Source organism: Chroicocephalus ridibundus, chromosome 6, assembly GCF_963924245.1.
Source record: "Chroicocephalus ridibundus chromosome 6, bChrRid1.1, whole genome shotgun sequence".
Taxonomy (NCBI): Eukaryota; Metazoa; Chordata; class Aves; order Charadriiformes; family Laridae; genus Chroicocephalus; species Chroicocephalus ridibundus.
Genome location: NC_086289.1, coordinates 44,250,349 through 44,827,064, shown reverse-complemented (window position 1 = coordinate 44,827,064; position 576,716 = coordinate 44,250,349). Strand labels below are relative to the sequence as shown.

The following is a 576,716-nucleotide window of genomic DNA, read 5'->3' as shown; positions in this document are numbered from 1 at the left end:
GGGGAGATGCCAGCTTTGCTCTGAGCCACTTTTGCAACTGCTGGCTTCAGGATTTGCCTGGAATCAGCCCCACCCTTTACAGCAGGGGATGAAACGTTTCATTCGCAGCTTGGGGTTTCCAGGGGAGTGGTTGTGGTCGTTTTTTTTTTTTTTTTTTTTTTTTTTTTTAAGTTAAAATGGATTTCTTTTAAAAGCAAGATGTCTGTGGGATATTTGGGGATTTTTTTGTTAGAAAAAGTTGATGAGAGGGAAATAATTCCCTCCCACCAGCAATAAGATGTCTTGGCTATCCCAGGGAACAGAAATACACAATGTCAGTGTTCCTTTTGAGCACATTTTCCAATTTCATCTAAGTATTACAGATGTTTAAAGGTCTCAAAAACACTCAGGTTTTATGAGTTTCTTGAACAGAAGCAAGCAGAGGAAAGAAAACTGTTCAGTAACTCCAGTGAAGGGAAAGCAGCAACAGGATTATGACCTTCACAGGATCTATCCAAATGCAGCAATGGTGGAAAAAGCTTCCGTAAAGACTCACATTTTGCCTCCAGCCAACAGGGAGCTCTGATCTCACTGCTTCAGAAGTGTCAGATTTCTGACTTTTGGGTCATACAAACCTTCCATCCCCAACCTCCACACTGAGAGCCAAGGGACAAGGAGAACTACACATAATCTTCCCAATTCCCCCAGCACCTTTTGTCTCTAGTGCAAAGATAAACTAGTAAAAAAAAAGCTACTCGTACCCCAAGCCCTCCATGCTGGCACTGCCCTGCACAGGGAGCCCAGAGCTGCTGGTGGGGACACGAGGGGCTGAGCCCAGGCAGCAGGTCTGCGACACAGCTGTGCGAATGCAGCTGCGGTCCAGGGCATGCTTGGTCACTGATGACCAAGTCTGGGCCCAGGACGGGTGACAGCTGAGTGAGCGAGCAGTCCAGCACAGCCCTAGGGACATTCAAAAAGAAGCCGACAAAGGTGTCTTAATGTACCGCTCCCCACATCCTCCTCCTCCAGCTAAAGGAGGAGGCACTGAACGTATCGGTGCTAACAACTGTGGACTTTAACATACACACCGGTTTCAAGCTGCTGCCTGCATGTGATACACCTGGAGCTTCTCCATACACCTGGAGCTCTGCACTATCCTCATGTTGGCCATCAACTGTTACACAGAGCTGGAAAGAAACAGGCACAGTTCCAGCCCTGCTCAACAGGACAACAAGGACTACTTTCAGAGCTGTTTGGTTACCTTTGGTATCTCCTCTGTCACATCTGTAGTGTCAGAACGCCATCCACTCACAATAAAGGACAGTATAGTTCGGTGTTTTCCTTTACGGGGATAACAAATGGTTTCATGAGGCACAAACCACTTCTTGAGCACTTGTTCCCATGATCTTGTCAGCAGGGACTCAGATGAGGGGGACTGTAGGACTGACTATCCCACAGTGGAAAAGCTGAAGTCTTCCATGTTCTCCCCCCCTCACCATCACCTACTTCGTAGTCTTTGCCTGTCAGGACATAACATAGTCCTCTGCTTGAGCAACCTGAAACCATTAATGCTTCCAAGTCACCTAGAACAGCTACAACAGGATCTTCCCACTGCTTCCCTTTCTACTTCAACCCCACAGCTTCTAGCAAAGCAATTTTCACTTTTCTCCAGTTGTCCCACCACATGTTTATGGAGACTTCCAGTTCCCATGGAAGCTCCAGGCTTTCCTGTCTCCCAGGTCCCAGGGCAGAGACTGGTGCTAGGAGCAAGCCCAGAGCACCCATCTCGGCAGGCTAATTGGAACTGTGCTCTGGGCCTCCCACAAGTACCAGCTCTATATGTTTCCTCGGGATTACTCCAAGCCAAACATCCTGCCTGAGGCTGGCTTCACTTCTAACGCACCAGCCTTTATACCTCACTGATCCCCCAGCAAGATCCCCAGAGATATAGTCTCCTATATCACAGATGGTAAATATCACAGATATCCTATATCACTGATGGTAAAACCTCCTCACCATTGAGGAGGAGTCAAACAAATCTAACTGTAAGGCTAATGCCATCAGTAAAGAGCGGACATGAACACTGGAGGGGTTTCTCTTGGCTGTCACTAAACACCACGGATCTTCCCTCTAGGAAGAGGGAGCAAAAAGGAAACAAGTCTGAGACCAACACCCCAGACTGGAATTTCACTCCATCTCCTTGGCGTGCCATGAAAAAGCAAAAAACAAATTTCATGGTGTGTGAAGAAAGTGAGACAGAGCGCAATGGCTATAGTGATAAAGCAGAAACAAGACCAAAAGCAGGCTGCCCTCCTGCAGTCAGCTCCCCAGCAGTGCTCCGCTCCCAAGAGAGCCTGCCCTGTCTTCAAGAGCTGGCAGGACACCATGCAACTCCGAGGGATGCAACTCCTGAGGCAGGGATGCCTCAGGCAGTGTGAGTTTCCTGCGGGAGGGACAGACCTGCTGGGCAGAGGGAATTTCCCTCCCTGACGTCAGTGCAGCTGTGCCACCATCTCCAGGCGTTCCTGAGACATAGCGGGGCCACAGCCCGGGCTAAAGCTGGGCCGGGGGCCGGAGCACCCCGGGACAGGTGGCAACACCCCGCCATGGGGTCGGGATTGCATATCAAAGGGGTGGCAGGAGCTGTGTAGGTGGAAGGCTTGGCCTCCCCATACAGCTGCCACGCGACATGTCTGGCATTCTGGTGAGAACCACGCCGCAAATACACACAGTGTCATCACGCCCTTCAGGGTCAAGCCCAGGTTGGGGACAGAAACCCTGGTGACCACATCCTCACGTGTGAAGGTCTGCCCCAGCTCTGCAGTGCAGGGTGGCAGAGGAGAGCAGGACCAGGAGCTCCCTGTATTTTTCCCTTCAGTTTTTAACACAGGGTCACACTCATCCTCTCAGCCCAGACCCATCCCAGAGTTTTCAGATGCTCTAGTCCCATCTTCCAGGCTTCCACACCAGAAGCCGCCGAGGCTGGTGCACGGGCATCAAGGATATCAGCTTCTGAAGAGCTGGTGAAAGCCAGAAACACCAGCCTGGAAGCAAATGGAAGAAGAGGTTTGCTGTACGTGAAGCAAGGCGAAAGCTTTCAGCAAGTTGTCTGCATGGAGAGATTCACTCAGAGAGAAAGTGACTGGCAAGGATGGCATTCACCGTCAGCCTCAATAGAGGACACAGAAGCGCAGTGGACTGAGTCTCGCTGCACCACTTGCCTTTCACTCGCTCCAAGTTCTCCTCGTGAATGAGAGCTGAGATGAATCGTAGCAATGACTTGTTGCTGCTGTCATCTCCTGCATGCTCCGCACGAGCAGAAACCTCTCTGTCCTTTTTGGCAGCTTCAGAAAATAAATGCTCCATGCAAAAGCATCGGTCTCAAAAGAATTTCTTACAGCCAAACAGGATACAACAAAATCTCACTGCTTGGCTGGCAGGGCTCTAGTTCCCAGCATTATGGCTACGTCTTTCTTGCAATCTGAGGTGCAAGCACAGCTCCTGCAGGCATACCCAAACTAATGGGATTGAAGCCAGTTCAAGAACCAGTAGCAATTAGAACAAAAATCCCCAAAGCATTAACCACTAGGGATGGAAACCCTGGTTGCAAACCTGCACATCCTCTGCTGAAGCCTGCACTTCCACACCTCCCCAGCCAGCAGTATCCAGCTCACCCAGATTACCATTAACATGGGTGTGTTCACACAGGTAATAATTGCCCTTCTGACTGTGCTGGAGATACAGCCAGAGAATGCCTGCGTTTAGGGGCACAGGGGTCTTTTTCCAGGCTTACGGCTTGAAAAACAGTAAGGACGGGACATGCTCAGCTCTGCTAGTCAGTCCGTCCTCCTCAGGATGGAGCGCAAAATCCACTTAATGGGTGACAGTAAAGTATGTGGGCATGAAGTAAGGGTTTGGTGCCACTTAACCTGTGAAAGTTAATAAAACTCCCCCCCCTTCCCCTCAGAGCAAAGCTCAAGAAAGCTGAAGAGCCAGTGTTTCATGCCTTTATGGAGAAGATAATGACTTCAGGAGAGTCTCTTGCATTACCCCCATCCTTGCACTTTGAAGTTAATAGCCCATGTATGCATCCTTGAAAAAACCCAAACCTCATATGTGATACGATCAAAACTTTGCACCTCACTTTTTCCGAAGTGAAACAATTTCTGCTGTGACTCAGCCTAAGTATGTCATACACCGTACCCTTGAAGGAGGCAAAAGATTAACCCTCTGTCCCAAGCTCCCAACTCAGCCTTCAGCTTCTCAGTTTCCCCAATGCCACAGGACAGCAGAAGCCAGCATCGCTCTTCACTAGGAAGCGGACCTGCCAGAAGCGACACATGGTAACACCAGCTGAACAAGGGGTACCTAACACACACTACATTTTCAGAAACCCAGTCCCTCCTTCTAGGGGGATCAAGCCTCCCCCAGGCAGCCATGCTGGTACCAGGTGCAGCACACAGCGGGCAGATTGACAACCGACAGATATTTCCAAGAATCGACCTCTTGAAAAACCTCAGCGATGTTAACACGTTTCAGGGCAGCGCACATCTGCCGTATGGGACAGCGAGTTATTGCAGTGCACGTAACAGTGCCATCTGGTGATCTCTGCCACCGCCTCACGGACGGCCACCCAAACCTCCGGCTCTGAGGTGCTCAACAGACACTCCTGTGCGAAAGTCTCGCTGCTGAGCCCTGCTTCTGTCATCTCATGCAGTGGCAGGTCAGAAATACTCAATCTGGGAGCAGGAATAAGGGAGGGTGGGGATTCTTTTCTGGTTTTGGGGGGTTTTTTTGTTTGTTTGTTTTTCCTTCTCTCTTTTGCTGCCTACCAGCTTGCCTGAAAAAGTCCTGCAAGCATAAGTTTTAACAAAGCTGAGCTCAATCCTTCCATTCCCCATCCTGTTACTGTTCATCGAAAGGCTGAGCAAGCCAAATCCTGCTGTTTGTGGTCCTTCTGCAGCCCCCTGACTTTCCTTATAATTTCCCAGGGGCTGTTCCAGATTCAGTTGGAGACCATGTTCTCCATGGGTGTGAAAGCAGAGGTCAGCTCTGTCTTGCAGGGGAGCGCTAGCCCTGGAGAACAAGTTTATTGTAGCCCTAGGCCCACATTTGAGACAAATGCAATGAGAAGCATTTCTGACTTTTTTTTTTTCTTTTTTTTTTTTTTTTAATAAAAAGTCACCCTTCTTAAGGCTAGGGATCCAATGCACAGTACAAGTTGTTTAAACTTGTTCAGAAAACATCAGTTTTCTGAAGAGAAAAACTTCACGCTGCCTGTCTCCTGCTCAAGGATTTCCAGGCAGCATCCACGATCTGCATGAACTCTGCTAAAAATCGCAGCTTTTACAAGTCCTGTGGAGCTCAGCTACCATACACACAGCTCCTGCACCCAAATACGCTGCAGCTTAAGACAACACCAGAGGGACAAACAAGATGTGTGGCATGCTGTCACCATCAACCACTGAGCAGTTACAGGCTGCCTGCATGCCTATAATCCACAATAAACATCAGGTAATTGGCATTCCCTTCATGCTCACTACACAAGAGGTACCACCATCCAGATCCTCCTGGAACAGCTCCTGGAAGAGCAGGGGCCACTCGAAGATGATCTCAGCTTTGGGAAAAACCTATCACTTAACACAGCCCTTTGCAGCCTGCTGGAGGGAAGGAAAGGACGCCTCCAAAGTTTCTCCGTCAGCTTTAGCCCTGACAAGTACATCACTAATCTACTAATGGATGTCCCAATATCCCAAGTAGATCCGGGTGAATTTTTTCAGTAAGTCTTCTGAGAAGATGAAGAAGGGAAAATTAGCCTTCTCATAAAAACGTTTTCTCTTGTGTCCTCTCAGCCTCCAGGAATGGTCCAGAACTGTGCTTGTTCTCCTTGTTGGAGAGCTGGCCTCTCCTACTCTTGGCAGGTTGTATTAGAGCCCTCCCTCCACCCTAAATAAATAAGTAGAAGAAAAACCAAAACGCCTCACCCCCCCCCAACCAAAACATTAAAAAAACCACCAAAACATTTCCACCGTCTGCAAAGCTCACAATAACACTGCTCTTCACTTTTCTTTGCCTGATGCTAGCTCCTAGCCTCGTCTCCCAGGAAATGAGAAGTTTATTCACGCGCTTCCAGTTCTAGTGTCACGAGGTCTCTAACAATCCATGCTTGAAAGTGGTGTTAAATATATGATAAATGATTATTACTGATACCACCATTTAAAACAGCTTTATAAATAAAATGTGTTCCTGTCTAAGAGCACCTAATTAATGTCTCTTTCCAAATAACTTATCCTAAAGCATTAGCAATCAATTACTAGGCCGACAGGCTTTAAGAAAGCCTCTTCTAAAACAGATTGCAACATGCAGATTCCGTGCTGTTAAAATAATTCACATGCCTTTTTCACACATGATTTCAAGTTTCTAAGGTAAGTGAGACCACACAATATAACTTAATACATAGCAATCAAAAATTTCCACACAATCCTTTAATATAGAGCCATGTCCCTACGTAATAAGTGATGCAACAGACTTTCCCTGAAATCCCAATTCCTGCAATTGAAGCTTAAGCCCAGCAAAGAACGAATTAAAATTCTTTGGTTGCTGCTGAATCACTGGCTGCATTGGGTTATTTTACTGTGCATTAGACTTTAATTATAACTAAGCTCTAGCCATCTGTTCTACTCCGTAATTATAGATGCAACATATATTTCACAATTCCAACCGTTAAAGAGATCTAAGGGAACTCAGTCTATGGTGTGCAAAGCTGGCCTCGTTAGGACCCTTCTCGCTCTTGTCTAAAGCGCTGGGGAAGAGGAAAGAATACTCTGCACATGAAGCCCGCTGTTGTTAGTAACCCCAGGAAGCCTTTGCTACATCAGCTTTCACACCTCTTGGAAGGACTGCAGGCTGCCCTCTGCCAGGGCACAGAGGGCCACACTAGTGCTACCTGCTGGTGGCCTCTAACCCAAATTTTGCTGGTATCATAAGAGCTTGAGAAGAGGGATGAGCAATTCAGGTCTCCTGTTAAAGGCTCGTACCCTGGAGCATCACCAGTTACAGCATTTGGAAAGGACTGCCAGATAAGTTCTGGGCTATTTTTTTTCCCTATGGAGACTAAAGGTGCTTCCACCCTTGCTTGGCTCCTCTTGCTGTGGTTGTTATCACACCACATGTATTTTACTAGGATGAGTCCCTTTGAGTGGTTCAGCTGTATCACTGTGGTGGGTTGACCTTGGCTGGATGCTGGATGCCCACCAAGCCTCTCTATCAGTCCCCTTCTCAGCAGGACAGGGGCAGGAGCAGAAAATAAGATGGGTCAAGAAAAAACCTTGTGGGTCAAGATAAAGCCAGTTTAACACAGCAAAAGAAAAGGCCAGGCACAGAATTAAAAGGAATACAAAAGATTTATTCTCTAATTCCCATCAGCAGGTGATATCCAGCCCCTTCCTGGGAAGCAGGTCTTCAGGATGTGTAGCAGTTGCTCCAGAAGACAAATGTCAAACAGTGTGCCCACTACCACCACCTTTCTCTTCATTTTTATTGCTGAGGAGACATCATATGGTATGGAATATCCCTTTGGTCAGTTTGGCTCAGCTGTCCTGGTTATGTTCCCTCCCAAGATCTTGCCCACCCCCAGCCTCCTGGGGTGGAGGAGGTAGCTTTAATGCTGTGTGAGCACTGCTTAGCAGTAGCCAGAACACTGGTGTGCTATCTACACCCTTCTAGCTACCTATACAAACCACAGCACTATGAGGGCTGCTATGGGGAAAATTAACTCCACCTTAGCCAGACCCAATACAATCACTTCCTGGACCAGTGTCTCATCAACACCAAGAAAGGTGGAAGTGTCTTTAGACATCATATTGTGAACAGCAGCAGCTGAAGACAAAGCCCCCATCCTGTCCCCTTCACACCTGCCGCAGCAATAACCATCTCAGCATGATGGCCAGGCAGGGAGAAGGATTGGATGAAGGTGTGGTAGCACCCTAACCGTCTGGAGCTACCATGCAGCACAGCTTGCTTAGTGTGAGCATTGTTACCAACTCTCCCCGCAGAGCTGCGGCTGGCTGCCCTTCCCCATAGCCTGGTGTACAGCCCAGGTGGAAAAAAATTGCTGGAGACCCTGGAATCCCTCAGTCACCTTCCCAACAGCTCTGTCCACTGTCACGAGACACAGCTGCAGCTGCCTGACCGTGCCACCACCTCCTCCCTGCCCTGTCGACAGCACTGCCCAGTTCAGAGCTTCGAGCACGCTTATAGCTATAGGGTGCCTACACAAACCACCCGGGCAACTGCCCAGTGTTTTGTAATTACGCACACCACCACTGACCTGGGCAATCCCTTGACCAACAGTAAATAGACAGATGCCCAGTGACCTCCAGAAAGGTTATTCATCACAAAAAGATTTTGTTTAACAGCAGCTGTCTGCAACCGCGTTCATACCTAGGCGTGGAGAGGAAGGTACCTCCTTTTCAGGTACATGCCACGGGCTACTTTTTGTTTATGTGTGTCTGGGAAAAGCATGAAGAAAGTAGACAGGAGAAGAGAATGCTGAATTCACAGAGCTGAAGTTTGAATTTGTTAGTGTACCAGGAAAATAGAGCTTGGTAGACAAAAAGAGAAAGCTAAGAAATGGCAGGGTAACCCAGAAGCACAAACAGTTTTCATAGTGGGATTTCATATAGTTATACTTTAAATTAGCTCATGTCCTGCATCCACAGTAAGTTTTCCAACGAAATCTAGTGATTTCTCATCACAATCATACGTAAGACCCTCTTTACATTTCAGTCCACTTAGGTATATGCCCAGACTTTCACTCTGAATGTGGCGTTAAAATGAATTTAAAAAAAAAAGTAATCAACCAACACTCTTCTGCTGTGCTTTGACAAGGACCCAAAACCACCACGTTTCTTGTGGTTTTCTACTAAAATCATTATGACAGGGTTGAGTGGAATCACGAGGCAGGTTTGCTGAGTGGTTTGGTTCTGAGAATATAATAGAGTCCAGAGTCAAAGCATTTATCTCCGGCATCAGGGCAAGGGATCACAGTGTTTCTGTGGGTACACATAACCATGTGCTTGCATGTCCTAGCCTCTGGGTGATTATATATCACAAAAGGTGATAACATGCACACTGAGAATAACCCTGCAGGAGGCACCATGCATGGAAAAAAGCAGCTCTTCATGGTCTCCTTGAAGTTAGTCCCAGAGCTAAAGCCAGAAAGTCCTGGTCTATTATTCTAGTTCAACTTTAACCCATAAAGAAAGCAACAGCAGAACAGTATCTGTTGCTTCCACCTCAAGGAAGAAGCAGACCAAAGCATTTTCCAAAGATTTCCTAAAGCCTTCCAGAGACATACGCTGAGTTGCCTTTGCCCTCAGGCAAGACACAATCTTACTTATCTCTGCAAAGGTCCTGGAAACTGGTGGCTTCCCTTTCCACCACAGATGCCCGTTTGATTCAGACTTTGATGTCGCATTCAGTAACCAGCCAAGAAGTGACCAGAGTCAACTCCCAAAAGAGCAGCCCATGGATGAGAGTGCAGTCTGAAATTCAAAACCCAAATGGAAGCAGAGGTTCAAATGGAACAAAAGCAATATTAACAGGACACGTGGGATCCGGATCTGGGCTGAAACTCCATCCTTATTCAAGTCACAACAGACTCCTCACTTACTTAAGTAGGGTTTTGGCCACTGGGATATTCCTTTCAGTTTAATTAACAGACTAGAGCTATATCTTTTCCCTTTTGGTACTTTCCCATTTTTTATGCCCTGGGGAGTAACTCAACAAGCACCCAGCCTGGGGAACAGGTATTCGGAAATCCCTCTTAGCACAAGAGTCAGCGTTGTGAGCAACTTGCCCTGTGCTAAGAAGCTGACACAGCGAGCAAACGCCCCCTTACATAAGTGTGTAAAAACCTGTTCACTCCCCTTCTCACAAACGAGCAGTTTTATTCAATATGATTGCTGTTTCGGATCTCCCTTTTTGCCACCCTGTCAGGTTCTGCCTCCACCCAGAAGCAGCCAGATCAATACTGTAAGCGCAGAGAAAGGAGGAAAAAGCCGCACAGTGAAAGACTGCAGCCCAAGTGGGAGCCGTTTGCTTTGAGTCAGCGCATCAGATGTGTGTTTTCCCTCACAGATGTAGTACAAATTCTGAATCAAAAGCCAGGATTTTCCCCACCCACCACTCTATATTCACTGAATGTCACCAAGCAATAAATTCAACGCGACACGCTGGGAGATTAAGTTATGCTCCCTGCATAGCAAGGACAGCTGCACTGCACCGAGGATACACTAACAATGTAGATTTTTATTGATTTTGGCTGATCTCAATACTGTTGACCTCAAGACGTGTGATGCTAGATGGAGATGAAGATTAATGGTGAGGAATCTGGATGGGATCTATTACTAGTTTCTGTAGACACACAGTTGGCATGTCTATGGGGCAAACACATTGAGTTGCTTTGCCCTGCTCTTCTGAGCAGGCACACAGCGAGCTCTGCCCTAACCAGATGACATTCAGCTCAGGACCAAAAGCCATGCGGTTACGTGAGCCTGGCTGAAAGCCCAGGCCAATATACCCAGCACCAACATAGCCATGGCCTCACAGCTCAGACCAGCGCTGGCTTTTGTCCAGACCAGACAGGGGCTCACATCTGTCTGCAACCATTGCACTGCCACCCTCTCCATTTAGCAAGCTCTGATCCTGCAAGGCTCCATGCTCAGGGTGTGCCTCAGCCCTCGTGACACATCCAGCATCATCTCAGGTCAGACCATCCATAAACTGTAGGAGAACCTCTTGCATTTCACAGTGGCCAAAAACTGTACAAACCAGGCTGGGGAAGGTATTCAGCAGATTCAGGCTGCCCTGAGATGACGGGGCTGACCTAAAGCAAGTAATTTGAGGGTGATTGGACAGTAGTAAACAAGTCATCCTGCCTGCAGGGGTAGAAAGCATCGCAAATATGCATGTAACAGTAACTTTCCAGAAGAGGAGAGGGAGGAATAAGTGGAGACCTGCTCTGAGCTGAGTAACTGGATGGAGTCATCTGCCCTAACCGCAGTGCACCTGCTCTCAGGCTCTCTTGCTCCAGCCCTCAGTGCCCTCACCTCGCCTTCCCCGTGCTGCCACATCAAGGCAAGCACGAGGCACCTCTCCATGCCCAAGGCAGCTCAAGAATTCCCAGCAGTGCAGGAGCATGAGCAGGGAAAGAGGCAGAGCTGGGACAGGTAAAAGAAAGGGCAAAGAACCCTGCAGTCGCTGCTTCTGTTCCTGCATGGAAAGGATCAAAGAGAGAAACAGCCCCTTTCTGAAAACATCACTTGCCCAGCAAGAGCCATATGGGACAAGGTTTCCCCTCAGCAGGCACACAACTGGTGCAGCCACCAGCATGGAGATATGGAGATCAAATCTTACCAGGACTGACTTGCCGTTTTGGCAGATGGCTAACATAGGCAACTGCCTTTTTTTAGAGTGAGCCCTAGAGGTAAGAATGCCAGAATGCCTCTTGCTAGCAGTTTCTGAAGAAAATCAAAGGGGGTTTGGACCATCTGAAAGGTGTAGAAAAAGATATGTAAGAGTAGGAAAAAATTAATGACTCTGTCAAGGAATAGTAAAGGAAGCCTGAAGCAATGTAAGATAGGAAAGCATGATTATAGGAGAGATTGCATCCAGCACAGACAGACCCCAGCAGAGAAGACAGGCTGGAGTCCCAGAGTTAAGGCTGTAGGGACTCTCTGAAGACACATTTCAGCACAGGTCTCCTACAAAGCCAAAAATATAGGTGTAGAAGTTGGGGCTGGCAGAAATGGATCAACAGTGCATTCCCCATTTGTGCAACAGGTCTGAGAGAGAACCTCTGAAAGAGGTTTTTGCTATCATCCTAGAAAGTCATTGGAACTTGAGAATGGATCTCCAAAGATATGGATGGGAGAAAAAAAAAAAAAAAGTCAATCTAGGGATGTGGCAAGGAAGTATCCTGACAGGGACATGCTATCATTGCCCTAAATTCTATCTACTGTCAGTATAAACTATTCCTTTTCTTTACAATAGTGCTGGGTCACACAAGAAATTTCAATTTTTAGTCTTTTGGATTAATGGGACAAGCTGAGGTAAGGCAGGTCCTGTCATGTTGGAAGTTCTAGTACATATGCTATATCAATGACTTAAGCTGGTCATACAGCGTGATCTTTTACCAAACTACAACCTTTAAAGAATGAGCTTTTGCAACAGGCTTCAGCATAGAAAGCACATGCACATGGATGAAGAGTTTTGTAAATATCACATGGTTTCCTTACAGACTCATACAGATGCCCTCACAGGTATACAGAATATACATAAGCATGCAGTGAGGGAGCAAAGAAAACCCACAAAATATGCAAAACAAGGAAGGTCCTGAGAAAAATCGTGGAGAAAGTTCTTCTCAGCTGTGCGCTAACTCAGATGCCAGGAACCGAGAAGCGCTCTGTATTGAACTTCGCAAACGAAAAGAATTCATCAAGAACATCCTAAGAAAGGCTGGGCTCAAAGACCAAGTTTGCTTTCTAATGAAAATGACCTGCTAGATTTTGAACGTTGTGGGTTAGTTGCTGGTGCCAACGAGGAACGAGTCACACAAGACTACTCCAGAAACATCAGAACTCAAAATATTAATGCGTGGCTTGCAAATGAATGTCACTTCAATTAATAAGATGCTGACTTGTGTTTGCAAACGTTGGGGCCCCTGAGGCCGTTATGAGAGTGAGGAACGAAACAGCCAAGCTGTTCTGATCCAGGGCAGCACAGCGATGCACACAGAGCCACTACAAACAAAGGAAGAACAGACAAAAACTCCTCCTGCCAGAGACAGGCAGCCAAACATTGTGGTGACACCGTACTGCTCTGGCAGAACAAGGTGAGGATAAGCCACATGAAAGCTAACCTGTCTACACTGCAAAACCAACTGGAGCTGGGATTGTGAAATGCTGCCACTTGCCGCTCTGCAGCGGCTCCCACTCCACCACTGTGCGCTTGAGCAGAAGTGGCTTTAGCTCAGAGCAGTTCAAAGACAACTCGTCATCCCCGGCAGCTCGTCTTCTGTTTTGTACCCATGAACTACATCACACAACAATTCTGGTCTGGTCATTGTCCTCTGGTAGGCAAAACCCCTGGTACTTGGACAGTCTGCCTTTCTAAAGCAACATAATTATACCCAACACCATTAGCAACAAAACAATTAATTCCTAATTCCAAAGGTCTTATAGAAATTAGATGGAGATAAGAAAGAGAATAAACCCTTTGCAAATGCAGCAGAGCGCAGGGTGTCTGCGTACGCCTCACTTAATTACCTATTCAAAAGGAACAAAGCATCTTTCGTACTGTGACTCCAAAAATTAATTAGTCTCAGTTGTCATTAAATAATGATCCAGTTCAGCTCTAATTAAATTAGGCTGCCTTTGACAATCAGCTGCAGCAGTCAGCTGAAGGTAACTAGCTCCTCTTCCCTGCATCTCTCCCTGGCATCAGCAGAGGCAAGGATGCTGGCAGTGTCCTGCAGTCGAGCATGGAGCGTGATCAGGATGCCCACAGGCCCCGGGAACAGCTGGCACGCAGGAAGCCTCCTGGACTTCAGATCTTCTGTCACAAGAACTAATGCCTCAGGGAGAACTAACTTCTCTGCAGAAAGATTACGTGCATTCAGCGTTGTATTTCAGCATGATCTGCTTTTTGTCACTGCTGTGTTCAGCCCCAGGTGTTCCACATACCCCTGCAAACTCCCTTTCTCCGGCTGCTGGAGGAGACTCAATCAGGCTCAGCATTTTTTCTCTTCAAGGTATCCCAAGGGCAAGAAAAAACCCCCATGCTCTGGACTTTGGCTAGAGGAAGAGTACATGAAGGTTCTGCCCAGTCACATACAGCTTCCTTGGGAAAAGGGAGGAGGGGAAGAAGTTTATTACATCATCCTGTCATCACTGATCTGCCCTTTGGGACTCAACCCAGCCTTCAACACGGGTTCCCTTCTGCACAGCCACTCAAGGATGGTGGGATCTCAGTCACAGCAATACCTTTGTTGCTGAGCTGGCGCCTTGCAAGTCTCACTATCCTGTAGCTGAAATAGGACAATTACAACTCACCTCCCACATTTTCTACTCTTCCTTTTGACCCTGAGCAAAAGCTTAAGGGAGAGGGGCCTAGTCTACCCTTTGGTTAAGGGAGTGGGTTACAGCACACCAGGCTCAGCAGGTCCCTGCCTGCAGCACTTCACCAGGCTTCAATGTTTTCCAGCTCTGGGAGACCCCAAGCCAGAGCCGTTAATGTTACATTTAGTAGCGCGGTCACTTATCTTTCATTAGTTCATCTAACTTTAAACTGGAAGAAACTTTTTGCACCAACAGCTACCTCTGGTAACGAGTTACACAGTGTAACTGCGCAGTGTGCCAGGAAGAGCAAGTTAGATGAGGGGAAAGAGCCTGCCTGTCTGCAAGTTAAAGGCCCTGTCTCCTTTGGGTTGCTCTCTGCCAGTCCAGTTTTATACTCCAGCTACTGAGATTAAGCAAGTATGAAGATTCTAGATAACCTTCTCCATGACACTCACCAGTAAGTTGACTCCTAAGATAGTTCCCCTCTCCCTCGCTTTTGCGAGGCTGGAGTCCTCACCTGCTTAGCTGTTTATCGGAACTGCTTCATGTCTTTGCACATCCATTGATTCTTTTGAAGTTTGACCAGATTACCAGAGACAAACGCTTCCTAAAAAAGAAATCACTGGGAAATACAACGTGCAAGGAACTCAGGGTAGGGAACCGCCACACCAAAGTAGCTTTTTCTCCTGAAACATTTTACGAATCCCAATAGAAGGAAAAGATATAGAGGCAGGGAGATTATAACTGTTTATAGATCAGCCGTGTCAAACCACAGATAAGCATTTCAGAGCGTTTGCATAGTCATCTGTGTGTCAATACGCTGCCAATAAAACATGACTGAATAGCAACCTTGTAAAATGAAGTCCAAAATTCCAGAAAATAATTACATCAACTTTCAAGGACAGCATCACTATTCAGTCCAATTTGAAACGTCACCTTTGCAAATGAACACATGCCCATCTCCCTGGGTCACTTGCGCCTTTATTTCTCCGAGGCAGCTATTAGATGCCAACCAACGTAGTGGATGCCTGCTCTAGAAGAAAGGCAATTGGACCTGCTGCCTCCCCCACCACTCATCTCCCAGGCAAGTACTGCGGCTCAAAACCCCATCAAACCTCCATGCTCAGATCTGTGGAAACTTGTAGTGCTCCAACAAGTTAAAATTACCCTGAACTCCCTGCAATCTGAGAGCTCCCGAAGTGCCCCCACATTAAGGAGATTACACAAAAATGTGAAATGCTCAAGTCATTTGAAATTGCCATGTGATGAGCACAGAGTAAAGGGACATTACTGGACTGCTTTGGATGGTTTTGTAAAGCCTTGTAGCTTGGGATTCAAGCAGCACTAGGAGATGTACACACATCCCTTAAGATGTATCAGACAGAGATGGAAAGGGGCAAAGAATAGCCGTAGTAGGGAGACACTCCTTGGCTCAGGTAAGGTCTGTATGCCAACCGCATCCAGATGCTGCGGCTCTTCTTACTTGTTAAGACCTTCTGGGAATCAGTGAGTGGAAGTCATTCTGTATAAGTTATGTACGTGGTGGTGCTAGCTAGGAATGCGAGAACATGGGGAAAGGGTCAGGAAATATAAGCCACTAAAGAGAGACAGACCTGCAATAACTGAGCTGTTTTCTCAAGTATAAGTAAAAAGAAGTATGTGTTCCCACTTGCAACCCTACAGCATGTGTACAGAAACCTCCAGAAAGCTGTTCAGATGCCTTTCTTCAGGATCTGGCTCACTGTAACGTGTCCAAATGCTGTGTTCCCATCTCTCCTTACAAAGGTTTCAGCAGAAGGTGTTGATAGCATGCTTTTCCTCTTCTCCCTCTACAACATCCATACTCTCCTTGCTTTTGGAACTGGCCAGTTCCCACCACTGCTGACAGACGTTTAGAAAAATACTCAATTCTGACAAATTTTATGCCACCTGGTGGCCAGGTAGATAGAAAACACGAGTGCCCTGTGCTCTTTCAAGGGAATGCTGCAAGTGGTCCAGCTTTTACCAGATTTAAGACAATTTTAATGACAACATTTATAAAACTAAGATGTAGGAGTACCAGTGGGGGAGACTATTTTATTAGATAGCATTCCTCCATCAGGGGATCTCTCAGCTGTGGATTTTTAATGCCTATTATTGCATCGCAACCTCAATATGGTGCATTAGGGGAAAGAAAGTTCTGGCAAAACAAACCAAAAAAAACACCAAAACCAACCAACCCTGCATTAACCACCAGACAAAGCCCTAGGAAATCTGACTTCACTGTATGCCAATCACAGAACCCATTTGGCTGTCGTTAAAATTTAAAATTTTCATGATCTGTCCCAGCAGGGAAGGAAGAGAGCCTGGGAATGCGCTAATTTTACAAGCTTTTCTTTCCCACTTGCATGAGATGGAACTGGTGCTGGTGGTCTTTCTGCAGAAGGAAGCAACTCTGGGCTCATACCCCAGCACCCATGCTGCAACGAAAGAGCTGGCCTGGTGATGCACAAAGCAGATATGGGTATACAGGGGAAGTCCCGCAAAACCCAAATGACACAAGGTGGTTTTTATCTGCTCTGCAGCTCTGATTGCAACTGCTTCCCCATCACGGCAATGAAACTGCCTACCAGAGTCAAGCTTTTGGAGGGACACACAGCTGAACGTTGCACTGTGGTCCAGGGAATGACCACAAAGATGCACCCTAGGGCCCCAAGGACACCCACCCTGTCACTGAAAAGAATCATCAGTGGGCTGTAGGATTAGCTGCTTTGGAGATGTAAATTTGGATGAGCTACAGTATGGGTGTGTAATTTTGGGATGACAAGTATCTTTTTAAATTAGTATCATTTCTTAGTGTTGCATTAAGAGAAAAGGAGGCAGGGGAAGGAGAAGACTGAATTGCCCAGCTGAAGCAGAAACGCAGCTTCTCAAGCTGCAAAATGAAGGATTGTACAGCAAGCCAATCCCAGATTCAGAGTGGGTTGGGGGGAGCATTGCTCCACGCTGAAGGCTCCTATTGGAGTGGGGTGGGAGGTGCACAGTGGACTTCTGTCTTGGCCCATGAGTCAGAGAAAGGCCACGTTGCCATGTAAACCAGCACACAGCAGAAGCCTTTTCCCTAAGAGCAGCTCTTGGATCCAAAGCCTTTTCAAAGCCAATGCAAAGGGTAGCCAGAGCTCACATTTATGCAGCGATGACAACTTGCAAGAGGATTCCACTTCTTACATTGTACATATGAGGATTTCAAGGGCTTTTGACTTCTCTAATCAAAAGCCATTTTCACCACAACACTCAAAGACCTTGTGTGAAATCAAGATAGTTTCTTTGCCAAGTTTTCTCTGGGTAAACTATTGCTCCTCATGTGCCAAGTTGAGTAAAAAGAAAGAGTAACAAGTTTTAACATTTTTCTCTGCTATTAGTCAGAGAGGAGAGTTAAACCGCTGAGGCTTAAGTCTTCCACAAAAATTCAGCCTAATTAAAAAGAAAAAAATGCATAGGAAATTTTACCAGGGTGCCTGAAAACAGGGACAGAGGATAGAAAAGCTCAGACAATTTGAGCCAAATCAGGGTCCTCTTCTCTCCTACAGTGAGTTATGTCTCTGTGTGGATTTTGCAGAAGTTCAGACTGAGCTGCAGACTTCACAGAGCTCCCACACAGTAGAGACAAAACCAAGAATCTCACGCTGCTTGTGAACATTTCTGCAAGGCAGTGCCTCACCCAGTTCTTAACAGGAAGCTTCCCATTAACAATAAGAGAAGAATGACGAATGAATGCTTAAATGCTCTCCAAACCCATTCACTTATAATTGTTTTATGATATAAACCATGCTAGTCACACAAGTGTTTCAGGGAAACTTGTATTCTATATGTTCAAAATGAGCCCAAATGGTTCTACGCTGTATCTCGTCCCTGCACTGTACTGCATGCTGCACAAACTTGTTGGAAGACAATCTTGAGATGATGCTCTGGCTCGGTATTACAAACAGCCTACACACGGACTGCAAAAACTCAAGGACAGATCTGCATCCCATTGCCCCCCTCTTCACATAGCTTCTGTCAGGTATTGATAGAAAGCGGGTGGGGGAAGCAATCAGCCTTCTGTTTTGTAGAGATGAATGCAAAGTCACATCTGATATGCCGTGACTAGCCCCCAAGAGCAACCCTACACTGAGGAGCTCGTAGGAATTTCCCACTGACCACCTGCTCTTGAAACTGCAGGGGGAAATCCCACACACTCTGGGATGAAGGGAGTTCAGTTAAAAACAGCCCTTAACAATTACAGCTGCAGGTTATTTTTAATTGAATTCAGATGATGAATGTGAAATAGATGATTTCAAGTGAGATAAGCAGGGAGATTCTTACTCTTGTCAAGAAGGTACAGAGCACACGCTCTCCCCAGCCAGCCTAGAGAGGAACTTTTTAATCACTGAAAGAGAAATTACGGGTCCAAACTATCAAGGTCTTCAGTGCTCAAAATAGCCCTAGGGCAAGTCAGCAGGAGATGCTGGTTCTTATCTCTGGACAGACCTAGAGGCCCTCAAGAAGCTTTGTCCTTCAAGGACTGACCACAGACTTGGAGCGTGGTTCTCCCTGTCACCTCACCACCATGGCTGTCCTCAGCCCTGCAGAAGGGAGAGGGGGGATGTTCTCACACTTACTGTGACGGAGTTCAGAGCTGGCTACAGACTCCCCACACAACCCCGGCATAGCTGATACTGTCTGGGCAATAGCTTCCCCACCAGAAACACAGGGACAAGATTTCCTTTCTCCCACTGTTTGTCTTGTCCATATAGATGGTAAGTCCTTTTACGTGTAAAAGATGCCGTGAAACAGCAAGGCAGCCAGAGTTTTTCATAACGTATGGGTACCAGTAACTAAACTATGCCTTAAACAGAAGCTTTGTAGGCACAATGGGTGTCTCCCAGCATTGACAGAGAATAAGAATAGGTTTGATAAGTTCGGGGTATTTTCCACAGAAGCTGATAAAAATATTCATTAAATTAGAGCCACTGTATGTCAGGCTGAATACCAACACAGCAACGTGGACATGTGCACAAACTACAAAGATGGACATCTCCCCACACCACAACAACTTTTATTTTGATTCTGAGCTCGTTTTACCCACACACGTGGTAGAACTGTAAAAAAGACAAAAAGTCTTTTCTAGGCTATTGTTACATGGAAATACAAGTAAATTCACCCCAGAGGAACTCGATCAACACTCATTTCTAATGTAATGAAAAGAGCACATATGCAGCTCCTCCCTTTCCCTCAACCCCAGACCTCTGTGGGACATTATTTCCATTAGAAAGAATGAACTGTAAATGCATGTGTGCAAAATAAAGGGACGAGCAGAGATGGAAAGAAAAAAAAATATAATATAAACACAGCATTTCACAAGATAATTGCAGAACAAATAGAAAGCAGGGCAGAGCCAACCAAACACAGACAGCCTGCGCTACATTCTCATGACCATCTCAAGAGCATTTTAAGGCAAAGGGAAATGGAGTAGATAGATTTCTATTGAGCCGTTTCTTGGTATCTCAAAGATGACTAAAAATAAAAATTGCAGTAGAAGCACTGCTGAGTGGGCACAGGTCTCGCATAGACTGTGCACATTCAGTGTCAATGCCTGTATGTGTGGAGCCAGGCACAAGATGGAACTAACCTAGTTCTTAAATGCACTCCACAGCTGCCACATGGCAAAAAACCCCCGGTTGTGACTCAGCAGCCCCCTGCTTGCAGCAAGCCCCCTGCAAACACTTTCACAAACCTTCACAACAGCCTGCCCTACCATTCTCCCTGTGTAAAGAGATCCAAGTTAGCTGGGTAAATTTTATAAAATCATGCTAAGAGGAGAAAAGGAAATCCAGCAGTTACCAGCCACAATTTAAATGCAAAGTAAATTTCAGGAAGTCACCATCCAAAGAGCCAGAGGAAGAGACATCCTGAAAGAGTACATCCCATGGAGTGTCCCCCACAGCCCAGCTTATCTGTTGGGCAGGTGGTTCACCTGCCCAAGGGAGCATCACTGTGCTCCACCCTGGCTTAGCCCAGGCTCCAAGCAGCTGATCACTGTCAGCCTCCCAGGACCCTTTCAGAAGTAGCAGGCACTGCACTTCTACCTGGAGCGTAGGCTGATTTGTTAACTAGCTATTGAAATTAGTAATCCTCAGTTGAGTCAACAGTTAGGCAGCTGCTTATATCGCCTTACAAGGAAAAAAATATTGACACTCTTATACTGTCAACAGATCTAGAAGTAGGCAAATACAGACAGAGTATCCAGATAACCTGCCAACCCCTGCCAATTGCAAGTAAAAATATAAACAGAAGGCGTTCTGCTTTGTGAAGATTTGCAACAGGGCAGCAGCTACATGAGGAGCCCTATAAGCATCTTTCAAGCTGAGTTTAAGGACAGAGGAGCATTATTCTGCTATCTCAATGATTTTTCTGCTCAGAAGAGCTGCTGATGTTATAGGCCTGAGCGACTGGAAAGCAGTGCCTCTGCCCCTTTGGCAGAGGCAGCAGAAGTTTACAAATTCAGCTGCAGTTGCCAGATCACCAAATAAAACCAGGGCAGTCTGGATTTTGAGACACTTTAAACCAAAATGCCTAATTTGATTTAAAACCTTGACGTTGTCCTGCTCATTGTGGCTTACTGACACTGACAATAATGGACACAGGTATCCTTGGTCTAGAGCCTACCTCAGATTTCAGGGATATAGTACATATCCCTGCTCTTTGTCACTCACCATTTTCACCCGAGGGTAATAAGCGTCAGAAGATGCTGGGCCAACAAATACTTCAGATTATCCTGCCTGAAACTTTTTCTCTCTTCTATGCCTTCTCCCACTGCTCTGTCTCCTGTAGCTCTTCCTTCCACACGTATTCTACAAATCCTCCTTCAGCTACTTCCCCAGAGGGTCCTTTCCTTGGGCGTAGCTCTTTATGTATCGCTGGGCCATCCTTTGCTCCCCATACCACATGGCCTGGGAGGGACTGATGGTTTAACAAGTTACTCCTGTGGAAGTACCTCTCAAAAAGGCTTTCCCTAAGAGGCCAAATGTCCTTTTACAAAACCAAGCTAGTTGTTCTTCCTAGAGCGGCTGTGACAAGGGCTGGGTGAGCAGCTGATAACCCTTTCAGCAGCGAGTTAGGGCTAATACAACTGAAAATGGTAGAGCTCCTTTGTTGTACAAAGACCTATTCTTTGCGGAGTTATAATTACCAAGATTGCCTTAAGGGCAAAAAGAAACCCCTCCATCTCTACCCTCAGCCCCTTGCTCTTTTTTTTTTTTTTTTTTGAGTCAACTCAGAGGAAGACTATTCAATCCATTTCCTCATAAAAACCACACAGACGCTTCAACAATGACAAATGGCTGCTTAGGCTAACCACATGCATCCCCACAGCCCCTACTTTCTAACACACTCTTGGCAAAGCCAAAGGGACACATTGGTTTGTGGTCCTGTGGGGAGTAAATCTGTAACGGAGGCCTGAAGCCCACACCAGTTTGGGATTAGTGCGCATGGAGTAAATACTGGCTGATGTTCAAATAATTAACCTCAGGGGAGGGTAGAGGTGCAGACGTGCAAGAGAAAGATTTTAAGATATTAGCCATACTTTTCACAATGTCTATGAAGGTTCAGCTCTGAGGACAGGCATGTTCCAGGTTTAGGTTTGTGAGGTAGAAGAAGACAAAATTCAGGCTCAGCCCATCAAGAAATGGGCAAAGGTTCAGTCTGAGCTGCAATTTCTTCTACCTGAACCAGTTTGCCCAACCCTGGAGATGCTACTCAAGATATTAGCTTTGCTGAGGTTCCCACCTGACATCTTTCAAGGAGGGCAGAAGGGCTCAGAGAACTCCAACTCCACCTTGGCTTATAAACCTGCCAAACATGTTTCTTGGCAGGGTAGCAGAGTCATTTCCCCAAAGGCATGGTGGTTTTGCTTTGTCTTTTACCAGGTTCTAGCCCTGTGGTGCTAGCAGTTGTCACTGGGAGACAATCCTAAACCAAGAAAGCGAAGCAGGAAAAAAAGTAAATAAATAAAAAACAACAAAAATGTGAAGACCACAACTACACACAAAAAGGACACGTTGTTGAGCAGACAAAAGCCAAGATGGATGAAAAAAAATTACTCACTTCTTTTCAAAAGTTTTTTGCTTGTTCCAAAGTAAAAACAAATGGTGGAATAAGTCATTTCCATTGTGTTTAGCTGCTCTCTGTGGTTTTTACCAGTAGCCACAATTGTCTGTGTTGACTTAAGTATTATTTATAAGGTACAAGTATGAGTTGTGGAGAAGTCAACTGGGGATTTGACAAACTGCAAGAAAGAGCTTGGAAGTTTTCCTGGTCTTCACTGTGCCTGACATTGACCACCACTGTCCTCTTTCTGTCTCTTTCCCCTTTCTGCCCCTGATAAGAGAGTTTTGCCATTTTTTCCTCTTCTGTATTATAGGCTGGGAATACCTCTGCAGGAATGTATCCAACACCAGCAGTGACACTCACTCTTTCAGTACTAAAAAGGAAAACACTGGCACCTCACTTGAGAAAACATTGGAAATGGAAGAGGAAAGAAGATTAACTGATTCTCTAGGAGGAGACCTACAACCATCCAGGCTGCAATGAGACTGTCAAGTCCCCAAAACTCAATAGATACAGAGATGTGTCAGCACAATAGGTGCAGAGATGACCAAGCAGGCTCTGCGCATGGCGGCCTTGGATTGCCAGGATCGATGAGGGCATCACAGATACTTCTGTGCTCATGGCACTCAGCCAGATTGAGTCTGGAAATGTCCCGGCCACATTTCCAGGCACCATCGTGCAAACCCAATCAATGTTTTGAGACATGAGTAACATGCTGAAATGGCACTTTTCTAGCCTGAACTTACTTATGGCTCATATCTTCAGTTGACAGATCCCCATTTTATGCTCTACCATGGCAAAACCACCTGGTCCCCCTCTCCTCTCTCTTTCTCTTGCCTGTCTTGGCTTAACTGTAATTTGAATTGAAATTTCTAAGCAAACCAAAACATTTTCATTTTAAACCAACTTTAAACTGCTCTAGAATACTTAATATCTGTGGATACAGAAAAATGTTTAATTTCAATCAAATATATTATAGAAGTTTTATTCAATACTTCCAGCTCAACATACTGTGGTTGCAAAAAAACCCTCATTATTTCCTGAATATCTTGACACTATTTCTCCCTTTTAGGATTAATACAAACACACCTTAGAGTTTCCCAAGGGGTGGAAATATTCTTTCCTCTCCAGTTCTGCTCTGTTAGCCACTTGAATCTGTCGGCTGCATATTAGGGCCTGGAGTTGACTATTTACTAGGAAAGTGGGCACCTTTGTTAAAAGGTGCTTCTCATTAAAAATAGCAACATGGCAATCTGGGATGAAAACAAAAGAATCCAGTCAATGCCCTATATGAAAAAATGCTCTGAACCTGACTAGTAGAATATCTTAGGCTTGCAGAGTTTGTAGGAACCTTTTCTGCTTTTGATTAGCACAAGATGCCCCAGTTGCTTCCCTTGGCTCACCTCCTAACATATCGATTTTAGTCTCAAACTGGGGCAGAAGTCAAATATAGGCAGCATGATTCATGTGCCTCTCACTTCAATCCACCCTCCTCTTCTTGGAAAATGAATCGTCATTTACTTTGAAGTCATATTTCTCTCAAGTTAACTTTTATGGGAATTGCAACCTGCTCACTGAGCTGTTTTGGCATAAATTGTTCTATTGCTACAGCAATCTCACTGCAGAATGCAGCAGGGTGGGGACAAGAAGAGCTTTCCTGCAGCAAAGCCATGTGGTCCTTGTGCATTCAACTCACTTAGACTTGTTTTATACATACCACAGCAACTCTACTGGCACACAAGCAGAATCAGGATAGGGTCCCAAACTGTGGCAAGCTTTTGACCTATGCAGCCTTGTCTGTTGTGGAAATGTTGACTCTGCATGCCTTAAGTCAAGGTTAAAGGCACTGCAAACTTGAATAACCTCAGAGTGATCCTCACCCTGCATAAGAACTGTAGCTAATCTCATCTATTGTCAATTAAAACAAATAAGAGAAAAAGAGGTCCAGCTCCAAAGCCAAGGAAATCTGGACTAGTTAAACACAGCGGCTTCGTTTTCTTTTCATCTTGCTGTGTTCATACTGATCATCTCCTAAATTGTCTTGGTAAGACTTCTCTAAGCCCAATTTTAAGTATGTCCTTCACTATTCTCTTTTTCTAAAGCAAGATATCCTGCCCCAGGCTACCAGCCACTTTGATTTGCACTGGTTCCTCATCAGGATCTAGTGAACTGTCATCAAATTCTCTGGCTCCCTCAAGACAGCCCTTGGTATTATAAATCTTGGACTTTTGAAATTGCATATGAAAGATCCATTGGCTCAGCCATTCTTAAGCCATGATTAATAATCAAAATAATAAAATGTAAAAAGAAAAGTTAATTACACCCATGCTGGTAACTAAAGTGAATAGATCTCTTGCACACAAAACAAATCCCTGTACATTGACTTCCTCTGAGTCACGCCCCAATACACCCACGCCTCGCCTCACAAAGGTATTTCTCATGTCATCGTAGCCTAAAGCAAACACCTACACTCACTCAGAGCCTGCAGAAGAGACAACCCAACCTTGCAGCATTTGGATCAAAGCTGCAAACGCCACCATCTTCCCCAGGATGTCCTGCAATTAGCGGGCGATAACATGGAGATGGTGGCTTGGCCTGAGGTCATTTTTCTCAAGGGAGCGTGTATGTGATGGCTTCTGATGTAGCAATAAGCTCCAGACATTGGGCCAGGTGCAACAAAGGAGGAACCAGCTCCTCTGGCCTCATTCATTGTAGCCTCTCTGAGGACCATAGTTTGGATGAAGTGAAAAGAGGCTCTTACGCAATATGCCTAATTTCAGACTGGGGCTTGCAGAGACGCTTGGACAAATTTACATGGCTCTGCGTTCAAAAAGCAAAGAAAGAGAGAGACATACTGAGAAAAGGAAGAGAAAATGGATGTAGAGATAAGAGAGGAACAAGGGAGAAAAAAAAAAGAACAGAAAAGATGAAGACTGAAGTGTTGGAAATGCTTTCAAGCATTTCTGTTGGGTTTGCACTTGTGAGCACATCCCCCTCAGAGAGCTCTAGTTTGCTGCTACAAAGCAGCCCTAGGCTAACAGTTTTGCAGGGTCCCACTGCATGGGCAGGGTGGTTTAGAGTTGAAAGCTCTTTGTGCAATGACCTTCCACAAAGCATTCCTGCATCAGCTCTAGCTCCTGAAGAGTGGTGTTTCCCACCAGACATAGAAAATTCAATAAATATTCGTGGTCTTGGGTTAAGAAGAAGGGCAGGTCATGTTACGGTCATTCAGTGCCCTTAGCTTGCTGTGAACCAGCCTAGTTTGAAAGCCTCAGTAAATCTCAGCTGCCACAGAGTGACCTCAGGTGCCTCTGGGCTGCATCTGGTTCTCCACACTGCTGTCTCACATGGCCTCAGCTCCCCGGCAAACCTCTGGCCTCCTGTGGTTGTCCTCCTGCCAATGCTGCAACATGGCCGGGCATCAGTTACTAAAGCCAACAGCAGAGGCAATGGTTTGGCCTGCCACCATTACATTGTTATCACCCAGCACACCCTGTGTTTGCCTCATGCTGGCTGCAGCTTCACCAAGAAGGTCTATACATCCCAATAGCAAGTCCCCACACTGGTCATGTCTTCCAAATACCTGTTGGAGACAGGGCAGAGGACACTGTGACTATGTTCTCCCTGAGATGACAGCTTGCTTTACTGAGTCAGGTGCCCACCACCATCTTTGAGCAGCTGCAAACCCCTCAGCTGGGGCTGAAGCTGACCATCAGTTCTGACATATCATACATATGCTGTGGGTTTGATGGTTCTTGTCCTGGGATATTTTGGGCAGCTCAATCATTATTTATTCAGGGCAAAACTCTTGTAACATCCAAGCCTGACGCAACTCCTTTCATGCCAACAGTGACAGCAGTATAACCAACTCCAAAACCAGGGCCATTAGATATAGAAAGGACACGGAGTGATCATTCTTCATGGCCAATGTCTTATTTGCAAGGCTTTCCAACCTCAGAAGTTAGAAATAAAAGTTAAAACTGAGGTCAACAGAGCAAGTGAAGCTGAATTTGCTTGTCATGCACTGCCTTCTCGCAGCTGTGATCATCAAGGCAAAGGCTGGGGCCACTGAACTGGATTTTCAGCAATCGTGACGTTGAGACAGACGAGGAGTTGGGAAGACCCTCACCTCCTTCCCGGCTCACATGGACATTTCATGCATCCCTGAATTTACAATGCCTGAAAATCCCAGGACACTGAGAGAAGTGATGTAGGGAGCAATTACACCCATGTCAGTAACTGTGGATTGAAGTACTTCTGTCCCTACAACGTCCCTTCCTTTCCTAATGGGATAAAAAAGAAATTAGCAGCATGCAGCACACTGAGGTGTTTCAAAATCTTGCTGGAATACCAACACCCAGCCAAACAAACAGAGTGGAGCATGCTGCAACAAATATCTGCTCCATCTACAAATAAGAGCTCTCACGATTTCAGTATTAGTAACCTGCAGTGAAGAATTCAGCCTACGGAGCTGCCAGGTCTATGCCAGGCAGACACACATCAGGGCTTCTCTGCAGCAACCAAAAAGGCAGAGACCCATGAAAAGGTGATAGCGATGGCACAGTTGGATAGTCCCGAAATACCAGTTTCCCCATAAATACACAAATCAATTAAAGGTTACGAAATACAGTAATTTTCTATGGGTGTGGCTACATGCTTCTGAATTTAATGAGCAAGTAAATGAAGTTGGGAGAGAGAAAGCAAAAAACACACTTTGGGCTTCTATTGTTTTGTTCCTCAAAACCGACAAAACTTCGCAAAAGCCTTAGGTCACACCTGGTGACCCTCACAGGACCTTCCAGTTTGTGTCATCCTGCCGACAGTCACTCCTGCCTGCCATCCCCTTGGGCCTGATGACTCTTGGGAGGAGGGAGAAGTAGAATTGCCTGTCAGGCACAGAAAATCGGGCACTTAGATGAGATATAGTCCAACCAGTTTCACAGATGGTGTGGGGAAACGAAAAGGGCTAGACAAAATGTCAAAAAGGCAAAGACCTGTAGAGAGCATTAGGACTGGAGGTGGACCAAGTCCAATGTTACCTCATTTTCTGTCCTTTGAAAAATGTTTTAGCACCTTTCTTTTTCTAAAACCGAATAAGGCATCTTAAGCATCCAGAGAGGTTTTATGTCTCATGCAGGAGGACAACCCTATCCCTACAAAGGACAGGCATCTGTGTATGCTCCTCTCTCCCAAAAAGCCGAACAGTTTCCCAGATGAACTTCAGGTGAAACTTTCATAATGCCCCAACTTTGACTCTTCTCTTATGACCTGATCTCGCTGGTATCCTACCTTTAACTTTCTTTAGTGCTTTAGGGGCAAGTGGTCACATACACTTATGAGCCTTTCAGCTTCTTTGCCTTGCCACCTTTACACAGTGAAAGTTTCTGCTAATTCAGAGCCATGACTGAGAACTTTTCCCTCATTTCCTTCTCTGCTGCACTTTTTTGGGGGGTCATCCTTTGCAGCAGCCCGTTTGTTACAAAGAGGTGATATGGTGAGTCATTCCACTGGCTTCCCAAGGCCAGGGGAACAATGAGGACTAGCCCATGCACAGGCAATCATAGGCTTTCTGAATCATTCTGCAACAATTTCTTGGCATCACACTTGGGAGATGAGATACACCTCCAGACCTCTCCACTCCCCAAAATAGAAGATGCTGCCACTTGGGCACATATAGTTATAGAAAAAGTGGGAATAGAGTTGCTGTGCCATTAGAGCCAGTCATAGAATTTCCTTATCTTAGTTTTTGGTGCACAGTCCCATATTTGGTTGCAATTTGCTGCTTGCAAACACACTTCTGAGACCACATTTGTCATGCTTCGTGCCTTAGTCTTAAATGCTCCAGCCATGATCAGGGGTTTGGTCCCAGATGCAGGAACTGACGGTCTCAGGTGTGACCAGATATCTGGCATTCCTTCCAGGAGAGGGCAGCAGCCCTCACTCAGCCCAAGGCCCAGAACTACTAAAACCACTGCTTTCTGGTCACCGGCAATTTTGATAGTCAAAATAAAGAGATTTCTGCTGTGCTGGGATGCAGGCAGAAGCACGCTGTTGTCATTGAGCAGCAGGTATGGGGAGCAACTCTTTGCTTCTGATTGAAATGTTTTGGTTAACCAGCAAGAGATTGCTTAAAAGAATACAAAAGTTCAAACTCTACAGTATAAACTAAAGTGAGAAGAAAATTGTTAGACAAAATTGTTCTTTCAGCCAACCCCCCCTGAACTTTAAACCCCTTATTTAGGTCTACTCCAAGCTTATTAATTTTACAGAATCAAAAATAAACAAAAGAAAGAATTCAGTAGAATTTAATATCACAAACCAAAGAATCGACAATTTTTCATTAAACAACAGGGGCAAACATTTTGCCTGGCTTCTCAATCATTAAAAAATACCAGACTTCCAGCACTATCATATCTGAACAGGGTGTTTAGCTAACAGATGCATCAGTAGGATCAATATGACAGTATTCGTGTCCTGGAATAATTTGTTTCACTTCAATTACAGAAGGGAAATCAAGAGCGTAATTGCCAACACAAGACCAGTCCTCACTAATACTGTGCTCTCCCAAACCAGACCTCAGCTTTGTGCGTTGGACTCCTCCTGAGGTCAATTTACGGCTACACAACCATCCCGTTCTCCACGTAATGGGACAAGGGGAATTCATTTTACTTCTAATAAAGAACCACTCCACAACTCTTATTTTAAATTTGCATTACATAGAAACCTTTAAAAAGAAGGTGTCGTTAGGCTAGAGAAGCTGGCTCTGCAACATGCTTCTTAGGTAATAATATCTTTCACGTTCTGTAACTTCTGAAATATAGGTATGACATAAACCCTATGGAGGCTCATATCACCGAGATACTGCTAACTCGAGCCCTGCAGCCCTTCTCATTGGGTGCAGAGGGAAAAAACTGCAGCCAATCACCCTCCCATAGTAAGCAAAGATGCTTGGATACTGTGCTCTGGAGTCACGTCCTCCCTTCGGCGGTAACCTTAGAAAGACTATCTTTTCAGTTTGGTCATTAGATAATTTACAAAAATATCCCATGCTGTGATCCCAGCACAAAGGGCACACAAGAGCACAGGTGGACCTCTGCCTCGCCTCGGGAGGATGCTAAGTTAAGACCAAAGCACAGGTCGGTGCCTCCAAGGGCAGTACGACAGCATTTGGCTTTTTTGGATAGGGGTCCTGGTGTCTGGAGAACTTTTATTGTCACTGTGGGAGACCTGAGCTCAGGTCCTGGCTTTGAGGCAGGCTTCCTTTCAAACCAGAGGCATGAACATTGGTTTTGTGCTAGAATGAAAAGTTTTGAGGAAAAATACCTTCAAGATAGATTTTCAGCTACTATGGTGACACAACCACACAAGGATACCAGGAAATTAGACGGTCTGCTTCCCGTCCTCCTCCCACGCTGGTCAGGATGCAAGCCTCCAGTGCATGATGAAGTTGCTATTGCCCAATGAGCTATTGCACATCATCTGACATGGTGCAAGTGATTATGGCCTGGTGTTTGCCTGCAGCAAATGAAGCTTGGCTCTCTTTCCTCACACGTTAAATGTAATTTGCTGCAAAGTAGGTGTCCCTGTGTGTGCTGTTATCATACGGCAATGGATATTGTTGAGCTGCTGTAACGTGAACAGTGCCTATGCCCTTCCTGGCACAAAGGAAGGCAGGCTTGACCTCACAGAGCACGTAAGCACACGCTGGCTGACGTACAAGCTGGCTAACTGAAGTCAATAAAACTGCTTTTGTGGCCACATGCTTTGCTGGAGCTGGGTCCCTGTGTCAAGGGCACGAACACAAAAGGTGTTAGTACCTGCATTTCACGGGGCCAGAAAAGCTTTTCAAGAAATGCCACCTGGTGATCAATTCACTGTGAGGCACAAGCCTTATGTACTTAATAGTTTGTAAACAACTTCCCATACTGAACATAGCATAGCTTATTCTTGTGTTTCTCTTTTCTTTCTCCTCTCTTCTTCCTATTTATATTAGGTAAAGAGGTGAACTGGCTGAAAATTATTTCTTTCTTTCCTAAGGAGCTACATTTGACACAGTAAACAAGAAATCAATCTTTTGAATGAAAACTCTGTAAAATGGTGTGTCTTGTAAAACAGGATGAATTTGGGAAAAAAAAAAAAAAAAAGGCAGTTACTGCCATGGAAAATAAAGCTTGAAAAGAGCGAAGATCACTTGTACAACTTGGGGAAGGAAAGGTCCTGAAAATCAGAAAAGCAATCAGCTAGAGCTCTCCTGACAACTGCTTGTATATTAAAAATCTTTTTGAGTTAGACACCTCTTCTCTCTGCAACTCAATCACAGGGTCGAGTGCCTAATGTTTAAAGCTCAGCACTGGGAGCCAGTCTCATGAGTTGTTGTCAGTCTCAGCTGAGCTAAAGCTCCATGATTTTGATCAAAGAAATGAAATCCTGCAAAGCATAAGCAAGACCACATAGAAAACATGATGCATAAAGCAAGACAGAAGATTGAGCTGCAATTCCCCAGAGGCATTAAAATCACAAACTCTTAGCTTTTTGTTTGTAAAATACTCTAGCTACAGAGAACAATACGGACTAAATAGTATCTCAGAATTGGTCTGTCTTCCAAACTCCATCTCACCCCTCCTGACTGACAAACCCCTGGTGTTGCAGAATAAGAAATGTTTGAAGGCTGGCGCCTCTGGGTGCCCCTATGAAACCTTTGGTGCTTAAATACCTGCATCTGTGGTCTTGAATAAACACTAAATTTCATGGAAGAATTTTGCTTCAAGTGCATTTACTTGGATAAATACTAAATTTCACAGAACAATTTTGCTTCAAGTACATTCACTTTGTGTACAACGGAGGACGTTTTTCCTTACAGAAAAAAAGGGGGAGGGGGGTGTCTTTTCATTTGGAAAGGTCCTTGGACAAAGACAAGGAAGGTCCCAAACACTCTTCAGTGGGGCACATTCTCCCTGAAAGTGTTTTGTGTGGGCATCATTAAAACGTTGTGGGTTTCAGCTAGCTGTGGAGAGGAAGCTGTGCTCTTCAGGCAGGTGACCGATGAGACACTCCTCACATCATCTGATGACTAGCGTGTAGTCAGAGCAATCATTGCGGTGAAGGGCGTCTGAATAACCAGCAGGGTGGGTACACGGCCAACAAACTCGGGGTGAATAATTTCACGCAAACAAATTTGTAAAACTGTCTGTTTGCACAACATAAGCTCATACTTAAGGACAAAACTTGGTGATCAATTTTGTCTGCTGAGGTAAGAAGTGATGGTTGCACTGGATTTCAGAGACAAAAAGGAGATGTTTTGTAAGAGTCACTTTTCTAGTCGAGGCCCCCCTTTTCCTCTGCTGAGCCCCCAGCCTGACACACCTTGACCTTAGCCCAGTTCTGACTGCCATTGGGATGAAAAGGGCCATGGCCTACCAGGTAAGAGCCATGTTCCAGGGGTACACCGCCTGCAGCATGTCCTAAGCGTACTGACTACTGTGGGGGACTACCTGAGTGTCACAGCAGGACCAAGCACACTTTAAATACCCCAAGCAATACATGGAGAACTCCTCCCAACCAGACCCAGACAGCTGTGAGCTTCATGGAAATTTTGGACCTTCATCCAAAGATCACAGCTCATTCTTGTCTCAGAAAGGACCAAATCAAAAACCACATAGACAATGCAAACTTGGTAGCCAGATTCGGTGATTGGCTGTTATAGAAACTTGGACTATGCTAGGTAGTAAATAAGTAGAGGAAAAATGTAACTTCTTATGAACCCAACTAAAGGTGCAAGAGAAGAAACGAGCGACCACAGGCAGCCGATGGAGAGAAGAGGCAGATAGCAAAGACTTCTGTACGAAGAAGTGGAAGTCTTCACACCAGATTCAATGCTTCCAAAGCAAAAGGCGTAAGCAGGAAGGAGGATCTCCACCTTCCCCTCTTACCCTCTCCATCTGATTAAAAAGGAGCACATGCATATGCGAGAAAGAGAGAGAGACTTCCTTAATCTCCCCTCCAGAAGAGCAGTTTGAATTCTGTGCTTGGGGCAACTGCTGCTCTGATCTCCAGTGTTGCCTATCCTCCATCTGTCTGAATGTGGGACTACAGAAGACCATACCAATTTTTCCCTCCTTGTTACGTACTTTGCGAACTCCTGAGAGGCAGATGTTACTCCTTTCGTAGGATTGGATACTAGTTGCAAATTTCTCAGAAACCACCTGCCAAGCAGTTATTAGCTTGATTTCTTCCCCAGTATGAAAACAATTCACCCTCACCTTAAAAAAAGTAACGTCCTTCTCGTCCAAAATAAAGAAATAGGTTGCCTTTGAGGGGAAAAAAAAAAAAAAAAGATGTACAGAAACATAAGAAAGCCCATTAAAAACTCCTCCTCGCCACAAATGGAAGTTATCACTTGCTCAAAAGCACCAGCAGCAAGGAGGGAAAGTACATAGTGTCTCCAGTATGAGCACGTGAACACATTCCCATTTGTCAGCTGTAGCAGCAGGTTGCCTTCCAGAAAAACTGGCCGCTGCATAAGAGGAAAGGAGATCCATGGACTCTATGTAAACGCTCCTGAACCTGCAGAGCAAGGCCAGTGGCCTGCATTAGGGACATCATGGCTGGCTCTCTGCCATGGTGAAGGCTCCCAGCGTTACAAATCATGCTGCTTTTGACCAGGTAACTAGGAAGCCTCGCAGATGAGCTCCATTATGTCTTCATACAAGCATGGAGGATGACAAGCTGCAAACCCACATGCAAGGAAAACTTGTTAATCCTACCACCCACCAGCAGGAAAACACATTGCCACTGAGGGGCAGCTGGAAGAGCAACCCAGCAGGAGACATGAATGCCATGCTTTTCTAGCAGTCCCGTGCCAAGGGCATCAGCGCACTTTCCTGCTAATCTGTCTCCCGGACCTTTTATTGAGCTTGTAAAAAAACCCCAAACCCACAAGCAAGCCTGAATTGTGGGGGTGGCAGGCCTCTGAGGGCCAGCAAGCCTGTTAACACCCCAAGGGACTGTAAGTGCCTTCATTAGCTTTTTTGACAAGGCTGCTTCTGCAAAGGGTCATCCAGGGAACAGAGGGAATGACAGCACAGTGTGAAAGATGAGAGGGAAGGAGAGGACGGTACGCGGAGGTGCCTGGGCAACGCTGCCATCCATCAGTCAAGGCAAGCAGCTGCCAGACCCCTGAGCATGAAGGGAAAGGGCCTTGGGTAGCCTATTTGTTTTGCTTTCACCACATTCCCTGTGCAGGCTGTCATGGTCCTGTATTGCCATGTCCCCTCATCGGCGATGAGCTTATCCAACATCCATTCCTGTAGGATGCAGCCGCCTCCGTCCATGCTCCTCAGGTTGACTGATTTAGGGCACTTACCATGGCAAAGTGGCTACAAAAGAGAGCCTCTGAGCCTTGAGTGGCAGAGCCTGAGGGCACAGGAGTTGGCGTGCCCAGGAGGAGAAAATCCTTTCGCCCCGCAGAGGCCCTGACCTGTGCTAACAGCTGGCCAGTTCCCACAGGATTCTAAGGCTCCCAATTCACCCTCAAAACATGGGTCCGGCCCTGATGCCCCTGACAGATTAATAAGTTCAAGGCAGAAAACAGCACATAATTTGTTCCTTACCCCCAAACCTGGAGTTTTCTTTAAGATTTTCTATTTTTCTGAATATTATCATTCTCTACCAAATGTTACACACAATTAAAATCCAACTTCCATGAAACTTTCCTTGGGTTGGACACGTTTCTAACATCCAAACTGGGATTTCTGATAACTAAAAGAAGGAGAATATTAAGAAAAAAGCAGGTGAGCTCCTGTAGCACAATGTCACTGTGGTCGTGTGCAATGCTGGACACTCAAGGCCGGGGTCAGCTCAAGGAAAGCCAGTTCGGTCACTAACAGCTAACATCAGTGGAAGGGGCGACTGAACACATTCATGGAATTTGCAGCTATTAAGTATCAAGAAAGTATCGGGATGGTCTGGGAAAGCACCTGGGGCAGGCACCCCTACTTGTCTTGTTTTCAGACTTATTCCAAGCCATAAATGGGTACAGCCAGAGACAGGGTTTGAGCTACACAAATCCTTAGCCAGTACGGACGTTTCTTAGTGGCCCTGGGGGCTCCTGGAGTTCTCCTCCTGGAACTGCTTCACTTCCACCGCCTAAATGTTCATTGGATTAAAGCACACATGTTGGATATTATAGTTCACTGGTCAGGGCTGGCAGACAGTATGGAAAGCTTAAACACAGATCCCCTGATTCTCTCTTGGGTTTCAGCATGTGAAAGCTTCGGCTGTCATTTCAGTGAGAGACCAAATGACACAATCTTGAGAGCTCCCCCAAAATTCTATTCCCCTCCAGCAGCAATAATTCTATGAAAAGCTGAATTTGCAAAAGGTGCTACAATATTATAAGCTGATGATATCATTCAAGACACTGGCAAAAGTCTCAAAGGTCCCAAGCTCTGCTTGCTGGTAACCATGGCACTGCAAATTCTGTTTGCTAAATACTAGCCCTGAAAGGGAAAGCAAAGGTGAGAAGCTTGCAGAAGGCAGGCTACGGTGCATGTTGCTAAGCCACTGAGCAATAACATGTTATGTGTCTCATGGGTGTGATGGCATCGGTCAGAACAGGCATGTGACTCAGCCCTACCAACACTGAATCGAACCTTGTAAAGGTTAGATTTCATTTCTACCTCTTCTCATCTGCAGGAGACAACAGAAGAAGAAAATAAAAACCCAGCAAGAAAACCCTTTCAATTCAATACTGTTCATAGAAACATCAAAAGACCAAACTGCCAAGAATGCTAATTTTGCAAATGGTTGATACTTCCTTGACGCAAGATAGCCAGGCCTTTTCAGGTTCACCCATCAATACTCAGTCCATAGGAGTACAATTAAGTTCTCAGTCACCAGGAACCACCACTCTCAACCATCCCAAGCTTTGGAGATGAGGCTGGACAGGAGAGTGAGGAGTCAGCTGCGCCCTGAACCCTTGAGGCCTTAGGAGCCCAACTTCCATTAATCTCCCACTGAGAAGCAAAGAGCTTTGATGCAGCTTAATAGAACAGACATCTCAAGTGTTCCTGAAATAACCAACTGGAAGTGGCCTGGCCAGGCCATGAAGTACTGGAACCTGAGCCCCACAGTGCAGTAGCTGGTTCAGCCACCCTAAAACTGTACTGCTCCATGAAGAATGTCCTTCAGCCGAAAAAATCCTTATGTCACCATTGGGACCATGCGCCTTCGAAAATGTTACCCGTCTGTCCTACAGCTTAAACGTCAGGCAGGGAAAGAGGAGGGAGAGCAAAGGGCTGCTGAGCATTGCAGAGTAGGTGCAGTCAGCAGCCGCTCTGCTGAGTCACTCCTCTCCGGCACGTCAGGGTTTTAGGGCAGGATAAGGTGCTCACTGTTCACCTTTCCTGGCCACCCTATGCAGGTGTTTCTTGCAAGTATGAGTTGTTGCAGAGCCTCAAGTGCTTCTGCAGACACTAAACTGAATGTGGTTAGTCCAAGTCATAATTTACCAATACCAGCTGGCTCCAGGGATGAGCAGAAACATGCTGGGGTCAGGATGTCTAAAGTAACCCTATTAAATTATTTCTCCACTGTTTGCCTGTGCTCGTGCTCGTGAATGCAGTTTGTGCATAACTCATGAAAGGAGCTGCGGAGACAGCAGGTGAAGTAGAGGATGAGGTTCTTACTCCCATGATTGCAGTGTGGCTAGTCTAACAGGCACCACGGCAAGTCTTTTGTTGAGGAGCAACTCCTGCACTGATGCTCGGAGTGGAGGAGAAAACTCACATCAGGAATCCCACCCCTGCTGGGAAGTTCCCTACCTTACAGCTGACAACCTCTCAAAAGAGATGAGGTCAAGGATCAGTGAGTGGATTGGGATGGAATAAAAACAACCCCTAATGTTCCCTTACGCCAGGTCACTGCAGCACATGAAACTGTGCTTTGGAAAAGTCTAAATTCACGCCCTCTAATTCTCTCGATTCCTACTTGCATCAGCCCTGTCCTTCTCCAGCACTGTAACATAAACTCCAGAGACCTAGCTGTGGCTTTGTGTTTTTTTTTTCAGGAAGTCCGCTCTGACAGCATTTTCAACCCAATTTAGGGCACCAACACAACCGGCTCCTCTTCTTGCACCCAAAACTACTAACCAGCAAGCTCTCTACCCCGCATCTGTGATGGTTTCAGGGATAGGTCAGCACCAAACCTCTGGTTTGGAAACTGGCTTTTTCCATAACATATGGCTCAGACTCAAAGGCCTGCATACAGGATCAAAGTGAAGTTTGGCCCCATTATGTCGGTGGCAGTATTCTCAGGCTTCATAAAGGCTCCCCGAACCCTGAGCCTTCAAATGGAAGCGTACCACCCACGGCATGAAATCTCTGTCTCAGCGGCTCAACACCCCTGTTATACCCCAAATGTCTGAGGGGCACTTCCTGCTTCTTCCATGGGCGAATGCTAGTTATGTGGGAGAGAACATGTACTGCTGCACGCACATATAAGTGCTATTCACAGCTTCCTAACTCCTCTTTCTCATTTCAGTCTCTGCCTCAGAAGAGAAGTGGCCTTTACCATCAAGAAGTGGTGCTCTCAGTTCTCTGTAGCTTATAGATAATGCAGGTACTGAGCAGAGTATGTGCACCTTGAAGTTACTATAGGCTAGAAACGTTTTTTCAGAAGATGCTCTACTGAAGTTTAGATGCAGCAAGAGAGCGCCATGGACATTAAAAAGATGGCAGATAGCTCTTCTCAGTGTTTGAGGGACCGACCACTGGGCTCTTCCCCCCGCTATGCCACCAGCGGCATTATCGGTGGCCCCTGCTTGGTCACCTTCTTGCACATATGCACCTGGTGAATCGAGTGTTTGCAGGGGGAAGCGTAGTGCAAAAGGAAAGCCCACAGTCTTCCCTCCTAATTTATTTTCAGGACCCAGTTCCATGGTAGGAGGGTTGGAATTAGGTGATCTTTAAGGTCCCTTCCAACTCTAACCATTTGATGTTTCTACGATAATGCTTGTTACTTTGGACTTTAGGGAGAGAAGTGTATTTGACACAAATTCTGCATATTTTTCAGTCTCTGGATCTTTTACACCCTCCATGAGATTGAACCCAACATCTGGATCCGTGCACTCTTTGGAGCAGGGACTCATGGCAACTAGCCATGACATACGTATGGCAACTAGCAGCCACCACCCCTGTAGTACTGCACTATCAGTTATAGAATACAGCAGCAATTTTGAGTGAAGACCCATTACAAACCTGCTTAGTTTTCCAGGGAGAGTTTCACCAAATTAGGACTGCAGGATCCACTCCAAATACAGGGTATCTTTTGCTAACCACACTAAGCTCTTTTAAAAAACAGTTTCTATATGACGAAAAGCCCTAATTAAGCACACAGCAGCCGAAGCAAGTTCGTTGTATTACCTTGTTGAAGGCACACTCAGTTAATCCTTGCGGAAAGTCCCCTCCAGTCCCCTGAAGTCATTGTAACATGCACACAAGTGTGCGTGCATGGGTATAAATAAAAAAATGCATCATGGACCTCGGTCACCAAATCTGGCCTTATTTGTAAGTGCTCCCCTTGCCACGGCCTTTTCTAGCCTTGACGCTATGGGGAGGAGGAAGGTGTCACCTGTTGGTGTCCTTGACAGATGTAAGCATGGGCTTGTGAGGGGAGGCATTTTAGAAACAGGGAAGAAGGGAAAACCGCTCTCGGCAGCAACGAAGAGTCCAGCAGAGCCCCCTGATGAAAGGTTCAACGCTGAACAAAAATGCAAGCTACTTGGAGTAAAAGGGAATTAGGGGCTGGAGAAAATGTGGAGCAAGTGCATCTCTGCTCTGGGAGCAATGGAGAGCGGTACTAACAGCAAAGCATGTTAGCACACAAAACCAGCCTCCACCTAATTTGCTCAGTCTAGGAATGATCAGAGCTTGCTAAAAAGTTTCTAAGAGAAACATGGTTTTTGGGACAAAGCTGTCACACAATCACCCCTGTGCCTCCATGGAATGTATTTCTCATGCAAGCTGCAAGATCTGAGCTACCTTCTGGCGAATTTCTAAGATTTTATGACAGTTTTGGTTTTCGGTATAATTGTTTGTGCTTTCCAAGAAAAAGAAAACACTAGTTATAGCAACTTTCCCCAAAAAATTTGAAGCAGACAGGAGAATTTGTTTCCTCATTGTGCTTCCTCATGTGCCTGAAATTACTGAGAGGAAGAACATCTTTGTATCGTCTTACAGATCCTTCACCCATTTCATCATCTTATGTTCTCAGGCTTGCATACATGTGTAAACTTCACTACGCAGAGCACTGAGCGCGGTCGGACCATCTTGGGTCCTGGGCACTGCTGGAATGCAGCCACTGATAGGACTATGCAGAGCTCAGCATCTGGTGTATCCTCTGTTGGGGACATTAGAGCAAAGGAATGGCTCCATGAGCTAATACATTCGTTATTTATCTTTGGCTTTGGCTTCTTTAACCAGAAGCAATTGTATCGTTGAAGCATGGCGAAAGAATATTGATTTAAAGTGTGCCTTTATGGACTCACGTACACACACGCGTGCATGTGTATAAAGCCTCAAACAGAACTGCAGTGAGGACGCACACAAACCCCATTCTCCCCCGCGTTAGCAGTGCCAGAAGGCCACAGGGAAAGAAAAGCATTCTCTACTTAGCTGAGCGCTGGGAACCTGTATTTCAAGTCATTTCTGTTTGCAGAACTAAGCTGAACTCCCCTGCAACCCAGGTGGGAGGCAGAGCAGCCCTCGCTGCCGGCAGGGATGCAGCTGCAGAGCTCCCCGTGGCCCCCGCGCAGGCAGAGGGTGGCCACCAGCACAGCCAGCCCCGAGAGAAGGAAACCTCAGACACGGGCAAGGGCAGGGCATGTGACAGCTCCCCAGAGGACTGACCTGTGAAACACCACAGAGAGCAGCTCTGCTAACCCGTGATGAGCTGAAGGTCAGGGAAACGGGAGTTTGGGAAGCTGCTCCTTAGGGAGCAGGGACGGGTCCTTCAACCTCTGATGCCCAGGGGCATAAAAAATGCCTGATACCTCATGGTTATTTCAGCAGCATTTGGGCAGCCCAGGATGTTCCAGCTTGGAGCAAGTTTGGACAGGAGATGGCAAGTGTTCCCAACACAAGGGATGCCCCATTTTCTATACAACCACAAAGCTGCCGTACCAGAACTGGGCAGAACTGGAAAATTATACCATATATTAATGCGGCATGTGAGAGGGTTACGGTTTACCTTTTGTTCTTATTTAATGAGAGGGCGGGAGAGGAGGGGGTTAAGGGAGGGGTGAGATCATGATAGATGAAGAGAACTTGCTTGGCTAACTCTCCATAGCCTGTAGCTACTGCAATATTTATGAAAGGGAAGGTGCACCTTGGCAAGTTAACCTGCCTGAAATTGGAAGGTTTTAGATGAAAGGGAAACCCTGTAAAGTAAAACTGAGCTGTGCTTGAGAGGAGCACGATGGCAGGGAAAGAAAAGCTATCTCCTCACCGAGAGTTTCCATTTCTGAATGCTTCACTTTGCCCCAAAAAAAAAAACACAAAAGAAAGCAACCTGGCCAGGCCTGCCCACTCCTGGAGCAGAGGAACCAAAGCGCCCACGAACATCAAACTCCCTCTTCTCCATTCAGCAGAAATCCTCTGGAATGTGTTAACACTGCACAATTGCGCTGCCTGAAAAGGTGGAAGGGCCACATCCTGACGTTGGCTGATTTCTACTGTATTTTGAGGTTATTTGCACAGGCGAGTCAGGGCCCTTGGGTGTACACTACAGGTTTGCTTTTTGAAAAAAAAAAAAAAAAAAAAAAGGAAAGCCTTGAAGATGCTATCATTAACAACATTCCCTGCTTCTTGTACAATTCTTTAAATTACTTTAAAAAAAAAAAAAGAAAAGAAAAGAAAAAGAAATTTAAATTGCTGTCAATGTTAGCGAGATTTCTTATTTACCAAACACTGCCTCAGTATAGGGCTTGAACCTCTTTAGAAGAAAAAAAAATATCATTGAGATGAAAAAATGTACGACGGTCAAGATCCTGTAAAATATTCCCTTAATTTCATTGTAGCAAAAGACATGGAAACAACTTTGAAAAATTTCAGAAAAATATTTGATATAATATAGATAAATTTTAATTAAGATCTTGCCTGTGGGCAGACCCACAGCCCTGGCATCTCAACTCTTATCTACCAGCACAAGGCACTCCCAGTATCCTGTGCTCCCATGGAAGGAGCAAGCAGGGATGGGTTTCTTTAGTTGCTTAACTGTTTCCTTCAGAGAGACAGCTCCAAAGGGAGGTGACAAGCTACTGCTGGAATTGGAAGAGGGTTTATTTTTCAATTTGGATGAAAAATCTAGATCTTGCTCATTCTCTCCTCCCACGAAAATGAAGGGCTTCAAGCAAACTGGATGAGTGGCTTTGCTTTCTATTGCTTTCATTTTTTAATTATAATTTCCCTAATTTTGATCTCAACCTATCAGTAGAAACAAAAGAGCGGTCTGAAAGCTTCAAATGAGAATGGTGCAATTTTTCCAGCAGTTTTCCTTATTGTCCCTCCCTTCCCACGCCAGCCCTGGCGCACGGGGGCAGGGGAGGGGAGTGCTTGGCACTCTGGAGGTTCTCACACCCCTCTCCTGTCTAGACCAGGGCTACGTCTGATTTTCTATCACCCGAAGGCTACAATTTCCAGCGAAGAAAATATTAAATTCAAAACCATCTGCCCATCTTGGCTCCTTCCAAAAAGTCAAAACCCGTCAGAGGCCCAGTTCCCACGTCTGGCATCAGAAACCCTCCTCTCCATTTTGCAGCTTTAACATCGTTGTTGCTTAACCTGTGATATTAAACACTCACACAATGTGTTTGGGGCAGGGATAGACATTCATGTAAAGCAAGGATTTCACAGGGGCACTGAGAAAAGAGCAGATACAGCATGGGGCAATGGTGCTGGGAGCCGGGGAGGACTTAACCGATTTACATTTACTCTTTGTCTAACTCGTACGCCGTGCTCTGACCTCTCCCTCCGGAGACCTTTGGCTCAAGCTTGCCTGCTGCCGACTGGGCCGGGGTTTCGTTTGCAGCATTAATCACAGGCAACCCTCCCAGACGCCTCGGTGGCAAGCCGGGGTCAGTGCTGGTGTGCTGGGAGGGGAGGAGGAACAAGGCTAGTCAGTCAATCTGCTGCCTGGTGTCATGAGTGATTTATGGCCCGCTTCAAACGCAGCCATTGATCTGTTCTGCTTTCCCCAGCACGCTTGTCAGCGTGTAATAAAGCCAATGGGAATTCCTGTGTGTTGAGTCAAAGAACTTAAGTATGCTCGGGTTTTCTTATTTAGAAAAACACACCTGAAGTCTCCCCATTTGGGAAGCAGCTCAAGATTTACAATCCTGTAGAAATTTGCAAGGGTAAGAACAAGAAATACAACCCCAACCAGCCCTTCAGGCAGCCGGCCAATTAATCTTTCCTTTGCTGTCTGCTGCTTGTTCGCCTTTCTGCCTTCAGCAGTTTTGGAAGATCTAAGCCAGGCAGCGGCGGTGACTTCCTCCCGCCTGGCCCGCAGTGAACCCCCGAGAGCCGTCCCGGAGGTGAACCCAGCCATTCCCTGGGCTGCATGTCCCGTAAGGGCTGCTCTGGAAACCACCTGCCACTCTCGGCATGGGCTACCCTCGAGGCCAGGCCAAACACCATGTGGTCCCCAGCGAGGCAAGGGGCTGCATGTGGCTTGCAAGCAAGTGTCCAACACCACTTGGGGGAGGCTTGATCAGAGAGCACCACCAACCCCACCAGCTCTTGGGGACCTTCCTAAGAACAGTTGTCTGATCACCTGGGACTGCTGCAAGCAGGGAGGAGGTACAACAGCTAGCCAGGTCAGACAAAACCTGTCTGTGCCCTTGGCACTGCAGGATGGCGCATGCTAAGGGACAGCATGGAGCACTGATTTCTCTCCCCACTGCTCCCAGAAGGTCGCCTGAAGCCACAGCCCACATGTGGGTTTGCATTCGTGCAATGTACATTGAAGGAGAGCATGGGCTGAGGGGCGGGCGAGGCATCTTGCCCAAAATACAGCACGTGTGACATCAACAAGCCACAAGGGGGGTTACTGTGCTTCTGTCCTTGCAGGGTCTGGCCTTAATTGACTTCTCACTTCCACTACCCATCAAGAAGAAAACGTTGCTCTACTGATTAGTATGGGCTATACAGTTAAGCTACTGAACACACAACACTGCTGTCCAGTACAAGGGGGGAAAGCATCTTTTTCTCTTGCTTTGCGCTCGATTGAAAAACCCCACCCGAAACAAATAATTAAAAATCCCCAACAAAACAAACTCAAGATTTCTCATACAATTTTTTAAACAAAACAATTTGCATCTCACAGCAGAAATATGTCAAGCAAAGATGTCAGCAAGCTCCCAAAATTCCACTTGTCAAGAGTAGTTTTCCTAAATGTGGCATTTTCAATAGATTCTTTTTCTAATCAGAAAATGTTGACTGATGAAGCTAGTCAGAAAGAAGCTGATAAGCTCCAGCAATTTTTATTCTGACAAAATATTCACTTTCTCTGCAAAGAAAATTCCCATTAACGATTACCAGGCAGTGGAATAAACGAGATTGCAGAGCAGGGCTGTTCCACAGATCTCATTAAAACTGCTAACCTCAGAGCACGGCATGCTCCGTTTCAGAGCACTCACGAATGTTCAGCTCCTCTGGAAAGGCAGGGGTCAACAATTCACATCAGGTTTCTCAAAAAATCACAGAATTCCCAATCAGTGGCTATTTAGAAGATGTTGGCCCCAGTTCAATGGATTTTAAATTTCAGCTACTGTACATGTTGTAACAATCAAGCTGTGTGAAAAGAGACACAGAGAGCGGCAGGTTCCTAAGAAATATTAGTGCCAAGTCTTGTTGAGTAATGAAGGAAAATGCTCACCTATGGGACTTTCCACAATTCTTATCAGTTATCAAAAAAACCCCAAGAGACACACGTTCTCCAGTCTTGCTTTTTTTCTGGGATGAACTTCCCAGCACACTGGAGAGGGGGGAGAGGAGCGGGAGGAATAGAAAATCCTTCTTGAACAAAACACTGAAGTAAATGCCATTAAAATGTTGGTATTTAAAACACTCACTCACATTTGGACAGCCTGGGAAGGTCGTCCCACAGTGGTGCTGGATTCCCCAGCCCAATGCATGCAACAGTTTCTGGTTTTGCCCAGCTGAGCACTATTTCACATAAAGCCTGTCCCCATTATTCTGTCTTCCCATCCTGCCACACAAAGGGACTGGGAGTGTGGGAAAGAGGTGCTCTCATAGGAAAAGATCCCATTTTGTTTCCAAAATCATAATTGCTAGGGCAGGAAGACAGATTTCTTGCTTTCTGTTCTTCAGTTTTTACTTGCCCTCCCCAGTCACAACAGAGCTGTCACTTCAAGGAAGGCAAAGACATTGAATACCCCAGCACTGGGAGTGCCGGCATGTCTTGTGTAGATTAACACCATTAACTCCTTCTCCTTCCTGGGGCAGCTTTTGTGGCTTTTCTTGTCTCAGGGTAATAAAATCAGCCAGCTTGCTCTACTACCAACACAGATGCTGCCTCATCTCTATAGCAGAGGGAAGCTTTTCCCCAACAGACCCTGCCTGGCTAAATCCTACTGTAGCAACCAGCTGGAGTCTGCATGTAAACAGCACACACATCCCAAAGCAGCTGGGCAGCTTCTGTAAGCGCTGGCATTTGTGGCCGAGCATTCGGAGCCCCGCTCAAGTGGAAAAATTGTCTGTGGTGCAATCCTTGCAGTAGGGAACCCTTAGCTTCACGGTTGAGCTCAGGAGTGGTTTCCTTGAAAATCCAGAGACCAGCACAGATTAAAGTGGCTGCAAAGGAAAGACACTGCTGATACTCTTTGCCCCCTGACTTCAGTGCTAACATCCTCCCAACCGAGCAGGAATAGGTCAAGAAATATATGACAGATTTATGGGGACCTGGGGACACTATTTATACTGGGTGAAAATCCAGCCCTAAATATCGGAAAAAAATTAGTAGAAAACTACGTGATCCATTGCCAAGAGGGATGCTCCAGCCCAGGGCTTTAGAGAAAACACAGGCAAATTTGAACCTGTGGCTTCCCCAAAATCACCCAGTACGTGCCCAGCAAGAGAAGTACCGCATCTGAAATAGGCTCATACAGTGCCAAACGCTGCCTCACACTCTCCCAGATAAAGGGAGAGAAGTTGCTCTTCCACCTCCCAGATCAAGCCTTGAACAAGGCAATTAATTTGAAGACAGCGATTTGATTAGGCTCAAACTTGCCTGGGGTAAAACACATCCATTAACAAACACCAGCTAATGGGAAGGTGCTCAGTTTCCCCTGGTCTTTCTGGCTACGTCAGTTGGGAGCATGTACTCGGGTGGATTCTTTGGAGGTAAAGGTGACCAGCTAGGGTTTAACACAAGACACTGAAAACTTGGTCTTTTTCAGACTTCACATATGAAACAACCCCAAGATGCTCCACTCTTCACAACCCTGACAGAAGAAGGGGTGCATGGGCAAATAACACACAGACACCTGCCTGCGTTCCCCCTACCCTCAACACTGTCCCGGGGCAGGAGCTGCCACACCAACGAAACCAGCGGTAAAGTCACCTCCAACAAACACTATCATTGAGGCATCAGTGGAAGGTGGGAGATAATGCCATGGTGGGAGGTACTCCCACAATCAGGCCACAGCTGGCTTGTCTCACTGGCTCAAATACCCATAAATCCCACATCTCTATACTAAGGGATAACCTTACAGCCACAACTTCATTTTACCAGTTTCCATGTGATTCATTAAACCTATCTAAACACCAGATGACAACCCTTCCTGGAGGACCACACGAGCAGTTACAGAAACAGTCGGTGCAGATACAGAGCCATCACTGCTCTGGTGCTACGCTTGCTCTCAGTCGAGGACACTGAAAAGTGCTGTGTACAGCTACGTGTGAACTTTCTCGCTCAGTTGCTGTGTGTGCGTATCCACCCGCTCATGTGGGCTCACTCGCCGCTGTGCAATATTTTCTAGGCACGATCTGATGAGGAGCAGCCCACACTGTCACAGCTTGAGATACACAGCCACCAAGCACATTTAATGTGGCAGCAGAAGCAGCACTGTCTCTTGGGATGCTCAATACGGACAGAATCGCTAAGGGGAAAACCAGCTACCCCAATCATGCGGATGTCTTTGAGAGCATTTGTCAGTATTGTCATAACACAGTATCTGCTGGTTCATGCACCAACGGATTCATTTAGCACTAATTGGGTAACATTTTGACTACCTCCAGTTGTTTGAGCCAAGCTTGCAGAGGACACCTATGTAACCATGGTACACACCACTGCTGCACCCCCCTATTGGGCTTGAACTCATGGCAGCCCCCTTAGAAAACCCAAAATATCTGCTTATTGGGCATATTTTAACAATAGCCTTTGTGCCCTGCCTGTGTGGTAACGGAGTGTGTTTAAGCCATTGACAATGCTGAGTTCCTTGAAGTCGCTAATGGGTTAAAGCTGGGACATCTGGTGAAACACTAGCCTCAGCTGTTCCTCAAATGACATCTTCTTGAGTCAAATTTATCTCTTCTTGCCAGTCCATCTGCTCGCAGCCTGTCAATGGTAAACACTTGAGAGCCACAGTGCAAGCGAGGCGGCAGACAGCAGTGAAGGACAGCATCTTGGAGTCTAACTAGATAGCGATACGAGAGCAAAAATAGCCCCCATGCTCTCCCCCCCGCAGTCATCTTCCTCCCGCTGCGCTCCAGGGTCAGGGTCAGGCCAGGGAAACAGTGTGCCACCCTGAATACAGAGCTCAGACCAGGCCACCCGAGGGCTAACGAGAGACTTGTTTGTTCCCTAAGGCAACAAGGAAAAAGCCACCCCACGCAACTCAACACACTACTGTACTGTACTCGTGCTTCAGATGCCCCAGGGGAGAGGTTCACACCCATGCTGCCAGCTGGTGAACGGTCATTTCTTTCAGCAAGGCACTCCAGAGCCTCCTGGTCTTTGCTCGGCACCCCTGGGCAGTCCTGTCCCTGTAGAGTCAGCCCAGAGCAATGCAGCAGGAGGCATAGGGGACCTGGAGGCTGCCAGGGAAGGCACAAGAGGAATGTGCAGCTTACCTCCCAAGGAGTTTGTACATTCAAGGGCCATTGCCTCCTTGCCCGTGTCCCTAGGAAGGACACCTTTCTTCCAGAAGACAGTGAACCTCACTGTAGACATGACTGTAACCCTGCACAGACACACACGCTCCTCTCCAGAGCACAAACTCAAGAGCCTCAGATCACCTGGCAGCCTGGAAGGTGGGAAGTGTACACGGCTTCCCCTGCTGCTCCCAGATTATGTATCCGAGAAGGGAAATGGTATAAAAAGCATTCAAAAGATGAAATATTACAAGGATTCCTGGATGTCGACTGATGTGCAAGAGTGGGCAGGGAGTCACCCCACAATTAGGGTAATCTGGGAAAAGCAGATTAAGCTGTCCTTGGTGTCAGCTGACCAGCAACAACATTAACCTGATGGGTTGTGATCCATGCTGTTGTGTCTTGCCACCACAGTGGTGACATCCCGCAGCTAGTGAGGATCAGTTTCAAGTTGGCCCTTTTCAATGTGATGAGAAATTTCTACCTTGAGTCACTCGGATTCTTTCGCAACAGTGTCATATCACTGCACTGTGCTATTGCAGGGCACCTGCTCGTGTCCCAGTTCTGCCCAAAACACGGCGAGGAAACATCATCGTGACCCTCATGCATGCTACAAATACCCTTGAAGAGAAAAAGCTCTTTCACCCTGCCAGTGCTATGCAATTGCTCTAATCAGCCACACAACTGTAAGAAAAGCATTTGTCTTCTCCTTCACAGGCTCCTCCATATCCCCAATTAACTACATTAACACCATAACTAACCCCCTGTCCCTGGCGCGTGCTGGCCCATGTTTCAAGGCGTGCTTGATGCATTACTGTGCAGCGGATCAGGAGACAGACATTTTAGTGTGCGTCAGACACCACATTTCTCCATCCTCGAAACTGATCCTGCCGGAGTGTGCTCTCTGCAGAGCCAGGACTTTAACCCGAGAGCACAGCTGCATTTTTAAGTATCATGTTAACAGTGTCGTGGTGGGGATTTTGTTCAAGGGAGGATGGCTCCACTCTGACCTTTGGCTCCAGAGGCACGCTTTAAAATTAAAACCTTGCTTCTTGTGTGACCCAGCACTCATTTCTCTCCATTCATACAATAGTGTGATTTTAAGAACTGGTCACATTATCGTCTGCTAGTGTGCATGGCAGCCTGTATGTGCCAGCAGAGGCCAAGAGAAGAGCAGTACATGCTCTAGTATTTTTAACCTAAAAAGTCTTTTATAGATATGCTAACTCAGAAAACAAAGACAGACCTTAGTATTGTCCATCTGGCCTGGTGGTATCCCAGTTCTGAGCTTGGGTTCAGAGACAGGGCTCAAGAAATTACATTAAGCCAACAGTAGAGTCAAGCCAAAAGGCTCTTTTGGGACCCTGAAATCTGGTGAGGAGGGAGCAGGGAGGATGGTGTCCAGAAAGAGGAGGAGCAGCACTGGGTCCCCTGCTCTGCTTCTGCTGCCACACACTCCTGCTTCACCATGGCAAGTCCTCTCCTCACCATGAGCTTGCTTCTGCTCCTGCACTGCCCCCATCCATCAGGGAGCAGGTGGCCTGGAGGCACTGTGTGTCCACAGGGTCTGCAAGGTCTGACCGTCCCCGCTGCACATCCCCCAGCACAGCCAGTCCGACTTCAAGAAACAAGACTTCTTTATGCTTTTAATTGTGCTACCCTCTAGTGGCCAATCCCATCCCCTTGAAGCTCAGGTCATTGCTCCTGGCAGAGCAGAGGCGTCGGACTGCAAACATTCAAGACGAGAAACCAGCTTGGTGCTGTGCAAGAATGACTTGCACATTTGAAAGGAGGCAGAGATCCAGCAAGGTCAAGCGCTAGCCCAGGCAGAGTGTGCTCCATCACCCTGCCTCTGCTTTGGCCTTAGGAAGCAGAAGAACCCCTTGCTCAGGCTGAGAGGTCCTGGCAAGAGCAGGGTGAAGCTAGCTCGATATCAGGTGCTTGCAACAGAAAAAACACCACCAAATTTGGGCTCTTGGCAGGCTCTCCAAGAGAACATGCTTCCTTCCTCCTCCCTGATTGCTTCCCCCGCTGTCTCACAACAGGCACTCCAGCAGCTTAGATGGGCAGCAGAAACACTCAACACAAACGTCAATAAAAACGGGTTAGAATTCAAGGAACGTCCTTGCAATTACCGAGATAATTGCTACATTTCAGAACCAAACATTACTTAATGGCACTCAATTATCTTGTGGCAGGGCCTGCAATGGCAGCAACTAATTGCTTAACTAAAGACTTTCTTCTTTCCACCCTGTGTCAACATGCACACATGCAATTAGGCCATTGGTGCAGGGAGGAGAGGAGATACCTGTTGTGAAAAGAAGGGTTAAGTAGCAGCCACAGCCATGTTTCGAAGCTCAGAGGACAGGTGTCTTGCCTCAGACATTATAAGGATGTGAAGCAGAACTGGAAAAGCCCAGGAGGGAACAAGGATACAGATTTTTTCTTCCTGTCTCTGAACAGAGAACTCAAGTGACTGCACAATGTGACTAGTGCCACCTTTAAAAGTCTGTAACACCCCCCAGGCTTGGCTGCATATCAGTAGCCTTTTCGTAGTTTATCAGTCTGGAGAGTTCACAGACACTAGCAAAAAAAAAAAAAACAACAAAAAAAACCCCAAACCTGCCTAACAAGCTAATAGAAGACTTTTCTTTGGTTACTTTCAAGCTTGTTGAAAACCCGCTTGCCGTTCACCTCTTCACTGAACATTTTTCTCACATGAAAGAAAAACAAAGGGAAAATAGGCATATTTTCCTTGTTAACTGCCATTTCATCACTTCTTCACGATGCTCTGCACTATCTCAGTAACTCTCATAAGCAGAGTCTTTCCCTTTGCTTTGACGCAGAACTACGCCCTGTGCTCCAAGCCTCCATCCCTTCTCCCTGGCTTTTTCAGACTCTGAGGGGGAAACACTGGACCCCAGATCAGGCCAAGACCCTTGTGAAAACATCAGGTCTTGGTTTCTACCCCTCACTGTTAATGTTTGGTCTGTTCCTCTGAGCAGACAAAGCTCACCACAGAGCCAGCCCCAGGCCTTGTCTCCTGAACATCGGGTACCCTGGATCCGAGGGCTGTGCCTGTTCAGCTCTGGTCATCCTTTCCAGACTCACATTTCTCAGGCATGAATTCCCAAGGCTGTTTTGTTGTTCAATTACCAGCTCAGCTCCCTCCCTTTGAAACCCCTCTTCACTACTCTTAATGCCATTTTTTTTCCTACAGTTCATCATAGTTTCCACAGCACTAGTAAACAAACTAGGGTTGACTGCCCAGCTCAGAGACCTCCTTGGGGGCCTCCAGCTTTATGGAAAACTGTCTGTTCTCATCCTGGTTTTGTAGGTTTGGCAGTTTCAAATCATAGCGATAGTTTACTCTCATCCTTCAAGTTACTGAATGGCCCTGTAAAGATTTGAGACAAAGACTTCGAGACCCCCCCAATTCTACTTTTCAAATCTCCTTTTTCCTCTGCCACGTTAACAGCTCTGATGGACTATACGTAGTTTCCTCTCCGGAATGCCACGGCAGTTTTTCCTTGGGATTTTCCCCCCATCTCTTAAGTCCTGTGCTTGCTCTTTGGACTCATATTCCACTTACAAGCCTAGGAAGGGGACAGGATCTAGCGGGCTACTAGGTTTTGTGGGCTCAAATGGTTCACTTATAAGAATCATAACTTGGCAAGGGAATAGTTAACATCCCCTAAAATTGAGGACAGTTTTATAGCAGACATTTCAGTTTGCTAGCAACACACCTCTCCATTTTCACAGGTGCGCACATGGGCTAATTGTTTCACAGTAGTAACCTCACCTTCAATTAGCCACTGTTTTAAGTCTTTGATCTTTATAACTCTCCAGAGGACAGCAAGATTCCCACATAAAAGCCTTTTATTATTTTATTCCACATGTGGGAGTGACCCTATGCTCCTGCGTTTATTAAAAAGGAAAGTCCTTACCTGATCTCAGAGATTCCTGTCGAGTTGAGTGAGGCTGCGACAAGAAGGAAACCTCACTCTGGGGGAGGGCTCTCCCAGGTGCTAATGAGAAGCGATTACAGCCCCAACCTGATGGCCTTCACCTGCTCCCTGAACAGACCACTGCTCTGCCAGCATCCCAAGCATCAAGCCTATCCTGGAGATGGACTTCCTGGGGATGTGCCTTATCTCGCTGATTCATTTCCTAGGGTTATTTTTATTTGTTTGAGCTATAGCCCAATTCACAGTTAAAGATCAGCACACGTTATCCCTTTCCAGGGAGCTCACCGCACCCAGTGGAGCTCAGCTATATGCCACGGAGGAGGAGACACCTACATCTGCTTCCCTAGCACACGCTAAGGCAGGAGAGTGCACGCGGCTCCTGAATTTTGCCTGCCTGGTTTTTTCAGGGAAAGGGTTGGGGCAGAGTGGGTAGCTCAGAGGCCCAAACCATAGGTCTGGTCCCAAAGAAAACAAAACACCAGGGCCTCAAGGCTCTTAATTAACTCTATTAGAGTGATAATCATGGCCTGCCCAACCCCAGGGGAATGGAAAAAAACCTCCAGTGGGAGACGCGCATAAAAGTACTGGACCGAAACGTGAATATTTTTACCCACTGTCAGTGGTTAGAAGGCAGTGAGGGGTGCGGGGAAGGGGAGAAGGAAAGATCCTCAGCTTAAGGAGTATCTGGTTTAGCACCAACATGTAGGAAGCTACTTAGAAATCAAAGAGATTTCTGTGAAGTGCTTTTGCTTTTCGTGGGATTGCTTTCGAAACGTCTGAAAAAAATAGACTCTATATCCTTCACAGTTCATTAGTGCACAGTAAAATATGCCTTTAACCACTTCCTTTTTGTCTTTTTTTTTTTTAAATTAGATTTGGGTTAAAAATAAATCTCTTCTGCATTTCATTGCAACGGAACTTATGGGACAGTGCTTTAGGAGAGCCAACGTTTCTTCCATGCCCCTGAGCAAGAGTTGGGCTCCAGCGATGAGGGTCTTTTCATCTCACAGGGATGCGCTTCCAGAGACTGGTCCGAGGAAGCGGGAGAGGCACCTGCTTCCCACAGCTACCAGACTCCAGCCAGTCACTGGTACGGCAGCTTCAGACATCTCCCAGAAAATTCCCCTAGGTACAGTTCGGTGGAGCTGATTTGGCACTGAGGAAGCAAAGCCATGCGGTCCTACATTGCTTCCTGCTGAAGGAACGAGCAGAGGGGTTCTGCGTGGTTCTGCATAGCGAGTCCCACGGGTCTAATAAGCCCTTCTCCTGGTGGCAGATGCAGTTCTGTCTCTTGGGTGCCTCCTTCTCACCCTCTGGCTGTGAAGAGACCTTACAGCAGGCAAGGCAAAGCCAAGCCACCCCACCCAAGGAACATTCTGGGGCTGATGTGAAAGGATGCAACACCTGGCAGATGGCAGGAGCTACTCATATCACTCAAAGTGTGTGGTTTTGGGGCTTCAGAGGTAGCACCTATGAAGATACATAATTAGAGTGCTCCAGAAGCTGTTTTAAATTATGAAATCAGCTTCATTTGTCTGCTGCCTTTGGAAGGAAGAGAAAACTCTACGCCACCTTTCTCCATCTGAGTCTACAGGCAGGAGACGGTGACTGGTGCCTTTCAGTAGGATCAGCACAGCGTTTTCCCCTGCCCTTTGCAGTCGTGTATCTCCAGCACACACTGATAGAGGATGTTTTAGAAGACAGCCTGCAATGCAGTGCTGTCAGGGCACAGCCCTAGCGGGCTCCCCTGGCTCTGTGTTTGGTAGCAGCTTCTCCTGCCAGCTGTCCACCAGCACAGCACTCTCGTGTTTAAGCACACGGCACATGAGTGTCACCGAATTCAGAAATCCCTCGCCCACTAAGCACCCAGCTCAACCTAGGCTCTCAGCCCTGAGAAGTCTCTTTCATCTTCTTTGATTGTAAAACCTACAGCATTAGCTTATCATTTGTAAAATACCCCATATCACAAAGTCTCTCTGAAGTATGGCTTGCCCCAGTTATAAAAAAATAAATCAATCACAAATAATGCGTACTCAAAAATCATCAGTTAAAGGTTTCCTTTCCAGTTTCTTCACTTTCATGCAACACATGCTTCATCCTTTCAAACTTTCCTTTGCTCATGTGGGGACTAGAAATTCACTTTGATCTTAATGAACACTGAGATGGGGGCAGAAAAGTGCAAGTGACTGACTGGCTCTGGCTTAATGCATAACTGCTCCCCAGCAGAACCACAGGCTCACAGCTCTCCCACTCCGACCATGACAGCTCGATTCAGCCGACGGTGCAGCTACTCTGCAGCAGGGGAAGCGTGTCACTGTGAGAGCCCGAACCCTCTGCTGTGCTTCTGGAGCTGCCATGCTATGGAGGGAAAAAGGAAAGGGCAAGTAACATGAATTCCCCAATTAAAAATCACTGAACAGCAACACTGGAACTCAAAGTCAGACTTTATTTTCAGCTTTAACACCAAAAAGCCACTTGGATGCAAGCCCTTCTGCGTTGCTGCTGGTGTTACTGCATCTCACAGAGGGCAGACCTTGTCAGCCGTTTCACCGGCTCCCTCCTTTCATCTCACAGCCCCCTTACCTTCACACACGACTGGAAAAAGACTGTATCAGCCAGAAAGCATGGGCTGTGCTGCCCTGGTACCTACGGGTAGCATTCAATAACAGGTGCTGCAAGCACAGGGCTGCTCCTGCCCTGACCCTCGTGCCAGAAGCCTGTCAAGCAGCTGCTGTGTCTAAGCTGTACCCTGCTTAACAGAGCACGGTGCCTGCCTCTTTCCTCTTCTCTGCCTCTGGGAGCTCATATTTCTCACCTCCCACTGTAACACTTATCAGAAAGTATATCCTTCACCTCTAGCCTCAGCGTCCCCTTCCCCAGGCTGGGAAGTCACTGATGGTGGGGGTGGAGGGTGGCAGCTTGTTCTCAGCTCATCAATCTATCACAAACCCCTGCAGCAGCCTAGCTGGCTCCAACCCTCATTTATTTTAAAGCACGGAGGATGTTTGTGTTTGATCGGATATGCTGGATAAATGATTTCAAGCCGTGGATTTCATTTCATCACGAATCACAGACATGAGTTGAAATCTTGTTCATGAAGTTGGCAGCTGAACTTCGATTGATCTCCCTGGCAAGGTGGAACACTAGTCACCCTGAAACAAATAATAATATAAATTAAATCAAAGAGGGGCACAGGAAGGTGATATGCAAGAAGACATCATTCATATAATCCTTAACTTTACTCCTGGCCTGTGTATTGACATATGAAAGGGATATTTGCTTTCCTGGTTTACTAGTAGCTGTGAAACAGAAACACGTCATTAAGCAGTCTCACAATCCCAGCTAAGATAAACCCCAGAAGCTTCTAAACCAGCCCCAAGATTCTCTTATAACTTATCAGGCCTTTCAGCATAGCTAATAGCTTTGACGTCCCTACGGATAAGGGACATCTCTGGGAACAGAGATGTCTGCCTACCTCCTGCAGAAACCCTTCCAGTGAGGCTCCCACCATCCCGCTGGAAATGGCACTGCAGGGCTCGGGGCTGGTGGCGCAGCTCTCTACCTTCAGCATCGTTCACTTCCTTTTTTACTCCATGCCAGCAGAGGAGATGACCCGGAGTCCCTTTCCAAGGACATGAAGGGTCCCCCCTCCAAACCGATAAATCATTCAGGTGCTCATTGTGGAGCTCCTCCCGGGAACCAGGAGAAGCAACAGAGCCATTTCATTTCTTACTCCTTTTTCTTAAATGCTACTAGTTGTGCAGTAGGAGCTATATATGAACACTTGGCCCTTTTTTCACAAAGACCCCGAATCCCAAAGTCAGACTAGAGAAATCAGTTATTAAAGCATCTCTCTGCACCTCTACTGTCCGCAAGCAGGGTAGACTGACAGTTTTTCAGTGTCCTGCATTAAATGGGCTGGTGAGTTCTCAGCCCAGCCCTGCAGTATAGCATCCTCTTTGAACAAAGCCCCTAAATCACATATAACATCACCAAGGAAGGAGAGGAGAGAAGGGAAAAAGAAAGTGGAGGTAAATGGGCGACAGGAGGAATAGAGAAGACAGCACAGCAAAGCAAGATCATGACCGGTGCTTATTAGTAGCGCAGTGATACACATCTGCATTTCACAGCTTGTAGTCTGTGCCCTGGAGCTGCTCTAAAGGCCCTCTCCTGCTGCCGTACCATGATGGGCCGTGTCCTTCCCTGGGCACAATGGGGGTCAGGAGGGAGCTTTTAAAGAAAAGCTGCTCAGTATTAACTAGAACGCCCGTGCTCAGCAGGGCAGCATGGGCATCACCTCCCTGTCTTAATGAGGAATGGCCTCAGCCTTGCGACCTCCACAAAGATGCACTTGCCCGCATCTCTCCATGGCACCTCACTGGCCTCCAGAGCCTAATTCCTGAAATTAGGTACTAGGGCAGAGGTTTTTGGTTTCTAAAACAGACAATGCTCTGGAGAATGGCCAGAGGCTGTGGGTACACCCAGCGAGGGTGGGGAAATCTGGGGGGAAGCTTTCTGCCTACAGGGAGAGCAGGATGCGTGAGAGCAGGTCTACAGCACTCAGCTGGAGCAAAATTACCAGCAGATCATCAGCTCGATAGCAGGATTTAGTGCAGGGAGGGCCAGGCCAGGTGAGTCACCGGGCTGCTGCTACCAGTCGCTGGGGCTGCTGATATCTGTGATATCTCAGTGAGCGCGGAGTGGGGATCGGCAGGGAGATCGCCAGGTTAGTTATGGAGATGGGCACCCTCGAAGGTCAGCAGCTGCTGCCTGTGTCTGTGCCCCTTCACAGCACCAGATGCTGGGGAGGACAGAGCACCAGCACCTGAGACCTGCCAGCTTTTGCCACTTGTTACTCACATGGGCTTCACATTCTTCCCCCAGGAACTGGATGAGGAAGCAGGTTTTGCTCCACCGTGAGTTCCTCCTCCAGAGTGCACACAATGAGCTGAACTGTGCCCAACCCCAGCATGACAACGGCTGAACTTTGCACATTGAGCCATGGTCAAGCACCAGGGACCCAAGCCTGTGGCTAAGCTTCTGGGAAAGGCCAGATCAAGACTCTATAAGAACTAAAGCAGAGGGACATCCCCCTCCCCCAGAAAAAACAAAAAAAAAAAACAAAAACCAAAAAACAACCAAACAACAAAAAAACAAAAACACAAACAAACACCCACCACCACCAAAGAAAACATCCCAAAACAAGAAACAGTCACTCTGGTCATCTTCAAGACCACTAGGCCCTGGTAGGACAAGTGGGTCTGGGTTATGTTGCCTTCAGCTCCATCACTTGGCACAGCAGATGAATGAGCTCAAATACTTGCTCATTACTTCGTTACTTGCATATCCAGGGCTCCGCTCACCCCATCGTAGCACCAATGATAGCATCACCAGCTATCATTTCGAGGCAGTGGTATCTTACCCTTTCTCTGTGCACGGGGGGGGGGGGGGGGGGGGGACGGGCTCCCAAACAGTCAAGCTCGGTCTATTAATCAGGGATCACATCGCACCAGAGGGCGTGGAGAGGCCCTTGACACCAAAATGTTTTGACAATCAAACAAACATCCCCAAGTGACTCTAGGCATCAAGCACAGCTGATGCACGGGTAGCCAAAGCAGCTTTGAACTGTCTAGCCAGGCAGCCACATAACAGAGAGCTCAGCAAATCCTTCCTGAGAAGCTGGGTGAACTCCCGGGTTACTGCTACACATGAAGCCAGCTGTCCCGTCTGCACATCCAGCACCACCTATGCCGGCTACTCTGATGGTAACTCCAGTCTATGCAAGCAGAAAGCCAGTGCTGCTACCTGTGAGGTTTTAAGGAATGACACCCACCCTATCATAGAAGCATAGAATCGCCTAGGTTGGAAGGGACCTTTCAGATCATCCAGTCCAACCATCAAACTAACTCTGACAAAAACCATCACTAATTTAAACTATATCTCTAAGCAATATGTCTACCCATTGTTTAAATACCTCAAGGGATGGTCCCTCAACCACTTCACTGGGCAGCTTGTTCCAATGCTTAATAACTCTTTCACTGTAAAAATTTTTTCCTAATAGCCAGTCTAAACCTCCCCTGGTGCAACCTGATGCCATTTCGTCTTATCCTATCACCTGTTATTTGAGAGAAGAGATCCACCCCCACCTCTCTACACCCTCCTTTCAGGTAGTTGCAGAGAGCGATAAGGTCTCCCCTCAGCCTCCTTTTCCCCAGGCTGAACACTATCCCAGCTCCCTCAGCCGTTCCTCATAAGACTTGTGCTCCAGACCCCTCACCATCTTCATTGCCCTTCTCTGGACATGCTCCAGCACCTCAATGACTTTTTTGTGGTGAGGGCCCCAGTAAATAGAGGGCACAGTAAAGCCGTCGCCCTCTGCGTGCCCTTCCAAACAGCCAGCATCGGACCCACCAAGCCTTCCTCACCGCAAAGAGAAACACAGATTGCAGATACCTGCTGCTAAACTGTATCTGTAAGCATGAGGCCCCATGGCCTCCCCACTGTAGCCACTAAGGGATGGAGAGTTCAGGTTCTCTGGGTAACACTGTTGCAGCTCCCATTTAAGAGCGGAGAGAGTCACTTCCCTTGCTTTGCAGTCAGGCTCCCTGCCCCACAAACGCAAACTAAGCCCAAACACATCATCCACCCATTGGTAGGGCTCCCCCCTTCCCTTTGCTCCAGGTGGAGGTGGTAACTGGATGGGAAGAGGCGGTCCTTGGCCTGAAAAATCTTAAGATATTGCAATTGGGTGTGCAGGGGCTGCAGCTGGACTAGATTAGGGTAGAGTGGGCTAACCGGAGGGATTTTTGCTGGGTTTCTCCGAGCACTGTGTTAACCACAAATCGTGAAGCAGCAAGAAGACCTTAAAAAAAAAAAAAAAAAAAAAAAAAAAAAATCACATTTCACATCTGACACGCTTTCTTACAGAGCAGGTCCCCCCCAAAAAACAGAAAAAGTCCCATGAGGTCAAAAGAGAAATTAAAAGTAATTGTCAGGGTCTGAGGTTCTACAGCACACAGGGTACTGAAATGACTCACCCTGCCATAGTCGAGCTACCAGATTTCCTGTTTGCTCTGCCCCAATCTTTGGGTGTTTTTCAGCAAATGGAACTGTGAATTAAACTCCTACACTAGAAAACAGCTGATGGCAATGGAGGTGGGGTAATTTCATGAGGTAACTGTGACACACCAACATGAAAAGACTTGTGATCCAGTTTTGGTTTAAATTTGGAGACTAAAGTTCACCTCAGTCCTTATTTTTGTCCAAATGGCTTATTCAGCTCAAGAACATATTTTGCATCCCTATTTCCCCTGCTGCACAATGGAATATGATGCCATGCACTCTGCTTGTCATAGCTCAGATCCTGTCTTACATTTCTCTAATGCCTTGCATGCTGGAAAGTCTTGGCATGTTTCACAAGCTGCTGTATATGTAGCCAGAATCAGACATGTGGCCACTTCTGGGGTGGAAGACAGCAATAACTGCATGTGCTGCACTAGGAGGAATACGGTTCTGTCCCGGAAGAGATACTTTTGCATAGCATGTCATTAACGTCAATCTCTGAACACCCAGCAAGCTGCTAGCTACAAGTCTGGCTGCATCTGAAGGACTGGAAATATTACTGCTGGGATGTGAACCTGTAGTTTCAGGCAATCTCTTTCTGCTCAACGTGCTAGGCTGTTGGTAGCTGTTTTCATCACTTAGATACACCATAGACCAGTAATAGATAAATATCAATGTAGATCACAACCTCCTGGGAGAGGTAATGCCTTCTCAAAGGATGCCTTTGAGAAAGGATCCAAGAGCAGGTGGGAAAGGAGTTGAATTGCCAGAAAAAAGTAATCTCCTCTCTCCCACCTCCCATCACCTGCACGTCTCTCTGTTCTCCTCACTGTCCCCAAATGTGGGGTTGCAGCTGGCAGAGGAGGCAGCAATGCAAGGAGATGAGTCCTGCAGATTGGGAGGGAAAAGGCAGAGATGCGAGGCGGGCGGTCGTGGTCTGGGCTGCGGTTCTCAATGAGTTGCGTTAGCTGCAGAGATTGAGGCGTGCATGGAAGTCACGGCATGACACAGGGTCTGTCCTCCCACTGCCTTCTGCAGCCCTTAGGGTCCTGCACATCCCACCCCTGGTTGAAGAGATAGCAGTGTGACAACTCAATTGGCTATGACAATGCAAGTTTGGTGCCTGCAGCTAGCATGCCCCCGCTGAACACACTCTTTAATTCAGGCTCCCAATCCTGCTCCCACATTAGATGCCAGACTCCAGGCACCCTGCAGCTTCCATAACACCTACCTGGAGCCATTTGCCACAGCCTGCCCGCTCATCTCTGTCCCCTATCCCAAGACCCTGGGCACCAAGAGCACGTCTTTCTGGAGGTCTAAGGGAGAGACTCCAGCAAGGTTCTTGTTGAGGTACCTGCTAGTTGCCTTGCAGCACTTGGGATGGTGCCAGTGAAAAGGCAGGTGATGCTCAGCAAGTAGGAGGTTGGCCAAGGGCACCTGTGATCTGGTCCCAGTGCTGCTACCAGCTCCTTCCTCAGTTGGGTTCTAGTTTACTTCCTGCTATGATTTTTGACAGACCTACAAACTGGCTGTTCTTAGGGAAGGAGAATGAGGGCGAGGGGGAAGAAATCCTTTTCTCCATGCCAACCTTTCTTAATGTCATCCTGGAGCTAAAGAGGGGAGCAGTTCTTGTGGCCTCAAGCACTGCCTGGGGCAGTGTCTGGCAGTTGAAGAAGACCCGGTTTCCAGCCGCTCACCCAGCTGCTGCGGTGTGCGTCCTACCTCAGCCTGAATCACAGCTGCCAGCAGGAGTGCACACCCGGATCTGCAGAGGAACGCTGCCTTCAGCTGCACCCAGTGCTCAGGAAACCACAGCCCTGGTTTAGTGGTGTAGCTGTAACATGGGTGAGTGTCTTTGGGCACACTCACAGCGGGGAGACTACAGTTATTTTTTAGAAGGCATTTGCATTTTGGTGGGGTAGAGGATATGAAGTGATTGCCTAAAAAAACAGGGTCCAGCATACTGAAAAAAATGATCGCCGCTGACACACAGTAGCCCTGAGCCAGTCAATCCATCCCTGGCTCCCAACAGCCATGCGGCCACAACAGCCTCCCAAAACAATCAATGAAATGTTCTGCCTGCAGCGCAGTAGGGTCCTGGATGCCACACAACATCTGGAGTTTACTGGATCATTAACTTATCTTCCTTGTGCATCTGTGCAGAAACAAAAGGCTGCTCAAAGAGAGAAGGGCCTCTGAATATCTCCTTACAGGTGAGATGGACAATTTGAACTCACGGGTCTGCATGCAGAGCAACTCCATATCTCACACCCTGAGCAGAGGAGACTGAGCATCCTGCACATCCGCCAGCATCTGGTCCTGCAGGTCCGTTCCATGAAGAAACACAAGCGCCTGCACAACATGGTCTCACTTGTGGCTGCTGGGCCGCACGGGGTGGGCAACATGAAGTAGATCCACTGCAGTTCTGTATCACCAGCACAGCAGGGAATTTTGATCAAGTCTATTCATCCAGCCACTGTGCAAGCCCTCCTGAAAACACAGAAAGTGTGTTGTATCAGTTAACAGTGGTCAGCAGCAAGCACCTATATTACTAGGCACTGTCTACTTAAAAATTCTTCCTTTTTCTCTCCAACCCTAAATCACAGTCATACTCATTGCTTTACACAGGTAAAGACTTTTGTCTTTACACCAGGGGCAAGATTTGCACTAATGTAGGAATGAGAGGTCCACTGGTGAGCACACATACCAGTCTGTCTTTACAGGACGTTGTGGCTGAACAGAGCTGAGGCCTCACCCCCACTGAAGCTGGTGTCTGGATACTGAGCTTCTAATTCAGCAGTGAAACGGAAGAAAATCAGACTCATTCCTTGCTCTGCCTGCCTCTGCCACCATGTGCCATCCTGGATGCTTCCTGTTCCTCAACAGCATCTTCCACTTTGCAACACTTACAGCATTGCCCTTCATCTTAAAAAGCAGTGTGTGGGGCAGCCAACAGCAGAGCCATTGCCTGACGTCTCACAGCCCTGTCTCTGCCTTGCGCATTTCTGGGCAGGGCCAAAAAACATCGTGGTGGGCAGCCCTGGGCTAGCCCCTATCTTCAGCCCTGCCTCTTCTCCCTCACCACATGCAAACGCGGTGCTGGCTCAGGCCAGGATGTCTGTACCAGCCTCCAACAACGTCATTTCTTCCATTGCCTGGACCTGTTGTTTTCAAAGGAGCAAAGGGCTAAGGGATATATTTGTTGATGGTGTGTATGTTGGTTACTACCAGGATTGGCAGTTTTAAGGATTTTCCACCTATCGTGTGTCCCTCCACGTTGCAGTGCACTGACCCAGACACAACACTGACAGCTGCAGGGTAAATAAATAAAAACAGAGTATTTTGATCTCGGAGGGGGAGGTGGTTTGGAGGGGAAGGGGGGGCCGGGGGTGTCAGCCAGACAGAACAGGGTGGCCACAGCTGTGATGGGAACAGATGCGGCACAGGGAGCGGGGAATAAAGTTCTGCAAATGTAAGCAATGCTGGAAAGTCTCGGAGAATGGCATGCATATTTGGAACAGGTGGGAAGTGTTTACATTGAAATAAGAAGGATGATGGCCTGAAAGAACGCTGGTCACGTTACCTGTGACCCAAACTGACCGAGCGCAGCTCCTGTGGGCCCAGAACATCTCAGACCACCATTTCTCTGAATGCACGTAGGGTTCTTCCTGGTGCTCTGTGGAGCTTGTAGGTGTTTTGTCCCTTTCACGAGCTAGCTGACATTGGCTCTAAGCTAGCCTTTACCCCAGTCTAGCTTTTAGCAGGTCTCTGTAGTACCCCTGTGCAAGCCTTGGGCCAGGCGGGTACAAGACAGTATCAAGACCGGGCTCACCTGGGCCAGCAAACCTGCCAGTGCAGTCTCCAGCACAGATGGAGCACAGCTGACAGTGCCTGAGGACACCCATCCGGCTGACCCCAAGCAGCAGCCCTGCCATGGTTGGGTCCCAAGCTGCATACAGTGGTTTGGTGGGTTTGGCTTTTGGGGGATTTTTTTTGTGTTTTCTTTTCTTTTTTTTCTTTTTTTTTTTAAGTGTATCAGAAATTTCTCAACTGATGTTTAAATGATGGAACAAGTAGACTTGGACACTTTTTAAAATCTCAGAAGCAGCTCTGCTGCCAGGAGGAGCTCGGCAAGGCTCTTGGCGGGGCAGGTAACCTGTGGCTAGCTGCTGTCTGACTGAGCTGGTATTTTGGTACAAAGCAGTTGTTCTGTGTGCTCTCTCTGCTGGTGGTCATTAAAGATAAGAGGTTGTGGGGCTTGTTGTAGGGATCTTTGCAATGCCACGAAGTTATTTGCCTCCACCCTAAGGACTCATCACAACTAATGACAAGAACAAAATCCTTCTTTTCTCCTGGCACATTATATCCTTTCCATAAAACATTAAGGGCTGGATTTTTTAAGAACCCTTGAGGCACCTGTGTCACCATTTAAAATTAATGGAGGGTTGGGAACCCATCTCCCTAAGGTGCTATTGTAACCCCAGCTAAATGAGTTGAGCTGAGCCCAGCAAAGACACACAGTGGGGCGCTGGCGTAGCTGCGGGATGATTGCCTGAGTCACACCTACTTTACCCAAGAGTGTCGAGGAGACATGTCCAAGGTCATTTCATGCAGCAGTGGTGCACGGAAGAATAGAGACCAGAGGCCTCACCTCCTAAGCCTCCAGTCTGCCTCCAAGCTTCCCTTTTGCTCCTGGCTGATTGCTGCCTCATGTGACCCAGGAGAGAAGAAATCCTTCTTAACTACAGCTATTTCACCGGAGGATGCTCAAAGGCAGCTTGCAAGAAAGTTTGAGCGTTTCTAATCAAGCTGAAGGAAGGCTCACGAACACAAAGTCATGTTCAGAGACATTCTCTGCATTTATTCACACCCTAGCCCCTAGATAAAAATAGCTTTATATGTTAAGTTTAGGACCGCAGAAAGCCCAGAGGATAGCAAGGGATTATCACAAAAGGGCAGCAAGGCAGTCAAAAAGAGCCTGGGGGACATCTTGTACAATTTCCATGAAGGGAATAATTAATTCAAACTGTATACAGACAGCTCTGGGAGCGTCCACTCTAGAGATGTTCAAAGAGTCCTTTGCTGCTTTGGGCTCACTTTAAATCGAGTGTCCTAAAAAAACACTTCAGCTATGCATTTAATTTCAGCTATACAGGGTGTTTAAATGCCAAGGGATCAGGGAAAACTTTGTTATTAAAGGGCTGCAAGACTTTAATAAGGTACACGGTCATTAGAAAGTTGTTGAGTCATGAAAATATTCTCAATAATTTGAAATTAATGTTTAGTGTATGCTGTACCATAAAATGCTTAGATGTTGTGGCCATGGATACTAAAGAAAAACCTTAAGGCCATGACTACACGAGCAAGTTACCGCAAGGTAAGCTAGGGTGTAATTTTAGAGCACACCACTTACAATAAGGTAACTTCCCATTTGCCAGCTCTTGTCCTGGGACCAGAGGAGGCAGCTACATCCTTGCTGAACATGGCCCAGGCTGCCCTTTGAGGGCTGCTGGCTGAGGGCATGCGTGTGGCTAGGTACAGCAGAACAGATAAAGTGCAATAAATCTGTGCAGTAACTGACCTTTCAGTAACTTTGTTCTCCAGCATAGATGCAAGGATGGATGGACTATGTGCAGCAGTCGATGCCATAGTCATTAGTCATGGACACAATTAGATAATCAAGAAGCTAAATGGAAAGCGATGGAACCTAATGCGGAGATTCTGCTTCATGAAAACAATAAATACAAATATTAATAAATGCTTGCAAATAATAATGTTTGGGCACCAGTTTCCCTATACTAGCGGCTCTGTTGAAGAGGTGGGGAAAAATGACTAACTACCAAGAGTTTCCTTCTCTCCTCTCTCTTCCAGAAAAACACAACTATTTGAATTAAGACTGCTTCTGGTGATCTTCCCTTTCTTTTCCATCTCTGGATCCTGCCAGGCAAAATTCATCGAGTTCCACTTGTGACTTTAATAAGACCAGAATTTCTGGATGTAATTGTTGAAAAGTGTGTTCCCAATAAATTATTTAAATCCAGGACAACAGGGCTCCTTATCCCAAATCAAAGAATCATCCCAAATCAAGGATTCAGCCCAGAGCCTGTCCTGAGCCTGCCCAATGCTAGGTGGAAAATCATTGTCTGCCTAACCCCAGTGGCTAGGGCAGCCTGCAGCCTGGAGATTTTTCTTTTCAACTCAATAATGATCATTGCAGGATTTTTCTTTCTTTCCTCCCACTCACTGTTGTAATGAGGGGAGCGCTGTACGTGTATTTCCTCTCCAAATTTTGGAAACTGCTTATACCTCCTGTCGTAAAAAATGGAATGGAGCTTCACCAAGAAAGCCCTGCTACTGCTCAGATGAGCAGGAGGAAGCTTCTGAGTGCTCCAGACCCGCCCTTGGGGGCAGGTGAGCAATCCTGATATTCAAACCATCTCTACAGTCTCTTCTTCTATCCATGTTAGATAGTTATGGTGTTAGTTAGATAGTTAGATGTTATAAACCTTTAGGGAGTGAAATAAAGAGACTACAAAGGAAACCATGAGCCTGGTGAGTACAGCAATCAACTTTCATTGCCTCCCACCAGGTTAAGACTTCATCACGTGAGAGTGCAGCTTCCTTCAGAAACACTGACATCTGTTCGTCCTGCACATCCCTCTTGTTTCAGGTTAAGAACTAATGAACCTGTAATCCAGGCTTGTCACCTTCCCTTGTGGGCTGGCCTGTAGGTCAGGGCTGTAGGACTCTCACTGGTTCCTGAGCACCTCACCCAAAGCAAAACTGTAACCTGTTTATATCCCAAAACCCAGGATTAATTAGAGTACCTTTGCAAAACCTGGCCTATTGCTACATAAGTTTTGCAGGTGTTGCACACCACTTCGTGCCTTCTAGGTGGGGAAAGTGGGAGAAGATGAATGGGAAGAGGAAGAAAAGGGGTTTTTCCCCCCTCACACTGATTGTTTTCTTTCTTCATACTCCTACAACCCTCCTCCCCAACATGACCTTTCTGACCAAGGTTGTATTTTGGGGCCGTCACACTTTACTCTGCAGAGGAGCATGCCGTGGTGGATGCTGCTTAGCATTCCTCGTACTCCTTGTGGAAGCAGGGGCAGGATGCAGATCCCAGCCAGCACACTGCCTGAAATTACACAGAAATTAAGCAGAAATTACGGTTCCCTTGCTAGTAAAGAATAACCCGCATTTCTACTGTTGCCCAGCTCTACAATGAAGAAATATTGTTGTGATGGAGCACAAAATACTCCAACTGTCCACCACTGCCGTGGTTGTCTGCAGGAATCTCTTTTCTTTAGGTACTCACTATATCAGTGTCTCAAGGGTTAAACTACCTGGAAGAAGGGGATTTTAGTAGAAGATCTGGAGCAGGAAACATTATCAGCAATGTTAATCTGTCACATCTTTCCTGGACTGTACATACCACGCTCCATCACTCTGGCATGTCATGGCCTGCATTGTTACAAGATGTACCGGAGCTGTAGCCAGCCATAGTTTGGCATCTCAGTGAACCTTCTGATCCAAGAAAATACGGGAAGGGAAAAACAATAATGACATTTGAAAAAAAAAAAAAAAAATACAAACCAAAACACCAACCAACCCTACACAAACCAACTCACCTCTATAAAAGGCAACCAAAACTAACCCCAAAACTTCTAGCAAGTACTAAAATAGATTTTTTCAAATACAACTATAGAACAAATCTTTTTGAATTACAGGCGAGCTAGACCCTTGAATGCACACCACTAATGGATGCTGAATAGGTCAAAACCTAGAGTTTTTCTTTGTTATGTTTCTCTCATATTCAGACACGTACAAAGAAAAAAAATAATATTAAAAACATTTGTTTTGCTGGTTCCCATTTCCCAGTTCTGGCAAGAACCTGGCCAGCAGCCAGGCTGTCCTGAAAACATCCCATGTTATCTGAGCTTGGAAATGCAGCAGACTCAAGCTGGACCAGTCCTTGGAGTTGACACCACCAGAGTGCCTGGAAGCCCACGCCTCGGAGCAGACACAGGACTGCAGACACCAGATGAGAGGGAATGCTCTTGGCTCTATTGTTGTTGTTGAGCTCCTGGAAAGGAAAAATGCTCTGGATAGGATAAAAAAAAGTCTCAAAGGAACGGATGATCTCACTTGTCCACACACACACGCCCAGATGTACAAATATATATAATTAACTGGAAAATACTGTGTGGTACAAAGGTTTCTTCAGTTGGGTTCATCACAGTTGGGCTAGTCAAGGTTGGTACAGCCATAACAAAGAGCGCTTCCCACACATCTCCTGCTAAGAGCCCTTCTACCACATCACAGAGTTTTAGTATGCATTTATATCTGTTGATAGGCACCTCTATGCTTTTCATATACAGAAAACTAGACATGTGATGCAATTATTAAATATGTAATAGCCTATGTAGTCATCAATAGAATATATGGGCTCTGTGAGCACACATGTTCTTATACAGGCAGTTTGCTGATCCCTTTAAACCGTCGCAAGGGTGTATAAGAGGCAGGAGATGAAAGGACTATCCCATTCAAATACCATAAAGAAGACAACCCAAAAGAATAAAACCAAACACTACCGAAAACATTCTCTCCATCTTTCTCCCTGTGCAGGGAATCTGTGGTGGAATGGGGGAGAGCCATTGTAGTAGTCCGTACTATGGGATCTTTAGGTTTCTTAAGCAGCCCCATGACCACTCGGACAAAGTTGCAAAAAAGCAGCCCAAGTTACAGCCACAAATGACCAGTTTCAAAAGTGTCACAAAACGTCTTCTGTATCCCTTTCCCCATTTCCTAGACAGTGCCTCCTACGGGACACGGCAAAGAAAGTGCTCCTCAGAGCACAGCTTAGATTCTTACCAGCACGTCAAAGCAGCAAAATCATTTCCATGCATTGCTGCGATGCCATATTGCATAACAAACAAGTCGTTGGTCTATTCTGTTCCAAAACGATAGTTTTTATCTGTGACTGTTTGTTTTAAAGCACATATGCCTCCATGTGGGGCTTGGGTTTTTTTTATTGTTGGAGTGGGGGGTCAGGGGGCAGTTTGGGGGTTTGGTTTGTTTAGGAGATGCTAATAAGCATTCCCACATGCCTTCTGCTCACGCTGCAGATGAAGCTGTGTCCCTGAACACAGCTGGTGGTGCCCATCGTCTCCATCCTGGAGGTACACAGGTTCCCACATGGGCATCCCTAGCTCTGACCAGGGCATACTTAATCCTCAGGAGCCACAGTATGAGAGCAAAACCAAACCTTTTCCTTGCAACAAGGGCCCCACATCATCTCCTAACATTTTTCAAGAGCCAGAACTGTCTTAATAAAATGAAGGACCGAGAGAGAGAGAGAGAGAGAGGAGCTGTGCTACTTCTGTTTAGATACCTCCAGAAGCCGCTACATGCTTGTAGCATTAAATGGAAATAGCTCGCTACTTCCACTGCCCCGCTAGAGTAGGAGCTGGTATGTTGTTTGTCTTGCACTGAAGAAATAGGCCAGTGTTTCTCAACAGGAAGGCTCGTCTGGATACCAGACAAAAAGGGCTCAGGAACACCAGCCCTCAAATAACCTAACCACTCACTCATCCCGACCCTTCACACATTCAAGAAAACTCACCACCACAGCTGCAGATTTGCATCCAGCTTCCCCGCAAAACAGTTAACTTAATCCCTGAGCACTAATGAGGGAAGCCAAGAATGGTTATTTTTTAGGTAACAAGAACGCCCCAAACTTTACTGGCCTTACATGACTTTTAGCTTCTTGTTCCAAGCTCCAAGCTACTGAAAAGCTTGTCTGTTTTTTAAGACTCCAGGTCATTCCTTTCTCTGTGTCCAAGCTGTTCTTCCAATATCTTTTTAAATCGTGTGCTTGTTTCCAGTGAGCGGACTCCGAGCGACAGGAAAAACTCTGTAAGAGAAATTGTCTTCTTGCATATAAATCTTACTTTGAAAGGAGACGGTATTTTTGGAATTCAAGGGTTTTTTTCCCTGCAATATTTTTTGTTCTGCCACTTACAGGAACCCTGTGTCTCTGGAAGGAAAATGCTTGCTCAACTCTAACCTAAAACAAGGGGCACAAGGTAAAAATCTCCTTTCCTAAACACATTTTCTAGATGAAGGAGGTGTTTTATTTTAGTCTTTTGTCTACATTTCTTCATTTGTCTACCTCCAGGTGTGCAGGGTTTCTGGAGGGGAATGTGTCATTCCCCTGAATACAATACAGCACAAATTCTCATTTTTTGCCTCACTTTAAGGTGCCCTGTCTATGCCATGCTTCCCCTAATCGTAAATCACAAGCAATGGTACTCATGATACAGACAACTCAGAGATGCTTTGAGGTTCGGCTACACATTTTAAGAGCCTTGACCAAAACATTATTTATTACTGGTTACTTAACAACAACAACAACAACAGCAGCAGCAACAACAACAACAAATGTAAGCTTGCAACAATGAGTTAGGAGTGTCAAAGGAACAAAAGTCCTGCCCCAAAGGCTTATACTTTATACAAACATTATGGGCAGAAAGAGCACAACACAATGAGAAGCACAGAAAACGGCTTAGCATCACAGACAGTGGCCAGGTTTCAGATGTGTGCAACCATAATCACTAAAGCCAGCTCCTCACCCTTGATGACTTCTTGCATCCATCCCCTGGCCCGTGCACCACTGCTCTGACGGACTGGCTGGTAGAGTCTCTGCTGAATGCCTATGTCTGTCACCAGGGTCTGGAAGTGGCACAGAGCTGGAGAACAGCTGGCAGCCCCCTGGGCACACACTTAAAAGTCACGTAAAACTCCCCCTCTGTGACTGACGCCTGGCGCTATGGGTTTTTCTTCACCACGGGACCCAACATCCCCCCAGCACAATAGGTTGTAGCATAGTCTTATACTTGAGCAAAGGAGATACCAAGAGATTTGAGGACTTTGTGTGTAATTGATGGTAGCTCTCAGTAGAGTCTGACATCCTAGAAAGAGGAAAGACAATCAGCACTGTTCCCAGCTGGTTGCACTAATCATTGAGGCACACCCCACACGTCTAGTTCATTATAAGACAAAGACGGAGATATAAAAATTCAAGATGGGACACTGGCTAATAGCTGGCTGTTCCATTCTCATCCCCAGAGACAGTAGAAGACCTGGACAAGGGCAGAATGATTAGATTTCTCCTCTGTTAATGCTTACATGGCCACAATCAACATAAGAATCATAGAATCATAGGATTGTTAGGGTTGGAAGGGACCTTAAAGATCATCTAGTTCCAACCCCCCTGCCATGGGCAGGGACACCTCCCACTAGATCAGGTTGCTCAGAGCCCCGTCCAGCCTGGCCTTAAAAATTTCCAGGGATGGGGCTTCCACCACCTCTCTGGGCAACCTGTTCCAGTGTCTCACCACCCTGGTGAACAGGGAGAGGGATTCAGCTTACCTGACAGTGCAGGTATCTCCATCCGACCTGAGCACTCTGGGCTCATGTCATAGCTGCTGGAGAAAAGTAGGCATATTTTTAGGGGAAATTAGCCAGGCTTGTTTGGGCTATGAGGTTAAGATGACTCAGCCCCTAGACACATCTCTTGCTCTCTGCTTGTTAGAAGGGATGTCTAGACAGCTTGGGTGTAGGCGTTGCCGTGTCCACATTTGGTGGGATGAATCCCCCTCACAGAACCACGTGCTGTGCCAAGGAGGCCCTCTGACACCACCTCAAGAAGCAGGGCAGAGTGCTACAAACAGATAAAGGAGGTCTAGACCCCCATGGGGATTTAGTGGCCTCACTCCTGGCTGACTTGCACAGTCATGCATGGGCTGCATGCAAAAACCAGTGCCCAAACCCCAGTTCTCTTCTGCTCCCGGTGTGTTTTGGCAACTCTGCTGCTCCCTTCTTGGAGCTCTGCAGAGACAGCAAGGAGCGGCGCAGTGAGGGGGACAGGCGTTGACGAAGCTCCCAATTAACCTGCCTGATGGATGGGCTTCTCCAAGCAACCCTCAGCATCTGGATGCAAACAGGCATGCCACCCTCGCCGCCGCATGGTCTCCAGAGCAACATCTGCGGGTGTATACACAACAGGACCGTCAGGTAGCTGCTTGTGTGCCACTGAATATCATCACAAACTTTTATTCCTGGCATGGGGTGCAGAGAGATGAAAAATGACACCACCCTGCTATAATCTCTCTAATTCTCCAGTGTCATTCTCAAAAGCTATGTGTCTAGACACATATATATACAGACACACAAATACACCTCACTGTCCTTTGTCACAATACCACTCAGTTGTACCAGCACTATTTACCTTAAAATGAGTTAAGAAAGACCAAAATCTGTATCTAGCACATTCCAAGTCACCAGAATATTTATTTCGTTTTGTTCTTGCTACTCATGGTCCAATCCTAATGATGGCCATCCATAGCAAAGAGTGATACTCATCATGTTTGTCTTTGGGAGTGGGTTCAAATAGCTTGGGACTGAACAGTGGTAAGTGAATAGTTTTCATAAAAACATCTAAATGCAAACAGAAATTTGGAGTCCTATCCTGCTTCCATTTGCAGTCATCATCTTGAGCAGACAGGTCCCAGTAGTAACTCTGGAGACATCTCCAGTGAGAGAACAAGTGAGGTCTGTAAGATCCTGCAGACAAGTTGCCTGTCCCAAATGCAACAAGGACTCCAGAGAGAGGATCTAATGAACTGCCTCTCACAGTGGGCATTCACATGAAGAACTTTATTCTCTATGAACCAGATACAGTGATTTCACTGAGTGCCCTGGTGCTCTTGTCTGATGGCCTGTAGGTTGCCAGTTCTCCAGACCTTGGGAAGCACTGTTAAGCAGCTTATTTTGCGCATGCCACATATAGAAAAGGTCAAATAGCTGCACCTCTTTTGGTAACTGGCCGTGTGATGATGACCATGAACTTAATCAAAGGACTTTTCAACCACTAGGAGCCTTCCCAAAGGCACGAAGAAAGGGCAGCCCTGGAAGTCAAGGGACAATGAATGCACTGACAAGTAGGTAGACAGGGATTTGTGCAGAAATATCTGCATGTGCATGTGTGAGGGGAAGAGACAAGACAAACTAATCCCTTTCCTTGAGGCTATGTCTTTACTGTTTCAGACTGGCACGTGTCTCCTTTGTTTTTGATAATAGAGGTAATTACATCTGAAATGTTCAACTGTAAATCCATCATGCAATTAAGGGAATTCAAACTGCACAGAACTATGGGAACATTTAAGGATGGATTATGGATACAGATTCTGAAAATCATACTCCATGTTTTCCATCACTTGACTCAAAGTCTCAGGCAGCTTACTGCTTTCCCCAGGGACTATCTGTCTTCCCACCACAAGATAAGAGAACCACACACTGATTCCACTGAGAATCACTAGTGTACTGTGGTGGAACAAAAAAAACCTTTATGGTTTGGGTTTCCTTAAATTTTTTTTTGACCCTCCTTATCACTAAACAAAAGCTTGTGGCCTTTCTTAGATAATCAACAATTAAACTCTTATAAAACCATATGCCTGGATAAAGCTACTCTTACGCAACTTGGACAAAGCTTTTTTCCCACTGTATTATTACTGAAGAAATCTATCATTATATTTTACAAGGAAGCCTAAAATGCAAAGCACTTAGTTAAAAATACAGATGGACCAGTGTATTTCCAAGTCCTCCCACCCTCTCACACGTATATTTGAAAACAATAGAGGAAAGAAAAAGAGTACTAAAAGAGGAGATTCATTCTTTCCTTATAGGATCACCAGTGACATCTTTCATGGGCCACAAAGTGGGGAGTGCCTGGGCTTACCTTACAGTTTAGTCTGCGTGGAAACCTCTCCAGTTCAATGCTGGAGCGATGGTGCTGATGAAAACGTGGGTCCAAGGCTGGGCTTAAACACAGGGTCTGGTGCCCCCTGTGCCTCTCCATTTTGTTGGCTGTCGGCCAGGCTCAGGCCCAAGGCATCAGTCTTTGCTTAGGAAGAGTGAACTTGGCCTTTCTGCTGCTGGGACAGTGCACAGCTGCGCACAGCTGGCCTGAGCTGCCAGGCCAAATGAAGGGAAAGTACCGTGTGCTCCCCCTTGGGAAGGGAGCTGCCATTCCAGTACTTGCTTGTAGGAAAGGAAGAAGGTGGTCTGAGCACAGCCTCAGATGTGGGCTTCACCAGCAAAACAGAGGAAGAGGTCAGTAACTAGAGATTGCTCAGAACCTTCTAGATCAACACGGTCCTTATTGCAGAGGTGAGCTGTATCTGACACCAAGAGCAGAGAAGAGGGTCATTCGCACCTCGTGAATATTTCCCGATGTGAACAGAGAGTGATTTTTTTGGGGTGATCTTTGAGTAAGGAATGCCATTACTTACACCACAGTCACTTGGGATAATATTTAGTGCCGATAGCCTTTTGCAGGGCAAGCTCGAGCAAGAAAGATCAAATCTTTGCTTCAGGGCATCCATTGACTTATAGCTGCAGAAATGCCAACAACAAAAAAAGCCAAATGCAAAATGAGCGTACAGGGGCTGACTACAAAACCATGAGGTTTGGTCAAGTTTTTTTGTTTTGTTTTACTTTGGCGTGTACTTGGGTCATATTCTACATAAGCGTAAGGGCCAGAAACAGATTTTGGATGTTGGGGCCCGGGGTTTTTTTTTGGCTTTTCTTTGTTTTTTGGGTTTTTTTTTAATGAGAACGTAATTTCTTAGATAATTACAGATTATTTTTTCCAAAAGCATCACATTGCAAAATTCAGGATAAAATTATGAGAACTGGCTACATAGTAACTACTACTCCCGCTTCTGCATGCAGCATTACACAAATGTTGATTAAAAACTAGACAACTTTCTTCCACTCACCACATTTGGATTGTTAAACAACCCAAATATCTTCATATTTCGAGTATCACCCAATCTTACTTGAACTTTTAGACTGGCCTGGGTTTGTATCTTTGCTGGAATGAGCGGGACAAGCACTCCACCCCTCCTTTTAAATAGACTTAAGCTGTATCATTTAAGTTACTTGGAACAGGGTGCAGGAACCATCAGGAAAGGATTAACTGTAACAAAATCTTTGTGAGGTTAAAAACTGGACAAGCTGGCCATTTAAACTCTGTGATGGGCCATTTGCCTGTAGCAAACCAACCTTCTGAAAAAACAACCTAATTACGTGTGTCTGCCTTAAAGGTGATGCATGAGGGTTTCTGTTGTTACTGGAAGATGCCCCAATGGAAATACCTCCATAAAGCTTTTAAGAAGACACCAACTCGGACGGAGCGGACAAGCGGACTACAGACTAGGATTTAATTAGTGAGAGGCGTGAAAAGCCAGCAATCCGGCCCAGCATTCCCTGGATTTTGTCTCTGGCACAGGAAGGGTTTGCATGTTTCCCGCTTGTGGCTTCTATTTTAGCCTGTATTCATTGTTGAGATGCTTCAACACAGCTGTGCTGGTTCATTAACTGCCCAGCATGTCACTCAGCCCAAGCAAATGGCTTTGGGGTAGTGTTTTCCAACAATTCAAGGGAAGGGTAGACCTCTGTGAGGAAAGGAAGGTGTTGGTCTAGGAGATATTTCGGAATCTCATGAGATACATTAAAAAAGAAGACCAGAGAAGAAGACTCAAGCAGGAGCAAGGCAGCTTCCCACAGCAAAAAGGATGGGAGTCAAGTGGAGATTTCAGGAATAATCCTCAGCCGTTGAAACACCGCTGAGACATCAGTGACCAACAAACCAAGATCTCCCTTTGTATTACAGCTAATAGCTCCAGTAGAGAGCCTGTAGGCTCACAAGCGAACACTTTGTAGGCACCAAGTGTACACCAAGAATGAGGGAAATGGATCCACAGCATCCCCACCCTCTTCTACTCATTGCATCCTGCTCTCAGGCGAGAACCATTCGCAAAATTGGAGCACACTCAAGCCTTGCCCTTGAATGCTTCGGTTAGGAAGGTGCCCTGCCCTATTCCAGAAGCTGCGTCAGAGATGTGCTGAGCCGTGCAGCTGCTAGTTGAGCGCCGTTTCCAAAGAAACTGGGTCCATATCGTGCCGCAAGTGACTCATGCTGAGATCATCCCACTCAGGAAGAGAGAGAAAGAGCAGTCCCACCTCTTCCTCCGGGGTGGGCTCGCGGCATGGAGGAGCAAAGCAGGTGCTGCAAGCTGGGATGTTCGGGGCTTCCCGCTGCCTCATTTCTTGGATCCCCGTTTTGTGCTGTAGAGAGGGAGACAGGCCATAGGGAACATGCTGTCTGCCATCCCACTCTATGGCATCCATCACTAGTGACAGCCCTTGGCCACGGGCAGCATGGGAGGAATATCCCCTGCATGCAGCCCCGACACGCTGGCATGCCTCTGCTCCTCTCCCCAGGTCTTGCTGTAACCACTGTGCTGCCCCACCATAATGCAGTCTCCTTTCTCCTGCCTCACCATGGGCATTAATACAAACCCCTGTAACTGCTCGCTTCATCCTCCATATGGGTAGTCTCTGGAAGACCACTATGGGCCCAGGTAGCATAAAGGACTGTGGATATTTGGCTTTAAAGGCACGACATTAGGAAATCCACATGGCACCATGACAAGCACGAAGTCCCCGTGACTATTGCCATGCTGGTACTAACCCTATCTCAATAATGAGCCATGGGGTCAGCCATCCAAAAACACTTCCCAAGTCCTCTAAAACTAGTTTAGAAAACGCTAGTTTTATTCTAAAAACCTGATTCAGGCTCAGGCAGCTCAGCAGGAAGTGAGCACAGCAGCCCTAGAGCTGTCAGTGCAGACCCCCATTGCGGCACAGCATTGCCATGGCTAGGTCTATCATTTACGTGCTCACATCTACAACTCTAGAAGCATGGCTGCTTAAGAAAATGAGGACTCTGTAATGCAACTTCCCGATCCATCCTGTTCTGCTTGTCGCTTGCCTAGGCTTTGACCCACACCATTACAGTTCTTCCCAAATGGGTTCCCCTGGTAGTTGCCTCCCATGCACATGAACTCACACGTGTCTGCACCACGCAAGCTGCTTACGCCTGCTTTTCCAGGCAGTCATTGCTGTTCAAATTGCCCATTAGAAGCCCAGCTTGGCCCAAAAACCGAAGAGATTGACAAAAACACATTTTGCTGCTCTTCCTGCAAAACTCTTGAACTCCTGAAAGTTGAACACATGAAAGCAATCTGAGGTTAGCGTGTAATACACAAACCACATAAAAGAGGTAATTTAGCATTAGACACATGTTACCAGAAACAGGTTGAAACTAATACAGGTTTTGCATTCAGGTCATAAAATACAGCGCTTATATCATCTTGTGAGGCATCCCTACTTAGTGTGTCTTGATGGGGGAATAACTATAAGTGCTCTGATGTCCATACAAGCTGAATACAAAAAACACCCTTCTTGGCCCCTATGAGACAGATGCTCACATCAGCGGGACAGGCTTTTAATGGTGACAGACAATTTGGGAGAAAGACAGGCCAAAACTATTTTCTTCTTTTCTATTCCCATTCCAAATTTACTGAAAGGCCACACCAACGAGCTGAATCCAAGCACTTCAGTAATCCAATAATGCTGGTTTTTAGCACTGCCATAATACGCCTTAAAATCCTGATGCCAATGATCCAGTTGGAGCACTAGAAGTGAGAGTCCACACTCCCCAACGCTGCCCAGTGACTGTGCCTCTGGCATAGAGGGATGAGCACGGAGATCAGCCTCCAAGCAGTATTAAGGAAACCATGTGCGATGTCTCTTCTGATCCTGGGGGAAGCCACACACAACCTAATGTTAGCAACTTCTGTCCACAGTTGACTCCTGTAGGAGCCCCTAAAGCTCAGTCTCTCACTTTAAGCCAGAAAAAACAACAAATTCAACATATTTCAAACAAGATGGAGTTCTGAAAAGAGAGTTGTGTTGCACCTTTAAAAAGTATGTTGGCAGAGAAACCGGGTTTAATTTGAAAGTTAGTTTGGTGTGAAAGAGCTACACAGCAAAATGCTAAATCCCTTTAGAGAACAGAATGAAATAAAAGCAGATATTCCTTTTCTTAACACCACGTCAGCAAAATTCTCCTTCCTGGGCAAGAAATTTTTTCTTTTGAAAAATTATTGTGCTAGTTTGCCAACGATGCTTTTCTAAGAACAACCGCCTAAGCACCATAGCTGCTTTCTCATCCTGCCTCTCCCAACACTTCAACACTCCCTCCTGCAGCCCAAGTGGAAAATTCTTTGCCTTGGGGCCTGCAATGAAACTCATTCAAGTTACTGAGAGAAAATGCTGTAATGATGTAGAACCCACTTCCCTCTTTCCTCTGTCCCCATTTTTTTTTAAAGTTCCTGACCCTGACTTTCAACTGCTGTTCCAGCTAGAGTCTGAAAAACTGATTTGATTTGAGATATTTCTGATGATGTAATTTAGACTCAAACAAACCTATCGAGGGACACTAAAAATATGAAGATCCATCAACTCAGAGTTCGGCTGAAAAAAATTCCAGAGTGACCAATGGCCTAACACCCCTTCTATTCCTAATCACGTGCTGGGCAAACACGACAATTCAACTGATTTTGTGATATGCATTCAACTTACTCAGCCTTTTAAAGAAAAACCTGAATGTAAATGTGAATATTAATCAAAACATACTATCACTGAGAATTTTTAGGACTTTCCTGTAAACTGCAATCACTAAAGACTACAGGAGAGGAGAGTCTATGTCCTATTTTTAACTCTTTATTCACCAGCCAAGAATAGCTGGAAGAATAGCAAAGATATCCCACGCCGACCTCAATTAAGATAGTGATTCACCCTTTGCTCTCTGAACACAAACAGAACAGTTCAGAGTTAGAAGACTAAGGGAGGAAGAATATAGGGTTCCCGAAAGGCACATTGTCCCAGAGAACAAGCACAGTCATTCATCTGATTTTCTGGAAGCCTAGAGAAATACAGGTACAAAAGATACTGGGTTTTGAAAGCCTGGAAATCCCAAGTTAACACATAACTTTACTCTGATCCTTATAAAAATGGGGCTTTCTTCAATCTAATGATACAATACATTTATCTTACCAAAAAAAAAATTACAACATCCAGAAAAAACAACCTTTTTTTTTTATTCTTCCCCACCTCATTTTTATGTTCCAGGTGAAATGCCCTTCCAGAATACCTCCAGAAAGAATGTTTGTCTTGTAAAATTTAGCACAACATATTTCAGTATTAGTTTTTGCTTAGACTGAATCCTCACAAAGTTAATTTCAACAGCAATCATTTCCTTGACTAAGGAGACCCAATATTGACAGTACATTGGAAAAAGGAAAATTTCTTTACAGTTTTGTCATTGAGTTGCTCCAGAAGTCTCCAACTGATCCAAACCAAAGGCACTTCTTTAAAGAATAGGAGAGGCCTTAAAAGATATCATTAATGATATTTCTACCGTTGATCCACAAATGTATTAAATGTAAACATCACAATCTATATTGAATATTTATAAATCACCAATAACTAAAACACTCATATCAGTTTACAGTCATGATAGTAAATGCCTTCAGATGAACTAGGGAACTACATCTCTACCTTCCACATTCACACAACACCTTAAGTTGGTAAAAAGGGCATTTCCTTATTGCGTTGCAAAGCTGCTGGATTTTAACTTTAAAATAGATTTCAAAACAAAAAGGACACAGAAGACAACACCGAAAATTTGGCGTACAGCCAGTTTTTGCAATCCAAGAGCAAATGCTCTTACAATGCTGCCACAGCATTGGCATAGACGGCTGACAGTGGCCTAGAGCGCTTAGCACCAGCGCACAAACTGCAAACACCAAGTTCGTAGCTGAACCCCTCCAAGCCTTTGGCACACCCACATGCCCTGGATGGCTTCCTGTCAGTCTGGGGTCCTCGTTTAGACTAATTTCTGTGAAGAGGATGGAGAGTTTACAGCTGACTAATACTTACATGCATTAGGGATGAAAATCCCATGCAAAAGTGTGCTCAGAGAGTGAAATTCAACCCTGGCCAGAGAGTGAGCAAAGAGAGCTCACCACTGCTCTGGTACGGATGCTTCCCAATTCAGCCACAGCCGTGACCTCTGTGATGAAAAAGCTGTGTGCTGCCCTGAAAAGGGGAGTGTTCCCTCCTTAAGCATTCATAGAAATGATACTATATTTGGAATTTAAAGAGAAAAAATGAACAAGAAGTAACCCTTACAGTTCCCTGGGGGGTGGGATTTCACAAGCCCAGGTTTGCATAGGCAATTGAATAACCACAACCAGCACAGCCAGGCATTGGGTCCTTGTCCTGGGCTCTCTCCACAGCCTGGGTAGAGAAAAAGAAAGGGAAGATAGTTTGTCCAATAAAAATGGGAAAAACTAAGAGTACAGAGTCAACTTCAATCATAGCAGAGTCTGCATCTTATAAAGGAGTTTCCAGAGAAATCATGTTGACGTGAAAGTAAGCAAAAAAACTTGAAATAAAACATTTCAGATAAAAGCTTCAACGAAATTTCCTTACTTCATATCATCCTGGTGACAATACCTTTCTATAGAAGGAAGCAAAGTAGCGCTCTCTGCTAAACTCAAAGGTTCAGAAATCAAAGTAGCCCAGTAGGGAAGTGGGGAAAGGCACAGATCTCATTTGATTTGAAGACTTTTAAGTGGTCTTAGAGAAACAGACCAGAAAGTAGTGTTTCTAAAATGGAAATAACTCAAATCCAAGGCTCAGACGTCCTCTAAACTTGAGGTTTGATCACATTCAAAGAATATTTGGATTCCATCCCAATTCAGTGAACAGTGAGATGTGACATGCCCATTTCTATTTTTAAGGGCTGGGGAAGACTTCAGGCAGACTTCCTTCTCTCGGGGCATGCACAGTGTGGGCAGCAGAAAGGCAAACTTCCTCACTGTGACATTGCTAATGTGCTTTTGTGCTGCCCAGGAGAAAACCTCTCCTTCGAGAGGAAGACAGGATAATGGCCAAAGCCACAGGTCGCTGCACAGACTGCCCAGCAGTCGAAATTGCAACTTCACGTTTTGTTAGAGGGGAGGTCAGGGGTAAGACCTGGAACCAGACACGTGGTTCTTCTCTTCCCTGGTCTATTTTAAAAATGTCGGTGGATCCTTCTGCCGGACTATGACCTCAAGCCTTTGAGAAAAGTAGCCTGACTCCAACTGTTCATTCAAAACTTCCTGCCCTGCCCCCTACCAAAGGCTGTGTCCTGATATGGGAATTGGAAAAACGAAGAAATGGTTTTAAAAAATAACATTTAGTCCCTAAGCTTTCCATACGATCAAATAAAATCATACAAACACTTCCACAAAATCTTGCTTTTCCTATCCAATCCTACAGTGAAGTGGGATAATGGAGTTTAGGATCCAGATCAGACAGCAGAATTTGTACCTGAAGGATCTTCTGTATCTAGATTACGAATAATTTGGAGTGAGAACTCTGATTTATAAATTAACAAAGCCAGGGAGGATAGCCGTGGTCAGCAAGGTTTGACTTCTGAAAGGGCGCCAGCAACAAGGCTGCTCTGAATGAGTACCTGCATGAACCAGAGTGTAACTGATGGAAAAAACATCCAATCTCTACTTGCCAATGACAGAATAAATCACGGCCCTGAGTTTTGCTCCAAGAATGGTTTCCGTTGTTAAAAGTTGAAGACTTATATATGGTGTGAACTCATCCAACTTCTGACTACCGATTCTTATTATACTATTGCGCAAAGGAGCTTCTGTTTCTGAATTTCTCTTCCTTATGGAGCATACTTGAAAACCAGACTTGAGCTTTTCTTGACTTGCTGTTTGGTAAGCTAAAGAGATGGGCTCCGCTGTAAGGCATGTTTTCCAATCCTTCACTCATTCTTGTGGCTCTTCTCTGAAAGATCTCCAATTTTTCCAACATCCTTCTCTAATTGTGGGTACCACAGCTGGATGGAGTGTTCCCGAAGCAGTTCCACCAATGCCAAACACAGCAGTAAAGCGATGCCTGGGTATATAAGCAGGGAATATCAAGTAGGCTTTAGAAAGGATCAAAGGATTGTTTTAGCCCCTTTGGCCATAGCAGTGGAGTAAGAGACGACATTCAGCCAATTATCCATTCAAACTCTCAATCCTTTTCCAGATTCCTGTTTCTCAACACAGGCTATTCCATGTAGTACATAAATCTCAGAGTTTTAATTTTCTTTACCCATAGCATCTTGAAACGAAAAACCATTTGCTATTTCCATTCTATCAAGGGATCCAAACTATGCTAAGTCCAAGCAAAGAGATCCAAACTATACTTTCTGTCATCTGCTAACATCAGCAGTGTGGAGTTAATGTCTCCTTCTAGTCACTGTCACACCATTAAACAACTAAAGCAATGACTGGATGACTGGCAAGATCCCACTAGGAACACAGCTATTTGATGCGTTTACACTTCAAGTCTATTTTTAAACCCTGCTTTGAGATCTGTAACTAAAACAGTCAAAATCCATGTACCGTTTCCTTTTCGATACTATGCCATTTGAGTTTATTAATAAATACATATAGGAGCAAGTTAAAGGCTTATAGGAAGTTCTTACATCAACATTAGTATAATAATCAACCAGATACATGTTTTTTTTAAGCCCAACTGAGGCTGACCAAAGGTACTTTCCAAAACATCAATACTAGATGCCTCTTCATGCGTTACATTTCTTTAGTATGCCATTCAGTGTATGATTCGCCTTGACTTTCCTTGAATTAATTAATATTAATGTTAATTATTAATGATGATAGTACTTTATTTAAAATACTAATCTAAAAATTAAATTTCTTTTGTCTCTAGAACTTGTGTTGTAGGGCTATTAGAAGTCAAAATAGAAGAACTAGGGAGCTCTTCAGCTTTGCAACTCTTGGATTTAGAGTTAGAAAACTCCAGTGACTTGCACATGTAACTTTAGAACCTGATTGTTAACATACTCCCGAGTACCAATGAAGTGAAAAGTATTCCATTATCCTGAGAAAACATTCATCCTCTGTTTACTCACAAGATACAAAGCAGGCTTTTTTTGTGCCACTATTGCCAATTCTATCACAACCAGTCAACCAACTGAACTCCTATGGATTATTTAGTTCAAACTCTATTATTTTCTTCATTTATCTGATTCTCTGTGTGACAGTGCTCTAATCAGACCTTCAGTGGGGCACCAGAATTGAGCTCCAATTAGACATTCATGGGCAAAGGAGCAGAGGCAGTTGCCATGCTTATGAAAGCAAGGAACCCAAGCATCCTGGAAAGATCTGGCGCCCAGCATTTTTTCAGGCCACAACCCTACTGGGAGTATTCCCATATTTCCCTACTCTCCAAAAAGCTGTCAGTTGCTTTCTGCCTCACTGATGGCAGAGTTGCTTTGCACTGATTTGACTGCTGCCTCCCTGAAAACACAGACTTCAGGTTACCAGCAGCTAGCTGCCAAGGGAGATGCTGTTTCAGAATTGTTAAGTTTGCGATTTTACTGAAGGTCATTTTCTCCCCATCTGCAGGCGAGCACGGCCCGACTGGCTGGTGCATTAGAATAAACAGATGCTATCAGCACCAGCAACAAATTATCTTCTGAGGCTTTGTAATTTCTGGAGAGTAGCAGGTTGTGGCAAGTCGATTTACATTCAGGATGGAGAGGGAGCGCAACAGAGGTTATATCGGCATTAACAAGTAATTCAGCACGAGAGAAAAGAAACGGTAAATTGAAGCTGGACAACTACGCTATGAAAGAAGCCATATTATCTGTGCACCCGTATCACTTCTAGTGAGGTACCCAGCAAACCAGATGGGGACATACAGAGGTTTCACATGTAAAAAGAATTTGTGTTTTACGCTCAAGTGGTAAAAACCCAGAAAGAGCAAGTGCATGTGCATGTAAATGCTCCAGGAGATGCAACTGTTCACATGAAACACTTCCTTGTACCAGGATGTGGGGGTGTCCTGCAGTCAGCAGCTGGGGGGCAGAACCCACTGTTTGCTTGCTGTTTCCAGGAGAGCACTTTTCTACGGAGGAGTTCCCAGTCCCAGCACTAGAGTGGTGGCACAACTTAATTCGGGAATCCTTTCACTGCTTCGCTGCAAGAGTGGGAGAGCAAAACTCCCTATATATTTTCAGATGCATAAATAGTTTAGCCTATAGTATTATAAATATGTACCTGCACATAAACTGGCAGAACCGACTGAAAGCCATGGAAGAACTTTATAACGAAATGAGGAATGGAGCCCTATGGTGGGGAACCCAGCTTGGGGTCCCAGTAAACAAGACTTGCTCTGCTTCTTTGACCCAAGCTGTGTCTCTGCTACATTCAGAGAGAGCATACATGCTTATTTGTGCATGCAACTGCAAGATAAACCTGTATTTCGAGAGTTTATGTAGTATATCTGGGCAAGGTACTCATTAAAGGCAAGTCTTGCACCTCTGCTTTTAGCCATTTTATCTCTCCACCCATTTCACATTGGTACGCAGAGCCTGCACTGCTTTTTCGTAACATTTCCCTCAGTGTTTTAAGAAGAATTCCTATTTCTGATTGGGACTAGGAAGCAATGCAACCATCTGCTGCAATCTTATTTGCAGAAGATACCAGACACCCGTTTCAAAACTGGACTGGCTTTATTATCCCGGTGAAATACACTATTTCAGCATCCTTGTATCAGAATGGAAAAACAAAGCTTCCACCCATCTCCATGCAGGTGGCTGTTCCTGCCTCTGGACCCAACATGTCCTGGGATCTACCTCCCTTCCCATACAGGCTGGCAAAAATGTTTATCCCAGCACCCTGGGGCTTTAGCCATGTTGTTTTCTACCACTGTCAAGAAAATATCAGCAGACATTGATAAGTTTTGATGTTTCACTCACATCAGTCCAGAGCTGCCTACACAATCTGGCATTAGTTTTCATTTCTCCAGCCCAAAAAAGAAACTAATCTTACCAGTCCTGAAAGACTTCAGTACAAACGTGAATGAGTAAGCCACACATGCACTCAAAGGTATAGAAATCCCTTTAATTTTTCTGTAACATCACGCAGCTATTTTTATTTTAGAGGAATACACAAGAGTTAGTCATCGTGACCTTTGCAGGCTACGTTAGAATTAGAGGCAAAAAATTCCAAAAAAGCAGACACTTGTATAGCATTTTGTACATTACTCTGTGTTCCCTGTCAATTCTTCTCTTTTTTTGACTTGACTTTTGATCATTGTCGAGGTTCGCAATGAAGCTGCCTCGGTTGGTCTTTCTACCATGAAACAGAAGAAATTTTACACGAGGCAGTTCAGCAACTCACATTCAAGACAAGAGCATTATCCTTTAGGTACCTATGGGTTTCACCTGCTGTTCTGATTCATCATTTCCCTTACCTGCCAGAGTGCACTGAAACTTCCACTGCAATTCTTTGCCTGGTGTTCAGTGAAGGTCTCACAGGGGACATCTGTAGACCAAGGGTATCAATGGAGCAGGACCAATCCTTCCTTCAAATGATTTGAGGGATTTCTCATGCCTTCTCCTTTCCCCTACTAAATAACCAATTCAGAACAAAAAAATACATTCAGTAAGATGACTCAAAACTAAGAGTTCTCAACCATTTCAAGTCAGTAGCCTTTCAAATTCCAGGGCAGCTATACACATACAGCTGAAAGCAATCAGTACAAATCCAGATTATTCTATGAAGAGTCTGTTTGATGACTTCTTTTCAAACTGCTGGGTGAACTGTAATACAAACAAAATCAGACCAGTACTTCTATGATTTAAGAGCATTCAACATTAGAAATTAGAATCCAGTCTCCTGTCTCATTTACATGCCTCTGGACTGCTATCAAACCTGGGGTGCAGCATCTCATCTTTCTAGCATAATATTTACAATATTCTCCTATTCCTCTCAAGCACTGCTGAAGTTCCTTGATTTTCAATTCAGTTCAAAGCAGGGACAGTACTTTTTCTTTCTCTCTCTTAATATCTGTTTATATTTTAGGGAAATCCAGGTGAAATGGCCTGTAATTAGCTTCCAGGGGGCAGTTCTATAGATTTTACTATAGGTAAATCACTACTTCTCTCAATATTTTAAATTATGCTGAAAAAAAAAAAAAAGTCTCACCAGAGGAAGAAGTCCAAATATTCTCCCATGAAAATTGGGCTAGCACACTGGAAGCACAAAAGTTTCCATAGCCAAAAACATTCACATCTGGATGCTTTTAACATTGTCAGCATGGCCAGACACCCACTTCTATCTGGGTGTTGTGCAATTCCAGCATGAAACTCAAACTCACACCATGAATCCAGAAGAAGCAGCCTAACACTCTGCCATCACACCCTTTCTTGTAAATCTTTGGTCCTAGAGAACTTCTTCCAGCTCTAGGGTTTGGAATAACTTGTTTTCAGACCAAAGCGGTCTTCTCCAAACCAAGTCCTGTACCCTGGCTGAGTTAGCTGGAGTTAAATCAGCATAAAACTAAAATAGCACAATGGAAAGTCAGGCCTACTGTTAAATCATGCTTCTATTTTTACGTGGCAAAGCACTTAAACATGTGCTTGAGATCCACAGAACTTAAGCATATGCTTAAAGTTAGTCCTATGTTTACACACATTGTTAAGTCAGGGCTTATAAATCAACTGATTTTGTGAATCTGGCTGAAATTTTGTGATTTTTTTTTTTTTTTTTTTAAGAAAAAACACAATGCCTATCTCCATATATGAAAAGCTATCCATAGGCTCAGGATGCAGAAACTCCACATAAGCAGGAAAAGCTGAGTACTTGCAGTTGGGCCAAAAGCGCACACAAACCTAGAGAAAGGAAAAGGAACATTTCAAAGAGAACCGTGAGATGGCACAAAACAGGAAACAAAATTTGGAGTTAAGCAGGTTCAACCTTAGTAGAAAAGGGATACAAGAATGGTGGCACAGGTAAAGTCAAGCTTTATCTAGCTCAGCAGTTTACCCACAACACCGTCCAAAAGCAGATACTTAAGAGGCACGAGATGCAGGCCACGCACAGAAGGGTCACAGTCTTCCAGTTTCTGGCCATCAGCAATTTAAGGACTTGAGGCAATCTCCAAGCCCACACAAGCCATTGTGTTTAGTAGCCTCTGATGAATGGATCCTACAGGGTTTTGGCTCATCCTATCTTAAATTTATTTCATTTTGCCATTTCCAGTATTCATTGTCACTTCCACAATATAATAACAAAAAAGTACTCCTTTTATTCTGTGCTACTATCCTTTTAGTTTCTTTCGCACCTCTACTTCTTGTGTTACGAGGAGGAGGGAATAATCAGCTCCCATTCACCTCTCCCACATCACTCATGATTTTATGAGCCTCTGTCAAATGCTTCAGTTTTCAAGGCTGAGGAGCACTACTTTATTTAGACGTCTCTCTAAAAAGAGAGACATTTCACACCTCTAGCTGTTCTTACTGCTCTTTTTCTATGCCTTTTCTACTAAAAATACATCTGTTTTGAAATTGAGCGAGCAGTCGTGCACGCAGCAGTCAAGATGCAGAAACACTACAGGAAGATCAACATCTCTGTCTCTCTCCTTTATATACTGCAGTGGCATAAGCTGTTCGTTTTGTTCTCAATTATACCAAATAACTCCAAAAATTTCTCTTTGCCATTAATAGGACTTCTCGTACTGATGTGATATTTCTGGAAAATCAGCAACAATGACCTTATTAATCATTTTCCTGAATATAGAAACCATAGAAAACATAGCTACCTAGAGGAATGGGCAAGATCATTTTCCCCTGTATATTTATGTATATTGACATCAACTTTTGTCTGTCACTGTACTGCCCAGTCTCTCAAGATCCTTCTGCAACAGACCAAAAAAGCTTTAGTTATCACTGTCATGGTGATTTTTTGGCGTGACTGAATTCCCTCCCGTCTCTATTGATTCTTTTTTCCAGGTAAGGCTGTTGAAGAACACAGGTCCCCCTACCCCAGAAACTCTACAAGGACTGCCCCCCAAAAGGATCACTATAAGAAACACGAAAGTTTTCTGTTGTGAAAATTGGCTAATTATAGCTATCCTTTTCTTTTTTCATACCTTGGTGAGACCTTTTTGAAATCTATTCAAAACCCCAAGTACGCTATATTAAGTGTCACATGTTTCTCCAGATGCTTATTCATTTCTTCGAAGAACTCCAGGGTTTGCAATGCATGCCTTTAATTTACAAAGGCCACGTTAACACACCCACAATATATCCTATTTATGTAGGCTGCCACTAAATCTGTTATAATTTCCTCTAAATTTTTTCCTCCTACGGAAGCCAGACTTGAGTAGTCAGTATTTTTTTTAATCCCTGCTGGAACCCTTTTTAAGATTGGTGTCACATTATTTACCTCCTCTGGGATCAAGGCTGACTGAACCCAAAAGTTTCATACCAAAGTAATTCAGAACATTTGAGTGAATATAATTTGTCCTGCTGATTTGTCATTGTTCATTTCACTGATCTGTTTTAAAAGCTTTTCTGTTAACAATTCAACTAGAGGCCATTCCTTGGGCTCCACCCTTGGAGGACTTCCTATATGCTATGCAGCCAGTGTCTTCTGCTTACAGTGGCCTTACTGACCTCAATTGCTCCTTTCACACCTTGGTCATTTGCTGAACCCACCATTTGCAGGCAGACTGCCAGCTCCTGTTACATTTGGAAGAGCTTTTGTTATTAGTTTTTATGTCTTTTGTGAGTCACTCTAAAATATTTTAGTTTGTTATGTTAGTTGTTATAGTTTTACATTTAACGTGTAAGAAATTATATTCCTCGACATTTTCTTTGTTTAGGCATCATTTCCACTTTTTAAAGGACACTTTTCATTTCTAATTGTCCCCCTTACTCCACTGTTAAACTGTACTAACTTTTTTTTGGGTTAGGTTTATTTTGGCAGCTTATGAGATATGTTTTCTCCAATTTACAGGGATGTCTACTTACACTCTTAGCTCATTTACCTGCTCCTTTAATGTTATTTAAACTGCTTTTTGAAGAAAGATATTGTCATGGTCTTTGGGGTTTTCTTAACATTACTATTCCTACAAAAGTACTGAATTTGACCATGCAGTGGTCACTACTGCCAAGCAACTCTTCATCACAACACCTATAGTTTAAACAAGGTCTTAGTTAAGAGTGTCCTTTTCCTTTTATTGGTCTGTTCAAAAATATTGACTAAAATTTGCTGTTTATATCCTAACTAGGACAAATCTTCTCCAGTCTCTTTTCCTGTATACTATTTTTCCATTGCGTCTCGCCTTTCTTAGTATTTCATGGATATTGTTACTGCCATGGTCAGCTGTTTAAAAGGGTAAGCTTATTATAATGCTTTTCTTGATTTGGCATGGCAACTTTCAATCCATAGAGAGAGGGTGGTAAATGATGATACAGATAACTGATTTATCTTATTGGACTCTAATTTCCAACAGACTGTGAGTCACTCCTCCAAAGGCAAAGTCTATTCTTGTCATTTCTGCATAATAAGTATCCTGATAGTACAGCTTTGTACTCATTAACTTCATTCACTGGGTCAGTCACTAACATTCATTCCCAAGATTTCTGAGAGGCTGGTACATTAAAATTCACCCATCCTCACTTTTTATACATTTAATACTTATAGAAAAGCATGGATACTTTTGGTCTTGGTCTAGCTGCCTATCTGCGTGTGCCTTGTTTAACTGTGGATTTGCTTACACTGCTCTATTTTATTTACAACCTGAACTTTACTGGTGGCTGTCCTATCCTGCTATGAGAGCACAGAGATTTTCATGCTGGGGAACTTATCAAGATCCTTGTCATTGAGGACCTGTTCTTCTCCAGATCCTCATCTCAAATAATTTTAAGGAGTTCCCTAATATTTGTTTTCATTCACAGTGCCACTAGCCTCATTGCCCCCATTTTGGAAGAGACCATCCCTCAAATCCATTCTTAGTGTCTCTCCTGTTTCTATGAAGTCTGAATAATGCCTTCTTCCCACAACACTTCCTCAGACACATATTGTATCTCTGCTTCTCTAGGACAAGCATTTCTTGAATGCTGTAATGGAGTTCCTGGTCTTTACTACCCTCTTCTATCAAAATGTTATGTTTCGTCTCCTGGAGCTCTCCCTTATATTTTCTTGGTGCTCATACGACCATGACCAGACATGATGCACAAGGAAGGTCACCAGCTCCTTTCCAGTATCCTCTCAAAGGCTGCCCAGACACCACAAGATACAAAGCCTCCAGAGCTCAAGCAAACCACAACATGCTTCTTCCTGGCCTCATAATCCTGGTTATCAGTGGCAGGCAGCACCACAGCCTGCCTCTTCCTATCCAGTGGGACTGTTGTCCTTTTGCCATGTGTCTCGCTTAAGTGGACACACAAAGTCACCTCTCAGCAAGAGAGAGGCATCACGTGGACGGTATCTTTTGCACATGTGTCGACTCATTCAGTCTGAAACACAATTTTATGATTTGCCTTATTGTCTCCTAATTCAAACAGCAACAGCAAATCAAGCCAATTCTCACAATCAAATCCCTTCTATATGTTCATTGTATATTCAGCACCCAGAAAACCAAAAGCTTCTTTTACTACACATATAAAACCAGCACAAAAACAGGTGAACATGTGTTTTCCAGAGAGAAAATCCAGTGCTTATACTTCCTATCACCACAGTCCTCACTCTCCTGTGCTTAGGAAATTTTTTTCTATTTAGAAGCCGATCTTTCGGGTAACGCAATTGTGGTTTTCACATTTATTTAATTTTCTAAAGACTGACCCTGGAATAGATTTGGAGAGACCACATGTATAGAAGAAATCAGTGAGTTTGGCACAGAGACAGAAGGTACCTTCACCCTTTGGACAATTAAATGTGAAATGTAAAACCTGGCAAGCCTTGCCTTTAATCCTCTTTGCACCCCTTAGCCCCCTGCCAAAGATAAGAAATCCTTCTCCCCTTAAAAAGAATAGAAGATTTCAGAACACAACATCAACTCCTCCCTTCAGCCCTCAATACTGACAGTTTTATCTCTATACACAAAGCTTCTCCCCCTTTCTCCAGCTTGGCAACAAAACCCAAGCTCAATGAATATTTTATATGCGTGTGGTTAATGGAGCATTCTGGCTCCAGTCCATTAGGAACCTTACACAACGATGTATTAACTGCTTCTCAACGTAACATTCGGGGTCTGTCCAAAAAGGATGTGCGTTTGCCAGTTGAGCCAACACACTATTATTGTCTTGTCAGCCTAGTTCCTGTCTTTGGTTCAAGAGCAGGGTCCCCTGCCACAGCAGCTTGCCACCATTGTGCTCCCAGCAGCAACCCGAGAAGATTAGCCCAGCTCCAAGCTCTATTTTTCCATCTATATTTTCAGGTCTGTGTCTCATGTTGGGTGGGGAATGCCTGCAGTCTTTCTCTTTCAAAGATATACACAGGGATAAGCAATCACATCACAGATTAACACAAGGTTAAATATATAGCAGTTAAGATGAGATCTTTAATTCTGATGGAAATCAGGCCTACATATTCTTTCATCAGCTCTGAAATTTTGGCCTTGAAATCCACCTGATTGATTAAAAAATTGATAGCAGAATGACAACATTTGACAAAGTACTTATCACCTTCCCACTTTAAAAACCTTCCCTGTTCCTCAGGGCCACCACAGGCAAAACACCAACTCCATCAAAATCAGTACGAAGTCATCAGAACAGCCAGATGGGCACAGATCACTTCCCTTACAACAAGGGACATTATAATTCTACCCTACAATACACATAGACAACATCCACGGTAAATGGTAAAAAGAAGATAGCTGCTGGATGTGTCAGATGAAGAGCCCTGTGAGACTTAGGGGTCTAGATCTGAATGCTCACCTACGCCTCCCCAAAAGTTTGTGGAGAGCACAGGAGCTTCCAAAGCATGAATCATCCCAACCTAAGGCAGATGTCTAGAATGGGTAAGATGAATGGCATGGGCTGTTTATCACTCCTCACCAACCAAAGAGAGCCTAGATGACAATCTTAGACTTTATGTCTAAGTTTTAGATAACTAAAATCAGGTGAGATGATTCCCAGCCCCGAGGTCTGCAGACTCATTTCCAGACGAGCCGCAGACCCTGACAGACTTAGGGCAGAAAACAACAAGATAAAGAAAAGTGCTGATGTGGAAGGACTGATCTCACTCCTTCCCTGCCCAAAAGCAGAAAGAGCTTACGTTTCAGAAGGCAAAGCCCATCATTTGCTCTCACGTCATTGCTGAAGCACAGTGGAAGAAAGGGAACACCGTTGTTTCACTTCATAGGACCTCACGGTGCTTTACATCATCTACATGATGTAGTCACCATCCATGAGGTGTTTCGGTATTATAGGCCCAGAGGAGCCAGGGAGAGACTGTTGTCCCCAAAATAGATGAGGGAAAGGCTTTTGATAGGTAGGGATCACCCCTGGACAAGCAGGGCCTCCTCACCCAATAGTCCCTGTAGACCCACGACTTACCCAAAGTGGCAGCAGCGGCAGGGTCTGAAGCAGAAGGATGTGGGGAGGGGGCTCAAAGACACATGATTAAGGGAAGCGCTATGCAAACTTTGAAGGAGTTTCCTATTGCAAGGATTTGGGAGAGAAAGCAATAGGCTCCCCAAGAGCACTGACAGGATCACCATATTTCATAGCACGCTTGAGAAACAACAGGCACTGCACAAAGATAATCAACAGCCATAAATCTGACTGACCAGAAGCTCAGCCACTGTAAATACAGCTCTGAAGTCAGACTGTTTCTCTCTCCTAGAGGCACATGCAGCAAATCAGTCATTCCACCAGTAGATAATCCAGTTACCAGCCCTCTTTTTTCTCCTTCCCAGATCCCTCAGCTCCCCTCAACATTTTTTTTTTCCCTCTTCAGAGCCATCATCAATGGAAAGTTTTGAGAATTAGCTGAAAACAACTAAAGCGCCTAATTGACTGAAGAAGGGAAATGGCAACTTCCATCATCTCAAAAAGCTGCACCTTTCTCCTACTCATCTCAAAGCTGAATAAAGGAATTAAAAACATAGCCTGGGGCAGCCAGCAGAGATTTACAAGAAGCAGACATTAGTTCTCACTCTAAAGGCTGGGCGTGTAGGTGTGAGCTAGAAGGAGCGAACACAGAGAAAGGGAGCAGAAACATACAGAGTCTTTGCATTTAAAAAGGAGGAAGGAGAAGAAAAAAAAATTATAAAAAAAAAAAAAATCAACAACCTCTAAACCCTTCCTAATAAAACAAAGATCATCCTGGCAACATGAAATGCTACCCTACTTTGTTTATTTATCGACACAAAGAAAGAAGCAAGTTGGCACCTCGGAGGGTATTAAATGCTGGTTTTTTGCTGACTGAATGACCTCAGCTGAAATATTTTCCATGACAAGAGCCCAGAAGACGCTGGCACAGTGTCAGACAATAAGATTTTCAGAGTGTATTTACATTCTATCCATGGCCCCGGGCTGTTCCAAACCCATAGGCAGGTGCTGCCTTTATCTGTTCTTTGCTCACCTGGCTCCCTAGCAAAACGTTCTGAGGCCTGCGGCTCAGCTGCCTTAACTGTTTGCTGCCTGGTGCTTAGAAAGCTTCAGAGACATCTGGGATCCTGGCAAATGGAGATGGTGACTCCGGTTGACCCTCAAAGCTTTGTGGCGTGTAAGGAGTTTCTCCAACAAGCAGAGGGAAAATGGTGGTGATGCAATGATAAAAGACAACTAAAAAACAGATGAATTCATGCTGAGAAAAGAGATACTTTTAAAAAGAGGAAAGGACAAAGTGGTTCTTTCAGGGATGTGCTGCATTCTCCATCACTTGGGATCTTTAATCTGGGTTTGGACAGCTTTCTAAGAAGAAACACTCTAGATCCTGCAGAAGATCGGAGGAGAAGGTCATAATTACAACTTCTAGCCTTGAAACATGTGCAGGACGATATGCCACTGTCAATCAGGGGATGCTCACCAACCTGCATCCCTACAGTAGTGGACAAAAGGGAGGGAGTCAGGCTAAGCCAAAGAACCACAGGGTTGTGTCTTCCAGCTCCGTGGCACAAATTCCCTACGTCCCAGGCTTCCAGCTACATATTCTCCCATAGACCAGCTCCTGACCTGGTCTTCAGAAAAACCATCTGTTCCATCCCTGAGGTGGAAACAGCCTCCTCTTTGCTCAGTTTAATTTGGCTTCTAGTGCACAACTCTTCTCTCTTGAGTAATAAGCCTCCAGGAGATGCTGCGAGAGGATACGCCCTTAATACCGCGCAACCAGGAAGAATGATAATTGCACTTTTAACAGCACTATGTACAAGGCAGCCACCAAAGCAGAGGAAGCATGAACTAAAGCAGGATAAAAAGGAGGGGCTTTACCCATCTACCTAATAAGGTATTATTCATGCTTTTGGAAAGCTTCCTTGCGGAGAGATAAAGAGAAACATAATGGGTAGTCAGAAGCAACTGCGTCTGGAAAAGGAAAGGCGTGCCTGCCATCTCACTGCTCCCTTGTCATGCTGGACTCAGCTTCTACCTTCCCAGCCTTCAGCTCCCCGTCCTTTCCTATCTTCTTGCCCTGCGTCCTTGTTTAACCCATTTCATACCCAAGTCAGCTCTCCCCTACCCATGTGCGTGGCCCAGGTCTGGCCCGCTCACACACGCCTTCACGCCAGTTCTCTCCAGTGCCATTACCTTCACCCAATCAAGGAAAATGTCTTTTTTCCTTTCATTTTCCCTTCCTTTCATTCTTATCTTTCCTGCAAAGTTCTTCAACGCAGATTCACTCCAGCCCTACTGTGCGCAAAGCATTTTCCCCTTCCACGTCCCTCCTCCAGCCCACACCTATCGGCTCACTGATGCCACCCCACATCAGATGGGATGCAGACATCCGCTAACTGTGCTTGTGACTGTATTTATGTATTTCTTTGGCCTCACTTTTCACCCAGGAAACAAAAATGTGACCATACCCTCTAACAAATTTATCATAAGCTTTCATTCATAAACCAAAACCAATGGTGAGTTCTAAACATCTTCCCAAAAGTAAATTAACCACTGACAACTTGCTTAATCTGTCCCTGTCCTTTTCAATCCTGTACAATTGGTTATTATAATTTATAAGTACCTTGCAGCCTTTGCTATTTCTGAAGCTATTTCTATGTGTGCTTGATGCTGGAGCTGTGTAGGACTTGCCATGCTGGGAAGTGCACCTCCGGGAAACCTTTCCTACCAGGCAAAAAAACCCAACCAAACAAAAAAGTCTCTTTATCCACCCAGATCATATTTCGTAAGGCTTTTAGGTGCATGGCAGACGGACCCCTAGTGGGAATTTCAAAGGATCCTGATGAAGTTAGACAATCCAGTCTCATCAAAGTCACAGCAATTTGGGTATCCAACAAGCAGGTCCTGTGAAAGCTCTGTATGCATCTTCAGGAGCTAATATGCCTTTGGAAATTGAAACTTGAGCTTTTTGATGCCTATCCCTGGATAAGATCAGATGCACACATGCACTAGCTAAGACCACCACACAAGTAGATGTACAGAGAACGCCTTTTCAAAGCTGTCCCTTCCCTGTCTCTGTCCCTTCCCTACTCCCAACCTAGCATCATTACAGACTGGTTAAAAAAAAAAAACCAAAACCAAACAACAAAAAAACCCCCAACAACTCAATCAATCGGTCTGTAGTCCTCCTGGGATGAAATAAATAGGCTACGAAGAGCTCCTCTCAGCTGGAACAGTGAGGGTAAAAATGGAAGAAAACATGAGACTAACCAGGTACTGCTCATGGTATCTGCCACCTCCCACTCCCAGCAGGAACTCTGAGTAACGCCCGCACACAATGCTGCTGCTACTGTCCAACCCAAGGACATCTTTTAAACAATGCCTCACTGATAATCCTGTAAGGATTTTCAACTCTGTCCTGTATAGCATTTTAATTACTCACAGTTTCAGGAGCTCAATCATTTACGGAAGGTATTTTCATCCCACTAATTGTAGGTTTCCCAGAGGACTCAGAACAATATTTCATGTCCTCAGTGCTAACTAAATGCTTTAGGAAAGCATCCAGGCTTCCAGAAGTTAATTCTTTTGTATGCATATGGTTCTGGGGAGGAAGAGGGCAAATCAGGGAAAGGAAGATTTTTAGGCCTTAAACAAAAAAAGAAATTCTGGCTGCCAACTGTCAGCAAAAAAAAAAAAATTCAAAAAGACTATTTCAGACAATGTTATAACAACCTCATCTAAGTCAACAGCAGGTCTGGAACCTGCTATTTCTAATGTTAATAGCATGCAGCTATACCCCTGCACTCAGAAAAGTAATTTCGTTAGTTAGTAGCTAAAGGTTATATCTAGATCACAAATGGCATTCACCCTCGGGAGCGATTCCCAGCCTCTCAGGACAGGTAGTACGGAACATCTCAGGTGACACCGCCCAGGGCTAGCTTGGCTCTAGAGCAGACTGGCCATGCCCATAATGCGTGGCACTCGGCCTTGTGGCCATAAGACATAATAGTTGCTTGTGTGTGTGTGCTTGAAGTCAACATGCCTAAAATAATTTGTGAGTTGTGCTGCAGCCCACGAAGGCAATGTTCTGACAGCCTGATGCTGCGTTGCATGCCCTGCAGAAGAGGGTGGTGATGGCAGGATACGGCCAAGAGCACAAGGTCTGAGATGGCATGGAAGGGACAGAGGGAAGCCAAAGCAGGCAGAGTGCTGTGCTGCCTGCTGGGAGCAATCCCAAAAGTCTTCTCTTGGTGGAGTCTAGCTGGTTGACCCCAACTCCCATAAAAATGGTCCGGGAGGCTGAGATGTCTGTCAGTGCAGATATATTTACTGCAGGCTGTCACCTTCTGAGCAGGCAAACCATGAGAGAATCAGAGACCCGCAGCCTCCAAGTGCATGATCTAGAGCCATGTATTTTGAAGGAAGGAAAGACTAGAGATTTCCAAGTGTATCTGTATAACATATCTGAAAAGCAATAATTGTATGCTACTGAATTCCCTGGAGTGGTGGTAACATCATCCCTTCCCTCCATGCCAAGGAAATTTAGACACAGCCCAAGGAAAAAACTGCAATTCCAGTGGAAAAAAAGGCTGAGACCTGCCAAGTCCCTGGAGCTCATAGCAGCGGAGGGGGATGGAGATGTAGCAGGTTGGGGTCTGTAGCCCAAAGGAGAGCTTCTTTTTCCGGCCCCTCCCTGTTTGGTACAAAGTGCTCTAACGTGAAGACAATGTCCAGCCTTGTTTTCCATGGTCCTGTCATGGTGGAAAAGGCTCACAAGTGCTGTCCCACAGATGAAGACACTTGCACATTAGCTGAGCAGTGGTAACCCTCCGTATACATGCTCTTAGTTATTTGAAAGGTAGATTTGGCATCTTGGCTTATAACAGGGGCTGTGAGCTGATTGGGAATAAATTATTAAATTGCTGTACCTCAACTGTGACCTTGAGTCCTCAGGAAGAAAAATCTTCATAGTTACGATCTTTGGACCATTGTAGTATGCAGATCCCAGGAGGCAGGTCTGGTGTACTCTGGCTTTTCGCTAACAGGAGCCTGAATCACAAAACCCGTTATCACAGTTGTCATTAGCCAGCAAGCATCTCTGCAAAAATACCCAGTTGAAATGGCCCAGGCAAGCTAGAAGACCCCTACCTGCATGAGAAATGTTCACGATGACGTGAATTGACTGCTCAGGACATGAGAACGTACAGCAGCTCTGCCAGTGCTGGAGAAGGGACTTCCTCTAGCAGCTCCTTTTGTAGCTCTTTATGAACGTTTTTCCATGACAATGAAAGGTGATGGATCTCAGCACTGGCTGGGAATTAACTGAATGGAGCTCTACTAACTGAAAATATAAATAAGGACAAGATAATCCATTGGGAACTTCTTTGGACTTTGGGTGTGTTTCCACTCAAAAAGATGACATGGACTGCAAGGATAGGACCACAGAACCAATTACCTGAAACAGTGACCTGCAGGTCCCGTCCTGACAGCAGTTTTATCTGGAGAGAATTCACTCGCACTACCTGCAACGGAGCAAGAAATATTCCAAAAATGGAACTTTTACATCCCCCCAAAGGTTACAAAGCACAGAGCAAATAGCATGACTCAGATACTGCCTGGAACATATAATGAGGATATTAAACTAGATCGTCATTTCATAGGTTACTTTATTTTTAATTGAAAAAAAAAAAAAAAAGAAAACACAGAAGCCAACCAACCTACATATTTGGCCTTCAGATGAAGTTTTGGTTTTACGTGACAGCCTTTTTCCCCTACTTAAAAATTTGCATAAATACTGTCAAGACAGGACACGCATGGTAAAGAATATGCAAAAGCCAGAGCTAAGCCCAGCTGCCTGCCTCTCCCACTGCGCTCTGCCAGGACAGCGGAGATCATCCGGGGCTGGTATGGGGAGCACTCCCCCCTTCTGCATGTCACTAGCGCAGGGACTTGGTCCTGCCAGCACACAGCCTTCCTTTTAGTGAGCCTTCCTTGGTTAGAAGGACCCTAAATGGAGAGCCTAGTTTCAGCTCACTCAGCCCTTTTGCTGCACAGTCACTGTGGTGGTGGAGGGGGGAGTTTTGCTAATTTTCCTGTGGGAACTGAGAAGTCATGATGTGACCTCCCCACCAGGAAGCTGCTGATGTTCCCCTGCCTGGGGGGAGAGCAGAAGCAGCGTGGAAGGGAAAGATGAGGACACTGGAAGGAAGGTGTCAACATGAGGTTGTGTTTACCCACACAAGGGCACCCTGCGTGATTTTGCAGAGATTTAATTCAGCTGGTTCAAGCTCCTGTGCAGACACTGACTTGGGGTTCAGGGAGGTTTATTTCTGCTAACAGGATTAGGAAAGGTTTAAGCTAAACCAAAAAAGAAGAATGCACACAAGCGCTTTCACAGCTTAGAAAATAAATAAATACAGAGCAAATCTGCCTTTAGACATGGCCAAAGCAACCAGGGATCCCTTCCCAGCAGCCCTCCTCACGGAGAGCATTTTATCTAATGCCATCCTCTCGGCTGCTTTTCCTGCTGCAACCCTACATTACCACCCACTCGGTATAGAAAATTGCTGCACTTTTTACACCTACATAGTGCTAAATAACTTGCATCACTCCAGAGTTTGGCCCAAGTAGCTGCACTGGCCTATGAAAAAGTGTACAAAACAGCTAAGCAAATGGTTTTTGTCCCTCTAGGATGGCAGTGGGCAGCCGAGCGTGCCTGTGCTGTGAGAGCCTGGGCAATGTGCTGCAGTAGGAAGAGCCAAAGGCAAAGCAGAGGGAGGCTCCGGCTACTACGCTACATTCAGCACAAGGAGGCTACTGCTCAAACCAGGTCCCACCAAGGCTTCCAAAATCCCTACTGATGGGAAAACACCTTTGATTTAAATAGTCCCTTTCCACTGAGGACACTTGCACAAGTTAATTGAAAGAGCATTTGCTGCCTGCCCGAGTAATACTGCTGCCATCTGTACCGAGCTCTGCGGCGGTTCACAGTTCAGCTGGAGGTACAACGTGACCGAGCAGTGAAAGCAAAGTTTACTCCATCCTCCTGCAAGGGCAGGGTGGATCTCCATCTGCAGGGTGCGGTTGCTTTGACTTGGAATTTGGTTGGGACTCGGGGGTAATAGCAGGAGTCCCGTGATGCTCACTCTCAAGAGGTGAGGATGTTGGTTTTACATTTTTTCCAAAAGGTTAGGAGTTGTGGTGAGCCTATTCATTCTGGCATGTCAGCCTGTACTATCTAGGGGGAAGAGCACCACCTTCTGAATTACCAAGTCAAATTGACTGTAGCAATCAACTTTTCCTTCTAAGTAAGTCCCCATCCAAAAAACAAACAGGCCCAACCCTGCTTAACTTATGAGATCATAGCCCAAGGCACTGCAGCTCTCTGGGACATCACCGCCTCACCCATCATCTACAAACATCAGTTGTGCAGGGATGGTATGGATCTCTCCCAAATTTTACATACACAAAGATCTCTGACCAATGACATAAGCCCACTGGAAAGTGCCTGCAGCACCTCTTCGAGGTGGTAGGTAACCAGCAGAGCCATGGAAATAAGGACAGAGCAGTGGAGTCATGGGGAACATGTACTGCGCAGAGCTCTAACCTCTCCTGGCTGGCTCCCAGTGAAAACCTCTTCCCCAAGCTGGTGTTCGTCATTCAAAGGCTGCCTTTTGTGAACCCTGTTGCACCAACACTTTGCTGCTGCTCAGCTCCACTACAAGTAGCATATTCATCTTCCCATCATCACTTCAGAGCCTATTTGCATTGTTAAATCACTAGGCGAAATTGTTTTTCCCTTGATATCTTCAAATCAAAGCTGCCTGAGCTAGAGATCTTTCTTTTGTTAAAGCATGTTACCACCCTTAATGGGTTTCTCAAGTGCATAAACTGTACCTTACAGTTCAGAAGTCACAAAGTCTTAGTGTCCTACAATTCAGGCCTGGCCCAGCGCCTCCTGAAGCAAAAGCAAAAAGTTCTCATTGAATTCTTCTTGGATCTGGCCTGTTCAGAACATTGGTTCTCTGACCTCAATGCAGAAATCTTCACCACTGCTTAAAGAAGTAACCTCATTCACCCATATCTTACATGTGATGAAACAGAGGCATGACAAGCTGCAGAGATTCATGAAAGACCAGGCTGTGAGACTGACTCTGATCTGAACTCCGGACCCAAGATGAAGACTCTTCAACCACTACCTACCACTTTCCATTAGGCACTTTGCAACAGAAAGAACCATAAAACACAGAAAGAAAAGGAGAAAAATAGCTATTAATCCTCTCCTAGCTAGGGCAAAGTGCTGTTGCCTGAAGTATGTAACTGGTACAGCTGATGACCATTTCACAAGTCTCACCATCTTGGGCGTTCTGCTTGACAGCCTGGTACCCGGGAATCAGTTCTATTCAATAGTTTTACAGGCAAAATCAAATGAAAAAAATGAGAATACGTGCACTACTTCTGCAGGCAACAAAGCTAGGAAGAGCAGACATAATATACAGCAGAGGATCATAAGTCAAAATGACCTTGATGATCTGGAGAAATTGTGTGTAGGAGGTTTAATTCAGTAAAAATCAGTGCAAGATACTACATTTGTAGAGGCATCCTTCCTCCCTGCTCAACATGGGTAAGGTCTCAACTGGTGGATTGCCTCTAGCCTCAGACTCACCCTTCAAGAAAGACATGGACAGACTGCAGAGTCCAGAGAAAAGCAGAAGGCTGGGAAACACCAACTTCAGCAACTTCATGAGCTGGAGTGTAGCTGGAGTGTTTGGGCAAGGGGAAAGCTTGTTAAGGGAAGCAAGGTGGGCATCTTAACTGTGCAAAAGACCACGCAAGAAATGGGCTGGACATCAAGGCTTCCAACCAGCCCTCCTTCAGTGGCTGTATGATAATTTCACTTTTGATTCCTGGTGCCGTTTCTGTAATAACTGTATGCTTTAGGGTTAAGAATCTTGAAATATAATTTATGGGTAAGCTAAAGGTTGAAGTTAAAAAAAAAAAAAAAAAGCTTGAAAAAAGTTTGTCTTATGTCATGATTTGGCTCATGTTGGATGAGAAGATCCAGAATTTTTGATCACCATTTGGCAGTGCTTACTTGATTCCCTAAAGGGTTTTAAAATGGCACCAACATCATATCAACCATGTTACCGCTTCGCATTGTCTATGTTTTACTGATTTGGGTATCTTGAGCCTGGTGCAGCTTTCCAACGCACCCAGACTGCACAGGGGTGTGGAGCTCCTCTCTCTATTCGATTGCCACTTAGCACCAAATTATTCCTTATTTTTCTGCAGAACCTTCTAAATCTCAGTCTGATTTGCTCTGCACTGACCTATGTAGGTCTTGCAGCACTCTTCACCTCCCAAATTTCACTCTCTGTACCCAGCAAGCATTAACATTCAGAGTAAGTTTTCCCTCCAGGTATGAGCTTGGCTTTCTTTCAGAGCAGTCTCATTTTCCTACCTTCATGCACACTTGTATTTCCTTAAAGAGCTTGAACTCCCATTAAATAGGAGAGTCTAAATGACAAACGTTAAAATATTTTTTTAACCTATTCTCATTGAGTAGGTGCCCTACTTCCCTGCACTGTCTCCAGTCTACTCAAAAAGCTGTGCCCTTACCGACACCAGCATCTCATTTTTATCCTCATTTTCAGTGCCTCGTAGACAACAGAATAAATAGCAACTTGTGTGGATCACATCTAAAACCACGTGCATAAGTTCAAAGATAATTAGCCTTTTAGTTGCTAAATGCTGTGCAAAGCACACATTTAACAGCTAAAACTGATTTTAATCTTTGCTTAATTCTTTTGCCAGAGAGTCCCATTCATAGTGAGGCAGCTGTCTAAATATCCCGGCCCCTTGGGGCAAGGAGACAAGGGAGCCTCTTGCTCTTGAGTGACCCCAGCTGGCTACTCCCCCCGGCAGCACCCAAGAGCCGCTTCCAACTCATCTAGGGGCAGAGGATGCCAGTGGGGCTGGACCCCCAAAAAGACGATTTACCTGTGAAGTGCAAAATTTCTCACTTTCTTCAGTTCAGGTAACCCTTCTTAAAGTCATAACAGAAAGTCAGCTGGCAAGAGTAGCAGAATTAAAGCAAAGTAATGACCTTATTAATGAGGAAGTGCGTGAATTTACACTCCACTGCCTTCACACTGGCTAGGCATGAAACCACCAGTCACCGCATCCTTTGGGTCACCTCTTCCCCTTGGGTCCAAAAAGCCCTCAAAGGCCAGAGGGCAACTGCAGATGGTGCAACAGTTGCAGGTTTGTTGTACCCAAAACCACAAGACTGATAATATTTTTCTTTCATAACACCTTGTCTAAGCTTTGCCACGCTATGAGCACCTGCTTGTAATTACATTTCTTAAAAGCAAGCAAATAGGATACTTTTTAATCATCTCAAACAGCCTTCTACAGAATGTGATTAGACATTAGTGCTTTCTACAGCGAGGCAGTGTACACATATCCAGAGAAAGAGATGACAGAAGGACACAACGACAACAACAACAACAAAAGAATCTGCTCTTTGCAATGGGCAGTACCCTACACCAAGGTTTGTTGACTCCAGTGTCATAATACACTCCAATATTCAGGTCGCCAAGACATTGCTGCATAACCAGATGATGACCCCAGCACACGGGATATGTGATGCACTGAGACGGGAAGGAGCTGAACTAAGGAATATGTTACTGCCTGTGGTGTGATGAGAAAATATGCTTCGCTCCTTCTCAAAAAGGCTGGTGCACTCCTCAGCTGCAGACCAAGGTTGACTATCTTTTTAGTATTAAAATGCTCATTATGTTTTTTTATTTTGGTTGACCGGTTTCTGTCTTATTGGCCCTTAGGTTCCAAAATATAGGGAGTGGCATAAAAATCGCATTAACTTCAATACGTTCCTGACATTTAATCAGGCAAGGCTTTCAGTTGCAAGCACTTGCTAGTTCTTTCCTCCCTCAGACCCTAGGTGCCCAATGTCTTCTGCAGGGAACTGAGATGAGAGCTGGGAAGCAAAGCTGCAAGAGGAGAGGACCAAGGTTGCAAGAGAGGTTCAGAAAGCAAACGGCCACCACAGGACGCCATTTGACTTTCAGACCCATGTTCAGACCGTCTAAAGTCAGTCAGCCCCCCTGCCAAATGTTTCCCATTGGGTGGCTTTCAGTGGCTCCCTACTCAGCACCGTACTTCGGTCCCAGGAACGACTCCGCAGAAACATGGGGCCGATCAGGAGAACTAAGGGCTTAGGAGGAGTTCAAATGCCCTCCAAATAGCAGGGAGTTTTATTTACCTACTCATTTACCTAAACTGTAGAGTTAGCTAATAGCCCGTACTGCACTTTGAAGCGGGTAAGCTCTAGACAGAGGAGCATTAGAACTAGTCATATGAAAGCTATCATGAAGAAAAGGCTTTTTTTTTTTCTTTTTTTTCCCCCACCAGGTTCCCTATAAACTCAGTATCTCCAGGTCTAAAAGAGTATTATCTCACACAAGAATGATAAACATCTCATCTCGAATAAAACAGCCAATTGAGCTCAGAAATAACACCGAAAAAAAGTTAGCACGACTTGCCTAGAAACTAAGATTTAAAAAAATATCAACAAATCCATTTGGGATCCTTCAGATTTGCCTCCGAGCCTTGCAGTCACCTTCATAAGAGTTCACACCCACACTGTGATTATACAAGCCCTCTTCTCTTGCAAAATCAAGCAGAAAACACAGGCTATCAAAAGGCAGGTAATAAAAAAATGAGACTGACAGCTTTACCCTCAACATTGCTACTATTCCCAACTTGAGATACCTTTTTCCAGCTTTATCATCCAGGAAATTCTACCCTTTCCCCTTCTTGAGTGAGGTTGATGGGTGCTGAGGGCCTCCTACAGCTCACCTATGGGCTCAGCACTTGCACGATACAGCTTGAGATCAGTGTCCTTGGCTGGGTGGATAAATACACAAATAAATCAAACCACAATCAAAAAACCCCTCTGGCAACCCAGGAGAAAGCTAATAGTCATTATATTCATCTGCAGGATGTGAACTTTCCCTGTCCTTACTGATTTCTCTTATTAAGCAATCATCAAGCACTGATAGGAACTTTTTTGCAGGAAACGGGAGTACAATGTGTTCATAAGAAAAACACCAATAGAGCAGGCAGCCAATATGAGCCACTTGACATTTCAGGAAATTAAGTTATACTGTGGTCCCAGCTCATAAGTTCAGCAAGACCCACAAGAGAACTTTTTGGAGACCTGCTGTGCTTTCATTTCAAATGTGATGGCCACATGGGCTAATTGAGGGCAGTAGCCCCGCGCGCTGTCATAGCCATCCTGCTGCCCTTCTCTCCCAGCAGTTCCTACACAGCTGAGAGCCTGCATGCCCCAGCCAGCTCGGTCCTTTAGATGCTGTGCGCGCTGTTCTGGGGGTGAGGAAAAAAAGAGGATTTGGAAGGTTAAAATAGTGAAAACGATAATAGAGTTTCGGAGAAATCCTCTGACATCTCTGTCAAACAGAGCTGAATGTATTTTTTGGGATGCTAAGTTCAAAGCCTGAAGCATCTCACCCCTGGATGACAGATCACTGGGGGATTGCAGGTATTGCAAGTACTAGCTGGGGAGACAGGGTCACACAATGAAGCTCACAAACTGAACAGCTTTATAGGGCGCTTTTGTCCACATCATTGCCAAGAGGGCAGAAAGGAGGAGGTTGAGCGACAGCAGTATTTGGGCGAGATGTGTGGGAGATGGAGAGACAACTATCCCGAAATGAAGGGAACAGCCACCAAGGCTGGTATTTGGTTCAACCATATTCCTGGAGGAGATCCTGCTGATGCACACAGGGACAAGTGACAGTGAGCCACCTCACACAGACACATCCTTTTCTTCACCTGAGACAAGGCTGAAGCTGGCTGGGGAAGCTGTGACCTGCCACCCATGGCCCTCTGTCCCAACAGGCTCTCACCCGCTAAGGTGGCAAGGGAAAGAGAGCTACAGCAAAGACAAAACACCCTTCCTTTGTGAGGAGGACAGAGACAGAAGGGAACCCTGGAAGCTCCCAGGGACTGTGCCCAGGCAGCCCCTCTCCGAGGGGACTGCCATGTACTCTCTGCTGGCCCAAATTTACTTTGGGAGACTAAGGGCTGTATAGGTACAAACACAATTCAGGTCCCCAAGACTCCCGGTTGCTCTCTGGGTTTTCCCATCTAAAACACTTGGACCATCTTGGAAAGCTTGCAGGATCGCAGCCAGTACTGCTACTACTCCCAGTTAAAGGTACTTCCTCTGACCATCAATCTGGCAGGCACCGAGGGTCTCCCTTTCAGCCCAATGAAGTGGTAAGTGCTTGCAGGGTATGGCCTCGGACCGATTTGGGAGTGGTATCTGTCCCACTGCCACCTCACTAATGCCCTCTGTGCACAGCCTGGCTAAGAAGGGCTTCAATACCCAGCTCAGCCTTCAATCTGCTGTGTGACACTTGGCAAGCAGACAAAACTGAGGGCTGAGGAGCTGAAAGGACCTGCCTGAGATCAGGTCAAAGGAGGACCAAGAAGCAATCACTGTCCCCCAGTCCCCATCTTTCTGGCACAGCCCTGCTCCTGAAAGAAAAGCAGTCAGGAACAAATCAAATCCAGCAAACTCCACCCAAAGAAATGTTATGAGGCTGTAAAACATTCCAGCTACAGACCAACCTAACTGAGAATCAATCAAAAATTTTGGGGGAAGGGGTATTGGGAATCCCATCATCATCCATCCCCTGTAATATCTGCTCCATCATTGCAATGGGCTCATACAGGGAAGTCACGCGAAGGTAAAACACTTAATTAAAACACTAATGCTGCAAACATTCACCTTCATGTAGGCGTGGAAACCTTCAAGTTTACTTTTTATTATACGGATGGGATCCTGCTTTTCATTGGCACAATACAAAATAGCCACAAAAATTCCACACACACAGCATCAGACCCCGCGACCAGCCTCAACACGCAGAGCGTCAGTAATAAAACACACCCCTACAGGGATTTAGCACTTTGGCTTGTACTCGGCTGGGGGACTTGGGCAGGACTTTCACTCTTCAGACATAAAAAAATAATAATATTAATTATAATCAACTCTGTCATTATTTCAACCCCCGCTCCCCCCCTTCCCTGTCAGCAAAGGGGAAAGGAGCCATGTGCTGATTCGATTGTGGGTTTTACATGAACGAGATGGGACCAACAGCGTGTGTGTGTGTGCGTGCGTGTGCACGCGTGCGTGCATCTGCTCTGGAAACCAAGCAGCAGCTTTAGAAAGGGCATCCTGGGAAGGGCCCTCAGGTGCCAAAGGAGAAATTCAAGGAAACGGTCTTTTATTAAAACAATTACAACAGCTGCTGTATGTACTTCCTTATGCAGACATGCCCCCCGTCCTCTCCATCACACACATCCCCTCTGCCACAGACACTCATGCGCAACCAGGTGACAAAGTAGCTTTCAACTTAAATCTGGGCAGAAGCCACGGCCCTTCTTTTACCAACACGCCATACGTCCCCGGTGCATTCGTCCCCCTCACACCTACCACTCCCCATGAATGCCCTGCACTGTCCCACCAGAAGAAGGTGAGCCTCGAAAGCGCAGACGCGGGGGACATCTTGTGCGGGTGCCGCAACAAGGCGTTACAGCCAAGAGGGCAGGCTGGAGAGTGCCCAGGTTGAAATGGCCAGCCAAAGCAAGGATTTCCAAGGGATTCCTGCAATTACCTCCTTTCCTATAGATTCCCTTTTCCTCCCTGTCTTTTCCAGTGAACTGAAGTGATGGTGTCCTGCAGCACCCTCTAATCGATGGTTAAGTGCGGGGTAATGCACCAAAGTTTGAGACTTAGCTCTTTGCCAAACACCTCTGTGCTTGCTCATATGCATGGAAAAATAAAACAACAACACCATCCAATTCCCCATCAAAATTTGCAAACCTGCTGCCACAACGCCTGGAAACCTTCCCCCCTGGGGTCCTGGTTAGACTCGTTGCAAAGTGCAATTCCTGATTTTCCACTACACCCTTCCATTGCATTGTCACTTTCACCTTCCAGCTCTACTCCACCCACGTGTCTGAGCTATCCCACTTTGGCCTTTTAACTGGTATCTAGTCTGGGAGCTTGACTGGGACAGTCTCCTCGATAGCTGACTGTGTATTGTCCACCAACACGGGGCAGTGATCCACATCTAAAGGCTCCAAAAAGGAATCTGTGAACATGGAATACCAAGGGGACACAGAACTGTGCTGTCTTTCATTGAAGTGCCTGCAAAGAGGCAGGAAAATGCAGACACACTGGTGTTCCTCCCTCCTCTTACACACACTCCCCCCTCCTTCCCAGTTTACCTGCAACATAAATGGAGTTTAGGAAGAGCTCAAAGCTCCAGGCAGGACCACCAAGCAGAGCCGGGCCATCCCTGGACATGCCGCATGGTGGCACACCTCTAGGATTCCCAAAGGTGGCTGCAGAGTTTAATCTGCAAATTGATCCAGATGGACAATTACTAGGAAAGACGGGGCTGAATTGTGGAGTGGGTTAGAAGGGAAGAGTACAGAGACACAATGCTGGAGCCTAATAGAAAACCCATAGCCTAAGACTGCCAGCTTTATTTTCACCTTCCGTGCTGCTGCTTATACTTTCACCTGGCCCTGCACCCTGCCATGGCCAAACAGGTACCAGATGCTGCTTTTCAGGTCTGTTAGCATGATGCCTTTGCTTTGTGCAGGTGCTGGCAACCACACTTGCATACAAAGCAGGGCAAAATCCAGCCTAGGCTGGAGAGCAATGCCCCAAGGTGATCACTGGAGGCTACATTTCAGCCTGCACACCCCACCCCGCACTGGGGCTCTGTGATGTTACAGCATATATGGCAAACACCACCTTGCTTGAGGAAGACGTTTACGTTCTTTATGCTCCGTAGCTGGTCCGTCTATGAGAATGGCCTCCTCCTGCCCCAGCAAACTCTCTGTTCAGTTGGGGTGCGACGGGAGAAGCAAGAAGGCATGTTCTAGGCAATTACCCTTGGACAGGATGCCCTCTCTCTTCACGCAGACACACTCTGTCCCTTCCAAGCAGGCTCTAGTACCAGAAAAAGAGGAACATTCTGATCAACACCCAGACTGAGTAACAAGTAATTGGGAGTTTAAGCACTTTTCTAGTTAGACTTGCTTGGGACAAACCACTGCAACTCACTATGCCTCAATTTCTCCATATGGAAACCAGAAGGATATCGGACTTTTGAAGCTCCAAAAACTCTAAAAGGGACAGGGGTTAAACAGCTGATGGTTGCTAATAAACCTCAGTAACTCCCCCCTTGCCTCAGCAGCATCTGTCTACATGCAGCTAATATCCTAGTTGGAGATCAGCCTTGGTAAAAAGAGGTCAATAAGCAGACAGAAAACCTTCTGACCTGCAAGACAGCCATTGTTCTGCCACTGGAGGCTCACAAAATGCTCAGGCACCTTTAACAACAGTGCTTCAGCTCTGAGATTTGAGGAAGGGTAAAAGCATCTGCAATGGGCTCAGCGGGATGCATAAAGGTCTCCCAGAAACGTGATACCAAGATGGGCAAAGCATCAATGTCTGTGAAATATTTCTGTAGGGGCAGAAAATTGGCTGAAGCTGTGAAAGATCTAGCTCAGCAGCTCGGTCCATTGCCCAAAATAACAGAGTGGTGGCATCCGGGATCCTCCCCCACCAAGCCCGCCAAGCAAATGCCCCAGCAATCCCAGCGTGCGTTCACCCCTGTCATCACGCTTTGCTGGGCATTAGTAGTGGACAGCACCCCACCCCGAGAAAACATGGGGCATTCTTGGCACATCGCCCTGAAGGCAAGGTCATCGGACACGATGAAGAATTCTTTGCCTGCCATATCCACAGTGGTATGCAGGGGAACACGATCCTGCCCCAAGCAAGAGCCAAGTTCGATTAGGGCTGATTGCTCCAAGGTCCCTCCTGCAAGGTTCTTTCAAAGAGGGGGTTACTGGCCACCCAGAACAAGCCCGGAGGCAAGAGCGTGAAGGCTTGTGGGGAGTTCAGCAGCACAGCCCATGAGAAAAGATGCTCTTTCTGGTCAGAAATACAGTGGAAAGTGGCACTTCTCCTGATGCCCTACTACCCAGCATGCACAAGCCACTACAAATGGACATGGCAGAACCTTCCAGACATCCCTTCCAACTTGGTGCCAACTTGGCCCTTGGAACAGAGAAACTCTGGCCTTTTCCAAAATGATCCGCCTGACACAAGGCTCAAATACTTGGCTGAGCAGACCTGGGATCCACCCTCATTCTCCTTCGGGCACCCTCTGTGGGACCTTGAATGGATCCTGTCTTCTCTACACTTCAGTTCCCCATTGAGGACAACAGCTCTTTCTCCAGAAGGCTGTGCCTAAACTCAATAACACAGAGTAGAATTCTGGTAGCATGGTGATGGCCTCATCCCACCACGACCAGCTTTGGGGCACATATCTTGTGAAGATTTCCCTCCTGTTGTTCTGCAATGGCACAGCAATGCCATCACAGATGCCTTGTGGATCTGCAGAGGCCCACAGGGCTCCAGAGGAGTCAGGAAGGCAGAGCCAGGCCAATGTACAAGGCCTCCATAGTGCTTCTGTACTTCCAATAGCCCCAGGAAGCAGGGGTGCCACCTTGACAAAGACACCCACAAAACAACTACACAAGCCCAAATTATATTTTCCCTGCGTGCAAAATGCATCTGAGTCTTATGTGCTGTCTGCCTTCTCCCTGTGATGGAAACCCACCCTGCTCCAGCCAGGGAACAACAAAGCAAACTCCAGAGGCAGCAAACATTAAGAAAACCCTGTCCTAGAGCCTCCCCCTACCACCATCTGTTTTGCAAATGCAACAAACTAAACTAAACAACCCCCTGGTAGCTAAATTCCTTGCATCTCAGGAAGTACATACATCGCTGTGCCAAAATAAACAATCTGATGGCTAGTTTACATCAAAAAAGTGCACTAATTTCATCGTAAGCAAAGGAACAACAAATTGGTTCAAAGCCTGCCACAGTACACTCTGTGGAAACATCACCCAGCTGGAACAGGAGTTAAATAACCATAGTGGGACCTTCAATGTACACTCAGCCCTTACCTTCAAAACAGCTAAGGAAGTACAAACGTAGCCTTCCTACAGCTGTCACAGAGGTTATACACCAACCAGCTTCCAACTGTCACTGCAGGTTTAGTGGTGGTGCACTGCAACGGTGCAAGGATCGTCCAGTTGAGACAAGTAAAAGGGATTATGTGGCATTGTTGGTTGTCTGGGTGGGAGAGTTGGTTATGGGCCGGGTAAGACCTCTATCAGGTGCAGGAAGCCACTGCAACGCAGTGTCTGTGTGCCCATTCATGGCAACATGACAACACAGTGACGGAGAAAAAAAAAAAAAAAAAGAAGTGAAGAAAGCAGTTCTTTCCTATGGAGCTTCCTTTTTCCTTGGGATGATGCACAACCACTGAATATGTCCAACAACTCAACCCAAAATTGATCCTCAGCCAGAGCAGACCACCAGCCTTAGAGCAGGAGAGGAGAAAAGCAAATCCCCCATTTCCACACAAGTCTGTGAGCTGGCATGCCTTTGGCTCTGATGATTCCTGACCAGGAGGGCCATCTCCTTCGGGAAGAGTCTTAGAGCCATAGCTCCGGCCGGAGTCTCAGCTTTGGCTGGATGCAGGCTGAGGACAACCCCGCTCAGACTGGGCCAGAAATGCCGCCTGGAGTTTGGCTTCAGGGGCTCGGGATTGGAGGTCCACTTTTTTAGTACGTCAGCTACAAAATTCAGCTCTTTATAAGGATGTGCTTCAATGCGTCCTAAATGAATTCAGATGAATACCCAACCTTACACTGAGAGTACTCAGATAGACTTTTCCAGCAGCTGAGGAGCAGACTCTAATAAAACCTGTGCAATATTCCCAAAGAGGCAGCACTGTGCAGCCTAAACTCAGCAGCTCCTGCCAAAGCCCAAAGCTGGGAGATTTATGCAGGTCACTCATTAACTGGCCCTAGTACCAACTTCTTTTAAAGTCATCCATGCTCATGGCATGTTTCAATTATCAGGATCCATAAAAAAGAGGCTGTTCGATCCAGACTATAAAAGGGCTGCAACCTAAAAGCATGTCCCAGAGCGTTAGCTCACCCATGTCACTGCCAGGAGGAGTACAAAAGGTGCCTCCCACAGAGCAGAAGCGGGCTGCTGGGTGGCTTTCCCCCTACGGATCAGTACGGCGCTTTTCAAAAGCTGCTAAAAACAAAACAACAACAAAAAACCCCCAAAAAACCAAAACCAAAACCGAAAAAGCCCTCCCTATAATCACTTCAAAGCACATTGATTTGGAATCAAAATGCAGAGAATGGATTATTCTCCCCTGCAGAGACCCATGCAAACCCACGCGGCACCCCAGTGCTAGTGCAGAGACTTGGGAAACGGTCTGAATCCCAAGGGCCTTGCTAAGTATCACAGACAATTCTCTTCGGTACCAGTTACAGCAAAGGCATCAGGGAAGATGACACTAAAGAAGGGTGATGGCGGGGGTGGGGGGTGGGGTAGGAAAAGAAAAAAGAAGGGAAAAAAAAAAAGGTTTGTTCCTCCTATTATGTGCTCCTGTAGGTGGCATACTGCAGAGAGCAACTGAATTAAGCAAATGCATTCCAGTGTTTTATATGTATTGATTATTTGACAGTCTCCTGTTAAATCAGTAGCTTTAAAAGCTCTTATGTAAATGCCATAGCTGAAATACATAGAGCTCGAGTTTGTATATGATCTATGCTGGCGCAAATCAAAAAAAAAAGTCCACAGATAAAAACAGAATTAGAGTGGATACAATGAGTACACAAAAATACTCAAAGCAGCTTATGGATTTAATGCATTCTGCTGATAGTGGTGGAGGGGAGGCTGCTTGTTTATTTAATCCAGAGAGTTTTGGGGCATACAGAAAAAGAGAAGTAGGTAAGGCTAAACCTAGATCCCACTGCAATTTGAGGAGGTTTGCCTATCAGTTTCTAAGGCTTGGAGCACTTGCTTCTGAAGGCAAAGTTCAGATGAATATTGCCCAGGTGGCTCTGTACAGTCCCCACTTCGCTAATCTTCATGCTGGAGCAGTCAACAAATTGGCAAAACTAGTTTGGAGGGCAGTCAGGGGAGGGATGGAAGCAGCACACGGTTGCCTTGGAGTTATCCAGGGTTATCTACACATCATGCTGTACGCTCCCCGCTTCTCATAATTAGAGTGTCTAGACAGGAGATGATGCTGGTGAAGCAGCAAGTAAAAAGGTTTTGCAGAGTTTTTCAGAGGAGCCCAGCTACAGCAGTGATTACAACAGAACGACAGACGCAAGACTCGCAGAACCCAGCTGAGATTAGAGACAATTCTGACCTGCGTAAAGGTCCTTTCATAACCCTTCACATCCTGAAAAAGCTGCTGAATCAGAGCACTGATGGCTCATGCACTCAGGAGGGCTCATCAGAGTTTTTGAACCAGCCTCAGACTGGAGGTTTCTACAAATGTAATTGCAGCTGTGTCTCAGCTTCATCCAGATGCTGGCATTTAGCAGCTTCAACTTGTGTAAACCAGCTTCACTCCGCTGAAGTCAACAACAATTGACACCAGCTGAGAATCTGGCTCTCGGTGTGGTTTAAATATAGTCTAAAGAAAGAGAACTTACAGAAGGATTGCCCAGTTCCTCATGTCCATTTCCCCCTTGGGGTAGGGCTGAATAAGATGATTTTCTTTCTTTTTAATTTAGCTCCAGTTATTTTTAACAGCAGCATTATGAGCTCACATTTATTACAGCACCTTCCATCCTCCAGGAGCCAGGCTGCCTTTCAGGCTTCACCAGGAATCACGGAGAGAGATGGACACGGAGCTCTGCACAGTACCGGGATGGAGCCACCTCTGGATGCAACACAGCAGATGCTCAGCGCGCACAGAAGCCTGGCCACAAAGGCAACAAATCATCGAGGGGACTAAAACAATTCAGCTTCAGCATTGCAAGAGCAAGCTCCAGCCATTTCCGCAAGAAATCAATCCAAGCAGCAGTTTCAAATCCTCCCTTGAGCTGGCCAGGAGATGGACACGATGTTTTTACAGCCATGCAGGGTGTCACGATCACACGCTGCGGCCCTACACGCACAACACGAGGCCAGATTACCACACGTACTGCTGGGGAAAGGCAAACATGAGTGACCTTTGAGAAAGGAAGAGTAGCGGGATGACTCCTACCGTGACAAACCAGGGCTCTGTTGGCGTTCTTCCACCTCTTTAGCTCAAACATCCCTGCAAAGCCAAGGGATATGGCTCTGAAGCCAGCTACATGGCAATGTCCATGTGCAGCATTACCAGGCTATGATTCTCCAAAATTTTAGCCATGCTCAGTGATGCCTACATTGATTGCTAACCAAGGTGTGGGAGAGGTGTCATCGATGCTGGTGTCAGGAGAGAGAGATTTTCTTGAGAAAGCTCAAACAACAACATCCCTGTTGTGGATCAGGTGGGATAGCTGCCAACTCTTTTCCAATACGAGGGGGGAAACTGGGAAAGTAGAACAGGAAAAATAAGTTGTCTCATGGACTTAAATCTGTGCAGTTATGCTAGAGGTAGAGTGACACCAAGTTTTGTCAACAATAGTATGATGCATTTTTTCTGGGCTCAGACAAGGAAACTAGGGCCCACTGAGATCCTGCCATATGGGAACTGCTCGGAAACGGCATCCTCCAGACAGTTCCCCCTCAAGCCACCACAGAGCAATGGAAACGCAGCAAATAAAAGCTGCAGCCACCACCCAAATGCTCCATCAAAGACATGAACTCTGGCCTCTTAAAAAAAAAAAAGAAAAAAGAGAGAGAGAGAAAAAGAAAACCAACACAAACAAAAAAACACATCCATTAATGAAAAATAAAGCACAAGGCAAGGGGTGATGAAAACAAATAAAACTAAGGCTGTAAAATGCCTGGTATGTAAGATGTGTTGAAACTTGCTGCTGACAGCAGTTTGAGCAGACATTCACATGCAGCCATTCATAAGATGCACAGTAATTACCTTCTCCGGGAGGCTGTGTTATGATGATTTCTTTAAGCAGAACACAATATCTCTAGCAACAGGATATAATTACAGGAAAGGATATGCCTCTTAACCTCCTTCCACCCCCCCAGCCAGCTTAGGGAGAGGGAGCTGGGAGCTCTTTGGGGAGGGTAAAAGTAGTTTACCCTGTGCTACGGCACTCGTTACCTAGAGCCAAGCACGCTTTTGATGAGAGATTGCGGTGGCATTGTTCTCGCAGGAACCCGACCTCTCTCCCTCTCGGCTTAGGGTGGAAACACCCCCAGCACTGCGGGACTTTGACAGAGCTGGCAGTGGCCACTGGGCCACCGGGGGAGTTCGGCACAGCCAGCCTGCTCTGGGCCGACACCTCAGTGGTAAATAAATGAATACCAAAAATAAACAGGCAAGGAAATGACTCAGAACTGGAAGATGCTGGCAGCGCTGCGAGGCAGCAGGACTTCCCATCTCCAGAGCGGGACCTTGCTGGTCCCAAATAGCCCACTGCAGAGGCCCTCTGGAGAGCTAGCATGCCCTAGAGAAAAGCCTAAGGCTCCCAGATAAGGACTGGCACCATGCCCAGCATGGGTCATGGTGTCCCCAGGGGACGGATGCCACCTCCTGGCGATTACCTGGCCCACTTGCAGCAGCCAAAGTGCCAGAGTTGGTCCTCCCAACTCAGCTCCCTGGCGCCAGGTATTCTGCTCCACTTCCACAGCCCTCCTGCAGTGAGGCGCAGGAGATCCTACTGCTGCAGCTGTTGGATTAATTCACGTAAAGTCCATAAGTAGAGAAAAATGGAGGCAATGACAAAGCCCTAACAGCTGTGTGCTCAGCCAAGGGACACGGTCTCTCCCACTGCCTCCGTCCGCTCCCATTACTCACTTCTCCAGTTTTCTCTGGGATGGTGAAGTGGCCGACGGTGGTCAGTGAGATTTCCTGCACTGGGAAGCAGCTCAGTGTGGTGAAGTCCCATTTGCAGAACAGCAGGTAGGAGGCTGTGAGCACCATGACTTGCTCCTTCTAATTATTTCAGGTATCAGTCCTAGGGGGAAAAGCAGAGAGTTAACTCCTGGCCTCGTGCCTCCCACCCCAAGCCAAAAATGCAGTGCTGCATCTGACCCAAGGCTCTGCTGTTTCTAGCCCACACACTGATTATCTGAAAATCAAAATAGCAGCTCAACCTTCCTTTTCCAAAAGCATACAGAGTAGCAGTGCTCAGTGGCTTGGACTGTCCATGCCAGATATTGAGAGCAGAGAGTCTGGGAGGTTTTCAAAGCCCTTTTTCAAGATCCAGGCAGGTTTACTTCCCATTCTAGGGTAGAGGATTGGGGTTTTTTTTATAGATGAGAGACTGGAAAGCTTCTTCCTAATATGAAGCAACTAAAATTAAAGAATAACCAGCATTTTCCTCGTTCGTCTGGAAATTGCATTACAACTGAGAGTCAGCTTGGTGCAAGTTTGCAAGCTGTGATATCAGTAGGAGAATTTCCCTTCCCATTTACAAAAGGAAATTAATTTTGTATCCACCGGATGGCAGTGTAGGGAGAGCAATCATATTAGTTGTAGTATTATTATTCTCCTTCTAAGCCTCTCAGAAGTGATTGCAGACACAGCAATTCATTGCTTATTAAGATCTCCCTACATTACGACCCGGGAAAAAAAAATCTAGGTCTCATTAATAAACCGTCTTCTAGGATCTCTATAAGGCAGGCTCTGATTAGCCAAGATCATTCAATAAATAATTTGGCTTGTCTAACAAAAAGACATGATTGACTGGCAGGGAGTGTGCTTTAAATAGTTCACTCTTTAAAATAAAAACAAAGACTTCAGATAGAAATACAAATAGTAAAAGGGCAATATTTAGAATTAAACAGAATTGAATCAGGCTGGCAGCTGACAGTATACACAAAGTTCACTTCGGAGTTCAGACTCTGCAGGACTGAATTATTTTAAGTCTGAAATGGCCACATTTTCTCCAGTTTCAGTTGTCAAAACATTTCAATGAGAAGGAAAGTCTATTCTACTCTCAGACAAGGCAGGACAGTAGTTCTCGATTGCAAAGAGCAAGTTTTTGTTTCCTGCATAGCATAAAGCTTTAAATAATAAAGTTGAATGTTAAAATCCAGGTAAATAATACTATTGAAATTCATCGTATCATCAAGATGATTGCCCCAGGGTAATAAGTGGTGGAAAATTATCAGAAAACAAAACTTGAGAAGCCAAGCCACAGGCCACCCTAGTGCCACTAGAGGGCAATAGCAAACAAGCGGAAAAAAAAAAAAAAAAAAAAACAACAACAAAAAAACACCGAACCCAAACTCGAGGCGAGAAGCTGATTGCGAGGAACCGATAAAAAATGGTCAAGTTGTCTTTACCGGGGCAGGAGGCGCGGCTCCCCGGTGAGCGCCGCTCCCGGGTTCGTCTCTCCCGACCCCGCCGGCAGCAGGCAGGTAGCGCCTGCCCTCGGCTCCGGGTTTGGGGTCCTCTGGGTTAGTCAGTGGAAAATATTCACAGACGGTTTTTGGTCTAGGAAAGAGCCACAGGTAAAAGAAGTACTTTTAATGGCATGTGTTTAAGCATCGTCAGATAGGTGGTCGGATGCCACACTGAACAGATGATTGATCCAACATAACACGTCATTCAATTCCAGACGTTGCAGAGAGTGAGAAAGGGAGATGGAGAGACTTCAGCAGCCTGATCTATTTGGCTTACCGAAAGGAAGATTTGGAGGTGATTTGATCTAAATCTATTAACATTTCTCAGTGGGGGACTGTGAGAGACGCTAAAAGGCTCCAAGAACCTAACAGACAAAACCGTAACTAGATCCAGAAGCTCAAAGTAAAAGCTGGATAAAATCAAACTGGAAATAATATGAGCATTTAAAAATTAAAACTTGCAGTAATGCCAGTAGTTAATCACTTGAACAAATCGTGTAGGGGAGAGTTTTATTCTCCACCCTTGGAGCTCTTCAAACAAGATTTTCTGTCTTCCTAAAATATGCGCTGTAGCTTAACAGTGAATTATTAGCCTTGATGCAGACATCACGGGTACAGGTCTTGTCTGAATGAGGCAGAAGGTGAGACTAGATTAGCAGCATGGTCTCTTCTTGTAATTACAGCCTACAAATACCAAGGCTCTTGTCGCAGACAATTGTCTTTCCGCTGTAGGGGCTGACTCCCACCTTCGCAAACTCACTGTGTCAACGCAGCAATGACAGCAGCTCCAAGGACTCTAACGCACAGGGAGCAGAGGTGGCTTTTGGCTACTGGGCCAGTTTCTGTTGCCCAGTCATTACCTGTCTCTTCAAACAAAAAGGGCGTGAGCCTAAAAAAACCTGTTCTCTACACCAAACTGTCCAAGGCCAACAGCGGGGTCATTCTGTACACCAGCTGGGGTACTGGTTCCTGGGCTGTGAGAAAAGCCCAGGAAGTTGGGAAGAGAATTGGACAGGAACTGATATGTGAGAGTGATGGAGAAGAGGTGTGGGCCAGTTTCAGTGTTCTGAGCCTCCAGAGATGTTAGTCACGCAGAAGTCATGTAGCACAGAAAGTAACGTCTGCAGTGCCCACCCTTTTCTTTCCCAGTCCTGGGCCACAGGGAGATCTTCAGCGAAGGAACAGGAATTTATAGTGGATACAGCTCCTTGGGAGTTGCATGTTGCACAGACAGACAGAGACCTGTGACTCAAGCATCCAAAAGCACCGTACCACTGAAACACCCCCTGCCTCAGCCCAGCCCTCGTGTGCTGCAGGACAGACAACACCAACGTAAACAAAAGCTCAGCCTTTCCCACCGGAGACACAGAGCAGTGCTATCCCAGCTGCAAACTGTTCCAACCTAACCAAATGTCAGTGCTTTACAAGACTGGACAGTTACAAAACAGACAGCACGTGATGACAGAGCATTGGCCTTTACAATAACGCAGGGGCTTTTCTCTGTGGAAACAGCGCAAGGTGGTGCAGGAATAAGGCAGGTAGAGAGCAGGCGGAAAGTAGCAGAAGCACATAGCACTCTCTGCTTGCGCTCCTCCTCGGAGGAAGGGCTTGCAGACTCTTCTGAGTGTTTTGTCAAGGCTAAAAGGTGCTGTCAGCGAGCCGAGGGAGCTCGCTAGGAAACCGCACGGGCACAACAGACATGGCAGGCTGCACCGGGCAGGGGGTGATGGCCACATGTGCTGAAGTGGGAGTGCTGGCCCAGGTGACTACACCTGCCAGACCTCCAAAAGCCTAGCTGCAGCAGTGAGGGGGAGCTCAACATGCTGGGCCCATGGCTCAGTTTTCTGCATTAGAAAAAATATCCAACAAATTAAAGCAAGAGGATTTGCTGTGAAAAGGAAGGTGATATGAACATGTTTGGACATTGTAGGACAATGTAGGACAAAACTCCTCTAAGCATTCCTCCCATGACTCACCTGCAGCAAGTCTCCACCTCTCCTTCCTCCCACTAACCCTGGGGTCCTGTGTAAGACCCCCGTAGGTGTCACTCCTGCTTGCTTCAGGCTTGGACTCTCACACGTCTGTTCACACGTGATCTCTCTAACATCTACCGCCTACCCCAATAAAGAAACCACATCTGAGGGGGACTCCTGTTTAGCCAAAGTAATCAGCAATTAAACTCCATCTCTTAGGATCAGCCTGCAATGCCTTTCTTCTTCTGGCATGTAACTACAGCAGTTCTACAAGTCACACTACTTTTCTGGGCAGGTCATTTCCAAAGAAGGCGGCCTGGAGTGACAGTGGCTCTCCCCCTTTCCAGGGCCAATGGCACACGGGGTGCACCTTTATGGACGCTCACATACACACACAAAGCAAACACCATGACCTTAAAAATAAATGCTGAAGCCCAGACCACCCTCCCACAGTCTCCTACTCAATTTGCAGGGGAGGAGAAAGAAGGTTATGGGGCAGCAAGTCTGATACAAGCAGCTGTCAGACTGACACAGAGCTGGTGGATGTAGGAAAGTGAAAGCATCTAGGTGGGAGTGCACAGCCAAATTAGGGGTCGAAGGGTTAAGAGAAGAGAGCCCATTATTCATCACTACCACTGTGTTCCAGGCATAAGAAACATTTGGAGCTAATTAGAGGGAGAGCAGAACAATGCACTAGAGAAAGCAACAATGCCCTGGTTCAACCCAGCAGATGAGCTCCGTGCTCAGAGCAAATTGGTCTAAAATGAGTATTGCTCCATCTCAAAACCAGAAAGGTGTGACCTACTTCTCTGACCCTGGCATCAGCAGGCAGGAAGAGAACTGACAGAATGATTCTTCGTTCCCATCGTGTGGAGATTGAGCATATTCAGTTCCATTTCAGAAATAAAAGCCAGCAGCTTTTCCAGCTGATTTGGGGTAACTAATAACACAGAAGTGCACTCATTAACTAAGCTGGCTTGTATTGTAAAGAGTTCCAAGCCAACAACTAAACGAACTTGGTATAAACAGCCATGATAGTGTCAATGTGACTTAGGAGCCTTAACTAACAGCCTTGATATTTTCAAATGTAAAGTATATTCAGCTTTTAAATTATTTAGTGGACTTTTGCTAAGACTTTTGTGCCTGAAGAGTGACACTTTTCAAAACTGAGACTACAGCGCCTGAATGCTATGCTCCATGCAAGATCTGGGAAGCACTTAGGACCCTCTCAGATGAGCGCTCCCAGACAATCGTAAATAATTAGCTGTAGTTCTGGAAGTTATTTTCCAAAGCCACTTAGAAGTTGCCGTGTCAAACTAGCTTGATTTTATTGCGAGCAGATTATTTGGGTGTCGTCTTTTAGTGAAGCCACTCTCAGACATTCAGCTTGCTGATCGCAGGGTTCACGCTCTGAAGAAGAAATGAATACTTCAAGTTTTAGTATCTGGGTAAAGAGGAAAAACGTTGAAAGCTCAGAAGAAACTATCAGTGGACTTGTGGGCTCCAAGCAGGTATTTTTAGGTAGCGTGACTCCCCTGTATTTGTCAACAGAGAAATCCTGAAAGCTCCTGGGTCTCAGTGAAAGCTGCATGGGCACTATCTGTATTTGGCAGACACTGGACAGGCATCTTAAAAAAATCTTCTGTCTACAGGCAGAAATTAAGGCATCAGCATTTCACAAATGACAACTACTCTTTAAAAGGAATGCCCACCAAACATTTTCAAACCTTATGCAAATCACCACTTCAGCTGAACTGGCTTGAAAGCCACTTTGACGCATCTTTGCAACACGCAACAAAGCACAGGACCTGGAGGATGGCAGCAAGCTGTCCCAGAGAAGGGAAAATTGTCACATGAGCCAGCCTGACATCCTCAGAGACTCACCTACACTTTACATGAGGAAGAGCATATTGCATCTGCCCTGTGCCACACTCCTTTGTTAGATGGGCTATTTAAAAAATAAAGCAAATACGCATGATTGCCAGGATAGACAAATGCTAACTTGACTGTCATTGCTAGAAGGCGGTGTTACCTCCAGTGGTCCACGACGAATGCGAACAGGCCTGACAACATCAGAGGATCCCAGCACCATTCCCTACCCACAAGGGACCTGCGCGTGCCATTGCTTCCAGTTGGCGCTCAGCCTATCGTTAGGCCAAGCAACCTGCAGTAGACGCTGTGTAATTACACTGCTGTGGCAGTATGCACCCAGCCATTACAAGATAATATCACTGTAGTTACCAGGATGCCAGAGTCTTCAGTGTATGGATGGTAGCCCCAGGGCTGCCACTTGCCAGACCAAACGCCACTATGACAGCGCAGACTTGCCGCCTAACTAATTGCATCCTTAAAAAAGTTAACAACCCCCACCCCAAGAAGAGCAAGAAGTGAAAGCAGGAGGCAAAAGTCAATGGCAGGGATAAAATGCCAAGCAAGAGGGCAGAAAGCTAGTCTTTGTGTCTGGGGGACTCCACAGATCTGGATTTCCATCTTCTGCCAGAAACTCCCTTCATCTCAGAATCTATCCAATACAATGGTATAGATCCAGGGGAGCAGACGTTTGAAGAAATGCCTGCATTGAAGATACCATATCCCCAAAGGAGGTGGAAGAAACCTGTTGACAACTTATCTTCTTGTTGCCAAATGATCAAATCGGTTGCTGCAGGAATCCGAGTGTATTCCCTATGCTGTCCGCAACAACCGGATAATAGCAGTGTTTTTGAGTGCAGATTCCTCTGTGCCCACACCGGTTTAAAACTGGGTTCAGAAGAGAAGCCTCTTCATCCCAGCTTTGTCTGGTCTGTTCCGATCATAAATCCTTTGTAGAAGGGACTGGCTGAGGCTCAGGGTGTGTGTGAACATCACCCAGCACTAGGAAATGCAGCATCAGTTTTGGCCTCTTGCAGCAAGACCACACAAAAGGCAGAACTGGCACCTTCAACCTGGGATTTAGCAATGAGAAGGTATTTCAGCGACATTTGGGAAGAAAGCTCTCTGGCCATGTAGTAATGTCAGTCTGCTGGGTTGGAAGATCTTAATATTTTTTTAGCAAGACCAGCCTCTACAAGTAGGAAAGCCATTTACTCAATCTCCTCTAGTCTTTTCTGCCTTCACCTGCTCCACTAAAATCCATCGATGCTTCTTGTGGGAAGTATCACTTCCTGCAAAAGCAGAAAGTGATTTTTCGCTATGGACTTGGCCTGAGCCGCAATCAGCTGCAAAATGGGTTGGTCCTGAGTTCAGATCCAACCTTAGAGAACAGTGGGAAGCACCCACTGCCACAACACTGTCATGGACAGCATGCCTTGCAGTAATTCTAAGCAAAGGTATCTCCTCCTTTCAAAAGTCTTTTCAGGCACGTCGAATAACAATAGTGTGATAGTCAACAATATACCAATAACAATATAACAACAGTCAATGCCAGTTCTCTATCAGTGATGCTGGCTCCTCCAGCAGATACCCATTCTCTTACTTGTGCAAATGGCCACCTTCCTTCCAGCCACATTAAACTTCACTAACTCAAGATCAGGTAGGGACTTCTTTTCTACTCCTCTTTAGGATGGCAAATAGAAACACTACAAGATTTTCAGAAAGTATCAAGAGGGGAAGCAGTATTTAAGACTTGGAAAAAAGGCCTTCTCTCAATGGATGACGTTTCCTGGATGCTGTCTCAGGCTGATACACAGCTGTTTAGCACAAAACGGCTTTCCAAAGCACCTAAACCCGAGCCTGACAGCGTCTACTTCTGCACTTTTCAAATGGCTTTGTGAGACCTCAGAACCGTCAGGAACGGCAATAGATGTTATTCTTGTCTCCCACTAAATCTAGGGTGCCACCTGCAAAGATTCTTAAGTACAGAACATTTACACTCCCAGACAAGAGTAATGTGCCACCTATTAGACTGAAGAGTTGTCATTTGCCAACTGCTAGGATTTTCTTAACTAGAAATAGGCACTGCAGAGAAGCACTAAGTTCCAGCAAAAAAAAAGAGCTCTGGCACCAACCTTCATTGTTTCCTTTAAAGAAATTGCTACAGAGACCTTTAAAGTGAAATCAATAATGATTCAAGTTCCCATCTCCCCTTGCCAGCTCTGAGCAAATCACAGATTTGCTGATGTTGACGTGTCTGTTATTATTATTATCTTGTCTAAACAAAGAAAATAGTAGTATCTTCCAAAATGCATCCACAACTTGTAATCAGTAGGTCTCCAAGTACTTTTCAAAAAGGACAGTGTAATTATCTCAGTTTTATGGGTGATTATCTGCATTTTAATAGTGGAATAACTACAGCACAGGAAGAGGAATTAACTTGCTCAGCTGGGCAATGAAATAACAAGGAAGAGAGCCAGATACTCTGAATTCCCATCAAATGGCCTCCAGATAACACTTTTGTTAATATAATCAATTAGAAACATTACCTATCACCCATCTTCAAAGAATTTCACAAACAGTGAACAGACATCAGTGTTAAACTGCACTGTGCATCTCAGTATCCCATTGCACCACCTGCTTTGATCATCTTTACTCTGTGCCAACAATTCATGTAATTAATAGTACCCATTCTAAGAGGAGTGAGATAATTGACTTATCTAGCAATCACTTCAGAAAGAGTATTATTGGAAAAAGGTCTACATTCTAAACACACACCTACCTCTAAGATGATCTAGGCCAAATACCAGCTCCATGTGAAGCGATGCTAACACCAAGGCCAGCATAATCCACAGCTGCTTGGGCATTTGTCCTCTGTCCACAAACCTCGCCTGCACCACTGTGCTGCACCTCTCCCAGCCCTCCCATGTCTTCTTTCCAACAACCTGTCACCCACACCATCACCACAGTCAGACCCCACCATGCACTTTCATGACTTCTCAGTCAAAATCCAGAAGCTTGAGAAGTTTTCTCTGTACGCTTGATGACGTGGACCTTCTATGGCTTGGTCAAACACTCCTGGCTAAAATAAGGGAATGTTACAAAAGAACAGTAAAACAAACCTGTCAATAAAAGACCACAGCTAAAATATAACTTCTTCATTTCCAGATCATCAGATTAATCTCAAATGTGTAGGTGGTGCCTTCACAGAAAGCCATTAACGCTAGTTTGCTTTACACCCTGTACTCCATAGTAGCCAAGTCAAAATAACTCATCTAGCCCATCACCTATCCTCTATCTGGCTAAAGAAAATATTGAAATATCTGTGTCCCAACACGTCTAATGCAGATGGCAACAAGGCAGCCATGACATCCTCCCTGTCAATCTGCCATAGGATTCATCACAAGGGAAGACCTACTAGCTCTAAGCAGGCAATATCTTAGTCACCAAAACCAAACTATTGAAAACTACCAAAGCAACGTCAAAGATCTTCAGCTGTTACAACAGAACCCAAGGTAGGAGCATGGGGAGAGCCTCACGAGTTAATACAATCATCTGTTGGTTTATAGAAGTTTCTAACATGTTTAAGTGGATTCCTTGTTGCACACATGTTATTTCATCAGCTTTCCTGAAACTACATCAAATTTAGAGCAACGTTACACAAAGAAAAAAAAAAAAAAGAAAGAAAGTAAAATCTGGCAGATTCTGTATGAAGCATTGGTATCAACAGCTGAGGCAAAAGACAGAGCTGGAGGGGAAAAAGTGTGGAGCTACTGGTAGTGTCTCCTGAGATATGAGCAGGTGTAAGAGTTCTGTGAAGCCCCCAGACTTCACGTGTTCCTCTGCCTAGAAAGCCCACAAAGCTTCAATATGAGTGGCTTTTCATGTCAGTAGCAAAACGCAGAACCAGGAGCATTTTAGATGGTTTCAGCCTCCCTAACATTCCTCCTGCACAGCTTTGATTTGACTGTATTGATCGTCTTTGCTCAGAGGAGATAAAGCTGCTTTCCACAGAGAAATGCAGAGCAAAAGGATTAGACAGAAAGGACTGTAATTAACAAAGGCAGATATTTTTTTCTACTGGCAAGAACTAGGTTCAGTTTTGCAAGTTACTGTCTATACCTTTAGCCCCCAAAGCACCTCTGATTTGCCTCCCAGTATTAAATTCAAAGCTAGTAAATAATAACATTCTCATATAATCATTATCTTGGTGATTTTGGAAGTTTTATCATCTCAATATTAACCTCTAAAATGAAGGCTCAGTTATGAGTGTGCTTATATGTTTGATTTCATATATTCACGTCATTTGACTCATACAGGCAGAGTATTATGTGGCTGAAATCTCCAGAGTAGGTTTTGGGAGTACGTAGCTAGCCTGAATTGTTAAGATCCAAACCTAAGCACAAGGAACTTGCCTACTAGAGCGTTGCTGCTCACAGCACAGTGCAGGCTATGGCACAGCAACAAAGAGTCATTAATTAGACAGTAACGATCCCATGGGTTTAGGTCCATTCCTCTATACATCACATGTTCTTAACTGTCAAATTCAGGGATAATTCTTCCCGCCCCCCCCCCCTCGTCTTTTGGGTACAATAGCTCATGGGCAGCTACTGATGGCAGCTTATAAATATCTCTGCTGATGAGTATGGCTCTCCTGAGGTGATGCTTTGGAACAGGAGTCTCCAAGACAGAACTAAAGACCACATTCACAACATGTCACAGATTAGTGGCTTTCAAATGCTACTTTTTTCCTTCCGGAAAGCCTCTCTGCCCGTCCCTTAGATTGGAACAGAAACTAAGGACACAGCCTTGCAAGGTGCCAAGCAACTTCTGTCTCAGTGAAGGTATCAGGAGTTTAAAGACCTTAGAATAGAGCCCTTGCAATAAATGACTGACACAATAAATGGCAGTAATCAACCAAGCACACCCTAATACCATCCTTGTACATTCCCATATAACATTTCCACCATCAAAGAAGTTGTTGCAGTTGGTCACTGCAAGGGAATTTCAGTCTCCTGTACTGTGCTCTGCTTCCGAAGCATTAGGGAATAAACCACCACCAATATAACAAATTAGACAGCACCATACGTTAGGAATTTGCTGCAACTCCAGCCCTCAATGACTAGCACGGCTTCAAGTGTAAACAAACAAAAGCTGCGATTTGCGCCAACTGTTTACTCTGATTTTAAGTCAGGGTTAGCTTTGCCAGTACAAATTATGCCTCCCTTTGTCTTCAAGAAAGCTGGCCATAGACTGGAGGAATTGAGACAAATTTTTTGTACTAAATGAGCTGTCTGATTAGATAGGTCCCTTTTCACCAGCTTTTACTTCTCCATCAATGAGCAGGAATTTTACAGCATTTATTATATCCCTTGTCTTCCACCATTACTCAAATACAGATTTAGCCTGTATCCTCACTAGAAGTTAGGGAGACAGAGATTCATCTGTTGGTGCAAATCACAGCATGAATGACAGTGAATAAGATCAAACTACCGGACACTTCTTCGCCCTGTTAATGTAAGTCATGAAACTACAATTCAAATTTGGGGTCATTAAAGCAGAGTGCTTACGATTTTCTTGGCCAGATAAAAGCTAAGTATTCCTGTTGAGGCTTCAGCCCTCAAACAACTCCCAGCATGGATGGACTAGTGAACAGTGAAAATAAACTGTTACTGCCTTTGCTTACCCTGGTAATAAAGAACTTCTTCATGGGATGCTGCTTTGCACAAGGGCTTGCACGGAGAGTAGGTTTGGAAGTCACAGGTGAGGGCATGGGACTCCCATTCAAGTGAGAACCTGAAGCTTTCCTGTTACCATCTTTGTCATCATGTTTCTCTTCCAGTTGCCCCATCTGGAACTCTTGCTTGTTTTTACCATCTGACATTTCAACAGCCTAAAAACAAGAAAAACAACCCCTTTAAACAACCAAAATGTTTGATCAGATCTTTTATATAAATGAAATGCTAGTGTATGCCAGGCATCTGAACTTGGTAAAAATAAATGAGTGCTTCAAACCCACTATTGTTCTCAAGGTTTCTGACCTTCAAAACATCATTCTATTCTATTTGTAAACAACACAGACATGACAGAACATGTGAATACCACTTCACCCTTTGGTAGCAGCATCTATCCCAAGGCCTCAAAGCGTTCTGCAAATATTAGCTAAGGCTCTCATGCCTCTAAAGGACTCTTACTCTTCTACAAATATTAGCTGAGTCTCACCTCATGCCACTCAGCCCATAGGAGGTTAGTGCTGTTCTCCAAGTTCAGAAAGGTTGAATGCTCCAGCTAAGGTTATTCAAGAGTTCTGTAAAAGACTCAAGCAACAGAAATAGGAGTTTTTAAGACTTTTAAGTAGGCCTGAACCTCTGGAAGATCGTCCAGAGTATCATCCACACCTGCATGCCACTTTTGGCAACTCTGGTAACACAAGACCCAAACCTACACCAATCCAGATCTAATTTAGACAAGAGAAAGCAACGAGGAAACCTTAAACACTAGTTTAACTGTTCACCTTCTTTCCCCCACCTTTGTAAGTCTCATAGTCACTTACCCTTTTGTGCACAAACCTTTGTGCAAACCAAGGAATAGGAGGCCTCAACCTGCATTTAGCAAAGAACAAAAGGGGACACAGGGCCCGACAGCAACACACCGCCTGGTTAAAGTGAGCGGTGATGAACATTAGTTGAACTCACCCAAGTTTCATTTCAGGCAGGTAGCAGTTTAGCACTGCTGCACTGGTACAGCTGGACTGGTTGCTAGACACTGATGAATGAACACAAAGATAAGGCCATGGTAACTTCTACGTGGTAAATAGCCTAAACTTCCTAGGAGGGCTCGTTGGAGGCAATTCATTTCCAAGGCACAGAAAAACGTGCTTGGCTTTTGCTCATGTCTCTCTTTTACATCTTTTGTAAAGCTGGTCACAGACATTTATTTAATGGGAGTTTTCAACACATCTTGTCAAAGGGCATCACTCCAAGCTCTGGCCAAAACTGCAGTTTACATTGATTTTGATTCCCTCTGGGTTGTGCTCCCATCAGAGGGTAGGAACACTCTTCTTCAGTGTTGTTTTGGGTCACCCAGACTTCCCAAGCAGCCCATCTACTTCAGGATTACCACAAGAAAGAAGCCTCGCAAAGCTGGAAGCTCAGAGCCTGCATGTTGCAAAGTTGAAGTACAAAGCAAAGTTTCCAAATATGCTTTTCTTGCCTGTAAATGACAGTTTATTTCCATTAGGGAATCACCTAAGAATATGTTCCTAACAGAGTGATACTACTCTATATTAGCATAAAACCGTACACAGTCTAAGATGATAAATACGATGCCTAGACTGTAATTATAGATAATGTATCAGGGTTGGTTTTTTTTCACCCCAGAATTTTCTCTTCTATATTTTATGCAGACTTCAATCTGCATTGAACCTAAACTGAAAGAGCAGAGTGATGCTGACACAGAAGAAAGCAATGATGCTAGCAGTCAGTATGAGGTTAAAGTTCTCCAGGTGGTTACTTTATTGTTGGATAGAAGGGACCAGTCCACATGGGTGTTGGCTTTTGGCCCTTTTACAACACATTGCTGACTCTCGGAGTGCACTGTGACCTTACACAACACTGACAATGAGTATTCCTCCCAGAGCCTTCCAAGCACCACCACGGACAATTTCATGACAGCCTACAGGTACTATCTGGTTCCCTCAACAGGAAAAACTACAGTGCGCTTAAAGCCACAGGTAAAATGTAGAGCAAAAAGTGAGAGCTGGGAGCCCGAGCCAGCCAGACACATTCAGAAGGAAAACAAAACCTGCATCGTTAACTTGGGGTTGGGTGGGAAGATGTAACACAAGCGAAGTGATGGGTTGTTTCCCTGAATGTCTTTAGCTCAAGACTAGGTACCTTTCCAGAGGTAAAACAGAGATCCCAGCTATTGGTGGAAGGGTAACTATGCAGATTTTGGTGGTGTCACTTACGGAGTTGATCAAACTAGAAGAGCCAGTCTCTCTCTTTAGTGGTTCAAAGAGGGGAAGAAAAAAAAAACCAAGAGAGTAATGAAACCCACTTTCCTTATTCTGTGACTCAAATTGCTAGAAGGAAGAGAGAGCTCTTCAATCAATAGAAGAGATTTTTCAATCAGCAGATCTGACGCACAGGCCAAAAGGGTTCAGAAATACTTCTACTCTTCGTAAGATGCCTGCAGGACTGTCCTCAGAATGGCAGCCAGATTCCCTCTTCCAAGAGGTCTGCTGGCGGTCATACCCTCACCACCTCTCTCTTGAACCCAGGTGTGCAGTTAAACACAGTGCATCCCTGAACATGGTTACCAATTTAAATGCTCTCCAAAGACTTGAAATGCTACTGAGGTAATACAGTGGGGCAGAGTCTCACAGTTACGGAGAGTTTCCTTTTCTCCAGAAATAAGTTAGGAAAGTGAATCTGCCTCGTCCCTTAATAGAATCATAGAATGGTTTGCATTGGAAGACACCTTAAAGATCATCTAGTTCCAGTCCCCCTGCCATGGGCAGGGACACCTCCCACTAGACCAGGCTGCTCAAAGCCCCATCCAGGCTGGTCTTGAACACCTCCAGGGATGGGGCGGCCACAGCTTCCCTGGGCAGCCTGTTCCAGTGCCTCATGGCCCACACAGTGAAAAATTTCTTCCGGGTATCTAATCTAAATCTACCCTCTTCCAGTTTGAAGCCATTACCCCTTGTCCTACCACTACATGCCCTTGTAAAAAGTCCTTCTCCAGCTTTCTTGTAGGTCCCCTTCAGATACTGAAAGGCTGCAATGAGGTCTCCCCAGAGCCTAGGCTTCTCTAAATCATAATTCCCTGGCTAAAGAGCTGCTCTCAAACCTCCTCTTAACTGGTATGGTGGAAAGTCTCCATCTCCTCACACTGCCCTACTATAAATGGTGCAGAGAGGTGCTCAGCTCGAATTGTCCTAGAAAAAAGGCCTAGGAAGAAGAACAGACAACCTAGTTGCTCTATCACTCCCCCCTTGCAACACAGAGCCCCAAAAGCTCCCGAACTGAACTGGCTCTGCGGGCTCCAGACTCACCGGGCGAGTCCCCGACCCTCCCATCCACACAGGTTGCAATCAGCACTGCCAAGAGGCCCCACTACCACGGGGCAGCTTCCCGTTCTGCAGGATACGGTATAAATGTAAGCTAAGACACTCCCTGTCCTGAAACGCTTCATGTTTAAGAAAAAAGAAAAACAAAAGATAACAAAATAAAGGGGTGGCCTTAATGAGCGCACACAGTTAATCCAAGAACCTGAGCTTTTGTTGCAGAGCAATGCAAGGTTTACCACTGATGCTGCTGTTGATATTTCTAATAGACCAGTGGAGTCACAACACACCTGGTGTGTGTCGTGCTTCCCACAGGCTGTGCGCGCATCCGGGGAGTGCTCGGAGCTAGGCGACCTTGTCTTTGATGTTGGATGTCAGCATGAACAGACGATGAATCTGTCTTCGAAGTGGTGTCTTCATACCTATCAGCTTGTGCCATACCACAGACTGCTTTTGAAGCCGTTAAACACTGTTCTCATCTTCATTTTCCTGCCGCCCCATCCCTCCATCCATCCACGGGGAGGTCACATCCCCTCTAAAAACTTCTTTGCTTTGCAGCTTGGTTCTGCTTATTTCAAAGGAGCTCCCAGTGTTGCGTTCTTTCCATAGAACCCCAGGGAACTTCTAACCTCAAAATTAAGCAAAACAAAGTCCTTTGAATATTTTCCAATTAACCTGAGATTGACACTAATGTTTTTCTCTTGGTGTTCCCACTACTTGAACAATTGGATTTCTCCTCTATGCCCCAGTTGCCTGGCCTTTTGCAGCATCAAAGATCTAAGTAATTCCTTTCCCAAAGATCGCTCTAGTTTTAAAACATAGAGACCCTTTTCTGCTAAGTTCACTTCTACACTTCCCTTCTAGGTTGTATCATTTAGCGGTAGAGATCAGAGAAGCCTTGCAGCAGCACAAATCCAGGGAAGATATCAAAGAAGAGACAGCGTGGCAGGTTTCGAGCAATGAGGGTGAGTTAACACTGCTGAAAGCCTTCAGGGTTGCATTCTACTCCCAGTCTCACAGCATAAATATCCAGAGAAATGCCTTGCTGTCATGACAGAGGGTTAGTTCTGAACATCCGGAGCCAGCAGAGAGCATAATTGCAATGCCATAAAAAACGTCAACATTTGTAATTCATGCAAGAGGCTGGAGGTAGCAGGCACTGTCCCAGCCTAGTGCTTGCAGAAGCACGCCGGCCTTCGAGAGCCTGCAGGCACCATGGCCCATTAGCCATACTTCATTTGAGCTGATGGCGATGCTGGAACACACGAACCCTCTCACTTGGCTAAAAAGGCAGTTCTGCCAGCAAAGTCGCAGGCGGCTTCCGCGCAACCCGGAACAAAGGGAGGAGAAGGCTCCCAACACATAGTAAAATAGCAGCACTCCCAGCAGATACACAGACCACACAGCACCTAGGGAACAGCCAGCACATCAGAGATGGCGTGTTTAAACCATTTATCGCCCACTGTTGCCTAGGTAAGGCACATCTAAAAGCTATTGGGCGGATTGCCAATGTGTCCCAACAGCCAAAGTGGGGAGTTTCTGAGCACTTTCTGTCCATTAGCTTGCAAATGTCCCTCTGAAGAAGGTAACATATTGTCAACCACCCTTTACAGATAGGAAAAGCGAGGCACAAAGAACCAAGTATCCCAGTTCTCCCTCCCTTCTTTCTAAACCATAAACAACAATAATCCTTCCCTCAGCTACTGGAGCCAAAAGACTCTTCTAGAAAAAGCAAAGCTGCCCCTTGCCTGGAACCGAGTAGCCAAGAGTAGCTAGAGGTAGCAGCCTGAAGCCTGTGCAGTGCCTGACACGGTTTCACCCCGAGATTTTTTCCTCCAGCACATCTCTGCGGTCCTTGCTTGTACTCAGGAAAACGTGCTGTGCTCTGTATGCTCAAGGAGTTCACCTTCAATAAACAACCCAAAAAAAGGGAGCCAGTGCTGGCACGGTTGCACGGGTTGCTGCAGGGAGAGGCTGCAGCAATGTCAAACTCACCTTTGCTGGTGGCTGCTGCCACTTGCTGGGAAGGAATCCAGCCCCTAAAGGGGGAACACTTAGGAATATCAAGAGCCAAGAGCAATTTCACCCCCATTAGTTAATATCAAATATAAAGGACACTTTCCAGCACATAGCAAACAGTCATTGCCTCCTTGAAAGACAGTTAAGGTCTGGGTTCTAGGATCCTTAAGTGATAAAACTGAAGTATATGGAAAGAAGTTGTTTGTTTGTTTGTTTTGGCAGGATAATATTGATCGGTAAGTATACGTAGCACTCAGACTACTGCCTGGAAAAGTCCTGAGTGAGAGGCAAATTGTTGACCCAATCCAGAGAGCAAGTACTAAGCCCCGTCAGCAGTACTGTTCAAGATGCTGGGCAAAATGGTCAACAGCTTTTCTGGTTGTAGTAAAATCAAGTGGCATTCATTCTCCCTATCCTGTAAAAACAGAGAAAACAATGGGTGACAGGTCATTCTGAAGGAAGAGCAGGATCCCAGGATTAAGCACTAAAGACATATCAAAGCGCTGCTGAGAGTCCCAGAAGTATTTAAGCAGACCCCCACTATGAAGCAGGACTATGCAGCTCTCAAGCCCAGATCCCTCGGGGTCTCTTGCAACCCTGAGCAGACTTGCTAGTGTTGGGTCAATGTACCAGCCTGACGATGGTCCAGAGAATGCTGTTTAGTCTACAGGTGCACTATGACAGGCTCCAGCAGCAAAGGTGGAGATTTTCCTTCCCAACACTGAATTTAAGATGAAGGAAAAGATGCATTCAACTCATGGCCCTTGAGAGATGACTGCAGCCCTACAGAAAGGTCGTAGAAGGAGCATGAAACTTAATAAAGGTAATGAACATTGGGAACAGTAGTCAGCTTGTCTAGGAATGCAAGTTTCCAGTCTGGCTAGGCCAGAGCCAATGGAAAATATCAGGCTTATTCTTTGACTCCCCAGGCCCTCCAGGGCCAGCAGATGTGCTGCACCACTGGAACCAGCCCTGAGACAGCACCCAGCCTGCCTTCACTTCAGCCAGGTCAGAAGAGAAAAGCTGGTGGAGGGGATACGTGAGGATGGTGGACATTCACAGAGCAGGGACAAGGGACACAGAAAATTCCTGGCTGACTTCAGTTCTTCCATAGATGCTCTGCACAGCCCAAGCACCTGCCTTCCCTCCCCTTCTCCATCCTCTCCTCTGCAGTGTTCTTTGTTTCTCTACCTGGAAAAACTCAGGAATAAAAGAACTTCCCCCTCTTCCATAAGTCAAAAGCACCAGCGATAGCAAAGCATATAACAGAAGTTGTTATTGCCTAGAAGAGGAGAAAGAAATTCTCCTCTAAGGTCCCCACCACCACCATGCTCCTGCTACAGTTTCTGAGCGTAAGAATTCCTGGCAAAACCAGGATCAGAAAGCAACTTCACTGCTAAATAAGCGCTAGTAGAAATAGGTAAACAGCCTTGCACTCCGTCATACTGCCCGAAAGACTGAGTGTGCCAACAAAGGCAGCACAGACTCTCAGAGCAGTAAATAACCAAGCAGGCAGAGCAAACAAACATTTGAAACTCCATATGGCAAAAAAACTCTCCTTGGAAGGAGGGGGTGAAAACAGTTTTGTCAGAAAGGAGGAAGTTTTCTCCCCTTTCCTTCTCCCCACTTCCCAGCCTTTCCTTCTCTTGTTTACTTTGTTTCCCTGTTTCTAACCAAGTAAGAGAAAATCCAGTATTTGTGGAACTGGGCTCTTTCTGTTTAACTCCAGCTGTGCCCACAGCCCACATACTGGCTTAGTAAAATTTGCCCAGTCTGACAAAGTGGTTTCTCAAGCTTGAAATAAAACCATAGTGATTTTTACACTACTAAAATGACTGGCCCTTGACGGGACTAGCAATTATCTATGAATTCCAAAGAAAAAGCTTGTTGGATGGCACAGCACCGTGTCTGGGGATGCAGGGACTTTCAGTGCTTTTTGCTGTAGCTCTTCAGCCTCTTTTGAAATACAGCAGCACAGGGAGCTCCACAGCAAAAACAGGGTGAAAAAAAAATCCCACAGCAAAACAGCTCAGAGGACTTTTACCTGTCACAAGCATGGGGTTGGAGGGACCTTGCTGTTAGTCTCAGGTCAAGGAAGAAGCAGCATCCGAATTCAGAGAAAAGCTGTCGCCAGGAAGAGCAGCCACGAAGCTCTTTGGGGGAGGCGGGCTCCTGCTGCGGTCACCATCACAAGGTAGCTGCGCCACTTCCTTTATGGGGAACACCTGCATGCATAGACCTGGGGATGAAGAGGAAGGCAGCTGGTTTCCTTAGGCTTGATTTAGGGGAGCGGCTGCTTTAGGATCTAAGAGCCAGCTCTTATCAGAGAGGGTCTGGGGCCTGCAACTGTGTTATCTGGTATCAGAAAGTCCCTTTGGGCAGGGACTGTGGGAGCAGATGCTGACCTCAGCCAGGCAGCACGAAAACAAACCTCAGCACAAAAGGGCAGGACGCCATGAAATAAGAGTCCTTGGGAAAGGAAACAGGGAGAAACCGAAGCTGAAATCTTGATGCTTCTAGGAGACGTGGAGAGGGATAACTGAACAGGATGAGACATGGCCAGCACAGGGTTGCACGAGGGCAGGCTGAGGGTCTGAGCAGGGCCAGCAGCTCAGGCCAGCTGAGGAAGGAGCAGCAACACCTCTGCTGCAACCAAGGGCTGCTTCCAGGCCGGCAAGCAAAACCTGTCAGTGCCAGCCACGCTGCTGCTTTCTGTTTGTCTGCTCTCTGAGGTCTGGCAGACAGTCTCGCCCTTCAACGTGCGCCCGGTCAGTGCCCAGCAGAGCACCAAGGGCCTCTCAGTCCTGCTTGAAGGGAGAGAACAAACCTTTGCCCAGGAGAGCAGGGATGAGGCAGACACGGGGAAGGTAGGTGGCAAGCCTGTCTTGCTTTCATGTCTTTTCAGGCTGAACATTTGGGAAGGAAAGTTTGCCTCGGACTGAGCCTCTGTCTGGGATTAATTCAGCTCAAATTTGTAGTCACCGCAGGCAGCAAGGAAGCTGCAATAGCTATTAGAGGACAAGCCAAAGAAGTAAAAGCAAGCAAGGACAAAGAGTAGCCCTTGCCCTTCCCTAAAAACAGAAAGGAGGCACAGGGATCCAAATTAAAAAGCAACTACTAGTCACCAGTACTAGCAAGTCACTGTGGGCTGGCCAGCAGCAGGACGGCCGCCCCAGCCAGAGCCTGTCTGCCAGCAAACGGCTCTGGCGCAGCAAGCGTGGCACACCCTCCTCAGGCGTTCAAGCCCCAGCCGAGCAGCCCAGAGCCGACTGGGAAGGCCAGCGGGGCTGGGAGCGGCCATGGAACTGCGGGGATGGAGAGAAGCAGCCAGCTTGCCGCCTCCTGCAATTGCTGCTGGCCGAGGGCCTCCAAGATGTTGGCGTTGCTCTTTCTTTGTCTGAGGGACCTGAGAGGCCAAGAAACCCAGAAAGAATAAACTGCAAAAGGAAACAAGGCCATCGCATGGCAGGGACAGAAAGAAATGCAACGCGGCAGTTCAGCGCCCAGCAGTATCACCCAAGACGACTCAGAGCCTTTCTGCCCTTTCTGCCCTTGCACACATAGACGCCGCTGTCAAAGCCTCAAGGCGGTGGCGATTTCCCACCTGAAGGCAGGAGGTGGTTTCCCATCCGCTCGTCTTGGCTCCCTTGGCTTCGTGCAGGCACCAGGCAGCGCCGGCCCCCCGTGGTCCCTCCCCGGATGCCATCGCCTGCTCGGACAGGAGGTGGCAGCAGATGGCCGCCTATAGCGCCCAGCCGGGCCCGGGAGCATCTCCCGGAGACACCCCGGTGCCCATGGGAGAAACCCTCCAAACTCCCAGGGACGGAGCAAGGAAGGCAGGAGGTGCCTCCCGAGGGAATCTCCCCATCCCTTTTCCCCATCCCTGCCGCGCCGGCTCTGCAGCCCCCATCCAAATTCAGACACGCCACACCCTGGAAGCGCTTTGCCACAAATTGAGATGTTTTAAAAACAGCCCGTATTGAGAAAACAGATGGCAGCAGCTAGGAAGCTCTGATTATTATTGATTAATGCGGGATTACGGTTGGCAATAGGAGATATTGGGAGCAGCAGAAATTAATGCAGATATTATCAGTGGAAGGGGGGAAAAAAAAACCAACCACAAAAACCACAAAGCAAAAGCACAAGGAAGGATGAGGTGTGCTGCCCAGGTTCCCTCCTGCTCTCGACAATCAGGAGTCATGCTCAGATAACATCACAATCCACAAATGTTTGCCCCCTACATCGGCTGTCAGCCTTCACCAGAATAAAACTTTTTCTGAAGTTCAAAAAAAAAAAAAAAAGTGACTGGAATTATTTTCCAACATTTTGAAATTTCTGTTTACATCTGCCAGCTTAGGAAATACCAATGGGCAATCAGACCAGCCCAGCTGAAACAGGGTGTCCCAGATATCTGTTCCCTCTGGATCCCTAGGGCTACCTTCCTCAGACCTCTAAAGCCTGAAAACCAGCTGGATTTTAGAGTTCCTACAAGTCACGTCTCCAGACCTGCAAAGGAAATTTCAGGGTTTGATATTAGTGTGCTGAAAAAACACACACGAGCATGGACACCAGTACAAGGAATGGACTGGGACATCCTCTTGGCCAGCCACCAGCTTGGCCCCTACCTTTCATCCCATCTCTGCAGTCTGGTGCCTGGATCGCTCCAGCCTCTGTCCCCATTCAGATGCCTGTTTCACACAGCCGTCCTCCAGGCAGCGCACCACTGGCCGAGTTTGCACCTCTAGCCCCAAGTAAAACATGATCTTGTAGGGAAAGGAGCTGTGATGGTTAAGGTCACTCCTTTAACCATCCTTTTTTATTTTTGTGTGGTGGACCTCACCTCTCTCGCATAATATCTGCCCTTCCACCAGGAGAGGTTCACACACAGCTGCCAGAGGTATCACCAGACAGAAACCAGCAAGGAGCTTTCATATCCTCTTCCCAGAAAAAACAGACCCTCTTCCTAGGAGAAACCCCTAGGAAACATAATGGATCATAGAAAGCAGTACTAAATGGGAACTCAAATGGTCACCGACACCATCCACAGTGTCCTAAGACATGATCACCTCCACTTAAACAATACATGCTCTGGGTTGTTTTGGGAGTTGGCTTTGGGGTTTGGGTTTTTTTGGGGGGCAGGGGGTGAAGGGACTGTGTGTTTGTTTTGTTTGAGGTTTTTTTCCCCATCTCCAGCAAGGAAAATCGTATTGTTCAGAAATCCATTAAAGATTAACTCCTCTTACCCTCAGAAAATAACTGTCACATGTCTAGGCTTGATCACATTTTCTGTTTCAAGGTAAGACCAAGACTTTTGGCCCTATCCACAGGCAACATGAATGTTTTCTCTTTGCAGTATCTGTTTACGTGGTTGAAGACTATTCACCGTTCCCTGTCTCTTCACCTGCAGAAGAACCCTTCAAGGTAGAGACAACTTGATATAACAGCAACTCACATTTGTTCAAATTTATTTACTTTCTTAGACCATTTCAAATATAACAAATAAGGGGAAGCAGAGGGACAGATCTTGAACCCAGCAGCTCTTTAGTAGTAATGGAAGTCATATAGTCCAAAAGTATAGCTTATCTTGTTTTGGTTTTGTTTTTTTTTTTTAAACCAGATGTACAATCTGTTTACTGAAGATTGTATCAGAGTGGAAGATGTAGACTTGCTTGCTTTACAGGTTACTATGGAGACATCCTTCCTTTCATTATTCTGTAAACAAACCATATTACACAGAAGTGAGAAGTTCTTATTTTTGGCCATTCAAGAATTGCCTGTGATTAGAGCGTTTCATGTGCTATGAACTAGTAAACATCTCTGCTGAATTGGTTTGTTTTATCACAAGTTTGGCCAAGGGGAACTCAACTGACCATGAGGTGAAGGTCAAAGATACACATTTTATAGCCTTACAGTTCTTCTTTTGAAGTCCCATCAGAGAACCAATGGTTTCACTTTCTGCTAAGTTCCCAAAAACTTTGATATCTGTCCCCAGAATAACACAGCAAATCCCATCAGGCATGAATAATCACGCCTCCTTTCTCCTCAAGCCTCTTTCTAAGGAATTGTAAATTACTTTGCCCAGTGTCAGAGTAGACAAAATAGTAATATCAAACATTTGATATCAATAGCCCTGTCCGTTGATTCCCAACGGCCTTTGGGTCACAACTACTACATTTTTTCTTTTAGATCACTACAAGTAACTGACAGCCCTTTTCTGTACTCAACAACATGGCAACACCATTACCTATGATCTATGTCTCTAAAAATATGCGTTCAACTTTCCCCTTTTTATTTCACCAGCACTCTCCAAATGTCCAAGGTGCAGCACCTGTTAATCTTGGCCCTTAACACTGCTTCCTCTGTACCACCTTCTTGATAGTTCACTACAGTTTGCAGAAACTACGAGAATTTTCATCTATTTCTATTGCTTATATACTGCAGTTTTCTTTCTTTCTTTAGAAGTAGGTCAGTCAAAACTGCAATAACAGGTAAGGATACAAATCAAGTAAGAAACAGGTAGCAAAAGATGAGAAAGGCCTAAGTAGAAGCAGAAACATAGCCCGGTACAAAGGTGGCTCTGGAAGGAAACTCTGACTTGAGTCAACCAAAATTTAAGTCACAAGCCATGTATGCAGCATCTCTGTTTGACAACCTCCTCTTGGAAAGGTGGCCACAACTGCTCCCACATAACCAGGGGTCACTCCTGGCAAAGGCACACAAAGCCCAAGCACTTTTGGTCATCAGAAGTGCTAAGATCACCAAGCTGACCAGCAGTGACAGGACAGAGGAGGTCTCCACCAGACGCCATGAGGACACTATACCTCTGCATACCAGCCCTCTCACTTTTCAAGGCAGGGATAACATTTAGGGCAGGGATATAAATCATCTGAAACGAACTCTGCCAGACTGAATCCACAAGCATTTGAGGGCTGAGAGCTGTAGGTATTTCCCCAGTGCACAGTTGTATCAGTGCAAGTAAAACCTTATGCAGAACCTCACTGGCCTTGTCCGTCCTTGTCATGGGGCACGAAAGCACAGAGGAGTGCAGCACAGCTTAAGGTCTCTGGTAATGGAACCTGAGGATGTAAGTTAAAAACAATGAAAATGCCTCTCCAAAAAAGAATCCTCCCTTCTTCCCTTTCCAGATGCGGAGAGTTTCTGCTCAGTTATTTACTTTGCAAAACCACAGTTATTCCAATGCTTTTTTGTCTTTTTTTTTTTTTTTCTTACATGGAAATATGGATGATTACCAGAAAAACAAATAATTGGGATGGAGCCCAGTTGGATATCACTGAGGCAACTAAGTGAATATGCCTTGTGGAGGAGTTGAAGAGAGAGTTACACAGTTCGGAACTGTCTGTTGTCACATTTAGGATAAACATGACATGCAAGAGCTGCTTGTCCTCCTGCTACTGAGGACAAACTAACCACTCACAGTCAGGAAAAAATTGACATCCACGTTTTGTCAAGAAAGAGGTTTAAGAATCTGACTTAGGAAGTTACTTGGAAATACCCCTTTTCTACCCATATTCACATGAGCACATAAACACACATGTTATTCTTAAATTCCATCACATTTTTCAGAATTTAAACCTGTGCTAAAATACTTTCTTGAACTGCATTTTTATCTTCCTGGGTTAAATTTGGATTAGTCACCTCCTGGGGGAGATGAGATGTCTCTTGGTCAACTCAGTTGTCACGATGGAGATTACCCTCATTTTCACGAGCCACAGTAAGCAAATACTGCAGTAGCCTAGAGCTCAAAAATTAGACCCTCCTAGATCAATCCTCACATTTTTGATTGAAGTAAAAACAGAAAGATGAGCTTGGGTTGAGGCTGGGATGTGCACACCTATTTTCTATCTCCATGTAAGGTACACCAGTTTTCTCCATGTGAGCACACATGAAATATTCTGGCCATCTGGAGCTGAGGAAGGTCCAAAGTCTACCTCATCTGCTCTTCGGTCCAGGCCTTTCTGCTATCTATAACCATTCTCTGAGAAAAAGCTTCATTAGCCAACAGCTTGTTTCTATTTTCTCACAAACCTGCCTGTAGTTGTCCCCTTCTAAGATTGTCCCAGCATTATGAGTCGGGCCACTAAAACATTCACAAAGTGATATTGCAGATATGAGAACGAATGACAGAGCCAGAGTCCAAGCTACGTAATACACCGTTTCCTATGTCTTAGCTCTACCACCAAGCATAGAGAATTGTAATAAAGAAAGAAACAGGTATATCCAACAGGCACATTGTTCTTATTTAAACATAATACTGCCAGGAAGCACCTTGGGATGGTACAGTCACTCACAGCTTCAGCCATACAGGGCTGAATCTCCCAGGATGGAAAAGTAGCCTTTGATCTGCTGCCACCTTTCCCTCCTACTTCTCTGGACTCAAGGTTGTTGTAATCACACTCTGAGCTACTGACACTACTGACTCTGGCTCTTCATGACAGCCAGATACAGGCCTAGGTTGAACTAACTTCGACTCTTAAGAAATTGTCAGAGAAGCCTCTAAGAAAAAAGCAGGTGTTGAGTTCAAATGCTCTCAATAACTTTTACTTCTGACCTTAGGCCACAACCTTAACTCTGGGATTCTTCACGCATCAAAGGCTCAGGGCACCAAACACAAATCGGTGGTCTTGCACGTAAGAAATAACAAGAGTGTGCATGAGTAGAACAGATGCTTGTGGTTCTCAGGGTGGGAATGACCAGAGAGAGCTATGAATAAACCAGCACTGCGAGCTCATGACTTGGATGTCCACGTCCCTGCCGAGCCACAGCAATAGATTTCTTGTCTCAAACCCAGTTCTCTTCAGATCCAACTTGTATCTGTTTCACTAAGGCCAGAGCTCTGAGCGCCTCAGGGAAGAAGAGCCGAGGCCATCCATCAGAGCCAACAGTGAGAAAACATTCTGAATTATTCATAACACTCAAATAGCAAAATTAAAATTAAACTACCTTATGAGACAATGGGAGATATGCTAACACTGAAGAAATTCCAGGGCTACTTTTATGTGCTCTACAATGAGCTAAAGCTGGAATGAAATACTTAATGGCTAAAAGGCTCGCCTCTTTGTCTTCTCTGTGGATAGATATATTTCTTGTTTTGCCTACATTTATATCAAGTCTTTACATAACTGTCGGCTTCATACCCGAGGCTATCTTCCCAAATCAAAATCTCTCCCGTACCAGTAGCAGAAGAACAGACTGCTTCTAGCTTTTTAACTTGTTAATAATGAACTTGCTCTTGTCTGATTCTCCTTGTCCCCTTCTCCCTGTGCGATACCTGCCTTGGGAAGTACACGGCTTTTGCATCAGTGTTCAAGTCAGTTTTCTGTGCTTGAATAGACGGTTGTCAGGGCTAGTTTTCGAGGTACGGTCTCCCTTTGATAGGTCCCGACAAGTTCTGTTAGAAGAGAGACAGTTCCTGAAATATATTTCTCTTACACTTGTTTTTCAGGGTTCTGCACTCTGCAAGGACTGACAGTGTGGTAACGAGAGGCACTCCAGACTGGATTTAATGCTACCATATGCTAGACAGAATGAGAATCCATACTGCAGGAGAGCAGCCGGTACATTTCTATGTTAACAGAAGCCTGATTGCAAATTGCATTTAGTCTCAACAGCTCAGTTCACTGCACACAGATGCCATGGGGGACTGTAAAGTTAGCAAGATGTGGGGGAGTATGGCTGAATTGTTAAAAAAGAGCCTTGGCTGTTCGGATGCCACAGACATTTGGAGCCGATGCCATAGAAGAAAGTTGCTGCTGCATTTGTTCTGCCAGAAATAAATAATAAGAATAATGTCATGAGCTGTTAGTCAAATTACTAACTCTTGCTAGGCTGGTGATTGTCTGCTGATACAAACGGCAGTATCGGCACAGTCAAATGCTGCTCTTATAACTTGACAGCCAGCACGTAAATGAAGTCAGAGAAGAGGAATTTACTCTTTCAAAATAGGTCAGCATCAGATGAGATGGGGTTTCCAGCCAGAGTGTGCCGTGTCTCCCTGGGCTGGCTGCAAAGTGCACCTCTTAGCTCTTACAACAGACTTCACGGAACTGAAGGTACAACGAGACTAAATGACTCAGGCAGGTTTTTCTCTCAGCTCATGGATCCGCTTGGAGCTGGTAGAGGAAAAGAGCTCGTCTCTGCTTACTTGCATACGATCCACAAAGTCAACTCGGTGGCCTCTGTCCAGGGCCTATGCCACAAAAATACTCAGCTCAGCTCATCCTAATGGGCTTTTTGATGAACAGGCTGAACAGGGAGGCCAAGGACTTTTCGCTCCCTGGCCTGAGCCCCTGGGGTGCGGACCCAGGACAAGGTAAAGATGCTCGTCAATGTTTTGATGAGATGGTGCAGAGGGTTCATAACATCATAGAGTAGTTTGGGTTGGAAGGGACCTTTAAAGACCATCTAGTCCAACCCCCCTGCAATGAGCAGGGACATCTTCAGCTAGATCAGGTTGCTCAGAGCCGTGTCCAACCTGACCTTGAAAGTTCCCAGGGATGGGACACCTACCACCTCACCTTTAGGTTTCACTATCCAAAGCTCCCAGGCCAGCACCAACGCACAGATAACTTGAGCACTTTTAAATACGAAATGAAACCACCAGTGCAGGAGTGTTGCATGTAAACACAGCCCTTGTGCTGCAGGATAGACGCTCTGCTCCATGTGAATAGGGCGAGATCTCTTCCTCCCTCCTCTGCCCTACTCATCGGAAAGCATCACACGGTTCAGCTGCTTAGATCAGTGTTGGTACATGAAGCAGACAATCTCTCAAGGCCCCTTTTCTAGTCTGACATCTCTATGAAACATTCCCACATTCCTGAAGAATAAGGAAAAGCTTTCCCCACCCCCACTGTACAGTCAGCCTGCAAAATTCACAGTTACTGAAGGTCACCAAGTCAAACACTGCAGCTGGGTCATTTTATAGCCATTAATAATCCCTGTAGCTCAGAGAATAAAGATAAAAGTGATCTAAATCCTGCTCTCCAGGACATGAGCCAATCTTCACCAGGGTCAGGAAGGAATTGCTCCCACACACACTTCACATAAGGGATTGCACTGTCCTCCAGGTGCATAGTGGGGTTCATTGCTCCCCGCTCTCCCCCACCATGTGTTACCAGAAACCTCAGAGGCAGACAGGAGCGTGCTCCATACCACGCTTCTGCAGTTTCACAGATGAGTGACCACCAGCCAGAAGATCCAGGGCTCCAAGTTGCTCAGACATGAAAGCATTTGCATAATTTCCTAAAGCTCCATATCAGCGAGGTGGCAATATCTCCTATGTGCTGTGAGCTGCCTCATGCAGTTCCAGGAGTAAAGCGCTATGTCTCAGCAGCCCCCTGTGGCATTGGCTTTACATTTCTGGGCAACAACTTCATTGCTAGGCAAAAGGCATTTCTCAGACTCTCCCTCTAAACACATTCCCAGGAATAAAGCATCCAAATGAAGAGAGAAAGAGAAGAGCCAGTTTCCCAGGAGGTCTCTTAGTAAAGCCCAAACAAACAAACAAAAAAAACATAGAGGAGCTTGGGATTTCAAACAGCAAGAAAAAAAGAAGCACTCTCCATCCCTGCCCACAACACAAGCAGGATGGGCACTACAGACCTGTTGGCAGAGGGCTTCATATCTAGGGATCTAGGAGTTTTTCTTGAGAAGAAAGGATGATCTACATAGGGCTACCAAACATCAATCTTCTCCAAGGAAGGCCTCTTTTCCCACCCATAAAGCATCCAAAGTGCATTAGTCACTTGTCTAGGGATGTTCCAGAGACCGGGATAAAGCTCGCAGCGAGAGCTCAGGTCTCAATCTCAGACCTAGATAGAGCAATGGGAATTGCTGGAAGAAGATGGCCAAGTGCCCCAAGCTGTTTAAACACTCAGCAAGAAGCTTTACGTAGGAAGTAAACCCACTCAAGTAAGTAGCTGCTGAGTTGGCTGGTAGTGAGCCATGCGGCTGTCTGCCTCTTGGGTGTCCATGCAGCTAAGCAAACCAATTTAGACCTGCATAACAGACGTAAAAGTGGGTTCCTGTTCCCAACTGGAGCTGGATGCTCCCATGAAACTTGTTCTGTGTTTCCAGGCATCCATGCTTCATCCCACAAAAGCAGAAAATCCTCATGCTTTTATGCAGTTCTTGGCTTTCATTTTCCACTTTTTTTGTTATATGAGTTGGTGGGTTAGGGTTTCGTTCCACTGGTTGGAGTTCTTTTTTAGGTAACTCACTCCTTTTTGCACTCCAATATGGATGGTTGTGTTGTGCTCTTGCAGCACCCCATTTTGTGTGCTGAGCAAGCCAAGGACTAGAACAATACAAATACTAAGGTCGTGCAATACTGAATTTAGTGGTCAACTCTCACCATGAGCTCTTTCACTCAGTCACACCTCAATGCTCAGTCTTAATCACAGCTATCAGAGCTCCAACAAGACACCCAGAAATACCACCACACCAGCATTTCCAAGAGCAAGGCCCTGTCCTGAATTCCAGAGGCTTGAGAGAAAGTGAATGTCTGAAGCTCATAAAAGAATTTTTGCTCCAAGTGAAGCTGTGAAGCTGCAATCGACTCTCAGGGATAGTGCAAGATTGACTGTTTTCTTACGACTATGAGCAGAGAAAGCCAGGGCTCTACTAATGTTGTCTGCAGTACAGAAACCTCCTTTAGTTTACGCATTAACAGTAAACAAAGAAGCTAAGTCCTGACCTCCTTCGCGGAGACTCTCCTAGCGATGGGATCCATAATTATTTCCTGCACTTAGCCATACTTCCTTTTCCCTGCCCCATTCATCAGTCTCACCTGTGCTTTTATCAGTTTTCTCAGTCTTTTCCTGCACTTTGCTTAAGACCTTCAATTGTTCCTGTAGTTTTTACAGGTTTGGTCTGAGCAGCCAAACCAGGGAGAAGAGTCAATGAAGCTGAAGACTTCCCTGTTCATACCAATACCAGCAGCATAACTCTTGTTTCTGTCAGAACAGGAGTGTACAGAAGGGCTTTCCTTAGACTTAGGGAAGATGTGTCTAACATGATCATAAAAGGGTGGTTTTTTGGTAACGCATCTACTAGAAAGATGAGAACTGTGTAGCCCGTATTCAGTTTTTCCAAGCAAGATGTTAAGATACGGATTTTCCACACACTGGAACAAGGCTCTGAAATCTAACTCAAGTACTGTGGGTGAGAATATCTGCCAGGTCCTAGCTACGTTCATCTGATTGACATTTCCCATTTCCTGGAGCCTCGCCCTGCAGTAAGCCCCTTCAGAAACACCACCAAAGACAGACCTGTTCAGCCTTACCCATATTCCCATCCCAGCAGAGGAAATATCAGGAGGATTTTTTGGCAGACACTGAACACGCTGAAACTGCTTTTTTCCTCTTCTCCATTTTTTGAGGGAGAAGAAATATATAATTTGGTGATATATGGCTTCCTGTAGACATGTCATGCAAGGCACCTCCTTAACACTATGGGGGACCCCGTAGGCTCTTTGTCCTCTAAAGCCCAAGATCCTGCTCTAAAATATGGAACTTGAAGAGAACAATTAAGCTTATTTTTGTTATTAGCAAACAATTTCCAGTCTCATTCACCAAAACAGCTGAACCACTTTAACTGGAACTTTCCAAAATACAAAGAAAGAAAACAAAAACAAGACCAAAACCAGAGAGAAGAACAACCTTTTGCACAGCAGGCATCAGCTGAAGCATTTAAACTCTGCAACTTGTGAACTCCTGAAAACAGCTGCTTCTGATGGAAAAGCATTAACCTCCTTGTTGATCCTAACATCTCTACTCTTAGTGCATACGCTGCAAAGACTGGCACTGCTCTCTATTGAATGGCCTGCACAACAGGGAGAATAAAGGAAAAGTCCTGGTCCCACCAGCATTCAAGAGTTGGCTTGGCTGCAGATGCAAGGTTTGACTCAAACGACAGCAATTCTGCTTCTGCCCTGGACAAGGTATTGCAGCTTGTCTACTGCACCGTCACATCACCCCATTTTACACTGCACAAAGAAAAGTCACCCTTAAAGATTACAGTACGCCAGCCAAGCTTCCTCAGCAGAAGACGACTTTTTTTTCAGAATTAAACAAACAAACAAGAAAAAGAGGCGCTGTAGTTGCTGCCACTGTAGAAGTCATCTCCCCATAACCCCATTACAGGCAGCATGCAAGAGCCATGCCTCAACTAGTTCTCCTGAGCTTTTGCTTGGCCTCTTCACCTGGTCATTAAAACTTTTTTGAATTTCTTGGAGACCAAAACTTCCCCTCTGAATTGTACTCAAGCTCCAATGGGGAAAAAAAAGCAACAAACCAAACACAAGGAAACCACAACACTAGGCACCACCTACAAAGTTCTTATATCATCCAACAAACAAAGGCTGTCTGCTTTGAGTTCTTGTTGTTTGGTACCTACAGACAGCAGCTGTTTCTCCCTTTGCCTCCTTCCCTTCACACCCAGGCATACTGTTGGGTCGCAGTTACAAAAACACATGACAAATTAAGAAAGGCAAGTTGTACCTGGTTAGCCAGCAGAGATCAGCTCAAACTGGATCTTTTCCATGGCTTAAAGGTGATGTGACTACCATGCTTCAACAGGACGGCTCTTTGACATTCATTCTGGGAGCTCTTTCAGTACCGAGGATACTAGAGGGGGAAAACAAACAAAAAACCCGACAATACAGAAGTCATTTCATATTGTCCTGATTTAGGGACCGAACAGCTCAGCCCATGAGAGGTTTTAGTTCAGGTTCCATATACACCACTAGTAAATCACTCACTGTTCAACCTCCTCTTGGTGAGTTTTGTGACTTGGGACTTTGCTCTTAGCTTACTGCTGGCTGAGCAGGCTACAAGGCACCACCCCGTCTTTCTGGAAGCACCAGGAAACATTTTCCTGCAGAAAATAGACAATTCCTGTTGCTCTGTGAGTGATTCCCTCATGCAAGTTCTCCCTTATTGCTTCTCTGGTGTCTAATAACAGGCAAGAAAACATTTCGGTCTTTTCCCCTCTTTGGAGCTCCTCATACAGTTTCCTTTATTTCTGGCAATGCCTTTCTTTGAAAACTTGCAGGAATGTAATACCTCGGTTGAAGGTTCAAGAGTTGTGTGATGTGGGACTGGGAATGTGCTCTTTCCTGCCTTCCCTTCATATCAATTGCAAATGACCCCGACAAAGACATGCTTTCCAAGGCGCAAGCTGTCTGATCATGCTCCATCTCCGAAGCACCCTGTACCTCTATACGAAAAAGTCATGCATCACCCTAACAAAAAGCATACAGCTCATGTCTCTTATGCAGGCTAAGCTCACCTGGGGGTGAAGGAGGACATTCCTTCTGGGACAGTCTCTACACTGTCTACAGTGTAGACAGTGTAGACTGTAGTCTACAGCCACTACACCAAGACAACAGACACACGCTGCCCTTCACTGCACTATAGACACATTGCAAGTTCTAGAGATAAAAGCAGCTAGCTAGAAATTCCATGGACATCTAAGGGTTAATCTGCACTTCTTTGATTATCAAGCACCTGAGATATGACGACAACACATTGGCACACTGTATTTGCAACATATTATTAAGTACCTTCAGTCCCCAAAGGCTAAGACACTTTTAAAAAAATAATAAAGCTAATGCACATAATAGCCTGTGTCTTGTTATTTAAGAAACCTCTTCCCGGCATCGGACGTCGACAGTACGTGTAAATGCACTTTCTCCAATAACTATGCACAAGGAGCAGTCTGATGGAGTGCCAGAAAGCACAATGACTGTTCTACCTTAGCAATATACAGAAGATGACATGTTCCCTTTAGAACTAATTGCTTTATTCAAAAAAGTCCATTTACTAAATCCTAGCCTGGCCTCTTCCCTTGATGAGCAATTTCAGACTCCACATCAGAGCTTTTGTTTGTTGTTAAAAGACAGGGACAGAAAAGTGTTTCGTTAAGTCATTTTAATTTTTATATTTAATGGAAAAGAGTTCAGAAGGGTATTTTTCATTATATTATTTGAACATTTGCATTATATATTCCACTAGGCCTTCCCTTATGTGACTCAAGGCTGACAAGTTCAGGCTGTCAAACACAACCCTTTGCATCAAATAAATTACCCTACACCATGATCCAGTTATCACTATTGACAGAGACCAAGCTACACATCTGAAAGTCAGAAAACATTCTTAACTTTGCTATTATCCTTGTTCATTCTCACATGGATAACGTGAAAGCCCTTTCAGAACTGCCTCCAAAATTCACTGCATTCTTACTGTCAGACTGCTCCCCACCTCCCCACATTAAAAAAAGAAATAATAAAAAAAAAAAGAAATAAAAAAAAAAAAGAGCCAGGAATTCCTCTTCTTGTGCCTTCATGAGAGAAGCAGCTGTAATGACTTCACAGACAAACCAATGCCATTTCCAACAGAATTATTTTATTTTTTCCTCCCTACTTTGAAAAATTAAAACAATTTCACAATGAGCCCTAGGGAATGAGCTCATGAAAATGCACAGAGCAGACAGCATGAGGAGAAGTCGTTGGTTACACATTTCAGACAGCAGCAAATGGGCCTATCTGCTGCTCTGTGAGCAGTGAGAATAATTATGTATGCATTTGCTGCATCCCATAATCATCATCATCACAGATATGACATTTCATAGCTGAGCTGGGAATCTGCCTTTCCCAAAATTATTTTTTGTTTGGAAGGAGAAATTATTCTAAATAATGTCTGGGGAGGATAGATATAGGAAAGCATAGATTTGAGATTCAGACACTCTAGAGTCATAATCCTACCACCAGCTCTCTAAATAATTCTATTATATTTATATTGTCAGGTTAACTCCATATTTGCAAAATGGTAACACATCTTTCTTATGTCAGAGTCCCAGGCTGCTGGGAATTTCTGTGAGATATTATAAACTGGTGCATTAATGTGAACTAGTTAGACTGTGTCCGCATGGAGTGGGCTTTCTAAACCTTGGCCAGATTTAGAGGGTGGGGGGACTCACTTCATTGTTTTATCCTGGTGAAAGTGCTCCAGGACCCAAGTCATAGCCTTGCCGCAGAGTGACAGGCACTAAGGGCAGGAAGTGTCATGAAGAGTTGTGTTTATTCGGTGCACCCCTGGTTCCCTCAGACAACCCAAAAGGAAAGAGCCCATCTCTTAGCTCAGTGATGAAGAACAGGACAAGAGGAAGAAGGACCAGCTTGAGGCATCCCCTCCCACACAATGGGTCATGGCTAATGCTGTCCAAGATGTACCAAAGCCCTGTTATCAAGATCCAAAACAAGGAGAGGACTTTGGCAGTTGGTCTGGCTGAACACAGAGGAGGCCCCAGGTGCCGCCTATACCTACCCATGCCCTTTCTCCAGTATCCTGGCCTGCTTTCAAGAGAGAACAAGACTGCCTTGCTGGTTCCACATTAGGCTGCATTAATTGTTCAGAACCACATCTCATCACTTTTCTTACTAGGATGGTGCTAAACCTAACCCTGTTGCTTACCTATTCTCCAACTTGCGTGGAAAGAAGATCAGGACATGCTGGACCTGTAGCAGCTCCCTCATGTGATAAACCTGATTATCATGTAGGAAGTCACGGCCACTTCTAACTATAAGACCTTAGGTGAATTATTTCACTCATCCCCCTTCTTCTGGTGGTCCCATAACCCAGATATTGTCTTCAAGGGGACAGGACTCCAAAAATCCTTAAAAAAAGCCAATTTCCATTTTCACTGTCATGGCAAGACAGTGGGGCCCTATTTATGACACAGGTGCTAGAACAGTTTAGAGAAACCTGAGTGACAATGAGACTCTCACCTCTGGAAGAGCTGTACTATTGTATTAGGCATGAGGAGCTCATTAAGAGGCACACTGGGTTGACATTACAGCACTCCTTGGCCAATATTCCAGTGAGACTTTGGGTTTCTGATCTACACCAGCTTTTCACATTACAGAGGTTTCCACAGGCTGACTGAACTGGTATGAAACAGCTCAAACCAAATTGGGCTTGACTGAGTACAACCCTGGTTTGAAAAGTGTTCCTTGGAAGCACATAGTTCTTAGCATTAAGATTTAGGCACAAATATCTGCAAAAATGTAGTCTTCAATGCAATGAAGGCTCAAGCACTAAGTTAGCCACAAGCTTGCCTTTGCCTGCCTGAAACACACGGATCAGCCATCTTTGGTTCTCTGCTACCTAAAAATGTAGCAACCACTTGCAAATGCAAAGCACGTTCTCCTGGTGTTCTGTGCAGTACATACTGCACAGAAAACTGCTACCAAACTTCAGGCCAGGACAAATTGCTGGCTGGACAAGAAAGCAACATTTACCCAACAACATGATGTCACTTATGCATATGTGGGAGGAGGAGAAAATCTTGATTTGTTCTGGCCATAGATGAGGGCACAGCTTGAAACGAACTGATTGTGGGTACATTCAAAATAACAGCTTGATCCAGTCCCAGCAAAATCCAATGGCAAAACTCCGGCGCATAATACTGAATGTACCAGACTTTCTTCTCAAAGACTTCAGCTCACACTTCGTGGTGTGGAAGTGATCAGACCCACTCTGTCACCTTGTCAAGAGAAGTTCTGATTAAGCATTTGGACCTGAGCTCCCCTGGGGATGGGGATTGGGAGAGGAAAGATAGGGTGATGTGTAAAAAGTTTTCTTTGTTTAAAGAATATTTAAGGTAGAGAACCAAATTAATTAGAATGAAACATGCGTGAACATCCTTCAGCCAGGAATCCAGTCCACAGCTTGTTCTTTCTTTCTACCTGTATGGTCTCCCCTATCCACGAGGCAGTGTCTCAGCATTTTACAACCTCACTTTCTAAGATGTTTGCTGTCCTCTTTCAACAGATACATCTCTGCAGAATTAGCCCAAGTGTCCTAACAGTAGTATTCTGGAGGATAACCCTTTCCTTTTGCATGACCAGTCTTCATTTGCTGTAATGCACTTTTTCCTACTGTTTGCTTTTCCCCTTTGAGGCCTTACAGTCAACTTGGAAACCAAAGCTCAGCCAACCTGCTTTACTCCCATTTATAATCAATTTAACTTCCTGGCTCTGGGGCACCTTTTGCTGCGCTCAAGACCACTGCCACACAGTTCTGTTTAAATCCAGAATGATTTGCTGACATGGAAATTAAACCATTGTTCTTCTGATGCCAATAAACAAAAGTGCTGACAACTGAAACAGTCATTCCAGCAACATGGTCAGGAGTATCCACGTTTGTCATCTCTTGACAACTCCAGATCAAGACTGCTCAATTCATAAAAAGCCAAAAGATGAGTTCTCTAAGTACCAATGTCACAAAATTGGAATCTCAGTGTGTTTTCTTAGAGCTACTTAATAGAGAGAAGTGTCTTTATTTAGCACCTGTCATCTCAAGTTCCCAAAATGCTCTCTCAAAAATTAAGTTTCCTAATAAGCTTCCTAGCCAGACATCAGGCTCCAATTTACCAGGGGTAAACTTGCTTAAGGTCACCCAGCATGGGAAAGAAGAGCTGGGAAGCAGCTTCAGAAATCCAGAGGACCACACCCCTCACTAGCCACTAGACCACACAACTGTCCCCATTTCACTCGAGTCATTATTAAGTAGGATAGAAGAACACTGTGGTTTTATTTTATGTTAGCTGAACTCTTGCATTAACGTTTTACTGTCCCACTGATGTTTTGCCTAGAACATTCTGTAATCCACAAATTAATATGTGAAGAACATCCAGTACAGTTTGGAGAAATAAAAAAATTACCCAAATGGCAATGGAGTTTTGATTTCCAGCAGCTTCATAAATCAGAAGAGTTGGAGAAAGAAGGTTCCTTATTTTATCACACATAGCCTTGTGTAATGCCAGCAAAACTGCTGCCCTTCCCAAAACCAAGCAGAAACCCTATTGTTGCGGCAAACCCCATCTGGTCACATGGAGAACCTAAAACCTTGCAGCATTCTGTTTCACACTGAACAGACAGGGAGTTTTTCTCCAAATACATGCCAAGAGACAAAGAAAAAAAGAAAGTACTCTACCTATGCACTGTATCTGAAGTTTTTATTGCCTACTCTTATTCATCACTTCGTTGGGGTTTTTTTTGTGTTTTTTGGGGGTTTTTTTTTGGCTTTTTTGTTGGGTTTGTTTTTTTTTTTTTTTTTTTTTTTACAATCTTGCCTTTAGCTTCTGGGAGAAGGGCTTCTCTATCCTGAAAAATCCCTCCCTATCCCTGGTTTTGTTAAAGGATTCTTCTAGGTGGAAGCAGATCCTCCCCTTTAAAGGACACATCCATGCTGCACTCAGTAACATGAAGTGCAAATCTAAGGCAAAACCCAATCCCTATGCAGGAAGCCTTTGAGCAAAAGTGGCGTGAAACTTGCCCATGAAAAGTAGGTTTGGATTGGGCATAGGCCCTGCTTGCTCAGAGTGCAGCTGGGGAGGATGCAACCGACCAGAGATGCGCCCGTCGAGAAAAACCACCGCTGTTACCCATCAAAATCCAACGCTCCAGCCCGACGCGGAAACTCATGTGGAGCTGGGCAGAGCATAAACCCTAATCCGAACAGAATTATTTTAAATCTGCTTAAAGGCAAACTAATTAGTAAACATCTCCCATGTGCCGGATAACGCGGGATGTTTCGCACGGACACCGCCCGGAGCGGCGATGCGGGCGGAGCTCGCGCGGAGCCTGACGGCCGCCCCGCTGGAGCTCTCCCAGTGCTGAAGGGGCGCCTCTTCCCAGCCAGCCCCGCAGGCTGGAGCGCGGCACGGTCAAGTATTAAGTTTGAGTGAAGCCGCGGGAGGAGTGGGGGGGGGGGGGGGGGGGAGAAAAAAATGCAGCTACAGGGCTGAAACAAGACTTAGTAAGATCAACTAACAATGATGGAAGGGGAAACGCCAGCAGGGAACATCTGATTGCTGACATGAGCTGGGTGGAGGAGAATGGGACTGTGCCACATGGCAAGGTTTTGAGAAGAGTGTCTCCTTTCTACCCCCCAGAAACCTCTACTTAAGATAGTCTCCCTTTGCCTCATGATTATACCAGTTTAAGAGAAACAAAGCTAAGTTTCTCTGGTCATTAGAGGTATTATACCGGTTTACTCAAAAGCAGAGCTGTTAACCTTAATGTCCTTGGCCAGCTTTCAGCTTGGGTCATCAGAGTCTGCGCACCTAAATTCAGCTCTCAGCAGTAACTAGATAGACTGTCCTGTTTTACCGCTCACAAGCAAACATTGATCTGTGTCATAATTCCAGCCAGATGTGGACACATGTGTCTGCACATCCAGCGCTTTGGATGTGCTTCAGGCACATCTAGAATGAAAGAAGCTAAAATACAGATGAGAAGGTCAAGGATAGGCAGAGGCAGTTTCAATACTTCTCTGGTAGACATTAGAAGAACACGGCTGTCATGGCCTTATCCAAGGAACAGAGGAAAAGAAGAGTGTCCTCTTTAATTCACCTGGAATGACAAAACTGAACTTTGATGTCCTAGTCTGAAGCTGCAACTTCCCTAGCATGCACAAGATGAATTCTATTTGCTCTGTCAGCATAACTTCTTGACCCTTTATGGCCACCCACAGACTGATGCAGAAGTGATTCCTGACACCAGCTCTCATTCTCTGTCCTGGTTGGGTTTTTTCCCCCCAGTGACATTGTCTATCCTAGGCCACTTCGGGGATCCAGCAGCTGTGGCATGCCCAGTGCTGGGCTGCTGCAAGTTTGGGTTTTGACGGACTGTATGCCACTCCAGCATCAGTGTTGGTAAACACAGTAGCCAGTGGGCTAATGCTGGGTTTGTACTGCACAGAATAAAACAACAGAGTAGCAGGTATTTATGTTACTCTTCTACTGAGAAATGTGGAAAACAAAAATCTGTGGAAACAAGCTTTAGCACTGTTGGGGTCATAACAGGATACCTACTGTAGGATCAGAAGAGTGTGAACTAGTGTTATGTGGGATTGCACCCGCATTTATGTTTCCAAATGGGAAATATCAAAACAGAAGCAATTTTAATAGGACAAGCACACTGCAGACATCCCCATTTCATCTATCAAAACATACACTCAGGGAAAGCCAAAATACGGCCTGCTCCATGTCTGGTAATTACGAGGTCTGAGAACATATGCAGCTACCCAAATTATTAAGTATATTACTATTGTGCTTAGAGGCTGCACCTGAGATCTTGGCTGCCCTATAATTAGACCTGCCTAATATAATCAAACCTTTCCTGTGAGTGAAAGTTTAGGGGCTATTCCTCACCAAGTGACAAGCTGTCACTGAGTATAGCAGGAATAACACCGCTAAGCCCTTTCTCCAAGGGTTTCCAGTCTAGATAGGCAAGGGAGACAGAAATAGAGACAGACTGGCAGAACAAGGTGGACTGCAGGAACAGTTTTAAAGAAGATAGCATAAGTGATGGTGATACTGCAAGCTGCTGGGGACAAGCAGTAAAGACCTATAAGGACATACACCAGAGGAATCAGCATCAGGAGAGATTCAGCGTCATGGAGAGCATTACTATTGGGTGTCACGACAACCCATTGAGGTGACAGAGGCAATCTGGCACTGGGGTAAAACCCAGTGCCAGGGAAATCTGTGCCAATGACTTTGTAAGGACACAACACATTACCTAGATGAGCAACAACTGCTTTGCTTATGACAGTGGCAAAAGGCAGCCAGCACTGGCCATGCACGTTAAAAGAAGGCACACAAATATTTAAAAGATAATGGGATGCAGCCTGTCAGCTCCTCTGCCAATGTCTAGGCACACAGTCCTTCCAAACGTGCAGCTGGTGAAACCAGTGGAAAGGAAGCTTCAGCAGAGGTTATGGATTCCTGCACACTAATGACACAGTTGAAACAGGTGACCATGATCTACCGCTTGTATAACAGCAGCGTCCAAAGGTTTGGCCCAGAAAGCAGATTCACTGCACTACACTCTGCAAACATTCAGCAAGGGCAGACTCTGTTCCAAAGAGCTTGAGATTCAATAAGATAAAGACAAGGTCATAGACATGGTTAATGACTTGCCTGTGGTCATGTGTGTCATTAATAGCCTTCTCAAAAAACCAGCTAATATCTCCTGAGCTCCAGTCCAGAATCCTGTCCAAACACCCTACCTTCTCTTTAGCCAATACTTTCTTCTCTTAAACAAAGCAGGCCACAGAAAAAACACTTTGAACTACAGTACGGCCTTTGCACTGAAAAGGAACACCTTTAAAGAGGCCAACAACTACATTTCTCTATCTACCGTCAACTAATTTGCTAGTTTTTTCCAAATATCTCTATTTGCAAGTCAAACCTCAAAAAAGTGCTGAAAATAGCAGCACCTCCTTCTGCACAGCAGCATGTTCCTTACCCATGGGACAAGATCTATCTCCAACACACTGATGAAAAGCCGCTTCTGTAGAAGCTCAAAATTACTTGTCTTCCTGCTCTTGTCAGTGGCAATCGGTAAGGTCACTGCAGCATGAGCTCCCATTGAACGTCTAAAGCCATCCAATTAATCTTAGTTTGCTGAGAACTCAAAGAATTTAAGTAAGGTCAAAGAGTTAAAAGAGATCAGGGGAGTCTACACTCTGGCTGACACATACTTCCTGAAGAGCTGACACAGACATAGAAGTTACTCCACTGACAAGAAAACAGAGTTTTCTGCAATCAACACCCCAAGCATACATACATTTACTTTGAAAGATAGCAGAATACCTGGACAATCCATCTTTGCTTGCTGCCCCTCATCATTATAGTGACAGGTTGTCTTTTTGCAGGAAAAGGCTCTGTTTCTTTTTTGTTTTGCAGATAATTTGTTCTGCAGTTATCATAGGGTTACTCAGACATGCTTATCTCCTTCCTCAGGTGAAAACTGGCCAGCCATCGGTCAACTGTTCTAGTCTTGGGGACACTGTCAGCCCAAAATGCCTCCTTTTTAGGTGTGGAGTAGAGGTCTTGAAGACCTGGGCACTGTTCTCACACACAAAAAAGCATTAGATGAAGACAAACAGTAGAAAGGGTGCAGACCATAATGCTGAAAAAAGGGGAAGCCATGTAAAGAGCTCTAAGCCCATAGAAATAGCCATGTAAAGTGGACCCAGTCATCTCACAGGTGCTGCACAACTGAACTGTGTCCAGGTGCTTTAAATGACAAGAGCCCCAGAAATTTTTCCCCTCTATCCAGCCTCTGCTCCTCAAGGAAGACCACCAGCATAACCCTTATCTCTCCATGCAAGGGATGGACCACAAAGCTAAGGAGTCAAAAAGAGCAGCACAGAAACCAGGCCATCAGCCCCAAGACAAGGATCCCCATGGGGAACAGCAAGTGGGAAACAGTGGGTGCCACTTTGAGAAAGAGCTAGAGCTACAGAAGTCACGTATTGTGCCCAGACACAGGCAGGTAACAGGACGTGGATGTGGCCTCAGTCCAAGATACATCAAACCCTGGTGCCCCCAGAGACTCAATCACAATTGTCTCCTTGAGACAAGCAGTTTTCATGCATGATTCAACTACACACATATGCTTAAGCATGTCCTCGAACAAGCATGTGCTTAAACTAAGTTCAAAGCTAGTGGCTCTCACCACATTACTAGGGACAACATTTGGGACTAGTACTGAAGATACTACCTTTTATGGTCGGCGTCACACCAAAGAAAGCAGCATTGCATAAGTGCCTAAGAACTAAGCAGGACAACATTCAGACCAACTTAAGTCAGCAAGCTCTAGCTAAAAGGATCTTGACTGTCTTCTATCAGGATAGGCTTCATTATTGCTGCTTGGACCATCTCCATCATTTGCTAATGCAGAACGGATTAGAAGGTCTATCTATATATTATGAGGTTCTTCCTGCTGGTGCGGGAACACATTTCAGCAGTTATAAGCGGCAGCCACAGAAACCCAGCTTTTCTGATCATCTTACAGTTGCATCCTTGTAAACAAGGAGACAGATGTTGCTCTGATCATCAGCAATGGGAAAACAGCTTCTAAATGCCATGCTGAACACAAGGCTGTGCTTGTATCACCCCTGCAGTCGCATACGTAGCAGGGGATTCCTGGCAGCTTGCCTAACAGAGGGCAAGCCAGGGCAAGGAAGAAGAGTGGCAGGAGCGTAATTTTGCCAGCAGTGTTAAGCCAGAGCAGCCTCCAGGCAGCTCTAGGATGAGCTAGGGTGGAGAAGCAAGGAGTCATGATTCATAGTGAATCCTTGCTTCAACTTCAGTTTCCTCTCTCCTCAGCTGTGCAGAGTAGCTGCGTGAAAGACAAGACAGTCCTTTTCCTGGGGATGAAGCGGGAAGCCATCTGGGGAGGTAGTGCCTCTGTCTCCTCTACAGAGTGACAGGGAGAGCTGTTGCTCTTCCAAAATAAGCGTACAGAGAATGTTTATTACACTGATTGCTACAAACAACATTCCCTCCCTTCTCTTGGTCAAAAAATGACTATGCAGACGGGAAGGATGGAAGGTGATGGTAGGTGAAACGGTCCTGGCAAAACAGCCCACTAAAAATATTTACACGTGAAAACATGCATAACTTTGGAGGCAGTCAGTGCTCCCAGGAGACCAACCAGAATGAATCCTTACCATCAAAATGACTATTAGGTTTTACGCCCTCTGTCAGGAGATGCTGGCACCTGTAATGTATGGATTCACACAAGTTCCCTCTTAAAAATAGAGAGCATCATGAGCACCATCCCCATATATCAGCCTGCTCTCCTGGGATTGCTGCATTTCCTTACTTTCCAGCATCATTAGCCAGGCACTGCTACTCCACTTGCCAATGCGCAGCCTGGTAGGAAACAAGGACAGCTTTATTCAGGAAAAAAAGTGTAAAAATGCAACACCATTTTGGGAAGACACAGCAATAATTTATCTGCTTAAATGATAAATAAAATACTTTCCCATGTAGCCTTGGCAGTCACCCGTCAGCAGCATTCCACAACCAACAGTGGTCCAATGGGCAAACATCCCTCTTCCACATTACCTCCCTCTCCCATCCACTAAACCCCACTCAGGGTTTGGCATCAGTGGGTAGCAGTGACCTAGTATAGCAAGGTCACTTGGAGAACAGCTCTGTATGGCATCTTGCAAAGTATTTCTTGATTTGTTGTGGGAATTCACCACTGATCCCAACTACATGCCACAGTGTTGGGAAGAGACTCAGTGGAACTAACTCCGCTCATTCCTCTGCAATCTTATCCAAAATTTCTGTTCAGAGAGCTGCCTCTGCTTCAGCTTTTGTTGAAGTCTGCCATCAAACGCAAAGTCTTAAAAGGGAAAGAACCAGTATTACACTAGACTAGAGCAAAGACCATGCTGCAGAGAATCCATACCTTGCTAGAAAATAAAAGCCACTTCCACACTCCGTCATTCAGCTCCCACCACCCCAATGTTTCTAAGTCTTTGTGACTCCCAGAGCATCACTGGAAGATTTGTGAGCACCTTATCTCTATTTCCCTACCTCCCCGAGTTTCTCTTTATAGCACTGTGTAAGAAAAACTCCTGTGGAAGAAGCAATCCTGTGCTCATCCTTCTTGCTGTTCAACAACACATGAGCAGCAACCTCATTGCCTTCCTCTGTACCACCAGACTGAAGATGACTGCATGGCTATGCCACCTTATGAAGGGTTAAAGACTGAATATGAGTTTGCCCATTGACCTTCCTACCACTGTTTTTAACACCCTACATTTTTCAAAGCATATCCCAAACTGAAAAATGCCATTCATTATCTAGAAAGCCAACATTTTTCATCTGCATCCCACAGCCAGATAAACTGAGTCATCAGTGGTTTAGGCAACTTCCACTTCCCCAGAAGAGGAACTGGCACTTACGAGAACCCTCCTCTGAAATCCACTCAAATACATAAAGGTGATAGGGACTAAGCCCTGGTATCACTAACATCTCCAAGAAGAGAAAGCACTTCTCTTACACCAATACTGTGCAATGTCAACATTAAAGATGCCTGTGTCCATGGGTGCTCCTTGAGGTACTACAAAGGAGCAATACCTTGCAAATGCAAGGGCTGCAGTTCAAGCATGAAATTGATTTCAGGGGTGACCTTAATGCCCATTTAACAAGAAAGCTCCAGTCTGGCAGTCTGCTCAAAGAGGAAGGGCTGGTGTGCAGCAGCTGGTTATGCAGCTCCTGCATTATCTGTTCTGCTCTAGGCAGACTAAATCCCTAAAGACAAGGGGAAAAGCAGCCTCTCCCACCTCAGCCATAGCCAGTGGGATCCTACCCAAGACACCCTGCCCTCCAGTTACCTGCTGCAGCATTGCTAAGAGGCACATGAAGAGTCTCAGCAATACCCTGGGTTGCAGAAACACAGGTTCAGATCCTCATTACCTTCTACACCACTCAGGTTTGGCAACAAGCCTCCTCCTCCACCCACATTCACAATCCTACTCCGTGTGTTTTGGGGTTTGATGGTTGGTTCGTTGGGTTTTTTTCATAGCTCACCTCACTTCACACCTGCGTCTTCAGCCTGAGGGCTGGGACCAAGTTGGCAAAAAGTGAAGAAGTTCAGAAGAGAACATGCCTGACAAACAGGCCTCCCTTCTCTCACCAAACAAACCAAGCTTCAGGCAATTCCCACCTTGCAGGCATCACACCCAAAGGACAACACAAATAGAAACAGCCTTGCAAGCAACAGTAAACATCCAAGATTGAAAGGAGTGTGACTTGGCTTTCTTCAGTAGGAGAAGCGTTAACCTCCCCTGAGGTCAGAACCCACATGAACATGGGCTTATTATCAAGGAACTGAAAGAGGCATTGAAGAGGCACCAACACCTGACAAAAAGGTCTCATAGTCCAAACAACGCTTACACTTGGCTCTATGTATCCACTTGTTCCTGGCTCTACTCAGTCCCAACATTCCTATATGTCTAAAAGCACCACCAGCCTCCTGCCAGGCAGCTGCCCCTTCTATGTTACAGGTGCTCTTTGTTTCAGGAAATAAGTAGTAGGTTATTTACTCTGTTGATTCATTAATTTCTACCTGATGGTTTTGGAAATAGCAGGCAACTCCCACAAGAAACAAACTATGCCACTAAGAAGGATGCTTGTACTTACTACACAAATTCAGGATTTTGCTTATGAGCTGTCGATAGAACAGCCATGGAATGCCATACAACATTAGCACCAAGCTACAGGATCATTTGCTTCCAGAATTTTATTCTAAGCCTTGACTGAAATTCTCCCCAGATCCTATGGTGTACAAGTTAACATCACAGTAAGGCTGCCAGCTGGGAGAAATTTAATGGTACTCTTTTATACAGCACATTTCATTAATAATAAGGGATGCTTTGGACAGTTAGAAAAAAAGATATCTACCCTGTGTATACTGAGCTAACAAGGTCACACATTCAGATGTTAATATTGGTATGGTGTCATGCTGAGCTAGAAAACCTCCTGGAGCTTCTTCTATCCCTGCATTACAGATTTGTAAGAAAGACAGACAAAAGTTGAAGGACTGTAAGGATTGATTAGACACAAACCAGCGTGTAATGAAGCTGTGAGAAGCTAGAATAAAAACAAGATAGCCAAAAACAGGCAAAGAAATTAAATACCCAGAATTACTTGATCTGCCAACCTAGAAAACAACAGAAAAGGCTCTCTGATGGGTTCCATGGCTTTGCCTTTCACAAATGGGAACACCAGAATAAACCAGCTTAGATAATTTTTCTACTTTTTAGATTCCCTTCAGACCCATTTACATTTTATCCCCAGCAATATGCAAAAGAAATCCCACCATCAGCCAAAATTCTGACCTCTGATTTCGAGCAACTGATTCGGGAGTATTTGGAGTGTTACAGCCATCTTTTTTGATACACGTATCTAGACCCTTGTTTAAATGTCTTCAGAGTTCAAGTACATTTGGATGCACACTCAGAAGTCAAGGCAAGCCTGCAGTCCTGCTCCTTAGTTGCAATCTGGAAAGGACATCCTAACAGTAAAGTAAGTGGTATCGCTTGGTTAGCCAGGCCAATAATCAAAACAGTGCACTTCAGAGTGTAGTATTCTACGTAGAAATAATACGGAACAACAACAAAAAAATCAATTTTAAGCTATTCTCTGAAAAACACTAAAAATAGAGCCAGATCATACCAGACTGCATGCCTATCATGCCGCTTCAAAAAACGCTCTTGGGGCAGGGCTCTGGGAAAGGTCCTGAAGAGATATCTCTATAGGTAATGCAAAAGACCAGGCATTACTGCCTTCTGAGCAAAGAGGAGTTTGAGACCTACTTCAGGCCAATATGCAAGGCACCATTCTCATTACGCTGCTGCCTCTTCTATGGCTGCTTGATGGAAACAACCCCCTACACAGCTGTTAACAGATGTCATGCTGCCCTCTAAAAGCAAAACAGCAGGGAGTCAGCCAAGATACAAGTGCTTTGCCAGAGCACCTGAGACTAATTGCTGGCCCACAGTTTTGTTATAGACTTTAACTACCAACTTCCAAACACAGGTATTTATGTGGTTAAGTCTACTGCTTTAGCACCACTGTTGCTAAATTGCATGCACAGAATATATCTGAAACACTGGCTTGAAACTAGAAAGCAGGAGCAGAACTGCATCCTACAACCTCTTCAGGCCCTCCAGTCAGAGTATCTCAGCGCTCCTTGCTCTTCCCAACAGTAGATCTCAAGATAAAAATCAACACAAGTACACAATAAATTAGTGACAAAATAGGAAACTGAACCCAGTTCAGACGACTGTATGGAACTTGTTTTCTCCGAAGTGTACAGGACCCTACATTTTCCAGCGCTTTGTCCAACTCACTTCTAAGTATCTCCCAGAGGGGAAAATATTTCATGGTCTAATAAGCATTAGTGTTGGGAAAACCAGCTAACATTTCCCTCTGGGGTTAATGTGGACTAAACACCATGAGAATTGCATTTTGACTAAGTAATTCTGCTTCTTCTTACATGATTTCAAAGCATCCATTCTCAGCTGAGGTCTCAGGCGTCAACTCCTCAGGCATCTTTGCCTGGTTTACTGTCTCTGTGGTATCTGCAAACACAACCCAAAATTTGCTGAAGTCAACAGAGGAGGCAGTTTAGCTTAAAATAAAGTATTTTCTCTATTCTAAGGCTTAAGGTTTGCAAAGATAGCATGGATACGTTTCCTATGACTCAAAAAAGATGCATTAGAAAGTTATTAGAAAGTGTCCTAAGCAAATATTGGTCAGTTCTGGTAGCTGAGGATGAGGTACGTTATTCTTAACATGTTCGGCTAACCTAGTCTTAAAAAACTCTAGTGACCAGGAAGCCCCTGACATTCCCAGATACTTCAAACTACTGCATCAATATCTTCACCACTAGAAAGGTTTCCTAAGTGCCTGGCCTGGCTCTTTCTTGTTACAATTTAAGTGCATTATCTCCATCGCTATGGAGAACGGTGTCTTTTCCCCCCTCTCTAAATAAGTCTTTCTGTATATATTGAAAATCCTGTTGTACTTGTTCTATTTTAATCCCAGTTTAGTCATCTTTTTTTCCCCCCTCCTTGTTTTGAGGTTATGCTTTCAAGATCTACAGTTGTTCTCCCTGCTCTCCTTTGGCATCTCCCCATTGTCCACATCTTCCCTGAAATGTACCCAGCAAATTGAACACAATGGTCCAGCTGTTTCTCCAGGACTGCGTAGAGTAAGGGAATTACAGCATACTCTCCTGACACTGCATGAGTACTCATGGTTCTTCATAAATCTGAGATTTGTTCATTCTCCTGCAGCTACATAGCAACTCCAGATATTACCTTCTGTTCCTCAAGATCCGGAGCAAGCAGGCAAAGCTCTTCAAAACTACAGTAAGGGATGTCAAAAAGAATCCCAATTTAAAAGAATGTTTCATTAGAAGTCATCATTATCCTTTTGTTTAAGAGGAAAAAAGTCTCTCCATCCTTTCATTAACTTATCTGTACTCTCTGTGCCAGGTCTGTTTTTAAGTACACTGAAGCCTGACAATGTCATTGGAAGAGAAAAAGAAATGAGCTATTCTCTGGAGGCGTTATTATGAATAGCATGTGTTCCTGGCTGTTTCCTCTGGGCCTATTTTATGAATCAGTCCCAAAAAGCAAACAAGTCATTCAGCAGTCTCACCATAGGGTCACTCATGAGCTCAGGTTTTTATTTTAGCAGGAAGGTAACTAACCTAAAAGTTCTAGGCTACTCAAAGTTTCATCTTGATGCTGAAACAGAGTGATGCTACTGAAACAGAGTCATTCCCCCTTCCATACTGCAGAGACAGTGATGATGTTCTCTAGTTTGAGCTGGGGTTGTTGACAGAGCCATCTCTCAGGAGGGAGAGCACCAAACTCAGACTCATTACAGAGATTAAGCAGCCTTTTGTTCTTTCCACACCAGCAGAGAATTATTAGCCCCAGAGTCATCCCACCACCGACAAGGTACTACACACAACTTGCATCACTTCTGCAGGACAAAGCAATGGTTAGGCTTCTGTCTAAAGAAAAAAATAAATAACAAAACACCACACAAAACCATTGTCATGCACTTCACAACAGGTAATCAAACCATCACACATGGGCTAAAATACAAAAGCCAGAGTATAAGGCAAAAATAAAAAAAAAATAAGATTGTTCACAAGTTTCCTGAGTTTCCTTCCTCTACTTTGGTTCTGCAAGATGTGCTGCTCCCTCACAGGTTGCCGTGCTCACTCTTAATAGGCTTTATTGGCCTTTGAGGTGGCTCATAATAGATTTTGAAGGGGAAAGGCTGGTACTGGACTATTGTTAATCAATAGAACCAGAAGATGAAGGGAAATGAGCTTCATATTTTTTGGGTGCAACGCCCAGAATTATGATCTAGATTCATCTAATTGTACTTGGATCCAGAGAATTAGTTCCACCCATTATAATAAAAATGGAACCAATTGCAAAATTTGGATGTGGGTAATTATTTAGAATGCAATCCAACAATTGATGGCAGGCTTTGTTGCAATTCCTAACATTTAAAGAGTAAGGGAGGAAAAAAACGAGTAGAGAGAGCCGATTTGACACAAGAGCTCTCTGAAATGCTGAAACCCTGAATACCAGCATACCTCCTGATCACCGGGAACAGATTAGAAATAAAAAGTGGCATCAGTCTTTTAAACATGTTGGGTTAATAATGGAAGGTACTAGGACAAACATTAAAACACAGTTCTTGCTTCTGGGTGAACCCCTTTCAGTACCCTAATTGGATTTATAACCTTGGAAGTAATTAGGGGCAGCCTGATTTAAGACCTAAAGACCTTTGAGGAAGCAATACAAACACCACTTGTGCTTTGATATAATTTCATCTACTGCCACTTCCAAAAAGGCTGCCTCCACCCCATTCACTACCCCAACACCACCATTCCGATATCCCAGTCTCACAAGGGCTGGAACAGCCACATAACCACGCTGTACTTCCAAAAACTGCAAGATGAAGTTTGGGGTATTCTGCTTGCAAAATACGTAAGTTCTGGAAACTCCAGCTGAGATAGAAGCATAACATGGATTTGTTGAAATGCACTGTTTCAAACTATTTTCCGAGCTCACACCTAGTGGGTAGGAAAAGCAACAGTAGCCTACATAGGTGAGCACCATGTGCTGATTCAGTTTCCTCTAATAAATCAGGCTGGTAACTCAAGGACAAGCAGTGCCATTGTGAGGGGAGGCACAAAGTTGTCACCTGCGTCAAGCAGGGCAGCGGAAGCCTGGAACGCCAGCATGGGGACAGAGACGAGCAGCCACATGCCCTCACTTCTTGTGCCACCTTTGCTAAAGCAAGAATAATCCTACTTTACCAAGCAGCCTTCAAAAGGCATCACGAAGGCTCACACAGTATTCACAGATCCTTGGAACTAAGGCCTTTTAAAAACACAGACTGAAGCTGGAATTTTAAGTCAGCCAGCTCAAACACTAAACAGGGCACTTATTTTTAACAGGGAAGGGGTAATCGGCCCTTGGCACTGCTGAGACTCTCACTTGGGATGGGAAAGCTTTCTGCATGCCATGGTTCAGCTCAACCACCAGACACGGGCTGCCTGCAGGAGCCACTGGCTGCAGATCTCTGGCCCGTGCATACTAGCTAATGCCATCCTCCCGAACCCTGCTCTTTCTAGGCAGAACTATTTTAAAGCTAACCTTTGAATCTCTTCCACAGAGCCAGCAGTAGGAGAAAACCCTGGGTAGACTGGAGACTGCTGCTTCCACCACTCACCAGCATTTCCAAGCATTTGCAGAAGTAAATTGGCTGAAGAACACTAGAAGACGGCACCAAAGACCTTTTAGACACAGGACTTCAGCACTAGTTTCTGTGTAGCTCAGCAGATGCTGACAACACCAGGAGGCTGCCCAGCTCTGCTCCACCAGCCCTGTTTGCTACCTGGAAAAAGGGGAGGGGGGAGGGGGGGGAAGTGGATTTCAGATTGCTAAAGTTTACAGCTAGATCCCGCAACCCCTGGGCAGAAGGGAAAGTTTGCTCCAAGTTGCTGAAGAGGCTTTTTACAGCCAGGGGATGGAAGCTATGAGCAGGATTTAAATATCAGCCCTCCAGAGAAAACTTTGGGTTCCTGTGAACAGGACTACAGAGACAACCGAGGCCCTTCAAGTTCAAAGGGGAGCCCTCATTTCTAGGCTTTGACAGTTCGAGTCTTCCTTAATCTAAGGTCACGCCCTCCCAGTGTGCTCCCACCCCAGTTCTGAGGTTGGGAGTTTTGACCAGGTGAAGACACGAGTGGTCATGTCCTTGTTGCATGTGCTTTGAAGGTCTGGGAACCCTGCAGCATGTGTTGACCCAGGACAAATTCAAAGGGAATTTGTCTTGAGTGACAAAAGCGATGTCATAAAGAGGCCGGTGAACATGAAAAACAATTCCTGTGCCTACAGGAATACAGCAAAAAGATTAGCACCCCAAACTCACAGTAGGTGTTGCTTAGAAATGCTTTTGTCTTTTCAGGTTGCCCCCCACCTTTTTTTTTTTTTTTAAAAAAAAAAAAAGAAGAGATTAAAATTCTAAATTAGGCATGCAGCAGAGATCACCATCCACACCAAATAGTGAACAGTACCCCAAATTAAGGGGTGCTTACAGGGATAAGCCACATCTCCAGACCTGAATCTCTCTCCTTAAACACTAGGGTGCCTGGAAATCCTGCCTCGGAGATAAGGCCAGGCTTGAGTCCATCTTTCAAACAGATCTATTCCAGGCCCAGTGAGTAATACTGGGTGAGAGTCAAGAGAGCTGGAGGGCATAAATCACCCTCCTTTTTCATATGTTAATTCTGGAAAAAAAAAAAAAGTAATAAAGCACAAATGAAACAACCAGGGGACTCATAAATCTATAAAATTCAGGGGGTAAAAAAAAAAAAATTAAAAAGATTATTTGCAACCAAGGATTTTTGGGCTGCTGAGAGTGATTTTTCCATGCGTGTCTCATGCTTTCTGCATTGGCTATTTGGGCTGAACTGCGGGGGGGAGGGGGAGGAGAGAAAAACATGAAAAAAAAAAAAACCAAACCAAAACACCACCGTTGCTTGCAAGGGGCAAGGAAAGCTTTTCAAAAGGAAGGGAAGGAAGAGGACTCACCTGTGCCGGGAGAGGGCGCGTTGGCCAGCCGGAGCCCAGGGCTCCGCTCGCCCACCCGCACCCGGGCAGCGCTGGGGGCTCCTGCGCCTTCCCGGGCGCTCCCGAATCCAGTCCTTCATCCCTGTTTATCGCGCACAGCTGCTCATTCATCTTCTCCGATCCGACAGGTTTTTGGTTTGTTATTTTATATTTTTTTTTGTTTCCCCTCCTCTCGCCTGGCTCCATGTTAAGGCTCAGCTGCCTTACATGACACCATGACCTACTTCCCCCCCCGCCCGGAGAACAGCGAAGCGCTGCTTCGGTGTGGCTTCGCAAGGAGGGAATGCAAAAATTAAGGAGTGCTGGCAGAGCAAGCCAGGGCCCTTTTCAAAAATTCGTGGCTGTTTGTGAGAGGTTAGGCAAGGAGAGGCCAGACCGGCCCAGGCTCTGCAAACTGCGCAGCTGGAAAGGAGGTGATAACAAAGTGGGGGGGGAAGAGGGAAAAAAAAAAAAAAAAAAAAAAAAAAAAAAAAAGAGAGAGAGAAGAGTCTTGTGTTTTGCATTTGAAAGAAGAGGTCTGTAATAACTTTACCAAAATCAGAGCGTTTTCCCACCTGGCTCTCACAAAGCTTGAATCAGCTGATTCAGAGGCAAGGGTAAGAAACAGCACGGGCAGCAGCAGTGACTCAGGCGAAGGAAGATTGTGGCTCAGGAGACACCGGCTCATTTCCATCCTCCCCTACAGACAGGATCTAAGGAAAGTGCTTAGGCCCAGAGCCTCCAAGATAATCAATTATATGCCTATATACCAGAATAGTCAATCAGCTTAACCCTAACCCTAGGGAAATCCTGCTATCTCCACCAGTTTCCAGTGCAAATTACAAATCTGCATTCCTTTGAGGGTGTGGAATTTAGTCTCCATATGTCTCACCTCCCTGGTGTTTGAGAGGAGATAAAAATTTCCCTAATTCTGCAAGGTATTCTGTGCAGCAAACTGTCAGGCATGCTTAATAACTCAGTGAAGGGGTAACTAAAAGAATAAATTGGAAATATCTACTCCTAAAATAACTAGAATTTGGTCTGTTCTGTAAGGCCAAATAATCCTTCAAGGATTTTTGATTCTCTTGTCCATTCAGACCTCTTTAGTTCTTAAGCTTTCAGAAGCTTATCTAGCATGATTTCAAAGGTACACTGCTCTGACTTACCGTGGCTTTCTTGAAACACATGGATGGTTGTCCCTGGTAGCAAGCTCAGAGCACAACTGCAGCAAGGCAACCAGTATTAGTCTGCACTCTAGCAAGACCAAAGAGTCAAGACAAGCTATTTCCAGGCTGGTTTTTGCTTTCTTCATTGCTGGAGAGCTTGCAGGACAAACAGAATCAATTCCCGTGCTCGCAGGTCAGGTCCAAAAGGGTCCTCATGATTCTCGCTCTTTTCATTTCAGGACTTGGTTTGCAATAGAGCCAGTACAGACACGGTTTAGCAAGAAAGGCATGAAGCCTGGCAGCAACTGGATGGCATTCATGTGCCTTGGGATAATGCTCCCTGGGAGTCACTGGCAGAAGTGTAACCATGCACCAGGTTGTAGACGTCCAACCTAAGGAATAGCTCCAAACACCTGCAGCAGAAACAGGCTTTTATATCGTCACTCTCAGAGCTTTAATCATTACAGTGCCTGCTGCTAGGGAAGAGCAGAAGAGCTCCAAGGTGTAGCACTAAGCTTTGAGAGCTCCTTACAGCCAAGTTTAGAACCTGGCCCTGCTGGAAGTCACTGCACTGTGCTTACTACCCACTGATGAAGAAGGTCTTGTGTATGCTGCTGCTGTTCAGTGAAAAGCATCTTGTTTCACTCACCTCTAAGTGTCCCCTGGGTGGCTATTCTTTGCTGAACACGTCAGCAGCTGGGGCAGGAGGTGCTGAATGTCCAGCCTGTCACATCTCACCTAGGTACAACACAACACCAAGGCCCCATCCAGCTCTGTGTCCCGGACACACCACTTACCCTGTGCTGTGCTCGGCTGCGCTGGCCCACGAGGGCTGGAGCAGGAGATACTGCAACTGGGAATGCTCCAAGTACCCAAATCTCTGCTGGAGAGCCAGCTGCAGGTTTCAGCCTCTCTCCTATCACATACCATCCACATCTCCTTCATATATGACCCTGGGTGGGTCTCACATGTTAGGGGAAAAAAAAAATAGCGACAGCTGATAAACTTGATCTTCACTACAGGATGCATTTGTGAATAGAGCTCACAATGTCACTGCTCCCTGCTCCCACAGCAGCTCCTAAAATGCATCTCCAGAAAAACACCACACCTGGAAACTACCCCCAAGCACAGAATACACTGTTCCCTGCTGAGCATCACTTTTATTTTTTTCCAGAGCCCTTCTGGAACCCACCTGCTCCGCTGACTCCCTACTCAAGGACAGCACACAGCAGCCCAGCAAAAGCTGCTCTCAGTTTTCCACTGCAATTAGCATAGGTGTTGTTTATGTTATTTTAGAGTGACCTGGCTCCTCTGGGGAAAGCCCTTGTCTCCAGTTCACTCAGAAAGACACAGCAGTTGCTTCTCTCCTCTTGGCATGAGGTGACCTTGCAAATGTTTGGGATGGATGAGTACAGGGTAAATGAGAGTTGCCACTACCTAGGCACCGAGCATGCACAGGCTCACCACTACAGAGCTGGAATCCTCCCCCAGCATCCACATATAAGTCTCAGTGGCCACATCAAAGGCCCAGGGAGCTGGTTTCCAAAAACCAGATTCCCCACAACTAGCAGATGGAAGAGTAAAGCAATCTTCTCTCAACTGATCTACATGCAAAGAATAAACACACAAGAGACAATTGACAGGATCGAGGCACCCTGCACCCTCTCAGCCCAAACAAATGCATGCTCTTCGGCTTTACAGGTATGCATCCAGCATGCTCCAGGAGCGACTTCCATCTTTAGACACGTGTTAGCTTGCCTTGAGCATATCTACACAAACATCTGAATTCAGATAAACAGGGTGCTTTAGAAGCAGATCTCCCAATTGTCCCAATTACTTCACATCACAGGGTGATAGGGGAGGATGCAAGCTAGACTGGGAGATACACACCAGAGCACACCAAATGCATTCCAACCACCAACGTGCAATCCTAGGGACTGGTCCTCCAAAGCAGAGCTAATCTAAAGTAAAGCGCCCCTGGAAACGCAGATAGCACTGATGTTATGTTCTTGGCCCCATCTGATTTACCCCGCAGAGCCACTCACACTGCACAGTGACACCCTCGGAGCCACTCCAGCTGCGCTTTGCTCCCACCCATCTGACTGCTTTCACCTGCTTCTTTTGCCTGGTGCTTAGATGATCAGTCCTCAGAGACAATCCCTCAGCTTTTATTGCATGCAATTGCAACAGCTATTCCAACAGGGCCCTTAGCTCTCCCTGCCTGAGATGTCTGAGTAAAAGGAAATTAATTCATTGCAGTTTTTACTGCTTCCAAACTTGCTTTCTACAGATGTTTCCCTCATTTCACCAGGAACCATTATACTTCAGTTTCAGTTGCAGAAACCATTAACCCATTATGAATGGGCAGTATTGGCCTATTTTGAAGAGCTGGTTCTAGTTCCTCTGCCACAATAAACAATAGCAGTAGAGCTGCTTGGCACCAGCTGCCTTCTGAGAGGCTATTCATATTCTGGTGTTTGTGCACACTGCATGGTTTACGGCAGGGATTTTGCATTGTTTGTTTTCTGTTCCTCTGCAGACAGTGGCATTGTTAAACAGCATGTGTCCAAGAGAATCCACCCTCTCCATGGGATCTCCTCCCAGCTATTACAGCACTTCCCAGAAACCTACTGAGCTCTGGAATAAACAAGTCTCAATGGGGGGACTGAGCCCACACCCGAGAAGTAGAGTGCCATGAAGCCTCCATAGCAATGAAAGTAACTTGGCTTTGCAGGAAGCCTTCCTTTTGCCTAATGAAAACCCTGTGTTGTCACCCTTCCTAATGATGCTCTCTTGTCCCTTGCAGGCAGATGATGGAATAATGGACTTTTCTCTGACTTGCTCCAACTGCAGTGTGGGCCGCAAGAGATGTTTTTCTCCTTCTGATCCATGAGCTTGGGCACCCAAAGCGCTTCACCTCGGACAGAAGAATCATAGAATCATTTAGGTTCGAAAAGACCCTTGGGATCATCGAGTCCAACCATCAACTCCACTCTAAGAAGCAGAGATCAACCTCTGGTGCAGGTGAGCAGGGGGGATGGGGGAGGCGTCGGGATTCCTCCCAGCACCGAGAAGCCTCCCACGTGCTCAGTTGGTTTGTTTTTCCTCACCCATGCGAAGTTAGACCAATTGCCAGTCTTGGGGACAGGAAGGAATCTCCACCAAGTCAGACTGCAGCAACCATTATGTAAATAACTTTTGTTTGTCTTCCCCCCCCCTGCAGTTTGGGGCCTTGTACATCCTCCATGTCATCTAGCCATTCTCTCCTGGCAAACACCCTCACAGCAGCACTGGGAAGCCTTCTCTGGCATTCTGCCTTGCATACATATGCTCAGCTTTTGTCATGGGATACGGAGAGATGCTCCACAACATGTTATATTAGCAAAGGTCAGGAAGACCCTGCTGGTCTAAACATCCCATATGCAGTAAATTAAGATTGTGGCAACTTTGATTCATTGATTCAGGCAGTGCATTTCATACTCACATTCCTAGGGTGGTTTTTTTTCTGGCTGGCAACAGATGCCCAACGTTTCCGCTGCACAAGCGAATCACCAGCAGTTAACATGCAGGCTCCATTGTAGGATCTGGAGCTGGCAACCCACCTCTCTTCTAGGCCAGAACAGGTCTAGGCTGACAAGCAGTATCATGATTGTTCTCCCTATGTCAGGCAAATATTTTCAAGTCTTGCTATGAACAGGAGAAGAAACATTCCGTCCAAAATTTCAAAGATTTTCCCATCTGACCTTAGATTTGCTCTTTTTCGTATTGGTTTTGGGCAGCATTTACCCATCTATCTGGGTCTTTCGATGTTGCCATGTTTACAAGACATGCATATTTTACTCCTCTTCAGAACTCATTCCCACTAAAGTCTAGCTCACACACAATCAAAGCAGAAGCCCTTCAGAAGCACTAAACCCAGTACTAGATTGCATAAAAATGATAGCTCCCATATGTCCTTATAAACACCATGCCAAACTGTATTTGTACTGTATTTACATTGTGTTAACATCTACCAAATTACCAAGCCAGCAGGAGAACATACACCCATTCACATTTCTAAACAAGGCTTATAGTCTGGGTGAACATTTCACTTTTTTTAAAAAAAAAGCAACGTGTATGAAAAAAAAGAAAATTTTAGCATAATCTTGGCCTGCAGTTTCACATTACTTGCCAGAACTAAAACATCTGCTTCCTGTGGTATCAGACTACTCTGGGACTTTGTTAATTCAGAGGCAGCAAGAGTCTCGGATGGGATTACCCCTGGGAGAGCTTCCTGTTCTCCTGATATTTCACATGGTTCAGAATAAGAGAATTTAAGCTACCATGACTAAATTCTCTCTCTCCTTTACACTCGAGTTCATTTTCAAGTGTACAGTTCTCCAAAACATGGAACCAGGTTCATTAACACAAGATGAGGATCTGAAACTACACTATGGAAAGTTGCTTTCCTATCCAGGGATATTTCCTGGCTAGCAGCCTTCTGATTTTCCTTGGCCTTTATAGTTAGTAGCTGATAATTCCCTTATAGTTAGTAGCTGATCAATCTCAAAGCTTGTAATAAGAGGCCCTCACTGTAGTTTTTCAGCTCAGGACCAAACCTGAAGTCCACTCTCTGGGGAGATGTAGAAAGTCAGAAATGCTGAACAGATCAGAGCAACGGTCATTAAGCCTGTCCCTCCCTAACAGCAGCAGAAGAGACAAGTTGTAAGTTCTAAACCTCCTGCCCAGGGTCATGATCTCTTTTCCTGGCCTGACAATCTGAGCAGTAGATGGTATTTTTTAGGTAAAACGCTGAGATCTTTCCTTTTAATCTCTACAGTTACAGGCAATACCTCTTAATACTTATAACTGTACACAGTAATCAATAAGATTCATCCTAAGACCTCTGTGAGATATTTCCAGTACTACAGCAAAGCAAATCACCCAGCCCAGATTCGAAGCAGAGGCTGAAGTCAGGATAGAGTAAGAGTTATCTGTCCTTTAGAGGTAGGCGTTACAGCTTGACCGTGCTGTAGGTTCTGACTGGGCTGTGGGCTCACAGGAATTATGGTTGCCTCTTCCGGTATGAAGAGATGTTCAGTAGGATTTGAGCAACAAAGTGCACCAGTGCCCAGACCAGTCAGAGACGAAAGCTGGAGACCATAATGAGGAGCAAACCTGAACCAGAACAGGGGCTGGGGACAAGCAGCTCAGTGGGTCTAGGCCCTGTTGCACAGACAAGTTGCATGACCTCAGAGCACTGGTATACAAGAGGGTTCCACCATGGGACAGGTTTTAATCATAGACTATTTTTCTTGCTGTTTACTTGTAAGTCAACATTGCCCGGCTGCCCTTGCACTGCTCACTGGACGGTGGCAGCTTTCAGCCTGCTGTCTTGGGCTCGATCTGAATGGACAGGCAGAAGAGATAAAAGACCTTCTAAAAGTGTTGCTCAACCATCCATTAAACCTGTAACACCAGAGTGGAGGAGTGGCCATAGGCCTTGATTCCTGATGCACTGACTTTATGTATCATTGTGGACATACGAAAGTACAAACTCAAATTAATTTGTCATAGTCTAAGTACCAGTTTATGGCTACTATACTGATGGTGGAAGGCAAAGCACAATGATGTTTGGAATTCATCGTACATGCCTTATTATAACTTTCTGCTTATTCTTCACGTTTGAGGCATTTGTCAGGTCTAGAACAAAAGGAACACAGATCCCTACTTTCAGGCCCACAAAGTTAGAGGAGATTATTTTCAGATACTTCACTTTTGAACTACACATGCATTTGGTAGACAACGCAAGTGAAAAGCTTTGTAGTTAGGAACTTGGGCATAAAACCCAAGGGAGTTCCTGGGTGGCCATGCCCAACTCTCCAGGCAGCCATATTTTGCACAGCATTTTGGATCATCTCTGCAGGCAAGTTCGTGCTCAGGTCCTGGATTTCAACCAGGGTTTTGTCCTAGTTTTGTATTTGTGATGGTGATGCCGATGCACTCTCACTTTGCTCTTGTAGCAGCATACATTGATTATACAGGGTGAGCAGAAGCAAGGTACAGTTCAAGAAAGGATCTGATGCATGAAGAAGGATTTAAGCATGTCTATCAGTGTTAAAAAAAGAAATCACTCATTTTGTCAGGAAACCTAATCTGCATCAAGACTAACAGTTGTTTCATGCTACTTCAGGGTTGAACTGAAAAACCATATGGGAAGATGCCCTTCACTTACCCCAGGGCCTTTCCTCTCTCTTGTTTCTTTTTGGGGAACTGGGAATCTGATAAAGAAGGATTGCCACAGGAGCAAGTAGGACACATACATCTTGACAGCCCCTGGCAGGCAGGATGGACCAGCTGCATTTCTAAGAATCAATTCACCAATTCTGCAAGGGAGGAAGCAAGGCAGAAAAATTCTTCTGTGGTCTACAACTTATTTATAGCCACAACGGCAGTTACAGCTCAGGTCTTCCTGACCACTAGGAAGGCACAGTCTGAGCTCCAGCCATCTGTTGGAGGGTTAGGCAACCTCAATTTCTGCCAGCTCCTAAACTTCACAGAAAATAGTGTCGCTCTTTTTTTCTTCCCTTAAAGCTCCTCCTGAACCTAGATTTAAGCGCCTAACAGTAACATTTCCCAAATGCCTCAGTGATCTGGGAGCACAAGTCACAGTAATTTCATGCAGACACTGCGGTGAAGACTGACCACTGACCACCTCCTAGTATGGAAAAATTTTGGCCATCGTTACTGTGAAAGATGGTAAGGAAAGGGCTAATTCTCCAGCGAGCCTCAGTACAGCCTTTGAAAAACATCTTAGTAATACTTTGTCATGCACAGCGTCAATGCTGGAGTTGCTAGAACTCATTCTTCTGGGATATCAATTCTTTTCCCCAAAGTGATATTTAAACTATATAGTCATTGTTTTTGAGCACAGTTCAAGACATTCCTTTTCCCTTAACATATATGCCAGTTTGACCTAAAATTAAGAGTTGTGAGAACTCAGAAAGACTTTTGATAAGTGAGCCAAACTGTATGTGAAGGAATGTAATAAATTAATCTTGAAGTCATAGAACATCCATTACCTGAATTATAGAAGAACATCTTATAAAAGTCCAAAAAGTTCAAACCTAGCCAGGAATTTACCTGTTTTTTGTGATGAACATACTTCTTAATATCAGAGTACAGTTTACTTCACATCTACCCTGTTGTCCTGAAGTGACCTTTCCTACACCATCTGCAAAAAAACCCAAAACAAAACAAAAAACAACAAACACTGTCTTCCCAGAGCGTTGGTGGGATCTTTCAGCTGAAAGGGCCAACCAAGGGGTCATTAAATGCTGGCATTTAATTTCAGTGTAGAAGAGAAATCCCATCCCTCCTCCTTCCACAAAAGCTTTGGGAAATGCTTCAAGACCAGTATTTGATGCTAGCAGAAGCTTTATTCCACATAACCTCCCTGGGGAGGTCTCACAAGAGGAAAGGCTCTCCAACACAAAGATCTCTTCCAACCAGCTGGAAAACAACATGCCTTCATTAATCTGCTCAAGATACTGGGAATTTTGCAGAGCTATGCTACAGATTTGTGCAATACCTCCTGTTACAGATCTCTGGTCTCCGAAGACAATGTGAAAGAAGGGATGGGTGGGAGAAGAAGCCTACAATGGAGACTTCTAATTTCTGGTCTTACATCTGGCATACTTATTAGAGTAGCACAGGGGAGATGGGGACTCCCCAGCATTGTCTACCTGCTGTATCCAGGGCTGAGCGAGCACCCAGCTGCTCTGTTTGCCAGTGTCCGCACACGTCTCCCCATTCAGACAGGCACAGGTAAAAGCTCTTGTTTCTCCCTTACTTTCCATCACAGGCAGCATCTGTCAACCCTAACTAGTCACTCTTAAGAACACAGAGGTGCCTCCTGCCCACAGCAGCTCGCAGTCCCTACATCAGAGAAAGGTAACACAAGTTGCCCCATGTCACACACCAGTTCAAAGCCAAGAACAGAGCCCAGAAGCCTGGGTTTGCAATCAGAGCCCTTATCCCCTTCACCTGCATGCTTGCTGTCACCAACTGACAGTATATGATGCAGATCTGGGGCTGAAAACAGACTTGCCACCTGAACATGTTTGCACATCAAAACAGAGTTAACTTTTTCCACCTTAGCAGAAGTCTAACCTAGATTGCTACTGAACAGAACAAACTCAGTGACCTCCAAAGACCATGGAAGAAAGAAGCCCTGCTAATGAACTGTCTGTTCAGTAAAGAAAAGACCTTAGCACCTCTGGGATGAAGGGGTAAAAAAAAAAGACATGGAACATAAAAATAAATGGTCACAGAAGACCATCTTGGCAAGGACTCCACGCCAGCTGAGCAGCTTTAACATCTGGTAGCCGTGAGTGCCTCAGATCACAGGCTCCCAGACACACGCTCAACACCACAAACAAAGCATTTCAAAGCACAGGGTAAGGTGGGGGCAAGGCTGGATTTACTTACTATCAACATCCAAACACGTGCTGACAGAGGGGGCCAGGAAACCAAGCCAGTCGGAGAGGACAGCCAGTTATCGCGCAACAGGCAGGTAGGGAGCTCTCTCGCAGCATGTCCCCCGCTTCCATCAGGGCCTCAGTTCCTCCATTAGCACAGCCAGGTTTCCTGCAAGGAGTGGGTAGTGACCATCAGTCAACTACACAAAAGCTTCTCTCCTCAACCTGCTAAACCATGGTACTTCCCCAGAGACAGGAGCACTGCAGCATAACTTCCCTAGCCTCCACCACCTTGAAAAAGAAGTAGGAAGAGGTGGCATCATCAGTATTGCCTTTGTTGCTGAGTTGGACTTTGCCATTGCCTGTCCCTTGCTCCTCGCCAAGAACATCCTAGAAACAGCCAAGTCTGAACAGACAGAGCCAGCACCAGGCACAAGAGAAGGGCTAGTGTGGCCGTTGGCCCTCTTGAAAGACAAGGTGCAACCATCAGGAATAGAAACTACAGATATTCATCTTTACACATACACACAAACACCACATTAGAAAATTCTCTGGAAGGCAAGAAAAAATCCCCAACTTCTTCTGCTCCTTAAAAACTGCAAACGCTTCCCAGACAGGGAGAGGTGAGCGGAGGGTCAGTCAAACACCAAAAGCCCCAAGTAACTTGAATGACAGGTATACATTTTGGCACACAAATTACCCCTCCAGACAGCTTCTGCAAGGCCTAAGCAGCTTAACAAGCATGTGAAGACCCAGGAAGTTTCAAGTGGCGGTGAACTACGCTGCTCTGAATTAGGTCAAGCTTTCCTAGCCTGGCTACTTCCATTATCCCTGACTTCAACTTTGCCTGTAGCCCATCACTAAAACCGTCTGTCGTGCTGCTCGTTTACCTGCAAGGGAAGATGGCTTTGTGGTCAGATGTTAGCTTAGGCTTCGGACAGGCTGGGGTCAGCTCACATCCCAAGCCACCACTTGCTCCCCATGGTTGTCCCACACCTCCACTTGTATAAACAAGCAGCAAATACTTCAGCAATCTACACCGCTCTGGCTCAGTTAAGATAAGGGCTATGAAAAGAGAGCTATGAACGCATTGGAGTCCGCAAATCTCCCCCTTCCTCCCCTTTCTGCCCCAGGCTTGTGTTTTGTTTTGTTTTCTTTTTCCCCCCTCCTCTTTCCTGGGAAATGTGATGAAGGAGGGTGGGGTGGCTCGGGCTATGTACAAATATTCAGACAGTCTCTTAGCAGTAAATGGATCTCAGTCAGTTCTATTATCTGTCTGGCTGTGGCTCCTATTATCTGCTGTGAATTGTAGCAGCGATCTCTGGAACAGCATTCAGGCACCATCATTACTAACTTCCACACCCTCCAAAGACCACACTCTAACAAGGCATGCTGGATAATACTTGCCATTAGAAGAGGGAACATAAAGGATTCAAGCTATGACTAACACAGTAAAAGGCTCTGCATGGGGCTTTACATTCATTGACCCTGGTTTGTTATTAAAGAAAATTCTAGGTTCAAAACCCAGACCTGCATTTTATATAGTGCATCAGCTGATTTACACAAAAAGCTGATTTCATCCTGTTCTTGCTCGCTCTCCCCCACCATCCTAAATCTTCATGGAAGACTGCAGCTAGAGAGCAGGGAAGGCACAACGCAGGTCTGCCTGGAGCTTATGGTCCCCAAAACTGACCCAAACGTGGACCATAAGCCCAAAGCAGCGAGCTTGTCGTGCCCGACAGAGCGCCTGGGAGCCTGCAACGCACCACAAACCGTGACACCGCAGGGAACGTCTAGCAATTCAGGGCTGAAAGCCTCCAAAGCAGCACTCAGATGGCTCCTTGTTAGGACCGGGAATTTTGGGATCCAAACCCACATCTGACTTCCTCGCGTTTTTCGCAAGCCCTCCAGTTCATTTGGGGCCCGTCTGCAAAGCCTAGATTGAAATACAATATCTTTCCACAGGGTAGGATGAGGGTTTTAAGAGAAAACTGCTTAGGCCTCCCTCCTGTAGCCAGCAAGGCAAGGCCACAAACATGAACTCCACCAAAGCTCATTTTCTTATGGGTTTCTACCTGGCAACGGATTGGTTTCAGCCTCCCAGGCGCAGAAGCTCTGAACGGCAACTTTCCTGAAACTGGGATATTTCAAAAGCCTCCCTCTCCTGCGCAGCTTCCCTGATGCTTTTCTCACTTGGACACCTATTTCATAGCAGGGCTTAACATCTGAGACTATTACCCTCCATTCAGCATGGCTGAAAAATTAGTCATCAACCTAAAAAGTTATTAGGAAACACTTGATACTATGATTGCTTTCCTGTGGAATGAAGGAAAGGGAAGAGGTGGGGGAAGGGAAGGTGGGTGACCCCTTGCACTTACAGTCGGGAAGGCTTTTCTAGCACAGGCACAGCTCTCCCAGGGCCCTCAGCCCACAGGCAGCACCCACCATCCCAGCTTGGCACAGCCGCTCCCACTGCCAACAGCCCAAAGGCAGCTGGCAGAGGCTGCCTTAAATAGAGCTGCTGCTCCCTGCAGCCATCTCTCCGGGCAGCACCACCCATGGCTAATGCAGTCCAGCTGAAAGTCATTTAGCATCCAGCAATTGCTCACAGGCCTCAGCTGGGAAACGATGCCGGGCGCTTCTCTCCGTTCTGCCCGTAGGCATTTGGGTGCAGGAGCAGGGCTGGATGCTGTCCCGTCGATGCACAGGGCGGCACGGGGATGGGGTGAGCAGCCGACTGAACGAAGCATCGTTGTCATGGGCTGTGAAGCCCAGGGAAGGGCTGGTGGTGAGAGAAGGAGCACAAGGGATGGGCTCCTCAGAGTCCACTCAGGTCAGGGACTTGCAGCTTCTGCCACCAGCAACATCTCTTATCATGTCTGTGTGTCCCCATGAGGAGTCGCTTAGGCAAAGTGGCCCAGTGCTGTTGTCCTGCATCCTCAGATGGCTTCTGGCCACCCCAAACTGCTGTCACAGGCCGCCCTCCGCTCTTGACACCACTCCTATCCTGGGAGCATCCTGGGAGCTCCTCCAGCTCTGCAGACGGTGTGATGTGCAAACCTGGGCTGGAGACAGCGAATGGCACTGGAAGAAGGGAAGAGTTACAGTGGGAAGCTATGGAGGAGAAGTGGGAGCCCTTCAAGAGGCTGCATGGGATTGACCACAATCACACAAAGCGTGGAAGAACAGAGCATGACACCTCTTCATGGCCATTTTCACACCATGCGCAAGGTAACTCAGGTCACCTCAAAAGCCAGGGTGGAGGGAGAAGTAACCTGTTGATGAAAAACAAGAACCAACAGCCTGGAAAAAACCATGGCATCTCCTTAGGCAAGATTTTTTGCGAGGCGGAGCACAGCCATTGTATCTACCCACTCAACCCCACCACCCCACAGCTGGAAAGGCATTTGCTGGGAAGGGGCTGCCACGGGCTAATAGCCCTCGTGCCCACAGCAGGGCTGGCTGGAGCTGGCAGGCTAAAAAAGCTGCATTTTAAGTGGCTTTCTGGCAGGCAGTGCCAAACATTTGCAGAAGATGTTTTGAGGAGTACAAAAAAAAAAAAAAAAAAAAAAAAAAGACAGACTCCCCCCATTTTTACAGTAATAAAAACATATTTAATTTGTATACAGTTTATACGCTTCATAAAAATGTTAATTACTCTCCCAAACAGAGGGGAAACAGAGCAATTTTTTGCATCCCACCCTTCCCCCTGCACTACCCTTTATACTTTTATGACGCAGCATTTATTTAAGTCGGAATTGTGCCCAGCTCGTTCTGCCTTTCGCACGGCGCATCCTCCCCTCTCTTCCCACTCGTAAAAAAAAAAAAAAAAAAAAACTAAAAAAAAAACTTGCAAATTTATTTCAGTGGAAATTTGGAAAAACATTATGAGGAAAAAAAAAAAGAAAAGCCGCTAAACATAAAGCACACAAGGATTCCAACACTGCCCCTTCCCCCCCCGCTCCCCTTCCACAACTTTTTCCTTTGGTGCATACATTTTTCCAAGGTCACCTCGGAGGCTTTTCCTAGTTGGCTATTAAAACAAAAAAAATGCCTGCCCCAAGAAGCGCATGAAGCCATCACTGTGGCTTGGATTGTTTCCCTGTGTACGGATGCCACGGGAGAAGAAGCAGGGCTGGGGTGGGGGGGGGGGCTGATATTTTTCCAAGACTTTTCTCTCACCAGAGGAGGAGGATGAAGATGGAGTGATGAGTGAGGTTCCGTTTGTCCGGCAGCATGAGTCACTCAGCAGCAGTTTCCGATACACACTTTTTTTTTTTTTTTCCTCCTTTTTCTTTCCATTACAGAATTTGGTGTCATTTATTCCTTCCTCCTCCTCAAGAAAAGAAAAAAAAAAATCCCGCTACCGTTATGTCTAATTTATTCTGGGAACTTATTTGAGGACCCACCAAACATGGTGGGGGAAGGGTGATTTGAAACACAATCCAAAATATAATCGGCTCTGGAAGCTTTTAAAGAGACTCCTTTAAGGCTGTGCCAAACCTTAAAGAAGGAAAATACTTCCACTAAATCCCTCCTACCATGAATGGGATCCTGTATGTCTGAGGCTTTTTATTGGCTGGGTGGTTTGGGTTGTTGGTTGTTTTTTGTTTTTTTTTTTTTTTTTTTTTTTTTATATCAAAGATGTTACTCTTTCAAATAGGGCCTGAGCTCTGCGGCTTTTCGGCAGGCAGCGAATTCTTGCTCCTCGGGCATGCAGTGATCTGACACAGCCCTCCTCCACGCTGGGTTGGGTTCTCATGCTAAGATCTGGCTCCTGGAGCTTGAGCTGTTGTTTTTTTCTGGAAGCTGTTTTTTCCCCTCTTCACCCTTTAAAAGCAAAACTAAACAGAACTAAGCCCTTAAAAATAAAATTAAAAAAAAAACAAAACAAAACAAAAACAAAAACAACAGCCAAGCTTCACAGGGCCCAGAAACCCAGCCTGGCCTCGCTACGCCTGAAACATCCCCATCTCCTGCAGGCAAGGGATGGTGCTGACCACGTAACCTCCATCAGCTCCTCTGCAGCCAGCCAGCACTGGGAGGTGAGGCAGGAGAAGGCCCCACCAGTGGGCAGAGGATGCGGACAGGACATGACTGTCACAGTCAAGACCACCCAATCAACAGTTCTACGAACAACGTATGGACACGCATGGCCACGTGGCCTCTTATCTTCCCCCAAAATAACCTCATTCAGTGCTGGTCCAGATCTCAAATAAGCAAATCTGAGCCGTCCCTCTATGTGACCCGCCCTGTGACAGAGTTGGAGCAGGTGATAATACATATCCCAGCACTAAACTGGTCCCCTGCATTGGCAGAGAGCAAGGATGATTGCAGGGTTCATCTGTTTATTTTGATGGAAGAGTACTGCAGGGAGCTCTGGAAGCACTGTCGTATTTTATCTAGAGCAGGAGGTCCTGTTCCCCTGTAGTTCTTTCCTTCCAGGCTACACTTAAATCCAGGTCTGGAGTGCATACCACTATCACGTCTTTCTTGCAACAAATGGCATTAATTCAGCCCCACAGCCTGTGCAGTATGTAATCCCCATTGTTTATTCTTTCAGATGCCACATTTAGCTTCTGCTCCTCTGTCCAAGTCTCAGCCTCAAGCTCCACCAGTCCACTCTGTGCAGAGAGAGTAAACAGGAAAACTCATCAGCAGGGGAAGCGAGGGCTGTAGGAGCCCAAAAGGCACAGGCAAAATGACTGGAAATTTGGTTGGAGTGAACCCTGTTTTGTCTGAATCCAGGCATACACTGGGGCCAAAGAGGAGACCATCCTCCATTGACTAGGAGGTCAGGGACCACAAGGCATCCTGCCCACAACAGTTTCATTCTTCACATGCCATGAGCAACTTCTCTTCTGCATTCCAACTTCTTCTCTAGTGCAACTCACCCAAAACTGGCAAGGCCCATCCTTGTACCAGTGACTCTTCTTCCAATACAGGCTGGAAAGCCAGACAGGAACCCTGGCAGCCTGACAGTGTTTTCTGTTTAATTAATATGCTTCTCATAAGGGACAGCTGCAGTTCAAATATCTTATCCCTGTTTCTCCTCCTTCCCCTGGAGGAGCGTGTGCTCTTGGACCGTGCCGGCAGCAATGTGCAAATGGCTGCAGCAGAAGGAAGCCGGCTGTGGCCAGACCTTTCCTATCCGGGCACTGGGTGACTCTGGAGAGCGTGGCCTTTCGCCTGCCCAGCTCACGGAGTGGCCCAGGTCATAGTGTGTCCCTGACCAGGCTTTGTGCCATGTGCCACGCTGGCCACCGACTCGCTGTTTTCTGCTTGGCCGCTCTTAAAACAGTTGGTTATTCGGAGCCCCGGAGCAATCTCGGAGACCCCACGAGAAATACTCCCACTCAGTCCTGATTTCCTGTTTACAATGACGTTTTGGGATGTGCTTCCAAGCCAGTATTTAATCCTTTTACTCTGCCACATTGATTTTGAATCATTCTAGTTTAAGTGTTATGAGTACCAAGACAAATATTTTTCATGAGTCTCAAACCACAAGTATCTTTATTGACCTTATTTTTAATTTCATCACAAATAATCCCAAGTTTAGCTTGACAGGATCCACCTTCCACAAGGTACCAGAGGCCTTCTGATTAAGAACCAGCCTCAAGAAAGCAGCCATTTAATGGGGTTTCAAGGCAGGTCTGAACAGAATAGGTTCATACCTCCTACCCCACAGTAAAAAAGGCACATAACCCCCTCCAGAAACGCAACACAAACTGTTCTGGAAGAAAACTGTGCTCACCCAGCTTTCAGTTCTTATGCATTAGGTTTTAGTAGCTGCCAAAACACGATGGGTATATCCCAAACTCACGCAAACATTATTTGTTAAAGGAAATTGGAGTCCCCCTCTCTGAACGGCCTGTGGGTCCTCAGTCCGAATAGAGCCCAACCCCAGTGAAATCCAGAGCGCACAAGTGCTGGGGAGCCCCAGCGCGGCCACATCCATCTGCAGCTTTGTGGCTGTTCACGGCGCAAGAGGAGTTCAACACAAACAGAACGACCAGTTCTCTATGCACAGGAACACCATGGGATTTTCTGTAAAGGTGACTTGCAGCAGAAAGCTCAATGTTTTTCTCTTCCCCATTTGAAAAAAAGTTGTGATTCAAAGCTCCAGCGTGACCCAGCAGAATGTGTTTTTTGAATCTGCGGAGGAGCCCAATTTAAACATTGTAAGTTAAAGGGAAGAGAAAGAAGCCAACCTCACATCAGGTTTTGCGTGCCAAACCTCACCATATAGACATGTGCAATTATGGAACTTCCTGAAATATATTTTTGCTAGAAAGAGAAAAGGATAAAGGTTACGGGGGACTCCGAAGAGCCTCATGAAAGGATGCAGGGAAAGGATGCACTTTCCCCGCTGAGTGGGGAAAGAAAACCACAGCGCCCACTTTCAGGTGGCAATCAAAGTCCAAGCTCTCAAATATGTATGATAAAGGAGGTATCCACACGCAACACGTGCCAGCATGTTGTTTTTAAGCAGTGATTTTACCTGGAGGCAGTAGATTTGGTGTTACTGGCACTCATTCATTCCCAGGAAGAAAATACATTTTTACAGCAGCGTGTTCTAATCTAAACTTCTCCGGCCTCCTCCTAAAATGTCAGCACTTCTGGTCCACTGCTCAGTATCACCAAGAGAGAGCTGGAACCTCTCCCAGTGCAAGCGCCCACATCTCACCCCCTGTGGGGCCCTGGGACAGGCTGGGTTTCTTCAGCCTTCGTCGCGTTCCAATGTGCTCGCTCCTAAGTTGTTTGTGACCTTTTTTAAGGGTGGGTTTTTTTTTTTTTTTCTTTTCTCCCCCCCCCCACCCCCGCCCCCGATCCTCATGAACCCTAATTATGAATCCAAGGTCGTTATCAGTGATGTCAGTTATACAACGGCTGAGCAGCTGCTCCCCCTGTTGCTGGCCTAATAGTGCCATGTTGAAGGAGGCAGCAGAATTTCTTGTGCCATTTAAAATTTGCTATATCATGAGTTTCCTTTCAATTGCAAAAGCAGAAAAACAGCTTGAGTACTTTTCCTCCTACATCTTTACTTCAAGCTGCTTTTACAGTCCTCAGTACATCCTTCAGCATCTCCTGCCTTAAATACACATCCCAAGGGGAATAAAGGGGCATTTAACAAAGAGCGGTTTTTCCCAGATGGTACCCAAAGTCATCTACAAACACAAAGATGGCAACTGCTTTAAAATGAACTCTATTGGAGATTTTTGGCTGTGGAAGCGTAGTGCACGTGGCCATTCACGTGTTACGAAGTGCTGTACTCAGTACAAGATACAACTACTTCAGGGTGAGAACTCGGAGGCAGTTTACGGGTGCAGAGCAGCAACGGATAGTGTTTGAGCACAGGGAGCAGAGCAGTATTTAGCATGCAGCCGAAATGAAAGGGGGCCTCTCTTCACCTTGATAGAGTTTATAACAGTTTAGATGACTAGAGGGAGGTAGCCCCAACAGCAAGCTATCACAGTTATCAGCGATTTCCTCTTCTGAGCACGGGGTGAGGAGTGTGGTGTGCCACATCCCACCACGTAGGAAGTGTTAACAAGCACTGACTTTTTCATGGCAGGCATATCGCTAGCAAGTATCAAAAGAGACCCAACTCTTCCCCTTTCACATCTTTCGCTTATTTTTTTTTCCCTCCTTCATCTCAAAAGATGAAAGAAGGTAGCTGAATTCACACGGGGTGACCTCCTCTGTGACTTCCCTTGCAAGGTGACACACGCCAGCACCACCGGGAAACACCCATTTGCCAAATCTAAAGTTTGTGGAGGAATCTGCTTCAGTGCCTCTTTTATGTAAAACAATGCTAACATTGTACAGAGGAATACATCTGTCTTTTAGTCCGCACATCAAACGTTCATAAATGGATATCTCTTTGACTGAAGAGCTACTGGCCTCCCCTTCCCCCAGCCTCCGTGCTTCTCATTCCCATCCCAACTCCTGCTGGGTCCTGAGACTAAAGTTGGGTGCTTCCTTACCGAGTACTGTCCCCAGCAAGGAAAACCAATGGGCCAATTTATCGTCTTGTTGATGCTTGCACAATCCTGTCTCTCTCTCTGTCTTTGCTGTGCCCCCTCTCACTGTACTAATGAGGATAGAAAGCAAATTAAAAACCCTTGCCATTGTCAGCACAGCCAGAAACTATGACTCAGAACACACAGGGGCTGCAGATCTGGTGAGTAAGATGTTGCTTTTTCTCTCCCCACAACCCACCACCCCCCCTTCTTTTTTTTTTTTCTTTTTTAATAAATATTCCTATTAGAGAATAGAAAAACTTCAAAGAAATTGACTCTTTCTCAAAATTACTATATGATTAAGGATTACTGCTGTAGCCACCTGGTCAGATAGCTCCAGTGATAGATGAGGTTCTTCTCCATACTGACAGTTTTGCATGCTCTAAGCAGCTCCAGAATCTTCAACACCTCCCAGAAGCCCTTAGGGTTTGCACATCTGGGCTTTAACCATGCAAGATCCAGAATTCTCAATGTCTTCAAACTTTGCAAAGTTCTTGCTTAGGCCAGGGGGATGCTGTCAAAACAGACTTCTTTACCGAGTGACTCAGTGCTGCTTTCAGTCCTTGCCAGAAGCCAAGTACAGAGGCATGAGGAAAACAAACAGAAGTTACTGAAGCATTTCAGAGTTTTCAGAAAACTTTGGTTCAGCTTTAATTCCAGTAAAGCTCAGAGATGGATGAAGCAGAAAAATATTTCCTAACCAAATTCCCCATCCAAAGGCTCTTAGTAGACAAGCATGTGTAAATTTTACAACAGTTTTGCATTCCTGGTCAGGACCTGCGAGGTTCCACGTCCAGATGATGGGAAGGACGATGCACATACAGAACACATGGGAAAACACCGTGTAGATACCAGCTCGAGTTTTGCCCTCAGCTCTACACCCATGGCCAACAGACTTCCATGGAATTGCAAAAGCGTTTCAGAGCAGAAGTCAGCCCTTTTTTTTTTTTCCCTCCCCCCCCCCCCTTGTTGTCGAAGCGCTATAATCACTTTATGGAAGGTCCTGGCAGAGACCAAAGGCTGCACGCACAGAAGCATGCTTGCTGGGAACTCTCCCCCAGGAATGCTCAGCTTGGATCTGGCCAGCTTTTCATATAATTCAAACAGTAGAATACCATTTTGAAAACAAAACAGTCCAAATATATTTAAGTGTGAAAACCAAAGCTAAATTTGCCTAGAGTTAGAGAAAAAAGTTCAACCCCAGACATGCTCGCCAAATACTTCCATGCCAAAGCCTGTCTTGGATCTATATTCACGCACTCCAGTTTGACTCTGCGGAAAGGGAACCATCAGATACACCATCAGCTTCTCCCCTCCTGCTTCTCCCCAGAAAAAGTACCATAGCTGAAAGTAGGGCAGCAAAGCAATAACATAGTCACCCCCCAAGCTTGTGATAACGCCACAATGGAAAACATTACCACAAAAATGTTGATATGCCACGTAAAAAATTAATTTAACCTAATCTGGGCACAAGAACACTGAAATATCTTCTTCATGACAATACAGTTATTTCATAACATCACTGAACAGCAGAGGGAAGTTCAAGTCCCTGAGAGAACTGCTATAATGATATTATTTTAACTTTAACCTTTTAAAATTTCTTTTTCATGGGGCTTATGACGCTGCAATTTGGAATAATTCAGCCAGTCTACTATTTATTTTTAAACCATGCATTTCATATACATGCATACGCACAAACTTGAATCCATCTGAATGAGAATTCCCTCGTCTTAACAATTACCAAGAAAGCTACACAACCATCCATGGAGCTCTAGCCTCCAAAGCCAGCAAGAATGTGATTCTGCAGCTGGATACAGCTGTGGCACCCACAGCCACAGCCGACCCCAGGGTCTGAACATGCAATTAGCCCACCTCCTCCCATCAAGTCACCACCACCATACCATCACCTGGCACACAGAGCTGCAGAGAAAGGGTGGTCATCGCCACTCCACAGATTTATCTTGATCAATAGCCTATCTGCAGGCTGGTTAATGCTAACAGATGGTAACGAGCGATAACGTACCTTAATTGCAAGCTGATGTCCTTAAACACAGCTGTGCACAGGGTCTCTCTGAATTTCAGTGGTACAGCAAACCTTGGATGCTGTTTTGTTCCATCTTTACAGTTATTCAGAGCAGAAGAAGCATTTACCTTCCCCTCGTAATTTAAAAATTTGAAGTCTCCTATTATTCTAACTAGTTAATGAAGCAATTTGTAAGTTTTCTGAAAAATCCACGTGACGTGCAAAGCCCAAGGGTTACAAATTTAAGGAAATCATTAGGCTATCTATCTTCCTTATGCAGGACGAGAGGAGTTAACTCAGGCGTTTTACACAAAATAGAGCCTCTGATTCATCATTGCACCAACTGACTAGCACAGTAAGACCAATTTAGGCAGTTTCTAATAGACTACAGAACCCCAACCAGTCAGTCAACAAAATTAGATCAAAAACCTGGGCTCCAGGGGGGAATTCTGACCCAGGCATAAAACAGCAACTGCAAGTTCTTCAGGCGGCGTTCGTAAGGTCACGCTGCCATCATCAAACTCGCTGGAGATCCAGAAGACAACTTCAACATATTCTCCCAATTAAATAGCTCGTTTGGATCTAATACAATGTTTATTGACTCCTGGGCCTGTATTGATTGTGAATAGTCTACAGCTAAGGTTTAGTAAATGCCTCGGAGATAAATCAGCATGCAGGTAATAAACTGCAGATCACATAAGCAAACATTACTTAATTATATTCCTATTAATATATTGAGTCTGTAATGAATTTTTTGAGGCATTTAATTATCAATTTGACAAGATAATCTAGGGATAGTTAATGATGGACCAGCAAATTGTTAAAAAAATACAGACTCTTAATAAGTCTCCTAACTGACACTGAATTAACTTGCTTTAGCTGTCTGGTTAAATAGACAGCAGTTAATTACAGAGTGCTTAAACAGTCTCACAATTTTAATATATGACCCTCCTTGCTGTGCAGTAACCATGTGGCAGGAGACACGGGGTTTTCTCCGTGTATTTCCTTCAGAGAGCTGAATTACTTGCTCTTGCAACCGCTTTGTCTTCAGCAAGATTCAGCAGGTAGGCCTTGCTTCTTTACAAAGGCAAGGAACCACTCCCTGCCTTTAGTGAACAGAAATCATTGTAGTCCCTGCAGGATTAACAACAAAAGGGGAAATTTTCACTCATAGGAGGGGAAGCGCTTCGGAAACGGAAGTCGCGGTGAAGCTCCAAGTGGTCTCTCGACAGGCAGAGACACCCGCTAGACATCCTGGGCAGCCACGGGTATCTGAATATTGCTGTCTAGATATTCACGTATATATCCAAGAAATGCTTCACCCAGTGCCGAAGCGCAGCTCCTTCTTTGGATAAAATCTGACACTTCACTGCAACAATTGGTTCAGCACTGACTCATACAAAGATGATCGCTTGCCATAACGCTTTGGGAGCATTAAAAAAAAAAAACAAAAAAAAAACAAAGGCAAATGAGCCAGCAAAGGCCGCACCAGAGACAAGCATTAGCAGTCCGTCCCAGAGGTTAACGAATAAGGGTAACAAATGTTAATAGCTGTGACACCTTCTCTAGGAATAGCCTCAAGCTGCACTGAGGAAGCGCAGCTTCCCCGAGCTGGGGAAGTCTTGGCGATGGCTGGTTTGAAATGTAAAACACTGCTGATAATCCGGGGTTGTGCATGAATAAAACACTGTAGACCCTTAATAAACTGGAGAAAACACACACACAGGTCTCTTAAGAAAAAGACATTTCAGGAAGCAGAAGCAATGTTGTTTGACTCCAGGAGTTCAGAGGCCCCGAGTCATCAGTCTCTCCTATCATTAGCTTAAAGAGAAAATTTCAAGTGCTGGTTCTTTTAATTTATTTACTTTGGGGAGCCTTTAAGGTTCAAGCTTTTTTCCTCACTAATTATGCAGCCTAAAAGCCCTTTCTCCAAAAATAAATAAAAACATTAATGCAATAGCACAAATCCAGGAAGAAGGGCTTTAAAAAGCCACCAAATGTTATGAGACTGAAAAACTTAAGCGGAAACCCCAGGGGCCCTTACTCAGCCAGACATTTGCATGACAGTGCAATGACACCAGCAACATCATTTTGCTCTTAAAGTCGCTAGCAGCTGTGGCAGTGTTAGGTAGCAGGATTAGAGGGCAGAGGTCTTCCATCACAGCTTCCTCCAGGTATGAATCCAGGGGAGACAAACCCTCAGTCTAGAAACGAAGAAGTCATCGTGAAATCTGTGTATTCAGCTACTTCATTTAAGTCATGTCACGTTCTTCGGAGCTAGGCCAAGAAAGACTAAATGGGGTTGTTGCAAGGCCCAGTCCCCAAGGCATCATTCTCCAACTTCACCCAAGTGAGAGGAAAAGCTTTCTGCCGTTTCTGGTTTGCCAGCTGGGCTGAGGGCAGCTTGGACACCTGAGGAGGCTCTGTTGGCTGCTGAGGACACCACCATCCCTCAGCTTGAGGGGAGCTGCTTGACTGTTTCTGCAGACCTGTTCTGCTCAAGGAAGGCATGAAAAGCCATAAGGAATCCTTGCCACTTCCAAAGTATTGCATGCTACACATTGTGACACAGAGGGAGGGAAAGGAGCATGTCTTCAAACCTGGGTGTTCCCTTTCGCCCAGCTTCACCAGACTCATCACTGATTTCTCATCCACTGATCAGTGACCTCCCTTCAAGAGGTACCTGGTCATTTTAGGGCAAATCATGGTAAGATCACCAGCTACGCAGATGCTCTCTTCAAAGAGCAGTAGTTGAGGCTGGAATGAATGCACGGCCCTTCAGCTTGTGGTTTAGGTGGGACCATGGCTGATTCACAGACTGTTCCCTCAACAGGGCAAAGAGGGGAAGCAGAGCTGAGTTTAACCCCTTGCTTACTGAAGGAGAAGGCGGTGCTTTCCCCATGCTGACACCAAGCCAGCCGAGGTCACTGGCAGGGCTGTGCTCTGCAGGACCCGTGCTCATGCCCAGTTGCTTTGGGCATGCCATTGGAGAAAGCATTTTGCCAGAGATGTTGTCAGATTTACCACCAGCTCCACATGTGGAACTCAGCACATGCATTACCAACGTGCTGCGGTGTTTTTCAAAAGCCACTTTCGGTCCCAGCAACCCTTGGGATGTCTGGAAAAAGGCTCTCCCTGCATGCCAAGAAGCGCAAGTGGGGCCTATGGTGTTTCTGGGCTGGCTGGTGATGGAGTGGTTGGTCATGGCACACAGCCGTGCTGTGGCCTGGGAGATCAGCTTGCATCCGTGGCCCTCTTAGGATCCTTGGCCAATGCTGCTGTGGTGAGGGCCAGCTGAAAGCCGTTGTCCTGCTCTCCAAGACCTCTGCTTCCTCTGACCTATCCCCGCAGGCTCCTTCTCTGTAATTTCTGCTCAGAGCGGGCAAGACGCTCCCATTGCCCCAGGGTGGGCAGCTGCCCTGCCCTGCGAGGGCTGCAGAGGTGGGCTGTGGGTGCCAGCAGCCCTTCACCTCTCCTCCCCAGCATGGGTGAGCACTCCAGCCTCTGCACATCCCTCCTTCTCCTGCCACAGCCGGTTGCCGGGGTTTCTCCTTGGCTGCCGCTTTTGGGCCCAGCTGCAGGAGGGCTCTGCTCCAACACAGGCTCAGCTGGGCGAGCACAATGGGAAAACAAAGGCCTGCTCGCTGGGCATTTGAGCCTTTTCAGCCCCGTTTCCTTTTCCGATGCTTTCATTTCCTCCGGCGCAAAAAGCTGATGAAAGGAGGACAGTGTCGCTTCGGCTGCTGCCGTGGGCATGGGGACTTGGATGTCACTGGCTGCTTCCTCACCTGGGTCAGTGATTTCAAATGGGTCTTCACTCCGCTCCTCCCTTAGAGGTAATATTTCTTCCAAAAAGCCTCACACAGGCAATTGTTAGAGACCTGAGCCCACGATAGCTTAGAAGCAGCCAGCTTTGCCTGGCCCATGTTCCTACGGCAGATCCCAGCAGAAGTGCTGGACACGAGCGCAGGCAACACAGAGAGTAGCAGAGGTGTCTTGATTTTTTGGCATTTTCTCTGCAGTCTTTAAGGCACCCAGCAAATCTAAGGAAGTGTTTGGGGAAGTCAGGAGGAACTGGGGGAGTCTGTGCTTTGGCAGTTGTGGGGAAAGGGGAGGAGGGAATGAACGTGGCTTGATTTATAGCGTGGTTTTACTACCGCTGCCTTTGACATTGAGGGGCTAGGGGAGCTAGTGTTGGAGCAGGGGAGGCTGCATTAATTGAAAAGTTTTTTGGCAGGTGACAAAGTTATCCTTGCTGTGAAATGGAGAAGGTGTTAATCGGCGCAATTGCTAAGGAGAAATTAATATACCCTGACCTTACAAGAACTTTTAAGTTAAGACAAACCAAGCTGAACCACGTATGGATGACTTCCTAGAGGTGGGGTTCCTCAGTGGCGGACACCTCCCTGGCGGACAAACAGACCTGGAGGTGACTCCATCAGGTCCTTTGGAGAGCCGTAATCCCTCAAAATGCTGCCACCACGCGTGTCTGTGTGCCCCCCCTCCCCGTGGAGGCTTTCCATCGCTTCCCACCACGTTTTCGGCCCCCCAGGCCCGTGGCTCCCAGGCAGGACGATGGCCACGACCCCCCCTCCCGCTCTGCCCGCCGGCAGCGGGGGTCCGCGGGCAGCCGGGGCCGGTGTGACCCCCCCGGGCTGCGCCATCCCGGGCTGGTCAGCAGAGGGCACTCGGGGAGAAGGATTGCCGTGGGGCCGGCGGGGAAGGGGCGGCCGGGGCCGGGCCGGGAGAAGCGCCCGGCGGGGCGGGCGCGGCGGCGGGGATGGATCTCCCCGTATCTCTGCTGCGGGGATGGAGGTGGGGGTCCCGGGGGGCAGGCAGCGGAGCTGCCCGGTCTGATCCGAGACGGCCCCGAGAGGCGGTTGTGGGGGGGAAGGCGGGGGTTTCTGCGGTGCGGGTGTGCGCAGGGTGCTGCCATCGAGCAGAGCGGGGCTGCCGGAGCCCGGCATCCCGCTGGGATCACCCCGGTCTTTCTGCAGGCTCCCCTTTGCCGGGCATTGCCACCAGGGCTCGGTGTCACACGAATCGGCTGTGATAGAGGAGGGAATTGCACCGACTGCGCTAAACGCCGGGGCAGGTACCATCCTTTGGCCTGGTCTGCTGCAGGACCCAATGTGCTCCTGATGAGGCTCATCTCCACCTTGGCCAGCCCGGCTCACCTGCAGAGACCCAGCTTCTGAAGGCACTGCTTTCCTCTGTTTCTCCCTACCCCAGAAGCACCATGGCTTCTTTTAAAATGGGGAATGGATTAAGAGCAAAGGAGATGTGTGTTTGGGTGGAAAAACTCAACATAAAGGCACCAGATGCAGAAATAAGCAGTGGGGTCCTTGGCCAGCCCAGCCAAATGGCTTCTAAGCATGGCTGATCTCTGGAGAAGGAGAAGAGGGATGGAAACAAAGCACCTCTGAGGAAGGAGTCTGGCAATGTGACACCTTTCATCCCATCTCCCATCCACCCTACTAGCCTCCATCCTGTGACCTGCTCGCTGAACAGCCACCAAGGGTTGTGGGAGATGGGGATTTTGGGAGATGCAGTGTTCCCCTTGCCCTTGTCTGCCCCTGTCCAGGACCCCCGTTTCTGGGGTCCCAACTCCCTCCCAGCCTGCAGAGCCCTCACAGCAACCAGCAAACAGGTTTGCTTTATTTCAAGTCGCGCCAAGTGACAGGGACTGCGTCATTTGAGCTCAGGACCCTCCTTGGCCCGTTGGCTGCTGTGTCACGGCGCTGCACCCCTTCCCGTGGAGGGGGGAACCAGGCAGCTCTGCCTGGCCTCAGTGCCTCCAACGCAGGAAGTCAAGTCATGGAGTTGGAGTGGCCAAAAAACATCATCTACAGCTACGCTGGGGATGGCGAAGGGGGGTACACCGGTCCATGGGGGCGATGGCAGCACCCGGTTCTGACTTGCAGAAGGGTGGCGGGGGGCTGCAACCCAGCGAAAGGGCCCTTCCTTTGAGCCCCCCTAACCACGAAGGGCAGGAGCATCACGCCGCTGGAAGCGACTGGTTTGCTCCAGTAGCCTCTTTACAAGCCCAGAGGGACTGCTCCTCCGGGACGCGGGGCTTTTCAAAGGCCACTTATAAACCTTAATGCTGCGCTGGGGGAGAGGGTAAGGAGAAGGGGGGGGGTCAGGGAGGGGTGGTTGCATTGACTGCTCTAGGACTTAAAGCTGTAAACCTCTTCTTCCCTCGCTCATCACTGGGACGTTTTTATTGGCGAGATGAAGGGAGACAGAGCGCAGCTCCACAACTTGCTCTTCTTCTAGAGGTTAATGACCCAGTTAGCAGCTCTTGGCTGCATTTCCCGACATTTTGCAGACATCAAGACCCGTCTCCCTGCCAAGTACATTCTGTTCCCTGGAGCTCGGCCAATGCATCTCAGATTACTATGTAATGCGACAAAGAGGGAGAGCTGGAGGTGAGGGTGGGGGCTGGAGGGGAGATACAGGAGCCGTTGGGAAGGGGGCAGGGAGAGAGTGGGAGAAGGGGAAGCACCACTTCTAAATTTAACATCTGAGATGGAAATGAAGCTCCCAAGGTGCTTATTTGCTGGATAAAAACGTGAATCCCAGGATAAATTGGAGTGATGCTTCTGGGAAACAGATGCAATCAGCAAATAATTCCCCCCTAGGGACTGCACAGGCCTGCGCTTCCCGGCTCCACTGACAGTCAGGCTCCCGCTTCTGATGCCCTTGTGCCCAGGACAAATACTGCTAGAGAACCGGGGCTGCTTTCCTGAATGAGAGTCCGATATGTTAAGGGGAACAGGAAAATGTGGAGTGAGGGGAGAGAAGACGACAACGACATTCCTGCTTGGTCTTTAATTATTTATCTTTTTGCAACGAGGGCAAAAGATGCTGCTCAGATGCACCGTGCTTGGTGAGCTTGGCTGCTTCAGACCCAGTCACTCGCACAGTAAAGGGAAGACAGTCAGACCTCAGGGAAGGCTCTGTTGGCAGGGCTGAACGTGCAGCTCGCAGAGCAGCTGAGCTACCAAACCGATCAGCAGCAGGTGCCTGACATTGCTAGAGGCCAACGTGATCATACACTCCACGCATGCCCGCAAGCCTTTGCCCAGCGAACGGTCTGATGTCCTCTCCTGAGCCATGGTGGGGGTCTTCCCCTGCAGCTCTGCTGAGATCCCTTTGCCATTACACACACTGAAACCCCCTTGGTCCTTGCAAACCTTCCCTCTCAGGCATCCTGTGCCACCTTTCTGATAAAAACACATGTTGTTTTCTAGGTGTCACATGTCTAGGTCTCGCATGTTGGCAATGTTGAGAACAAAGTTTGGGGTCCTGATCTGAGAGGAACCCTTACAACCCCTCCTCTCCCAGGCTGGCACCTCTATTACAGTTTTCCCATCCCACGTAGGTGCAGCGTCTCCTGCTAGTTCAGCTCCGGGCCTTGCTCACAGCTGCTCTGGGAACCTTCCAGCCAGACCTGCATCATGCCCTGGGCTGCACTGCCCTGATGATGTACCGCCAGCCTTTCTCCACTCAGGGCACAGCCTCTGGCACACGGTCATGCCAGTTCTCAGCCCCAACCCTTGCCAGGCCTGGGCTTTCCTTCCCTCCTGCCCTCCTACAGCTGTGTCAACTCCACTTGGTCCCAGCATATCCCTCATAGACATCCCAGCCTTGGGCTTCTGTGCCCAAGCCCTGTACCGCTGTAGCACCTCTTGTGGTCCTGTTCCTCCTCTGCTGCTCTTCTCAGACATAGCCATGCTGCACTGATCCCACAGTCCCAATCCCAAACCATTCCCTCTCCCATGCTCCTCCTACCCTATCTGCCTGCTCCAGCCTGGCCTCTCCAGGGCACAGCCTGCTGTTGTAGGGCACCAAGGATGGAGGGGGATCTCCTCACCTGCTGGCAGAGTCCACTCACAAAGAGACAGGCTGGGAAATGAGCCTCGTGAGCCAAGTCCGACCAAGGTGTGCACGGACAGTGTCAGGGGCAGACAATGAAGGTGGGACTCCACTGAGCAAAGCAGGAGGCCTGGGAGAGAGCGCAGGGAAGCGGGTTGCCACACATAAGGTGTCAAAGCCCGGCCACAGGACCTGAGATACCCTGTGGTCAGGCCTATGCCGTGTCCATGCCTAGCGTTGCTCCAAGCCCTGCTGTCTCGTCGTAGCGTGGCAGGAGGGGTCAGGCAGGGTCTGCGCTCAGGGCTGGGAGAAGGGGTTGGTCCCTGGCATTGCAGTGCAGCCAGGTGTGTGTCAGGCAAGGGATGTGCTCCCTGGTTCGAGGGCGGCTGGGTGGGAGCCAGGCTCCCCGGCAGCACCTCAGGGCTCTCACCCTGGTCCCACGGGCTTGACAGCCCCCTTCCCTTTGCGCCATCTGAACTGGGAAGAGAAGAAACATGAGCGGTCTGGCTCAACGGGACTGCTTATCTCCCCGGAGCAGAGCCCTCCATCCTCTTCAGGAATTATTTCCTTGAAAGACAAGAAATAGCACAAAACTGCCTCTTTCTCAGCTCCATCTGCCACGCGGGGGCTGGGTGCCGGCAGGCCATGATTGCTCACTGCATTCGCCAGTCATAGCTTTAGGACGATTTTTCACCACCTGTGGCCCAAGAAAGAGATGAGTCAGGTTTACCTCTACCAGGAGTTGCTCAGGAAAGTCCTGAAAAAATTCTGTGTGTTTCCGTGGAGAGGAACTTCCCCAAAAGCCACAGTAAAAGCCAGCATCTCAAAATCTGGCACTGCGTTACCTCACTGCTAAGCATCTGTCCTCGAGGCCAGCCCCACAGAGAGAGTCATTGGGGGCCAACGCATCCTCTAAAACATAAGCACGGGCTAACCACAAACATGCAACCCTCCTGACTTCTAAGCCACACGTCAGCCTCCTCCAAACGATGAGAAGGTCCAGACACAGTCCTGCGATGTAGGACAGCTGGGAGGAGGGCGCAGGTTGCAGGAAGGAAGGAGCAGCTCCTCCCCAGGAGCACCCTGACAGAAGAAGCTGGGTGGAGGCACACATGGAGTCTCAGTTTTCCAGCGCAGTCAGCCTTATCCTCTTTGCCTGGCTCATGTCCTTCCACAGCAGATGCCCCACTTTGGAGATGAACCCACATCTCAGCACACTGTGCTAGATGCTACACGAACCCAGCGTGAAATCGGAGCCCTGGCCCAAAGCGCCTGCCATTTTGCTGCCCAGCAGAGCTGTTTGCAAGCGGAGCAACTTCCAGCCAGCAGGGAGGGCACAGATGCCGAGGGTGTGCAAACGGGGAAAAAATTGCCGGAGGTATCTCAGCATCTGCTACAATGCTGAGAAGACTTAAGTTGGGCCAATTACAGCTTAAGTATTGCTGCGATTGCCAATGCCAGAAGAAGCATTTGAGCCCTTATCGAGGTAAATAATAGCAGGTAGGTGACTGCTAAGCTGATGCTAATGTTTTCTGCCCTTGCCTTTCCCCAGAGATCTGTGCTGGAGTAGAAACCATGGCAGTGAAGAAGCATCAAGGCCAATGTGTATAAAGACAGAGAAAATGTTTCAGCCCTATTTATGGAGCAGGATGAGCCAGGGAAGCACCAGCTGGGTCTCCTACATGACTTGTCCTGAGTGGGGAAGCTCAAACCAAAAGCTGAGACTTTTTGTGGTTTTAGGAGACTAGCGAAGGCTTCGCTCCTGTGTCAGCTGGCTCCTGAATTTATCAACTCACAGAAACCACCAGGCACTTTTTGTGCAACAACTACAGCCAGTCCAGGCTCAATTTCTCACTGTTTAACGCCACCCCCGGATCCATCTGCCAGAGGAAGAAGTAACCCCAGTCAAGTCCAGTTTATTACTCCAGTGTGGGCAGGGCAGGAAACAATACGCTTGAAGTGCATCAAGGAAGGTTTAACTTTGGCACTATCTCTAAACATCTCAACTAATAATCACAGTTAAGCACCGAAAATTGCCTAGGGAGACCATGGAGTTTGTATCCTCAAATGCTTCCAAGAACAGGACAGAGGCAAACATCTGTCTGGACTTGTTTAGGCCCAGCTGGTCCCATCTTGTGGCACGGTATGGACCTCTTGTTATGCATCGGCCTTTCCCATCCCAGTTTCCAGGTGCATTTGTTCACCTTCCCTCTGTCACACTCTGTCCCCGCTCTGTGTGTTCACAGGGTGCGTGGCACTGCTGAACCTGATGCTGAGCAAGTTGGTCTGACTTGTGAAATCATATTTTCCTTTAAATTAGGATGAGTTTTGAGATATACATAAATGTATAGAATACCAGGGAATATTTATTAGGGTTGAAATTAACATTGATTGATTTGATTTTTGCTGATTAGGTAATTATGAGAACTAAAGGGGTAATCACCTTTTCAACGAGGAAATGAAACAATCATCCAAGCTAGACAAGTCCTGAGTTTCTAATTTGAGCCGGGGGGGGGGGGGGGGGCAGCTACAGGTGAAGATCAAAGAGCGGTACCTACGCCACCTTGTCTCTTACTCTCCAGGCAGACACAGGCTAAGACTTTTCCTATCGTGCTCGTCTCAGTTTTATGCGGCTATACGGTGCCTTGTGAGATCAAGCGAGGAGGTACAAAAAGGTTAGCCCAGGGACTAAAGCAATGCAAGGAGAAGTTCTGGGCTTACTTCATGCCCAGAGGAGGAAGAAGGCTTCCCTACCTCACCAGAAGTAGGGCCAGATCTGTCAAGTCAGCGGCAGCTGAACGTGAGGCTCACATGAGCGAGTCCTTCCTCGCTCCCCTCCCTGGAGCTGCCTCTCACACACCTGCAGTCCCTCGGGGTCTCACTCCCCCAGGGTGACCCCATGTGACGGGCTTGTTTGCTGGGTGTTTGGGATATCTCCAGGGCTCAGCATCGCAGCGCTCCGGGGTTTCTTCCCCAGCTAACACCACGGGGAGAGGCCACCGAGTGCAGACCTCGGCCTGACATCCAGTACCCGGCACTTGCACCCCCTCACTGCTTGTGTATGGCTTGGACACCCATACAAGTGCTATGACTCCTTTCCCCTGTTCCCACCTGTACTATAATGGAAGCCAGGATGAAGGGAGGCTGGGGAGAGCCAGCTACCATCAGTCCATTTAAAACAAAACAAACAAAGGCCTTTTCTCAGCTGCAGTGGCATGAACAGCGCTTAGTCCCCCTGGCCCCTCCAGGATGTGGCTGAGATATATCAGGGAAGAGCAGCTGTCAGCATGGATGTGCCTAAAATTAGCTCAAAGAGAAGGTTTCCTCCATTTATTTATTTATTTGCTCCTTAAAAGGCCCCTTCTTATTAGATGCAAATTCAGCACAAAAGCTTCAAGCCAGTACAAAGGCGCTGCTAATATTTCTCAGTTACACTGAGAGGGAGGTCACAGCACTTGGCGTTTGAACTTCTGCTTAATTCTAGATGTTCTTGGGGTAGAGGCTGCAGCAATGGGGTGACTCTTTGGATGTCTGGCTGCAGGAATGTCTGTGGAAGAGCTGTACCGAGTGCAGCAGGTTCAGCTGGTGAGTTGGTGTGCTGGAGACCATGTATTTGGTGTTATAGGTGCCCCAGGAAGGAATCACGGAAAATAGGTCTCTAACCTTAATTTATCTCCTTTCAGATATACAGCCCCCCGCAAGAGGTTTCTTATTATACATAATGTCATCATCTGCTTTCATCGGTTTGTCAACTTTTCCCTGCCATCCATCTTTCCCACCCTCTGATAACTTCAGGACTCCCTCACCGATTTCACTGCCTCAAACTGGAGGGGAAGGAAGGGGGTGGAGAGGTCTGAAAGATACTAGATTCCAGCAAGTTTTGTCAGAGAGCAATACCTCAGTAAGGCCTTCTGTAAGCAAAGGACTGGAGAGTGAATTCGCTCCTTCTTAGCGAAGGATCCACATATGGCACAGATCGGTAGGAAAGCAGGCTCAATTGCTTCTGCCGCTCAGGGAACCAGCTGTTAATTGTAGAGCTCAAAAAACTTCGTCTCATCTCTTCTGTTTGGCTCATGCCACAGGGATTGAAATGAGAGTACCTATACAGGCATTTAGAAGTACTGGAAAGAAAAAAATAACACCTTCATGGAAAAAACAAAACAGAATTTCTTTTAATGTACCTATTCCATCCCACATATCTATCTCTGAAAAATACTGTAATATTTCTTCGTGCTTATTCCTGGAATGGGTCTTACAGGACACCAGCGTCTGCCTTCGAATTCTTCCTGACGTCTCGCTTTGCGGTGACCTACAGCCGTTCAAGAGCTGGTTTCCCGAGGCTGCTGCCTTTGTGCCGACTTGCTGCTCTCCCAGCTGCCTTCTCTTGCTGCCTTTCGTTTTCTACTCTGCTTACCCTTTTTTTTTGAGGTGAGGAGTTGTCGTTGCCATTACAGTAAGGCGCTGGGTGAGACTGGGACAGCTGGTTCCTACTGCAATATGAGGAGTTGATCAATGCAGCAGGCAGTAAGTAGCAACAACAGTTAATGTGGCTTCACAGCTGGAGATCATCCCTACACACAGTCATGCTACAGTATCATACAGTCTGGTCTAGCCCAGTTGAGTTGTGTCTTTGTCTACCAAGTCTACAAGTATTTGGAGCCAAGTTTTTGATTTGTACAAGCATGGGAGGCCATGGACTACGACTATGTGTTATCAGAGCATAAATAATAGGTGGGCTGGAGCGCTGACTCTGGTCAGACCCTTTCATCTAGGGACAGTCTCAATATTCAAGGTCCTGGAGCAAAGTTTCCAGACTGCAGCTTCAATGATTTCTGATCCACCAAGTCAACTGGACGTGCAAGCAAGCTGGACACTGAGGCCCTTATGGCTTTTTAATGAGAAGGTGAGAACTATTTGTGCTCTGCGTAAGTTTTCCTTTTGAGACAGCAACCTGGGCAGGGCTAAAGGCTGCTAGAGCCACCTGCCTACCGTATCTTTATCCTCTTCTCCAGGAAAGTACATCAGAGAGCAGAAAGTCAAGCAGCTCACAGTACGACTGGCTTAAAGAAAGTCATCCCCCCCCACCCCATATCGCTCATCCGTCTGCTTTGATGGCATCAGTGTTGCTCTGAACAGCACTGCAAGTAGTGCTGATTGCAGAGCAGCAGCAGGAAGATGGGAATCATTAAAGAGGCTCAGCCAAAGCCCTGTAATTAATTAGTTAGAAAAGCATCTTGGCGTTATTAGAGAGGCCTCAGCAGAGGAAGCGACACCTCCGTTCTAACAGACTCACCTTCCGCCAGAGCTGCTGCTGTGATGTTTGACATTGTGCTGGTGTAAACAGAAATTAGAAGTCGGTGTGACAGGGAGAGGAGCCGCTGGCAGGCTGTGCCCTTGGCTGGCGCTGTGCTCCGTGCCAAGGGGTTTCCATGCTCTGCTCACGGGCTGGAAATGGCTCAGGTAGGGATGAGTGCTGCTCAACCAGGAAGACCCTGATTATTGCTGTGATTAAAAGCAAGCCCAGTTTTCCCAGAGTGCCGAACAGAAAGCCGGTTATCCAGGCGGTTGTGATTATAAACAGCCAGGCATACACAAAATGTCACCCAAGGCACCGGGAACTGGTGTCTCCTGGGATCTAGACACACGCAGGATGCTGCTGTCCCTGGCAAACACACACAGGCTGGCTGCGTGGAGAACTGGGCCATGCTCAGAGCTGCATATTCATGGCATGCAAATGTTAAGCTGCTTGCAAACTCCCACAGCTGTCATCAGCACACAGTACCATGGCCACGAGCCCCAGAGATGGAATAATGTTCTATGGGGAGCAGCAGGATGCTGCAAGATCTGCGTGTTTCTGAAAATAAGAGCATCAAAAGAAAGATGGAAACACAAGACTAAAATAGCCAGGATTGCTTTAAGGACTCTTAATTTCCTTTGGGGAAGGAGGCCAGGCAATGTGGCTTGTACACAGGGCAAGGAGGCAGGAGGCCTGGCTCTCCCACTGACCTGCCGTCATACCTTTGGCAACTCTCCTTCTTCCCATGTGCTAATTTTGCCCTTTCCCCACTTGGTACTGTCAGCCTCTAGGAATTCATAAGTCTTGAGTTGGGCCTCCAAACACCATGATTTTGGCTTAAAAATCAAGAGCTATAAGCATATACATATGAATTATGGGCCTTTTTGAATGGCCTTGTGGTTTCTGACTCTTTAGGGATCATATTTCCAACTGAGCGGGTCAGATTTTTTTATTATGATTATTATTATTTTAAATGAAAGCCAAGAATTTCACATAAACACAGGGCTCTGGCAGCTTGAGTTGGCAGCACTGCCCGCTCTTCATGCGTCCTGTCTACTTAAACTGGGAGCGTCTGAGCATGGGCTGTCACTGGCCATGTCTGCACAGCATCAAGCGAAACCTCCCCAATCTCACTTGGCTTCCTGCACTTCCCCAGGACAACTAACAACAAACAGCCATTCCCCCAGCTGTTTCCAGTGAGGATGGTAGGTGGGATAACTCCTCTGTGTTTGGCCTGCATTAGAGCACAGGTGACCAACAGACTCGAAGTGAGCCGAGAGTAGGCTCCCGTGGGAGATTTCTGGTGCATCCTGTTTTGGCCCTGCTGTTGCAGCCTTGACAAGGTGTTTCAAGTGCTCTTCAAGGCAGTGGAGATATTAAAAACTGAGAACATGTCAGTGCATGCATTTGCTGTTGTCTGCTGAGTTTCATTCAAGGTCCCGGTCACCTTCTGGGCAGAGGTTTGAGTGGAAGATTGTGCTTAGTTGAACTACCTTACTCATCCCATGACGCTAAACAACTCAAATTCCCCACGTTTTACCTTGCAGATGTGTGGACATACCATGGGAAGCTCCCTGTCTGAGCAGCTGTCACCAGCTCTGCAATGACAAGAAGCATGCCTTTGGCTCTCAGTTCTGAAGCTCATCTCTTTACAGCGGCTGTCAACGAAGATGTTCTCTGAATGAATGAACAAACAGAGATCTTCAAACGAACAACACATTCTTCCTCAGGTCAACTTTGCAGAGAAAGCAAATATTTCAAGAGAATATGGTTACTGCTCATAGCTCTCTGGAGCCAGCCTGCTAACTCCTCTGCGGTGGCTGTAAATCTGATGGTGGTTCAGCTTAAGGACCTCACAGATGCTATTTCAGACTGATATAATGTACCATAAATGGGATTGAAAGCTCCCATCTATAACAGACAAAGCCTTTCTGGTTCATTCAAACACCGAGGAAACCGACTATTGTATATATGCGCAGTTGGGATTCATCCAAAAGTGAGTGATAGACGAAAGAATTTGCACGTTCCTTGGCTGGGGAACATGTTGATTTCAGAAGGCAGCAAAGGTAACACGAGGATACAGGGAGACTCCCTTCCCTGGCATTTAATATTTGAATCTCATCCTTTGACTCACCTCAGACTCCCTCCGAAAGGGAAGAGTCCCAGAAAGACTGAAGAGCCCCCACCATATATGAGATATTCCTGGTTTAGAGGCAACAGAGCACTTGGTCTCCGTGGGATGGCAAGCAAATAGAAGCTGCTCCCACAGCCTCAGGCTGAACTTCAGGAGGTCCCTGTCTAGCTAGAGAGACGTACTAATACATATAGTATCACAATCAGCTTGTGCAACACATTTCTGTAAAACACCATGGAGAACCAAGTGACTCCAAAAAGGTTTGGGGGGTGCAATTCATCAGCTCTCGGCACAGGTAACAGCCACCAAACCACCATATGACAGTAAAGGTTAAAAGCAAACAAGTAAACCCAAATGCACCCTATGGCGGGGGGAGCTTGCCTTCAAAGCGTGAGACCATCCCTAATTAACGGGGGTCGGGGAAAGGTTCCCTGGGGCAGACGGCCACGCCGGGCAGCGCGTCCTGGGAAGCCCTGCTTCTGGCACCAGTCCCACGCGGGCCACGGAACGAGAGGGATCCTTGGTCTGATCCCGCCTGGCAGTTTCTGTGCAAAATGGGGCCAATTTGCTGGGAAGCTTCCCACCCCCAAGGAGGGAAGAGGTGGGCCGAGAGTTTAACAAACATTTTGGTATTTGGAAGTCATTCCCAGCTCTCGTTTAACACACAGACTGCATTTCCCATCGCTAACTGGCAGCAAAGAGCTCATCAACATTTAAATAAGAGGCTTGTTAATGCCAGCGTGAGGCAGGTTTGCATGCCAAGGCTGGCTAAGGTTTCGTGCCAAGGATTTTCTAAGAGAGAATTTCTCTAGGAAACTCCTTCAAAAGGAAGAATTCACTTCTGGTTAAAGAGAGCGAGGGCTTAATTTGAAGAGGTGCTGAGCTGGTTAAGTCAAATGGATGGTGCAAGAGCTGAAAGCCTGTGAAAAATCAGACTCCAACTTTTAAATCAATTAGCTGAAGAATGGCATGTGGTGTTTTGCAACTGATTATGCTTTCTGCAATGCAATAACTGAAGGAAAAAAAAAAAAGCTACACATCCCCTTGCATCAGTGCCACTGACTTGCCCATTGATGCTAAATATACTCAGGTGAGGCTTTAAATGCACCTGTTACCCGAGTGCAGGAATATTATTTTCTGCAAGTGGTCAAACGCACCTTAGTACAGGGAGGATCTGCAATATTTGGCTCTGTTTCTAGATCTCAGATGAGTCCTATAAATTACAAAGAATTTTTACTTTGTTTTGACCCTTCCGTATGGAGACTGACCCCCCATCTCAGAGCCACTGGAGACAGAAGGGTGCAGGTTTTGGCAAAGCCAGAGAGTCCTGTACTATACATCTCTGTAGCATGGTTTATTGCCTTTCCTTGTTCTGTCTTATAACTGGAGTAATGTCCATGGTGTCGGAATATGCACATGGTAATTGGCTTTTGCTGTAATTAAATGCCTCGGTGCCAGCGTTTAATCAGCCGCCAAAGCCATTTATTGCCTCATATACTGCTGCACCACGAGCATTACCCCTTAATTAGTTGCTGAAATAGTGATGATTTAGCAGCGTCTTTATATTTATACTTTAAGACAGCAGATTCAGTCCAACATCAACAATACTGCAAGATAAAAAAGCAGCCCGTTCTGCTATGCGATGATTTGGGCTTATTTATTTTTCCTTACCTTGTGGAAAACAGTGTCATGCGCCTCTCCCGGTGACACCACGCTGGAGGTGTGGTTAGCGCTTTGAAAGCAGCTGCTTTGTCTCTGCTCTGCTCCAGGATTAACCTTGTGTATTTTAAGTAGATTCATTGCCCCCAAAAACTCTCCACCAGGCTAGAGGCAGAGAGCTCCCAGCCTTCCTCTTGGATGCTCCCCGGGGAACGGGGCTCCTCCGTGTCACCAGAGGAGTGGCACGTTGTCTTGCACAGCCACAATCTTGCACAGATTGTGACAGGTGACACTGACAGCAGCAGCAATTCTCCTGACAGCTCCCTCCAAATTCCTCTTCCCCCTTTTCCCTGCTTGTTTTTGCAGCGGAGGTGGTGCTGTGGTATGCAGCCACTTGCCATTTTGTGGGGAACAGAGCAGTGAAAGAGCCCACTCGCTGTGTCCATTTATCTTCTCCAATTTCAAGAGGAGCAAGAGGTCTGGTCTATGCTGGTCTTTCAAAGTCCCTTGACAGTTAATGGAGTGAGAGGCATCTCCAGAAAACAGTTCACCCTGCCATGAAGAAGGTGTCTAAGAGATGGTGGAGGAATGGTCTTTTGGAGGTGTCCATCTATCGCAGAGGGAGCCCTGCAGCTCACTTGCATTGGACTCTTCTCTCCAAAACTATTAGAGATGGAAGAGATGAACCCTACCCAGAGTACCAATACCACCTGCTATGACCAGCACTGTGAACAGATTCCACAGCTTTCCAAGTTTCTTCCCAGCTTTGAAAACCCCTGAGGAATCTTACAAAGCCCATGAAATCTTCTCAAAATTGACTAGAAAGCAAAAGCCATCCGTGCTCAGTAGTAAAACTCCATTTGTGTCACAGAGGAAGTCATACAGCAAGTTAGCATAGATATCTTCAAGATAAACATACAAGATCCATCTTTATTTAAAGCCAGGAAAATGCAGCTGTACCACTGCTTCTTCATTCGACCAGGAACGTCACCGACAGAGCAACCTGCGGGGCTGCCGAACAGCCTCCATCGCCTCCATCCTGCCCCAAGCCCCTGGTATGGCTAAGCCTTGGCACCTGGGTTTCAGATACACTTCACACCCAAAGCTTTCATTGTCTTCAAAGGATTCTCGTTGCCTTTGATTGCAAGAAAAGCAGTGCCAAATTATCGAATTAATAGCTCCCCCGCCCTTGGCCCTGGCCTCTGGCCCCTGGCCCGCTAATGCATTTTGATTTGTGTGTGGACAACATATCCCTGGAACTTTTTCATTGTAACAAGTTTAGGAAAAAAATACCTTGTGCTATAAAGGAAGTAATAATATCGAGTTTGGAAAACTATATAGCAGTTTGAATGGACTTGAAAGCCTACACCATCACGCTCCCTTTGCCAAGACAAAGCCTGTCAGGCTCCTGTGTCCTATGGGAACAAGCTGCAGAGTTTGTCCTTTCCTGAGGGAGAACACAGCCCCTTCCTAAAGTCCCCTAGGGAAGGGGAGGAGAAGCTGGGAGCGAAGCTGCTGCTTGCGCCTCCTTCCACGGCTAACAAAGCATCCCCTGACAACGCATAACCTACTAAAGAAGTCCTTCATGTTCACTAGAGGTGGGAAATGAAGAATGGCATTTAATTTGCAGCCAAGAAATTTAGTCTGGACAGTAGGGAAGACTGTCCAAAGGTGAAGACAACGCCACTATGGAATGGACTGATAGGGGAGGCCGTGGGATCTCCATCTGTGGATGTCTTCAAGGGAACACTAGATAAAATTTTGTTTGAGTGACAAACAGGGAGTGGGTTTAGCTGTATCGTGTGCCTTGGGATTTTTCCACAACTCTGTGAAAAACTGTTTTAAGAAAACTACTTTTTCTGATATGAATGGAGGACAGTATTTATCTCATTTCACCCTTAAAGACACAAACCAAACCTGTCTCAGATGCTCACCTAAAGAAAAGACGAGACTTTCTCCACTGACCAGAGAGCCGCCTTGGACAACAAAGCTGTCTTCCAGGATGCTAAACTTCATCGAGATGAATCCCAGCTTGAAGACAGCCCGTGGAGCTCTGCACAGGAGAAGATTTCTGAGAGCAAAGGGCTTTTATAAAAAGAGAGGACAGAGAGGGTAGAAAAACAGAGGCTATAAGCAGGGTGCAGATATTTAGCAGGTAAAAAACGGTCATTGGAAAACCTTACCGGCATACATAGGATCGCCCATCACTTAAAGCACGTCTGTCAGGGAAAGTGTTCGGGGCAGGTTTGGTGCTGTGCCAGGTTCTCTGACTGGAGAGGTGAAGGTCAGGCTGTGTGGTGATCAGTGGTATTTTTGAAGCAGATCGGACTGGACCGGGAACAATTCAGATTATTTACTAGACGGGGAACAGTCCTGATTATTTACCGCAATGTCAGCCTAGAAACAACTTCCTAGAAGAGACAGGCTTTGCAAATCACACTTCTATCTACTCTCCCCATAATAGTTTGAATAACGTGCCTCCATTCAACTGCAAAGCAAAGTGCTTGGCTCTGCTGTCACCCAATCACAACTCAAATTTGAGAATACTTGTGGGCAACCTCTGCATCTAACCCACCTCTGCAGATGACCTCATGGTTTAGGAATGGAGTGCTCTCTACTGCAAAGGCACACGTTTTTAAGAACAGCGCAACGTTCATCAAGGATGGCCAGTACAAGCAGGGGTAGCCTCTCTTGTGACATATTTCTAGCATCTTTGCTTCACCCAAGAATGAAAGAGGCTCTTGAATTAAGTATGTTGAGGAGCCACACAGCGAAATTTTGAACCCGAAAGGGAGAGATGGAGGATGCGTAGCGTAATTGCAGGTGGAGGCTGGGAGAAAGTAAATACCATTCGACTTGAAAAAATAATTTCACACGCTAGCAAACAAAAATGAAATTTATAAGGAGTTTATTGGATTGGTAAAATGTAATAAAAAAGCATTTGTGATACTTCTGCAAAGAAAAAAGGCATCTGGCGATTTTGCATATTTATTTTCCCTTACAAAACATTAGAAAAGCATAACTGATAAAAAGGATAACAACTGAAAGAGCAGAGCAGAGAGGAAAATACATCTCAATATAATTGGATAATGCATAATAAAAATACAGAAAACACATGCTTAAAACAGCTTTCATTCTCTTACTGTAAAAAGTCATTTTATGTGTTGAATAAAAAATATATGCCGGTTGCTCTCAAAATTGCAGTTTAGAAGAGGTAACTAGCTGAGAACAAAATATATATATCTAAATATATTTATAAATATAGAAAATGTGTATATGCTGCATCTGTCCTCAGAACAAACTGGAATAAATGGTTTTCAATTCATGCACACAAGTTACCAGAGGAAAAAAACTTCATATATTACCTAGTGGACCAATCCTGTAAGGTGCTGATTGCATTTCCTGAGTGCCCCCTCAAAGCCCTGTGGAAGTAGTCAGTGAAGGAGACAAGTGGCCCAATGGGTTCAGTGACAGGGGAGGCTACTCAGCAGCTCACAGTGGGTGCACTCAGCAACTCACAGGATTTGGGAAAGCTCCAATGGCAGCAGGATTGGGCCCCTCACAGACTTGGGTAGTGCTCATGCTCAGCAAGGGGTAAAACTCTGGTACCCCCAAGCTCTGACAGATAGGAGACCAGTCCTAAAAGCTCAAGTAATGTTACTTCATTAGGATCCGAGGGCATGGAGTATGCAGCAGAAGGCATCCCTCACACAGGGAATGCCCCCTTGTGCCCCTTTCTTGCCCAGATACCTAGGCTAGTGATTCACATTTAAAAGGAAGATGCTTCCCATACCACTGAGAGCCTCTGTCTGCTGGCAGCAGGACAAGGAGAAGTGTGGTCAGTCACACTCCCCTCCCAGCTGCAACAAAGGCAACAATGGAAAGCCTTCTCTAGCTCAAGGGCTAAACCAACCCCTACCATAAAGCTGAAATTCCCCCTCAAACCTGGCCTAGTCATCCTCTACGAACGTCCAATAAACATCATCACTGGTGAACCCGAGAGCAGACGGGTCTACAGTTGGCAGGGACAGGACAAAGCACGTAGCAGCTACATAGGACAAATACATTCCTCCTTGCAGTGTGAAAGAGCTAAGCCAATCTCCCAGCCCTCAGGGGGTTCACCATGAGGCATTTAGCCAGGAGGAATCCTTCTGGAATGACCCATGTGGGGTTCAGACCCCCTTGTATCAGCCCACAGGTAAAGCCAGTGTGAGAGATTTACGGCTCTGAAAGACAACAAACCTCTGCTGTTTGCTCTGGGCCGGAAGGTTCCATTACCAAAACTGCAGAATTAGTACTCCTGGTCTCTCATTTGACTAACTGGAGGGAAGGCACTAGAGGCTGTCCAAAACACAAGCCGTGGCACAGGAAAATACAGAACCTTTAAGGAAACTGAAGTCTCACCAAGGCAGATCCTGTCTAGCAAGATCACGAGAAAGTCCAAGCGTAACTGCTCTGCCCATACCTCCACCAATACTCAGTCCACACTCTCCAGACAGACAGCAGAGGAGGTCACAGTGGTGCAGTAGTAAGCATCAAAACATCAATTTTGCATCAAAATTGCTGCATTTCCAATAAACCTTGTACTTCCTCTCTGACCACGGCAGGGAAAAGTCTCCTAAAACATGATTTTGAGGATTGAAAGTAAGGGCACATCAGTCTTCTTAATACAGTAGCACCAATCAAACACCCAGCCTTTGGTTCACCTTCAAGTTTTCTCTTTTAGCATTATATAAAGAAATGAATAATAGAGAGCTTATAAGAGACAATATTAAGCTAATAAAATCTCCAGACATGAATGACTCTGGAGTTCTGATAAGACAGAGACGTTTGAGGAGCTATACCCAAGTACCTCCGCTACTGAACAGCTGCCTACCAGACAATGAGGTGTGTTAAGAAAGACAGCAAGCGGTGCTGATGGGATAAAGCCATTACTTTGCTTACCCCAGTGGAGATCAGATGCTCAAAATTAACCTCTTGCTCCTGTTCTACATCATTCTCATAGTTCCCATCCCTGTTCGGCACTAGGGCTATTTCTCTGCCGCCCATAAAGGAGCACCGCAGGTCCCTGAAAAGGCACATAGTGAAGAAAATGGAATACACTTTTTGTACAGGCAGCTCCGTTAATAGCCTGCTCTTCACCTTGCTGGTTGTTCTGCTTAGATGCTTGTCAGGTTCTTACCTACTTAGGCATTAGACACATCAGAAATCCTACTTTTTAGGTGGATAAAGCAAAGAACCACAACAGGCTCAGGGGACAAGGCAGAAAACGTCCATTTGCCAAACTGAAATGGGTTTCCAACCCAAAGAGCTGTCAGTAAAGCACTGGTAGATGTAAAAAAGTGCCTCAGTGGGTACCATCTCAACATAGTTGAAACACAAACCACAACCTCCGGCTGTGCAGTTCAGTGCAAACTGCTCTTATCTCATACAGCCCTGAACGAAACACTAGCACAAAGGCAGCCTGATTCGAACAGGATCTTCTCCTCCCTCCCTGCAAATCCTAATCATTGCACACAATCCCATAGCTAACGGCAGAGAGAAAACACCTGTTTCTGGCAAAATACTTGCACTAGGAAGGCAGGATCAAGCCCTAGGCTGGACACAGACTCACCACGGGAAGCAGCTCTGACCATGGAGAGGATGAGGTGGACCTTGCTTTGTTAGCAGGACTTCCTCGCTCCCATGCTGCAGCAGTGTGGCAAGCTGGAGCTGGAGCAAATGATCGCAGAGAAAGTGCTGGGCTCTGGCTTTAGTTTAGGGAACACTTCAGAAGGTGGCATTTTTCTCCTTGGCCACCGCCAAGGAAGACAATAAAAGCAACAAGAAACTACACTGAATGGCCATCTCCCTTTCGTTTTGAAATCTGAGCACTTTCCCAAATGAAGGCATCCCTCCCATCTAAAATTCATATTTGGAAAACCGCCCTATATCAGAATTGGAAAATACTGCGATAGCCTTTTCTGGTCCTAAACTCTAGGTGAGCTTTCCTAGACAGAGCTCCTACCTTTGTTTTAGTTCAGAGTCTAAACCAAAATGGCTCCGTACCATACAGGGACCAGAGCAAGACTAGGGCAGAAGAAACGACGAGTAAAAATAATGACACCATGGAAAAGCACATGATCCTTACTATCAGAAATGCTGAATAAGCAAAGCTTCTATGGAACAAAATTAGCATGAGATGTAGGAACAGCCATTAAAAAAAAAAAAAATCAGAGCAATTATGCCCTTTATTTTTTGCCACGTTTATTATTTTCACCTCTTTCTTCTCACAGATGAAATGGGGCAGGCCAGTTGTTTTTCCTATTCATGTCAGCTTTACTCTCCAGGCTGTCACGCTGCTGGCACAGACCTGCGGAGACAGGACTTCCCGCACTTCAGGGGAATGCTGAAGTGGGGCTATTTTTTAAACTTCAAACTATTCCTGTTCACCGTACACTCTGCTTCCAAAAATAAAACCAGCATCCGAGTCTTTAAACAGGCGGACGGACCCTTTAAAGTTTCATAACAATGTTTTAAACCTGGGGTAGGAGGGATGGGAACAGGAATGCATTTTCCTACTTGTGGGAAATAATGAAGAAACCAACGTTTCTGGATATGAAATGCCGGGTAACAACAAATCAGAGGTCTGTTGCTGAGCCCGTTCTGCCAGCCAGCCCCTGTGAGAAAAAGACAGTGAGAAAGGGGTTTTTTTGCAGTGATGAACTTAAAATGAAAGGAGGAGCAATATACGGGAAGGAAGAGGGTAGACAGGTACGTGGCATGGAAATGACTTGCCTGGAGCAACCACACAAGTAGGCAGAAAAATGGCAAATATAACCTGTCTCATTCCCTTAGCCCTGTTCCCAAAACTAGTTTGGGAATGAATTGGGTAAAGGGGAGGAGGGAGCAGCAATTTGAACACGGCAAATGCTCCAGTTTAAACCATGTCTTCCTAAAGGGGAACCGAGGGTGGGGGTAGGGGAGATGGCTATTATTAATGTCCTTCCGTATATAGCAAAGCAGACATCCTGCATAATGGCAACACAATACATCAATAATAGCCCAAGAATAGCTTCCTACTGGTTTTTTTCCCCTGACAGTTAGAAACATAAAGAGAAAAATCAAGCTGCTGAGATAAATAGCTGAGTCTCCACCCCCACCTCAAATTGCCTTGGCATATTTTAAGAGATAAATGGTTCTATGAGAAATTTAAATAGCTTTCTCTTTTCTTTTTTGGCAGCTGCAGGAACTGGGTCAGGTGTAGAAATTATTAATTTCGAAGCCTGAAAAACCCATGTTTGAAACCAAGGTTTTTTTTTTTTTTTTTGCTTTAAAGCATCAACTTTCTTAGAAGTAGAGTTAGGAAAAAATAAAAAATAATTGAGGGGTTTTTTTTAAACAGAAGTTGGACCAAAAATAATTAAATAACAGTGCAAGCCACTGAAAAGGGACAATTTGCATAACAGTTCAATGGACATTAAAAGTATCTGTAGTGGATTGTTAATATTTTATTTTTGCATATAGTATTTGCACAATGGCTTTCATTCCTCTTGATCAAACATAGCACGTGGAGTATGCCTTGAAGAAAAAGACTGGGGGGCACCATTCTGTAGCTTTACCCTAACTTTAGTGCACGTTCCAGAGAGACAAGAGATTAATGCCAGAGTGACCAGCACCAAACACTTTCATGAGGAGCCCGTTTACGTGTTGCCAGGTCTCAGGATTGACACCCCATGAGCTGATCTGCTTGAGGCTGCGCTCGCTGGTGCTCAGAGCTGGTGAACTTGGTGCTGAACCACGTGTAAATCACTGCCTCCCCCTTTCCACTCAAGTTACTCTTGCTTTACACATTGATACCAGGGTTTCTAGCCCAGCTTTTCTGCATGATGCCACCTCCCTCCTCATGCCATATGTGGAAGGATCTCTTTGCAACCATAAACTCCTGAATCTTACAGAAGACAAAGGTCAAATCCTGTAGAAACTGCTCTGACCAAAGAAATGCTGATCTATAAACTCCCTCACAGGACAGTACACCAGTTAAGACTTGTAAAAGGTTCAAATTTCCAGTCCTACAAAGACTTCAAGATCTTGAAAGATACCCAGTTGGCATACAGCCTGCTCCCTCCGCCGCATGGCTGGTAAAATCCCCCCTGTTCCTTGTGCTCTGTTCCGTGTCCCAGATCCGGCGGATACTTGAGAAGGAGGTGGACTCCCTCATTTAGACTCGCTGCACCTCCGCAGGGCTCACGGCTTGTGCTCTACTTCCCTCAGTGACCAATCAAAAATTTAAAAGGTGACAAAGACACAGATGTAAATAGAACTGCGGTGCCTAGAAAGCCAGAGCACAGATAGGATCAGAAGACAGACTGTAATTACAGGCCCTGCTACTTATTACATAGGCCAGTTGTGCTACATGAGCCTTCGGTGGAAACTTCCTGTGTAATTAATAAAGGAGAAATAGAATACTTTTGCAATCACTTTTCTAGCTTTCACTGTGGGGGTCCAATCCTGCCATCCTGGATTAGCTCTAATCATAGACAATCTTTCTCTGCATAAACTGAAGGCATCTGTTCTGTGAGACTTAAAAAAAAAAAAAAAAAAAAAAAAAGAAAAAAGGAAAAACCCTCATTGCAAACCTACACCATGCAATCAAGAAGGAAAGGAAATCTATCCTGAAAACCCCCACCCAGATCGTAATCTGACAATGTTTTCAAGGCATCTGGCAAAAAAGAAGAAGAAGAAGAAAGAAGAATGCTATGAAATATTTAAAATCCTACTTCTGTCAGGAATATGTGAGAGGAGAAAGGTGAGTTTGAAAGGGCTGCATTATTTGTAAGCCAAAACCTGAAAGCGCCACCTTTTGCATAGGAGCACGAGATGCCCTTGGCCTAGGCCAGAGCAGTCCTGAGAACAAGTACCAGGCGCTGATTCAACAGGGACTGGCATCAAAAGTCAAAACTGTGTGTGAGCAGGACCACAGAAGCTGTCCTGCAACACCATGCTATGTACCGCAGGACGTCAAGGGTAAGGCAAACAAGAGAGTTAATAATACAGTAAAAATAGTTGCATGCTTTCAGCCCATAACTGATCCTCCTCATCTAAAGCTTCAATTGGATTTTCGACAGCATGGGCAACAGGGCATCCCTAAGGCAGGATTTCTCCTAAAAGCACTTCTCTTATTGCTGAGACTCTTACCAAAGACATCCAAGGAAGGGGAAACTGCCCCGTGCGATCTGAGAAGCGCTGAATGGCACTTTTCTTTGGTTCTGCACCCAGGATCTTGCCCTCTCCAAACCCCCCTGTGTGTGGAGCACCTTTGCAGAAAGATCTCGGCCACCCCCGACCACTGGGCTAATCCCAACCTGCATCACAAAAAGCAGGCATAGAAAAAGGCTGGATGTGCCCAGCTGTCATAATGAGGGGAGCAACTAAGCAGACACTCAGGAGTGACGATGTTCAGATGCGCCTTTGCCTTGGTCACATCCACCTGCCTGCTGTACAGTTCCAGTAGGAACCATAAAAGACTTCAGGACAAGCACTGGGCATACAAATGTGATCACAATGGTCCTGAAATGCTGAAACAAAAGACTTTGGAACAAAACTGGCACAGCCACAATCCCCACAACACTTGCATAAAACAGAAAGAAAGAATCCCTAGAACGTATTTATCAAAAGCCATTTTATGCAGATTTTTCCTCCTGAATATTTAAAACATGGTGAATATTAAACTTCAGAGATCCTTAATACGTTCCAAAGCCCCACGGACCTTTGAAATGCTAGCTCATCAATATGCAACATCTAATCTTGTCCAAAAAAAAAAAGGGGGGAAAAAGAAAAGCTATTCATCCTCTGCACATAGAGGTTACAGCAAGAATCCCAAGGAAAAAAAAAAAGCGCAAAACTCAAAACTTCCAGCATCTTATGCAATAGGTTAAATTTACCCTGGTTGGGAAAGTTTCACTTTCTGCAAGAGAGAAAGTGCCTGTACGTGCATTGCTGCTGGAAGCTTCTTCTGAAGTGTGAGGCTGAAACTGTGTAGCTGGATTACAGTAAGTAGTTTATTAAAAAAACCAAGGCTTGTGGCTTTGCATCCCGTTCCAGCCCAATGTAGTCTCAGGATCCCCTCTCCAAAGGCCAGCAGACAGTGCGCCACCTAAAAACCCATTCTACTCCAAAACGCTGTGGTTGAAATGGCTTTGCTTGTTTATAAAGTTTAGTGTTTCGTATCGCTTGCATCTGACCTTCAGCAGAAAGAAAAGCTCAGTTAAATTGTGCAAATATGTACCAAATGGGAGCAAGGGAAAGCAGCCAAAAATGCTGCACGAGCTTTTGCAGGGCTGCAGCCTTTTAGGAGCACCAGTGAGATGAACTGGATGAGAGGCCAAATTGATTTAGGCTCCAGGCAGGAGCTTAAAACACCATGACACCCAAATTCACAAAGAAAACGTTCTCTTACTGCAACCCCAAATTTCCTGCGCATGAAAACACTGTTTTCTTTCATCTTGAGGAGATGCTCGTTCTGTAATCCGACATTTAAAAATGAACAAACAAACAGGAGTCAGCTGACAAAGAATTCTTGCTGGTGAATGGAAGTAGGTCACTCTGAGTATTCTGCCTTTACAGTCTGGCTTAGTATTAGTGTTGTAGAGAAAACAGTAACAAAACTGCACTGGAGACAGGGAAAAACTCTTAATTTTGTCTTTTCTACAAAAATGAGCATTAACATTCTGCATTAATGTGCAATGCCTCCTCAGTACCCGATATCTGGTTAATTAAAAGAAAAAAAAAAACAAAACAAAAAACCAACCACAAAGCAAACCACACACTAAATTAAACAACAACAAAAAACCCTTACTGGTCAGCCTGCATTTAAAGACATCTAAGTATGAGTAATAGGGCAGAGAGGAATTTTCCTGAAGTAACATAAAAGAAAATGAAAGCTCCACATACAAGACCAAATAAAATCTTCTGTCTCTCACGAATGCAAATTCTGGCTGCCCTTTTACACAAACATATTAAAGGAATAACACTAGAGGAAAAAAATAAAAGAGGAAAAACTAATAAATTCATTTTTGGAGAAAGAAATATTTAAAAACAAACAGACTATCCTTCAAACAAATTTCTTCATGATAAAGCCCTGCAATCATGTGGTTCTAAATTACACAGTTAAATATGACTGAAAAAGTAAGGCACAATTTCATAATCATTTTAAAAGCAATAATTATAATCATTTTCTTTGATATCCATGTGGCAGGCCACTGATACTATGGATGCACAAAACTACTTGATTAAAGATCTGGAAAAGTTTTTCCGACTACTAGCTAAGACTCCCAACACCTCTGCATATACCGTCTTCGCTGCAAAGAAGAGTGCACGTTGAGGAAAAGGAAACAGCGGGTAAGAGAGCTGCCGGCGGACAGAGAGAGGCAGAGGCAAAAACGCAGAGGCACCCTCAGCGTCATCTTCCCAGTGAGGGACTCTAACCCCTGGAAATGTAAAGGTAATGCCACCACCTGGGGCTTCCGTTTCCTTTTCTCATTTTCTAGGTACGATGAGAAATGTGGACGGACAGCAAAACCGTAACTGAATGCTCTTGAGACCAGTGATCAACCCCATTGCTTCCCCACACCACACAAAGCCAACGAGACCAGGAATGCGTAGCCAGGAATGAAGTCCGGTGGGGTATACGCAGCAGCGCTCAGTATCACAGCCTGTATTTCTGCTTAGTTGTAGCCCCACAACCACCTTATGTATGCGTGGGAGTGCACATGCCAGAGCTGTCTGAAAGTGTTTGAACTTAGTTTTTTCAGATCACAGCAAAGAATTTCTAGGCTGAAATGAGAGCTGTTCCTCAATGGCCACCAGGAAAGCTACCGAGGTTATAGTTTTTTCTCTTAGATTTTTAGATGCTGGGTGAATGTTACAATTTCACAAGTTTAAAGTCTACTTTCCCTCATGGTCCAAACGCCAAACGGGCAATCCGCTGTTGCGAATACAAACTTGAAATGCTGAGGAAGCCAGGTAGTATTTCTGGAAATGTTTGAGGAGAAATGCCATTCTCAAGCCCAGAAGGGTACGTGAAGATGAAGTTCAATCAGTATCTCTTGATTGTCATGGCAGTTCCCATAATGTGCTTATATTCTTCAGTAATTTTGGTGGGAAAAACATCCCAAAGAAGAAAATTGCAATTGCAACAGAAAAAGACCCTGGCACTCCCCATAGCCAGCCACTCTGTGGCTTTAAGATGGGAAAGAAAAATGAACCCAGCAGAAGTAATACTTATTTTAAGAAGAGTCACATTATTTGGATTGTTCTAACAAAGGAAACAGTGACTTCAAAATTAGCAAAAGTAGTTAAAAATAGAAAAAAAATATCTTGTGAAAGTTTCAAAGCTTTTTTTTTATTTCACCAGGTCCAATATTGAACCATTTCCCAAGAACACATGTGCTTGTTTTTAAATAGAATTCTTATCCAAAGAACTTTAATTTACCAGCAGAAGAAACCCAAGAACCACAAAAAACTGAGAAAGACGACATGGGTTTTTGAAAAATGAAAATATTTGTCAACAATACTGAAATTTACTTAGATAAAATTCAATATGGTTTTAATCATCATAGCAAATGAAAAAAAAACAACTGTTGTGGATGACATTGTTAAAAGAAAGATTTCTCATGTAAAAAATGGCCCTTCTGACATCACGTAATTTAGTGTAAAAATTGTGACCAGCTCTAACTGGAACTAGTGTTCTCACCTCTCTCTCTTAGTTTGTACTTTACTAACCTCTAGATAGTACTTAGTTCCTGCCAACCTTCGGCAACAAACCCTCAATTACCATCACTAGTGTTTTCTCGTGGGAATTTCACCACGGTGAGATTCTTCAGCACATCTCTCTCTGACAGCCCTGACTTACAGTATTGAAGTTTATATAAGGTGTAGTCAACCCAGCTCTGTGAACAAATAGCAAATCGACATGATGAACCAACTGCAGGAATCAGATATCAAAAGAAAACAGTTACAAACTCCAATCCTTTCTGAGCCATTCAGCTGAAGCACAGGGTGTCTAACATTTATCTCTAATGCTGAAGGAAGGCAAATACATGGGATTTCCCTCGAGCACCTTTCTCTTGGGTCCTGTTATCCCTCGTCTGCTGCACTTTCTCAAAATGAAAAGGAACCAGCATTTATCAGACCTAAGCTAGGCTCGGCTGACCGTGGCCAGGCAGCAGCCGTTAACAGGTCCAAAGAGATTTCAGTATGACTTGTTGCATATTCTCTTCAACAACCACCACTTCTCTAAGAGACACTTTTTTCTCATTCTTCTCAGACGCATTTGCTGATAGGCAGAAAGTCAACTTAAGGCCTGTGTCTCATGAAAGTCTCGCTCCTGCCGTCAGGATGAACACTATTATGTAGAGTTCACTATGATAAACACTTTGGTATTCCCACACCTCTATGATTAAGTCATTACCCAAGTGTTTCGCAGCCGTGATAAAAATCTAAGAATTAAAATATTAAAAAAAACACCAAAACCAAAATTAAAGGTGCATTATCTGATAGGCTAAGGCAACAGTGTTGCTTTCTCTTTTTAAAAGCAACATTCAGGCAATGATTAAAATAAGTGACAATAAAACCATCACATTCACAAAATACTAGTGTTAGCCTTGGGGATACGCTTAAGGATTGGGCTGTAACCAAGGCAACCCAATCTTCTGGAGAAAGTTTAAGTAGACAGTTTTAAAGCCATGGTTCAAAGACAGTAAATCTGGCTGTAGGGCTACTTGTGACATATGGAAAGTGCCACAGCCACCAGACACAAAGCACTGATCTTGTAATAACTCATCCTCCAGTTGTCCAAATACTGCACTGGATCATCCACCAGGTGCCCTCCTGCAGTTGGCATAAGGGCAACAGAGGAACCATCTCATGTGTCCTGGGTAATTTGACAGAAATTTGACTGTGCTCACATCCTACCCAGATCAAATCTGTATGACTGGGCGCTACAGAATCAGTCTGGTGTTAATGACTGTAGGCCCACGGTTTACATCACATCATGCAATGGCTTTAAGCCTGTGCTTAAACAAACCCCATGGGCTTAAATAATTTGCTGAATTAGAACCTAATCCTGGACCTCCCTGGGCTCTATCTGGCCATGCAAATCACAGGATCAGGCCCTACTTGCCAACAAATGCTAGACAAAGCCAAAGCAGCATAAGCAAAAACTCTGCAGACTTGAACAGAAATGTTTGTGTGATCTTCTAATTCTTTTAAAAGGAACAGTTTGGACATTACCACAACCACAGATGATGTGAATTTTTATCACGGCTAAGAAGTGCACCTCAAGAAAAGCAAGGTCTCTTTGGCAAAAAGACTCCTTCTTTGGAACAGATAAAAGAGGATATATTACAAATATGCGATAAATATCATGATGAAGCAATATCCCAGTGGTTCTTAATTGCAGCGCAATTGAGATAAGTCCACCAGCATTTCCTAATTAAATCCTGAAGCATCAAGAGGGGAGATTTCCATGCACATGTGGGTGATGAGAGCCTCTGTGATGTATATACATTTATGCAATATTTTCTGAATATATTTATAGCAATTTTAGAAGCCAAAACCACACTCATTACAGAAAATAAAAAAGAGTGTTTTGGACGCTCACTCCTTCCAACAGGCAGATGGCTTTGGTGTTTCAGGGGTGAAAACAAAAGCATGATAGTACTTTTGCCCAGATGTGTCAGGTCTAGAAATTTGCCACAGTACCTCAAATATCAACACTGCTCAATCGCTGTCAAACATCTTCCATCCGTGGAGTATTTAATGCCTGAAAAGTTTGGCTCTCACCTCCCTGCATGCCAGCCCAACTCACCACAGCACCCTAATAACACAGAGGATTCAGATCTACATCTCCTGGCTGGCCCTTAGCTTTGAAATAGGCTAGAATCCCAAACCTACATACCAGCAAACTTTTCTGGAAAGAGAAGACAGAACTCCAAAAATCAGTAGTTTGGGCCAATCTGTGATTAATTAAATTCCCATAACATCCCTGGGAAATCGGACGGAAAGAAGCCCTCTTGTGCAGAGGGCAGAACAGCAGAAGCCACGTGACTTCCTCCAAGTCCAGCCTATGGCAGGGCCATAAAAAGCCTAAAGGCTCTGGACTTTGGTCCTCCTTAGTCTAGGCCACATTCTGCAGGAAGGCACAATAACTTGTTTCCACCGATTACCCCACTGTTATTCAGGAGAGTCTCATCAACCACTTGATTTAACACTAATAAGAATAAGGAAGATCAGAGCTACGTTTGCTGCTTGATGAATGGCTTATTCTGTACCCGAGAGCATCATGTGCTTGCAGAGGGATAAAATCCTCCACAGGGAAACAATAGTGTTCACAATCCCAGGTCTGATCTGCTGGGTTTTTATAGGGTTAGTTCAAACTGCATTTGCTCAATAGTTGCGAGGTTTTTTTGACTGGTGGTGGTACAGACTGCGTGTAGAGAAGCGAGCTCAGAAGCATCTTACGTGCCACAGTTCAGGGCGCAGGAGCCCAGATGGAACCTGGCAGGAGTCACGGTGCAAAAAAATCTGTTTATGTCTGAGGCAGTAAAATTCTTGAAGGCCAGGGTAGAAATCTAGTATAAAAAGGCAAACTGCTTCAGCACAGCCACTATGGTGGAGAATGATTTCTTTTGCTTCATGGTGCCACCCTTCTACAAAGAAGGATTTATTCTGAGCTGTGAATTTTGGGAAACTTCCCTGACACTCGTGGAGTTTGCCAACATATAAACCATGTAAGGAACAGAGGTTTCAGACTGGTATTTCTGTATTTGAATTTACTGTATACAGTTAAAGCTATTAAATTTCACAGTGCTCTTCCATAAAGGTTACTGCTAAACTGAAAGGAAATGCACCATTTGCAGGAGCTGCAGTGAATATCTCAATTTTTCCTCGCTGTTTCCTATCGGTCTAGCTCATCTAACCTTTTCTCTTCAGCATTAGTGGGTATAATTATATCAGGCTTCTGTTACAGAGAATAAAGATGAAAGCACCACATTCTTATTGTTTTACAGTGGGTGCATGAAAACTATTCTTATAACTTACTCTTCAAAAGTGCCAGTTTGTCACTTACATGGTCAATCAGCCTGCAACCGTTTCAGTTCTGTTTCTTAATTTGTTAAGTGCAAAGAAAGGTATTATCTTTGATTGCATCTGCAAATAAGATATTAATGTCAATTCAGTGATATGAAAATTACTCCCTCACTATGTAATTTGCACCTTAGTTATTATGGGTTTCATGAACAAGTATATTATAGCTGCTCAGAGTGCCGTGTATTTCTAATTTTTTTTTTAATTAACCAAACTAAAAAAAAACCTCCACCAACATGAGAAAAAAAGATTATCTATGCCCAGCTTTTATTTACCTTGGCATACGTATTAATTCTGGACTGAAGATGGAAACGCTGCTGCTGTCCCAGCACCCTTCTGTAATGACATTTCACCAGATAGAAGTTCTAAGTGGCTGGGATGAAAATTAAAGAGGTAAAAAAAAAAAAAAAGTTTACTTTTTGGAATGGCAGAGAGAAGGGTTTAATACCTTCTTTAGCTTTCTTAAGATAAAAACTGAACAACAGGAGGATTTAGGAGGATCCTTTTTGCTGTTGTTGAAATAAGATCCTTAATTTTTTTAACGAGAACACCAGATCATGTGTGTAAACATCAGAGAAGTGTATATCCCAAGGCCTGATTCAATCCCTGTTACAGTTGAAGGAAAATCCTCCTGTTGCAATAAACAGGAGATGGAACAAGACAACAAGACTCTGTTGCTTAAATGTCTACCCAGAAACAAGCACTGCCAGTGGTTCCCCTAGAATGGGGTGTGTGAGAGAGTGGCGTAAGATTTTTTTGAGCATCGCTTTGCACTGCAGTTCTATGTAGTCCTTTTTTTTTTTTTTTTTTTTTTTAACCACTGGGATTTTAAAAATGTGTTCCAGCCCCACATCCTTAAAAGACCTTCTCAATGGACATGATTGGCTTATACCTCTGGTAAATCAAAAGCACATTGTTAGTGTGTGTGTGAGTGTGTGTGTGAGTAGTGTGTGTGTGTAGTGTATAGTGTGTGCAAGCTCACATCTTGTGTGATTGCTCATACATTGTGAATTGGAAGCATCACTGCTGAATAAGTTTATGCAATAGCAAAATATAATTTCATAAGAAAAAGAAAAAAAACCCTATTGAACTGGAAGGGAATGGAGACAAGTAAGGGCCTAGGAAAAAGGTATAGATAACAAATCTGTGTCCCAGGGATACAAGGTCACACCTATACTCCTAGGTGCAGTACAGCTGAAGTTGCATTGTTTGTGTTGGTGATGAGAGGAGTGCTGTGCCTGCTCTCACACCTTCCCGGGCAGGGGAGCTACTTCTGCTGGTGATCCAGATCCTATTAAAGTCAAAGGGAAGCTCCCCATGACTTTGACGAGAGCTGGTCAGGTTCTTAACATAGCTTGGGAGAAAGAACTAGCTCAGCCATCTTTCACCTTCTACATTCATGTACTTCTGTCCTGGTTTCAGCTAAGACAGAGTTAATTTTCTTTCTTGTGGTTGCTGTGTTTTCAAGATTTGGTATGAAAGGAATGTCAAGTAATGTACATTGTTTTAGTTGTTGCTAGGTGATGTTCATACTATCCAAGGACTTTTTTCAGCTTCCCACAGAAGCTGAGAAGGAGCACTGACAGAACAATGGAATGGCCAATGGAGTATTCTGTACCACAGATGTCATGCCAGGTACATAAACAGACGTTGGCCAGGGGGAGGGAATCCATGATCTGCTCAGGAGGAGATGGGCAACCAGTTCACTTGGTGATGAGAGTGGCTCGTGTTGTATTATTTTATCTTGTATACTCTTTTACCATTATTATTATTATTATCGTTATTTTCCTTTTCCATTACTGTTCTATTAAACTGTCTTTATCTCAGCCCAGGAGGTTTTTTTCCCTTTCCTTTCCCCTCCCTTTCTAGGGGTAGGAGGGTGAGAACTGCATGAGTAGCTGTGGGGTCCTAGCTACTGGCTGGGGTTAAACCTCAGCAACTTCTTAAGAGACAGGAATTAAACACAGAAATACAGTTAGGACCATGTTCAGACCTCCTTCTACAGGCAGATAACTTCGGTCCTGTGACCACTTATCTCCATCAGCTGCAGGGACAGCAGGTGGTCTGACTCACTCACTGCCCTCCTGAAAAGTCATGTCTAAATTAGGTGCCTGTCATAGGCAGTCTGAACATGGCCTCTTGAACTGCCCTCTTGTTCCAAGGCCTTCCAGTTTTAATTATTTTTTTTTTTTTTTTTTTTTTTTAAACAGAGATTCAGACCCTAGGCTGGAAAGAAATCATGCAAAGCTTGTGCAATATCCCCCAACGGGCGTCCTGGGGAGGGTCACAGTTGATACTCAGAGATCAGTGCTGGCCTTGGCAGTCAGAGCCTGGATCCGAGCAGAGTTGCAGGTCTTGCAAAGGATGTGCCCGTCCAGAGGGTAACAGCCTTGATTGTCCCCTTCAGACAGGAGGCCACCGCAGTCCTAGGAAATAAGCAAACAGAAAGAGCAAAGTAAATAAGAACAAGATTAAGCGAAGAATCTATTAGTCAAAGAAACTTTCTCCTCGCTCTCCACCTTTTAACAGGATCCAGCTTGAGTCAGCATAAAGCACGAAGCTGAGGGACGTGATATCTTTCATGATTAAGCCATTTCCAGATAAGAGACAATGCTGCAGAGAAGATGGGTTCCCAAGCTCTCTGCTGAACTTAATCCAATTGAAAATAAACGGGATTATTCCCTTCACATTTCTGAGGAAGGAAAGGTCTTTAGCATTGGAGAAAACCTCAAATTTAAGCACATATTTATTAATGCCAAAAAGGATAAAAAAAGCAGCATCACCGGGAAGAAAGCTTGGTACTATAAAAAGTATGTGGTTATAGGTAATCTCCTTTGGAAGAGTTAATGCCATAAAGCTATAGCGTCTATTCCAGGGGTGACAGCTAGGCAAACTCCCTCCTTGTCTCCTCTTACCAGAATTGTCGCCTGTGTTTGTATTGCAATTGGCCCAAAAAGGTTGCGGATGAAAGGAAGATGTCACTGAGACAGGCACATGGAAACCCCACTAAAAGGCCCCAAACCTGGTTGCAGAGATGTCGGCCTCTAAGTACATCAGGCTAAGTATAGCTGCTAGGAAACTTGGGAATTATCCCTCACTGCATGATCAGACAACGGCTTGGTCAAAGACTGCTGATGGAGCCGCAGTACGGGAATTATGGCTTGTTTAGAGGCCACGCCTCTGCATCATAAATCTGTGTTTGTAAATACACCTGGCATGCAAGTGATGGAAAGAGGAATATCATTGTCGTTCCTTTTGAGATAGTTGAGGCACACGGAGATAGAGGCCAAGCGAGTGTCTGTGCTCTCCATTGCATCTGCTTCTGACATTCATTTGTGTGAAGCCTAGGTATCTCAGCAGCCAGCACGGGGACATGCTGTATGATGAATTAGGCTGTACAAAATTTAGTGTAGGAATGCCCCAGCATCTTTAAAAAAAATGAGGCCTAAGTAACGGGCTGATATGTACCCTGGAAGCCAAAGTCAGATTGAGAAGTAAACCAGATGCCTCAAGTCTCAGCCTAGACCTTTAGGCCTTAGCCCATCCTTCTTTCTGGTTAAAGTTATTAAAACCTACAACTGTGATAAGAAATACGTTTGGTCTCATTTTCTTACCCTGCCATCTGGCTGATGTATTATCCAACAAGTAACACTCACATTGAAGAATTCTTGAAGGTTCCCTAACACAGCTGTTTCCACATGTTAATTGCTTTAAGGTGATTTTTCTTTTCTGTCTTTAGATTCTTACCATCAAAATTATATGAAGTGCATAATGAAACTGAACAGGAAAGTAGCACAAAAAGCATTGCACAAAAACAAGAATGATCATGTTTATGTGTCCATTAAAATTCTTCAACCCAGAGCCATATGTTGAGTTTCCTGTACAATCTTGTTCAAATTCTAACATGCATTAGCTTTCATTTTAAGAACATAAACATGAGCAACGTTTGTGTCCAAGCTATAATTTATGATGTTCTCAAATATTAAGCCCTAATTACCTGAGTCACATTCTCTCGCTCTCATAATGAACCTGTTATAGACAAGGGACCTGATTTTCTTCTCATTTGTGCTGATATAAATGAGGAAAAATTCCTTGCATGCTGAAGTCAATGAAGTAATTTGATTGTAGAGCCAGTGTTACAATAGGGTATGCCTGCTGTGTGTATAAACATGAAGCGGTGATTAAATTAAGCCAACCTTTGCTTTCTGTCCTTCACGTGATTAGAATACTTACCTCACACCGGTAGCACTGGACGTGGAAGTCACGATCCAAGGCGACAATGCGTACAGTCTCCTCTTGTCCTGGGGCTGGCATGATGGGCTCCTTACACACCGAACATCTCGGTGCGAATTTCCTGAAGAAAGAATAGATGGCCCCAGTCACCCTCAAACTCAGAGTGAAAGTTTTTGTTAACTGCACCAGCAAGCCAGAAACTTGTGCATTCATAGAAACACACGCAGGTTCGTACACATGTCACGGTTTGCAGCTTTGCACAGCTGCCTCCTTGGAAAGCACACAGGAAGGAGCACTTTAGTCTTACAATGCAATTTCAGGCTCGTGGGATATTAAAGAGCATTTTACAGACTATTAGGAGAGGACTTCAGGAATATCTGACAGGCAGCAAAGCATATTCTACTTGCCCTAATTAACAACTATAGCGCCTGTTGAATAAGCCACGATCATGACACCTCTGCACTGCCACAACCCTCAGGCTCAACCCCCAGCCTAACTCTAAGAAAGCCCAAGAAAATCCTGAGCTTAGGAAGATGACCAGGATCTCCTTCAAGACCATCTCTTGAAAAAAATATCAAAATATTAAAATTTGGAGACTGAAACAAATTAGGTGAAAAGTCTTAATTGAGAGGGTAAAAAGATTTGCCCTCTTTTGGGCAAGAAATTACACTAATTTGTTGAGGTTTATCCCATCCATTTTAAACTTCTGAGCTATCTTACCCACTTAGGCACACCAGAGCACACTCCTGGCTGCGCTCACTCTCAAACAAGAAGCACCAGGGCAATTCTAACTAGCTGCATTTTCTAGCTAAAACCAACTCAGTTACCCATTAGAGGGTTGCCCAGGCTGAAAAGGCAACAGGTCTGGGTGCAGAGACACCAACAATCTCTCTTCCACAGCCAGCGCTGTTCAGTGACAATCACTCACTGTGTGAAGGGACTGGCTTGAATCAAGGTCAGCTCAGGGATCAAGAGGAGCACAGACCCTTCTTTTTCCCCTTATATTGCCCATTGTATGCCCTTCTGTCTAACTCACATATGTTCTGTATTAGGTCTGGTTTTGCTCCTCCCAGTTGTCCATGAGAAGCAGACATCTCTGCTCCTAGGCAGGTGGGGATGCTTGAGAACATTTAGCCTGTGGTAAATCATTATTTGCTGTTTTGGTTCGAAACCTATGGGTACCAATTCCCCGGCTGCAAATTCAGCTCACTAAAAAGAAACATACCCACAGAATCTGCTGCCATGTAATGAGAGCCGGGGTCACAGGCTATGGAGCGACAGAGGGCAATGCTTATGGCAAACATCAGAACACGAGGAGATCAAAGGCGCTTCTCTTCTGAAACACCTAGGAAAGATCGACTCTGCCACCCAGCCTGTCAAATGAACCACCTCAGAATTAACTACCTTAGAAAAGAAAAAAAAATAAAAAAATCTATCTGTATTAGGAATAAAGAAAAATATTAATTTCACTGGCAGCAGATGAAAGATGTCTGTGTAGCTGCGATCTAACGAAAAAATGAATTAAACAGTGGCTATAGTGAGCGCTCTGAAAAATAACTTAAATGGATCATGATATGACCGGAGCTGTAATCGCAGTTAATTATATGCTGCTTCATGCAGGCGCTTCCTTGTGCCATTTAGCTCAAATGCAGTGCTTAAAAATACTTCAACATTTCTCTGTCCAGGCCACTGTGGGTAATCCATTATGAGACAAATATTAACTTCTGGGACCCAGAGATGACTCCTGCAGATTTCAGGGGATGTGGATGTGCTACCACAGGGCCTAAGCTCAGGGGGTAGCGAAGTGACAGCGTGAGCATCAGCTACAGTTTTGTTATCGAGAGGATGTACAAGATGTAGAGCACTTGACCTCCAGACCAGCAGAATGTGTCACCCCTGTTCAATTGCAGGGGGGGTGGACTAGATGACCTCTCATGGTCTCTTCCAACCCAAACTATTCTATGATTCTACGATTAAAACTGGGCTGGCCAAAGTGCTGCTGAACGTGTGGTTGGTCAAAGACATTCTGAGTGTCCCATGAGGTCTCATGCTATTCCCATCATCTTCCCCTCAATCTTTCACTCAACGATTTCATGTCCTGTCCTTGGATTGACAGCCTCCCACTACCCAGCTCTCAGAGCCCTGAAGTCCAGATCCAGTCACTGCCAAAGGACTTCAACAAGGTCCCTTTCCAACCTAGGCAATTCTATGATGCCATGGGACATCTGCGCTTGCTCCCAAACTTTCTCCTGAAGGTGTGCGAGCCCTTGGCCTGTGGGGCCTGGGGAAGGGGCCGTCTCCAAATCTTAAGTGGGTGTGAGGGGAAACCCTTTGGGAGCCTGAGTGGCGTATAAGCCTTCTGTTGGGCCTGTGCTCAGGCCCAATTTTGTCTTACACACAACTGCTGGCACAGAAAAGCAAGGTAACACAGCAGCTGCCAATTAACGCAGCCTATCTGAGCTACAGGGAACATTATCAAGTTGGATTTTAACATGCCAGTTGATCGTGGCTGCTTCCCTTTCTGTCGAGTCAGCCTGCTTCTTTGAGCTTTCAGGCCCACACACTGATGTCACGAGGCTCTCATTAAGTCTACCCCCTTAGAAATTAAGAGATAAATGGTTGAGATGTAAACTCACATTTGTCAGTATTGATTTCTTCTTTTAATTGAGGGGTGTAATGTGTCTGTCTTTTCCATACAGGGGAAACATTTGTGCTCTGATTATATCTACCTGTCTTCCCTAGATTAGTTGTGATGATGGGGGTGGTAGCATGGCAGTGACAGAAACTACTTGCAACTATACCTTTCAACATACTTTAAATAGCAGTTTCACTATAAATTATTACCGGGGCTGTATTTTTAGCAGCTTTAAAAAGCTAATTAGCAACTAGAAACAAGAGGAGCTGTGAGCATCCTGTGGCCACCTAGATCCCTCTAGCCGGTAAGCAAACACCTGCAGAGTGCAACAGTACAGGACCTCTCTTAATTGCTCAGTGGAAGAGGGGGGGATACAATGATGTGGAAGGGCAGGTACAGGCAGCGAGGAGAAACGAGCACATGCTGAGTGCAGGGGAAGGCAGAACTTTTAAAACAGATGACCACAGAGGTTATCCACAAATTCAGATCTAAGCAAAACAGATCAAGGAGCATCAGCCCCTAACCAATTAATCTTGTATGTCATGGTGTGCCTGCCTGGAGCAAAGCTCTGCCTACTATTTAAGAGCCTTCGGAGGATGTGCAGAGGGTTCAGATCTTTTTGGACACTCAGACTAAAAAAGGAGGATTTTTAGGGACAAAAAGAGAAAGACAATAAGCAAAGCCACTGAAAGCAGCTTAGGCCATACTTATGGAAATCCTCGATGCAGTGGATGTTCCCACCAGCATCCACCGTGAAGGGGATCCCATCCAGGCTGCGATGGCACATCACGCAGGTGAAGCAGTGGGGATGGTAGGCCTTCCCAGTGGCTCGGAGGATCCTTTCCATGATGGGCTTTGCACAGACGCTGCATTGCTCCAGCGTGTTCTGCAAACAAAACATACACAGCAGATGTGAGCACCATCTCAGCAGGACGTTTACAAAGGTCAGTTGGGCTGGAGGCTGCTGCTGGTCTACTTGGAAGTTTTAGATACTTTCTTTTCATTGCTTCTAGATAAGTGCAGTACAGTCAACAAAGAGTACGATAACAGCACAGGGCCTGGGTCAAGTGTTTAGCATAGTGTGAGAACACAAACCAGAGCCTTCTCTCAGCAGCTCTGATAAGCGATCAGAGGTGGCCCATCAGGTGGGTGTATCTGAGACAGTGCAGCTTCTGTAGCCAAGTGCATGCCAAGGAGTTATGCAGCCTGCACTCCTGGGTTTTTGCCTCTGGACTGCCCAGTCTGAATGACCTTTTGCAGCTGAGTTGATTAGAGACAACCTCCACCGTGTGCAGTGCGAAGCTGAAGCTCAAACTCCTGGGGCTACACAGAGACCCTCAAACTGCTCTGCCAATACAGCTCCCATAAAGGATATTTATCTGCCTTGTAAGAAAATCTTGATTTTCCTCTCCCACCACAGAGACTACTGTTGAGTCTGGGGAGAGAACAAAACAGTGTCTGCAGTGAAAGCATCACAAGCACAGGAGTTCAGGATGACTTAAACTGTTCATTTATCTCTGTCCCACGATGTTTGAGATAATGACTGTGAAATGACAGCTCTGAGGCCATGCTCCTTGTGCAGAGGTTTTACATAGAAACCTGCTCCTGAAGCACTGGAGCCAAAAAAACCCCTCCTTTCAAGTGGTGTCCATTGATTCATCTCATTTCAACCCTCACTCACCCTTGCAGTCAATTATAGAAACACCAACACAATTTTGCTTCAGATGGTTGTCTGTGAGGCACAACAACCCTTCTGAATACCAACTGTGCAACTTACCCTTTCAGACCAAGCACTTTAAAAGACACAAGCCATGAATGGAGGATGCAACCCACACAGACAGATGGAAACCATAAATCTGTGGCAATGATTTGGGTCATTTCACTGGACTTTGGAAAAGTGAACTTCACCCACTACTTTTGCTTGATGCATCTGGAGTTATCAAATAATGTTAATGTTTGCATCTTGGATGAGGAAGAAAGTTTATGACTACAATACTGATTATGATTAAGATAGAAATAAAGAGGGGGAAAAAGGGAAAGGAAAAAAGTCTAATGGGACAGAAATATAAAAAGCTGCTGGAAGGCAGATCATGTTGACAAACACAGGCAGGCTAAAGTTCTTCTGCTTCCTCATGTAACAAAATTCCCAGGGAAAGTAGTGCTTTGACTGACCACATTGTTATTGCTTCTTTGAGCCAATATTCTCAGGGGCAAGATCCAGCCCTTACATGTGCAGCCAAAACGTACTGTCAGGAGATGAATCATCCAGGAGCTCAGAGAGGTTACTTCTACACGCACGTATTTGCTATCGGACATTATCTCTGGGCTGCAAATCACTGGTAAGATACAAACACAGAAATACACAGGTTCATATCAGAAGATCAAAAGGATTGTTTTTGGAAAGGTCGATATGAAAAGTCCTGAATTTCAACCCATATGAGAACTGCCTAACACATCTGTAAAGACGGCATAGCCAGACTAGAGTTTGTTTCAGACTGGATTTTACTTTATGCCTTGTAATAATGGGCAGGAAAGAATTATTTCTGGCCTTTCTGTTTGGTTGCTGTCACCATCATCATCATTATAACAGTAGCTAGTATGTCAGAAAAAGCAAGGTCAATAATTTTCTCCTTGGAGGAATAACCTGGCAAATTTACCATTTTGCTTTGTAAAAGCATATCACATTATCTCAGTCCGTATCCGTGCTGCTCTCTGTATTGCCAAGGAAGCAATGCAGCATACCTGCAGATACCGATGGAAGATTGTGCCACTCATAAGGCATTTTCTATGATAACTTCTGTATATGCGCAGGTACGGAGCATTTGCCTCACCAAGTCACCGCTTGCTTTGTTTCCAACAGTTGCCAACAACGGACTCCAAGGTATGAGTACAGGGCAATCAAAACACATCAATTCCTTAGCATATGCTCCCAGCCTCCAGCCATTTCTGGCTTAGGGACTTCCTGAGCCAGAGCTTGACTTCTCTGTACTTAGCCTCAAGTGGATGTAACTCCCATGAACTTTCCTGATTGCTTTTTGAATTCTGATTAACGTTGAGCATGACTGGAGTTTCACAGCTTACCCACACTTTGGGGGCTGATGGGCTAAGCGGTTCCCCCGGTCTGCGACCACAGCCTATGGCACAGTGCTCCAGACAGCAACGCTGGGCACAGCCGACCTGGTGCTGCAAACAGAGCAGAAACCTGCAGCTGCAATCCACCCTGCAAAGGGATCTAACACCAAACAGCGTGGCCTGGAAATGCTCTCACTACAGATCTGATACAACTCCTCCTCACATGTTTCAGAGGCGCAGGGTTTAAGACCGCAAGGGATCATTACAATCGTCTTGTCTGACATCCCGTGTTAACGCTGACTTTGGTGGGAGTTTTGTGGTGACCAGGACAGCAGGTAATCAGCTTCTGGATTATGCGCCTTCAGAAAACGCGCATCTTCTCCCACATCTCAGCTCAGTCACACTGTTTGACATTCTCGCAGCCAAGCAAGACAAGCATTTTAAATTAATCAACTCCTGATTAAGCCTTCTATATAACCTGAAAATCAGACTGGAGAAATTTATTCTTTTCATCCTTCCAAGTCTGTACCAGTGAGGAAAAACAAAGTCATTAGTTTCAGACTCCAGTTCACTCCCTGTCTGGGAATATATTTGCTTAAGCCTCTTCCCTTGCTAGAACCCTGGCTCAGACCCTTCTCTTCAAGGTGTTACCAGAAGATGCCAAAGGGAAAGCTTCCTTGATTCACACCCATTTGACATCAGGTTGCTGTAAGGCAGGATTTGGCCTGTGGAGCTAACAGGGTTTTCTTTGATTCTCTAATCAGGTTATCCCACATGCCTAAGTGCTGCCCCTGCAGCTAACAACCTGCACAAAGGTATTTCTGCACATTATAGGAATAGCATCCCCGTAGGATTATACGTTTGGCTTCTTGATTTTGCTTTCTTTCACAGTTTAGCTAACTCTCCTAGCACCTCATGGAGCTTTCAGACCTCCAGAAAGGCAAACAAGATGAAGAAAAAAACCCCTATCAGCCCCGGCTTTCTTCTTTTCTCCCAAGCTGCCGTTACCGGCCCTCTCTGTAACCAACAGGCAGAGCTGAGTGCATCTGATGAGCAACACAGAGGGCCAAAGCAAGGCACAGAGAAGAAAGATAAGAACCAGCTAGGCAACATCAGACCTAGAGGCTGTAGTCAAATTTATGCCATAAGAATACAGACCATAAATCCAGCATGTGCTGAGGGGAAAGTTTACCACCCTTTTCTCATATTTTTGGCTAAAAGGCAGGGAATGCCCTTCTTTTTTAAAGACACTTGTGTCTCCAAGTTCAACTAATTTTGGGAGTTTAAAAAGGCTGGGGAAGGAATCATCCATTTCTAAATAGAAGGTTAGCCCCGTGTTAAAGGCTGAGTCTGGGTCCATCTCTCTTGAGGGCAGAACTATTTACCCATGGCAAAGAAAAAGAATCTCACTTGAGGAGAATAACGCACCCTAATATACCAGTAAGAAAAATAACCCCAAGCAAAGAAACACTAAAAACACAAGCAAAGAATTGAGGTGATCAATACATGAAGCATCAGCTTGCACGTAAAAGTGAAGAGACTTAAACGTGTACAGCACAATCAGCAGCAAAGTTGGCACAAGCTGCTTGGGAACAAGTATCTGACAGCAAGCAGTGGTGGGAGCTGTTTGAGGGCCTCCCTACAGCAATACTTGGCCCTTCAGAAAGCCCAGAAAGCCAAAGGGAGTTGCTCTGCAGATATTAGGTTTAAACACGGGACACAAGGTGAAAATCTAAACTGCCAGGAAAGACTTCTGGGGTGCGAGAGCCATTGAGGGCTGCAAGGGGGAAGTGTCTGAATCCCCTCCTGAAAACTCCACAGCCCAGATGGAAAGCTGGCAAACGGCTCTGGAGAGCAGAGCTGCAGTGACAGCCTGTGGGCTGCAGCTCATCCTGCTTCCCTAACGCTGTAGATTATAACCCCTCATAACCAAATTTTGGGTGCCAGCAGTAACTAGCCACATAGTGCAGCACAAGGGGCCCTCCCACAATGACCTAGCAATGAATGCAGAAGAAAAGCCACACAGAGATTAGTCATTGCTTCTTCTGTATTGGCAATTTATCCAGAGCTCTAACGAACATAAATAATCTCTCCTGCACTCCAAACAGCAGACTGAGGAGAGCTCACGCATGGGGTATAGCACGGTATAGCTTATTTTGCTGGGAGAGGGGAGGGAAGCTGCTGGAATAAATTACATTGGCAACTCACGCGCAGGGACATGAACTCACTTTCTGCGAGCACTGCAGAAGAAACATTTTTTGGAGTGACTGCACAGAGGAGATGATATTAGCTGCGGGAATCAAAAGTGACTGTTGTGCTAAAAACAGGCACATGGTCAACTACTGTAGTTGAAGTGTAACTCAGTAAAGTGCGGTAAGTGAATTGCTTTAAGTCTTGTGACTCTGTCCTTCATTTCCTCAGACTGCAAGGAGAGCAAAGCAGGAGACATTTTCCCCATTGCGGGATAATTTTTGAGGCTTGAAAATGTTTCCATACTTAAGTGAAGACAGAACGCTTTAATCTCAAGGAGTCTGGTGAATTTATAAACCCCAAATTAGATCAGGTCAATTGAAACACTGCACGTCAAATAATTTCAAATGGTTTCATTTAGGTTTTGGGTCTGCAAATACATAGTTGGATTATAAATTAAATATAAAGCAGACACTGGTGGAGGGGTTAAGTGTCAAGATGTAATTTCAACACTTTCAAAACCTTTTTTTTATATTTTTGGCATTATTTCTCGAAAAGGATAATCCAAGACCTGATTTCCCCCCAAAAAATCCCCAGCCATCCCCAGTTGCCATCTCCACAGATGGACAAATCTTGGCAAACACAACATTTAATTCACTAATGGCCAGCATTAAAATTCCTTCCTCCATATTTGAGGAGCAAATTTGGACATGTGTGAATTAATCTTTTTCACTCAGCTTGACCAGCTGGACACATTAACAGTGGGTGACACGCTCCTTCCAGCAGGGTAGATCCAGCAAGGGGGAGCCCTGGGGAAGGATCTTGGCCAATTCTCTGATGTTCAGACCACATTGCCATATCCACGTCAGCGTGTTGGGGCAAGAGATATGACCCCTGACAGCCCAAAATATCCCGGCAAAACCCCCTAATCCAGACACAGCGGTAAGCAGTGAGGGTGCTCTTTAGCTGGTATAAGCTTGTTGTGCTGGGAGAGGAGAGGGAAGATACTGGAATAAATTACATTGCAACATTACCAGCATGATGTGGGTCTGAGCTGGGCATACAGCTATCAACTGCATAGTGTAGACTCGGGTCCTGGAGGTTGCTGTATGCAGTGGCTTTCAAATAGTTCTTCCATTCAGCTCAGTTTTTAGTGGCTTTCCCAGCACAGTAGCAATACCACGGCTGGCACACTTCCCCTCTGCTGGAATCTGCTTTTCTTGTCAGGAAAACCTAATTCAGCTTTGTATTTCTGGATTTGGAGCAGCTGGAGGTGAATCTGGCAATCTCCTCTCAGCATACAGGCTGAAGGAGTCCCTTCTCCTTGCCTTGTAACTATTAGAGAAAGACTAGATATATTTTATGGCTTATGTTAGTGGCAAAGATGACAACGACATGCAATTGAGTCCACAAATGTGCAATAACATAAAGGCCCTGATGAAAATGGAACAGGGCTTGAGAAATGCTTCACAAGTGATATGCAGATGTCAAAATACGCTCTACAATGAGAAGAGGAAGGAACTCCATTTGCTCCTTCTTAAGATAGCTGTCTTCTCAAGTGAAGGCTGAAGGATGGCTTTGCCATTGTCTGAGCATAGCAAAGCCTGGTGGGGAAACCTAGAGAAGGCTGCTGGATCTGGCAGGCACATGAGCTGGCTATATTACCTGGAGAAAGGTATATATTTTTAACGGTGAACATAATTAATGTTTAGCACAGCACAGGCAAGGACAGAGTGATTTCTCTGTTACTAAGACCCAGTTTAGGTAAGACCCATGTCCATCTCTAGCACCATCGAGTTGAGAGTGATGAACAAACGTCAGGGTTAAATGATCTGCTCTGCATTAGGCTCAATGTCTAACCACAATCACACTGACTCCTTCCAACTAAAATCCACAAGAAGCCTGATGTTGGAAATTACTTAACTACTTTCTGGCACTCAAAGCTACTCATCTTCTGTACGTTCCTTGCTCTGACAACACTGAGATCTTTGTCATTTTAAAACAGCATCGCTTACGAATGTAACAAATGAAGGATTCGATCTCTAAACTGGTGGGATGAAAGATAAAATGTCTGGATTTTACTTCTGTCTTTTCAACCAAGTAACTGTCAGAGGCAAAGCACTCCTCCCATGCTCTGTGCCTCAGTTTGCCTGTAAATAAAACTGCTGTGAAAACTGCATATTCCAGTGAGAAACTGGATGCTGCTAGGTTTGATAAATACTTGTAAAGGAGTTTGTGTGCCCATATGGTTACTTTATGGAAACAAAGTATTTTTCACAGCAACAACTAAAACTTTGTGTTTGGTGGGTGGTTTTTTTTTTTTTTTTTTTTTTTTTAAAAATCTGTAACAGCTGCACACATCCCAAAAGTCAACAAGGTCTGGCTGTGGGAGGCGCAGTACTGGGGAACAGCATCTGAGCAGTCACTCGAAATACTCCAATGTGACTACAAGCAATTTGCAAAAGAAAAGATTTTAATAGTGGGGAAATGCGCCTAACTCACAGGTGACTTTAAAAAAGCATGGAGAATAAAAAAAGTCTATGCCTACGAAATTTTTTCAACAATAATAATTATAGTCGCACATAATACTACAGTAAGCCAAGCAATTGAAAGCATCCTTAGCAACTACTATGTAAAAGGACATTACTATATATAATGGTAATCAGCTCCTGTTCCTTCAGTAATTTTCTTTCTGGTGGAGGTGCGTTTCCAAAACTTCTCACATGTTGTCTACTGACACCAAAAAAAGAGGAGCTGCGCATTCCCCACAGCATCGAAACAGCGCATGATGCACGTGGGTGCACGCAGCTCACGCTTGTTGCCAGCACCACACCGCACACCAGGTACCAGCCCCAGCACCACTACGTGAAGTTGGTCACACTGCACCCGGACTGCATCTGGTCCAGAAAACACCCAACCACTAAGCTGGGGCAGGCTTTTGGACCACTGGAAAGATGAGCATCCGTAAAGCACAGCAGCACCGGTGGAGCACAGGAGACGAGCCTGCCTTGGCAGGGAAGGATGATCTGATAAGACAGTTTCCATCTCGGATTTCTTCAATCCGAGGAGATCCTGAGCTCATGACCAGACCTTTGGCCCTTGTTCCAAACTACTGCGTAATACAACACCTGGCACAAGATGCTGATTTTCAAAGATTTCTAATTTGAAGGAAATCCCTCAGAATCCTGCCCAGAACGCCAGAGGTAAACAGTTTGTTCGAGGCTTCTGCAGCTCAAGCAAATTGGCACGGAGCTACCACTGAAATCCCTGGACCCCGTCGCACAACGGCGGACGGGCCTTGGAAGATTAGCGTTGCTTCATACCACTGGGGTCACTACCTAGAGATAAATCATTCCCGGCTTTGCCGATTGCAGAAAGATGGGTTTGAGGATTTCTGAGGACTCTTTTTCCACTGGATTGAACCTTGGTAGTTTTGAAAGCTATGATATTCTATTAGCTTTGCTCCTAAGGGACAGGGGGAATACATCACAGGTTTTGATAGCCTGCGCTTTTACCTATTATTATTATTAACACCCACACGTCAGGTGAAAGCACCTACAAACCATAATCATAGCTCAGGGCTCCGTGGTACAAAGTGCGCTGGGGGATAAAGCAAAACCATTCCCTATGCTCAAGTGCTAGCAGTCTTTGCACTATAGATGTTGCACTGCTTGCCTTACATGTTCTCACCATCAAATCCATCTATTCCCTCAAGACATGATGTGCCTGACCTTGTATGCCACCCTGGGAGTTTTGCCTAAATAAGGACCGAAGGATCTGCCCTGTTGTGATTACTTTCTGCACAGGCAGCAGAATTATATGCAGCTGGGAAATGTGGCAACCAGTGAGCAGATACACTCTGCTCCTTGTTTAGATACAATTGTGGACAACACAGAGATTTCAAGCTTAATTACCAACGCCGAGGAAGCTGTTAGAGAGGCATTTGAAACCGCTTGCAGTTTAAACTGATTAGAACTTTGTGAAAACAAAACAAGATTTTGTAGCAAATTGTTAGGCTAAAATTCAAGTCAAACTGAACCGCATCAAAGGAAATACAAAGAAGTGACTATCGGCAAGAAGTGGGCTTGCTTCTTTCCTTTTGGTAGAGAATTTAATTTCATAGCCTTTAATAAACCTGATGCTCCAATCCAAGCTTGCCACTCTGGCAAAGAGCTTAACCAAAATAACACTGGAACTCATAGCTGGCAGACCGAAGAGACTATAAATTGGTCAAATCTGGGCAGAATACAAGAGAAAAAAAATATCCAAAATTCCATTCAATCTTCCTGTTTTAGAATTTTGATGTAACTGACCATTGACATGGAAATGTTATCTTGACCTTAACTGCTAAAGCTGACTTGTGGAGGAAAAAATGACTGACTCTGTGACATTTCGGTGGTTATTTATAGTTCCCCTCACCCTCCTCTTTCTTGGTATTTTTACATTAGAAATGAATTCTCGCCTGCCATGCTTTTCCTGAAGGACTGTCTGAGCGGTGCAAGAATTTGTGACATAAAAGCCATCAAGAAAATGGAGTCTTGTTGATTAACATGGAAATCAAATTTTAGTTGGAAACTCTGTCAATAAACTAGTGTCCAGCGAAGATGAGCTTTTTTTTTTTTTTTTGGTTACAGATTGAACACCACCAGCCTTTTAACTCCAACCTGTTTAAAGCTGGCATTTTATGCCTCCTTGTGCTCTCCAAGAGAGATTTCCTAGAGAAACCAAGGGAAAAGACTGGGCTACTACTTAAGAGTCTGGGTATTTCTAAAGCTTGGACAAAAAAATGGGCAAAATCCTTCCCCTTCACTCCTTGAGAATAAAAAAACCAACCTCATCTCTCTAAGCCCCAAGGAAAGGCCCCTGGTTATTTCAAGTCAACAGATAAGAGCATCTCTAAGTTGCTTCTAATAGCTATCAAAGGTTAAATATTTCAGCTGAATATCAGTTTAACAGCTCCCCCTTACCATCTCAATTGCTCAAGCAAAGAGAATGCAAAGCTTCTCATGTATCTCATACACGTCACAAGAGAAAGTCGCGTTTTCTAGAGGCAGGGGCAGAGCACTGGAAACTAAACGTGCTTGGCTTCTGTCCTTGGGTTCACCAGTGACTTTTCTGAGAGTTTCATTTCATTATTTTCCACGTCTGTGCTTCATAATATCTGTAGAGTGGGTTTAGTAAGGTATTGGGAGGCCTTTCATGCTGTGACAGAAGTCACATCTCTATTATAAACACCAAAGCTGGCACTAGAACTACCAAGTAACAAACAACTCCCCAAACCGATCCCAACCAAAAAACAAGCGAGAAGGTAATGAGATTTTGCACAAAATTTCATGGAGCTTTCACTGAAACACCTTTTGAGCGCAAGATAATTTTTCAGTGTATACGTGCAAGTTGTGAAATACAGGTCATGGCAACAGTTCAGCATAAAAATAGCTGCTTTTAATAGATAATGTAATCCAGTATAGAGCTTGGAAAAAAACCCACCCAAAACTCTCACAGCACTTGGATGCTGCCGCTACCCAAACTAACAGTGAGAATATGATTCTCCCAAATCCCTCATGTGTTTCTTAAAGAGATGCCAAATGAATTTAAGTCCCTGATGTCAGGAGAACATGTTGGAGCCTTTAGGGCAACAGGAGACTTATCTGTGCCTGGAATACGAGGGTGAAAACTTTGTGGGTGCTCTGAGGTCCTTCCAAAGGGAGGGGAAAAGGTGGTTTCTTATTTCCTGAAGAAACCCTCCTGAGTAAAACGCGTATTTTAAAGATACTGGAAGAACACTGGGCAGGGACCACAGGCAGCCAACACTGGCTGCTGCCAAGAATAACAGAAAACAGAATTTAGTGATTCAAGGTAAGGCAAGAACTGTGTTTCTATACTCTGTCCCCTCTACACCAAGACCAGGAATGCAAAAAGGGAAAATGGAGACAGCTATATAAGAAGAATCTAGACAAGGCACAGCACAGATAAGAGAACTTCCCAGAGTCGTCAAAGGTCAAAGTCAAAATCCATCCGCTTTCTACCTAGAGAGTGATATTCCATTCAGAGAACCCATCCATCACCTTCCTTCCTCCACAATGAGATGATCTCATCCACAGAAAGATAGAGGAAATGACTTACATCAGCACCTCTGCACCTACAGCCCACCTCCAAGGTGCCTCTGCTAGAACTCAGCTTGATGTACAGTTGGGAGAAAAAGGATGATTCCTTCTAACCTTACAAACTGATACCCGTGCTACAGATCAGCTCCTTCCTGGAACAATGAGTGAAAAGTAAATCAGAAGCTTTGGGCTACTCTTCTGATCAAGATACTGCGGTGGGACTATTGGGCAGAAGATTCCTTGCAACACAATTCCCTACCTAGTTGATCTACCCTCTTGGCACTGTTCAGTTACTCTCAAGCTAGAAAAATCAAGGCTCCTTGTGAAAAAAAAAGAAGTTTTCTTATTTTGGACAGACAACATGGAGACTTGGATATAGAGATCTTGGAAGGCAAAACCATTGGAATGCAAGTAATAACGTCTTGGGCTCAGAGTTGCCATCACAAGCAGATGGGCATGTCTGAGTAGGTGGTAAGTCTCTGATGTCAGCAGGGTTACTCAAGGATGCTCAGAGCAGGAAAACTGCACTCTAAAGGCATTTCTTTCCCTTTCATCGCCACGAGAAATTTTGGATTAATTTGGAATATGAAGGACACTGGTCTGAGCTGTCGGGAAGGTTTATGTCAGAGCAGAACAGACCAAAAATGAAGCTGACAGTCGGCATTTCTTTACCAGGTCTTTTACATCACCTGAGGAGGCTGCCTTGGATGTTATTTAAAGTTGAAAAGCACAGCCACTGAATACTGTGGTAGTCAACTAACTGTCAGTCCCTAATATATACTAACCAGGTTACTCCCGTGTTTGTGAAAGCAACACCAAAGGCTTTCAGCCAAATATTACATTTAAAAAAAGAAAACAACAGTTGAGAAAAAGCAGCAAGACTCAAACGTGAATGGAGCTTTTGAGAAGAAGAAGAGATTCGCTTGGGCACACGCAGCAGTAACACAAATTCCCCGAGTCTTGTGAAGGTGCTCAAGAATCAATGAGCAAAGCGGAGCAGCAACGGAAGGAGAAACCAACTTGTCCAACCTCCCTGTCTTCCTAGTGACACAGTTACATAAGAAATGTGCATTTATATAAACACACTGAATGTATAATAGGCATTATGTAACGTATCCATTCTCCAGTCGATAGTGTCCTCTTAGTGTATGGACTCTCAGGCTGAAATCACAGTGGTTGTGGAATATAGAGGGGGAAAAAATAATATTATTCCAGGATCATTCTGTTCTGTAACTGTTCCGTTCTGTTATGGGGATTTTCTTTCCACAACAGTGGAAAAGACCATGCTCTGGTGCTTCACGCAGTATTTTAAAAGGTCTGAGGTCACCTGCACCAATGCTTGTTTCTCATTAACGCAACTGCTGAATTGCTCATCTCCATCCTAATACAAGTTACTTCCAACTTTCCTTTCTGAAGGCCAGAAATTGCCATTTCCCCAGCAAGAACATCTGAACACCCAAAGTAATCTGACCCTCACTTTTTGCCAAGTAGCTCACGCAAAGTAAAACTAGTATGGGCCATGTCTTTCCATAGGTGCTGATTTAATGGACCTACTCGGAACAACAGAAGGAAGGGCCATTCTTCATCAGGCTCTAACTGTGGACCAGGTCCAGGTACAAAGCAACAAGACAGTTTGGTAATAACATGTGGGTCATGTACCTGATCGTCTGCATTAGCTGGATCAATTTGAACAAGTGCTGGTGGTCTCCTAATGAAAGAAACACATTTTATTGCTGGCACCATACCAGCCTACTATGCAAAGTGATCCCTCCCCACATGCACTGCCACATCAGCATCCAAAGAGATGAGAGAGGAGGACAGAGGGATAGGGAGGGGTAGTGAAGGGTGGGGGACCAAGGAAGCGATCTAGGACTTTCTGAGTCATCCTCTTTTTCCGGGTTTGCTGCTGGGGCAGCATAGCCCAATTCTGCCCTACCTGTAAGTTTTCCTATGGAAAAGTTAATGTTGGCTCCTTCACACGCAGCGCGAGTCCAGCGAGCGTCCTCCTGCCAGTTCCGCAAGGGCAGCTAAGGAGTCTTGCTGGAAATCTGGCCCCAGAGAGAAACAGCAGTGGAAAGCAGCCATTTCAGAAGCACATTATTAAGCCATCAGACCAGTAGCTACAGGATCCCCATGGAAAAGTTGATCCAGGCACTTTGTATAATTACTTGAGCCCTCCCAGAGTCATTTATTCCCCTTTGTGGTTGGCAGGGAAAGTCAATATCTTCTGGAGCTGCAAAGTCATAGGGCTTTTTAAGAAGCCAGGTTTGTAGGTGAAGACATTTCTCTTTGCAAAATCTTTGCCCGAGTACACTGTTCAGCAGTGATCCAGGCTTTTTGCAAAGCTAATGCAGCAAGTTCAAATGAGCATGGCATGCAGGGAGGTTTAAGCTTTCCATTTGCTTTACCTACATATGTTTTAACACTCACATTTTTAGAAGAGGCATAAAAATAGCCTAATTGTGCATATTGCCTCCAGTACTGCTGGACTCCACCTGTGGGAAGGAACTGGAGTTTAAGTTTTATTAAAGTTGCACATGTTTCCAAGAGGTTGCTAATTATCCTGCATGTTTTATACAGTATTTCTGGCTCCAGGGTCTTTCTGTACTTTTCTGAAAGAAACCCAACACAAAAATATTTGAGCTGAGATCTGGAATGCGTGACTGAAAACCAGGCACTCACTCCAGGGTTCATCTGACCCCACATATCCTTGTTCTTGCCAGACTTTGGAAAGCGCTTTGAGATCTGCTAGTGAGAAAATGCTGCCTCGACACCAAAGCTCTGTCTTTCCAATTTAGTTGTCCTGCTTCCATGCACTTTAAACTCAACTTTTTAGCATGGCATTCCTAGGACCATAAGCTGGTTACAGAGCCGATCTTTTCAGGGCCTGATGCGTGAATTAATTCACTTTGGGTACAACCCTCCTTTTAACTACCAGTCGCTCGCAGTCACACCCTGCAAAGTGTCCTCAGGGATGGGGTGTTCTATATTTTAGGGTGGTTAATTCAAACTGCCTTTACTTGAAGACACTCCATGCCTGCAGCTTGAGTTAGGGTATGTTCAGCATCTTGGAAAAACAGAAAATAAACAAAGCAGCCCATAGTCTCTTACAGAGAAGACAAACCACAAGATGGCTAGAAAGGAGGCCAATTTTTGAAAACACCAGTTTTTACCTCTTCTGACCTAGATGGCTGACCACCCCAAGCACCACCTCCCAGTGCTTTTCTTGTGCTCCTTAAACAAAGGCAGACAAATCTCCAGTGGCCATAAATCATCATTCTTCAGTGGTATCAGCTGGAATTACTGACATCTGGACCTGCCATGGCATTGGTCTAACAGGAGGAACATGTTAGCTAGTGCCATGTATGGGACACGGAGTTCTTGCCAGCATACGATGTGCGTGTTTCCCCATCTTCCCACCATGCCTGGGCTCTCTGCTCTCTTTTGGGAACGTGACAAAAAAGAAAACAAAATGAGGCACCACTCCTTCTACCCCAAATCCACAGTTTCTGAGGTCCTTGGCGCTATCACAGCATTGTTTCTGTGCAGAATTCCTGGCAGCTGATCCACTTAGGATTTCTTTTTTGTGCTTTACAGGTTTGACTAAATTGGGACTTCCATGACAGTGTCCAGGCCTAGTCTGAAGACACCAGGAGATGAAGACTTATCACTTACCAGTCTTTTGTTCCAGTACTAGCCAGTCATGCTGTTAAACTATTTGTCTCATTTCTACTGAGAGTGTGTTTGGCTACTGCTTCCACCATTGTTCTGCCTTTCACCACTATAAAAGTTTCTTTCTTAGCCTGTACTTCGCCTTATACACTACATCGCACCACCTCCAAGGAGCTAAACTGTCTGAACTCACTTTAAAGTATTTTTTCCTCCCATCTTTAGCTCTTTTCTCCACTTTCTTCAGTCTTTCAGTGTCCTTGTAAGGAATGGACAGCAGGTAGGGGATCCCACTCTTCCACCAACACTGAACTTGATACAAAACCACTCTTCAACTTTACAAGTAGGCCTTTTACAAGGGCTGGTATCAGCCCTTTTTGTCACAACACTGGAAAGCTTCCTTAGGTGGCTGTGCAGAAAGCTCTGCTCCTTCCAAAGGAAGGCAATTCGCAGGATGAGCCTCCAACTGTAGACAGAGCTGCTGTGCCAGATTTTGTTCTTGCACACGTAGATGGGCTCACAGTTGGGTGTTTTGCTCAAATGAGTCCAGGGTGTTCATCAGTCCATGACCCTCCATTCTACCGCTCTGACATCTTTCTAATCCACTAATTTTACCAGCAGTTATTTTTTTATTGCTAATAACAGATTACAGATAAGCATTAAGTATCATCAGACGTAACAGCTCTGCAGTACCACGCTAGGAACCTATCTCAGCCATGCTCTTTCACATCGTTCCGCTTGTAGGGACAGTTGCACTGGCCCCAAAGATGTGGCTGGGGGACAGATGGTTTATCCCAGGCTGTCTGGTTACCATACAGGGAGTCTTAAGCAGAAGCCATTCATGAGCTGTGTGATTTAATGGCATTTCAGGGTTTGCATAATGTGTGGTAGTTACTCCACATGTCTATATGAAATAAAAACTTCAGTGTATAAATGGTTCTGCAGAAAGATTTAAGAATTGCTTCAACAAGAGGAAGAAAATATTTTACCTTACTGCAGGCAAGAAAAAAATTGCTAATCACTCTGACAAGCCCCTGGAAAGCAACAAGCTGACTCCAGTTACTATTATGCAGGTGATAGTTGCATTTAGGCATATCTGAGTGACAGCATTTTCAAAGCTACTGGTCAAGCCTACTTCTGCAACAAGGAAAGGATTCAAAAATCACCAGCCAGAGATGATCCTAGGACTGGAAGCATGGAGAGAGCCTGGAGACTGACTATCCCCCAAAAGGCAAAACTGCAGTATAAAAGAAAGTGCATTCCCAGTGCCAGACCTTTCATAAACAGAACCAGGAGAAACAAATGCAAGAGATCCCTAGGGAAGAAACGGGGAAGCGTCTGCCACAGACAATACAGAGCAAGAGGAACCTCTGAAACTAATATAAGGTAGTTTTATGCATCTGTAACTCCATTTCTGTAAGCTGCAGCTTTATAAACCTTTTTAATTATTCAGTGTCTTTTGGATGTTACACTTATTTGCTGTAACCTTAACTCAGCTTGAATTAATGGTGATGATATTACATTAAGGTACTTAAAGCGGAGTATCAGGAGCCTCTAGCGATGCCCTCTGTTGACAACACACTGCTGCAGAGAAAAGAAAACGTGTTTTCCCCAAGCTGCTCTGGCTAGCCTAGGAGATGGTAAGGTGTAGAAAAGAAATCCAGCTAGGAGAAGATCCCAGCACCCCAGGAGTACGGCCATCCAGTCAGCTAAGCACTCTGAAGTGACCCCATGCAAGTCTCAATGAACAAGTGACTAACATCAACCCGTTTCTCAGGGAGGTAAAACAGTGGAGCAGCTCAACGTGAGCAAAAATAGGCATAAGGCAACAGAATAATTCAGAGTAGGAGCAAGGGCTGTGAAATACGGACCCAGGACTGTGTTCAAGTAGCTTAGCTCCAGCTACTTTAAGTTAACCAGATTTCTCATTTCCTTCCTCCTGCTTGAGGTCACTCTCAGCAGCTTTGGCATGCTTGGTGCCAGCACACAGACCTGCTAAATTATGGATCTAGGAGCTGAGGAAAGTATCAACCTGAAGGACTGGCAGGCACCTGAACGGACATAATGATGCTCTGGGCAGGAGGAAGAAAATGCCACTTCCCTGCTGGCTCCCAGAGCCCAGACATTACAGAACACAAGAGGTGACTCAAGTACCAGGAAAACACCTTGGGGGAATGTGAAGAGAAAACCTCAGGGTTGAATGCAGCTCTAGAAACCTCACCATGCCACCTCAAATAGATGGTGTCACAAAGGGGCGTAAGGCAGCTCACCTCCCCACATGCTGGAGTGTGTCCAGAGGAGAGCTGCCAGGCTGGTGAGGGGTCTAGAGACCAGGTCATATGAGGAGAGGCTGAGGGAGCTGGGCATGTTTAGCTTGGAGAAGAGGAGGCTGAGGGGAGACCTCATTGCCCTCTACAACTACCTGAAAGGAGGCTGGAGAGAGGTGGGTGTTGGCCTCTTCTCCCAGGTGAATAATGACAGGACCAGAGGAAATGGTCTGAAGTTGTGGCAGGGGAGGGTTAGATTAGACATTAGGAAGAATTACTTTACTGAAAGAGCGGTCAGGCACTGGAACAGCCTGCCCAGGGAGGGGGTTGAGTCACCATCCCTAGAGGTGTTTAAGAAATGTCTAGATGTGGCACTTCAGGGCATGCTCTAGTGGCACGGATTGTAGAGGTTTTTTTGCGTGTGTATGGTTGGATTCTATCTCAAAGGTCCTTTCCAACCATGAAGATTCTATATATAGCCACATATGGGGTAAAAGCAGCACCACAGGTACGCTTTCCCATGCCGAGACCTCCTTCCCATGAAGCACATCAGGGGTTCCTTCTTTTGGCAAACTTGTGAAGGGCTGGTTACATTTTCCTCTCCCCTTCCGACAGGCGCTGCCGTTTGGCACATACGGCTTACATAGCTGCGCGTGCATCTGAGCTTTGTATATCCCATGTAGGAATGTGTAGCTCAGACACATAAGATGAACTCAAAGCATAATGGAAGAAGAGTGACAGAAGTAGACCCCCATTTTTCAAATCTTTGGCAAGGATTTCAGAGGGCAGGGTAGTCTCTACCCTCTGTTTTCATATGCCAGGACATTTTCCGAAATGGCGTGTTCTTTAGATCCCATTTACTTCCTATTAAAAAAAAAAAAAAAAAAAAAGGAAAAAAGGGTATTTTTCACCAAAACCTGCTGGAAAAGAAATCTATCTACGGAAAGGGGAAGCTGCACCTTGCAGATACACACAGCTGAAGATCTTTTATGTAAGACTCCCCCTGACCGTGTGGAGAGCTGTTAAGATGTCAGATCATGGTTTGTTGCTCTCAGGGACGCTGCTGTAGCACTCAGTCAGAACAAGTTTACGTCTTGGAGGAATTAATTTGTCTGAATAATGTCATCCTGGTTAAACAAAATGTTAGGGAAAATACTGCAGCATTCTGGTGCACCTCCCTGAACTGATGCCTATATATGGGGATTAGCCAGCGTGAAAGGGATCCTGCTGAGTCAAACTGGATTATAGCAGTATTATTTTATAGAGACAGAAGAGAAGGGGAGGGAGGGAGGGAGGAGCTAGGGAAACCTTGCAAAAATATCAGCTGTTTGACACGTTAAAGCAAACAGCACAGACCTGAAAATGCTGCCGAGTGCACCAGAGCCAGGTCAGCTGACAGCAGCAACCAAAAATAAGTTTTTACCCCTTTTAGCCCTGCAGGCAATCCAACTTACAGAAAGCAAGGTGGACTCCAATCCTTTCCTGGGCATCAGGAGATGTGTTGGCTGTGTTCCCACCAGGCACGAGCACCACCCCAGTGGTGATGTTCCTCACATGGGGAGGATGTCCCAGGGAGCCGCGTTAGGCCTGCCCAATTGCCTAAACAGCACGTAAGGGAGCAAACAAGCTTGCAGACTCAACTCTTGGAGCCCTTGGGGAGCTGGTGCAGATGGCAGGAAGGGAAAACACACAGCCTTTCAGTAAAGTCCCTGAGGTGTCTCCATTTTTCATCACCAGGCATTCACACAACCCATTTACGCGCTGATTGTTCAATGCTGTCTGGGGACTTGGGGCTGGTGGCAAGTCACAAACGGGACATGCCCTTGTACATCTTGCTTGCAGAGCTGGATCTGCAGTGTGTTCTTAGAGCGTGCCTGGAATGCTGGTGTCCTCTCTCTCTCCAGCAAACAGCTTGACCTTACAGCGATAGCATTGGTTCCTATGTCCGTCTCTCTTTGGCCCAGCAAATATTTACCTGTGCAAAGCAGAAATGCTTGCCCAGGAGAAAGCAAGAGCAGTACAGGGGGGAAGACTGTGGGCTGCCTTCCAACTCTCACTTCAAAATCAGCCCTAAATATCCTACATCTCAGGTCAGTGCTCTGAAGAGTGGGAGTGGATGAAGGGCCTGAGGGTGGGTGAAGACACCCCACCCCCCTGCCCCAATTATGTCATTAAAGGACAGACCCTGCTTAAGCACAGAAAAGCAGCAAAACTCAGGCAGGGGAGGAGGTGGTACTTTTCAGGCCAGGAAGAGATGCCAAAATAAGAGGCAAGGCTTGTGCTTCTCTCTTTGTAGTGCTTCTATTCAGCAATGCTGGCCTTGGTGGATCAAAATCCCTGTGCCTGATCCTCCTGGGAAGTGTCTGAGTCTAACGGAGTGTGGTGGGTTGTGCTAAAAGTTGTGCTTTGCAACACTGAGCTGAAGACCACTGTGGTAGCAGTGGAAAAACACTCCTCCATCCTCCACTGTCCGATGCCAGAATATCAAATACAATGCTAAGTTAGCCAGAGCTTACAAACACATGGTTCAAAGGGAAAAAATCAAATAGATTTTGAGTCATGGGAGTACAAAAAAAAAAAAGAGATTCTCAAAAAACAAATAGAACATATCAGTCATGTTGTAACTTAGAAAGCCAAAATTTCCTCCCAAAGCCAGCAGTGAAACAGTTTCCAAGATTCCAGGGCACATCTCTGTCTAGAGCTAATATAGACATTTTTTTAATCCCAAATTTCAAGCCCAGCAAAATCCATGGCTGACAATAAGAACCCCTCCTGGCCAGCCAGCCAAAGTAATCAAGTCACTCCTCAACCCACCTTTTCCCCACAGGTAGCACTGTAGCCCATGCAGCTGCACCCCTCCAGCATCACCATGCCCCCCGCGGTGCCCACCACACATCTTCCATGTCCCTTTTCCACCCCCTTTTTGCAGTTGGCTGTACTAGCCATGTGCTTGTCCAAGCGGGGAGCTGGAGCAGGCTGGGAGCCCGTGGTGGGAGGACGGTGCAGTCCTGACTCACATCTTCCCAAGGAGCAGTGCCATCCCTTCCCTGCGCATCCCAAGGTATTTTCTGCATGCTGGTCTCAGCTGGAGCTGCAACAGGAGCTCTCCCCTGAGCAGCCTCTCCACTTGTGTCTCCCCGACATCTCAAAGAAACATCAGTTTTGCAGTGGTTTTGCCCTCCAGTTGAGGAGGTTTCAGAGCCCTGGGCACTTATATCCAGGGCCTGTTTCCTAATCACATACATGTCACAAAGTAGTCTGGGCATACTGCACCTCCACTTTCTTTTCCTGGCTCTGTCAAAGAAAATGGTCAGAACTGCCTTTTCTGGCAGAGCCAGCCCTGAATGGGGGTGAATTAGAGCATGACTAAACAACCAGGCCACTTGGGAGCTACAGGTAAAGGAAAACCTACTTTCTAGGTACTCAGACGAGGCTTGCCTTAAATACGCTGAGCAAAGGTGACGCAGACACCAGGGTGATTGCAAGAGGGTTGCAGGTAGGGCTGATTCAAATATGCTTCCCTGAGAGGTACCAGCAAGTCTCCAGCATCACTCCCAAGAGACATGCGTGTCAGACCAAGCACGTGGCTTGTAGCTAGATGAAGTTATGTGGGAGGAATCCCACCACAGGCATCAGACCCTTTTAAGAGAAATTCAGTTGTCTCCAAATCAGACAAAAAATTAAAGAAATAGTAGTAAAAAACAAAAAAACCCAAAACACCCCTCCCCCCCCCCCAATTCCCTGTGTGTAAACATCAACAAAACCTAAGTTGTTTAATACATTTTGCAAAAGTAAAACCAGAATAAATGCTTTGCCTCCAACACATAAGGAACATATTATTACCACATTGTCTTCAGTGATTATTCAAGCAATGCATTTAAAACGTCCAGGGAGAAGAATGTTTGCTAAAATATTGTTACATAACACAGGGAAAATGACTAATTCTGCCCTTGATCTTTTCATATTTTGCTCCAAGTAAGAGTCACTAGATCTTATTCTCTGGTCGAAGCAGCAGCATGGCCAAGTTCTGACCCAATTCCCCCAGTGGCTTTTAGAGCGGGCCGATCCTATCCCCTGCAGCTGAGTTACTCCAGACATACTGAGCATAACTGGCTTCTGAATCAGTCCTTCAGGGCTGCGCATTTCCAAAGACAGGTGGAATAAACAGTGCACATTTCTCCATGCTCCCTGCTAACGGAGGTCAGAGATCAGTTACTTCCAGTTCCCCATGACTGGTGGAGTCAGGAGCCTTACGCCTACGCCAAGGGGGGACAACTCCATTGAGCAGTCAGAAATCTACTTCAGCAACTGCTGATTCATGGAGTGGGTTTGCTACATGGATTCCTCCCCTCTCCTCATAGCAGACGAAGAAGTTATTGAAGATCTGTCCTGTGGGTATCCTTATTTCCAGTTCATTTGCATCAAAAACACACATAAGAGACAAATAGACCTGTCTGATCTTACAGACATCTACTAGAAGCTGCCATTTTCCTATCCTAGTGTAAAAAAAAAAGCCAAAAAAAAAAAGAGAAATTTGGGTTTTATAAACTTCCAATAGCCATTTTAAAGCTGTGACCTAATCCAACCTGGATTGGACTGAAACCTATCCCTGCATACACAGAACGAAGGTGACACTGACCCTGAGGGGTATTCTCAGAAGGGCTGTAGCTAGGGCTGGTAAAAAATATCTAATTCATACCTTCAGAAACGCCCCTGACTTCCACCCCCAGATGGAAATTTCCATGGAAAATGTCTCATCCTGATACACTTTTGAGAAATAGCTTTTCACTAGTGAGGAGAAGAGAAGAAAAATCTGTTCTAAAGGTTTTCTTCCAAAGCTTTTAGATTCCACTCTCCAAAACATGTGACTAAGATTTTCCTTTTGGAGGATAAGTGGGGTGAAAACAGCAATTCCCAACCATCTTCAGCTGAAATCCGTTTCTTGTGCAACTCTGAGTTACATGTCCCTAAGTCACTGTAGAGGCAGTGATGGGTTTTAGCTTTCATGGGGCTGTGTTGCCCCATCAGATGATGCATCACAGCTTGGGCATCTGCAGTCCTCATCAGGCTGGGATTGGGCTTTTATCCTTCCTATAACCCACAAGCAGGAGTGTAATGCTATGCATGATGAGATGGACTGGACAAGTCTAGGTCACATTTAGCTTAGAGTTAAGAGGGAGGAGAGTTATTGAAATCAAGTGTTTGGGATTTGTCCAGATATTCCCACAGCCGTAATCCAGCTCCTTGGAGCCAAGCCGATAACGTTCTCCCTATTTTCCTAAGGGCTTCCTCAGATTGAGGTTCAATGGCACTCATGAAGCTTTGTCACTGTATTAACCTGTACCAGTGAGATTTACTCATTTTGCCACAGAGGCCCTAATCGTCACCCATTGAACACCTGCTACACCACTTCGGTTATTTTTAATTAACAACAGCCAAAGTAAAATTACCACCTCAGTCCTCAGCGAGTCTGACTTGAATCCATGCCCTCTTAGTAACAGCTAGGTCTGCTGTAAGCAGAGGAAAATGCATCAACCTGCTAAGGGATAGCGAGGCAGAAAGTCCCTAACCATACCAGAAAATTTCAGAAGGCAAAAAAGGCTGCTTCTCCAGCTAGAGCATCAGGGCTTATTTTGCAATTAGGAAAGAGAAGATAAAGGGACAAGTGAATTTCCTGCTGTGATGGGGCATTTGCAATATAGTCCCTATAACTACATCTTGTTCCTAGCGGTACCAATCTACACAGTGCTGGGTTATTATGTAGTGTCTTGGACTGCTTGGAGGTAATAAGCATTCACCGAAAATGGACTGCTATTAGCCACCGGCAAAAGCTGATTATAATAGTGCCAGCACTGGAATATGTTTTCCACCCATTTACAAGAGGAGTAAAATAACAGGAGGGGAAAAAAAAAAAAAAAGAAATCACATTTGCCAGTGTTTGGAGCGTAGTGTGCTCTACATACAATTATCGAGAGAATGACAGGAAATTGACCCATTTACTCAGAAAAGTTTCTATCGTGTTCTGCACTATTTCATTTCATGCCCATTTGAGAACAAGTCATTTCTCTTCAGGGCAGAAGATAAATTGTCAGCTCGTACACACATCTCTTTCATTGCCAGGCACAAAAATATCACAAAGAAACATTTCCCTGCCCTCTGCTTAATTTTCTTCTTCTTCTTCATCTTCTCTAATAAATAGTGCTAACTATAAAAGTCAACGGACTGTAAATAAACTCAATTCTATTCCTACCTTACCTTATGATTGATTTCTGGACATAATGTATTCCACCCACAAGGTCTCTTGTCTGATTCAGCTGCTCTTCTCCGTACCAGAGAAAAATCAGATAACAACCTCGGTGGAATAGCTTTATGTAAAAAACAGAAACATTTGGCAACTAGAGTTTTCTTAATGGCACATTGTAATACACGCTACACTGCATTACGGCCCAGCAGACAGGCTTTGTGTCAGCACCGAGAGCCTGTGTCCTGTGGTGGGAGTCTTCTGCACGGAGCCTTCGCCGCGCATTTAGCCAGAGGTGCCGCCAGCATTGCCACTACAGGAAAAGCATCATGAAGTGGTGCTGAGGTTATGGTGGGTATGTGTGTAACGGGGCGCAGGGAAGCCTTGCCATCTTCCCAGCTCTCTGCCCTTGGACTTCACCTGTCACTTGATCCAATCGCTTCTCTCACTCTCAATGTGCTTGACAGAGAGGGCAAAAGCAGCAATTGGATCACCATAATAGAAAATTCACACGAAAAGAAATAGCCAGAGACCTGAAGACAGCGAGGTCCAGGGGGAGAGGCAGAATGCGCGGGTAAGAAGAAAAGAGGACATAATGGAAATATCTCCATCTACATCTCCATCCTGAGCTCAGGTTTCTAGAGAACTGAGCTTGCTGTTCCTGCTGCTTTCAAGCGACAACGCTCGGTCCTGGTTAATCAAGGACATCAACGAATACAGAATTAAATGGCATCCCCAATGGAAGTGCCAGCAGTCCGGGTGTGCAAGCAGAATGCAGGTGTCTCCTGTGCAGTAAGGCTGGAGAACCGCTAATGTAAGGGTGAGCCTTGGGCACGGAAGAGCCAGCAGGGCAGTAAATTTGTACTCCCCAGCTCCAGCCATATCCTTCAAACACCCTTCCAGTCCTCAGCTGTTTTTTTCCAGTTCCCTGAGGTTTAAGTTAGAGCAGCCCAGCAAACCCTGGGTTCATACAACCTTTCCTGCAGTTGGCACGGCACACCTCAGCTTATCCTCCCAGCCCTGGCTCTGCAGGGTCTAACCGCTTTTGTATGTCTGTAGCACATACAGTGCTGAACACACTGTTCATTTGCTCTAGGACTTCATATTCAATCTGATCACTCACCACAGTTTTTTCACCTGGATATTAGCTTCCCTGTGCTCTTCCATCCTGGAGCATCATTGTCAGGAGTGAAAATTACCAACCATTTGGAGCAGGAAATAAGACGGGGAAGGGAGCCCAGAGTCAGCACCAGCCTCAGCAGTTGCAGCCCTTCAATCCTAGACTGAGAGCAGCAAAACTCATGCTCTGCACAGAAACCAGTCATGGGAAATGTTATTCTGACCACAGTTTTGACTACGATGGAGCTATGCAGAATATGAGCTTGGGAAGTGTCTTGAGAAGGAAAGAAGAGCCTTTCTTCACAAACAATGAAAATTTTCAAGGCCCTGCTAATTCACACCCAGACTACCCCATCCCCCCCAAAATCCCCAGCTGTTCCTCAGTTAGGAGAACGGATTAGCAGAGTAACAAAAGGAGGAGTTTCCAGGTCAAGAATCGTTCGGAAATTATAGCCAAAACTGAATTGTTTGGGTCTGCTCTTTGTCCCAGGGAAAAGCTGTTTGCTGCTGCTTAGCACAGAGCACAGCTGCCTCTGAAACCCAGAGTCTGCACATGCCTACAGGGAATGTGAAGAAGAGGGAGAGAAAGAAAACAGCGCTCTGCCTCTCAGTGAGAGGGTTTTGTTCCTCTCTGGCTGACAGCATGGACCTTTGGACACGTGCGAGAAGAGCAGAGAGCGTTACCTGCTTGGAAATAGGACTGCTGTTCCCCCCTGTGAGGGCAGCCGGATTCACCCAACTCCCTAGAAAAACAGTGAAAGCATTAAGAGACACTTTTACCTTCCTGTCTTCATCAGCTGAGGAAAGAATTTCCTGTGGCTAATTACACATTTTAGCACCAAGATAGTGATTGTCCTCTAACTGCAAACATCTGCCTCCAGCCTGGGGTAGAGCCCAGCTCTGACCACAGGACCTTGGGCACTGGCAACAGGCAGTTGCAGGACAGGATGGTGGTCCCTCACCTCCTGCCCAGCGAAGCAGATGCAGTTACGGGAACATGAACCTTGCCGAAATGGCATCCAGCACCAGAGGCGCCAGCTGCCGACCGTACAGCCTCCCAGTATGTGCCAGACCCATCCAGTCCACCTCCCAGCCGCCCTCCCTGCCTGCTGAAAGCCCACACAGGCTTTGGGTCTGCTAGTTACCAGGAGGAGCTGAGCTCTTCTCTTAAGGTAGGACTCAAAGCCCAGCAATCCACACAGCTGTGGCAATTTTTCCACTGATGGGATATGGCTCCAGCTTTTCTCAGGTAATTGCTTGCTGCTCATGCACAAGCCAGGCTCATTGGGCTCACTCTGTTTCCTTAAAAGGTAACCAAATTCTTCCTAGCATTCAGAAAAAGACAACACAGCTCTTCAAATGCGTGCCCTACACCCTCTCCTTGCTTCCTATCCCTTTTTTTATAAATGTTGAAGTATGAGCTAAACCTTGACTGCTGCCACAGCCCTGAAGTCACATTGATTCCCATACAAGTGCGACAGCAGGGATGTGACCCATCCACCATCCGTGCAAGAGCAAACTCCCTTGCACACAAGGAAATTTGTTTCCCAAGTCCCTGCCTCACTTCATACATCAACGCTCACCTTCTCTCAACACACAAGAAAAAAAACAGGAAGAAAGGAAACAAATATCTTCCTCCGCCAACACATACAGGCATACACATGCACAAATATTTTGGAAAAAATTAAGAATCCATAGAATGGAGGGATTAGTGCCAGATTTTAAAAATTATTAAACATTATGTAAAAAGAAAACATAATGAGCTCCTACGGGATGTAGAAAAAATTACCCATGAATGAGGGGAAAATGGATAACCACTCCTGGGTTTGCCACTGGTGAATTATTTAATAATCACTCCCCAGCAGACGGAATATATTTATCCACCCCATTGGAGCACACTTTGCAATTTATTTACACTGCTTTAAAATATGATTATTTATTTAAAAAATAAACAAGGTATTCACAAGGGAAAAGGGAAGTAAACACAAGCTAAAGGGAGGGAAAGAAAAGTATCTTTTTAGCTTTTCAGTTAATTTTAGGGAATTTCCACTAAAATTCGTATGAATCCTCCTTACTTATCTTCAACTTCAAAAATTAGAAATTGAAAACTTTACTAATGTAGCCAGTCTAGGTTCTTCACACAATGAAGAAGCCGACTTTATGAGATGGGGTCTATGCCTCTTACACTTTCATTAACCACATTGTCTGGGGTACCAGAAATCTGATTCAGCTCCCAGTATATCAAAGAAAACATTCAAATCAGGATCAATGGGAGCATACCTTAGACTAATTGGATTTACAGGATCAGGTCCCTCGTCTAATCTAGAGTGACTCTACACCCATGGCCCGCCAAACACCACTTAGCCTTGCCGTTTAATTATCTACTTATTCTAAAACGCAAAGGGTGCCATTTAGCAAAAATGGAAAATGCAAAAGGTACCATTTAGTACTGTGTAAGCGCATGAGTACACTGCCTGCTCCCAAAATTAAAATAGCAATTGTGAGCAAAAGGCTTTGCCCGCTTAACAGCAAAGTGTACTACTGATAACTGCAGCGTGATTTGGAAAATCTGAGGGAAAGTCCACAAGAGGAAGGAATACTTTTCCCAAAGAAGAGACTAGTTGCTGTTGGCGAAACCTCTTCAAAGTTAGTTTTTCAATAATCCATTGTGATTTTCTTTAAGACCAGTGAAGGTTACTTACAGATCCCAAATGTGAGAGAGTCCCATGCTGAAACCACCATCAATGGCTACTGGAGAGGCAACACTTTCAAAAGTGACTAAAGTATTCTTTACTTAGTAATAACAGTTTCAGTCTCATTGTCAAGAGTGGGTTAGCAGACAAAGCTGCGAGTTTCTCAGTCATGTATGTGCTTTTGAAAGTTTCTCCAGGTCCCAAAGATCATTTTTCTCATACCTAATATAGATCAAAAATACATATTTCGTAAGAGATATTACCTTAAAAAAAATACAGGACTAATAGACTAAAATCCACCTGCAGGCACAGATGCCAGTGCTTTACCAGCTAGCTAGTTCAGTGAAAGGGCTACTCCATAAATAAACTGGTATAGCGGATGCTATACAACTTTAAAGTTAAAATGAAATACTACAATACTACTACTAAAAAGAGTTCAGACCAAGAGCAAATCATTGTGTCCTCCTTGCTAGGAAGGGGCTCAAACATAAGCAAGTCTTCTCTTGAACTGAGAGTGGAGTGCCGCACTTTTCAACAAGAAAGCCAAACTGACCTCTAAAATCTCAACATCCTAGAAGATTAAAAGCAAGTTCCCTGCATATTATTTCTGGAAAGACAGGTATCAGATTTTAAAAATTGCTTCCACCACAATAATCTAACCCATGATTAGACCCAAGTACAGATGTGCATCTCTCTGCTGGCACGCAGATGTTACAGACAAGGGAGCAAAACACTCCCCTTCCCCCTCCCGAGAGTGCAAAATGGAAGTGTCAAACGCCTCATGTGGAGTTATGCCCTCATTTATTTTAAAGACAGAAAGGATTAAATACATCTACATAAAGGAAAGAAAAAGTGTTTAAACAACAATAAAAAAAGATTTAGTGGTATTAATAAAGAACTCCCTTAAACCAGCATGTCACCATTAAAGTAATTAATAGGGCATGCAAGACACTTCAGCGGGAAGTGAACAGTGCTCACATTAGAGCCTTTTAAGTTTTCACATGACCTCAAGACAGACTACGGCATCTCTGTGCAAAAGTACCCTCTAAAACAGAGATGGGGGCATTCAAGTCTATAAAAAAGTGATTTTAAAATTTAACTGATACGGTCTAAGTCTAAAATGCAAAGGTTAAGGGAATATTAGAAGGGCAATAATTCTATCTGATTAAACTTTTATCCGAAGTGACAATAAAATGTTCAAAATGAATTAAGGATTTTATTAACAGATGCAGAAGCTCTATAAAAGAGTTTGAAATCTAAGTAGCACAGAGAAGAGGTTTTATGGTTTTGGGTTGGTTTTTTTTTTGTCTGGATGGAGGTGATATTGCTATAAAACTTTAATCTTATTGCCACGTCACGGTGAGAGTAAACCTGTCAGAGGTAATAGAGCAAATCAGGACTGCCTTCTCTTCCTTCTCTATGTTGCAAGGCTCTCTTTCCAGCATATAAGTAAGAAAATGTATAGTCTATGTATGGCATTGATACTATAGGTGAGAGACACATGTAGACGGGTTATGTGCTAGTGATTCACCTGGACTTCTGCTGGTAGCAATAGTCCCAGGGTGGCAAGTGCAGGCAAGTTATATGGACCATTCCAAATGAGTACTAAGCAAAAATCGGTGCTATGCCACCAGGGACAGCTCGGAACATTTCAGCCTCTCCAAAATGGAATTAACTATTTCAGGACTGTTTCAGATATTTTAGTTGTTTATTAGTACCTTCGTGTAATAAGAGGATCACACTAATTTCTGAGCCCTTGAACAAATGCATTTCACTGCCTTAGAGTGATTAAGTTTAAGCCAGCCATAAGTCTGTGGAACAGGATAAAATACAAGACTTTCGTGAAAATGATTACTAAAAGCGGGGCATATATTACTTAGAGCAAAGCTCAGCCCCATCAGGGCAGTTTAGGCTCTGTAGCACTTACCAGCCATGATTTAGGCCATCACTAATTCTTCCTTCTGCCTTGCTGCCGCTACATTCTGGCAACTTGGTTGCCTTGGTGATGGCTGCAGTGTCTGTGGCAGATGCACTGGAAGACATCTTGCAAAGTGGTTTGGCTTTTCGGGCAACTTTTGGGCCTTTTGCATGGCAGGAGTGCTGCGGTGGTCATTCCGCCACCCTCCAACCCATCAGTACCAGCAGCGGGAACAAACTGGTCCCCAACCTGACCCAGTCCCACACTGCATCCTCCATGCAAGGACCTAGGGCTCAACCTCTCACACTCCCTGCAAAGCCCCATCATGTGCTACGGCTGCCCATGCAGCAGAAGGCAGCTTCAGGGATGCCCATACCATTCTTTTGCCCTACACTACCCAGGAGAAAAGCACAGCTCCTAAGAGGAGCAACCGACTGCAAATTGCCAGAGAGACTGGGATGTCAAACAAATATTTTTCTTTTCACAACAGAACATAAATATTTGGCAGCACATTTAATTTAAAAAGTCTAAAAGTTACTCAAATAGACTGGAGAACGTTGCTATGATGTTCGTTTGCTTCCTAAAATATGACCAGTCACAGATGGCTTGCTGTAGGAAATATTAAATAACTTTTAAAAGTGTTGTCTGGCTTTAACACAGATTGCATTTACACAGATACCTCTGTTGGTGGAACGCCAAGATGGTGTATTGGTTCAAACATGTCCTTAAACAAAAAACTACATTGTTAGGAGCTAATGGAATATTCATACTTAAAATCTCAATCCCCGATAACATCCAAAAGTTAATTTACATTTCAACACTGCTTTTTTTTTGCCCCCTCTTGCTATATTCCCCTTCACAGCAAGGTAATATACCATGTTTGGTCAGTAGCAACTTTTAGGTTTTGGGCACCATAGCCATTATTTGTTTAGATTTTCAGAGCAGTTTGAAAAAAATACCTACGTAAACAGCATTAAGTAACATGAGAATCTGAAAACAACAAAAGGCCACTTCATGTTAGAGTCAAATAGCAAGGATGTAAATACAATGAGCTATCACATGTTAGCAGATTAACTTCAGCAAGAGAATAAAAATCAAAACAATACAGAGATCTCTTCCAATCCCCAGTGTCTGCAGAAACACATTCCTACTGTGCCTGAAGAAGCCTATCAAATCCCTGCTTTATACCTGAAACCAAAGATGTTACAAGGGTTCTCAGTTTGGTTTTCTTCTACCTTGAAGCTCAATTTTTGACAACAGTGAAAGCCTTTGGAAACACGGGCACGTAGCATAAAGACTGCCACCAGTTTCTGATTCCCTGCCCTTACCACGCTGCCTCAGAGAGCTGGGGGCAGTAAGTCTCTGCTCGGAAGGTTACAGCATCAGGTTGCTGTGAAAAGCCCACATGGTGCTTCCACGTCAAACATTTGTCAGGGAGCAGCAGCCAGGGAAAAAGCAGGGGCAATGCTCTGCAGACCTCATCACTCATTTCAAACCATCCAGATGCCCCAGCAGCTCCATGCTCACTGGTGCGCATGGTGCCATCACTGCCTTAACTTGTACTATCGGTCCCCACAGGGATGGGCACAGAAACAGGGACCGCAGGTCTTGCTGGCCACATTAACCAACATGCTCTCTGCTCCCATGAAAGCTGCTACCTACCAGTGCACAATGATCTCTTGTCCCCAGCAAACACTGCAGCACCAGAGTTAAGCTATAATCTGGTCTTCCTTCTGCCCAAAATACCCCAGTGGATGATTTACCTCTTCTGTCAATATTGTACTTGGCCCACAGCTTTATAATCAATGCAGCTGAGAAAAAGCAACATACTTGGAATTTGCTTTGACCCTCCATGAGCACCAAACACTCATCATACTCTTAGGATCAATAAACTTTTTCTCCTGTCATCATTCATGCTTGTTGAGCTTTCCCTAAACTGGCACAAGTTAGTTTGTTTTTTCTAACCAGAAATCCACCGAGCCCACTGGGGTTTGTGTGTGTGCGCGATGGCAAGTTAAACAGTTGCCTCTACTGCAAACGAACATTGCAGGCAGGCAAACTGATGTCCTGGAGTGAAGAAACAGAGGCAGGACGCTAGAGGGAGGATCGACTCACAGACCGAGCTTTTGCCAGAGCAAATTCCTCGGAGTGTGGCTTCACCAAGGAGACGGCTGGAGTGGCACACTGCAGAAGCCCGCTTGCTTCCCTGGCACTCAGGCTTGCAAATCGCTGTCTGGACTGAAGTAAGAGGGCATCCGGAATCAGAGAGCGGGCGAGACAAGACTTTCTGTTCTCTGCAAGGCTGCTAAGGGGAAATCATACCTGCTAAATCCAAACACCTCCCTCCCGGGACAGATTCAGCTCTGTTACTGGCAGGTACCACAGCCTGGCTGCAAGGCCTGTGCTCTACCAGCAGCTCTGCTAGTAGGATCAGCAGTGCAAAATAATAAAAAGGGTTTGCTAAAGATATTAACCCTGTATTTACTTCAGTGAGTTCTGATTTTTTTTATCTCTGGATACCATGCAGCACTTTGACATCACTGCATTAGGAAGGACAGAGCAAACTCAATCATACATGGATCTGATGGAAACACACACCTAAATTACAGGCCCCGTTTCAAATAAATCACAGCCTTTCCAAAATAATTGTCTTCAGCAGTTTGAACTGACAAATAACTACGCAGGGTTACAAGCAAGCAGTAGGACTCCATGGAAGGGAACACTGTCATGATACCTCCCACCCTCCTGGGTTTTCCAAGAGCCCTCACTCAGCTTTCAGCTGCTCGTTCATATTCATGCCCAGTCCCTAAACAGCAGTGGTTTGAGGAGGGGAAGAAAAGAAAGGTAGCTCCTTCACTTGAAGACTTTTGCAGGCTGAAGTAGGCAAAGCACTGGGACATGGAAGACCTCAGCTGTACACTGGAGCCTGTGTTTGTGGTCCTGCACAGATCGCTAGAGCTCAGAACTGAAGGAAGCAGGGCTAGAAAATACCCCTGGGTCTGCCCTTGTCTAGAGAAGGCTTGACTAGATCCTAACTGCTCTTTACACACATTTGCCCCACCTGTCCTTCCAGCAATGGAGATCCATGCCCTAAACAAACTGCATTTAATCTCCCCGGGGTCAGTTCTCTATCTGCATTATGGAGGCAATGCCACTGCCTTTCCACCCGACTTGCTGCTGTACCAGGAAGGTTTTTAGAGGCAGAGGCTATTGCCTGTCATTCACTGCCACACCACAGTGAGAGACTACTACAGTGGTATCTCTAGGTGCTACTCAGGTAGCAAAGGGTGAAAGCAGCAAACAGTTTGCAGAGAAGGTGGTGCAGCACAGTTGAAAGAAAAGCAGAGATGAATGTTACAAACACCAGACGTGGCTTGCCATCATACCCATCTACACTTGACCGCAAACGGGAAAGATTTTTACACTACTACAAAGATGCTGGTGCACAGGACTTTATTCTTTCCTTATAAGCTGTTTCTGATAGCTTTCAAAGGCAGACAAGAGTTGGGATACCTTGTAAAGGGAAATCTCAACGCATAGCTGGAAATCATTGCTAAATGGTCTTCACCATCCCCTCTACTATAGTATGATCCATAAGGAGATCTATAGCCAGGAGCCACAAAATCCCACTTGTCCCGCAGAAAGGGAGACTATTTTCTTCCTAAGAATATACAGTTGGTCATTGGAATTCACTCTGTGGGGTGAGAAATTCCCTGAATGGCAGCAGCTGGTCCTTCACGATATCATCTTATTTCAGTTACACTAAGAACTCCCTCCACGAAGTTTTCCATGGTATAGGTTTTTTCTAGATGATACATTTAAAAATCAACGCTTAGTTCATATAATCAAATATGAAAAATGCCTCAAATTATAAAAGTGTGAGGCAGAGACAAGAAGACAACTCAAGTTGTTATGGCTGCCAACACATGCAGGAAGAAAGATTTGGATTCTAGCAAGCCATCACAAAAGTCTCAATCAAGCCCAGCTGTGGAAGAGGAGTCTTCACCTAATAGGGACACATTCTTAAAGATGGACCATGGAGAGGAGTGGGAAATGATCCATCCATCCCTAGCAAAACCTTGAGCTACCAAGACATCACTGAACTAGTTAATTGGCACTTCATGCCCAATCGTCCAACAGAGATGTAACTATTAAGATGCTGTCCAGCACTATGGTGATTTTTCCAAAAACATCCCCCTCATAACACTGCTATCATGGTAGCGTCAAGTTGCTTTACCTCCACAATCCACAGCTGGTCTTCTAAAGCAACACTCTGCTCAGCTTTCTGATGAAGTCAATTATACCAAGGTGCGGCCTCTCACTAGCGACCCTCTCACTATCAATGAACATCAGTCAGATGCATTTGCAACAGTCAACACCATGAAGGCAAACAGCAACTGTAGGATGAAAATAGGGTGCACTACACCTTTAATCCCACCAAGTGATTTGAATCAGTTAGCCAAGCACATCCTGCTGCACTCAGAAAAAGAGTAATTTCATCCTCTAAGCCATCTCAGTAGACAAGCATGTGGTCTCACTCAGACAATCCCCCGCCAAGGTGAGTCCAGTGCAATTCTTAGCAGGGCTCACGCTCTCTTATCTTCTAAGAGCATTAGGAACTTTTCCTCTTACAGACTTGTTTTGCAGACTTCTTGTCCTGTCCTTGTTGGACAGTGAGATGAATTGGCCCTGTCCTCTTTGATATGAGCCTCTGACTCTCCACAGAGGAGTTCCTATATAGCATACCTCGTCACCTCATGGTATGCTTTCCCCTCTTTCTTTATAATTCCAGCTTAGAAAGGAGGTCACTGACCCTGCCCCCCCACTGCAAAGGAACCTTTTCCTCCTGTCTAGTGACAAAATAAGAGGCATGACCCATCCCCTATAACAGCTGGTAGGCCACTGAAAAAACAGATGCAGGCTTCAAGAGGGTCAGCTAAGTTCAATATCCATCCCAGTTTTGACGGGAGCTGCTTCATTGACATATTCTTTCACACATACTTTTTTTTTTTTTTTACCTCCTAGACTTGGACCCCTGGAAGTTCCAGGTGCAGCTTATGCAATAGCACCCCATCCTCCTCTATTTTATGTCCTGATTGCACAAGACCATTTACCACTCAAAGTAACAGTGCTGAGCTTATGGGCACCACTCCTCCCAACTTCCATCTGAATTTTTCGTATCAGCTGATGCTGGGTGGTATGAACAGAAAGCGCTGTCGCAGGGATTTATTAATTTTTCAGTTTTACAAATGGTGATCAGTTTACTGGGAATGACAATCTTCCCTTGCCACTTTTTTTTTTTTTTTTTCCCCCAAAGAAGTTACCATTTGGGCCTAGAATAGCGAAGTCATCAAAGCAAATAATCAATAGGACCAAAACATGCCTGGAAGCCAACCAAAACTCTGGACCTCTTTTGTGTCTGCTGTGCCCATGGACATCTTCTGTTGTGGTAAGAGACATGCAGGGCAGGAGCCCAGTGCCGCCTGGTGCAGCTGAGCTGCATCTCTCCGCTACAGCAGCCGAGACTTAATGCTTTTAGATCCACGGGTCACAGGTTCAGCTCCCTGCTGCCGATGACTCACGCAGGAACACCGAACTAAAACTAGCAACACCAGCTTTTTTCTAGGAGAGGACTGAAGAAGAGCATTGATCTCAATGAAATATTTTGAGGGCAGAAAAATTCCACCACGTAAAGAGTGCGTGACTTCTTTCGTTTATTTTATATTTTTGTTCCAGTTGTCATTTTGAATTCAAACTCTTTGGAAAGCAGGCATAATAGTCTTAATGATCCCATTGAGCAGTTTAAATTCAAATTGTGGAGCACTCGCAATACCACGCTGGCAGCACTTTCCATAAATTACTCTCAAATTCAATACGTCGCTTGACAAAAACAAGAATAAAGGGCTTTTTACTTTAAAAAGAGGAAAACTTGTATCATAAAAAAAAATCTTTAAATTATAGTTTCTCTTTTCTGGTCCAATTTAAATTGTTACATGGTTGCTAAATTAGTGCTGTAATCTCTGCTTACAAATTGCAGAATTATTTTTAAAAATAGATGTAATTCTACTGCAGGGATCAACCTTACATTTTAAGCTGTACGTGCTGGAGGTAGCTGCTCTTGCACAGCTTTCAACCAACCACACTCGCGTGCGCACACGGGGTGAGGTCTACACTACCAGTCGCACTGAAGCCGGCAGCAGTTTTACCAGAGATTTCAAGGAGCACAAATTGAGTTAACACCAATATTTCAGAATGATTAGCAAATTCAAGCTTTCCCAGGATGCTCCGTGGCACCAGTGGCTCTAATCGTACCATTTCTTAAAACATCAGCATTTGTCTAGTGTTCTTGTCTGAACTATCTTCTCCAGCTGAACGACAGCCTCTGATAGGCCAGAAAGTTCAAAGCTAGTAAGAGAGAGAAACCTTGAAGACATGGGTTTTTTTTTCCCCCCTCACAAAACAAATAATCGTGGAAAAAAAAGTGGAGCACTACAATCCTGAGTTTAAAGCTGGGGAAGGGCAGCGATCAGAGCATGACTTCCAGGCACAATTCTCCCCTCTTCGAGCACTTACATAGCTTTTGCACTATAGAAAGTTGAACCTCAGCCTCCAAAATCCTTTTAAGTATTCATCGGGGTAGGGGTTAAGGGCATGTCCTCAGTATCTCGCAGCGTGCAGCAGAAACAGGAAACCTCGATCCCTGGGTCTCCACAGGACACTGCAGAGCCATACCCACCATCTTCCCCTACTCTAGCTTAGACAGACAGACATGAGACAGTTTCTTTCCTCTCCTTCAATCGCTCATTATTTCTACCCCACCACTTCTCTGAACTCTCTTTCACCTGACCCTGACTATTTCTGCTTTGCTTGGTTGGGTATTTCTGCTTTCTTGTCCCCTTCCCCATTGCACCACGGTCCTTCCCTCAGGGCCCAGTGGTGGGTTGCATTGACTTGGACAAGACAGAAGAAACCCTCAGAGCCCAGGAGCATCTGCAAGATCTTGCTGCTTTCTGCACTAACTGCAGGCGCTCAGCACCTCTCAGCCTCAGAGTTTATCTCCAACTGCCAACCACCAGACCGCCAGGAAAGGGGATAACGAATGGAGGAAAATTTCCATGTCCCAGAGAAAGTCATCAGGACATCAAAGAACATCCCATTCACAAAACAGCAGCATCACTCTTGCCAGACCGGTGTGCCTGGTTAACCTTGTGTTCAGTCCTTATGATAATACGGTATTTGGAAAGCAGACAGCTGGCACTGCTCTAACATCTTGCTCTTCAATCTTTTATAACAACGGTTCCACTGATATTACTCTTAACCTTTTCTCTGCACTGAGCCCAGTGCTAAAAATCTCTTCAACTACTTAGAGGAAGCAAACCAAATGTTTTTTGTCAGTAATTTGCCCTGTAAGGGTGGGGAAAAGTATACTGATAACATACTGCAGACACAGCATTCATCATGTGTACAGCAGTACGCTGGTTACACTGGAAACCCTATCGTGATTATTTCAGATGTTACTTGACTGTTGTAATGACTCGGAGACATCTGTCTCCTATTAACACTTTATTTTTTACAGTTGCTTTTAGTTCAGCAGAAGTGCCTTAATGGAGAAGACTGGTACTCTTTTAAAAATAACATCAATAATGAAAGAATCCTTGGATGCAGAGCAAAACCAGCAAACACATTGGCAACAGAACTCACTGCATTCATAAGATGTAACAGGAAATGATAGTGACTGGCTTTTGGGTGGGGGGGATTTTTGTGTGAAAGAAATTAACTGTGGCACTCAAATTCCCATTAGGAAAAAATATTTTTTTTTTAAACAGGTGATTGATCTCCTTACGTGTTAATTCATACTTTTGGGGAATTTCATCTTAACTGGGTCACTGATAAATAAAACCAGAAACAAAAACAAAAACCAACCCTTCTGCAGGCTATTTAGGCTTGGTATTGACTAGCAAGTAATTAAATACAGCTCTTCGCAGTCATCTTAATTATGGCTTCACTCTACCACAACTAAGAAGTCACATAATAAACTGAGAAGATTAGCCAATTCCAACTGTTGAAAAAAACATGTATTTTTATTTTTGCACATAGTTTTTATGTGTGTACGGCCACAAGTCACACAAGGGAACTATTAAAAAAATCAAAAAATTCATGAATTTATGTATCACGATCAGGCAAGTATTATAGTTCATTTTCTTTATATAAATGAAGCAGCTTGGCCTAATGGCTTGCATAATAAGTCAAGAGTTTTGGATTGGGGAAATGGGGATGCGTGCTAGAAATCAGCGTGAATTAGGTAAACCAGTAAACAAGCTTCATTGAATTACTCAGATTTATACCAGCTGAGAATCCTGTTTTCTCAGCTGGCCACAGCCATGGATTAACTGTGCAATCTTGGGCTAGTCACACAGGCTCCACCTTTCATGGGAATTCAGGTCCACAGGAATCTGGGCCCAGGTTCTTCAGTCCCATTGATTTCCTATAGAACTAGGGCTCCAACCGTCCAAGTTATTTTCTGATAATGGGACTTGGGGAAGCTCAAAAAAAACCCTAAAAAATCAGAGTTCACAATCCAGCAAAATCCTTAAACACAGGCTAGATTTTAAGCAGGTCATTAACTTTCCTTGACTTCAGTATAACCACATCACACATCTAAAGACAAAAGCATTCAGATTGTGTCTCAGCAACTTAAGGGCCCCCAATCCATTTGCAAGAACAACTTGCAAGCCTAGCTCAGGCCCTCAGTGTACTTAGGCACTCATCATCCTACCGAAGCCAACGCAGACCTCGTTTCATTGAAAAATCAATGAGACACATGCTCTACCACACAAATTCCTCAGGCCTAAAGCCAATAGCACGGCAGGTGCCTACATCCCTTTTAGATCTGGCTTTTGGCACAGCAGAGTCCTGAGCTTTCTGAAGGATATCAAGACTTAGGCTCCCAGCACTTGTTTCTTCCACATTTAAGAGTTTAATGTGTGCTTTGGTGGTGCTTCCCCCCCCTTCCCTTTTTTTCTTTACTGCATCAGATTGCCAGATCCTTGCTTTCCATTTCCCGCTCACGGTACCAGCTGCCCAGCTACACATACGTAGCCCCATCAGCGTCACCATCCTTTCCCCTGCATGTGCAGCAGCAGATGGATCCAGACGTGTTTTGGGTTAAGTCCATAACCAGGTTTTTGCGGACTGCATGGATAAACATTTAGAGGCCCCTTCTGGTTACATAAAAGAAAGCTATTAAACGTTTACTCTTTCCTCTGTACTTAGAGCTGCAAAGCCGTATCACAGAACGTACAAATGCAGATGCAACCAGGCAATTATCATTCCTTTATCCCTTAAATAGATAGAAGATAAATTTGAAAGAAAATGAGGAACAGAATCCTTCTCCCTTTCCTTATTTATCCTTTTATCTCCCAATGTAGGAAGTTTACTGAACCCTTGCCAACGATTCACTCAGGCTAATGAAGTGTATAAGTAATGGGATTAAATAATCTTAAACCATTACTGCAGTGGCTAATGCAGATGTTTTCCCAAACTAAAGCAGATGAGTGGTGAAGAATGTGTGCTTGATTTAAAAAAGAGGAAAAGAAAGTATCAATCTGCAAGCAGATGAAGTCAATTCCAGCCTGAAGTCAACGAAATGTATAATTCCAGTTACATAAAGTTACTCCAATCATATTATGGATGCACCTTCCTAAAGTCAGCTGTGCTTTGCACATGGTCAAACTTACCACGAAATTAACCTTAAATTTTTTATGGTGCAATCATTTTAGTGCAAACAAAAATGGAATGGTTTAAAAGGTACATATTCCATCAAAAGATCATTTAGTTTTTAAAAGCCAATTAACAAGGCCCATATATCACTGCCATTGTAAATAAGACAAAGTCGTCTCTTTTTATATTCAGTATTTCAGCAATAATCCCCCTGCAAAGGCTCTGCAGAAACAGAAGGAATAATGGGATATTGGTGGCATTTTCAGAAATATATATTATTGCTTTAATTATTATTGTAATGACAGAAGAGTCAAGAAAAGCATCAATTTTTACTTTCAGAAGTGCAAATCTGATTCCAGAAGGATCTCTGGTCCAGTGTTTATAAGAATAACTCTAAATTGGAGGTTTAGAGAAAGCCCTATCAATGCTTTAAGAATGTTTTGGTGCTTTTCTTATTCTAAATGACAAAGATTATCCCTATATACTGTACGCTAAGGTCACACCAAGGTGAGGCCTCAGGCATGTTATGTGATGTTTCTTCAATTTGCAACTGTGCAACTGGTTCCACCTAGTTCTTATGGGAGCCTCTTAAAAGGTGCAGCTCCTCAGAGCAACTGTTAATTGTTTGCTTTAAGAGCTTGTCGGAGGCATGAAATGAAATTTTAGGGTAAGGTAAACTTCTAAAGATATCCAATCCAAAGACCAGTAGAAGTTCAGTAACCAAGGTTCAATAGAAGGACTTCCATCAAGCAATGCAAAGGTCTTGATTTTAGAAGTTTTAGTGCTGTCTTGCATCCCACCTCCTTAGACTTAGTGGGCAGCAGTTTGTAAGCATTTTGGCATCAGGTTTCTCAACACAGAAAGCTCCTTACAGAGCTGCAATAATCACAAAAAGCACCTCTTTCGCCTGCTTTGGCCACTTCATTTAAGAGATAAGTTAGACCAGAAAACAGAATTCACCCAGGAAACTGAAAAGATCACAGTCCTTCTGAAGACCATGGAAAAACTGGTGCCCACAGTACGTACTGCCGTGGGACTGTCAGGCAACTGTACAGCAATGAAAGAAATCAATGCTTTCAATGTCTGTGCATTAAAATAAGGGTGCAAACAAGAATAGGTACTTACGATATAACAGGGTTCACAGTAGGCTTTCTTCTCCACTGCGTAGAAAGGCTGTCCCCTCAGCTTGTTGTTGCACATCATGCAGGTGAAGCACTCCACATGGAAGACCTGGTCCATGGCCGTACAGCCGGTGCCTTCCCCAACAACATTCTCCCCACAGCGGGCACAGCGGCCTGTCACCAAAGGGAAAGGACATGAGTCAAAGCAAGCTCCTGTTCTCAACTGCAGAGAAGGTCCTCCCACACGCCTGTGCTGCATAGTGGGTAAGGGGGACACAGCGGCTCAGTCAACAGAAGAGCAATTTATGCCTCTGCTGGCAAAGATCCAGCGCCACTGGAAGGCCCTCACGAAAACATCTAGAGATGCTTGAACCTGGCTCTGAAGACCACACTGATATCAGTTCTACTACTGTGATCAGTGATCATCATAAGGAATCTGAGCCCCAGATGCAAACCATTGAGCTATATTCTAACCCAGCTATATAGTCATCCTCAGCTTCTCAGTTAGATGGGATAAACCTGTGCCTAAAGCCTTGCCTCCACATGAAAGGATTCTGTGGTAGGATGCCTTGTAAAGCTGCCTGGTGGCAGCACAGTTGTTACCATTTAACAGTTTTTGCTTGTACAGCTTAAACCAATTCCCTCAATGGAGCCAATTATACTGGCAAAAGCGTAAAAAGTGAAATCCTTTTGCCAGTACAGCAGTATCAATCTTCGCACTCTTGCTAACGTGATGATGCTGAGCTAGATGATATTTTAAATAAAAAGTAGTAGCTAAAGACTGAGTGATTACAAAGAGTGCAATATCATCTCTTACATGGAAAAATGACTTTTTTTCTGTTTGAAGATTAATACGGATTAAGATATTGTGTCTATTTAAAGCTCAGAAACTATTCCTCAAGAAACTGATGTGTGGATACTTTATTCTTACTGTCCTTTGAGAAAGGTATATCAGAAGCTGCTAGTAAGGACTCTAAGTAAAGACAAGCCGTAAGAGCTCTGTCTGTTTATGAAAGAGGTTCCTAATGCCACATACAAATGCTTTTTTGGGTGGTTTGTTCTTTCTTCTGAGAAAGAGGGTTTCTCAGATCATGGGAAAGACGTTTTCCTAGGCAAGACTGGTGCACAGATGATGGAAGAGGGTGGGTGGAAGGCACACCTTTGTGATTTTCCTCTGCCGTTCATTTGAGTTCTAGAAAATGGAGATAGCCCGTGCAGGTCTGATGTCCTTACCCAGCAATCAGTGCTGAAAATAATTCCAGCACAGAGTCACGGAAGGTATTTCGGATAACCTACGCAGGAGAGCCCCACCGGAGGCAACAGAGCAATTATGGTCTGGGGCTTTGTCCCACTTGAAATGGTGTTCTCCAGTTTGAGAATAATTGTTGTGTCCCCAGTCTTGGGACCCTGCGCTTCTCCTTCAAGGCTCTATGGGTGGAGTGGTGTGGTCGCTGAGGGTGGGAAGGGGGGAAAGGGAAGCAAGAGCTGAGATGCAAGCAGGAAGGCAGACTCAATTCAGAATAGAATTACTCATAAATGTATATACAAATAATATGTCGCTAATAATAAATAATCCAGCAACAATATGATGTTCTCTCATACCACGGTCTGTGTTTATTGTCCTGTTCAAACAAATACTGCAAACCTTCCTCAAAGGACTCGGAACATGCCTCACCATCCCAACAGAAGGGCTGCTGTCCTTGTGTAGTGCAACATCAATGTCCCTGCACTCACAACTTCTTCCCTGTCTGTCCCACACTCCAATAGGCTACATCCAGGGAACAAAGCATGTAAGCTACTTTTGGACCCGTCAGGATGAGGCAGGATGATATATATACACATTTGAGATATATTAGGAAAGCTCGGAAAAGAACCCAGACCATTTCAATTTGCTACAATGGCATAACCGTAGTTGGCATTACACAGGACAGACAGTTCCTGACTCAAACAGTTCCCAGTGTGAGCAATGTGGAGAGAGAAGTCACCAGATAAATCCAGACAAGCCTGGAAACCCCCCAAAAAGGAATTAACAGTCTTGTTTTTATACTTGACTTTCTTTAGCATTTGTTATTAGCATTTTGATTCACAGTGTTGTGCTTTAATCACCCCACTGTAACACTTCTTGTGAAGACTCCTTTTTTTACAAGCAGAGAAGGAATGCAGGGTTCCCAGCGTGGTGGTGAGACTACAGAGCGTGGGGGAAGAATGGAAAAAACCATGAGGACTAGGAAGAAGAAGAAAAAAAACCTCCCACTGGAGGGAACCACAGGAGCAGTACTGCTCTGGGAAGGAGGCAGAAGAAAACTACCGTATACCACAGGAGCTGCACATACAACAGGAGAGCATTGCTTGGTCCTGTGTGTGGACAAGCCCAACCGTGTGCTGGGGCCTTCTCCAAACTGCTCGTGTAGCTGGGCTGTAATATGAAGAGACGTCTGGGGAGCAGTTAATATCTCTATATATAAAACATGAAATTGAAAGCCATTAGTGTATTACTTTACACAGTGTTTTTCCAGAGGGAATATTCCGCTGAAGAATTTATTTTCCCTGGTGTGCCATTCTGTGATCATCCGGTATTATTTTTATGAGGCATTTGGACATGGAATAATGTAGTGTCTATGCAAACACTTCTCAGCTTTCTTTGTTAACATCTGAGTAGAACATGTGGGAATCTTTTCTCCCCCTCCTCCTCTTCTCACATTCATAATTTAGCCAGCTCTTGTACACTTCAACATTTATCTTCCTCTTTGACCAAGGCATCTCTCCATTTTCTGGAGAAGCTGTCTTTATGTAGACCATACTTCTGGCTGTACTTCTCGTGTCAGGAGACCTCGGTCTGTTCCCTGACTCAAATATATACTCTTGTAATCTCTGGCAAATCACTCGGTGCCTTTGTACCCCTGTCCCGTCTTTGAGCAAGGGGCATAAAGACATCTTCTCTGCCTCCCAAAGGTGCCCTGAGGCTACATTCCTGCACGGCTCTGAGGCATTCCCCAACTACATTGCTGGTGGCCAGGTACAAACCAAAGAGCAGCACAACATAAGTCTTGGCCAACTTCTCCCCTTCAAGTTGGTATTTCCTTAGGCTTTCCTTCCTCTTTCTGGGTTTTTCCACAGAAGATTCCCATTCAGGCAGTGACAGACTTAACCCATCTACATTTATGAGAAGTCCAGCTTCTGCTATTATGTACACAGACAGAAATGCTCCTGTAAACTCTCACACAGGAAAGCTCAAAGAAAGCTTCCTTTTTCATAATTTTATATGCAAATTGTAACACTGTGGCCTGGAGCAAACCGTGTTTTTCATGAGACATGGCCACTCCAGTCAAAATCAAAACACAAGCTCTGTGCCTAGCACCACCTCCACCTGACTCACTCGCCCGAAGGGTAAAAACAAGTGAGCCAAAATATTCAAAATCGGGAGCTTACAGTTAGGTGGCTGGATCCACGTAAAGGCACGCAGGCAAATACACGGCCAATCTGGCTCGCAGTGATGCGGCCGTTAGAAGCTGCACCTTTTGCAGACTTTGGTGCCACCTGGGATCTCGCAAGACTTGTGTAAAACCAGGTCGCTTCCCCCAGCTCCTGCGCCTCGCTCAAATTTGGTTGAAAATGGCTATTATTTTCAAGTGTTATTGGTGAGGGAGGAACTGACATAGAGACAGGCACATGCACACAGGCGGTGCGATTGCACAAGCCTCATTTCCTTAGAAAACCAGAAAAACCCCACTAAAAACAATGTATCTATCATTATGTCTGATAAAAACAAAACAAAGGTCTGCTTTTCCTGTGTGCCAATTACCAACAGTGAAGGTATTTGTGGTCGGACTCACCACAATTAAGTGCCCACACATGTTCCCCATTTTAATATTTTCACCCTGGTTGAAATAACCCAGTCCGTTGTGTGCAGAATACCCATGAGCGAACACAGAACAAGTTGCACTGCTTATTGGGAAAGAAGTAGCAAAGGCAAAGCTTGCAAGACTCAAGAACAAACAGATTGCACAAAAAAGATTACACAAATAATCTAAGAGAAAAATAGCAGGCAGCGTATTACAGTAGAAACATAGAACAACGTGACCCATTTGCTTCCCAGAGAGACAAACAGCACTTAAAAGGCAGCTTAAAGACAAAGGACAAAATTAGTATTAAACTGCATGAAGAGGAAACTATGTCATTTCAACATTCTTCTTTTGCCCCTTCAGCCCTTTTTAGCTCCTTTTTCAAGATCATTTCAGCAAAACTAGAAGGTAATACGCTGGCGGCAAGCCTGGGCGACTGGACTCCTCTATTTCTGCATGAAAGAGGGTTCATAACCTTGGCCGTGACCTTCCTTCAGCCTCACCTGGCTGCCACATGTTGGTCTTACCTCAGGGGGACATACAGAGGTGCCCACAGAGGCTTCCCTGCTGAAACTGATGGAAATGCCATCATTACTGAGTGGATCACAGGGAAACACTTCAGCTGAAAGGAAATGATCAGCTACTCTACTTTATTCTGAAACCTCCTCATTTACTGTCTTCTGTTGTATAAAAAAATTAAAATGCTGCAAAACTGAAGGAAGAGGGGGAAGGGGGGAGAGGAGCTCATGGTGCACACGATGCCATGTTCCAACTTCTCATTATTTTATTACTATTAGTACATGTTTTTTGCATATACCACCACAGATCCCGGCTGCTCAGATTGTGGATCAGCCCCTGTTGTGTCGGGTGTTGGACAAACATAGAATACAAAGAAGGGCCCGACTGGAGGAGTTTGCAATCTAATACAAGCAGTAACAACTGGGTATAGATAGGAAATACAAAGAAGCAATCAGACAAAAGTGATCAGCGAGGAAATTTGCGGTCTCAGCACTCCAAGTGTTTTACTGTTGAGAAGGAGTCTGCAGACAGCCCAGCAAAGGAAGAGGTTAAGGAAGAATTTGAAAGAGGACCTGGAGGAAGTTTGAGGGAAGTTTAATGGGATGCTTCTGAGGAAAGGACAAAGACAGCACAAAAGGGAACGTAAGTGCTTGAAGAGTGAGCATAGACACGTGCAGACGGGAAGGATGAGTTGATATGTCACTGGGTGGGAATAGGTCATCACAGGCCACGCAAGTAAAGACAAGAAGCTTCTGTTTGAGACGATGCAGAAATGAAACCAGAGGAGAGATTAAGAGGCAGGAATGATCTGGCCTAAGTTACAAGTTAGAGAGAGATTTCTGCAGCTGCATTCTAGTTAAGCATGAATAGGGAGAAATTGCATTTTTAGAAAAGGATGTTGCAGAGATTCAAGGTCACTGGAGCTTGGATGCGGGGTTTATCTGTGAAGATGAATAGGAAAGGCCATAATCTGAGCTGTTACTCAGCAAGATTTTTAAGATTTGGCCAGAGCCTGGGCGTGATCTGGAGATGAGGAATTAGATACAGGGTGTCCAATCTTATCTGGGACATGAGTCACTTTTAAATAGCAGATTAAGAATGTGAGCCAATCAGACAAACATCCACCACTGAAGATGGATGATGGAATAGGTACATGCCATACTAATGTTTATGGCATAATATTCCGATACCAATCACACTGGAGCCAAACACAGAGGTAATGTAACTCCATCCAGCTAGCTGGAGATGCTCCTGTTTGCACATCCGAGGATGTACAAACAAGCCTCTTTCAGGCTACAGCATTATTTATCTGTCATACCTACTTAGACTCTAAGCTGTCGGGGGCACCGACTGTCTCTTGCTATATGATGTACGGTGTCTTAACGTGCACAATTCAGGCAATAACTAGAGATACTAAAAGCAAAGAAAGCAGAGAGAAAATGTGCAAACCTTCTCCCTACAAAAGGCTTAAATTCATTAATTCAAAGCATGCATTCTACGTAGAGAGGAGATAGGGGATAATTTTCTGATAAAAGCATCAAAGCAGGAAGGTTCTGTATTTGCTGAAATGTGGGGGGAAAAAAAACATTGGTATCTCAAAAACTTCTGCATGATGGAAAAAACTGTTTCCCACTTACCAGTACTGTGGGAATATACCACAAGGTCATATCCTCAGTGCCTATCAATTACACAATTTCCCTTGATCAGCTAAGTGTATTCCCCGGCTCTCACTGCAGCCCTGATACGCTATGCAAGAAAGAACTAAAGAAATAAAGCATACTGCCTTTACAAAAGTGTACTAAGAACATTTTTAATATATGTAAATACATTGAACAAAATATCTCGCTGAAAGTTCCCCTGGCAGCCTCAAGAAACCCTGTATTTCCGCTGCATTATTTTTCTAATCATCTCTGTTTAGAGTTCGCCAGCGAATGCATTTTAGAGATTCATGACACATTCTGCTTTTGGACAGCTTTGAATCAGCTGGCAGTAAATGTGGAAAAATCATTATTCCTAATGAAGAAATATTGATGACAAAACAGCATTTCGAGGACAACGTTGACCATAAGTCAACAATGTAACAAGATTTTCCCCTCTCTCCCTCCTCTTTCCTGGTGACTTTTATCCAAGGGTTTTCAAGCATTTCCGAGGCACGTGGGATTCCTCAGGGCACCTATGTCAGACAGGCGCAATTATTCCATTTTAAAGGTAGGCAGAAGCAAACGTTAATCTATTAGGATAGCATTGTAATAGCAGACCTTAACTGCCAGTACGCCCTCATCGAGTTAAGTCTCAACGGTAATGATCCCACAACTCATAAGCACCCAAGGGGTTCTGGGTTCCTTGATTTATCCAAAAGGAATAAACTAGGAATCTCTGATCCACAAGAGAGGGTTTATTCCCTTCCTGCGTAGCATGGGAGTCATGTATCTGGCTGTGATCACGTTAGGGAAAGATGTGTTGATATTAGTCCCAGAGCTATTCCAACACTTTGGCACTCTCAGGGCATGGCAATAAAAGTATGAAGGGAAACTCAAAGGTAGTTTGTGCATTTTGTAGGAAACGATGGTATTGTTCACATCTTACCCTTGCCTTCCTTACCTACCCTTTTTTTGCTTTTGAACTCAGACTTCTCATTGAGTGGGAAGCCCTCAGCAACGGTTTATTGTGCCACGATCCAAGCTCGAAGTTTCACCATTTGACAGTAGCAGGCTGTATGCATCAGTTGTCTTACACAGCCCTTGGACATGAGACAGATCAATCTTAATTCCCTCTTCTTCAGCAGACGTCAGAAAACACAATCTTTCACAGTAAACAGAGCTTCATGCTGCAACGTGTGCCTGTAACACTTCATAAATTCAATCCAAGGACGTGATTTAATTACTGCGTCCTGGTTATTCTGCTTTAACTGCGTTGCACTTGTACTCCAGATGTACAGGTCCCTGCAGTGACCTCCTTGTCATTTGTACTGTGCTTATCCAGCAGTAGCTGCACTCTCCTGTTGTTTTCGTCCCTTTCCTCCAACCACAATACAACTTCATATTCTCACGTTGCTTGGCTGCAAACCTGACACATTCCCAGTATGCCCTGGAGGTCTCATTCCACTCCACACGGCAAATGCACTGCAACTGTGCAGGCTCACGCTGCTAACGCTTTACTGTACCTTCTCAAACGCTTCTCCATGCTCCTCACCACAAGGTCACTATCCAAGCCAGTCACTAGCTCTCACAGTGAACCTTTCCAACACCCCAGGAAGGTAGAGGACTGTTAGGACACCCAACAGGCAGGTGGGGAATTTGAGACCCACAAAGGTTAAATAACTTGCTGAGGGTCACACAAGGAGTTTGAGAAGAGCCAGGAACTAAAACTGCATTTTCTTATCCCAGTCTTTAGCCACAAGACCATCTCTGAAACGGCTTGATGGTGGGACAGGCTTGCAGCATGAAAACTCCTCCGTGTCAGAGGAAGCACCTAGCACCTGTCCTGCTGGAATCCCCTCCCCAGCATGAGGAACGTGCTCCCAGTGTGGGCCACACCATCACTCTCTGGCAGCCTGGCTGGGCCTTGTAGCAGCCAAGCACGAAGAGTTTTGTGCCTTTGCTACTGTCCTGTCTTCAAGAAGAGAGGAAGAAAATGTTTCAACATCTTTGTGATGACGGTCCCTGTCCCTTACACATCTACACGAACCTCTCCTCAACTCCCTGGGACACAAGAGACAATTTAGCTTGTTTCTGATATAAAGCAGATTACAATAAGTGCTTACCAACATGGTAGAAGTACCTTCCTAAATTATTGCAACCACAATGCATCACTGCCACAAAATAAAGATTTGGAGTGGCACAGTCCTGATTTTCCCGCAAAGCTATAAAAATTCAAGTTGAACAGGATCTTGAGAGGTCATGGAAAGTATCTTACTGCCTCAAAGGCAGGATCAACTCTTTCTGCATCATTCTTGACAGATACTTGTTTAACCTGTTCCTAAGAACCTCCAGCAACGGAGATTTCAGCAACAACTTGGGCAAAAAATTTCAGTGAGTACCTAACCTTACCACTAGCAAGCCTTTCTTTCCACCCAACCAAAATGTCCCTTGAAGTAATATAAGCTAACGCCTTTTTGCTGTACTCACGATGGACATAAAGAACACATATCGGTCTACATGAGTTGTATGGGAAGCTTTTGAAGTGTGGATCTGTGTGAACTCTGGAGCAAAGAATGGAATGGAATGGAATGGAATGGAATGGAATGGAATGGAATGGAATGGAATGGAATGGAATGGAATAGAATGGAATAGAATAGAATAGAATAGAATAGAATAGAATAGAATAGAATAGAATAGAATAGAATAGAATAGAATAGAATAGAATAGAATAGAATAGAATTTCAGTTGGAAGGGACCAACAACAACCATCTAGTCCAACTGCCTGACCAATTCAGGGCTGACCAAAAGTTAAAGCATGTTGTTAAGGGCATTGTCCAAACGATCCTTCAACACTGACATACTTTGGGGCATTGACCACCTCTCTAGGAAGCCTGTTCCGGTGTTTGACCACCCTCACTCCCCAGGCAAGGCACCTTGCAGTGTAGGCAAATGTTGATCTGACCGTGTCCCCAACGCACCGATGAGGTTCCAGTCCCCCAGCTCGGATGATCTGCAGTGAGTGCCCCAGCCCAGTGGGGGTCAGTGATGCTCTACAATATTTAAGGTCCCAGATATTTTTTTTGCAGCAGGCTTTGCTTTTTTTGTTGTTGTTTTTTTTTTTGTTACATTGTGTCAACTTTTTGGCACGTGTTTTACCATGTGCAAAGGGGTTGAAATAGAGCCTCAGTAACATCTGGAGACAAAAGAAAGGGGGTGAAAAAAAGAGAGAGGAAACATTCCTCCCTTTGCTGATCGATCAAGGAAATGCAAGGGGGAGAGTAAAATGTACTGTATTTCCTTTATAAATGTTTTCTTTAATGGTGATGAAAGTTACCAGATGACAGAGACTACAGTTGTATATCCACTGAAGAGCCCCGGCTCTGGAAACAGAGGAGCGAGTTGTTTGTGTAGCTTTGCCCGGCGCTCTCAGCTGGGGCACGGGACGTTGTTTCTGGAAGGAACAGCAATTCCTCCTCCAGCCCTCGCCTCTCCCGGCTCTCCAACACCGCAAACAGGGTGCCATGGCCCGTGCTGCTTCCCGGGCACTCCTTGCTACCTCCTCCTTTTCACTACTGCTCCCACCTGGGCTTAATGTTAGGCATGGATATGATGAAGAAAATTAGCTTTAAGTTGCAAGTACAGACTTAGATGGAAAGAAGTATCATTTCATTTTTTTTTTTTTTTAATTAAAAAGATGTTTGTGTTTGGGGGTGAGTCTTTCAAAGCACTGATCTGCACCAAAAACCCCAGCTGACATACACTTAACTAAATAAGGAATGCAATAATTTCATTTTCAAAAAAATAAAAAAATAAAAAAATTCCTACTTTCACAAAAGTCCCCCACCTTCCTGTGCCACCACTCCTCTCCTTCAGGGGAAACTGATCACATATAGGAAGTTTAAAAAGCAAGACACGTAAAAAACTTCTTACTTTTTTTCCAAAATAAAAATGGGGTAAAATTTCTAAAGGCTGTGAGAAAGTGGGGCTTTCCCATCCTTTCAAAAGCTGAGAAAGCTCTTCTTTTAATTTGCTTTCATAGGAAAATGAGAGTTTTTAAAACAAACATGACTCTTCTCCTTGGAACACATCACTAACATTGAAAACAACTTCTTTAGCAAGACTTTACCAGGGAACAGAGAGGTGGATCAGACAAATTTTGGCGGTTCTAATGATCCCAACAGCAACAACCACTGAGCCAGGTCCCTTTGCATTTACGCTTGCAAAGCCACATTGCATGAGGCTCCCTGGACAGTGGACGTACCAAATATATGACAGCACACAAGGTGAGCAACCACACTTGTCTGAACCTCCTGCAGGGAAAGGAAGGCAGGAGAGAGGGCAGAAATCACTCCTCCTCCCACCCTCATCAGGGGCAATGGCCAGGGTGGGATTTCCTGCGTGATCCTCTGGGCCGCTGGACTCAACCTGTAATGCTGCACCAGATATCAGGATCCTCTTTTGGAAAGTCACGGAAGAATACCTTGCAATTACTGGGAGGGCCAGTGTCAGAAGCCCCAGCCGGCGGCTACGTGGGGGCAGCTCTCCCTGGCCCGTCTGGGCCCCCTCGCAGGTGTCTCTCCGACTGTGCTGTCCCAGCCTGCTCGCCCACTGACTCGGGAGATCAGACTTGCTGGTAGAGCAGTGGAGGGTAGTTTCAGGGGCTGCTGCACCCAACCCAATACGTAAGCGGTGGCCGCAAGACAGAGCAAACCTGGAGGCCAGACAAGCTGGTCTCCTCTTCAGATGCTTGGTGTTCGTTATGCAACGGTTCGTGCATCTTCTCCCACCCACTCCTCCAGGTGGGGAGGACCAGCGCCCGGCTGCCCACAGGCTCATGCTGCTGCTCAGTGCAAGCAGGCCTTAAATGTAGATCAAATTCTCCTTAGCACTTGCTTTCTCAAGAGCTGAACTGAGGATGTAGTCAGAAAGGACCAGCTAAGACTCACACTGATAGACTGCAGCCTTTTTGTCTAGGTTAAAAAATTAGTTGCCTTTTCCCGCATTTCCAAAGGACTACAGTTAGGTTTGCGGCACGAAGGCAGCCCCAGGAGCCCAAGCGATGGGTCGAGGCCCTGCGGTGTTAGGTGCTGAACAAAGACAGAGCAAACAATGTCCCCTTTCCCAAAGACTTTCACCTCCAACTGCTTCCATGTTGCACAAGGACACTTCAAACCACTTCTGTCCCCCAGCCCAGCCAACCCATTTCATAAGCCCAGGAGAGGCGCCATCAGTATGTTCATCAGACTCAAGCCCAGCCAAAAATCACATCCGCTGCTGGGCATGAATGACTCAATTCACTCTTCCATAGCCTGGCTGTGCTCCAGCCGGTATTCGGCAGCTTGTCTCTGCCTTGCTGCTTCACTAGGAGGGTGGTGGCATGAAGTGATTTTTACCAAAGGCTCTGTTCAGCGAAGAAGGTGAAAACGCCTGAGTAATGGCGAAGTTTTGAGTCAGAGATGCTTCCCGTGCCAATGGCTCTCGTCTACCAACCTGGCACGCCTCTTGCATGCCTGCCTGGGGAAAAACGTCTGACAAAAAACAAGAAACAGGGAGGGAACCTGTCTTTCCCCTGCCAAAAGTGAAAAAAAAGAAAAAAAAAAAAAAGGTAGAGAAAGGCTGGATCCCACAAAGAGTAGAGTCCTGAACAAATGGCAGCTCTCATATCCCCAACAGCTTTGAGGCCTGCGGTTTTCAAAGGACTGCATTAGAAGATGTCCCACCAAATTTCAACCAGCACCTCATTTGTTTAAGGTCTTTTGAAAACCCTGCCTTTCACAATCCGGCACCAACCCCAAGCTTCCTTGCTGTTTTGAAACATGCGCTGTCTCCGTGTCGACAGCAGCCCTGCCATAAATCACATCCATCAGGCTCTGGAAACCGCCTCACCTGTACACCAACCATCCGCCGTCCCTTGCACTGAATTCCATCACTCCAAATTTCTCAGCAGCTGGAATCAACTAACTCTTGTTTTTTTCTCATTAAAGCAACGTACTGGACAGAGGTTTCCTTCTTCGCCCCAAAATCTGGGACTTTTCCAACCAGGTGCAAGGTCCAATATTTGTTTACACTCTTGGACAAGTAACAGGAGCTTTACAACCTGGGATGGAGAGGCACTCCCATTCTGGAGGGGACACGCAATATTTGTTTCTACTCAGGACGACCAGACGTGTCATAACCTTAAACTGTGACAATGGTATTGAGAGCAAAAGTCCTTTTAAAATAACATTTGATGTTGATGACACCATATGAATTATACTCAATTCTGCTCATCCTTTGGGTCATGGGACCTGTTTTTACTGGCCGAGGGAGATGGAAAGTAACACCGATAACTCTCTAAGCTATTTCCAAAGTCACATCCATGTAGCACATGCTGCATATCTGGAGTCCATGATGGAGCAGTATGATATCAAGTATCCATAGATCATTATTGTCACCTAATTGTCACATTCTCAGAACTTGACAGAAAAGGAGACAAAATTTTTCTTGCTTGATCTCCATTAGAAGTGAATTAGTGTAAAATATGAGATATATATTTATAAAAAACATTATTTTATTTAAAGAAAGTATGTGGAAAACCCATCTGCACAATTGCATGTGTCACTCTCACACATCCTACAGCTTTTGATTCGTAATTAGCAAGGCTTAGAAAATAATAAGTTTAAAGAAAAACCCTCACATCATTAAGCCAAGCTCTTTAGTGTCCCTAAGACTGCTTTGTTTGAGGTGGTGGTTTAGACTCTAAGGCCTGTTGACTAACAAACAGTAGGAGACATAGGAAATGTGGGTTCTGATCCATATTTATTATGATACAGCTTGTCCTGACATTTAACCTGTAGTCCTCCATGAGGAGGCTCTGATGTTGATGAGCATCTACAAAGGCGCGCTCGAAGTATTACTCATCACATTTCTAAGATGGAAAGTTCTTTCTAAATTGGCTTCTGCGCGAAGGGCACCAATCCCTGTCTCCTGAATTATTCACACAATTCTTGACCTGAGAATTTTGCACCGATGGAAACTGAAACCCCAAAAGCTTTCCCTCCTCGTGACAGGGCGTAACCAATTGGAAAGGACCGATCCGATATCCCGAGGTCATGATGAGTCCTGCCAGTCCAATGCCCTTGAGTGGGCATTGGAAAAGGCTATCATCAGCAGGGATTATAAGCGTTTGCCAAAAACTTGGTGTTGAAAAACCTCCCGAACATCCCAAACCAATGACGACAACCTCTGTATGAAGAAAGTTGGCAAATCATCGTGTTCTGAACCTTCAGGGCACTCTTTACTGGTTTCCTACATACATGGGAGTTCACTGCGAAGACAGTAAGTATATTTAATCCTCATTAAGCACTTTGGTATGACAGTGGAGAAAACTGATGGACTTGTTTATGTACGATAACAGAATCCTTTGAAATCCACTAGACCTCCAGACTTAGATCTGAGGTACTTGTAGAGATACTCATTTCAGTTTATCCCAAGTCTGATTTTAACTGATGTAAACCTAGTCACCTTCAGGTACTTTTGAATTTATATGACCACTCTCAGAAAGCCAATGCTGGTTTAATTCAGTTGGTTTCCACCTGCACCTAAAACGATGCAACTTTGTTATGCTGACAAAGTCAGATGTGATGGGTAGATTGGGGAAGCTATTATTCACACCCCAGCACAGGAAACTGTGTGGGAGATTTTTGTCCAAGGGAAAGGCTAAAACTTGCAAAAGAGAGCATCCAAAACAGAGAACTGCAGCAATGCGAGACCCAATGCAAATGTTTGAGACTTCAAACATTTTGGAAATACCTTTCATTATTTTTTACTGCTCTAAGCCCTTTGCAGGTTACGCACAGAGGAGGACCTGTGAAATAACATGCGCTATGCATCTCCTGGGAAGTCTCCAGTCCGTGTTCTAGACCAGATGACTCCAGAAGCATTTGAGTTAAGCTTCAGATCCATGTCCAAACATTAGAACACCTGGAGAAAGTCTGAATTCCAGTACTCCTTCACAAGAAAGTCAAAGCAATCTCTCTATAACAAGGAAGAGAGAGACTGGCATTTTGGAAACCATAGACTAAAGACTTAGGAACTTTTTTTCCTGCAGATGAGCCCCGTCTGAGGTATTAAGGGTCACCACGGGATATTCCCAGCTAAGAGGAACACAAAATTAGTAAAACACTTGCCCGAGGGAAACAATATGAGTATCTCATTTTATAGTGTTATTTCCGCTGCATATTGTTTTGTTTTCCCCTGTGCCCAGAGCACAAGCATGAAGCCACTGCACACGCTGATCTCCTGAGAGCTTAGGCTATATTTAGTCAGCCAGACCTCTAGCCAAGCTGATGTCAGTATGAGCATCTTCTAGTCAACACACACCTATTGAGATGTGACCCACTATGCGTCACGATTAGACCATGCTCCAAAACATCGTCCTGTAAAATGTTACTTGCTCTTCTGAACAGCTGCAATTTTCCTAGGCCAGAACAGCTCTTGTAATCAGACATTTGCTGGATGCACACCATTCCTACTTGCTGCCTAACAACTGTTATTCATAGTCTGAGGACTTTGGTCATCTACAAGAGATTCAAGGCCACAGGTCAGCCGCCTTCTCTTCCCTCCTAAATGAAAGTAAGTTGTTCTGCGAAAGGCAATAGGCAGTGAGACTGTGTGTGAACACCTCGCAATTGTACAAAACACAAGGAAGCCGGCAGACCTGACAGCTTAATTACAGCTCCTCACCCAAAGCCCTGCTATAATCAGAACAGAGAAATAACAGGAAAACCACCAGTATCCCAAGACTAATTGGCTTTGTATGAAGTATTGTTTTTGTTTAAAAGACCAAGCCACACTTAGATCAATGGGCCTGACAAACAAAGCCCTTTACTCATGAACATGGCATGCCCAGGGCTAGCTCAGGGCACAGATCTGCAACCCCAGAACAGCGATGTCCCTCTGCCCTGAGCTTGAGGGTGGCTCCTTTTCAGACACACATCTCTGACGCTCCTGCTGAGGTTCCTGAAACTTGCATTATCTGTGCAGCTTTTCGCCTAAGCCCTCTATGCCTTAAAGTATGTGTCTCTCCTCTGCGTGAGCCAACAGAGCAGCTTCCATTCCTCACTCGGTATGGAGGCAGCAGCGCAGAAAGAGACAGGAAGAGTGTAAATGACAAGCTTTCACTAGGAGCTGGCCATATAACTGACACGGCCCTTCTGGCTCTCCTCAGCCGCCTTTCTGAAGAAGGGATGCCATAGAGGTGGCAAGGCACCAGCTGTGCACATCTGCAGCGCACATGCTCCACTTTCTCCACCTTTTGAATTATGCCTGTGAAAAAACAGTGGAAGTAATTCTGACCAGAAGTAACCTCCCTTTTTCACTCTCCTCCTCTTCTCATTGCCTTGCCTGGAAATGGAATCCACAAAGAATAAGAGGTTATGGTTGTAGGTTGTGGCCATCAGTAGTGACCTAACGGAATTACATAAGCCTGCGCTTTGCCGTTTTATCTGTAGAAGAAGCCAATGTTTTTAGACATACACAGATAAATGCTGGAATATTTTAAAATGTCTCACTCAAACATCGACTCTTATTGTAGCCATACCCTCCCCAGTCCTGTCCTCCCTGCACACCTTCCTCCCTCCTCTAAACATACACATTTAATTTGCCAATACTGGAGACAGTCCCACTTCACAAGACCGTGTAGGCACCGACAGCTGCATCAGTTGATGTGAAATGTTGAGATGGAGAATGGGAAAGAAGCAAATACCATTAGAATCCAGGGTCCATGCAGCATCCTGCAATATATATATATATATATACACACACACACACGTGTATATATATGCATTTAGGATTCTCACTAATTTCAGCCACGGAACAGAAATGAGAAGCATCTGCCCAGCTCGTGGAGATGACAACAAGAACACATGACCAGAATTAGCTCCATGTTGGCAATGACAATCGCTAGGACTTTCCTGTCCAGAAGAGCAGACTGCACGTGACAGTCTTCTGCAGGGCATAAATGACCCACATTAGCATCCCTTCCAAATGTCTCCCTCCAGAAAAGCTCAGCCAGACACAATTCCTTAGCTCATGTGATCACAAACGATCCCCATGTTAGAAAGAGGTGGAAAGTCAGCATTGTCACGTCCCAGCCATTCACCAACACAAGAGGGGGAAAAAAAAAAAGGTAAAAGACTTCGGGCTTTCTACAGGTTTTTTGGAAGCCAGAAGCTGAACTCACTTGCCTTTCAGGGCATGCAGATAATGAGGAAATAGTGGCATTTTAAAAGCTGGGTTTTTTTTTTTAGAGTATAATTTTAAATGACAACAAAAACAACCAAAACCCCCACAAAAACTTTCCCTACTTCCAACCCACCCTCGCATAAAATGCTGCACACCATGTCCCCAGTCTGCCCCTGACAGCACAGACAGAGTTAGAACACGCGCTTAGTAGATAGTAAGTTATTAACCTCTCAAGACATTGTCTGGAACCAGAATTTCTTGAGAAAATTGTATATTAAAGCTGAACACTGCTGCTAACCGAATACAGCCTGACTCACAGCTATAACAGGCTGGGACAGTAATTTGGAAGGATCTACAAGAGAAAATCATTCACATCCCAAATCCAGGTGCCTGTCTTCAGCTGTGGCCAGTGTCTTATGCTTTGGAAGATGGTTGCACCCACACCTCTCAACTCTCTACAAAGGTGTCTGTTATTGCCTCGGTGTTTTATAGAATGCTCAATGTGGAGATTAATTTTGTCAACTGTTAAAACCCATACACCTACCTGTGCTGTCCTGTTTTGACCCTGGTGCTGTGACCATAGTTTTTCAGGGGCTAAGCTCTCACTCTTAGCTCACACTACCAGAGGTAACTATTTCTACATCTTTGTCTATGTTTTGGCAGACACACAAGAAAACAAAAGAAAAAATAAATGCAAATGAACAAGTTCATAAATGAAAGCTGGTGATGAGGTATCAGATGTGGTCTCCCGTCTCCGGTTTGCACCCACAGCGATCCTATTGCTATTGAAGTTTTCCATTTCCCTCAATGGAGCTGGCTCAGGCAGGGCCACGGGACAGGCACAGTGCTTTGCCACTCTCCCCTAATCAGCTGACAAAATCCGTGCTGGCACAGTCCAGGCAGGTGACATCTTAACAGCAAGTTTCACAAGTCAAAATAGGTTTACTCTCGGCTGCTGGTAGCATCCAAGTGTCTGCCAGGACTGGCTCCTTGTGATCCGCCTGCCAGTTTGGAATGACAGTCTCCTGACTTTTAGGCACCGTTTGTGACCTTGGGTTGCAGCCAGAGACGTGAAAACTGTGCTCATGTCCAAGACGACATGATGAACAGCACGGTGCATTGGCAGACATGAAAACAGCGCAGCTCACTAAAAGCAGCAGGAAAGTTTGGCTACTTTTGATTCTTTTCATTCTTTTTATCCTCCCCTACACCTCTTTGCACCACCGAGAAACACTTTGTATTGATTATGCTGACATTGACAGCAGAGCTGGAATTTTTTTTTTTTTGCACATCTCAGATGAGAAAGTGGGTTATGATTCATCTCACACAATCTGAGTCAAAGCGATTCCTTAAAAAAAAAAAAAAAAAAGAAAAGAAAAAACCAAACAGTTTTGATGCGTTTCTATCAGAAGAGGACAGGCTGGAGGAGAACACTCAGCAAATGAGACAGCCCCGTTTAATTCTTTTTTTACCACATTTAACTCTCAAGATAAAATCTGGCCTTTCCCCCCAGCTAAACTTCAAATGACACTCAAAATACCCCCAAAAGTTACTGGCAAGAGACAAACCACCATATCAAAATGACAGCATGAGACAAATGCCACCAGAAGAAGAAAAAACAAATGCCACACAGTGCCCCCTGCCCACCCCTGTGGAACGGTGATTGCTAGACTGGAAAGTAACAGATTACTATGGTGAATTATCAATTTTCCTAATAGCCTTGAACTATCTAAATGCTAAAGTGTGATAGCATTAGTGGGTACATTATATTATCAGCAGTTAAAATTACCAAGTGTGATCCTGGAGTGCTTTTTTCCCCCTTTCTTATTTTCACAGCTATGTTATTAACCCTGGAAAATAGGGTTTGTGATCTAAATGCTGGGAAAAGCCTTCAGATCGGTTGTGATTTCTCATCAAAAAAGGCTCACAAGTCCATTTTGTTGATTTTCACGTAAAATAAAGAGTATGGCCACGCCTGTGGGTAAGGCACGGGACTTGAAGAAATTCTAGGCTCGTTTCCCACTTTGCTACTGGTTCTCTGCATGACTCTGAGTGAGTCATCCAAACTCTGCCAGTCAGCCCCTCGTTTGTAAATTAAGGACAATAATCATTTCCTGGTCCTTGCTGTACTTTCGGTTTGGGAGCTCTGAGGGATGCATACTTTTCCTACTTCATGTTTAATTTGCACATAGTGCAGCATGACCATGGTCTTGCTAGCAGGCCTTAGATGTTACTGCAGTACAAATAAGCCATAAAATAACACGGAAGCAACTGCAAATTTAGTGCAACCAGCTTCAAACAATAGGTGAGCTGTTGTCAGTTTTAAAAAAGCAAAAAAAGGGTTCATTTATGCCAGGTCATGTGCATAACTAACTCGAAACAAAGAAAAATTAAACTGTTTTCATGTTACTAGGACAAAGATTTATCCAGGACTGCACAGCTGGAAATGTGGTTTCTAACACCAGCTCCAAAACTGACTGCCTGTATCTCTCTCCACAACTTAGCCATAAGTTATGACCAAAAAAGGAATGTCTTGAGGCTTAAAACCCTCCAAAGCGCTATCTGAAGTGACATTTTTTTCTATAAAACTACAATCCAGAAAAACATTCTCACTCATTCGTAGACACGCATACATACACACCCTCTTAAAATACCTGTGCGTGAGAACTGAGTGCTTATGGATGCATTGGATGGAATCCTGGATGGAAACTCCTGTTTTCACTCGTCTCCACAAAACAGATTTAACAAGAGGAGAGGGAGAACAAAACCTCTCCATCCCACATGCGCCTAGACTAACGGCCTGCCTTCAGCTCCTGGCCTCCTCGAGGAGATTCCCAACCAGGGGTCCTCCGGGTGCCACAATTTATGGTTTTTAGTAGGTGATGACGTACCCACAGAGAACCCCCCTGAGACCAGCCAACTCATTTCATGTGGGGCAGGAAACAGCCATAAGGTAGGTCACACTTTCGCTTCTTAATGACCTGAGTCAGCTACGGACTAATGACCTGCAGCCAAAGACTTGATGGCTCATTATCAATTCTTCAGCCATTTCAGTCCATAGAGAGTTTACTATGGACATGTAAGTTTATCATGAACAAGCTGGATTCTCTTTGAACTGCTTCTCAAATAAAGGTAGAAAGATTTACTTTGTTTTCATGTAAGGCTATTAATTCTTGGGGGTTTGGCTAGTAGCCTCATCATGGTCCAAAGTCTTTTCAGAAGGAGGTTGAGCTTTGCTATCCGTTTGTACCGCTCCTAGCACGCTAAGGGCCCTATCACAACATATATCTAGCACCCTCATGGATTAATTTTTTTCCATGGGTATGTTCATTTTTAAACATGCTGAAGAATCCTGTAGAATACTGCTGTACTTTAGAAAGACACATCCCTGATATTTCATTATTGCATTTCACTCCTCTTAGAAGACAGCAGGAAATTGTCAGCTTTCGTTTACTGACTGTTGGGACAAACCTAATTCCACTCACAGCCTGAAACCCACCTTCCTTTCACATCATACGGGTGATCGTGGAAATGCCTTTGCTAAAAGGCTAGCTTGGTTCTCTGTGCTTATTCTCCATTAAATGACTTCTGCATCAAATCGGTTCTGTATAAAAGTAAAAGTATGTCTAGGTTGACTGACAGCAACTAAAGCGAAACCAGGGACTTACAAACACCAAGGATGTCATGCTGCTTGCTACCTGTTCCGGCTGGCATTTTATCACCTACGGTAACAAAGGGTAATTTTGGGTTTGAGGCAAAATTTCCATCACATCTGCGAAGCAGTGCTCGTGTCTGAAGAGGCCGTCCATCAGAAACATGCATGATGCAAAGTCTCATCCACTCTTGTGTGGATAAGAAGAGGAAAAGGGGAACGTGAGTCTCCTGCCTCCTGGCACATGTGGGTACCAGGTGCTCAGGGCTCACAGGAGTGCAACCTTCCCTCATTCCTGACTGCTACATCCGCTTGATCTTCATTAAGCGATGTGCACTCAAGAATTTATAAGACTAAGATCCCCGGCATGAAAAGATTTAGGTGCTTAGCCTCACAAAACATTTTTCCCACAATTACTGCAAAGTAGGATGTGGATGACATCAGTAACAGGAAGAATCAAACTTGTCCATTCATGTACACAGTTTTCCCAATGCTGAAAAGCAACTTAAACCAGCCCACAGCCTCTTCGTCCCTGCTTTGTCTTGCCTTTCTAATGGCTGGAGATAAATGCATGTAGCCAGGGTAGATTTTGCTCTCCAACCACCCCCTGGCCTCCTCTTTTACTCTTCCCACTTTGGAACTGTGGGCCAAAATTTACCCTGTAGGTTGCTCTTCAAACTCTACCTGCACTTGCTGTACGAGGATGCCGGCAGCCATAGGACTCCTTGAAAGAGAGCTAGATGGGGGTGGCAAGCATTGACAGAAGTGAGACTGAAGAAACAGGCTCTGAAAGCCATTTACCAGGGTAATTAAAGCCCCTGGGGAGCAGAGGGAGGGTGACTCCCCTTGCGGCAGGCCACAAGAGGGCAGCTGGATGTTGGTGGTGCCGCACCATGACCTCCCTGAGCGCAGGCTGCTCCCTGCCTTTGAGGTTGTGTGCAAATGCGGGAATATGGCTTGAACATAAAAAAGAATAACTTGAACTACAATGGAGAAAAGGGTCCCCATTATACGTCTGTTCTTCCTGCTTTTGTGAGCGGTTACATAACAGAAAATGACTGCCGGCTCGTCAGTCACTGAAAATCTAACCTACTATTTTCTGACCCAGATGTTGTTCAGATGAGAACGTATGCTATCTTGCACCAGAAACCCTGCCTTTAAACAAAAGGCATGATGACACATCACATTACACGGCAAAATTACGATGTAATTATCCTCTTTTAATAATAAGCTGTATCTTTTAATGACAACCTTTTCAGAAGAGACCTAGGAATACAGGCAAGATATGATAACTTTCATTTTCTTTTTCTGGTGGTAGTTCAGATGAAACTAAGAGGCTACCTGAGCCTGTTAGAGGCTACAGAAATGCCTGATACTACAGTGAAATGCAACGCAGAACATGCTCAGTTTAGAGACACTAGAACTGTTCAGCCCACGGAGCCATGCCAAAGGACACAGAGACACCATGAACCGAAGGAAGCCGTACCTGGACAACCTAGCGAGCCTCCTCACCTGAAGCTTCTATGACTCTACCACAGTCTCTCCCATATCTTACTTGGACTGCTACCTGCTAACCCATGTCCTGCCTCTCAAGAAGTAAAATTAGGGAACATATTCCACACTGTTTGGAGACCAGGTCTCTGGTCCTAGTGAAGGATTTTTTGCTTATGAATGGAAGTCTAATGGAGGTGCAAAGCCAGTGAGTGGAAAGGTTGACAGAGCCTTAACAGATTCAATACTGGTGCCACTTATCGTTCTTTAGTCTTAACTGTGACACATCACCTCAAAGAACTGTTGGAGATTAAGGCTTCTCTGTGGGGTGCCCTCATACAACTGCTGCTGTTCACCAGCTCTGTCTGAAGGAGCATGCAGATTAAGTGCCCTGCAAATAGGGTGAAAGGGGAAAAAAGGGAGTTTAGGAAGGTAAAATAATCTGCCACAGATCTCACAAGAGGTCAGGGTGAGAAGAAGAAAAAGAAGTTAAGCATGCTGTTTGTTGGCCTTACTCCTCAGCCTAACTCTGCACCACCTCTCCCACTGTCAATGTCAGGGCATACAGCAAATACACATAAGAAAACTACATATCCTGAATTATCAGCTCTGAGTCAAATGAAGGTCCCTTTATTCCACAAACTGAGTATTTTCAACAGGACCACCTTAGTACCTCTCTTCTCACCATGTGCATTCCTACAGCACACTGGAACTACAAAAGGAGACTGCTACCTTATCAAATACATAAAACTGGTGGTTCCTTTGGTAGCTTTGAGGACTTACGGTAAAATACCAGCAAAAGTTTCTTCCCACCAGTCAGGGAAACTCCTCTGCTCTGGGGAGTGACTCAGCTGGGACATAGTCCAGAAGGCAACAGGAGATGAGGGGCCCCAATGGCACTTTTCCAGTCTTAATCAGCAGTGTCTGCATGGTGATAGAGACTGATAAGCTGCCAAAAGTCATTTCTTTCTGTAAGACTTGAAACAGTGGTCCAGAAGAGCTGTGATCTTTATGTGTGTGTGTATTTTGTTGCATTTTTTTTTTTTAATGCAAAATCAAGGGCTTTAATTTCCCATGGTGGCCAACAAACAATTTTCATAGTTTCATCCTAATCTCCTGTAAATATCCATTTCTCCTCCCCCAGCCTTACCCAATTTCCACTCCACAAAGTATTCTTTTTTTTTTCTTCAATAGATCAGACATGCCTATCGACAATAGCACATTTATCAACGGGGAGGGTTGTGACAGAGAGAAACCATTCCTACTGCACAGTGCTTAAAACATTTGGGAATCCTTTCTAATAAAAAGGGATTTGATTAAAGACAGCCGACTACCACAGAACAGCAACTGAATCAGCAGTAAAGAAGGAAGAGTAGCTTAGACCTAAGAGACTTCAATTTGCTGATCTGCCAAGGACTTCCCAGGAGAAGTCACTCCATAAGTCATTCCATAAACTACAGGAGGGTAGGAGGGGATATACACCAAGCACTGGGGTGCTTATACTGTCCCAAAGTATGGTAGTGCGGCCTTTCCACAAAACTAAGTTAGGCAGAATACCTAACATGCATGTTTAACACCTACAAATTTACAGTGTTTTTTTAACTATTATGCTTAGTGGTGATATTTCCATGCTTAAGCACTGCCTTGCCAATGGCAGCTAGAGGATTTCCCAGTTGACTGGACAGTGCTGCTGTGGTAAGTCTAGACAACGAACAGCAGCAAACCGTGATCTTGCTGCTCCGAAGGGTGTCTCCAGCATGCTGCTTCTGGCTCTGACCATGCACCTGGGCTCTCTGGGAACACAGTGTGAACCACGCCGTGCTGCCAGCTGTGTGTGTGCTTGCATGAGCGATCACTGGCTGGAACAGTTCCCCCGACTCTGAAACCACCTTCAGTCATTTCCACCCAGGGAAGGTGCAGGGAGGTGTAGGGAGCACAGACCTGATGGAAGTGCTGGCTGTCCTGCTCCTGAACTCAGCTCACCTGGTCTGCCAGCAGCACCAGCCAGCATTTCCAGCGCAAAGAGACAACTTGAGTGGCTCTTACTTCTCTTCCCTCCCCAGGAACCTCCACTCTGCCCACGCTGACTCCAGAATCAAGATGGCTTGATCGAAAACCACAGATACAGCAAGTGAAACTGCAGAAGGAAGATGGTTACAGAAAAAGATCCCAGAGTGCTGACGGGCCAAGTAAAATGACCTTTCTCCAGCCTGACAGTTCAAATGTAATTATTCCAACAAATTATTTTCATGACTTAATATAACGCCTTGCAGCTTTCTAGCAAGGTTAATTAGATTCCTCAATTCAAAACCTATCTGCTCTTAACCAACTTTTAATACGCTGAAATCCAGTTTTCTAAATTCAAACTAATAAAAGTGATTAGCTGACAGCTATCTGGTATGCTACAATTACCATGGCATTTAGACCTCAGGCAGAAGACATTTAATGCAAATCAGAGTCAATGTCTCTGCCCATTTGTCCTCTTTCTGATTATTTGATCAATGTGCCATATGAATCTTGTACAATCCATGCTACCATGCTAAACAAATAAAGAACAGAGATATTGGTTGAGACACTTAACCAAAGTTGAAAGACTCTTTTTTTCCTCCCACACTTAATTTGTTCTTTCCACATGAGCATGAAGTTACTGAAAGGCACTGGCTGACAACTCAAGTAGATGGGTATTTAGCTCTGACATAGCCAGAATTAGTATAAAACTCCCAGACTACACTGCCATATCAAAAAGCCTCATCCACTGTGAGTCCAGAGACCATGGTCCTCTGAGAGTAGTGAGGGCTGGAACAAACCTAGGAGGATGAGGGCAGCCCACATCTTTGATTTTATCCAATCATAAAAAGCAGTTGTGCTCCAGAACTGCTGGTTTTGTTTTATGTTTTTCTTGGTAGGTATATAATTAGTTGTGACTGTGCCTCCCAAATGGCTGCATGGGGCACAGCAGGCATAGAGAGCTGAGGAAGAGTTCAGCCTAACACACGGTTCATCTGCACATCAAGAATGCCTAGGCTGGGCACCATTTCAGAGATGACCTTCAGTGGCATACACTCTGTGCAATTAGATCAATCAGGTGCAGCTTTTAATTAAACATCACCTGACAGAGTTAGGGCTAGTGTTGATGTTTTGTTTTCATCTTCCAGCTGGCATCATGCATGACTATTCCATCTCTGATCACGCTACTATTTATATAAACAACTCTGGCAAACTTTCTGAATGCTCCGGAGCATCCTTTCCATTTTCTTGTCTCATGCTGAATTAAGAGCTATTGGCATGGCATTGATCTGACCTCTCATCTGATGGCCAAACTGATGACCTAACATTGAGAGACCTTATGCTCCAACCCTTTAAGCCATGCATTCCTTTTGGACGAAAAAACTTTGATGTACCACACTCTCAAACAGAGCAGAGCCACCTTAGTGATACAGTATTAGTCTGCAAAACCCGAGCATTTCAGCTTCATAAACACAAGTGCTAAACAAAACTAAAGCTCCATTTCAGGAAGCAATTTCTGAGCTGTGAGGAAAATTAATCACTAGAACAGCTTATCAGGGTAGGTGGTTGACTCACCATTGCTTGAAGTCTTTAAGATAAGATTAGATTATTTTTTTTTAAAGTCATGATTCAATCATGTTTCTAGGAGAAAGTGAGTGTAGGACATTAGGCAGTATAATGGCAAGGTCCTCTCTGACCTTGGATCCTCTGAATCTCTAAGTTCTTTGTTCACCTGCCTACTTTCTTGGGCTATGAGGAGAACTGGATGGGCTTTGGTCCATGAACCAGCTCCTGTCATTCACAGATCTGCATTAAGAAAATGACTGTAATCAAATCTCATGCTTCAGGGCTTCAGCCATTTGCCTGAAGGGAGCGGGAAAAAGTTTTTTCCCTCCTGCCCGCCCACGCTAATGGCTAAATACACGTTATGTTTGTTTGGTTGTTGCTTCGCTTTTAAAACATCAGAGAGTGAACATAAATGGCTAAGGGCAGAGATGAAGTCAAATGCAGCAGCACAGATATCCTCTCTTCAGTTAGTCATTCTTGCTCACACTTCAGATCTGCGGTAGTCATCACTTCTGATGACTATCAATGCTTATAGAGAAGACATTTTGGCTGTGAGGGTGGAGACCATAGAAGGCAGAAGGTACTGATGGAGAATGGGGACTGATATCAACCCCATCTACAAGGGCAACATTTTTTTGCTGAGAACATCTTGATCTTCTCATGTAATCAGATCCTTGTCACTGTAAGATCCTTGTTTGTTTGTGAAACCTTGATCCCACCTGCTTTCCGATTAAACCAAACTATGAACGTTTCTTTAAGCCAGAAATGTTTTGGTCCAACCAAAATCTATAGCAAATAGACATAGGGGGAAATCAAATGAAGTTTTTAAGAAATGATGTAATAAAGGAAGATAAAGAAGACAAAATGAATGGCCTACCCCAGTCTTCAACTCTACAAACTACAGCAGTTTGTTTCCTAACAACACTATTAACCAAGCCTGTAAGAAACTAAACATACAGAAAAGATGCATCGAATGTGCCCAAGGCTCTTGAACTCTTTAATGCAGAGTTCAGAGGCCATAACACCTGTTTTATACAAAGGCAAGATATATGTTTTACATTTATAGATGCCCGAGATAATTCCATGCTACACTACTTAAAAAGGAAATTAGCTGCTTATCTTTTTCCAGGCAAGGAAGATGACATGGTCATGAGCCAATCAGTTCAGATTTGTCTTCCTTGTACGTGTTGGATCCAGTTCTGGGCTAACGGGTGTCCATGTAAAACCAACCCGATTGACTCAAAATGGATTTCCTTTTAATCTACGCCAGCATAAAGAAAATGAAAATCCATGCCTTGGGTGCAGAACACATTTACACTGCCAGTTTTTTTGCAGCTGCAATGAGAAGGGATGGGGCAGGCAGACAAGACAGCGCACTGCACCTAAATTCAACCTGGTAGCCTAGAAGGTAGGGACAGATGGTGTGAAAATGAACCAGACACTGAAAAATTCAACTTATAACCAGAAAGATTACAAACATACAGCAAGCGAGCTTGAGATTTATGCTGAAATTACAGAGGAATTCCTATGGATGATTACACATCCAGCCCAAGCACGGACCATTAATACAAATGTCACTACATTAACAGCGCAGCTGCCAGGCCTCCCCGTTACCGAACCTGGTAAATACAGAAAGAGGCTACGGGCACTTGTGACGTAGCACTGCTCACCAAAGTAGTCATCAGAGGGAGGGTTCTCCATGTCATATAGCATTTTCTTGGTCAGATGTTCCAGCTCATCCTCAGGCCTGAAGGCAGGAGTGCTTGATGCGGGTCCAGAGCTTGGATACCCACTCTGAAAAAAGAAGGACAAACAGTCTGTGATGTGGTATAAAAGCATTCGCCTACAGTAAGAGGGTCTATTGGCTGTTCGGTATTGAACTTCATTCTTTGTCTTATTTTTGCTTTTTTTAAAACCCAAGGGATTCACACAAGTAAACATCTCATTTAATGTAATGGAAATGGACTCCTAAAAACATCCAGTGAAGTGCTATATATCCTCCTAGAATGAGAAGTATTCTGTGCCACATAATTAGATGTCTACTGGGTAGCACATAATAATAAATAAAAGTGAAAATTATTCCAAGGATAACTTGATACAAACATTTTCCAACACTGAAAAAGGCTTTGGAAGCATTTCAGTTTGGATTTGGCAACAGCTTCCATCACTTAAAAACGCAATATAAAAAATGCTATAACAATCGTTCCTACAGTGGTGGAGTACATGGACAAAGACAGATAATCCCGAGCTGCTAGTTATGTTCTCTTCTTGTTTGTTTTGACACAAATCCTGCTGTTAACATTAGTGAGAGCAGAAGCTGGTCCACAGATCTTTAGTACTAGGGATACAAAGGTTTTAACATGTGCTTAGAAACTGAGACCTCTTGGCCTTCATATGCTAACAGCTGGCATTGAGTATTTGCAGTCTGTCTCAGTGAGTCTTCTCCCTGGAAAACAGCAGAAGTACAGGCATATTTTGAGAAGCACAGAAATAGTCTCATGCCTAGAAGTTTCTTAGAAGAAGCTAAGTTTGGTGTCCATAATGAGAAACTCGGTCATTTCAGGATTAAAAAATGCTGACACCAGCTTCCCTTGCGTGCACTACTTTCCTGAAAGACTTGCATGCGAAAACTAACTTATTTATGAAATGCAGCATTTCAGTAAAGCAAGTGAAGTGATTTCATTGATTAATTGCTGACTTTTTCAAGGACTGGACCTTAGATATGAAACTTATGAGCCTTAGTCTACAAGGAAGCATTTTCCCATGCTCTATACCTATTTAAATGGGAAGAAAATGTAAAATCACTGGAGAACCAATACACTGGCCACCTCTATCTAGCTTAGAGACCACATCTGACATGATGAATCTTTATTGAGCCAGTCATGTTCAACAGAGAACAGCAGCTCTAAAGCACTGCAAGAGAATTAACTAAATGCTCTCACACGTTTTTTTCTTTCAGGCAGGAAGGAGATTTGAAATGAGACATCAATCAATGCAGAGAAAGTCTCAGAACGGCGCTTAGCAATAATACTTCAATCATCCACTCCCAGAAACCAAACACTTGCGTGTTCCTGACCTTGTCATATTTATTTTTCTAGGGCCCATGCTAGGCTGTACACCGTCACCTCCCTCGCTTGTTGACCTGATCTATCCCACGGGTGCTGCCCCCATGAGCGCGGCAGAGGATCGCCCTCCCTGGAAGTGCTGGATTTCCCTCCCCATCTCCACAATACGGCAGTTGCACCCGCTGCCTCCCCGCCAAACTGCTCTCTAACAGAGTAGCAGCAGGGTGCAGGGGACATGGGTGGCACAGCACGATCCCCTGGAAGGAAGGGCACCTGGAATTACCCCCAGGCTGGGTGAATTTCCCTGGAGGGCTATCCCAGTACGCTCAGCCTCCCTGACTGAGAATATAGTTTGGATGTACCATACATTCAGGTTTTCCCAGAGGTGTTTTCTTTTTCTGCTCAGGGATTTTTCTTCTGAGCAATATTCAAGGATTTTGTGCATTTGTCCAGGATTTCTAGATGCCTAGCAGTTGTTCTGAGGAAGCTGTTGAACATCTGGAAATCCTGAACGTCCACACACAGCTCAGTAAACTCTATTGTACAAATGCAACCACGCTGATGTCTTTGGGTTACCACAATTTATTTTTTCATATGGGGAGACAGCCTTGTATGGTGCACAGGACTTGCATTCGCTTTCTAAGTCATGTAAGTGCCATCTCTGGGAGATATATCATTTTGGTGAGGATAAGGCCACTCATATGACTAGGAGTTTCAGAGCCAGGTACTTGACCCAGCACACCCAGACGCCCTTGGCCAGTGCTTTCTGGCTGTTTTTAGAAGGCTAGTTGAGAACTATTTCATTAGAAATAATAAATAGCATAACACTAAAAAAAAAGGGTATATTAATAAGCCAATTAAAGGTGCCAAATGTAAAGCATTTACTCTTGGAACAACCTATTTTTTTCCTTTGCTCTCTTGTTCCTAAGAGCTGATCATGGCTCCCGCCTGAACATATATTTTAACACAGCAAGTGCAGCCAAGGATTTATTAGCTTGAGAAATCAATCTGGCAACTGAACCTCTTAAAATATTATTCCATCTATTGCACCTATTTCAGTTTCCATGCAGAATAGAATGACCATGGCCACCCCTTTGACTGAGACTCCTTCCCTAGACTCTGCATGGAGACAACTGTACAATATGAAGCTGATGATGGCCCCCATCCCTGTTTTGCCCCGTCAGCAATCACCAGTGTGGCACGAATGTGTGGAAGCACCATGATACAGCCTCTTCTGCTGGGCTCTGTCCACACATAACCTGAAACACTGCTTTTACCCTTGGGCCTTATAATACAAATGGACCAAAACAGAAGGCATGAGCTGCTGGCTGTTCACAGAAAAGGGAAGCAAGATGCATGGAGCCGAAGCCATTTGCCCATCATCACACATGGGCTCTAAGGCAAAGACAAAACCTGCAGCCAGGCTGCTGCGAGCCCCACGTCTTCAGCCTCGCACACAGCCAGCACACAGACCAGACTCGGCATTGCAGACCTATGCTGGCCACTCTCCAACCCAAGGCCACCGCACCCGCAGGCTTCGCAGGACACCCTGGGCAGGCAGTGTGTGAAGCCTCTCCCTCTCCTCCACACCGGTTTCCCACACCTCCCGATCGGGGGGCCCGCTCGTGCCCGCTTCAGTAAGGGCTTGGGGCTGTGCCGTTTAAAACGGAAGACCAAAATCTGCAGATTTTCAGTTCTGTTTGACTTTCTCTGGTTTGGGAGGCCACGTTGCCTCATACACACAATAAATAGGCTGCTCTCGTATTTTAGCTACATTGCACTTTTCCAAACCAGGCAGATTTCTTATCCAGTACCCAATGTCAGCAAAAATAACAAATACCAACCACAACGTTATGAGATACTTTAACTTATTTTGACTAAAATGCTATGCCTTTTTGACCAACATTTAAGCAGTGCTAGGCACATCTTTTTCCTCCTCGCATGGCACATGCTGACTATGTGCCTCCAGGAAAATGCATTTCATGCATATGAACATGCTGTTGAGTTTGCTGGGACACGCACGCACACAAACATAGACAGAAAACTGTATCCTTAGTCCAATCTAAAATGCTTGTTTCAGCAAAACAGTTTCCTTCCTCCTCCTTTGTTAAGTCAGGGTAAAAATATAACTCTGGCTTTCCTTACAAAACAGGGTTGTTTTGTTTTTGTTTATTAAACTTCCTCTATTTTCTCCTGATCTGTACAATGATCAAGGTTGTCTAGAAATCCAATTTGCCGTCTAATCTACCACACTTATCTTCACGCATTCTCTTTTCTCCATGATGCCTCAATGCACACAAATACATAGTTCCTTAGCTAGGAAGTAAATACACAGGTCAAAGCTGGGGTCTGTGCCGAATTGCAACATGGCCCCCCTAAATTCCCTGAGCACCACTCTGTCTGGCTAACCACAGCAACATCAGGGATGATAAACTGACCTATGAAAATGGAAAAGAGCTTTGGTCGGCAAAAAGCCAGCAGGAGGGACCATGTTTTGGGAGCAGGAGCACCTGAGTCCAATCTTTGCCACTGCCATCAAATACCAAGCAATCTCAGGGAAGTACACGACGATTTCAGTTGCATGTGCAGATGCAAATGCATTCATGAATAAACACAGCCCTGCATGCTTAGCTAATGGGATGATTAGGAAAGTACCGGCATTCCCAGGGTTAAACCCCATGGCAGAAAATATCTTCATGCTACAAACGAAAGGAAGTGAGTTAATCGCTGGTGCCACTCTCAAAGCGCTGCAACAACATCTGGCTCATCTTCCTCATTAAAGTTCAGTTCCTAAAAAGCCAGGTCAAAAGAAGCAGTCGCGTGGAATCACTACATAATTATTTTGGTACACAAAGTTGGTACTTGTTTCAGTGCTTCTCTGGTGCATGTTTTCTACTCCAGACCTCACTGGCAATCAGCTGTCTCTGATACAATGGCTGCACAGAGAAGGGAGCTCTGCAGTTAGTGCGGTGCGTCCGCCAACATGAACCTTCCCCATCCACATATAAATTTTTACCCAAGTGGGTAAAAACCACAACTCCAAATCTGCAAAGACATCCGAAGAGGATGCTGTGATGAATGCACCATCATTCTGAGTGCACTGTATGTGGTCATTTTTCTTGTCCATTTGCAAATGCTGTAGAAGAAGCTTCTTCTCTCCGAGAGAAAATAACTTCAATTATGTGTTCCCAATTACAGAAACGTGGAAATTATCTTCTTTTCACAAGGTAGAATTAGCCCAATTTGGAATTGAAAGACAGCCAGAACATCTTTCACTGATACTTACTTTCCCTTTCATTTTTTTCTTGTTGTTCATCTGCATAAAGTTAGCACTTTCCTTTCACTTCACTCACCAAAACTGATCATCAGTTAAATAAACAGTTAAATAGCATCGCAGCACATTTTTTATTCAATGGCCTGACAAAGACCATACTTTTTCATTTAAGTTATTGACGGTCCAAAACAATCGCAAACTTTCAGACCAAAAAATCCAGCATGGTGTTGGATTCTCTCATGAGTCGTGCTCCCAAAGAAATATCAAGATTGCCTGCAGCTGTAATTCAGTTTATAATTAAGGCCAACTGATCTCTCTTACAGAGGAGATGCACTGGGAAAAAATATTTTAATTCTTGATTTATTTTCCCAGTGAAAAGTTACAGCTGCCAGAGTACATACGGATTCCTGAAAGGATGATTCTGCCTACATTCCCTGCGATACGCACGTTCCTGGGTCTGCTCCTGGCTGGAGAATAATTCACCGAGATCCTTTGAAGAAGCTACCCTGCACGAGGAGGTACCCACTGACAACCAGTGACCTCTTGCCCACACCAGCAGCCTGAAATCACAATCTTTGGGCAGGCAGGAGCGAAGTCTGCTACGGGACATGCCGGAGTGGAACAAGCCACTGGTTCCCTCGCTGCCTACCTGCCCTGCCACCGCTTCCTGCAGCAAACCAGCAATCCAGAACAGGCAGTTTTGGCAGCAGAGCCCTCGTTTGTTAAACACTGGCTTGCTTTGAAATAGGACAGTTTTGTAACTACTTCAAAGCTCTAGAGGATATTTTTCTTTCTTTTTAAACTTCATTATTGTAACTGTATCCTCACTTAGCTATCCATGCACGTTCCCAGTTCTACTCTAATCCTGCTAAGCTCTTAGTTTCAACAATCTCTTGTGACAGTAAGTTACACCGAATTTGAGCAATAATAACAATAATAAAAATATTTTCCTCCTTTTTAATTTCACAGCCTACAATTTTGCCCCAAAATCTCTTTTTCTTACACCGTGAAACTGGGATGCAGACAGGTGGAAGAGGAGGTATCTTGTCTGATAGTTTTAAAAAGAAGACCATAGAGACAGAATGCAAAATCGTTAAATAGCTGAGAAGTTCCCAGGACTTCTGAAAATCAGGCTGTTCATATAGAAGTCTGTTTTGACTCTCTGGAGCCCAGGTTTTAGCTTAGACTAATGAAAAGAAAATTTTGGTCCCTGTGTACTGATACTGAATTCAACAGGATCACCGTGCATGCACCCTAATTACTCTGTAAAATGGGTTTAACAATATTTCCCTCTTAATTAATCAGTGCCTGCAAAGCTCTCAAAGCTTCTGTGATATAAGTGACTACACAGAGTGTTTTATTAATCATCAAGCACAGTAATAAACGAACATGACTTTTGTTCTTGGATTGTTTGTATTCTATTACTTGCAAGCAGACTTAAGTAGCTTTTCTTGCTATTCTTCACGTTCTCACTAATGTTTTGAATCTGGAAGGGCTGGTTATTTTTGCCAGGTGTTACAGAAGTCGGATAATCTGTAAACACCACTATCTGCTGCTTGCTTCTGCATTGAGCATGACTGTGTTAAATGACAACTTCCACTTCTCTTACGGAGAGTTGTTGTTTCTGCTAGACATTGTGGTTTCTTTATACATTCAGGGTTAACAGGAGATGAGCTAGATTTTTATGGAGCAACACTGGCCATTTCTCATTAGAGAAAGCAAACCAAACAGATCTCCAAGTAATAAATATTTGACACATTATCTCAGGAAACAGTAAATTTAAACTATATTTCCAATAAGAACACCTATAAAATACTAATTTTAATGTGCCATTGCTGCTTAAATATACATACAGAAACAAGTGCAGCAGTGCCTGATCTTGCCTGGGGCCTCTTGGCCCTATCATTACAGAAATACACTTGTTAAGGCTTATCTCACACGAAAAGGGGGGCTGGCTGTTTTGTTTTCTGTTTTCCTATTAACCCCGCTTACTTTGGGAACAGAGATTTTAGGCACTTTTTAAAAAAAGACAGGAAGTCAAGGAGCACACTGGATGGTACTACTGCAAGGGAGAATGAGGCATCACCATTATACCAATATACAGATGAAGAGATTGCATCATTTTAGCCCTATGCTTTTGGCTGGAAGAGCTTAGTCTGTTTCACAAAATTACATCAGGAGGTCCTATGCTTACTCGTCCATTTGTTTCAAGATTGAAAGCTTTATTCTGCTCTAAGCTGCTTTCCTTTTCACATCTCTCTGGGCTCAGAGTCAAGCACTCTCTTACTTCCATGCATCATCACCAGCGGTAAAGACCCGACAGGCCTCTTATCAACTCCCCTCCTCTTTATGTCATAATACTGTAGGCTTCCAGGGCTGCCTTCAAAGCATTGATTAATTACGCATTATATTTACCACTATCAGCAGGTCAAAATGTGTATTTCAGATTAGGAGCCATAAGCATCCATAGGAGATGACAGCCTCCAAGCCTTAGTCCCGGGCTGCGTAGGGAAGTGCTGTAGATAGCTATGAAATCGCTTCTTGTCATGTTGGTTATACATCTCGGGGTACATAGTGCCATCTAGGGCTTCTTGCCTGGGGAGATGATGAGCCTCAAGACCTGTACAGAACTCCCTTGTGTAAATCCAAGGTAGCACCACTGAAAGACATTGAGCTGTGGGGGACACCGGTCACAGCAAGTGGCACTCCAAAGCAGGGCTCATGGTCTCCCCACCAATCCTCATCTTATAGGAGAAACACAGGGGCGCACCCGGTAGAAATGGAAATGCTGCAAAATTCATACTGATTAAAAGAGATGTGTTTGATCACACAGTACACAACTAGCCCGGGCAATTGCCATAATACTAACACTGGAAAAACATACTCTCCTTCCAAAACCTACCCTTCCAGAAGCCCTAAAACACAAGGAATAACTGAGCTTTGTTCTTTTTTAAGTTTTCCTTTTGCAAAACACTTCACAAATGCAGCACTCAACCATTTTCACAGATGAAAAATGACACCGCACGACGGGCTTGCACACACTTCTGGTGCAGTGCCTTCTCCGTCAGACCACAGCGACGAGGGAGCTCACCACCATTCACCATGGGGTGCTGGGGGCTGGACTGGGTGTTTGTGCAATGAGCACCACCTGCCCCACGGTTCAGGTTCGTCGCCCATTGAAAAAATAGGCTGTCCCAGCTGCAGCGCCTTATCAGGTAACAAAACCAGAAGTTCTGGGGCATCACTTGTTTCAAAAGAAAAATAAATCTCACAATTTTAATGGTACTAATTTTGCATGTGAAACTTGCATTCATACTGTATTAACAGTTTAAATATAGCTTTCTTGCCAGATGCCTGAATATGCTAGAAAAGATACTTCAAATATGCAAATTGGGTTTCTGTTTTAATACACAAAGAAACTTAAAATCACATCACTTTCCATCACCAAGACAGGTTTCAATCTAAGCTTTTTTCATGTGAAAACTATAACAGCAAACAAATGGTTAACCAAATGTGTTTAACCCAATATCTATAGTCTTGCTTTTAGTCAACTGTGACATGGGCCATTACACTTCCCAGGACACCAGTGACTTAAATGAAGACTACATATTTTGCTTAACATTAAAAGATTATATATATAAATTACAGTAAAAAAAGCTTCTCAGACTGGAGTGGGTGCTTGGTTCAGCATCCATAGCATTGGAGGGCAGGATTCCTCCTGAGTTTTATCCTCAGCAATATTCTTAACCAGTCTGATCCTGCACCCTGCTGTTATAAATGGTGTTCATAATGCTTGGCTGTCTCAAGAGAGTTTGAGAGCCTCAATGAACTCTTGATTACAAAATGCTTTGAGATCCTTGAATGAAAGATGCTGAATGAGTACAAATTATGACTATTATTATTTATCTTTGGTAGCCAAAGTTGTGCCTCCTTCCACTGTGTGCCTACATTTTGTCTTTTAAGATTATAACATCTTCAAAATAAACACTGTTCTCCCAACTTGTCCCTCAGAGGTATTGTTGAATAAATAAAAGTGATAAGAATAATATTAGCGAAAACAATAGTGTGGCAAAAGCAAATTACATTCCTGCTGGACTCAGAAATGTCTTCCTTATCTATCTCAGGACAGGAAAATTTCTCCATTTTACTCATGTTCTGATCCCAGAATCACCTGCTCTCTTTTCCTTATGTGTTGCTGCTTTGGCTCTTAGAGCTTTACTGTTTTTCTTTTAGCTTTGCACAGGCCGTGTTTCTTGAAGTGCTCACTGGAGGGTCCCAACCCCTTTTAATAAAATGAGTACAAGTTCCTTTGGAAAGCGGATGGGGAGCTCCGAACACGTCAGAGAGTGTAAGCGCTGAGTACGATCCTTCATTTGACTTTCAGTCTCTCAGGTGACTGAGTCAGGGGAAGAGGCAGAAACTTAACAGAGAGTCCAGATGTCTGGATTCTGCCCAGGCCATTGACTGTACTTGTCCCTCAGCTGAGGTGTGCTTCAAGGATGACCCCTATCATTCTGTGATTCTGTGAAAATGACACTTCTAGGTGATGCAAGAGAATAGAGAATTTTCAAATAATAATGAGAAGATTTCTATTCTTCAAAGTCAGAGGGAGAACTCATTTACTTGCACCTCAAGGACTTGTGGTGAAAGACTGTAGAGAAGACTCTTAAAAGGGTACTGACACAGCACAAGACAGTATGTAAGCAGTAAAGATCAGAATTCATCCTCTAATTTCCGCCTCAGTTAGAGCATCTCTATATTTTACAACTTCTATGTGGATAGTTTTGTTGCTGAATATACACCTTTAAGAGACTGAAGCTTTACTGTACTTAAAACAATTAATTCTCCTCATGAAGAGCCCTCTGCAGGTATCTCTAGGTCGCCTGAATCCCAGCTCAGCCATCTAACATCATGTCAAGTACCATTTGCAAAGATGTGTTATTTAATTCATGAGGAGCAATTGCCTGGACCGTCAGTGTTAAGGCTCAGAGCAGCTCACACGTACCACTTCTACCAGAGCCCTGGCCTCTCTCTGTCTTATCCCCGGCCCAAGCTAGGAGAGTGGCCTCTTCACAAAATTACCAAACTGGAGTTGATCACAATGACCGGTGATTAAAAACTTAAAGACCTCTCTCATGTTTTGTGAAATGGAGGTGTCCACCAAAAGCAGGCAGTTTGCTTGCAAACCTAATGCCACTTGCCCGCATTGGAGTCTGGGAAAGTATCTTCCAGCAGTCTCGAGGTGCAGCCTGCATCCACGAGGCCATTAGCTGTACTTGCAGGTGCTACTGTGATGCTGAGCACTGTCAGGCAGAGGATACGACACATTGGCAGTAAGGAAAAAGGTGGTGAAATTCAACAGTGCCATCAGGAGCAGAGGGAGTAATATACAAAAAAAGGAGGAGGAGAGAGTGAAGGGCTGCAGCCCCCAATGAATGTCATCCTGATAGCCTAAGCACTGCTGCTTTAGAAGAGACTTGTACATGTTTCACTATCAATTACCCCAGGATAATCAGAAATAATATTTTCAGAACAAAGCACTGCCAAATTCTATACCGCACTTGGGGAAAAAAGGCCAGGGCAAACGCCCTTCATCTAGATTATTATTTATTTCACCCAATGTACTTATGAAAATGATCTCTCATTTGGCTCACAGCAGTAGAAATTTCTCAACAAAGTCATAATTCTCCTGTAATACAGTCCAGGGCAGTTAAGTATTACTCAGATAAAAGCTTCAAGTCTCCCTTGAAACACTGTCCCTGCTCAGGAATTTCCCACAGTGAGAGGGAGGTGGGAGCTGAGAAAAGGGCAGCAAAAGATAAGGGATGATTTTCCCTCAGAGAGAACCACAGGCTGAGGACCCAGCACATCCCACCTGGTGGCCAAATCATGGCAAGGAGGCAAAGCAGCAAGGGTTATGGGCTATCGAAAAACGCTGCAGGAAGTTTCACGGTGGCTACTCAATATTCAAAGGGTCTCAACCTTCTCTTTGCACCCATCTGGAACAGGAGTGAAGATGTGAGTTCGTTGTGCTACTCACAGCTGTTGTGGATGCTACTCATCCTGCTTGTGGAGAAAGCAGGGGATGGCCCTTGGAGGAGAAGAGATACAGGAGCAGAGAGGTCAAGCTCAGAGCTGGAATGGGGGCTCTGGAACCATGGGAAAAGAGCCGGGGAAAGAGCAAATTAGCCTTTTCCAATACAAATAGAACAACTGAGAAAGGCAGAACTACAAAGGCAAGAGAGAAGTTCTGGCAGGAAGAGGGGAAGACCAGTCAGAAGGCAGTGTGCAGTAAGGGATTTGAGACAGACCCCAGCATCAGAAGAGAGGACGGGATGAGGCAGAGAGGAAGGAGAAGAAAGTACAACCTTGCTAGGAGCTTCTAGAGCTGGGAAGAGCCTATGGAGAGATGTCTGCATGCATCCACTGCATAAATGAGAGTGGCTTAGGGAAGACTAGTGTGCAAAGGAGCTGGATGAAATGAAAGGATGGATTAACAGCATCCTCATGGCAGGGAGCAAGCGGGAAAGCAAGAGCAAATGAGAGGTATCAGCATCAACTCATTTTACTGAATCAGCTCCCTTGTACAAGAACTATCCAATGCTAACGAAAACCCACCAGTTTCAGACCATGGGATTGGTCGGATGCTTCCAGACACATGTGCATGAATGTTTTTGCCAGGACATCAGGGAGGGTGGGCACCCAGAGCAGAGCACTGCACCCTCAGTCTCACTTGATTTCCACATGGGAGGGTTCAAACGCCCCTGCTGCATCTACTACGCCCCATGTCTGTCACAGGCACACTTTCCAGCTAAACGGAAAACTACTTTGTGGTCATGATGCTCCAGGTGGTAAGTGCATAGGTGCTTGTGCTGTGGGGATTGTCCTGTATACTGCAGAAGTACCTATGGTCTCCAAACCGGATCAGGTTAGGAATAAAGAACAAGGAGAACAAATTCCCTGCTCAGCACTGGAGCTAGAAGGGGATGTGGGGCTCCCTGGATTCAGAGCCATTCTACTGCTTTCCCTCATCCTCTCCTTTGCCATCAGCCTCTTAAAAAGCCCCAAGATCTTGGCAGCCAAACCAGGCTGTGCACTAAGGAAAGGAATCTGAATTTCCCCAGCTGCAGCCTCCAAGGTGGCTGCCAGCCTGAGGGCGCAGCCGCTGCACTGACATACAGACCTAATGATCTGCACTGTTCAAGGCATCAAACGCTTGAAGAAACTTGCTTTGCTCAGAAGGCCACGCTCAAGCCATATTTCTGTGCCGTCTTTTGTGTGAGGCTGGGACTGACTTTGAGGAGGTCATGAAGAGCCTGATGGCTCAATAAATAAGAGACACTTGGGAAAGTTAGCAGAACTGACAGCTCAACAAGATCCATGTTTAGCTGTCAAAACATTCCTCCATGTACAGAGATGCAGCTAAGACGGCTGTCCACATACCTCCTGGGCTAGAGATGAACTTATCTCGCTAATTGGTCAAGCAGTACTTCATGGAGAATGGAGCGAACCAAAAGAGGCAGTGGCATGTGCAATTAGAGCAGAGGAGGCCGAGGGCTGTAGCAGGACACAACATTGTGCCTGGACCACTTTGATGTATTGAAAAGATCACTTTGTCTGTGAAACGTTTTCGTGCCCTGTCCAACCACAACAACAGCAGCAGCCCCCTTCTGTTTTTTAATGATTAAGCAGCTCGCAGGTTGACTGAGCAAAGGCTGAAGGGGAAAAACAAAGAGATATATATAATTCTGCTTGCAGAATTTACTTGAAAAGGATGGGCTAGACATTCAGATGGTGCAAATCAGAGTCGCTCCAGGGAACTCGCTGATTTACACAGCAGCGAAGGATCTAGCTCAGCGTGCCAAAGTGAGCAATGTACTCAGGTGTACATCGGCTGGTCGAGAGGCACTATTTGAGTCAACGAGGCTGTCCGTGCCCAACCCAGACTAACTGCAGCCCCCTGAGCCCTCAGCTGCATTTGTCTTTCAGAGGAACACATGACACAGGGAGAAAACCGGCTCGCAGGCTGCCAGACCAAGAGACACTGCAGACAAAGACCCCACTCTCTGGGGATATGGGTGATTGAAACCTGCTTCCTTGCAGGTGACACTCTCGGACTTACTTAGTTAAAGTCCCTGTCCCCAACTATGGGGGCCCTCTTATTCTGGCTTTCATTGACTCCTGCTACCACCTCTCAGCTCAGATTAACCTGTTTTTCAGGGCCTCCTCTTTTGGCTCCATCTTGGAGAGGGCCTTGGAGCAACCATGCCTCCTCCACCTCCCTTCTCACTTACCCTTGTTCCCAAGAGCCAAGCAAATTTCAAAGGCATACCTAGAAAAAAGTTGTGAACATCCCTTTGCAGACTCTTTCCTCTTCTTTCCCTCAAAACTATGTATTCTGCTCTCCATGCTCCCTTCCTGCCCCCCTGCATTAGTTTTACGCTATTAAATAGGGGTTTCAGGTCCCCTCCCTGTATAGGAGACATATTTGAAAATCACTCACACACTTTAGAGGGTTTGCAACGTGGAGGAGGAGAAACAGTGAGGCCAGAAAAGTGCTGGAAGATATTGCCTAGGAAAAGTCTGTGATTTCCACCACTGAGGCTTTTCAGAGTAGGAGCAAACAAATATTTGTGAAGAATGGCTTAGGCAGAGTTGATCCTGTCTCTGAGCAGCAGACAGATCTTCAAGTCTGTTCCAACCTTATTGTTTATGCTTCTGTGACTGTGATAGCAGTTGTGACATATTCTGCAACAGAGTTGAGCAAAGCCAGCTGAAGGCCCCATGGATCATCTTCAGGGCTGAAACTGCTTACAGGAAAGGAAGCTCATGTACAGTATTAAATTACCTTATAGTTTTTTTCCAGATGCTAAATCAAAGAAACTTTGTTCAGAAATGGTATGACAAAGAAGCTGGGTCCTAAACAGGCACAGTGACTGTCCTTTTACCATCTCCCAGATGCTGTATCTCCAAGCTTAGGCTTCAGGTGCATCAGGCAGCTCACATTCAGGGCACCCACTGTATGGGCTGTAAACATTTGTGTTAGACAAATAGAGAGCTTCTTTTGTCCTGGTCCACAGGAATGCCCACCCAGCACTCGGTGCTGAATCCCCATGAAAACCTCCCAGAAGCTACTCAGGATGCAGTAAGTCTGGCCAGAAGCAGGGAAATGGCAGGCAAGGAAGCATTCAGAAAATCAGCATAGGTACCCCAGACAGCAAAATTCTCCACGTGTCTGTTGTGCAAAGACCCACGTGTGTCTGCAGTGGATGGAAGAAAAGAAGTTGCTCCAGAAACATCCATGCAAGCCCTCCCTGCAATATCACCTTATGGGGTAAACAAATGGTAGGGGAGCTATCTAGTCTACTCATCGCAAAATCTTTAAGCCACAAGACGGTATTTACTAGCTAGTACCAGACAATATTCAAGCAAGAACAGAAAGTCACTTTCCCAACCCTCCTTGTGAATTGCTCCCATCTGTGCAAGAGAGCAATCCAAAGTCCTTATGCCCATGACAGCACTGCAATCACACGCTTCGGTTTTTAAACCCAAAATAGCGTGAGCCAGACCACGGCAAGGCTAGTACATCACATGCAGCTGCGCTGATAAAGAGGAGACATTGCAAGCGGCTCTCCAGGGCGCGGGTTGCTAGGGAACGTGGCGAAGCCGCCACAGATTTTGCTGCCACTCTCTGGCTCTTCCCCCCCTTCCCACCTCGCTCGCGCTGTGCCAGCTTCTTCGCCCCGAGAGCGCCGTTCTTCCTGTCTGAAGTGTGCGAAAACAAATCTGCCAGCAACAATGGAGCACGATTGGCTTGGCATGTGTTCCCAAGGAAAGAAATCTCTCTAGCCTTTGATTTTCAAAGGCAGCCAGCTGATGGGTTGGGGGAAAAAAAACACTCTCGCCATTTTCTCCACGTCTGTGTGTTATTTCATTCAACCTGTGCTACGATTAAGGGTGGGTGGCAAGTCCAGGTGGTGCAACTCCACGGATTGACTTCATGGGAGCCATGCTGCCTTGCAGCTGGCAAGACATGGTGCCCGAAACACCACGCTGTACCCTCTGGACCCCTCCTCTTGCCTTAATGTGCCGCTCTTTGGGAGGTTGTTGTGGGAGCAAGCACAGCTCTGCAAACATGGCTGGGCACTGCACAGTGCTCCCACCTCCAGTGGGCAGCAGGGCTTATGAGAAAGGGCACACAAGCACGGGAAGGGCTGCTGGAGAACTGGGAGGAAGGAAAAGGAAACTTCTGCCTTCTCAGGGAAGAGCTGGGGTAAGGACAGACCAGTGACCAAGGTGGAAACAAAAGACTTTCCAGTATTAATCAATCTTTAAACAATTTCACCAAATGATTAGGAAATGCAATGCTCCCTACTGAAGCATTAGAGATTCATATTTAGGTGTTGGGTGTTTTCTTCCACCCTGCGTTATTTTTAGCTACTAGTTGACACGAGGCTGGTGGTGGCTGCTGTCCGATTGATGAGGCTCTCCTGTGATGGCAGCTGGGTGAGAGATGGCAATCAGAAGCGGGATCTTCTTTGCTCCAGGATGCTGCCTATTGCTGAAGACCCTGGCCACACAAGGAGACAGCACGAGAGCAGAGCAGGGGCTTGTTCCCCAGATCTGTACTCACACACCAAGGCTGCTGCCCTGGTCAAGTGTTCTTCAGCACCAACAGGGACTTAGTTAAACTCTAAAAGTGACAGAGAAGAGACACCTAACAAGCCTGTATAACCCTAGGAAACAACAAGGAGAACAGATTTGGAAGTGATTTTGAGATATTGCTTAATAAACTTCCTTATCCCTAGAAGGAGGAACACAATGTATTTGAGAACCTATTAGACACGTTAATTCTGGAGACCGAGGAAACATTTTAATTTTCCTAGTAATAGCACAGCACAAATCTTGGGTGTCCACAGTGCTTGTACTCCCAACACCCTCTAGACAGAGGGAAACTCATGTAATCCCCAGGGCAGATCAGATCTACCTGCTGCAAGGTCCTGTCTTCAAGAGGGACCATCACCTGATGATGAAGTGGTAAAAAATACAAGAAGCATAAATCAATAAAGTACTAAATAGTTTGTCAAAAGATTAATTCCTCCTCGACTCCAGGTAATGTGCAATTAGACTTGCTTTGAGATAGGAGGATTTATGTTTCTTCTCAAAACCAGAGACTCTTACACAGTGTGACAGCATGCCCTCTTATCTCATGACAAGCCAGGCAAGGATGGTCAAGGTCTCATCTTGAACTTCGCCCAGCAGCACAGCAGCGGCACACTAATATGCAAATACCCTCCACAGATTCATGTTACGTATCATTTGTTAACCTCTACACAAACAAAGATGATTCTCATTTTACGAGGCAATACAAAAAGTTGAATGCAAGTGTACGCCAGTACATCAGCACTCCTATAGAGAACTCGCCCTGCACCACTGCGTCATCCTCCAACGACCCTGTGGCAGGACCTTAAAAATGAGAAATAGTGCCAGCACCTCCTAGAGCAATTGTGTGAAAAACACTAGCCCACCTTCATTTCCCCTTTAATAATCTACATTTCAGAAATTGTATTAATCTGCAGAGCCATGCCAGGTTGAGACATGCCAGGCACACTTCATTCCTCAGTTCAAGCCATATGGTTCTAACAATAGCGGCTAATAAAGGAAGAGTATGTTTTCACCTGTAATTTTTCAAATCCCATCAAAAAGCGGTGCAACACAGAACACTGCAGACTGCAGCACAGCACATGTGCTCAGTCACATTTTGCACTGCTCTGCACTTGCTCTGCTAATGGCCCTTAATTAATATGCACAACCAACTCAGCATCAAGGGCAAAGAGAAAGCGGTACAACTATGTGTTTGCAGAAATGGTACCTTAAATTAAAACAAACAAAGCAATTGCAAGTTTATTAAAAGTGTGTTTTGGGATCAGAGCCCTGTAGCAGACTTTGGAAATAACCAGGAACAGAGGACATCAAGTTGTTTAATGGATTTTTGGCAATCATTTTACTTCAGTAATAAATTTTCCGGTAGTATGGAGACAAATGCTCAAGGCCAACCTTGACATCTTGGTCTTGGCATGTTTCAATAACTTCTGTAGTTAAAATCGTCCATGGGCACTTCCAGGAAAGACAGCCAGTAGATTTCTCACACAGAAAAATCAGCAAGTGGCAACCGTAGCTAACTCCATAAAGCTTAATGGAAAGGAAGCAAGGGCTATGGCTGGTATTAACACCCTGGTCTAGAGCTAGGGGATTTCCACCTAATTTATTGTGGAAAAAATATCATTCACAAAGTCATCCATAGAGTACATACTGCAACACAGCATTTAATATAATAGCCTGGCATCATCTGACTCCAGATGAAAGAGTAAGAGGATATATTTATACTGCATGTGACTCCAGCCTCCAAGAATGCACCTCAGGGCAGCAGCAATGTGGTCTTCTACCCAATGGTGTCCTTAGCCTGCTACAACGGCTGTGCTAATCTGCCACAAAAGGCTAGGTGTGTGCAGCCAGGCTTGCTGGGGGGGGGCTGGAGTCTGGTTAGCAATCCAGCAAGCTTTGCTCCACTGCTGAGGTACTCGCTGCCTTCCAGCTGCCTCCCACAACTCTGACTGAGCCTGAGGGCCAAGCAAAATCTTCCAGGTGACTTTCTGCTTATTGAAGAGAAACCCAACAAACACAGAGAGGGTGAGCTGGCAGATGCACAACGAGCTGTGGCAGACAGGTGCCCTTGGAGATCCCAGCAATGGCCAGAGAGGATGCACAGACTCAAGTCTCACAGCTCACCTCTGGGCTGAGCAAAAACCGTGTTCTCTGAACCCAACAAATCCAACAATGAAGACAGGCTTACTCCAAAGGACTAAGGTGAGACATAAAACCACCTCAACAGCATACTTTTCAAGTAAAAGCTGAGGCATCAAGCCTACACTCAGCACAAAGAGAGGTTAGTCCGGGTAACTCTGGGACACAAGTCTCCACTGAGGTCAATGTCATGAGTCTGACTTGACTATACACAAACCCACTGGAACAGTCAGTCCTTTTCTCTAGGGGGCTGCAGAATAAATAAGGTCAGACTCAAATTTCTTATTAGATACATGTCTAATTGCTCCGGGTATCACAAATTTTAGTGCAGCACCTAAACATTAACTGCTACCTTACTGCCATGTTTATTGGTTCATCCCTTTAGAAGCTACAGTCTATTATTTTTGGGTTAGGAGACCAAAAGATGGTGGCAAGGGAAAGAATAAGATGACCATCTGCCTTCTCAAACAACTGGAAGTTGTCTCCTATCGCTCAGGGAATCCAGCTGTTTACTGTATATATATATTCTTTTAAATACAGAAAAGCTTCTGTCTATGGCAGAGAGATTTTGCACATAAAGTGAATGCCAGAAGCTTACATTCCTCTTTTAGGGGTCATCTCTCTTGATACACATGACCCCTACTGAAAAGCATCCAAGTGGGGACACTTCTTATTAGCATCACAGAAAGCATCATCACTAAAAAGCCAAGCCCTCTGCAAAGGGAGGGGAAAAAAAAGTCATGTTGATAATAATCTGAGCGGCTCATTTCAAACTATGCATTTTTAGACCAAGATCTATTTTTCTCTTATCAGCAGCTTTCAGATTTTCAGACGAGATCCCCGCCAACACCTGCTCTCTCTGCTCAGTGAGTACTAGTGCTAGCACGCTAGTACTAGCTCTAGTACGAGAACTAGCTGACGCACAGTTCACGGCTGCCTCCACTTTGCATCCCATGCACTTTCCCAAAGCTGGCTGCTCTGTTTTCAGCGACCTGAGAAGAAATACTTGTTCCCTTCGTAATTAGATTCACAGTAAATGCGGGAAGCGAAGCAAAAAGAACACAATGTTCAAAGCTGCCACTCATGGTTAAATAATTAGTCAATATTACGCTCAAATGCTGCCTCCAGTGTTCATGCCAATCTGTATGGGGAGGCATTTGTCCTTACATTACTTTGGCGCCTCATTTCAGTAATTTCTATAAGCTGGCAGTCTGGCCTCAGTAGAGAATGGGTCATACCACTGCTAATTCAGATAGATTACTAAATACAAATAAGAATGGAGAGGGATTAAAGGTGGTGAGGTATAAAGCTTTGGTAAGTAATATATGCAAGAAATCCTTTCACCTGATTTTTATAAAGTAGGCCTTGTCTAAAACCAAGGGGGTTAATTAGCTGATAATTAATGCAGAACCATAATCCTGTTTGGTCTACATGTCCGTTACAGTTACACAGAGAGAAGTGCTGTCAGTTCCCGATGAGGGGGATTTGGTTGTGTCTCCACACTGCATAGGAGCCCACTCCTTTTGCTCAACAGTCAATAATACTGTGGGCCCTGGGAGGATCCTGAAACACTTCCCCAGTCTGGAAACAGCAGTTCACCGAGGCACTGCTCCATCCAGATATTTATGTTGCTCCTCCCAGTGCAACATTTATCGTGGCTATATTTTTTCCCATAGCATTTGCGCGTGCTAAAAGGGTTTCCTGCCAAAAGGAGTCGTGATGGCTTATAGCTGATCTAGAGCTGCACTTGATTCTTTTGGAGTGCTAGGTGATGCCTGAATGGATGGTGTTGCTTGTCTAAATAAGCTGACTTAGAAAAAAAGAACAAAACATTCTATGAGCAATAGGAACGAGTACAGACTAACCCCTGGAACATTCCTGTGTCACCTGCATAGCCTTTCTAAAATGCTTCCATCAAAGGAATGGCGACTATGTCAACATTTCGCCTAATTGCCTAGCAGCTGCATGGCTGCCTAGCTCACAGCTGCTTAGGCTGTGGAAGTTTCACTTCCACCTCATGCCACTCAAAGGCAGGAGTACTACAGACATGAATTAAGTTACCCTGTTGTAAAACAGAAGCAGGAAGAAAAGCCAGCTCTGGCACACAGTATCCCTTCCAGCTCTGCTGGACTATGAAGCCCCTGCCTGGAAGCTGTACATGAGGAACAAGATTACAATCTTAGGAAAAATTTGCTTCCAATGCATTTCACCAAGACTGAACTCAGTAAGGGTCAATAAAACCGCCACACACCACACATGTGGCAACAAATGGTGCTCTGCATCATGAAGAGGCCCAGCCAAATACCAGTTCCTTTTCATAACACTGTTTGCTCATGGAAAAGAGCCGCTTCTCCCTGGTCTTTGCCTGGTGCAGAGACTACTCTGACTTGGGATACTGAGAGCATCAGTAACAAAACTGAGCGCATCGCTGCTAAAACCAAGAGCGTGCCTCATCATCAGATCCTGCAAATGCATCCAACCAGCTAAGTGCAATTCTAATCTCCAGCACCTGTTGGATATGGAGACTAATGAGCACTGAGGTTAGCGGGTATGTGCCTGAACAACCTGCCCAACCTTTAAGCATGTGAAAGAGCGGGGGGAGAGCAGAAACGCCGATAAGAGAACTCTGAAATAATTCATTTTGTCTGAGTTTTATTATGCATGCCTGACAGTGACTTCATTAATCACATCTGGGTTGCCACCCTCCCCTGGCTGCTTCATCCATCCACACAGCTTTCTGGGGGAAAAGAGAGTGAGATGGGATCCAAATTAGAAACTATTTATGATTGTTGAAGTAGGAAATTAATTGCTTTTCTTCCCCTTCTGCCCCCATTCTGAAACACCCCTCCCAGGGAAATTTGTGCTGAGAAGTCCTTGTGAACAAACACACGGAGAGTAACAGAACATGGTCCATATGTACTAGCAACCAAAAATAAACTGAAGTCTGAAATACATACAGTCAAGTGGATTCATAATGTTTGTCTTTACGCCACGATAACAGATGGTCAGTGAACTGTTACAAGACAGACCATGACTAGTTAAACAGATGGGGAGTATTATTTTTATACTGGTTTATAAGTGAATATTTTGAGTTTCCACTAGGTTATCTGAATTACCATCAAAGAATCACACTCCTGCAGTCCCCATCCAGCCAAAACCAAATTCCATGGAAGCTTTTACCGAAGGAAGCTACTGTGATTTCTTCTTATGGCCTTTCGCTGGTGCTGCTAATACCTGTGGAAAAACCCTCTCAGACCTCAGCAAGGATGGTTCAACGCTGCACGCTTCTGGAGGTCCTGCTCTGCCTGTGGCAGCCTGGGGTGTTTGGTCTCCCGTGCTGGCCCCATCCCACGGCAAAGCTCTGCCCCATGCTGAAAGAGCTGTGGTGGCAGCAGCGGCCAAGCCGCAGGGGTCCTCCGGCCGCAACCCCTCGTCTCTCTTCCTTCAGCAGGTTTTGTTTCTGTTATTAATTCACGAAGCAAGGAAGTATCTAAACAGCTGGAGCTCAACTCGGGGGCTGACTGGATAGTGGTGGCTAGCAAGAGCCATTACAGAGGGGGAAAGGGAAATGCGGCATTTTAGGAAAGACAGGCATTTAAAGACTTGTCCATATTGAAGGAATATATAAGAAAGATGAAAGACACAGCAGACTTCTCTCCATTCTTGCAGTTCGCATTACTTTTTTTGCAAATTTCTCACCTATAGGTACACTAGTCAGGTTCACTTTCTCCTCAGGATTTAAGCAGAACATCTGGGTTCACAAGAGGGCAGGACAGACTAAAAAATAAGTTAATTAACAGCTCACAGTGCCTTAAATCACATTCAAAAACCTAAACCACCATTTGCTGAAGACACTGACACATCCCGCTGCCTGACATCTTGAAGGAACTGGGCTTTTTAAAACTACTGCAAACCCTTTAACAATCAGAGCAGCCCACTGTTTTCAAGGTGGGCACAATAATACTGGAGAAAACCATATTCACTTAATTGCAGAAGAGAAAAAAAAGAGTGAACCAAAATATCTCTGTTCTATATGCGTCCATACACTGAAAGAATCAGTCTCCTGCCCACAAGATGCCTGGTTCACATCTGCCGTACACCTTTTTAGCAATTCCTGCAGTGGGCAGGTGCAGATTAATTATCCCCTCTTTGAAACCAATTTTTTTTTACAACCAGAGGGATGCACAAAGACTTCAAGTGTGACTATAATTCAGGCCTCCCTTCAGCATGACGCTGCTGCAATCAGATGTGGCCACAATTGTTGGAACAGTGCTTGGTTTTGAAATCCTACCATCCAAATCCATTCCTTACCTTTCAGAGTGACCATTATCTTCTCACCGTTTGAAATACTGCTGACTACTGCTATGAAGCTGCAGGGTTTTGCCTGCAAGCCTCAGAAGAGCTTGTACTTGCACTTCTTTATAAAGGAGTTCCACTGCGTGGCTGCATTATCTGTCCAACTGCCATCAGAAAATAGCGCTAAAGAAAAATGAAACTCTCTTTGCAAGTATTTATTCCTAATTTACTAAGGGCTGACAGTATCTAGTGACAAAACTCAAAAAGTTCTCATTGAAATATTTCATTTACCTAACAGCTTGAAATCTCCAGGCTGAAGATTATGTGCGCACACACACCTGTGCGCTAAGTCTTCAATTAAAGAAAATATAAAAGCTTTGCAGTTTAGCCACTGGGAGACTTTTAAGCATTCACAGCCTCTTCTCTTTGCACATGAAATGTTAATGGGGCAACCACGCACGGCTGGCTCCACAGATAATGGTTCAGATAACAGTGGCTTTGTGATACCTATCACTGGGCTTCAGAGGTGAGGGGGCCTGCCTTGCTTCATAGTTGATGACACCTTGTCAGCATGCCACGTTCTCCAAGTCAGTTCAGGAGTTCATTACATCTAGATAACACCCTTTTTGCTCTCTGGCTCATGTTTATTAATGCCACGCACAACCCAGTGATTCATCAGAGAAGATGGAGTGGTGCTCTGCAGCAGGCAGACAGCCTCCAGTTGATCCACTGCCCTGGTTGGAGTTCACCACAAAGCTTTTAATTTCATGAATTTATTTATTGCAATTCCTGAAAGTCCAGTGCTGTTACAGAACAAGCTCATAACTGCACCTGACAAAGGTTCAGGGCTTGTCAAAATTGGTCTAATTTGTATGTTATGTAAACAACATTAAAAGTTTGGAAGTTAAGCATTGAGCCTTCAGTTATTAAAATGGCATTTTAAAATATGCATGACTAGAGAGATATTTGCAGAACACATCGTTGTTAGCACGGCTAATAGCCAGCACAAGCGAGTAGTCTGCACTGTGCTACGGCGCGTGCTGTTCCACATACAGGATAGCAACCTACTGCTGCTCTCTGAGGCCCAGTGTCATAGTGCAGTGCACTCTGCTGTGGAAATTAGTTTTCTGAGACCCTCTAGCAATTACACAGAAAAGGCTTTGTAGTTTTGCTTGGTAGTCTAAAATAAACTCAGCTGAGGAACTGGCAGTACCAAAAACACTTGCAAAACCTACTAAGGGCTGTAGGCCTGATGCACAAGAGGTCAATGTTTTGAAATCTTTCGCATTAAACTTACATTACTTCTTTCACTCGGGCATGCTTGCGACATCCTTCAATCTCAGTCCTTTTAACATACCCTCTCACTGCTCTCTCCTTTGGGCACCAGCAGAAAAGAGTTGCTGGGAGAACAAGACCAAGATTTTTCAAGAATATAGTCCCAAGTATATAGTATAAATATGTATAATACATACAATATAAGCATATACAGATAGTAAAGCTATATAAACACCCACCCACCTATAAAGCATCCAAGTCATCAATCAGGGCAGCTCAATGAAGCGAGCTGGAAGTGCTACCAGAACAGCATTTAGAAGATCAAGTCACTTGTCTTTGTGCCTAATATAGATGAAGGAAATTTAACCTTGGGCCTGTGTTTCTAAACTCATCTCAGAGGACAACAGCATCCAGCCACTGGAGCTGTGATCTCTGAGACAGCAAGGCAAAAAGGAAAGAACGGCTCCACGCTCTGTACCAAGACACAAGGCAATTCTGTGCTGATACGTTTTTGTTGTAGCACACGCATGCTTTACAGGGCCTCTGGTCGAGTATAAGAATGTAATTTGCAGGAAGAATGAAAAATACAAGGACACTTAAAGGGCCTTTGATGTGACTCTGTTTCACTTAAAGGAAAAAAAGATGGTACTTACTATATCACAGGTGAAATTTTGGCTCAGCCAGAGTCAACGGGCGTTTTGCCAAGGGCCAGGTTTTCAAACCATAATTTCTCTTTGGAGACTAACACGATCTAGTATTGGATTTATCTCAGGGTCTGATTTTAACTCTGAAGAAGGGGCCTTTTTTTGGGGAAATCACAAGAGTAACTGTTCCACTGAATGAATACACAGGACACACAGGATAACCATTGTTATAGCAAAAGATATTACTATTACACTTTTCTTTACTTTGACTGATAAATACACTATCGCAGAACCACTGTGCCACAGTTTTCAGAAACAGCAATCAGCTGAAGCTTGGAGGACCAGTGAATCCCTGATTTTAAAGAAAAAGGGAATGATACCTAAAATAACTTCAACAGCTAAAAACAGCTAAAATCCATTCCTCTCTGTTAAACAGAGGTTTATTCCTGAAACACATTTTTAGACACTCTATTTTCAATCCAATTTGGAGTTTTATGGACTAACCTGGTGTTATTGTGGTTGCTAAAGCAGTTATATTAGTTGTTACAATTACATCTTCCTTCTACCCAAAGCCATAAACCTTCCCACTTGTTGCATAATGCTGCAATTACTCCCTAAACTCTGCTAGGCAGTTCATTGACTGCAAAATAAGTAAGTGCCAATAAGAGCCATTGGCCTACACAGAGGGTGAGAACGGAAATGGAAACCAGGGGATTCACCAAACAGATTTATGGAGGAGATTTTATTGGCCATTATCAAAACGTCCACAAGATTCAAACTTTCCTCAGCAAATAACATTTGCAATTGTAGAACAACAATACTGCAATGGAACTTTCCACTGCAGGATGTGAAGAGGGAGAGAAAGAAATGCTGCTGCGCTCAGGGAGGTCGCGCTCGCCCCCGCTGCCACCCTCTGGGCCTTAATTCCCCTTCTCTAACCTCCAGGTTTACAAACAACCCCTTGGTGGTTGGCCTCTACAGGGGCTGGAAAATGCTCAGATTCTCTCAGGGGTGTGAAGAGAAGCTCTTGCTCTGACTACGAAGAAGGAATATGGACAAAATGCCAGCAAGTTGGTTTTTATCTTCAATTTCTTGGACTACTGCACACTATCAAAAGTCTTTTGCTTCTTCAAACCCTGCAGTTCCTCTTCAGCTGAGCTGTGAAGTTGTTTCATCAACAAACTCAATATAAACTCTCAATGACAAGCCTGGAAGATTTATGATTTTTGTCATCTTTAAATAGCCATCATAAAAAAAACTATATTGGCAAGTTGCTGAATTCATTTGCTGGGAATTGACACTTACTGATGGCTGCTGCTAAGGGATAATGTGGTGACCTGCTACAGTAACGACCAGATAAGAGCTGACAATAAACTGAAAGGGGAAAAGTACTTTAGGTCAAACATTTCCAAATTCACGTGCCTGAAGTCAAGCTTTGAAATTCATCTGCAAACACTAAATCAGAGGTCAGCTTTACCGAACTGCTGCATCCCTGCAGCCCCTATTGAAGTCAAATGCATTGTGCTATGGAAAATCATACCTCGGGCTGCTTCTTTAGTAGCCAAATATAGATGTATATGTCTAATGCTGGGTGCCAGAGAGAAAAAATGGGCCTCAAAGGAAAGAAAAACGAGAAGAGAGATTGCAATGTGTTACAGCTGCAGTATCACTCTCTCACTGCACAGCTATTTCTAATAAGAAAGATCAGCTTCTAACTTGTGTTTGCAAAACTAGAGTTCAAGGCGTCGATTTTACATTGTAGGAAAAAAAAATAAATCACCATTTGGCAACAGAACTACAGATTTCCTTCTTTTTAAGAACAGGGAAGATAAGGCAGCCCAGGTCTCAAACCCTCCCAAATCTACTCCTAAAAGCATCACAGCTCACCACTCCCGGGGCAGGCCCCCATCTCTGCTGATATCAAACTTGGCACGGAGGAAACACCTTGACAGGGCTGGCCTGACAAATGTATGCCGGGAGAGCCTGGGCATCTTGGTGGCACCACACCAGCAGGAACTCGTGTCAGGAGCCCAGCAGATATTTGGTAGCAACAGCGGGATTCCCAACTAGAAGTGGCCTTTGCCAGGAGCTGCTCCCTGGGATACACTTAATCCTGTTTCACTGGCGGGAAAGGGATGAGAGAGTCTCCATTGCTCTCAGCCTTTACATTTCTAAGATTCAATGAACTGAGGCATCTTGGGTGACTCCAAGGCATCTGGCTGTTCCCTCAAGAATGTACATTTTTGGCAGAGAGATGTACAAATTGCTCCTCTCCGCCAGCAGGAAAGACTTTTGGCTTCCTCTGCTCTCCATGCTGGAAATCAGGCGGGAAAGTGTAGTCAGAAAGGAAAGACAGCTGCAGGGACCTATTTATTATATTCCATTGTCACTGGGGAGCCTCCCTACTCTCTCTTCTTGCCTCTTCCACACAATCACTGGGTACCCCCTACTTTCCCTGTACCTGCATCACCCCCTTTGTTCCATGCTTCCCATTGCTACAGGACACGGCATGTAGGAAAAGATGCCCCAACACTAATGAAGGTCATAGATGCACAGAGCTGGGCTACTGTGACTGCCCATCTCCAAAGCACCCTTTTTGTAATGTCACCAAAAACCAAGCAGGTCAGAGGCTGCCCAGCTTGGACGCTGCATTACAGAGCTGCTGTCCTGTGATGGGGCAGAGTTTGGGTGGCGACCACATTGTTAAAATTTTGCTTTCAGCACACTAGTGGCATGTTGGGTGCTAAATTCTTCAGTCTGTCCCCTTAACATGACCCAACCCCTAAAGAAATCCATTGGGCGTGAATCTTCCTGCTTAATTTGCTCGGCTTTGCACCAAACCCTATCAGCATGACTGTCAGTGCAGAATAGCAGCAACATGGAGGGAGTGGTGGATTCTCACCACGGACAAAAGCAGGCGGTGGATGTACGAGGCTGAAGAGAAACACCCGGGGCCAATTGGTGGCAGTCACGACAAGGTCCACCCAGACATCTGAACAGAGGCGGTGTCAAAAAGGAGAAGAGTGAGGAGCACAATAAAGAAGAGACTGAAGCTGCAAACAGGTGAATAAATCATGGATTCTGGGAGTGCAAACTACAGCCAGAGAACCAGGATGGAAAAGTCCGTACAAACGCAGTGAGCAAAGCCAAACCTACTCAAACCAAGCCCAAAGAAAGGCAGCATGCTTTGAACAGTCTCAGAGATAATGAATTAAGGGGAAGGAATAAAATGAACAACAACTTTACAGGCTAACCCATTGCATCAGCACCAGCACGAGTTACTGGCTGATGAAGAGCCCAACCATGTCTAGGCTCAGGAATCAGGCAAGTGACACCCAGGAGGTTACTGGCTCTCTCAGATGGATCACAGGGCCCTGCAAGGCACAGCACTTACATATTTCAGCATGAGCAACCTGGCCGGCTGCAAATCCTACAGGACTTAAATAAAACGTGGCCCTTAACCAACAGATTGAATGTTGAGAAACCTGAGTGCGAGGCGGGTGCCAGAACCCACAGCCAGTGAAAGCTGTTATGCACCAGAGGACATGGCCAGACCAGGCTTCGGGCCTGAAATGACTGTGACGGGAGCAGCATGTTTTCTCTTTTTAATGCATTGCTGTTTTCTGCACCGTGTGGTTACAACAGTGCAGGTGACGGTGCAGCTGAATGGTGACACCACATACCGCAAAGCCTAACTTCTCATAGCTCTTCTTGGGGCCAAAGAGGTGGAATCTGACCATGGCTTTCATCTGATCAGTCTTGGTAAATTCAACAGGGTTGCTAAATGAGGTGCAGAAATAACAGACAGACTGTCCCTTGATTGAAGATGTTGCAGCCTCTCGAGCTCAGGGCTGGGCTCTCGTAACCAAACCGAAGTGCAAACCTCATGTCTATAAAAACTGTCTCACAGGCTATAGGAAACTATGCTTCATTAAACAGCAACTCAGTGGCTTGCACATGTGCTGTGTTTTGTAGTGTGACAGATTTAGGAACAGCAATGGCTCAAGTTGACAGGACAAGTTTGGAAAAGACAGGAAGGTTTCTCAAAGCTTTTGACAAAGGAGTTTGCAGTCATTTCCCTGTGGTTTCTCTCACACTTTGCAGAAGAGTTGCATGGTAGAGCTCTGTCAAAACCCTTCAGAGTCACTCTAGCCTAATTCCAAGTACTGGGGTACCTGAAGTGCTACCCTATGCAACACCCGTTTCAAAGCTGCTTTTGTTTGTGGTAGACATGAATCCTCAGTGTCCTGCTTTCTCTGAGCCTTTCATTCCCCAGTTTTGGTTTGCTCTGGGAGGAACAGGGCTTCTGTGCTTTTTCAGTGCTTGCTCCTCTACTTTGGTCGGAGCTTCTGCTTTTTCCTGCTGAAACTTTCCACCTTCTTTTCTTCATACAGGAAATTTTATCAATCGTTCACAGGGCAACATATTCACTTCTAGAACGACTGCCAAACCAAGACCTTGCTGTCCTGTTAACATATCTACATTTTATTTCTTACTGTAGCCAAGCATTGAGAAAACTGGAAATGTGCAGGCTCTTCTACATGCAAGATCTCTCTGCCTTTTATTTGCATTTTAGGTGCTGTAAGGAAATAAAGAGACAATATTTCTCTTGTTCTTCTAAATCCTGCAGCTTCTGCAGGATCTCTCACACAGCCAGCCCCACAAATGGCATGTATGTAGCTAGCTCTGAAGAAACTGTTTAGTAATGCATCCTTGAGGGGGGAGGGGGATTTTTCAAAGGGGATGCAAAACAAAGTACTTGACCCCCTTGTGATCACTGCTGCCAATACATCCTAACGCTACCCTCCAGGCCAAATCACGACTGTTAACATTCATTATAGGGCACCATCTCCTAAGCTCTGGGCACCCCAAAACAGGCAAGAGCAGCTGGGTGCACTCCTTTGGAAAAGCAGGTGTGCGGGCACGTCTTCGGAACGCTGCAAGTATGCAAGAGAAAAATAACATTCCCTTTCTTGGAGCTTATTTTTGGCGGTTGAACATTTCACAAAGAGAAACTGTTAGGGCAAACACTCAAAAGGTCAAGCTCTAAATAAACAGAGAGACAGAGTGATGAAAGGGGTTAGTTGTTATTAATGAAGCTGAGACGATCACAAGTCAAAAAAAGCAGAGCAGCAATGAAGACAGAGAGCTACGAGCACGCTAGAAATTTTGGCAAGATCACATGCGAAGATACGAAAAGCAAAAGTTACATTCCCTAGCTTGAGATATAACACGCCCCAAAAATTCTTCTTTACTTTTCCCTGGGATTTTCAGCTACTTTTACTCCAGTTTAGGAGGATCAACAACTGTTTTTGCACTAGAAAGGTGCACCACCTATCCCCACATAAATACAATACTCATTCTAAGTCAAAGGATGAAAACAAACATAATTTGCACCTACTACAGAAACCTTGCTTTATCTTCATGCCCGAACAGGATTTCCCTCCAAATCAGACACACATTTTTCCCTGACACATAATGCCTGTAAAACGTGGTCTATAGCTCCCATTAAAAGAAATCTGGATAAAGACGTGTAAGAAAAACAAACCACCAAAGAAACAAAGACGACCATGGCAAAATTAGGCAAAAGATAATAATTGAAAATATTCAGGGAAACTTTGATGATGTAAATCCTGTCCAAAGCTTTCCTATTTTATTGGTGTTTACTTTTGGGACTTGTTTGTTTACCAGTCATGAGGCAGCGTTACACTGACTATAAATATGTACTTTACAGAAAATGCAGAACTGTAGAAGTTACAGATCAGTTCTTGGCTCTGAGGTGAAATTCAAATCTGATTACGTGTCCTAGTTAAGGACTGGACTCCTTACAACGAGCTAAGCCCCAAACATCAGCACAGTCAAAATCTGGCTCTATCGTTTGAAGCCTGACCGCAGGTAAACCTCAAACAGAACCATTTGTGGTTCAAAACAAACAAACAAGCAAAAAATCCCTTTATGTTTCCGAGTCATCACGTTGCATTAGTTCAATTTTCAAAGGTGGATTTGTCTCAGTTGGTCAGAGAGTGTTAGGTGGCATCAGTAAGGGCGTCATGGCTCAAGGGTGATCTAGCATCAAGGACACGCTCATACAGAGGGAAGACCTACGTGAAAACAGCCACGTGTTCGCACCACACAGAACCTCACATGCAAGGCCGCGAGTGGCTATTTGCAGCTGCTCAGAGACAGCCCCTCGCTGAGAACAAGGGGAGCACTTTGGATATTCCTGGGAATATTAAACATTTGCTAAAAGGGCAGGATGAAGTCTTCCCTCACGCATGAGTAAAACCTCTCTGTGCCATCTCACATTGTGCTGTACATCTTGTCCTCCTCCTGCTGGCACTCATCCAGGACAGTATACTTAGAGGACACATGGTGCGACGAGAGCAAACAATACGGGAAATACACACAGATCAGCTGCCTCAGCTGCATAAGTGCCAGTGTCCCAGCACAAGCGAACAAAGGTGCTCAAGAAAGCCTGCAGCTCCCTAGACACTGAATGACAATGGGAAACTCTCCAAAGTGAAGACTGGGACAAAACCAGCTCACAAACTGATGGGAAAATTAGCAGGTCTCCCAAGATGCTGATCTGTATACGTGGCACCAGCAGATTTGCAAATGACCCAGATAAAGAGAGCTATGGATATACGCAATGGCCTTCCACAACACAGGGGACTGCAGAAACCAGTGAATCTAACAGTCTCTTGGAAGGACTGCTGGTACTATAGACCAGGCTGCTGAGGAAACAGGAAAGGAAACAGCAATGAACTCCTGGAACTCACTGCTGCAAGAAATAACCAGGACAAACACTGTCGGGTCAACAGAATATCAAACGTGTCCTGGCCTGGCCATGGTCTTGACCCGTCGCTTCTAGGTTAAAACATGTTCATGTCAAAACATCAACAGCGAGGGAGGGAAATGTTGACAGTCAAACCTGCAAGGTGCCCGATGTTTTCAACAGAAGCCAGCCAGTTGCATAAATTCCTTCTCATATGTTAGAAGATGCAAGAGAGAGAGAGAGATGTAGAGTGAGGAGAAGGGAATACATACATTCATGAATCAGCAAGTACTGATGTGTTTTGTGGTGGCAAGAGAGCGAGAACAGGGAGGCATCAAACAAGCAGGGCTAACTATGCCTTGAGCTACACTCAAAGCCTTTCTTGACGGTTGGAGGAATTTTGGGCTTGCTCCATAACCAGGCTGCCCTAGGCTTTGGACTAAGACAAGGTAGGGGATAAATTTAGATGCTGTGTGGGCAGTGCTGTCCCCTAATAAAGAATACAACCAAATGACTGAGTGAGATAATGTTTTACTAAAGGCGGCTAGTGACCACTGGCTGTCCCCTTTCCCTTACGCTCTGAAACAAGCAGACAAGGCAGCTGCACTCTGATGTGCAAACACACACAAACCAGACCATGTTTATTTTGCTCACTGCCCCATGCCTGCGCATCCCAGCCAGCAAGGCAATGTCATTCTGTAGCATCACTTGAAAGACAGCCCAACTCCAGATCCTGGTCTAGGCTCATCTGTGGTGCCCAGCAGCTCCCAGGAGGACACCCAGACATGCCCTTTTCCCTCAGAGTGTCTCTGGCAACCCAGCACAGCAGGAAAAAAGGAAAACTGAAGACTCACTGAAACTTGGATTTGGCGGTTTGGATGGCCCCACACAACAACCCTCAGACCTGACAGGTGCCATCACAACTTCTCCTTTTAAGAGGAAGCACAGACCGCTGCGTGTCAAAACCTCTGGGTTCACTTCCCCACTTGAGCACCAACTCACTCTTCGGACTTGGGCATGTTAATTAACCCAAGTTAGGGTTTGGTTTCCCCGTCTGCGTGATGAGTACCACCTATTCAGAGGCATTGTTACGGTCCTTTCACTGCTTGCACACACAAGTCCCAACCTTCTTCCCTTGTGGACAGATTTAGACATCCCACCAGAGTCCCTGTGAAAGAAGAATGAGCCACCTGAATCACACGTGCCTGAGGCAAGCAGGCCTACGTGGGAAATCAGTGTCGAACAGCTCATCCACAGTAACCCCCAGGGAAAAGGAAGGTAATATTGGGTTCAAGCTGTCAAACCAAGCTGGCAAATTCTTTGATGAGAGTGTGCTAAAGACTGACATGAGGCCACTTAAACTAACCCACATTTTGGGTGAAAACAACTCATTGCCCACGTTCAGCTGAAGGCCGTAAGTTGAAGTCCTCAGTATTAGAGTACTTTGAACTTCTTGGATAGGAGGCACAGAAGGAGCAGAAATCACTGGTGATCACAGGTGAACAGCCAACACCAAGAACATAGGTAGAGCTCTCGAAGTGCAATTACCCGGCTGATATTTGCCCACATGCATGTGGGTGTTAACATCCCACAGCAAACCCCAGACTCAATGTATGTCAGACAGTTGCCAGGTTGCTTCCTTGTGTCAGGTAGGTTTTTATATTCAATCTGGTAGTCTCCTGATTTATGAGTCCTCATGGTTTTCCCAGCACTCAGATCTCTTGGGCTCCTGCCATCTAAATCTATCCAGTGGCAATCACTCAGGTCTGAGAAAAGCTGCACACCTTTTCCGAGGAATCACAATCTCCTGCAATTCAAGTGAAAAATCAGTGCTGGGGAAGAAAGGCATCTGCAGAACAGCTGAGGCAGATATGAGCTGATATGAAACCAACGGCAATAAACTCTCATCAGCAAAAGCTCAGTGTAGCTGCCTTGCTCACTGTCATCACAATGCTCTGGACCTTGTATATTGAACTTCCCACACAGACCTTGTATATATTCATTGCTGAGGAGAAGTGAACAGCTGCCTCTTGTGCAGAGCATAAGAGAAGAGGAAAAAACCTCTCTCCAAGAAAAATAGGATGTGAGATACAGAGAAATCCTTCTGGGAAAAATCAGGAGTAGTGGGCTTGGAAAGAAAGCTTAGGAGGAAACACATATCTGTACAAATGGCCCAATTTTTCAACATTACTTCTGCTTTTTATCTGCGAGGATGCATGTTCACAACCAACCCATTCTGACGCCTATCTTTGCCCTCTACCTATACTGCCAGCAGGCCTTTCTGACCAGTCCCACATCACTGGTGGCGTCAGTGCACAAACAACCCAGATCAGCCACATCCCACTCTGAAAGCTACAGCAAACCTCCCCAGAAATGGATGGGTATCCACTGTGGGGTGTCATTTACCTAGAGCTGTTCTGTTACCACATTCCTCTTCCTGCTTCTTTACCAGAACTCATACATGGATACCTTGTTACATGGGAAGTAAAATGTCTTGTTTGCTCAGAATTAATGTCTCACAAAAGAAAGTTTAGGAAAATCTTAAAGCTAGTTAGTATACACCAGTCCAAGCTCTTCCACATACCACTGTGTATAAGGTGTCGATTCCCTAGAGATAACTGTAAAGTCATGGGAACACCAAAATTAGCTTCAGTGTGCAATTGTTTTATGCAGGCTGGGAGTAAGAGAATAAAAGAAGCTACTCTGATTTACTCAGTCTCTTAGTTGTTGCTTGAGAACCCCAGATGACAAACACTACATTAGCCTCTGATCTATACTCCCAGCTGTTATTAAATCAACATAGTTGCTCCAAAGTTAATACAGCTATACCGATATCACTCTGGTCGAATATACCTATCACAAAATGGCAGCCTGTACATTACAACTGAAGTGCCTTCATAGGATAGATCAAACTCACCGCTAAAATATTATTCCATATATATTCTGTATACAGGCTTCCTATATGTGGTGTCATATCTGCTGCGGCTTCTTTGGATGTTTGCATGGTTCCATTCCTGGCGTCTCGTCTCATAAACTCCCAACAGCTGGAATTACTGTATGGAGATAGCCTGACTCCAGCTGCAAAACAGCTCCTTTCATGAATGAGTTTGTTTTACAGCCTTCTAAAACTGAATGGGGCATAACGTGGCTACCAAATGTCAGACGAACCATCCCAGATTGAACACCAAAGGAAAGTGATTGAACAACCCTGAAAACTGGGCAACGACATTTATCCTCTTTCTCATTTCCCGCATTCTTTACGTCTGGTTCACCATAAAACATGCAGATGCTTCAGTAACAGAAAAGCCCAGGATGCTAGTAGTCATGCCTGATCTCACTGGTCTTTCCCCATGTTTGGCAATGAAATAAAACAGGGACTTATGCCATTGCAAGGCACCGTCTATTCCCAGTCAACAGATGAGAGACTGGGCCACATTCATCCTAAATCCCACTGAAACACTTAGATACAGACAAGGTCAGAACACGGCACCGTTCCTCAAAGCCAGCGTGTATATACCTCACTGTCCTAAAGCTAATTCATCCATAAACCAATATGACTTGGTTAATTAATTCATTGTCCACCTCTGAGACAACCTTTTTATCTCCTCCGCACAGGTACCTAGCTATCCCTCCGTCACTGCATCAAGACGCAGAATGATGGAGGGGAAAGCCATGTGGCTGTCACCCATGTGAGCTCAGCTGAGTTACTTTTTTCCTCTGTGAGTATGGGGAAATGACCATAAAAGCAGGATATTGCCACATGCCTTTCAGAGGCTTTACAAAGTACTTACTTAGGATTCATAAGAGGGCTTTGAAAATATAAAACACTACGTAAATGCTGAAAGTTACCTGTTTTTAATAGCCACACATTTAAGAGAGGTCTTTTGTTCATTTCCATACAAAGGTGCAGAAATATCCTTCGTTGCAAATAACCACTGTGCCTGCTGTGAGAGGCTCTGCACATGATTTCAATTGCCTTTCACATAGAAAATTTGAATACTTTGCATTTATAGACTTTAAAACTACTTCGCAGACAATCAAGTCTCAAAATCCCCACTGTGATACAGGAGGCAAACATTATACCCGTTTTACAGAGGAAACTATAAGGGAAAAAGGTTAACCCACCTAGCCTAGAGCCAGAAAGGAGACATTTGAGAAATCAGGCTAGCAAGGCCTAGACCCCCACTTCCTCTTCTAAGTAAACAGCTAACTCTTTTGCTCTCAAACTTCTATACAGCAGGGCGTACATACTACATGGCAAGAGCGGCCACAGCATTTAGCTGTATTACCAGCGTATTTAACCTTCTACAGAAACTTCAGTTGACCACAGAGAGTGCCTGCAATTGCATGAGGCCACTTATTCCATTTTCTAGGATGTGTGGCAGTAGAAAAGTTGTTGACAACTAAAAGTTAACCAAACATTTATTTTTAGAACCTAAGTCCGACGTTACAATGTCTGGTCTCATAACTACCCATTTCTCTAACATTAAGCTGAGCTACCACATGAGAAAATTGCTAGAATGATAGTATTTCCAGGGCACACTGAGTCACTGTCCAACACCTAAAATGGGAAATAAAATAATTTCTCAGAAACTGTCAGCACAGTAGGAGGCAAAGTTTGCAGGAACTCAGCTTGTGTAGAAAAATTCAGGTTTCTACTCTAAAACAGGTCCCTCAGCTCTAAACACGCTTTTTAAAATTAATTTCCCGATGACAGAAAAACAATTAGGTCCCATGGTATTGATTTCTTGGCATTATCTCATATTTAGAACAATTATAAAACAACATTAGAAAAATGACAATGGTGATAACCAGGGAGCAGCAGCACTGTGTAGACTCAGAAGGACATAGCAGTTTTTGCTTTGATCTCATCCATCCTAGCCATGTGCTGTGGTCCCTGCCTGGAGGCTCTTTCGGTCCAGTCCCTGGAGAAAGATGCTCATGAACCTCATCCTCCCCTACAGCAGGAATTCCCAGCCCAAGCGAGACCACCTCGGCTGGCCTCCTTAACGGCCCATGGGGAATGCTAATGTGAAAGAGTAGGAAAGTCCCTAGGGCAGTGGTTTTCTGCCTTTTTTAATTTGCATACCATTTTTTTTTTCCCTCCCTTGGACGTACAGGCCCCCACATAATGAATTTAAGCTTCCGACAACAGGCTTTCATAGATGAGGGGGAAGTACAGCTCAGAAATAATTTGCTGACACTTGGGATTTGCAAGGTGAAAGCCACCGATCACAGGTAGGATGCACAGGTAGGGGATAGCCTGTCCTCGACAGAAGCAGCTGCCTATGGTCCCACCGTTAATGATTAACTCCTAAAGAGAAGGGTTGATGAGAGTTTACAACTGCATGTCCTTTGTATCGTTTTTAAAAGGAGAAACAGATGTTTCCAACCACCACAAACACCCATTCCACAAATCTCTTGCTCTGGCTGTTACCCTGGGGCAGTGAGTTCCAAAAGCTGAATTAAAAACCAAAAAAAATTAATTGTTTTGCTGGAAGGTTGAGAAAAGAGTCTGGAGCGGGGAGTCAGAGGTTGAATGCATTCCCTCACACAGCAGCACGTCTCCCGCCTGCTCCAAAGGCAGGAGGCAGCATGGGAAAATCCTGTTCTAACACTGCTTTTTCTGCTGGTAATCAGGGTCTTTGAGACTGCCAGTTCAACTGAAGGAGAGCCCTGGAAAGTCTTCTGCTTTGTCAGCGGCATGGTCTCAAGTATAAACCCCATCTCATCTGTCAAAGTACACAGTCTGTAGGCTTTCGCTAGCGTTAATTTGAATTTCTAAACAAAGACCAGACCCCAGACCCTACCAACTTGCATAATGGTGAAGAAGTTATTTTTATCTGAGGCGTTTGGGTTTCCCCCCTTTTTCTCTCCCACTTTAAATTGATGCCATCTTGATTTAAAGAAAAAAAAGGGGGGGGGGAAATTTTTGAGTGCTGCTTGCAGATACACATTTGTAATCTTGTAACTAACAAACAGGAGGAAAAAAAAAGTTAATTTTGCTAGCAGCCTGCTGTGGCATAAATAAAAATAATAGGTACATTCACAGATTTTGAACTTTTTACAGCCACTGCTGCAAAAAGCAATTTTAATTTATAACCACGGAGTCTTGCAAAACATATAACGAAGACATAATAAAATGGAATGTTTATCCTGTGGCTCCCATTAGACCTCTTCCGTTCGATGGTTGTAACTAATGACTTGTTTTTCCACTTTTGTATTGGAAGCCTTATTATTGGGCTGCACAGAGCATACCTTATTTGATTTCCCTAGCAATGCCTGCACCTCTTGCTGAAGCCTGCAATTAGATGTTTATGAAATAATATTAAAAAGCTGCATAATCTCATCTGTGGTCAAAAATTTAAAAAAAAAAAAAAAAGAAGCCAGCAACAAACCAGCCCTGTTTGTATAATATTATACTGAGTACAATAGACTAATGTTCACTCCAGTGCATGTGTCCTTTTGACTAACCACTTCTATCTGACAACCTTTTTTTGGCAACAGAACACATTGTACTTTTTGGATAATTGACTGTGGAATATAATGTTGTTTATTCAAAAGCAGGTCACACAGAACTGAGCTTCCAGTTGTCTTTATCCTTTTACCTTTCTTATCTTCATGCTGGTTAAATTTATGCTGAATTTCTTTTAATTGCACATACGGTTTTAATTGCTGTGCTGTATTTATTCACCAGAAGGTGACCTGATGGTGAAAGGGTAAAGAAAGGTGGGCGGGAAGCTGAATTCAGATTTGAAAACTATATTTGGACGTATTTAGTGGTGAGCAATCTCACAAAGAAACAAGCACATGAATTTCCAACACTCTCTGTTATCTACAGGGCCACGTTTGCCTGCAATACAACTGCGTTGTTTCTTTGTGCTTAAAATCTACTGGAAAGACTCATCTACCACTTGCTCAGTGTTCTGGAAATTCAACAGCAGCAAAAGCCCAAATTTTAAGCTTAAGCCTTGGGGGACAACCACCCTCAGGAAAAATGATGTGGAAACACGTAGAAGTCACGTGAAGAACCTAGATTATGGGAAATGTAGTTAAGGAAATGGGTTCAGGAGAAAGTTTTAACTGAAGTATTCAAATGAGGCCATGCAAGAATTGATGTCTTTCTAAACCACGTTCTTGGGACGCAGCCGGGAGGAAGAGAGGTCACAAATAAGAGTTGCTTAACACAAGGGAGAGAGGACTTTGATGCAGCAAAGGAAACAGAAGAGCCTTCTTTAACAGAAGCTGGAGAAGGAGGCGCAGGGCACCTCTCTGATGCTGATCCTCAGACCAGAAGAACACGATAGCCACTTGGGACTTCACGTCTGCAAGATACTCATGAAACTGAATTTTACAAGAGTACAAATGTTACAGGGAACTTCTTCATGGGAGATTTCTTCTGTCGCCAGCTAAGACTGAAAAATAAAACCCACCGGGCTTCCCGGTGACAGCCTAGAAGGAATCCCTCAGTGGAATATACACACCGCAGGAGCTTCCTTAGCCACTTACGCCATTTTTTTCCCTGAAAAAGCCACGAGTTTTCACTTCAAGCTCTCTCAAGCAACAACAGAAAAGAAGGTTATTCATTTAATGAGTGACCAGCTCTCACAAAGCTGGAGGAAACCCCTGAAAAATATATCCTTCAGGTGTTGGTAAAATAGAGTCTAACTAGGCAACAACAGGATAAAAATTATTACAGCTAATCTGCCCTATTCTAGCTCAGGTGTGGTTCCATTTTACTGATGACTAAAGTAATCCTAATATGTCAGTTTAAGTTACTGCCAATTCATTTGAGGAAATTTTGTTTGTTTGTTTAGAAAAAGATTTAATTGGGGGGGATGAGTGATACTGACAGTAATAATAATTCATCTGTCTGCGCTGGTGTTAAACCACACGGTGGAAAATCCTTGCTAATGCTAGATTGATCAGCTAACACACAGCAGCTCCACTCTTCTAATTTGTTTTATGTAGCTGACTTCAGACAGCACATTTCAATCTAGACTATTTTGAGGATCCATGTAAAACTAAGTCACTGCCCTATTAGTGTGGATGAAGAGGCATATGAGTACTACTCTGGTACAAGCAAGACACAGTTCGTCTGATATTTTTTCAAGCAGAGAGAATACACTGCGTCTGGAACAAAGGAGAAAATGTGATTGGAAAATTTAGAGCCCTTAAATTAATTCCCTAGACAAAAAGTTGAGGCACCATATTCATAATATCATGTTATGTAACTTGCTCTGGAGCCAGGCAGCTACTAAGTGAAATAGTATGAGTTATAAAAACAAAATATTGTTGTGAAAACAATTTTACAACTTCATAATTCACTATTATTTTCATTTAAGAACAAAACTGTCAGTATAATTGCAGATTCTGTTTGCCTTGCAGAAGTTCTCTCAGCTTGTGATAGGAAACCTCTTCCTTTTTTATAAAAAACTTCCCCCCCCCAAAGGCTGCTATTTAATTTACTACATTGTGTTTCGTTCTAGTTATCCAGAGGTAAATCTTAACAGGAAGCCCATTATGTGGGGGCCTAAATTAGTTTAGTGCCAGTACATTTATGATCAGTAAATGTAACCATATACTATTAATTATTTCTTAACACTGCTCTTGGAAGAAAAAAGAACATTATATCAGCAGCCATTATAGACTACTTTACACTCTTTATAACTGAATATCTGTTTTAGGTGGGATCCTACATGGCTTGCCCTGCTCGCTATGCATCTTGACCATTTCCTAACTTGGCTGCTCATAGAAGTACTAGACCCAAGAGTCTAGTTGTGGACAACCACGCCTATCAATGGAGAAATTAATCGTCTTTTAAATTGTACACAGCTCCCTACACAAACTGATGCTTTAGTAACAAACCATTACTATAGCATGTCCACCTTTGGGTGCGATGCTCAGATTCAAAGTTTTAAAAAAGTATTACCATAGAGGGGTGGTTGCACCTCCCTTTCTCATCACAGTCTTCTGAAACAATGGGGTGTTCATAATTATGAAGACAGGCTGAGGGAGTTGGGATTGTTCAGTCTGGAGAGAGAAGGGTCTGCAGAGACCTTATAGTAGCCTTCCAGTATCCGAAGGGGGCCTACAAGGAAGCTGGAGGGGGACTTTTTACAGGGGCATGTAGTGATAGAAGGAGAGGTAATGGCTTCAAACTGAAAGAGGGTAGATTTAGATTAGATATAAGGAAGACATTTTTCACTATGAGGGTGACGAGGCTGGAAGGTGGCCAGAGAAGCTGTGGTTGCCCCATCCGAGAAGTTTCAAGGCAGGCTTGGACAACCTGGTCTAGTGGGAGGTGTGCCTGACCATGGCAGGGGGGTTGGAGGATTTAGGGTTGTGGGTGTTGGGTGTGTTGTTGGGGTGGTTTAGTGTGTGAGGGTTCTGAACCATTCTATGATTCTATGTGTACACGTGCCATTAAGAAGTGGATTAAAACCACAAATATGCTTCACAGAGGTCACTGGGAACATCACCCAAATGTAGGATGATCCACTCCAAATGACATGACCAAAATATCACATCACCCAAAGTATCACTATCGTGAGCAGTTCCTTGGCTTAACACTGGCATCTCCATCAGGTCAGCCAGAGCCCTTCTCACCTCAAACAGACAAAGTCACCCAATGACACTAAGATGCTCCTTGTTCTCCTCAGCTTTTGTAATCGATTGGTGCCTAATCATGGGCAGGTTTCCCCACCCATTCATGTCCTAACTTCACTGCAATAAATGATAATAACACAGAGGTTATTTGATAGAACACCACCTTCACCACGTGCTCCGGTGCCTTGGCTTTGGAAGAATTACGATGTGGTTGGGCTCGAGTGTATTTTAAAATGGAAGGAAACAGCTCCTCCAATAATCAGAAGCACCATCACACACAACAGACAGAGTATGCCTGCAAATTAAGTGGCACTCGCTTTTATGGGTGATGCTTTTTGGACTGAAAACGGTAAACCAGTAGCAAGGCCAACCGTCCTTGCCTCATTGTGCTCCAGTCCAGGCTGCCCACTAGAGACCCGAGCTCAGCCAGCCTCAGGCAAGCATTGTTGCTCACAAACCAGCCAGCTTCCCCAACAGATATTCCTTTCCACCTATAGGTAAATACACGCTCATTACATTTTATGGCTTCAGATACAAAATCCTTATCTGTTAGGCTGTAACATGATCTGGCAGTATTTATCAAGGTAGACACTTGGTTATCAAGAGTTAAACAGCACAGAAACAGAGCCCTTAATTAACTTCAAGGTTGCCCAATGCCTTATCATGTATGGAGGCATTGTCCTCAGCTTATTTTAAGAAGGAGCAAGAAAGAACATCCAGGTATTATGCCAAAAGCCTCTTTCTCAATTATTCCTCTTATACTACTAACCCATTGTGGCCAACTAAAAGCTAAAGCTGCAAAAGTTGCATCCTGAAGCTGTAAATTTAAGTTGGTTTCTCAGTATATGCTGACCTGACTTACTCCTGTAACTGCAGGCCCCCTGTTATCTTTAACTTCAAGGTAATTGTTTGGCAACTCATTTGTTTCTCTATTTCAGGAAGGCAGCTCAAATATATGATTCCTAAGAGAAAAATCTGATTAATTGCTCTGTCATCAGCTGGTTCCTGCTAGTATATGGCGTGCTTAAATAATAAAAATATAACACAAAGAACAAACAGTAAAGTTCTGAAATGAAAATGTTAAACACATTTCAAGCTGGAGAATTGGTCTCTTTCAAAAGTTTAGGGTATAAACCAGACGATGTCGGATTCCTGCAGTCGGGATAAGCACATCATTCTGAAAACACTTCTTTGCAACCTACTGCCAGCACCTTTTCACCCGAAAATCCTGAAGAAATCCACAAATATTTTGATGTAGAGATTTATAATACCTTGAAGAGGAAAACACCATTGTCAATGACACAGAGTACCACCAAGTCCGAACTCTGAGCTTCTCATCTCATTTTTAGACATCACTGCCTTCTTCCCTTCCTCCTTGTTTTAACAGAAGCAACAGCATTTAATTTAATCCACCCAGAAGCAATGACAGAGTCAGCAGCTGATATACAGCTAGTGCTGGTTAGAACTCGGAATTACTGTTTTGTGAAGAATGTCAACATTTTGACATTTGTTGCTATTCTCAGGGTAAAAAGGAATTGCATATTCATCTGGAAATTTTGAAATGTCACGTTGAAATCGCAAATTCAACTCTGAATTTTGGAATTTCACCTTTTATTTCTTTTTACATTAGCTTTGTGTCTTTTGTAATTCATTAAATGCCAAAGTAGAATATCTTAAATAAGCCTTTTTTATTTTATTTGGGTTTGCTTCATTTTAGCATTTTAAAACTATGGGAAGCCACTGACTCACACTGACAGAAAACCAACCTCAGCCATCATTTTACACTGTCTCTGAATCCCATTCAGTGAAAATATTTGATACGTCACTTTGGGAAAGAGGACACTTGGGTGCAGATATGAGATTCTGGGGGAGAAGACACTTAGGGGGAGGCAGGCAATGTACAGCAAGCTGCCTGCCTCTCTCCACAAGCAAAAAGCAATGCTATAGAAAGAATATATCCCTGTGACAGCAGGAGGGAATCTGGCAGATTGCATTTGTTCATCTGCAGAGAACAAAAAATTCCTAGTCACTAGATTAACAGCAAACAGCAAGAGCATTAGTCTCAGTTCAAACACAAGTGCCGGAGGTATCTACTTTATGTGAGTGATGGCAGACTGTAAAAATTATTAAACTACTACAAGAGAAGTGCATCAGTCATAGCAAAGAACACTGGTGAGTAGATGTTTCTGAGGCAAAGATGAAACTTCCAAGTGAATGTCTCCATCACAGGTATTAAATCAGTGGAAAAACTGACAAAAGCTGTGTAAAATGAGAAAGCAACAAGCCGTCACAGTCCCCTTTTGGGCACTGCAAGCTTCATGAGACCATGTCGATGCTGGCTGCAGCAGGCAGCAAAGAAACACCACCGCCAGCAGTGCAGAAACAATGCAGTGGTTGAGGTCTGCTCGTCACGAGCAGCCACCACAACCTAAACCATGCCAAAAGCATAAGCTGCCTCGTTAATTTTACCTCCTGATTTCCAGCTGTCTCCCCACTTAATTTCCACGGCGCTCACCTGGAATGGTGCACGACACTGAAGGGCTGTCTGGAGAGGAGGTCATACTCCGTATGCACCCATGCCTGTATATATGTAAATGGGGACAAGAGGGCTCGTGGCTGGTGTGGGCTAAGCACGTTATGGAACTCGTACACTTGTGGCATGTCAGTGAGAACAGACACAGCACCAAAGGGACACTGCTCCCTTACTCCTTCCAGCAAATCTGCAGCAAAGGAGCACAGATTTGGATGCTACAGTAAATCAGAGCTACAAGACACTTTTGTCCTCCCCAAATCGACAGATCACTCTCAAGAGATCAATGTTTTTGTTAAGAGTTCCACCATCCCGGACAAAAACCACAAGCTGTCTCAAGTGATTTCAGTGGCACCCAGTCTAGATGCCAAAAATGTGCAGGTCCCTTTGGGAGGGAATGTGGTTCCCCAGGCCTATGAATAAATTCAGAAAAAGACAGGAGAATTCAAGGGATCAGAGATCTAGGAAGGACAGACCTCCCAGGTGTCTACAGTGGCCACCCCTCAAATACACTAGCAGCCACATGAGCTCCCTGAATGGTCCACAAAGCCACCTGGGAGACATGCAATAGTGCCTCAAAAATACTCAAACATGACCAAAAAACAGTGAAAGGACCTAGACATATTTGGAGATATGAGAGCTTGACAAGGGTATCTGGCATCTTAACCAGACCAGCACAGAAACATTTGATGACACTGGTGAGAGTTCTGTCAAGTCTGTTTTGGCCACAGGGCAAACTTGCAGGAATTCTGCATGTCAGAAACTGGCGTTGCCATTTTTGTTTTCTACTGTGGACACCTTGGTGCCAGACAGCGTACCTAATAACACACCCCAGTCTTGTGCTCTCTGACCTTTGGGAAAGGAGAAGTTAAGAGACAGGATTCAGATTTTGACTTGGTCTGAGCAGGCACGGCACCACTGGCAAAACGCACGAGAGTAGCTGTTTGTGTCACATGTTTCTGTGACGGTCTCCTGACAACTCCACTGATGCTCCTACAACTCCACTGATGCCCCACCACCTACCACCCAGAGCAGAAAGCTCCGGAGGTTTTTGGCCAGGAATGCCCCTGAAGCACATGAAAGTTTAAATGAGGACATGCACTCCACCAGCTCATTTCCTAACTAGGACTTGGGCATTAATGCTAGACGGGGTGCTACAAAAGACTAAAATGCACAGAGATTTCACATGCATGACTCTCACTTCCATAACTGGCCCAAGGACAGAATGCAATGCAGTGTTGTGTGTGAGTAAAACTCATTGTTCTCAGCGGGCTTTAAGAGCCAGTACAGATTATTTGCTGTTCCCATACCGATCCAGATTTATTTTGGATCAGCAGCGACTTCAACACGATTAGTACGCAGAAAGAAACACAGAGTCACAGTACTGTGAACCTCTTCCTAGCCAGAATGCAAAATATAAAACCCCATTATTTTTTTTTATCCTTTAAAAACCATAAACAAATTTAATGAAAAATTTTACCTCTCACGGTGATGGATCATGGTATGTATTAGAATTAAGGACCATAAACTTCTGAGATGCATTTGTTACAACATCCTTAATATTTTGCATACAAAGTGTATTCAAAATTAAGAAGGCACTTTCTAAAATACATTTAGAAATTGTTTTATATTTTAAGATCATTCCCTTGCAAGAAGAAAAATTCCTAAAGGTCTTCTTGCATTTTACATATGTATTAATGCCTCCTTCTTACCCTGGCTTCTCAAATCAATTTCCTTAACTGAAAGGCCTCAAACCAACCTTGAAAAGGCAAAACACAACAAAATGCAGAAGCCAGTTGAGTGTAGGAAAATACATCAAAATTCACATTGTAGCCAACAAGTCAAATTACAGCGGCAATTCTCCCTATGAGGTATCTGGCTCTAACATACCCTTCCTTTTTTTACCCCTTTAAATAGAATTGTTTCAAAAGTTGATTTTATGAATGAGTTGGCCAGCAAAGGAAGGGAACAGCATGCAGTAGAAGTGGACAACACTGCTTCATTGGCAAAGCGTATGGCGTTTTATTACTGAGCATTTCCTCTAAGATCACCTTCAATTCTTCACCAATTAAACTATATACATTACAAAGCAGCAATTGAGCGGAGTCTGCCGCCAATATGTTAGAGAAGAGTTGTAAGTCAAAAGTGAAATATTTAGCAGGCTGGAAGGGAATGAAAGTTCTGGAGGGATTTATCACCAAGCAGATAATAGTCTGTTTTGCAGAAGAATTGAAATTATTTTTATAGAAAGATATATGAAGTATTTCTGCATGTGTATTTGCAAATGCCACGTGCACACACACAAACATATAAATATAGATATATGCGTACATGAAAACCCAAACTTGAGCTAAATTAAATTGTCCCTCCAGCTTTGTAATGCAAATGAGACTAACAGGCTTGTGCTGTTTGTGGTTCGAGATGATTTGAGTTTCCATAGAGATGCTGACTGAAGTAAAGATTTTAAATTTTTTATATATATAAGACTACTTGTATCTATAAAAGTCTAAATATGGATCCGCTGTACCTCAGCATTTCCTCAGTGACTCCACTGGAACCACAACAATTTACACCAGTTAAGGCTATGTGCAAATTTTGTGTCTTTCACTACTTTCCAATCTAAGCTCTATAACGTGTACCTGCAGAGCTGAGAGTTTATTACTTCTCTCCCCACCCCTAGCTTCTTGGTAAGGAAAGGGAAGAGAAGAGAAAAAGCAGTTTCTTAGCTGTTGGTAGATAATATTTCAAGGACTTTTGTAATTTATTGCCCTCTCTAAACTGCCTGGAGAAACATCTTTGCCTTCAAAAGTTCCCACCATCAGGAAATCTGGAATTCAGGGAGAACAGTCTGTGTGCTTCTAGTGAAGGAAATGCCAAAAGGACAGACTTTCTGTCAGAAGTTTTTTCCCTTTTCCCTATGAGTGCTCACAAGCTGAAGAGCAGGGACATGTTCTTCACGAATCAGGGTTGGCCTGGGCAGCGATGGGTTCACCACCTGGGCTTGGCCTTCCTCACTCTTTGGTGGAGTCAAAGCTATGAGGACCCCACAAAGCTAAAGTGCCTATGTCTCCCCCAGAGCCACGTTAGAGATGGCCACCAGCAGAAGCGACAAAAGCCAGTCAGGGTCAAAGTTCAGACAGAGAAACCAGGCAGACCAGTTTAACTTTCTATTTTAAACCGTCTTCATTTTATGAGGTCTGGGCACCAGTTCAAGTGGATGGAGGCCACCCGCCATACTATCACCTGAGAGGAAAATCAGAGCTGAGCTCTGTAGGAACTCATTTCCATGTGGTTTCAGCGATAAGTGTTTTTTGAACAGCGACGCACCAGAAGTCAACCTCCGCAATCACTCTGAACCACAATCAAAACCAGCCTCCTGCGTACCTCCTGTCTGCCCGAGAAGAGGAGGGATTTGTCCAGTGCACCGAAGGTGTCCGCAAGCACATGGAGCAGCAGCTCACACCCAACCTCTCGTTTGATCCTGGGAGGGCCCAGGAGGGAAGACCCAAGTGCAGCAATGTTGTACAGAGGTGCAGACAGCGAGCTCCTCAGATAGCGGCATGCCAGAGGGTTGAAACCTCCCTCCTGCCCGCAGGGTGACACCGCACCTCCGCACGTGACACCATCTCCCTGTTTGAGGCTGATGACATTTCTAAGCCCCCACAAAAGCCTCTTTTCAAACCAGACAGGAGTTCCCTATTTCCAGCTTTTAAGAAGCCATACAGAGGGAGACTTGTCCCGAGCCCCCACAGGTGCCATTTAACCCCCCACACTGCCTTTCAGGAAGAGTTCCAGGGCATGGTCAGCCGTATGGCTCTCCGCTCCTTGGGGAGGCCGGTGAGCACCCACATCTCCTACCTTCTGCTGCAGCGCGGGTGGCTGCGGGGCCAGCACCGGGTCAGTGATGTAGGTCTTCTTCGTGCCAGGCGGCTGGTAGAGCCCGGGAGGAGCCTGGCCCACGGTGTTACTGGCAGGATACGCTGGCTCGGTCTTCCAGGTGCTCTGTGGCATGTAGGGTGCTTCGGAGCCGTTCCTTCCCCCGTAACCCCCGTAGTAGGGGTCCTGGTAGCGGCCCTGTGGAGGTGCATAGCCGTAGGAGGGCTCCGAGGGCCGGGCGGGTGGCGGGGTGTAGCCGTAGTCGGGCCCGCGGGGCTGTGGAGGGCCGTACTGTGGGGCGCCGGGCGGGCGAGATGGCGGGGGAGCGTAGGGCTGGCTGGGCCCCAGGCTGCCATAGTGCGCGGGCTGTGGGCCGGGCGGCTGGTAGTGCGGGCTGGGCTGCGCCGTCCTCACCTGGACATTGAAGGCCGGGCGGCTGGGGGTGGAGGCCGTGGCGTAGGAGGCCGGCACCGGCTGCGGCTTCAGGGTGCCAACGGGAGTCACCGGGATGGGGGCCGGCTGCCCCGGGCCCTTGGCAGTGGATTTCTTGGTGGCGGTGAGGGGAGGCTGGTTGGGGATGATCATCCGCTTGTGGCCGGTGACGGGGGTGGACACGGATGGGGTGGTGGCGGCGGAGCTGCTGGAGGTCCCGGAGCCCTAGGGAGCAAGGAGAGGAGACAGCCGCAGCGTCAGCAGGAGGGACCACTCGGGCGTCAGGTCCAGCAGCGAGAGGTTAAGTGGAAATGGGGTCTTACAGTAACATCTGCACAGAAACCCAAACTGCTAAGGAAAGCAGGAATGTACCTGAGACCACACGGTATAACATGGTAATAGCAACCTTCCCCTGCTCTGACAGAAGAGGGACAGTGCCGCGGCAGCCGAGCAGAACTGCCAGGCACGGCGTTTTGTCTTTCCTCAGGGTTTTCTCCTCTGCCGCAAAACCAACAAACTAAAAAGCGATAAATGTGAAAAAAAGGGGGATTCACTGGAGAATAATTACGGGGAAACTCATGCATTCCTGTGAAAAGAAGACCGTTTTGAGACACAGAGAAAATGAGATTAGATTCTCTATGGAGGCAGTAAAACGGGATGGCCTGAAAGCAGCTCCCAAGCTGTAAGAATTAACTTGGATCAAGGCGAAATACGGAGGTGTCCCTGTCCCTGGCTCTACCCCTAAGCACTGCCGGTTGAAAGCCTGGAGTGACCCCAGCAAAGGCAAATGTTACACATGGCTCATTAAAGGGCAAGAAATCGGGCCAGGATTCCCGAGAGCTTCAGAAGTCAGCTCCCACCACGGCAGCCATGTAACCCTGCACCAGTGCCCTGGGCACAGCAGCACTCAGGCAGTCAGGGAGAAGGTTCACAGAGGGCCGCCGCTTCCTGCAACTTGGCCACCAAACAAAGGTTTAGTGCAGTGACACTGTCCTAATAGGCATCATACATCCTTCTGTCTAATGTACTTGTTTGTCTGGTTTACCTCTTATTTAAATCCCACGTCCAAAAACACCAGTGTGAAAGGACATCTTTGTTAAAGAGCTAACAATGTAAAATAGCGTCTGAAGAACACTGCAGATTACCATTAAATCTTCACTAATCTTCACTTCACTTCGATTTTCACTAAATCAAACAAGAGCAAACTTGAATTTCTGGAGTTTAGAATTAGGTAAAATTCTTGCCCCCCTCTATTTTCCTTTCTTCTGAAAGGGTATACCTGAATTCCATGCCTTTCTGTACAGAGAAGCATTAAAGTGAAGATATGCAGTTTAACAGTATTTCTTTGCTGCTGCACTTAATACGATAGTTGTATGACATTATACCTCTTCCAAATTTTCTGCATTGGGCTTATCTCACCCATGATCTACTTGACAACCTACAAGTTCACAGCAGCCCAAAGTCAGAACAGCTCAGTCCTCACCAATGGTTGTGTTCACGCTAAGGCACGTGCCACCTTTCCCTAAATGACCAATCTTGTATTTGTCCCCAGGTGTTCCTGCTTTATGCAGGCACCCTGACCTCTGCCTACTGCCCCACCGCACTCTTGCTGGGACCACAGGCCAAGGGAGAGAGCAGTGGGGGGGTCATCGGGATACCCCACGCACAAGCTCTATCAGGGCCAGAGAAATCCTCTGCCTGGTCAGCAGGTGGCGGCAATAAATTGCTGCCAAACCAACCCAGGCCAGTGGCTGGAGAGGAACTTCAACCACCCATTTCTCTGGGTCTCCAAGGGTACCAAACTCACCTTCCATAGAAGGTGGGCGATGGGAGAAAGGCGGAGAAAGGCAGACACCACCACCCCCCACCACCCCCCTCCCAACCTATTTGTCAACCCAACATATTTGGCAACCACCAAATATGAAGAAAAAGGAGATACGAGCAAACCGTTCCAACTTCTAGTCCACAGCCTACAAGCAAGTCTACCAAAGGAACAAGGAAGCTCTACTACTACCCAACCGGTAGCTCTTCCATGGTGATGTGCAAATACATTTTTGCTGATGCACCGGTAAAGACCTTACTCCTGCACACCTTCAGGGCAAACCTCCCATGAGAGTAAACCTCCCATGAGGAATCATTATAAATGAGCAAAAAACCCAGGCAAATAAGAGCATCAATCTGTTTTGAGAAATGTAAAAGGTGTGTATGGAGAGCTGGGGAATAATAGGGCAGCAAATTTCTGCTGGAGAAAAAACATCTCAATGTATTCGAACCTTGACCTTGCCAACAGATCCATGACAAGGCAGTACATAGGCACACTGAAGATATTTTGAAACTGAGAGCAAGGAAGAGCTGAAGCGTGTCTCAGTTGAAATGCAAGGGCAGACAGGTTAAGGGTCAGTAGCCCTCCATTAATATTGCCTGATTCTTCTATTTCTGAAACACCTGAGAAGGAGCAGGCATTCTTCCATCCCGGTTTCAGAGCACAACTGCACCAGTGCTCATTGCTAGCAAGAAAATTTGCTTTCTGTTGGAATTATTCTCCCATGTCAGCTTGGCATTTATGCCCAGGAGTGCTAGAAACTTTTCCCATTTCCTCACCTATTTCATTCTTGTAAATGACAGTAGTTTGTCCACTTACTGTAATGGGATGAAAGGTCCATAACACAGCACTGTGTAATTACCACCAGAAAAGCTTTTTTTTTCCCATGTGAAGAGGGAAAAGGTAGATAACGTTTCAAAGACAATGGCCTATCAGGGGGAGGGCGAAAGCCCAAACCAAAACAACATAAATGAGACCTATTCATCACATCTTATATTTCTGAATGCAGACTCTGGAAGTAGGTGATGACAGACTGCTAAGAAAAGCTCTTGCAGTTGAAGTCTATTCCATCCCAAGAACCAGGGGACTTTAATCTTACATATAAATATCGTCATAACACTTCACTTAATGTGCTGATGCCAGTCTCCTGCCTGCACTGGCATACACCTTAGGAACGAATAATAACCCTTTCTTCCAAAAAAACCCTCACTGCCTATCGTCTGGCATTCTGAAAGGCTCTAAGCAGCTCCCAGGTTTGACTCTACAAAGACGATGTCTCCCCTCGTGCACCAAAGCCCAGTGAAGGAAAGCAGCAAGCTGGGGATGCTGGGGCCAGAGACCAAGCTTTGCCATCAACTTCACAGCAGAGGCTCAAGCTAACAAGTATTGCTGCGTTGTGGCATTCAAACCACAGGCTGCCTTGAGGAGGAGGAAGTTTGCATCAGTAGGAGTCCCCAGAGGCGCCCTGTGTGACTCATTCTGAATTCCTCTGAGGGTGCTGGGCAAGTATGTGATGAAAGCTGGGCTTCAGGGGGAGGAAGAGGGTGTAAGGCTAGTTAATGTGGTGTAGTAGAGAAATGGGACAGGTTAGAGGGAATTTAATGCTACTGGAGCACTGATGATTTATGGAGACACAAATTGGCTGTAGCTTCTGAGCAAGGGCACAGGTGAGGTATCACCGTAAATCCTCTGCCCTTTTGCTTGAGAGAGAGAAGGGTGGCCGCAGACCAGCCTTCTGTATGTCCAGCCATGCACTCAAATATCACCCCAGGCTCAAACCTCTAGATTATTAAGAGATTAAGAAAAGACTTTATAGATGTGCATGAACTATGGAAAAGATTTCTGCTCTGAGGACAGGCATGTGTGGAAGGATGAGAAAAGGGTACTCAGACACCACAGGGAAGAGTGATTTCAACAGATGTCTGGAAGGCACTAGGAGGACAGGAGGGATGGACGAGGCTATAAAGATACCAGGTAGATGGAGAGGGAGTAATGAACAGAAAGCTGGAAAGGGCTACCTATATCACTGGGTACCGTCCTAGCAAAACAGATGACTATCACAAATGTTCCATCTGAATGAGTCCACAGAACTTCTCCAAGCACAACGAAGTAGACTCATCCGACAGCACATCCAAGTGACCGCCCAGAAGCATGAAAACAAGCAGAAATAGGAGAAAGAAAAAGGAGCAAAACAAAGAGAAAGGGTGGATGCAGAGGAGTGCGGGCATCCCTTCCTCCAGCAGCTCCTGGACAGCTCATTTCAAAACCATATTGCATTTGCAAGCGACTGTCGCAGCCAAACACACTCTCTGACATCCTCTAAGGGCTGTTTTCAGAGGAAGACAGGCTTTCCTCTGCTCGCCATGCACTAGATGAAACTGTCTGACACACTTCGCAAGTGCAAATTAGAACCATGCTACTTACCATCAACCCCTTCTTGCAAATTCATATTTGCAAAGGGAGAGTAAACTAGAAACCCCAGGTGCTGATAACGCAGAGTTGTTAAGAGAAACTAGAGTAGGAAGGAGTTAAATTCAGAACCTCATGTACCACAAGCATTATAATACAAAATCTTTTTTTTTTTTAATGGGGAAAGCACAAGAGCCTTGTTTAAACACAGATGGAAGTACCTAAATGTACTGCCTCTTCCAGAAATGAATTATCCAGCAGTTCAAATAAAGGTGAACCAATACTGACAAAATCAAGTAAAACTCAATCAATGTGGGAGGAAAAAACCCCCAAAACACTTCTAAAAAAAGTTACCGTGTGTAACCATGAGGGGAGTCATTTTGCTTGGTAACTCCTGCCCTGTCTTCTTAAGTGCCATGAAAGTTTATAAACATTTGCAGGAGTTTCTTCTACCAACCATCATATTATAAATCTATGGTGTTGTGATAAACCTGTGGTGCCCTAGGGGTCTGACTGTCAAAGCTGAGTATCTGGATTCAAAGCTACCCTGTGGGGAAACCCAAAATCCTGAGTATCTGTGTGATTCTTCATTCTGTAGAAATTATTTACATAGATTTTAAATTAAATTCAATGTACACCTACAACTACAAAGTCATCACATTGATACTAGGGATGAAACCTGTTGTTCTACAGAAATGAACCTATAATTCTATACCATTTGTCAGGGTTAAATCTTAAAAAGAGTACAAAATAACAGTAGTCTACACCAAGAGCATGATTCTATATGGTCAGCTGGAATCCTTATGAAAAGGACTTCATTCTCCTTTTATTTTGTGCATCTGTAGAGTGTTTTCTATAGAATCCCTTCAGCTATTCAGTTTCACAGACTGGATCAAAAATGCCAACACAAAGTTTATCACATTCTATTCAATTCTCCAGGCATTTTTCATAAAGGTACAGTTGAATAGTTTTAGCCCTTTAGCTGTCAAATTATCACATATAAAGACACATTACTCCAGCTCAGTGGTTTTCAACCTTTATGCTCAGCAGCCCCCAAATGTTTTTCAGAAGAGACAAGCTCCTTTACGGAGACAGTTAATCTGCTGACAATAAACATGGTTTTTTAAGTTACCTTTCACTGAATTCTTCTTAGTTACCTTAAGAGTGATCCACGGACCCCCAGGGTCTGCAGAGCATAGGTTGAGAACTACAGCTCTAGCTGGGGCTGCCTTTTTTGAGCATTTCAGGCACTGTTACTCTAGGAGAGGAATAAAACAACCCTTCCTCCTCGAAAGACTGAAACCTGGAAACTACCAGCGGGCTGAACCCAGGATGGAGCGTTCCCAGGGGGCTGCCTGTTGACAGCGCTGGTGCAGCATCTCTCCTCCTAACTCAGCCACTCTCCTGCATGCTCCACCGGCACAAGCTGGACGGAAACACGGGGCCAGCTCAGGCACGTGCCAGCTGAAATCTTTTAAGTATCGCTCAGTGGTGGTGGCCTGGGTAGGAAAGGCAGCAAAGGGTGGAAAATTAACTTGGCTTCTCCTGACGCCGTGGATTGGCATTCACCTCGGCTAGCTGGAGGTGCTTAAAGCTCTCTGTGAAATGCATCTCCGTGGGGTCATTTATCCCATTCTAATACTGAAGCCTAAAACAGGGGAGATGAATCATCCACTGGGGGAATGTACTTCACTCCACTGACTGTAAAAGAAGCGTAAAAACAGCCAAGACAAGTCACTGAATATTTAGACAGCACAAGTTACTGGAGATAAATTCCACAATAAGCAGGTAATTTTGATGTGACTGTAAGAAGCACAGATACCTTTTCCCCGCATTAAGCGCACTGCCACTCAAGCTCAACTAGTGCTGTGCACCAAGGGGATTTCTGAGTGCCAGCAGCTCAGACGATCAGCCATGACCCTGCCACACTGTGCAAGACTGAGAGGCTGGGCTGCAAAGGCATTTCCCATGTATGACGGAGAGTGACGTGGGTGGGCCACCCTTTCCCACCCCGCTTTTCCACCTCCATGTTGAACTGTGGCTCCCACTGGAACTGGAGCTGCTGCCTTGCCAGGAGCAGTGGCTGGGCCGAGTCTCCCTCCTGCCTGAGGCAGCAGATCCCAGCTCTCCCTCAGTTTGGGAAGGATAACCTCAGAGAAAAATCAAATGCTCTGCTTTGAAGCCCAGGCCTTTAGGTACCTGAAAATGTGAACAGGCATTTTACGGGGTTTCCCGATGTGCAGACACATCTAACTCCTGCTGACTTCAAATTCTGTATTTGAACAAGCTGCCTTGCTAGCGGTAATGTATGGCCAGTTTCCCCTGAACATATCCTCTTTTTTTGTTTGAAATAACATCTGGGTGAAAAAGACAAATCTGGCCTTTCATTTGGGACTTACAGATGCCTAGAGTCCTGGCAGGGCTCCAGATGGGTTGCTGAATGTCCAGAGATCCTGGGCAGATGCACTGCCCCCATTCAGCATACCTGATGCATTTTCAACATACAGGATTTTCTGGCCTTCTTCATAATCATAGAATCATAGAATCGCTGAGGTTGGAAGGGACCTTTAAGATCATCAAGTCCAACCTTTAACCTACCCTGACAAAAGCCACTTCTAAACCATGTCCCTAAGTGCCCCATCTACCCTTTTTTTAAACACCTCCAGGGATGGTGAATCCACCACCTCCCTGGGCAGCCTAGTCCAATGTTTAATAACCCTTTCAGTGAAAAAATGTTTCCTCATATCCAATCTAAACCTCCCCTGACGTAACTTGAACCCGTTCCCTCTCGTCCTATCACTTGTCACCAGGGAGAAGAGGTCAGCCCCCGTCTCTCTACAACCTCCTTTCAGGTAGTTGTAGAGGGTGATAAGGTCTCCCCTCAGCCTCCTCTTCTCCAGGCTAAACAACCCCAGCTCCCTCAGTCGTTCTTCATAAGGTTTGTCCTCCAGACCCCTCAACAGCTTTGTAGCCCTTCTCTGGACACGCTCCAACACCTCAATGTCCCTCTTGTAGCGAGGGGCCCAAAACTGAACGCAGTACTCGAGGTGGGGCCTCAGCAGTGCCGAGTACAGGGGGATGATCACTTCCCTAGTCCAGCTCACCACACTATTCCTGATACAGGCTAGGATGCTGTTGGCCTTCTTGGCCACCTGGGCACACTGCTGGCTCATATTCAGCCAGCTGTCAACCAACACCCCCAGGTCCTTTTCTGCCGGGCTGCTTTCGAGCCACTCTGCCCCAATCCTGTAGCGCTGCATGGGGTTGTTGTGACCCAAGTGCAGGACCCGGCACTTGGCCTTGTTGAACCTCATACCATTGGTCTCAGCCCATCGGTCCAGCCTGTCCAGATCCCTCTGCAGAGCCAACCTACCCTCAAGCAGATCAACACGCCCGCCCAGTTTAGTGTCATCTGCGAACTTACTGAGGGTGCATTCAATCCCTTCATCCAGATCATTGATAAAGATATTAAAGAGAACCGGCCCCAGCACCGAGCCCTGGGGCACACCACTTGTGACTGGACACCAACTGGATTTAACTCCATTTACCACCACTCTCTGGGCACGGCCATCCAGCCAGTTTTTTACACAGCGAAGGGTACACCTGTCCAGGCCATGAGCAGCCAGTTTCTCCAGGAGAATGCTGTGGGAAACGGTGTCAAGAGCTTTGCAAAAATCCAAGTAGATAAAATCCGCAGCTTTTCCCTCATCCACTAAGTGGGTCACCTTATCATAGAAGGATATTAGGTTTGATAGGCATGACCTGCCCTTCACAAACCCATGCTGACTGGGCCTGATCACCCTGTTCTCCTGCATGTGCCGTGTAATGGCACTGAGGAGGATCTGTTCCATGACCTTCCCAGGCACCGAGGTCAGACTGACTGGCCTGTAGTTGCCCGGATCCTCCTTCCGGCCCTTCTTGTGGATGGGTGTCACGTTTGCTAACCTCCAGTCAGCTGGGACCTCCCCGATTTTTTTTTTTTTTTTGGGCTGCTGAAGTCATTGAGTCTGCTTCATCCAGGATTACAATTTTAAAAGGAGGACAAATTTTACCATCTGAGCGGCTTCCAGATGCAGTTAGCTGAGCAAAAGCCTTCACTTTTTCCCGAATCACTTGTATTCCATGCTCGTCAGAAGCATTTAACTCAAGGACTCTTTGCCGGAATAATTCAGGCCCATAGAGCTCTCTAGCCGCTGCTAAAATAGTGGAAGTCTTTCCAGTTCCAGGTGGGCCACAGAACAACAGATTGGGAAGATCAGCACCTTCCAAGGACTTTTTCAGCACAGCAACAACTTCATCCTGGAAGGCGACTTCATCCACGTTTTTGGGGTGATATTTCTCCACCCAGGGGATGGGCTTGAGCCTCCTGCCCTCCCCGCTGCTCCCCGCTCTGCCCTTCTCCTTGGCAGCGGGGGGCTTGGTGCTGATAGCAGACCGGCCTTTGAGGAAGGCAGGGCCCGTCCCCCCACAGCCTCCCCGCCTCAGCCCAGCCGTTAGGCCGCGCCGCGCGCCCGGCCCCGCCGGCCCTTCCCGCCAACCCGCCACAGCCCGGGGGCAGGTCCAGACAGTAGGCCAAGCACACTGCGGACACGTCAGTCCCCTCTGCACTGCTGCTGTGTGGTGCACACAGCTCAGTTGCCAACACAGATTTCTTTAGGTGTCACAATGCCCTTAGAATCCAGTCCAAAATTTTGAAGTCTGGTCCAAAACCTTAAAACCCTCAGTGAAAACACGCTATAATCGGGTGAAGCTTTTCTTCACAGTTTCATCATTCTCTCATTTCCAGCTTACAGCTGACAAGCGAGTGTCACGGAGGCTGTGCACGGATCAGCAGCCACTCATACTTCCCAGATGTGTTTATATGGGATTCAGCTTGTTGGCTTGATCACCAGAAGCTATCAAGGTATTTGAACAGATTGCTCCTAGGCATTATACCAAAAGAAGAAGAGGAGAAATCTAATAAAGTGTTCATCTCTGGTTCTCAAATGAAGAGAATACCTTACAGATGCCATAAAGTGTTACAAGAACACAACTGCTTCTGAGCTTTGATCTGTTTTTCAGCTGCTACCACGGGTGGAAAAGGAGTCAACATAGTTGTAAATGTTTCTGTTCACAACCTCTTTTGTAATCCTTGTGACAGCCCAGCTTGAAACACAAGGGAGAAGAGGGTGAACGAAAGAAAAGGTGATAACAAGTTGACCTCCAATATTTTATCATGGAAAACAGCCTTTCACAACTGACACATGCAGTTATAGACACACACCTTGGTTCAGCTTTCAGTATGGGTGTCAAGCGTTTTAGGCAACCTGGGTTTCCACTTTCCAACACTCCATTAATTCCAAAGAGCCTGAACACATCTGAAAAGTTTGGTCTCCAAAACACAACAGTGTTATGCCAGGGAAGAATTTTGCTTTTCCTTCGCAGTTTCATATTTACTTTTTTATTTGTTTACCCCAATATTATCACTACGATGACTACTATGAGCTTTTTTATTCGTTTTTCCCTTTCTGATGAGCGATCATCTGGAATTTATGAGAAGGACTATGTGAGAGGCTAGTTTTAAAAGATGTGCAAACAATTGACCTAAATACTTCTAGCTGTGGTGAACAGTCAAGGGCCATCATTTTCGCCTAATTTATTGAAAGGGCTAGTTACGATTACAACTCTTCTATTCAAGCAATTCCATTTGACCAGTTCAAACGTAGTAGCAACTTCATCTACAAGAACATCATATATCAGCATGAGAAATATCTTTGCCAAAAAGCTACAGAAGACGCTAGTCATAAGAAATGAAATGTCTCCTGAATTCGTCTTGGGATATTTCTGTAATTTCCGACTTACCACTAAAATGACAAATTGGCACCAATCTGGACCTCAGGACCATGCAATGGCAGCCCCCTGCACTGCCTGAATCGGTGGCACATGGACTCAGCAGTAAATTACATAAGGAGCTGTGCACCACAGCCCTTTGGTTACATCAAAACACAGAACTACTGAATACAATCCTGGAACAGAAGACCACAAAAAGGGTAGAGCGGTACCGTGTGAAGACAAGTCACTATGCACATGGAGCAGTGAAACCAAGCTCCTTAAGGAGCACCTTCTCTAAGGCTTAGCAACACAGGAATGTCCAAAGCGTTTCCATTCAGCAAACTGAGCCCTTCTAACGGGCTGAACAAGTCTCCTTGCTTAATTTAGGCAAAATGTTGCCCTGCCTGACAATGGGGAAGCCCCCACCCCCCTATAAATAAGAACTTTGGGTAAGCAAAGTATTTTTATGACTTTTGCTATTACTAAGCTAGTGAAGGTTAAGTATCATAATTACAAGGTCCACAGACTTAAAAACGTTTTTTTCTTCCTTTTATAACTTGCTATTTGTAATGGAAAAGAAGCTCATGTACATGATAAATACGGGCAGGTTGAAGGGTTATACAGATTATGCTGCTATCCACGGATGTGTATCATGATTATAAAAAAAGGATTAAAAACGTATAATGGAAGATGTGTGAGTAAGGGCAAGGGATGTGCACCTGTGAGTGACAAGACAAAATACATGTATTCATGAAGTCTTCTGGAGAAGTCTTCTAAAACTTACATGGAAAAGTTATCATTTCCTATTGGGTGTTGAACAACGGATTTAAAGAACATCTAAAACCTCTATAAAAGCTTCTCATTTCCTACTAAATTGCAAAGGAGTTTTAGAGTGTTTATAGAGTATGCAAGCTTTCTTCCCTTATTAATTCCAGAGAACATTAAAAGAGTGTGCATATGCACACATAAAATAATATGAAATACATATGCACTCAGACACTACTTGGTTTACTTTGTGTTACTTGTTATTTGTTTACAATTCCATTTATTTGCTGCATTGCTTGCATTTATAACCTATTTATCTTTTCAAATTCCAAAGCTCTATTAAACCAGATTTAAAAAATTATCCTACCAGAGGGCATAAATGTTTTCAAATGTTAGTACTGCCTCTATTTCCTGTGAAATCCATGTGTTTTTTTTCTTCTTTTCCCCACATTTTAAAGCCCGTGTGAATAGTAGTACAGAAGAGGAGATGCATCGGCGAACAATTCCGTGTTCATACATCTGCTTTCTTATGGTTCACTTGAGGTCCAGAACCCACCATCATCTGCCAATATTTTCAGTGGGCTACAAAATCATTCAAGTTAGTAACTTGAGTGGTTAGCAGCAGAGAAAAACTATACAGCCTCACCAAAAAAATAACAGCTCAACTAAAAAAACCCATAAAAGACAGGCAGATGTGACAGAGAGGTTATTTTCCTATTAGGTTCAACGTACACCTTTCCAAAAGGCTGACGAGCTCCAACAACAGGTCAAATTTAACTGTTTTCCCAGATGGCCCCTTCTGGGAAGTGGAGTGGAACGTTCCCTCATTTATCCGTCTGCCTGGGTTATCACCGGTGCCCGAAATACCTTAGTCTTTCCACAATGTTGCAGTTCCAAGTACGATGTTGAGAAATCTGATTGGAAAGGTTTTCTTTCACCTGCTGTGGCTTTTAAATTTATTCTATAGATATATAAATACATACACCAAGATACACAGAATTTACCCACTGCGACATGTCTAGTCAAAACACCAGGGCAGTACTGTAACAAGTCAGGAAAGAGAAAGAGAGAGCATTAATTTATAGCACAAGAAAAAATGCCATCTATACCACAGAAATACTTGAGTATAAAACAATACAGAAAGTTAGACTATTTCTAAATTAAGGTATTAACTCAGAGCAATCACTTTCCTCACCGCTTTGCTCTCTTCATAGAGAACTTACAATTACATTAAATGTAAGGTTAATAAAGTGTTTACTAAAAAGACACATTGGTAAAAATTTAGAATCATAACAGTATCACTCTAAAAAGCCTGTGTAAAGCAATGTCAAATCCATTGCCTCACCAGGCTCGGTTCTGTTGCAAATGGCATTATAAATTAATCCATTTTTCCTAAATACGCCTTGAGGAAACAAAACCACAAATAGCCATTGTAAGTCTTAATATAAAAAAAACACAAAAAAAACAAAGAACAAAAAAATCTTTTCTCCATTCTTAACTGGAATGCAAGAGCTGTGTTTTTAAGAACTGATATTGCTGAATAGGTTATATACTTAGCCCAAAAACATCAACTTTTTTTGATGCAGCTTAGACCTCCATACTAGTTTAATTCCAGGTTTTTTCCTATGCCACACTCCTCTCAGCTCAGCAGTCTTAGGAAAAACAAACAAACAAACAAACAAAAAAGGTTGCTAAACTTAATCAACAACGACCTAATGAGCCCGATTAAGTTAGATTTACAATTTTCCTCGCTTACACTGTTCTTAGACCAAAATAACATCCCAAGACATTTGCTCCATGGCTGCTGATTGGGTTAAGGTTATCACAGTCACAGCTGAGAACCTGAATACTTTTTCAGTACCTCTTGCTGCCCAAGTTACATTTTTTAAAAGGTGCCTTGTATCAAGCCAGATTCTGACCTCAGAGACGCCGGTGCCAGCTTACGCACGTCTGTTGACTTGGGCAGATTTACTCCAAATACACTGCCTGTTGCAGACCAGGATTTGGCCTACTGCTGCCTCGGAATTTGGAGGGGTTTTCTCCCCACTGGGAACACAGTGGAGGTTTCTGTGCAAACTGTAACGAAGTCTACGGATCTAACCTCCTCCGGGTAATAATCGTCTAGCTTTGCTTAAAACTCAACACGTAAGGAGATCTTGACAATTCATACTGCTGCAAGCTGAAAGCAAGCAAATGAAATTTATAATTGAGGCTAAATACAGCCTGCATTGGACTAAACCTCAGCACCCCCAAGCACCCAGCTCGGCACGTAACGGCAGCGGCATCAACCAGTCCAGCTCTCGGGCCAGCTGTGCGCCCCGACCTGAGCACCCGCCCACAAACGCTTCTGCGTTCGCAATTAAAAACAAGCGTGCTAATTCAAAACAAACAGGCATATCCTCCCTCTCTCCTCACTTCTTTCCTTGTGGTGGATGTATAAATGCATACTGATGGCTACTGGGATTTATAGCCTAACTGATTTTGACATTTTTAACTTCAGAATTTGAAACAGTGACTTTCTAGCCCTGGGGCAGGAGTGCTAAATGCTAAAAACTTTGGGACTAGGGAGTATTAATTTAGTCCTTCTGAGCAGCTTGGCTCCAACAATGTTCTAACAAGGGCTCAACGCTCTCCAAAACTCAGCAGTGGACGCCCAAAAACTGCAAGGAATTTTGGATCCAAACCGGAGTTTCGTGGCTTTCATTCTTGTTTGTCACAGGTCAAATTCGTTCTTGTTTGTCACAGGTCAAATTAAGCTCCAAACCTGAACTTGAGGGGAGTGGCGAGAATTCAGGTCTCGGTCTGAATTTACGGCAGGATTAAATCATATTTAATTTCTAGTTTGCAATGCTTTTTTTTTTTTTTTTGCAGTTCGTGACGTATTTGTATTTTAAGAAAAAAAATATTATGCACGGAGCAAGAGTCCTGGCATCACAAGTCATCAATAAATCTCTTTTCCATAACAACCCACAAGAATTCACTGCAGGACCCAATTGTTAAAACACAAAGCAATGACATTCTATAAGCTTTCAGAAGTATCATTCTAGCCCTTGTGGACTCGCCGAATTCTCTAAATGAGTCACTGGCCTCTCAACGGAATTGTCAAAACTTAGGTTAAGCCAGGTTAATTCCCTTCCCCCTTTAATTTAGAAGTCCAGCTGCAGCACATGGCTTTCCAGTGAAAACATCTAAACGCAGAGTCCACTCACCCGAATGGGAAATCCCACGGCACCCAAAGCTCACCTTTTCCTAGCCAGAGATAAGCCACACTAACGGGAAGAAATTTCCAAAGCCTCATGGGCCATGTGATGTAAAAATCAATATTCCTCTTACACGGCACAAACCATTTCCTGCTGAAGGCCAAAGGACCACAGTTGAAGCTACTATGGTTGGGGAGGAGGAAAAGGCAGCTGTAAGAAATGGGGGATGAGGAAAGCAGACACTTTAACCAGAACAAGGACAAGGGAGACGCCAAAAACAACCCTTCTAACCAAAGCAAGCCAGCAGACATGGCATTTGGGTTTGGGCTCAGGGCTTCAGCTAGGTGGGACGCGGAGAGGACATCCTCTCTGCCCCGCACGCTCTCCTCGGTGGGAAGCGAGATGATGGGTACCCATTCGCTCTGTCCAAGGATACTTAGGACAACTAGAGTTTGCAGCACAGCATCCTGCTTTAGCTACCTTGCCTCTAACTAACCACACAGCACCAGCCGCACTCGAACCCCCAAAAGAATTTTTTTGCTGGGCAGACACAGCGTATCATACGCTTCATAAAGGGACTATAAACTATGCTGAATGCACCTCGAGCTTCTGTACCCCCACCCCTACTCTGCCAGAGATCACTTGAAAACATCATTGCCCAATTCGTTAGAAAAAAACTTAAATTTCCAGGCTAAATATTTCATGTCCAGTTTGTCCTTAGGAACGGGTACAACAAACAAAAATCACAGCAGATCGTGCCGTTGATTTCAATGGTCTCTACACATTTTGTTGAAACCAGTAACGTCTCTTTAACCTTCCAACAGCACTACAGTTTTCACCACTGAGAATATATCCTACGGAGGAAAGGTTTTGCCCCAGCTGTAATTAATTCTTTTTTAAATAATAAAAGAAAAACCTTCCAGCAGTTTTTTTTTAAAAGGAGAAGATGGAAAAGGAAAAAAAAAAGAAAAAAGTAAGAAGGAAAAGAAATAGTTTATCCTACTACTTCTGCAGAGAAATATTTAATTGAGCATTTTGGACTTCATTAAAAAAAAGTAGTTTTCAAGATGTCAGAAAAAGCTTAAAACATGATAAAAGCTAAACAGCCTGATGGAAAACTAGGAAGAAACTGAAATATGTTTTGGTTTTGTTTTTGTTTTTTCTAAAGAGAAAATACAACGGATTTTTAAAGTGATCCCATGCTATTTTTAACAGCTGGAACTGATAATGCTGACATCAGCCATAATTCTACTATATTTAGTTTTGTATCTATCAAAGTCCACACGACTTTTCCATGAGACAGACAGACAGATATATAGGCTGACAGACAGATGGATAGATACATAAAAAGTAAAAGGAAAAATATCATCAGGAAAGAGAACATGTTCTTGTCTGTTCTTTCAGTATGATTTTTTTTTTCATTTCAATTTCTACCTTATTATTTCCTATAAGTAGAAACAGATTTTTCTCTCTTTCAAAAAATTCTTAAACAGAAAACCTCCTTTGACAGTTTCAGCAGCAGATTAATCACTTTTGCAACCCACAAAAAAAAAAGTTTTCTGGAAAGCATAACTGTCTGTAAATGTAAATGACAGAATTACTCTCTCTTATGCTAAGACGCCTACACATTCTCTCACTTCCATGACTCAGCACCAGATAAAAGCTTGCGAGATAATAAGCAGCAAACTTTCCTTTAGAACAATAAAAACGGTTAAAAAAACAACTCTCCCCCCCAACAATAAAAAGAAATCCCCATGGTGTTAAACCAAATTCTGCCAACAGATTCCCCTCCCCCTGGAATAAAATACAAATATCCCAAGGACTTCAGAGAGGAGAGGGACCAGGCTTGAGCAGCATCAAAATCAAAACACATGCAAACACGAGAGGCTTTTCTTTTTCTCCAAATGAGCAAGAATGGGTCTGTTTCAATAAAGAGGAATTTTATTACTGTTCATCCCGTGCCTTGCTCTAATTTGGTAGACAAATGAGTTGAAATTTTGCTCACCTATAATGAAAATTTCCAGGCACTCTAAGGCAACGCACTCATGCCAAAAATCACAGAAACCTGTGGGGAAGGGAGGGGAATTTCAGTGGGACTTTCCCTCCTGCGCTGTGGTCGTTGTCTGAGTTGAGCTTGTCAGAGCCAGAGTAACTTCTCCTTCAGTAAACCAAGTCAGTGGCAGACCCTTCAGACCAAAACAGGAATCTTATTTTGGATAAAGCTTTGAAAAAAAAGTTGAAAAGGGGGGCTCACACCTCAGCTAGGCTCTTATGATGCTCCTGAAATGAAGAGGCATGGTCTTGATGCCATAATATCGCCAGGTAGCTCACGAATGCTGCTGGAGCACAGATGGCCACCTCCTCTCCATCCACCCTTGTCAGCCCCAGCACGCGGGTTAAGTAAACAAAGGGTGGTAATTAAGAGAGGGATGATTATTTACTTATTAAGCAGAGATGAGGACCTGAGGAGGTGACTTCCCAAGCCGCAGTACAGTCTGGGGTCTCCCCTGCTGAGTGATGGACATTTCTGATAAGAGTTTCCATCACCTCATGTGCTGAGTGGGTCACCATGAGTCCGTCAGAGGCAGCTCACTCTACCAGGAGCTGAAAATTATCCAGTAAATAAAGCAGCAAAATGCTGCTTGTGCCCATTACCTCTGGAGGAGGCAGAGTCCAGCCAAGGAGTACCACAGCCCCTCCTGAACACACTGCTCCTGGTGGCTTTTACAATTTTACGCTGGAAATTGTAAATTAATGGCATTAGCCATTAAAGTTTAAATTTAAAGGAAAGCCCCAGGGTAAGGCTCTTTCAAGGCAGCAGCCCCATTAGGTCCTTAATCTCTCTGCTGCGAGGATTAATGTCCCGTACAGCATACACAAACGCAGCCAGCTTGTGCGACAGCATCCCGGGCCATGGGTGCGGGACTTCTTGATGGAGGGATGCTTTGAACTGAGCCAGAGGTAGAATCAAACCCTTCAAAATACCTTCATTAATGAAGTGCACCTGCTCCGGCAGGAGGCTGGTGAGCAGAGCCGACGTCTCAGCGTGGTGCTGGCGGGGCCACGGCTGGAGCACACGTGCATCCCATTCGGACCGAGTCACGGGCAGGAGCATCCCTATCCCGGCTGCCCCCCACCGCTGAGTAGGGAGTGCTGAGCAACCGGAGCAGCATCCGGATGCTCCGTCTCAGCTGGCTGCCAGGCGGGTGAAGCTTTGCCACTGACAAACTCAGTGCCCCTCGTCTTTATAGAGCAATGTCTTGAAATTTTAGGCAGGGTCCCCCAAGAGCTGAATACTTCCCAAAGAGAGCGACCGTGTCTGGGAAAGACATGGGGAGAGGGCTCCCATGCACCCAACCAGCATCCCTCTTCCCCCAGCATTCCCGAGAAAAAGCCCCGTAAGCTCTAGATGAGAATTTGCAGGCCCAGAAAATGACCGTACTGGCCTGTTCACGTTTGTGTCTCAAAGCCATGCTCTTTATTTCACAAATAACAGATTTCCACATCAAAATCCGACTCAAAGCAGGTGTAGCTCCAGTGGTTTCTGTGCAGCCACATCTGCTCCCACTCCAGGGCAAACGCCAAACTATTTATTGCTACTTAAAATTTATTGCATTTTTAGTCCTCCATCTTGAAACTGCTTTTGTTCAAAAATTCCTTTTAAATCCTTCTATTCTGACTGGATAAATCAAACCTGACAATTGAAATGGTAAATTGTTCAGAACCTCAGAGTTTCCACCTGAGGATCTCCAAATACTTTTGTAACTTAAATGCACTTAATCACTCCCATGGCTCCTGCAAAAAAAGGAAAAAAGAAAAAAGGCATCCTTTTTAATTCCCTTTTCACAGATGAAAAACTGAAGTCCTGGGAGCCCAAAACAGCCCGCTAGGAAGCCGCCTGCCCCAAAGACTGCTTATCCAGTAAATCAGAGGCAGGGCTGGGAAGGGAAGCCAGGAGTTTCAGCAACTCTCAGTCCTCTTGTTCTCACCACTTCATCAAACAACAGGCACAGCTATGTGATCATGCAGTTGTCAGTGTTTTCCCTCAAGGGGGCTGGACAGAAGATGCTGAAAGCATTTGATCCACATGGTATTAAACGCTAGCACTGAACATTATTGTTCAATGATGAAAATTCAGACATAAATAACTGGCTTGTTTCGAATGACTCAAAGGATGTCTGTGTTTGCAGGAAACTCACAAGAGGGAGTAAAGAACCAGGGTGTTCCTTTTCTTTTATTATTACCCTTTTTATTTCTTTTGTAGCGGTGTCTGGAAATAAACCATCAGACAGAGGAGCTGCTCCCGCTGCTGCTGTGGCAGATGGCAAGCAGGGCTAGAGACCGGGGCTCTGCTTCGGCAGGGCTGCGTGGGGAATTCTGCAGCGGGAGGAAACAAGGCAAAATGTGCAGGCTGCCGTCTGCATTCAGATAAAGCGCTGTCTGTTGCTAGCAGCACAAGTTGTTCTGAAAACAAGAGTCAATCATCTGTAGCCTTATTTCTGTACATTTCCTGCAGGGGTCTCATGAAATAAATGAGAATAAATGTAAGGGCGAGAGTTCCTATTAGGAGCAGCCTCGTCAGCATCACCCAGCCAAGCATTTACGTCATCAGCATGCTAATTTAATCAGACCTGAGCAGTGATGCTATAAATGGATTACCATCCCAGCTAGTGTGGTTACCGAGGTAACTCAGCCCTTTGTGCCACAGATACAATCGGCTTAATGATAATAAAAACCTCAGCACAAATGAAACAGAAGGAAAAGCCTGACAGGGCTGACGCATACACGACCCTTTTTCTCCTCTTCCCCCTCCCCTTCCCCAATCTCAGCCGCTCACTGCAATAAAATTAAGTGCTGCTGTGATCTGTATGCACAGCATTCCCATAGGGAACACGCAAGTAAATAGAACCCGCGGAAATAATTAATACAGGCCAACAACTAATGCCGTCAGCACTACTTAGTCATTCCACCAACCCTGAATGGGAGAGGGACACACAGACTGAAATGCCGCACGGGCAGACTCCAAAGAGCCTGCAGAGGGCTTCAGAGAAGTAATCGCTCACCCTCATGCAGCATTAATTACATCAGTGGAGCGCCTGGGCCAAGAGCTGACTGCAACAGTGGGTTTAGTCAATGCCCACCCCTGTCAAGAGGGGGGCATTTCTGCATCATCTCCTGCTCATCTGAAACCGGAGGTGACCCGAGAGTGGGCAGCCCAAAGGCCAGGGAGAAACTCAACTGCGACATCACCAACCCAGAAGTGGAGGGGACTTGGTCCATTGTGGAAGAGCTGAAATGGGGCTCTGGGCTCTCCTGCGTTCAAACAGCTCCGCAAAACCAGCCGCCTACTCACCTCCCAGCTTAGCCCGGGAAAGGACATCCCTTGCAAAGCACTAGCCCCGATGGTCTAAAAGGCAGTGATATATCCCTGCCTTAAAATGGACAGAAGATCATACTCTTCAGCTCCTCTAGCTCTTTGCCCGACTGAGTGCAAAGCTCCCTGTGGATGCTGAATGCCACACATTTTCCTACTCAGATGCCAAACACCAAATTTCCCATAGCTTTCAAGATCTATTTTTACTTTTCCTCCTACCCAAAATCTCAGCAACTATGAGCTGAAACACTAGCATCTAAGTGCCAGAGCAGCACAGGCATTTCACCTGCCCTTCCTGCAAGTCACCACCTCCTCACCCACCACTGCTTCATCTGAAAGCACCAAACACTGCAACCAGATCAGGAGCAGGAGTGCGTACCATAACCTCGGGCTCATCAGGCTCCTGGTGGGTATTGCTCCAGTCTAGGCAGGATCTTAAGCGATTAGCATGAGACCAATAATTTTTGATGGATTCATCAGGAGTACAATGAATTCTCCATTGCCTGTCACACAAACACATGCATCAATCTTGTTGCTTTGTAAATGCCAAAACGCCGCTCATGTAACCTTTGGAAAAAATCCACAGAGACTTCCCAGCATTTACAACTGGACATGTACAGACATGGCTGTGCACTTGCCTTCCTTTCACTAATCAAAGCTCTGTGTGTGTGGGTGGTGGGATTGCGTGAGGGCAGCTCATTCCACCTATGGGAGACCACCTCAGCAAGCCAACCCAGCCCTTGTTCACTGAGCAGAGGTACCCAAGTGTCTGGATCCAAAACAAGCATCAGTGACATCAGCTCTTCCAGAATATGAAGCCCTTTCTGAAGCGGCAGAACACCAGCAAAGCCAAACCAGGCTCTGTGCACCTCTGCATGTCCCTGCAATGAGCAATAACAGCAGATTTGTCTATAGAATAGACACATTCAGGCTCATCTCTTGGGAAATCTCACTAAATACTTTCTCACTCCTCCACCAGGCAGAAAAGCACCAGTCCTCCCGGGAAATTTATTACATACTTCTAGAGAAATAGTTAAATAGTTCCTTTAGGAGCCCTTTTAGATCAGATTACAGGAGTACACTTTTCCCTGGAAGGGAGAGAATCCTATGCAAACGACAGCAAATTACTAAGAAAAGTTATGCTTTCGGCTGGAAACACCTGAAAGCATGGAGTTGTGTGTCCTGCTCTAACCGTGCCCTCCCGGCAGCCGGGCGGGTGAGCCGGGAATAAACCCCAGGAAAGGAGGTGGGGAGCGGGATAAAAATCCTCCAACCACAAGGCAGACGGCAGAGCGCCAGAACGCACGGCTCTGGAAATGGCACGACTGTTGATGTGAAAAGGAAGCCATCACCTTTGCTTCAATTTAAAAGTCATCGTGACAGCTTGAGAGATTGTAACATTTAAGTGACACAGCGACAGCTTGATCCAGTCCAACAATCGCAATTCGCAGACGTGCTCTAAACACAAACCCTGCTTCCCTGGGTGCAAAGCAGCTGCTCGCTTAGGAAAGGCACGTACCAAAGCAGGGGGCTGTAACATTAGAAATGCTCCTCCAGGATGGTCCCTCGGCCAGTTGTTCTGCGTATACCGTGCTCGTGAGACTGCACTGGGGCTCCCTCCATCCTTGTGGCACAGAAAGCATCTGAGCAAAGGCGAATGGATGGAAAGAAAAGAAGAATTGGCATCGATGCCGAGTATTCCATTAATTTCAATGGGAGCTACAGGTGCACAGCACTCCAGGGCAATGTAGAACAGCCCCATCCAACTGCAGGTGTTCCAGACACATTAAAAAGAGAATTAGGTGTTCATTAAAATTTACAATATACTTCTAATCCCTTTATACTTAGGTGCTTGTTCTCTTGGCCATGAAGTTATATCTAATGGTACGCTGGGACAAATAATGGCTGTTTTTTGTTTTTGCTTGTCCAATGTCCTGCTTATACAATTTAATGCTGTGGAACAATGCCAGAGGAACAACCCCAGGCACCAACATCTTCCTCAGCAGATGCTGAACGGCCAGTGCTGGCATTTCTTTCGCTGAGGTAGCTCCTTTTAGGTCCCCACAGCACATCCTGGGGGGATTGCTCTGAGCCTCTCTGGAGATGACTTCTCAACGCAGTAGGATTTCTGGCCATTTGCAAGTAGGTCCAAATCCTGGGCATCAGTCAAATCAACAACCAAAAAGGAAATAGTAGAGAATTTGTCCATCAAAAAAAGTCACTAGGCTAAATACTTATTTTCCCCCTTACAACTGTAATGCTAAAGCACTGCTGTGACCCTTCCTGGTGCCCAAAGGCTTTATCATCCACAGGCAACATCACAAGAATAATTTTGTTATTGTGATTTTTAACATGACTTTTTCAGTGACCCACAAAGGTAGAGCAGCACAACACACACTTGCCAATGGTCATCACTCCACATATAGTCTAAATGCCTTTAAAAAACAAGTCTGCTCTCTGTAACCAAGCTTATTTCACTGTTTGGGGTTGTCTTAAAACCAAATAAATAAATAAAAAGCTGAAATATTTTCACAGCTGTTGAGCTTCCTCAAGGCATATAATATACTTAAGAAACATTAAGACAGTGACTATCTTGAACGGAGAAACCAGTGGCTACAGAGCTCGCTGTCTTTGGAACATCTGCTCCGATTTGCAAGTCCCTTGGATTGCAAAGGAAGCCAGAAAATGAAACCTTCAGTAATGGCTCATTTCCAAGCCTTTATGGACAGATCAGTGGCAGGGCACTGAATTATTTGTAGAGAGAAAGCAGGGCATCCTCAGCTGCTCGCTGTGCACAAAGGCGGTCAGTGACTGCAGGGCAGCCGGGGACGTGGAGGTCTCAGAGGTGGCCCTGCCTGAGCACGCCCGAGATTTCAGCTCCCTCGGGGAATGGGAGCTGGTCAAAGGCAACTCCCTGATGATGCAGTATGGCGTCACCTTTCCTCAGCAAATCTTACAGGTTGAAAGGGGCCTCAGGAGGTTGTTCAGTCCAGTCCTCTCCCTTAAGGTAGGACTGACACTGCCTAAGCTGGTCCTGACAGACGTTTGCACAACCAGACCTAAAGCCTCTTCAGTAATCGAGGACGAACCATTTCTCCACGCCATCTTTTTCTGGGGTTACCCATCCCTGCTATAGCAGTGTTACCCTAATGGCTAATCTAAATCTCTTTGGCTGGATTTTAAGTCCCAGACGTTGTGCTTTCCAAAGTAGATGTGCAGAACTTTTCACTCCCTTTTTTTTTGCAGCTGGAAGCAGACAGACCCTGTACAATTAGGAGGCAAGAACACCCATGGGGAAGAGGTTATTTACATAAACAGGATCACAATGTGCATGTGTTTATATATTTATGACTTATAAAAAAATACCGCAATTTCTTTTCTTTTCTAATTAAAACACCCAGTTTGCCCTGCTGCACAATTGCTAAGCAGATTTAAAATGGGGACTTCAGTAGCTATTTTATGGCTAATCAAATGAGTAAATATAATGATCTGCTCCAATTCCCATTCTGATTACACAGGGTAGCTATTTCATTCCCTCGATAAGATCCTTGCACCCAAAAAGAATAGTTTTAACGAGCTTAAGAGCAGAATGTTAGGCTCGATTTCTCTAAAGGGTAATAGAGTGGGAGTGTCTGTATAATTAGCTTTGTTGGGCTCCCTCCCTCACTTTACAATACTTTCTATACAGAGCTTTCACTTTCTCTCCAGGTCCCCATGTTAAAGCAGCAAAATAATGCAGAGCACATTAGATTCATACTGGTTGCACAGAGTAGTTTTGGAAGACAGAAAAAGAGCTGGAGAAGTGCTAGTTATTTCAGCCCAAAAGGGCTCAAGTTTTAATTTAGCTTTAGCAATAAAACCACACACGTTCGTGTACATATCTTATTCCTCTCTAATGCATTGAACTCTTAGATGTTTCTCAAAGTTAAGATCCACCAGACTACTATCCCACTGATCAAATCATAGTATAAATCACTAAAGTACACTCAACATTTTCTTCTCTGCATAAAACTGGAAATTAAATTAACAGCACACAATCTATAAAGCGAAACATTAGCTAACACATTTAGAAGAGTCTGATGCTGAATTCCCTTACAGAAAATAAAAGTATTTGATGTACTGATTTTTCACTGTAAGAGACATTTTTTTTTTTTTTTTACATAAACTGGAAAAACCATAATATTTTGTGCTTGCAGAAGAATTTTCAGCTGAAGACCTGAAAATCCTTTCTGAAGTCAGACAGCCAGGTGGGATATGCGATTATTACCATCTCTGGTTTACAGATGGGAAACTTACTGCTAGAACAGTTCAAAATCTTACTGAAAATACAAGGGACGTGTCAGAGATCTGGAAGGAAAGGGAAAACAACAGATCCCATTTAGTTCCAAAGTACTGTGGCTGCATCAGACTTCTCCCCAATCAGTCACCTTGTATCTCTGCTACCACTTTGTATTTGAGAGCATCAAAGTGACCACGGATACTATCTTTGGAAATCATCATGCAAAAAACCTTGGCAAAGAGGTCAAAATCTAGTCAAATTGTTTAATCCTACAATGACTGCCAAAAAAATTTGACAAAACGGGGCACTAGGGAAGTTACTCTGAAAAGAAAGTCACACGGCAGAATCACAGGCTTCACTTCTAACAAACAAAATCCACAGTTAATCCATTGCTTCAGAGTAAATTAACAGCAAACAACAAAGGGAATAACACAGGTCCAGGAGCCACTTCCATTGCTCTCGCATTCAAACTCACTAGTTTGCAGTTAGACACAATACCTGATCAGAAACAAATGGATACTGCACTTAAATTTCTCCAATTGCTCCGAAACAACAAAGTACAGCAGGAGTCTTCGGCCTTGAACAGAGGCAGCTAAAGCTCTGAGTGGTACAAACAGGAGGAATGATTGTTCTGTCTCTCCCAGTGCTAGAAAGGAGCAACATGAAACAACTCTAGGGAGACGGAAATGGAGAACACAGAATAGAAGGTGGGTCTGCCCCACCTCTATGGGACTCCTTTGCCATGGGATGCTTTAAATTCCAATAGTTTACACAAGTTCATAAAACAACGGAATAATCTGATGGAGGAAAAAATCCCTGATTGAGTATTACTGAAGATATCATTTTTATCAAGCCAATCTCTGTGAACATCAAATTCTTAGATAAAAGAAAATATTCTGGGGCAGTATTGTTATGAACTGGCATTACTCTTGTTTCTTCCTTTGTCCCATTTACTGGAAAGGACACTGAGCTGGAAGTGACACAGGATGGACAATCTTAGGTTCTTAATTTCAGGCCTATATACACTGACAATTGACAGAAAGATAATGAAAAGCCAAGGCTTAAATTCCATTTTCTGATCCAGGCAGGTAATTTTTCTAGAAGCAGTAGACCAACATTATAATGATTTGGGACAAAATGTACTGTATTGAGTGCACTCAAGATACGACTTCCCTCCAAGCTCAATTGCAGACTATAAGGTCCTACAACATTACAAAAGCATTTATGCGAGTCCAGGCAGCAGGATACCAATGCTTTCATCAAATGAGCCAAGCCAGAGCCGAAGCTGGGTCTTCACGACGGCCAGCATTTAAGATGCTCAAGAAAACTTGGCAGGTTAATAAGGTATTAAAAATCCCCCAAGGAATAGTCTTCCAACAGAGTAAAACTGCAGTCTCTTCTGCAGCCTTCCAGTACCTAAAGGGGCTACAGGCAAGATGGGGAGGAACTCTTTATCAGAGAGTGTAATGATAGGACAAGGGGTAACAGTTTCAAACTGAAAGAGGGGAGCCTTAGATTGGATATTAGGAAGAAATTCTTTACTGTGAGGGTGGTGAGACACTGGAACAGGTTACCCAGGGAAGCTGTGGATGCCCCATACCTGGAAGTGTTCAAGGCCAGGCTGGATGGGGCTTTGAGCAGCCTGGTCTAGTGGGAGGTGTCCCGGCCCACGGCAGGGGGTTGGAACCAGATGATCTTTAAGGTCCCTTCCAACCCAAACCATTCTGTGTTTCTATGTGAGAAGTCCAATTAATGGAGAGACAGTCAACAGCATGTGACAGAGCTAGTGCTGGATGCACTTGTATGTCCACACATGACAATGCAATGTCAAGGGAGATGGCAGTCCTGAGCACAAAGCTTTATGGCTTCCCTTATACTGTACCACACCTGTCTGCAGGAAAAAATCCTAGCTGTTAGGCACAACATCCCACCTGGGAAGCCAGTTCCAGCATCTTAACAGAACAAGACGATCTTCTTCACACTTCCACGAGTCATGAGCATACTGCTCCTCAGGGATGTATTAGCAGAATGAGGGACCTGGTCTAGATTTATAGGGAGTTTTTAATCTGTTCAAGCAGAGAACAGCTTGAAAATTGAGAACAGCACCTTGGTAAGTATTTCAAAGACACACAGACACCTGCTTTGGCATTGGCTGTGCCAGCTTAGCCACGCAGAAAAGCAAATCAGCTGCACAAATTTGCAAGGTTGTGCTCAACAAGCCCTGGAGAGAGACAATTTATCCCAGTCCACCCGTGCTGCAGTGACAGAAGAGTGGAGAGAAGAAAGCCTCAGAGGTCCAGATGCAAATACTACAGATCACAAATAGCACAACATTACCTACACATCCCCACTGTACCAGGTACTGAATATTCACCCAAACACCTTACACTGAGCAGGCAGGCAAAGAAATAGATTTATCCCTATTTAACAAAAGGAGAAGCGCAGCCCAGAGACACAAGATGGCTCAGCCAAGGCTACACACCAGCAGGTTGAGAGGTCTGGGAGTCTCAGGGACACATCTACAACACAGGTTTGGGAAGAACTCGCTTCCTTCTCAGGTTCAGGATGGGACTACGTTAAAAGAAAGCCCAGGTTAGTGATAGTCATGCTTCAGACTGGGTATTTCTTTCCTCCCCTCTTTTGGTATAGCCTTACTACCTTCAATAAACTCAGAGGAACCAATTTGAAAAGCTGATGCCAAACATTCCAACCTGACTTTTCCCAGGGCCAAAGCCCCAAATTCCTACCCGGCAAAGCTCTGAATGACAAATCTGAGAGTCCTGCAGAGTGCAGCAAGGAAAGCCCCTTCAGGGCTCAAGCTGCTATTTTACAACAAGAGACATTTTTACCCTAAATTTTTATCTCTTTCATCTTTCCCCATTGCTTGAAATTAAAATAAACATGGACCAGGGCCTAGGATTTTATTTTATCTGTCACATATTGCTATCATTAAACATACTTGAAACGAGTGGGTTCAGTTCAAATAAAACTGCCTCTTCCCTCTCCCTTTCTCAGCTTAACAAACATAAAATAGGAAACTGCACTCCAATACATTCAGAAGCAATACACGTTACATCACGAGTAGATGATCCATCTGGCAGGCTGACATGGTAATAAGTTTGCTTAATTGTCAGGTCAGGCATATTACAGACCCAGTCTGCCAGTCCTTTTATTGCAGCTTTGTACGGGGGAATTTCAACCTCCTTGGACTTCATACGTATAGACGTGGTATGGGAAGTGAATACATCCGCGTGGTAGGAGTGGGCACACACACGGAGTCTCACTCAGAACAAGGAGATTAAATTAAGCAAGGAAATGCTGAAGTCAAATAGCTCTTAGCAGCTGTATACGTTTCAGTCTGGCATAATCACCCAAAGAATGCAATGAGATATTTACATTTAATTTATTTGAAACTGGGCTGGGAAAGCACTGATTATAGGGGATAATCCAGCACTGGCTCGTAAGTGAAAGAGCCAGAGATCCTCAGATGTTCCCTCCATTTATACTTTCTAAGTGACCAGCCCATCATTTTGGTTTTAGCTCCATGCAGTTCCCATCACGCAGACAGTCTTCTGAGATTATCCATATGTCCTCCTGAGAAATCACTAAGCACACTCAGACAATGATCAAATTCGTCAAATGGCTGTTTTGCCTTTAAAAAGCCCCCAAAACAAAACAAAACCAAACCCTTTTTCCTTCTTTGCCTTTGTACCTTACCTCATCTCCTCTCTTCATTAATGAGCTCAATTCTGAAATGATTTTATTTACAGGAAGACTTTAAGGTGTTCTAAAATACAATTTGTAGGAAAGATGCCAAATACAAATTGTATTCTCTAGACCTGCATGCATTTGTGATTTTACATGAGCACGCACACGTATGTTCAATATAGAAACAGCAGGTGTTCTCTAAAGTTTTATTGCCATTAGTTAGAAATGACCACATTACTCAACAGTGTCAAAGCCAAGTCTTGTCAAAGGCAAGTCTTGCCAAAAAGCTAAAAAGCTTAATGATTTCCAGTGCTAGACAGCTCTGCTTTGGGGTGCTGGCTCCTCTGGGTACCTCCAAAACCTATCAGTGATCTACATTTACACTGAAGAAGCACTTAATGATTGCATGCTCTGCATGGTATCTCCACGGCTTTTTGTGCGAAGCAGAGCGCGCTGCCTTGAGCCCGGTAGCAGCTCTCTGTCACTGGAGCCTCATAAAACCCTGTGACCTTTGTGGCCACCCTGTTCCACAGCCAGATCCCCCATCTTGCACTTTGGACGTTAGGCTCTGATGCAGACTCCAGTCAAAATGTTTCCAGAAATAAACAGAGCTCAATACAATATTAGTACGATCTCCCTGCTGAACTACACAGTGCTCGGAAAATCCCAGCTGAACAACAGTGGCTTATCCATCACTTTTTACAAAACCCTCTTAACTGCACTGATATCTCAATGTAACGCACAGTTGGTCTTTCTATAAACCAGCACAGTAATCAACACCAACACCTTCTCTTCGCTCTTGATAATCATGGCATGAAACTGCACATTCACCCCAGCTTTCTGCCAGAGGGAGACAGAGCTGTGCCTCCGATCTTTCCTGGATTCTCCTTGGATCACAAGTTAATGGTTTTGGAAGAGAGAATCAAGATTGCCTGAGCACCCAGGACGACTGGAGTGATTGCTCGTGTGCAAGACAGCAATTCTTCACGGCTCTGAGCTTCTTGGGACAGCAACGGGCTCTCATCGACTTCTTACAAATCACTCCAGAGGGGGTAACACACCCAGTCTCTTGTCAACCCAAAGATAAACAACAGTGCTAGTTATGACAAGATAGCAAAATCTCTGACCTGGGTTATGCTAACAACCAGATGAGAGGATCGCAACAATCCTATCTATCTTTACACATAATGCCATAAAAGCTGCATAACCTGCCCTTGCTCTCGCTGTACTTCGGCACATGAAACTACTTCTTTCCAAGCGAAGAATTCATTGTAAGACTTCGAATATTTTCCTCGGGCAGGGAGGAATCAGTCTCAGACTGCAAAGACCGGCAGAGATGTTTGTAACAACTGCATCAAAATCTCATTTTTCTGGCCACGTCCATTCTTCGTTTGTTTTTTTTGTTTGTTTGTTTTTAGATCTGTGAGAGAAGACAGCAATACTCATTGGACCAACGCATTATTGATTTCCCAGAGAAAGAGTAGTTAGTTAGAGTGCTCACTTTCAGCTGTGCAGCAGCATGTTAGGTTTATCTTGCTGTAATATTTTTTTCCATTTCATCCTCTTTTACACACTCACAGAAGTTTCCTGTTCGCTATTGAAACACCATATGGTGATAATATATGCTAACACAGGCACGGTGACACAGTCCACAGGCCTGCTATTGAGCAAAAGATGACAATGTAAGGCTGAGAAAATTTTAAGTACTTCCAAGCCACAATATGTACGTCACCTAATTGCATTTTACTGTGATGCAAAGAAGTCTGAGTCAAGGAAGGAACTTCCTTACAATGAAACTGTAACAGCCTGGAGTAATTTACAGTTATTTGAAGCGCTATAGCAAGGATCTATCAATTCATAGCTTTCAGATACAGGCTGGGTGTGGGATGGGGTTTTTTTTAGACTAGGCAGCTTTAACATAAAGAAAGAGACAATGCATCTCAGCACCGCAGTCATCTCTCAAAAGGTTCCAGACGGGAAGGCAAAAGGCAATCAATAAGAGAAAATATAGACACAACCCCTTAAACTGTCCACAGATGCATCTGCCTCTTACTTTAATGGTTAACAGTTTTGAACTAGGAACATCTTGCAACAATCCCGAGATATGTTCAGGCTATAAATGTATCATGTTTATTTATGCACTGGTAGCAAGGTCTAACGTAGGAATTGCATGGCCAGCTCTCACTTTTCTGTAGGGCTCTTCTGGATTCTTCCAGGCAGCCCTAGCTGCAATGAGGCTGGGAACAGATCTGCTCTGCCTTCTGACTGTCCAGCAAGAGCTCCGGGGAAGGGTCCGTTCTCCCCGCTAGGACAGGACGGACCAGTGAATGACAACACCATCCCAGAATGTCAACAATGTGTGTCCAAAGCCCTGTTTTAGAACGAGCCGCACGATCTCTCTGTGCCTCATCTCTCCATTTGCAGAAGGGAGAAGAATCAAACGTCTCCTTCCTCTGGGCATTACAAGAATAAACGTATGAAAAGCTGCAAGCGTTTGCGCAAACATGCACCAGTAAGTAACTAAGACAAGCTTGTGAAGGCCATACTTTAAATGCTAGGGCTCCCTAGCATGTTTTAGCCTTCACCTTTTAAACGTATTTAGAAAGTGCGACTGCAGGAGTCAGTTGCCCTCCTCTTTTAAAGAGAGTGACGCAACGGTAAGTCACGTCAGCAGGATCTATGCCTGCCCTTCAATGGTCTCTGGATAGATTCGAGGCAATTTGAAGGCATATCAAGGCAATGCTCTCCTTGCTGCCAGTATAATGCACAAATCACAAACTCGTCATTCCCACTTTGGTGGAAACGGCCTGGGGAAGACGTCCAGCACAGGTCACAGTGGGCGCAAAGCCCCGCGTGATGTATTGCCATGCAGGTGTCTAAGTTGCTGTGCTGTTTCCTTGGCTCCAAACTATTTCCTTTCCCTAACAGGGAGGGAAACACAGCTGGCTCCTAGTGTGCGCATAAGAGAAATAGTCAACACAAAAGGAAGAGAAACCATAAAGAGCAGAGCAAAGGAAGCCTAATTTCCTATGGACTTGTGTCTTGCATCTTGAGCAGACGCTGACCCTTCCTGTTCTCTCCGGTTACCTCTCCTGACCGCCCCCCCTACTTCCCTTCTCCCCCTAGTATTAGCCTTGGCATTTATCTGTGTATGTCAGCCAAACAACCCGTGTTTCAGGTCAGAGATCCTGGTTAAAGCGCAGTCTGGAAGAACAGAAGTTCAGGTTGCCTGCAAGACACGCAGCAGGCTGAGAGCTGGCTGTGCACGTGTGTGGACGGGCCAGTCCACGGGCCAGAGCAAGGACAGCCAGCACCATGCCACAGCTCCTGAGAGACACGGGTCTGCATCCCTCCTCCCCAGCCACTGAGTTGCATACATATACCCCTCTCTTAGACCCACTTAAAAGCGGACGCTGGCCTGAAGTAGTATGTGGGGAGGAGACAACTACCAGACACCGATGGGTGCTGGGTGGGAAGAATTAATCAACTACGCTTCCATTTCAAAACGTGCCAGCTATTCCCTTGGCAAGCAGTGTGCAGGAGAGGGGCTGCCGCATGCACGGGGACATCACCAACTTGTGCCATAGGACTAAGTTCAACTTCATATGCTTCCTTCCAATCGTATGCAGGTGGGGAGAACAACTTCCCACTTCTAAACTGCTGGTGAGGTCAGAGAGTGATGATACAGGTTCAGGACACCAGGACATAGACCTGGGGGTTTGAATCTTTCAGGCTTTGTTTGCAAGACAGTGCATCAAGAAGTCTATTGCCTGTAGATCACAAAACTGCAGCTGAGTATCAAGCAACACAATCCCACAGAAGAAACCTATTGGCCCTGCACACTCCAAGACAGAGGCAGATGCCATTTCCCCACACCTCAGATCACTCCAAAGCCTCTTGACAGGTAACGTTCCCACGTCCTCTCTGCCCGTCCACTCACATGAGGATAAATTTGTGATGGGGTGCCTATGGTCTGGCTTCAGCTCCTCTGGTGACCCACGCACAAACCAAGTCATCTAATCTCCCAGTGCCTCGGGTCCTCCCTTGCCCATTAAATAGCAAGCACACTTCCGTATTTCACAGGGCTGCTGTCGTGGTGGTAAATCTAATGCCGCTGAAGCACTCAGATGCATCCACCCGTGCAAAGATGCAAGCAGAGACTGCGTCCCAGCGAAACGCAGGTCTCTGCCCCAGAGGTGGCTGCTCTTTGCTGGCTGGACACACGGGCAGCTTGTGAACTACGCCAGGTCCCTTTGAGATGAGTGCCAAACCACTGAGACTGCCAAAAACCAAAGGTGGGGAAATGATGACAGGCTTCCTGAGGTGATGGTATACAGCAGCTTGGTCCGATTGCAGGGAAAAAGACAGAAAACAAAACACAACAATAGGTAGAAGGCCTTGAACAGCTTTAGAGAGTAATAGCCTAGCTCTCAACTACTCACAACAAAATAATTGCAAATGCAGAAGCAAAATAGACCAAATTATGAGGTACTATTTGCTTTTTATCACTGTTCCCAAAGTAAATGTTTATCTTTATCTATACACAAATTTGAGATGCCTGCACAGATTTTAAAGTCCAATATATCCAACACAAGTCTTCATCTAAAGCTGTAGCCAAGCACGTAGGCAGAAAACTCAAACGGGTGGAAAAAAGAGAAAGGGGAAAGGGGAAAAGCAAACCTTACTGAGATTTCTGTGAACTTGATTATAGAGCAGAAAAAAGAAACAGCAGGAGTAGTGCTGCTTTATTTTCACTCTGATGATAGTACAAGAGGAAGAAATAATACCCTGCAAAGGTCACTCTTATCCTGTTCATCTGTGACGAGCTGATAATCTGGGATCTCAGAAAACTTTCTTTCAAAATCTTCATGGACGTGCTCTTATCAAAAGGATTAAAGTTTAATACATAGCAGCAGATGCAACCGATTCGAGCATCTGCTAATCAGAGCAGCGTCAGTTTGCCCGCTAGAGCTGATGAGCACAGGAAGGTTTTCCCTTCTTGTAGAGAAAGGCCAAATCCAAACATACATGAAATCATCTGCTGGCTACACCTCTCAACTCACATGTCCGTGGCTGAACATCCCTGCCCCGTGCACACTCCTCTGCCTGCAGGCGTGTTGGGGACAGTGTGACAGACGTGCCCTGCTCACAGCCAGCGTGCCCGCAGCGGTGCTCCTAGAAAGCTTCAACCTTGGGAACACCTCAAACACCACCCATGTGGGGTGGGAATGTCACTCTGCCTTTGGAGGTGAACCGCAGGAGGAAATTTTCCTGGACGTTAAGGCTTTGCTTCTCGAGCGCTGGGAGGAACCCACTGAAATTGCTCCAGATGGGATGCTTCCTTTTCTACTTTATATAATCCACCCGGATTTTCCAAACAGCACAGAGCCAGCGCGCAGCAGCCAGAAGCGGGAGAGCAGCTCTCAGAGGCAACATCGTCTTTAAAACAGCCCCATGCCTGTGACTATGGCAAAAATGTCACAGCCCGCTGAGAACAGCCCTCACCAGCAGCCCTGTGGTGAGCCTGCACGAGCCCTCCCATCCTGCTACAGGCATCAGAGCTCATCAGCTCAACACCGGCTTGGAGTCACTTCTATGAGACACTGTTGTCCCTCTGTGTCCACATGAGCCATCCAAGTCAGTGGGGAAATGGTGGCAACTCACAGCCTTCACGAAAAGCATTGTGTAGCACGTGTAGCTCTGGAGAAGCTGGATGGTCCTACTAAATGGTCATCAACATTTTAGGATGGACAGAGGATGCTTCTCAGTTTCAGCAGATGGGCTTATTCCTAATGAGCCTTTCTGGCCCACAACCAAAGAGATTAAAAAGCCCAGAAAAACCAAAATGCACTGACCTCAAGGGAACAAATACAGAGAGCCCCTTGCCACTGGGAAAGCACTGCCCAGGTACCATGCCATCCTGCTGGACTCAGAAGCCTATTTGGCACAGCTATGCAGATGCCCACAGATTAGATGTGCTCAGGACAGCAGAAGGAGACCTTGGCACTTTTATTTACCCCAGATATCGTAACTGAAGACAGCAGAAGCTAAGCTATCAATTTCATCCCAAATCACATTGAAAAAGACTCAGCACGATTCTGAACACCTGAAACAGCTGAATCCCACTGAGCCCCGTAATTCAGGAACCACAAACTCTCTGTGTCATATAAATGCTACAGGAGGGGGGAATTCATTCTGAACCGCCCAATTAATCTTAATCTGCTTGTACCTCTACATTTTCTTCCTTAAAAGAAAGAAACACATTCCTGACAACAACCGGGATGCTAGCAAATACTCCACAGACTGCGCTTGCAAAATCCAACCTAACAAGCCAGGCTCGGGCAAATAACATGAACAAGGAAATCAGACTCCAAGCCCGGACTAGCGAATTTGCACAGGCTGTTTTGAATACAGATTCAGTGATCTGTTCTTCGCAGATCCTGCATGTCAATCCCACAGACCTAATCAAGAGCAATTTTATAGGGCTTTTTTTGCAACGCTGCAGGAACGGGTTGCTCTTTGCTGAGTAGGAGGCTTTGGTCGTGGTTGGGGATACAGCTCCACGTAAACAAAGATAAAACACCGAACTCTTAGCCATGCGTTCCTGGCGCAGCTATAAGTGGGGCACTAAAATTAGAAATGCACATGGAAGAGTGCCCCTAGGAGTCTCCAGCACTCAACATTTTGCCTTGTTTCGTGGTTTGCCACCCTACAGCTGAAACTGTTCAATCCTGTCCCATCACTCTGCAAGAAAATATGTCCATTGCCTTTTCACTGCTTTTGTTATCCCCAACCGGTTGTCAAAAGAAGTGATGGAATAACAACCAATGCTGTCAAACATTTAAATCCCTTTTAAATTCCAGTAATTAGAAGATATTATTTCCCAGTATGTTTGGAACTTAATGAAAATGTATCACTGATTTTTTTAATTTAATTTTCTTTACTTTTTTTATTGTTCTGCAGCTCACATTGAGAATGAGCTTCTTTTCCTTCAAAATATCACTCATTTAGGTTGACAGCAGATGTCTAGTACTGAGGGCAATGATACAGAGGCATGGACATAGGTATGAATCCTTAGACACCTTGCCTAACTCTGCCTTCATTTTCCCCATCTGTTAGATGAAAAAAAATATTTTCTTCCTCTTTTTACAACCGCATTACCTAAAGGCCTTTAACCCAGACCAAGGTTTCAATCTGCTAGATGCCGTACACATGGGTAAGCAAGAGGCAAATCAGGCTGAAGAGGCTGCCAAGCTAAAAGAACAGAAGAGATGTTGAGAAGAAGCAGAGTAGAAATGCCACGTTCAAGGTCATTTAGCACCGTGGTAGCAGCTGGGAATGAAACAGGTCTCCAGAGTGCCAGCCCAGTCCCCTCTGGATCAAGCTGCCTCTGAGAGCTGTACGCAAGTAGATTTGATCTTGACCCTCAAGGCATGGGTTTTTTGCTATTTAAATACTCCATGAATTTTGGCCACCCAGTTATTTGCTTTTAAAAAAGGGCTAATCAGCTTTGGACCAGGTACATCTTACTACCTGGTACACCTCCTACAAAGTCCTATTTTGCCAGACAGAAAATCTGTTGGAAATTTGGGATAAAAGTCAAGAGTTTCAGAAGGTAGGTGTCCAATTCTGGACAAAGCAATCAGCATTCAATACATAATTCACAGCAGGGACAAAAAATCTTGAGCTTTCGTATGCTGCTATTTCCAGTATTTCATTTTCACAGCCTCTGCTGGAAGCCCTTCCTCCACAGTCACGAAGTTTTCTTGTTTTTAAAAAATGCAAGCATTTATTTTACAGGCTAAAATTTGGCATGGTTTTGTTTTTTGTTTTTTTTGCTTAAGGCCTTGCTGCACTCATCTCTTAAGCAAGGATTTAAGCAGAATAGGTTAAAATTGGAGGAAATACCGTTTAATAGAGGAGTCAGATGACCACAACATGCACCAGGCCCCCTAGTCAGGCTTCAGCCAATTTAGGAATAGCTTGTGCTCCCATCCATGGAAGTTACGCACTTAAATACCTTGCCTATACAACCTCCTGTTACTACTGAAATGCACAGTGGCTTCTCTGCCTCTGAGCTTTCCAATGGGTTACTGCAATTTAGAAAGTGTGACATGTAAATAGAAAACACATCGCAGCTACACAAGAGGAGCTCCGTACTTCACCCGTCACACTAGCATTTCAAAACTTTACCAAACAGGAGGAAAATATTAATTAGATTTTTTCATCATGCATCTGCAGTTCTTCAAACAATACCTAAGGCAGGCTCATCTATTAACATTCCATTGCAGTCATGGTAATTTTGAGATCATGTTGGTCTCCTCCATTTCAATTCACTGCACCAGAAGGCTGGAACTGGGTGTGCTGGTGAAGGTCACACAGAAACCTCTCAAGGTCAGGTGATGTTTGCTTCTTTATAAAACTCTGGCTCCAGCTGAATTCTTAAAATATGGTCTCTCCCACACCAGATCACATGACAGAGACCATCCTTAGATGCTGCTGTGTTGCAGCTAAAGATGATGCTTTAGTCTCATATTTTCTGCTCTTTTTGATATGTGCAATTTTGAAAGGAAAAACCCTAGCATTTTAATCACTTTTGACTGCTTCTGTGACTCAGTTAGAGAGACTTTCACTTGCAAGTCCCGCGCTCAGCCCCAGTCTGAGGTGATGGTGATCAAAAGCTGCTTCTCATGCGCATGTTGCTGATGGCCAATATGAAGTAAACTATTAATGCCTAGAAAACCTCTGCTGCAGGGGACACTCTCCACAACTGCCTCAAGACAGAGACATGAACTAACCAGAAACGAAGCCTAAGAGAATCTTTCACTTTGAGGTTCAGCAACATCAGGGTTGACAATCGCAGGGGTACCAGACTTGCAGGACCTCCTCCTGCCAAACCTGCTGCTATGGGGAGGAATGATCTTTTCTGCTCCACAAAGGATCTATGTTGAGAAAATGCTTTTCAGACTTATCACTTCAGAGGAGAGGGCAACACAGCTCTGCAGGACAACAGCATCCTACCCTGAGGCATGGGAAGCAGCCAGCAGGATCGGGGTGACTCCTCTATCTTCACTTTCCAGCTCAGCTGCCTTGAATTAGGCAGGAGCACAGGGTACAAGGAGGGTGCTGCCAACCACAGGTGTAAAATTCCTTCCTTGCCCTCTATTAGCATCAGTCAATTTTAGCTCATGGCAATGTCCTTGTCACCTGCCCAGTACACAAAAAATGTTATCAGAGTGATGCCCAGGTAAACAACGCAGGGATGGTGCAGAGAATCATAGAATCATTTTGGTTGGAAGAGACCTTTATGATCATCAAGTCCAACAGTTAACCTAACACTGCCAAGTTACCACTAAACCATGTCCCTCAACACTACATCTACGTATTTTTTAAATACTTTCAGGGATGGTGACTCAACCACTTCCCTGGGCAGCCATACTCATCCATGTCCTCAACAGCAGATCTGCTGGCCAAGGGGAATTGTCCAGGGCTGAGATTGGCTCACCCATTCTCCAAGCATCATGGACTTTCCAAACCTACTGTAGAGGGTACAAATCCCTCTGCTTCGGCAGCAGGGCAGACACATCTCGCTGCAATCTTGAACTTGCAGCAAGGATCAGAAGAGCCTCCCTCTGTGTGAATTTATGCCAACAGGTTGGATATGTTAAATAAACTGCTTGTCATTATCCCGCTATCGCTCCTACTCCAGGGAGAGAGAACTATTTTAGTTTATGTTGCTTTAAAACTATTTTGAAGATAAAATAAAAAAGAGACCTAACAATAAAATTTTTCTTATTCCAGAATAGGAGTATCCCCAAGGGCAAGGTATACCTGTAAAATTATTATAATGCTTTAACCGCATAAGCACAACTGGGAACGTCTTCTCTGAAAACAAGTCGTAACTCTATTTTCCTATCTGCAGCCATTATCCTGATAAATTTGGGAAGGTCAGCTAAGGTGTAATCCAATAAACGTGCTGATGTTCTGACTAAGTACCTCACAATTTGCAGTCTAATCTATTATCCTACTGTAAAACCATCAAATGACTCACCAGTTTTAATACTTAGTACAGATCAAACAAAGGAAAATATCAAAGCTTTACGTTCTAGTTCCACCTTTCAAGGACTTGTTTGAGTACTCTTTAATTACAGAAGGTGATACATTCAACTCAGGCATTTTTTTTTCTAACAGCTATAGTTAGTAGTTGCTGTAGATGTACTTTTCACAGGACATCATTACATTAACCAGTAAGTCCTGAGAAGTCTGATAAACTGAACAAAGAAAGTTGGGATTTGGTCCCAGAGGTGATAGCTTCTTCTGCCCACTGGATCGTGCACAGTTATTGTAATGTGCCAGGGAGCAGCAGCATCCCTGGTACAAGACCCCAGGGGACAAGTCCTCAGCGCCCGACCTGAGCTGTGGGTAAAAAGCCACAGGAACGAGCATGTTCACCGAGCAGCACATGTCATCTTGGAGGCTGATGAACTTAAGAAGTCAGATCAAGTCCAAAACTTGGGCTGTGCCTTCCAATGCTCCAGAAACTCAAAATACACCTGCAGAACTTTGCATTTGACCACTGTGATTTATTTATTTATTAACGCCATAGGTACAAGATAAAGTGAAAAGCAATCTATTCAGAGAATGCCAGATCCCAAAGGAAGAAGAATCAGGGACAGTCAGCAGTACTGTCAGCAAACTGCAAATGCTCAGCGAAGTGGCTACAGAAGTTACGTGTCTCTACGAAGATGCTGGAGCTGACCGCAGGCATTTCCAAGCAAAATGGTGACTACCAATCTCTTCCAGTTAATTCTCGCAGTGTTTTGACACTATAAAGCATTTCCCACTAACAGTGGGCATTTGTATGTGTTTGGCCCATGCAAACAAAATGAACACGGGTTATTTGACAGTGCCTGAGCACTATCACTGTTCAAACTTGTCTCTCTTACCGCACCAACAAAAACCCACTGGGAAAAGAACCAAATTGTATCTGGTTTACGTTGTCATTCTTTTTGACTGACTGACCCAAATCAGACTATTTTTCCAGGACAAGTTTGCAAGTTTATGCAATAACTGTGTACATGCTGCTAGAATGACAGAAGAGTTTATTGGTAGGGTCCCTGCAGAAGGGATGGGAAGCACACAGGCCACCACACCAGAGCCTCTGCATGCTGATGGATGCTTTCAGAAGTGCACAAATCTGATTTAACTCTGCTTTTGCTAAGTTCATATACTTAAACCAGAGATAAACGAACTCTGATCAGTACTTCAGTTCTGCTCCAAAGGTATCAATTCTCAATTACTTAAAAAGAAAACCAACAATGAAAAGAACAAAAAAAGCCCCAAACTAAAGAGATGGCCTATATGGACAATGGGTTTGCACCACATCACCCAACTTTCCCTTTGGTTCTTTTGACTTTTGGCATTTTATTTAGAGCTGACATTGGTAAGACAAACACAACATATACATACAGCTGCATACATGCCTACAGGCCCATACACGTATAAGAAATGAGACCAGTCATGAGATTAGAAGCGAAGACGCTGCACAACTGGGCACAAACACATCTGGGATGATTTTAGAGATCTCAAGAATTGCCCTTTTTAAAGTGCCACTGGGGTGTCAGCACTTCCCCTGATAAATAGATGACATCTTACCAGAACTTAAATAGCTCCACTCAAGCACTACCTAGATGAGTGACAAAAATTAGCTGAGCTGCTGTCACCCCTGCAGTCCTCGTCTAGACACAGCAGAGTAAGTGCGAATTCCAGTCTGCCTTGCTGGGCTACAGCCACCCTGACAGCTGAGCTATGATCCAAGCCACTTCGTCGCCACTGATTAGATGACAAAAACAAAAGAAAACAACTTGAGACGCAGATATCTGGATCTGTCTGGCAGCGTGACAGATAAAAGTTAACAAAACCAAAAAAACAAGAAGAAAATAAAAGTGTAAAAGTACTTGTGAACTGAGCAGGTTTCAATTCACAAGCTATTGTTGGTGGAAACCAAGGAGAATGAAATGCCATTTTTTGCGAGTATTTTTCTAACAATCGCCGTGGCAATCTAACAATCGGGATCAGAGGCCCTTCGCTTAGAGGTACGGCAGCTTTTGAGCCGGTGCCCCCTTCAGAGCGGCTGCACCCTTCTCCCCATTGACAGCCACATCTGGATGCTATCAGGAGGAGCTGGCATGCCTGCTCGCAACGAATACCAAGCGGTTAGCAAATTGACTCCAGCAGTCGATGCTGGCCACTCTCCCACTCTCTGTTTACGCAATGTGCCACTAACCTGTTGAGTCCGAGGTTTGTAAGGAGAGCTGCTCTCTAGGTCGGCCAGGATGCTGGTCAGAGAGTCGATTTCTGCATCTAAACTGGACCGCCTCTCCTCAAGCGTCTTGCCACCAGGATTCACCTTAAAGAAGAAAGAATTAGTTCCAGTTATTCAAACCACTTGGCCTGGCACATGGTTTCTTACTGTCTTCATAGAGCTGCTACCATGCCCAGCAATAACTCTCGGGTTGCAGGGACAAACATGCTGAAATGCTATAGCTCTCTCCCAGCACCAGCAGCAAGCCTCCATCTCACAGGGATTTAGGCTGCTTTCGGGCTTTTCTTCATGTATTTCCCACAATGGTCCCATTGTGTTAAACTGACTTGGAGCATTACACAATTTGGTGCGCAATCTGCTGCCGAGGTGAGGAGGCAGGACAATCCCTGCTCCCGCAGATGGAGACGATGTATTTTAGAAGGATGCCTGGCTGGGCAGCCAGAGCTGGGGACAGGCTTGGAGGACCTGGATCCTCAGAGCATCTCTTCTGCCACATCCCCATCCCAGGCAAAGCACAAACAGAGCAGAACTGCAAGCCACAGTGGCCAGTGACCGGCCACCTGCACCTATTATTATTTTAAATCAATTGGTGGTAGCTGTACCTGTCTGATTCAACACTTCTTAACAATTTCCATCTAAAAAATGTGCTCCTTCAAGGAGAAGTGAAAAAGTTCAATTCTTTTTCTAGCAGATTCAAGGTGAAGGGCATGATTTGCAATAAGTGGTCACAAAGTAACATAAATAAGGTCCTTGTAAAAAGGGCCATTACTCTGGAAAACCCATGCCCAGAGCAAATACCAACCTACAGCCAGGACCGTTTCTGATTGAATACATTTTGCTTTCTCTCTGCTTTCATAACAGCCCAGCCCCACTCGTACCCAGGCTGGCAGGGACACTCATTTGGAAGGGAAGAGACATGAATTTTCACCACCACCACCCATACCCAAAAGTAAAACCCAGGTCTCAGCACCACAGGAGAGTACGTGATCCCCGAGCTACTGTTCAAGGGCTGCACTACAATCCCTGCTAGAATAAACGTTTTAAAAGAGGACTCATTCACATACTTTGTTTTTGAAAAATCAACATAGTCCAAAACCTCCTGGGAAGGGCCGCTGTGCTGTACAGCCCAACCCAACAGCGGTACCTCCCAGCAGTGCACAAAGGCAGCACAAGCTAGGAAACATCTTCCTCCTCAATATTTTCAGTGCTTTGGAAATTAGGCAGCTCCGTCGGGAATGAGAAGTTAAGGAAAACCAGCTAAGGATCCCTGTCAGGTGCAATGTAGGTGCCCGGAGCTAGCCCACATTTAGGGCATGCGCAGGAACCGAAGTTCTTGAGTCAAGTGAAATATTACACATTGGAAGTCTTTTCTTAACCTGAGTCATAGTCGGTATTTTTCTTCTGTCCTTCCATGTCTGACTTATCTGCAAATCCCCCAGACAGAGTCTCTCCGCGTACGTGCAACTACAGAGCTCTGTGCAGAAGAGCTCATGCGCAGCTTGACTACTACAACAATAAAAATACTAAAGAATTACATAACAACCCACCTAATTTCAACTCTAAAGCCTGTTCAGACCATACCAGCACCTCCCCACAGACAATTCAGCTCTGTTTGCCTTCACTCTCACCAAGTTACTTCAATTTTTCAAGCCAAAAATTCGCCTTTTCCTTTGGCTCACTGGCTGTTCCAGATAGTTTCTATTTAAATTTCATTTTAGGAGCATTCGATCATTACCTGTTTTACAGAACTCCCCAGTCATCAATCCGACACATAAATGGCAAGTTGGTCAAAGAGAGACAGACTATGCAAAGCAGGCAGGCTCTGATCTGCCAAGCTTATACGTGCTGAGGCATTCATTAGTTCCTAATGATTATTAAATCTTATTGGATTACAATAAATTTGGCTTGACTAACACGAAAATGGAAGCTCCAATGTGCTTTATGCAAGAACACGTCATTAAAAAGGCTGAGAGTCAGGTTAGAAACTACTTACAAACTCAATCCTTCTTGCTTATTTTTATTATAGAGCCAAAGTTTTTCCATCCAAAGTATTGTTCAAAAAAAGAAATACATTTCACAGAAATTACCCCAGACCCTTACTCCTGGCTAGCTGTAGGCACCTGGATTTTTAAATCTGCAAAAGTACAATTTCCTTTCCACTATTAGTGCACTTCATGGCTCTTGTTTGGTTTTTCTTTATCCTCCAGTTGTTGGCCTGTAAGTACAGGACAGCCGCAGGCTTCCCAGACACAAAAACTGTGCTTGCTCCACTCCAGAGAATTTTTAAGCCAAGCAGCCAAAAGCCAGCCTGGAAAGGGGAGGAGATGCGAAGGGCACCCAAGGCCCCAACACTTGAGGTGATAAATCAAGCCAATGGCAGACCCAGGAGTAAAACTGGAGCCCAAACACGGCCCGTTTGGTACCCCTTTGGTACCCCAACCCTGGAGAAGAGGGATGGTGGCGGATGAGAAGATAAGCCGATTTCATTTCTGCTTCTTAGCATTTCTGGGCCATATTATTCCCAGGTTCTCATTCCCCAGAACAATTACGCAATAGCTGACTAGCAAATGCTGCAGAACAAGTTGTAAGGTTGTAAAAGTTAAATGTCCTTAGGAAACCTAGAAAAATAAAATAAAATAGCATGGAAACATCTCTATTGATTCCGGGCTCTGAAAAAGATTTATTTATTCAATTAAAACATAATCAACATAGATTAAGAGCCCAATTCTACAAATGCTGGAGCACAATGCAGTATGACAGTGCCAACGAATAATGCTACCGATGTGTGTAAGGGCCTATTGGGACAGGACTGGACTTTAAGCACATTTAAGAAACGGTAATCCTCACAAAGACAGGTTTCTGCTTGCTCTCTCTTCCCCATTTCCACGAATCTTGCATTTTTCTCCTCACAGTGCTCCAGATTCAACCAAGGGATTTGCTGCATATGGGAAGAGGAGAAGAATTTCCAACACTAACTTCAGCAAGAGAGGGTTAAGTTATTTCTCTTCTCATGCTCTTCGTCATGACGTTGCTATAAAAGTTTTATGATATTGCTCTGGAACAAAACCCAAGCACCAGGTCCCAAGGCACAACAGGTTCGCACAGACACGGCTCTGCTCCGAGGAACCCAGACTGGTTAAGCCCACGACCTCGCAGATACAAACACCGGAACCAGAAAGAACTGCTAATTCTATTTCTGTCTGGATTTACGGCGTTGTTGCAGACATGTCACTTGCACGCCCTCCCATTCAGCCAGCAGAATATGGAAAAATGGGTTGAAAAAGAAAAAAGATGCTATCTTTGGCCCAGCCAACGTGAGTTCGACAAAAAGCAAACATAAGCCAACCCAGTCCAACAAATTACTCATGCCAGACACTATACACTCACGTGAACTTCTGCAACGCCTACACTCCTATCGCCTGGCTCAGTTCCTGCTGCGAGGCAAAAGAGAGAAAAACAGCAGAGAGCTTCACTGCTTGGCTTGTTTGTTCGCCCCTGAATTCCTGGTGTGCAGCTCAGAGCAGCTGTGATGGTAATCCACTCCTGAGCCCGGTCAACCCCCTCTGTTCCGATGAAAATTGGCTTTAATTTTGCTAATCCTACCACCCAACATCAGTCAGTGCGACAGGTCCCTGCACATCACCCCAAGGGACGGACGTCTGTTAGAGAACATGCCGTGCAGAGGGCAAGGCAGGACCTGAAAGTTTGCCCTACTGTGCTGGAAAGGCCATAACACTATTCATCAAGCTAGAGGACATAAAAAGCACAACGATTTCCCTACATGCCACCTTTTCCTACAGCGTAGATCACCTCCTCTTATCACATTTTGCAGGTTACAGCAGAGAAACAAGAACACTTCTCGTTTGTCCAAGCCAGCTCCTTGCAATGGGCTCAAAGAGAATAATCTGGCTCCCAGATGTCCTTCCTAGCTCCTGCTCCAAATTCCTTTCCCTACCCAGAACCAGCCGCCTCTCTTTTATCCTCTGTTTTTCCCTCTTTCCATGCCCTGTCTGCTGCCACACAGTGCTGCAGCCTGGGACAGTCATTAGCCCCTGGAACAAGAGATGGGATGTGGTCTGGGCTGCCAGGTTGGCTTCTGAGCCTCTACGGGAAATCGTGTTGATGCCTGGTGGTGTTGCTGTGTCAGGGAAAGACGGAGGGTGACTTTCCAATAGCAACATCCTGACTTACATGGACAGTGGGTTAGAAGTGACTCCAGAGTCCCAGGGTATATTTTCTTCCAAATCAAGGCAACATCCAAACTCCTGAACGCTTTTAGAGCATCGGGACTATGCTCAACACTCTGCAATTTTCCAGCATCAAGATCCACCTTCTTCCCATCCACCTTAGCCTTGCTCAAGTCTTCTCTGAAGTAGGTTGAGATGAGTGCTTTTCATAAGCGATGTGGTCAGCTCATCCTCTGAGCTGCACCCCAGGAACACAAGCTGTTGTCACTGGGAAATGCAATGCCGTTGTATTTGTACAGACACATCCAAGACAGCAGAGCTACAGCCAGACACACAACGTTCCTCCTATCACCATCTCGCTCTGCTCGCCGTGCTATCACAAGTCACTGATAACCTCGTAACTCGCAAGTGGAAGAATGGAGATGAACACCATGGATATTAAGAAAGGTCGTAGCTAATGACTCGAAACAAATGGTCTGGGGGCCCCCAGTGCCCTCAGCTCTCGGTACATTGGTTTTACTGGGAGCCTGAGGTACTTGGGGAGCTCTCTTTGGGCTGAGACAGGTCAACAGGTTCCCAGTGACAGGATGAGGGGCAATGGGCACAAGTTGGAACATAGGAAGTTCCGTTCAAATACATGGAAAAACTTCTTTACGGTGAGGGTGACAGAGCACTGGCACGGGCTGCCCAGGGAGGTTGTGGAGTCCCCTTCTCTGGAGGTTTTCAAGACCTGCCTGGATACAGTCCTGAGTGATGTGCTCTGGACAATCCTGCTTCAGCAGGGGAGTTGGACTAGATGATCTCTAGAGGTCCCTTCCAACTCTGAAGTTTCTGTGATTCTGTGAACAGTGTTTGCATTTACACATCCAGGAATGGGGAGAAGCAGGGAGCAGAAAAAACCTTTGCTGCAAAGGCAGACATGGAAAGGAAGGACTAAAGCAACAAGGGGAGTGAGGAAGAGGGGAATCTAGGCAAATCAGGGTTAGATAGTAAATAAAGACCTTCGCCCTGGAAAACTTTATTGTCCTTTCCTCCAGCAAATGCAACTGAGCCACAGATGAGGCAGAAGAGCTGATAAATTCAGCATCCACTGCCTGCTTCCCCCAGGTTGCACCCCCAGCAGCCACCTGCCAGGCTCTGCAGGCTCTCAAAATCCTCGGGTAGGTGCTGAGATGGGAGGAAGAGCAAATGAAGCAGCTCTCCAAAGAAGGAGTTGGCATCTCTCTCTACTCCACGGCCTCAGGCACTGGGCTCAGACAGAGCTGCAGACAGAGAAAGAAGGATGGGGCTCTCATTTGCTATTTTAGCTGGGGGCAAGGCAGGGGAGAGGAGGGAAAGATGTTTGATTTTGATGGCATCCACTATACATACAAGAAGAGACTGTGAGAAATTTTAACCAGGAAGAAGAAAAGTGACTCAGTCTTGATATACTTCAGGCTGGGGTTTGTGTTTAGTTTTTCTTTCTTTTTTTTCTTCCCTTTCTTTGCACTTTCTCCAACAATACCACTGCCAGAGGCAAGATCCTTTTCAGACACACACCCTTGCTACCCCATCTCTCCCGCTGTAGAATTTCCCGGTTTTCTTCCCAAGGTCGCAAAAGCCATCCAAAGCACAAAAAGACACTGCAGTGGCAAAAAGATACACCCTCAAGGGCGTATATCCGGAAAATGAGGCACCTTGAAGATGAGCTGCTGTGTCTATTCTCCCCTGAGCCTAAGGACAAGTACAAACATTTTGTTTCAAATTCCCTAATGTAAATTAAAACAGTCCCAAGAGGCGGCCCCACCAAGCACACACATGGAGGCATGAGCTGACTGCAGCATTCGGGGTAACGGGGGGTCTAAAATGCTTGACTGATGCCTAATCACCATTCCAGGCACCAAAGAGGGGCTGGAAAAGTAGTCGCACCCTTTAAAAACAGAAAGATTGAGTCTTTTGAAACAAATCCGAAATGATGGAAGATTTCAGCAGATGTGACCGCAGTGATTTCACCAGACGTGATTGTATCAAGGATCTAATAGAAAAGAACTTCCCTGCTGTTCCATCAGGCTGAAGCCAGGCCTGAAATATCCTTTTTAGTCTTTTGATGACATCAAGGATAAAAGCCAAAGGGAAGTTAGGTTTTGATTTATTTTTTCCCCCTGTTCTTTCTTTTTTTTTCAGGCACAGAATAGTTTTACCTGGTTTGTGTTGCTGGATATTAGCTGGACCAAAGGAAAACACTTCAAAAGTTTGAAGTAGGCTGTTCAAAGGTGCCATTCGGTGTCTCTTGGATGCTGCTGTCATTTAACTGAGCAACATTTCTACAACTCTGTCCACTTTTGAAGATCTCCCCATAAGGAAGCAGGTGGGCTTACCTGGAACGGGACTTAAATGGGGTGGGAGGCGATCGTCCACTAAACACCAGCCTACCTTACTGCCCCAAAAAGGGTCAATAAATGTGCCAAATGTCTTCCCTTGGCAAAGTTCACACCAGCAGCTGTGCCACAGCAAACCGTAGGAGACGCAGCAGGGTAAAGGGAACTGTGCTCCTGAGGTCCAAGCTCAGCTCATTCCCAGACCTACGGCGTGGGTCCGGCATAGCCATGGTTCCGCATTCAATTTCTCCACCCATGTAAAATCTAAATAGCACTGGGTATCCTGAGGATTAACTGATCTTATCTCTAAAGCAACAAGGTGGTGTAAAGAACTGCACGGGCTTACAGCTGGGGCAAAGGAATGAGCGGATGAAGAAAAGTTATTTGCTAAGCACTGCTAGGAGACATCTTGCGAAACCTTAACAACCAATTTATGAACTCACTGTGGTGTAGGAGGCTTTATAAGGACAAATAATAAAAATTAAAAAAACAAACAAACAAAAAACAGAGAAAGCAGATAACAGAAGAAGAAAGCACAAAACTAGAAGGCACCAGCCTCAAAACAAAGAAAAGGGGGTAGGTGTTTCGTCACATAACATGCTGCTAAGCTCCTTCTGCTGCAAGACACGATGGTTGCTGTGAGTTTACACAGACTTCAAAAGCAGCTGGAAAAACACATGGAAGAAAACTCCACCAAGATATTCAATAAATAAAAAATGTTCTGTGCTTCCCCTTTTACGTTTTTCTCTGGGCACTCTCTACTGACCATTGCTGATCTGATTTGTCACTCTATCGACATTTACATGAAACCTCCACTCGTGCTTTCTATCCACCAGCTGACACCAGCCAGGAGTCGCTTCTGCCGGTGGGTACATTTCAGTCTCTGCGGGTTAATAACTGACCCTCACCTTAGTGCCAGGGCTTGGACCAACACCTGGAAACCCACTTCTTCCCTCCTTGTAGCCAAGACAACAGAAATCACAGCCAATTGCACTCAGCCTCCTGGGACACATATATGAAAGACAGCAAAGACTTTGTTGCAGTTATGAATCTGTATGACAATAAAGATTTATATTTCCCTCAAGATCACTGGCTCCGCTCACATGCAATAGTTAGGAAACATCCCCGTTCCAAGGAGCTTATTGTCAACTGGATACCAGCCCTGGGAAGGGAAAGCAGGTAGAGGGGTGGGAGCGAGGTGCTGCAACTCGGAGCCACAATCAAGTTCCTTCTGGCCACCAGATGAGGATGTTAATCCACTGGGCCAACACAGCTCCTTAAAGGACGTTTCATTCTCTGTATTTGCTGTCCCAGCCCTGACAAAACATGCCAGAAGACAACAAACCGCCATCCAAGCTCCAGCTGCAATTTCACTGCCGGATGGCCCTGATTTCACATGATCAGAAGGCTGGATTGGAGCCGACGCCATGCTGAGCACTGTCTCGTGGGCCAGTGGCCCTTCCTCCATCACTGTTTAATAAGCCACTGCCCTCTGCACATCCTGAGAGGGGCCCCAATCCCGAAATCAGCACCTTGGCTCCGCTCAGGGGCGGGATGCCACCAGTGCGGGCGGGCAGCAGTAATGCCAGGGCAGAGCCTAGGACTACGCTCTCCCTTCCCGACAGCTCCTGCCCCTAACACTGGAGAGAAGCTTCTGCCACAAACACCCACGGTTTGTCCAGACTTCTCAAGACCACAGAAGAGGATTTGGCCCTGGATATTGGATGAGTGAGGAGAAAGGAAAAAGGATGAAGCTGCATTGCAGAAGTTTAGACAACAGGCTCCGCGGCCTGTGGCACGCTCTGGTGAAGCACTGGGTTCAAGGCCAGCAGCTGATGGCCCCAGTGGCTGTGATGAGACATGGACAATAGTCCATGAGGAATTGTGCACCACTCCCTGAACTGCTGCCGCTCTTGAGGACAACAGAAGGCAACTATGCGACAGGAGCAAAGAAGATGCAGCAAACAGGTCAAAGCACTCAACAAGATCTGCCCTGCAGCCCAGGTGTGTGCTTGTAGGTGCTCCAAAGCTGGAGATGCCAACACAGAGGTCCTGTGTTGCCCAGTCCCCTCAGCTCCCATCTGCTCTGCCCCAGGACAGTCTCATCCAGCCCCCTGCTCCCCACATCACAGACTGATACCTCTACTTCAGGCATTCAAACCTCCATCTGGCTTTTTCAGGTTTCTGACCACTGCATTTTTGCTTATGGAAGGAAGTTCTGGAGATTTCAAGGTTGGCTAAACAGGGCTTTCAAAGCTGCCATGCTACCGAAAAACAGAAAAACGGCAAATGTCATTCAGTTGACTGGAGGATCTTTGTACTACAGGCCAGCTCGTACATGGGGGAGAGGCATGTGGAAGCAACAGGATGGACTGATAAGGAACAGTCAAGGGATGAAGAGATCCCATGAGCTGACATCTGCCAGAGCAGCAGACCCGATAGTCCTGATAGTTTACTTAACATGTCTGTTCAAAAGCTTTGGGAGTCTTGTCTGTGTTAAGTGCTACCAGATGCAAAATCAGCAGCAAGATGAGAAGTGTATTAATAAACTAAGGAGGCACATAAAGTTATTTGAAAACTGAATGGGGATGATGGGGAGAGAAGGGGGAGAATAAAACCAGTTTGTTTTTCCATTAAGGCAATTCAATATTCTCCGGGTGGAGTTACAATCACTCGTCCTTGGGAATTAAATTGAATTAGTGAAACGGTCCTGTTCATCCACAGAATACACAATATAAAGTGGAATATATCTTTTTTTTTTTCTTTATGCCTTCTGCAGGACGGCGCTACCTCTCTGTTCACGGGGCCAGAATAGCTGGCCATGAAATCCTTTTGACCCAGCATGACTTTCAGTGACTGTAACTAACTTTACAGCAGCAGGGAATATATCCTTTTTCTTTTAATTAATACAATTACATTAGGACTCGTTATTGATAATTATGGTGGCTGTTAAAAGTTTCCCCTTTCTTTGCCCACTCCCCCGCCAACTTAAAATCTGCTCCAATATCGTCACAAATTAATGTTTAATTAGCCATCAAGCAGGGCTGATGTTCCCCGCAGAGTATTGCTGCTTGCAGAAAAAATGACAACTAAGAGGAGGTATCGGATATTTCATCATCTGCCTCCAAGGGGAACCATAACCGAAGAGTAACCAATTACCCCAATACCGTTGCGAAGTTTAATCAATGTAGAAACCAAATAGCTCATTAAGTGTCCGCTGCAATAAAGGAAGACCTTCTCACTGACTTGTACGATGTGAACATTACATTATAAAAGATCCCATGGTGATGTCCAAGAGCAAAGACTCCCTTCACCTCCACATCCTGGCCAAGTCGTGATTCTTCCTCTTTCCTTTTCTGGCATAAGAGAAGAGGGAAGAGGAGGAGGATGCCTCCAATGGCACAGGACATGTCTGACAAGCCATGAATTACACACACCTACGCACGGGGTAAGCTGTCACACCCAGGCCCTCCCCCCCACGGGATTTACATTCCATAGGGGAAAACCACACCAAACACCAGCTCCTGCCTGGTGCCGTGCCATCCTGGAGCGAGGGAAGTGCAGAGCTGAAGGTGATTTTACTCCTTTCAACACTTCTGGTGAGTCTGGCAGTGAAATACCCTGTCCAGTTTGGAACGGAGCGTTTTACGAACTTGAGAGACATCCCAGAAAAGCAGAAACTGCTGACAAGGAGACACAAAGAGAGCTCACTTGGTTTCACCTAGGAAGGAGATCGAGTAGCTCGATAGCAATATCTAAACAGCTTAGAAATGAAAACGCCAGATACCACAAGACTGTTCAATCCAGCAACACAGAAAAACATGCAGCAGCTGGGAAGTCGAAGCCAGGGAAATTCTATTTAAAAATAACAGAGATATTCACTTATGCGTAATACTGCAGGTAATTAAATGCTAGAACAAACTTCCAAGATTTCTCCATCTCTTGATGTCTGCGGATCAAGGCTGGATGCCTTTGGTCTGCCCGGGTGACCAGGCGAAGCCTTATCATCTGCGATACGCAGAAGGGCACAGCTGACAATTTAATAGCTCTGCCTGGCCCCCAAGTCGACAGAGGTGAGAAAGCAACAGCACTGCCGCGTTCATAAAGATCTATTGAAATCACTTTGTGTTTGTACCACTTTAACTAAATTTACATGAACAAACTCTATCCCACACAAGACTTTATATTGTGACAGTTAAATGAAGAGCTTTTTAAAAGGGACACGTCTCAGGCAATTTTAATCAAAAAAGATAGGTTTTGTTAAAGCTACCAATTTCAGAAAATTAAGGTTGACTAAAACTGTTTTTAAAAACTCCTTTTGGAATTTAATCATATGTTGGAAACCCATATGCAGCTGCTTGTTTCACCTGCAAAAAGGCTGTATAAAACATGAGCATATGCTTAATTTTACACGTGTGCTTAAGTTCTATCAACTTTAATGAAGTTTAAGCACACAGTCAAGCTCCTCCGAGTTTGAGAAAGCATTCCCGAACATGGGCTGTGAAGCTATTAGGAAATCACCACCGAAAAAAAAAAGTAAAATTAAAATTGGCCAGTCAATTTTCACAGCCTGAATAAGGTCCAATTCCAGCAGTTAAACATATAACATACTTCTGAATTTGTTTGCTTGTTTTGCTGTAATAGGAAGGGGAGCGCGCCAGAGTGTTTGCAAGAATTCAAGAATCTCCCAGTGAACCTGGCAAAATGTCAGCGAAATGGATGCATAAACCTACATTAAAGTCAATGGCTTGGGTTTGGCTTCTGCAGAAATGAGTCACGTTAAAGACCTACTGTATGTTTCTCAAAGCTGAAGAAGGAAAATCTGGACTCTGCCTCAGTCCGCACGTTTTTGGGGCAGTTGATGGCTGCGGCCCATGGGGTGGGCAAACCTCAAACAAAGCTGGGGAGACCCTGCAGTTCTGATTCACAGAGGAAGGTCCTTGCCTTCAAGAAGTTTGCAATCTCATTTTCCAAACCCTTAGGCCTACTTTTATCTTCCCTTCAAGGCTGCCAGATGCATGTCTGGTATTTGATTTGGCCAGATGACAGTGGGTTTTCGTTCTTTTTTAACAACCACCTCCTCGTTTGGACACCTTACCTTCTACACATTTCCTAAGTGAGAACCTCAGCTGAAGAAAAAGGACGTGAATTACACAGACAGCTGAACAATGAATAACTTGCACTTACACTGCCAGAGACCACTGCAGAACCCTGCAGATAGAATCCCCAGTGTGCAGATCCCTCCCGGGTGAGCTCCAAGGTTTATTTTGGTACTGTCCATATGCAGATAAATGAATGTAAGTTGTTGCTTTCCAATAAGAATTCATCCATCAGAAAATGTGGTGTCCCCAGTACACATTAGACCTCAGGAAAATATCTTTTAACTGTGTTTCTGCTTGGGGCCAACACAGTCACAGAAGCCAAAGGGGATTTACTTCTGTACAGAAAGTATATTCCCTACCTAAACGTCTTAAAGAGGCTCATCCGACCTTAGCACCGATGAAACGCTGCTCCCAGAGGGCAGCTCTACCACCACCCATGGGAAGCGCTGGTGCCTAAACATCTGCAGGGACCTCGGCATTGGCATCTCCTGGGAACACACAGGGGGGTAACGCAGGGCAGAACCAGGGGAAATTGCAGAGACAGGGGAAGGAAAAGGAGAGCGACTCAGGAGCGAGTGGAGTAACAGAGCTGAAGAGGAAGGCTAGACCTGGGGCGTGACAAGACATGAGGCTGTTTCCATGGCAAGAGAGAGATGCGTAAATGAGGAGAAGGAGAGGGAAGGAGCTGTAGCTCAGGACTGTCGAAGGAGAGGAGCCTGCACAGCACCTCTGGCAGAACCGTCACTTGCTGGCTTCAGCAACACTTGGAATTGCTACAGCTTTCTCAAACATTTCTATTTTACATCTCACACCACTAAAAACTACACTAAAAACATCATATGATGTTTTCCAGATGCTCTTCCTTACCTGTTCTTTGTGTGTTAAAGCTAATCAACGTCCTGCATTTTCAACAGCAAATCAAAACTGAGAAATAAAAATTGCTGGGAACTGTCCTACAAAGATGGAGTTTACTGGCAGCAGACACTTAAAATCATGCCTGCCCTTCTGTCCTGGAACAAACTCCTCCAGCTCTGGCTACAACAACATTTCTCATTGGTATTTCTATCACCTTTCAGCTTGAGCAGTCACTGTGCTGCACACCCTTCGCAGAGGTAACATTTTCTGACAACAAAACCACCTGTTGTGGCAGCTGAAGCTGTTTTTCACCAGTGATGGAAACTAAAAAACAGAGACAGGAATCTGCATTTGAGCCACTTCCATTCTTGGAAATGAGATGCTCTCACTACTTCTCCATATCCACGTCTCATTACTGCCAGGCAAAAGTAGGATGAAGTTTGCCCTATTCTTTGAACTACTCCGGGGCTGTAAAACTGAATTTAGACAGTCAATTAGATTTTCCAATCAGAATAGCTGTATTTCCTGTCATCTTGTTTGACCAAAGCTCATTTCTGTACCACACTGCATCATAGTACTTAAAGCACCAAAACCAAGGTGGGAATCTGACTCCGTCTGCTCTGTCACGTTCCAGCCTACCACCATGCCCAAGCTGCATGGAAAGGCTTTGACTTTCTAAACCACATCTTCCAACCCGAGCCAGCTTTGTAGAAAAGGCGTAATAATTTGTCTGCTGTTTTTAGAATTCCTTCTTGCTACTGACAGTCTGTTTGTCTTAGTCTCGCTGCTGCATTACAGTTCCCTAATGCAATACAGGCTACCCAGGATTTGACACAGGAGCAACCAATCTTGCAAGAGATCTTTCCTAGGACCTGCTAACCAAACAGATGATTTGAATAGCACTCAGAAATTGGAAGAATGGAAATTTCTTCAATCTTATCTCACTCTCTTCCATCACTCAGCTCATCTGCTTCCATGGGAGAATTCCCACATCTTCATTATCTTTTTATTTTCCCTCTGCTTAATTCTACCTTGGATACAGTAACACTTTTCCTTCCCTTTTGTCTCTCTCAGGCCGGTACTAGCTCTGACAGAATAAAATTGCCTGCTTTTTCTGCATGCTCTCCATGCCTCCCCTATTACTTTCCACATTCGTGTCTCTATTATCCACGGGTGGATAATCCAGGTTACAGATTAACCTCTCTGCAGGTGCCAGCACTGAACCCGATTCCAGTAGTGTGACAGCATCGCACAAAGAGACGTACCCACACGAGCAGGAGGTGCCCGCCAGGGCTTGTAACCTCGGGCACAGCCCCGGGGGACCACAGCCTGCTGTTTGGACCCAAGCCGGCACATGTGCTAACACTGCCTTATGCTTTAACCTGGGATGGTTTTAGTTTGATGATGTCTGAACATCACAATCAGCAACATCTCTGACCTTTCTGTTTCCTATCACAACTTTTTAGATGGTCCCATACCCTTATTTACATATGATCTGTATTAGGCTTTTGCTTTCTTCTGCTCCCTCACCTCATCACCCGCTGTATGGCAGATTATCAAAAGCCGCTCTGTTCCATCTCCAAAAACGTCTCCCAGCCTCAGTCACAACCCTCCTCCCAAAGAAGGCACGAGTGTGCACCAGTGCAGGTCCTGGCGCATCCTGCGTGCTGTGTTACTATATTAAACAATAACATAACAAATACATTAAATAACACAGTAATAAGCATGATGAAAATAATGAGCACAGTTAACTGTTTGGATCCTTGCTTCCTTTGTAGTCCTTGCCGAGAGGTTTAGCTATTAAAGGCTGTATTGCATTATAACATTGCCAAGATATTAATAGCCAGGCAGAGAGATGAATGGCAGGCTTACGCCGTACAATTAAAACTTTTCCAGTTTACCCTTTCAGTAAAATCTGTGGTTTATAATAAGCATCTTTGTCTATTCTGAAGAGAGTAGGGATTGGAAAGTTACATAGATGGGAACAGAGGTTCATTAAAGATTTAAAATAGAATGTGGTTTGGCATTGTAAAACAAACATGCGTATAAGATGGGTTGCATCAAGACCTGCCTGAAAGAAATGCTCAGTGTTCCTTTTCTCTTGTGATCCTCGATCTACTGCTGATGCTACCCGCAGAATGGGATAAAAAAGCAGCAGGGATAAAATGTGCATGTTTGATCCCCAATAACGTAGAGGTCTGCTCTACATCCCCACTTATTATGCATTTCTCATACATATATATAGTGTGTGTGTGTATATATATATATATGCGCGTATGAGAAAAACATGCATTTTATCTATCATGCATCCAGACATTCATCAACATATACAGACTTTGTATTGCTGATTGTTCTCACCTTAGTGCCTAGAAACCCCTATTATAAAGCAAACAGATATTGACCCGTAGAGACCCAGTGAGCGTTTAAACATGCAGAGAGCATACATGTTATTTGCTCAAGTCTAATTCAGAGCACAGCACATTCCTGTTTCTCAAACATACGAGGAAGGCAGAAGCAAGGAGACAGATCAAAAGCATTCCTGCAAATCCAAGGTTTGAGTAAGAGGGTTAACATTACCAGGTAATTTATTTATACTGCCGGACACGGCTTCAATTTAGATAAAAGGCAGTTGCTTATCACATGGATTTTAATAAATCAGGTTAGGAGTTTCAGAAACCTGCAAAAGCCGGCTCTCAAATGGCAAGCAATACACAGCGACTATGGCTTTATTTACAGAGTCACTGGGAGCTACTGCTCCTTGCCAGGAGCCAGCCAGCCCTGCCGGCAGCAAGAGCTGCGCCGCGTTACCCACGTTCCTCGCCAGCGAGCACCTACGCCCAGGCCAATAATCCTGATGATTAACAAAATCTAGCACTAGAGGGAGGCTGAACACATGTTCTGCTCTCTTTGGCCTTTTCTGCTTCTCCAAACATTAAAAGGCAGGCGGTTTCAAGCGAGCCCAGCACCCAGGCAGAGCCCAGCTGCCGCGCTGCCGAGCGAGAGATGCGCTATTTAAGGCAGCACCCCCTGTAGGCAAAAATCACACTTTTCCCTCTCCAACTATTTGTCAATATGAGCACCCAAAATAAAAAAATAATAATCATCATAAAAAAAATTCCTCTGTTCCATCTATTTCCTTAGTCGGTGAGTCACAGCCCATGAAGAGGCACCACTGCCGCTGCTCGCTGGGAGGGAGTCAGACAGCAAAATGCCTGGCAACCTCCCTCGTAACAAGGACGGGGCTCTCACCGCTCGCATCTATCAGCACATTCCCACCTTCTCCCAAGCGCGAGCGCTAGGGAGAGGCGAGACAGGTCTCCTCTGAACAGCCTTGTCAAGGAAGGCATGTACGCCTTCAGACCGCATTTCGGCATTTCTGCTCCCAAAATTCCTTGGCAGTAGGAATTTGAACCCTTTGGCTGATTTCCTGCATATCGCAACAGGACAATATGCCCTGGTCCATGAGTCCCATAGGTCTGAATGTGGGAATAGCTCCTGCCCATGTACAGCACAGCACTGCAGGCCCTCCACACACAGGTGGTTATAACAAGACCTGATGTATTAAACTATTTTATCATAGAACCATAGAATGGTTTGTGTCGGAAGGACTTCAAAGGTCCTCTAGTCCAAGCCCCCCGCCGTGGGCAGGGACACCTTCCACTAGATCAGGTTGCTCAAAGCCCCATCCAACCTGGCCTTGAAGACCTCCAGGGATGGGGCAGCCACAGCTTCTCAGGCAATCTGTTCCAGTGCCTCACCACCCTCACAGTAAAGACTTTATTCTAATATGTAACCTAAATCTACCCTTCATGCAACTTTTCAAAGTCTGATTGTTTCTTCACATTAAACCCCATCCTAAACCACTTTTGCACGTCCTTTTTGGTGTACCCCAAATTCTTTCTGGTCTCAGTCACCAATGGTATTTATTCATTAATTTGCAGTTTTTACACTAATGAGGCAGTGCAATGTGGCATACAGAACTGCTCTGGGTCGCAGGAGATCTGGGTCCTATTTTTAGCCTGCCGCTGGTCAGCCTGGTGACCTAGGGAAAGCTCTTGCCTTGCTTCAGCTTCTTTATCAGGGAGAGACTGGTATTTCTTTTGTAAAGTGTTTTGTGGCCTGTCAATACAAAATACACTGATAACAGACAGGGGTTGTTGGGAAAGAGGCAATCTCCCAGCTGAATGCAATCCTCTCCTTTCTGTGTTGTGGTAGCATCTATAGGGTCCCAAATGAAAATCAGACCCACAGTGCAGAAGAAGCACCTGTGGGTAATTAGCAGCAATTTGTATATGCATGTTTTTCCAAGGTGGCCCTTGGCAGTTGAGGGTCCCATCTGCTCTGAGCCGCCCAGGTCCTGCCCCGACACCAAATGCTGGGCTCTAAACCTTTCCTTTAAGGAGAACTGGTTATTTCAAAGGCAGTGAAGATCTGAAGCCCCTCCAGGTACAGCTTATCAAGACGCAGCTGTAGCACATGCAGCTCCAGAGTCAGCCTTCCCGGGAACAGGACGCAGGGTAGGGACCGGCTTTTCACAGTCCTCACCCCTAAGCAACCCTGCCTGGCAAGGAAGGAAGGAATTGCCGGCGCCATGAGCAAGGGTCCCTCTCTGTGAGCACACAGGGCACTCGAGAGGTTGCTTATGAGAGCTTTTCACTTTTGCTTTCCCTGGCCTGGGCAGAATGCCTGTTTTGAAACTAGAAGGCAAAAAAATAATAAAAATCTGCCTCCCTCCCTCCCAGATCTATCTATTTCCCTTTGACAAACAGTGATTTCATTTTTCTTCCCGTCCAGGATTACGTTTTTTTTTTTTTTTTCTCTTTTAAACTGAGCCCAAGCCAACGTGGCAAAAGGCTCTTTGCTCATGTCCTTATTTGTCAAACACGCCATCACCGCGCCCTCACCACCATTCTGGGAACAAGCCCTCGCCTTCCCCAGCTGACTTCAGCCGAAGGGGAACTTCCCAACACAACTCTCCCCCAGCCCCAACACACTCTTTTTAAATATAAACGTTTCCTTTTCTCTATATTTCTTTTTAAAGCATTACAGTTAATGTGAAAAGAGTTTAAATTTCCTTTCCCTTTCCTCCCCAGCCCTGCTGTGAATCTGAACATGATGGATCTAAATGGGAAACCAGAAATTACAAGAAAATGCCAGATCTATTGCAAAGGTATTTCACGACCCAGTCCTCCTCTGATTTCCATCACAGCATAAGCACCTCAAGGGAAGTCAGATACTAAAGTACCTTTTTGGATCTGATCCTAAGTGGCCAGCTCCACTGTCCAAATAGAGATCCAGAGATAAACAGGCCTATGAAAACGGGGCATTATTATTTTAACTGCTGCTCTTAAGCTACAACTTAAACTGTAATAATCTGTGCAGCTTTTAGCCATCTGCTAACAGTAACACACGAAATGATAATAAACTAAACATATATATTATGCTGCCCTCATCAACTTAACACCTAGTATAAAAAGCTGTACCTGAAGCCACAGCTCACATATTTCCTAAGCTGTCATCAGCACTCTGCCATCCAGAGAGCAATTTCTGTTGTAAGGGGGCTGATTTGCTGGAACAAATAAATTTCAAACCTTGGAGTTAATCTGGAGGGCTCACACGGGGTCCACAGGGGCTGAACCGCCCCAGACAGCAGCCTCAGATCTGGTCCACACTCAGGAACAGGGTCATCTGCTCCAGCACTTATGTTTAGATACGGGGAAACTGAGGCATGGAAATTAAGTGGCCTGTCATCAGAGAGCAAGTATCAGGCTTGGCTTTAGTTTGTTAGAGCCTGATCCAACATGTGCTCGTGAGATCCATACCTTCAGGCAACCATGCCCTGAGGGCTGAGAAAGGATTCACAGCAGAAGGAACACAGCCACCGTTCGTTCCGCTCCTTCAGCACAGGAACCTCTGTCTGGAGTCGTGAAAACAATTTTGTTCAATGCACAAAGGCATTGAGCAGCTTTCTCCACTGCCACCTGCTCTTTTCCCTCATCTCTTGGGCCTTATGCCTTGCTTCAGCACAGCTTTTGCTGCTCCTGCAAGACAAGGAGCTGATCTTGCAGCACGAGACACCGCTGGCTCCTGACTTAGCCCTGGCTTTTGTCTGCTCCCAATCTCCTTCAGAGGACGGAAGGGAAAAGAAAGGGGACACAAGAGCACAGATTAAAGGCAGAGACGCACGTTTGCTGCATAGAGTACATCTGGGGGTGGTGACAGGCAGGAGTGCTGGAGTAGGACTGGCAGGCTCGCCTTCCTCCAAATGGGGTGCCACTCAAAGGGATCTCGCTCTAACCAAGCTCCTGCCAAAACCCAATGCTGTGAACATGGCTCCAGCCCCAGCTTCCCAGACAAATAGCAATTTCATGAGCTCAGCGGGGAAGAGCCGTCCCACCGGGTGGTTCTACCAAGGGGCACGTCCCAGTGACAGCCCTGAGCGGCTCAGGCACATCTTTGAAGGGAGGCATGAGGAGCTGAAGACACAAGCCCCTTCCAATAAACATGGTGAGGTCCTCTCCTTGGGTGAAACCTGACCCTGGAGAAGCATGTGGGGTGCCACGGCCCCTTCCCACTGCCCAGGCTCCTGCCCAGGCAGCCGTGTAGGCAGCACCCCGCCCTCGCCAGGAGCCTGCTGCTTCGCCACTTCCCAGGGCAGTCTGGAAGCTCCCCTGCTCCCACAGGGTCCACTCTTCTCGGAGAGATAAGAGACAGAACAACACTTGCTGGGGAATTACTTCATTCCCCCAAGGCTGGGAAAAGCCATGCTAGCACTTGGCTAATGTCCCTGATGGCTGCAGCCTTTCCTGGCAAGGGAGAATGCAATCCTCATTAACCCCTTCCCTCTTGAAGGATGCTTATAATGCTGAACCCATTGCAGGAACACGCTGAGGCTTTGTGATGGCATCTGAACATCTCACCACAGGCAAGGGTTGAGAAGAAGCCCACGAGGAAGGGAAATGTTTTCTTTTCACAGAGGCACAAAGTAGATGAATTGACTCTAGAGTTTGTGGCAGGGTCAGGAACTAAGTCAGGTCTCTTGAATCCTGTTCAATGTCTGCCCGCTAGCCTATTCTCAGGTTCAAATCCATCGAGGGACACAGGACTGCCACAACCTTCCAGGGTCATCAAGGGCAGCCCCATGGCTGTGGATTACACAGCTCTCATCAGCCTCAAATCACGCTCACTTTGCTCTCACTGCTCCTCCCAGAAGGCTCTTTCAGACCTTCACAGCCTCAGTGCTCAGAAACTTTGTAAACACCAGCATGAAGGTACTTCTGGCAAACTCAGCCTCTCCTGTTCCTGCATCAACACTCACCCAGAGCTGAAACAGTTCTTCTCTGGTGCTTATTCCCCAAACGTATTTCAGATTCGCAAACATACCCTCTCAGCCTTCCTTTTGCTCAGCTAACAAGCCAAACTCTCCTAGTCTCCACTGGTAAGATCAGCTCCTCACTCCTTGATCACGCTGACAGCCTGTCCCTGCAGTCTGAATACACCTCTCCTGAATGTGCCTGAGCTAACACAACAGTATCTGGCACTCCAGGCAAGCCGGCGATGTCTGCACAAAGGCGTTCATACCTTTCTAAGGTGTTCAAGGTATGACCCTATCCACATAGGCTGTACCGTCATCACCTGATGCGTCTCTGAAGTTGCACTTTCATCCAGATGGCAAATGTAGAGGATCCAAGCCAGCAAAGAGGCAGAGGGAAAGGGTCTCAGTGACATCACTGAAGCCTGGGCCAGGACTTATTTGCTTCACTTAATTTTAGGCATCTAAACAAAGCACTTTTAGGATCAGATTACTGCCCGAAAGTCTCTCCACAGTCCATGGAAGGAGATGGCCCTTCCAGAAAACAACTCATTCTGGGAAGGTTTCACTCCCATTCGCCATCACAAGGCAATTAGTCTTCTAATTCAAGCCGGATGGGAAAAATCCTTTAATAGCCCAGCAAGTTTTGAATGGAAATATTCCCTACTTGGGAAACACAGCTTGCTAAAGCTGACTTGGTTGTTCCTGACACATGACTTCTAACCACAGCACTTTGCCACCTTGTTTTATTATCATCCATTCATTTCCACAATTTTTGGATCAGTTCTGCACAAACGATAAAATTACTGTCTTCTTACCTGCACATTGAAAGTAACGTCATCCAGAGGGGGCGGGGGAGGAAAGGCACCTTGTGATGATGTGATGTTCCCGAGGTCATCCACAGGAGGTGGGGGTGGAGGAAGGAAGTCCCCTAGGAGAGAGAATGAGAGAACTTAGTCTCAGCAGCATTTCCCCACATCATGACATGGATGATCAGGGTGAACCCTGCAATACTCTGCCATTGGTTTTGTGGCACAGGAGGTAACACATCATTTAACCATTAAATGCTCAGCTGCACCCCTCTCTGCTTCAGGAGATGGCTACGACAGCTCAGTAATGTGGGCATATTGCTTAGAGGTGCTCCGACCCCGCAGCAGAAGATGAATTGCCACAAAGCCTGAAGGCACCAACAACCAATTCCACAGACAGAAGCTTGCATCTCAAACCTGCCACAGGCAACTACAAAACTTGCCATAATGAACGCCCTGTATCCAGCCTTGCAATGGATCCCATCCCATTCACCCTCCTTGAGTGCTATATTATGCCAGCTCTTCTTGGTCACTATAAAGACAGCATCGGATGCTGTCTAAAGCAGAGATTCCGTGTTGCACAGGACACATGGAGGGCTGGAGCTGGAGACCAAAATCTAGACCAGCCCATGTCCTGCATCCCTGCTGCTGGCTGGCAGGCAGGCAGCCACACTCTTTGCATCTCCCTCTTCCTAGAGGGGCCTTATAGCTTCATGTAAAGAACTGCTGGGAAGATCTCAGGCTCTTCTCAGTGAGAATGGCCATGTGATGGGCCAGTTGCAAGCTCAGAAGCATCCACCTCTTAACACTGAGGAGGCTTTTTACATGGGGATCATGTACAAAATATCTACATTTAATTTGCTCGTCTTAAACTTCCAAAAGTGCTGATGTGAAGACAAAGCAGCATACTGTCTGTGAAGCCATCCAGCTTAGCATAGAGATGGGAGACCTCTCCTTGAGAACTTCACGGGAGATGGGAGCATAAAGGAGAACAACAGAGCAGCGCAGGCTCCGAAAGCCTCAGGACACCAGGCTCTGAAAGCATCTCCTAAGGATGAAAAAAAGGGCATTTGCCATGAGCACTGGATTTGGCTCCTAGGGAAGAAGCTGTCTCTAATTTGGGCCACTTTGGTAGATCTTTATTTCTTCTCCTAAAACTTGATGCTGCAAGTAGAGCTGTTTGCTATTGGCTTTCCTGTGTGCAGCATGTGGGATGGAAGTTCAAGATGAAAAAACTGTGATATTTCACATATATAGGAACCATTGCTTTTGGAGGGTTTTAACCCTTTTGGGAGGAAACAAGGGCTCCTTACTTGACCCTTCACATGTCCATGCAGTGCCACACCACCTCCCAGCTACACGCCCTCAGCACCACCCCCAAATACCAAGGAGCAGGCTCCAAACCGCTTAAGAGAGGTGCTGAGCCAAACCCCAGTGACCCGCCGTCCTCTGGATCACCCATGCCCAGGTTCAAAGGCCCGGGCTCAGCCCACCCCAGGCACGGGCACCAGCCGGGCAGCACTGCTGGCACAGCACCTTCATGCTATTTGCCATGGGAAGCAGATGGGTCTGCAGCCCTGGAAAGCTTTTCTGTTTGATTTCAAATCACTCTCTGAAAGGCACAGACTCCCCCTAGGACTTTTAGGGATCTTATTTCCAAGGAAAGTAATTTCTTCCCATTTTCCCCAAAGTGAGCATGGATAGAACTCAAAAAAACCCTCTGAATCAATAAGAAAGTATCATCCTAAATGCAGATGCACGAAGACAGTTTGAAAACAACATACTGAAAACTAATTTAAGACAACCATGTTTCTCCAATACATAAAATCCCATGAAATCTACTGGCTCATGACATTACAGAGTTCAAGATTGATCTTTAAGAAAAAGTATGTCCAGTAACATCTGCAGTATCCTCTTTGCCCTATAATTAATCCAAGCTTTTATTTCAAATCATATGAAATACAATACAGAGTAAAAAGAAAAGAAGAAATATTTTGAAATTAATATCTTGGTGTTTAGTTCTAAAAAAATGCTGGGATGTTTTGAGTGCTAAGTGCTAAGTAAACTTTTCTCCTTTGCTCTGAAAATGACCCTCTAACCAACACGATTTTGCAAACAAATTCAACTCCAGCAGACACATACTTCCCAAAGAATACACTTCAGATCATGTTTCTCCAGTTAGTCCCAGATCCGGTGCCAAAGACCCATCTCCCTGCACAGCACATTAGTCAGACACTCTTGCTTTATTACAACCCTTCAAAACACCTAAGCAAAATTGAGGTAGAGAATGTGTTGAAGGGGATGAGACAGGGAGAGGGACAGGGTTTGTGCATAAACAGAAGGGAAAAATAATAATTGCTATAATAGAAGGGGAAAACAACAATAGCTACAACAAACACCAAACAAATACCATTTTGCCCCTTTGGAAGATCCATTCCTCCCGAAAGAAAAAAAAATCGGGAAGATTTTTCAGAAAAGGAGCGAAGGACAGAAGCAGAGAAGAGCCCTTTCTAGAGTTTGGAAGAAAAGACTTTTCCTTGCAGTAGGAGACAGCTGGCTTTACCGCATCCCAGCCCAGCTCTGCTGACTCTGTGTCAGATAAGCTGCTGGCTCCGCTCTCTCCCCACAAACGGCATTGTTTTTAGACTGGGAAGCAGAGAGCAGATGCCTGATGAACTGGGGGGACCTTGCAGATGTTTGGCCTTTTCCTGGTCCTCTGCAAACAGATGGACTTTTCTCCTTCACAGCTTCAGTTATTTATTCTGCCACTGCACTTTCCTCTTTCCCACACACGGCTGCAGGACCCGATGCTGTTCCCACTGCACTCGCGGGAGAGTATTCCCTTGGATGCAGGAGGGGAAACTGTTACTGTACTATTATTATTGGCATTGCTGGAAGTCTCCCTCCAGCAGAGAGGGAAGCGTGCAAAGACCATAAAATCTGTGTCTTGAGCAGCGTACGGTTTTAGATGACGTGTGGAAGAAACAGGTCTGCATTCGAGGGAGTAAAGGAGGAAAAAAAGCTCAAAGCAAGCTTAGACTACATTTAAGCAGCATCTCCCTACAGACTGCTCCAAAGTACCTTGGGGACCTTCCCTCACCCTAGAAGCTTTGCAAGCCAGACAGATTTCACTTGCTTAGAGCCAGGCAAGCTATGGGAGGAGGAGGAAAGTCCATGTACAGGCAGAGCATATCACTGCTGCTCACCGCCAGCACCAACCAGCTATGTGGGGAGCCAACTGGGCAAGGGACTGTCCCCTGGTCCACATGGATGCGCTGGCAGCCGCCGGGAAAACAAGGCTCTGGGGTTACCAGAGTTAACCATGGGCTGGTGGAGGACACATCCCACCCTGAGCACTCACCCTCCTCTGCCTGATTTACCCCTGCTGCCCCTCTGTGAATAAGGGATACAATGGGCAAAAGGCTTATTAGTATTGACTGCAGCTCTGCACCGAGATTGGCCATTTGGTTGATATTCACCTGTCATCAGCCTAAACACTTGGAGGTACTTAAATTATGAGAGTCACTGCACTGAGCTCCATCAATGGAGACACATCAAGGCACGTCCAGGAGTCAATTTATACTTCAAGGCAGGTGAAATCACCTTCCAACAGCAATTCCCCCCACAGAGGCAGCCTGAGGCTGGCATGTTTGCAGGCAGAGAGCCGCATCCTGCCCCTCCTCGCACTGCGGCACAGCCTGCCTTCAGCTCTCGCAATGAGAAATCTCTACCCATTACTGTACCTTTAAAGGAGAAAATAAACACTCCTCATTGCGCCAGCTACTCGTTTCTTCTTACAGCTGTGAAGAACGTGAGTCAACCTACAAAGGGGCTGCGTGGTGCGACACGTGTCAGCTCGGCTATTTCAGATACAACGGCGCAACGTGCCGTGAAACCGCAGCTCTGAGCTCTTCTCTCAGCGCCTGTGCCTGGTCCTGCACCAGAGCATCACCCAGCACAACCACATACCATCAGCCCCAGTAATGCTCTACCCCATATTGTACAATCAAGTAATTAGACAGAAATTAAGTCAGTCCATCACGGCTATGTTGGGAAACTATAGCAGAGCCATAAACAGAAGTGATGCTTCCCAAGCCCCAGCACGGCTTCTGGCTCCAATCAAATCTGTGCCACGCAGATGCATTTGCAAGATTTTACCCCTCTCCTCCCCTAAACCTCTCCTCTTACACTTTCCAAGGAGATTTAGACATTCCATTACTACACTTTTCAAATCATGGAATCATAGAATGGTTTAGGTTGGAAGGGACCTTAAAGATACTCTAGTTCCAACCCACCCTGCCATGGGCAGGGACACCTCCCACTAGACCAGGTTGCTCTGTACAAATAAAAAATTGTTCAAAGCCTTAACATATGTCTAGATCAGCACGAGCCTGTCAGGCTGAATAGAAACTCTTAAAATTTTTGCCATTGGCTGCCTAATGCCTTCTGGGTACAAGTACAAGCTGACAAGAACATCCTGTCTCATGCACCAAGCACCTTTCTCACTTACAGTCTAACCTTTAAATTTTTAAGTGCACTTCAGTTTTTTGCATGATCAGGCTCGTATGTCTCAAGCCTTTGTTTTCGGGAAGATATATCTGCCAGACAACAAATGAGTTGCAGCACAGTAATTGCCTCCCCCTTTGACTGACACAGTTGTTTAGACATGAAGATTTGCAGCTTTGAAACTTCTAGACATGAAGAAGATCTCACATATTCAGTAAGAAGAGACTGTTTGGGGGAAAAACCCTCGGAAACACAAAAAAGCAAAACATCATATTTTTCCCTGAAACAATAACTTAATGAAATCTATCAACCAACAAAACAGGGTTCACACTGGTCTTCCCAGATCTCTGGTAGACAGCTGAAGACTATATGCCCAGATGTTTTTCATTTTTCTCCTTCTAAACAAAAATAACCCTTTCTCATCGTCATCTTGATAATTTCTGACTCTGAAGCTGGTACAGAATCAGTTTGAATCACCTGAAAAACACAGCTCTCCCCTGACTCAGAAACCAGAATAAGGACAATGATGGAGCAAACCCCCACCAATGTGTTTCCATTCTAATCCAAACAGACTCTATTTGGGAAAGCACTGAGCGGATACTGGCATTTCCCATTGCTCTGTCAAGTATTTAACTCCGACTTTTGATCGAGGATACCATGAACCTGTATTCCACAATAGGCACTGCAAGAACCTGCAGAATATTGTAGTGTTCCTACATAAGTGGTCTGTGAAACTTCATACTGCAGAAGTGACGCCATAGGAGTTTTATAGAAAACTTCATCTAGATAGGACCTGGTGACTCTTAGGTGTGAACCCCCATCTTACTCAGTTTCCTAAAGTGAACGTTTTCTTGTAACATCTGTATTTAACATATATCACTGGACAAGGAAAGCACATGATTAAAATCATGTTTTGTGTTGGCGCAACCTTGGTCAAAACCATGTTGTGAGGGGCCACCGACACCATGTCAGTACAGGGGAAACCACCGCATGATTACACACCAGTTCTACCATCTGCCTAAATCATAAATACCACATTGACCTGTGATTCCTAAAATAAAGCAGCTCCACCAAACCAAAGTACTGTTTAAATTACCACTCTCTTACCAATCACTAATCCTACCATTTGAACTACTTTTGCTAATCAGCTACTGTATTAATAAGCAACAGGGAGAAAAAAAACCCCACACTGGCTAATTTCATCCTCAGCATTTAAAAAAGGAATACTGAGTCTGTCAGGTAGTTGCACTGAAAATTTACTTCACCACCTGCTAGCTGAAATATTGCTTTTATGGATTTATATTGTATTAAAAGGTCACTGGCTGTTTAAGTCTTAAACAGTTTTAATCATTCTAAAAGTCTCTTAACAGTAAGAAAAGGAAGCTCAGAACAAACAGCAGCAGGGATTCTAATTAAAAGGGCCAATTCATCTAATTTTATTTGGGGTTAATTATTCAGGATTCACTCTCTGATGTGTAAGGAATAGCAATTAGTAATTTTAGTGATTTGAGGAACATTGGAGGTGTAATCAGTTAAAATGAGTGAGTGTTTACAACACAAGATGTTGAATTAGTTTCTCCCAGCTGGAGAACAGGAACATTAGTCCCCTACAGTTCAGGACTATGAATCGCAGTCCTGCTTAAAATATTCTCTTCAAAGGAAAAAAAAACAACAAACCCAACCACACGCCAACAATCATCTGGTAATTTTGTTTACTACATGGGAAGTCAATAGGCGACGTGTACCATGGCAGCTTATGCATCCTCACCTCCACCCTCATCCCCTTGTCCAACTACCCAAACCCCTGGGACTCATTGGAAACGATTCCCAGCATTTTTCCTATCTGCACAACTTCATCCGGACTACTACCCTCCTGCCACCCGCCTTTTACCACAGCTAGCTGAGATAATGAGAGAAGCACCCCGTGAAACTTTCAAATGTTAATTAACTCCAGTGGTTAAATATACAGAGGAAAAATGACCATGCGATTAACTTAAAACCTCCAGGTACAATTCCTCCTGCAAACACAAATCCAAAATAGCTCCGTTGGAATCGCTCTGGATTTCTTCCAGTGTGACTAGAGCCAGAATAAGTTACTAAAGCTTTCAGGAGTAGCAGATGAGACTCTGATGGGGACAGAGGAGCCACGTGGGAGAGTGCCAACGGGGAGATCCAACACTGGCTGCTTTGACATTTGGGTCTGAGCTGAGGCAGCAGCTCAAAACCCATTTTTTTTTCTACCTCTTAATAGGTAATAAGGTTTTACCATCATTCAGGCATATCCAGGTGCTTCAGTGGGACTGGAGCTGCAGCCCTTCCATTGCTTACAAATTTGTGACCGCTGCAAGGAGCAGCATCAACACACCATGTCAGGCTCGTTTCAGATGATACAGATTTTATTAAGCAACTTGATTTAGCACAGATGCTATCTTTAGTGTCTTGTACAGAGATCTTTCACTCCAGCTCTGGTCAGCAGCGGGGAAAATCCCACCCACCTCTGTCCGAACTCGCTGACCTCCCTCTAAAAACACCCCAAAGGCAGTAATTAGCACGAGGGTAGGAAACAAGGGCTCGGTTCCCCAAATTATGCAAAATCTCAGCTGCTTTGCCACAGTGGATGCCCCTCATTGTGAAAACCCTTTTTTTTTTTTTTATGAGGCTGCGTTTTTATTCTGCTTGTGTCTGTAGACACCTAGACGTGCCATCCTTCCCAGCAAAACGCAGCTGACGGTCCTGCCGCCACAGGGTAGGGGGAGGCAGGTACAGCCACATGGTGGGTTGTTTTCCCCCATGCTGAACAGCTGAACATCCTACACATCGTACACTCCCGATACGTGCCGCTAAGTAGAAAGGCATTGATACAAGGCTGCATTTTGATTCTTCAACTTATTTTTTTTTTTCCATATGAGTGTGGGGCAAAGCATTCCAGCTCATGTCGCATGATGACCTCTCTGCAACAGAGATGACTTATTTTGCTCACCTCAGCAACCCCTTTTCTAAACACGATGTGAATGAGACCGTTCTGCTCCCGCTCAGATCACATTACATGTAATGATTATCTCCGTAACTCTGATACCTGCTTAGAGGAGAGGTCTGCCTAGTATCAGAACTCAGCTCTACGGAAAATAAAGCTTAGTGAAGGACTAAAGTTGAGCCAATGCAAGAAACAGCCCACGGCACTGTAAAACTTTAATTAAAATCTGTGCTAAAATAGAAGAAGGAAGAGCCATAAGATTAACAGAAAAGCTCTAAGTACTGTTCCTTGTCATAGACTTCTTTTAGTCACCTAGTCCCACTGTGCCTCAGTCCCTGGGCATGCAAAGTTTTCCTTTGCCTTCTCTCCAGGGTTTATTTGTAGGCGTAAGGAGAGAGTCTGACTCACTTGGTCTGTGCAGCAATTAGTATGACAAGATCCCGCTTTCGGTTGCAGCTGCTCAGGTCCGATAACGGGGACAAAAGTAGTTCCGAATGATTTTAACAAAATGACAGAAAACAGCCTGCTGAGATGGAAAGATTTCAACACAAACAACTGTAAATATGCTGGAAATCAAGGCATCCAAGTCAAAAAAGCAATCCCTATCCTTGGAGGGAAACACGGGCTGCATTCCCACACACCATCCCTCTCCTCTGCAGAGCGAAAGGTCCATGAAACAACTAAACGAGGGAAACGCTGCCTCACTCAGAACAAAACCGAAACGGCCTATCTATTTGTTTATTAGATTATGGTGTTCAACTCATTTGTTCATTGCCAAGAGCTCCTGACAAGAGTTGACATATGCATTAATTTACTAAAGAGGGCTGTTATGAAGGAGTTGAAAAAAATGAGCTACGCCACCGGATTAAGACCTCATTCTCCCTGGGTGTTGGGAGGGAATCAAAATTAATCTGTTTTTTTGGTCAGCTTTCTCCCCTAAGGAGGCAACCAGGGAAGATGGGGACCGTGTCCTTCAGATACATCCTCTACTTATCACCAACCAAATCCTCTCTGTGCCTAGTGATGAAATACAAAACACTGCACAGATCACAAAAAAACATCTCCCAGAGCTCTTTACTGCCAAAGGACTTCCTCAAGTTTTGGAAGCTGCAGCCAACAGTTTTTAAGCAATCTTGGACTTATCTTTGCCTATAATTGGTTTTGTTTTGTTTTCCCACTTTGGGGGTGAATTGCAATCTGAGTGGTCAGAGGAAACACGATGTGCTGCAGTTTGGCTTGAGTCTTGGAGCCAGCAGTGGCCCATGCTGCAGAACACCTGGAAGCGTTGGATCCATTTTGTTTGCCCAGCATGCAAAGAAAAGGGACAACAAAAACCACTGTCGTAACTAGACCATTTCCCTGGGTGATGGGTCAACCTTCCTGCAAGGTGTCCTCTTCACAAAGTCTTCTGCTGCTGGCAAAAACATCAAGTGGGAAATGTGTGTACGGCTCTCACAGATGAAATGATCAAAATAAGCTCCATAAATTGATTTTCTAACTGTCTCATTTAGTTCTTCCCATCCTCTTCCCCTGTGTAACTCTTACAAACATCCAAACTTGGAAAGATTAAAGCAAAACACGTGTCTTTATCAGATGTGTCTTAGCTCACTGTTTTCACCAATACAAACAGCCCTGGCTTTCTTCCTTCTATTGCAATTAGCCAGTGCTACCGGGGAGCAGAAAAAGTAGATAGATTTTCTTCATGCTACAAAATGAATCGCTTCCTTATTCACCAGTGTAACAGTTGAACAACAAATTACATCCTTAATCCCTGAAGATAATTTAAGATAAAATTAATTGTTGGATAAATAGATTTCACCTCTATCTTCTTCTTTCAAAGTAAATAACTAATGGTCCATATCTCCATATATACATTTATATAAATATATATTTATATGGAGTAGTGTGGTGGTTTTTGTGGAAGGAGTTTTTTTCATTTCAGTGGTATCTACTAGAAACATCACACATGATCTGGCTAGACCATGGAAGAGAAACAGGATTATAATCAAAAGAAAAAAAAAAAAAAACAAAACAGAGGTACCTTCCCTTGGATAGATTCCACCTGGAGGTGCTCTACATCCCCTCTATTGTACTTTTCGTTAACAGAGAAGGCAGAGGAGGGAAAAAAAAATGATGCAAGCTTTCTCTTCTTTGAGATGAATTTAACCCTAAACCACTGATGCACAAGCTTTCTGCACCAAGGATTACTGCCCAACACCCCAAAGTTACTACACACACTCACATGCGCAGTTATCGCTATATTTTAAGGAGAAATGCTTTAACATTCACACTTTTCCATAATTCAACAAAGTAACTGGTTAGGAAACAATGTGCTAAACTGACTTTTTAGATAAATAACTACATTTATGTTTTCTGTAATCCACGAAATCCCCTACCGAGAACCTCTTCATCTTTCTGCTTGCTGGTCAGAGCCCAGAGCACCGTGGTAGGGAAAACATGAGGAGAGCGAACATTCCCCATCAGGAGCATCCTAAAGCGGGCGAGGAAGAGGTGAATGACAGAGGCACAAAAAGGATTTCCCAAGGATGAGAATGATATTCGCATTCATGACACTGATGATATCAAAATCCCACGCAGACTGCCTATTCTCAGAATAGAAGCAGGGATAAATGGTGGCACCATGGAACCTGTGCTGGTTTGGGGGGACACGTGGCTCTCATCTTGCCTTCCCGACAAGAATCACCATGATATGGTAGTTATCCAAGCACACATTTCAAGCTTCTGACCATTGTGAGAAAGCAGACGATCGATGCTGTAACTACGCTCAGCATATGGTGCCTTCCTTCCAGAGAAAAAGTATTAGGATCTGGCAGCAGCCCAGGGTAACTGAGAGGGTGCCCTTGCAGTAAAACATACCACACCAAAAGCAGGGTCAATTACTTGGTGTAGAGAAACCTGGGTGAGATCATTTTCAGATTGAATAAAAACTTTTCTATTTAACCAATAGAAAATGAATTACTGAAATATTTGTGGATGTTGTTAAAATGCGGAAGAAAATGAAAATCTTCTCAAAAGATTGTGGTTTTGTTTGAAAAGCCAGAGATTTTTATTCTTGAACTAAAGCGTTGTGAAAGAAATGATAACAAATTGTAGTAACATATTGCTACAGTTTCTAGACTGGACTTTGGAAGTGTTCACTTTGAGGTTTGTTTTTTCCTCGGAGCTGCTACTTGGAGAATTTTAGGCAAAAAGAAATAATAAAAAATTAGGTTAGGTGAGGAATCTCGTTTCATTTTCTTTCGTCCTAACTTCGTTTCCAGCCTTGCTGCAGGAAAGTGCAAATCCATTCTTTTCAGATTAATGATTGATCTCCATTCTAAATCCCCACTCCAATATTAATAACCTCTCAGAAAACAATTAAAATGGATATATTGTTTGAGTGTGTGCTCGGGGAGCAAGAGAGGAGGATAAATCTTCTATAAGCAAAAAAACCTCTATCATACTTTGAGGCCTGCTGATGCCTGCAGTGACATACAAAGGTTATTCACTGTAACATATGCATCTCCCCATGCTACCAAAAACACATGCCTGGAGCAGTGAACTGGAAGGAGAGAGTGCTTAGCATCACAGGGGAACACTGTATGGTCCATCTCACCTTCTAACAAAAATCCCTTCATCGGTGAGACTGAAAGCGTAGAGCTTTTCCTCCATCAGGTAGAAGATGCTGCAGGAAGGAGAGAGACTTCCAATTTGGTATTACCAGCAAGTGCAAAGATCCACCCCAGGCAGGTGCTTTGCTTGGAAATTATTTTAATGCACAGAGATGCCTGATGTTCTGAAGCTTTATGATGAATCACAGAGCCCATGTCATTGAGAGTTGGTTATTAGCCCAGTCTGCCCGAGCTCTGAGAATTTTGTAGCCGGTGTCTCTACTTTCTTCATGAATTACAACAAGGAGAGATGTCTCTTCTGGGCCAACTGCTCTGGACTGGCTTGTCTCCACACTGCTCAAGGTTAGTGCTCCCTGTAGCAGACTGGTTGCATCAACACTATCCAGCCGCCGGTCTAGATATCCCCCACGACCACAAAATGATGCCCTGGAGCTGAGTACTATGACTATTCTCTTACATTTTTCCAGTCCCAAGCAAAATAATGAGAAGGTTGTGTTGCTACTTGACAACACGGTGTTTTTACAGCATGACAATGAGAAAGCATGCTGTCTGCCCTAGTAAGGGCGTATGTGGAGATATTTAAGGGTGCAGAGTTTTCCTAGAGGAACCATCTTTGGCATAGTGAGAGAAACTCGAGAGTCGTGGCCCTAGCGTCTGCCTGGGGAAGAAGAGAACCATCCTCCTTTGGAGAGCACTAACCAGCTTTGCTAAATGAAACCGAACAACAGCAGGTTTTGAAAACTCACACTGCAATTTTGCAATGCATGACTTGCTGCATGCAGTCATCCAAGGTGACTGCTTTATGCAAAAGCAAAGCTCGTTCCTAGAGGATTTAAACAATCACAGTCAGATTTCCTTGACAAAAGCCACCCAAGTGAATAACAATGTTTTCAAAGAGAAAACACAGCATGTTTGGGTACCTGGGCTGTCAAGAAAACAAGAATTAATCAAGAACACACCTGAGTGACATGAAATTAGCCAATGTTTATCTTCCTACAAAAAGGAAGATTTTTCAATTTAAAAATACACGCATAACCTAGCTTTAAAATCCAGTAACACATCTAGGCAAAGCCTAGATGTGGATGTTGAAGATCATTTAAGAAACAGGATTCTCTGCTTTCAAGAGACCGAGAGATTTACTCTATATCCTTATCAGGCCATACATATCACATCATGTCATGGTGATTAGCGTCTTGCTTGATTAAAATCTTTAATTCCATTGGATTTAAAAGGCTAATTTGAGAGCCACTCAGACAAGAGCCCAAGGCTGAAGCTGATCACAAGCACAGAATGGCACGCTGCGACTGCAGCACTGATATCTGCTCCCCTGGTTCTTCAAAATGTTGCAGCTAAAATCATCTAACCAAGACAGATAAACAACAGTGTGTGTCAGGTCAGCCAGCAAAATCTTTCAAGGCAATGGCTCTGCACTGATCATGAGAAAGAAGATAAAACCTACTTTGGCTCTCCTTTCCTATATATTTAATATTTGCAAGAGAAAAATCAGATGACTGCTTAAAGCTTGGGATGATGCACGCCATCTTCAAGCTATTCTTGAGCAAAATGTTTAATGTTTCATGTGGTTTGGAAATGGCTTAAATTCCCTGCTGAATTTTTCATGCCTGTACACAATTTAGCCTTTATCAAAAAAAATCCCCTTCAATTATGTACTCTGCAGAAAATGCAGAAATTCTTTGGAAGGATCCTAGCCGCCCTTTTCCCCCCCCCCTTTTTTTTTTCTGTTTGTTGTTTTTTGGCTTGCTAGGGTTTGCATTAAATTTCCTTAATTGGATACTGAAGTTATCTGGACTTCACCATTTGTGCTAATCATAGAAAATCAACTCCACTTTCTTTCCCCCTGTCTCTCCATACCTTTATTTTCATTGAGGGGAATGGGAAGAGAGAAGAGCACTGGGGACGGGCTAAAAGGTCGCAAACTTTGGGAGGGACCCTGCTTTTTACCCTGATACACAATAGGGAGCTGTAGGTCTGCAGCAGCGGGGCCGCAGTGGAGCAAACCCAGCAGGCGGGCAGCCTTTGGGCAGCAAAGCCTGCAGAAGGCATGCCATTCCCAGCACAGGAGATGTGGCAGGAAAATGGGCCTAATTAGAGCACTGCAATGTGCCAGCTATTCTTGGAGGCAGAACAGCCCCTCAGGAGCTATTGCAGGAGAGCGAAGCGAGGACAGCCCTCGGACCACTCTAACCCACGTCACAGGCATCCCCAGGAACATAAAGCCATCCTCCCATGCTCTGTCCTGCCGAGCGGCTCAGGCTAAAGATACCGTCTCTCTGCTGCTTTTGTTCTCTGAACACTTTCATTTTGCTGAGTACACGTCCCCTAACGTTGCAGGAAGATTTACATAAGCTACACACAAATATTATTTTAAAGAAGTGATTCCCATAGTTCTCCTATTTTTGGAGATGCATCTTAAAAAAGCTTCCCTAATATACTGGGATAGGACCCATATTATCTCTTCATAAAAGGAATCCAACTTCTAGGCTTCTAAATTCATTGGTAAGCAGTTCAGACTTCCTTTTATACTGTAAGATTTCCTTCCCATAAGACGCAAGATATATTGCCTCAAGGGAGAAGCAGCTTTATGAAGAGGAAGCTACGTGTGCCAGAATTGTTCTCTTCCATTATTTGCAACATCCTTTCTCCCTCCCGTTGTTTTAATAGAGTTGGTCACCAGAAGAACCTGCAGCAAAAACACTGATACCCTCAGCAGAGCATCTACCTGCCAAGAGCCCCAAACAACATCTACTCTTCTGCAGAGCCTTCTCGATGTCCAGAAAACATATGTTTTCTGGGCATGCCCCATATGCTGTTCTAATAGAAACATGACTTTGCTAACAGACTTAACTGTCTGCTCTTCCCACCAGAACAACGTCTGAGGAATGGGTGGCTCACCAGTGACCTCCCACCTACACATATTTTTGGAGAACTTAATTGACTAGAAGGATGAAGAGGGGAAAAGAGAGAGAGAAAACACATTCAGTAGTGACCAGTGTCACAGGGAGGGGGGAAAAAAAAATGTTAAAAAATCTGGTGTCTGATGTTCCTACACATGATCCAGAGAAACGTTCCCCTCGTGCATGCACGTGCTTGTGTGTAGCACAGACTCAGTTACATGCTTAAGTTCAAGTGGATGCTTAAATGTTATGTCCCACGGGGCTTTGGAAATCATGTATCAAATTAGGCATTTGTTGAAATGCTTTGCTAAGCAAAAGGATCGGTTTATGTACTTTCCCCAAAGATTCTGCTGAAATGAGGCTGAATAGTTTAACTGGTACATCTCAGGAGATCCCCAATTCTTCCCCGAAGCATTCATTTGCTAGGATTTCACTCTTGCACATTGGGCTTTGGGGAATCAGTATGGGAAACTGGGACCAGGGAATTTGCAGCATCGGAAATGACAGTATTAGCAGGGTAGTTAATGTAACCACAAATCTCTCCAGCTTCCCCAGATCATGCACCCCACCAGGATCACTGACATCTCCTTGATTTCTTTTAACATCTCCTCTAAGGTGTGTAATCTCCCCAAGTTCAAGTAGAGGGAAATCCGGGGTTACCCCAAATGAGAAACTTCTTGGGACTACCGATGTGGGACAAAAGGAATTTGCTGCCAGTAGGACCGAATGGAGTTGCTAAAAATAAGCAAATATTCCCAGTGTTTCTGCACTCCTCTCCCTGAAGTGAAATGATCAAGAGGATTAATTTTAGAGTATGCACAGTTTTAATGTGAAAAAAAACCAAGTTGCATCTTAGCTTTTAAGCAAAGACCAGATGGAAAGTCTATCATTAGAAATGCCAAAGGGAGAATACACTCAAAGTTCGCTCCAGGATGGAAAGGTCATTTCTAGTCATCCTTGTTTTAAATGTTCTCAGAAGCAGTCAAGCTTTTTGTAATAAGATGGTTTTCTTTCAGTTTATCAACTTGATTTCCTCCAAAATAAAAAAAACATCCAAAACAAAACAAAAATCACCAAACAATTCAAGACAGAAACTTTAAAGACAGGCGCCAGCTCTCTTTTTTTCCTCTCCAGAGCAAAAGAGTCATTAAATTTTTAATGAATTATTGTTTAGATGACAAGAAATGCCACAAAGATGATCTGCTGATTCCGCCCAGGGGTGTTTACTTAGAGCTTCACGAGGACATTTATGAGACGACAGGCAACACACAACATGTCAATGAAGCCTGAGAAGCAACGCTTCGCTGATCAGGTACCGATGTCGATGAAGAACTTGTCAAACTGATGAGAAACGGATCAGGTTTCCTCACCATTACATTCAAAGCAAGGTCCTAAACCCCCAGTTTAGGGGGACAGGCCATACGCCAGCTGACCGATACAAATCCGCCAGCCCATTTGGGTTGTAACTACCATATTACTGGTCATAAGATCTGAGAAGGTCAGTAAGGACCTCCTTAGGGCTAAAGATGTCTTCTTTACTCTGGTAGCTCACATATGACTAGGAAGAGGCAAAATGGTGATTGGTGATTTTCACCAGAGTTACTAGGACGACCTGAAGATAACGCAGCTCCACTTGCTAACTCACATGACAGCTACAAACACTCAGCTTCAACTGAGATTTCACCAGTCCCTAGCCTCCACATGCCAGCTAACTGTGAAAGAAACTCCCTCCCCATCAAGATAAGTCCCCAGCTGAAGTACAGTATGTGAATAAGCCTGGTGGGACACAGCTTCCAAACCCTGACGGGAAAAGACAGAAAACTTCATTTTCCTATTTTCCAACAAATACAAAAAAGCACATAGATATGATGATATAAAATTGGCATTTTCACAGTAAACACATCTGTGTCCTGGTGCAGATTATTCCCAATAAGAACTGGAGCTACTGGCTAAAGCTGAAAGTGTTTTTTCCTTGCAGGCTGTGCCTTTCCTCAGCTTAACCAGGCCAGCCCTGACGAGAAGGATCTGGCTTCAGTTCTTCCTTGTGCATAAATAACAAACTTATTTGCAAGGTCCAGACAGCTGCATTTCTGTAAATCCACTCAGAGGAGCCATCGCTGACCAAACGTAGCAGCAAGCGGCCTGCGCAAGTGTCAGAGGGAAACGTGGCCTGTGGTACCGGTGAATGAGGGGCAACCAGACAAAAAACAAGATTTAATTTTCAAACACCATGCTAAAATGTTGGAATCGGCAAACAAATGCTTTGTTGTTTCTTGAACACTTGCAAATGGTGATTATTCCGTATGAAATAATTAACAAACAGGCACAGAATCCTCCAAGCTCTCTTTAGAAATCTTTTCAAAGCACATCCTCATTTTAATCATTTACCTTTTTCAAAAAAGAAGGAAAAACAAGGAGGTAAGAAACCTGAGACAATCAAACCTCCCCTAGTCCGCACAAATAGACATTCACTGCCTTCCAATAGACTCGACTAATCATTTTTGTAAGTAGTCAAAAGATTTCGCAATTAAACGCTTATAGAAATAAGATGCATTTCCCTGCTGCTTCTGATGCCTCATAAGTTTTCTGGCTCCTCTCATAAAGAGCTTTCATTACTCTGGTCATGACAGAGCCAAAACTGCTACAAGAGGAAGCTCCGGTTTCAGCTCCATCCCAGTCACGGACTGAATGCCCAGAACCTTCATCACTGCTCCTGGATCATGGGGAAAAAAAATAAACAAGAAAAGGGGAGTTTGAGTCCTAAGATCAGAACCACATTTGCTGGACAGGTTTGTTAGAAAAAACAATGTCTGGACTTGGTGTAAACTAAGCACATTTGGTCAGGTACTAGGAGATCAAATAGGCAGGGAGCCTCACAATTCCCTTCCAGCAGCCTCATGTTTGTGGTGACAACTGCGCTTTCCACCGATGAAATGTGACCTTTAGGCCCTGACATTTAGGCCCAAATTTTCCAACTTGTGTTACCTCTGCCTCCAGTTTCACAGGTGGAATTCATAGCACTTTAACGTTTGAATAGTTGGCGGTGTCCACCAAACACGAGCCCATGTCTTACCCAACAGATTCTTAAAATGGAATATTGCTGCTCCGGAGACCCATGCCATGCTGGATGGTCAACTTACATGAGGTATTGGATGTGCTGTATCTCTTGGGAAAATCAACATGCTAAGCAAATGGTCATCTCTCAAAATAGTTACCCTACTACAATATTTCTCTTTTATCTGTTTCCTTACTGCCATTACACAACACATTCTCGTTGGGGCAAAACGCATCATTAGCAAGAACACTTTGGGACACATACAAGCAGGCAGCACTAAATGTGCACCAGAAACAGGAAAATTAATAGTCTTCCCACATGAGAATGCATAACAAGGCAAATGGATCCTCCGTTAGCTTGTCTCAATAATATTTTGGGAAAGCACCATATACTCAGAGTGGAAACACGGTGGTTCAGCAATTATTTGTCTAAAAAGTCCAACAGTGATTGTAGGGAAAGAGCTCAGCTGTGATCATGCATCACACCTCTTGTCTTGGATTAGCTGCTAAGTTTAAAGTATTTTCTATCTTGCCAACAAGAGTGATTTAGTGGCATCGAGAAATGTTTTAAATATGAGGAGTTTTCAGGCTCAGCCAAACCAATCGTTCCTCCAGCCCTCTAAAGACTCTTGTCCCTAACAAGAGAAGTGAACAACTGAACGAAACTTAGTGATCTGGGAGCTGGAGATCCACCAGCCCGACCACCTCCTGCTGCCATAGTGTCCTTTCTCCCTCTCGAGGGCATATGTCCTGTTTTTACGCATACAGGCTGAGCGCCCAACGCACCAAGAGAAGTTGGTCAAGTATTCTCACATTACAAACCCAACTGCTTTTTCTGCTGTAGAAAAGGATTACAGGCTCAAACGCCACAGGACCACTGTTGGAAGGGATGGGTTAACAAGGAAAATGGAATTATGAATTTAATCCAAACCTAAGGCACTGAATGGACTAAGCAGAAGATGAGGAATGTACTGCAACACTTCATACATTACCCATTATGACTGTGTGGTCTCATGTCCACAGTGATACTGGAGGAGATGCAGGCCAGCTGTGATTTCACCCAGCTCACACTTTGTTCATGTGTTGCCTCTTGTCTTTATAAATTCATTTTTACTAAGACAGCTGTGTCAGACCTGAGCTCCCAGTGCAATATTCTTTCTATATTTGCAGAATTAATTCAGTCAGCCAGGTCCTATTTCTCCTTGGGCACCACACTAAAAATTACAAATGGCTCTACTTGTGCCCAGTCGGTACAAAAAGTGATGGCAAAAGCATAATGGGAAGGAGAAAAGGACCCAATTACAAAAGCAAGATCTGTAAGATAATCTTGGTCCCAGAACAGTGAGGGGTGGCAATTAGGAACATCTCATCTGTCAGCTGGGGTCATTGAAATAACCACATCACCGAGAGGAAAGGCAGCACCTCGAAATGGCAATTACAGCTTTCCAGACCCAAACTGTGCTTCAGCCTTCTCTGCCCCCTGTGCTTTCATCTCTAACATGACAGGAAGGTAAGCTTGAGCAACAGGAATTCAATTTTCAAGAAGGAGCTTAACTGTACTGCAGTTTAACAACCAATTAATGGTTTTGCAGAAGTCATGCACTCCACCCAGGGGGCTGCCTGGCTGCATTGAGGAAGTGTATGGTGTTGACTTCCCAAACTGAGTCACCGTTGTAAGCCCTAGAGTGGTATTTATAGAGTTGGGGGAAAATTTCCAGGAAACATTACTTACTGGCACTCACAAAAATAGCAAGGATACTCTTCAATTACTAAACTTTTAAGGAAGAAAGTCTTTCTTCTTTATGACAAGACAGCAAAGCAGCAGCCTCTATGATTTGCTTGGAAGCAGTTACAATTAATATTGTTCCTTATCTCACTTTTCCCTGACAGTAGAAGATGTTGCTCCAAAGCTATTAATTCTGTACAGCTACAAGGTTGTTGTTTTTCTCCTCTTTCTTCTACTGATTATTTCCAGGATAAGACGCTGAAGTCAGCCTTGTCTCCGAAAACTTTAACTATTCTCTCCTGGAACATGTCTGCAATACCATCCATAGGTTGAATCCAAGCCCATGCACGCAGATACTCAAGAGAACCTAGGTACCAACAACAGCTCAACCACAGCAGCCCAAAAGTCAGCTTGAACCCTTTTTCTACTGTCCAGGATCCCGATTTGGGAGAATGGTTGCAGCCTTCATTAAACCACACAAATCTGCAGGTAAACCTGTTACTGGAAGTCAAGCTTTCCCATGCAGAAGTGAACTGATCCCTCTGCACCAACTAGACATGCCCTAGGATCACAGAGCGGACAAAAGCCAAGGAAGGGCACAGATTAGTAGCTGGAGTGGTCACCTAGAAGTGTCTGTTCCCCTCCATATATGCAACAGTTTCCTTACATCTCCTCAGAGCCAGGGACTAAGCCAGGCTTTCAGAAACATTTTGTCCCTGCAATAGTTTTAATGATGCAACCACAAATTTGGGGGAGGCTCGACCACCTTAGAGCACACAACTATCCCAGACATGGTCCCCTTGACCACAGAAGTACAACTTTCTGGAATTAAAAAAAAAATAATAAAAAAATCTTTTAAAAGCACAAGATATGAGGCACACAACCTTGTCCCCATCCCACACACAAAGCGCAAATGCCTGATTTTATTACTATGACTTCCAGACCATCCCCACCACCACTCTCCCCCTCTGAGCCCTGGAGCCAACGTTGGCCAAACAGTCTTTGAGAAGGCCTCAAAGGTGTTCCCCTACATGTCTTACACAAACCAGTAGCTTGGAAGAGAACAGAAAGCCAGGGTAATGGGGGAAAGGCTGCTGGCATGAACTCAACCAGTACCTGCCCTGTTTGACCTCTCAGCTGGGCTGTCCCAGTGCAGCTGCTGGGAGGGCACATCAGGTCCAGTTCTCCGGAAAGCTGTCAATCAGCACAGCACAGAGTCCATGGCACTCATGGGACGGGACACTCCGTGCAATGCAACGGAGACCCAACGAGTTTGTTTTGTACGTGCCACCACGGTGTCGGCAGACAGGGCAATGTGCTTTGGCTAGTACTGACATGGGAAGCATTCAAAGCACTCGCACAGAGTTAAGAGGCTCCCCTCACCTCCTGCCTGAGACGTGCTGACCTCCCCCTTCCCTCCCTTCTCCCTGGCATCATTAAAGATAATACAAAAATCTGCCACTTATTTTTTAAAATGTCTCTGTTTCTGAGGGTTTTTTTTTTTTCACCCCTGTTTTTCTGAGGCCAATTAAAAATAAAAGTTTACCAGGAAGATGACAAGAAAAAAAAGTGTCCGATATCATCGGATGCAGCCTATAAGGGTCTCACACATAAAAGAATTATGTCCCTGAGCACCTTCCAACAGACTTTCAGAAAATTTCATCTTTCTACTTCCCTGGCTGGATAGTCTGTTTGAGTAATTTTCTCTTTCTCCTGGGGCTGGTTGCTAAGAGACGCGCTATTACTTCTCCCTCTCTTATGACCCGATTACTGTGATCAGCAAAGACAGCGTGCAGACAACAGCCTGACACGGCTCATACAAGAACATCGGGCTCGTTACAAAATGATGGACTGTATTAACACTCCGCAGCCCCTTCGCTCGCCATGGCCTTTGCAGAGTCTCCTGGCACAACTGGGGGCTTTTACTTCCCTGGCTTCTGAAGTACACGTTCAAACATTTTAAATCGCAGGACTGGGAAGGGAGAAGAATGGACTTTTACCTCCTGTGTTTCACTGCCTGTCAGCCAGAGTGGTGTTAATGGATTCTCATCGAGAAACCCTCCTTTCCTTAACCTTCCCAAGAAGTGGCCCAGGATCTATGTTATCCCGTTTCGCTCTCCTGCAAAAAAACTTCACAAATATGTAACGCGTTGCAAGTTAGCACGTTCCCTTGAAGAGTTCGATAGCACATTGTAAAGCTGATCTTGACGCTTCAGGGGCCAAGAGGTGACCTGGTCCTGCAAAGAGCTGAGCTGGTTTGCTCTGTATGAGGAAAGCAGCTGGAAATGCACCTAACTGTAGGTGCACGGTGGTCCCAAGGAAGCCACTGGGACGTCCAGCTTCTCCCAGTACATGCTGAAACAGCCACAGCCCTTCACAGAAGAGCCCCAGGTGATGGGGTCAGTGGGGGAGATGGGAAACTTGGAGTTCAGATTGTGAGCTTGCGCTGAGGCAAGAAGTTAAGGGAAGTTGTTTTTGTTGATGTTGTTACCAAAGAACAGGTCTGCTGCCAGCTGGTATGGCTCAGGATGGGGTCATCAACCTTCAGAGACCATCAGTGTCCACTTACTAAGAATTTAACCCTCATCACACTCACTTTTTATAACCCAAATTTCAAACTTCCATAATTTCTTATACGTATTTTTGAAAGACTGTGTTTACTAGTACTGTTTTAGTACAGTTTTCCTACTCTTGAGGGACCCCTTCTCCTCCCACCAGCCTGCTCAGGGGCAGCTCCCGCGGCAGGACCCCTGGGCAGACCCTCACACCACAGGCACCCAGACCGTACAAGGCCAAATGCCACTGTAGCATATCAAGAAAAGTCAGTTACTATATCTTTCCAAATCAGTCTCGTAGCAGAGGTGACCCAGATGCAGAGGTCTCTCTGCATTATTCCTCACCTCCACGGCACTTCCCATAAACTCAGTCCTGGACAAAACAAATGCCAGCTCTCATGTCAATGTGATTGCTACCACCAGCACTTCAGGCCAGGCTTTGCGTTATGGCTTGGTCATGTCTAGACTTAAACCAAAACCTTTCCTTAGTCATTGTCATCACAGGAATTAAGAGTTGGAAAAGACCTGTGAGTCTTTTGCACTTCACAGCTCCTCAAATAGTTTGGGTAAATCCCCAAGCGAGCTCCTAGAGCATGCTTGCACTTTCTCCCGTGGCTACGACTTTCCAGCGTGCGTGCTAGTTAAAGAAGAAGACAGAAGGGGAATTTTTAGATAGTGATATCTGCTTATTCAGAACTAGACGAGATCCCTGCTCATCCCCTTCTGCATAACCACCCTCCCTGGGACAGCCAGAGCTGCAGGACTCTCAGTCCCACTCACGGACCCTCAGTTCTTGCGCCCAGTCCATCTCAACACGCTTTGCTTAGCAACGAGCATTTTGGGCCTCATATATTTAGTCCAAATTGTAACTGTGCGGTGTTCGCTGCCAGAAATGCCTGCTCTTTGGCCACAAGTACAGCTTCTGTGGCTTCAAGAGTTGCTCATTCATTCTTCTAACCTTTTATTAGACCAACCTGTAATATAATCCAATAGACATTTATTGGTTGCTCTGACTTAGCAGTACTCTGTCTGGCAGAGTAAAAAAGCTTTAGGCAGAGAAAAGGAAAAATATACATCTAATCCTTTATTATAGCAGTTTTCAGAGCATAGAAGAGCTGCATTGTGTGAACAAGGGCAAAAAAATAAAAAATATTACTCGATCGTTAACTGTCATATAACAATTGTTATTATTTAACAGACTAGCATCTGGAGGATGTTAAAATTTCAGATTAAAATAAAAGGGACAAGTGCTGCCTGCTTGCATTCAAGCAATTTCTGCATTAACATTGCTCTCTCACTTTGATTGGGCACCACAGCCCTTTAAAACTATATAAAGGACAAACATTATCTTTTTAAAAGTAGGTTTGATATAGTCGATGACAGATGTTTGCAATTCGAGTTATAAAAAGATGGCTTCTTTCCATTCCAGTGTATGTCAGAACCATCTTTTTTCTCTTTTTCCGTTCCCTTTTTTGCCCTTTTTCTTTATTCTACCAAAACTATTGTGGTTCACAGAACAGGCCACTGCAAAGATGAATCACTATTCAATGTTTGAAATAATGAAGTGGAAAAATTAAATATAGTATCTTGGAAGAACAGACAGACAGAAGGAAAAGAAAATGAGAAAAAAAAAATAGGCATAGCAGAAAAAATTAAAAATCTACCTGCTGAGGAGTGTAATGTTTGCTTTATGATACCAAATAACAGAGAAAATAGGAGTTCACTCACCAGAATGAAAACCAAGGCTAGACACTACTTCAAGTAGTTCCCAAATAAGAGGCAATGTGTTCCAGAGGCTGTGAAAGTTTAATATTTGTAATTCTAACAAAACACAGTCAGAATTGTTAATAAAACCTGGTGGCTTGACTTGACATTTTGTGAACTACAGATAAGTATACTGGTTCAATAATAGTTTTTATGCACCTGTTTTATGTTGCATTTTTCCCAGTGCCATTATCTGAGGTGGTATTTCAAAAAAGAAAATGTTCATCCTAAGAGCAAAGCCAAGAGCACAGACCTACGTATTTGTCTCTAACAAGAAAAAGCAGATGCAGGCATTATTATCCAGCCCAAGCAGTAACAGCTTCTGGGATGACTGCAATCAAACCAGTAGGACCCACCCCAAGCCAGTTAATTCACACCGGTGAGAACCACAACTCCCGATACCGGTTCACCATCCTGTGGACAACTGGGCAAAACTCCACGTCTCCCTAACTCACAAACTATCGAGTAGAGGGACGCTGCCTGGGCACAAAGGCACCAGCTTGGTCTCGCGCCTCTCCAGCACAGCTCAACTTGCTTGGGGCAACTTAAATCCGCTATTATACAAATGAGAACCACCACTCGTTTCCAACTGGTTTCACTTGGTTCTTAACCAACGGGGAAGAGGATGTCATTAGAGAGAAATCAATGGAGACTTCCGAAAGGCTGCTCTGAACTGGTTCGCAGCTACCCCCTTAATGAGGGACCCCCGCCTTCCTGCTTGTTCTGCAGGGTTTGGGGGCTTTGTTTGTGCTTTAAATGCTCTTGCGTAGAAGGTAGCAAAGCCACCACAAAGAGGCCTGGAGCTTCAAGTTCATTTTCACTGGCTGTATTTTGTAAGAGCCTGTGGATGATGCAGTCCTGACACTAATGAATAAAGTATTGTTTCATCTGCTCCATTTCACTCAGTGCAAGAAACACTTGGAAGGAGGAGACCAAGGATTAAGAAGGGCTTTAAAAGTTTGTAATGCTCAATTTAAAAAAGCTTACTCAAAAAAAAAAAAAAAAACCAACCATAAACATGGGGGCTGTGCTCAGACACAGTCAGGATGATTTGCGACAGTAAGGTTACCTCTTTATTTCCACAACTTTTTCATCTCCAAGACCTCAATCCTGAGAGCGATGGGACCATAGCATCCATTGCAATGATGGGACCAGAAAATGGTTAGTGCACTTCTCAGCCAATTTTTTTGTCCCATCACTGAGACACTGCCTCCCCCATGGAGCATCAATGATTATTTTCAGCTGGTGGCAGAGCTGAGGGGCAAGGCTGGAAAAACTCTGGTACTCACAGGACTCAATTCAGTATCAAAATGACAAGTAAGAACATATTCCTGTGCCTCATCTGGGCTGCAGCAATGGTCCACGTGCACAGCTCAACATGTGCAAGAGAGCAAGCCTCCGCTTCCACTGCGATGAAAGACTAAATCGCATTATCTCATGTTAGTGTTGGATGAGGCGCACACAAACCACCGTTGGAGCACGGCTGAGACACAGCTGGCTGCTCCTGTGTCCCAACCTCCTTCCAATGTTGGGCACAGTACCACAGAAGCTCACAAGAAGCACCAAGGAGTGGGTATGCCACCTCACTGCCTCTCAACCAACACAGCCCTTCCACTAGCGGGGATTCCTCTTACTCTGGTGCAGACCCAGCACAGACAACCAGAAAAAAAAAACAAAAAAAAAAACAACCACAAAACACAAAATCTGCAGAATCTCCCAAGTCAGCCTGAATTTACTCTTTCAGGGCTCTCATCCAAATAATGAATAGACTCTGGACCTGCTTAGCTTCTACGAACTGTCAAAGATTGCAGAACAGGGAACAGCACAGCTAAAACACTGAGTGTCTAGCCCAATAAATCCATGCCCAAGCTCCAAAAATTAGACAGAGCTACTGATAGCAGCTGCTGTAAACAAAATCCACTAGGTACATCTGCCTCCAAAAGAAACCAACCCCAAAACCAACAAACAGCCTCATAGTTCACGCTCCCAGTCCCCTACAGACACAGCAGAACATAATTTGCCAGAGCTCCCGAGCCTCCACATGCATGAAGAGGAGGAGGGATGGGAGGGTCAAGCCCTGGGAAACCTGGATCTGCTGGATTCAAGCATACACAGTGGTGTCAACCACGTAACCTCACCCTGGAGCTGGTCCTGATGTTGTGCCTTGTCTCATGAGTCAGTGCTCTGTCCTCCAACCAAGGTAAATGGAAGGAGTTGGTTTAAAAGAAAAAAAAAAAAAAACAACACCATAATGAAACACTCAAACACCTTCACGTGAGTCTTGTTCTTCACCATACCTGAAAGTCACCCAAGGAAAGCAAGGAGAAGGTAAGAGCCTGCTCTGATTCTCATGCCTTCATTTAGTTTACATTATTAAATCCATATTAACCGTTTGTGCAGGTACTACATTCACCAAGGGTGCAAATCACAAGGAAAAGACATCAGCACTAATAAACACTGAATTTAGAAGGACCCAGCAGCATAAAATAAAGCGGCTAATTTTGCAAAGACCCTCAGAGGGTGACAGAGAAGCACATCCAAGCACTATGCAGCCCTGTAAACCAAACGACTGTCCTGAGAGGGATGCTGTCTGCACATCCCTTTCTGGCCAGGGTTGGCACTGTGGTGTCTCAGTCTGTCTCAGGCAGCTTGAGAAACACACATGGTCAGATTCGTATGAATGAAAGACGTTGCAAGAGTATGAAGAACTTCATTTTTTGGGAGTGAGACAGTCATCTTTGCAGGAGCAGATCTCCTCAGTGCCAAGCAATGCTCTGGCATTTCCTAGTATGCAAGGATGGACTTCTCCCTTCCCTGCCACCATCAAATCACCCTTCGAGTGACCGCACGTGACCGCAGAGGAGGTGTATTCAGCCCACAGGATCTGTGGCAGTGCTCCAAATGCTGGACTGGTAAACCCAAACCCGGCTGGACTCATCAGCAGTATTGTTTCTCCTGGACTTGCACTGCTTATGTCTGCAAGGTTTGATTTGGAGTGGAGGGGGGAAGGCAAGGGGGAAAGACCCTTTGCAGTTATGAAAACAAGCTTGAAACCAAAAGGATCCAAAGCGAAAAGTAAATCACACTGCAAAGCCTGCCGCTCACTGTGCTCAAGCCCAGAGAGCCCCAACTCAGACTTTTCCAAGCACCTCACGCTGACAACAGATTTTTACATGTTTTTGAAGCCCCTAATTTTGGCCTCCCAACCCCTGGAACTGTCCCAGCGCACCCCAATTGCCGTGACACTCATTTGGGAGCAGCTGCCAGCTCTCCCCTCCGTGCCACAAAGCATGCAAGCTCACACCGGCGCCGCCACCACCAGGCCCACGGCAGCGTGTACAAAGCTGGTGGATCAACCATCACCAACCTCACTCTGTGCCAGACGCCTCCTTTGTCTGCCCTGGAGGGTGAGGCCCGATTCCCTGGGACTAGTGGAAGGAGAAGAAATGGGAATTTGCTTCATCTGCAAGCTATAAATCCTCCCCATCCTCTGAGCCCAGTGTAGACAGGAAGAGATGTGTGGCAGAGTTTCCCCAAGGCCCCAGCTCTGTTGACAATGCTGAAATACCAATTTAAGTGTAAAAGCTAGAAAGCAGTAAAGAAATAAGAGGCAAGGAAAGGAGGGAGGACAACCATAGAATCACAGAACGGTTTCGGTTGGAAAGCAACTTCAAAGGCATCTCGTCCAACCCTCCTACCACGGGCAGGGACAGCTTTCACTAGATCAGGATGCTTAAAGGTTCATCCAACCTGACCTTGAACACTTCCAATGGTGGGGCATCCCATGCTTTTAAAGGAAACAAAATTAATACCATTTGCTACAAAGAATGCATTATTTTGCTTAAGAGATTTTTTTGCTCAGTGGGTACAGAGGATGAGACCCGCTATGCATGCTGGTAGACAAGGTCTGCTGGAGGAATAGAGGGAAGAGGAGGGTAGTACCAAACACACATGGGCACAGAGAAAGGAGCCAAATACAAGAGGTGGACTGCCAGGACCCATGGCTGGATGATGTCTCATCCATCTCAGGACCTGTCTTCTCCCAACGTACAGAAGATGCTTTCCAACTACAAAATCCAGCTCTGTCTATGGACCACCCTTGGCTCCAGCCACTGCTCGAATGTCTGGACGCCTAATTTTGATTTCCAGCCTAACTCATTAGTAGATACACTTCCTCCCCATGGACACTTGTTTATCTTGTAGGAAATCACCTTCACCAAGCTCGAACAGCTCCCCTCCCTCTGTGGGGTAAATACAGAGCTGCGTAAGACATCAGGCATCTGTACATCCCAGGGACAGTAGTGCTCGTGCCTCCCAGGATCAGGCAGGGGTAATCCCCCACGAATTGTCGCAGCAGGGAACACTAGCATTAAATCCTCCAGAAACTCAGCTCAGACCACAACACGTGGAAGTCTGGTCCGGTGTTTGTAGGACCTATAAAAAACACAGCTGTGCTCGCCTCTCCAGCCAGCTGCACACGAGAGATTGTGCAGGACGTTAATCAGAGCTGTGGTCTTATTGATTATTACTATTATTATTATTACTATACTGCAGTCAAACCCAGGGGGCCCCAAAAGGATCCCTGTGACAGCAAGACACAGTCTCTGCTCTGACGAGTTGACAAATCTAGTTTGAAACAAGTTGCAGAGAGTCAGCATGGCACACACCGAGGAGGGGAGCTGGCAGTGCTGGGAAAATTGCTCACTTAGCTGGTCTAAACCACGCACGCCTTGAGTGCTTCCAGTCACATTAAAATGCTGCTGGTTTATAAACTGCTGGCTGTTGCAATTTCACTTTTTTTCAGTCATTTAACCATTTCTAATTTGTTTTAAAGTTCCGTTGAGTAGCTTTTAATCTGGATGATCTTTGTGCAGGAATTGGGGAAAAAAAAATAAGTAAAATCAAAGTCCAGGTGAGACCACGGAAATGCCTCGGTGGGAGGGAGAGGGGGGTACAGCTGTTGCCCCGCCGTGCACACAGCGCCTGCTCCACAGCCTGTCACTCCAGTGTCTTTCCCCTGTGCTTTCGATGTGTTCAAGAAATAAAACCACAAATGCTATCAGCCAGGCAGACCCGCTATATGCAAGCGACATACCTACAAAACAATAATACAGAAATGCAAAGCCAGAGGATGCATTTTCATGAATGTTAAAAGCAATAAGCTTCAGAAATTACCGGGAACAGAATTTGCCAGTCTCCCAGAGAGATTCCCGATACCATCCCTGCAGCCTCTGGTATCAGGGAGCCAACTCCAGCTACGCAGCCGGGGCAGGCCAGGCTGGGCCAGGCTGTGATGTGCATGGCCGCTTTCTGCCCCATTGCAGCCCTGGGACAGTCCTTCCCTGGAGCGGTGCGGCTGCTTGCACTCATCTCTGGCAGAAGGATGCTGTGCTGCGTGCAACCCACCCACTGGACGGAAAGCCCATGTGCCTCCAGTGAAGGACTTCCGGAGGGGCAAGAGGGATGAAAACACCCTGGGGTACAAGGGGATGCTGCAGCTCCTCTACCTACAGACTCACAGCTAACCGGACGGGAAAGACCTGTAACCAACAGAGAACAAATTTAGGCAAAACAACCCGCGGTGCTCCTTTACACAGGGAACCAGTGGGGCACAGAGCAGTTTCCCAGGCTGAATTATTGCTGCAAAAACAACGGAAGTCATTGAAGAAACAATTAAGGAGCCTGGAGCAGAGAAGGGAGCCATAGAAAGTGAATGAAGCATGTTGGGCTAATTATTTTCTCACTGTCCCCCCTCGCCTGCCAGATCCCAGAAGTCTCATGTTCTCAGGGTTATATATGGCTGGGCTAATGGCTTTGCACCAGCTGCTGACACTGACCAGCAGTGTGTCACCTTCTGAGAGTGGATCAGCTTAAGCTGCAGGCACGCTGTCACATCACTAAGCCAGTCCCTGACCAGGTCTTGGCCAACCCTTAGCTCTTCCAGGCCTGCCAGATGACAAGGGGATCTCCAAAAGCCCAGCATCAGACAAGGCAAGGAACGGGCATTGAAAAAGGCCTCCCGTGAGCTCCCCGTGTGTTCTGGTTTCTAACAGACCTGGAGATGCTCAGCTGCTTGTGGGACTGGGTCATCAGTGTGACATGAGAAATATCTGCATGCCTTGTCTCCCCTTCTCAGCCTGCAGCGTCTGTTCTGCTCTTAGGGACAGCATCCTTCCCCAAATGCCAAGAATCAAATAACTTTTTAGAAGGGGATAGTGTTCCTGAGTCACATATCATTGGATCTACAATCACTAAAGCTCCAACAATTACAGCATACTGACATTTTTCACAAAGATAAAAAAAAAAACCACAGTGGATGATCAACAACAGTTTTCCTAGAAAAAAAAAAGTGTCGTTTTCCAGTACTATTTTAAATTTTAAGAGAATTAGAAAAATAAGATTTTCCCCTTGACTTGAAGGTGACATTTTCATTGCACTTCAGAAATGGATTATTTTTTACTTTTTTAATTCCAAATGTCTTTCATTTCATCTTACTCGCTAATGTTTTGTTACTGAAGGCAACAGAACAGGTGCATATGACTTCGCTTTTCCCCTCCAACACATTTTCTTTTTTCGTTCTGAATTCTCCAAAGTTAGAGCGGCAGAGGGAAAAATAAGAAAAGCTCATCAGACTTTTCCAACTTTCCTACAAAATGTCCTTAACTTTAGAAAACTGCTCAAGTGTGAGATTTAATATGCTACTTTGTTTTTCTTTCTCCTTTCCATTATTCTTTAGTCTTTGTGAAAAAGCATACACTTTGAAAAGATAGAGGAAAAAAATGAAAAAAAGATACAGATGACATCTATCTTGTTGCACTCAACACAAAAGAGGGAAAAGTGGTGACGACAAAGTAGAGCACCCAAAACCCAAAATCAAAAGCTGGTTTGGCAATTTTCTTGAATACAGCTGAGTTTTTTCTTTGGGGAGAGGACGGAGAGGAAGAGGGGAAAGAGTTTTCCACCCATTTCTAACCATAGTAAATCACTGGGAATAGAAGAGTCACTACTCTGACAAGATAGTTACCACTCTGAAATCCTTGGCCTCCACCTTGCTTCTGCTGCAGTTAAGGTTCCGTCACACACTCCCCACTGTCAGCTAGGGGCATCCCAGGTGCTCTAACTGGCAGGTTTCCAGTTGCAGACCCCAGAGACGCTCCCTGTAAGCAAGGAACCCAACTCCCATGCTCGCTGCTCGGTTACTTGAAGACAGAAGGACTTCTAGAGCAGGAGGTAGAGGAAGGCTGACACATGGTGACTGGCAGGCGTTTGTTTTACTGCTCAGAGGCTATTGAAATGGTCATGTAAGTATCCTCAGAATTATATCATTAAATGATTTCATTTTCACGAGAGTTCCACAGTAGAGGGAAAAGCATAAAAGTAAAACTGAATCAAACCAGCAGGATAGAGTGGAAGCACTCCTGGACCCATTCTGCCAAGCTTATGCCCTAACACCCCAATTATACCCATACTCCCAACATTTGTAATATCCCACATTTGTAAAGGATTCCCATCATGCTGGGATGAAAGAACCAATACTGAAAATGGTTACTCAAGCCCCAGCTCCTTGGATCAACACATAGAATCTTAGGGTTGGAAGGGACCTCTGGAGATCATCTAGTCCAAGCCCCTGCCAGAGCAGGGTCACCTTAAAGCAGGTTGCACAGGAACGTGTCCAGGCGGGTTTTGAATGCCTCCAGAGATGGAGGCTCCACCAACTCTCTGGGCAGCCTGTGCCAGTCCTCTGCCCCCCTCAGAGTAAAGAAGTTCCTTCTCATGTTTAGATGGAACTTCCTATGCTCAAGTTTGTGCCCATTCCCTCTTGTCCTGTCGCTGGGCACCACCGAAAAGAGCCTGGCCCCATCCTCCTGACACACACCCTTAAAGTATTTATAAGTGTCGATAAGGTCCCCCCTCAGCCGTCTTTTTTCCAGACTGAAGAGACCCAAATCCCTCAGCCTTTCTTCATAAGAGAGATGTTCCAGTCCCCTAATCATCTTGGTAGCCCTTTGCTGCACCCTCTCCAGCAGTTCCCTGTCCCCTTGAACCGGGGAGCCCAGAACTGGACACAGTACTCCAGGTGCGGCCTCACCAAGGCAGAGTAGAGAGGGAGGATGACCTCCCTCCACCTGCTGGCCACACTCTTCTTGATGCATCCCAGGATGCCATTGGCCTTCTTGCACACAAGGGCACATTGCTGGCTCATGGTCATCCTGTTGTCCACCAGGACTCCCAGGTCTCTTTCCACCGAGCTGCTCTCCAGCAGGTCAGCCCCCAACCTGTACTGGTGCATGGGGTAATTCCTCCCCAGCTGCAGCACCCTACACTTGCCCTTGTTGAATTTCATACGGTTCCTCTCTGCCCAAATCTCCAACCTGTCCAGGTCTCTCTGTATGGCGGCACAGCCTTCCGGTGTGTCAGCCACCGCACCAGCAGAAACCAAACAAGCAAAACCCCTTGAAAAGTACCAGGCTTGGACATAGGACATCTGCTTCCAAATAAAAACAAGGAAGACCTGTCCCCATGTCCTCCCCCAGCCCTGCACTTCCCAGGAGGGTGGCTAGCCAGAGCGAGGGTAAGAGTTACCTTCACATTCTTCTTGATTTGAATGATCTGAAACAGGGGGGCTTCCACAAACTCATCAACAATGAACAAGTCAAGGAAAGCCTGTGTCAGCAGTCATTTCCTCTGAATTAGATGGTTGTGGTTCCTTCCTAAGAAAATAAATACTTACCATCACCTCCTGGTTGCTTGTATGGGTTGTACTTTGGCTTGGGGGCAACAACAGGCGCAAACTTCTTTGGTGTCTGCTGGGTGGACACCGAGATGCTGGGAGTCCCAAAGGTGTGTGTGGTCTCCATCCTTGCGGTAACGTGTCCAACAGGCTCGTTGGTACTCTTGGGTGGCAGCCAGGACGGGTGGGACATGTTTCAGATCTGAGAGGAAAGGCAAGAAAATCACACATACGTTAGAAATTTAGTCCAAGGAAGTAACAGTTGCAAACCTACTGCTTTGCTGGTTTATAAAAATCAAACCCACAAAACCCTTTAACACGCTTAACTTGTGCATGCTTGTCTTTAAACATATTGGTCCTGATGTACAGGACTTATGATGCAAACTTGTCTGTCCTTCTCCTGTAGGTCAGAATTACTGATCAGCTTATTTGTGGTGCCTGCAAAAAGCGTTGCTGTTTTCCTCTTCAAACCAAAGCAGAGGCAGGCTGATACCCTGGAGAAGCCCATCAATCCCACCATCCATTCAGTACAGCAGTGATATACTTGCCTTTCCCTGTTAGGTTTTTGTGATTACATTACCGTACAACAGTGCAGGTGCTCTGGCGCCAAGTGTAGTCACAGATAGGCAGACACACTTCCAAAATATACCTTTAGCACTTTTTCGCGTGTAATTTAGGACCCCACGTCCCAGCAACTTTCATTCTAACTTTTATGAAAAAGGATTTCAAAAGCAGCTAATCATTCTTGATGCCTCCACTTCTGAATGCCCAGCTTAAGATATTTTAAAAGCATGTCAATTTTGAGAAAATGCCAGAATCCCACAACCGCTGACAACCAGGCTCCTTTTAGACATCTTGACTTGTGTAACAGAAAACAGAGGCAGCCCAAATCATTACTTATTTATGAATATCTTGGCTTTGGCATCTTAAAAGCCTACATCACTTTTGAGAACTGGACTCAGACACTGCTGAAAATGTTGCCCATAAAAAACCTGTTCATTGCAATGAGCAAGTGCTTTTCACTGCACACAAACCACACTCACTGGGTAGCAGCGATGGTCCTACAGTACCATCAGATGGTCCCACAAAGCTGGATTTGAGATGTGATGAGGAAATGAAGACCCCACACAAACAGAAGCCAATGCTGATTTTGGAGCTCTTGAGCACCCTGTCGTTTTTATCCGTGTTCTGCTTTGCTGTCAGGACTCCTCAAGGCCATGAAACCAGCAGGCAGCTGCGACCCGATCAGGAAAGATTTGTTTTGATCATGGAAAAGGATCAGTGCAAGAGACAGCACCAGGCCACAGGAGCCATAAGCAGACTGTCACGGCAGAAAAGCACTTCCATCTGGGAAATCCGGGACAAAGCAGAGGCACTGCTGGTTTTGCAAAGAGATGGTCTCCAACTGCAGCAGCAAGTGGAATCTGCTGGGGCTGAGACACAAGAGAGATTTGTAGCTCTGCTGAGCTACAAAGGGCTGTATTAGCTGGTGTGAACAGTCTTCTGAGCTCAGGGTGGGAAGAGGAAAAGGGGACAGATGAAAGGTGGCCTCTGACAGGTGTAGACCCCCTTGGAGTGAAATCATTACCGAAGTCCACAGTGCTTCAGCTCTCTAACTATTCTGACACAGCTCTGTGGTCATGCATGCAGCCTTGTATTTGAACGGCTCACGAGGAGGTATTTCCAAAGCTGAGAAGTGCAGCCACGTACAGCCTGCGTACCATGCAGGAACACAGCCACAGGTCCACTCCTAGCCTACCTGGGCATATTCTTGGTGTCTCACAGCTACAAATTCCATGCATACATGTTTCTCCGAAACAATGCTGAGCTCTTCAACCAGGATTATATGGAACATTTTGGCAGGAAGAAGATGTATCTGTTGGCATATTTAAGTCTACCCAGAGAAAACAAAGCAGAAATCACACTTTATTTCACCTTTCTCCTAATTCAGGCTCACACATCAGTGGAAACGTCAAGACTAAGCTGTTGGGACGTAGGAGCAGAGCTATTTTGCCAACTCATCCTGGCTGGCAAAGCATCTACATCCTACAAGCTTCATGGTGGAGCAAATTCAGTTGAGTGCTTTATCAAAGAAGCAAATGAAGACTCTTGGGTATAAACTAGAGAAAGTAGCCCTGTGGGTTCCTGCATGGATAACCTTGTTCTAGCAATTTGCTCTTAGCAATGCTGAGTCAGTCTGGGAGAAAGGAGCAAGGTCTCCACATGGTAGTGTGGGGACAGTACCTCCAGCTAACAGCAATGACTGTTAAAACTGATATATATGTGCATGCGTACTTGCTCCAGCCCAGTAAGTTTACTCCGGGTAACAGGTTTCCAACCTGAGGAGTGATTTCTTCTTAGAGTCCCAATGTCTGACCCAACACGAGGAGACAGACAATATGTGGTCATCTTCCACCTCCATTGTTCCTTATGTGGCAGAGGAACTGACAGCTGACAAACATCAGCCCCAACACTTGTGGCTCCTCCTCACCGTGCAGTCTGACTGCTCAGCGTGCATGCAGTGGTTTTGTGATCCCTGCCACTGGAGGATGAGCCCGTTGTGTAGACAACTGCTACCAGTGAAAGGAAGCCACCAGGGCCAGCATGGATGGATTGGCTAGAAATGAGGCAGACAGGAGCGTGGCAGGAACATCCTTGGAGATGGACGAGCATCCAAGACTGAGCTGCAAGGGCGTGACTTTCTCTCCCACATATGACTGCCTTCCAACCTTACATTAAGAGTGTGGAGCATCATTCCGAAAGCAAGAAGTGAAAGGTGGGTCCTCCCCACAGGGCCAGAGAGGAAACCAGCCGCGACGGACGGGGGCGGAGGGCACGCGAACCGCGCTCCCACCACCTGGTACTTCCCATTACAAACACCAGCCCTGATGGACCTAGAAAACAACTGCCACTCGAGCAGTAAGATTCACCTACACTACTGCCACCTCCTCCTGCATCCTTCAAAAATATAGAACGCAGCAATAAAACTCAGGCAACTATCTAGGTTTTAAGAGCAGAAAGCAACGAGGGCACTCAGCCTTAAGAGCCAAACAGGACAACTCTGCAGAATTATTACATCCAAAGAGGACTATACCTTACCCATCGCTAAAAGCATCCTGGAGTTTTATTCTGACAGGTTTTCAGACCCTGGCTTGACATCTTGTATGAAAGAGCATCTCGCTGCATGAAGCACCCTCAGACCCTGGACATTACCTCCATACTGATTCAAAGCAAAAAAAAAAATAAAAATTCCCAATACTGACCACATTATCATCATTCCTGTTCTGGTAGCTCCCTAATTGTTCCTTAATCACCTCACAGGCAACACAGAGCATCTCAGGTTGATGGCAGGGACGGGTTCAGCGACGCACAAACGAAGACTATCTGCTTTGGTAGCCAGGTTGCACAGTGCTGGGGTTGGCTGAAGACAATGTGAATCTCAATGAATGACCTTAAAAAGCAGAATGTTCTTATGGACAGTTTGGGAGCGTGAAGACCACACTGCTATAACTCAATTGCTGACTGTAAGTTGGCATACAGCTCCCTCTCCGCTACTCTCTAACACGTTTGTTTTGGCAGTGGTGGTATTTCCTAATTGTTTCCCTGTTAGCCTTTTCTCTTCCTCTTTCTCACCCTCTCATTTTCTGTTATGCATTTACTGCCACTCATTTTTCCTGTCTGTGCCTTGACAAGGTTTTCAGCAAGTTCCCTTTTCCTCATGTGTTCCAGCCCCAGCTCCCTAGCCTCAATTAAATTTAGCCTAACTACTTTGCGACATCATAAAAAAGGAAAATGAATTAATCTGTTTTTAGCAGCTGAAGCTAAACTTCTGGGTTTGCTGTTATGACCCACTCCCCCCCACCACCCCTTTTTTCACCTGGTAAAAAGGCCAAGAGCAAGGCACAGATGTAAGTGACAGTGGCTTGCAGATGGGCAGAGCCCCACCAACTCTCTCTGCAGACTTCTCCATGGTGGAGCACCCTGGCCAATTCAAATGAAGCCATCAGTCCTCCCTCACCATTCCCTGCAATACTGTCTGGTTTTCAATCAGAAGCTTCTTTGGAGCAAAACAGGTGAACGTTTTGTGATGTGGACAGGTAATCAAAACAGCACAGGAAAACTTGGGCTTATAACCAATCCTCTTACTCTAAACTTACTCTTACATAAAGCCTTCTGCGTTTCTGCCTGCCTCTCTCACACAGCCATCCTCCTTGGTCAGCAGTAACTCAACAGCCCCACTCCTGACCTGGCCGCTACAAGCTTTTCCTGCAACTCCTTACTCACTGACCACTCTGGCAATATCCCTTTCCTAAATTCACTTCCCTCCCCCCAGACAAAAATCTCCTAAATCTTCCTTATGTCACTGCTTTGAAAGTCCTTCTCATTGACCATCTCGTCTAGCCCTTCTGCACTGTGCAGGGCACTGAACTCTACCCAAATATTACTCCACAAAGCTTTTCTTGAGCTAAAGAATATTTGTTATAAAGTACACGTAGTCTCATCTGAAGGAATGCAAGATTGGAGAATCCATCACAGCATTAAGCAAATTGCTTGGGCAAGCAATTAAGCACCGTAATTACAGGTTCTCCTTTATGTCTGGCTTTAAATTTATCTGCCTCCACTTCCAACCATTGGATTTTTTATGCTCCTGTCATCTGCATTACAGACCTACCTCTCTTCCTTACACAGATCCTTTCAGAACACAGACAGGTCATTGGTTAAATCAAATCAAAACATTTAAATTAAGTATCAATTAAACTCACTGTAAAGAGCAGACTTCTCTTGATTCATTCATGTATATTTACTCTGAACTCTCTTCAATTTTTCACCTACCTTTTATGAAATGGTGGATGCTACCATATGATCATTTTTTCAAGAATGGTAACTTAAAATGGAAGGGGTAAAATGATTAATAATATCAAAGACAAAAACCAGACTGAAATCAGCTGTGGCTGCATGAGGTTCTGTTATCCTTCCTCCCTTGGAAGCATTAGTCATCACCTACTTTTGGAGGCAAAGGATAAGACCAGACTAACCATGATAAATAACATTAAGAGCAAAGAGTAAAATCAAACCGCATAAATAAGGCAAACAGTGTGCTCTGGTTCTGTCATTAGGACGATCTTAATGCCCTAAGTTCACAAAGTTCTAACCATGAAAGAATACACCACAGCAGAGGAACTGGAATCCACGAATCCCAAGATGAGACCGCATTATCTAAAAATGTCAGACCAGGGATATCAATCGAAGATAATACAAGGCAGTAATAAAAGCCTGACAAGGTTTTTTGTTCCTTTTCTTTTTTTTTTTTTTTTTTTTTTTAGTGTGTGGGCATAAGTGCTTGTTTTTGCTTTTAATTACAGGATGTCATTCACCTTTGAGAAGCAAAGGTAAAACAAAGAGGGTTCCAAGTCAATTTAGTCTCGCATCAGATAAGCAATGGAAGGGTAGAGTACCAATTTGTCTACTCTTGAAATTGTTAGTACATTCATCTCTGAGACAGGCTGGCTTTTCTGTGATTAGACTGTACCCAAATAAATCTTCATTTCATTTTCATATTTATAACATGGACGAAATACTCCTTGGATGTTGATGGACTTTGCCAAGACAGAAGAATTTGTCCCTGAGTTAATTAAGCTAATGCTTCATAGTGGGTAGCAACAGTGTTTAACAAAAAACGAGCAACAACAGTCTGTGCTTCCAGACGGTCTGCTCTGTCCTTCATCCCACTCCTTCCTAAATCCACTGGTTTGATGTAGGTCCATGATGTTCTGTCTTAGTATCACCCATTCACAGTTAACCACCACTCCTAAGGCCAAGGGATTGACCAGATAAGGGAATCAGGACCTTGTTTGCTGACAGTAGATGCAACTGGAAGCCCTACTGCAGCTTCCCTCTGATACTATTCAAGAACATGACCAAGACATCTCCTTACCCGGATAACCCAAGTTTGTATCTAAGGGCTTACAAGAGCCATGCATAGAAAGGCAGACTGCCTTCTCCCCACTCTCCCTTCTCTTCCATCCATGTAAAAGAACCCAAAGAGAAAACGTTTGACTTTACTTCACCTGAGTTTTAAAGATCAGCTCTGGCACTGATCCAAGGGACACCCTTCCTTATATAAAATCATGCCACACATTGCTCCTTTCAGTTAGAGGTGCAAACTACAAGACTGGACGTTTCTACTCTAAGCTTATTCGTCTTCATTTTTCCACCTGAAATTCCCAAAAGCACAAACCCAAACGCACTGCTAAAAAACAGTTCTTTGCTTTGTCCTCATCACCTTCACTCCACTAATTAGCCAAAAGCAGCAATTGAGGCTGACCAGAGAGATTTGTTCTTTATAAAATCCCAAAGCTACTTGTTTCTCTTGGCAGTGTTCTCCTTGGAATGTCAAATGAATTTATTTCTCCATTTATGGCTGATGATCTCTAGCCATGAAACTTTCCTGCTTCTTGTGGCCTCCAAAAGAAGATATAATGTCAAAATTCTGGTCTCATTAGAGGTCTTTAACCAAACATAGGAAGTGCCATAGGTACTTGCAAACTCAGCCCAAGCTCTCCTGGGATGTCTTTCCCATACGGTACTAATTACCCTCATCAATTTCACACCATATGGGAAATTATGTGATTTGGGGAATTGGGATTCCTTTTGAACTCCCTTAATCATTGCCAATCTGCACAACATCTCACCGAATTTTAAGTCCTGTAATATTAACCAGTCCAAAGAAGCTCCTCCCTCAGACTGACTGGTCCTTTGTGCTCCTCAAACGTCCGGTCAGCAACCAGGAGAACCACAAAGCTGCAGGAACAACTCTGAGCACTGGGAATCCTGTGAGTAGGGCTGACACAATCCTCATCACCAGTGAGCAGTGGAGAGATAACAGGAGTTAACTGAGTCACCAAGCGACTCTGTGACATGACGGAGAATAATGGAACATGCTGTTACCCTCCAGTAACTGCCTTCTTCACCATATGCAAACCTGATATATATGGACTCTGACTCCTTGTGGCACAACTCTCCCTAAGATCAGGTTTCTTGGCTTGCACCCATTTTACACTGTTTATGGACATTTCTTGATGCTTTGCTTTAGCCTTTCACAGCAGGTGTCAGCTGGAACGAATTTAACTCTCCCTCTCCCCCTGGACCCAGAGTTTCTTCCAATTGCAGGGATAAATTCGGGTTTTGTATCTTCAGCTCAATCCCCTCAAAATAAATAAATAAATACATAAAAAAAAAAATCAGAGCTACTTCTTCAGTTAAACCGGACTGAAAGCATTCACCAATTTCCTGCTGTGGGACATCACTAATGTAATCACAGGAATTAAAGGAGAAAGAAACCTAGTTAGAGCACTGCTTGTGCTGAATTATTCCTCGCAGCATATAATCTAGTATCATCTCACTCTGGCTTTAACAGCTTCAATCAAATTTCCATGGGATCCTACGTAAGACCTGATTTAAATTCACAGTTCGCCCTGCTTTGCGCAAGGGGTTGGCCCAGATGACCTCCAGAGATCCCTTCCAAAATCAATTATTCTATGACTCTAAAAACACAAGACTTCCAGCTGTGACTTTATCTGCACTCAAAAAGGTTTGCAGCAATATAGCTCTGTTTCACTTAAGATATGCCAGCAATATCACCTACTAGCAATGCAACATTATATTCCTTATTCTCTAGTTGCAAATGGTTCGCAAATGAACACAGCATGTGCCCATCCTTTTAACTGAATAACCAATACTTGGAAAGTAACTTCTTTTCTTTTTTTTTTCCCTAGGACGGCTGCATCAACACTTCAGTCCAGCAGATCCACACCAGTTTGAGATGTGTCTTTTGTTTTATGTACTAAAGTCACTGCAACTGCTACAGTATTTACTCAGACATAACAGGAAGACAGCAAGTCCATAGTGAAGACTGTAAAGACACGAGGGTAAAGAACAGTCTCTCTGCTACAAGATGCTTGACAGATTAATGCCACCATGAATATAGTTCATCAGATTCCAACCCAATATCACATTCATTCTTACACCAAAATCCTGCTGCTTGGGCAATTTTGGTATCAACCAAAAACTTACCCTTTCTTAAGCTTCCTTCTTAGATCATTTCTCTGGTATCAGCTTCAATAGTGGAAAAGGTAGAAGGGCAAACTAAACGTAAAACTTCTTTTCTTTCCCAATATAATTGCATTAGTAGTTTTGGGATTAGATGGAGGCTATTTGAATTTGACTGCTGCTGCAAAACATACACATAAAAGCTGATGAACGAGATCTTCCTTTTACAGCCATGTCACATTCTGGTGTTGGATGACAAACTAGGCTTTAAAATCCCAATAAATTGAACTTGACTGGCCCACGTGCATTGAAACAAAGAGATAGTACTGGCTCCCTGGAGATAGATCTATCTAATCTAATCTAACTCTAATGACCACATTACAATTTCACCAGAGAGCAGGCTGATTCTCAACTTCTGTGGTATGAGGCAATCCTCAGCCGCTCCAAACACAATCATATTGGATAAAACATTAATCCAAGGCCTCAGCTACTTGTGATCACAACAAACCCCAGGGCAACTGCAATGGAGGAGGCAGACCTGGTGGCCAGCCCAAAATGCGTACTCAAATACAGCAAAGTTTGTGGTCCAACCTTAAGAGCTGAGCCAGGAGGTACCTCTGAGCCAGAGAAATTTCTTCCAATTCTTAAAGATTCTCTTCCTGATAACTCGACCTACAAGTTTGTGGGGGTGTTGCTACAGCTACATTACAAAGAAAAGTTTGAGATGGATGTTTCAGAATTTTGTGTATAAAATGAGAGGAAATATATTAATAGGGACAGTAAAAGAACAGGCAGGATGATGCAGAAATGTTATTTTGGGAGCCTGAGACGATGAGCTCCCTTACACAAATACTGTTTTCCTGCATGCGATTTATTTTCAAGATCCCTCTGCCAAAAAAAGCTGCCTTTATTCCTTCTATGCCCACGTTCATTGTCTTGCCTATAGCACAGCTCAGTACTTGGCTTCCAACTTCAGCAAGGCACTGCCAAGCAACACAGAGCTTATCCATCAAATAAAATGGTTAATGGACTGGACTTCTCAACCAATGGAGACATACTCGAATCAGGCCTACCAAGGAAGTCCCACATAAGAGAAAAGAAATCAAGACAACAAGAGATGGCAAGGTTAAAGATGTTAGAGCAAGCCCAGGCTGTTTGGATGCTGATGCTGGCTGTAAACAAGAAGGAACCGTGCAGAACTAACATTCAGCTCAGCAGTGAGATATCAACAAGACCCCAGTGGGACCAAATGGGACCGTGGCAGCATATTGACACATAGATAATTGTATTAGCTTTGCAGAGTGCTGTGTGTATATGTCTCTGCCTGGGGAGAAACAGCTGGGATCTGAGCTCAGTAGAGAGTGGGAAACGGATACAGAGTGAACATGGAAACAGTGCAGAGGGTGAGGTCCTACCCAGCAAGGCTAGGGTGGGTGTAGGTGGGTATTTTATTTATGATGGGTTCCCTGCACTACACTTCTCTTCTAAAAATCCTGTCACTGCAGGAAGAGTCAGCTGCTGCTGTCCCTCAAAGAAAACGTATCTGCTCTTGGCGGACTGAACCCCAAGCCGTCAAGAGAATTTCTGTAAATGGAAAAGGAGCTGCAGCCTAGAATATGGGCACCGCCTGGGCCCCACTCGAGAAGGACACGAGCATGGGGACAACTTTCTTGGGACACCTCAAGGGGCTGGCAGTACAAACCAGACTTTGAAACTGTAATGCCTAAAAAGCAAGCAAATAAATCAATTAAGGGGCAGGAATATGTCCAGGATCAAAAATCTTTAATCCCTGATTCTTTTCCAGCCACCTGATCCACTTCACTTTTCCTCCCCCAGATCCCCAGCCATCCTGAAAGTCACAGCCTCGACTGTGACAAATCTCTGGATGATTTCTCCTTCCTGAGCACTGCACCAACCCGTGCCTCATTTTTGGCAGCTCAGCCCATGGCACCTTGCAAATAACCAGGGGAAATAGCCTTGCTCCTATGGAAAATCCTATATCCTAACACACAGAAGAGTGATTGCTGCCAGATGGCTGGGAACTGGTTCTGCAGAGACACAGCTAATGGAAGCAAGATATCTGAGTCTATAAACTGTAGGAAAGGAAGTATGCAGACCCCTTTGTATAAACAGTCAGAAAAAAGACTACATTTCTCTGAGTTTCACAACAACAGGTGATTTGACATCATCACTGAGCACTCCAGTGTATTCTTGTCTCCTTTTTGCAACATAAAGCAAAAATAAAGATTTAAGTGCTTCCTCCTTTAAGAAGCTGAAAGTCTGCAGTACTGTCAGGAAAGAAAGAGCATCTCTGCAGGTTACCGAGTCCTGCTTTTAGCAGGAAACTGGACTATCACCAACACTAGATAAGGCTTACTGTGACTTTGTCCTTGAAAACCTTCAAAATGGAGAATCCCCTGCTACCTGGTGGCTTGTTCAAGTGTTGCACTATTTTCCCAATGAAAATGTTTTTCCAACTCTCCAGATGAAACTCCTAATCAACTACGCATGTCCATGGCATTTTACTTTGCCAATTTGCTGGACGCAAGCTTTCGGCTTTGTCATCTTCATAACACCCCTCACAGTAGCCACAGGCTGCCATTGAATCACTCCTTTCCCTACTCTTCATCAGAGACAGGACACAAAGCTCCCTCAGCCTCTTCTTGTAGGCCATGTGCTCTAGGTCCTTGACTGCCCCTCTTCTAGACCCTCTCCAACTCTTCAACATCCCACTTCAACTGGAGGACTCAAGACTGGATAACAGCCTTGCCAGCAGGGAATGAAGGTGAACAATAACTCATCTCAGTCTACTGTCCAGGTTTCTCCTGAAGCAACCCCATATCCAGTTTGCTTTATCGGCAATGATAGCACACATTGGACTCATATTTGACCTAGTGTCCACCACCTACTCCAGGTTCTTTCGTCAAGAATAAAGAAGAATTAAAGGCGTATCTTGAAATAGTACCTAAGCTGGAGAAGCTCCTTACCATCCGTGGTGACATGAATAGAAGGGTAAGTCATAAGGTGATGTTAGCTACCCCAATGCTATTTGCAATAAACACAACATAGAGCTCATTGAGAAGAAAAGATTCTGTGTTCTGGAAACACAGGGAAATGGGTGAAGAGGAATATTAAGCGCAAAGGTAAGCATGCCATGACACTCTGGAGCACATCAAGATAAAGCTCTGTTTTAGTAATCATAGGGCATTAGTTCTGCTCTGAATAGAAACTTGTGACTGAAGATAAGTGCTTGAGATTTGATTTTCAATTCTTCTTTGAAACTCATAAAACCACTGAGCACCAGCCTAGGAAACTGTTGCTCTTCCCTTTTATCTCAGTGCTCATTCATTCAAGAACAGTGATACTCAAAGCACTGGGAGATAATTCCTCAGCTGGTGTAAACCACAGTGCCAGCAATGAAGTTAACCCAGCCAGGCATCCACACTGGCCTTGCAATTTTGCTAAACAAACTCATCATATTAAAAAGCTAACTCCAGTTGCTCCTCCACTATCACATTGATGTCTTCTGGTTTTGACCACCCAAGTTAATTGTTTATTCTCCTTCCCAGAAATCAGTATGCAGTTTTGTTGTGACAAAAGAGTTTCCATACTAGACTGGCCACACCGGTTCCCTAGATGTGAAACGGCTCAAATCTGACAGTGTCCAGGAAAAAACATTATAGCGCTCACCTATCTTCACTGCACCTTCTCAGAAGAGACTGTGTGGGGTGGTGGAAGAGACGAAATGAATCATGAGCAGAGGGAATTTTTGGAGGCAAGGAAGAACAAAACTTTTAACGTATCTAAAGCTAGCGATACACTGCTGTGTTTTAGCCACTGCTGGCAACCACTTGTGTTCTGCTTTTGAACTACGCTGGGGCAGCTGGGCCATGCAGCTGGTAAGTGCACACACAGCTCAGTTAATCAAATGCCCTCCAATAGTTGCTACCGCCATCTCACAGGTCTAAGGAAAAGCATGTTCCCACACACAACTAAGCGTCTGCAAGGCATTTCAGCGTGCCTTTGCTGTGTAACGCACATATTTCTCTTTCAAAGTAACACAGTTGCCAACACCATAATCATTCCATGGGGACCTTCAACCCCGCCAGCCCCTTAAGTGCCTCATTACCTCCAGCATGCTCCTGCAGAGCTCACATCCCAGGTGAGCCGTACGAGCACAGCTCTCTGTCAGCTAAAGAAAGCAGACTGAACTGCAGGAGATCAGAATCTGTGCAAATCAGGTCTAACAGCCTATCTACCACCGCTCTTTGCTCCCGCAAGTTTGGCCTCATTTACTGCAAAATATCTAGGACAAAAGGCAAGACAGCAATAAGAAACCACCTTTGAGACTGAAATTATTGCATGTTTCTTTTCATGAGATCCTGTGGGAGAAAAGATGCTTGCTCCTCTGCACGGACTCTCTAAGTGGCTATGGAGACCAGCCAAATAACGTAACTGAGGCACCTGAGTTCCATGTACATCCCCAAAGCTTTCTTGTTTTTAAGTTAGAAACTGCTGCCTCAAGTCATAAAAATACTATGTTTTGAAACTGTATTGATACATTCTTGTCACAGAAAAAAAATAAAGTGCAAATGCAACCAATACGGAAACTTGAGCTGCCCTTTGTTTCTGCAGGACTTAAAACACTAAGGGGAAAACCTAAGCAACAAATTAAACTGATCCATGGAAAGCAGCAGCCTGTTAGGACTGGTATGCAGATACCTATTTCGAAACTAGCTTCAGCACATGAAGGCATAACCTACCCTTTTGAAGTCTCTAGGTTGCTCCCATCAGGTTCCTTGAGATGACACTGCTGGAGACATCATCCTCAGGAATCACCTCCAACGCAAGTCCCTTTTTAAAGCAAGCTACCTCAGGGACATTTCTTGCGAAACAACACCACCAGGAACAAGCTTCACTTGCTCTCTCCATGCCAGCTCAGCCCTCCCTCCTCTGCAGCCCTCTCTACCGTACATCACCCTTCCAATTGAAGTTATGATCTAATGACTCAAGATGATACAAAAAAGTTATTTAATCACGCCAGGAATACAAACATATGCACATATGTATGCATAGACATGTGCACATCCCTGTTTTTTGGATTCTACATCATTTGCTCAGGAAACTGGTAGAGGAAAAGAATAAGGAGAGAAACCAACAGTTGCTCACATGGATCAACACTTCCAGGCTCTCTCTTTTGCAGATCATCTCACTCATACTTGTGGTTTCAACATGTGATTCACATTAGGCCCCTCTGCTCTCCATTTGATGGTTCTGCTGAACAGATGTGAATTTATTTAGTCACAGAGCCTGCTCTTTACACTGCCTCTTTGTAGAACAGATGGGATTTTTTTTTTTCTGTTCAACATTATTCAGATAATGATCATACCCAGTGCACAGGTTTGCTTGATGATTTCATACAAATAGGAACAACACATGAACACAGACATGATCTCACAGGAGCTCTCAGCAGCAGCTAGGACACACCACGAGAGGCGATGGCACTGATGGAGAATGCCAAACTGCAACACCAGCAATGTCTAGAGAAGCCCGAGGTCTCAGGGATCCCTGAGGCCAGCCCCATAACTTCAGGCAAACGAGTGACACACACTGCACCCAGCAGGGTCCAGAAGACACAACTCCATCGCATCCATCCAATTGCCCATCGCAAAGAGTGTCTCCCCACACGAAAGCCCTGGTGAAAGAGCAAGCTGAAGGGTAAGCTCCTGCAGCATTCATGGGGACATGAAACCATGTGCATCTCCTGGGACTCCTCAGCATGGTGAAATAGCCTGGAAAAGCTATTTGCTCCCTGTGTGGGCATTCTTCTTTCTGCACTGAGAGTGCCTTTGGCAATGGATGAAGCAGAACTGCACAAAAGGCCCTCTCAGAGCAGAATAAGACTGCCCACATGAGAAGTACGCTCGGAACAGCTATTGCACTTCAACTTCACACCCTGGCTTTGTTTCGCAATACTCTCCCTGTGCAGAAAGGCCCTAGGCTTCAGATTCAATTTCTGCCCATATTATCAATAGCTGAGCACTGCTCCCATCCAAGGGTAGGATGGGAACAACGGGCCAAAGTACAATCTGTGAGGAGAAAGATGAGCTTCACACTTTGCGCTATCCCGTATATGGATATGCCTCTATACTGCTTTAATAACCAAACACAGATGACTTCACCCTAGCAAATGGCCCTGTGGGTAAATGATCTCTGCTTTACCACAGAAACCAAGCACAGGATGTGTACACACGGCACACGTGAATGTCATGCCCACACCTGTGCAAGGATCTAATCCCCTTCCAAAAGCTGCAGCCCCATCCCTGAGTCACAGCTTTGCCCTCCATGCATTGCCCACCTGTTACAAAGATGATCTCAGTTTCTAGGAGAATCTACTTAGGACTTTCATTAACTCCTGAGAAAAAAAAAAAATACATATATATACACACACACTTCAAATGTGGTTATAGTGAAACTTGGGTTATCTGGAGAATTAGACTCCAAGATTCAGAAGGGAAGCAAAAGTGGAATTCTCTGCTTGAAAGGCACCCAGGACACAGCCCTTAACACCCCTCCCTGGGGCCCCTAAAGCTGAACATTTACAACAGCAGAAAAATATGTGTGGCTTTTTTTTGGGGGGGAGAGGGGGGTGGGCATACAATTAAGCAGTATTAAGAAGCTAGTAGTTATTAGACAGTAAAATATTTTCAATAAGAGAAGACTGGAACTGAAAAGGACAGCTGAGCTCCTTGCAGGGTGACAGGCACTTCCAGCTACAAAGCACCTCATGTCTTCTGAGAGTTTTTTCTTTCTTTTTTTTCTTTTTCTCTTTTTCTTGTCAAGTCCTGAGCAAGCCCAGTGTAATTTGCATTCCTATTAATGATGGTGTATGGACCATATAACAGCACTTCACTCTTTTGTACATCTTAGGACGAAGCAACAAAGCAAAACACTGTGAAAGAGAGACTTTCATAAGCATAAAGCAAATTTATGTGACCAATTCCCAGAGGCTGGTTGCCTAACCTTCAGTATGAGCCTTCAATAACTTTCCCTGAGCAGCCGAACAATGCGCTTGCTTTCCTCCATGTAAGTAAAATGAAATTCCTTCACACTTTGCCCCACCTGCTCTGCAGACCTGGTGGAGCTGGTGCTCCTGCTGGGGCAGGACCGACGACAAGACAGAACATGGCATCGGGGAACAGGGCTCCCCTGCCATCCCTTCAGGCCATGTAGGAAATTTTTCCAGGCATCAGCCTCCATCCGCATCTGTCACCTCCATCCAGACACTGGGGACAACATTTAGCCCCTTCTTTACAACACACTGAGATCAGAGACAAAAAGTGCTCTGTAAGGGCTATCACACTGCAAAGTGCACAGAGCTGAAAGGCATCCAAAATGCAAAGGACGGATATACAGATTTCAGTGAGGGTTAACACTGAGGGGGAGCAGAGCTATCTCAGCTGGCAAGGGCTCATGATGGATAGCAGTGAGCTGTTCAGAAGAAAATTAAGAAAACATTTTGAATGCCCTCCTAAAAAGGAACAAATAGGTCCAACACTCCAACAGAAGGGGATTTTTTTGCATCTCTGAATGATAGCGCTTCGCTTTTATGGCCTGCGGCTGCTTGGGAAATTCAAAGCTATTTCTCTGAAGAATTCACTTGGACAAGCTTTATGGCTTTGATCAGTTAACTATTTTTTAATGCTAATCCACCCCAGTGATATTTGTCCTCCTTTTCCCCCATGTGCACAGAAGCACAGACACAGACAAATACTACACAAAAGCAAACATTAGCCAGATGAACAGCCAGGAACAATGACATACAGAGCCCATAACCAAACACCAACTTCATTCGGTTTTACTCTTTTCTCTTCTAGTGGCTCAAGATCCTTTGGCCCAGTATGACCTGCTAATGGAAATTTAGGAATCAAATTTCAGTGCCCAGCAGGTACAATGCTTACACAGTGATTTGTCCACAACTATTCTCACTCAAAAAATTCACATAATTTCCCCTAAAAGTTGTAATAAAACATGTGGCTGAAAGGCCTTATTTGAAACTTAACACAAACCCTGGGCTTGCAAGTAGCCCAAGCGCTGCCCCAGAAGAACAAATAAAGGTGCGTAAATTGGTATTTGCTTATATTTATGGAGCAAAGATTAAAAATTAGCCAAGAACAAGACTGAAGTCACCAGACACCCATCATCTCACTGGAATTGCTCTAACCTCCCTTGCAATCTCAGACTTATAACCTGAGCACCACGCTAAGCAAAACTCCAGTTGCAATCTCAGCATACAAACTTGTCTCCTTGTTTAGGGCACCAAAGCCTAACCGTGTACCAAGAACACGCTGAGTATCTTATCTGTCATATTAGTTGCACCACTGTGACATCCTATGTCACGACACCAAAAAAAAACCCTGAGTAAGGGACAGTCCCGGCTCTGCAGTACCTTTGGTATTCAGGCTGCTATCTAAACTTCACTCGCTGTCTTTGGGTAACAGATTCAGGCAGTATTTCCTATGGCAGAGAATTACACAGGCTGATTACCCTCCGCGGAAAAGTGAAGAAATCCTGGAAGCAATTTTCTGTCTCAATTGTTCCCAGAGCACAGGAACAATCTTTCAGCCCTCTTCCTATTTTCTGCTCAATGCCATCCAGGCTCAGTGGGCAGAATCCATCACGCTGCCGCGTCGGGCCTGGGTCCTGCAAACGCTCATCCAGGTGAAACTTTACACGAGTAACGCTACGTACTTCAACTAGCGTCAGCCTCGGACTTGGCCACAAAGTTTTCAGAGGACAAAAAGAACAGAATGAGATAGGCGAGAAACTCAAAATACCTGGGAAATGTTCAGTCCTAGGTAGGCCCAGACTTACCTCAACAGCATAACCAGATAAACAAAGTATTTCTGATGCACATTTCTTAACCTAGCTCTTTCAAAATTCATTATCGGATTTTTAAAGGAAATCGGAAAAGAGCAGCTGTACCTGAGAATTGCGCATCATGGGTAGATGATGGCTTTCTACCAGAGCCTGAAAGCATTCCCATGCAAAACTACCATCCCAGCGCTGACGGCATTTGCAGGTGTGGAAGGCTGGTTTCCAGTTTCTGAAGCGCCCATGCAGAGCACACACCCCAGGAGGCACCACCGTCCTGGTGCACCAGGGATGCCCAGGCTGCACGGACAGAGGAGATGTGGTTTAGATACAAGACTGACCCACAATGTCCAGGGAAAGGATAGGTACTGCATACCAATCCGCACCCCTCCGGGTATGCTGCAGCACTAACTCCAAATACACATTTGTCAACATTTTGACAACAAATACTTTTTCACCCATGTACACACCCACACTCGGAATTATTCAATCAGAACCTTATCTTCCACCCAAAAGAGTTTTGACAGAAAATGTTCAATTCACCCTAATCAATTGGGCTTAAGCATCAGTCAAAATATTTTCTTGAATTGACACATCGGTGCCAGAGCAGGAGAGCAAGCTCTACAGTCAGTCTGCCTCCAAAGGCAGGTACTGACCTTTCAGTTGTGTTATTACTTTTTTTAATAAAGGTAACATTTAAAATATTGTTACTTTTCAGCCAATGCTGCTGGGAGAGAGGGAGGGAAGGGGGCTGTGTGCCTGCTGCAGAATCGCTCGGCCAATCTTAGTTTTCAAATGAGGAATTTGGTAGTAAACAACCTTTTCCTTGTACACAAACATTTTTAATTTCATGCCCTGCTAATCATACATCTGTTAGAGCTCCTTTTCCATCCATTGCAGTAATGATAATAAAAGAAAAATCATCGCACTAACAATGTAGTTTGTCTAAAATTCAAACTGAATAATAATCAATTTTCCTCCACGGGATGAGGGAAAGCAGCAAGCAGCAGCACTCGCTCGATGAAGGCGACAAAGACACAGTTTGAAAAGTGACACCTTCATGTTGGCCCTGCTGGTGGCCCTCGCTGGTGGCAGCCCCTTATCCCCAGGAGCATTTGTGTCAGAGCCTTTTTGGGACTGGCTTCACCAGATGGCATCTCTCAGGCTTCCTGGTGGTCCATGCCAGGCACCACCGCCAGCAGAGCCTTTCATGCTGTCATCACCGCACCCACCAGCCACCTCTTTCCCTTCTATTTTTCCCTCGTCTCCTCTATCAGCAGGATATTACTGTAAGAGATGACACTGCAATGCCTCCACTTTCCCAAATCTCTTTCCACCAGTGAGACCCGGTGGGTCTCAGTGTACCAAACACTAGATGTGTTCAACGCCCTTACCTGCGCCTTCCACATACGAGAGCTGGCTAATGCGCTACTCAAAAGTGTACTTAAATACATGATTACAACCCTGAAAACAAGTTCTTACCATGTCTTCAACAATATTAGTGAAAGAGTTGAGGTGGTTGTTTAATAGACAGGCCCAGCTGAATGCCAAGTTAATGAGGCCCTAAGAAACACCCACAATCAAGAAGACCACCTGATATGACTTAAAGAAGAAATTTTTTACGATGAGACACTGGAACAGGTTGCGCAGAGACGCTGTGGATGCCGCATCATTGGAAGTGTTCAAGGCCAGGTTGGATGGGGCTTTGAGTAACCCAAAGTGAAAGATGTCCCTGCTCATGGCAAGGGGGGTTGGACTAAATGATCTTTAAAGTTCCCTTCCAACCTAAACCTTTCTATGATTTTATGATTCTAAGATTTACTGTCTCGCATTGCCCACACTCCTCTTTTCTGGACTGTTGATACTCAGCTTTTGCCGTTTTAGACTCCTCCTATTCCCATAGCTGTGTTGGGCCAACTCCAAATCAGAAATATTGCACTTGTGAGACCTATGCGACAGTAATTGTGAGTTTTAATAAGCAATGGGAATCCATCTGGAGCCCCAGGCAATGTGGCACAAAGACATTATGGGCAGAGGTACGTGGCTCTGCTACACGTGAGACTCCTCTCTGGCCTCCAGTCTTCGTATCAGCATGCTGAACCCTCTCCTTCCAGAGGCTTTTTTCTAAAGCACCATTATCTACATAAGCTCTCCCTTGTTTTCAAGTGCAGTTGTTTGAGTAATCGGCTTTGAGGAGACTTGTGAGTTAACTAATATCAATTAATTACTCCCATTTTGCAGATAAGCAAACAAAAGAACAAAAAAAAGGGGAAGTACTCTGGTCTAAATTCACAGAGGGGAGTTCAGGGCACAAACACACTCCTTGACCTGGATCCAGAGTAACCAAGGCCACTGGGGAGAGGACCTTGGCATCCGCAGCCCCCTGCTCCTCCTCCTGCAGGAGCAACACCAACCCTGCCCTGCACAACCACCCCTTCAGCTCACACAAGGATGCGGTTGCAGCCTCGAGATCTTTATTTTACTTGTCCCTTCATGCTAAAGCTATAGGGATTAGAAATGTTACTGTACAAGCCAGCTCTTTATTACTTAAGAGACAGTTTTACCCCAGCTGCCGCAAACGCAGAGTTATAGCTGGAGGCATCAGCGCTGCTCGGACCTGGCTCATTTCCACCAGAGCTACCGCCTGAGCCCCAGCACACAGCAGGCTTGGGGCAAACCCTGGGGACCCAGGTAAAGGTGATCCAAACCAGGCTGTACCTAAGACTAGGTGACCACGACCGGTACTGATACATCCCATCTGTCAATACACAAAAGCATTCAGCTCTGGATTCTTCCAACCTCTAATCAAAGTGCATTCAAGTCAAACAACTCTACCAGAATTAACAGTGAAAAGGGAGGAGGAAGGAATAAAAAAAGACTTTGTTGAGAAAAAGTACTCTGAGACACATTTGATGTAATAGTCATATGATTAACAAACTGTCATATCAAAGTTTTCTGCAAAGTAGGAACACTCTGACAGTTCATATTTTAAAAACTGACATTTTGATTCATTACTGTAAATAGCACTCTGCATTAAATATTGTGACAAGGCATACAGTGTATTTTTTGAGCTCTATAACATTTAGGAAGTACTGGATTTTTTTATATTTTTTTTTAAAGCATGTATAATATCAAAAGCAGTTAAAGCAGAACTCCAAGAAAGCTAGCTTCTAGAGGAGAGAATCATTATTTCTGAAATAACCTACTTCTCTGCCGTCATCTCAAGCACTGCTGGGAACTTTGGCCCACAAGGATCTTAATGTACTGTTTGCATAATAAAACAGGGAATTGTCTCACGGAACAAAAGAGCTATAAGGAAAGTGGCTACATTAAATAATGTAAAATTACTCAGTAGCAAATCATCCTGAAGTTGGCGTAAGAGGAAGAACGCTAAAAGGTGCTGAATTACCACTCAGAATATCTGAGAGTGCAGGTTCATAACGAAGATAAACAATGTGATGCCCAAATGTGCATCCTGCTTAACCCCCCAGCCTTTAGCCACATGTTTTGCCCCCTCCTCTGTCTCACCACTCACATCTGTAAAGGATAAAACTAACTATATGGGCAGAAATGAGGGCTGGGGATACACGGACAGCAGGAACCACCTCTTCTAGCAATGGTACAAGCTCAGACTGATTGAACCTGCTCATGAAACCACCCCCAAGTTAAGTTATTGCCCATCTCCCCTGACATTCAGAGACCATTACATGTTCCCCAGAAGCTCTGTTTTGTCTATTTAGACCGCGAGCTCTTAGGGTCATGAGGTGTCTCTCCCTGCACACGTCTGTGCAAGGAGACCTCAGCCAGTCCCCTAGGACCTGCTGAACCCAAATGTGGATGGAGAGCTGCTACCAACCCCTGCAACCCAGCAGAGCTGTGCCTGTCACAGGCAGGGGCAGGGCAGACAGCACTCCCTCACTGCCAGAGCGAGCGAGAAGGGCAGACCAGATGGAGCTATCAAGGGCTTCTCCTTGCATAAGAGTCCACAGCAGGGCAACTCAACTGTAGGGATGCTGTGAGCCACCAGAACCAACCCACCAACCAAGACCACTTAAACCCCCTGCTACTCGCCACCAAGTCCCTCCCAGCTCATGGATCCATTTCCCTGGGTCACCAATATAAAGGCAAACAGGACTGAGCCCAGAAGCTATAATGCAAATGTTTTGCATTTCCTCAAAAGCAGCCCACATGATAGAAAAATTAAAAATAACAGCTCCAGCTAACACAGAAAGACCTGATAAAGCAGCAGAGGAAAACCAAAGGCTGCCCAGCCTGTTTGCAAGATGCTCAGGTGTTATTAGGACTGCAGTCAAGGGCTTTAGAAAGAAAAATGGTTACCATTATCATTACTTGCAGCCAGCTGCAAGTGGAGCTCTGGGCTCAGTCTACTGAGAGAATAGATATGCTGCCATAAACACGAGCCTGGAGCCTGGTCTGGGACATGGCGAGGCAGTCACGCATGCTGAAGATGGATCACAATGCTGTTTTAACAGGGGTCTGATCCAGCCTGCATTCCCCTAGGAGCAGCTACACACCACTCGCACGCTGGAAATCTTGTGGATGAGTTTGCATGCCAGCAAGTGTGGTAGTAGTAGTGGTCTAGCCAGACATCCAAAGCATATTGGCACAACTATAATTTGTCCATTCACCAATATGTTTTCCTAAAAACGCCCATATGCTTTTCCTGCAGTTCCCATATGCTTTTGCAAAGAGAAACAAAAACATTTTGTTAGTTGCGAGCGATTGATCCCCACATATTTCACAGAAGTCAAGTAGAAAAACAACAACAAAAAAAGCAGTCAGCTGCTTCCCCCTCCTTTTCCTCTCTGTTCACGGAGGGAACTGTGAAGAGCAGGAAAAAAATTCAGCCCACAGCAAAATACACACACAGCTCATTTTCTGCGCTGCAAGATATTCTAGGAATTACAGGAGGAATCTTCATTAAAAACAAGCTATCAAAGATCTGGCAGACAGTGGCATACCAGACAGCAATTCAGTGTTGGGTGTTCAGCTCCATCTTCGGCACTAGCTCGGGTCCTCACCCATAGGAAGAGACACAACAAGTCTGAGAGTCGGGGACAGTGAGATAAGAAGGTTACAGCCTTTCTGATTCACCGGGCAGCTCATTTGATGCCAAATCTACCTGCAGGTATAAAGCCCCCTCTCGCGTGTAGGGCTTCCCAGGGAGGTGCTGCCTTGCTAATGCAAATCCCAAAGCAGCGAGGGCGCACGGGGAGGCTGCTGGGTTCAACTGGGAGCAGGCACGTGGGTGTAAAAGTATGCGTGTGTCAAGGCTGGAGCATGTAGGAACCGTAGCTGTTTAGTTAGAGACTCATTAAGAAATGAGGCAGACCCGGGGCCAAACGTTCAAAGAGGAGCAGTGTGAAACATTTCTCTGGAGAAAGATTAGCGCGTGTTCTTCTTTACACAAATAAAATTAAAAAGAGAATAATAATATGGACAAATCAATTAACTTCTGAAAAGCCAAGGGCACTGCATGCAAGAGCAGACAAGAGGGAAGAGCTTTGTTACAGGGACACAGAAGCAACGCATAGCCTTTCTTCCCTGGAAAATAAATTCAGCTACTGCTGCACAAAGTTCTGATGTTAGCCATGTCTTCACACTCACTGTTACAGGAACACAGCTGCTGCCTTCCCAAAATACCATACACATACCTGTATGTTGCTATAACCCTATGCCTGAAGAGCTTGGGATCATCTTTGTGAAGACTATGAAAAATACACGAGGGCAGACACCAAAGGACTTCTGCAGTGCTTGACTTGACACCTTCAGCCTTAAGGCAGGAGTTTAAGGCTGACTTTCTATATAGGACACCCAGAACAGTATGCACCCTTCTACCAGCATAAAGACTTTATGTGACGTAATCCTATATTGTACAGTTCTCCCGCAAATTTAACCAGGAATGCTCTTTGCAAAGTTAGCATTTTCTTACCATGATCTAATCTCACACAAAGCCTAATGAGAGGCCAGATGCAATAGGTCAAGAGACCAATTTTCCATGGAAAGAAAGCTGAAAACTCAGTCAAGAGAAGAGAAATCAATCTCTTGCACAGGACACAGAGTAAACAACCAATTTGTTGGAGACAGTTTGCTTGACAAGATACATTTTATGATATGTTTTTGTCCTGCAAAGAGTTGCAAGCACCTGAACATCTGACATCACCACTCACAAATATATTGATGCTGTTGCTTAAGCTTTGAATAGAAAGCAGAACTAAAACTGTCTCACTTAGTTAACAGTCTATAAGGATGGGCTTCTTCCTAGATTTCATATTTACAGCAACCCTCTGGGATAGTTTATTAGACTTCACCAGGAAAGCTGCCACAGAAAGAGTGAGACTAAGAGAAGAGCTGCCATTAATCTTCCATAACCCCGCAACTGGAAAGACCAGGCCTTGAACCAAATTCTACTGTCTTGCTATTAATCTCCTGTCCTCTACTTATTAATCCCTTGTCTGTCTTTGTCTTTCAACATTTATTAATGTCCCCAACTGTTTGCAGTAAACAGGATGCTGAAATCTCATCTCCAGCTAGCCATAATTTACAAGACAAAAAAAAAAAACCCACATGAAAATAAACCCAAGAAGAGGGTAAAGGAAGAAAGAAGAGATGTGCACTGAGTATTGAAAGGGCAGAATGGAAGTGCAGTCATATTCAGTGACACAACAGGGTAAAGAAGCACTCCCAATGTCTCATGATTCTCAAGTCAGGTAACGTCAAGGCAAACGAACTAGCTCCGCCAGTGAAAACCACCAGGGCGTGGAAGAACAAAACCCAGCACACACGTTCCCACATGGCAATGAGTTGCTCTGGACCCATGCTGGCTTGCAAGGCAGCCCCCAGTGCACGCACCGCACATGGCCTTCTGGTGCTGCCACTGGGGTCAGGGAACCATCACCACAGCAAAGACTGCCCAGAGCCACCACACTGTCCTTAAGGCACGTCTCCTTCTGGAGAACTTCATGGCCACTGAGCAATTATAGACCAGCTACCAGCTGTTTCTGTTCAGTCATTATCTGTTTCTCAACGGTGCTGCTCGCTGGTTTCTTCCCCCAGTTGCCATGCCTTTGTAGCACCTCTAGCATCTCTTTTGCCTCCTGAGATGGTACAACTGAGAGAGGCTTGAGGACAGACCTAGTGCCCTGACACTGCTCCTTTTTTTCAATCTTACCCTTGCTGCAATCGAATCATCGTATCATAGGATGGGCACAAAGCACAATTCCTGTCCTACACGTAATCCAGCAAGGAACTCCTATAAGAATTTGGGGTAGTTTATCAGGGTGATCCTTAAGTCACAGCTAAGTATCTCCAAGCGAATTTGAGGGAACTGGCAATTTTGAAGAACGAATTAATTTGCTCCTCACGTAAACTTCTATTCAGGTTATTCTCAATAGGCTTATATACATTTCTGCTTTTGTCCACCGAAGCACAGTTAGATTAAATCCAGTAATACGGTCAATCCTCCATCAACAGCTGGGAGCATATCCCGGCTGCAGAAAGCCACACTGTAGACAGGGAGCAAGTTCAGGTCCACAAGTAGGAAAGTCTCGTTCAAAATAATACAGCCCACAGGACCACGCAATTGTTCCCATGCAACACTCCCATTCCCAGGAGGACCTGCGTGTTTGCTGCCTCCAGACCTGGACATAGAAATAGTTAAGACCAACCCAAGCCCCCTGGGTTAGCCTGGCCTTCCACCACCCTGGGCTTTGAAGAAACGTGGTCCCATGGTCTTCCCACTCTCTCCAAACTCAGCAGTTGTCAAAAGCCCCAGGACCTAATCCATTCCTCACCTGGGAGCAAGGCAGTCCCGTCAGGCACCCAGACAGACGTATGGACAGGGTCTTCCAAGGGACCTCTGTGGGTGCAAACAGAAAGGTCAGAATCAACGTTTTGCTCATCATAAAATGAAAAAGTAAGTCAAGCTGGCTATGACACCTCACCAATAAAACAGCCCCAAAAGGGCCCATAACACCAGCTGCCCTCCTGTACATAGCAGATCATAGCTTTTTTCCCCCTCTGATACAACTTATGTGTCAGTCTGCCCCTGTTTGGACCCATGTAAGAGTTTTTCACACTTTGGCAGGACAGATCACATCTGAGCAAGTGCCGGAGTAACTGAGGTTTATTTGGGAGAGAAGCTACTTGCTTTAAATCACTGTAGAGCTGGTGAGAGGCACTGACGTAAGCGCTGCAGGCAACAAGGTCTCTTTCAAAGCCTGACCAGACACCTTTCTGCCTCTCATGCTTAAAGGGCCTCTTCTTTCTGAGCCTCCTCCACTGCTTAGGCCAATGGTGAGTCACCCCCACAGCATTGGCTTTTCCATGCAAGCACCATGAAGAAACAAAGCTGAGATGGGATGCATTAAACACACAGCGATTGTGGAAAAAGCAGCAGGGTGGGACAGCCCAAACCCTACCTCCACCCCCAGCCCTAGTTTCCTTTTGGGTGCCTCCAAAGACGCCCAGTTAAAAAGAAAACACAGGTTTTCTAAGTTACCACAAGCTGCTTTCAACCAGCAGCTTTCCATACTTCCAGCTTATTGATATCTGAGCCTACTCTGGTGTTTTCTATTTCCTTTCATCTCAGTCCTGGAGAAATAGGCAAGTTTAAAAAAATACTATCAATGATAACCCACCTCCGCCTGCCCCAGCTCTCCCAGCCTACCATGCTCCCAGCTGCCCCAGGTCACTCCCAGCTCCTCCTAACTGCACCTTCACCCTATTTTCCTAAAGCCTAATTATTTCTTAACAAACATAGCTGAGATTAGCCAAGGAGTTAAAAATCATTAAAGAGAGGGAGGAGAGACATATCTAGCCAGACGCATACATTAGTTTTTAAGGAAACCAGGCTGAAACCCATTAGCCCCACCATCAGCTGTCTTTGCTCAGGAGAACCACGTCTGGCAGGGCAGCAGCTTCGCCCTCCTGGTCCACGGTGGAGGAAGGGGAGCACAGGGGAGAAGAATGGCAGCAGTTGCTTCAGATCCACACCAAAGCACAAGAAACACAGAGAAATTTGCTGAGGACCTGCCCACACGGACGCTGGATATTCCTTTCATATTTGCCATGACAAAAAATTCATATTAACATTTTTGCAAGCATTGTAAGCCTGTATCAAGTAACAGCAAAGAGGCAGACAGGTGTCCTGACCACAGAGGAGGCAGCATATGCAAAGAGTTTGGAATTCATTATTACTGTTATTTTTTAAAGAGGGAAACAAATCCCAGAGATTTTTCTGTGCATGATACATTTTCTGCTCCCTGTTTGATGTTGCTTTCCAACTGAAGACTTCAAATAGCTAACACTAACCTATGCCTCAAGCCTGCTTTAAACTAATGCCCCTTATGTGACCAGAAATGAATGCGTGGTGAATCTCTTACACCACACACAGTGGGGGTGATGAGCGGTGGTCCATGTCTCCCGACTGCTGCACGGACACTAATACGTTGGGGGAAAGGAGATCCCAGCTCTCTCTGCATTACAGCCTGATAATTCAGCAGGAGCTGGAAAGCACAAGCTCCAGGTCAACAGCCCAACCATGAGCACTCAGAGAGAACAAGATTACTGGCATTTTCTGCACAGTATGTAGAGATATATATATAAACTGCATAGGCTGCACTTCCACTCTCTCTGCCTGCCTTTGGGAGATGCTTAAGAGAAGCTGCATTTTAATTACTAGCCCCAATCAAGGGAATCTGATCTTGACAGCGAGGGAAGAGGAGCAACCCAAAGTTACAGACTTCGGGGTATGTGGGTCCCAGCTCTTCGCTGCTTTGCTGACATTACTGCTACCAGGAATTAAATCAAAACTCCACTTAACTTCAGAGAGGTTGCAATTTGCATCTAAAGCGCTGCCTAATCCTCAGTTGTAATAAACAGATACAGCTCCACTGAAATCGAAGGAGTTATTCTGATTTTGTCTGGTTACAGATCTACAGACCCATAAACATTACAGCTCATCCAACCTCCAGCTAAATATCTTCTAATAGAAGACCATTATCTTTGTCAGATTGATTTGGATAACTTGTTTAAAGCACTCTTGAAGACTCATTAGCATCTTTGGGTTTTGGTGGTTGTATTTTAAGAATAAACCCCAACAGCTATTAAACACTTCAAAAAGACTTGTTAACAATTTACAAACAAAGCTGGAGTGGAGATCTAACTATGTGTTTGGCTCTTCATGGGGAAATTGGTAAAATGGAGGGAGCGAAGAAAAATGAAACTGAGCTGTGCACACACTGAGAAAAAAAATCACCCATGTTATTTGACAAATACTGAATTAAGAAGAAACACAGTGATGAGGAAAGGGAAATGATGCTAGAAAAACCCAATCCTGTCCTCCTTTTGAGCCTCACTAAATTATATTTCAGGCACAGTGGACACACAAGATAACACCCACCCCAGGAAATACAGATGCACTTCACTGGCCGTCACGTGTGGTAACAGCTGATCTCAGGTCAGGCTTCTGTCCCTCACGCCTTCCTCACCCCACTGAAATAAAGGATCCCGATGACAAGCTCGTGTTGACCATGCTCCCCGGCAGCAGAGCAATGCTACTGACTGGTTTTACAGCTCTCTGCCCAAGGGTGGATGCTACTGACAGTGCCTCCATACTACAGACCCATGGGTTGTCATCTTTAAACTATCTCACCAGAGGAACTTGTTCTCCTGGGCAAAAGGCCGTCCCATCCGCTGCAACTGAGCTCCTGTTAACTGCTGCGTTACCACACATTCGTTGATGAAGGAGAGCCTTAGTTTGTTTGCCTTTTTTCAGTTGGCTTGCCCAAATTATACTGCTAAACATCAATTATAAACCAAGCCTTAGGCAGGGAGAAATGCAAGTCTTGCCTGATGTTTTACAGAAATTCCACGAGCATCCCAGACCCTGCCCCAGGGCTCAGGTGCTGATTAAGATGGGCCACCAACACCTCAGCACAAAGAAGCCCTTTTTAGCAGCTCCTCGACCTATGAGCCTCCGGAAGGGGCAGCCCTGACCAGCATCACAACCTGGGTCAGGCAGATGGAGGAGTGGTGGGGAAGGTTTGAGCTACTTCCTTGTCTGCTTTTAATTTTACTCATTTATTACTCAAGCTGGGGAAATATTCTGAGATTCTCATGTTTAGATGTCTCTTGCTTCAGAAACAGCTTTGCAAGCCAGCACCGTGAGCAAGGCGGTGGCACTGCCGGGTCCTGTGCTAAGAGCGTAACAAGGGCACTGTGGTGCCAGCCCACGTCTCTCAGTCATCGGGCTGCTCTGTCGCAGCAGGACGGCAGCAGATGGGAGCTACGTGCCCCAGCTGCTCTTCTGGGCTGGCACATCACCATGCTTACAGGTACGGCTGTGACACCCACCACCGTTCTCCGCTGGCTCAAAAGGGAAAGAGCAGAAAGCAGCACAGCCACACAACAAGTACCCACCAGGACATCAGTGTGTGCACGGGGTGGTGAGGAACAGGGACATTTACAGCGCCTCAAGGTGCACTCCATCGTAATTCCCTTCTGCTCTTCCAGCCCTGGATACAGCCTTAAAAATCCATACCTCGAGACATCTAGACAACATGCTGCTATTCCACCTCAATGAGCAGAGGGTGAGCTCAACTTTGCCGGTCCAATAGGAAGGAAATAAAAAAAAAAACCCAAACCTATTATTACTAGTATTTTGTTAAAAACCAAACATATACGCTCCCAGAAAATCAAAGACAAAAGAGAAGAAGAGATATGGAGAAACAGTTTCTACTGTTCTTTCAGTGGCAGAGAGCAGCCCGCAGTTGCAACCAAAGCTCAGGTAGCCCATGTGCAAAAAAAAAAAAGGAAAGCCACCCACCACGGTGTGCCAATGTCACATACCACTGTACAGCCCTCCCATACCTAAGTGCTACTGAACCGTGACACCAGCTCATCTGGGAGGGTGAGAGGGGAGAGAATGCTCGGACACGCTGCTTACCGCTCCCTAGCAGCGTTTGCTGAGCTGGATCTGCAGGAACAGCAGACTTGGGACAACAATCACACATGTTCCACTTGCACTGCACATCAATAGGCAAAGCACAAGTACCTGGGGGGTACAGGGCACCACAAGTATCCAGGGGTACAGGACAGCCAGAACCCAAGTACGCAGGGGCTGCCAGCCCCTCACCCAAGCCCCTGTCATGCACAGCTTCTCCAACAGGCTCCCTGCCCAACGAGGACCCTCTTTCCACCAGCCAAGTCTCCCTGCCGCTACGTAGGAGCTTCCCAGAGAGACCAAAGTGAAAGTCAGGCACAGCTCAAATAAGCACCTGGATCTACAAACAACAGATTAAATTCTCAAGCTACAAAACTATGTTTTAGCAAAAGTGCAATTGAACTCCATGTACTTGTTACATTTCTAAATATACTCCGGTTGTCAAGACAACAAAGAGACTGATGGATCTCTAAAGTGTACTGTATCTATTTAATTGTCAGCATTTCAAACTGACTCAAGGAGGGAAAAAAATGCTGCGTGATAAGTCTAATCGTCATGGTTACCACTGGCTAACACTGTAATAAATATATATATATATATATTCTAGCTAAATGTGCCAAGCCATGTGAGAAGCAGATGGGAGACATTCTCATTACTGCGACAGCCTCCGCTGGAAAACTAAACTTGAGGAAGGATGCGAGAGACTTTACAGAGATCTCAGACACAACAGACGTCGTGGGTTGCATCTTCCCAGTCGTTTGGCAGCAGTCACACAGGCTTTTCCACCAGGCACATTCACCCCATGCATGCTGGGACAACCCGTGGGGCTGGGACTGCCTAGCTTGCGAGTATTCCTGTTTGGGGATCTCATCCCTCACCCGAAAAAAGCCCAAGATGTGAGCTGTTACTCCTTAAAAGCCTCTAGACATACTCTCATGTGCAACTGCCTTGGATTTGCACTCCCGCCCTCTCCCACTTGCTCTCCTCCCTCCAGATCCATGGGCATCACTCTGGCAGGAGGCTGCTACAGTCTGGTCCTTCTGCTCTTGTATTGTTAACAGCTAAAGAAAGGGCTACATCCAGCCTTGGAGAAGAGAAAGACGTGGAAAGAAACAGCCAGCCACCACTGAAAATAAACCAGACTGAAGCTGAGCTGGGAAACATCACGCATCCCCAGCCAGCCTCTGCACCCCATTTGACAAGCACGATTCACAGGAGGTCCCTCCTGAAAGAGATGCTTTCCAAAAAACCCCTCTAACATGGGGTTTTTACACAGAAGACCTCCACAACAACATTTGAGATAACTAGCTGTGTATAAAATGATTGTGGCTTTCCTTCACTGACCAAAACTCGTCCACCTACGCTCAGTTCTCACTTCATTAAACGGAAGTTTAAGTTGCATGAGAAAGGCACATGTTTTATACAGGTAAGAGAAGCAATGGAAAACAACTCACGTTCACCTGGTGAGCACTGATGTCAATGAATGGTCAGGTTTCCAATTAGCCTGAAGCTTCTCCAACATTTTTGACAGAAACCACATCAAAGTCGAATCATCCTTTAAAATCTCCCCCAAACTGTTTCCCTCCTTCGTACAGATAAAAGCTCTGTATCTCTGCTGTCAGATGCTTTCATGGAAACCATAAGGCATTGCCTAGAACCATCTCCAGGAGAGCCACAAAATAAAATTCGATCTGGTTGGAAAACACTACTTAAGAGAAACACCACTTTCCAGGCGCCTCAAGCAACATGTTTGAGTTCGCAATATTTTCCCTGAAGCTTGCCCCCGCTCCACCAAGATGAACAATTTCTGAATTCCAAATATGAGATTCTCGGTGATGTAAAATGAGCTTTCATGCCTACCAATAGAGTCACCACACGGTTCACCCTAGAATACTGCTTCACAGAGCGGTCTGTGCACGAAGATGGGCAATGAACATCAAAACAGAAGTAGCACAGAAGTGTTATTTCCGGGGTTTGTGTGAGAATTCTTTCAAATACTACTAAGGTTAGGAGCTAAAAAGGAGTACTAGGCCCAAAGGAGCCTGTGTCTCAAAGTCAAAGGGACTCAAAGGCAACTGGTTTTTTTAAAAGTATTTGGGTACACTCCAAGCAAAGCAGCATCGGCATTTCGTCTTTAGGTGCCTAAATAATTTTGAAACTAAGCATTACCCATAAGGAACTTCGAAGAGATTACAGCCCTTCTGAAAGCTGTATGCAGACCTTAACTGAGCTGAAATCCCAAACAAGCAAAAGCTTAAAATCATGCTCCAAAGTGTGCATTTCAACATCATATGGGTGCAGGAACCTAACTTTGGTTTTCCTGTTACTGAAAGAGCTCGCCTAGGGCAGCCGGCTCTTACGGTTATGGCTTTGGGACAACTATTACATTCTGTTCTAATAAAGTATGTGTTCTCTGGAGCAAACTCCCCAGGATGACTCCTTTGCTTTGGCACAAATGGACTCATTTGGTTGAGATAAAAGGATGTTCCCTTGCATCTTTTTCATTTGATTTTATTATTTTTTTTTGTAAGATAGAGAAACAGTTAATTTTGCTAAATGAGTGCTCTGTTGCCATGACTTCACTGCAGACAAACACAAAGCCATCAAGCTCCTTTTTCTTGGGCGCTGTTTTTTTTAAACAGGTATTTGATCATCTTGATTCTCTTCTTTCTTTTCCCAACATCTGGCTTTCCAGCAATATCCCACAGTCAGACAGATCCTTATATAATGGCGACAGATACTAAATTAGAGAGATATTCCTGCACACGTTCATCCCCTCACAATCCACCTCTGCCAGTGGTGCCAACATGCCCTCTGTGACTCCAGCACTCAGGGCAGTGCTGCCTGCAACAGCAGGCAGAAAATTTCTCCAAAGGAAACCCTAAATTTATGGGATTAGTCCCTGAAAGTCAAATATTCCCACACTCCCACCAAGAACTGAAGGATGGCGCCATCCTGCTCGCTGGCAAGCCAGGCTGTTGCCCAGGATTTTGCCCCAGTCTAAGACCAGAAGCCTCAATTAAAGTCCTTCCCACTGCCTCAGTTTCTCAGGCAGACAAAGAAGGCTGTGCATATATGTCATCTGCCCCCATGGGGTGTTGCGACATGGGCTGGTTAATATTCATGAAGTACACTGGGGATTAAGAGTATTATAGACTTTACTGAGGTAGAGGGTTTTTTTCTTTTTTAATGTTTGCATTGAATAGACAGACTAAGTAGAAACGGCATTTGTAGCCTGCAGCCATTATGCTAGTAAATGGCTTATTACAGCATGCAGCCTACCAGCTCACCTCCATCCTGTCTCACTTAAACGCTTGTAGGTGGAAGTGCTGCTCATTCCAGAGAACTTTCTTTTTCACTGTCTCTGTCTGATGGCGACTCTTGATAGCTAGGCTCACAAGACAGGGCTTAAGATAAAAATACTTCAGTACAAGCTTGTTGTTTGGTACCTATTTATGACAATCACAGAACAATTAATTACTTCCCGTCTAAGACTAATTCCCATCTCTTCCAAAAAGGCTGAAGGGGGGTGAGTTTTGTCTCGAGACTTTCAATTTCCTGATGAGTCACAGCAGATCTACTACAACAAGCTCAATACTTCAATCAGCCTGTTTCTTTTCAAGGTATATTCAATACATTACTAAGATGTGGAGTGTGCTATTTTAAGGGCTCATTTCAGGCATTGTATGCATAATGCCTCCTCATCTGAACACGCACTTTCTCCTGGACGAGACAGATGTACCTCCTGCACTATCATCCCTTCTGCCCCCTCCACCGCCCTGGCCCGCCCCATATCATATAGATAAACAAACACTGCAAGACCAGAAAGTGAAGAATTGTACGTTTGGTGCGCTGATTTTCACAACACATAGCCCTGCAATAAGTAGCCCTGCAATAAGTAGCCCTCTCTCACACTTCATTAGTTCATTCCCTGCCCTTTGGCAATAAACTTACATATGTGACAGCAGCATCTGACAAGAAGAAAACATTCACAGACTGCACGGGTTGCAACAAGTCCACAGTCTTGCTTTCTTCATTCTAGGGCCAAGAATCATACATTTATTTTTCTGCCCCAGGGAGCAACTCTGCATCCCTGTACGAATCCTCAATTGTCCCCAGTTCCCACGCCACCCACTCACAAGCTCCCAGGCTCCATCAAGAAGGCAGGAGACACCTTGCCCAACCTCCGAGCAGCAACACAGGTTATGGGGACCAGCAGGTGCCCTCTAGTCCTCATTAATTCCTTTATTTAACAAACTCTTAGATATAATTTATTGTGTTGATTGGGCAATTGATCCCAGACAGGTTGGTTGAGTCTACAACAGGTTGCACTCTGCATTAACCTGACCACAGTCAACTGTAGTGGAAACTGCCTCATCTGACCAAAGATGACTATGAAGCCCAGAGCAACAGTCACATCTCCCTGAACCATTCAAGGGCCCAGGTTCTCAAAAGCAATACAGCTAAAAGCTCCCAAACACCAACAGCCGCCAAAAAAATATGTAGCTATGATGATAAGTAGGTTAAAGACCATAGTGTATGGGCGAGAGACTGGGTACAGGAGACAGACAGCTGTGTTCTCACTTTTTGAGCTGCCAGTGTAACATCAAGGACATCATCAGTTGCGGTAAGAGCAGACATTGCACAGACACCACCTCAAGACTACACTTGTGCTCCTTGCTAACAACAGTTTTCCCCATGGCACAACTGGACTATGCAAACAGTTCCTGTGCAAACAGCTTCAGTGCCAGTTTCTGCCAAGCCCATGCTAATTGCAAGAGATTCCAGCTCAAACTTTCTTAAGTCAGAAAGTATTTAGGTGACGTGTAACCAAGGTCTCACATTTGTCTCACCAGCTCTCCAGTGGTGAACGAACCTACAGTCAGCTATGAAGACCTGCCACTGTCTCTTTTCTTTTCTTCTCCTTGCAAACACTTTCACGTAAATTCTAATTTTACGCTAACAGAAATGCAGAACATTTTTGGTCCTCACAATGCCCTCAGCCTGTTGATATAATTGAACTGTCAAAGCAATGCAAAGGACATGGCCATGGAGATTCTATTAAAGTCAACAGATCCTCCAAGGCTCAGTGCCTCCTCAGGTACTACTTTAGAAGCGTCAATGTCTCTTCATGTATCACATTTATCTAAAAACCTCAGGGCACCTTAGGAATATTCAACCAGTTTCACAAAGTCTGTAGGAATGAAAAGGGCAAGTGGTGAAGGATCATTTCACACTGCCAAGTCCAACTTGGAAGAACCAAGGAAGAAAACAGACTGAGCTGAGCTGTAAGTTTAAAACGTGGCAAATCTCCTCTCAAGTAGGCTCGGTTAGTTAAGATCACTTTAAATTAAGGTGATAATACTCACCTAAATTTTATATATTTCCATGAAATACACTGTCGCCTCAGTCTGGGTTTTTATGGGACAGGCAGCAAGCCCCACGAGATCTACAGTGAGGTTCACTTTGAGCTGCAGGTGACAGGGCAACGCAGCTATGAATATATACAAATGCCCAGCTGGAATCTTAGCGTCCATCCTCTCTATTTTAGAGTACTGGTGATAAAGTTTCTTGAGCGAGTTTGGACTAGACTAGCCAGCATTCATTTCTAACAAGACCAGAAACGTGTGCTAGACTGCACAGCTCTCCTTTCTGTGGGTGGCAACTAGCTCCTCTAAAGAAAGTGTCAAGGCAGCAGCAGAGATCGTGAGCTGATGGCCTCGGTTGTGGCACGGACACCTGCGGAGTCACTGCCTCAAGACAAGAGCAAGCAACTTTCTTAAAAACTAGTGTTATGGATAAAGAGAAAATATTGGACCACATTAACAAAGATGACAAAAAAAAAATAATCAAAAAACTCAAAAGGGATCATAAATTCTCTTTTTTTGGACAATATTGCCAGCAGCATATGGCTCTGGAGCCTAAACAGACAAGTGATGAGATTCAGGCTCATCTCGTGTTCTTAAAACATGCAAGACCAAGATTCTCCCATGTCAGGCAATTAAGTCCTTGTGCCTTCCTAAAAAGCCATTTGGAAAGTTTCTAAATGCAGTAGGAGAAAAATAATCCTGATCCGTCCAGGCCTGCGTCTCCCTCTCCTCCCATTAGCACATGGGGAGAAGGTTGGCTTAGAGCAATACGACGTTTCAATTTGAATATGAATCACTCCTCTGGTGAGAAAACAAAACAGAAGCCCATTTCATACGAGCCTTATCTGAAGATATAATGAAAACCGACACATCTAACAGGAGCAATGGAAGTAAAGCACGGTGAAAATACCAGCTCAGACAAACGAACAATATTTTCCATCCTAGTGGACGCCAAAGTGCTTTCCAAGCTCATAGAGGCAGGAGCCATTTCATCTGCCGCTGAAATGTCACCTCTGGGTGGGTACTCAGATGAGCACCACACCGTAGTTCATGATGGAGGGAAAAACATCATCAAGCAGAAACTGCGTGAGAGTTTAGGAAGGCACAATCCTTTGGTGGTAACTGGACCACTGTCCTGGAAAATGGAAGTTGGTTTAATTTTGATTCAAGCGGTTCAAAATGGCATTATGTGGGCTAAGCACCTGAACATCAGGCACACGCGATGTTGTACTTAGAAGTGACCAGCTGTAAAAAGGATGGAAATCAAGCTCGCATATACTGGTGCTCTCCGGCTTCTGGTTCAAAAGGTTACAGAAAACAGTGGTGGGGTAGAAGATTAAAATATCTGAACCTGCCTGAGGATTACACATGTATTTCTTATCGTCCACAGGACTGAGGGATAGGGATTTCCTGTCCCTGGTTCAGCTGCTATCTCCATAAAGTAAATCGCTTCTCTTCTCCCCAGCTCCCATCCAGCAGGCACAGAGATATTCAACCACTATTAAGAACAGTCTGGCAGAAAGCAAAGCATTACCATTCAACACTGCTTTAGAAATCAGGTCTTAGACTATCAACAGCTTTGCCAAAACGCTGACAGAAGCACCATTTTCATCCTCTCTCCTTTGCCCCTTCACTCTTCCCATCCACCTGCTGTGCCCAGGATCTGTGCTGTCACCTCACTGGAGACAGTCATGGCCTGCTGTCACAGTGTTGGTCAATGGCTGCTCAATCCAAACTCAGGCCTTTAACATGCTACTGAAATACCAACAAACAACAAGTACTGAAATCCTTCAAGGAAGGGGCCCTGAGCAGGTGATCCACACATTTCCAGAACTGAATGTTTACTTCTCCTCCTGGCAGCATCTGGAAACTTGCAGACTATTTACCTGCATCTTGGAAACAGCTCTTTAATCCCACAAACACATCAACAATTCACCTTGACTCAAAAAAATGGTTTTCTAGGCTCTGAGGAAACAAAGAACAAAATCATCATCTTTTTCTTATTTTTCTTTTGGCAAACGTCTGATAAAGCTTTTCTGAAAGGAGCTTGCTTAATCTTTTCCCACATTGTATCCTATATACAGCTGCCATTCCAGAAACAAAACAAAACAAAACTTGGTGCGCAAATACAAACAAATCAAGCTTTGGCCTGATCTACCTAAACCAAAAGCCAACTTCCTCTCCTACTGGCTTAGCAACAGAGACCCAAAGCCAGTAAGTTCCTGGCGTTTCAGAGAGACTGACTTTTGGATGGGTTTGTGCGAGTTTGTCTCCAGTGCCTTGGGACCGCATGATATTTCAAGGGAAAAATACCCTTAGAAGGAACACGAATGGTGATGCATCCATTTGGACAACTCCTACCAAGCCATTTCCCTGGAGAAGTGACCTCTCTCCAACCACGTGGTCATGGTTCTTGCCAGCTGGAGACTCACCCTCATCTTGGTTTAAACAGAACTAATTAATATGGTTTTCCTGGGGAGGGCGGGGAGAATAATCAACAAATCAATAAACAAGAAAGGAAAGTTACAATGAGCTGAACATGGTTTACAGGTAAAGTGAATTGCCAGGGGATTCAGGAAAAAAAAATCATCACTGATTCATCAAACAAGTCATTGAGATGTCTTAAGAACAACCTATCAAGAGAAGTTGCTCTTCCTCGCCACCTCCTATTATTAGTTACTGCTGGAAGTGACCTTTTCTGCAAATCTCTAGACCATTTTGAAGTGCTGGAGACTTCGGGAAGCGAAAATTAGTTCTTAAAAGGAACTAAACTGCTTCAAAAACATTTTATTAAAGGTTGCATCTTGCTTCTCTCTCACCCTTGGGTATTTAGGATGAACTACCCACTGCAAGAAAACAGCCACTGTGCCATTCTAGCTGAGAGTTCAGAAATCGAGGGACAGAGAAGTTCTGAAACCAAGGGACAGAGAAGCTGCCTGATGCCACCGGAGCAAGCCAGCAGGAAAACCCAAGGAGAACCAAGGAGCCCCATCCCTCAGCTCTGCCTGCAGCCTTGGGAAGAGCTTCGGCAGGGAGCTGGCACTGCCTGCAGCCAGCACGGAGCGCTTGCCTGACTCCAGAATCTGCTTAGCCTGGCAGAAGAGTAGGAGGTGCAATTGCTGGCAGTAGCAGGCAGAGCAGCAAAGCTGGTGGAGATCATAAATGGAAGAGTGTTGTAAAACATGGAGGTGAGCACAGACTGACACTCACCTTCACAGTTCCCCCACAAAAAAGCATGCCTCGCTAGACTCTCAAATCTTTGAAACGCATCCAGCCTTTGCTGGATCGATCCAGGAACCTCATTCGTATGCATGTTTGTTCTCACACGCAAACACGGCAAGGTTTTAACCACACACATTTTGCACAAGTCCCGCAGGCCCAAACTTACAGGTTACTCGGGAAACTTGGTCTTAAATGGGATTTTAAAACCAAAGGAAAGAGATTACAGATAAAGGGAAAGACCGCAAAGAACCACAGAGCAATTTGGGTTGGAAGGGAGCTTTGGAGGAGCCAAATACGGAGGTTCCCCGAAACACCCAAACTTGAGAGGATCTTTTTCTTGAAACAGGTCATACTTAAAAGACTGCACTGACTGATCTTCCAAAACTGATTAGTCACATGAAAATATGGGCTCGGCTCTCTTCATTTAATATCACTCCCAAGTGGAAAGTTCTCATCAAAGCTATAATATATCCAGTTCCAGAAGAACAATTAGGTGGCATTAGACAGGCAGTTGTAACTCAGAATTAAATGGCCTTGCTATTTATCAGTATGTGCTGCACCTTTAAAACTTTCCAAAAGTGTTGGTCTTTTTTTGTGCATGCTGGAATATTCAAGAGCATTTCATATCTATTCTCATATCAAGAAAAGAGCAATTAGATCAATAATGAAACAGAAGCGCTCCCTTTTACTTTCTGTGGTTTGCAAAGAGGTTCATGTTTCTGTGTGAGCACAGCTCTTGTTTTAGTGATGTGAAAGTGTGTGGTTTGTGCGATACCCAGTTTCTTCTAATATTTGAGTTTCTGTTGTTATCTACCTACAATTTACAGTAAAGCATCTTTTATTCTCACACCTCTCAATCTCAAAATTAGACCAATTTTCCCAACAACAAGATTTTATTACCCCGTGTAGACCTTTTACAAATACTGGAAAGCTTGCCAACGACACACTCCTTACCAATACAGTATAAAATCACGGAAAACGGCATTAGTGTTACCAAGTCTGCCTATGCATGTGCCTGTGCATACACATGAAGCAGCAAACACAAGCTTTTCTTTGGGGAAAAAGACCAATTTTGTGTTTGGAAAAGCAAGTAGAACTTGGTTGCAATCCATGCCAAGGGTCCCAAGGCACTACACGCAGTGGGTAAAGATTACTGTGCAACATTTGAACCTCTGTTTACACATCACTATTGTGCTTAGATTATTACTATTTTCAAAAGTATCCTAAATATTTAGAACTGTTTGGGGGATGGGTATTTTTTTATTTCCCCCTGCTACAGAGCATGAATCTAATTCTAGCAAAAATGTCTTAAGAAGCCTCCGAACAGGAAGGACACTGCAACTACTGGGGATGGGTAAACTGCTGGCTCCAGCATCAAACCAAACCATGCCATTTATAGCATTTTGATCCTCTCCACAACAGTCAAGAGCACTGATATTTTAGCCAGAAATGTTCACTTTCCAGATAGCTGTTTCTGGCCACGTGCTCTACTCCAGAATCCTTGACGGTGCTGTCCCTGTGGCTCTCAGAGAAATGCATCTTTGTCAAGTATACTGAAGGTTCCAAAGAGAGAGTTCACCTTCTGCTACATCGCACACATCAATCCCAACAATAAAAATCTCAAAACAACCGGAATACTAACTATTTCTGAAGAAGAAAAGTAAATCACCAACAGCACGGCTTCCAACCCTGTGGCAAGTCATCTGAGCAGCTCTGGAGTCCAAACCTGCAGAGCACGCTAAGGATCCCCCATTTCTCAATGGTTTCCCTGAGAAATTCTGCACCTCTCTGGACCAGCCTAGTCATTTGCACACAAATATTCTTAACAGCCATAAAATCATCATACCCTCTCTGGCATTAATTTAACACCAATGGCATAACACTGCATTACCTAGTCATCCAGCTGCTTCAACTAAGATTAATTCAGGCAAGCCAGGACACAAATGTTCGAACTCCTTGATGCATCTTGCACCCATCCAGGGAGGACTCGGCTTTCAGCCAGCCTGCATAAATCCTACTGGGATTAGCCAATCTTTGAGAGGTTCCTTTATGGGATAAGTAAGGAGGTCAAGTGCTGTGATCTAAAAAAGGCCATGACGGGTGTATATAATCCCCCACAAGACACATCCCTCCACTCATTACAGCCAGCAACAGGGATGACGAAGGGCACAGAGCAAAAACCATTATAACCAAGGCCATGGAAATGAAAGTAGCAAACGTACCATTTACCCTTGTCATCTTAACATGAAGTGAATTTATCTGATTTTATCACCAGACATGCCAAAAAGCACACATTTGGAAGAGACATACAGATAGAACTGTGAGAATATTGCTTAGTTGGTTCTAGCTGGAGCAGAACTGCTGAAACCTTGCAGTTTCGTTCCTTTGCATTCTCTGCAGATAGCCCTGATGCTATTGGGAAATGTCAGTAGCGAAATCTGGACTAATGCAAGGTACTTCTCAACTGTCTGGGCAGTGCTCAACAAAACCAACGTACAACACACTCTGCTATAAAAGCACCCCCACTTAGGTGTTGCCAGCGTGGGCAGTCGTAGGTCAGAAAGTGCTGTTTGACCATATGTTTAAATTAAGGGTGGGTGCTAAACCAAAAATATTATTTTAAATCAATGTCACGATAGATCACAGTGACCATGGAGATCAAGCATGCCAAATTTCAGTGGCGCTTGGTTTCCCCACTGCTATCTCCATGCAGGAGACCTGGCCTCCCCCCGCATGCAAGCTCCTCCAGTCCCAGGTATTCCTCAATGTTCGATGACATTGTGGGATCTTTCTTTGGAATACAGGCAAAGACAGGCTCAATACAACAAACAGACCATGGAAACAGCTCTGTTTATTTTAACATGAACTCCTTACACACCTTAGGAGAGCCATCAGCTGGCCTATCCCTCACCAAAGCACCAGAAAGAGCTCATGCTGCTGCTGTATCTTAACCCAATGCTGGGAACTGCTCCAAATATCTCTCTGGAAACTAGCGTGATAATAAAACTTCTGCTGAAGTCATATGGCTCTCAGGCAGCTCAAGATGGGCTATCAGGAAGTGGGACCCATCACAAAGCAACCACAAGCTCCTCGCCAGCAGAGATTCCCATCAGCAACACAGCACCGGCCATTGCCCTCATCTGGGTGCTTGGCCATTAGAAAACATTGGAAAAGCCTCTTCCATTTTTCTTGTCCCTCAGACAAGTTCACTAACCACCCTCGCTGGATGCCAACTGCCTTCCCTCACCAATAACTCAAGCAGGATTTGGACCACTACAGATGAGATGAAAAGTCTTCTCCCCATCCTCCAGATCAGCCCGCGCACCCTCTCCCCCATGACAACGTTAACAGAGTTTGTCATCGGCTATGACTGACCTTGGTGCAAACAATAATTCTCACCTCTCTAAGCAAGAATTTGGGAAGCCAGCTTTTACTGGACAGATATGTCTGGCTGAGATTTGTGATCAGATGCAATGCACGGTACAGTGTGTGACCTGGAGAAATATTACCATCAGCTAACAACAGCACAAATTTCTTTCTTCCCTGTCCTTCATTAGCCTCAGAAGCTGGCCTTGCCAGCAGCAGTAATGCAAGCTGAGACAACAAAGCACATTAATGATGGGCCCCGTCATGTTCCGTATTAATTACTGTAGCTGGTAGTAAACTGTTGGTTATAAATTATATTTTGATAAACTGCCCTTTCTGTGACAAGCCAGCTCCGATGTTTAATGTTGCACTTAATCCTCAGATAATACCCCAGGAGTCCTCACTGTACCCAGCAACAAATCAAAGCAACCTTCAAAAGGCTGGCACAGGTCCCCTTTCCTACGCACCCCGACCTGAAACTATCTCATTGCACCAACTCCATTACAGGTCAGGTCCAAAAGCTGAGTTGCCAAAACCAGCAGCACGCTCAGTTGCCAAGGGTCCTACAGAGCTGCCCCAGCACTTCTCTGGGCGAGGGAGCAAGGCAAAAGCCAGCACAGAGCACATTTATACACATAAGCATGCATTATATATAACAGTTTTCCAGAAATGCTGCCGTATTACAATGTTTTGCAAGGTAAAATAGCAGGGTAACAATCCCCAGAATATTTCAACATTCAAAAGAGAGGAGGATGTATTCTACCTGGGACCGAAATGGTCAACTAAAATCTTTATCTGAAAACATCATATTCTTGTTTCTTTTTAATTCAGTGACATTTAGCTAGCAGAACAGCTGTTAGCAAAGGTCTAGGAGAGGTGGAATCCCGTTTTCTATATAAAGAAAAATGTTTTGGAGGAAACTGCAATTTGACAAAAATACCCATTTAGCAAAGTACATTTTAAAAAGTGGAAAATATGTTTTGGTTTTTCTAAGGCAGCAAAAGATCCACTGCGGCTCATGTAAAGAATCCCAAGTCCTAGGAACAAAGGTAAAAAAATTATTTTGCAACACACATCCGGGAAAATAAGGAGGAGGGACGTGCCCTTTCAGAAGCAGCACAAGGATAGACCCTCCTCTATCTCAGCCAGATGTGCCCATCACTTCCCACCACCATCAAAACACGTGAAAAAACTAGCCACGGTCTTCCCAAAGAGCGGGTCCAGCTCTCATCGGTGACAACCAGGAGTTTGCAGCTGGCTTCAGGCAGAGCTGGGTCAAGTCTGGCACAGTTAACACTCCCCTTTATTTTACGCTGAAGGCACAACTCACCACACCGAGCAACGACAAGACATTACATGTGGGATTTACAGTGCTAAAAATCCAAAAGCTCAGGGAAAGGATCAGCAGCGTCAACTGAGAATCCCGTCCTCTCCTCCGCGGAAGGATGTGAAGCCCTGCGGCCTCACTGCAAGCTGCAAATTAAAACTGCTTACAGGGAGCTTTACAATTGCTTGCAGACCGGGGTTCAGTCTTGTTCTTCCACCACTGGTGGCAGATGGTGCATGCTATTATTAAATCTTGATTTCCAGCTTATAATAGTAATTGTATGAAAACTTCTGCCCTTGGACAACAACTCACTATCTTTATTTTGGGAAAAAGCCGAAGGAGTCTTGCAGTTAAATAACTTTCCTATTTTAACAACTTAAAAAAAATAATTGTAACATAGTTCTCCTAATTGGAAACACACAGAAAATAGGATATGGCTGTATTAGTTAAAGGTCAATGCACATTTACCCACCTCTTTCGAAACTGACAGTATTCTCGTGACAGCCATAAAAGCTGCTTTGAATTTTAGTTCCCTAGAAAGTAAATATAAGGAATCCCAAAGCCATAACCACAAGTGCCACAACTCTTAACACTGGTGTCATATTCAGCTTAATGTGTGCTGCAGGACGGTAAAGCTTCAAAATCATCTCATCTATGGTATACAGGAAGAAAATAGTAATTATCCCCCAGCCCATCGCCCCGGGCATGTACCACAATGCCTTCATTTGATGCAGCATTAACAGCGGGATGTGTTTTATTCCCAAGCATTTAGCATGGGGCACTGTGAGGCTGGTGGGACCATTTATGGGGTCTGTTACAGCAAGTATCTCATGCTACCATACATTTTACTTTGGTTTGCAACTGCTCCTTCCAATTCCAACTACCAAACAAATATTCTCTTTTTTTTTTTTTTTTTTTTTTTTTTTAGGAACCAGTTTACATCCACTTGTGCCAATTTGGTTTTGTATCAATTAGCCAGGGCAAAGGGGGTTGCCTTTCAGACCCTTTTTCTGGTACATTAGATGTAAGGGGACAGTATAATTAATAGATGTCAGGCACAGGCCCCCCTAACGCATTGATTTCTTACTACTTAGGAAACACTTGGGGAGAACACGATCACCCCTGGCAGTCAGGGGTCCTCATAAAATCCATAGGCCTGGATTTACAGAAACTGCTAATCATTTTGGATACTGAGAAGGGGGAAGGCAGAGTCTGATTTTGTAAAGCAAAAGAAAATTCTCATTAACTGTAACTCCTCAGCGTACTTCAAAGGGAGCTTGAAGAGCTGGACAGCCAAAAGACTTCCAGAGCAAGAGGCAACTAGGAAAAACCCTTTCGGTCCCAAGCTGCATCGAGGGAGGTGTGAACACTCTCCCTGGGCTTGGAGCATCATCATCTCTGAGGCGCCCAGACCAGGGATCACTGCAGCTGGAACAGTTTGCTCCCCAAGCACCCCCACTGTCACACCATATCACAGTCATCACCTTTCCACCGCAGACAATTTGGATTTCACCAAGCCATCTACGTATAGAGTTGAATGTCTAGGAAAGACACACCATTTTATGACTATACACCTTGGTTATTTCCTTTTGAGGTTTAATTTTTCTATCTCTTACATAAAATCCTAAAAAAAAAAAAAAGCTCAAAATACTTGATTATTATCACCTTCTGGCTCCGTCCAGGAGTGTGCAGCTAACAAACTATGCAAGACCAATATTTGTGCAAAGCTAGTTAAAATATCCTCATTCTGCAAATACTAAACCTCCCAACACAAACCACACAAATAAAAAGCACAGAAAGACAGTCCGCAAGCACATCAGGCAATCTTGCTGAATATTATGCTTAGCGTTGCACAAGGGATAAAGCATTTTTCACTGGGCACAGAGGCTCAAACCCCAAACCGGCTACCCAGAACTGCTCACTCCTACCCACCGCATAAGGCATGGGAGATCAATCCCACCTTTAAAGAAAAAAACCCTTTCTTTGATTTGCTGAGTCTCTCTGGAGAGATAACGGCGCTTTGGCTGGGCAGCTTGTTTTAATACGAGACGACAGAGAGAAGAAAAGTTCTCCAAGAAAAGAGATGTCAATGCCACGGCAGCCAGCATGATACAAACCTCATATTTCAAACCAGTACAAATAGCAAATCGTTACAGCTCTCTCTTTAGAATTAAGAAGTCAGAAAACACTCCTCTTCAGTGTTTACCTTAAAAATACTGCCCTACATAGGCACCTAGACAATCCAGTGATCTGGTCTATGACACAGAGAGATGTACGGCGGAGAAGTGAAGGAAGTCAAGGCTGGTCTGAAATGATACCATATGCACATGGTCCCACACCACCACCCGACAAAGTATACATCTACGAGCAGCTCAGCTTTTGCAGCCTGCAACTGCTGAATGCCTTTTCCACTAGAAACCTTTCTGCGATGATAATCTACTACAGAAGGAAAATCACTAGGGGAGGACACCCAATAGCTTCCAGCCAGAACACAACACGCCTTCAGCAAGACCTTTGATTTTCACAGGCACACACTGAAGTTGTTCTTCACAAGAAAGAACAGCCCGTCTGTTGCATAACTAACCTTAGGCTGCGTTAGATAAGTCGTGCCTTCTCGCAGATCAACTGACCTTAAATAATGTCCCCAGTGTATTGAGAGCCAATAGTTTCTTTTTTAGAGCTCAACTGACAGGTCTTCTCCTTCCAGCTATTTCTTCAGAAAGGCACACAAAGAAGGTTTCAAGAGAAATCTCATGCTTAGTGTTCCAAGAGCAGCTTTCCGGGACAAAAATGAAGCACAAGATCTCAGCTCCAGAGTTACATCTCCCTTTGAAGGCTTCTTCAGCAATTCATTGCAGCCGAGCAGTGAGAGCCTTTGCAGGACTGAATGGGGATTGAAGTGGATGATAACTGGAAAACCCAATATACCTCAGGAAAGTTTGCTGCAGTTCTGCCACTGAGTCAAGCCAGAAGGAAAACAGGCAGCCATGCCGATGAAGCACTGCTTTGTATTCTGGATAACACAAAACAAAGGCCTGGTGATGAGGAGCTCTCATGTGTCATGCAAGGGTCAGCGGCAAAGGCAAATTCCACCATGGCATTTCCGTTCTGTCGCCCAACCCATTACTAGGAGTGGATACAGCAGGATCTTTCATTCCTTATCCAAAAATGTCATTTTTACATGGCTGTGCATCCTCACCCCACTGCCACATTCCACTCCAGAGGTGGGATATCAGTCCCTGCACAGAGCTGAAGCTGCAGGACACTGTGCAATGAGCAGATGAGCTCTTACACCATTTCTCTAACCCCCATCCTGGCTGTGATGATGATGTTGGAGCTCTGCAGCAGCCTGAGAGGTGGAAATGCTCAGGAAGAGAAAGAGGCAGTGTGAGAGTAAGCAAGTCTCCACACCACCCCTGGCAAGTCATTTCATTGTCCATGTCCGTGCTGGTGGGAGCGATGTTTTAGAAGTGAAGTGCTCTGCAGAGCAAGGCTGTAACCCTTTGGAAACACAAGTACCAAAGCAACTGCCCCGTAAACCTGCGGCAAAGGCAGAGATGCTAAAAGCCTGGGGATTTCCTGACACCAGCTTGGCTGTCACACAGCCTCCACTTGAGCACCAATTTCCCTACTTAAAAATCAGAGCTTCCCTTCTTGCTGCGTGTTGCTCCATTCATGCTTAATGAGGGGTTTGATACAAGGGCAGATATAGTGCACACAGATCCAGTGATTCCCTGACCTCTCCCAATGGAGCACGCTAGGGCAGGAGCCCTGCCTCACCTCTTGCAATTGGCCAAACCAGGTTTCATTGATGAGCCTCTGCCTTACAAAAGAGCCACATTATTTTCTGTATGAACCATCACTGCCTCTTGCTATAATTGCACCAGACTTGCAAGGGTTGTTCACGCCAGAGGAGCTCTACGGCCGCTAAAGAGCATTCTAGTAAACCAAGCCCTGAACGCAAAGCAAAGGGCTTGCGGAGCCGAGTTACTGGAATCTATTCCTCCCGCATTAGTCAGCATATATGAATACATCCTCTTGCTTCATTAAATTTTAATTGGAGTACATGTGAATAGGTTTCGCCGGTTACTTAATCAAAGGGAGTCTGCGTACAAGGTGTTCACATGAAAAGCTAGAAAGCAACATCCTTTCTAGCTTTTCTTTCATATTTTTTTAAGATCCATTGTCGATTTCTTCAGGTCAGTTGACATTTTGAGGCCGCTGCAAAGAACCGTGAAAAGCAGCCACAAAGCGCAAATAAAGCACTTTGGAGGGAAACCGGACACAGATCATTAACCCTGCGTTCCTCGTTATTATCCAGACAAAAATTACATGCAAAACCCCAAAGCAGCTGTTGCATTAGTTAGCTGATTGGTAGTGCTAAACACAACGATTGCTTTGCTGCTGTGTGTCAGGCACGTTTGGGCAGGACTGTCTGGAGTTTCATTATTTTAAGTGTCCTTAGGTACTCTGAAACCACAGCAGATTTGAACCTATAAAAAAAAATCCTACTTGTAAACTTTGAGATTTCCTGAGTAATCGCCTTCTCCTGTACTGCAACACAGATGCTTATTTGTTCCCATACACTTTCCCCAAGCTTAGAGAAACTTTGCATGTACTTTCTTGCCTGCCTAAAACAAGACGACCATCTCCAGGACTTCCTTGCTAAAACCACGAGCTGTATGACCGGATTCTCAACTTCCATAAAATCCACATAGTTAGTACAGCTTGAATTGACTTACAGCAGTTTACACCACTGAAAATCTACCAGTAAAGCAACTCCAGCCTGCAAGAGGCACAACTGGGGACGGGAGCCTGGTGCCTGACTGCGTGAGAAACAAAAAGTTAACTATGTCGTTCTGCACCACAGTTTAAGTGAATCAACAATTAAATAAAAAAAAAAAATTAAAAAAAAAAAGAAATTGCAGCAATTTAAAACCACAACAAAGAATTTACTGGACTGCTCCTGCACACTTGCTCAGAAATACATATATTCTGTACAGTGATGGGTTCTGGTAGGCTGGGACTCTGACACACTTTCTATGGCAATGTCCAATATTAGAAAAATTTGGTCATAAGCTAAAAATGTTACAGAAATAGCATCGGATCATAAGTTACCAGCTGAGTCAGAACTCGATCTGCTACTTGACTTTTATACTATTTTACTCTTAAAAAAAAAACAAAAAAAAAAAACACAAAACAAGCATATCACACAGTAGGTTTTTTTTTTTAGACGGTTTTCTTCTGCCATCACTTATGAAGAAGAATGAACCTTTGTAGGGGGGGAAGTCACTCAAAATGGCAAAAAAAAAATTGATATGCAAGGAAGCAAAGGACAGAGTTTCAGTCATACACCACAGCCACGTGTGTACCAAGACCTTCACTGAAAACACAGCCCCCTCTGCGAGCAAGCTGTGGTGGGCAGGAGGCTGCCTCTTGCTCATGCATGCACAAGGAGTCCTCCACCAGAAGTCCAGGGATGATGACGGACTTGTGCCTGGTAGTACAGTGGCATAAACCCCAGGCATCTTAGGCGTGCAATACAGTCTTCAGCAGAAAAGCATTTTATTTGCACTCTGTACTTGTAAATCACTGGTAAATAATTAACAGACAGCATAAGCATGTAACAGAACTGAGTCGCAGGTGTTAGCAAAGGAAAACTGCTATAAATGGATATGTCACAGTAATAAGCCGCCTGTTCACCTGTTGGGTGCTGCAGAAATTAATTAAACAATTTTGTTTTCATAAATTAACCCCTGACACCCAGAACCTCACTAGAAAGCACAGTCATATTCCTTCTCTGTTATTTACTTCTGTAACTCTTTTCACAGCTTGGAAAGTCTTTTAAATTAAGAAACTGTGGACAGCCCCAGTCTTCTCTTTTTGGGGAGAGCCCTGGGGCCACGCATGGACCCATTCATCTATCCAGTGGAAGGATGGGGAGATGGGAGCAAGGAGGCTGCCCCAGCATCCTACTGGGAGCTGCCGGACTCACTGGCTACAGCAGTGGGAAGGGATTTGCCAAGTACAAACACACGAACGTGGCGGAGAAGGAGACCCCCTTGTTCACATCTCCTCTTCAATTTCTCCCTCCTTCATGCTGCTCCTCGTGTCCTACAGGCTCTTTCTGCAAACACAGCCTGGGAGATTATTTTTTTTTTTTTACCCTACGTGTAGCAGGAAGGCAGAGGAGCAGAAATCCTCCTGCCAGGTGTCGCACTGCAAAGAACCCAGCTCTGCAATCGGAGGTCTCTGCGCTCCGTAGAACACCGGAGACATTCAGCATCACAACATTTCAGCCACAAACAAGCAGCTGCTCGAAGGGAAACAGGCAGAAGCCTGCCAAAACGCCAGGGAAAGGGGAAAGGGTGATTCCTCAGGGAAAAGCAGACAACTAAAAAGTTATTCAATGCAAAGCAGTGCACCGAGGAAAGTAAATTGTTGGTGTCTCGCAATTGTTTGCTGTGTGTCCCTCAGAAAAACACGCTCATCTCAGCTCGTCGGCACCTCTGCCTGGAAACAAAACACAAAAAGGCCCTTTTCTGACAACAACTTCAAAATGTGTAAGGTCGTTTCACCATGTTTGTTTTGGTTTTGAATACAGTAATGTACAAGCAATGAATTCTTTATTTTATTTTTTTTTTTTTTTTTCAAAGTACAGCTCCCATAAGCTTAAAAGTAAATCGGAGTGCTTTGCTTCCTGGGGTATGTAACTGGAACATTTTTCTAGCACCTAATAAAACATTGTTTGGTTGATACTAACCATTAAAATATGTGTTTCAAGTCATGTAATGTTCCCTGTGAAAATTGCCTTTTTGCTCCATGAAAAAAAAGGGCACTGAAAGGAATCCTGCAGCCATAAGGATCTCACTTATTTCATGGAAGTATCATTTTAAAAGCCTCACAACATGATCAAAGCACTGTCGAGAACAGATGTTCCAGGCTTTACAAATTCCAGCATAAGTATTTTTATGACATTTATCACTGCTAAATTCTTTCAGCTCATTTTTTTCCCTGCAAGAAGCATAGAGACACTTTCTTCCTCGAGGAAGACATGTTCACGCATGGCTTCGGCTCCAGCCGCTGACCCCCTCCTCCCATCGTTCCTCCCCATCCATCATGAATGAGAGCCGTGTGGTTTCCCCAGTGCCTATGGTGGCAGCCAGCTTCGAGCAGCACTGGTCCTGCAGATCTGGGCACGGTCTTCCCTGCTTCACAAAGGGAATTCAATGTAGGACATGTGCCGCCGTAGTGCAGGCTCTGACTCTTGGCTGATTCTTCACAGACCCTCCCCCAGAAACCTCATTGCTCCACTACCTTGACACCAGACTACCAGCCTCCAAAGCCCTCCGTAAGATTTCTTCTTCTTGACCAAGGTGCACAGCACCACCACCATCCATTGGGATCACACCAGACCACCACTGACTGTCATGACACACCCTAAGCAACCTCACCTGCTTTCAGCCAGGGGCTGCACAAGAGACATGCAAAGTCCTTCCTACCTAAACTGTTGGAGGACTATAGAACTCAGGTAGGAGCCACATGGAAATGCTCTCAATCACATCAACACCCCAAGAAACCACCTTCCCTGGACCCCCAGCTCCTCCTACGGATGTGGGAACCCTCTGCCTGTGCACAGCACCTAGAAGGGTGCTTCCCTGGCCACATCACCACTACCTAGCTACAAGGGTAGATGCAAGCAGGAGATGCTCAGGTAGCAATTGGACATTACTAAAGCCAGGTGAGCAGAGCCAGAAGGAGAGATAGTGGGGACCTGCAGGACTGTGCAGGTACCTGCTTGTTCTTGGGAGAGCAGCAACAAGTCCCCATTCCTGGAGGTGACCACCAAGGCAGGGAGCGCATATTTCAACTGCAGTTCAAATCACAGCCAAGTTTCCACTGAGCACAAAGTTCCCGGGAAGTTTAGCTCTCCACAGTTAGTTTCTGTGCATTCAATCTTCCCAGGAACATCACCAAGCTCTGGCTGACACAAAGTCTAAACACTGTGCACCACTAGACAGTTTCGTGAGAGTGAGCTGTGTACCAACGCAATACTCACTACTCAAGAATCTGAAACGTACAGTTTATCTCTGAAGAATAACATGGGTTTTGGTACCCCCAAAAATGGGATCTGAAACAATGAGCTCCTTTCAAATTTTACATATTCGCAGAAGAGGGTGTTTGTGAAGAGGACCCCACAAGCACATCACTTCTCTAATATGTGCCCAGTTTAGTTTCACCTGTTTCCATGTGCTCCCTTCCCAATTCCTACAACCTGCTCGCACATCCTGTTTCGCTATGAACACGAGCTTCTGCCTCAGGGCAGCGCTGCCTTCACTTCTCCTCATGGGGTGAGCTTAGGTAACAGTCAAACTGGGAGGGAAAAAACCCCAAACACGTTTAGCTCGTCCAGGCTGTGAGCCCGATCAAGGCATTGCCAGGGCCATGACAGCTCTTCACCATGTGTGTCGGGCAGCACCAAAATGGCAAACAGTGACAGGTCCACCATTAGTCGTCCGTCAAGAAGATGGTAGAGCAACCTCCAAAAAACCAGCACAATGCAGGCGAGGTCTCCCAGAACAAGGGACGATGAAAAAAAACACGAGAGGAGAGAGACTCCATGTTTCAGTGACGGGAAGGAGAACAGGGATGCTGGAGGTGAGCAGAGACCTGAGGAATAACAAGGACAAACCAAAGGTGACAATCTGAAGTCAAGCAGAAACTGAAGGGTGTGGAGGAGCCAACTCCAGCAAAAAGTGGTCTGAAAACACCCTCCACCAACAAAGAAATCATACAGAAACGGGGACACTTTTCACTCAAATAAATATGACACATTGCATGCCCCTGTCAGTTGTCACCTTAGAGAACTGCAAAAGATTCAGGTCTGCATTTACCTACAAGCAATCACAAAAACGGTCTTCCTCTCACCAAATGCTTGTGCTTTTCATGATAGACCTCTTCTTTTGAGGACTTCTAGTGTTGTGTAAAATTCACTTCTTTATTTACAAGGTACAACTTTGCATTTTAAACGCACGTAGAAAATTTGGCCCCAAAATGCCTTGTGTTGAAAATTAAAATACACACGAAATCCTGCCGTGCTGGCAACAGGGATTTTCTGTGTGTATGTTCACACGCACACGTATGTGCACAAGCAGGTGCACACAAACATATGCACATTCACAGCTCCGCTACAGATTTTCTGGAACAGGACTGTTCCCCTTTGTGTCCTCAAAGGGAGAACAGAAACAGGGGAAACAGCCACAGTGTCACACTGCACTCCTGTGCTCCAACCTCAAAGACAACCAGCACTGACAGCAAAGTCCCATCTTCCCACAGGTCCTGTCAGGTCTCTCCACTCATCTGCAGGCACTGGCAGGGCACAAGGCTGGAGCCACCCCTGTCCTTGCACTGCTCTGGTGACAGTGTCATCGGTCACAGAGGAGAAGGATTGGTGCCTTCAGAGCCCGGGATACAGTGAGGGGATTTTTAAAAGGGTGCTCAAGACAGCATCAGGACTTTGATACTGTTCTGCTGAGTTACCAACATCGCAACCCTGCACCAGACCTGGGCTTGTTTCCTTACCTTGTCTTCTCACCCCAAGTGAATTTGCTGAGCAATTTTAAGAAACAGAGAAAAAGGCTGTGACCAATTTTCAGGCCTTCTGATTTAGCCATTAAAAAAAGAAAAAAAAAAAATAATCCTACAACATTTCCCTCTTGTTTTTCTAAATAAAAATAATGTATAGCCCTAACGTGATAATAAATATGCTCAAAAGCTGTCCTTAAGTAAAAGCTTTTGATAACAAATTGCCTGTGCTAACTGCTATTTTACTGTTGAATTTTTTATTGTTGCTTAAGCACTGCAATTATGCTAATAAGCCTGAGAGGATGGTACACTAAAGCATTGAATGTGACAGATATAATACTCAATAAAATGTTAATCTTACCTGAAAATTGGAATCAAACAGCCTTATTAGTATTTATGGATATGGCATCTCCAACATGTTTCTTAAGAGGAATACATATATGCAAAAGATATTTCCAAATATACCCTGCTATTTCTCATGCCTCCATACGATTTAATTCAAGGTGACTATTCCCCCTGCTGCTAATTGCCAGTCCCTTTTGGAATAAGAAAAAAGAGTGCCAACGCCTGGGCCATGAAAAACTCCTGCATATTGTAGGGCTTATCTTTCCCCTTGGCAGCTGTCCATGGGGACAGGGACACCTCTCCCCAGCTCATGGCAGGGACATCTGGCTTGGGAGGGTGCAGCAGCACACAGCAAAGGCACTGCTCTGCCATACTCGGTCATCTAGTTTTCCCCCCAATATCTCTAACGTTATGTGCAAGGCAGGTAAATCTAAAGGGTTAAGTTATTTACAGGCATTGGAGAAACAGCTTTTGGATTTTAAGATGGGACTAAACACTGATTTATTTATTTTATTTTTAAACTTCTCAGCCGATGATGAGAAGGAACCAGCCCCATCTGTTTCGCTGCAAGTTACGGCGTTGCAGAGCTGGACGCAGAGCTGCTGGGCTGTCGCAGGGGATTTGTCATTGAAGTGCCACATGACTTCCCAAAAGTCGCATTGCATTTTGCACCGTTATTTCACCACCCAGTCGAAGTCTGATTTCTCAATTGATGGCATAATATTTCAGGGAACAAGCTGCCTTTCACCACATGTAGCTTTTTTTTTTGGGCCAAACCTACGGGTCTCAGACCCAACCTTGGGGCTCCACCACCATGCACCTTCCTGTGGGTAAAGCAAGAGGTCTTCAGCACCTTCTTGTCTATGAAAGGAGCAAAAAATTAGCTCAGAAGGGCCATGTGCTTCTGACAAACTATATTTACATCCATGACCAGGATCTATAGAGACACTATTTCTACACAATGGACTGGTGTCGTTGTCAAACACTGCAGGTTAATGCTTAAATAGCAGCTGCTGGCTCCCAGCTTCGCTCCTTATGCTGCTCTCACTCCCAGAAGCCAATTCTGCTGACAGGACCACAGAAACATCGATAATCAGCATTATACTTTCTGACAGACAAGCAAGATTCTTGCCACTAAACACTGCAAGCCTCCTTGGTGGCAAGCATATAGGTGGGAGATGTCTAGGAACTGTTTCAATAAATAGTCACAGGGGGGAAAACCCAAGCAGCTGCCCACCAAAAACTGGTATTCCCAAAGTGCTCAAAGATCACAACAAGAAACCCCCAGGGCCCTGCTCACAACACACCGGGACGGGCTGGGACTTTCTCAAGCACCACTCGCAGTGCACGCTGGCTTGTACTCTGACTGCAAGGATGGAGCACAAGGATGGAAATGGGACTCTTTGCAGGACACAGAACTTCGAGCAGCTCCACAAAACCTTGTCTCCAGGTGTAAGCAAGGAGCACAGCATTAGGAAAAACAAAACAAGAAAAAGCATTTTCAGTTGCAAAATCAAAGAAAACTACTAATTCACTGAGCGTGCATCACAGAGAGCTGGGAGATGCACCCGGGGCTCCTCTGCCCCAAGTTAACCCCAGCACGGGACGCCAGACACCAAATCTTCAGGCACAGCCAGCAAGTTAACCAGGCACATAGCTGTGATGTGCTGCGGGACCATAAGGCAACCACTCCCATCAAGGTGGCAGGACTCGTCTCTGCCATGTTAAGTGAGTCTTGTCATTATTTTCAACCCTGCAGGGAAATCTAAATTGAACTTTGGCATATTGGTTTCTTTTCCTAAGCAGCAATGCGTGAATGTTAACTCTGGTCCCGACAGGCATATTCATGGAGTATTCTTTGCAAATAATCTTACCCTGACCAGTCCAAAAGGTCATAATCATAAAAAACAACAACAACAACAATAAAAAAGCACAAGACTGGAAAACCATCACTACTATTGGCACAACCTCTCAACTTATTAACTGTCCTTGCAACAAGGTGAACTGCAAGGTCTTGGATTTATTTGATTGATTGAGATCAAAAGATCAGGGGGCACACAGTAAATTGTATCTTTCCATGAACACATTTTGCTTTCAAGATTTGAGCAGATAGTTGCAGGAATTGAAAAGCTCAAGAGAAAGAAAAAAGAAAAGAGGAAGAACAACATGTACACAGGTGACTTCAGAAAGGCATCCCCTTATTTCCCTCTTAACACCGTCTGCATTTTGCATTTCTGTGAGCTACTTGAAAGTTTATTCCATGTTCCCATACCCCTGCGACACAACAGCTTATCTCTGCTAAACAGAAGATGATAACGAACAATAAGACACTAGTATAACTCCAGGGGAGACACCAGTGTTTGCTGACATTAAGGATGAAAGATAAATATTAGAGAAACCAAAAGAATCACAAACAAAGTCCAACAGAAGGTTGAAGAATTTCCCATTGAAGTTCAGATGCCCTGCGACACAGGACAGATATCTTGCTGTCCTTCTTAATCGGACCAAGGAAGATGAAGCACCTGAACCCCATTCCTCACGATGCTGGTTCAGAGGCCACCTGAGCCCAGGCTAGGTTTGTCATCTGCAGGGAGAAGCAAGAGAACTAGAAGACCAGCCATCTTAAGGACATAATTTCAAGACCCAGCTGGTGAGCCAGCATCCTTAAACACAGAAAAAGCCTGCTGTGTTCACTGTCAAGACAGGAGAAAGAAACACAATGGAGAACAGGAACAGAAGAACAAGAACAGAAAAATGAAACTCTGCTCCATTTCATCAGCCCCTGGAAAAAGAGAGGAAAAGTAATCATTTGGTTCCTCTCTGTGTTCCGCATGATATTCGTATTTTGCTCAGTATACTGGTATCTGTAGCATTGTGTTCTCATGTCACAGTAAAATAGATGAGATTAACCACCAGAGAGTAAGAGGAAAGCCCTTACGTGGATCACAGAAGAGACCCAAACTCCCAGGAACTTGCTACAAAGGAACCAGAATTGATACAACCTCCTGTTTTTATCACAAGTTTACATTACATGCCAACAACAGAGGATTAAACTCCTTTTCCATGAGCTTACGCTTCCCTCCAGAAGAATATCACCACTCAGGTAACAAAGACGCTGAGCACCAGAGTTAATTGCTGTTGCATCAAAACTCATCATCAGACCAGGCAGCTCCTTCTGAACAGATACACTGAGCTTCGTCTTTTACTTTATCACTTTTGAATAAAGTTAAGATAGGAATTTCACATACTCCCCTTTCTACCTATCGCTGGGTTAGGAGGATTCTCCAGAAGTCACCTAGTCCATTTCTCAACCACATGGAAGAATTTGTTCTCCTAGAAGCATGCCTGCTAGAGTTTTCTCCAACTTGTTCTTAAACTTTTCCAATGACCAAAACTGCCTAAGCTCCTTGGGCAATTCACTCCAGAGCTCAGCTATTCTTAATGCAGGAGATCATTTACTAGTGTCTCATCTAAATTTCTTTTGCTGCAACTTAAGCTCATAATTTGTCTTATTTACAATGGGTAGATTTACAGTTTATTCCTTCTCTTTATGACAAGTTCACCATTTCCAAAATTTACAAGCTGAGGCACCAGTGTGGCTTGCCCTCTCTCTTCCATTCTGCTTCTGCTCAAAGCACATTCTTAATCTAGTGTCTCTGCATGTGTATTTCTTTTCTTACCCTGAGAGAACAGGCAGCTAGGATATCACAAAGCCGTTTCAAGAGAAGACGCTCACATACAAAGGCGTTCAGGCACGTTCAGTGCATTCAGGCACACCCAGTTATAAGGTACTCTGAAACAAGAAAAAGAAAAGATTTGTCTTTAGGATGGTAGCTTCAGTAGTAAGGAAAAACCAACAACTCTGAACTGCAAGTTCTTCCACCCCATTATTTAACATTCAAACAGATCTTCAAAAGTAACATCAATGATACATCATGTGCCACCACTCAAACCTGGCCACATTTTCTGACAACCACCATAAGGGTTTGATAAATCCGTGTTCTAGGAAACAAAGTGCTCACTGACTTTGCAGAAAGTTCTGCCAAGCTATAAGCAATACCCAGCACACATCAAAATCAGATGGCTCCGACTCCAAAACTTTATTCACTGTGACAGAGGACAAATCTTAACGTTGCCACCAACGACTTTATTTACAGCATCACTGAAACCAACAGAGGCAAGGTTTCTAGCCTACTTTGAGATTTGAGTGCATGTAATTATGGGACAGACCCAGAGGAAAAAAGCCAGGTCTGATGAAAGACTGAGTAACTTTTGTGTTCACAACATAGTACTTACCTCCTGATCGTCAGGATATTATACCCAGCAAAAAGAAATCTTTCCTGTTAACCTGAGGGTTTGGTGACAACAAGGAAAGAGTAAAGTAAGGACTTACATGAGCAGGGTTTGGAAACAGAGGGGAGACCTCTGAATAACAAAAACATCCCGAATTTCATGAGAGAGAACAAGGAACAGGGGAGCATGGCAATAATACATTTCCCATCCTACTTTCAGGGGCTCTTAGAAAAACAGAGCTAGATGATAGCAGACAGTTTGCCACAGCAGCACCTTTCACCAGTGGATCACCTTTTGCACCCCGTCTCATCTAAATTCCTGTCTCCCCTTAGCAGGGGCTGCTGCTAGCCCCAAAGGATCAAGTGGCTTTTTAAGAAATGTGCCTTTTCCAAGAGCTGAAGCCAAGAAACACTCAATTTGCTGTGAAAACAAGATGCCTGTTGCACATCTAAGGATGTGCCAATGCAACAGCTCATGTCTTCTCTCTTGCATGTACCATCCATCCGACTATCCCTTTTGCTACTACACTTCGTCCATCTACAAGTTTCTATTTGGGATGTTTTAGTTTTTTTCCTTTGCAATCCTTCTCAGCTGCCCTGGGCTTCTGCTTTCCATGATTACTTCTACTCTTACCAATGCCAACACTTACAGCCAGCCCAAATGCTGCCAGCACAGGAAGGTGACACACTCCTATTTAGCACAGATTTGATAAAAGAAGTGCTGCTTCCAAGGCTAAAGAGGAATACCTGCACCAATAATGTCCCTACAGCAGCACACAGTAGCTGAGAAGACTGAGCGATAAATGCCTGTTACTGAAGATGAAGAACTCAAAGTAATCTCAAAATGCATGATGGCCAACTAATAAAAGAGTTTAAATGCATGCCCATCTTTAAGGGTGAAAGCAGCTCCAAGGACTTCAGCAAGATCACCTGCAACAGCAGACACGCTAACTCCCAAAATACTAGTGAAAAGTGGATGTTTAGCAAGGGATAGAGCTACGAGGACTGTGCTTCCACCAAGAAAATAGACCCGTTTCTACAGCTGAATTACAACAGCTGTTGAAAACCATGGAGTAGCATTGAATGGCAGCCCAGGACAGGGAGCCAAGAAGACTACCACATGCAACTGAAACTGCCAAGGGATTAAGTTAGGTCAAATGTAATTACACAAACTGGAACCTGGCCAGGGTAGTGGCTGGTTTAAGAAAATTAAAAGAGGTGTTCAAAAGTTTCAGAGATGGAGTCCTCCTCCTGTTAATTATTTGGTGAGTCAGTGACTGAAGTCTCAGTACTCTGGGAGGCTGTCTGAAAAAGGGGAAAAAATGAGGCATAAACTTGAAAGGCATTAGAAGCGATTAGCAAAAGCCTTTGTTCTCCATGGCAAGCCTTGCTGCACTAGTGCGCAAAAGCCTTTCATGTTCATGCTGAAAAGTGGCCTTAGTTCCTTTGATACTTCTGGGAGGAAGCATTTAAATTTACAAATATCTCACTGTCAGAAGTTACAGACAACAGTTGAGGAACTTCTGCATGTCCCAGCCAGGTCATACCTAGCTCCAAAGCCAGCACTCAGGCAGGCAGTGCTCCTGCTGAAGCAAGGAAGGCAAGCAAGGACACACGGAAGTTCACTGAAGCCCAGAGCAACCATCTACTCTACTTGCTAGCACTGTATGAAAGCCAGGTCATGGGGAAAAGGAGGTTGCAACCATGTAGGACCGTGGCCTCCTCACCTTCATTGGTGATTGGAAGATGGGGAGCACGCGAGGCAGGCAATGGTAAGGAGACCAGAAAGGATGCTTCATGGTCTGGCAGCCGAGTGTCACTTTGAAAGATTAGATTCTGTTTATGCCTCTGCCACAAACCTCCTGAACGATAAGAGATATCAAATGTATCAAATTTTTTACCAGATATTTATTGCTGTGCCTTTTCTGGCTAACTAAAGACACAGAAAGACCACATCCAGAAGAAAGAAGCAGCAGCAATCATGGACTGAGATTCTCAGTTTAATCTCTGATTGAAACTTGTACTACAATGATGTACAGCGCTACCAAACATGAAGTGTTCTGAAAAAACAGGCCTTGTAAGTCTCAGTTTTGGCACCTGAAAGTAGTAGATACCTCTGCTACCTCTGCATCTGAAAATCATCATTAGAGATACACTCATTACTGTCTTTGAAGCAGTTGGATGTGACAGTAAAAGCAGTACGAAACTGGAGATTAACCTTTTTGGGTAGCTTATTCAGTGAAATTTTCAGATGATGCACATTAAATAAAGCAATTTTTTGACTGATGTGAAAAAAACAAAAAGATTAAATAACTACCTTCTCAACAAGTGCCGTACACCAGGCGTGTTGAGTGACATGGTTTCCTCTCGAAGTGACAGCCAGTGAACATACAACCGAAGGCGCTGCCATATTGTTTTCATGCACTTTGGGGTTTTCTTCCCCCTTTTCAGAAAACAAGCCAGGAAAAGGCAGACAGTTTACAGCACAGATTAGTGCAATTTGTGCTAACGGCCTAAGCGTAGATGCAAGCAGCAGGTCACTTCTCTTCGTGTGGAACACCCAAGTTCTGGTGGGACAATTGTTACCATGGCACACCTTGCCCAGCCCAGCAACACCTCCTCCAACGCACTGCTTCATAACGAGCAGGGCAAGAACTAGGGAGCACAGGAGAAAGTCTGTGCTGTCTTGCAATGATGTGCAAAAACCAGGGACAAGCAACTGTGGAAAAATGTTGCAGTCTCTGCTGACCACATGCAAGCTGTTGCTCTTCCAAAGTGTAGTCAAACACTCTTCCAGATAGCAAAAACCTCAAATGCCCTAAATCCCTCATCCCTGGCGCTCCCCTTTGACGAGGCAAGTCACTCCTTTGGAGTCCTCAGGTACCACAGAGACAGTAAAGACACAGATTTCTTTTATAAATAGGAGCAAAACAGTACTGCAGTTCTTCCCATTCTTCCCAAACACCTTCCAACCAGCCTCCTCTGAATCAGCTCCACCACTTTAGCCAGAAAGGCCCGCAAAAAGAGGTTCTGACGGAAGCAAAGACCTAGCACAGAAAACCACAGCTAAACCGGTACAAGCCAGAGAAGACTGTAGGAAGCAGTATTATAATGCTTTTCGAGTTTAAAATATTCAGCAAGGTCAACACAGAGCATGTAGTTATCTCCGGGCTTGTATATGCCCCAGGCCATATGCACTGACAGCACGATGCCGAAGGCAGCCACCTCAGCCACGCTGGTCTCTGCAGCAGAGCCACCAGCAGCCCCCAGCCCTAAGCACCCTAATTAGCAAAAGGTGGAGAGGACACTTAATGACAGCATCCTTGCCCTGAACAGGGGCATGCCTCGTCCCTTCTCCTTGACTTGGGATGAAAAGCCAAGCCATGCATTGCTGTTGCAAGGAGCACTCCCCCTGGTCCCTGATGCGCATCATCACCAGAGCCAAGCACGGGCACCATTGTACGTAAGGGGAAAGCACAGCATTGATGCTACGTAGACCACAAAGAATATATATTTTTTTGGCATGACTGCACACAAGGCCAACCCACATACCCTGAAGGGTTTCATGCTGAAGAGGGACCTGCTGCCAAGAGAAGGTGGCCAAAGTGGCCAGAGCATGAGGGGGAGGTCTCCCTGCGGTGATTAACCGATACTGATAATGACCTGTAGTGCCTGAAACAAAGCACAAGGAAATGGCAAAAGGCCAAGCAGTAATAAAGACAGAGTCAGGGCTGTTGCTCAAATAAGAATTTTTTTTTGCCTAGGTTATTTGTCGTTAAAAATAAAAGTTTCCGCATGCAAGGACATCCTATTTGCTGTATTAAATTAAAGGGATGATTCAAGAGGGAACAGCTTTCGGTGGGGGGGGGGGGTGGAAATCAATTTCAGGTTGCTACGGACAACTGGGCTGTCTTGTGTAAAACTAAATGGGATTCAGCTCTACAAACCTGAACGCTAAACATTCCCTGAAATACAAGACACACACGCTCTCTAAATAAATAAATACAATAAAACACAGTCTTGTGTCATCTCCTGGCTTTATTTTTGCTGAATTAAGGACATGCCCAAACCTGCTAATTACTGCAAAATACAGGACTGAAGTTTTTGCTGCCTTACAGGGCAAAAAAAAATATTTAATGGCAGGGTGGCATTTGGCAAGATGAACCAGAGCAGCGCCCAGATTCACCTTACTCTGGGCCCTTTCGTGCGGTCTAGGCTTGCAGCAGGTTCTAAAACAATGTTCTGCTGATCCAAGCTCCTGCATAGCTCAGCTAGCAAGGGCTGGAGAAAGCTCAGCATGGGGCTTTCGAGCCTGTCCTAGCTGATACTGGATGGAGGCAGTTTAACCTGCCTGTGGGTCCTCGAACAGCCTGAACAGAAACAACATCCTCCACCTGAGCAGCTGACCTGTGGTCACAGCAGCCAGGTAGGAACCTTGCATGGTGGGACCACTGGGGACAACATGGTGGCCGTGGTCTGGCAGCTGTCCTCTATGCATACCTTGCGCTGGAATAATTTCAAACGGGTTTTAAGCACCATCCCCGCTCCCCACAGAAAGTTAAGACAGGTGGGCACAGGGCTCCATCACCAGTGGGACGTTCTCCTCCAGCACACCCTCCATCAGCAGCCCAGAGCAACACACTGAGACCCCATCTGCAAACCACAGATGCCCCAGTCCTCACACCCCCCTGAGCACACACCCCCCTGAGCAACGAGGGCAAGAAGCAATGGCAGCCCTGGGAGCGTCACCACCCCTCTGTGCCAGGCACACTAACCACTGGGGTCTTCGGGAGCCTGGGGTAACTGGGAGCTTGGGAGAGACGTTTAAGAAAGCAGAGGCATAATTTGGCAAAGATCAGAGCCACCGGTCAGGAGCTGCACCTCCGAACTCCAAACTCCTGGTCAGAAAGGATGGAGCAGAGGAGATGAGGCGAGGCATCCAATTTTGTACCCTTCCCCAACAGATAAGCAACCAAATAAATCCATCTAGATAACCTCTCCATCAACACAACAGGAAACATTCCCATCCCATGATACTATGAGTCTTAATTTTAAGGAGCAGCTGATGTTTTTCCAATGAAACATACCATTAAAATATAAGATTTTATTAGCAAAATCAATGATGTGTGCAGAGACAGTCCCTCATGGCTTTTAAAAAAAATAATCTATGAATAATTATAAAGCTGATAGCAATAGAGAACATTGTGCAATTATTACAGCTGTTTTACAGGATTCTCTAATAATGATGGCCCCTACTTCTGGTAAGACACCTTAAGGCAGTACCACAAAAAAAAAGAAAATATAAATAAAGAGCACCAGAAGCTCAGCATTTCCCTGCACTTAGAGGGTGCAAACATGTTGCCCACTTTGTGTCTACTGAATTACCTTTTTTTTTTTTCCTCCCCAGCAAGAGGATAATATTCTGGAAACAAAAACACCACAACATTTACAGAAATATTTACCAGTCACCTGCCTCCTTCTCCTTCTCCACCAGTTCCAGTATGTTTTGTTGCATTCAAAAAGTAACTTGGGGAGATTTACTCCCATTTAACCCTAGCAGAAATGGAAGCAAGAGAGAGAGGCCATGACCCTTCAAACACCTACAAAATGCATGATGGCCCTTAACCATGCACACAGGCCAGGCATCATCAGCATCTGAAAACCCTCTGCAATCAATACACCCACTGGGGACACAGGAGTGGAGACCTGACACCCGTTTCCCCCACCAGGCTCACTGGTTTCCCACAACGCACAGCCGCAATGCCCGACGCAGCTCCCTCCCAATGTTTCATCCAGTACCAGCTGTGGCAGATGGGACAGCTGGATCTACCCATCTCCAGGAGGAAGCCAGATACACACATGAACCCAACTGCAAGTCCAGCACCCCAAGCAATCACTATCCTCACCTCCCATGGGATGCTATGAGCATATCCAATCCCCCCAGCCTGCCAGTCTCCGGTTCTCATCTGGTAGCCATTGTCCATATCAATACCATCGTGAAGAGCTCAGACAGTCAAGCAATGCAGGCATTCCAAATCCAACGCTTACTGACCAACTTCTCAGGGAGCTCTGGGTAATACGCAAGGACCACCATTAAGTCCCAGGTATTGCAATGCACTTAAGAATGTGCTTATGTGAAGTGGTGCCAAAAAATGACACCTGCCAGTTCCACCCCAAATGTTTTGCCTTGCACCCATAGCTACCCATTTGCAAGAGCCTTTTTTTTTTCCTCTGAGTGGACCTTAAAGTCTCTTTACTCCACCTGGCTTTAAACAACCTCCAGATGCATGTGGGGATGGATGAGGAAAGAGTAACAAGCATACTCAACAGATGTTTTCATTAGCACAAATTTGCCATTCATTCCTCTTTCTTCTACCATCAAACTCCTCTATTATCCTCACTGGATAATTTACAGCGCTTGTTGCAAAGTACAGTCTCTGAGAACAGAGACAGCACACACTTGATAATGTAGAAGTTCAAAGAGCTGAGCCACGCACGACCTGCAAGCAGATTGTTGCTATTTCCTTGCACATATAAAAGGGCTTTGCCTTCATGCAGTGCTGGAACTTGTCATCATGAAACACCCTCCTGTTACAACATGGCCCAGAGGAGCTACTATTTTGGGTCCTAATAACGTGCTTGGTTTTACAGGAAAGCAAGAAGGCAAGTAACATGGAACAACCCAGCTGTCAAGTAGAGAAACAGATGGGATCCTCACAAAGCTACACAGATTGCCTTAGTCAAGTGCTGTCACAGCCCATCCTCGAGACGGGAAAGCACAGTGCAGGAGCTAGATGAAAGGAGCTTGTGAAATTAAGTAGCATCATCACCTCTACAAGGCCTGCAAAGAGACAATAGAGAATTGCTTTCCAGGCACTCTGATCCCAAGGCAATAAAACATGACTCAAAGTTGTTAGGCTGTTTTTTCCCCTACTAGAAATGCCTTTTGGCTGAGTGACAATTGCTCAATTCTCCCACCTGCCCATCCCCGTGAAACACAAGACAGCATCCATGGAAAGATGCAACAGGAAGCACAGATCACGTCCATGGTCTTGGAACAGCTCTCCTTTCGGAAGCGAGCACAAACAAGGTTGACTGGAGGTGTCCCTGCCAGCGTGGCCCCAGGTGCTGGCAGGCAGGCAGGCTGCCCGTGCACAGGCAGCACCGTGATTCATTCTGCTGTGGCATCTAGTCCACAATTTGGCTTCCAAGCAATCTAGGAAACCACAACACCTGCCATGGCGGTTCAGCTCCTGTGTCACTGAAGGACGTGTCTTTGCATTCATGAGTCAGTGGCAAACCAGGAGAGGTGATGGACTAGGCCTGACCTTCCTCATTCCAACCCTTGGGAGGACGCTAAACCCAAGCTAACAAACCAGTGCTTCAGAAACCCAGCATGCTTGGAGTTATCAGGGCCCATACCTAATAAATCCAGGGCCTGTGCTTCACACCTACAGTCCAAGCTTGGACTAGAGCAGCCCCCGAGCACAGCTGGCCATTCATGCCCGTAGTTATTCAAGCAACAAAGGCTGCAGGCAGAGGGAAGGCTGAAGCCAGATTATGAATGAAGTAACGGGATCGATTCCCTTATCTACCCTCCACCTCTCACTAACTGGAAGATGCTATTCAGGGAAAATATAATTTAAAGGAAGATGCTAATGATGAATCACATTGATTTTCAGGACAAGAAAATAGATGTAATTGCAGTCTGCCTGCTTGCAGCTTGCCAGGAGACATAGGGAGTTTCAGGACAACCCGGCCTCCTCTCCCCTTGCTCATCCCAGTCCCCTTCCCTCCTCTGTCCCCCACCTCCTAAGAAAGAAAAAAATCCTTACAGAAAAGAAATTCCCTTACAACTATGTGTTGCCAGGAGTCAGCTCAATGCTGGCTTCCCTCTCCCTGCTAAACAGTACAAAGCCTCAATTAATGGATGCGCAGAGGGTCCACTTTCCATCAAAAACCAAATTCCGAGTGTTCAGCTGGGAGGAATGCATCGTATGTCTGGTATTCACACTGCGCCCTCTTTTCCTCTTCCTTTTTTTGGCCGTATAAGGAGCTGTGCACAGCAGGCTGGGCTGGGGAGCACAGCGCTGCCTGCTCAACGCTGTTAGACTTCCGACTTTGTTTGTCTTTACTGGAAATCCAATCAATCCATCTAGGAAAAAGGCTAGTGCATTCACCGCAGAGCGTCAGGCTCAGACATCACGCTCCTGAGATTCAGGATAAAAAGAGGAGCGAGCTGAACTAGACCAGCCCAGCAAGGGCTCCTGCAGAGATGCATGCACATGTACATATGCCCAGGCAGTAATTTTCTTAATTATACTGGAGGGAAGGGGGGTGCTAACTTAAAAATGTGAGACTATTACAGCTACAGTCCTAAAGGGCTGTTTTCCAGGTTAGCAGCACTCAAGTCATATCTGCACAGGCAATAAAAGGTAATCTGGCCTTCAGTGCGCGTACCTGGGGCTGGGAGGGTTACGTGCCCTTGGCCACAGAGAAATACGTCCTCTCTAACACGCACAGGTTATAAACAGGAGTGTGGGACCATGCTTTAGAGACGCAAATCACTGAGAATTTTTCCTAAAGTCCTGATAATCTCTAAGTTCAAGTCTATTGCAGCAATTTCAGCAGCAGACTGGGATTTCCATATCCAGGACACAATTGCAATATTACATTCTAAAAAAATGAAACCTTTTTGCCACTGCTGCTTCTACTGTAAACAACAGACTATTCCTGCGGGCACCCAAGACTCTGCAGGAACAAAAATAAGAGAAAGACATTCTCCTCTGCCAAAGGCAGGAAAACCTGGATCACAAATATCCAGGAAGAATCTGCATCAACTCCTGCCTGTTCAGCATCGGAAGAGCAGCTCTCATTTCACCTCTCACAGGAAAGTGGCGACGACAACCACAGGGGTGGGGAGACAAACGTGGGATCGATCACCATCAGAGCATGGCAAACAGCCCCAGGAAAGAAGGAAGCCCACAGACAGAATGCCAATATCTGGATTGTCTCCAGTTCAGCCCTGGCTTTTCCTCCCATACAGAAGACCTGAAAAGATCTGCATGACCATCTATGCTGCTCCTTACCCTCAGCTACTTCAGAGCAACGTGCTTCTGTCTGCTTTCCTCAGCCAGGCATCAGGGTCCCACATCAGGCCACGCTAGAGCTGGCCAGAAAGAAGATGGGGAACCTTAAAGAAATCAGCAACTTGATTCACTTCCCCAAGAGTGTTGTCTTCAACCCAGGCTGGTTCTCGCTGCCTCAAAGGATGATGCAAATCCTCACCAGCAGGCAGGTTGGCAGTATTCTGCCCCAGATACCATCTCATTCCAGTGTCCAAAACATAAAGATTGCCTTAAACCTGAGGCAGGAGGTTTAATCTTGCTCCCATTTTTAGTTTATCTTTTGCCAATAGTCATTAGCACTGAAATAATTCTTCACACACACAGAAGCATCCGATCTGCCTTTGGATCTGAGGCCACTGGCCCCACGAGCCTCCTCTAGCAACAAACCACATGCTCCAAATTATAGGTCAGGTGACAGAGTTGGGTTTTGTTTGGTTTTTGGTTGTTTTGTTTTTGTTTTTTAAAAACAAGCTTCCAGATTCTCATCTTTCAGCTTCAACTGACCATTGTATGTGTCTGTGTATTGGGACAAGGAAAACAGACACGCAAAAGCTGCCTCCCCTCTTACAGACATCTCTCTGTGCTTCTTCAAAGAGGACAATCACAATGCTTTGAGTCCCTCTGCAAACACATTTAGAGGGCAGGACACCACTTGGGCAGAAGTGAGACATTTCCCATCAGCACCATGCTAACTTCCCTCCCTATAGAGTCTGATGGGTGTTACCCCATGGGGTGACAATACTGACCATCACAGCTCCTCATGCTTGGCCCCAGGACCACAGCAGCAGCGAGCAGTTAATGAGCAACCCAAATCCACCCAACCACCCTGTCCTGTCCTTCTGCCTCTGACAAACATAATGAGTCCCATCCCCTGCCCAGCACCAGCACCTTTGGGCTATGGTTCCCCATTACCACCCTCTCCTTGGAGGTCCAGTCCCACCTCCTGCAGCTGCCTGCTCCCAACCCTCCACCTGCACAGAGTTGCCTGCACTGGGGAATGGGAAGGACATCGGCCAGAAACCTCTTCATGACGTCCAAATACAGTCTTCAACCTTCCATTTGATGTACTCAGATGGAGACAGGGATGTTCTAAAGCACCCACTGGAGTGACCTGGATGAAGACACATGGTTGAAACTCGATGGGGGGAGGGGAAGATTTCTAGCCTCATTAATAACAGCCTGAAATTAAAAGCAGAGCTTGTAGTACAGCTGCAATTCCAGCTACCCTGCTGCTTGTGTTAACAGTGTGGCTTTATTATGGTCAGGGATTAAAAACAGCTCCAACAATTAAAGGAGAGGAAAAAAAAAACCAACAAAAAAATGACCAAACGAAAGAACCACCAACAACGAAAATCAGTAACATAAAAAATTCCTGTGGGCTGGAATGATTAGCAAAAAAAAGTTGTGTGTGAGAAGCAAGAGTGAATGCTTCCTTCCCTGCTGGCAACAGGCCCTCACATGCCCCCTGCCAAGTATATTTGTCCCCTACCCATGGGAAGCCACACGGTGCCCTGTGGCTCAGCACCAGCCACCGTCGGTCCCCAGTGGGATGTCACCTCCCACCCAAGAGTACGTGCTCTGCAGCCACCCTGCTCTAAGTGGACAGCTTGGAAACCTTCCTCACTCCCACTGCCTAAATGCTATGGCCTTAAGAAAAAAAAAAAAAGGAAAAGAAAAAAAATGTCTTGCAATAAACAACTAATATGCCTGGAACTTCTCAGGAGGCACCAGTCCTCAGCGAGCAGCCAGAAAAGGTGGTGGGGGCAAGAGTTGGGGAGGATCAGCTGACCCATGGGGCCTCTCACAGGAGCCGAGCAGAAGCGTGCCCGTGTTTCTTGGAGGTGAGCTGGTTGCCCAATGGTTCCTGAAAAGGCAATCACCCTGTGTGCCCCGATGCCTGCCCACAGCAGCCCTGCCACCAGCCAGGATGAGGAGCCAGTGGGAAGCGTCAGTTTGTTGCGTCTCATTGCCTTTGAGGTCTTGGTCAATAATGCTGAGATTTGACCCTACTTTGTCTTCTTTATAAGAATTAAAAGCAATAAATTCATGAGAAAGAGGAAAACTATCTATCTCTTTTCCCCTCTTTCCCCCCGACTGACACAGAACATGCCCTTCTTTCTTTTCAAGCGCTGGCAGCTCACCAATAAGCCCAGTCTCTGCAGCCAAACCACCAACTAGGCACAGGTTCAGCAATCAGCTGGGCTGCAACTCCAGCCCTTCTCAAGGGGAGAGGCCCCTGGACCTCCACAGGAACAGCTACAGGAACCAGGGGCTACATAGGGACCTCAAAAGCCCTGGGAAGCAGTTTGTAAAACTTCTGTGTGAGCAGGAGGGAAAATAAAAATACATCAAAAACAAAGAATCACCTCCATGCATGCACATGAGCCAACAAACAGAATGGGAGCTGGCAAAAGAGACACTCAAAGCTGTTTCTCCAGGTCTCCAAGGATGACTGTTTCTTCACACCCCAAAATTCTGAGGAGGCACAGCCCCGAGCCAGGGCAGGGGACCCTGAGGAGCAGCCCACCCTGATGCCCATGTGGGGCATCCCACCATCTCAGCATGAACAGCAGGACCCACTGCTCCCCTCTGGTTTTTGGGGGCACAGAGGCAGGAGGTCCACATTCAGCAAGGAAAAGATGATCTTTCACCCTTTGTTTTTATCATTGGTACTATGAAAATTGCCATGTTTTTAAGCTTGGCACCTTTCATCTCCACCAAGATGTGATAAAAAACAAAGGTGACATTTCCAGGGAAATCATCTATGTTCACTGCAAAGCTACTGAACACCACAAGTCCTTTACAGGCCAAAAATATCACACGCAAGGCTCACACCTGCTTTTTCTCAACCATGTTTCTCCCCTCTGCCCTCACAAGTTTCTAGTCCAGTTGCACAGAAGCTTTGGAGTTTGGGATTTCTTCTACTTCTTTTCTTGCACTGTTGCTTTTGCCTTTGAACAACAAAAGAAAGCAAGAGCAGCCACAGCATCGTGGGAAGGCAAAGGCTTCCTCTCAGCCAAACAGAGCCACACCTACAGCTCTTCCACCACCGCAGAAGGTTTGGCCTTCAAAATCAGCCCAAACCTTGCCCATCAACAAAAGCCGCCTTCTTTGCACTATGTGGATATAAACCCAATGACCAGAGGACATCCACAGAGATATGTTCTGGGCAACAAATTCCTGCAGCTACCACAGAGCTGTGATGCTCCAGAGCCAACCTCCTGACACAATGGTGGTCATCTGCACCCAAGACAGCAGACTCAGACTCCTCCAGTGGTTTCCCATGGGGCCACACAGGGGAAATTTGGTTCTCATGGCTGCAGCACCCCATCAGTAAAAGCGACACTGGGAGCACCCAACAGATCTGAGCCCCATCCTTACTCCGGGACGGACACAGAATTGCTTTCCATAAGGGATCGAAATTCCCTTACCAGGGATGTGACTATTAGTTGACAGAAAAAATCATCACCACTTTTGCAGACAGAACGGTGAATTCAGGTAAGTTTTTGCTGCTGTAATGAAGGATAATGATGCCCCACCCAAATGAAGAAGATCCGTCGTTATATGACAATGCATGTGTCTAGACAGCTGCTCTCAAAAGCCTGCCAAGAACATTTTACACTGTTCATTTTCATAAGCTCAGAAACTCCAAGCCAGGCGGTACAAACCCTTTATAATTCCCTTCACTGTAGGGCTACAAAGGGCTTCAGTAGAATTGCACTTGAAGCCGTGTCTGCAGAAATATCACAGCTAAAGTGGCAAATCCCCAGCAACCACACAGCTGTCTGCACCACGTCCAGGGCCTGTTTGATAGGGTAAGAAAACCAAAACCTCCTTTCTTTTTCCCAGCAGAAGTCTCCAGTATTTCGCAAACATTTAAATTAAAACTAATACACTCCACAATATACTTTCTTTCTCAGACACCAGAACACTTTCTAAATACCAAGGTGACTGCAACCAAAAGTCACCGCGGCTTAACAAATTTGGGTGAAGTGACTTCTCAGTGGTTTCAGCTAAAGGGTTTTGCTTCGCCTTTGCAGCAGGCTGGGAGCACATGCGGCCACCGCAGCTCAGCCAACGTTCAGCTGTGATAACACACCACCTCCCTGCAGCCTCGCAGCCCCACAAAGGGAGGCATTATCCCCACTCTGAAGACAGGAGAAATGGAAGCTCAAAACCAACAAACCACCCAAAAAAACCAAACCAACCAACACCAAAAACAGAAAGAATAAAAAAAAACACACAAACCCAAGAGGGGTTTGGAGCCACGCTGCTCCATCACACTCACTTCTGGATTGAAAAGAAGGGGATACTTGAAGGATGTGGGATCGTGGCTGCACCAGGTACAACCTGGTAGGAGGTAAAGCGGCTGGGGCTTAGGGAAAGCACACAGGACCAGGAGTAGCTGTGCAAGTAACAGCCACCAAGGCAGAGGCTGTGGCCATAAGGCACATGGCAAAAAAGAGCTCTTCTGAAGGAGGAGATCTCACAATGAAGCAGGAAAACAGACTGAGGATGTGCAGGGCAGTAACTGGCCCTCAGGCCCACCAGCTGGTCCCAGGAAAGTCTCAGCACATTGCAATCAATCATGTTTTTAACCAGACCACTCATAATCTTTATCAGCTTTATCAGGGCAGAACCAACAGAGTGTCACCCAGCTACTCGCGAACAGGAGGTGGAGCCCACTGGGGCGTCTCTTCTAGAAACAGCCAAAATGCACTGTACGGACATTTGCACTTGGATGATTCAGATCCTGTCCTTACTAGTAGATGCTACAGTCTTTATCCTACATAGGACAACTGCATTGAAAAAGATTCCCCCTCTTGCCCCAGAATTTGTGACCCTCGACATCACAGCTTTTTGGCTGCAAGTAATGTCCATCCCTGCACAGGTAGATGGGGTTCAATGCTTTGCCTGGGGTCAAGCAGGGCTGCTCCTTCTCTTAAAAACCTGTGCTTCCAGGTCCAGCAGAAGAATCCCCACATGGTCAGGCACCCTAATTGGCCAAAAACAGGCAAGTGCTGAGCACTGCCTTCCCTTAGACAGTTTACCAACAAACATCTGAGTGGAATCAGGATGGGCCACTCGCATACACTCCTCCTAAAATGTATTCAGTTCAAATCCATGCTTTCATCTTCTCTGACACAAGTCCATATTTCTCCATTAACAGTTGAGGTGCTACCGACACCCCGAGGAGGAGGGTGATCCCCTTCCAGAGCTTCAAAGTCTCAATGAAATAACAAGCTGCAGCTCAGGGTGGAAATCAACGCTGGGACCAGTAGCCCTCATGAACCAAAATAGCTCTAGAATGTGATTTAGAGAGTTATTGGAATTTATCAGGTTAAACATGCTAATGTATCAAACCCACCCAGGACTTAAACCTTCGTACCCATACAATGCAAGAATTTGTTCACTAAAAATGTCATAACACACCTACAATAAACTATTAGTGCATTTTCAGAGAGGGAAATTTAGGCACCCAGAGCAGCAGTGGGTTGTCACTACAGTCAAGGAAAGAACTCAGGCTCACCCCATTTTCCAGCCTATCACAGACACATGCTCCCAAGAACTCAAGTCTTTCCTCATTAAACGAGGAAAAAACCATCCTTCTGGGGTGACACCTCAAGCATTGTTTTTTGTTCTAATTTTAGCATGTGTAAGCATGTGTAGCATGAGGAGCTAAGGGAACCTGTGAGCTGCTGCTTCTCAGAGACCAGACTCTCCTGAACAGCACCTCTCAGTAGTTCAAAAATAGTCTATGGTCCTCTTCCTAGATTGACAACTCTGCTTTTGCACTAGTCCTCTGATAAAAACAAATAGACATCTGATGCAAATATGTATTGGTACAGCTACGAGATGTCAGCACTGTGCAAACAAGCCTCCAGTTCCACATCATATGTGGAGAGAAAAAAGCTCTGAGATGCTGTCCTCCCCTTGGTAAAGTGTCATTTGTATTAGTGGGACTTAAAATGGATTTTAAATATTACCTGAGAACTTTCCTCAGTAAAGGAGGTCATCCAGGCATGTTCACAGGAGCAAGCCTCCTACTTAGGGTAACCTGAAGTTGGAAGGTTTTGCTCGGGCCAACACTGGAGAGAGGACAGGACTCTATCAAAAAAGCACCCAACATCACTGCTGGTCTTGGCAAGATTGGATTTACTACAATGAGGACTAGAAAGAGGATCTGCATAGTCTGGAGGCCAGAGGTCCAAAAGGCAAGCCAAAAAGTAACTCGCTCCCTTTCCTAACAAACTGTGTTTTCAGCTGGAAGTCGCTTGGCAGCCTCCCTACCAGAGGATGCAGCAGGTCAAGACAAGAGTACATTGCCTGTCAGGCCGAGCAGGGACACGAAACACAAGAACAGACAGCATTTTGCAAACATGGGCTGAAACACCAGGAGGACTGCATCTGCTGGGCTCTCCCGGACAGCAAGGGACGCTGCTGGCCGGGGCTGCCAGGCTCCAGGAAGCACCGACCTGCAGTAGAGCATGGGTGGGGTAAGTACCAAGGCATGTAGAAAAGTAGCCAAGGCAAGTCTTCAGGCACCCAGCTGCACCTCACCTGCCTCACGAACACCTTTGGTTTCTCTTTTCTGTGAAAATCAAACACGGTGGCATTTTATAAGAAAAATGTCACTTAAACGCCTTATTAAAGGCAATTTCCTCTCCCACCCCTTTTTTTCATTAACAACACTCAAGCATTCATCAAATGATCCTGTTATTTCCAGGCAAAACGTTAGTCTTCTTGCAAAGAACCTATATATTAGTACTGTCTATTGTTATAAATGTAAAAAGTTCTACAAAAAAAATCAATTCAGAAGCAAAGTGTCCCATCCACCTGAATAGGAATTTACTTAAATAAACCTCACACCCAGGGAAACCCATAAGTGCTTTGCGAACAATGCTCATGTGGGGGAAAAGTTGCAGCAGTAACCATATTACTTTTCCCTTCTAGGCAGTAGCTTTCCACTTAAATATTATACAATGCACCTACTTATTATTCTTATTACACAATATTACATTCAAATCTATGCTGCAAGCACCCCACTCATCACAAAAAGACTTCAGGAAGGAAAAAAAAAAATACATTAAAGGAAAGTAATCTATAGTAGCACATTACACCGCACCAATTTCAAGCAGGCTGTCATTCTGATCACACCAGATGGCATTTCGACTCCAACAGTATCCTTCAGCGAAACATCCTTGTTACGGCATTTTTCTTGCTATGCAGAGCCCTTTTGAAATGAGTAGTACAAATTCTCTTAGTCATTTCAAAAGGACTGCGTTGCTCAGAACGCTTTAACTTTTCACATCAGCTTTTCCAATAATTTGCAAAGCAAAGATGGCCTGTTTTGGCCTTATCAAGGAAAGAATTAAAAATAAATAAACCAGCGCCTGCCTTGGGAAAGAACTACAGAACAGAGCTGTGTAACCCCCAACTCAAGGGAGCCTTATCCGCCATTGCAGATCCAGGCCAACTCAGAAAATCACTTAAGTACGTGATTAACTTTAATATGCGCTTAAGTTGCTTTGACATCCATAGGACTTAAGCGTATACTTACTGCTCTCCTTTACAGAAATACTCCCTTAAACCAGATCCTGTTTTGTAGGGATGCTGTGTACACACACACACGTGCAGCTTATGCGCTCGGGAAAGCTCTGGCTCCTCGGCCTAGCTGCAGACCAGACCGCCTTAATTTTGGGCCCACCTATGAACCAAAATGCTTCACCCAGAGCTTGAAACAACCACTACCCTGAGCTCCAGAAGTGCTTCATCTGGGACAGGGACTTTATGAAGTGCCTGCTTGAGGCTTTAGACTTGGTAAATGATGCAAAGATACTACAACATGGAATTGCAGATCCGTCCAAGAACAGAAGGCCTCCACGGGCCCAGCTGCATCTCCTCTGAACCATGCTGTGGACCAGCCCTGGGCCGTGCACACACCGCAGATACTGGGACGACCTTTCACTGATCCCTTCCGAGCCACCACTTTGTCTGGCAGGGTATGGGTTATGGCTCAAAATGCCACAGAGTTTTGTCCACACGTACAAAGACATACAGACCCATGACCAAGAAGCCTCTCAGCTGCAAATGGGACACCACATTTCAACGCCTCTCCAGTTGCCCATGTGGAAGTCCGCAACTTCGTCCCAACCTTCCACCACACTTCTTCACTGGGCATGTGCAACTGCTAAACTGGTCTTCCAGATGTCTGGGGTCTTCTGTGGCCCAGGAGATTAACATAAAGCAGACACCAGAAAAACAGGCCTACCAGGACTCCATTGCATCCCTCCTTCCCAGGACGCTCCCCAGCAAACTCAGTGGGGTCTTGGATTCCCAGTTCACTGTGCCACAGAGAAGAGGGGTTATGGCACAGTGCTGCAGCCAACTGCTCGCAAAGGACTACGATTACTGCCCACATTACACTCAAAGCCACCGCCATGCAACCCAACATACCCCCCACTGTGGCAGTTAGTGCAGCGTGGTCTCACATAGGCAACTGCAGAGCAAACAGCCAGGAAGGATGCAAAAAGTAGTAGAAAGCAGTCTTTAGTCCTGCCCAGCAAGGTGGGCTGAAGGACTACAGCAATGACCAAAAGGCATCTGAATCAGCCCTATCATCAAGGAGCTCTCGTGTTTCAAAACAGAACCTCAGCCAAAAAAAGCCCCTTTGCCCAACCCCTCCCCTCACCGGCTCCTCTCTTGTTATTACAGTTAATTGCAAGTACATTGTTCCTACAGCTTGTCAGATAGAAAAGAACTACTACATAGGGGCTGGGTTTTCCCATTTTGCCCTTCCCAAGGCAGTGCAATAAATTATTATTATGTATGTCAGCTTTGCAAACAACTAAAGCATCCATGCTGAGTGCCTGCATAGGGACATGCTGTTTCTCAGTGTGATTCGAAATAGCCAAGATATTAAAATCCCACAAAGAACTGAGTTTCTAATGGAAAAATTGATGGGCCAGATGTTGACACTGATGATTATTTTGCTAGCCCAGGGCAAAGCCCAAACCCCTCTAGGTTAGACGCCCTCACCCTTCCCATTTCCTCAATGACCCACATTAAAGCCTAGCTGCTCCCAAATCCACCCACCCCTTGAGTTACTTGCCCAGAAGAGTGATGCACACTATCCTTTCCAAGCCCTGGCCCTTCCCCTGCATTAATCATTGCTCCCAAAGCACCTGGATAAGGGATAAACAAGCTCTTCAGTGCTGAACTTGGCATGGGAGAAGAAACGCTTTGCAGTTAAGATATCAAATGCTGCAACCAGATTTCGGATCCCACCAGATCTATGGCTCCACACTACCTGCCATTTGAGGAAGCCCTGACAGAACAAAACCCAGCTGCGCTTCAATACTCTGTTCAGCAGTGCAGGATTACTTTATTTTAGCTTGTGAAATCCCTCTCTTTCTTTTGGATGCTACCTGGTCAAAATACTACGATGAAAAACCACTGCAGATTCGAGATCTCAGCGTCTTAAGAGTGAGCTCTTTGCCGGGCATCAGGAAAGGATCAGGACAGCAAATCACATACTCCCAGTGCACATACAACTTTTCTCTGCCTGGGCACGATGTCTGATTCAAACCAATACTGGCCTTTTCAAACTACTTCTCCCCAGCATGGTGAAACTGGCTCCAGGAGCAATGGAGCTGCCTGACCCGTCAGCTTTGTGCCTGAAGCCAGGACCAAAGGTGCTGCTTACCAGGGCTGCTGCACAGAAGGGCACCAAGCGCCATCATTCTCTGCTGCAACACAACTTCAGGGCTCTCCCCTCACTCTGGGACTTCCCACACTCAGTGCAATGGGATCCTGCATCTCCAGCAGCACGGGGGCTCACACAGCCATGGAGAAGTCTCGACCTGCACTCCCACACAGAGGGGCAAGGGGGTTTAAACCGGAGGGTCTCTGTGCAAGTCTTGCATTGAATACGAGATGTACAGTGATGCCAAGCCCTGCTGCAACTGAAGGTTAAATGCCTGCCTTGCCCTCCCAAAAAAAACCAACCAACCGGACGCCAAAATATCTGCTGATCAGACAAATTACAGAAACAATTAGAGACACACAGTGAGTGCAGAGAGGAGAGCCATCGCTGCAAGCCTGCCCCAGGGAAGCGAAGTATCCCAACTTGCCACAAGAATAAAATCAAGCCCCATCCAAAAGTGAAAAGAAAATAGAAAACTTTACTGCCTCTGTCATTTAAATACAGCTTTCTATTACAGAAACGCACCAGGAGCCTGCCTCCCCCCATCAGCCCCTGCACAGAAACACGTGAACTTCCTCTACAAGTGACAATAGAGCAAATAAGACCAGGAGTGACAAAGAGGCAGGAGGAGGAGAGTTGCAGAGTGCTGCAACTTCCCATCTCAAAGCAAAAAACTCCACTATGAAGTTCAACTGAGTACCAATATAGGGTAAGACTCTAGAAAAACACAGGTAGTTTCAGGACCTGTGCTTGTGCCTTGCTTGTCTTTTCAGTATGTTTAAATACATAAATTTAAAAGCCAGTGGTTTTCAGTAGTTTCTTTCTCTCCTGGTTGCTGTGGGAAAGTCTTCCACAAACTACTGGAGAAACTACTTCGAAACACAAAAGTGACTGCACATATCTATTTAACATGAAGCAAAACTGAAAAAACATGGCTTTCCCCAAATTATAGCATGAAATTTTGATAGAAAGGAATGTAGTTTGTCTTTTCTTTGAAGCCAGCGCCGTCCTTTCAAGTCGTGCTTCAGTCGCCTGAATCACACGCCCGAGACCACCACCGTGATGCAATTTCCATATCCGAAGCTTTAGTCTTGTAGGATTTACTCGTTTAATCTATGAGAGACGGAAGCACATTACATACTGCTGACGGCGTGCATTTGCGCGTGTGAACACAGATGAGGATGAGGTGAGATTAGGACAAGCTTGCAGGGAATTAGCCCAGTGGGTTATTTATTCCAGGAAAGCACAGATTAAAAGGGCTGACTGTCCCTTTGGCCTTACGAGCACTCATGTGAGTTATCAAGCACGTTTTATATCGGAAGAAAGGGGAGGAGATGTTATCATCCAGGTAAATATCTCAATAAATAAACAGTTGGTGCATTCAGTGAGCAGCACTTTGCACGGGATTAGCATGACACCTCCCAGGATCCCAAAACGCCATACAAAGGAATGCTCTTTTTAAGCCTCCGTGGGGTGGGTGGGCTGGATCAGTCCCAGCTGACAGGTGGATATGGTCAGTTCAGAGGGACCTACGCCCCAGTCCACCATCTCAGGGTCCTCTGGCAGGACCAGTCTTGCCCAGTATGCTCCAGTTCAGCAGCATCACCCACAATCGAAGCCTCCCAGTCCTACCGCTGTGCAGACAAATGCCTTGCTCATGCCCTGTCCTACTAGACCAGGCTTCAGGCTCTCGAGGGATTTAGTAGTAGAAACCAGGCAGCCTCATTTCTACTGACCCGTTCTCACCGTAACATATTTCCCATTTCCGAGCGACTGGCTGTTCTCTCTCAGTTCTGGTTAATATTATTTGTGTTTTAATGCTTTCTAGGAACCATTCCAGCTTTACATCACAACAAATACCACTCGGTAGGGGAAACACTTAATCTGCCTGGCTCTGCTTTGGGTACTTTGCTTTAGGAACTGGTCCAAGCAGTCAGATAAACAGCAGTGCCTGCCCCCACAGCCACAGCTCTCCCCACACACACTCAGCCCCACTGGGGACGTGGGTCCGTAGATCTGAAGGTGACTTTCAGCAAGGTTGAATTCTGGAGCTCCTTCAGAAATGCTCCAAGGAGCGTGAGTAAGCAAAATAAAGAGAAACCCACAAAGGCCTGAGATCAAAGGACTCTTTGGGTTCCTTTTCTTTGCAGACACATTGGTATTTCCCGCTTTCTTCCTCTTGGTCTCACAAGCAGCAGGTCTTTCCACAGCCATCATTGCCATAGTACGCGTCTGACTGAGGCTGAGCTAGCGTTGTACAACACCCAGGAGGAGTTTCCGCAGCACCACTTACCAGAAGGGGAAGCTGAGGCAGGGAGAAGCACGGCAGGCACTTTTCCAAACTTAAAGAGTCAGTTCACTGGAGATTATTGATTCTGGTACTAACCTTGAGCCTGGCCTAACTTATGAATTTCCACGTGAACCCCACCAAAACACAGCAGTCACACTGGCCTTCTGGGAAGCACTGAAGGGGCCCAAAATTACACCAGGAATCAGTGACAGAGCTGAAAACAGAAATACTGGATTTTGTGGGTTCACAATCCAGCTTACCCTATAAAATATTTCTCCATCTCTCAAAGGAGTCTGTTTTACAGGATTCCTGTGATTTGACACAAAAAGTGGCACCCTGGACAAACAAAACAAAAAAAGCCCTTGGCTCCAGCCCAGGTTGGTTATGGAAGGCTTTTTGGAGTGATGTTTCTGTTTCCAGCACAGACTTTGCTCAGGTCAGGAGGAAGCAGGTAGGAGAGGTGAGCATGTATCAGGCACATCCACCACGGAGGTCTGGGCGCTGCTGCTTCCCAATGCAAGTTTGCTCTGGAAGTTCAAACCAGACTCCGAGTGCAGCTGTTTGCATAGAGTGGCTTTATCCTTGCGCCAGTTTGAGCCGACAGAACTCACTTTACCTTTGCAGGGATGTAACCAGATCAAGAAAGACTTACAGGTCAGCTCCTCGTCTGCAATTCCACCTCTTGTTTGCAGTTTGTGTGTTATTTACTCTCACAAACAGGAGGCAAAAGAAAACAAAAAAAGAGAGGGAGAGAACCCAATTAAGGAGATCTGCTCTTTGGGACAGGCAGGACAAGCTCAAAAAGGGGAATATTCACTGTCACCAGCCAGCCCCAGGGAGGGGAGAGGAGAGGGGGAGCTCAGTGTTACGCCACGTTAATTATTTACCCACAGATTTTCTCAGGAACTCGTAACCCACACCCAGCATCTCAGGAGAACATTCACAGGGTGCAGGCAATGAGGAAATTGGGGAGGGAAAGAGGAGGAGATCAGCAGGAAAGTATTAAGAGTTTGAGGCCAGGCATTATCAACCAGACAGAATTATCCTGTTACACAGCTGACAGGAGGAGGGGGGTAAAAAACCCAAGGAAGGTAGAGCGCTGTTAGGTTCCCAAAATACACAAAACACAGACAACAGGCACAACCAACCAAGGGCATTACAATAAAATGCTGAGCAACACATAGCATCCACCAGCATTAAAAAAGTACTCAAGAAACTTAATCTACCTCTTCCCAGCAAACCCACACACAGCTCTGCCATGGAGCAGCCAAGAGCACCCAAGCACCTGGAGGTCTCCCATCAATTTATTGCCCAGGAGAACTCTGCTTATCTCCCACCATCAAGAACAACATTTGTGCGTGATTTTTAGTCAAGATTTTGGTCTTCTGGAGGAGACAGAGCTTTGTGTTGTATTGTTTATCTTAAACCAAAGAGGAACTAGAAAGTTCAGATTCTGGAGAGGTCTGTGGGTTTTACTGGGGGCAGGGGGGAAGGTGTTTAGGAGTTATTTTTTGTCAAAAACAGGACATGCTTTTTTCCTGTTTCTTTCTGAATTTTTTTCCCCCACAGAAAACACTTCCCATTTTCCACACAAGCGCTAGTTTTGAACCCTGCAGAGCAGCAGCCTCTGCTCCACCAGCGATGGTGGGGAGCACTTTGACAGGCTTGCACTACCCCAGCATTTGCAATGTCCTCCTTACAAACTCCAAATTAATACCCTGCTCACGTTAACATTTTTTTTTTTCCCATCAAATTAACCATTGCTCCTCCTCTTACTAACCACTGGACTGAATCGACACATCTCATTTCTGTGAAGAGGAACCATTTACACCACCTTGTTTTCACACCAGAACCACTGACTGTGCCGCATCCAGCCCCGGCACGTCGCTCCCTTCTGCTCTTTCCTGGGCCAGTCCGGCTCCCAAGCATTGTTTTTGTGTAGGTCCTACAATCCCACCTACCACACAACGTAGTAAATGCTTACTTAGACTTTCTGGTTGGCTGGTTGGTTTTGTTTGGTTTTTTTCTTTAACCAAGTGACATTTTTCAAACCAGACGACTTTTTCCACTTTAAATGTTAACAAGAGAGTGTAGGGGGAGAAATGGTGAGTAAGCTAATCAGTTCATCTTTCTCCTCTAGCTTGATGCAACTGCCCGTACTCTCTTATGCAGCAGCAGCACTTTTCAAATACATTTCTTTTGCCAAAATATTTAAATACTGCAGAGAAATTATCTACTAAGATCGTCAGCCTATACATTCTCTCTTTTCTATCACTTTTCAATCAGCATTGCTGAATGCATTAGCAGTAGGTTCTCTTGTGTCTTTTACCAAGAGTCTTCACGTCATATACCATGTCCCTCCTTCTTTTAAATGCCACAAGGTGCAGAGCAGCTCAGGCATCAGAATACACACCAGACAAATTCTCTAAAGCCACTGCAGGCTAATACACAGGAATCAGGAGCGCAAGGTTTAGGACTAAAGCTTTTTAACTTACGAAGTCCCTTGTGTTGTCAACAAAAGTCAGCCAGAAACCCAAGGAAGATAGCAGCACTTGGAAAGTGGAGCACTGAAGCATCAGCAAACATTTGACACAAGACAAAGGTAATTTTTATTCCCCTCCCAGCCACTCCAATGACAATAGTTACAATTTTTAGCCCAGATCATCTTCCTGCTTGAACAGGAACCACGCACCAGTTGGTCCTGTCAGATGAGAGCACCTCATGTTTGCCAAGGTCAGCAATGGGGAAGGAGAGTTTTGCTACACCATACAAGAGAGGGAAATGCACAGTTCTTGACCTTGATGCATGGAGCAGCTTTAACCACGGAGACCACTTCAAGAGATGTCCAGAACAGCAAGCAACTGCTTGGACACAGGGAGAACAGGGAGGGGAACTGTCTTATATCCAAAGCTACTTCTGTCAGGGAGAAGTGAAAGGGTTGTTCCAATATTTATCTACTATGCATGGATGCAATACTTTCTATTTTCCTCCCTCTGCAGATGCTTTCCTCCCAGTCCCATAAGCTTCTACAGAGACATTGCTTTATCTCCTGATGCATAGCATACATCGATATTTCGAGTGCTCACCAGCAAGTCCAGCGTCCTCTTGATCCTGATTAAACTGCATGGTAAACCTCCCCCTGATTACAAGCCCCGCGCCCCCCATGTGCTCCATACACTCCTAAAGCAGCTGAGGTTATCAGAGCAACCCCATGAAAACAAAGGTAGGTCCTCCCGTCAGCCTCCCACACCATCAGCCTAAAAGCTGGTCCTCATCATTACATTCAGCTCAAGTCTGTAAAGTGCAAGACTCATTTAGAATAAGATGAATGGCAGGATTAGACCACAGCAGTCACCAGTGTACTCCAAGAGCTTTATCAATTTCCACTCCAACTTTCTTTTCCTTTAAATCCTAGCTCAACGCACCTTCCATTCCCACAGGACCACCGCCCAGGAAATCAAGCTGGGACCCAGCCTAGATGTTCTCACCATATAATCTGTCCAAAGTCTACAAACTACTGACTTGTGGTCACCAATTACATAGAGAGGACTCAACCTTGCAGGCGATCAGTAAACCCTCATCTGTTTTATTATCCTTGTGGCGATTTGCTCTCACACACTGTTGTGTCCACCCATCGGCTGCCATGAGCATCCCAGCTCCTCAGCGTTGCCCTCCTTCCAGTGGTAAAGTGTGGAGCAGGCACCATCTCTCATGGTCAATCTAAGTGGAAACGCAGCCTGCACGTTTCTGTTACTGTTTAATCAGCATCTTGCCTCCTGGACCAAGGTCCAGTACCCAAAAGCAAGGATTTGCTGTCATTTCTGTTCCAGTGAATGTATTTTTTCCATAAAGGAAAGGAACAAAGAGAAGAGGATCTCCCATCACCAGTAAGGAAAGCCACTGGCTCTCCATCAGCACAACCTAATGTGGTCACCAGGCTCGCAGGGACAGGAGGTGGAGACAAGCAGTTCGACTGTTAACATTGGGAACCATGGGAATTCAGCTTTACCTTTCCCCGTCAGTCCTGCTCTGCCCTTTTCCAAAAAGAAAAAAAAAAGAAAAGAAAGGAAAATAAAATAAGGGTAAAAAAGCACTCTGGAGGTGCCACACCACTTGTGGGAGACGAGCAGCAAGCTCTGCTGCGGCATTCAGGTGTGGCAGAGGGAAGAGCAAGCTCTGCTGCCGATCCCACCGATCCCTCTGATCCGAATGCCAACACATGAGTGGGCAATTAGCCAGTTATGGATCTCACACCATTTGGTTCCGCCTTCTCCTGGGAAACACGAGATGGGGGAGCACGTTACCAGAGAAGCTATGGCAGTTGGGTAACACCACACTAAACAGAGGCAGGAGGGGCTACACAGCACCGTGGGAAAGCAAAACCCAATCTCAACATCCCCTGCTCCCCAGCAGTCTGTAGGGACGGGACATTTCACGAGCCCAGGCTCTGCTGCAGAGCACCAACTGCCCCTCGGCCACCCGCTCCACAGGGGTTTCTCACCGGCCAAGAGGCCCATGACCGCTCGCAAAGTCACGCTGCCCATCCAGAAAGGCAACGCTGAAACCTACTCCTGTTTTCCATGAGCTAAGCTAAACAGCTTAAATATTACCCAGCGCTGCCAGCCCTTGTGATGGGTAAATGCTTTCGGGATCAGAGGGACATCTTTATTTAAATGGCATCTCAATGGCAGGTGGAACATCAGCTTTATCACCCAATTCATTTGTGTCAAGCGGGTGCGAGTATGCCCCGTCACTCACCCAGCCTGCTCATACAAAAGGACGATGTGCCAAGCCAGGGCATGGGAGGCAAGCACGCTGACCCCTCGATTAAAATCAGCATCATCCAGCTTTTTATAGAAAACAGCTGGTCTCCTAAGGACTCCCTGTTACCATAAAACAAATTGCAAAAATGTCAGGACCAGCCGCATGACTTGGGATCTGCCTGCCCAGGTAGGTAGCGACTTCAACACACAAAAAGCTCGCAGAAAAGATGCCCAATGCAGATCACCTTATTTCGAGAAGAACAGAGCTTTTTTTTCTTCCATGTTTTAACTTACTCCACCTTCCAAAATAGCCTGAACTAAGTCAAAAAAGGCATGTTCATTTTGGAATGAAGCAGCATGCATATGAAGCACTCGCAGAAGAGCTGTGGCAGAACAACTTGTTCCTCAATAGCTATTCTGAACCACGGCTCAGTAACAGATCCAGAGTACGTCTCCGTAAATGAGACATTGATCTGACAACCCAGTTAAAGTGGTGGGCAGAAGCTTGAAAACTTTTATAAAAGCACAAGCTGACAATTCCCTTGAACTAAGGGCACACCAACCCCAAGAAAAATCAGACATCATTCGCTTCTTTTCTAGAGACCTGCTTTCCAACCTCAACTGTTCAAAAAAACCATCAGTCCAGTCTCGAAGTCAGCAAGATGGCTTAAAAACTAACACAAAAAAAATTAGTCTGTTTAAAGTTTTTCCCCTATTGGCACTCTGTATACACAGCCCTTTTCCCAATGCTTTCGTACACAACCACGAGGCCCAGAACCTTAAGTTTATTTTAAATGAAAGACTAGATATTAAAGCAAATTACAGATTTAAGGGAGCAGGAGCTACGAAAGACTTGATACAGGGCAGAGCTTACAACAAGATCACCATCAATAGAAACCGCTGAATATCTTGAACATTGAACATTTCAAATTAAAACCCCATTTTGCTTTTTACTATTATTTGTGATTTCAAGGTCCCAGATCAAAAAGTACTTCAGAAGAGTGACCTTTATCCTTGCTGCTTTCACACAGACTGAACGCTGCCTTTCTGAAGGCAGACAATTTCTTGAAGTATAGTGTTAGTAATTTTTTTTTTTCTTATTTTTCTTCCCTTTCAAAATTTCACTCGGTGTTGCAAGCACTAGTTAATGCAAACCCTTTCCACAGGCTCCGTTTCACTGTCCTGCTCTCAGTATCCAGGTCTGTGGCATAGTGGGAAAATCTTTAGGAAGCAACATTTAAACAAAATAAACTGCAGAATTTTTTTTTTTTCCCCAAAAAGGTTTCACAGGTTTAGGGTTTTATACAATAGCTTGTTTTTACAAAATGTAAATTCAGGATCCGGTTTAAATCGGTGTCTCGTTACAGCCTCCCTGCCTAAAACACGCACTTATTTCCTTTTGGGCAACATGAATTTGTTCACCATGGCCAACTCATACCACATCCATATATTAGATAAATATTCATATACATATATAGGCGCGTTCTGTGTCGTCTGGAGCTAGCTATGACCCACACAGGGCTCATTCAGCCAGGAGAAAGGTTACTAAAACGTTATCTGCACTTGAAGCGGTTTAGTGTTACTGGGCTGAAAGGAAACAGAGAGACATCCTGTTTATAGGCTGTAGAGCCCCAATGGATAAACAAGTGCACCTCAGTTAAAAGTAGAGTCGGGGAAAAAAAACAGGCAGAAAGAGAGACTTAGCGGGTGTCAGGATAACAAAATACCGGCTAACAAAATAAGCTGCATGCCTGGCAGCACAACCCAGGGCTGCCGGGTGGCCCCACGTGCTGCGGGGCTGCAGAATGTACAGAATGTCCCGCCACGCTGGGGCTGCCGGCTCCTCCAACCCCGCCGCAGCGGCTGGACCCTGCTCGTCTTTCACCTCGATGCTGGGATGCTTCCTGGCACCCAGTGAGGCGACACCAGAGCTGTTTTTCCACCCACCCCTCCTCCTCTCTGTTCTCCCAATGCATGCCCACGCTGCTGAAGCTTTCTATGTATTTTGGTTTTCATCCGCAGGCAGAGCCGCACCGTGGATGCTCGGGGTTTTTGCAAGGTCAGAGCGGGAAGGGTGTCGCACAAGGTCAGCACACTCACTGCAGCCATGTCTCTCTGCTAGCGACATGGGGAAGCCTACAGCCTTCCCTCGGCACACGCTGCTGGCCACGGGCAGAGGTAGACCTTGGGCTGGATGGACATGGTCCAGCCTGACCCAGCACCTCTGCTGTAAGCACAATCCCCGCCTACGGCAGGGAGGAGACAGTCCCAAGATGTGAACCGTCCCACTCCTCTCCCACCAGGAGAATTCTGAAGGTCCATCTCCAGGTTAGACGGAGATACCAGGCTTATTCTCGTTTGAATTATCATTTGCATACATGGGCCTGGCAAGTGCAAGTGGGACTGAGCCAGAACTCTGGGATGGATGTGAGAAATGGGAAATGTACAGGAAAACCCTGCAAACATCCCTCTGCTTCTGACATTAACAGACCAAACAAAGTGATAGAAAAAGTTGAGGTCCTACCCTGGTCCAGATCCAAGGGTTCCTTTGCCTCCACTGAGCACAAACCCACAATACTCACCCGCTCTTGGGTTACCCTTAAACAGCAAGCAGAAACCCTCTGTCCATTCGACACCTCCCCAAGCACCAATGCTGTGGCAACAGCTCACTCGGTGAGTTCCTTGGAGCTGCTACAGGCTACCTTCAGCCTCTACAGCAAACCTTCCCCCAGTAACAAGCCACTCCGGAAAGAGTTGGCAGACAAGGATGCCTTGTCGGTGTTGACAACACCCTACCAAGCCACAGGGAAACAGGGCAAGGAACCTAAGCCCACCTGCCAGGCTTAGACAAGTAACAAGGCCCATAGGGACTTCTCCTACCTGATCAACCTTCATAAGAAGAGCTGACTGCTTCTAATCCGACTTTCCACACCTACACCTTTATTGCTCCACTGATCATTTTTTCCCCTCACCAGTGAACGTGGGAGATGGACCCACATCCAAAGCCTCCATCCTCACCCACCAAAACAGAAGGGAGAGTTTTGGCTCCCTTGCTTTCAGTTACAGGACAAGCATCCCACCCCAGCACACAGAGGAGAATTTGAACTGAGCACTGATACCTCACAGGATAACCCGGAACAAGAGACCCAGATCAGGGTTCATGTGTGATTTCTCATATCTATGTTGCCTTTTTGTTTTTCACTGCCTTGGTGTGTTTGCGACCCCAGGAACTCTCTGCAATGGAGGTACAAAACCCAACACATTCTCCAGCCCTTCCAGTCTGAAAGGCTCCACCCAGACCTGCTCCAAAGCATGAGCAACTGAGAAATACCCCTGCGTGTACAAGCAGAGCTCGCTGACGATGCCAACATTCACCCTCCAAGCATTTCCATCACAACAAGGCTTACACAGCCAGTGCTTCACAACCACCACAAGAACCTCCAGCTCTGCAAGGACACACGTAAATGGGATTTCCTCACACTTTGACAGGTCCTGGGGAGGAGGCAGTGCTGCCAGGTCCTCGGCCGATGAGCTGAAGCCTGGGGAACCTGACAGCTAGTCTGAAAAGAAAGCCCTGAGCAAGTCATTTCTCATTTGTTTCCTATCCTACTCTTTATCTCGTGCAGCCAAGACGGGTCTGACTCACACCGGGTTTCCGCGGGGTCTGACACAACAGGTTGACAGACTCACCTTGAAATAAAACAACAGCAAGAGTGAGATGACCATGTCTCGGCCAAGGAGGGCCCAAATTCTAGACAGCCCTCAAAGGCACAATAACTATTAATGAACTCCTTGTTCGTCAGCTCTGTGTAGTCCTAAAGCCTTTATTTTGCCTCCCTTCCAGCTGGAAAGAAAGTTCATTGAGAATGAAAGCTAGTGACTCGCAGGGAGGAGTGACAGATGCTGCCTGCCTGCATGTGTGAAAAAACTCTGACAGGCAGAAATAACGCATCTCACATGTCTTATTGTGGCAGTGAAGCAATAAATAATCTAATAGACTACTAAGGCTCATAGTAATCATGTTGTGCTCCATTTTCAGAAGCCACTCCCCACGCCGGATGACATCTGCCATGGTATAGATGTTCCTGGAACAGGGAGATATTTTTAAATCTCTCAATGTGGCACAAAACTGTTGAGTGTATCAGCCAAAATACCAGCCACCATAGCGTTTATATATAGCCTTGCACATACCGTATATAGATGGGAACATAGACAGATACGTGGTATCTAGCAGCATTACAAACACATTCTTCTGCTGGTCTCGGAGCACTTGAGAAGAAACTTCCCAGCTCACAGCTCTGCCCGTGTCACCCTACCCCGTGTATCTCTCCATCAGCTCCTGCTCAAGTGTTAAGTGCAACATCTCAGTTCTCGAGGATCATCAAAAGTCTGTCCTTACACCTCCCCACGTGTCCCCTTTGCTACAGGGCACTGCAGTGCCAGTGACTGGGTTACCCCGCTCCCCTGAAGACCCCTCTGCACACACACCTTCCAAACCAGAACCCATGGGCCCCAAAACTTCCTCCCTCCTTGCTGAGATAGGTCCTGGGAAGGGGTGAGATGATCTTCAAGGCAGTCCAATTCACTCAGGAATACCTCCATCTAACACGTGCAAACTCCAGGTATGGTTCCTAATAGAGGCAGGAACAAAGAGTTGCTTGTAAGAACATAAAAGGATTTGCAAGCTCAAAACTAGCAGTAGCTCCCCATGGAGCACCTGTAATCGCTTCCCAGGAACTCTACTGGCACCCAAGTTATTGCAGGGGAAAAAGGAAAAAAAAAAAAAAAACACATTTAAAAAGTGGCTTGAGATAATGCAATACATTTTCTCACGAGCATCAAACATGCATCAGCATTTCAAACAGAGCGCCGCAGCCTTCAGAAGCAGGTTGATGTTTAAGCTCTTGATACAGTTATCTGCCTAATAATAACCCCAAAGAGCACTCCTTGCCTGGCTGCCTGCCAGACCACATGCAGCCTCTCTGCCCTTTTTTTTCTTTCACTTTTTTAAACTTTGTCACACATGGAAATGTTGACTCTAAGAAATTTAGCCTCTTCCGTGAAACAGACTGGCTGAGACTTCTTTTTTGTTGTTGAGGAAACCATGATTTGGGTCCAGGGAGGGGAAACAAAAGGGAAAACTTGCGTATTTTTGCCTTCACGTGTGCTTTATTTTCTCCTTTGTCAGGCAACAGTGAGAAAGGATCTGACCCAGCTGCCGTCAGCTGCGTTGGAAGTGATTGTATCAGCTCCACCTGCATAACATGGGTATTATTCAAGATTGCAAGGACAATGACTTGGAGACAAATCAGCAATGACTGGTGCGTTCTCGAGGGACAAATGCAACACACTCGTGCATGACAAGCAACCCACAATAGCGGGACAATCTCAAGGTTGGGAGGAAGGAAGGAAATCAGGGAGGGATGAATATCTCCCTGTGTTTGTCTGGGGAAAAAAGAGATATTACTAGGAGATCACAGCTTGTTCAAACATTTAGAGTTTGCCCCACAATAATTGCAGCACTCGGGAACAACAAAAGAACTGCGCCGAGAGATCCAGCAGCTACGGCTTGGGGAGGAACATTGTGTCTGTGTCAAGTTTTCAAAGCTTTATAAACTGCAAGGAGTGCAACACAGTTCCTTCATATTCAGAGAACAGCAGCCTTGTCACAGCAGGCTGTGAGGTACCACGTATTGCTATTTACATCTGCTATGGTTCGGGCCCCATGCACCATGGAGCTCAGGTATGGCGCAGAGCATTCCTTATAGCCGGTCTGCTTGTGAAAAAGAAAACTTGTGGTATCAAAACAACAAAGGAGCCTCCAACAAACACGTGGACAACGGTACAGGGTGACGCAACTGCTACTGAAGCACCACAAAGGCACTTAAATGGTGTCTTTAAAATGAAAAGATAAAAGGAAAAAAGGGAAAAGTGTACCTTTGCATGTTCCAGCACAAGCAGAAAGCCCCAGGTCACTGCTGTAGCTAACCAGGAGGGTGACAGCAGTGCTCCCTGCACTCTTTGAAGCGCAGGGAGGCTGTTCCGAGCAGGTGCCCCACCATCATTGCTCAGCATAGTGTTCTGAAACATCCTCATGCCTTTTTTTTTTTTAACTACACACAAACAGCGCCGTGTTCACAGCAGGCTGCTGGTATGACATCCATATCACCAGTAAGACCCTGTGAAGTCTTAAAGGGTAGGTCACACCTGCAATGATTTTGTCACTGCCTGCTCTGCCTCCACCACGTACCCCATTCTGCCACCACCAAATACCCCGTTCCCCAGCAGTTCTACACTGACAACTTCACAGACTTTCACCAGAGGAGCCGCTCAGAGACAGCAGCCTGCTCACAGACACAGCACCTACGGCTCAAATGGAAAGAAAGCCCTTTAGCCCATTCTACACCTTATTCCTCCAGGATTAGAGTAAATAATAACATCTTGATACCTTGTCCGAAGCTCTGAAACATGCCAGTGTGCTACACCTGCCTCTTTCAACTGCTGTATATACTTAAATGTATGTACTTAAACATATATACCCATATACGCACACGATGATGCCAAATGACACTTCACCAAAACAAACAACATCAGGCATCAGACCCTCATGACCCAAATAGGTGAGTTGCCATATGAATTTACCACTTTTGCCCCCACACAATCAGGAAGGTGGAAGCAAGCCAGGAACGAAGGCAGGCATCGCCCTTTGCAAACACCTAACAAGCCTAACTGAAAACACCGAGCCCAGCACCTTCAGTCATCCCCCGCACACCCTGCCAGGGCAGGTGGTTAAAGATGAAAAAGACTCACCGGGAAAGCTCTTCCGTAGGAGCTGATATTTTAGCTATTAAAGAAGTTTCTGTTTAAACAGACATTAATTGCATACACTCAGGAATTTCTGAGTTTTACCACTTAAAAACCACCCAAAGCCACTTTAAGGCTTTTCCTTTTTTCTCTCCCACCTTTATTTGCTCTGTAAACACATTTCTGTGCACCCTGGATCCCGTAACATTCAGTTTCTGAGACAGCAGCTTCAAAGTAGAGTAGGAGCTATCTAGACAGCTCACCGGGGACTGCCAAGCATCCTGATCCTGCCCCTGCCATCAGGGCACACCACGATGCAGAACTCCTCGCAAGACCTTCTCCCAGTCCAGGATGAAGTGGAAGATGCCGGTGGTGCCGTTTGTACTACCAGATAACATTATCAGGAGTGAGTGCCCACGAACTCAGCCACCTCCCTTGCAGGTTGAATTTGTCGCAGCAAAACCTTACCTGATAGTGGTGGGGTTTGTTTATTAGAGTTGCAAGTTTTCCAGCAGATCAAGGCCATGCTCGTGGGAGGCGGAAGATGTGCTATAACCGCAAATACGCTGCAGCCTTTTGAAGAGGCCGTTGAAGTCAGCTCAGTGATATTTCTCATCCCATTCGCAGGCACGCAGCATGCCATGCCAGGCGAGAGCACTGGATGGGCATCACCTGATGGAAAGAACCCTGAAGGAGAGTGTCCTCCTGTGCACCAGCATAATTGTGGCTAGCTGCTACAGTAGGGCTACCCATAAAGGTACCCCTGAAGATCCCATGAAGGGGGAAAGGACAAAGGCGGTCAGGAAACTTGGATCAGTTCTTGGCCTCGAGTAATGTGTTCAGTTTTGGGCCCCCTCACTACAAGAAAGACATTGAGGTGCTGGAGCATGTTCAGAGAAGGGCAGCAAAGCTGGTGAGGGATCTGGAGAACAATCCTTATGAGGAGCAGGTGAGGGAACTGGGATTGTTTGGCCTGGAGAAAAGGAGGCTGGTGGGAGACCTTATCACTCTCTACAACTACATGAAAGGAGGTTCTAGAGAGGTGGGGATCGGTCTCTTCTACCAAGTAAAAGGTGAAAGGACAAGAGGAAATGGCCTCAAGTTGCACCAGGGGAGGTTTAGATTGGATCTAAGGAAAAATTTCTTCACTGAAAGGGTTGTCGAGCATTGGAACAGGCTGCCCAGGGAAGTGGTGGAATCACCATTCCTGGAGATATTTAAAAGACAGGTAGATGTAGTGCTGAGGGACATGGTTTAGTGGTAACTTGGCAGTGCGAGGTTTATGGTTGGACTTGATGGTCTTAAAGGCCTCTTCCAATCAAAACAATTCTATGGTTATATATACATACACACACGTGCATACATACAAATACTTTATACATACATGCATATCTGTGCAGCTCTGGGCAAGTCCCTTACTCTCCCTCCCTTACTGGTCAGTAAATGGAGGGTAATATCACTGCCCTAAACGTACTTTAAAACCCAAGGACTGTGTAAACACCTGCAGGCAATAGAAACCCCCGCACCTCTATCTCCACTCCATCACTGCAAACAGCAAGAAACTTCAGCAAGGACACACCACTGAAACGTCTTGTCAGGCCAAGGGAGCCATCAGTGGCACCAGCCCAAAGGGGTTGCTGGCAGATATGCCACGATACTTTCTATTACGTCCCTTTCTGTTGCCTTATGCCTCGCTCATCCCTTGGCCTGCCTCCCAAAGAGGAAGGCTGGGAGTGACTCCTCTTGTCAAACAGGTCTGCTCCATGCCTCGAGCAATGTGAAACCCCCTGAGAGCAGCCACGAATCTCTTTCACCTCTGAAAGCGGGTCATCTCCATGCATCCTCCATGCTCAGTCTCAGCCCACCCAGAAAGTAAGGTCTGAACCAAAACTCAGACACCCTTTTGCTGGGCTGGCTATGCCACCAACCCACAGGCACCGAGAGACACCACCACTAGGTCTAGCAAAGCAGCCTCTGCAGCATCTCACAGAAGGCGGGGTGGGAGAGGGGAGTCATTTTTGGCAATGAAAATGTAATGGAACATTTTGTATCGATATATTGTGGAACGAGTCATTTTTAGAGTGACTCGCCTCCTCTTCCCCTTGCTTCCCCACCCCCAAATTATGGACTGCAAGAAATGAGCCGAGATAATGGGCAATTTCAGATGTTCTAAACTCAGGTTTTTCTCCTGATGGAACAGCGTGCCACAACAGTAGATGGACTGAGCTCCAGAGGAGATGCCCTTCGTGTTCCCACACCTTTTACCAGCTACAAAGAAGTTGTGTCTAACTAATGGATAACTAGGAAAGGACTAGAAGGATGGGGGACTAGTTTGGAGAGGAAATGAGGAACCAGCAGGAACATCTGAAAAGCATCAGCAGTGAAAGGAGACCCAAAAAACGTACAGGGATCAGACATGAGCCCCCTCAAAAAAGATAAGCAAGCTGGAGAAGGATCAAATTGGGGAGGGAAAAGGGTCTAGGTGAAGCTACTACTGCTGCTTCAGGCAAAATCTGTGGACTATCCAGTCTACAGGCACTTGCCAGGATATATCAAGGAAAATCACTTACAAAAAAAAGAGAGAAAAAAAAAATCAGAGAAAAGGAAACAAGACTGGTGACAGTAAATTCTTCCTCCACTCCTGCAGTCCTTGGGGATGAAACAAAACCACTGAGGAAGCTGTGGAAGTCCCAAGGTCTTTTTAGGGAACTAGAAGCTGCATACATAGGAACTGATGACCAGTGAGTTTTCCCACCTCGGTTCCATGGAAGTTAATACACAGGGACCTTTGTGCAAAGATTACAGGGGAGTGAGTATGGCGCAACATAAGCCACTGATCCTACCCATATCTCATCAGATGTCACTAAAGTGCAGCCTGCTGCACTCAAAAACCTACCCATACCATATACATTGATATTAAACATATATATATAGACACACACACAGCCAATCTCTAATTTCCTGTCCAAGTCCCTCTAGAGGACTAACTTTGATGGCATTAGGTAGAAGGTGGCAAGTTACTGATGCCCTTGCCTATTAAGGTTTGGCAGTGGTGCACACACTGGATCACATGGCGTGTAACCACCCAGCACCCACCAGACACATTGGACATTCCAGCCGGGCCAAGAGATCTTCTGGTGCTGGACTTCAGCCAGGACCAGTACTCTCCATTCAGAGAAGAAACTGGTACTTCATACACCGGTAGATGACTAATCCCAGTAGCCGAGTTACAGCATAGCTTTTAATACACCACAAAGAGACGTTAAGGTCATCTCGACTCTCATCTACAGCATCCCACAGTATCCCCTCCCACAGCTGACTTGCTGCTCTTTTTTTCCTCCTACTTCTTTTCTCGCTTTCTACCCTCCCCTTCGACCTTCTTTCCTTTCAGGTCTTCTCACCTCCTTCCATACCCATTTGCCCTCCTCTGTCTATCCACTCCTCCTGCACCTTAAACACCTTTCTCATCACCCACAACTCCCACCTCACAGCTCCTCTTCTTCTAGGAATCCATTTTATCTCCATTTCGATCTCCAGCAATCACCCATGCCCTCCCTTCCCCAGCCCTCAAGTGCATGTTTGTATGTCTGGGATTGCAGGCTCTTTAGGACAAGGACTGTCTTCTTCCCCACTTTAAAGCACAGTATACACTTATGGGACACGTAAATGATAAACAAGCAGTCTCAGCACTTCAGGGTAGCTCAGTATGGGCTCCCTCCACCAAGGTCCCTTGGTGTTTGCCTTCCCTCTGACACAAACTAATCAACCCATAAGACTTTTTCATCCTTATCTCCCAGCTACAAGGCTATCGCTTAAATTTATCAGCACTCTTCAAAAAATAGTTAAGAAAGGGAGGTGGGGAAACAAAGAGCCTTTACCAGCCCTGCTCACCCACAAGCTCAAACCCCGAGATGGAGAGGAGCTTCTGAGAACACTGCGAGGGGAGAACACGGCCAGAAATAACTCACTGGGATTATTTCAAACCTCACATGCCTCACATCTTTTCAGTTTTCAGTGAGTTTCTAGATGAGCAGACACACACGGCTGTTTGCTGGGGGAGCATCTATCAAGTCTACATTGACTTCCACCATCTGAGTGTCCCTTTAAGAGGTTGGAAAAGAGACAAGTGGGCTGTTGAAATGGAAAGCTGGGGTAAGGAAAAAAAGTTATGAAGAAAAGATTACCCACAACACATAGGGCATCAAGAGGTGACTAAGGGGCAATCTATGTTCAACGGAAAATAAAAAAAAAAAAACAGTGAAGGCAAAAATCCCCCTCCATGTCACGGCTGAGCCGATGCATCGAATCACCCGTCTGTTTGGCAACAACACCCATGTGTGATGGGGGATTCGCACAGTGGGAGTAGCACTTCTCAGGAATCAACGTGATAAAATGCTCATTCAAACAAAAAAATAATAATAAAAAAAAGAGGGCAAGAGTACTTGCTAGACAGTTCACAGAGTTGACACTATCAGCTCGTTCCTTATCTCATGAGAACCTGAGTTGTCTGGGGTTTCCTAATGCCCCAAGTTGCTGCTCTCTGGCCCTCTACACTCCTCCACCACGTGGACCTCACCCCATGCCTCCCCCTCCTCGCCAGCCCCTCGCTTACACGAGGACATCGCCTCGGTCACTTTAAAACACCCATCGCCGGTGCCCGCCCAGCTTTGAGAAATTCTTCACTGGGGGCATGGTCAAAAGCCACGTCCTCCTCTGTCCCTACAGTCATAACAGCCTCTACGAGATTATCATCTGATGTAGCTTTCTTACACTCATACATCTCAGCGGAGAATTAGCTGATAACTAACAAAGCACTGCGGGTAGCGCGTGCGTCAGGAAGTATAAGCGATAACACAGCTATGCTACGAGAAACCTCATCCAGACCTTTAGGAAAAATCACAATTTTTGTTATTGGTTTCATCTGAACTCGCCAGCTATCCTCAGACTACACAAAGGGGAAATGCCTTCAAGTAAATAATTTGCAGGGGGGCATTCAAACCACCCTGTGATTAAACATAGTGACTGCAGGCAAGTCAGCGGGCAACACGAAAGACACAATGAAATTTAAGCATGAAAGTCGAGAACAAAGCAATCGCCTAAAAAAAACACAACAGGAGATCCCACAAGAATACATCAAAGCAACAAGCACCCCTTCCTTTGTGCTGGATGCACTTTTCCATGTAGCAGCATTTCACGAGATAGAGCCTGAAGAGCTGGTGCTTCACGCTGCCCCTGGAGACTTGCCCAGAAGTTTTTACACTGCTCAGCACCCTGCGCATAAAAGGGCAGCACCGGCAGCACTCCTGGTGAACTCCTGCTGGCCGAGCTGTCTGGCAGGTATAGCTAAAAAAGCCATTTTGGGAAAATATTGCCTTTTTATAGCTTATCTCAGTGCAGACAGCTGTCTCGCGTCTCTAGAAATAGCAGGATTTAACAGCCATGTTTGCAGGGACAGATTTTAAAGGTTCCATCTTCTAAGAAACAACCTACACATCCAGAAACAGGAGGCCAGATTTGTTTTGATACTGGAACCCCCTTCCATATGCTAAGCATGCCCACGGATTTGCAAAAACCCTGCTCTGAAAATGGGATGTTCATTCAGCAACAGGCGACAAGTAACTCATGTCTGCCTTCCTATAGAGTCTGTTCCCAGTGCAATCAGCGGCAAAATAGCACACGATTAGGCTCATATTGGCTTCTGCTGAAAAATTGCTGGCATTTTATAAGTAAAACAGTGGTGGAGGAGAGCATTAAACACTGGAAAAACAAGACTAATCAGCAAAAATACCCCGCAGCTACAGCTGATCAGCACCTCTCTGTTGTTCCATTTTGGAAGGAGCGAGCCAGGATCGGATCCCAAAATGTTATGATTCGTTCAAGGTGATAAAGACAGAGCCGTGGGCTGCGTTCCCGGGTCGGTCCCACGGCTGCAAACCCCAGCCTCATGAGCCTGGAGGAGCCTCTTCAGCCACCCGCCTCCATCATGTTTTTGAATGTGATGGGGATCAGCGTTATTTTCCTACCTTTTAGCAATAACAAGCTTTTTTAGATAAAAAGCACCAAATCCCCAAGAATTTAGCACTGGAAGAGCTTATGCTAAGCATATAAATGGCTCTGAATGTAAGAGACCCCTGCAAAATTTCAATAGTATCACCTTTTACTAGCAACAGTTGGACCAGTTGTCTACAGAACCTTCCTTATTATGAGATTTTTTATTTATTTTTTTTAAACTGAATGAAGGGGTACTAAAGACAACAACCTGCTGTGAAATGACCGAAATTCCCATGCAAACAAGCCATTAGCAGTGTTCAAATGCAATTTAAATTACTAGTTGTTAAAGTGCTCCTCAATTTCATGGTAAGTTTCCAAGGAAAATTGCATGCTATGTGCTATTTAATTGATTGTTTTCTACTTCTTAACATCCATTTATTCCCTCCTCCTGTCTTTTCCTTAATTTCAAGGGATGATAATGACTTTTCAGGGAGGAAGGGGAAACAGCTAACAGAGTTGAAGAGGGATTTACCTGAAGAACACATACGTAGGAGGGAAGCGGCTGCAAAAACGGGCAGTTTCACTGGAACTCGTCCCTGTGATATTTTCACAGTAGGGGTGTGAGACAGCAGAGCACAAGGACTCCTTTCCTCCCCCCACCACGGGCAGCCAGGCTTTTGAAAACTTATGTTTCTTTAAAACGTAGCCATCCCTCCCATGGCAAGCAATAAGCGACTGGGGAGCCTTACGCACAGTTAACTATTAGAAAATGGTGGTAAAGCAACAAGAGCAACTTGTTTCCTCCCCCCGGGCACGCTAGTCCTTGAACCGACACGCTCACTGGAGGCAAACAAGTTTTTCTCATCTGGGAGATCTCATCCCAAATGCAAATACCTAGTTTACAGGAGTGCATTCCCCCCGCCAAAGTTGACTAAAGAATTAGGCTGCCAGTGAGACCTCCTGCTGCTTGCAACAGCTGTTACACAAGAATGTGTATCATAAACCTAATAACAACAGACATTTCTTAAGAGCCTGCACTCTGCTCAGATCCGAGGCAGGAGCAGCGGTACAATTAGGTAAGGTGCCATCTGGAAATTCCTGAACTAATGATATGTGTGGGGATCATGTCACACACCAGCAACATGCATCAACTTCATTAAATACTCAATCCAACCTGGTTTACCTTTAAACAAGCAATGCAGAAATACTTCGTACTCAGAAAGTATGACTTTATTAGAGTGAGATGGGTTTCACAGAACTGCCCAGCATGAGTCTGCAAAGCAACCGCCTGTCTGCAGGGCAGGACCTGAACGTGAACCATCATGTGGAATCTGGAGATCTGCACTTTTCCCAAATCTGCCATACGGTGCCTCATTTTCTACACCTGCACACCAGGATAATACAGCTTTCCTCAGCCTGCGGGCACGGTTTAGTGTTTAAGGGCTCTGAAACCTTTGCCTAGAGAAATGCAAAGTGTCAGATGTGTAGAGCCATCCTAGGCTCGTAACCTTGTCTCACCTTCCTCCCTCCCATGCCCACATGTGCTAGCCCCATGCTACCTGGGGCAGCTTCTCTTACCTGCTGTGGGGCACATACACCCAGCCCTTAGTGCCCACTAAATCCCTTCACAGCAACTGAGTCACACGGTGACAGTGTCACCATTTCACCACGTCCTCTGCTGTGCCAACCCTGGATCGATTGGTGCAACAACCAGGCTGAAGGATGGGCTTCGAACCAATCCTCCTTACACGGGAGCTAAAGCAAATCCTCTGTGTTTAACACATCATTAGAAGTGATTGAGAGAAGCTTAAAAAAGGCGGGCACGGAGCTCTCTGAGCACGCTTGAGGTCCAGCGCCATGGAAAGCTTCTCAGACTGGAGTGTTTACAGGGTACCAGGCTGCAGGAGGGGGAAGAAAAAAAAAAAATAAATCTTTACACAGATGTATTAATTTACAGGTCAGCTCTTAATGGCTCTGTTCCTGGAGGAGAAGAAAGTCCGCTGTGGATCCTGGTTAGCATCAGTGATCACTGGATCTGCCCAGGTCCTGGAGAAATACCAGACGGAGAGCCCTGGCAGTCTGCGGTCCCAGCCATGGGCATCCTCTATCCTCTGGAGCTCCTCCAGCCCTGCCCAGCACCCATCAGGGGGGACACAGGTGGCACATGGGGAGCTCATCCTTCACCGTCCATCCAGCTCTCAAGTCACATCCTCACAGCGATGCGATGTTGCACAGAGAAGGATCGGTACATGAAGATTAACGGCCCCAACGTGCTTCCCCAGGTGTGCGAGAGAAGCACTGTCTGGAGCCCTGAGTTATTGCACCCAGGCACTGCCCATCCTTGTCTTCCACCAAGCAGCCTGTCCTGGCGAGCGGGAAAGGGGGTGAAACTGCGAGGTGAACAGAACATCATCATTCCCAGTCCCGCCGTGCTGTCCCCAAAACACCAAGCTTGGCCACAAGCAGCTGGGTGAAGGCTGGACATGCCGCATCCAAGTGCCACCAGAAGCAGGGGCTGATCCAAGGCACAACCGAGCAGGGGAGCGGGCATCGCCCGTGGTGCAGGGCCACACGTGTACACCCAAAGGTGAAGCGCAGCACACGAGGAGCGACACAGACCACTGGCCCACTGCCTCCCACAGCTCAGCACCACCACACACCACAGAGGATGGGTGGCTCCTTGATGAGACATGGGGCTGAGGCCTCAGATGCTGCAATGGCTCCACAGGCAGCCTGTTTCCCAGCCCATCACGGACACAGTCCCTGCAGACTGTGCACTCTTTGGGGCAGCAGTTCTGTCCTTCACGCCAGTACCACGCCCAGCCCAGCGGGGCCCTGACCCCAAAAACTGCCATAATCCAAGCAGTTTGTTGAAACAACAAGGATTAAAATCCAGCTAAAGTCTGCAAACTCCCGACATGTCCCACCTGCAGGAATAGGCTCCAGCAGGCCCTCCATCACCTTTTGGGGCCGTGTACTTTTCAGCTCACATCCCATCCTCCTGCAAACTAAGCCAAATATCTTTCCCCGCCCAGAACAATTGAGCCAGTTTCACACCTCAAGGACCTGCAGAAAATCCACATCTCTGGGGGAAAAAAAACAAACAAACAAACAAAAAAACAAACCACCAAAACAAAAACACCAAACAAGCTTCACATTGAGTATTAATCCCTATTTAAAAGGGCAAAAGAAAACCAACAAGAGATTTAACCTTCTAACAAAGGTCTTAAATTTAAAACAGGGGGAGTATGGTAACAACAGGTTTGAATCAGCCTAAAAATACCAGTTAGCCGAGAAGATACAAGCATCACTAACCAGCAGTAGGAACTATAAAGGGATTTTCACCAACGCCCCTTTCTAAGTAACAGGACAAAGTGCAGCGCTTTCCGTCCGAAGCACAGGACTGGCTGCTACGCAACCCCCGGAGCAGCGTTAAAAGCACTCTATACGTGTTACATGCTCCAAATGACAAGAGGAATGCAGGACGGTGGATCTCTGCTCCAGATTCCCCGGCATGGTTTTAGCTGCCATGAATAAAACAGGAAGCAGAGCATCTTCCACGCTCCCCCCACGCCCCTGACTGTCTGGATGAACTGTGGTTTCCTTTCAGGAAAGAGAAAGAAAAGGGGGGGGGAAAGAAAAAAAAAAAAAGAAGGAAAAAAAAGCAGCAGTCAGCTGCAACATCAGCCAGATTAAAAACTTCACACTAAGGAAAAATACAGAATAACAGGAAAAACCAGACACTGAACCTTCATCCAGTTACAGCAGCTAAACTCCTTCAGGTCCCTAAGAGAACGGAGTTAAATATTAACGTTTGAGAGAAATATATCCATACGTTATGCAGTCTTTTCAACACACACTCTGGCTTAGGAGACAGAAATCATACTTAAGCTATATTTTACTTGCTGACCACACACATATATACTCATTTAACTCTACAGTGCTCTGCTGCCTTGCTGCATTAGCCACTGAAACTACAAGGAAGAGCGTGACTGAACGGGAGCTGCTTAAATTATCTTTATACCTAGGCCTGAAGAAACATTTTGCCTTTGAGACCCATCCACTAAGCTAACTTTCCCTGCTACAGAAGGTTTCATTGGGTCCCTTGCTGTTGACTGGCGATCCACATGCCTGCTTCCACCAGCAACGCACATGCTTTGATGCATTCCATCTGACTAAACAAAATAAAAAAAAATAATAAAAAAATCCCAAGTTGCTCGCTAAAGCAGCAATGATGCACTTACCAGCATTCAGGCAAGCTCCTTCGCTACCACGCTTCCCTCTCGAGCAGATCAAATTTGGAACAAGGTCCAGGAGCAAGAGAACTGAAAACTGACCACAACAGGCTTCCACAACAAGAAAGGGTGGGGGGGGGGTGGGGGGGAGAAAAACCTTACTACAGGAATTCAAATCCTGCTTCCACCAGACCCTGAGTCACCTCCCCTCCCTTGCAATAGATCAGAGCAATGGGTAAACATTTCCAAATATGGAGATCAAAACTCCAAAGGATGTCAAAAAAAAAAAAAAGAAAATCACCCTTCTCTCCCTGGCTTTGGCACAGGGATGACTTGCCCCTCTGAAGCCTGAGCTGAGCACATCGCGGTTGCTGACCTACACACAGCCTGGACACAGGGCCATGCGTCGCCGTCTTGACCTGAGCTTCGGAGGCTCCTGGCTCAGTGGCTAACACTGCATCTCTGTCCCCTCCCGGGGATGCACAGGGAGACGCAATGGGGGAAGGTCCAGGAGCCATCACCCCTCACCCCCTATAGCAGACCTCCCTCTCATCCCTCAACTCATCAGCAGAAAACCCCCTAGAACTATTTTTTTGAGTGCTCTTTTAAGGCAAATAAGTAAATTCAGGCAGTGTCTATAGTGACACCAGCTCAGCAGAGCTCAGCCATCAGTCCCACAAGAGAGGTCCTCCTGCCGAGCCCCACACCAGCTGCTCCCCTGGGGCAGGGAAATCTCCCCTGCCCTGACTCATCTAGCTGGTGCTTTGCAAGAAAGAGTACATTTTATTTTGCTTTACGAAAAAAAAAACAAACCACCACAGGTCTGTGGAAAAGAACATGCCACTTGGACAAGGCAAGATGTCCCTGCAGGGCCAAGGACGCCCAGGATGGCAGCACCCCTTGGTCCCTGCTGGGACACACAAAGCAGCATCCCTTGGCAGGCGGGAACAGAGGAGCATCCAGCCTCCCCATCCCCAGGAGAGGGGCTTGAGGGTCAGTGCTCAAGCCCTTAGAGCAAATTTAGGAGGCAGAACAGTTATGCTTAGCGGGCACAAGTGTCCCTGCAGAGCCTGCCTGCACATGGGAGCCATATACCCAATGCCACCACCCCCACAGGCATCGCTCCTCGGCTGCAACAGCCGACCTGCAGGCAGCAGGGAGGTGACTGTGCCGGCCAGCACTGGATGACAGCCTCCTGGTAGCTGCAGCCATCGGCTCCAGGAGCAGGCAGCCTCTCAGGAATGTGCACATCAGGACATTTTCGAGGGGAACAGGCTGCTGAGGCCATCCAACCAGACCCGAGTGATTCCTCAGCACCACCCACAAGATGCTATTGAATTTATAGGGAAGGAATTCCAGAGCTGGCTCTGCCCATGTATGGCTAAAACAAACTGTAAAAAAGCGACATTATAGTACATCTGGTTTTCACTGGTCCTGAAGCGCAGGCTTCGGGAGGAGCCGAAATCCTACAGTGACAGAGGCTGTACAATTACCTCCAGTAACGAGGCAGAGGTCAGGGGCCCTTGGCAGCATGAGTTTAGCACCCAATATCACAGGTGACAAAAAGCACGTAAACCTTTGCTTTGGAAGAAAACAAAGCTTTCTGCCTTTTAGAATAAGAACCACATTTAACTTAGTGATCTGCCACTACCACCACAAAAAATAAACCTTGCCAGGCAACACCAGCACATGTCCATTACACTGGTGGTTATAAAGGCAGCTTTAAAGAGCCAACAGCCCAAGTGGCACTAAGTGGTACACCAGGACAATGTCAATGCAGTGCAGGCTGGGACTACCTCTCGGTGGGCACCTGATCAATTATTTTTCTAAAAATCCACTAAAACCTCTGCCAGAGCCACGCACCCCAGCTGCCAGCCGGGACACCAGGAGCATTCTCCAAAGTTAGAAGTGGAAGATAACTCTGCACGCTGTAATCACCATGGTAGAAGATGCTCCAAAACCAAGGTAAGAAGGGTCAGGTAGGTGCAGGTTTTACAAACTCTGACACAGTTTTCCAGCCCCTTGCAGAAAACAATTCCCAAGGTGTTGCTTTCTGCAAGGACAAACAGCAGGATGAAGTAGGGAACGACAGAAGTCAAGGAAGGGAAAAAAGCATGGAGGGGGTTCACCTGGAGTGGCAGAAACCCTATTCAAAGTGCTCACCAGCCCTTACTGCTCTGGGGTGCCACAGCACGAACAGATCGAAGTTCTCCTTAACAGTTAAATGCCACTACCTCGTCTGCCCTGCCAGCGGGGGAAATATTAGCTGTGTCAGCTCGAGAGGCAAAGGGCTTACCAAACCGGAGAGGAATGCAGGCTGCAGTGGCACAGGCGATGGGGACGGGGAAACGAAACCCAGGGGAACGCGGGCTGCTCGTGCTACCCCTGGCTTTGCACGGGGGTCAGGTGGGGTATGTCTTACCGCTCCTAGGGTTGAAACCTGGGACTAAGGTCTTCGTGACCTTAGAGGGACTCTCATGCCAGAAACAAATATAGCTGTTAGAGGGGCTGGGAGCTCAGGGGCCTCAGCACACACGAGGACAAGCCGTTTCCCAGCTCCTGGCAGGCAGCCCAGCGCTGCTTTTCAATAAGCGCAAGCTGTACCCATCGGACCAGGAAAAAGCGCGTGTCTCCTCCAAGCAGCATTTGCTGACAGGAGACCCATAACGTCGCTATTCCCCCAGCTTCAAGTTCCCCATGACAGCATTAGAGTCTCCCTTCAGTTTCCCAGCTGAAATGGTATTATACCCTCTTCCCTTGCTACTGTGTTCACTTTAAACACTGGCACCTAAGCATGAGCGTTCCGTGCCGCTGCTTTAGAGTGCCTTCCACCCTAAATGACCAGAGGGACAGACACATCCACATCCAACCACAGCCTAACCAGGAGCTCCCTGCTACGTGGCATCGTAAGTCCCTCTCCTTGCCACAGCCCTAACCCTGGAAAGTAAAAGCTTGGAGGCCTGGGAATGAAATCCAACTCAAGCCTCCTCCACAGCAGTACAGATCGTTATCAATTGGCCACTGAGTCAGGCGTGGCTAATTGCATTTAAATGACATTACATAAGCAGGACCACTGAGAATATTTGATTCGCAAAAATGTCTTGGAGGGGCAGAGCACACAACTTGCGTGGCGTTACATAGCACAGCGACTGCTGCAGCATCACAGGAACACGGACCACGTAATGCAGACAGCAAGGACCGGGGATGCTCATACGCACACGTGCACAGCCAGGCACACATATGCCTCCTCCCTCGACATGCACAAAAGCAGACTTAGGACTTGCAAGCTGAAGTCCTGTGCAGCCAAAAGTTAGCACAAATGTTTGTGACAGTTCCACTTTGCAGGCAAAGGCAAAAACCAGGTGCAGAGGAATAAATATAGAAAGAAGTCAGGCAGGCAAAGCAGGTGCTGGTTTGTAAAACCTTGGCTAGAAAGGCTCCCCAGGAGGCTGAATCTGGTAGTTTTGCAACAGCTCCACAGAGAGACAGAAGAGACAGAAAAAGAAAAAAAAAAAGACAGAACATGAATGCATATGCATTCTTTTATCACCATATATAGTATATACAGACATTTGCTATATACAACCCCAAGCTCTCATACTCCACTATATAATATATACTATATAAGCATTGTGCATCTTTGTTTCCATATGCCTCAATCTGTACAGAATATATACATGTATGTATGTGCATATATACGTATGTATGTATGTGCATTTCTCATGCGTGCATGTGTCTTTACTCCCCACATCACCTATCCGTGTGTGCTGTCGCGTAACACACCGCCCAACGGAGCACGGCTAAAGCCTCAGTGCCATAGTCTGGGATGACTTCTGGACACTCAAAGCTTCTCAATGCTGAGCCGTTCCCCATCAAAACCCCTGGATGCAAGCACCATCAGGGAACCATCAGTTTGCCTCATATTTTCCAGTGATCCCACCCCCCCGCCACACTCCATTAGAAGAGGACTTTTTTTTTTTTTTTTTTTTTTTTTTGCAGAGAGACATGAACAAGGTGCCACTGTCAGAAAAGCCACAGATCCTTTTGAGAAGTTGCCCCTTGCACCTGTGAAACATGTTTACATACCGGTTCTCACGCTGCACAACCTTGCTGGTGGGACGAACTCGGAGCGGGGCTTTTGGAGACACGCAGGGCTCCACCGGAGTCACGACTTTGGGTTTCTTTCTCACAGCCCTGCAAAAAGAGAGATACCCATGTGATGCACGCCGGATGGGCCTCCCAACAGCTCATCTCCAAAACTTGCAGCTTAACCCACACAGCTTCTGGGAAGCGCAGCATTTTCCTCCCCAGCTTTCTAAGCAGAAGCCTCCATACTCCTGGACTCCTTTCGGTACCCCCCGAAAAGCGAGCATCACCACCTCGAGCCGGGCCAATGACCAGCACCGGCTGTCAGCTGCCACAGCTTGGTCAACAACTTGCACCTCCTCAAGCCACGACTCCTTTACTGCTGTTAATGCCCGAGAGGAGGGAGGTAAAATAAGATGTAAAATGAGGCATGAAATAAGAAAACAGGGTGAATCCATCCCTCATCTCTGTGACCTCGGGCACAGCACGGAGCTAGGAGGCATCATTTAATTCAGTTTGAAGCTCATAGGATTCACCACTACCACAAGCAGAGCTACACCACCATCCCATTCACTCTGTCCCCCACCTCGGCACAGCCTTTTCTCTGAGGAGCTCTGCCCAATTCCCATTGGGAACTGCCTCACTCTTTCCTGGAGCTGCAAAGCAGACACGACCCTTTCTTGAAGTGACAGACTCGGTGCCGTGTTTCCCCTCTGCAGAAGATGAAGGTAGAGCAGAGGGGACAGCCAGGCCACGCAACCGCTGCCTTGCATGTGACATTGCCAGGACACACAATGGGGTGCACCCCACAGAGATAGATAGGCGGCATCTGAATCGCACACTCCTTCCTGCCCTCACCAGCCCATGGCCGGCATCCCGCCCCCGGCCACATCCTGGTCACCCTGATGGCCCTATCTCTGCCCATGACAAGGGCAGCCTTGCCTTGTCATCGCCACTCAGCAGAGAAAGTTACTGCTATTTGCTGCTGTAACGATGGAAATGCTCAGTTCAGGCTTGCATTTGTTGTACCTGTGCTGCTCATGAGGATGCATGTGAGTCCACAAGTCTACAACCAACATGCACAAACTGCAAGAGTGCTGGTGGCTCACAGTCCAGGTGCCTCCTCCCTGTCACTCAGTGTGACAACTTCGTGCCCCTGCCAGCACCCTGTGTCCCCCACGCCATGCCTGACGCTACAGCAGCCAGGAGAGAGACAGGGCTCTCGCCTCTTCCAATGGTGGTAGATGTCCATTGCGCCAACACCAGAAGAGCATGATAAGACCCAGGCAGCACCTTCCCAGCTCAGTCCCATGGTCCCTGTGGTGGCACCCAGCCCTGGGCAGTATAGAAGTCCCCAGGACCCTCAGTGCTCCCCCTCAGGTGTGATGAGGACAAATTTAACCAGAGATCACAATGGCTTCTCCCATTTACTGCAGGCTTGGGATGAAGATGAGTAACTGCAGGGTTTTATTGCTGGTGAACTCAGCCAAGGAGCAATTTCTCTCCATCCATCAAGGAGGAGACAAGTACAAGCAAATATTATGGTTGTGCTTGTTTACTTTTCATTTTAAAATGATGTAGAGTTATATACAATCTAGGTCCTTCCCACAGGCTCCTGGCAAAATGCCCTTTGGTCTTATCTGCAAAGGCAGAAGACAACAACATTCCCCTCTGATTCCAACACCATTTCAATTCAACCCACAACAGCACCTCCGGGAGCTCCACATAAGACAATATTTCTTGGGACCCAACCTGTGTTTAAACGATCTTGGCTCGGGCTTGTCTTTCACCAGGTTTAACTCGAGAAATGTTTACAAGATCAGTTATAGGGCTCAGCAGACTTTCCTAGTTGCACCGCATCTGCCTGACTTCACTTTCCACGCTGGCTGTCCCCATCACCTTGTGACTGGGATTCCTGCAGCAAAGTGAGCAGGACCCCACGTGTCCTCCCCAAGCCACCCACCTGAAGCCTGCTGTGAAACCACCCTCCCCAGCAGCAAGACATGCTGCGTGGTCCCAGAGGAGCATCAACCCACTGATGTTTGGGCACACGCTCCCTCCTAGCCCCACGTCCACAGCTGGGCAGGACAGGGACAGCCTGACTGGTCACAGCAATATCCACCCAAGACAGTTTGTCAAACTACTCCATTTGCGACCCCATTTCTTTAGCAGAAGGCTGCAAAAGCCAGTCTGGGTCTTTGAGCACAGAAATACCCAGAAGACAGACCCACGGTGCCAGAAGTGTTGCAAATCTCCTGCATCACAAACTGTCAAGCCATGATGCCACCACCAAATCAGACCTCTTCAAGACTTGGTCTCAACAAGCATTCCTTGGTAGGAAGCTTTTCTCAAGACTCAAGGGCCCCAAACCCCAAGATCGGCAGAGCTCCTCTCCCCAGAGTCCCTCTTCTCTGTTGCCTGTACACATCCCTCAGCAAGGAGCATCCCTGAGCGCCTCACACCAGAGAGGACTTCACAGCAAAACCATCCCTTAACAATGCTGGTTCTGCTGGGGAAGGAGGCAGGAGATACAGATCTTGAGAGACAACAACGAGTCCTGAAAAAGGGTCTGTCCCTCGCAGTTATGCTTGTTCCTGCTTTGGCGCAGGTAGGGAAAGACAAATGGGCGCACAGTAGAGACATCGCTGCCACAGTACCCACATTGCTGCCACCCAGTCCAGCACAAGCCTTTCCCCCATTGAAGTCCCGGAGAAATACATGTAAAGACTGTCCCTAAGGGGCCACCTCTGGGTTTCACACATCCCTCGACAACCTTCACGGGGACCATCCAGGTGCTTTTAGAACAGAAATAGTAACAACAGGCAGGCTTTTAGCCCTACAAAACTGAGGTCCTCCTAGTTCAGAGGCACGGCAACAGATGCTCAGTGATCTGTGCACAGCTAATTCTGATTTTCATCTTGCAACAAGAAACCCCAGCTTTCTATCACGGTCCTGCAGGAGATAACAGCAGGGAAGTCTCTTTGGTGACATAGCTTTACACTGCCAAGCTCCCATCTGGCACAACTCAGTATGACTCTTGTGCCTCCAGACCACCAGCTACAGAGACCAACGCTTTGGAGTCTGTGTACACCTACGCGTGCACATCTGCACCTTCATTTTTATGCTCAGCACAAGACAGGCCGCTTATTTTAATGCACCATTTCAATAGGCAATTTATCTTTTAATAGTAATTTAAAGCAAATGCCCAAACAGCAGGAACCAACGATCACAGTCAAAACCTTAAGTAGAGTCTGTGAACAAACTACTGGAACACAAATTTACCAAAAGAGTACATCTTTTGCAAAACAGTTTCTTCATTTGTTTTTTCTCAAGGTCCAGTTCATAAAAGGCCAAAAATGTGATCAGAAGTTAAAAAGGCCGTTTCAAGCTGAAAGGAAAATAAGGGGAGAGGCTGAGATCTACAAACTTTTAAATCCTTAAAGACATGATGAGAAGTGATGATCAGAAACAGTCCGTTCACTCACTGGATGATAAGACCCATGCTGTATTATCGACAGTAAAAATCAACATTTCTCAAGAAAAAAAAATATATATAAATTTAACACATAAGTATAGTACGGAAAGCAAGGTTTTCTGTTTGCAGATTTCAATCTAAAAGCAGCAGTTTACAATGCCTGAATTCAAACATCAATCCTCTGTTATGGTTTGAGTTTTCTTATATTGTTCAGATTTTTCAGAAATGGACAGTTTAAAACCCCTGCAGGAATTCCAAGTTTCAAAGAAGCCCAGTCAGCGCTTTCAGAAGAGCAGGGGACCCCGGCATAACTTTACTGTGCTCACTTAGAAATAACCAGGGTCCCCAATCCCTTTAAAAGAAAATCTTACCCGTGAAAATAATTTCAGCAAGTGTTAATTACACTTCTCACATAACAGCCTGGCTGAATGGCATCTGTTTTTCTGACTGTTCAAAAGTTGCGTTCACTTCTAAATCTCCTTTGCACTTGAAATTGTTACCAATATTCAGAGCTTAATATTTTTTTTTATTTTTTTTTTAAATCAGTATGGCTATACTTGTAGAAGCACAAACATGACCACCAGTTAAACCGGGATAAAGCAGCCTCACGCTGGCATCCTTCGTTCCCCTTCCTACGTGCAGCAGATGGCTAAGTCTGACCGCCACAAGGAAAATTTTCGTTTTAACCGTTCCGGTCATCAATTTTTAAGCGCAGACAAGCTCCCAGAGACTTCGCCATCAGCACGAGCTGACACGGGTCCCCCCCCTATGATTGGCAGGTGCACACACAGGTCCCCCAGATGACAACCCTATTCAATCTGACCTTTTCATTTTAAATGAAAAACACTTAAAAGCCTGCCCTGTTCTGACATATGTATTTTTACGTCTTTCCCACACTGTGCCAATATATTCGTTATTTGCTGGCCGAAGTCCCCAAACTCAGCAATCTCACGTTATCCCCTCTGCTACGGGAGCCCTGATCCCTAGCCGTCCTTGCCACTGCCAGTGCTGAGGGAGCCGTCTGAGGTCTCCACGTCCTCACACATCAGAAAAATCAGACCCCTTATGTGCAAACCTCAATTCAGAGTCCAACCCCGACTCAAAATTCGGCTTATATGCGCATGGGTGGCTTTACACTTGAACACAGCCATGCAAAGAGATGGTCTCATCTTGCTACCCCTGCAGGATCGGACTCCAACTAACAGCTTTCAGCGTTTGCTTCTCTGCTTCTCAGGTTTCATTTATTAAAATTAAACTGCTCAATTCAAAAGTCTGCTGCTGAAGTTATCTAATAAAAAGATCACACACGATAACAAAAGCTTTTCCTCCGCTCTGCTGCCAGCAGCGGCACCTGCTCAGAAAGTCCTCAATGCAAACAGCTTAAATGCTGCTCGTCCTGAGGACTAATACAGCTGCCGCCTTTGGGGAGGCCAGATCCTGGGCTGGTGTAAAGCAGCAAAGCCCACGAACAGCGAGTTTCGATCCTCGAGGAAGCACACACCCCTCCTTTATCGCACCCAGCACGGAGCTGCTTTTAAATCTGCAGCAACCCCATGCGTCAAAATTAGCCCTAATGGGACTTAATCGCTTCCGAACTCCTGGTCCAGACCCTGGCGCTGGAGGAAGGTTGATGCCGGCCGCAGCACGGACCGCCAGCTCCGATGGGGAAAATCAGCTCCCGTAAGAGAGCAAACTCGCCGGCAGCGCCTGCACACTGAGTTACAGCATCGCCCACCGGGAGCCCCGGGGTTCGGCAGCAGTGGCACACCTGGCTTCAGGACCAGGGGACTTATTTTTCTCTTTGCTGTCACACCTGATTTTCAGGTTTGTCCCAGTGTTCATAAAACGAGATTAAAACAAGAGGAAAAAAAAAAAGAGATGGGGAGTAAGGGGAAGGAGGAGGGGAGGCAACTCCAGCACACTCCTTCAGGCATGGCAACTCCAAAGGGATGGGACCCAGCTTGCACTCAAGTAATAGGGTATGGCTTTCCCAGATGGAGATCACTGTATTGTAACAACTGAAAACAATCATTTGAGGCAGGACAGATTTAAGCAGCGGCTGAGGAAGCTGCGAGACAGCCCTACCTACAGCGTCCGCGAGCCACCGGGCAATGGCTGTGTACCAATATATCAGCAGGACCAGCCACATCGCACCCCTGTTACTGTAAATGCAGAAGGATGGCTAGAAAAGAAGGGTAGCTAAGGAACGAGAGGAATCAGCATGCCTTTGCCAGAAAGCCTGCGGGTCCCATGCTGGAGCGACCTTTCAGCAGCTCCCCATCACTGCCTGCAAGTTACGTGTCTGTAACTAACGCCACGACTGGACCCGGTATTTTCACGCACAGACTACCGGCCTCATGCTGTTCGCACTCCCTCAGTCTACTGGAAGTGGAAGATTTTCAAACAGCCTTATTGATTTTTCTTATTTTATTTTTTTTTTCTTCCCCCCCACTGTTTGCTGCCTGCATTTCACCAAGCCTGGATGGAGCAAGAGGGGGGCAGTTTCACTTTCTCACTCGAATGCACCCCGGCTTCTTGATCAAAGAAGGATAATTGATTTCGCTTTCAAGTCCTCATGCAGTATCAGAGCACTACAGAGCCTGGGTTTCAAACAAAGGATAATGTTTTGCAATTCAAAACCAAAAAAATGCCTTTTTCCCCCCTCCCCCAAGGAATGGCCATCCTCACCAGGCAGCGAGGATGCCCTAACACTGCCCTAACACACCTCCCACGTCTTAAGATGCTCGGTCAAGAAACACAGACCAGCAGTGACCAAGAGCAGAAGGGAGCAGAGGAGAAGTGTGGTGCCCCAAGGCAGGGGGGTCAGGAAGGCGCCCGGCTCTCCCCAGTCCCAGCACAGGGTCTCCTACAGCCCACCTTTGGCTTCAAACCTCCTGGGGCAGAGATGGCATTTTTGTGCGCGTTCATTCAGGTCTAACGGTGCTGCTGAGAGTAACAGCAATGAAAATGCTGAGGAAGTAAGTTTTATTATCAGGGACTACGTTCCTTTAACCATTTTCATTTTAAATGGCCAAAATTTGAAGGCAAAGGTCACCTTCTCCCAGGCTTGCCTTGGTGCCACCACAACGAAACCCTTGGCCCTATGCTGGGCTCTCTTATCACTCTTCTTAAAGCCATTTGTAAATGAAACTTCTAAAACTTAGAGCCTACACAACCAGTCTTTGTGTTCAAGGCTCCTGTTTTATCTAGTTTTGGCCAGAACATTTGAAAATAGCAACAACAAACACCTGGCAGCCAACGGGATTCCCTATGCCCGTGCCTGCTTGGTCAGGCTAGGTATTTTAAGAGAGTTATAATCCATTGTGATGTTTAAAAAAGCACAATCAGCCAGGACCAGTAAATCTATCTGGTTTAGAAACATCTGTCCAAGGAGACCAAGCATTAGCTATCTTCTTTCATTCTTATACCTTAATAGCAAACTGCCCCAGTTTCAGCCTTGGAACAAATACCTTCAGGTGGGATGAGCAGCAAAGGGCTTTGAACACCTGGCATTAAAAAAGAAGAGTGTCTCAGTGTAGCTGCTCCTCTTTCCAAACAGCTGGATTCAGAGGCCGAGGAAGTGTACGGCCCAGGTTCACGTGGAAGCGTGGCAATCAGCCAGCAGAGAGTGGACCAGCCTCACCACCTACTGCATTTCATGAAAACATTTTTGTTTTCAACAAATGTTGTTACCATCACAAATAGAAGAAAAAAAAAAACAAAAAAACAAACTCTTTTTCCTTTACAAAACAAGAACTGAGTTGCAAGCTGAAGCTTCCCGCAGAAAACTCCATTTTGAGAAAGGAGCCATTTATGCCAAATATAGATAAAAATTCCGGAGCAATTCTGACAAGCCCTAATAACTGCTCTTATTACATTTCAAAACTAGGAGGACCACGGATGCCTGTGGATGCATCCGCCTTCTGAACAAGAAAGTACCATTATTGCCATCATAGATGCGGACCAAGACGTACAGAAAATACATTAAAAAGCTGTTTTAGTTCCTAACTTACCCCGACTTCAGCTGAAAGCCAGGCCCCACACTGAATTTGGCACTTATCACCAAGGGAATTAAAAAAAAAAAAAAAAAGCAGAGGCAGTTTTTCAGGACACTGATAAACTTTTCCTCTCTGTGACAGGGAAACCATCCTGGCACCACAGAGCCCCCGCTCCAGAACTGGGATGGGGAGGGACAATGGGGAGGATGCTCTGTGCCGCCCCTCGCTCTGCTGCGGGATAACAGGCACACATGGCTGCTGTCACCTGGACCCACCAGACCTTCACCACCCACGAAGCTACTGCCCCTCTTCTCCCTGAACATCATCACCACCACCCCCGGGGCGTGCAAGCCTCAGCTCAGCACTAATAACTAAAATAAGGGGATGGAGAGGGTCTCCACCACACACGGCAGCACGACAATGGGGAGGAAAGGACGATCCTAATCCCCCGGCTCAGCAGGACCCTGCAGACGCCGTCCCATGGCATAGCTGTCAAACGGCCATCTATCTCAGCACAACGACCTGGTAACCTCCCTGCAGGACAACACGCAGTTCCATGCACTTCTCCTGCATGTCAGAGAGGGTCTTTCTCCCCAAAAGGTGACAGTGGTGGGGACAGCAAGGACATGAGCCTGCAGCCCTCATATCTGGTACCCAGCACTATAGACACTCCCATCCTCCCAGCTGGGGCTCAGCCTCAAGCAAAGGGAAAGCAGCAGAGCTCGGACATCCCTCCATCACCTTGTGCAGGAGAACCAGCACACAGACTTCCACGGGAATTCTGCAGATTATCCTCCTCCCAAAGGAGCTTAATTAATTGCCTGTAAAATGAGACTGTGATTTATCACAGAGCTTGCAGCACAGTAAGTGCAAGTATTGTCACATCTTTCCTCTTCTTAAAAACTAAGAACAAAAAGGCTTTAGCCCCTCCGTGCCATTTTATCTTGACTTGGAGAAGTTTATATGCTGGACTTGCTCTGGATTTCCTTTATTATTTGCACCAACAACGATGACAGAATTGTACCCCTGGGCCTGTACGATTTGGTTCACTTTGACTGTGTTCCTGTTTCTCGGTGGAAAGAAAGAGGCTTTTGGTTTGCAGAATGGCAAAGTTAGCAACTACACGTCGCTCGGCACCCTTACTGGATCTCGTCAGTACTCACAGGGAGAGATCACGCTTCTTCCCTTGTACCTGAGGGTTTTTCAGCACAAAGTTTTCTTGGCTACTAATTCTCTGTGTTCTTCCAAGAGTTTGCCACATGATATCCTCCAACCTGCTGCACCTGAGCGCTGTATTTTGGACAAGTACATACATATTTGTTTGAAACAAGCTAGTATGTGGGTGCAACATCACACCAAAGGCACAAAACACTTGAGACCAAGAAAGGTCTCTTCAACCTTCTTCCATCTCGCTGGTGTGATTCACAGGAGCACCTAACAGCGTAACACCCCCATCATACCTGTCCTCACCTACTCCCACCCTACCACATTCAGCTTGTCAATGGGAATTTTGTCACCAGCCCTGAAGCCGGAATTTAAGTTATCAAGCCAAGTGTTTTTATTTTTTCAGTTGGTGATGGGGGAAAACAGAAAGGAACTGCAGAAGCCTTTGGAGACAAAGATGTCTCCAGGACATGCCAGCTGATATTTTCAAAGAGTGACTTGGCACAGCATCAAGGAAGCCAGCCTCCAACATGCAAGCAAGACCAGCTCCATGCCAGCCATCAGCCAGGCTCAAGCAGCATTAGTGACTGCAGTTGGGAAGAAGGAAGAAGAGGAGACTAATCCTGCACCTGTCACAAGAGGAATAGCCACATGCCTGGTCACCACCCAAGAAGGAAACACACGAGCATAAAATGAGGGGAGACCTCTGTGAGCAACCTGCGAGCAACCACCATGCCTCAGACAGCAGTGGCCATGCACAGGTCAGCGCTCGCCAAGACCGACCACACAGCGGTGCATGAGATACAACACTTGGCCTTCAGCCTAGAAACAGGAGACATGCGTGGGAGGCTGCGTGGGAAGAGCTGCCAAGTGAAGACTATGTCCTATCAAGCCTGCAAATCTGCACGTTGCTCACAGCAGCTTCACATAAACCACTCGCCCGTAGCCACCATATATCTAGTTACAACCCCCAGAAACACAGCTGATTTGATCGCTAGGCCTTTATCAGCATTTGGAGAGACCGGAGAAGGTCAAGAGAGCCATCATCCAGGAACAGAGGACAAGCGCAGTGAGCTCAATGGGAACTTGACAGGCCAAGAATGACTGCAGTCATGGAGGACCGAGGAGAGCTCGCTCGCGTCGCCCTCTTTTTCTGAGGCTCTCAAAGACGACAAAACCTCTGACCTTTGATTAAACCATGCTACTCGCAGAAGAGGGGGTGGCTTAGGGGCTCGGGGACTCAATAAGAAACTATTTATCTCAAGGTCATGGGTTCATACCCTCTTCAAGTTCTTTTTTCTTAGTCAATTAAAACAGGGGACTCCATATGCATTAAAAAAAACCTGTCACTAAGGGCACAGCCAGATACTGCCTTGTGAAACCGGCAGATTAAGAAAACGCAGCTCCTTTGCTGCTCCGTGAAAGCCCCATAAGCAAGCACGGCAACCTTGGGAACAATCCTTGCACAAAGGAAACGCAACGCGTTTTCAAATCCAGCAGAGGAAGGATTGCAGGTGAGCAGGCACGGCTGCCATCATCAACACCCAACAGCAGGTTAGGCACATCCCCGTGAGGACCGTTACGGATGGAGCTGATCCTGCCCCAGCCCCTGAGCCTGGTCCTGGGAGACTTCTGGCCATCCCCGTACCTCTGCTTTGAGAGGAGGCACATTCAGCTGGTGACCACTGCCCAGACAGCTATTCCTCCTGCAGCCAGCTGGTGCTCAGAAGCCGAAACCTCACCGTGAGGTCATGGTGGGGATAAGTAGCAAGACTGGAGATGTGCTTCCGCCTTTGCACGCACAGAGCAAACAGCATCCACAGGCCCTCGCTGCCCAGGAGCCTGACTGCTTTGGACTGGACATCTTCCAGCCCTCAACCTGGTGGTGACCTCGGAGAGCCCCTCCGATTTGCACTGAAGAAGCACAAACACTTGCATAGACGCTTAGGACCAGATGAAGGGAGGGGACACTCTGTCCTCCTCCTGCTGCAGGCCCAGCCCCAATGGTGACAGAAATGTGACAAACACAGGCTGAGCAAACGGGGAGGAGAGGACACCTTCCACTACGTCACCAGGCCCAGAACAACGCATGAATCGAAGTTAATGTGTATCTGAAACCCATTACTGACAGAAACCAAACTATCTAGGAACTCCAGCTGCTGCATTCAGGTTTTCCCAGTAGTGAGCACAGACACAGTCAAAACCTTTTGTTGTTTTTTAGCCCATAAAAAGTCAAGATAAAAATGTGCTCCCACACGCGGGGTGCACACACTCACCTCTGCTGCCTTTAGTGGCCTCCAACTGAGAAAATACACCCCCCACACACACACACACAAATACAACTACTCGGTTTCATAAAATTTTTTGATAACTCCCTGCTTTTCCCATATTTACTCTTTGGGCCAAAAGCAGAGGAAGGATTCAAGCACAAAGTCCCCATGGGCCAGGAGTCCTGGGGACTGCCGGGGCCCTCCCATGCATGATGGCCAGCACAAGGGTAACGCAGCAGAACAAGAGGGGTTTGGAAACAAACGGGAAGCAGGCAGAGTTTTCTTCCATTCACTGAAGATGGTAATTATTTTGGAGAGGACCGCATATCCTTTTGGCTTTTAATTAGTGGCAAACCAAGTCAACCTCGGTTCATATGAGTGAGAAACTATTAGGGTCTGGGGATCTGCAGCCAAGGAAAACAAATCTGTACTGGTCCTTCACCCCCAGAATAACTTCTGATTGTCAAGCACAGTTACCAGGGGAATGAATAGCTTCTCCTGCAAGTTCCTCACTCAATTAAGCTAATGCAGACAAAAAGGCCAGGCAGCAGCAGCCGGCAGCACGGTTCGAGTCAGACGCACACACTTGGCGCAGGCAGAGCAACCGCAGCAGGTTCGGAGTGATGAGGGAGTGGAGGAGCGGTCCACAGCCTCCGTCAACACAGAAGACACCCAAGGATTCTCCTCGAGATGCTGAATGGCAAAAACTGGCAGGGTCTGTGCCCTGAGGAGGCTTCAGGAAGCTTTAACTGAGCAGACAGAAGTACAGCCTAGTATCCTGAGCTGTCATCCATATTTAACAGAGACAGATAAAGATGTGAGTGAGGAAACACCTAAGAGAAGTCCTTGATTTATTAGTAATCCAGAACTATCCTATTGCTGCCTCCCCCTCCGCTCAGCAGCCTTATAATTATAATTGCCTAAAAAAATCAGGACAGCCATCAACCCAGGGAACAAAATAGAGGCTGGGAGAAATGAGTACAATCCTTGGCCCTTCTTGAGCAAGAAAGCCAAGCGTCTAAAGCATCCTCATCACCTCTCAAAGCACCCAGGGGGAAAAACCCTGACAAACAAAAAAAACCAAACCAAAAACGAACAAAAAAACAACACCAACCAACCCCAACATTCAGATGCAGCAGAAGCTTGGTTTTGTCCCCAGTTGCTCTTTACAGACCAGCTGTCAGGCCACCAATGATCCATATGAAGAGGATTGATTCTTTTTTTTCCCCACCCCGTGCAGCGGAATTTCATTAAGAGGGTGAATATGGACCTTCGAGGCTACAGTGACAAACAGAAGCCTTCCTTACTCTTCACTCCCCTGTGGTGCACTACAGCTTCATTTTCCCTTTGGAAAGTTAGCCAAATAGCCTTTTTTTAGCGGAAGCAAAGTGTCAGGCAGCTTCTGGCCTATACAATGCTGAGCAAACTTCTCCTCCTAAAAAAAAGGCTGCAGGACATTATCTGAGACCTCTGAATAGTCAGTACAGGCAAAGTTATTGCAGTGGAGTTCCCTGGTCCTCTCTGGCAGCTGGCTGGGGCTGCACTTCATGGGGGGATGGAGCCGGAACTGGCAGGACATGAATCGCAAACAGCAGAGCCCAGAGACAACTCCAGAATAGACCGCTGCTTCTGCAACACGCATCCTTGTAACTTGCTTGACGTCAAGCACCATGGATCTCACAACTAAAGGCAAGTAAAGGAGTCAGGCCAGCCATGAGCATCACCTCCACACACCACCATCAAGGAGGTGGGCACGTCAGTGTGCAAAAAAAAAAAAAAAAAAAAAAAAAAAATCAAAACCTACTGCTCCATCCTTCCAGTTGCATTTTAATAAAGTGCGAGTGTACAAACGTGGAGCTAAATCCCATTCCCCCTCGAAAATTAAAGGAAATTGTGTCTTTGGTTTCAATGGAACCACAGCCTGGCCCTCACAAGCCGCTGTGGTGAGACCAGCCCGATGGAGCCGTGGCAGGTGCTCTGCAAAGCTGCACCCACACAGCCATGAACACGCCCCGGCTTAGATGGGCTCTTCTAGCAGGTGCTACTTGAATCCTGAGCATCTTTCTAGCAAAGTGCAATGATATTTAACTTCCTTGTGGGCTCAGGAGGCTGCCAAACATCTGTTGGGATTAGTCAGTTCATGTTTGTAAAGCGCACACAAATGCTATCGTAAGGAAGGGGCTGACCTATTTACGGATGCGAATGCTGGACCAAGACCCAAACCCACATGCTGTATTTGCATATGTGGCCATATCTTCCCTGCCAGATTCTACTGCCTGAAGCTAGAATGGAGGCATGAGGTGTCACCTATAGCTTACAGCCCACTTTAGGTCACTGGCAGTTTGAGTCACGCTGCTCCCCTCCTCCACTTTACCCCATCCAATTCCACAACTGAACGTTGTAAACGGGCTGGGCCAGGGTGGCTCTACCAGAAGCCCCCAAATGCTGTATGGGTTGCCCTTTGCAGGAGAAACTCACCTTCGCCCCAGCCTCCAGCCCACTCTCCCCACCAGGGCTGCAGATCAGAGAGTCTCAGCCCACGGATCTCCGGTGGGCTCCCAGAGGCCAAGCTGCAGCAGATCAGACACCCAAATTCCTGGTGGTAAGGGACTTTGCATCAAGTTTCACATTTCTCATGGGTGTCCCTCCCTCCCACACAGGCCTCCTGTGACTAAGGGCTGAGGAATGAGACAGCAAGCGCGCACAGCTCAGAAACCACAGCGATAAACAGCCATGAGGGAGACAAACTCCCCAGGAAGGATGGGGCCGAGCTCCCCAGATGGAACAGAGCACGTTTGTTGAAGGGATTATAGGTGGCAATGGCTTGTGACAGGACGGCCACAGGAGTCATACGTTCCTGTGACTCAGAGTCACTTTACACCAAGTTATAAGTCCTAGATGTACAGCTCTGCTCTGCCAGAAGTTCCTGGCTCATTGCTCCCCCTTCCTCCACAGACACATTTCAATACTTATCAGGTCTCCATCTTAGTCACATTCTGCTAACACACACTTTTTACATCCTTTTCATCTTCCCTCATAATCAGTCTCTATGTCCACAAGTCAATCGCTCTGCTCTTCTCTCACCATCCTTCACTTTATCTGCATCTCCCAGGGCAGGAGCTCCTGAGACCCAGACGCGGCTCCACGGGTGCAGCCTGTGTGCTCTGCTCAGGTTCACAGGACTTCAACGCGCATGGTTAGGCAGACTCACTACTCTCCTTTGGGCAGCATAACAAGTGGCAGGCTCAGCCCAAAGTGCTACAGGTCAAATTTAGAGATATAGACAACACAAGAAAACGTCGTCCATGGGATATGGAAGTAAAAACAAAGAGAAGGACGAACCTCTGCCCAATACCATACCCAGAATTACCCATATCTTTCATTAGATGGATAGGCCTTGTAGATTAAGAGCATCTGGAATCACTTCCATTACTTACCAGGTAGAATGTGCACAACTAAAACATGCAGAAAATATTCCCATCCTAGCAGGTGCATCCACCAAAAGAGCTGGAACTAAACCAGATGATCCAATGTGGGACTTCCCGATAATACAACAGCTACTTTTGTACATCCAGTTCCACCCATGAAGTTGGGCACACCCTTAATCAGGTATGAATCAAATCATCTGAGACATGTGAAATTTATCAAGAGCTGTTGCAAACAACCCATAAGGTTGCTTCTGCCTCTGTGCACTTCACTTTCAAGGGACGGGGAGCAGCTGACACAGGCAGACAACCGCCCTGAACACAACAAAGCTGGAGCAGATCACTTTGGCTAGGACTTCTTGCACATAACTCCATGACGCGAGAGCAGAAGCACCACCACAGGTGTGCAAATGCATACAGACTGGGGGCTTGGGCTACAGCATCCAGGGAACCCCAGCAGGCAAGGAACCAGGGTGGTGTGGGTATGGGTATGACACCCCAGTGAGTGGCCTGACCCTAGACAAGGTGGGGCACTACCAGCACAGGTGATCATTATAACACACCAGAGCATGAGTCCTCTCTTCTTCACCCCAGGGTACAGCGCAGCAAGGCAATACACCAGGCGGTGCAAAGGCGAGGCGATGCCAACCCCTCTGCCCTGCATCCGCAGAGAGATCCGATACCCACCTGTAAAAACAGTGACTGCAAAACACCGCACACAGGTCGTGTGTGCAACCGGGAATGGGAGCTACCTTCACACAGAATAACTTGCAAATGAACACACCCTGCAGGGATCCTTGTGTGTAGTAAGGCAACGAGCTCTGCTCTCATAGCTCCTCTCCTCCCACCATACCATGCAGTCCTTAAAAACTTCTCCACCGACTTCCCCAGTCTCTGCACACCCCAAGTTCACAGCTCTCCCACACAGCAGAGCGAAACACGCCATGCCAAGCCATGGGAGGAGGCACACAGGCACTCCATAAGCTGCTGTCCTTTCACCAGGACACTTCAAATACCTGGGTGGGCAGGGTGCCTTGGAAAGACACGCTCATTTATGTTGCTTTAAGTCCCCCTGCTGTGCTGCCCTCGCTCTCAACTCTCCTATGCAGAGGGGGACACTCGAAGAGGCGTTACGTGCCAAGAACACCGCACTCATCCCCGCAGCACCGCGGAGGTCCAAGGCATTATTCCTAACTTCCAAAATATGCTTCTGCCCCACAGTTCATCACCTAATGCCACTGGTAGAGGCTTGCAACTTGTCTGCTTCACTTACAGTATGACCTCCTGCACCGTACAAGGCTGACTCTTCCTTGCAGCGAGGCCATGGCCATTCCGTATGCTACAGCGTGGTTTCAGAAGAAAAGCGGCCAGATATCTCCCCGGATAACTTTAACCCTTCTGCCCACCGATTCTTTCCCATCCATATGCCTTGGGAGCAAATTAGGATTCGGGTACAGGACAGTGCTTAAACACTTGCTTATCTTTAGGCACACAAAGTAGCTGCAGAGAGTTCAGCTGGATTACTCATACACTTGAATTTCAGACTTACTACGCGGAAGGTTCACTGAGCCCTCCATAAATGGCAAAGATGCAGTGCCGTGTTTTCCAGGCTCGGCTCTGCACATCCCCAGGAACCCAAGAAAGAAATGGATTCTCTGAAAAGGCACCCAAGTGGAACTGTGCTAGGAAAAGCATAATTCTCACTGTCACAAAAAATAACCTGCAGGATCAGAAGTGATGGAGAACCGCCACAGCTTTAAAGGGAGCTTAAACTACCCTAAAAAATGGCAGTTTTACTGTACACGGGAAAACAAGCCACTGAGGAAGCATCCAGCAGATCCAGTCCCCATCACCTTTATTCTACTCCTTGAAATATGTTTTTAATACAAAAGTACCACCTGGACCTTAACCACCTTTGTGGCTCATTTCTGGACCTCCCCACCACAACATTTCAGATCCTACAGCATTAAGCTGCCCTGGTTTCTGAATGCCAGAGGCAAAGACCAGCTTCCAGACCAAGCGAGGCATTTCAATACCCACACAAGGTAAGTACAGGCTTTGCCCCTCAGTCAAGGATGATGATGACGATAATGCATAAGAGGCAGGTAAAAGCAGAAAAGATGGGGGAGATGGCGTGTAAAGATAGGCGTAACGGCAATAAGCATTTCAGAGTAATCTCCGGAGTTGGGTGGAAAAGATGCTAACTTCAGTCTGCAATTACAAACCATTCTTTTCAACCATTTCTCTGATTATCAGTTATGACTGCAAACTGAAGAGAACAACCCTGGTCTAACCGGCTTATTTCTCCTGGATTTCAGTGTCAGGGATGGCACGAAGCTCCCAACCTCACTCCTCTCCAAGCCTCACAGTGTCCCATCAGTAAAATGGCAAGAGTAATTTCCCTTCACCTCTGGAAGGCACTGCAAAAATAGTCACCTCGACTTGCAGAGCAGCCCAATGAAAGGGCTGAGAGCACTCCAGAAAAGCACAAAAGGAAATTAGTAATTCTGCATTCAGTCCTGAGTTTGAATAGTGTGTAGTAAAATAAGGCTTGGGACCACACACTGCACAAAAATAAAAGAAACTGAATAGCTGCTCATTAAGTATCACCTTCCACTCCGGGCACAAAGAGTAGGTGCTCTGGCAATTAAGTGGCTATAACATATTACCTGCTTGGGGGGGGGGGGCAAAATTAAGGATTTATCAACGACCTTCATTCTGGCATTTCGTAGCTCTGGAGCCCTTGGACTTTGCAACTTTAATACTATGCTTTTAACCGAGTGTGTTGCTCATAATTAACTACAGGACTACCACATGGGCTGCCGCAATCGCTATCTGTTTCTCTTGGGAAATCCAGATTAAAGGCTCATCTCGGCCACAGTAATACCTTGAGGTATCTCTCAAGATTTGCCCAAACCCATGAAAAGCAAACCAAGTCCCCACCTCAAGCGATGAGGTGTGTTAAATTCAAGCCAGCTGATCTCTTCTGGGGCTGAGCTGAAACAGGAACGTCGCTGACACCCGGGGGGGTGAGGCAGGGGAGATGGAGCAGCTGGAGTTACATCCACTTATCAGCTGCTAATCCAATCACTCTCCCAACCCAGTCGCGGCGTGCCGCACGCTGTCTGGGAGACTCCTCGCTTTCATTCAAGCTTGCCTCATTAAGTGGAGTAATTCAAGTCTGTTAAGGTGAGGTAATAAACTGCTGAAACAGAGAGAGCTCCTCAGGGTACGTGCACACCGCACATCGAAGATGCACGTGTACGTTACCAAGCCATAAACCACCGCAGTTGGGGTACGACGAACAGGAGAACTGCAGCAGGACTGCCTGCAAGTCACCTGTGAAGCACCCCCCATTTCTCCTCCAAAAAAAACCCCAAACTGAGTTTCATTCAGCCAGCCACGTTGCTGAAAAAGCCCTAGAGAAGATATTTTAAATTTGCTCCGCTATGCTTAACTAAGGTTTGGAGCTGGACCGCTGCTAGCCCACCGCGCAGTGCATCCCCACCCACCCCGCTGGGATCCACAGCCACTTCCAGGCCTGCGGCAGGATCTGTCGGTCTCCTCCATCCACCCTGCCAGCCTTTGCCCAGCTGGCCAGGCTGGTCCCACAATAAAGCAGCTGGGTCCTGGGTCCTCAGCAGTTACAACCCCCAGCTGCGCAGCCCTGGCAGAGGCTCTCCAGCTGGAGGAGAGAGCAGGAGCAGAGGGAGAAGAGGAGACGACTGCATCTCTCCACAATGAGATCCACTGCCCTGAAAAAGGGAAGCGGGGGGGAGTTACAAATTGATGCATAAACAAGACCTGACTGTGTAATTCAGAGCTAACAGGGTAGTTTACTGAATGTTAATTAAATCCTCAGTGCCTGTTACCAACTGTGGAGATCAACTTATTTTTAAATTAAATAAGCAATAAATGCTTAGATGAACTTCTATTAAATTTCACCCAGTGAATGAAGTATGTGGGGCTTTTAATGGACACTAAAAAAGATAGTTATGGCAAGTTAGTTGATACTTTATTACCTAAAGATAATGGCCATATTAAATCTCAACTAACTGTTCCACTGGCGGCACAATCATCCAAGACTTGGCGGAAGTTTGCCTGCCTTGAAGCATCACTGGGCAGTGGTAGCAGGGGGAAGGCGGCAGCCAAGCGCTGAATGGCACCTACTTAGAGGATGCTCAAGTGAATAAACCCACTTAGGCACAAAACAGGATCCCTCCCAGCCCAACGTGGAAACCCCAAAGAGGGTCGATGGGCTATCACACAGAAACAAAGCTGGCATAAGCCAGAGACTCTCAAGCATCCCAACCTCCCCCCCCAAACAAACAAAGCAATTTATGGGGTTACCGAGGAATCGCTGTATTTCGAGATTCCCTTATGGCATCAAGGGCTACGGAAAACATCCTCCCTACAGCCTGCAATGCTCAAAGGCTTGCATCTTTTTCTAAGAAAAGGTTATCAGCAGCCCACGACTCCACCGCTGTTTGTTTTCCTTTCCTGAGCGTATTGCGATAGTTTGGGAGCGCTTCTGAGTGACTCACACGCGTGTCACTGTCACCCACAGATCCCAACAGCAGATACCGACAGTCTAAAATGACAGAGACTTGCTGACAGCGACTTAAAAATGATCATTTTCATGCCAGCTCTCGCGCTTGCTCAGAACGTGATCGAAACCAGCTCTTTGAGATGAAAGCAGAATCTCCACCGAGGTGTCTCTGCCAGTAACCTTAATCACAACAATTTAAGTGTGGGTAGCGGGTTTGTTTTTGTTGTTTTTTTTTTTTTTTTTTTATATCTGGATTGGAAACATCACAAGACCTACCTGCCCTGCCGTGCCCAGAAGCAGGAGGAACAGAAAGAGACGAGCCCTGCACTCCGCAAACCCCCGCTTCTTGGGCAGGCACAAGCTCCCAAAAAAGCTTTTAAACTTTGTGGGGTTTTTCTGGTCTGTGGCTTTCAGTTTGATTTGTTGTTTTCTTTTCTCTGTTTGTATCTATTTTACAAAACAAAAAGTTCCTTAGACTAAAAAGAGGAAAAAACAGAGCTCTTCATACTTTACTGGTGCTCTCCTCCAGCATTCCCAATGCACAGGGAAAAGCCGATCACACCACCTTCCCTCCAATCCCTCCTCTGGAAGCAAAGTTACTTCAAGTTCTGTATTTTCCTACATATAACCCCCACTCTTTAAAGGTATTGTTCCTTGCGAATCCATCCCTCAGATAACCCACATCCTTAGATAAGCTATGGTTTCCATCTCCCCTGCTCCTGCCTGCTTTTGAAGCGTGGCTGCAGTTCCAGTAAGCTCTCTAGCTTTTAGCGGAATCACGCTGCTAAGAGAGAGAGCAAAGGGAGATGATGAAGCTACCGTGGCAAGACAGCAGGAAGAACATCGCTTACACACGTGCATAGCAAACACAGATGCTGAATCCCAGATTTCTGGTGGGTCACATAGACTTGGTATTTGTCTTGCTTCCCCGCATCCCCATCAAAAAAATAATGTACCTAAAGAAAACCTGTATTTCTTCATCATCCCAATGCCATCTTTAAAACCTCTCCATGCATCCACAGGGATTTCCCTCCACCTGAAGGGATTACAGGGCTGCCACAGACTGCACAGGGAAGAGCGTGGTCGACCAGCTGGAGGTGAAACGCTGCGCAGTGCGGGGCCAGCCGCAGCAGAGAGCGTGGGTGCTGCCCAGAGCCGCGTCAGGGCCAGGAGAGTTGATTAGAAGACAGGCAGAGCCGTGTGGGTCAGGCTTTCAGACACTGCACGAGGAACGAAATGCCACCGAGGACGCATTGTTCGCACAGCCACGATGGGCAAAGGAACAGAGAAACCGCTGCGGGCACCCTGAGGGTACATGTTTCCACAGACGCACGGAAACCGTCTTCTTGCAAACAATTTGTCATCCACCCAAGCTACTGCTTTTCTCCAGCTACAGTCAGCAAGAGGTGTTTCAGAGAAACCTGCATGAAACAGTCTCCTCTTTCCAATTAGATGTTTACCATCTAAGAGCCATCACCTTGAGCTGGTGTAACTCTAAGTCTACCTGACATTCATACAGCCATCCCACCTCCTTTCTAGACTTGGCTAAAATTCTTGTCCTTAGCAACGTTCTGCATGATAAATGCCACCATTTAGTTACATGGAAAAGCACTTAGTTTTGTTCGTTTTGAATCAGCTGTTTTCACTTTGGCTTGCACTGGTACAAAGAAACAGAAACCCCTTTTCCACAGTACTCACTGTTTCTGTGACACCTTTCTAACTTGTGTCCTTTATACAGGAGCGATCTCAAACTTCTGGTCAAACTCCTTCAGGTTTTCCAACTCCCCACTATTTTTACTATCCCTCTCCAAAACTGCACGCACCAGGCTTCGCTGATGAGAAGGCACTCACTTAAGTTTTATAGTTAGGGATTATACAGACAAACACACGAGCGATTTGAACAAACAAGGCAACAGTCAGGCTTTGGAACAAAGTGAGTGGTGTCTCCACTCTGACCATGAAACCCCACACCATAATTCGTACTGTGACTAATAATTAAAAATATATACTGATGATGGCATTAGATATTTAAAAGCACTCCAGCTCCACTGAGACTGTAGCTGACGCTATTAGGTGCCTTGTAAAATTCACTAGACCAGCTCTGGAGCTTCACCCCTGAACACCCGAGAGAAACGAGCGCCTTGGCGAGGGATACGCATCTGAATCTGCACTTTCATTATTTGAAAGCTTGAATTACACCGCACCAGTTCCTGATTCTGGTAAGACAGAGCCCATTACCTCTCACTAACACGGCACAGCTGAAGACGATATTCAGAGCAATGCAACTCGGAGATCCGATGTACTCTGCAAGTTTCCATGAGACAAGGCAGCTAAACTGCACAGGAACCCGAGATTTTCTGCACCCTAGCCATGATTGCCAGAATATGGGATCTGAAATCCACTCCGGGCCCACCAGTCCAGAGGCAGGTTTTTCCCAGTTTGCCCTGCTTTCACTACAGCACATCAGAGACAATATCATCCAACAATTTTACCCCCTGAAGCTGGGTGACTGCTCGTCCAAACGGTGACTGCTGGAACCCACACCGAGATGGGCACGCTCACCAGCATCCTGCCCCAACACCCAGGCTGATCTCTAAGCGTGCTCCAAAAAATCTGGGGAGCAGGGGAGAGCTCCCAGCACCATAACTGATGAGGACTTTGCACTGCCACCGTCCTGGACCAGGTTCCCCCAACTTGCTAACTTTTCCCAACAACAGCCAACACAAGCTGACTGAGGTGGGGGGAAAAAAAGAAAAAAAAAAAAAGAAAAAAACAATTAAAGGAAAACTATATCTGAAACTCAACAATTACAGGGCAGCAGGGCTGAAGGCCCCATTAGCAGCACCAGCACCTCGCTGGAGCTGCAGGCAGGTTTTAGATTACAGCAGGAGCTCGCTGCCAGGTGGCCACCACCCACACCATCACCTGTTGATGGCCCATCCTGCAGGGAAAAACCCTCCAACAAAGGCTAAATAACTGAAAGAGGGGAATAACAGAGCTAATAAATTTAGGAGTGATAGGTCATGGGGTGGTCAGGGGGAGACCAAGTAGGCCAAGGGGCAGAGAGAAGTTTTCAACAGTAAATCTTTATCCTCGGATGGAAATATTTCCCAAGGGAAATCCCGTATCCCAGAGTATTATTTAGCCTCGCATAGGACAGTCCTGGTGCAGCAAGGGTGAGGATAACCAGAAAGTCCCTCACATCCCCAAACCGTGCTGCTGCACAGCAAACTGGGCTACACACGGGACAGTGACCAACGTTTTCCAGCGTGAATGCGGCTGGTAACCTACCAATGAAATGTTGTGTCTTGTTTTCTGTCTCCAAACATTCCCCTGCCTTCCTAATATCCCATATCTGTAATTACTTGATAAGCCAGCACCTGCTGTATCACCCAGCTCCTAGACATCCAGGGACTCCCTGCTCTCTTGCAGATCTTGCCCCAAAAATCATTCCTGGAAAGTATAAACACAGACTCTACAGGTGAATGAGTCCAAGGAATCAAAGAAATTCTCAAATCTAGAGTGTTTCCAAAAAACTTAATGCTTCCATGTGAGACCCTGCATTTCACATAGGCCAAAACCCCTTTGTGCACAGGGGCCAATGTGTTGTGGGTGTGTAGGAAGACACATCAGCGAGCTCCACGGTTCCCACAAGCTCTTAAAACTTTTGTGTATCAATCACCTAACAAGGCGGAAAAGATACCAAACAGGAACCCAACCCAAAAACCAAACAAGGGGGCCAAAAGGCAAGCTCCTACAGGCATAGAAAAGCAAACAAGCAAGCAAAAAAATAATAAAAATAAAGCAGGAGAATCCAACATTCATTTGGTTCACCAACAGGGCCAAAACTGCACCTCGAGGTACAGTAGTAGCCGGAGCAATTACGGCACGAGTTTCTCCATCAACACCTCCTACTGGGGAGCGCTGCCTTCTCCCCAGCGCAGACGCAGGGTGCGGGGAGCGCCGCTCCACAATGGTACGATATGGAATAAAGATCTGCCTCTTCAAAAGGGGAGGAGGAAAAAAAATGTATATATATTAAATAATAATAAAAAAAAAAAAAGCCCAGGGTGACGTAAGGGTGTGGGAAACTTTTACGTCCTTACCTGCTGGGGAAGGGTGGGCCTCCCCTGGGGTATAAAAAGCTGCCAGGGCTTTACTCAACTCGTTATTTACCGCCCAGCCGAGGGGACGGCCGGCGCAAGGTGCGCGGAGGGACAGCGCTGCCCCCCCGCACCCGGGCCAGGTGCACCTGCGACCGGCAGCACCGAGCCCCGGCCCCCCGGGATGGGATGGGATGGGGTCGGGTGGGGGAAACCTCCCGGTCGGCGGGGAGCCCCCGCCCGCCGCGGTGGCCGGGGCAGCCGAAGTACCGGGGAAGTTTCCCCCCCCCACCACCACGTCCCGCACCCGGGAGCTGCCCCCGCCCCGCCGCCGAGCTCGCACCAGGCAGGGCCCCCCCTCCCCTTCCCTTCCCCCGACGGCCTCAGCGCCCCGGGCGGAGGGAGGAGCCAGGCGCGGCCCCCCCCCGGGCGGCCAGCAGCGCTCCCCGCCCCGGCCGGGGGCTCCAGCTGTTGCACAGCTGCCTCGGCGGGCGGAGGTGTTGGGGGGGGGAAGAGAGGGGGGGGAAGAGGAAGGGGGCAAGTTATTATCTGCAACAATACCTCGGGGGGGGAGGAGGCAGCGGAGGCGAGCGCGGCGGCGGCGGCGGCGGGAGGAGGAGGCGGCGGGGGGAGGCGGGGCCGGGGGCGCGGCGGGGACCCGGGACCGCCCCGCCGCCCCCGCCCCTCGGCCCCGCCGCCGGCCCCTTCCGCCCGCCGGCCCCTTCCGCGCCGCTGCGCCGCTGCCTGCCCCCGGCCAGACGCCCCCCCCCCGCCCCCCTCCACCCCGGCATCCCCTCACCCCCCCCCCCCCCGCCCATCCCCTCCGGCATCCCTCCCGCCGGCCCTTACAGCCCCTCCGCACCCCCCCGGCCGCCTCCTGAATCCCTCATTCCGGCCCCTCCGTCCCCCCCTCAGCTCGGCCCTTACCTCCCCTCGGGCGGAGGAAGGGGAGGGGGGGGACCGGCAGCCCCGAGCTCGGCGGGGACACCCCCCCCCGGCACGAAACAAAAAGCGAAAGCGGCGGCCGCTGCCTCCCGCCCCGCCGGGCCGCTGTGGCTCTGCCCGGGGCTGACGTCAAGGGCCCAAATTCCTGCCTTTCCCTGCAGGCAGATTTGTCCATGTAAGGGCTGGGGCCGGGGCCGGGGCGGCCGCACGGCGGGGGGGCGGCAGCTACCGGTACCTCGGGAAAGAAGAGGAGGGGGGCGACGCGGCTGGAGGCGTCCCCGACCCTGCGAGCATCAGCCTCCGGCCCCGTACCGCGGGGGTGTCGGGGCCAGAAATGCGCACCGTGGCTTGAGATTTTGCAGCTTTGCAGGGAGAAGTTTTGTCCAGGGCTCCCTATGATTTTTATTTGGGCTTTGGATGGTTTTCCAACTTTATGCTCTGTTCTTCCCTAGCCGGGGCATGTAAAAAAAAAAAGGGGGGGGGGGGGGGAGGTAAAAGATGCTCCGAGCTACGAAGGAGCTGCCTGCTCAGAGATTCAAAACAAAACCTGTCGAGCATACTAAGGAGAGGGGGAAGGGAAATTGTGTTTTCTGGTCGCTTTCTGTTTGTTTTGTGGCTATTTATAAGGACTGCAAGTAAAATAATTCGGATTTTGAGTGTGACTGGCTTTATAATGGAATGTTACCCTTTAAGTAGCCGTTGGGCACCTGCATTTGCCCTGAGAAGGGGAAGACACAAGGGTTACGTTGCGTTCAGGCTGTGCAGGAGAGAGTTGCCAAGCTTTACTCATTTGGAAGGAGACTTCTGGATGAGTTTTTAAGCACTTAAATGTATTTCATTTTGACAATAAAGGGCTGTGCTGCGTGCTTTCAGAAGATGTTTACAATCTTATCCCATTACCAACTTTAATGTCCACAGTCACCGCTTGACGGCCCCAGGAGGGAAAGTTTGCACGTAAGGACCCAAAAAAGGACATTAAGTGCCTAAAAGACTTCAGAGGCCGAAGCGCAGAGCTGCGATCCAGCCTCCCTCCCTGGCTGCCAGCATGTCTAAAACAAGCAAGTGCACCCCCACATTGACCCGAGCGCTCTGGCGGGTCAGAGACCCCAGGAGATACCACCTCACCCCGATGGCCACCCCTTCCCCGGCAGGTCCCGCAGCAGGGGGAGGAGCATGCCATATCCCAAATTCAGTCCTCGGTGCAATCAAATGTGGTTGATTTGGTGTCCTGCACTAGCCCCCCCTGGACCAGGGGTGCTAAATTCCTCCCACGGGATGGAGGGGGCTGCTGGGGCCAGATGCTATCTTAGAAGCACTGCAGCTAAACCTGCGTGAGCCTGTCAGTCATGGCCACGGACGTTTTCTAAGCATTATGACGATGACTAGAAATACCCCAGCCTTGTCCTAGCCGCCTACCCTGTGTTCAAACGCTGCCAAGATCCAAAACCAAAGCAGAATAGCTCATGAGTCACCAGGGCCCCATGCCGTAGGTGTACCTAGAGTGCCGATTAGCACTCTGCGAACGTGGCCTGTTGTGAAAGACACGGGCATGGCTGCTTTCTAAAGCACCGGTGGATGAGACCGTAGCACCAGCACAAGCTGAGCAGCCAAAGCCTTTGCCCAAGGCCCTGTAAACCTGAGTTCTGTTCCCTCCCTGGAGAACCTGCGGTTCAAGTGTCTCCTTCCAGGCTGCAAGGTCGTGCTTCTTCTTCTTTGCACTCCGAGGACAACTCATGATGGTGTTTTCTGCCGCAGGGGTCAGGTGGTCATCATGAGGGACTTCCTGGCACCCGTGTCTGTCCACCTCAGCGTGGTGGGGCTCTCGACAGAGCCCAGCTTTGTAGTGCTCCAGAGAAGCAGAATTACAGAGGGATTGTTGTCCGTTTTTTTTTTCATCTCTGTTTGATCTTTCTTGCAAATCTGCAACAACCCTTGTGTGGTGTCAACTGGTATCTAGGGGAAGCATCTGAACACTAAAAGGAACTGTTTGGCCCAGGATGAGAGATGAGTGTTCTCCATTTAGTATTTCAGAGAAAACCAGTGGTCAAATATTTTCCTTGTCCTGCATCCAACTTCTTTATCCATGAAGCTTATGCAATTTTCCAGTCGTGTTAAGAGAAGAGAGAATACTTTGCTCATCCATAGCAGCCTCCTTTGAATGATCCCAAAAGTTTTAAGCTTTGAGCCTCCGGAATGGGAGATAGTAACTACTACTACCTCCATTTTGCAGGTAGATGGACTGTGACTAATCCTCTGCAGCTCAGCAGCAGAAGTTTGATTCGCAGCCCATTACCCTTGTAACGCGCTGCCCAGAATGGTCACTGCCTTGTCAAGCAGAGCGTGAATTTTCTATTTTTTTTTTTTTCTTTCAGTTTCCTATCATGACCAATATCGCACACTTTGGAAATGAAAGTAGAAAACTCAAGGTGTTGAGCCTGGCTGTGAAAATCCGCTCTTTGCCTGGAAAGAATCAAAAATACTGGCAACGTGCGATCATTCCTTCGGTAATATCTACCGCACCCTGCACCATAGCAGCAAAATGAATTAAACAGCAAAAGGCTGGAATGCCTGACATTGCATTGGCCACTCAGGAGGCAGTAATACAAGAGTCAGCCTGGGCCAGTATTAATTCAAGGAAATTGAGTTTTTTAGTGGTTAAGGTGCATGACTAGAAGCCTGGAAACCTGGCCTCTCTTCCTACTTTCCCCTGTGTTGTATGACTTTAGTTCACCCCCCCGTGCCTGCTTTTGGTCTCTGCTTTTTGGTGAGATTTCAGATGTAAAATCACCAAAAAAAAAAATGAAAAGGAAGGGAAGAGCCCTTGGGAAGCCACGGGAATTCATCCCTCGGGCCATAAAGCAGGAGCAGCATTGCCTAAACCATACCTGACAAAGGTTCACCTATCCTGCTCATAAGGATAACTGGAGGATCCATTCCAGAGCTTCACAGTTAGAAAAACTTTCCTTATCTCTAACCCAAGTCATTTTTGCTGCAATTCAGCTCTTAATCAGATGAAGCTGTGGGGATCTGACGTATTCCCTCACTAGCAACAATTCCAGAACAACAGGAACGTCGCCCACCTGGTGAACTAATCCTTCCGTGGGTAAAAGCCAAAGAGGCTGGAAAACACACTAAGCACGTGTTCTTGGGAGAGTTACCACCTAATTTTCAGACAAAGATCAGATGCAATTAGTGTCTTAGATCAACTGGAGACTCCTCTGCCCCAAACCGCAGCACTTTTCACCCATCTCGCCATGAGGACGCCCATTTCCATCAAGACACGTGCTGCAGCGGCGCACTTGACCCTGCGTTCTCCAAAGGGTATTCTTGGAAGCACATGCAAAATCTGAGCTCACAGCAATATAATTCCTGTGGCACCTGGGAAGGAATGAGGAAATGCCAGCATGGATACGAGGCAGGCAGGAGAGAAAAGACTCAACCTGCAAGTCTGAATTCATATCCAACCAGGGTGCATGTTTCTGATTTAGAGATACACATGTGCTTGCTGCCTGGTGGAAGGAATCTAGGAAGAGCAGAGGGCCAAGGTTTGTCATTCCCCATTTTGCAGGTATGTTTGCATCCAGACAGGAATGCAAGGCACGTACTGGGCCAGCATTACTAAATCACAGATCACTGACAGTGATCGAGTCTGGGCCAGAACCCCGAGGGAATCTTCGCTGACGAGAAATAGAGAAATAATTTCCAACAACCTCCCCAACTTTTCCGGGAGTATATCAGAAATAGTGACCATCATCAGGCCCTGCATCTCTGTACCCATCTTTGAGATGCACGTGGTTCACTAGATGCTCAGTTTTACCTGTCAATCAGTCCTATCTAATTAATATCATTCCGCAGTTCGCCGCCGTGAGTTTTGGGTAGCTCAGGAAAGTATAAACCTCCCTGCACCCATTTCAGGCTCTGCTCCATCCACATCCGCCTCCGTCCACTTGGAAGGAATGGTAAAGCTTTGTAAAACTGCTAAATCCCAATGCTGAGAAGTGCAGTTGAGCAACGTGCCAGTGTAGCATACTTAATTTTAAGGACATACTTAAATCCAATTTGAGCCCAGAGAGATTTTGGCTTAGGTTTAAGCATTCTGTTGAACAGGGGTGGATTTAAGGATTGAAGTGTTTTGCTAGACTGGATCTTTAGTTAATGAGGAAGGAGGGTTGTTAATGCCTAGAAGAAAGAATTGCCTGGAGCTCTGTGGCCACAGGGAAGCCATAACTAGCACTACTCCATTTTTCTAATAAATTTTGATGAAATTAACACATAGAATTGGTAAAGAAGTTGACAATTTCATTAAGAGTCCTCACTCTGGGTCTCAGCGTAGTGGGGGGAACAAAAGAAGGTTTGTAGTATCTCATCAAAACGATGTGATATAATTAAAGCAGAAGTCACTAGACTTTGTGTTTTACACCATCTGGTATCTTGCACGGTATCTCGCTAATGGTGAATGTCTCATGTCTAGATTTTAGCACTGAAATAGCGAGTGCTTTGTTTTACAGGAAGAGAATTGGTCAAATTCTTTAACAAAGAAGTACCCCAGTCTTAAATATTTGCGATCACAAATATTTCGGGGGACATTTTTGCATAGGCTCTGACCTCCCTGTTGAGAATCAAAGCAAAAATATTGACTATACTAAGCAGATGTCTTCTCCTAGTGACAGCAAGATGAGCAGAGACAGCTGGTTAGAAGAACAACAACAACAAAAACACATCATCATTCCTGCTTTGGCTCCAGAAAATCTTGGACTTGTTGTCAAGGAAGAAAGCTATGTATGTAAGAAGCCAAGAAAGAGACAAATATTACTGAATCTGGTAGCATTTTAGTGAATGTGCTGGAAATAACTTAAGTAGGAAGAAAAACTGGATGCGCTCCATTGTTTATTAAAAGAATGCCTCTTCTTATTTCCACAGGGACCTATAGCCTATATAGTCATTAACACATTTACGAGATGTATATTTTAAATATGTTGCCTTACTCATCAATCCTGTGGGCTCTTCTTCTAAAGTAAATAGAGTTACAGCACATAAAAATGTGTACAGCCACATAAATATAATCTCTGCAAGCTAGAAATGCCAACTGTGAATTTCACATGTAACTCCTTCAATCAGGGGAGATGGGTGTAGTACAGAGACACCGAGGGAGATACGAAATATTAGGAAGGGAAGAGAAGAGAAAATTAGATTACCCCCGGTGAAAAATAAGAGAAATAATTCACCAGAAAAAAAAAAAATATGTGAAAAGCTGTTCTGGATGAAAACCAGTCTGAGCTGTGGTGAACATCAGATCAGAGAGGAGTTGTTTGACAAGACTGCAAAATAAGCCAGTGACCTCCTGGCCTCCCTGCTCAGAGGTAGCACGCTCTTTCTGTTGACGATTTTCATCTGAACAAAACTTGAACTCTCTGCTTGGCCCCTGGACATTTCCATTTCCCTGAGCTTTGGACAGACTTGAGGGAAGAACTACGGGATTACTGGGAAGAGTTTAAGAAATCAAGAGCTGCGTAGTTTGGCTAATGCCAAAGACAAGTAACTTGAGGTGGACGCTCCAGGTAGGTCCAAATCCCATGCCATAAAATAGAGCCCTGTGCAATAGCAAAGGTCTGGATTTGCTGGCTCAGGAGGTGTCTCCCATGGAGTGCTTCAAATTCCGTAGCCATCTCCTACAGAGGTCCTAAATAGTTTAAAGCCTCAAAAAATCAAGAGTTTAAGCTGGTATAAGGGATGAGAATTGAGGGGTGTGACCAATCTGACATACCATCTTGTAAACAGAGGACAATAAAGTCAAAAGGAGAGGACATGGCTGCTGGGTCTCTAGTTCTTGATTGCCAGCTTTGCCCATTCTCAGCTACGTGATTAGGCAGTCTGTGTACCACCATTTTCTTTGTAGGAAATGGGTTAAGTTTTCTGCTCTGCAACAGAACAGATGTGGGACCTTGGGAACGTTGCAGATTGAGCTGAGCTGGAAACAGCTTCCGCCATTTGCCAATATCTTGGAGAGTCTGGAAGCTTTCCCATCTCTACTGTGACAAAAACAGGACTTCTCAACATTTTTGGAGGACTTTTCTGCCTTGTAATAACGGACAAAAAGCACGCAATGAAAAACAAATCACAGTGCCAGAAACGACTGAGGATAAGGGCACAATTCTGCCTGCTTTAATTCTCCATCTTGCCAGCCTCAGCTCCAAGACCTGACCTGCAGCCTCCCAGCCACCCCAGGAATGACCATGCCACAACAGAAGACCATTTTGGCTAGAAAATCCATGCTGATTCCAAGAAAACGTTTCCTAGAGTGTCTTGCTGAAATGGATACACTCCCACAGACACAACATGGAAGGAATCGTGTCTGACAAATAAACATTTTCTAATGAGAAACATTTATCCAACGTGTTCCTCCCCAGTGACTCTGGAGCTTTGTGCCTCAGTGTACCATCTATAAAAAGAGACAACAGCCCTTCCCCGCCTCTGGGAGAACGCTCTCGGATAATAAAGTGATGGACTCGCTACCTCCATTAGTTACCCTAAGAGCTCTGTATACCTTATAGCACATAAGTATAGACTGAATCAAGAATTTTTATAGGCCAGTTATAACCTGTGTGGTTGACCTTGTCCAACAGCATCTCCACCCACAGGCTGTTCCATCTGCTCCATCCCTCTGTGGGATGCAGAGGCAACGCAGGGCACCCCAGCAGCCCTGGGCTCAGCCATCCCTGTGCGCACATTTTCTCACACCATCGACAATTTGGATCGCCGAGGAGCCAGCCCAGCCCCGCTGCCAGTGAGGTGACAGATCCCTGGCACTGGAGCTGGGCTGGAGCTGCTTGCGGCTGGAGAGGAATGTCTACAGAGAGCTAAACCAGATTGCTCATAGATCTCTTCCAAATTGCTTGCCTCTAATCTAGCGGACAATTTGAGGGTAAACGTGCACTGGGAGCGCCATCTTCCCCTCCCTTCAGCATAATTACCCGAGAACATTGAGTTTGAGCACAGCTATTACGAGATGGCTGCAATGGAGAAACCTCGGGACCTCGCTGGTGCCTTGGGAAGCGCCTAAGATGTCAGAGCCACTTACATGTATCCTTCCCCCTCTTGCAGGACACATCTACTTCAATTACTTGTTTGATGCTATAGACCCACCACAGCTGCAGGAGCATGGTAACGTTCCAAGCAAAGGCTGGCACTCCAGACTGAGCTTTTGAGCATGAAGCGATGCACTTACAAATACCCGTTCTGCACAGAGCTTTTAGAAAGGCTCAAATGGCTTCAAAATTTCAGGAAGCTTCAGGAAGGCTGACAGTTCGGCATCACCTGTATTTTTCAGGCCCACAGCTACCACAGGGGAAAAAAGTTTTCAGTGGGTATTTGCATTATCCTGCCTATGTTTCAGCCACACGGTTCCAGCATTTGCAGAACTTCTGGAGGCCCATCTCACGTGTTCAAGATCTCATCCTTCCCAAGCGTAGGCTGAAAAATGCCACTTTTCTCCACTATTAAATCAAAAGGTGGCTACACCCATGCGTCAGCTGTTAACCACCCTCTGTTCCCTCCCTTTGGGCAGCTGACCAAGGATAATGACCTATATCCTTGAAGTATTTGTTTTATTTAGCATTACAGAGAAGGAGGGTTTAAGGAAACCAGCAACCTAAGAATATAACCGTTCCCACCCTATCTTATTACAATCAGAGAGATCAGCTTGCATCTTCTCTTGTGGGAACACTCCAGAACCAGCCAGCTCAATTCTTTGAACGTCCAAGACTTCATCTGAGCTCTCTCCTGCTCTGTCTTTGTCACAGAATCATAGAATGGTTAGAGCTAGAAGGGACCTTAAAGATCATCTAGTTCCAACCCCTGCCATGGGCAGGGACACCTCCCACTAGACCAGGTTACTCAAAGCCCCATCCAGCCTGGCCTTGAACACCTCCAGGGATGGGGCAGCCACAACTTCTCTGGGCCACCTGTGTCAGTGTCTCACCACCCTCACAGTAAAGAATTTCTTCCAAATATCTAATCTAAATCTCCTCTCTTTCATCTTAAAGCCATTACCCTTCATCCTACCGCTCCACTCCATGATAAAGAGTCCCTCCCCATCCTTCCTGTAGGCCCCCTTAAAGTACTGGAAGGCCTCTATAAGGTCTCGCCGGAGCCTTCTCCAGGCTGAACCACAACTCTCACAGCCTGTCCTCATAGGAGAGGTGCTCCAGGCCCTCTGATCATCTTCATGGCACTCCTCTGGACTCACTCCAACAGGTCCGTCCCCTTCTTATGTTGGGGGCTCCAGAGCTGGACACAGGACTCCTGGACATAGTCTCACCACAGCAGAGCAGAGGGACAGAATCACCTCCCTTGACCTGCTGGCCATGCTGTTTTTGATGCAGTTGGCTTTCTGGGTTGCAAGCACACATTGCCGGCTCATATTGAGCTTCTCATCAACCAAGACCCCAAAGTCCTTCTCCTCAGGGCTGCTCTAAATCCATTTGCAGTCCAGCCTGTATTTGTGCTTGGGATTGCCTCAACCCACGTGCAGGACCTTGCATTTGGTTGGCATCATTGAACTTCAGGAGGTTTGCACGGGCCCACCACTCAAGCCTGTTAAGATCCCTCTGGATGGCATTCCTTCCCTCCAGCACAATGACCTCACCACACAGCTTGGTGTCGTCGGCAAACTTGCTGAGGGTGTACTCAATCATCAACAAAGACGTTAAATAGTACCGGTCCCAGTACCAACTCCTGAGGAACACCACTCGTCACCACTTGTCCTAAACAGACTGGTTCCAGTGCCTTCCCTTTAAGACCTTTCACTCATTCTTTACCTTCAGGGAGGAACAATAAGCTACTTGGCCTTGCTGTAGCTACGGTGGTGTTGCTCCAGAGATGCCTAGATGAGGTGGCCACTCTGCACACGTGGTAACAAGGCGCTGACAGAGAAGCTGAATGTCACAAGTAAGTGTTTGAAAGCACTGGGACTCTGTCATGGCCACCCAGAGCATTGCACCAGTTGACACTGTTGGTGTTGGACACCAACTGCAAGCTCTGCATAAGGATCTGGGACTGGTACACACCCTGCATCAAGCCTCACCCCACGATGAGACAGGCAGGCAAACTAGAAAAATAGGGCCCTGGCCCCTTCCTGTGATTAGGTCATTAAAATGGGTAAATATTTTCCTAGATAGAGAGCTGAGATAAAGGACTCCTGATGTCTGAAATGGAGTTTGAACAAGACTCAGAAGGACTATCCCTATCTTGTAGTTCTTTGTATTATGCTTTTACCAAATGAATGGCTTTTCCCCCAAAATACCTAGGAAATTAAATGGGAACTTGTTAATAGCTAAAAATGAAGATGCAGATCTCACAGAATAAGTTTGTCATTGAATACCAACAACGTAAGGACTGCAGCTTGGTTTTAGTCTACAGCCAAACTGTTCACCAGTAAATATTACAGTATGGATTTAGTAACGGGTACCAAGGGTTAATTCCCAGAGGACATTACAGCTCCACACCATTCAGTCTAAATATTTACTGAGGAGCAGAGAAAAGTGTCTGAGTGGCAGAGGCAGAGTCCCAGAGATTGGCTTAGTGAAATCTCTTTAATGAGAGCCTGTTGCTGCACAGAAAAATGATTGTGATTTTTTTTTTTCCTAAATGAAAATCAGTATTCTCGCGCTATAGTAAACAGAGATAAATCATTCCCTATTCCTTTTCTCTGCATTATTCGTGATTTTCCGACCTCTGCTCTATCCTCTTCCTTGGTGTTCCAATCTCACCCCGAGTTTTCTTAGGGTTTGGGGACTTCTGTATCAGAGAAGCTGGTTTATAAGGTTGCCGTTGAGGAACAAGTCTAACTTAAATCTCACATAATATCCAAGAATGTTCGCTGGTATTTGACCTTTTCATGGCTGAAACAATATTCTTCAGCCACAATAAGCTTGGTGTTTCAAAGCTGTAGCCAGCACCTGTGGAGTTTTCAAACAAATAGGCTCAGCGTTCCTTGATGCACTCTTCGTTACTGCTCCCACGTTTGATTGCTTTGTAATTATACTTGTAAAGTGTGCAGTGGGGTTATGCATGGGGGGGGAAAAATAGTTTTTTTTTTTAAAAAATCACATTTCAGAATAGGAAGGGATTTATGGGAGCTGCAAGACAAAGAAAAACCCACCTTTCTTTCTTTCTTCATTGTTGCCTTTGGAAGGCAGCCACCGAAGTTTCCTTGTCAGTAATACAAGGATTTGTAAATAGAACAAAGAGCTTCCTCGCGCCGAGGCTCATTATACAACCCCAGCGCGGTCACGGTGTGTCTTCGCAGGCAGTTCCCTTGAACTTTGCATCTCGCTCCTCCTGAGAACAGTCCTGCATGCCAGCTCGAACAGATGTGGTTTCCTTTAGGAAAGGTTTTCTGCTAGGGTCATTCTGACTTCCCTTTCAGAGCTTTCCAGCCTCGTGTGCTCTTTGCTCAAGGGATTACTGCGGTGGCCACTGACTCCGTGTGCTACTGTTAAGCTTCTCCTCACCTGCTGGCTGAGCTGAATGAACGCCGAAATCTCTGTTCCACAGAAAAATAAGACATTTCATGTTTTCCTGAATCAAACCGGAAAGTTGCAATTTCCTTTGAACCCAAATTCTGAGAAACGTCATTTTAGAAAGAGCAAAATGGCCTCACTGGAGCCTTTTGTTTGGGTGTTACCTACAGGATTTTATGCCTGACTTAAGCTAGCTTAAAAGGTATCACGTTCCAAGCGATCCCAAATGCACCTGGGCAGCACCCGCTGTTCCTGAAGACACTCAGGGAACCACGGGGTCTGCCAAGGGTGCTCTGCTGGAGAGATGGGGTGAGGAAACACATCTGGAGATGTGACACTGAGCCAGACGTGGTTTTCTCTCACCCCGTGTACTTATTCCAGTATTGTCGCTCCTCTGATTCCACCCGTGCACTTACACACTTTGAGCTTACAAGCATTTCAATTCTTATTTTCCAACCTCACTCAAAGCAAAGGATTTTACTATACCTCACTGAGGATACAACTCCAAGACAATAGGTTGTATAAGCCCTGCCTGGTATTTCCAACCTGTCGTGTGCATCTCAAATGACACTAATTTAAAAGAATGCAGCTTTAAGACATTTTAACTAAATCAGGGCGCAAGGCTGTGCAGACCCTCTTATTTAAGTATCAATAGAGCTGTTTTTTCAGCTCTGGTTGGTCAGAAAAGTTTTTTAAATGAACAAGGATAAGACATTCTACAGCTGATAAAGAGCATCAAATGCAAAAGTTCACACTGGTTGAACTAAGCTGAGATAAGCTTGTGTGTAGGCAGCTCTGAAGCAGCAACAATATAGCAGGAAAAACAGCCCTACCCTGTGAACAAATGAGAAAAACAAAACAAAGAAAACAATGGAGGAAAAGCTGCTGCTACCTGGCCTTCATGGCAAAAAAAAAAAGAGAGAGAGAAAAAACAAAAGGGAAAAAAAGAGAAGAGAGAAACATAACATCCTTCAAGACCAAAATCTCATCGGACTCAAAATCAGTGTAACTCCCACATTGCAACAGTTTGCAGGTCTAATAGACACAAAGCTGTTCCTTCACCCAAAAACCAAACACAAAAGTCACGGAAACCCATCATGCCAATTCTGTGGCTGCTTTCCGGAGCAGAATCTCTTTAAATGTCAATGTTCCCTTTGTTCTGTGCACCCTTTATAATGAGTCTATCATCTGTTTGGTAAAAGATCCAATGAAATATGTAATAAGGTTATCTCACCATCTCTCTCTATTGTAAAGCCATATCTCCTCTTCCACTCATTAATTATTGTCTTCCATTTCCTGTGTCAGGTCTAAATTAGAAAATAGGGGCTCAAGATTTACAAGCTTAACAAGTTACCATATATCAGCTGAGCTGTGGTGACTCTCCATGTGCTCCCTCTTAGCCCGTAACAAACAAACCCAGTGTCACTTAGCGGTGCATGGGCTTGCAGTCTATGCAATTTAGCTTAACCTGCTTTTATTGTCAGCTAAGCTGACCGTGATAGTTACCATGGCTCAGCTGATGTTCACGCCTCGTATTGCAAAGCTTTGCCTTAAAATCTTGGGAGCAGAGCTACAGCATTATAACTATCTGTAAAGCTACAATGATTTATGTGCTGTCAAAATACACTAAAAAAAAAAAAAAAGGAAAAAAAGAATTTTTTTTTTTTTCAATTACATGATTATCGGCCAATGCCCCTTGGTTTGCCGTTTTTCAACCGTGACCTGCTCAAACTTTGGATCAAGAAGTGAAGCAATCTGTTTCTGAAGTGCAAACAAGGAAAAGTTAGATGAGTCTTCTAGCAATTTCAGGCAAATATATCACAAAAGCAGCATGCTTAGCCTTTTTACTGTGCATCTGTCTGAGGCTTGCAGTAAGATTTCCCTGATATATAGTAAGAGTCAAAACTCTAATCTGTTTTAACTCTTTTTTATTGTCTCTGCGGCACTAACTTTGAAAAATGGCCTTGTCCCCAAAGAACTGCACACAGTCTATGTAGGGAAGCTGTTAAAATAAATGCATTACATAAAAATATTGCGGAGGAACTCAGCTCTGAGGGTTTGGGAGCTACAACATACAGATATAAAACAGAACAGCTAGAGTATGAGCGGAGGTCATACTCCAGGAGAGAGGAGGGGAAGTCCCCTGTCTGGCAGTTGTTGCACATGATCTCTGAAATCAACAATTCCTACCCTTCTTTCTCAGGGCTGCGGTGTTTTAATAAATGACTCTTCTCATGTTAATAGTCCTCCTGCCTTCCTCCTCGCTGACCTCAATACACACCGAGCTGATTCATAAAGTTTCTTCTTTCGCTGTATTTGAGTGCTTTCTGGAGACCTTATTTATGCTGTTCTTGCCTGCGAGACACCGGCTGATTTACAGAGACTAAGACACAGTCGAGCCGCTGCGTTGGCTGCCCTACCTGAATATTGTATTTTCTACACACTGTGTTCCTATCTGTGCCCATGCTGTGGTCTGATTTAGATAGTCTGTATGTTGTTCAAAGAAGAGAGTGTACTTCCTGCCTTTCAGAAAAGCTTCTGAGATCCTCAGGAGTAAAAATGTGCTTTTTCACCTGCCTTCCTTGCAAGAGCAGCGGTATCCGTCTAGACACTGATTGTGGAAATTCAGGCAAGGAATAAGTGCAAATGAGAACGTGATTCAGTAGTGGGAAAAACACAGACAAATACCAGGTGTCTCAAAAGGCTGAATCACAAACAAGATGGCAAAAAGAATCTAAGAACGCAGTAGGTGATGGAGGAGCTCAGCTTGGCGTTCAACTGTTTATTCCAGCAGGATATGCAGATTCCACCCTCATGACATCACTGCATCATCTCGCCTCGTCGGTGCCTCATGACACAACGCCTCTCTGTAGCGCCGAGTCAGCATCCGTGTGCGATCTCCTCTTGGCCATACAAGATGAGAGAAAGTCTCTTCCATAATGGTAGAAAGCTGTGACCGACCTCTCAAGAGGTCCCCAAAGGCATTAAAAAACTCATAGTTGTTTCACGAACACTCCTCCAGGAAATAACCTGGGCTGAGAAATTTTTTCTGTGAAGTGACACAGCACTATGCTATGGAGGAGCTCCCACAGCAGATGGAAGGGTAACTAATATTGTGGGTTAAAACAAAGGACTGAGGAAACACCTGCCCTTAGCTCCTGGAGCTCCAAAAGAAGTTGCAAAGAAACTGAGAGAGAGACTTCTTAAAGCATCACATTGAGCATGGACTACTAACCCCCTGCTCTCCCAGGCAAACAGGAGCTGTTTCCTATTTTGGAAAAAACAAAAAATGGAAAGAATCTAAAATCTTTATCCAAGGGCCAACTTACAAGACGCAATGTAAAGAGCAGCTTTATGTTATAAGGAACCCAGCCACACGAAGATTAAAATACTGGGACACTACCCCCAAGTCTGGTTTTAGACAATCCTGAGACTTGAATGCCTAAAATCCCTAAAAAACGTACCATGCTGCACCTAAGCATGCAATTCTGTGCAGCAGGGCCAGGAGGAAGAACGCTTCCTGGAAACACCAGGTCCAAAGGCCAGGAGGCTCTTCTCATATTTGCACGTACTAGTCCCTTTTGTTGGAGGATTTAGGTCACAAGAGCGTAGGAAAGGCAGCTCTGAATCACCTGGCTCTTGCACGTGTTGCCTACGCATTGTGCAAAGGTTTCTGAACTCAGCCTCCTCTCAAGGCACACCCTTTGTTTTGTTACTTTCTCTTAGGGCTTTTTCGCAACCCCATCCAACTGCCAACATAAACAAGCTTGCAACATCTTCCTCCAATCTGTCTTGCTCTGCTGTGCTCTAAATGTCAACCAGCAACATAGCGCTGTTGACTTGCTTAATTGGAAGAAATACCTGCCATTGCGGCCCTGTGTCTTGACTCCCTTTGGGGAGGAAAGTTTCTTGGGAATGGTGACAGAACCTGCAAGTTGGTCTTAGTCACGCTGATTACCAGATACGAAGAGTCTTGTGCGGGTAGGACGTGCAGTTGGCTTTGCTGAGCAGCTATCAAGCGTCTGTAAGGCACCGGGGAAGGTTGGGAAGGACAATTAACAGGGATCACAATGTTTCGTTGCTTGTGCAGTTGCAGTGCCTTCTGCTTCTACGTGCACCCTCTGCAGCACGTACCCTGTGCATCGAGTGCAGGAGAAAAACACTGCCATGTGGGTGGCTTTTATCAGCTCACGTGAAACAATTGCGGGACTTGGTTCCATTCCTAATAATAACTAGAGTAGATCCCTTCTCACTAAAGGGATGCCACAGCAAACTCTCTGTATGCACGCCTCTAAGCAGGTAGGAGACACAGTCACCCTGGAGACCTTCTTAACTCCCAAATCTTGTCCACGCTAGAAAGGAGACGTGTAATGCACTGAACAGACGATACCTAGCAAGGAACCAGGAAAATTTCTACCCGGGAAAATGGAGGGTTGCATGGTGCCTACACTCAGCCACTACACGCAGCCGTTACGGCTGGGATTAGTATGGCTGCCCCAGGACTCCCCGCGTATGGTGTGTAATAGATGTTTGCGTCTGTCCACGTTTCTGGCATGGCCTCCTGCTTGCTCAGATGGAGCTGTTCGGTGCGTGGGATGGGACAACATCCTGTTATGCTCTTACCCGATGGGCGCACTCACCGTGCTGGACTGTCATTAGCCACCTGAGCCTCTGCCCAGCCTGGCATGCCAGAAGCCAGGCTGTGGGCGGTGCTGCTCACCGGCTGGAGGCGGTTGCTTTTATCAGCAACCTTGATCACGGGGATTTTCTCTTATTTCATTCTCTAGCTTCCTTCAGCCTTGGATTTGCATAAGATCCTGGGTTAGGACTAATCTGATCCCAGGGTGAGAATATTGCATCAGGCCCAGAGAATCCTCCATTCCAAACGGTCTCTCGACTGCGTGTGTTGTCACTAGAACCAGAACCATGCAGGGACAAATGGTGGTTTGAGTTTTCCTTAGTAATAGGAGGTGCCTTGCTTTGTATCTCATTTAAACTCCCGTGCGATGTGCAGGATCGCAGTGGCAACTCCCAGTCAAGTCTCTATTTGTTTACAACCCTTGTTGCCACAGTAGCCAGGTGCTTTCCATGTTCACTCCAGGTTGCTGAAATGAGAAGCATGTCCAGCCTCCAGGGCTTGCCAAAAGCAATTGACTACCAAGAGCACATTGTCCTTGGTGACAGAAGGTAACATCTTGCTTTATCTATTGCACTCCCTGGCAGGCAGCAGCAGTGGAGAAGTAGAGATGTCTCACTGCATAGGTAAGAGTATGAATTCAAGTCTCTCTCTGGTCATGCTGGTGGATGCCCCTCGTTGTAAAGAAGTACATGGCCATTCAGTACGAGGAGTTAAAGACAAAGGGGCTGCAAGAGTAGCCATGACACCTTCTGAAGGGTTGTTCACTACAGACATGTGTCTGATGGGCTTTTCTACATCCCATTGGATTAAATCCACATACACGCTTGGGAAAGTGGGGGTGATCATCCAGGGTTCAGAACTACTCTTAAGGTCTCTGGATAAAATGCCACGGCAGAGTCAAGGCTGAGCAGTGCCAGGTATCTGATACAGCAACCGCCATCTATCCTGTTCACCCTTCCATCACCACTCTATGTCCAAGAAGATGGCCTGAACTCTTTCCTTGTGTCTTTCCTCTAAATGCCAGTTTCACTTACTTCAATCACAATTTGGCATCCTGACCTGGAGCTGTTTTTATAAAATACAGACACAGGCATGTACTATTACAGTATGTAATATGACCACGAGGTTGTGAATGACACTGGGGTACGGCCCCATGGCCCCACATCCCTCAAGACGGTGCTGATCTGCTGTAATACATCAATTATCTTGCTGCAGTGTAAAAAGATATACTTCTTGCTAAAAATGGCACGCTCCACTTGCCAACTCGACACAATCTAGATCTGTCTCTGTTGTTGCAGTATCCAGTATCCAGCACCCAGCAAGCCTAACAAACTCGGAAACTGAAGACAGAAAAATGACCAGTGGGAATAGCGCTGATTGGGTCAGAGATGCTTGTACGCGCAAGGAAATCACCCATCCACTCCCACGAACTGTTCTCCAGCTCACAGCTGGTCCAAATGGGTACATCCTCAGCAGTTCGGTCATTGCTATGCCTTTGGCTGGCAATGTCATTATTTCAGACATTATAGCATACACAGGCTCAGCCAAGATGTCACATCATGAAACTAAATGTGCAATTGTAGTGATGGGCGAAAACTCCAGTGCTTTGTTTTGTATCAGCAATGCTCAAAAGCCAAGAGCTCCTGCTTACAGCATCCAAGAAATAAAATAACCTGTACTTTTGCCAGTTACAAGCAACGCAGTGCCTCTGCCTCACACCAAAATGTCCATTCCCAACACCATATTTATTGGAATGATAGAAAAAGAGAAAAAAGTCAGATTTTATTTTTTTTTTTAAAACTATTTTTTACTCTTAAGACCAGAAATCTTATGATTGTGGTAGAAGCATTCCCAGGTGCTACTGAGAGTAGCTTACTATGTATGATTTCAGTAGGGATTTTACTTCATCAAGTTTTCTGGTTTGTTTGGGGAAGGTTTTGTTCTGATGACAATTTTGGGTCGTGCCAAACCTCCACGTGAACACCCCAGTTACACAGCTGCAGCCCCACCTTTCTCCGAAGAAACATCGAGAGCGTTCCTCCCCCTCACAGACAAAGAGAGTGAGCTCTTTGCCCAGAACAGCAGAGGAGCCTGGCTTTCCTGGTAGCAAATACCTATTCATCCAGTCACTCAAAGAAGACATGTTGGTGACAAGTCTTTTCCTTTTTCTGTTCTTTCTGTGGGGAAGGACATTGTTTCTTACCCAAATTCCGATTCCCTACCAATCAGAGTGTTTTTTTTTCCTTTTTCTTTTTTGTTTTCTGAAAAAGGCATCGCCATGCAAAGGATGTTAAACTCCTGTTGAACCCCGATGATGGTGGGAGGATGGCATTTTGCTGTTCCTTCTTCTGCAAAGCTAGTTCATGGAGTTGCATCCCGAGGTGTTGGCAATACGTTGCGTTAGGGCTTTGCAGCGTTGTGTACACTCCGTTGGCTCAGCATAGAGAGCCCCACACCGCACAGTCTTCTACCGGTGAGCAAATGAAGTAAATTAAGAAAAGAGTTTGACGGTTAGTTTTACAGTTGCAGTGAAATGACTGTATATGATGATAAATAAACAAACAAACTTAAAGAATATTTATCAGTGCCTTCCCTCTGAGAATCAGACTAACAGTAATTAAACTTTTCTAAACCCCACTTATAAAGCCGTCTACATTTAGGTAAACTGAGTCATAGAGGTTTTTGTGTTGGCACAAACATAAGACAAAGCCAAGAGTCCCAACTCTCATTCCTTACTTCAGACTCCTAGATGCCAACCTTCCTGCTCCACGGGGACAAAAAAAGAAGTTGGCTCTAGAAAATATAGCTGGTGTTTACATTTTATTGAACCACTAGACATTGCTGTTGGCCACAACACGACAACAGCGCAGCAAAGAGAGCCTTTCATTTGCCTGTGCTTGGCAGAAAGTGTCGTTCTTTGGTTACTCAGCTGAACTTGACAAGTTGCCCAGTATTTTTATTATCAGGTTGTCAGCTCAATCTCACTACTGCCCTCTTAATTTATTATTTTGCATTTCAAAATCACAGGTGTGACTCATTGCACAGCCAGAGGTTATAATGAAGTATCCCACTCATCTTTTAGCTCACCCTTTGTTCAAGACAATGCAGATTGCAGAAGGTTTCTGAGGAGGTAAGAGGATTGCAAAAGAGCCGAAGACTCCTCTTTTATCTAACCAATGTGTGGGCAGTGAAACTACCTGATATGAAACCAGTTGGGTGCAAAGGTGGGCACGGAGGTTCATTTGTCATTATGGTGAGGGCTGAAACTCAGAAGATAGAGCAGCTGCAATTGAAGATAGGCATCCAAACTTAAATCACCTCACCCTGAGGATGAGGCCAAAGAGGGAATCCTAGGATAACACGCTTCTCTCAAGATTTCCTCTACGCTTTAGTTTCCAACAGGACTGAAGATGAAAATCAAGCAGCCAGTTCCTTTTCAACTAAAAAGTCTTACTCTCTGCATCTTATGACTTAAATTGGAAAGCGACTCTAAGTGTAAGGTTTTGAGGTATTTGTTCTGCTTGCATTGTGCAAATAGCAATGTTGCAGTAGAGGTTTTGAAATATAAAAGCATGTTTCTTACATAAAATGATGCATCATCTGTGTTTCTCCTAGGAACATCTGAGACAGGGTGCTGAGGAAAAAGAAGATGGAGCACAGTTTCATCGGAAAGAGTGTCTTGCTGCTGACTATGAAAATGATGTGGAAATCATGGGATGAATTAAGGATTTGTCTATATGGGAAATTGACAGGAATGCTTCCTGTTATCAACAGCTCATGCTAGGTAGAGGAAGAGACCCTTTTATCCCAGAAGAAGAACATCCAAATCCAGAGCTGTTCTGAACCAATGTGCTCTTTTAATTGGCTTCTACGTGCAGCTGGCCCCACAGCAGACATGCTGGGTTCATGCTACAAGAAAGAAAACTGCATAAACTTGAGAAGATATAAACCCAATTTGTTCCTGACAGGAAGAGCTTCCAAAGTCACCCTTAAGAGTG

General features: G+C 45.5%; 1 protein-coding gene and 2 long non-coding RNA genes across 13 annotated transcripts; all 3 read right to left on the bottom strand.

The window, feature by feature from the left end:
• Positions 1-52,823: 52,823 nt before the first annotated feature.
• On the bottom strand, positions 52,824-68,398 carry LOC134517631 (uncharacterized). 4 transcript variants are annotated; one of them, XR_010071691.1, is made up of 5 exons: positions 68,064-68,398; positions 67,184-67,345; positions 59,664-65,515; positions 57,160-57,226; positions 52,824-53,516 (listed from the first exon to the last, which is right to left on the bottom strand). It is a non-coding gene; the product is annotated as an uncharacterized LOC134517631 (long non-coding RNA). The 4 variants fall into 4 exon arrangements; XR_010071692.1 differs by lacking the exon at positions 57,160-57,226 and having other exon boundaries at positions 59,664-59,916; positions 64,473-65,515; XR_010071693.1 differs by lacking the exon at positions 57,160-57,226 and having other exon boundaries at positions 59,664-64,567; positions 64,865-65,515.
• A 26,604-nt stretch (positions 68,399-95,002) lies between these two features.
• Positions 95,003-114,397, bottom strand: LOC134517632 (uncharacterized). The gene is made up of 4 exons (XR_010071694.1): positions 114,258-114,397; positions 112,765-112,924; positions 95,292-95,358; positions 95,003-95,177 (listed from the first exon to the last, which is right to left on the bottom strand). It is a non-coding gene; the product is annotated as an uncharacterized LOC134517632 (long non-coding RNA).
• Positions 114,398-204,324: 89,927 nt separating this feature from the next.
• On the bottom strand, positions 204,325-557,698 carry LPP (LIM domain containing preferred translocation partner in lipoma). Of its 8 annotated transcripts, XM_063337695.1 has the most exons (16): positions 557,176-557,235; positions 556,618-556,641; positions 533,631-533,738; positions 532,968-533,017; positions 488,945-489,070; positions 486,016-486,128; positions 454,971-455,035; positions 430,234-430,435; positions 398,386-398,498; positions 377,716-377,838; positions 337,612-338,286; positions 291,152-291,275; positions 264,545-264,714; positions 225,134-225,312; positions 221,792-221,912; positions 204,325-219,984 (listed from the first exon to the last, which is right to left on the bottom strand). In XM_063337695.1, the coding sequence occupies exons 8-16, from the start codon at positions 430,424-430,426 to the stop codon at positions 219,856-219,858; spliced, it is 1,827 nt and encodes a 608-aa protein (XP_063193765.1). In that variant the 5' UTR covers positions 430,427-430,435; positions 454,971-455,035; positions 486,016-486,128; positions 488,945-489,070; positions 532,968-533,017; positions 533,631-533,738; positions 556,618-556,641; positions 557,176-557,235; the 3' UTR covers positions 204,325-219,855. The 8 variants fall into 8 exon arrangements, with proteins under 8 accessions (XP_063193765.1, XP_063193763.1, XP_063193764.1 ...); XM_063337693.1 differs by lacking the exons at positions 488,945-489,070; positions 532,968-533,017; positions 556,618-556,641; positions 557,176-557,235 and adding an exon at positions 557,542-557,698; XM_063337694.1 differs by lacking the exons at positions 488,945-489,070; positions 532,968-533,017; positions 556,618-556,641 and having other exon boundaries at positions 557,176-557,226.
• Between the last annotated feature and the right edge of the window lie 19,018 nt (positions 557,699-576,716).

Excerpts from the sequence above, each read along its gene's own strand:
- LPP (XM_063337693.1), bottom strand. The coding sequence starts at position 430,426 with ATGTCCCACCCGTCCTGGCTGCCACCCAAGAGTACCAACGAGCCTGTT. Across the intron at positions 338,287-377,715 it reads ACAAACCTCGGACTCAACAG|GGCTCCGGGACCTCCAGCAG; the intron begins GTTAGTGGCACA and ends CTTGCTCCCTAG. Across the intron at positions 219,985-221,791 it reads TCCAGTGCTACCGGTGTGAG|GACTGCGGTGGCCTCCTGTC; the intron begins GTAAGTATTCTA and ends CTTATTTCCTAG.